Here is a 490,048-nt window from a genome sequence, read left to right as displayed (position 1 = left end):
GAGTTCCCTTTTCTTTTTATTTACTTTTGTCCATATCTTAGCCAGCCTGCAAGACCAGGGAAAATGCCACCACCCTCACAAAGTCTTCCCTGATTCCACCCTCAGCCTGGAGTAACTCTCTTTCTCTGCAGAAACTTCTCCAGACACGTGCTCTTCTGGCCTTGTCTGAGAGGGGTATGTGTGCTCAGAGCCTGTGCCCTGTGACTTTGGGGGTTCCAGTCCCCAAAGACAGGGGTAAGCAGATACTAAGTGAATAAATAATTTCAGCCCAGATCCTTCCACTGGGGTCAGAGCTGTCTTAAAATTTGTCTAAAAATATTTCAGACACACCCCAGTTCCCCAGCCACTGGGAACGGGAAGTGCTTCGTGGCACCTCCCCTCCCCCATCACCTACCAGGTGCGCTGCTCCAGGAACTGCCCTCCAGGAACAGATCCCAAGAGGAAGTGAGAGGCACCTCCGTGCCTCCTGAGGCTTCCCTCATAAAGGCTCCCCAGCCTCTGAGCAGAGGTCCTTCTCTAATAGCAAGTGTCACTGGAGCCAACCGCGGGCTTTCTCTGCCTCTGGCCGTCCTGTGCCCTCTGCCAGGCACATCCATCTCAAGCATCATTCGCATCCACCATTTCCCATCTCATACACCATCCTTGGCTCCCAACTGCCAGGAGTTAAATTCAAACTCAACTTGGAATTCAAAGATTCAAGAACTTTCATGAGGCAACCAGTATCTCCAACCCATCCCTCATGTATATACATGCACATGTATGCTCAGTCGTGTCAGACTCTTTGTGACTCCCTGGACTGTAGCTGCCAGGGTCCTCTGTCCATGTGATTTTCCTGACGGAATACTGGAGTGGGTTGCCATTTCCTCCTCTAGGGGATCTTCCCGACCCAGCTGCATCTTCTGTGTCTCCTGCATTGGCAGACAGATTCTTTACCACTGAGCTACCTGGGAAGCCCGTACACATGCACACTTATACACATATCTATACATGAGCATGTTTTTGTTATTCAGTTGCTATGTCATGCCAACTGTTTGTGACTCCATGAACTTCAGCATGTGATTTTGGAACCTAAGAAAATAAACTTTTCTTCCACTTTTCCCCCTTCTATTTGCCATGAAGTGATAGGACTAGATGCCATGATCTTAGTGCTTTGAATGCTGAGTTTTAAGCCAGCTTTTTTACTCTCCTCTTTCATCCTCATCAAGAGGCTCTTTAGTTCCTCTTCACTTTCTGCCATTAGAATGGCATCATTTACATAACTGAGGTTGTTGATATTTCTCCTGGCAATCTTGATTCCAGCTTGTGATACATGAGCATTTGTTGTTGTTCAGTTGCTAAGTCAAGTCCAACTCTTTGTGACCCCATGGACTGCAGCATGCCAGGCTTCCCTGTCCTTTACTATCTACCGGAATTTGCTCAAATTCATGTCCTCTGAGTCGGTGATGCCAACCAATCATCTCATCCTCTGTCATCCCCTTCTCCTCTTGCCCTCAATCTTTTCTCAGCATCAGGATCTTTTCCAAGTACTCACTTTATACACATACATAAATACACACATATATACACTTACACCATGACACAAACTAATTTGTTGTTTCACCTGTATTTGTCCTGAGCATTACATTCATTCACTCACTTATTCATTCATTCATCCATCCAACATTCCCTCAGTGCCAGGTCCATATTAGAGCTGGGATGCAAATGAGAAGAACACAATTTCCCTGCTTCTCCTAGGAGTAATTACTCTTCAGCCAGCTTTCTGATAACTTTTATTTAATTTTGACTATTTTAAATTTAAATAGTAGCACCCCTATTGGACACCCATATTATAAGTTCTCTTATAAAACCCATCTGGCCCTTGCGTCCCACAAACTTGATGGCAAGTAGACTCAGGTTTGAATCCTTAGCTCTGTGACCTTGATTGGGTCGCTAAACCTCTCTGAGTCTCAGCTTTATCAGTTACATCAGAAATGGGTTGAAACGCACAATGTAAAGATGAAATGAGCAAATGGATGCCTGTGCCTAGAAAATGCTTAGAAAAAATGTTGATCTTAAGCTTTGTCTCTAGAAATTAAATAATTATTTGGATAATGATCTCTAGCCTACTATTAACCTTGTCAATATTTTTAAGGCTTTTGAATATATTTGGGTGGCCTGAAATACTGTAGAATTTCAACCTTTGCAGCTTCAAGGACAGCAGGGAAGACGGGTTCTGAAAGTCCCTTCATTTTCTGAGCTCCTTTAAAGCTGGGAGTGCATCTGTGTTTTTTTCTTGAGTCCCCTGTAACACAAGTCTCCACATATGTTTGCTGATAGAATCATTGCATTCACTGATAACAATACTCAGAATTCAGTCTAATAAATATTTAGTGCATGCACTCTGGCAAGATACTATGGGAAACACAAAGGCAAGCACAATAGTTCCTAACCTTGAAAACTTAATCTAACAGCGGAGGCAACATGTTTGCTAGTGATCGCGCCGCCCTCTGACTCTGGGCATAAAGCCCTTGGGATCAGACGATTCTGGTCAGGCTAGGTGCCTCTGCCTGAGCAGGGAGAGATGCTGGCAGGGGTGGGGTGGGGGAGTGGGAGTGGGGGTGGGGAGGGTGTGAAAGCCTGGTTTGGGAACCTAAGGTTGTCTTGGTCCACCTACTTCATAGTCAGGAATCTTCTTCCGATCTTAAACCAGCAGAAACCGCCTGAGCACGAGGCATTGACGACCTTTGTGCTTCCCACAGTATCTTACCAGAGTGCATGCACTAAGTATTTATTGGAATGAATTCTGAGTCAGAACTTAAGCTAATCTACCACAGTCATCTCTCCGGTGACCAGTTCTTGCTCTAGATCACTGCATCCATCCCAGGACCCACAGTGGGCTGACTCAGACAAAGGACAGGAACACCTGGGTGAGGGAAGGAGTCTCCAGGTGGGGAAAAGCATGAACTCCTGGGCCTCTTCCTAGGCTGGACTTCAGCTGAACTCTGCCCTCTGTCCCCTTCCTGATCTGGCCCCCACCCCACTCACCCTTCAGTCTGCACCTCCCAGGAGGATGTGGATGCAAAAATTCTATCACATCTTTAAAGTATACCTTCAGTTCAGTTCAGTTGTTCAGTGTGTCCGACTCTTTGCGACCCCATGGACTGCAGCACACCAGGCCTCCCTGTCCATCGCCAACTCCTGGGGTTTACTCAAACTCATGTCCATTGAAACAGTGATGCCATCCAACCATCCCATCCTCTGTTGTCCCCATCTCCTCCTGCCCTCAATCTTTCCCAACATCAGGGTCTTTTCAGATGAGTCAGTTCTTCACATCAGGTGGCCAAAATACTGGAGTTTCAGCTTCAGCATCAGTCCTTCCAACGAATATTCAGGACTGATTTCCTTTAGGGTGGACTGTCTCTCTCTCACATACACTCCCCTGCCCTGCTCCCCCCCACCCCCAACACACACAGGATCACACTGTGTAACTGAATGGCTGAAACAACTCACATCCAACTGAGTTGACTTTTTCATTCCAGGTTCTTAATCTCATATCCTTACTTCAACTATACCAAGGGAGAAAAATCTTACCCATTTTTAAGAAGGAATTCCTGGGCTTCCCTGTTGGCTCAGAGGTAAAGAATCCACCTGCCAATGCAGGAGACACAGGTTTGATCCCTGATCATGGAAGATCCCACATGATACAGAGAAGCTAAGCCCATGAGCCATGACTATTGAGCCTGTGCTCCAGAACCTGGGAGCTGCAACTATTGAGCCCACAGGCCACAGCTACAGTCCGTGCTCCGTAACAAGAGAAGCCACTGTAGTGAGAAGCCCTCACACTGCAACTAGAGGGTATCCCCTTCCACTCTCAACTAGAGAAAAGCAAAAAAGACCCAGCATAAACATTGTTGTTCAGTCACTAAGTCTAGTCTGACTCTGCAACCCCATGGACTGCAGCATGCCAGGCTTCTCTGTCCTTCACTTCATCTGCGGAGTTTGTGCAAATTCATGTCCATTGAGTCGATGATGCTATCCAACTATCTCTTACTCTGCCAGTTGCCTCTTTCTCCTCCTGTCCTCAATATTTCCCAGCATCAAGGTCTTTTCCAGTGAGTCGGCTCTTCGAATAAGGTGGCCAGAGTATTGGAGCTTCAGCCTCAGCATTAGTCCTTCCAATGAATATTCAGGGTTGATTTCCTTTAGGAGTTACTGGTTTGGTCTCTTTGCTGTCCAAGAGACTCTTAAGAGTCTTCTCTAGCATAAATAAATTAAAAAAAATTATTTTTAAAAAGAAGGAATTCCTTGTCAGTTTGAAGTAAAACAGTGGCGGAAAAGGAAAAAATGGGGGTGAAAGACCAGTGTTCAAGGTGTAATGCCTGGGAGTACTATGCTGAATAAAACAGTCCTGCCCTCCAGGAACCTACCACCTGCTGGGGGAGACCAGCCATCAGCATAAAGAGCCTGAGGGCTAAAAGGGGGCTGAGAGTGAATTGAGCGCCCTTAACCCAGACCCCCAGAGCCAGAAGAGATGCCATGGGAAGTGACCAGGCTGAAGACAAAGGATTCAGATGAACAGCTCATGGACTGGACAGAAAAGCATTTCAGTTACAGGAAGTCCCAAAACAAAGCCATGACATATTGAGGAAGCAGAAGAAACCTAACAGGAAGCTTGGCCTATGGTGGAGGGATAATAGGGCACTTTGGAAGAGTTTTGTGCAGGGAAATGACATAATATGCTTGCATTTTAGAAAGAATGTGGCAGGGGGAGATTGAGTCGGGAAGATCAGTTATGAAACTTGCAACAGTGTGGGGAGGGGGGAGTGACAAGAAGGATGGAGCAAAAAGGGCTGATGCGGGACATCCCAGAAGAGCCTCACCTGGCCTGCTAGCCCTGAGATGGAGGAAGAGTCCAAATGCATCCATGTGTCCCACTCAGGCCACCAGAAAGATGGCAGTGTCCCTCTGGAGGAAAGGGACCCAGGAGGAAAAGTAGAGGGAACAGGGAGAGGAGAAGAGGATGCAAGGTTCCTTTGAGACACTGAAGGTTCCTGAGGGATGTATGAGCAGAGATGAACAGCAGGCAGCCTGACTGACTGGTCTGGAGCAGAGGAGAAAGTCCTGGAGTTGAGAGAAGAGTGGGAGAGTCATCCGAGCCCTAGGGAGGTGGGAGCACCCTTGGAGCATGTGAGGTCTAAACCAAGAAGGCCAAGGCTGAGCATTGAGGGCTGCCAACATTGAAGGGATGGACAAAGGAGGCCGAGAAGAAGTGGTGGGGAGGTGCAGAGAGGCCAGGGAGTTGGGAAGAAGGGGCAGGTGTGAATCAGTTGGGAAGAGAAGCCTGTATGTTTCCAAGGTTGCAGATACAACCAAGTCTGGAGGTTGGGGAGGGCAGGTACTTGCCTAGTCCAGAATCAGTACGCCACAAATCCGTCCTGAACCAATAGTTGAAAGCCTGAGATGGGTCCTGAATGGCAGGGGAAAGGCCTGGGTGCATTCGCTTCTCCAGTCTGCAGAGGAGGCCAGAGGTGAAACCGCTCAGCTGGTTCAGCCCCAGGATCTAAACCCTCCTCCTCGCAGCCCCAGCTGTAACCGCCTCCTCTTCCTCTCTCATCCACTCCAGGAACAGGCAGTAAGCACGAATCTCACAGAGGCGTGAGAAAGCCCCCAAAGTTTTATAACAGGTGCTCATGACACAAATTGCCGCAGAGCGGGGTAGGGGAAAATCAGCCCTGGGAAGCTTATCTAAGAATATATCATGAAGTGGGCTATTCTGGGACTCGGATTACACAGGCGGGCCTGGGAACATAGACGTGAGCAGGGATGAACGCAGCTACAATAAATGTGAACGCCAAGGTGTCAGATCTTGACGGCACACCCGGCCGGCAGTGTGTGCGGGGAGAGGGAAGGCGAGTGAGAGCCAGGAGCCCAGGCGGAGAGGGAGGCGGCTGCCAGAGGAGAAGGAGGCCTGCAGGGAATGGGCGGAGGAGGCATAATTTCTCAGGAAGGCGCAGTCACCTTGGGCAAGGTGGCTCCCGAAATTGGAAGAATGTAAGCATGGTGGGCCCCACCTAGTTCAGGGAAACACCAGACACTCTACAGATCAGGAGGGACCGGTAGAGGACCAGGGGCTTTCCTAGGGTTTCACTGTCATGTGGGGTGTCCACAGACACCAGGTAGATCAGGACTGTGCTTAAAAGAATCAGTTTCCTGGCTGGTAAGGGCTCTCATCCAAGTACCAACTAGGCCCGACCCTGCTTAGCTTCTGAGATCAGATGCAATCGGGTGCGTTCAGGGTGGTATGGCCATAGACCAGCTGGTAAGGTATTTAATCCTCTAGTACTCTGGCCCCCTGATGCGAAGAGCCAACTCACTGGAAAAGACCCTGATGCTGGGAAAGATTAAGGGCAGGAGGAGAAGGGGATGACAGAGGATGAGATGGCTAGATGGCATCATTAACACAATGGACATGAGCTTGAGTAAACTCCAGGAGATGGTGAAGGACAGGGAAGCCTGGCGTGCTGCAATCCATGGGGCCACAAAGTTGGACATGACTTAGCGACTAAACAAAAACAAGGTGTCTAAAAACTCTTGCAGGGGATCAGGCCTCAGGGATGCGTGCACCATCATTTCCACTCACTGGCTGATAACCTTGAACAAGGGCTTCCCTGGTGGTTCAGTGGTAAAGAATCTGCCTGGTAATGCAGGAGACATGGGTTCAGTCCCTTGGTGAGGAAGATCCCTTGGAAAGAGAAATGGCAACCCACTCCAGTATTCTTGCCTGGGAAATTCCATGGACAGAGGAGTCTGGCGGGCTACAGTCCATGGGGGTGGCAAAGAGTCAGACGTAACTTAGCAATTAAACAACAACAATAACCTTGAAGAGGACATCTCACCTCCAAGAGCCTCAGTTTATTAGAATGCAGCACTTCACAGCAATCTCCTTCACAAGATAGCTTATACTCAACAGCGCCTCCATTGTAACCTCTCTTGTGAATGCCATTGGCTCACATCACCCTGCCTTGTAAAGATGGCTGTAGGTATTTGACTCCCAGCTAAACCAAGGGAACCACCAGGGCAACAAGCCGTCACACCCGATTCCTCTTGCTTATTCTCAGTGGCATGCTATCTAGTATACACTGACTGCTCAAAAAAGTTGGCTGAATAAATGTCATTAGTGTGCAAAGGGAAATATCTTGAGAAGACCACTGTGTGTTTCATAGCAGTTAGATCTAGGCAAGCTTTTTCCCAATGTGAACTGTTACTAAAATGTTCTACTCTGATTCTAACCTTCTGTCCAATTCCAAGTTTTGTCACATGATATTTGCACTCCTTGAGAACACAACTCATATCTAAATCACTTAGTTCAATAATGTAAGCTCCACGTGGGCCAGGACTTGGTTTTGTTCAAAGCTGGACCCTCAGTCCCTAAAACAGCCTGGTGTTTGTGAAGTGAAGTGAAAGTCGCTCAGTCATGTCTGACTCTTTGTGACCCCATGAACTATACATTCCATGGAATTCTCTAGGCCAGAATACTGGAGTGGGTAGCTTTTCCCTTCTCCAGGGGATCTTCACAGCCCAGGCATCGAACTCAGGTCTCCCGCATTGCAGGTGGATTCTTTACCAGCTGAGCCACAAGGGAAGCCCAAGAATACTGGAGTGGGTAGCCTATCCCTTCTCCAGCAGATCTTCCCCATCCAGGAATCGAACCGGGGTCTCCTGCATTGCAGGTGGATTCTTTACCAACTGAATTATCAGGGAAGCCTGGTGTCTGTTAAGCCTCAGTAAAGATTTGGCAAATGAATGAGTGGTTTCTGACCCTCAACACAATGCTATGCTTTCTGCAAATTTTTGTTGAATGGATAAACTATTAAACAAGGGAAATTCTATTTCTTTAAAATGTCCCTTTCTAACATTCTCAACAGAGGCAGTACAGCAAGGTGGGTAGGTAGGCAAGCCTGGGAGTCATGTGGTCTGGGTTTGAATCCTGGCTCTTCTACTTAGCAGCTGGGTGACCTAGAGTGAGCTACGGAACCTCTCTGTTTCAGTTTTCTCACCTGTAAAATGAGGATAATAATAATTTTTCTAATAGGATTACGTGAGAGTATTTGAATGATATATGTCTTGCACAGTGCCTGGCATACAGTAATTGCTGCAATTTTTTATGACCATATTAGTCTCATAATAACCTCCAATGGCTCCCCTAGCTATAAAATAAGATCTAAAGTCAAGGTCCCCACAATTTGGTACCAAGGTCTGTCTCTTTCCAGTCTCATCTTCCCACGCTAATTACCCTTTACTGGCTGCTACACTGTGCCAGACACTCCACTAAGTGGTGAGTATCATTAGCTAGATTTCCTTCTCTTACAGCCCTGTTAGGTAGGACTTATTGCCCATATGCCACTGATGGGACCAAGGCTCAGAAAGGAGAAGTAACTTCCTCAGGGACACACAGCTTATACCAGGAAAGTGGGATTCCATTCTAGGACTCTTTGACATGAAAGTTTGCACTCTTCTTCACTGACTTCTGAAATCTTTGCTATGCCAAATGAGGTCTATGGGTCACCGTTGTGAACATTACCTGGGAGCTTCCTAGAAATGTAGACTCTCAGGTCTCATCTCAGACCAACTGAATCAGAACCTGCATTTTAGCAAGACACTCCCCACCCCCACCCGGGTGACTACGGTGCACAATCAAGTTTTAGAAGTGTTGTTGTAAACTACTTTCTACTCGTCAGTCACAAGGGCTAATTAAAGCAAATATGTGATCTTATTTAGTCCCTAAAACAATCTGGGAGGTCACAGGAGTCAGCACTGTTATCCCACTTTGCAGATGGGGACACTTCAGGTTCAGAGGGTTAAGTATCTTAGCCTGAACCCAAATGCACCTTATGCCAGCATGACGCTCTGACCTCATCCAATCCCAACTCCCTCTCCCTGAAGTGTCTTCACTCCCCTTCTTACCCTTGACTTCTTCTCTTCCTTTCAGGCTCCACTCAAAACCCCTTGCTGCTGGGTAAAAGCCTTCTTACCTACATTCCATTGGGCAGATTAATTTCTTGATCCCTAAAAGTCCCCACAGCTTCCCACACCCTTTCTTTTGACCCTAATCTCATTCTTTTAAAAGAAATACGTACTGAGCACCTACTGTGTGCACATAGTAAGCAGTGAGTAAATGTTTGCTCCCAGTTCACTGCTGACTCAGTTTACTAAAAGCACTTTCATCACACCTGTGTCATCCTCCTGTGTGTTTTTCTGTTCCTCCCACTGCTCTGAGCTCCTCTGTGTCCCCAGGGCAGAGAGTTTGGCATCTTGTAAGGCTTCAAGTTATTAGAAAACAAACTAAATGCTCTCCCATCTAAAGGGGAAATTTGTCTGTACTTCAGTGTTCCTAGGAGTGGGACCTTCAAATTCCCAAGAGTAGGAGAGGACACAGGTAAGATGAAAGACACATCTCTACTCACCATTCTTGACCTTATACAGCATGCTAGAATTGACTAGCCACAAAATTTGCATATATTGAAAATATAACCCTCATTTTTCCAGGCTATCAAAAGGGAGACCCAGAAATACTAGGCAAGCTTTCCAAAATCCCCAGGGTTAAAACCATGGCCGCAGTAACCTTCTGTCATTTCATGAGAAGAAGAAAGGGCAAAGGTGGCTGTGATGTAGGGCAAAGTGGACACAGAGAACATAATATTCCCCACATGCTGCTTCTACTTTTCAGGGAGGTCTGGGCAAACCACAGGTTTCCAGGCCTCAATTTCCTCATCTGTCAAATGAGGGGGTTGAATTAGTTTCTAAAGCTGCTTCCAGCGCTAAAATGCTTTGCTATAAAATGAGAGAACCATGAACCTTTGGTTGCTATGATCTGAAAATATTTTGAATGCGGAGAATCAAATTGTACAGCAGTGCATGAACAAAATAATATGTTAATGACTAAGAAGATTATACTTCATCCAGTGGGAAATAGCAGAACTGCTGCTGGTGGTGGTGATGTGTGTGTGTGAGTGTGCACGTATGTGTGTGTCTCTTCCTTCCTTGAGCTCAGACATATATTTTAAATCACTAATATAGTAATCAAACCTCTGGCTGCCCATCTTGCCCAACACACACACACAGAGACACACACATGCTCAGACACCACTTCAAAATAAAATGAGAAAGCTCCATCGCCGTTCAGTTCAGTTCAGTCTCTCAGTCCTGTCCGACTCTTTTCCACCCCATGGACTGCTGCACGGCCAGGCTTCCCTGTCCATCACCAATTCCCGGAGCATGCTCAAACTCATGTCCATCCCGATGGAGATGCCATCCAACCGTCTCATCCTCTGTGGTCCCCTTCTCCCACCTTCAATCTTTCCCAGCATCAGTGTCTTTTCCAATGAGTTGGTTCTTCGCATCAGGTGGCCAAAGTATTGGATGGAGTTTCAGCTTCAGCATCAGTCCTTCCAATGAATATTCAGCCCCTGGAGGCCTCTGCTTTCAGAACTGGGACAAATGGGTTGGGGGAGCTGGGGGTTTTATTAGCATTTCGCTTTTGCACATCAACCGCCCTCCTCGGCCTTCACAGTATGGCCTCGCATAGGCCTCCCGACCCCCGCAATGGGTCAGTGATCAGGTCGGCCACCCCAGAAACGCCCTGGCCAGACCACGTGCTCCAGGCCCTACCAGCCGGTAAAATGAAAGCGCACCTGAGATGAGTCTGGCCGGCTCGGCGGCAGGAAGAGTTAGGTCCCTCACCGCAGGGTCAGGGCCAGAAGGCGGAAGCGAGCCAGAGGCCGCACGTGGGTCTAAGTACCGCCCGGCTCCAAGTTCCTGCCGGCTCTAGAGCTCCCGCCCCCGGCTGGGCCCCCGCAGGCCTAGGCCTCGCCGCGTCCCCAGCGGAGCACCCCCGCCCCGAGGTCGCCGGCCGCGGCTCGTGCCTGCAGAGGCGGAGGGCGCGGCTGCCCCTCCCCGCCCGACGGCCGCTCCCGCGCTGGGGCCCGCGCCGGATTGGCCGCCCTCGCGGCCAGGTGAGGCGCCCCGCCCCTCGGCGGCTTCAGGTGCGGCGGTGGGACCGGGCCGCGGCCGGGCCGGGGCCGGGGCGACATGGCCGAGTCCCAGCTGAGCTGCCTGGACGAGACGCACGTGAACGAGAGGGTGACCGAGGCGCAGGCCGCCTTCTACTACTGCGAGCGGCGGCGGGCCGCGCTGGAGGCGCTGCTGGGCGGCGGCGAGCAGGCCTACCGCGAGCGGGTCAAGAAGGAGCGGCTGCGGGACTTCCTCTCCAGCCAGGAGCGTCAGGCCCTCCGCGCCGCCTGGAGCCCCTACGAGGATGTCGCCGCCGCCGCCCGGGGCAAGAGTAAGGCCAAGGCCAAGACCCCGGCGCAGGCCGCGGCCGAGTCCGGCGAGTCCCTGGCCTACTGGCCCGACCGCTCGGACACCGAGGTGCCCCCGCTGGACCTGGGCTGGACCGACGCGGGCTTCTACCGCGGCGTGAGCCGCGTCACCCTCTTCACCCACCCCCCCAAGGACGAGAAGGCGCCCCATCTGAAGCAGCTGGTCAGGCAGATGATCCAACAGGCCCAGAAGGTAGGCCCCCGCCCCTGCCCCGGCCACGCACATTGATGGGGACCCCCACGACCGACCCCTAGGACCAGGCCCCCCCAACACGACCCCCGAGGCAAGGCCTGGGGCTGGCGGCCCTGACCACCCTCAGGAAAAGGGGTGCAGAACCCTCCCATCCGCCGTGGGGCTGCAGAGGAGAGTATGGATGTGTCTGGCGAATGACAAGGTGCTGGACAGTTGCTTGTCATTTTTACAGGGGCCAGCGCCTCTGGCTTTCTTCTGCTCTGCGCGTCTATGTGTCTGTCTGGTTTCTCTCTCTAGGCAGGAGTGGGGGCTGTGGAGCCCTGTGGTAAAATGGGCCACTCAAAGGTCTTGATAATAACCTGTGTGCTTCCCAGGGATTTAACAAAACTTGTCCCTGATCATTTTCTCATTTGATCCTCAGGCAATCATAGGAAGTGTAGTGTGGCCTCCCCACCCCCACCCCAGCCACATTGCTCTTAGGAGGCACCCGCACCCAGAGTCAAAGCTGGCCTGGCCCCTGGCATTCACACTGGCTCTGCGCCCAGCAGTAGGGCTCAAGCAGCCTGGAATAAATGAAGGATGTTTCTTGACCACCTACTCTGTGCCTGACGCTGTGCTGGCCACTTTCACAGGGCAGCTCCCTAAACTCAGCAGGTCAGGGGAAAAGCTCCCACTTATCCCATCTACTTACTCTGCCAGGGCATTGAAAGGAGGGGACGTTTGCAGAGTCACTGGTTAGAATACTGGTGGGGCCAGTAGTTTGTTGGGCAGAGTTTCCAGATAAAATATGAGATGTCCTGTTAAATTTGAATTCCAGAATAACAAGAAGAAATTTTTTAGCATTATACAGTATGATTCAAATATTGCATGAAACATACTGATGTTAAAAAGTCATTCACTGTTTATCTGAAAATCAGATTTAATGAGGGCATTCTGTGTTTTTATTTGCTAAGTCTGGTTCCCCTACATTGAGATTTGTTAAGAGACATCAGCAGCCTCTGGTACCCAGTTCAGAATATACAACAGAAGTGGCTTGGGTTCACCGTTCTAATTCAACTCGAGGACTGTGGTTGGAGTCCTGTTACACCCTGGAGGCTGAACTTGAGACACCCGTGGTGGGGCTCCTCTTCTGGAAGGCATGATGCAGGTGGTTGGCTAGATTGGCTGCTAGAAGGAAGGGTTAAGTTTTCACTGTCTGTGTTTCCACCCTCCCTCTCTAAAGAATCCCAGCTTGTCTGCCTGAGAGTTCTTTTGTCTATTGCATTCTGCAGAAGAGAAAGGCAAGTTTGAACAGAGTAGGAGAAAGGATGTGGGCGACAATCCTGTGTAGCAGGCTGGAGCTGGGGTCAGGGGTCAAGTCCTACGATGTAATACTAATAAGCCTTGATTTTTGAGTACTTAATGTGTGCCAGCCACGGTGCTAGTGATTTTCACAACTACTGAGTGAGATGGGTATTTTCCTTATTTTGGGACTCAAAACAGTTAAGTTACTTGCCAAGCCAAAATTCAAACACTGAAGTGCTTCCTCTTAACCACAGTGCTGTCTGATGATGCAACAGATTAAACCAAGGATCTTGAATGGAGCTAGCCTGATCACACCTGGGCAACAGGTTACAAGAAGGGAGAGACAGAGCCCTGCCCACTGGGACCTCTAGTTCCATGTGGGATGTTGGGAGTCTCCTAGGTAGTGGAGTGTTCTGAACTCTTTAAATATTTAACAACAGAAACTTGAACAACTGTGAACTGGCCCAGTATTTACATATTAAACCAGTTATTATTTCCTGAGTTCCAGGCACTAGCCATAGAAAGATATAAGCTGTGGCCTTTGCCCTCCAAGAGTTAAATGCTGCCGAGGGGATATGCTGTAAGGAAAACAGATTTTGAGGCTGGATATGCCCAATCTTGGAGGGCTTCCCAAGGGAGGTAAATTGCAGGGTTGAAAAGGGAGAGAGAAAACCGGAATGGAGGAAGAGGAAACTTACGAAACTCTTGTTTCTCCTTAGGAGACTCAGGAGAGAAAGCTTTGTGCTTCAGATCAGCAAGCAGCTTTGAATGACAGGAGGGAAGAGCTATTGTGGTGACAGCTGAGTGTGTGGGGGGCCTGGCGCAAGGGTCCTAAAACTGGGTCCAAAGCAGATGACCGCCCCCCAGGAAGAAGCAGCTTCTGGCGCTGTCTATGCCCCAAACCCTCAGACTCTCTGAACCCTGACTCTTTAATCATGACCACTCACCTGCGTGCGGCACCTTCTTCCCAAAGATCTTGTGAAGTAGGCAGGGCAAAAGTTGACCCTCTTTCACAGGCGAGGAAACTGAGGCACAGAGAAGGAAAGAGGCTTGCCCAAAGGTCGTGTGGTTGGTCATGGAAACACCCAGATCCCCAGTTTCTACTCTGAAGGCTACACCTTCTGACCTTTGCCTGTCCCCACCCCCCAAACCCACTCATCCTCAGCCAACTGGCACGGGGCACCCTCTGTGACTATTACTCTAGAGCCTTCCCCATCCTTTTCACCTGAGGGAGGGAATTTCCTTGTCTCCAGGGAGTCTGGCTGCCTTGAGGGCGGGTGGGATGGACCAAGATGATGTATGTGCAGAGATGCAGGGGACCGTTGCAGATATGGTTGGGGAGCGGCAGAAGGACATAATCCACAGGTCCACCTGGGCACCAGAGGATTTTATTTCGTTTAATCCTCAGTAACTTCATTAGGGGCTGTCATTTTTATTCCTCAGTGACGAACAGGAAACGGAGGCTCAGGGGGAGTGGCTGTGCCTTGCCCACAGGCACAGACCAGCAAGAGTTTTAAGCCTACGCCTCAGAGATGTGGAGAAAGGAGCCTGATTAAAAGACACTTTGAAAACATGATTTGGTGGGAGGAGGCCTTTGAGTTGATCAGTCTCAAGTTATGTGCTCACTGGGCCTCTGCAAATGGCAGAACGCCATCCTGGCTGTACCGGATAGCCGGCATTCAGACATTCGGACTCGTTTCCTTGTCAAGCGGGGGTTTTTCCTGCTGTTTTAATGCCCCTTACGTGATTTGCTATTTTTAGGGTCACTGTATGATGTACTCTGCTTGAAGTACAGGCCGGGACTTCCGTGGTGGTCCAGTGGCTAAAACTCTGCTCTCCCAGTACAGGGGGCCGGAGTTCCATCCCTGGTCAGGGAACTAGATCCCACGTGTTACAACTAAAGATCCCACATGCAGCAACTAAGAGCTGGTGCAGTCAAATTAATTAATTAAAAAAAATTTTTTTTTAATAAAGTATAGGCAGAAAGGGTGCCTTCTGGAACCCAGAAGTGAGCCCATGGCCTGTCTCCCACTGGCAGAGGGGACCAAGGAGGTTGCTGCCACTTGGGTTGCTATGACCCCTGTAACCCAGGGAGTGGGGACGGGGGCCTGGACTTAAAGCAAGACCATGTGAAGACAGGGAAATGGTTGGTTCTTATTCACAAGGGCAGAGCTGAGAGGACCAAACAACTGCAGTTTGGAAGGATAGTGAGTTGGGTCGTTGGACAAATATTTCAAGGTGTGCTAAGCACTTTAGTAGAAAACAGACATATAAAATGCACCTCTGCTCTTAAATGGCCTAACAGTCTACTAAACTATCGTTTTAATACAGACTAATGAGTGCTTGACCGAAGGTGTTGCGGGGGCCCTCACCCAGCCCCCGAGCCGTGTGAGGCGAGGACTTCTGATGCTGCTGCCTGTCTGCGGGCGAGTCTGAGCGCAGCAGACAGGATGCGACCGCGCGGCGCATCCACCCTTCTTGGCACCCCGGCTCCCTTCCGACCAGCGGCACCCATTTTTGAGGCTACCGGGCAGGTTTAGAGAGTCCTGCCTGTGCCTCGGAAGCAGAGGAAAGCTTAACCACCTCGAAGACTGACCCTTGGCCCTTGCCTTCCTGGGCCCCACACTCCAGGGTACCAGCTACCCGGCTCCTGCTTGCTCACCACAAGCCCCTCCCCGAGCATTTCCTCTGAGCCTCAGTAACCATGTCAGTATCAGTAACCATGTCAGGCAGATAGTATCTTCCTTTCACAGGGGCAGCCCCTGAGGTCCAGAAAGGTGTGATGACTTGTCTTCAGAAGAGGGGATGACAGCTCCCCCAGGTCCAGTGATCAGAACTCCCAGTGACCCCGCATAAACATAAACCCAGCCCTGGAGAGGGCGGGATGCAGGGCCAGGCAGCTTTGATGAACCGAAGCCCTGCTCTCTGTTCCGGCGGCAACGGGGAGGGGCAGGCCCACCTAGTTGGTGGGAGGCAGAGGGGTGTGGGGGGCAGGCCTGGCCGGACCCCCATCTCTGCCTGTCAGTGGTTTGTCCCCTCCCTTCAGGGCCTGGCTCAGAGGCCGCTGCTTGATCCTTGTGGTCCTTGGCACTCGATCAAAATTTTCAATCCAAAAGTGACTTTTTGTTCCCAGATGTGGCTCCTTGTTTGTGCCACCTGTGTGTCTGGCACAGGGCTCGCTTGAGGAGAGCCCGTCTGATCCTCGGAGACCAGAGCTTTGGAAGAGCCGGGACTTCCTTCCTACACCCCCTCCATTATCTTTGTGGAGCCCCAGCAGCACAGGTGACCAGTGGTTCGTTTAACTGATTGGAGACTATCTCCCACTGGCCCCCAGCCCCTCTCCATCCCTCTAGGGAAGCCTGCAGAGGCTCCAGTTGAACTGCACATTGCTAAGGGTCTCCATTAATCCTCCTCATATCAAGCCACCTGGCAGCAGAGGGAAGAGGGCTCTAAACTGGGGGGAGGGATGCAGAGGCCTCTGGGGAAGGGCTCCAGAGCAGAAGGCATGGTTGGCCAGGTTAGCAGGCTTGCTTAGAGGTCTGGGTAGCCGATAGGCGAGAGCTGCTGGGCACACATGCCCAGGGGGTGCGGCTCACTTCACCAGGAGGCTCAGCTTGGCGGGTAGCCACCTTTGCCACTGTCTTCCCCCGTTAGCCTCTATCAGCTCTTCCTCTTTCAGGTACATCCAGCAAATAGTACACAGCATCTTCTTTGTACCAGGCACTGTGCTGGGCCCTGGGATATAGACAATGAACAGAGGAAAGAGAGAGGAAACAAAAGAGCAGTTTACATATATATGGACTTAAATATTGCTGGTTTGTGAAATTTGGGTCTGATGATACATTCGTTAGCCACCTTGATGCCTTGTTTGAGAGCTGGTCCCAATTCTCCCTAATACCTTTCCCTGTTCTCTTTCTCTTCCATGGCAGAGGTTTTAGCTAGAGCTTCTGAGCTGCCTTTTAAAAGCCTGATTCGGGAGGACTTCCCCAGTGGTCCAGTGGCTACGACTCTGAGCCCCCAACGCAGGGGACCTGGGTTCCATCCCTGGTCAGGGAACTAGTTCCCACATGTGGCAACTAAGAGTTCGCAAGTCTGTAATTAAGACCCAGCACAGCCAAAGAAATAAATGTTAATAAAGCCTGATTCGCTGTGCAGAACAAGAGAAGGTCTCTCAGGGCAGCCTGTGACCTGTGGTCCAACTTACACCATCTGCCCGCCTAACCCTTCTTCCCGCTGTGGATCATTCCATGTGGGCATTATTTCTGAGGCTCAGGGCAGTTCCAGAGTCCTTTCCCCCTCGAGGCTGGTAATGACACAGCTGCAGTTCCAGGGACCGCGCACCTCATAGCCCTTCCAGGATCTTGTCTGGGCCTGTCCGGCATCTCTGCCAAGCCCTGGGCGCTGTGGCTACTGAGTTTTAAGTCTCTCTCCTTTATGCTCCATCACTGATCCTGGGAGCAACAGAGACCCAGCTTCACGTCAAGGACAGAGAATGGACTCTGAAGCTGAAAGGTCTTGGTTTCTGCCCTAATCTGTCTACTTACTAATTTTGGGTTGAATCACTTGCCTCCCTGGGACTCCTGATCTGCACAGTTGGAGGATATTACCTAGATTTCGGATAGTTTTGAAAAACAAGGAAGAAACAGTGTGAAAGCTGAGGATACCGAGAAAGTATGGTACAAGTCCCCTCTCGGAGCTGGGAGGGAGGCGTGGCTGGTCTTCCGCCCAGGACTCAGGGCTGCGGCTGGGAGATCAGGCCAGGAGATCAGAGTTCGGGCAGCCAGGGGTTGCTTCTCGTCCTCAGGTTGGAGGCCCCGCGCAGGTGTGCTTCCTGTTTCCTCCTCTCATCAGGGGAGCAGCTCCAACGGCCCTCCCTTCCCCCCAGCCCCATACTTCTCTGCTGGCCTAGATTTGGTGGCTGTTTGTCAGGGCAGCTCTTCTGCAGGGCTGTGGCAGCCAAGTTCTCAGCCAGGGCTCTTCTGTAGGATCCGCCACGGGTGCCCTGAACCGGGGATCCCCGAGGGCGTTCCCCTCCCAGAATCACCTGGAAGAGCCAGTTCAAGGAGCCTGAGATCAGTCTGTAAAGACTTCTCAAGAACTAGAGCCTGCACAGGGGGCATGGGGACACGGCGGTGGGGTGGGTTGAGGCGTGGAACAGGCTGTGTTTCTGTCTTTGGAAAGGCTTGGTTCCTCTGAAATCTGACACTTTAGGTCTCTGAAACTCTGAAGATGGGTGTCTCCTAGGGGGATCACAAGTAGAAGATGGGGCCTTGATGGGGGGTGCCTTCTTCATGACTTCTTAGGCTTCTGGTGGCATAGCCAGTTTTGCTGGACACTGATCTCAGGAGGCCAGGGCAATGCCAGGGGAGGGGGTACACGGTTGGCAGCCTCATTCTTGCCCTGGTTGTCTCTTTCTCCGCCACCAGTTGACCTTGGGCAAATCATTTGACATTGGCTTGGCCTCTACCTCTGCATCTGTAAAATGGGAATAATTCTTCTCGCTTACTTTCATATGATTGCTCTAAGACTCTAATGCAAGACTATGAGACAGCATTTTGAAAAAGAGGAGTGAGAAATGCAGATAAAAGGGGTTTATGTTGTGCTCGCTTCGGCAGCACATATACTAAAATTGGAACGATACAGAGAAGATTAGCATGGCCCCTGCGCAAGGATGACACGCAAATTCGTGAAGCGTTCCATATTTTTAGGACATGGAAGCAACCTAGATGCCCATCAGCAGACAAATGGATAAGAAAGCTGTGGTACATATACACAATGGAATAGTACTCAGCCATTAAAAATAATACATTTGAATCAGTTCTAATGAGATGGATAAAACTGGAGCCCATTATACAGAGTGAAGTAAGCCAGAAAGATAAACACCAATACAGTATACTAACACATATATATGGAATTTAGAAAGATGGTAACGATAACCCTATATGCAAGATGGAAGAAGAGACACCGATGTATAGAACAGACTTTTGGACTCTATGGGAGAAGGTGAGGGTGGGATGATCTGAGAGAACAGCATCGAAACATGTATATTATCAAGGGTGAAACAGATCACCAGCCCAGGTGGGATGCATGAGACAAGTGCTCAGGGCTGGTGCACTGGGAAGACCCAGAGGGATGGGATGGGGAGGGAGGTGGGAGGGGGGTTCAGGATGGGGAACACATGTAAATCCATGACTGATTCATGTCAATGTATGGCAAAACCACTACAATATTGTAAAGTAACTAGCCTCCAACTAATAAAAATAAATGAGAAAAAAAAAAAACCTGAATGGAAACCTGTAAAAAAAACAGGGGGGGGCGGGTTATGTTAAGAGGGGCTAGCATTGTTGAAAGATCGGTGCTCCGCGTGTTATTTCCTTTAATTAATCGAGTCCTCAGCACCTGGCACGGGAAAGGGGCTTTTCCCAGAGGCTCAGGGGGAGCGAGAGGCTGCAGAGCTGCTAAGAGCCCAGCTGGGATTCACCCAGGTCTGAGCTCAAGGTTTGTGTCCTTCTGCTACACATGCAATTGCTTCTGGGGATTGTCCCCATGGCCACCTCTTCCCTCTGAAATCCCAGATACTAAGTATGTTTGTTGCCACCCAGGCTCTGGGAAACTCACCAACTGGTTCTGGAAACAAACAAGAACGAGACTACTTCAGTGGGAGTAGGAGAGAGGAGGATTCTTGCTGCTTGTGGCACTGGGACAGGTCACATCACCAAGAAGCTGGTCTGGGTAGCTCCCAGGGACCTGTGTATTTAGTTTGGCCGAACCGCGTCGATTGTGGGATCTTCGCTTCTCGACCAGGGATCAAACCCATGTCTTTAATAGTGAGAGCGCCGAGTTCTAACCACTAGACCACCAGAGAATTCCCTCCCAGGGATCTTTTTTTTTTTTAATGTATTTTTGGCTGCGTCAAGTCTTAGCTGTGGCATAGGGGCTCTTTGTTTCAGCAAGCAGGCTCAGTCACCTCGAGGCATGTGAGATCTTAGTTCCCCAACCAGAGATTAAACCTGGTCTCCAGGGACTTCTTACTGGCCACTTTCTGACCCTCCTCCCTGGACTTGGGTCCTCACTGTCAAACTGAGACCTTGATGGGAGTCCCAGCCAGCAACCCCACCCCCATGCCACCCCATCAGGATGCTATCTCACTGCTTCGCCTTGGCTGGTGGTCAGATCCACCACCCTCTCTGCCGAGTGTACAGGGCAGAGCCTGTTCTGGGGCAGGCTTCCAGTCTGGAGGGAGAGAGGAGCAGGGCAGAGGACCATGAGCGGGGGCCGGTCCTGGCTGACCGCCTGCCTCTGTTCCTGGCGCTGTCCTGACCACCCCCCACCCCAGGCTGAGTCACTCTAGTGATCCCGGCCCCTCCTCCACCCTCCCCCCACACCTCCCCCCCCAGGGGCCAAGACCAGTCAGCCGTCAGCCGTAGCTGGTCCGCTGCCTGCCCCTGTTTTCCTTTCCTCCTCTGAAATTCGTGGAGTCTGTGAACTTGCTAATGATCCCAGAATCTTAGCCCAAGAAAAGAGCCAGTGGCTCTTCTAGTTAGTGGTCTCTCTGGCCCGAGTCTCCAATAATCTGTTAACTCACCCTGACCCATCTTGTCCTGTGGTCACCGTGTTGGGCCTTTCATGGTACTGGTGGGGCCAGTGGGAGGCTCCAGATAAAAGCTCTTTTCTGTTCTGTGTCCTAGCAGCGAGTCAGCAGAAGGTGGGGGCGGGGTGGGGGCCAGGGCTCTTCACCTCTCTGTGGGTCTCGAGGACCAACTGCGAGTATGCTTACCTCCTTATCCCAAGAGGGTTCCCTTCCCCACATCTGCTCATTCACTCCCTTTGTTTCACTGAGGACCTAGTATGTGCCATGTTCCAGAAATATACAGAATCATAAAATGTGGACCCTGAAAAAGAACATAAACTGCAGTACAGGTGGGAGGAGGGTGTTGATAGCTATTAGCTGTTGTGTGTGCGTGCCCAGTCATCTCAGTCCTGTCTGACTGTTTGCAACCCCGTGGTCTGCAGCCCACCAGGTTCCTTGGTCCATGGGATTCTCCAGGCAAGAACACTTGCCATGCCCTTCTCCAGGGGATCTCCCCAACCCAGGGATCGAACCCTCGTCTTCTACTTCTCCTGCATTGCAGGCAGATTCTTTACCCACTGAGTCACCTGGGAAGCCATAAACTGTTGAGTTCTTGAATACCAGACCACACTAGCCCTTTTGAAATATATAATTTCTTTTAACCTTCATGACAGTGCAGAAATTTTCCATTTTACAGATGATAAGGTCACACATGAAGTAGTAAATGGCAACCCACTCCAGTATTCTTGCCTGGAAAATCCCACGGACAGAGGAGCCTGCGGGACTACAATCCATGGGGTTGCAAAGAGACAGACACGGCTGAGCCACCGAGCATAAAGTCACACATGCTTAGTCACTCAGTCATGTCCGACTCTGCGACCCCTTTAATTGTAGTTCCCCAGGCTCCTCTGTCCATGGGATTTTCCAGGCAAGAATACTGGAGTGGGTTGCCATTTCCTCCTCCAGGGCATCTTCCCAACCCAGGGGTTGAACCTGCCTCTCCCTTGTCTCACGGCAGTGGGTAAATAGTGAAGCCTAACGGGAACTGAGATGAGCCTGAGTCTCACCGAGCTCCGGGGCCACAGAGAACTCTTGGGAGTTGCGCCCTGAAGCAGCCAGTATGGAAGGGCGGGTGGGCAGAGGGCAGGGTATGCAAGACCAGAGGCCTGGGAGTGCACAGGTTCACACGGTTCCCATTGCCCAGCTCCTCCTGACTGCCTTCCCCTGCTCCCCGCACCCTCCACTTGCCTCTCTGGGGAAGCCCTCCCAGGTAGCTTCACTACTTGGCAGTGGCCACCAGGTTATCTTGACCACTTCGCAGAACCTCCCGGGCAAACTGCCAACTCCAGTTGTCTTGCCCTGATGGATCAATCAAGAAATAGCTCGAAGGTACTTCTTGGAGTCCTGCCTTTCCCGCGTATTGTGTGATGCTCAGAGCTCTAGGCCAGTAACCCAAACCAGCAGCTGATCCTAAAAATCATCTGTGTATCTTTCTTGGATTTTTTTTTTTTAGCAGCTGATTTATCTTCCTAATTATGTTTAGCTTTAAGCTAATGTTAAATGAGCTTGCATTAGATAATTTTCACTAATTAACACCAACTTAGTGCAGGGAAAGTTATCCCAGAAGCGTGCCACGGGGCAGTGAAAAGCTGGCCCAGGATCTTAAAAAGAATTGCTCTGCGTACTCCCTGGTGGATCACAGATGCCGTTTCGCAGCTGAATTCGCTGATCTTGCTCACACAGGCACAGTCTGTTTCTGTGTCTGCAGAGACCCGGCCCAAGTCTCCTTTCCATCACCCCTTCATCCACCTCGTCTGGGGAATGAGTGTCAAGAGCACCTCGTAAGGCTCAGATGGACGGGGAGTGAGCCCCAGTGGCGCACAGCAGAGTCGGGAACAGAACTGGCCCAGAGGCCAGGGAGTCTGTGAGAGGAAGGGGCCTGGCTGGCAGAGTTGGGCTCCAGCGGCTGGCAGTGCAGGAGTGAGCCTGGTGTTTAATGATGTCTAATTAGTGAGCCTGAAACAATGTAACATGGCCGCAGACAGCTGGGAATCCTCAGAGGACAAAGCCCAGACACCGGGCCTCCAGGCCGACAGTACCACCCCAGAGGTCTTGGCTCTGCCCTCTCGGTGGGCCAGGGCTCTGGTCCAGTCTGCTTCGTCAGGCCCCCCGAGGGACGCTCCCTACTGCGGAGGTGCTCTGTTTAGACCCGTGCTTCCCGTGTAGCACAGCCCGGCAGGCCTCTGTCCCCTGCCGTGCGCTCAGACAGACCCAGGCCTGAGCAGACAGGCCTCCTGGGAGAGGCACACACTGCCCTGGGAGCTGGGGACCCGGGAGCCAGGATGAACCGGGGACGGCCCGGGGAGAGGGAAACAAAGGGCCTCGACATGGAACGGGCATTCCTGTTCCCTCAGGGAGAAGGCAGGTGACAGTGTGCGTGAAGGCACCAGGGCTGGAGCCAGCGGGGTGTGCCTGGAGAAGGCAGAGGAGGTTATCATCGAGGAAGCGGGTGGGCCAGAAGCACACGGAGGGCCTTTGGCGAGGCCGACGTCAGGCCACGGGTTTGGGCCGGGAAGCAGCATAGTTTGGGTTGGGTTATTGGCTCCACCTGCCAAGAGTGGAAGGCCTGTGGGAGCTCGTTCTCCCATGGAGCTGACGCTGAGCCCCCAGCTCGCGCCCGGCCTCACAAGAACCGTGAGGCAGCCTCGCTTTACAGGCAGAGTTCCCAGGGGACAAGCAACGCCCACCGACTCACTACCTCTGTGGGACCCCGACTCTAGTCTGTGCTTCCTCCACTTGCTCCAGGTTGCTTCTGGACTGTGGGGATTTCGAGAAATGAATCTAGAGTCCAGGGGTGGAGGATACAAGGTGTCTGTGGGTGTCCCCTGGGTGGCCGTGCAAACCTCCTCTCCCGAGCTCTCCTCTTCTCTCTCACCCCAGGGAGCACATCCAGAATGCTTAAGGTAAAGCTTTCTCACCCAGCTGTTCGCATCCCACTGAGGCAGAAATTGGATGGGGCCTGTTGCAGCCACCATGACAAAAGAAAGTCTTTGCCATGCACTCAGCAGCGGCCAGTTGGGTCCCGAACCCCACCTGGAGGTGCTCTCCACTGGGACAGCAGGGACTTTTGGTTTTTTTGGTCATGCCACGTGGCTTGCAGGATCTTAGTTCCCCAAGCAGGAATTGAACCGTGGACCCTCAGCAGTGAATGCTCGGAGTCCTAACCACTGGACGCCCCCCAGGGAACTCCCCGGGCCATAGTTTTCCTAGCGGTGTGTTTCCTGCTTGGTGAGCGAACGCAGTCTCCCAGCATCACTTGAAGGATCATGCATTGTACAGACTCACTCATCCCTTGATTGAGCTGCCCTTCCCCTCCATCAGTTAAGGTTCTGACTCTCCTGGAAGTGTAGCATTGCCTGGACTTTCATCACCACCCCGGGCTGGGTCTGCTGGACATGGTATCAAGCAGAGGAAAACATCTCCGCTGTGATGTCCGGGGCCCGTGGGCAGCTCTGCACGCCTGGCTCCTTGGGAGCATGCACCCCCGTGCTGACCCGGCCACCTTCAAAGTGAGGCCCCTTTGTTCTGAGTTCCTTCAGAGGAGAGAAAGTTCTGCCGGCGTGGACCCTCAGCTCACGACAGGCCAGGTTCTGTGCTCCTCGCCCTGCTGCGTCCTCATTTAAAACTCGGAGCAATCCTGTGAAGTGACCACCTCCCCATTTTAAAATGAGGAAACTGAGGCTTAGATTAAGTGACTCACTCAAGATCACACAACCAGTGAGACCTTCTGCTTCCAAGGAATAGATTCTCTCCCACACACCGCCGTTACTCCCAAGTGTGATCCATCCTCCACCTGCGTTCAGATCGCCTGAGGTGGGCGGGGTGGCGGTGGCGGGGTGCTGTTAAAATGTACTTTTATGGGCCTGCCGAGTCCGATGCTCTGAGGATGGGGCCCTGGAATCTGCGCACCCAGCAGGCGTACCTCACCCAGCCCCACACAGGGTTGATGCTCTTTACATGCTCCAGTGTGACAGCCAGTGCTCTGGAGACGTTGATGGCTCCCTGGGCAGATCAGAGAAGGTGCTCCACACAGCTGGGCTGTCTGAGCCGAATGCTGGGTGGTCCACCCAGAACTGACTCCCTTGGACTGCCAGACAGATGGCCCTCCTAGGAGGCAGCAGCTGACCAGTCTGCCCACCTGCTGCCCTTCCTACCCCAGCGCTCCTTCGGACTGGAGGTGTGGGCAGCTGGCCCCATTCATAGGAAAAGGCCCTGATGCTGGGAAAGATTGAGGGCAGGAGGAGAAGATAGTGACAGAAGTTGAGATGGTTGGTTGGTATCACCAACTCAATGGATATGAGTCAGAGCAAACTCCAGGAGATGGTGAAGGATGGGGAAGCCTGGTGTGCTGCAGTCCATGGGGTCGCAGAGTTGGACATGACCGAATGACTGGACAACAGCAACCCTGCTTGGTGATTGCCCCTCATAACCATATAGCTTTTTCATGGAATTTTATAGGCATGATCTCATCGGAACCTCCCAACAGCCCTAGGAGGCAGGCAGGGCAGACATGGGAGGTAAAAGTTGGGCCCCAGGCTCATATGGGTCATCAGTGGGCCCATGAGGACTGGGACTGCCCCTGTGCCTTGGTGGGCTCCCTCTTTTCCTCCCCAGGGAAAAGTGACCATCACCAGTACATCCCTGCAAGGAGCTTGCTTGACCTGTGGCCTCTTGCTTTTCCCCCACCATGGAGCTCAGTGAGATGGGCGGATCTATGTCACAGCGGTGGCAGCCACACCCACCCCCGTGCCTGGGCTCCACGTCAGCAGACCTGGGGAAACCAGTGAAGGAGAGGGTGGTATTTTCCGGCTGTATGTGTGCACCCTGGTTTTGTATGATCGGGGTGACCTCAGGTCCTAGCCAGAGCAGATGTCCCCAGAGCCTGCCCTGACCACATCATCTGGGGGTGACAGCACTGGATTGGGGTCAGAAGCTGGGCTTTCGTCCCACATCTGCCAAAGACGCAGCTGGGAAACTTAACCTCGGGGCTGGGCTCTGTTCCGTTTCCTCCTAGCTCTGAGGTTCTGCACGTCTGGAATGTCCTTCAGTGCAGGGGCCACGGGCAGAGACACAGCCTGTGCGCTACTCTGGGCCTCGGCGGCTTTACGGGGCTGACTGGTAGCCCATGCTCAGTTTATCAGCTTGCTTCCACCACAGGGAGGACAGGTACCCTTTCGTAATCTGCACAGAGGTGCTGGCTGTACGTGCTGGGGGCAGCTCTGCCCCCAGATGTCCTTGGTGTGGACTTTTACCCCTTGGTTGAGTATTGTCCCCACTCACCAGCTGGCTGCTCCGTCAAGACCTTGGGTAGGTGGAGTGGAGGCAGGCCAGACCTGGGACCGGCGTTCAGGCAGCAGTCCCAGAAGGCACCCATTTCTTTTCCCTTCTCTGTGCCCTTGAGGAAGAACTCCAACTCTGCCTTCCAGCAAGATGATCTAACCAAGAATCCTGCTCAGCATTCTTTTTTTTTTTTTCCCCCTCCACCACAATATCTATAGTCATTAATGAAATTAAAGAGATAACCACAAAGCTAGGTCCACACCCCACAAATAAAACAGTAGACATGAAACACCCTCCATTTAGACATTCATTCCACAATCATGGAGAACTGACTATTGAGATGTCCCCTGAGGGTGGAGATTTCGAGATAAATCAGATGGCCCCTACCATCCGGGAGCCCACAGCCCAGTAAAGAACAGAGCCATTGAGCAGATGTTACAATAAAATGTCAAGGACCTCTGTTATTTGCCTAGGACACAATGTGGGCAGGAATCAGGGAGTGGGGACCGTTCATGAAATTCTTGCCTGGGTCTTGAAAGATGCATAAATGTTTCACAGGAGTACGGGAGGGGAAGGAACAGAAGAACTGGAAACTACCTGTTATGTGTAGTGGTTCTCAAAGCAGGGTAGAGAGGGTGATGCAATTTTGTCCTTAGGAGACATTTATCTGTATCTATAGACATTTTTGGTTGTCCCCATTTTGGGTGATGCTACTGGCTTGCTACTAAACATTCTGCAATGCACAGGATAGCATGCCCCGCCTCCCTACTGTGCGCGGAAGTGCCACTGTAGAGAAACCCTGTGTTAGGGTAACTGCAGGTCATCCTGCGTGGGTGAAAGCAGGGGGCAGACGCGAGACGGTCCAGGATGAAGCTGGAGAGGAGGAAGGGGCCATCATGAGGTCCTTCAATACCAAGTTAAGGAGTTTGACTGTGGGACCCACCACTTCATCAGTCTGTTGCTTGGGGGGAGAGGGAGTGTCACTGGTATGGAGAAAGAGTTGGAGCACAGAGATGGAAAAGGCGAGACTAATTAGGAAACTATTCCAGAAGTTCACTAAGAAATGAGAGGGGAGACTACTTCCCTGTTGTCCAGTGGCTAAGACTCTGTGCTCCCAGAGCAGAGGGCCCAGGTTCGCTCCCTGGGTGGGCAGCTAAGATCCCACAGGCCGCAACTAAGACCCGGCACAGCCAAATAAATAAAAATAAATGTTAAAACGAGGGGGTGCCAAGTGAGGGCAGCCGTGCAGTGAGAGCAGAAAGGAGCTGACCCAGAGAAAGTACACGGAGGAGGCAGGCTCTGTTGGACTTGGTGGCGATCAGATTTGGTCACAGGGAGGGGGAGGGAGGAGGCCAGTAGACTCGGGCTTCTGGCCAGGGTGACCGAGAGGATGTTGACTTTGGAAGTGCCTCCGGGGCAGGCCAGAGAGCATTGCTGTGTGGCCTGGGGACCAGCAGTGTGGTGGGCGTTCAGACCAGGTCATCCCAACACACCCAGGGGCGCCAGGCCCCGCGGTCTTGAGCAGCCGTGTGGAGTGCACAGGGCAGGTGGAGTCCTTCCCATTCATTTTGTTAATCTAATGGTAATTAAGGAGCCCAGGAAGAGAATCTGAAAAGCTGGCAGTTTAATTAAAGGTAAACGACAGATGGAGGGGAATTCTGAGGCTCCCTAATGCACCCTGCTTCCCCGCCCCACCACTGAGGCCAGATATCAAAGGAGGAGACAGTTAGCTAACCAAGTACCCGATGAGAAGTATTACAGCATCAGAGCCTCTTTGCCGGGGCCTGCAACAGCTTCTAGAAACTCCTGCTGCCTCAAATTAACCTCTCCCCCCAGGTGCTGCGCATCAGTGGGTAACCAGGTAAAGAAGGCTGGGAGCCCGCCGGGAAGAAGGAATGACTTCCCTCTTGACGAAATCCACGTCCCTCTTTTAAAACCCGGTTTTCCATTTATACCGGGAGCCTTGAAGTCGGGTTTGGCCCAGAGCATCACGTGGCGCATTAAACACCGGGCGGGAATAGGGAGCTAGTTTTCATGGGCCGTATGCCGCCCGTGGATCGGAATGTCAAGCCAGGCCTCCGAGACCAAAGCGGAGGGTAATTATCACCTCTCCTCCACAACGAGATTGCAGGAGTCAGCGAGCAATTGATTTTTTTTCCCACTACAGATATCTCACTGCTTAATTGGTAGTGACACAGATGGCTGGCTCTCACCAGGGCGCCGCAGACCAAGCCTCCCCAAAGCAGGGCGCCCCCACCCCCACCCCGCCGGGACACATCTCTCCCTCTGGTTTGCCATGCTGTCCCCACACCTCCTCCTTCGGGTCGGGGCGAGGGTGAGCTGGCTCCCTGCGCTTTCAATTACAAAACAAGAATACGAGTGAATCTTGACGTGCTTTCCTGAGCCAGTCAGGCCCTCCCCGGCAACATATTGAGAGTCCGCCTTGAGCTGGACACCGCAGAGAGTCTGGAAATGAGCAAACGATGGACTCTGACCTCAGGCAGCACGTGGAAGATAAGATATCCCGAGCCTACTAGATGCTGGGAGCTGTGTTCTGCTGGAATGAAGCCTAAAGCGGCCTGTTAAAACCAAAACCCACCACCATCCAGCCCCACCCCATCGTCCTTGCTGTGGTTTGGTCACTAAGCCATGTCTGACTCTGCGGCCCCATGGCCTGCAGCACTCCAGGCTCCCCACTGTCCTTGCCCCACACCTACCCTGAACTGTTTCAGGCCAATTTCTTTTTGTTCGTTTGTTTGGGCTCTTAGGAGCAGACCCAGTTGTGAACCTCAGTTCATGGTCCACTGCCGTCATCAATCCAGGGAAAGCCCCTCTGAATTTCCTCTCTGCTTCCCTCCCATCCCTTTCTCCTGCCATAGGCAGCCCTTCCCCTCTATTCAGTGTATATCCTTGAAAAACATGAAGAGTTATCTTATGTAGTGTACTTCGATTTACATTAATGGTACTGGGCTATAGATCACATGCTCTAACATTTTAAATCCAACTATCCATTTTAAGGGTTTCCCAGGTGGCTTAGTGGTAAAGAATCTGTCTGCCAATGTGGGAGATACAGGAGATGCATCTGGGTGGGGAAGATCCCCTGGAGTAGGAAATGGCAACCCATCCCAGTCTTCTTGCCTGGGAAATCCCATGGACAGAGGAGCCTGGCGGGCTGTAGTCCGTGGAGTGCCGAAGAGTCAGACACAACTGAGCATGCACACACGCACATCCATTTCAGAAGAACTCTCCAAGTTCTCCACATGTAACTCGTCCATTGCTTCTGTCTGCCGTAGAGCACTCTGTCCTCAGCATCCCTCACATTCACCCATTCTTCTAGAGATGCACATCTAAGTTGTTGCCATCTCTCTGCTATCCCATAGAAAACTATAGTGAATGTCTTTGTTCCTGCCCCCGATAGACCTGGACAAAGATCCAAGAGGTTCCCCTGAGTGTGTAGCCAAGAGTGTACTGCTTTCTGGCTTCTAGGTGTGCTGTTGTTTGTCCAGTTGTGTCTGACTCTCTGTGACCCCATGGACTGCAGCTTGCCAGGCCTCCCTGTCCCTCACCATCTCCAGGAGTTTGCCCAAGTTCATGTTCATTGCATCGGTGATGCCATCCAGCCATCTCATCCTCTAATGCCCTCTTCTCCTTTTGCCCTCAATCTTTCCCAGCATCAGGGATTTTTCCAATGAGTTGGCTGTTCGCACCAGATGACCAAAATACTGGAGCTTCAGCATCAGTCCTTCCAGTGAATATTCAGGGTTGATCTCCCTTAAGATTGACTGGTTTGATCTCCTTGCTGTCCAAGCGACTTTCAGGAGTCTTCTCTAGCACCACAGTTCAAAGGCATCAATTTTTTGGTGTTCTGCCTTCTTTACAGTCTAGCTCTCACAACTGTATGTGACCACTGGGAAGACCATAGCCTTGACTATACAGACCCTTGTTGGCAGAGTAATGTCTCTGCTTTTCAACACACTGTCTAGGTTTGTCATCGCTTGCCTGCCAAGAAGCAATCATCTTCTAATTTCATGGCTACAGTCACCGTCTGCAGTGATTTTGGAGCCCAAGACGAGGAAATCTGTCACTACTTTCACCTTTTCCATTTCTATTTGCCATGCAGTAATGGGGCCAGATGCCATGATCTTAGTTTTTTTTTTTTTAATATTTAGTCTTCTAGGTGTGCACAATCTTAAATCCATGAAACTCTCTGCCCGTTGCCCTAAGAAACAGCTGTACTAGTGTTCCATCCCCCCCACAGTGAATGAGGGTCCCCTTTTCTCACACCAACATTTAGAACTGTCCAGCATTCTGGTTTTTAGTTCATGTTGTAAAGTGGTATCTCTCTTATCTCTTTGCTTTTTTAATTTATTTTATTCATCACCAACTCGATGGACATGAGTTTCAGCAAGCTCCAGGAGCTGGCGATGGACAGGGAAGCCTGGCATGCTGCAGTCCATGGGGTCGCAAAGAGTCTGAGCAACTGAGCGACTGAACTGATAAAATTTTTAAAAGTTGCATTTACTCTTATTACTATTTCTTGGCTTTAATTTGAATCTTTCTGATTACTTATGAGGTCTGCTTCTCTTTATATACTTATTAGCCATTCAGGTATCTTCTCCTCAAGGAACTGCCTATTCATAGCCTTTGCCCATTTTTCTGATTAATCTTCTGTCTTTTTCTTGCTGATGTGCAGGAATCTCTTGTATGTTATTAATTTCTTTTGGTTGTAGACATTGCAGGTATTTTCTGTCACCTCCAGTTCCCTTTGTCTATTGACATCTTTCTTTGAACAGAAAATCCCTAATTTGCTAAAGGCATTTTTAAAATTTTTGTCTTATGATTCATGCTTTTGGAATCCTAAGAAATCCTTTCTTTCCTATGTCAGGAAGATATTTTCCTACATTTCATGAATTCCTTTATTAGCTTTATCTTCCACATTTAGGTGGTACAGCCTACCTGAAATCCACCTTTGTACATTGTATGAGATAGGGATCCATTTTGTTTTTCTCTGTTTAGTATGACGATTGTCCCAATAGCACATAGCATCCTTTCTCCACTGAGCTGTGATTCTACCTCTACCAGACTTAAAGTTTATGCATGTGTGTAGGTCCGTATATATTTCTGGTCTCTCCATTCTGTTCCATGGTCTATTTGTCAGTTCTTTCCTACCTCAGTACCACAGTTCTTATTACCTTGACACTACAGTATGTCTTATTATCTACTAGGACAAGTGTGCCCTTTTAGCTTTTCTTTTTCAAAATTGACTTAGCTATTGTGGATCTTCATTCTTCCTCACATCTTTGAAATATCTGAGCGCCTCAAACAAAAATTTACTGACTGTTCATTGGAATTGTATTAGATCTTATTAATATGAGGACTGGATTTTTAAAAGATCGAATCTTATTATCCATGAACATGATTTATCTTATTTACTCAAATAATTTTAACTGTCCTTTAATAGAATTTTCTAAGTTTCCCCATAGAGGTATTAATTCCTAAATATTACCTGCTTAAATTATAATTTTGAATGGATCTTATTTTCCCTTTTTTTTTTTTTTAAGAAAAATTGATCATTGCTATATTAGAAGAATGCTATTGCTTTTTGTTTTACTTGTATCTGGAAATTTTGCCAAATTCTCCTATTACTTCTAAACGTTTTTCTCTGCATCCTACTGGATTTTTAATAAAAATATCATCTCTAAATACTGATAGTTTTGTCTCTTTTAATGCTTCCAGCTCATTTCTTTTTCTCGGCATATTGCATTGTTCAGGACTTACAGTACAACAGCAGTTCGACAGCTGAACTGTTCTGAACAGTAGTAGTGATAGGTGAATATTCTCAACTTGCTTAGGATTTAAAGGGAATGCAAGTTTAAGTATGTTTCAAGAGGGTTTTTTAGTAGCTAGCCTTTATCATGATAAGGAAGTTTCTTTCTATTCCTAGTTTTTTGAGAATTTTAATTATAAATAGTGTTATCAGATACTTTTTTAAAAACTTAGGGTAATATATGATTTTCCCTCTTTTACACTGTAAGTATTATAAACTAATATACTTCTGATGTTGAATAATCCTTACATTTTTAGAATAAACCTTACTTGATTATGCTTTTTAAAAACTTGAAATATAGTTGATAAGTTTAGTTCACTTTTATGACTTATCCACATCATTTTCAAATTCATCAATGTGTAAATGGTCCTATTCTTTTTACCATTTTTACCCTTTCTTGAATAGTAAGAATTTATTAAAAAGTGAAAGTGAAAGTGTTAGTCGCTCAGTCGCGTCCGACTCTTTGCGACCCCACGGACTGTAGCCCGCCAGGCTCCTGGGTCCATGGGGATTCTCCAGGCAAGAATACTGGAGTGGGTTGCCATGCCCTCCTCCAGGGGATCTTCCCCACCCAGGGACTGAAGCCAGGTCTTCCGCGCTGCAGGCAGACTCTTCACCACCAGAAGCACCAGGGAAGCCCTAACATGTCTATGGTGGTTTCTCTTTTCTCATGCAGATTTTGCTTGTATCTCCTGTTTTCGTCAGTCACGCCTGTCTTCAGTGCCATGGCTTGTGCTGTGTCCTTTGCCTGGAACGTTCGCCTCTGAGGCCCTGGGTAGCCCAGGTGGCACCCGTGTGCAGATTAGAAAAGGGCCTCTCTTCCTCAGCAGGCTCAGCTCCCACTCACCGCCTCAGCCCTGGGTGCAGTGCACTACCTACTTGCCCATGCATGGCAGCCCTTCCCGCTTCCCCACTTGGTTTCATTCTTGGCTCATTTCTCATGGTGCCCAAGGCTGCCCATTCTTCAGTTTTCTGCTTCCTTGGTGAAACCTTTCTGGTCTCCCCTGACTGAAAGTAACCTTTCAACTCCCCCCTCCCTAAATCCCTCCTTCTCTTCCTCCCACTCCTCCTCTGAATTCACACCGTGTCATTTGTGCATCTCGTAAGGCATTTATCTCGTTTTCCCTTATGTCATGTTATTCTGTGTGGATGTCTTATGATTCCAACTGGATTAACCCCTTGAAGTTAGGCACTACGGTTTATTTGTCTTTAGGTCCTCCCTCTGCCAGTGGGGCTCAGCAAATGTTACTTATGTGAATGATTGAGTATTAAATGTAGAGCGCTTGTGGACACAGTGGGGAAGGAGAGGGTGGGACGAATTGAGAGTGTTGACATATATACACTACTGTGTGTAAAATAGATAGCTAACAGGAAGCTACTGTCTAGCACAGGGAGCCCAGTTCAGTGCTCTGTGAGGACCTACAGGGATGGGAGGAAGGCTCAAGAGATATATGTAGCTGATTCACGTTGTTGTTCGGCAAAAACTACCACAACTCTGTAAAGCAATTGTGTGTGTGTGTGAGTGGCTCAGTCGTGTCTGACTCTGCAAATCCATGGACTGTAGCCCGCCAGGCTCCTCTGTCTGTAGAATTATCCAGGCAAGAATACTAGAGTGAGTTGCCATGCCCTGCTCCTGGGGATCTTCTTGACCCAGGGATTGAACCTGAGTCTCCTACATTAGCAGGCAGATTCTTTACTGTCTGAGCCACCAAGGAAACCCAGAGCAATTATACTGTTAAAAAACAGTAAATGTAGGCGCTAAGCAGAGCCTTCTGTAACACTGCATAAATGGTGTTGGGGGCGGTCTTTAGAGGGAAAGATAATGGCAGAGCACACATGAAGGTCATGGTGGTGGAGGATACACTTACTGAGTTTAACATGTGCCAGGCACTTTGCTAAACGCTTTCACAGTTTACTTCTCTAAGCCTTCTCAACAGCCCTTTGAGACAGGTGCTACTATTAGCTCCATTTTGCTGCCAAGGAAGCTGGGCACTGATGAGTCAGCAGTGGCGTTGGTGTACCAGGCCTGGTCTGCCCGACTTCAGAGTTCGGGCATTCAGTTACAACCATGAGCAGCCTCCTTCGATCACACGGTGGTTACCATTTATTGAGGCACTGTGTTTGATGCTTACAGATGTCATTGCTAATCCTGATGCCAAATGTACCAGGTACAGAGTATCCACACTTGGCAGATGAGGAAACAGAGGCTCATCATGGTTAAGGGACTTGCCTAAGGTTACAGGAGTGGAAAGTGGTTATAATCAGATCTCTCTGACCCCAAAGCATGCCCTTTCCTCTGCATCACGGACACAGTGCTTGGGGCCAGCAAGAAAACCCTGCCTCTGGAGTGGAAGAAGGGTTGTTTGTTTGTTTGTTTGTTTGTTTGACCACATGGCATGCAAGATCTTAATTCCCTGACCATGGATCAAACCAGTGCCCCCTGTAGTGGAAGCACAGAGTCTTATCCACTGGGCTGCGAGGGAAGTCCTGGAACAAGGTTTGTTTGTGTAGGAAAGTGAGGCGGCTGAGGTAAGAAAGGCAAAGCTGCCTCGGGCTGCAGAAGGCCTTCCTTCCCAGGATGACTAATCAAGACTGGCTTCTGGAAATCATGGCTCAGAGGGTAAAGAATCGGCCTGCAATGCAGGAGACCTGGGTTTGATCCCTGCATCGGGAAGATCCCCTGGCATAGGAAATGGCAACCCACTCCACTATTCTTGCCTGGAGAATCCCACAGACAGAGGAGCCTGTTAGGCTCCAGTCCATGGGATCACAAGAGTCAGACACGATTTAGTGACTAAACAGCCAGCAGAGGCAGGGACCTTGTTTTGAGGATGGAGCAGGATGGCTGGACCCCTGGAGGCCAAGGGAGCCTGAGCCAACTGGAGCTCTGCCCGAATCTGTGCTCAGGGAAGCGCAGGGCTTTGCACAGCTGCAGGGACATCAAAGCGCTCGGGTCTGCAGAGAAAGTCGTATCTGAGCAGATCTGCAGCTTGTGGAGCTGGTCCGTCCTACGCCTCTCCGTGACTGCAGCCTCTTGAGCCTGCTTATTTCCCAAGGACACCAGGACCAGCTCTCCTCAGCCTCCTAGATCTCCCCTGATACGGCTTCTGAAGAGTTGCTGGGAAATCCCCAGGGTAGGCACTGGGGGCGCGGGGGGTGCAGATGGCATTTCTGACTCTTGGGCACCAATTACCCCAGCCCCGCTGGTCCTCCGCAGGCCACGGCGTGACTCTCTAGAGGTGCAGTCACCACGTGCCTTACCAGTACCCCTTCCTATCCAGGTCATTGCTGTGGTTATGGACCTCTTCACCGATGGCGAGATCTTCCAAGACATTGTGGATGCCGCCTCCAAGCGCCGGGTCCCAGTGTACATCATCCTGGACGAGGCGGGCGTGAGCTACTTCCTGGAGATGTGTCAGGGCCTGGAGCTCCCTGACTTCCGTGTTCGGGTAAGCTGTACCCCTGGGGCAGGGTGGGGGTGGGAAGGAAGTGGGATGGAAACCCCCTCTGCCCCTTCCTCGGCCTGCTCCCCAGTTCAGGGGTCCAGGTGAGCAGCACTGCCAACCCCCTTCCTTCTATCTAAAACCTTGCCTCGTGAACTGATAACCCTAAACTGCACACCCAGCTTAACATTTTATCCCAAGACTGCTGAAGCTGAGGGGGCAGGCTCTGGCCCAGTCTTGGGTGCTCAGCCCGCAGAGTCATGGTCAGGGTTGAAGGTAGGGCTGTGTTTCTCTGCCGAGGAGCTTTGAGAGCAGACCAGGGTTGCCCTGGGCCCGTCCGTGCCCAAAGCAAGATTTGCTGACCTCCTCGGGCCCTAGGAAGCAGAGTCAAGTGCAGACAAGAGCCAGCAGGCAGGACCCCGTAGACAAGAGGGTTCATCCTTTGCCCAAGAAGATACTCGGCACAGAGCTTCTAGGCCCCCAGCCTGAGTGACAGTGCCCTTCTCCTCTTCCCAACAGAATATCCGTGTCCGCTCTGTGACAGGTGTGGGCTTCTACATGCCCATGGGGAAGATCAAGGGGACCCTGTCATCAAAGTTCCTCATGGTAGATGGGGACAAAGTAGCCACTGGATCCTTCAGGTGAGTTGGGCCCGGGGGTGGGGGGGCGGTCTTTGTTCTTGGTCAGAAATGTTCACGTTCAGAAGGATGCTAGACTGGAGCCTCCACGGTCCTAAGTGTCGTAAGTCTAAGAGCCACTGTCTATTCTGATGGCAAAGAATAGCCCCCCGGCCAACCCCTTCCCTCAAACTCTCTGGTTGATGGACTATTCGAGAAAGATGGTCAACTTCTGTTGAGCATTCAGGACTGCCTGCCTTCCACGGTCCACAACAACAGGCTGCATTTTGAGGCTGGAAGAGACCCCAGCAGATGGAACAATTAATAAATGGCATCAGCCCTCTTACGTGGTTAAAGTATGGTGCTTTGCAGATGCCATGTGCTCTAAAAATTCAGAGAAGAGCTAATAAGAAATGAAATGCTAGTAACAGTAGTGGCAGCTGCAGATTCTACTTTTAAATGTATGTTTGTGCCAGGAACTGAGAAACCTTCTGTACACGACGTTGTTGGACTTTAGCCGCACAACGGCTCTGACCACACGCCTCACGTTTTACAAGGCAGGCAGGGCAGAAAGCAGGTTTGGATCCAGGCCTGACTTCTCTCCCCCTTGCCCTGCACCCACTGCCTGCTTTACTGCACGTGAGGCCAAGACCTGGGCCCAAGGGAGGATTTGGGTCTGTGGAAGGAAAACAGCTGGCACAAAAGCAGCAAGGCGTCCCGCCTCCCTGGTGGATCGGGCTGGGCCTGGCGGCGGGGGTGCTGAGATGGGCTAGCCAGGCGGCGGCTGCCGCCCTGGGCACACGTGTCTTGCTTTTCTGCCCCCGTGTTCCTAGCTTCACCTGGAGTTCCTCGCACGTGGACAGGAACCTCCTCCTCCTCCTGACGGGGCAGCACGTGGAGCCCTTCGATGTGGAGTTCCGGGAGCTGTACGCCATCTCCGAGGAGGTGAACTTGTACCAGCAGCTGGGCCTGGCAGGAGGCGCTGGCAGGCCTGCCCTCCACTACTCCTCCACCGTGGCGCGCAAGCTGATCAACCCCAAGTACGCCCTGGTGGCGGGCAGCCGCCCCCCGCCCGGGGAGATGATGCGCTGGGCCGCCCGGCAGCAGCAAGAGGCCAGCGGCCGCGCCGAGGGGCAGGAGGAGGGCAGCAAGGGCGAGTCGGCCCGGCGCCTGGAGAGCTTCCTGCACGACCTGGCCACCCTGGAGCAGGTGCTGCCCCCCGTGGAGCCGGTGCCCCTGGGAGAACTGAGTCGGAGGGACGGCCGGGGGGCCTCCCACCCGCACACGGACCTGAAGTCCAGACCCCGAGAGGCCCTTGCCCGACACAGCAAGGGAGAAGCCGCCAACGGGGAGGCCACCCTGGCCAAGGAGGGCAGGCGCTTCAGCAGCAGGATCTTCAGCCGACGGTCCAAGAGGCCCGCGGCGCCCAACGGCACGGCCAGCGCCCTCTCCCCCAAGGCCTTGGCTGAAGCGGAGTTTATGACGGGGAAGAGGCCCAACGAGGGCTCCAGTGCCGACATCTCAGGTGAGTCGTCCGCCACCATCCCCAGGCCCAGGGCTCCCCAGGCCTCTGACCCTGCTCTAGTAGCTGCGGATTCTGCAGACAGGCAGCCTCCGGGCAGGAGAGCACAGAGCTCTAGGCCCCACCATTCCCGTGTCCCCATCCCGCTCTGGCCTCTGCTCGTGTGTGGCCTGGGGCCAGCACTGCAGCTCAGAGCTCCAGGTTCCCCTTCTCCAAAGGCGGGGGAGACTGATCCTGCCCGGCCCAGCTGCTCGAGGACATGAAGTGCTCAGGACAGAGCTGGGCACAGCAGTCGTCGGGGAGCTCCTGTTACTAGTACCACAGGCCGGGGAAGCATCTCCCCTGTAAACCGCCTCTGAACCTAGAGCTCCTCCTCAGCTTCTCGTTCCTTGCCTGATCAGGTGTTGTCCTGGTCAGACACACCCCACCAGTGCCCTGACCCACTTTTCCTCACTTCTTTTGTAAAAGTTGGACGTGGGTCCTTCCTTTGTTCATTTGATACATGGTATTTGCCATGCTGCTTACTTCTGGGAGAGATCCTTCCTGCTGGTAGTATCTTTCTGGGATGCGGGGGTGGGTGGGGATCTCTCTGGGATGCCCTAGAGGTCCTGGCCTTTATCTTTCTATGGAACGGCCTCCAGAGTGGCCTTTTCTGGCTGGGGGGGGTCAGCCAGGGCTGCTGCCAGCACCTTTTCTCATGTCAGCATCTCTGGGATTGAAGGGGTTTCCATGTGGGGATGTCTCCCTCCTTGGCTGTGGGGCTTTGCAGCCGTGAGACCAGGCTCCCTGGCTGGTCAGGCAGGTAATGGCAGGGCCTTGCGTTCCAGGATTCCTGGGTACCCTCCAGGCCCCGGCTTTGACCTGATCCTGGCTGGAGTGCAGGTCTTCCCCTCCACTGACGCCCCAGCTCTGCTCCAGAGCCTGACGCACTCAGTCCGTGCCTCTTAGAATTAGGACAGGCCTGGAGTGTCCGAGAATTTGGGTACAACAGCAGTGCCAGAGCTAGAGCTACATTCAGCCAGGAAGCATTTATTGAGCACCTCCGTGTGCCGCGGCCTCACTCACTTGGCTTTCACGACAACCACGGAGGTGGCAGATGGAAGCTCAGAGAGGTGAATGACGTGGTCCCGGGGCACAGGAAGTGGTAGAGGGGCCAGGACAAAGCCAGGCCAGGGCCCATGTCCTGCCAGGGAGGGGGAGCTGGGCCTGTCCCATCCCCCCGGGACTCCCCGGCTCCCCCGGCACCAGATGCTGCTGCTGCGGCTCTGCACCTCTTGTTTGGAAGAAGGGTTGCCATGGTGAACACCTGGCAGGGAAGGGAAGGGGAGGGGTGGGCCCAACCACAAAAGGGACCGTTTGCCACGTCCTGACTGGAGGTGCGATAGAAGCTTTCTCTTCCTTCAGCCCCTCACCCCAAGGTGCTGTCTCCATAGAAACAAAAGGCCTTCATCTTCTCCCTTCCTGTTTGCTTCAGTGAGTCTCAGCATCGGTGCCCCTGCTTGGATGACTTGGACGGTCACTGATGCTGCTGCTCTCTTGAGCGTTTTCACGGGGTGCCAGTAGCCAGCCGAGCAGCCGGGTACCATGCCCTGTACCTGCTCCATCCCTGAGTGCCTGAAACCCAGAGAGCGCGAACCAGAGACAGACAGAGAAGGGCGAGAGTGCAGCGGCCCATACCGGGGATGTCTGGCGAGATCACAGTAGTCCTGCTTTGTCCCTTAGGAGACACGCAGAGCGGCCTCATCCAGCACAGTGTCCGCACACCTGGACAGGCAGCCCGCCCCAAGGACCTGGAATTCAAGCCCCTCTTGAGGCCTTTCCTCTGGAAGGCAGGGCAGAAAGCACAGACTCCTCTCCCCAAAGGCCCTTTGGGTGGCTTCCAGCCTCCCAAATGTTTGACTGGCTTACTGCCTCCTGTCAGGCAACAAAAGCTTATTAGCAGGACTTCACATGCCAGAGGGTCAGGTTACCGACAGACGGGGGTCCCTGAGGTTGGAACTAGCAATCCTAGCATGCATGGAACCACCATCAAGGAGGAAATCATGTTAGCTGCTCCCTTAGGGCCCCTCCAAGGAAAGGACCCCTCTCCTCCAGTGAACTCTGAGAGCAGCATCAAAACAGCCATCAGATGGATCTCAGTTCCTAGTACCTGGCTCCCCAAAGCCGGCGCACATCCTTTCACCTCCCTGGGGCTGTTTCCTGGTTGAGAAGAGGAGAGATGGGCTGAACTTGTGGGGTTGGGGAGAGGGGTGGTCCAGAGGCCCCTTTCTGAGCTCCAATTCTGACTCCATCCTTTCTGTCTCTGTTGCCCTCTTGTTAAGGGAGAGAGCCCGGGACGATGACAGAGTGGGTGAAAGAGAGAAAAATAGGAAGGCTGAGAGGTGACAACCTGTAAAACTGCTTGATAAGAAGTATACAGTTGTCAAACAGCATGCAGAGTTTTGCACACCCAAGTGCGGGCCCCGGGAGAGCCTTCTGAAATCCCTTCCTTCGGGTCTGGCGGGCCGGCTGAGGGCAGCCAGGTGGTTTGAAGGCCCACAGCTCCCTCTGCTGGTCGAAGCCGGGCGCCTTTCCTTGCAGCTTTTCTCCTTGCCCCTGTGCTAGCTGCCGGTCAGCATCTTCCCTGAGCCGGCCACCTGCGCCCATCCAGGAGCTCCAGATTCGGGGGCAGAGACCCCACCTCAGGGGACCGCAGTCACTAGAGAGCCTGGTGAAAAGAGAGAGGAGTCGGTCCCACCGGGCTGGGCTCAGAAATCTGCATTTTAAACAAGTGCCCGAGTGTTGTCCCACACAGGGGCCCTTGGAGCAGCAGATCCGGTGACAAGGCTCTGCCTTGGGGGCTGCCGGGTCGGGGGAGGAGGTTCCAGGGGGTGTCCTGAAGCGCCCCCACCCTTCGTCCCCCTGGAGAAGTCCCTGGGACACAGCCAGCACTTTTGTGCAGCAGGGTAAGAGGAGGAAGGAAGGCACAGGCTTTGGCTGAGCACCTGGAGTGTGCTGGGTGGACACGGTGCTAAACGCCCTCACACGGCCGCCCTGCCTGATGGCGCCGTTTTACAGACGAGACCCCAGAGGTGCAGAGAGGCGAGGCCCTGTGTCCTCAGTCACGGAGGAGAAAAGGGCGGCAGGTCTCCTGCCTCCCAGGGCCTTACACAGAGTGTCACGTGGTCTCCAGAAGGTTAGGGTGGGCATCTTCCCTCTGTCTTTAAGGGCTATTTGGAAGGGCCAGAGGCCTGGACACATGGCTGACTCTCCCCCAAGTGCCCACGGGTGCAGAGGAAGAGGAGAGTGCCTCTGGGTCACCCTCTTCCAAGAGCCCCTGAACCCAGGCTTTTAAATTTATTATTATTTTTGGTTGTTGCACTGCACAGCATGTGGGATCCCAGCTTCCCCGACCAGGGATCAAATCCACAACCCCTGCACTGGAAGCATGGAGTTTTAACTAACCTGTGGGTCACCAGGGAAGTCCAGGGCCCAGGATTTTGTTCCCAGAGTTCTCTGCCGTGACTGCAGCCACAGGTGCCTTTCCAGAGCTCTCCCAGGTCCCCTGTTCACGCGTGGATGGGCCACCCTGGCTGGCAGTGTGGTCTGGCTCCTAGGGCTGTGCTCGCTGGGCTCCCAGATTTCAGATTTACCCGTGTCACTTCCCGGGTGGCGGTCTGGTCCCCTGTGTGGGATGGAAGGCCCAGTAAATGCTGCCAGGGTTCAGAGCTCCTTCAGGGGTCAGGCCTCCAGTTCCAGGGTGAGCATCCTCAACTGCTGTCTGGCCAAGATGGAGTTTTAACACTCAGTGTCAGACCTGAGCTCAGGAGGGCTGCCCTTGTGGCTCAGAGGTAAAGAATCTGCCTGCCAAGGCAGGAGACGCAAGTTCAATCCCTGAGTCAGAAAGATCCCCTGGAGAAGGAAATGGCAACCCACTCCAGTATTCTTGCCTGAAGAATGCCATGGACAGAGGAGCGTGGCGGGCTGCAGTCTGTGGCGTCACAAAGAGTCAGATACGACTTAGCGACTAAACCACAACAAACCTGAGGTCAGGCCGCAGGTGATGTTCTCAGGCTGCGCTTTGATTCCATAAACCTGAGCACCATTGCCCGCCAGGGCCTCCTCGGTCACGTGGCACGGATGAGGGGAGCTGATTGAGGATCCGCCCACTGGGAAGCAAAGCAGCAGGTGTCCTTGGTCTTGTTGGCAGCTGTCAGAATCTCCTGCCCTGCTGGTTTCTCCTGGGCCCGGCCAGGGCTTCTGTCACCATCTACATGGGTGAGGGCATGTACGTGACTCGGTCCCCATCCGTTGATGCCACTGTGGTTGCTCTTGCTGTTAGTATTGGCATGAACCCGTACGTAGCTTGCCTCTGCCTGATTGTTCATTGTTTTCAGCAAATGTATATCTGTGCACTGTCTGCTCTGTGCCAGACATTGTCCTCAGTTCCTGGTGCAGCAGTGGACAAAGTGAGGGGACTCTGTGACACAGAGGGCCCTAGAGGCAGCCTCAGCACCCTGGGAGGATGGATACTGGAGGACCACCCAGCTCTGGGCCCCTTGGAGCCATGGCCAGTGGGCACGGTCGTCCGGCTCCCCTCCCTCCTCCTCAATGCTCCACCTGCTCTCGGATGGCCTCCAGGGAGGTTCAGCTGGACACTCAGAGAGTCCCAAGGCCTGAGTCCTACCCGGCCAGACAGGGGAAGGGCTCTACTTGGACCTTTTCAGCGTCATTCTTGCTAGTGGCCCAGGAGAAGAGGCCGACGCCACCTCTGTGAAATTCACAGCTGAGGTGATACAGGAAGGTGGTGTGAGCGCCGCGAGATAACTCTGGCCCTGGCAGTGTGGAGAGGAACGAGAGGAAAGAGGACAGAGGCAGTCAGTACCCCAGGAGGGCTCCTCGCAGCAACGGGATGCTGGTCTGAGAGCAGGAACCCAGCCGGCCTCCGCCTGGGATGTAAAGGCAGTGGAAGCACATGGAAGGGGCCTGGGAAGAGAAGAGCTGTGTCTCGCTCCCCCTTCTTTCCTCCTGATGAAAGGCTCCCTGTGCCCCCTAAGCCTGGGGTCTGCACCACCATGCAGGCCAGGCACTGGCATAGGCGCTGCCAGCTCTGGGGGCTGCTGGCCCCACTCTCCCCACTGTCAGGTCGGGCAGAGGACACCCCGTCCCAGCAGTACTGCCCCAAGGATTCGCGAAAGTGACTGTGGTTGCGCTTGTGAGCTGTGATGCTGCATAGAGCCTCTGCTGGGGCTTCCAGAGTGGCTCGGCAGTGAAGAACCTGCCTGCCAACCTAGGAGACGCAGGTTCAATCCCTGGGTCAGGAAGATCCCCTGGAGTAGGAAATGGTAACCCACTCCAGTATTCTTGCCTGGATAATGCTATGGACAGAGGAGCCTGGCAGGCTGCAGTCCATGGGGTCTCAAAGAGTCGGACACGACTAAGCACGCATGCACAAACCACCCTACTGAGGCCAGGAGATGGCAGATCCCTTGATGTCCCAACCAGAGGTGGTCTTGATAAGGCCATCAGGACAGGACCTTTCATTTTACTTTCATAAGGATCCTATGAGCTGGTTTCAGCAGCTTGGGAGGGAGACAGTGAGCACCCAAATTTGAAGTGTGGTCGGTGCATAGGAGAGGTGCTGGAGGCCAGCCCAGTGAGTGCTTCACCTACACTTCCCTCACTTGTGTTCCTTGTCTCTGCAGGTAAAGGCAGTCCCAGTCCTGCCAAGAATAGCAACTGCGTGATCTCCTGAGCCGCGGGCCAGCTATCGGAGGACCTGTGGACGCCCCCGTCCTGTCTTTTGGAGACACAGCTCAAACCCTGTGCCAGTTTGCACATCGGACCCTATTGGCCTTCCACCCCAGCAGCCTCCATCCTGGCCTCAGGGACCCTGTATCCTGGATGTGAGGATCTGCAGCATCTCAAGTCAACTGCATGCCTCCACAAGGCTGTTGTGGCCAGGCCGGGCTCACCCCTTGTTTACATGAAGTGGAAGCTTCACTAGTGTCTGCTCTCCTTTATGCCCAGCCCGCTGCCTCCCCTGAGCCAGCCTTGCCCTGCAGGCCCCCAGGCGGGGTGAGCCTACATCTTTATACCTGAATGTGATGGGGTCTCCGGGGCAGCTCCAGTCCCCTGGTCTCTCCTTCCCTGGGCTTCCTGGTGCTGCTGGTTCCCCAAGAGGTCTGGTGGAATAGAAGGGACGAGGACAGGGCTCTGAGCCAGGAACCCGAGCTTCTTCTCACTTGAGCTTCTGAACTCTAGTTGGGAGATTCAGTGAGGATGGCTGGGGGCTGGGGACTGTGCCCTTCCTGGCCTGTCTCTGCAGGCTCCTACTCTAGACTCTGCGTGGATTGAGGGCAAAATTTGACCCTGACATTTTGAGAGCCCTGGTGCTGGGGTCTCCTTTCCCTCCCCAGCACCATCCTGAATGGTCCAGGTCTCCTTGGCTGCTGCAAGCCGATTTGGTGGTTCCCCAAGTGCCTTTACCTGAGCCCCCCCCCCTCCCCCCAGCCTTCTGTGCCTTGATCTGCAGCTCCAAAGCAGGGAGACCCTGGCTGATGCTCTGGTGGTGTGGGAGGCTGGGCCCCATCTTCAGGAGTGTTTGCCTTCCCTCCACCCTAGGACCCAGGGCTGGCCCTCGGTCCCCCTCACCAGCCAGGATGTGCATGCCTTCTCTAGTTACACGTTGGCCAAAGACCAGCCTTGACCTCCTGCCAAAGCCGGACTGTACCGAGGCGCCTCAGCCTCCCTGGCTTCTAAGGGCCCGGGCCTAAATGCCATGAGGCCAGGCCAGGAAGACCAGCTAAAAATTGCACACTGCCCCCTCTTCATATGTGTGACAGAGCAGATCTGCGGAGAGAGCTGGTGAGTGGACAGAAGAGAAACTGCCGGACCACAGGGGCTGAGGCCGGCCCCCTCTTCTGGCTGGGTTGCTGGGGGGCCTGGAGAGCCCAGGGCTACGGCAACTGCAAAAGCACCACGCTCAGCCTCTCCCGGCCTCCTACCTTCTGAGCCAAACTCTCGTCCTTGCCTCTTTCCTTCTGCAAAGCCCTGGGCACCAGCAGCACCTTGGAGGGGCCACATGCTCAGGTGGTGCACACACCTGCACTTGCTGGCAGTGGGAGCAGGGGAGCCCCGAGCATCCTCCGAGAGGAGCCTGGCCTCCCAGGTGGGCGGGAGGAGGGCAGGGGAAGGAAGGGAGGACCTGGTTCCCGGAGGGGGTAGGGGGCTGAGGGACCTGACCCACCCCCCACCCCAACTCCCTGAGCTTGTGTGAGGATTAAACACTTCCTGGGAACTATTTCCTTATGTGCCAAGGCCTGGCGACATGGCCCTGCTTGTTCTAGAGGGGAAAGGAGCGGGGAGGTGGCAAACAAGGTTGGCGGGGGGGGCTACACCTCGGCTCAAGGTGTCTGTGTGGAGAGAGCGCCCTTGGTGGGCAGAGTGGACACCTCTGGAGGCCAGAGGAAGGGACCAGCTCCTAAGTGATTGCGCCAAGGGCTGCCCATGCCTCCCCTAGAAGAAGAAGTAAGCCCACCAAATCTTTTTCCTGTCTCCCACCCTAAGGAGGCCTAGTTCCCTTCCCTCCGCTGACATGCAGGAGGCTCCAGACTGGAGGTCCCAAGTCTCTGCAGCCTTGAGCCAGGCCGTCCATCCTGCCCCGGCTTCTCGCTGAGCCAGCCCAGGGTGGTTCTCACTCTCTTCAGAGAAGCCAAGCAGGGTGGGAGACCACACGTCGAGGAGGACACAGCGCAGTGTCCCGGGAAGAACGCTGGCCTGTGACAGGACACCGCTCCCCGTCCTTACAGAGGTTTGGGCGAGCCAGCCTCATGGCTGAGGACCCTGCAGTCCTAAAAGCAGCTTGTCTGCCTGAGCTCCAGCCCCTCTGTTCTGCCTCTCAGCTTCTCGGTTCCAGCATTTGCACACACTTGGTGAAATATTCCCTCTGTCATCAAATCTCAGGGGGACATCTGGCCTTCCCAGTTGGACGGCAAGTTCAAGGATGGATCATGCCCTTGTTCCCTCCGCAGCAGCTTCCAGAAGGCTGGTGACGTCCGTAGGGCTCTGGGAGGAATGGGGAAGAAACAGTGCTCTGGGTGCGGGGCCTGGCTTCTCGGCCCCCACCTCACCCCGGTCGCCAAGCTGCCCACTCTCAGAGTTCGCCCTCTGTAGACAGTGCCACCAACCAGCACAGCCCCCTGAGAGACCGACCTCGGGGGAGCAGGAGCCCTTGAGGTCTGCGACCTCGCCCCCTTGGAGCGAGAAGGCGGGACTCCTGCACGGGGGTTGGGGGTCGGGGGCTTTCCCTTGACATTTTGCAAAACTTCCCAGTCTCCCTTGTCAGCCATCCTCGGGGTCTGGTTAGCCCTGATCCTTCAGGGGTGCTTTTGAGATGGCCTCAGCCAACAGAACTACTCTGTGCCTGTATGGACCCTAAGAGAAAGAAAGGCTAGACCAGGAAGGCAGCCTTGAGAGGGAGGAAATCAGCCCAGAAGTGGGGTGGGGGCTATTTTTTCTCTTTACTGTGACTTTTTTTTCTCTTTTTAACTTATGAACACCTCCTATATGCCAGTCACTCTGCTAGGTGCTTCAGTTACCGGAAGGTCTCGTTCTTTCTTTTTTATATTTATTTACTTATTTGGCTGTGCCAGGTCTTGGTTGCGGCACGCAGGAATTCCAACCCCCCCACCCGCCCCCCGCAGGATCTTCAGTTGCAGCGTAGTATCTAGTTCCCTGACCAGGGATCAAACCCCAGCCCCCTGTATTGGGATGGCAGAGTCTTGGCCATTGAACCACCAGGGAAGTCCCATACCTGCAGGTTTCAAACTAAGAAAAAGTTCGGGGAAAGGCCCTTTCCAAAGTGAACAGGAAGTTTTCCTGTTCTGAGCCTGGAGCCTCACAAAGCCTGGAGCCTCCCGTTCTGGAGACTGAGCCTCACAAAGTTGTGTGATAAGCAACTCAGCTCTTAACCGCTTCTGTTTTTCAGACCAGGAGGACACTGTTCACCGTCCTACAGCCCCGCAGACCCAAGTCTGTCCTCCAGCTGAGGGCTTCCTGCCTTCAACATCAGTGACACCCGGGACCCCAAATTCTCTCTTGGGAGAGGGTCTGTCCTGCATGCGGTAGAATGCCTAGCAGCAACCCCACCCTCCCCCTACTGACTACCAGAAGCACCTTCATAACAGAAGTGTGTTTTAGTCACTCAGTCGTGTCCAGCTCTTTGCGACCCCGTGGACTGTAGCCCGCTGGGCTCCTCTGTCCATGGAATTCTCTAGGCAAGAATACTGGAGTGGGTTACCATGACCTCCTCCAGGGGATCTTCCCAACCCAGGGATTGAACCCAGGTCTCCCGCATTGCAGGCGGACTCTTTACTGTCTGAGTCACCGGGGAAAGCTACAGCCCCCTTCAGGTGAGACCACCAAAAATAGCTCCCGATGTTGCCAAGTGTCCCAGGGGGTTTAAATGGTCCCAGTTGAAAAAGAGCTCTTTGAGCTCAGTTGGAAAGGCCACGTGCTCCTCCCTGGGCTGCTTTCCTGGGCGTATCTCCTGCAAAACCATTCCTTTTGTTTGACAGGACACTTTGGCCCAGAGAGACTGGTTGACTTGCCAAAGATTTTGCTTTCTGTGACTGACACAATAGCATCTTCCATCTTCATTCTAGTTACCTAGCTTAGCTGGTCCCCACCTTGGACTCCCCGGAACAGGTGCGTTTATGTGCACACATCTGTCTTCCTCCACTCAGAGCCCGGCCGCGTTTCCTCCCAGTCTGTTCCCCTTCCTTCAGTCTCAGTTAAAGTCCTACACAGACAGCACCGATGGGCATTACCTGTGTGTTGCCCAGCCACATCCCCACCTCCAAAGGCAGCCAGGGCTGACAGCAGAGAGACATCCACTCTCCTCCACGCAGGCCAGTGGGGACTGCTCCTTGGGGTGCCATGACACGTCCCGAGTAAACACTGACGAAGCCCCCTTAGCAGCTAATTAGCCCTGCCATGCGCTATGTGTATAGTTTATCGCCTGGCTGTGCGCCACCGTCCTTCCCGCCTGGAGGACCCAGCGGCTGTCACCGTCATCGTCTGCACTGCTGTTGCAGCAGCAGAAGGAGGTGTGGTGCAGAATAGGCCCCCTGGGTTCAGGAAGCTGAGCCAGGCCGCGGTGGAGAGGACGCACACCTTAGGAGGTGGTGGGGTGGATGTTAGCGTGTTTTCTGGGGCGCGGGGGTGGGGGGGCAGGGAGGAGGGCATCACTGGATCAGCCAGAAGGCTTTGAAAAGTTGGACAGGTCTGACTGACTCAACCCTCCTCTGTGAAGCTTCTGCCCTCCCGGCTCTGAAATGAGGAAGGCCCTGCCTCCCACTGCCTGCTCTATGCTTCTGCCTGAAACGATACACACCCACTCTGTGCCTGGAGACGGGACACCATCTTTCTGCCTCACCGTCGTGTCCGCAGTATCTGCTTAGTAATGACTCATTAGATGATTGAACACTTGACAGCCATGTGATACAGAGAATAAGTCAGGCTCATACTTGTGGGTAGTGTCAGAAGCTCCGGAATCGATCATGACCTTTCAGTCTTTTTTTTTTTTGGTTCTGACACACGGCACGTGGGCTCTTAGTTCCCCCACCAGGGATTGAACCTGTGTCCCCTGTGTTGGAAGAGCGCAGTCTTAACTACTGGACCACCAGCGAAGTCCCTTTGACCTTTCAGTTTTATTCCTGACTCCTGACACTGGACAGGGAAACCAAACAGGATTTAATTTCTTAAGGACTTTGGAGTCCTTCCTGATCAAATCCTCTGGGAAGGCTTCTCCTTTCAGCATGTGTCCTCAGTGGACAGCCTTCATCTCCCAATTGCCCAGGTCTCCAGGCCTCTCTGGCTGCTCAGGAATGACCCTGTCTATGTGCTTCTTGCAAAGGCTAACACAAAAGCAGAAGAGGAGGAGATGGGTCTTGAGGTGAGGAAATGTGTCCACAGCCATCCAACAAGTCATGGGAAGGGCTCGAACCTGGTTATTCAGACCCTCCTAGAGCACTGTCACTGCATCCCATGGTCTCTCCAAGTGACAGCCACTTGTCTGCAGCCACTAGAAAGCAGCTCTAGAGACAGATGTTCATGTCATAGGAGACCTGCTAGGACCTGTTACGGAAGCCAGCAAATGCCTGGGTAACCTGGAGGAGGAAGGGAGGAAAGGCAAGAACAGGCAGCATGCCCGCAGAGGCCATGGTCCTCTGGGCACAAGCACGGGAAAAGCACCTCCCATCCCGTGCAAAGAGCCAAGAACCGTGCCTGGGGGCCCTCACTTTCTGAGGAGCGGCTGGACTCCCTGGCTCATCTCCTCCTGGAAGTCTTGGAAGCTGGGCAATTGGACAAGGAAAGGCATTTCACTGCGGTACCTGGAAGGCTTTATTCATCTGTTCATTCAATGGATATTTACTGCGTGCCAGGCCTGAGGATGAATGGTGAGCAAGGGAGTCCCTCGCAGATTTAGCTTGGGGGGCCCATCCTGCTGGCTGTCATCTTCACTGAGGCTCATGGCAGTGAGAGTACAGAGCAGGGAGGCAGGCTTCCCCACTCCCGCACACATCAGCTAAATGACCCAGCAAGCTGCTCCCCATCCATCCGAGTATGATGGGGATAATCTTGGTACCACTCTCCTGAGGCCCCGGGGAGTGAAGCACTCAGCTCAGTGGCTAAGATAGAAGGGCTGATGCCTCTGGTGGTGTGTGGCTTGGGGTGGGGGTGGGGGTGGGGGCGCCGGGGGAGCATTCACCTCTTGGGACATTCTCTTCTAGATGCTCTCCCCTGCTCCCTCCCGGGAAAATGGCCACTTTCAATGGTGAGTAGTTGGCCCAACACAGGCTTCCCAGGTGGCTCAGCGGCAAAGAATCCTCCTGACAAGGCAGGAGACACAGGAGAGGAGGGTTGGATCCCTGGGTCTGGAAAATCCCCTGGAGGAGGAAAAGGCAACTCACTCCAGTATTCCTGCGCCTGGGAGATCCCATGGACAGAGGAGCCTGGTGGGTTACAATCCATGGGGATGCAAAAGAGTCAGACACGACTGAGCACAGTATACAGTTGGCACGTGGGGTTAAAGGCTGGTCCACCTGGAAGAAGTTTCCAGGTCTAGGTTCTCAAAGAAAGAGGAAGAAAAGTTCCAGAGATGCCACTCGGCTCCCTTTGTTCAGGGCCCGAGCTCCTCGGTGCCCGCTTACCCCACCCCCACCCCAGCTCTCGGCGTTTGTTACTTGCAAGCCTGCAAGAGGGCCACCGTCTTAACTGGTTGTGCAAAAGTCCCAAACCTTTCTTGACCGATTAGTTTGGGGTAAAAATTTTTTAAAAATATTTGTTTGGCGACTCCTTCCTATACAAAATACAAATGAAACCCAAACCAAGGAAATAGACATCGGACAGGCCCGCCGAACCTCCGGGCCAGTCCCGAACCCTCCATGACGCTCCTGACCCTCCCCAGCTTCCTTCTAACCCTTTCCGCGCATTCGCCGGCCACAACAGCTGGCATCTCCCGGGGATGGACCGGGAGGAGGCCCAGGGCCGGCGTGGGTGCGCAGGACCGGAGGCTGCAGGTCCGGAAGGAGCGCCTGGCCGAGGCTCCGCGGGGCGATGCTGACCCCTGGTGGCTGCTCGCAGCGCCTCGCGTTCCTCCTGGGGCTGACCGAAGAAGGTTGAGGCCAGGGCTCAGCAAATTTCCTATAAATGGCCACAGAGTAGACGTTCTAGACTTTAGGGACGTGGAGGATAGGGGGTCGGTGACAACCACATCCGCTGCAGTAGTAAAGCCTGAAAGCACTGTGATTGCCAGTGGGGTGGCTTTCCAATGAAACTTTGTCGACCGTGAAATTTGAATTTTGTATCATTTTTGCCTGCCAAAATATTATCCATTTTTTCGTTTTCCCACCCACTTTTTAAAAATTGTAAAAATCATTCTCAGCTCAAGAGTTGTGCAAAAATAGACAGTGGCTGGATTTGGCCTGCAAGCCAGGTGGACCCCTGGCCAGGGCCACTTTCCTCCCGCTTCCCAGCTCTAATTGCCAACTGTCACCACTGTGATCCTTCACTGCTTTGCCACTGTTCCGCCAGGAGGACTCCCCCAGCCCACACCCCCAACAAGATTGCTGCCACTGAGCCCCATTCCTAACAAAAATTCTGGGGTTGTTGGTTTTCACCTATTTCATAAGTTCTCATAAGTGTCCTTACGTTTACATAAGGTGCCCAGCCCTGTGCTGAGGGCCATAATAACCAACATGTGTTTAACATTTGCTTTTATTCATCTGTTAGTCCAAACAAACTTACTGAGAAATTCCTGTGCCCCAGGCACTGTAATAAGAGAGACTTGGTCTCTGCCCTCAAGGTGTTGATAACCATGTCTAGAAGATGGACACAGAAGGCAAGCGTGATGATGGAGAAGCAAAGAGGGTGTAGCAGCCCAAAGGAGGAACTTAACTCAACCTGGGGGTAGAGGTCAGGGAAGAATTCCTGGAGGAGGAGGTGATCTCTGAACCAACACCTGAAGAGTGAATGGGAGAGGGGAGAAGGAGGCAAGACATTCCAGGAAAATGTCCAGAGCCTAGAAAATACTCTTTCAAGAGAGTTTTAAACACCATACAATCTTCTCTAGGTCCTTCAGTTATAATATCTGCCCTCCAGGCCTCCCCAGTCTGGTGGGGGAGACAGGCTCTATCACAAGCTGTTGTTTGGTTGCGGGGAGAGATTTAAAGAAGTTTTCTCTCCAGCCTCGTATGATCAGTGAGCCTCAAGAGTGTAAGTGAGGGTTAAGTCAGGGCTCTGAAGCTACGAACAGTCCCTATGGCCAGGCCTGGGCTGGGTCTGACTCTACACACGGAACTGAGAAAATCTAGGGAACGGAGGTGTGGGCCTGGCTTCTCTGCTCCAGAAGCCCCTGAGAGGAACAGGGGCTGGACCTGAGCCTTGAAAGAAGTGTACACCTCGGAACTGGGGAAGGAGGAAAGGGAACCAAGGCAGCAGCACCCGCGCAGACAAACTCACTGAGGAAGGAACGGGTGTGTTCCGGCTAAGAGGCCACCAGGAAGTCCTCCTGCAGGAGGGAACCGTCCTTCCCGTGTGGATCTCCCAACCACCTCAGCCAACAGGTGTAAGTTTCCTCAGCCCTATCAATTAAAAACCGTGACCTTGGACAGTTACTTAACCTCTCTCTGCCTTGGTTTCCTCATCCATACTGACCTCATAAGATTGCTATGAGGATTGAATAAGTTAATACCTATATAATTACACAGCAGTACTTGGCACTGGGGCCAGCTTCGTGAGCATGCAACTTGAGGGCTCCCATGGGTCCTGCACCCGGAAGGCAGAGGGTCCCACATTTGATGTAATGCTCTGCTGTTGCTGTCTTGAAATTCTTCATAATTCTGGAACAAGGAGCCCCATGCTTTCATTTTGCATGACCAGTCCCGCCTGGCATAGCATGTGCTTACAAACTTGGGGTCTTATTATTATCTTCGAGTCCAGAATAACAAATCTGATCCAGTACCCTTATTTTAGAAATGAGGAAGCTGAAGCTCAGACAGTTTATATGACTGGCACAGGATCACACCGCAAGCGGCCTGCAGAATGAAGGCTGGGGATGGAGAGATGAAATTGCAATCTCTGAGGTGGAAGGAGGACAATGACCCTGCTCTCCACTCCCACCGCCCCCCCAACCCCCCCCACCACACCCCTGGAAGGCAACATAAGGAGAGAAGAGAGACAGACTCCTTAGAAGGAGCTGAGAGAAAGAGGGGGTATGAAAAAGAGCATGAACAGTTGTAGAGGTAGGAGGGGAGCTGGCTATTTTGAGGAACCAAGAGAAGATTCTCAGAGTAAAACATAGTGGTGAAGCCATGGAAACAAGGATTGAGAACGTCTCTTGGATCTTGGCCACAAAGAGGTCATAGATGAGCTTTGAGAAGTGAGTTTCAATACAGAGTGAGGGCTAGAAGCTGGGATACAGAGTAGTGGTGGAGATGGTCACAAGGCATTATTTAAGAAGCTGAGGAAAGGAAAAAGAGAGAGAAAGGGCAGGCAGGCAGGAAGGAAGGCTATTCTGAAGGCAGTGGAAGAGGAGACAGGTCCCAACTGGATGCAGAAGAAGGACCATCAGAGGCAGTAATTTTTTTTTTTTATGTATATATTTTTTTTATGGTCTTTGCTTTTCTTTCTTCAATTTTATTTATTTATTTCTATTTGGCTGTGCTGGGTCTTTACTGCTATGCGTGGACTTTCTCTGGTTGCAGTGAGCGGGGGCTACTCTTCGTTGCCATGTATGGGCTTCTCAGGCCGTGGCTACTCTTGCTGCAGGGCAGAGGCTCTAGGCACCAGACTCAGCAGTTGCGGCTCGTGGGCTCAGCAGTTGTGATGCATGAGCTTAGCTGCTCCACAGCATGTGGAATCTTCCTGGACCAGGGATCAAACCCATGTCCACTGGCAGGCAGATTCTTTACCGCTGGACCACCAGAGAAGTCCTTTAAAAAAAAAAAAAAAAGATATATATATATACATATATATATTTGTTTTTGGCTGCATCAGGTCTCAGGTGAGGTGCGCAGGCTTAGTTTCCCTGCATTGGAAGGCAGATTCTTAATCTCTGGACCATCAGGGACGTCCCAGAGGCAGTAACTGAGCCAGGAAGGGGTGTGCCTCTTTCCCTGAGTCTGTAGGGAAAAGAGCATGCGGTTGAGCTAATAAAGGCTGTGAGGCTGACTGTTCATGGGCACTGTGGCAGTTCCAAGGTAGACACCTCAGGACAACATAGCAGCAGGGAAAAGAGCTGACTCATTGGAGTCAGAGGGCCTGGGTTCAGCTGTGAGGTTATTAACTGTGGTGACCTGGCACAAGTTAATCACCCTTCAGAACCTCAGCTTCCCTACCTGGAAAATGGGGACAACCATGGTTGTTGTGAAGATTAACTGCCACCATGATCCACATAAAGCCCTCAGTACAGTGTCTGACACATAGCAAGTGTTCACCAAAGGGTAGCTGTTATTTACAGCACATCTGGTGCCCCTATGAACCTCCCTGGGGGTCACGCTTTGGCCAGAGGGGGTTGAGGGGGGGTTGGGAGTGTCCAGGGCTTCCCTACAAGCTTTTCAGGAAGTGTGGTTGTAAGAAATGAGATGTGATTTAGAAGCGGCATAGCTTCTGTCACAAGGGCTTTGTTACACAATAAATGCTACCAAATGTGTAATAAATGCTTACGAGCATGTCCTCTATAATCAGCACTCTCTAGAAACTTCCCTTCCCCCCAAGTGCTCTTGGCCTTGGCTGTGGCCACACCCACTGCCCAAGTGAGCCCTATCAGCTGTCAGCTGTCCTCTTGTCTTTTTGAATTCAGTTCTTTTTACAGGGACTCTTCCCATGATTATAAGTTTGGGAACAGGAGACCGCTTTCCAAACACTTCCCAATGTCTCGCAGCAGTGAGAGGCCAGTGCAAAGGGTAAAGGGACTTCTCCCCAGCCACGGAAATCAGAGTTGGAGCCGAGCCAGCTGGCTGTGTCACCCAGAGCTTGTGGGTCATCGCGGAATTGTTTGCAGAAATTCCCTTTGGGTTGGATTTTGTCCAGGCCAATGCAATGTGTTTCAGGGATCACAGAACAACCTCTCAAGGGAAGGAAGGCAGGCCTGTTGCTTGGAATGACTTAGAGAACTGTTGGTAGCCATCCAAGGCAGCCATCACTCATTAAATTTGCCTTCCCTTCCAGCAAAAAGCCAAATGTACAGAACACCACATATAGAGCTCTAAGAACAGTATAGCGCTCCAAGAACATACTGAACTTGGCCTGCATACAACTGTGCAGGGCTTGGCGGGTCTTTTTACTTTCGAAGTTGGGTGGGTTGGAACAAACACCCCAAATATTTTCTCCAAGTAGCATGCAGAGAAGAAATAAGAAAGAGAGCCAAAGAGAGCACCCTAGCATGTCATTCTTTGACCTGGGCTGCCTTTTCAGGGCATGGCTTGACCCTACAGCCACTAAAGCAGCTTGTAAGCCCTCGGGCAGTGAGCATAGCAGAGCCCCTTCCTACCCACCATTCATTGATTCCACACTAGACTGAGCGAGCCCCAGAGTCCTGTAACAGGTGGAAATTTGTCATCTGCTGCGACAGGAATTTGAAACCATCATCCTCCACGTAGGATTTATTGGCATCCTTCCCATAAGTATAGAAAGTGAGAACAGGGTCCATCCATAGCTGAGTTCTGAGCAATGAGAGCTCTCAAAGTACTGACAAGACCCTGAGCCACACCCCACTGTTTGTTGGAAGAAATCCATGCGTGGGTCTATTCATAAAAGAGTCTGGGAAGATTGACTCCTTAATGGCGGTTGGCTCTAGTAGTGGGATTTGGGAGAGCTTTTCTTTTCTACTTTAAAACTTTCTGTACAGTCTGAAATCTTTACTCAGTGATCCAGAAAACCGCCATCATATTTGGAAATTGTGTTCCTATTCTCAGGCAGGCAAACACAACAGGGTTTCTGGCTTCCTGCTTTCTTCTGGGAAGGGAAAGTAGAACAAGGTGGAGTGGATAGACCCCCCGAAAGCCCTCAGAGACAAAAATTATAGGAAGAACAGGCTTTAGCCATTCCTGGATATTCCTTTCATTCTCCTTGCCCCCCAAAGACAAGTGTTACAGGTCACCACACATCCTCAGCCTCTTGAATAGCTCATCACAATTCATTCTTTAGTTCTCCTTGTAGATGTCACTTCTTCAAGGTAGCCATCTCTGTCTCCTCAAGACTGAATCCCAGGACTCCCCTGGAGGTCCAGTGGTTAAGACTCCAGGCTCTGAATGCAGGGGGGCCCAGATTTGACCCCTGGTCAGGGAAATAGATCCTGTGTGCTGCACCTAAAGACCTGGCCCAGCAAAACAGAAAACAAAAAGATTGCGTCCCATATCCCTCCCTTGTTCTTCCAAGCCATCTGTGCTGTGATTACATGTTTACCTGTTGGCCATCCCCGCCAATCGAGGTCCCTGAATGCAGACATGTTTTATTCATCTGTGCAGCCTCTGTACCCTAGGAAAGTGCCCAGAAGTTCTATAAATATTCACTGAATAATTATTTATAGGGGAACCTTTTATAATCAGGGCAATTTACAACATACAAAGATGAATAAGAAACCATTTTTGTTTTCAAGGAACTTAAAGCTGAGCTGTTATTTAATCACTAAGTTGTGTCTGACTATTTTTCAACCCCACAGACTATAGCACAGACTATAACTCCTCTGTTCATGGGATTTCCCAGGCAAGAATATTGGAATGGGTTGCAATTTCCTTTTCTAGGGGATCCTCCTGACCTAGGAATCAAACCCACATTCCCAACAACAGCAGGAGGATTCTTTATCACTGAGCCACTAGGAAGCCATGATATTAAAAGATGCTTGCTCCTTGGAAGGAAAGTTATAGTGAAACTAGACAGCATGTTACAAAGCAGAGACACTTTGCCAACAAAGGTCTGCATAGTCAAAACTATGGTCAGTAGTCATGTATGGATGTGACAGCTGGACCATAAAGAAGGTTGAGTGCCAAAGAACTGATGCCTTCGAATTGTGGTGCTGGAGAAGATTCTTGAGAGTCCCTTGGACAGCAAGGAGATCAAACCAGTCAGTCCTAAAGAAAATCAACCCCAAATATTCACTGGAAGAACTGATGCTAAAGCTCCAGTACTTTGGCCACCTGGTGCAGCGAGCCAACTTGGAAAAGATCCTGATGCTGGGAAAGATTGAGGGCAAAAGGAGAAGAGGGTGGCAGAGGATGAGATGGTTAGATAGCATATCAACTCAATAGACATGAATTTGACCAAACTCTGGGAGATAGTGGAGGACAGAGGAGCCTGGCATGCTGCAATATGCGGGGTCTCAGAGTCAGACCTGACTTAGCGACTGAACAACAACAAAAAAGCTGAGCTGGGGAGATAGATGTGTCTAACAATTAACTATAAAATCACGCGCTAGTTTAAGGGTTAAAATAAGAGTTTCAAACAACCAACTATGAAGATAAGGAAGGTTTTGGACCCTGACCATTTCTCACTCATTTTGTTTTATGGTTCAGAATTATTCTCATATTGGAATGCTAGTGTGGGGTATGTGCATATAGTTTTAAGGATTCAGGCTCCTAGGACCTTTCTTAGACCTTGACTCATGATTTTTCTTCTGTCCTGCTGGCAGTTGCCCTGGGAATACCTGCCATTTAATGTTAATTGATGTTTGTGAAACACTTATCTTCCTCTGCTGAAAGGCTATAAGTGTTGAGCACTATTTCTGTGTTACAGTAGTTGTTTTATTATTAAAGCAGTGCCAGTGTGGTTACACAACAGCTTGGATCAGGAGGCGAAACAAGGGCAGTGATCCTACTGAAGCTACAGGGGATGGGGATTTGGTATGGTAAAATGTTAATTACCGGAGACAAATGTGGGCCTGAGTCCAGCACTGTGCTCTTGGAGATCATTTCAGTACCAGAGCCTGGGGCTGGTTCTCTGGCAGTGGGTCCTAAGCATTCTGCCCTCCCCTGGCTGGAATGTTGGATTCACTTTGCTGAAAGCTGCCACAGGAAAGAATTCAATGGCCAGGAGCCAGGAACACACGTCTTGCACAGCATCAGGGGCTACTCTGGAAGCTTTCCAGAAAAGGCATACAGTAAAATATTCCTAAACCGATTTATTTATTCTCTTTCCCTCTTTGGACTCTCTCCTCGTTTCTGGCTCTTCAGGACTCTCTCAGAAAAGAGTGAGCTGAAGATGGATGAGTGGGAGTTGGGAAGGTAGGCTTGAAACAGAAGGCTGGTAGAAGTATTTATTTATTTATAAAGTGGAGAAAATGAACATAAAGGTAAACGAGCTTCCGATCAGGAAACACCAAGACTGTTTCATTTAGGGTGGGAGGAATGGGTGCCGGAGGAGAAGATACAGTGGAGGCAATGACAACCTATCCATAGCTTTAGTCCCCAACAGTGTCACCTCCAGAAACTGAGGACCTCTGAATGAAACCTTTTGAAGTTGTAGGGTTGGCTGACAGGTACGATTCTAGGCTAAGGGAGACACTAAAGTACAGTGAAAAGAGCTTAGGCTTTGGAGTCAGACAGATCTGGGACCAAATTTTGGTCTACCAACTATTTTCTATCCAGGTGACCTTGGGCAAGTGTCCTAACCTCTCTGGCGCCTTAGTGTCTTTATCTGTAAAATTTAGAGAACCTATCTGTAAAATTTAGAGAACTCACAGCTTTAATCGATAGTCCTTGTAAAGAACTCTGCACAATGGCACAAAGCGGGCACGCATGCGGTACGCAAGCGGGTAGTCGTTATTACCAACTACAGGCCAAATGAACAGTCATCCAAACTGCCTAGCAAACAATTAACAGTGCGAATCACCGACGCGCCTATCTGCCCAATAACGTACCAGGAAAGAACTCGGTGGAGACAAACCAATGGCATTAGCCCTTGTTGTTGGACGGGCTTTCTAGCCGTTCCACCAATAGTTTGAAGATTTGACTAACGAGTGACATGCTGACAGTCCAATGACTCACAACCAGCCCACACTCAGCACTTCTGAGGGGATAAATCAAGGAGTCAGGACGTATAGATTCCGTTATTAGGCAGTACTGGATGGAGAGAGGAGCTCAGGGGGAACAGCGCGAGGGCGAGGCTCTAATGAGCTAATAAAAGGAAAAAGACGATGGTTGCGCCAACTGAGCTCGGCCGCCATCATGCTCTAGTTTCCCCTTCGCCTCTCCGCGTCCGCGACCGAGGAAGCGGCCTCTGGGATGCTGAGGGGGTGTGTCCCCGAATGATTGGCGCAGGCAGCTCAGCCAATCCTAGCTCGTCAAACGGAACGCATTTGACCAATGAGGGGCGACGGCTACGGCGAGGCATTGGAGGGGCGGAACGGCAGCTTGACGGGCACAAAAGCCAGCCAGTGAGGGTCGGCAGCATCCTCCCTGTGGCCAATGGAGTGGGGCTCTGGGCGGGGCCCCGAGTGTTTGTGTTGTGGTTTTGGGGGAGGGAGGCGGAGGGGAAAGTTTGTTTATTTTGTTTTTAGTTTCTGGGGTCCCCGTGTTTCTCGGAGGTGAAGCGGGAGGGAGTGACCCCCTCCCCCGAACCCCTCAGTCCCCCTACTACGTCGCCTCCATAGCCTGCGAAGGAGCGGGGACTGCGCGCATCGCAGCGCATCGCCTCACAGCGGAACGCCGCGCACTCGGAGCCGGCACGGCTCGGCGGTGAGTGAGGACCGACGGCCACCGCCGCCCTTCCCCTCCCCCCGCTCACCGCCCAGTCAGAGCCGGGCGGCCGGGTGGGCGAGGACGTCCGCGGGAGCGCGCGGCGCGGGGCCGGCCTGTCAAGCTGAGGCGCAGCGTGTGCGTGTCCTCGCGAGTGAGCGCGCGCGGCGGGGAGAGGGCCGGGAGGGGCGTGAGCGCGCGCGGGGCCGGCGGGGGCGGTGGCGTTGGGCGCGCGCTCCGTGGGGCGGGCGTCTGGTGGGTTTGACCCCGGGGCGGGGAGGGACGCGGGCGATGTCCGCGCGCGGGGCAGGGGCGCCCGGAATGGCCGGGTCGGGGCCGGCGGGCGGGCGGGCGCGCGCGGCGGCGGCGGCAGGCGTCACGCGCCGGCAGGTGTGAGCTTGGGGAGGGCTTCCGGGTGGGCCGGTCGAGTAGAGTTCGCTTCCCGTCGCCGGGGCACTTCGGGGCCGGGAGGGGTCCCCGTCGCAGCGGAGAGCCGAAGCCCACGAGGCGCGTCGGGGCCCCTTGCCTGGCGGTGGCAGAGGGAGGCGTCAGGCCTCGGAGCCCCCTGGTCCCCACCTGTGTGCAAGACCTGCGTGACAGAGTGAATGCGCTCCCCTGCCCAACGCGGACCGGGCGTCCCAGCTCCACCCCTCACCCCGGAGCCCTGCCTGTGTGGCCACAGGTCGATTAACTCTTCCCCGGGGAAAGGAGGGCGAGGGGACTATCAGCGGACGACCAGCCAGAAGTATTTTCTGCCATCCCCTGGTCCTGCGCCCTTGGTTTCAAACTAGTGGGTTTCCACAGTGGGCTTAAATGCACTGTGTAGTGGCTGAAGACACCCAATAAGGGTAGCCTCTTGTCGGTGACCTTAAGGCCCAGCCCATCCTCGGTTATTTGAACACCAGGAATTAGTCTGGGTCTTTTCAGGCTCTCTGCTTTTTCACGTATCTGCCGGTTGCACTATTACTTTTTAGCCTCTGTGCTAAAGGTTGAAAGCGAGGCATAAGGTGAATTCAAGTTGGCCATTTGCTTACAATATAGGCAAAATATAGAACAAAATTAGCCAGAGATGTTTCTCCATAGTCGGTGAATAAAACGTTGTTAATTACTGTTCCCCTCCCCCAGCAGTTAAGCAAACAGAAATAAGATGTAGAGAAATCTTACATTTTAGTATTTTGTGAAAGTTGAACAATAGCCGCTGTTTTCTTCCTAGTTGTGGGGAATTTCAGTAGGATGATAGTCTTCCTATTGATTCGGGTGGCTTTGGAACTGTTTAGCTTTTGGTAGTGTTATGTAAATACCTCTTAAAAAGCAGAACTTTTAGCACATTGACACCTCTACCGTGTGCGGTGTCTCACTAGGTAAGTAGTAGGAGAGATGTGAATGTGGTAGGTCCATACACTAAGGCAAGCATCCGAAACACGAATCAGACTGGCTTGTTCCACTTAGAATGCAGTGATGATATGATGCCTTTAAAATAATTTTTTAGTTCTTGACTGTTTTTAAGTGCTGTCCCAAACATTTGAGCAGAAAAGTTTCTGATGGGACTTAAGAAGAAATTCCCAAGCAGCTTTTCTAAGGTAGCACATAAATGTCATGCCCTTTGGGAGGTGGGTCGGGAAATATTTTTGTCCTCATTCAAATGGAAGCACTTAAAAATGTTTTAAATCAGAACAATGCCATTTGTTCAAATGGTAATGATAACGTTAGATAACATTTTTTTTTTTTGGCGCTCTTTGCCTATGCCAACCTGTTTATATTTTTTACCTAATCCTTACCTCAAACCTGTGAGGTCCGTATCATTACTGTTGTATGGATGGGAAAAACAGCCTCCAAAAGCCACAGAGCTAGGAAGTTAAAGGGCATGGATCAGTTTAGTCTTCAGTCTGATTTCAAACCCTATGCATATTCCATTTTGCACACACCCCCCCCAAATTACCCAGAGGAAGAAATGCAGAAAGGACACTGAGAAGCAGAAAGGGATGGAAAAGGGAAATGTGACTGATGATTAGGTTCTTCATACCTAGCTTAAGAATTAACGAAACTTATTCTTAATTTTTAAAGATTAGCATTTTTACTGGTGTTACATCTAAGCTTTGTTTAATTTCTTCCCTATTTAATTTTTATAGAGATAAAGTGCCTTTAATTAAGGGGTCAAGGCTTTCAGAGCTTTTTGTGTAGGTCTACACTCTGGTACCTTGCTGTTAATTAACCCTTCCAGGGACCAGGCATCATTCAGTTTTGTATCCAGCAGGGTGCTTGATACATATAATAGGACCACAGTAAATGTCAGTTGACTAAGAAACAGTTTAGAATGTTATGACTTAGGGTTCATTTTAGCGGTTTTAATTTAATGGGACAGTAAAGAGAATAGCTCATGTGCTAAAGGCATGTTCTGGAAGAATACTTAAATGGAGCAGTTCATAGAGCTAGGAAGTAAATTTTTTTATTTTGAAAATTTCTGTTATTAATATAGTAACATTCTGAATGTTAACACATGTACAGATTCATGTAACCAGTGCCACAATCAGGGTACAGAATGGTCCCATCATTCTTCAAAGACTCCCTCATGCTCTGTCCCTTTCGAGAGCCCTGAATTCTGTCCCAGAGAGAAACACTGAGGATCTGATTCAGGCTCGTGTCGCTTTTTTTCTCCTCTCTTTTCAACTACTTGAAGATGTTATTTACTTTTGGGATTTAAACTGTCACTTCTCTGTGTGTTAACCTCAGTATCCCATGTCTGATCTCTCTTCCATTCTCTAAAACAACATTCATATTTACCTGCTGGAATTCTTCCCTAGTGCTTCATACTCAGTATGTTTAGAGTTGTGCTTCCCAGCTAGTGTCTCCCAGATCAACTCTTCCATCAGATTTTTCTATATTTTTTGGTGGTGCCATACTTCTCCCAACCTTGCAACCCTGGAAAACTTGAAAATGAAAGTCGCTCAGTCTTGTTCAACTCTTGGCGACCCCATGAACTATATAGTCTGTGGAATTCTCCAAGCCAGAAATCAGTGTGGGTAGCTGTTCCCTTCTCCAGGGGATCTTCCAAACCCAGGGTTTGAGCATTGTAGGCGGATTCTACAGGTCTCCTGCATTGTAGGCGGATTCTTTACTGTCTGAGCCACCAGGGAAGCCCCAGGGAAAACTTTGAAGGGCCTTATTATCATTACCTTTTGGCCATGCCACGTGGCATGTAGGTTTTAGTTTCCTGACCAGGAAACCCCATTGGCAGCATGGGGTCCTAAGCACTGGACCACCAGGGGAGTCCCTTGAAGGGCCTTGTATTACACTCTGTTACCCCAGACCAGGTATGTTGCTACTCAGCTACAAATGCTGGCTCCTGCCCCTTTGCTCCCAAGCCCGCTTCTGTTCAGGGGGCTGAGCCGACAGAGCATAGGTGGCTTAACACTTGGAACCCATCAAGATTGGACCACTTCCCTGATCAGAACCCCTCACAGCTTCCCATTGCACTTGGACCCATTCGGGATTTTATTTTCCATCCCGTGAGGCTGTGCAAGATCTGGCTTTCGCCTGCCTCTCCAGCCTTCTCACACCTTTTTTTATGACCTGCCTGCCTTCTTGACATTCTAACTACATAGCTTTCTTTCAGTTGTCTGAATTACCGAAGCCTTTTCTGGCCTTGAGGTTTTTGTGCACAGCACTGTCCTGGCCTGGCCTGGGCCGTTACTCCCCCTGGTCTTCACCCACCTGACTTCAGGGTTCACATGAAATTGTCACTTCTTCAGAGAGTCTTTCCTTTATGACCTCATCCCACTACTCCCATCCTCCCTCAGTTAGATCTCTCAGAGCTTCCTGTTCTTTTTTCATAGTTCTCACCACAATTTTTGATTCAGGACCATGTCTGTTTCCCATACCTCCAGAGCTGAGCCGAGGACCAGGCATACAGCAGACTCCCAGTAAATATTTGTTGGCTGTGTTGTGAGTCTGGGTGTTTGCTTTTATAATTTATTGCTATCTTGTAGTTTTTGGTAGCCTTTCTACCTACTACCTTCACCGAACTTGATCCCACTGGCAGAGGTCTTGCCACAGAGAAAGAGAGATCTGGAATCGCTAAAGAGGACACTGATTTTGTTCTCCTGAATGTCACCTCTGCCTGGGAGCCCTTCCACTGAGCCAGATGAGACCTAACCTGACTCTCAACCGGGGCTGGGCTCGCGAGTCCGCTGAGCAGTGCACCTTGGTCATCCAGGCTCACGTCAGTGCTTGCAGCTGTTCCTCTTCCCTCACCTCACCCTGCGCTTGGTTTTTTCCTCCTCTCTCCACCTAGCGTGGGACTTCTAAAGACCTTGTACACTTTCCAACTGAGCCCGCTTATCCTTTGACATTTGCCGGCCTTTTGACATTGACAACCGCCTCTAGTGTCTTGGCCCTACGGATGGCCCCCGCACTCCTGAAACAGCGCTTCGTTTATGTTTCCTGCACGCTCCCCAAATCTACCACAAGCACTTAGGTTTAAAAACATTCAATAGTGTTTCATAGCCCCAAAGGATTAAACTCTGTAGCTTGTTATTTAAAGCTCTCTGGACCAGCACTGTGCAGTAGAAATAGAATGCAAGCCGCAGATGTGAACCACACATGTAATTTTAAATTTTCTAGTAGCCACATTAAAAAGGTAGAAAGAAAGGGTGAAATTGATTTTTCATAACACTTTATTTACATCGAGATATCCAAGATATTATGTAAACATATAATCAGTTAAAAAAAATGTTGAGGTGCTTTACATGCTTTTTGTCATGTGAAACTGAAATCCGGAGTGTACTTTTCACTTAATATATCTCAGCTGAGACTCACCACATTTCCGGTGCTCAATAGCTACATGTGGCAAGTGGCTACCATGCTGTACAGCACAGCTCTGAACCATATCCTTAGTATAGTTGGAGGGCTATACTGGGCTAATTGCCACCACTGGCCTTTTGGTTGCTCACTTCTCCTTGAAACCAGGTCTTTATCCAAATATGCTAACCGTCCTTGCTGAGAAACCCAGAAAATTCAGGTCTCACCATCTCCTCTGACCCATTTTAACATTAATTTTTTCATGTAGCAATTACTTACAATATTTATCAGTTTGTATTATAATCAGGAGTAGTGTTAAAATAATCAGTAACTGATAAGGCATGGGAATAGGTGCTGATGAATTAGAACCTGTGGCAGTTGTGTTCTCATCTGTGTGTACCTGCTGAATTATAGCTCCGATCGTCCTGGGTTATGTATTATTGGCTGAGTTTCTTGAAGGCAGACTATAAGACTGAGTTCCCTGAAGGCAGGCTTTTGGCCTACTCAACTTTGCCTGCCTAAGAGGACTCCTTATCTGGCTCATAGTAGATTAGTTCAGTCGCTTAGTTGTCTCCAACTCTTTGCGAACCCATGGAAAGCAGCATGCCAGGCTTCCCTATCCATCACCAACTCCCAGACTTGCTCAGACTCATGTCCATTGAGTCGGTGATGCCATTCAACCATCTCATCCTCTGTTGTCCCCTTCTCCTCCTGCCTTCAATCTTCCCCAGTATCAGGATCTTTTCCAGTGAGTCAGTTCTTTGCATCAGGTGGCCAAAGTATTGGAGTTTCAGCATCAGTTCTTCCAATGAATATTCAGGAATGATTTCCTTTAGGATGGACTGGTTTGATCTTGCAGTCCAAGGGACTCTCAAGAGTCTTCTCCAAGACCACAGTTCAAAAGCATCAGTTCTTCAGCGCTCAGCTTTCTTTATGATTCAACTCTCACATCCATACATGACTACTGGAAAAAACCATAGTTTTGACTATATGAATCTTTTCAGTAAAGTAATGGCTCTGCTTTTTAATATGCTATTTAGGTTTGTCAGAGCTTGCTCATAGTAGATAGTCTATAAATATTTTAAATCACTGAACAAATGCTACCTTGTATTTTGTTTTATTTTTTCTATGTGCTACATTTTATCTTTTCAATTAGAAACCAAAATACAAGTGCTTTGATGACAGAGATCATGAATTATGAAGAACTAGATGGCAGTTTCTTGATTGTCTTCATAGGAGAACTTCTTCTGAATGAAAATTCACTTTAAAAAAATAACTGTTTAGAAGTTGTTATGGGTTTTCAGGCTGGGCAAATAATGAAGTGTGACTTTAATTTAATGAAACTTACTTTCTTCTGTGGTTTTGTAAGCTGGCTGTGAAAGCAGCTTCAAAAGAAGAACTCCTTGGAATTAATGCAAATTCTTCCAGTTAGGGGCATATTTGGTTCCTGGAAAGGACCTGAACTAGAAGTGAAAAATCCTGGGTTGGTTTGTGTTGTAGACATATACTTGAGTACCAACTATGTTTCAAGCACAGGAATGATTGAAAATTCAAAAACATAGTATGAAAGAGTACAGCTTTAACACAAAGATGATATGATTAATTCTTTCTAGGAATATTGAATTTCACTTTGCTGCTTTATACTTTCCTCATTTCTAGCATGGACTACACTGTATAGTGTTTCTAGATCTGTCTCTTGTATCAGATTGTGAGTTTCTTAAGAGCAAGACTTGCATTCATTTCTGTATGAATGCACACACTGTTCTGCACCTACCATATTGTAGGTACTCAAATGTTTGTTGAGTAAGAATCTTCAAATAAATTACTCAGTTTGCAGAACTTAATTTTTTCCCTTGTAAGTAGTGAATTCTCTGCCTCAGAGAATTGTAGAAACTGCAAAAGGAATAATCGCTTAAGACTATGTGTCTGTTCTTTATATGTTATTCCTCAAATATAAAATATTTAACTAAGAAACAAGTGTAACTCTAATCACATGTCTTCCCTACTTAAATTTGTTAACCTGTCCCCTAAATGCTGCCATCCACTCTCTGGAGTATAAACTTCACAAGAATAAGCATCTGATCTGTCTTGTTTACTAAATGCCCAGGAAGACCCTGCCTCGTTTGCTGTCCTCCCCTTTGCTGCCTATACTCTTGTCACACTGACCTTTTGGTTTCTGAAATGCATATCCCCTCCTGCTCAAGGTCTCTTCCTTGCACTTGCCATTCCCATGGTCTGGAAGCTTCACACCCCAAGCCTAGTTGTTGCCTCTTCAATCCTTGGAGCTCTGTTTATGTGTTATTTCTTAAGCACACACCTCTCCCCCCCCCCCCCAGTAGAAATGCTCCTTTTAAACACTCAAAGCACTTAATTTAATTGTAGTTAAGTAATCATTTAATTTGTATGTTGTTTCCCTGCTAGAAAATAGCTTCGTGAATAAAAATGCCTTGTCTGTTTTGCTCACATTTTTATCACCAGTATCTGGCACCCACTGCAGTATTCTTGCCTAGAGCATCCCCATGGACAGAGGAGCTTGGCAGGCTGCAGTCCATGGGGTCGCAAAGAGTCGGACACGACTGAGCAGCTCAACACAGCACAGCATCTCCCACTGTATATTACACGTAGTAGGTCCTGAATGAAAGTTTTTCAAATAAATTAGGAAAGAAAACTAAAACAGAAAAGTATCTCATTCTGATGGTTTAAATAAATATATGGGGGCGGGGGGAGGGCTTTCCATTTTAGGTTGTCTCTAGGGTCTATTTTTTTCTTAATTTCTACCTGTAATAGGTAAACATTTCATTATTATAGAAAGAATATTATAATAAAAAATTTTAATTTGTATGAAAATTTTATCTAGTCATTGTAGAGTTGGGGTTTTCTTATTTTTTTTTTTTTTTGGCCGTGTATGGGATCCCAGTTCCTCGACCAGGGATTGAACCCAGGTCATGGCAGTGAAAACCTGGAATCTTAACCACTAGACCACCAGGGAACTCCCCATTGCAGAGTTTAATGAGTATCTTTTTAATCCTTTATTAGTAAAAATGATCACAATGGTTATTCCTTTAAACACTTTTTTATGTGGTCGGTACTTACTTGACTACAGTTTACACTGAATGTTTGTGTGCTCACTGTGTGCTGAATGCTGGGTTAGGAGCTAGGACTACAGGGATGGGATAAGAAGAGATCTTTGTTTCCAAGGCACGCTCAGCCAAGTGGGCAAGGCGGACACATACACAGATGAGTGCTATTTGGTGTTGTAAGTGTTACAGTAGGCATTCAGGGGAGGGGGCAGGGGTGAAAAGGAAAATCGTCCACACAACTAGAGGTCAGGAAAGCCTTTCCAGGGAAGGTAACATTTCCACCCAGTCATGGAGGAAGAGGGCATTTCAGGCAGGGCAGATGGCCTACACAGAGGCCCAAAGGAGCATTTTTAGTATGAGAGGATGGCACAGTGGTGTGCTTTTATAAAGCTGGTGTCAGGGTACAGGGCCAACAGCTGACTTACAGACCTGTAAGTGACATATCAGACTCAGATTACACTACATTTCAGAACTGGAAATAGTCTTAGAAATAATTGTTGTGATTCTATACATTTGAATTCATAAAGGCATCCTAAAGTACCATTCAAAGAAGATAATCGTAAACCAGAATGATGCTTGTCACTTCTAATTAATATACTTGCTTGAATATAGCACCTATAACTAGGCAAATGATTTCAGGTGGAGTTAGAAAGTGGTGACTCATTTAAGCTTATCTAGGAGCAGAGAAGCACAAGTTGGAATCAAGATGGCTGGGAGAAATAGCAATAACCTCAGATATGCAGATGACACCACCCTTATGGCAGAAAGCAAAGATGAACTGAAGAGCCTCTTGATAAAAGTGAAAGAGGAGAGTGAAAAAGCTGGCTTAAAATTCAACATTCAAAAAAGTAAGATCATGGCATCTGGTCCCATCACTTCATGGCAAATAGATGGGGAAACAATGGAAACAGTGACAGACTTTATGTTCTTGAGCTCCAAAATCACTGCACATGGTGAGTGCAGCCATGAAATTAAAAGACACTTGCTCCTTGGAAGAAAAACTATGGCCAACCTAGACGGCATGTTCAGAACAGAGACATTACTTTACCAGCAAAGGTCCATCTTGTCAAAGCTATAGTTTTTCCAGTAGTCATGTGTGGATGTGAAAGTTGAATCATAAAGAAAGCTGAGCACTAAAGAATTGATGCTTTTGAACTGTGGTGTTGGAGAAGACTCTTGAGAGTCCCTTGGACTGCAAGGAGATCAAACCAGTCCATCCTAAAGGAAATCACTCCTGAATATTCATTGGAGGAACTGATGCTGAAACTCCAATACTTTGGCCACCTGATGCAAAGAACCTACTCACTGGAAAAGACCCTGATGCTGGGAAAGATTGGGGGCAGGAGGAGAAGGGGACAACAGAGAATGAGACGGTTGGATGGTATCACCGACTCGATGGACATGAGTTTGAGCAAAGCTGGGAGTTGGTGATGGACAGGGAAGCCTGGCATTCTGCAGTCTAAGGGGTCACAAAGAGTTGGACACGACTGAAGAACTGAACTGAACCGAGGAGCAGAGAGTAAAGGAAGTTACCTCCAGATTGCTTGAGACAGTGCTGATCCACCTCACAGGACCAGATACTGAACCAGTCAAAGGGATGATGTCAGAAGGGATTACCTAGAACAGCCTCCAGGTGCATGTACTGGGAAAGATGATTTTTACAGCTTGAAATTCTAGTTATACTTAACCTGTAAGTCTAGTCAGGGCTATGGTTCTTCCAGTAGTCATGTACAGATGTGAGACTTGGACCATAAAAATGGCTGAGCACTGAAGAAGCACCAAAAAATTGATGCTTTCAAACTGTGGTGCTGGAGAGGACTCTTGAGAGTCCCTTGGACTGTAAGGAGATCAAACCAGTCAACCCTAAAGGAAATCAACCCTGAATATTCATTGGAAGGACTGTTGCTGAAACTGAAGCTTCAATACTTTGGCCACTGATGCAGAGCGCCAGCTCATTGGAAAAGACGTTGATGCTGGGAAAGATTGAAGGCAGGAGGAGACGAGGGCAGGAGAGGATGAGATGGTCAGATAGCTTCACCAACTCAGTGAATTGGTGCAAGCTCCAGGAGTTAGTGGAGGACAGAGGAGCCTGGCATGCTATAGTCCATGGGGGTTGCAAAGAATAGGACACAACTTAGCTAATGAACAACAAAAAGAACAACACAAATCTTTAAGTGGTTCACTGAGCCAGCATTAGTTTAATTTGATTCTCAACTAAAAGTGAAGAAAGGAAGATTTATTGAATGGAAATTCAGCCCATTTTCTTTCAGTTTACACCTTTTTAGTTGAATAACTCCTCTTTTTCAGCCCTGTTATTCTTAAGTAGTGCCTCCTTTTCCCCAGTTCACCCCAACTCTTACTGTCTTTCATCCTGTTGTCATTGTTAAGTACAGTTAGGAGATGCCTGGACTTTGTTGGCTAACGAGTGTTTCTCAGATTTTCATATTCAGAACTTGATAGTTTACAGAAGGAGAGGTGATTAAGCTCTAGTAGTGCTGATCCCATTCAGAAGATGATAATTAACCTGTTAAAAGTCGATTGCTGCAAATTTCTATGTGTTTATTGACCTCCATTACAAGGAGCTATGGAGATGGTAGGAAAATGGATGGTAGGGAAAATGTCACCAGTGAATATAGTTTATTTTAAGATGTTTGGAGTGAAAAGGAAGGAGAAAATGGAAGCAGGTGAGGCTGAGAAGGCCACAACATCTTGAGGTAAGATAGAAAATCTAAAGGTGTAGAAATGAGACAGGTGGAAAAGAAGCAGGGCAGAACCTTTAAAAGAATGACTTAGCTGTTAAGGATATGGCATAAACTGATTAGAACTGATTATGCCCAGGATGGCATCAAGATTCAACTTCCAGGAGACCCTGAACCTCATTGTACACTCATGGTGATACACTAGCACATGATAAATGACACACCCGCAGGCACCATGACACTTCTGATGCTGACCATAAAAGGGCAAAAAGTGGGCGGTGGCCCAATTCCTGGAAGTCCCTGCCCCTTCCCCCTGAAATAGTTGGAATAATCCTCCCACCCGTTAGCTTACCCAGCCCGTAAACACTGAGCACCCCATATTTCGTGGCTGCTCTTGACTTTTGAGACAGCCCACACTCTGTGTGTGGAGTGTGTTTCTACCATGGTTGCTCACATTCTGAGATGGACTACATTCTATAATTGGAATGTGAATCACCTTCAGTAAACCTGCTTTTTATTTCCTGTGGCTCACTCTTGAATTCTTTTCTGCGCTAAGCCAAGGACCATCACTTGGTGGCCCAGCCCAGGAACTTGCCCACGACCTGGATCACGGCCATCTTCTCATGCCCCATTTTCCTGCAACCTCTTTACAAAGGATATTGATAAATCTTTTTAGTTATCACTTTGCCTCTCGCTGAATTCCTTCTGCACTGAGACATAAAGAACCTGAGCTTCATTAAGTCCGGAGATGAGTTATGCAGTTTCAGTTGGCAGATTGTGGGTTTGAGTCCCAAGTGAGGTGCAATTTCAGGAAGCACCCAGGAGAGTGAAGTGATAACTAGGACACGTTCCTTGTAGTTCCTCCACTAGAGAAGAGGGAGAAGTCAGGAGTTCACTCTTGGATACCTAGAGCCTAAAACAAGTTTATACCACTTTGTTGTTTTCTGTGCCACTCACAGAATGGTTTGCATACAGTAAGCAGTACTAAGAGATAAATCCACAGGATTGGAAGAAGTTATTGATTGTAGCTTTAAACTTGTTCCAGTTACTGTATCATACTCTCTGTGATTAATGACAGATGAACATGTTTATTATTCCTATATTTTATGAGTAGTACAGTTAATATTGTTTTCTTCCCCTAGAAGTGCTAATTACATGTATACATTTAAAATGTACCACAGATTTTTTTTTTTAATTTATATTTTTTTTGCTTACGGGCTGTGCCAGGTCTCAGTTTCGTTCTTCGTCGTGGCACGAAGGGTCTTTGAGTTGTGGCATGTGTGATCTAGTTCTCTGACTAAGGACCCAGGCCCCCTGCATTAGAAATGTGGAGTCTTAGCCACTGAGCCACCAGGAAAGTCCCTGGATGTCTTCATTTTTCATACCTAGGAAGAGCCTCCAAAAGTAGGAGAGGTCCAAGCTCCCTGACTTAGGCCCAGGTCAGTACATTGCAGGAAAATGGGGCACAAGAGGCTTGTTATGTTCCAGGTCTCGGATGAGTTCCTGGGATTGGCTGCCAAGGTGAGAGTCCTTGGCTTTGCACAGGAAAGAATTCAAGAGTGAGCTATGCTGAAGTGAAAGCAGGTTTATTTAAGATTCGCACTCCATAGACACAGGGTGTTCGGTCTCAGAGGGCAAAAGCTGCCCTCAGGTACGGGGTGGTTAGTTTTTATGGGCGGGGTAATTTCACAGGGTTCCAGTGTGAAGGAAGGAGTGAGAGATGAAGCCCAGGTCCCCCTAGGAGCTAGGTGTTTTTCCATCAGTGAAAATCTTGCTACTGGTATATCGTGCTCAGTAATATCCTTTCTGTGAGATATTTTACCCAAAAGTGTCTCTCTTTGAGACTTCTGTTAGTAAGTAAACAACTCTCTTAGATGTACTGTGGACAACAGATTTTAAAATAAAGTTTCACCAACTACTCTTGTCAACCTTATTTTCTCTATAAAAGTTTTATAGTTTTATACAAGGTGTTTAACATTTATGATGTTTTTATTTTGCAGTGTGGCTCTATACCCATAAACAAAAGGGCATACTGATTATAGATTCCCGCTTAAACCATGCTGGAGGAGATTTCTTTCTGCCCCCACATTCCTAATGTATGGCCAAAACATGGGCCCACAGGGAAAGCATTACTTTTAAAACACCAAGAGAATCGGTGAAAGGGCTCTTTGTGGAATTAACAAAAACAAAACAAGAGAATGAAAATGCAAAAGGCATCACAATTCAAGCCAGTAAGGGCTGGTTTGAAAACTTTAAAAAGGGGACCCTGTGCCCCACACAGAGCTTGTGAGGCGACCTCAGCACATCGTGACATCGCCCTACGCTTCCCGAAGCTGCCAGAGCCAGGGCTGCGCACCCGGGCAGCGTGTTTGCTTCTGAAGCAGAGGCCTGCCGAGCTTGTGTTCACTGCACTTAAACGCGCGTATTGAGTGTAATTTTCTCTTGTATGCCTGTCATTTGGGGTGCCATTCAAAAAGGTAACTCTGGAGGCTGGAGATGGGTCTCTGCTTCACCTCCCTAAATGATTTGCTCACTTGGGTCCCCTCATTGGTAACCATCCTCCCAACACCTGCATCTTGAAACCCGGAAACCCTGCATCTTGAAACATTGCCATATCTTGTAGCTCTTTTCTCTATAGCTTTGGACTTGGAGCCTCTCATTTTTTGTTTTCATGCCACCATCTTGCTTCTGAGTCATCCTCAGGCTATGTCTGGATTATTAAAACAGCTTCCTATGCCTGGTCCCATTCCTAGTTTCCCTCCAGAAAACATTTCCTACTTACTATTTACTTTTCCCGTCTCGATCAACCTTTCTTATTCTGTGAAGTCCAAACCTCTGTGTCTGACCCAGACCCTTTAATGCTTCCATCTATCAGCTCTTGTTCCCTAGAGCTCTTTGCCCTTTCCCCCTCACAATCTTTTCTCTGTATTTCATATGATTTTCTCCCTTTTTGTGTCTGTACTTTATAAGGGCTATGCATTATGTAAAATATTCTCCCTTGTTTCTGGATTCCAAACCATTTTCCTTCTTACTCTTAAAAAACATTCTCTAAAATGTCTCCCTGGAAGTACGTCATTATTAAACACCTCTTCATTTAGATACAGTTTGTTTTTATTGATATGGTTGTGACATTAAGGAACCAGATAAAGTTTGCTAATTTCATTTATTACTTCTAGTGACTTTTTTGTAATCATTTTGTTTTTCTTCTATACACAATTATATCATTTACCAAGAATGACAATTTTACTTTCTAGCCTTTGAGTTCTAATTCTTTTTTTTTTTTAATTATTTTTTTATTTGGCTGCATTGGATCTTAGTTGTGGCATGATGGATCTTTTGTTGCAGCATGTGGATTCTCTAGTTGTGGCACACAGGCTCGGTAGTTGTGGTAGAGGGCTCCGGAGTGCGTGGGCTTCAGTAGCTGTAGCACACAGGCTCTTTAATTGTGGCATGGGGGCTTTTAGTTGCTGTGCAACATGTGGGATCTTAGTTCACCAACCAGGGATTGAACCCACGTCCCTTGATTTGCAAGGTGGATTCTTAACCACTGGTGGTTATTGTTCAGTTTGTAAGTCATGTCCAGCTCTTTGCAACCCCATAGACTGCATTACGCCAGGCTTCCCTGTTCTCTCCGAGTTTGCTCCAACTCAAGTTCGTTGAGTCGGTGATGCCATCCAACCATCCCATCCTCTGTCACCCTCTTCTCTTCCTTCTCTTAATCTTTCCCAGCATCAGGGTCTAATCCCTTGAATCTATTTGTCAATTTCATTCTATAATCATAAGGGTTTTGATTTAGGTCATACCTGAAGCCAGGTATGACCTAAATCAAATCCCTTGACTATACAGTGGAAGTGAGAAATACATTTAAGGGACTAGACGTGATAGAGTGCCTGATGAACTATGGATGGAGGTTCATGACATTGTATAGGAGACAGGAATCAAGACCATCCCCAAAAAAAAGAAATGCAAAAAAGCAAAATGGCTGTTTGAGGAGGCCTTACAAATAACTGTGAAAAGAAGGGAAGCAAAAAGCAAAGGAGAAAAGGAAAGATATACCCATTTGAATGCAGAGTTTCAAAGAATAGCAACGAGAGATTAGAAAGCCTTCCTCAGTGATCAGTGCAAAGAAATAGAGGAAAGCAAGAGAATGGGAAAGACCAGAGATCTCTTCAAGAAAATTAGAGATACCAAGGGAACATTTCATGCACAGATGGGCACAATAAAGGACAGAAATGGTAGGGACCTAACAGAAGCAAAAGATATTAAGAAGAAGTGGCAAGAATACACAGAAAACTGTACAAAAAAGATCTTCATGACCCAGATAATCACGATGGTGTGGTCACTCACTTAGAGCCAGACATCCTGGAATGTGAAGTCAAGTGGGCCTTGGGAAGCATCACTACAAACAAAGCTAGTGGAGGTAATGGAATGCCAGTTGAGCTATTTCAAATCCTGAAAGATGATGCTGTGAAAGTGCTGCACTCAATATGCCAGCAAATTTGGAAAACTAAAAAAAAAAAAAGAAAAAAATTTGGAAAACTCAGCAGTGGCCACAGGACTTTGGAAAAGGTTAGTTTTCATTCCAGTCCCAAAGAAAGGCAATGCCAAAGAATGCTCAAGCTACCACACAGTTGCACTCATCTCACATGCTAGTAAAGTAATGCTTAAAATTCTCCAAGCCAGGCTTCAGCAATATGTGAACTGTGAACTTCCAGATGTTCATGCTGGTTTTAGAAAAGGCAGAGGAACCAGAGATCAAATTGCCAACATTCTCTGGATCATCGAAAAAGCAAGAGAGTTCGAGAATAACATCTATTTCTGCTTTATTGACTATGCCAAAGCCTTTGACTGTGTGGATCACAATAAACTGTGGGAAATTCAGAAAGAGATGGGAATACCAGACCACCTGACCTGCCTCTTGAGAAAACTGTATGCAGGTCAGGAAGCAACAGTTAGAACTGGACATGGAATAACAGACTGGTTCCAAATCTGAAAAGGAGTACGTCAAGGCTGTATGTTGTCACCCTGCTTATTTAACTTCTATGCAGAGTATATCATGAGAAACATTGATCTGGAGGAAGCACAGACTGGAATCAATATTGCTGGAGGAAATATCAATAACCTCAGATATGCAAATAACACCATCTTTATGGCAGAAAGTGAAGAAGAACTAAAGAGCCTCTTGATGAAAGTGAAAGAGGAGAGTGGAAAAGTTGGCTTAAAGCTTAACATTCAAAAAACTAAGATCATGGCATCTGGTCCCATCACTTCATGGGAAATAGATGGGGAAACAGTGGAGACAATGGCTGACTTTTTTCTTCTGGGCTCCAAAATCACTGTGGATGGTGATTGGAGCTGTGAAATTAAAAGACGCTTACTCTTTGGAAGGAAAGTTATGACCAACCTAGACAGCATATTAGAAAACAGAGACATTACTTTGCCAACAAAGGTCCGTCTAGTCAAGGCTATGGTTTTTCCAGTGGTCATGTATGGATGTGAGAGTTGGACTATATAAAGAAAGCTGAGCACCGAAGAATTGATGCTTTTGAACTTTTGTGGGAGAAGACTCTTGAGAGTCCCTTGGACTGCAAGGAGATCCAACCGGTCCATCCTAAAGGAGATCAGTCCTGGGTGTTCATTGGAAGGACTGATGTTGAAACTGAAGCTCCAGTACTTTGGCCACCTGATGCAAAGAGCTGACTTATTTGAAAAGACCCTGATGCTGGGAAAGATTGGGGGCAGGAGGAGAAGGGGACGACAGAGGATGAGATGGTTGGATGGCATCACCGACTTGATGGACATGGGTTTGAGTGAACTCTGGGAGTTGGTGATGGACAGGGAGGCCTGGCGTGCTGCAGTTCATGGGATCGCAAAGAGTCGGACAGGACTGAGTGACTGAACTGAACTGAACTGAACTGAATGGTCTAGGGGTTTTCCCTACTTTCTTCAATTTAAGTCTGAATTTTGTGATAAGAAGCTTGTGATCTGAGCCACATTCAGCTCTGTGTCTTGTTTTTGCTTACTGTATAGAAATTCTCCACCTTTGGCTGCAAAGAATATAATCAATCTGGTGATGTCCATGTGTAGAGTCATCTCTTGTTTGTTGGAAGAGAGTGTTTGCTATAACCAGTGCATTCGCTTGGCAGAACTCTTTTAGCCTTTGCCCTACCTCATTTTGTACACCAAGGCCAAACTTGACTTTTACTCTAGGTAACAGTCACTTGACTTCCTACTTTGTCATTCCAATCCCTATAATGAAAAAGGCATCTTTTTTTCGTGTTAGTTCTAGAAGGTCTTGGAGATTGTCATAGAACTGTTCTACTTCATCTTCTTCAGCATTAGTTTTTGGGACCGCCAGGGAAGGTCCCTGAGTTCGTTCTTGTCTTGTACTGGCTAGGACCTCAAGTACTATGTGCTAAGCCGCTTTCAGTTGTGTCCAACTCTTCGCAACCCCATAGACTGTAGCCCACCAGGCTCCTCTGTCCATGGGATTCTCCAGGCAAGAATACTGGAGTGGGTTGCCATTTCCTTCTCCAGGGGATCTTCCCAACCCAGGACTCGAATGTGCGTCTCTTATGTCTCCTGCATTGGCAGGTGGGTGCTTTACCGCTGGGCTTCCCTTGTGGCTCAGCTGGTAAACAATCCACCTGTAATGCAAGAGACCTGGGTTCAATAGCTGGGTTGGAAAGATTCCCTGGAGAAGGGAAAGGCTACCCACTCCAGTATTTGGGCCTGGAGAATTCCATGGACTGTATAGTCCATGGGATAGCAAAGAGTCGGACACAGCTGAGCAACTTTGACTTTCACTTTCACTTTTCTGCTAGTGCCGTCTGGGAAGCTCTCAAGTACTATAATGGAAGTAATGTAAGCAAGTGACAAATGTTGGAGAGGATGTTGAGAAAAGGGAACTCTTATACACTGTTGGTGGGAATGTAGATTGGTGCACCTACTGCAGAAAACAGTATGGAAGTTTCTCAAAAAACTAAAATAGAACTATTATATGACCCAGCAGTTCCACACCTGGGATATATGAAACAAACAAACAAAAAAAGAAAATGCTAATTTGAAAAGATATATATATCCCAATGTCCATAATAGCATTTTTTTTTTACAGTAGCCAAGATATGGAAGCACCCTTAGTGTTCATCCACAGATGAATAAATAAACAAGATGTGGTATATCCAATGAAATACTACTCAGGGATTAAACAAATAATGAAATGTGGCCTTTTGCAACAACATGGATGGACTTAAAGGATATTATGCTTAGTGAAGTAAGTTAGAGAAAGACAAACACTGAATAATATCAGTTATATGTGCATTCGATAAAAATAAACTAGTGAATATAACAAAAAGAAACAGATTCACAGACACGGAACTAGTGCTTACCAGTGGAAAGAAGGAAGAGGGCAAGGGCAAAATAGGGGTAGGAGATTAAGAGTTATAAACCACTATATATAGAATAGAATAAGTAAGCTACAAGAATATTGTGCAGCAAAGGAATATAGCCAGTGTTTTATAATAACTATAAATGGAGGATAACCTTAAAATTGTACTATGTTGTATCCCTGAAACTTACATATATTTACCTCAACTACACCTCAATTTTTTTAAAAAAAGTGATATAAACGGGCATCTTTGTTTTTTCCCCAGACTCAGAGGGAAAGCATTGTGCCATTAAATGTGATGTTGGCTGTGTTTTTCCTAGTGACTCAGCCGAATGCTCAAGGGGTGCCCTGCAGACCTCTGGAGTTCGGTGTCTGTGCAGCTCTCTGCTCTCCAGTACCCCTGTGAACTGCAGACTCTAGCTGCCTTGGACTTCCCAGTATCTCAGCTCCGTCTCCTCAACTAAGGGCGGTCCCTGAGTTATACCTGGGTTCCCCCTCCCTGTGCTTTGGGCTGGAGACCTTCCCTTGCTAGCAGACTCGGACAATTATAGGGCTTAATTACCTTGTTTGTTTACCATCTCTCAGGGATCACTATCTGTCCTTCCTTGCCTGATGTCCGATGTTTTGAAAACCATTGGTTCTTTATATTTTGTCCAGAATTGTAGTTGTTTCAGGTGCAAGGGTGCATCTGATCCCTGCTACTCCATCTTCCCTGGAAGTGGAAGTACTGTCTTTTCTAAAAACATTTGAGGAATTATTTCGGAGTTGCTTCCAGAGTATGAGATATTCTTTGGAATTTCCGTAGGGGAAAATCTTCATTCTTTCAGGATGGATTTGATTTTAGGGAGCAACTAAGAGTCATTTTTAAGGTCTGATTAAATGATTTGTCTGGGTAATACTGTTTGGGGTCCAAAATGATTGCAAGGTAATGAGGCAGATTTCCTTGTGCAGTTTTATAAACTGTTTTGGAAGCAAAATAGGAGTTGCAAAATATTTTCAGTGATGGCAACCTGATTGAGATAAATATAAACCTTTTCCAGGTATATATCTTGAAAAGTAACTTTCAGTTGAATGTTTCTATAGATTGATTGGTATATATTTAATATCAGTCTATGTTTACAACTGACGTTTAACTGCTTACTAAAGCTTTCTCACATTGTTTTTATGTGATACTCTCTCTCCAACTTGATTATAAACTCAAGGATACCTGGACACTTTTGTACATTCCTTCAGTACACTGCACTTGTAACTGTGGAAGCTTCTTAAATCATGAGAGTAAACTAATTTCTGTGTAGGGAAATCAAGATCACCCTGTCAAAATACATTGCATGATATAAAAGGATGTAAAATTTGGTTTTGATACTGGTACAGCATTATTACATTATTAATACATCATGATTTAAATTTAAAGTAACTTGTATCAGATGTTGGATTCCAGTAGGATGAGCACGTATCTGTATCTTTCTTACACTGTAGGAATTATGTGAATGACCTAGTTCAAAAAGATGCCTTGAATCTGGATCTGTTATGTAATTAACCAAGGGATATTCTTAGACCCTAGTAGATTGGTATACGCACTACATTATATGCAACCTTAATCACTAGGCATAATTCTTTGGGGGTGAAGGTAAAATTCTTTTCTCACAGTCTTTGTTTTCTAGCACCAAAAAGCCCCATTATTCCCAACTTCACCCCTCCATTAGGAAATAAGGATTTTATTTAAACATATTCTTAATGGATTAAAATCTTAGATTTTTAGCTTTCAACTTTGATATTCTTTAACTTTGTGTTTTTAGTTTACTGAATTTAGAGCTTTATGTTTCGTTTATAGTGAATCTGTTAATAGTTAGTTTGGAAACTCTTTTACTTACGGGATGTCCTCTTGGCTTGCTTTTTATCCTTGATGCTCCTGTACCTGAATATCTTTTTGTTGTCTTGTTTTTTCCCTCCTTTTCCTTCCATTTGTTTTGTTTAAATAAAAGGGAGATTACTATAGGAAATATTTCTTTTTAATTCTTACATACAAGATGAACTTCTAAAAATCCAAATTTACCCTGACATTTAAAATTTTAATTAATCTAAAATTCCATATATCAGTGATGTTCTCATATGTACTCTTTCTGATGGCCACATATTTTTCTTGGATAGTACGAACCACAATTTAGTAAATAATACTTGTGAGAATAGCATAATCCTTTGTTTCTGGGATATAGCAATGACCATGTTTGCTACTAATACTGCTTTAAGGAGTGTTTTCAGTTATTTTTCAGTCTTTAATTTCTTTGAGTAGTATAACTTTGTGAGTGCTTCCTTTGGATAGAAGCCCCAGATTATTTATTTGGGTCTTCCCAGGTGGAGCCAGTGGTAAAGAACCCACCTGCCAATGCAAGAGATGTAAGAGGTGCAGGTTTGATCCCTGGGCCTGGAAGATCCCCTGCAGGAAAGCATGGGAACCCAGTCCAATTTTCTTGCCCAGAGAATCCCATGGACAGAGGAGCCCTGTGGCTACAGTCCGTGGGGTCTCACAGAGTTAGACACGGCTGAAGCGACTTAGCATGCCCACCACCTCATACATTTACTGAAAGGGATTTTCACTGCTTTTGCCTCTACCAGTTGTGAAATGAGGTTCCTGTTTGGCTTCATTGTTTCTAGCATTTGCTAGTTCTGTATGTGAGATAGCGTTGGGGAGGAAGGATGGATTGGTGTATGCTTAAAAATTAACCAGTTTTATTTCATGTAGATACCAGGGTTTAAAATATAATATTGTACTTATGTTTATTAAAATGTTCATTCTATTTCTGTTTTCACATGAAATCTTCTAAGTTACTCTGCATTGTAATTAATTATAGGTTCTTAATAGTCTCATGTCTTAGTTCTTGTTTTAATCTGGCCATATTGTTTTCTTTCTATAGTAGAGACTTTTGAGTTTTGCAAACTTTGTTATCATTTGCCATTTAGTCATATATTATAATAGAACTGATATATAACTGGGCTAAAATATACAATTTTCCTTACTTGTATTTGTTCTATTTCTTGACTTTTGTGTTCTGTTCATCAATAACTACTTGGATTCTATGACTTTTTGATTTTGATTCTTTTAATGATTTAAATTGGTTCTTGTTAACTTTTAATATCTGTGTTCCTCTGATACATTTTTAAAAATCCTATGCTGTTTGTTTTGTTTTTTTTTTTAACATAAAAAGAAAAAAGCATATTGAGAGATCCCCTTTTTTAGCTTTACTCTCTTTACCTCATTCTGATTCTTCTAAGGGATACTTGCCCACAGTAGTAGATATAATAGTCATCGGAATTAAATTCACCCATTCCAGTCCATTTTAGCTCACTGATTCCTAAAGATGTCGATGCCTCTTGCCATTGCCTGCTGCCACTCTCCTCTCAAAGACTGATTTTAGTGTTGCCTTCAGAGAGAAGTTGACTTAATATTGAAGTGGTATAAAATATTCTAACTAATAATGCAGTTATAGAATTATAGATATTCAAAGTAGTATATTTTAATAGTGATAAGTTTTAATTAAAATTAATTCATTCAAATTTATAGGAATATTTTCAGAAAGGTACATATTTTGATAGAGATTGACAGGACTGGTTTAATAAAAACCCATTTTTAGGTTCATAGTCACTTACTGGAAATTCTAAGGGCCAGCTAGCTGTATTTTAGAATTCAGAGTTAAAAAAAAATGTTGGAAAGTTTATAAGGTGCATTTACGGTATACATGTAATGCCCCTGCAGAGTCAAGGGTAACACTTTATAGTCAAATACATTAATATTTCGCCAGCCAAAGCCATGACTATTCTTATTTTAGTGGATAGACTCTGAATAGTCTCTTGTCAATTCGGGTCAGATTTTGCTGCTGGTTAAATTCAGATCAAGTTTTACTACCACGGAATGATAGACATTTTTGTGGATTTTGGAATTGTGGCTAAGGCATTATGGACCTGTATTTTCTTTCTTAGCTCTAATATTTGGTTACTTTTGCTACCTTCAGAAAAAGAAACCTGCTTTCTTTTTTTTTTGTTCTACAGGATGTGAGATTAAATCTGTTCTTTCCAAGCCAGTTAATAGGAATTAGGACACCTCTTCACAAAGCTTGACACCTTAGGCAGCTGTCACTCTCACGTGACACTTCCTGCACGGTATTGGCTTTATGTTGAATCCCATAGTTCTCAACTCCAGTCTCCTTTCTGAGTGCTTCGTGGTAGTAGACAGTAAGGAAAAGACCGTTAAAATGTGCAGTGCTTCATGTGATGCCTATCCTGTCTCATGCACAGTAGGGTTTCAGAAAGAGCAGCTTATTCTCTGAGGACCAACCTTTCTTATTATCAGCTAATGGTAGCCTAAGAAATAAATCTTTCCAAAAAGATACATGCTTATCATAAAACAAAAATTCAAATGGTACAGAAGTATAAGTAAAAAGCAGACGTTTTCTCCTGCCCTGCAGTGCCCTTCACCCAGCCAGCTTTTAAATACTTGTTTTGTAGCTGCTGTAGAGGTTTGGATCCTTTTTAACTTTTTTTTTTAAGTTCTGACTTTCCAGGGGACAGTTTGGGAAATTCTAATTAATTATTAGAAATTTAATAGTAGACACTATATCCCAACTTGGACTAATTTTGTGTTCTTTTTTTATGTTAAACTATGGGGATGACCTTTTCTGTTCTGGCTGACGTGTGTAAATTTTGTTTCTAGAGCTGTTGGTTCAGACTGCATAGTTCTGAAATGTTAGACATGTGTTTTGAATGTTAATTGTTACAAATTGAAGATGTCTATTAGCCACACATAGGAGTAAAAATTCAGTTACTTACTGATTTACTTAGCAAATGTAATTTTTTTAAAGTCAAAAAGCATACATAGTATTTGACAGTGCACATGTACTTTTAAGGAGCCTTTACTTTTAAGAAGGAGGATGTTGGCTCATCGGCCAAGTCAGTGGTTCTCAAGGTAAGCATCTAAGCACTGGGATGCAGATGGTCCCAACAGTTATTACTGAGCACATTATTGAAATTGCTTATGTTCTTAATCCATGATAAATATAAGAACACAGTACATCTGAACATGAATGTCCTTCTGGGGAAAGTGTTGATTTTTGTTTTCTATGGAGTCCAGATTGTTGTATTGTTTAGTTCAACACACATTTATGAAGTACTAACCATGTCAAGAACTGGTTTCATAGTACCAAGATAGAAATTGCTGGGACACTCCAGGGGACTGTCCAGAGACTACTAGGGAAAAAAAAATTGAGAACTACTTTTCCTAAGTCATAATGAGGCTGTTAGGTGTATAGTCTTGTAAATGAGGGCATACCTGATAAGTATTGGCTGAAATTCAACTTAAGGTCACTCAGTTTGATATTGCTTGGTCCAGATCCCTAACTGGCACTTCCTTCATCCTAGCCATCCCACCCCTGCTGCCCCATACTCATGTACACACAGGGTCTGTTTTTTGTTGTTGTTTTTTCCCCCAATTTTTGTACCTGGCACCATGTGTATGGGACAGGAGAAAAAAACAGTCATTGGTGTTCTAGCTTACTTGTTTGCCAGTTTGGAGCCTCAGACTCCTTATTTTTGTTGAGTACATATAGACTGCTTTTTGTGTTAAGGTCAAGGACTCTCTCAACCCTTGTCCTCTTTTGGTGGAGCTTTGCTAGGATTTAACACTCTGCATTGAACAGGAACTTCTGTGATGTGACTGTAAACTGTGGGAGCAGGACTAGAGATTTCTGAGTACTTCATGGCAATGCATTGGCTGGTAGAGTGTAAGAGACCTCTTCCCTTCTAGTGTGATTTGGCAGGGAATGGGAACGTGGGGCCTGAATTTACAGTAGTCTCTAGTCATTAATCAAAGGAAAAAATACTGATTGATAAAGGGAGATAACTATAAAATGAAGTAGAAATAACACTATTAGATGGCACTAATGTAAAATTCCCTTGTGGCTCAACTGGTAAAGAATCCGCAGGCAATGCGGGAGACCTGGGTTTGATCCCCGAGTTGGGAAAATCCCCTAGAGAAGGAAATGACAACCCACTCCAGTACTCTTGCCTGGAGAATTCCATGGAGAGAGGAGTGGGACAGGCTGCAGTCCGTGGAACCACAGAGTCAGACATGACTGTGAGACTTACTTTCTTTCACAATGTAAAATAGTAAGTCAAAATTTGCTATTAAGTCAGGCAAAGAAAATAGTCTCAAGTTGTAAAAAGCCAATTAGCAGATTAAAGAATAAACAGATATCAAATTTTAAAATAGAACTGATTATTTTAGGCAGGCAGGTAGAGCTTAGAAGAGTAGTATGGGCTTCCCTGGTGGCTCAGTTGGTGAAGAATCCGCCTGCAGTGCAGGAAACCTGGTTTTGATCCCTCATTTGGGAAGACCGTCTGGAGAAGAAGATATCTACCCAATATTCTTGCCTGGGAAATCCCATCGACAGAGGATCTTGGTGGGCTACAGTCCATGGGGTTGCAAAACAGTCAGACACGACTTAATGACTAAACAGCAACAGAAGAGTAGTAGAATTAGATCAAGCCAATAATTTAAGAACAAATAAAGGATATAAATATGGAGAAACTTTAGAGTGTATGAAACCAGTACATTGAAACATGGTGACATATTTGTTATTATGAATTTCAAAAAAGGTATGAACATACATTGAGTGTGCTTTGTAGCTAATGCAGATTCTAAATTTTACGTGCACAGTTAAACTATTTGAATTTTCTGTTTTCGTCTTGCGTTATTAGTAGTTTTGGTAATTTATTTAAGATGTTATGGAAAACCCTGAATGAACTTTTTGGTCAACCCAATATTTCAAGGGATTGCATATTTCATCAGAATTATTTAGGTGTTGCCATAAAGCTGTTCGTAGCATTCTTTTTTATGACTTTACTGTTATTTATTTATTTTGGTGGTGCCGGTTCTTGGTTGCTGCGCAGGCCTTTTCTCTAGTTGCAGAGAAGGGCCTCCTCTGTAGTTGTGTGGGCTCCTCATTGTGGTGACTTCTCTTGTTGCGGAGCATGTCTCCAGGGCACTCCGGCTTTAGTAGCTGTGGTGTGTGGGCTCAGTAGTTGCAGCTCCCAGGCTCTAGAGCATGGGCTCAGTAGCTGTGTGCACGGACTCAGTTGCTCAGCAGCATGTGGAATCTTCTGGGTCAAGGATTGAACCTGTGTTTTCTGCATTCTGCAGGTGGTTTCTTTACCTCTGAGATACCAGGGAAACCCCATAATATATATTTTTTATTACTATTTTAGTGCCCGAAGCATTTATAGTGCCGTCCCTTCTTTCATCTTTAAAAAAATATTTGGCTGCATTGGGCCTCAGTTGCTTCATGCAGGATCTTTCACTGCAGCGCACGAGACTCTGTAGTTGTGGCGCGCAGGCTCCCCAGTCGTTGCAGCACGCAGGCTCTAGTGGCGGTGCGCAGGCTTAGTTGCTCCGTGGCACGAGGGATTTTAGTTCCCAGACCAGGGATCGAACCCACATCCCCTGCATTGCAAGCCAGATTCTTAAGCACTGGCCCACCACGGAAGTCCCCCTTCCTTCATTTCTGACACTGGTGATTTGAGTGTTCTTTCTTTTAGTCTTTACTTTAGCTACAAGTTAAACAATTTTATTGACTTTTTCAAACAAACAGCTTTGAATCTCATTGATTTTCTCTATTGTTTTACTGGGGCTTTGTTGCTGTTGTTACCTTTATTAGTTCATATTACTACTTTTGGATTTAATTGGCTCTTCTAGCTTCTTAGGGATAGAAACAGGTCATTAATTTTTAAAAACCTTCTGTGTTTCCTAGTGGAAGCATTTGCCACTATAAATTTCCCTCCTAGCACTACTTAGCTTCATTCCATAACTATATCTCACACATTTTTATATGTCATTTTCAAAATATTTTCCCATTTGCTTTGTGATATTTATTTGACCCATGTGTTACATATAAATTTGTTTCTTAATTTGTCCGTATTTCTGAATTTTTTTTGTGTTACTAATTCCTGATTAAAAATTTATAGTGGTCGTAGAACACATATGATTTCAGTCCTTTGAGATCTATTGAGACTTGTTAAAGTCTATTTTAGTGAATGTTCTGTGTGTACCTGAAAAACATGTTCTGCTGTCCTTCAGGTATAGTGTGCTATTAATGTCAGTTAAGCCAAGTTGTGATAGTGTTGTTCAGTCTTATATATCCTTACTGATTTTCTTTCTATTTATTACATTGATTTCTGTGAGGAGTGCAGAAATATTCACCTATAATTATGGATTTGTCTGTTTCCCCTTTCAGTTCTGTTCATTTTTGCCTCATGTATTTTGAACTTCTGTAATTGGGTGTATACACGTGTAGGATTCTTACGTCTTCTTGATGAGTTGAGCCCTTTATGATTTAAAATGTCTCCTTTTATCTCTGGTAATATTCCTTGTCTTGGGCTCTACAGTGTCTGATATTATTATCTTCACTCCAGCTTTCTTATGACTAGTGTTTGCATGGTATATCTTTTCCGTTCTTTAATTTTTAACCTATCTTTGTCCTTTTTAAAAAATGAGTTTCTTTTAGATAGCAGGCAGGTCTTGTGTTTTGTTTTTAAATCCAGTCTTACCATCTTTGCTTTTTTAAAAAATAAGGATTTGTTTGTTTGTGTTTTTGGCTGCACTGGGTCTTCTGTGCTGTGCATGGGCTTTCTCTAGCTGTCAGCGGGGGCTGCTGTCATGGGCAGTGCCCGGGCTTCTCACCGTGGTGGCTTCTCTAGTGATGCACAGGCTCTGGGCGTGCGGGCTCAGTAGCCGTGGCACACGGGCTTAGTTACTCCACAGCACGTGGGATCTACCCAGACCAGGGATTGAACCTCTGTCCTCTGCATTGGCAGGAAGATTCTTAACTGCTGGACCACCAGGGAGGCGCCCATCTTTGCTTTTTAATTGAAATGTTTAGACCATTTAGGTTTATGTCATTTTCAAAATGGTTAGGTTAATCATTGATGTGTAAGAACTTTATGAAGTACCCTTTTATTTTCCTCTTGTATCTTTAGGCTATGATCATCCATGCCTTTTACTTCTCCATAGATTGTTAGCCCCACAGTTCATTGTTACAATTTTTGCTTTTTTTTTTTTTTAATTTTTAAAAAAAATTTTTTTTTTGTCATACATTGATATGAATCAGCCATAGATTTACACGTATTCCCCATCCCGATCCCCCCTCCCACCTCCCTCTCCACCCCAATTTTTGCTTTTAGTGAAATTTTTATAAAGTGAAAAAAGAAAAGTCTTTTACATTTACCCACATATTTGCCACTTCCAATGCCTGTCATTCTTTCCTTTGTTTAGATCTGACTGTCCATTTGTTACCAGTTTTCTTTAGCCTGAAAGACTCCAGAATTTCTTGTAGAAAAGATCTGATGGCAGTGAATTCTGTCCTCTTTTGTTTGTTGAAAAATCTCTATTTCTCCTTCATTTTTGAAGACTCTACACTGACTGTTGAATTTTAGATGGGCAGTTTCTATCTTTCTGTACTTAAAGGTGTCATCCTGTTGTCATCTATCTTGTATTATTTCTAACAGGAAGTCAGGTATGAGTCTCAGCTTTGTTCACCTGTGTGTAATTTGCCGTTTTTCTCTGACTGCTTTATGAGATTTTCCCTCTATGGTTGTCAGCAGTTTGATGACGACACGGCATCCTGGGATACTTTTCTTACCTACAGGTCACTGAAGCTGTGCTCGGTTTTTTTTTTTTTAGTTAATAAATCTTTCCAGTTGTGTCTGTTGTGCAGCTTGGCTTAGCCAGTAAATTTTTCTTTTCAGCTCTAAAAGTTGTGTTTGATTATTTTTCATTTTTTATTTCTTATTTTGTTCATACTTTTAAGTTCTTGAACACATTTATAGTTATTGTTGTTCAGTTGTTAAGTAGTGTCTGACTGTTCGCGACCCCGTGAATTGCAGCACTCCCGGCTTCCCTGTCTTTCATTATCTCCCAGAGTTTGCTCAAACTCATGTCCATTGAATTAGTGACGCCATCCAGCCATCTCATCCTCTGTCATCCCCTTCTCTTCCTGTCTTCAATCTTTCGCAGCATCAAGGTCTTTTCTAATGAATTGGCTCTTCATATCAGGTGACCAAAGTATTGGAGCTTCAGCTTTAGCATCAGTCCTTCCAATGAATATTCACAGTTGATTTCCTTTAGGATTGACTGGTTTGATCTCCTTGCTGTCAAAGGGACTCTCAAGAATCATCTTGAGGACCGTAGTTCGAAAGCATCAGTTCTTCGGTGCTTAGCCTTCATTATGGTCCATCTCTCATACCTTACATGACTATTGGAAAAATCATAGCTTCAACTATATGGACCTTAGTAGGCAAAGTCATGTCTCTGTTTTTTAATACACTGTCTAGGTTTGTCATGGTTTTTCTTCCAAGGAGCAAGTGACTTAATTTCTTGGCTGCAGTCACCATCCACAGTGTTTTTGGGGCCCAAGAAAATAAAGTCTGTCACTGTTTTTACTTTTTCCCCATCTATTTGTGTGAAGTAATGGCACTGGATGCCATGATCTTAGTTTTCTGAATGTTGAGTTTTAAGCCAGCTTTTTCACTCTCCTCTTTCACCCTCTAAATTAAGAGGCTCTTTGGTTCCTGATCACTTTCTGCCATTAAAGTGGTATCATCTACATTTCTGAGGTTACTGGTATTTCTCCCAGCAATCTTGATTGCAACTTATGGTTCTTCCAATCTAGCATTTAGTGTCATGTGCTCTGTATGTAAGTTAAATAAGCCTTGTAAGTTAAATAAATATACAGTCTCGGGCAGCCGGGTTGCGGCCTGAGCCGACATTGACAGGTCTTCGCGATTCGGCCCGACACGCCCCCTCTCGCGACATCATGGTGGCGTATTGGCGACAGGCTGGACTCAGCTACATCCGATACTCCCAGATCTGTGCAAAAGCAGTCAGAGGTGCACTGAAGACCGAATTCAAAGCAAACGCCATGAAGACTTCTGGCAGCAGCGTAAAAATTGTGAAAGTGAAAAAGGAATAATCTACCCTGAGTTCAGCCTGAATGCTGCATGTTCAAGGTGAAGCTGTGAGCACGTATTATAGCAGATTGGAAACCATCTCCCTTCATGGAAAAAAAACAAAATAATACCTGTGTTGTTCATAGATTGACAATGCCAGTAAATTAAAGTACAGTTCACTCTAAAAAAATAAATAAATAAATAAATAAATATACAGTCTTGACGTACTCCTTTCCCGATTTTGAACCAGTCTGCTGTTCCATGTCCAGTTTTAACTATTGCTTCTTGACCTGCATACAGGCTTCTCAGGAGGCAGGTAAGGTGGTCTGGTATTCCCATCTCCTGAAGAATTTTCCAGTTTCCACACAGTCAAAGGCTTTCACATAGTCAGTGAAGCAGAAGTCGATGTTTTTCTGGAATTCCCTTGGTTTTTCTATGACCCGATGGATGTTGGCAATTTGGTCTTTGGTTTCTCTGCCTTTCTTAAATCCAGCTTGAACACCTGGAGATTCTGAGTTCACATACTGCTGAAGCCTAGCTTGGATTTTGAGCATTATTTGCTAGCTTGTGAAATGAGCACAGTTGTATGGTGGTCTGAATATTCTTGGCCATTGCATTTCTTTGGGATTGGAATGAAAACTGACCTTTTCCAGTCCCACGGCCACTGCTGAGTTTTCCAAATTTGCTGACGTAGTGAATGCAGCACTTTAACAGCATCATCTTTTAGGATTTTAAATAGCTCAGCTGGAATTCTATCACCTCTACTAACTTTGTTCATTGTAATGCTTCCTAAAGCCCACTTGACTTCACACTCCAGGTTGTCTGGCTCTAGGTGAATGACCACACCATTGTGGTTATCCAGGTCATTAAGACCTTTTTCTTGTGGTTCTTCTGTGTATTCTTGCCACCTCTTCTTAATCTCTTCTGCCTCTGTTAGATCCTTTTTGTCCTTTATTATGCCCATCTTTGCATGAAATGTTCCCTTGGCATCTCTGATTTTCTTGAAGAGATCTCTAGTCTTTCCCATTCTATTGTTTTCCTCTATTTCTTTGCGTTGTTCACTTAAGCCTTTTTTTTTTTTTTTAATCTCTCTTGCTGTTCTCTGGAACTCTGCATTCAGTTGGATATATCTTTCCCTTTCTCCTTTGCCTTTCGCTTCTCTTCTTTTCTAGGCTATTTGTAAGTCTTCCTCAGACAACCACTCTGCCTTCTTGCATTTCTTTTTATTTGGGATGGTTTTGGTCAATGCCTCCTGTATAGTGTTACAACTGTTTTAAAATCCTTATCTGCTAATTCTTTCATATTGGTCCTTTCTGAATCTGTTTCTGTTGACTGATATTTTTTCTCTTAGCTATGGGTCACATTTTCCTGTCTCTTTTGCATTTATAGTAATTTCTTCTGATGTTGTATATTATGAATGTTACATCACTTGGTATCTTGATTTTGTTGTCTTTCTTTAAAGAGGGCTAAGTTTTATTTTGGCAAGCAGTTAAATCACTTGTGGATCAGATTGATTTTTTTCTGGATTAGATTTTAAACTCTTAGGGTAGATCTAGAGTTGCTTTTATTCTAGGTTTCCAAATTTAGCCGTCTCCTAAAGGTCTCTACTGCATGTTTCGAGCAGTCATTGAAGTCTCTCCACTCTGGCTGATTGAAACTCAAATATCTCCCACTCGGGTATCAATTCTAGGAATCGTTCAGTTTTAAGCTGTGTAGTGCTGGGTTTTCTCCAATAGTTTGTCTTTGCCCAAACCTTACAGGTTGGCATTCAGCCGAAGACTCAAGGAGACCCAGTCATTTAGCCCACTGTGTTCTGCTTCCATTCTTTCTCTTGTTGCCACAGTCTGGAAGGGGCCTCCATGTGGAAAGCCAGAGCCTTCACAGGACTCACTTCCTTGGTTCCCTTCCATCACAAGTCACTGGGCTGACTGTTGTTCAAGACAGAAACAGTGGTTTCATACCTGGTTGTTGTTCAGTTGTTAACTTGTGTCCAATTCTTTGTGGCCCCATGGACTGCAGCACACCAGACTTCCCTCATTCACTGTCTCCCGGAGTTTGCCCAGATTCATGTCCATTGAGCCATAATGTTATCTAACCATCTCATCCTCTTGTTTCATATATTTTTTCCCGTTTTCAAGTTGTTTTTAATGGGAGGGTAAGTCTGGTACTAATTGCTTAATCATGGCCTGAAGCAGAAGTTAAGAGATACCATTTTTATCTTCACTTTACAGATAAGGAACTCAAGGCCCAGACATATTTAAGGAAATTCTTCCTACTGCACTCATTTAACCAGATGGACAGTCTTTATGTTTGTCTCTTTAAAGCCATATAATTTACCAGAAGCCACATTGAGCCCTGTCTGCTCTAGACCTGGGGCTTGGCCAAGTATTTCTGTAAATTTCAGATAGTCAGTAATATAGGCTTTCCGGGTCACACAAGGTCTGTGTAGCATATTCTTCTTTGTTGTCTTCTATAACTTTTTAAAAATGGAAAAGGTTGGGGGAAAAAAAAAGTTAGTGAGCCATGCAAAACCAGGCCATGGCAGGATTTGACCTATGGGTCATAATTTATTTTCCCCACTCTAGACACTCCCTTCATACCTTGGACTTTGCTAGTTCCCCTTATCTATCAGATCTCATGTATTCCCTATCCTATTCCCTAGGGAATAAAAACAAGATTTATCTAATTTTTGGTTTGGAGTAAGCACATTCATCATTATTTCACTTTTCAAATGAAGAAACTATGGCATAGAGAAGCTAAGTTCTGGGTGCATAGTAAGTAGCAGAATAGAGACTTAACTTAGACTTAAATCTATCTGGTTTTAAACACTCCCTACCCGCCTCTTAGTGCTTCCCCGGTGGCTCAGACAGTAAAGAATTCTCCTCACTGAAGGAGACCTCGATTCTATCCCTGGGTCGGAAAGATACCCTGGAAAAGGGAATGACCACCACTCCAGTATTCATGCCTTCCATGGACGGTGGAGTCTGGTGAGCTACAGTCCATGGGGTTGCAGAGAGTGACAAGACCGAGTGACTGAACGACGACAGCCCGTCCTATGACATTTGAAGCTGTGTGCTCTGCTACCTCTAGAGCTGACAGAACAGCACATGTGTCTAAAAAATGTAGAGTGAGATACTAGTCATTAATAATGGCATATTTTTCTCATTTATGAGAATTACAGAATCATGGCCCTTCAGGGTTGGAAGAAACACTGACAGTGTTGAGCCTGGCTCTTGCTAAAGTTAAAATCCCTTCAGCGGCATCCTTGTCAGTCATGCTGCTTCCATTCCAGTACCTTACGGCCTCTGTGAACCCCTGTGAGTGTGGGTCCTGCTTTTCTGGAATAACCCAGAACAAGCCTGTTCACCACATGAAAGTCCTTCGTATGCCCTTCCTTTCAGTAATAATCACATTTTTTTCAGTCTATCCATGGGCTTATAAATATGACATTCACACAGTAGAAAGGAATGGACTACTGATGTGCACAACAACATGGCAGAATCTCAGAAACATGCAGAGATGAAGCAAGTGCATAAAATATGATTTCATTTGTATGAATCTCTAAAAAAGACAGATCTGTAACGCCAAGAAGGAAATTAGTGGCTCCTTTAGGGTAGATGTGGGGGGAGGGGGCTTGACTGGGATGAAGCACAAGGAAATTTGGGGGATGATAGAACTTTTCTATCTCTTAGTGGTGGTAGTAACGTGGGTATATAAGCTCGTCAGATTTCATCAAACTATATATGAGGGTACGTTTCATTGTGGACATATCTCGATAAAGTTAGTTAAAGAAAACAGAGTTCTCAGAAATAGCTGTAGTTTCGCTAGTATAGAATATGATAGAACAAGTACTTTCCAACAAGTGCTTCTCTCCATTTGAATACCTTGCATCCCTATTAATAATTTACCTGTTCTAAGGAACTCCTTCATATAGTTGATATACATTAAGATCATATTTCACTAAAACATTTCATGTATGTTATTACTAACCCTGAAGAGCTCTTCATGTCTACTTTTACAGTTGTTTCTTAAAATACATTCTCTCAGCTCTCAGAGCATTTTGTTCATATACAGCACTGTGATAATAACTTTTACCTCATTCCACTGTGCTTTTTCTATTTAAGTGTCTGCCTCTCTGACTAGACAGTGAGCTTCCCCAGCAAAGCCTTAGGCCCTTTTGTGTCTCTGGATCCCAGAATAGGAACTGGGTGTAACAGGCACTCAGTAAATGTTGTTTGTTTGGATTCTAATAAATGAAGGAAAACAGTCTTCAGAACCCATCTCTCAGAAAAATCTCCTCCAACAAGTAGTTTCTGTTCCTCAAAGCTAGGTTAGATGTTTCTCTAGGCTACATCACTAATACCCTGTGCTTATCCATCACAGTATATATTACTGTGTTTTTCACATTTCAAGGATATTCACTGTACTTTATTTATAGTAGTAAAAAATGGGAAATAACTTACCTGCCCAATGACAAGGAAATGATTAATTATGATTCATTATCAATGGACTCTATAGTGTCACTAAAAATTATATTTTTAAACACATGAGAAAATGTTTCTGATAAAATGGTAAGAGAAAAGAAGATGCAAAAGGTTATATAGATTCCTGGGTGGAAGAAATATAAAATTATGTGTATATACACATGGAAAAAAGACCAGTAAGTTATAGATGTTAAGAGTGTTTATCATTTCATAAGGGAATTTTTAGGTATTTTATTCTTTGTTTTTATTTCTTGTTCTTTTACTTTTCAGAAAATGTGTTACTGTTAATATAACCAGGAAAAAGACTGTTAAAAATATAATTTAGAGAAGGTGACAAGACAACTAAGTGTAATGAGGGACAGAAAAAGGACATTGTTACAAAAACTGGGGAAATCAGATTGAAATCTGTAGTTAATGTAGCAGTGTGAATTTCCTAGTTTCACTGATTGTAGCATGATTACATAAAGTGTTAATGATAGGGAAAGCTGCCTGAAGGTGATAGGAGAACTCTGTACTATCTTTGCAACTCTTCTGCAAGTCTAAAATTGTATCAAAATAGACAGTAAAAAAAAAAGTACAATTGAATGTCAATAAGATAACTCCTTGAGACTAGAGACTGGGTCTTGTTCATCATGGCATACTCTGGGCTATATCAAGCACAAGTAGATGCTTATTAAATGTTTACTGGATGAACAGATTGAGTTGTAATTGTTTATTTTCTTAGTTTTTGCTATTCCAATTATTTTGACTCTAGTTTCAACCTCTTAGGGTGACATTGCATTACCTTGTCATCACCCATTCATGCACTAAATTTTTGTTGAATATTTATTATATATTAGTATGTAATGTACTAAGCCCCTCAAGCACTTAAAGATAGTCCCCTGGCATTTGTGAGGTAATGAGGAGGACAGAGGTATACGGATGCTTATAACAAGGGGTGGCTGTGATAAGTACAACATGAAGGGTGCCAAACAGAATATTATGGAGGTGGAGAGAACCTTGGGATTATATCCACTTGGGATGTTAAAGGATACTTATTAAAGAAAAGCCTATTTGAGGGAGTGAAATTTTGAATTGATGGTGGTGAAATTCTACCACCACATGTCAAGAAGAGAGGTGAATACCTTTATCTTCAAATGTGGCTTTTGCTTGAGGTGCTTGGAAAGACGGGACCCTTTCATTGACTTGAGTCATACTGATAGAACCAGCCCTTCCCTGTTTACTAGGTCCTGAATGCCAAGGGTGAGTGGAAAGGAGAGGTAGAAGAAACCAAAGGGACGGAGCAGCCTTCTCCCCGGGACTCCATTACATCCTTGATGTGTATTTAGGAGCATGGAGGGTTGTGGACTCTGGGTTTTTATTCATGGTCCTGTATTGTGTAGTTCTCGGGGCTACTGTAACAAACATTGGTGGTATATTTTGTTGCATTCATATAGATTTTTAGATGTGTGGCACACTTACTGTATACGGTGACTTCATTCATCATTCCATAAGTGTTCATTGGGTGGTTTACACAGAAAGATGATTTCATTCAGTTCCCACTTCAGGCTCCCTGTGGGAGAGGATTCTAGGAGTATGTATAATCATGGTCAGTCTCCAGGTAATCAGGTTGCGTTTCAGAGAAGTTAAATAACTAAGTGAATAGCTTGGCATCACACAGCTTGTTGTTGTTGTTCAGTCGCTAAGTTGTGTCTAACTGTTTTGTGACCCCATGGACTTTAGCAGACCACGCTCCCCTGCCCATGGGATTTCTCAGGCAGGCATGCTGAAGCAGGTTGCCATTTCCTTCTCCAGGGATCTTCCCAACCCAGGGATGGCAGCCGTGTCTTCTTCATTGACAGCTGGTTCTTTATCACCTTTACCACTGAGCCATCACACAGCTACTGTGTGATTTCTGGGACCTGTGTCCTCCTCTTAGATTAAGTGCTCTTCCTCCTTTCCCTACTACTCAGACGTTTTTCTGAACATATTTATTTTTTGAGAGTTAAGTGAAATACTAAACAGTTTCAACTGCTGACCTTGTTGAACCTAGTCAAGAGGTTAGATCAAGGGAAATAAATGCCTTTCTAACAGGAAGTGAGGCTACTCTTTTTTTTAATCCTGCTGCTGCTAAGTCACTTCAGTCGTGTCCGACTCTGTGCGACCCCATAGGCTGCAGCCCACCAGGCTCCCCGGTCCCTGGGATTCTCCAGGCATTTTTAATCCTATAGACTTTCTATTCCAGTCTAAGTAACTAACAGTCTGCTGCCCTTTACCCTGCATGTCTTTTCTTAGAATAGCCATTAGAAATTTTCATTTTTTAAAATACTGTAATTCAGTATTTGGCGTTTGCCAGGCTGCAGGAGGTCTTAATTGCTTTTACTTTGTATGATGGGAATTGAACAGAGACAACTAAAAGGAGGAAAAGGAATGTTTTTATTAAATAAATAGTTACTGTGGACAAAGCTAGAAAATACACATTGCCTATAATCACTATAATCCCACTACACTGAGGTAACCAATATTTACATTTTGGTGATGAATTTCTTTTTTTTTTTTTTTTTCACAGAAATGAGCAGTACAGTATGTACTGCATTGAGACCTTCTCTGTCCACTCAGTATACATTTTGAACATCTTTCCATGTCAATAAGGAGACTTCATTTTTAACGGCTATGTTGTATTCCAGTGTATAGTTATGTGAAAATTTCCCAGACTGAGCCTAGCTTATTTTCAATTTATTATTATTGTTGACACCATTGTAAATATGGTTGTACATCTATCTTAGCACACATCCGTAGATAGCTAAATTTCTAAGAAGAATTGCTGAGTCACGGGGTTTATGTGGGTTTTCTTTTAATGCTTTACGAAAACAGTTTGTGGGGCTTCCCTGGTGCTCAGTGGTAAAAGAGTCTGCCTGCCAGTGCAGGAGACACAGGTTTGAACCCTGGTTGGGGAAGATCCCATATGCCGAGGAGCAACTAAGCCTGTGAGCCGCACTGTTGAGCTTGTGCTCTAGAGGCCAGGAGCCGCAACTGCTGAGCCCATGTGCTGCAGTTCCTGAAGCCCGCGTGCGTTAGAGCCCATGCTCCACAAGAGAAGCCACTGCAATGAGATGCCTTCTCACGTCAACAAAGAGTAGCCCCCGCTTGTTGCAACTAGAGAAAAGCCCTTGCAGCCACAAAGGCTTAGCCCAGCCTAAAATTTTAAAAAAATCAAGCACCCCATGCTTAAAAAAGAAAGACACGTTGTCAGGCTAAAGGTAAGTTTAGATATACAGTTGACCTTTGAACTGCGTGATCCACTTATATGTGGATATTTTTCAATAATAAATATTGCAGTACCACATGATCCACAGTTGGATGAAGCTATGGATGTGGAGGGTCTGCTATAAATTATATGCAGATTAGCTCCCACGTTGTTCAAGGGTCAGTTGTAGCAAGTGGAAATTTCTCTGATGAAGTGTCTGTACTCCTTTACACTTCATCAGTCTCTTAATGAAATTATTTATGATTAATCACTGATTAATTGCTATTTAAAAATAGTATATTTCTTTTAAATGGAAACTGTTGTCAAAGGAAGATCTCTCTTTTAAGGCTGTCCCTTAGTCTAGAAGCTCTAGTATATTCCTAGAGAGTTTTTTTTTATATGAAACTTTTAGTATTTTATTCATTTTCATAGTTTTACAGTATTAGTAAAAATAATGGCCGTTATAAATAAGTATAAAATGGAAGTTGATGAAAAAATAACCCGAAGTCTTCCTTGATTCCCACCCTCCCACCAAAAAACTAGCTAGTATATGGAAAATATCCTTTTCACACATTATCTTTAGACATATATTCACTTTATAGTGGTGGATGGTTTAGTCGCTAAGTCGTGTCTGACTCTTGTGATCCCACAGACAGTAGCCTGCCAGGCTCCTCTGTCCATGGGGTTTTCCAGGCAAGATTACTGGAGTGGGTTGCCATTTCCTTCTCCATCCTAGAGAGTTTTTACAGAGTTCCTCAGGTGTCTCTGACTGCTTTGGACCAGTGCTTCTGGTCTTTTCCAATAGAGTGAACTTGGTGACCTTCACTGGGGTAAGCAAACCACATTAGTCTGCCACCAGAACAAAATTCCTTTGAGATTTCTTGTTTTAACTGAGAAATGTCTCTAGAATTTGTTTTTATTCCATAAAACATTATATTGTTTTAAAAATTTTATGGTTTTTATTATTTACATTTAATCACAAATCTAAATGATTTTTTATTTTCTTACATATGGAGGGGATTTACCTGATTTTTCTTCCAAATGGATAACCAGTTGTCCCCATGGCATTTATTAAATATTCTATAATTTCTCCACTGATCTGCAGTACCATCTTTATTACACACCAGATTCCAGGATGTCAATATATATACATGGGTCTGTGTTTTGGTTCTATTTGGGAATATATTCCTATGTGTGGACAGTGCTGTTTTAGTAACTATGGCTTTGAAGCATTTTTGTTAGGCAGTTATTTAATCTTATAATAATAAACAATGACATTAAAGATCACACCTGTATTCCAGCTGCCAGCCTCACCTCTCGTCTCTTAACTGTAGCATACTCCCTCTGTCTCTGGCCGTGTACTTCCCCAAGTGTTCCCTGCATTATAAAATGTCATGCCTCTGTGCAAGTCATTCCATCTGCCCTCTTCTTCTAAAGTGGTTAATTTGTCCTTCAAGGTCCTTTATAGATTCATCTCTTATAATTCATTACACTCAGTTTAAAAAGTAGAACAGAAGAATCCTTTGAAGTGTCCTGGGTATTCAGTGGTCCTTTCAGTGCCTGCATGTTTTTTCTTATCTACTGTTTCCTCAGACTGCATTACCTAGCAATTTCCTGCTTAAGCTTTCAGGCTCTGCTCAGGGGTCCCCTCTGGAGGAGCCTTTTTGCCCTTCCTCCTCATCAGAGGTCCTTGCTTGGTTCCATCTTGCCTTGTGCATGCCTCCCTTGTAAGATTTTTCACAGTTCTGTGTAAGATAATGTATGTCTGGAACTAGCGCTATTTAGTAGCTTGGCTTTATAATTAAATAGCCTACGTTCTAAGCCTGACTTTGCTACTTTCCAGCTTTGAAACCTGCGATCAATTATTTGACCTTTGTAAGCCTCAGTTTCCTTAGGTGTAATTTTGGGATAGTAGTTTTTACCTTATAGGGTGGTTATAGGACTAAATGAGAGAATACTGTCCTCTGAAATGCTTACCCCATATTCAGAACATAGGCAGCCCTGAATAAATACTACTTATTATATCTGTCACCACTAGACTTTGTATAAGACTTTCTCTTATTTATCTCTGAAACCCAATGCTTAGCCCAGAACCTGGCAAGGAGTCGACTGATAAATAATTACCAGCTCAAAACTCTCCCCTCCTTGTTTCACCCTTCTCAGTGGTGCTATCATTGTCTTTAGAGTTGTCTTTAACTTTCCCTCTCACTCAAAACAAGAAACTTGTTGGGTATTTATCATGATCTAGGCACTGTGCAATGTCTTGGGTGAAAGAGAGAACAAGATTGACTCTATCCATTGGAGCTTACAGTTTAATAAAGGAGGTAGTTTAAAAATAAAACTTTTAGAATCTGTAAGCTCATTATACTATTTGCTCCACCTTTGTTTATATTTGTGAATTTTCAAAATAAGTTTTAAGTCAATATGTGAATATGTAACTAATAAATGTTATGTGCTATGAAGAGTAAAGAGGTCTGGGGAGTTTATATTTAAACTGAGACTGGAGATTGAGAAGAAGCCAGCCAAAGGAGATGGTGTTTGACAGGGGAGTAGCACGTACCATGCCATAGGAGAGTAAGTCTTAGCACAGCCAAGAAATGGAAAGGTCAGTGCAGCTGTTATTAGAGCAGGAAAGAATGGGGCCAGATGATGATAGCGAGCAGATAAGCAAAGTCCATTATTCTTGCCTGGAAAATCCCATGGACAGAGAAGCCTGGCGGGCTGCAGTCCATGGGGTTGGGAAGAGTTGGACATGGCTGAGCAAGAAAAAAATCAACAAGCAAAGTCCATATCACTTAGGATTTAAATGCTGAGAGGAGTTCAGATTTTATTCCTGTTACAGTGTGATGCTGTTGAAGACTTCTAAGTGTGGAATAAGCTGACCTAATTTACTGTTTTGTTAAAATGCATGTATCAAAAAGATTGTAGGAAAACACTGTTTTGTTAAAATGTATGTGTCAAAAAGATTGTAGGAAAACACAAGCATACAAAATCTATGAGATGCAGCAAAAGCAGTTATTTGAGGGAAGTTCATAGTGATACAGGCCTTTTTTCAAAAGGCGTGCTGCTGCTGCTGCTAAGTCACTTCAGTTGTGTCCGACCCTGTGCGACCCCATTGATGGCAGCCCACCAGGCTCCTCCATCCCTGGGATTCTCAAGGCAAGAACACTGGAGTGGGCTGCCATTTCCTTCTCCAGTGTGTGAAAGTGAAAAGTGAAAGTGAAGTCGCTCAGTCGTGTCCCAACTCCTAGCGACCCGATGGACTGCAGCCTACCAGGCTCCTCTGTCCATGGGATTTTCCAGGCAAGAGTACTGGAGTGGGGTGCCATTGCCTTCTCCGTCAAAAGGCCCAAACAACCTCAAACAATCTCAAACAACCTAACCTACCACCTAAAAGAATCAGAAAAACAGAAATATCAGAGGAAGGCAAAGATGGGAGCAGAGATACCAGTTGAAGCTGTTGCAGTAGGCAAGAGATGATAATAGCAAGAGAGGAGAAAAAGGAACACATTTGAGAGCTATTTTGGAAATAGACTTGGTGGGACTTGCTGGTGGATTAGAAATGGGAGGGGAGGGAAAGATAGGAATAAAGATTTATGGCTTGAGAGCTATATAGTGTGTTATTTACTGAAACTTGCTAAAACTGGAATGTTTGGGTAGGAAAGTTACGAGCTAAAATTGATCACATTAAATTTGAGATGCCTTGCGGAGTTCAAGTGGAAATGTCAAGTCAGTTATTGAATATGGGAGAACATGAATTCCAAAGAAAGTTCTAGGATGCAGATATAAATTTGAAAGTTTTTACTATAAGGATAATAAAACTGTGGGAATGGATGACACTATTTAAGGAGAGAATAAATAAAAGGGGGCTTGGTGTTAAATTCTGAATTACTTAACATTTAGAGAATAGGTCAGAGAAGGATGAAGATGAGAAGAAAAAGGAGTGAAATACGTGGAAGGAAAACCAGGGAAGAGAGACACCGCAGAAGCTCTGTATCCCCAGCCAGTGCCTAGAAGAGTGTCTGGCCAGAACTGGTGTTCAGTCATTGGTTGAATGAAATCAAGAGATTGTTTCAAGAAGAAGGGAAAAGATTAACAAAATTTAGTGCTGCCGAGAGCCCTTGTAGGACGAGGGCATAAACTGTTCATGGATTGGCAGGATGGAGACTGCTTGTGATGGAGACGTCATATTGGAACGGATTTAACAGACCAAGAATGGGAGGTGAGAAAGTGCAGGTAGTATTTATTTATTTAACCACCTTACCGAAATTTGGCTGTGAAGAGAGTAGACAAATGGAGTGGTACCTGAAGGGGAATATGGGATCAAAGAAGAATCTTTGTTTGTTTCTTAAGAGGGAACATACTAGAGCTTAAATGTATTCTATGATGGGAGTGATCCAGGAAATAGTGGGTGACAGTTGATGGAAGAAAATGAGATAATTATAAGATTGGAGTTTTTGAGAAGAGAGGAAGGGAAGAAGGGAAGCTATCCGAACTGTAAGCAGAGGGATTGTTCTTCAGAAGGAGGAGGAGGGTCATGTCTGTTGAAACAGAGGGAAGAAGGGAAAACAGGTGCCAGCTCACGTCAGTTTATACAACTGGTCATGATAAGATGACAGATTTCTAGTTTTAGGCTTGTTTAGGTTCTCAATGGAAAATCAAGGATATTAGCTAAAAGGGATGTAAGTGCTGTAAAGGAGGGGAAAGTGGGTAAGAAAGAGCTTTCTTGGAGAGGGGAGGAATTAGAAATCTAGTTTGCTAGAGAAATCTAGTAGGATTGCCAGCTGAGTGCCCATTTAGTGACTTTGAATTTATGGTAAAAATAATCTAGCTGGTTGAATGCTTTTTCATCAGTATTCTTGATATGGAGAAGACAGTTTCTTGGTTCTGAAATTATGGAGTTTGGGGGGAAAAAGAAATCTTGGGAGCGAATTGAGGGTTCTTGCAAGGGAATGATTCTAATCAGTAACTGAAATCTCAGCTAGATAAAGAGAAAAAATTGGAGGAGGAAAGGAGTCAAGGGATTGAAGGTCTCATTGCAATTAAAAAGTCATTTTCATGGGGCTCTTGAGCAAGTGAACTAGAAGGATCAGATAGTGGATTGAGTTTGGTGTGATAGTGGGAGGATGTGGCTGAAGCAGAGGGAAGGAGAAGGTCCTTAGAGCTGATCAGTTTACAGAACTGGGGGCAAGGCATTTGCCAGGGTTACTCATTTAGGTGCTGAGGTTATGTTGAATGTGATGACCAAGTGTGCTGGAGAGTTTAACATTGAGCCAGAAGTGCTAAAATATCAGAGGGATAAGTGTTTCTGCAAATAATTAAAACTGAACTGTCGGGTAGAAAAGGGATAGATGGCTTCTTCAGACCAGGTGGCCAGGGAAGGCCTCTCTGAGCAGGTGACATTATGGTCAAATCTGAATGATCAGATGATGAATGGAGAGAATACTTGTGGCAGAGGGAACAAGTAGTACAAAGGCTCTAAACTGGGTATAAATGCCCCACCTTCTGAGGAAGAAGGGAAGCCAGTAAAGCTGAAGCTTTTTCCCCCAAGAAAGAGTGAAATGAAATGAGGCAAGGGGCTCCTCTAGTTGGCTCAGTGGGAAAGAATCCACCTGCTGGTGCAGGAGACATGGGTTCGATCCCTGGGCCAGGAAGATCCCATGTGCCGAGGGCCAACTAAGCCTGTGCGCCACCACTGTTGAGCCCGTGCTCTAGAGCCCGTGCTCTGCAACAAGAGAAGCCACCACAGTGCACCTGGAGAGTAGCTCCCGCTTGCTGCAACGAGAGAAAGGCCTGCACAGCCAAAATAAAAAAATTAATAAATAAAATTATTTTTAAAAGAAAGAAATGAAGCGAGGTTGGTGTGCATTAGGAGGGTGAAGGGTTTTGAAAGTCACAGTCCGGAGCTTACATGGCATAATGCGGTAGCCTGCCTGCAAGATGACCCTGATGATCCTCTCATGTTCCTGCCTTTGTGTAATCCTCTCTTAGGGTGAGTAAGGCTAACCTGTGTAACCAATGAGATATTGAAGCAGTGCTGGTGTGATTTCCGCTGCTAGGTCATAAGAGGCATGGCAGTTTCTGCTTTTCTTCCTTAGACTGCTCATCTGAGGGAAGGCAGGTTGCCATATTGTTCAATTCAGTTCAGTTGCACAGTCGTATCCGACTCTTTGCGACCCCATGGACTGCAGCACACCAGTCTTCCCTGTCCGTCACCAACTCCTGGAGCTTGCTCAAACTCAGGTCCATCGAGTTGGTGATGCCATCCAACCATCTCAGAGGGACAACCTCTGTTGTCCCCTTCTCCTGCCTTCAATCTTTCGCAGCATCAAAATCTTTTCCAGGGAGTCAGTTCTTTGCATCAGGTGGCCAGAGTATTGGAGTTTCAACTTCAGCATCAGTCCTTCCAGTGAATATCTATTCAACCCCTGGTTGGGGAACTAAGATCCTACAAGCTGTGCAGCATGGTCAGAAGCAAAAGGGACTTCAGAAATGTATTATCCAAATGGTACATACGTCCTTGTTTGGATCCTGATGCAAATAAATCAAATTTATAAAATCAGGGGAAATCTGAATCCTTATTTTGGTGTGATATTACTTTTTCAGATGTGATAACTGCATTATGTTTATGTTAGGCTTTTTTAATATTGTGGGGACATGCAAATAGCTTGTGAAGAGGTTCCCATGGAGAGGACCTAGCCACCAGCTGGCAGCCACCATGTGAGGGAGTCATTGTGGAAGGGGATCCTCCAGCCCTAGACCTTCAGTTGGCTGCAGCCTCTCACATGTATTTCATTTATAAATATCCTGGTGTATATCACTAAAAGTTAAGGACTCGTTAAAAAAAAAAAAAAAAACCTAACATAAACATAATGCAGTTGTCACATCTGAAAAATTATCACACCAAAATAAGGATTCAGGTTTCTGCTGCTTTTGTAAATTTGATTTATTTACATCAGGGTCCAAACAAGGATGGATGTACCATCTGGATAATACATTTCTGAAGTTCTTTGTGTTTGGCCATGCTGCACAACTTGTAGGATCTTATTTCCCCAACCAGGGATTGAATCTGGGGCTACAGATTCCTAGTCCTAACCATTGGACCACCAGGAAATTCCCTCCTGAGTGTGTTTATGGTTCCCTTTTCCCCTCAGTTTACCTAAAAAATAAACTTGGTCATCTGTCCAATAGTTTCTCACCTTCTGGATTTTGCTAATTGCATTTCTGTGATGTGTTTAACTTGTCCCTCTATCTTGTATTTCCTGTAAACTGGTAGTTATATCTAGAGGCTTGATCTAATTCAGGTTCTTTTCCTTGGCAAGAATACTTTATGGGAGATGGTTACTTCTGTTAGGAGGCGTAATAAAGCAGTTGTCTCATCTTACTATGATGTTAACAGATACTGAGGATCAGTACCTCATTATTTATGTTACTCTGTGTTGCAAAATGGTGATATTCTAACTCTGTCATTTGTCTTGGTTAATTAGAGAAACTTTCTCATATCTATTCTGTGGTTAATCTAAGATATTCTTCCTTCAGGAAAGGTGGTAAATGCTTGATTATTTCCCTTCATTTGTTGTTGTTCAGTTGCTAAGCCATGTCTGACTCTTTATGACCCCATGGATTGCAGTACACCAGGCATCTCTGTCCTTCACTATCTCCTGGACTTTGCTCAAACTCATGTCCATTGAGTTGATGATGCTATCCAACCATCTCATCCTCTGTCGCCCCCTTCTCCTGCTGCCCTCAATCTTTCCCAGCATCAAGGTCTTTTCCAGTGAGTCGGCTCTTCGCATCAGGTGGTCACAGTATTGGAGCTTCAGCTTCAGCATCAGTCCTTCCAGTGAGTATTCAGAGTCGATTTCCTTTAGGATTGACTGGTTTGATCTTGCTGTCGGAGGGACTCTCAAGAATCTTCTCCAGAACCACAATTCAAAAGAATCAATTCTTTAGAGCTCAGCTTTCTTTATGGTCCAACTCTCACATCTGTACAAGACTGCTGGAAAGAGCACAGTTTTGACTATTTGGACCTTTGTTGGCAAAGTGATGTCTCTGCTTTTCAATATGCTGTCTAGGTTTGTAATGGCTTTCCTTCCAAGGAGCAAATGTCTTTTAATTTCATGGCTGCAGTCACTGTCCGCAGTGATTTTGGAGCTCAAGAAAATAAACCCTGTCACTGTTTCCACTTTTTCCCCTTCTATGTGCCATGAAGTGATGAGACTTCTTACCAGTTTTCAGAATATTAAGTTGGTTCCCTAGCATCATCCAAAGGAGACCAATGAGTTTTTTTTTAAAAATCAAACTATGAATTCATGGATTTTTAACATATTTGGTGTATGTGAAACCATTGCAATGATTACTCTTATGGATGCTTCAGATTGTCCCATTGTTAACTACTGGGAGGAGCCTCTTCAAGTTGACTTCTGAAGACGTCTTATAGCCAGCACCCTTGCTTTTTGATAGCAGGATGTCTGGTGCTTATCTTAATACATCTGCTCTCCCAGTTCTGAATCAGCTGTCTCTCTGAGGAGCTTTGGTTCTTACCAGTGGTAAAGGCTGTATGTGAAGTTTGGATACTTGATCATGTATAGCACACTTTTTAATAGATGCTAATCAGAATGTATGAGGAGTTCAAAAAAGATCTTCTTTCACTTTGGGTTCAAATGGATAGATATGCTGTTTTTCTTAATCTAAAAATACGTATATTTTGTTTGTTTGTTTGCAGGGAAATGGGAAAATGAAGGCCTTAGAAAAAAATAAATGAAGTTTTACTTCTCTTTTAAATTGTGTGTCCTCCTTCTGCTGTACTTTATTCATTATGTCCAGTGGAGAGAACTTTTCATATTTCTGGCTACAAAAAATTAGATAGTTTTTAAAGATTATCATTATGGCTTTTGGTTTATATATTTCCTGTCTCTTTTTATGTCTAGATTCCCCCTCCCACAGACACGTTTCTCCCACAGACACATGTCTTCTTGGCATTTTTAGAAGGATATAGTATTTTTATTTTGAATTTTTTTCTTTATTATAATACTCTTGGCTTATGCTAGCTAGCTACATCACTAGTGAAAAAACCCTAGTTTTTGTGACAAGCATAAGGAAGCCTTATTTCTTGATATTTTGATCTCTAAAACTCATTATATAAAGGAAATATATTCTACAAGTTGAATGATTATGTATTTAAATTATAAATCAAGTTAGAAGAGAATGAAATATTGCCCCCGTTGAGAAGACTCTGGAATACGTATTTTTCCCCCATATTTAACAATTTGATGCTTCTCACTTTCTCAGTATTCAGGATCTAGTTCATCAGCTTTATATATGAATCATTAAATATTTTATTCATTCATTCATTCAACCAATACTCATTAAGCACCTCCTCTACACCAGACATGGTACTGAGAACTGGAGATAAAGGAGTAAGGAAAGCATTTGCTGATCATCACATAACTTTTTATCCAGTGGGAGAAAGACAATCAAGCAGCAACATTACTATTAATACATATGTAACGCCAAAACTGGTAAGTGCCTTTTAGGAAAATATAGGGAGCTTTTAGGATTGATTAACAAGGGAATCTGACCTGGTCTGAGAGATTAGGGAACACCCCCTGAGAAAGTCACATTGAAGCAAAGATTGGAATGAATGGTAGGAGCTGGCTGGGTGATCATTTGGAGTAAGAGCCTTCAGGTAAAGGCACTAACGGTAGGTTCTAAGGGAAGAAAGAGCTTGAACTCTTGGAGGAACTGAGGTTTGCTGGAGATAGAGAAGGCAGGGTGGTAGGAGAGAAGCTGGAGATGTAGGCAGGCCTGGCTCTCGCAGGGCACTGTCAGCCTCAGTCTCCCCCAGAGATCCGGAGATCCAGAAGTCCAGCCACTTAACTGTTGGTGAGCCAGTCTCTTAAGGACCAGGCTTCCATATAACACTTCTCAGGACATGTTGGTCCTTCTCCTGGGAGAATGTGGGGAACTCTCTGAGTTCAACTTCTCTCCCCCTACTTCTTTTTTTTAATTAATTAATTTATTTATGGCTGCACTGGGGTCTTCATTGCTGCGTGTAGGCTTTCCTTAGTTGCAGCGAGCAGGGCTTCTCTTCATTGCAGTGCACAGGCGTTAGCATGGCGTTAAACACTGAGGTGGCTTCCTTGATGCGGAGCAGACTCTAGGCACACGGGCTCCAGCAGTTGCAGTCGAGTCAGACATAACTGAGTGACTAACATTTTCAAGGCAAAATTAATTTTCTTCCAAAAAGCAATTCGTAAAAATTGGAAATAACAAGAAGCAAAGAACCTAAAATTTAAAACTCAGTAATTTAAACTTTATATCCTTAGTGGTATATACCCTAAGGACAAAAAGAAGAACTACAGAAAACAGGCATCAGCAAAACAACAAAACCTTTCAAGTGTACCATGTGTTATTGTTGATGGTATCAGTATTGTCATTTGGAGACTGTTGTATATGTATTGTCAGATAAAGCAAATGAGTAGAAAAGAAATGGCAGTCCACTCCGGAATTCTTGCCTGGAGAATCCCATGGGCAGAGGAACCTGGCAGGCTACAGTCCATGGGGTTGCAAGAGTTGGACATGACTTGGCGACTAAACCAACCAACCAACTTATATAGCATTTTGTCATCTCCAGTGTTGTTGACACTCAGATTCTCAACATAGTTGAAAGGAGATATGGATATAAAAGAAGTTAATTAAAACTCTGTTAATTTGATTTTTTTTTAAATAGGCTTATTTTTCTAGAGCAGTTTTAGGTTCACAGTAAAACTGAGTACAAAGTACAGAGTTCCCATTTAACTCCTTCTCCACCCCCAGCCCCCAGTTTCCCCTGCTGTCAACATCCTGCCCCAGAGTGGTACACTTGTTACAGTTGAAGAACCTGCATTGACACTTCATTGTCTTTCAGAGTCTACAGTTTACATTAGGATTCATTCTTGGTGTTGTACATTCTGTAAGTTTTGACAGATGCTTCGTGACATATACCTACCAGTATAGTATCATAAAAAGAGGTTTCACTGCTCAAAAAATCCTCTGTTCTCCCTCTATTCATCCCTTCCTCCAACCAAGAGCCACTGGCAACCTCTGATCTTATTACTGCCTCCATAATTTTGCCTTTTCCAGAATGTCATATTGTTGGAATCGTACATATGTAACCTTTTCAGATTGGCTTCTTTCACTGAATAGTATCCATTTAAGTTTCCCCCATGTCTTTTCATGGCTTGATAGCTCATTTCTTTTTAGTGATGCATAATCTGTTTTCAGTTTGTTTATCCATTCACCTACTGAAGGACATCTTGCTTGCTTCCAGGTGTTGGCAATTAAAGCTGCTCTTAAACATCAGTGTTCAGGTTTTTGTGTAGATATAAGTTTTTAGTTCCTTTGAAGTATCAAGGAGTGTGATTGCTGGATTGTAAGCCTGTGTTTAGTTTTGTAAGAAACTGCGAAGCCATCATCCGGAGTGGTGGTGCTATCCTGCATTCCCACCAGCCATGGATAAGCATTCCTGTTGCTCCACATCCTTGTCAGCATTTGCTGTTGTCAGTGTTTCAGTTTTTGGCCATTCTAATAGATGTGTAGTGGTATCTCATTGTTTAATCCATGACTCCTTAGTGACATATAATGTTGAGCATCTTTTCATATGCTTATTTGCCATCTGTGTGCCTTCTTTGGTGATGTGTCTTATTCAGGTCTTTTGTCATTTTTCAATTGGGTGGTTCATTTTCTTATTGTTTGTTAAGGGTTCTTTGTATATTTGGGGTAACAGCCCTTTATCAGATATATCTTTTGCAAATATGTCCTCCCATTCTGTGGCTTGACTTCTCTTTCTCTGATTAACTTGATTTTGAATTGGAAGTTTTTAGAAGAACTCTTGCTGTATTTTATCTTAAAAAAAAAACCAACTACCTACTACTGTATTACATTGAAAAGCCCTAGAAACAGTGATCAGCCCAGTAGCAATATGCAACCCTAGTGTCCAAATTATGGTCTCGAAATACCAGTTATCATAAAAGAAACAGGATTTCTTGGATAGCTTACCCAGTTCTGCAGCAGGAATCATACAAGATAAAGCTAAGCCTAGAAATTCTTGTTACATTATAAGGAAGTCATCAAAAATTAAGACAGATCATATCAAAAGGGCCCAAGAGAATATAAATTGTTGCAGCCACTATGAAGAACAGTATAGAGATTTCTTTTAAAAACTAGGAATAAAACTACCATATAACCCAGCAACCCCACTACTGGGCATATGCCCTGAGAAAACCACAATTCTGAAAGACACATGTACCCCAGTGTTCGTTGCAGCACTATTTATAATAGCTAGGACATGGAAGCAACCTAGATGTCCATTGACAGATGAATGGATAAAGAAATTGTGGTACATACATACAGTAGAATATTACTCAGCCGTAAAAAGGAATGAATTTGAATCAGTTCTAGTGAGGTGGATGAACCCAGAGCCTGTTATACAGAGTGAAGTAAGGTAGAGAAAAACAAATATCATATGTTAATGCATGTATATGGAATCTAGAAAAATGGTGCTGATAAACCTATTTGCAGGTCAGGAACAGAGACCCAGACATAGAGAACAGACTTGTGGACACAGTGGGAGAAGAAGAGGGTGGGATGAATTGGTGAGAGTAGCGTTGAAACATACACATTACCATATGGAAAAGAGATAACCAGTGGGAATTTGCAGGGAGCTCAGCCCAGTGCTCTGTGACACCTAGAGGGATGGGATGGGGTGGGAGGTGGGACAGAGGTTCAGGAGGGAGGGGACATATATGTACCTGTGGCTGATTCATCTTGATATCTGGCAGAAAATAACACAACGTTGTAAAGAGATTATCCACCAATTAAAACTAAATTTTTCTAATAAAGGACTCAAGAGTATACGTGAACAGACTCTCTTTGACCAATGATGAGACAGTTTGAAAACCAGTAAAAACATTAACTGAAACATGTATGAGTTCATAGTAATACTTTATAAAAGCTTACTGGTTACCATTTGTTAGTGCTGTATTAAGCTTGTATCTTTCTGTTCCTATACAGGTTGATCCGGCTTCTAGATCTGAGTACCAATTTATAAGAATTACAGAGGACAGAGCAACATGTTAAATACCAACATGGGGGTCTAATAAGAAAAGTCTAGGCTATGGGAAACCCCACGGGACAAATAGCCTGGTTTCTTTGACAGATGGGTTGCAAAGGAAAAACACATCAAAGCAAACAAAGTAATAAAATCTTGTATATTTATGAGACATTTGGAAATTTGAATACCAACTGGTCACCTGTTGGTATTAGAACTATTATTAATATTTTTAAGTGTAATAGTGACATTGTGAATTTTTAAATAGTTTTTAAATATATATTAGGGATAAATACTGATGTTTGTCCATGAAATAGGTTTGTTTTAAAACTAATGCAGAGGGAGGGAGGGAGACAGATGTGGGCTGGATACAGATGAAACAGTGTTGGCCAGGAATTAACTATTTAAGCTGATGATGAGAACATGAAGATTCATCATATTATTCTGCCTACTTTTTAAATGTAATTTTATTGATTTATTTATTTTTGCTGTGTGGGATCTTTGTTGCTGTGCAGGCTTTTCTCTAGTCACAGAGTGCCAGGGCTACCCTCTAGTTGCAACGTGCAGGCTTCTCATTGCAGTGACTTCTCTTGTTGCGGAGCACAGGCTCTAGTGCACACAGGCTTCAGTAGTTGTGGCTCCTGGGCCCTAGAGCACAGGCTCAGTAGTTGTGGCTCACGGGCTTAGCTGCTCCATGGCATGTGGAAATCTTCCCAGATCAGGGATCTAACCCATGTCTCCTGCATTGGCAGGTGGATTCTTTACCACTGAGCCACCAGGGAAGCCCCTATTCTGCCAACGTTTTGTGCTTAAATTTTTCCATAGTAAATTTTGAAAATCTCCCCTAGGAATTCATAACCATGAACTTGCCTGTGTGTGAATGTGAGATTTGAATTCTTACTATCTGTGTAGCATGAGAAACTCAGGCTCATTTACTTTAAACTGTTCTTGGGTTAGTAGTGTCTCCAGGAACCTGACAGAACAACACAAATATTCTCAAGAAAAAAAAAAATCCTACTTAGGACTCAAAGAAGTCCCACAAATAAAATTCCAGAGAACAGAAGCCCATAACAAAAAATCACAAATCACTTAGGAAACAAGCTATAATGAGTGAGTCAGCAGAGATAAAATCATATGATTTGAAAAGATTATATATATATATATATAGAGAGAGAGAGTAATGATTAGAAACTGAATAAAGTAAAAATATTTTTAATATATTTAAAGAAATAAAAGCAGCGATTAAAAGCTTAACTAGGTAACTGAGACCATCTGAAAACTGAGTTGAAAGTCCCATATGTTGAGGCTGGGTTTTACAGTTGCTGTGCATCATTGTAGAGCTATCTGACTAGCTTTTTTTAAGATATTAATAACCAGATATATTTGAAAAAGAACCACTGCAGAAATGAAGAACATGGTTATTGAACTTAGTAGTTAATTGACAAGTTAAATAGCAGATCAGACACATGAAGAGAGAATTAATGAACTAGAAGATAGAGCTAAAGAAATTGCCCACAGGAAATCCAGAGAAACAAAGAGAAAATGTAAAAGAAAGATTAAGGCGTGTGAAAGATACAATGAGGTTTAACATAACATCTAATCAGAATTCTGGAAGGAGATAATAGAAAAATTGAGAGAGAGTCATTATTTGAAGAGATAATGACTGAGATTTTCCAAAATTGATGAAATACTTGAATCCTCTGCATTAGTAAGTTCAAACAGAATAAAGAAAGAGAAATATCCTCTCAATTCTTTGGCAAATATAGGATCTTAATAGTGGCCAGAGAGAGAAAGCAGACTATTCTCAGAATGATAGCTGAGTTCTCATTAGCCAGAGTGGCAGCCACGAGACAGAATGCTGTTGTCAAAGTGCCGAGAGAAAAATAATTATTTTCAAAAATGATGATGAAATCAAAAAACATTTTGAAATAAAGACCATTTTATGATGAATGGAGGAAATAGAAGAGTGTTTTGAGCTTTCAGCTTTAACACAGTAATTAAGAAAGTTTAATACTCTGGAGTAAGCTTGAGTTCTGTTGCCCTTGACTATGTTATTTAATCTCTCTGCTTCAATTTCCTTCTCTATGAAATGGATTGACAGTAATACACTTCGTGTGGGGGTTTTAAACAAGTAAATGAGTTACTAAATCTGAAGCATTGTGTTGGAGAAGACTCTTGAAAGTATTGTGTTGGAGAAGTGTTGGAGAAGACTCTTGAGAGTCCCTTGGACTTCAGGGAGATCCAACCAGTCCATCCTAAAGGAGATCAGTCCTGAATATAATTGGAAGAACTGATGGTGAAGCTGAAGCTCCAATACTTTGACCACCTGATGTGAAGAACTGACTCACTGGAAAAGACCCAGATGCTGGAAAAATAGAAGGCAGGAGGAGAAGGGGATGACAGAGGATGAGATGGTTGGATGGCATCACCGACTCAATGGACATGAGTTTGAGTAAGCTCCGGGAGTTGGTGATGGACAGGGAAGCCTGGTGTGCTACAGTCCATGGGGTCGCAAAGAGTTGGACAGGACTGAGCGACTGAACTGAACTGAACTGAACGTAACTGGCCCATAATATGCATTCAGTAAATGTTAGAGGTTATAGTACTATACTGAATTTTAGATACCATCACTTGTAAGATATGCCGTTATTTTATGCTCCACTAAGGAAGGAAGAATGCTCTCAGTTAATCATAAGATATAAGATGGCATTCATTAATTATAAAATCTGTCTGGATTTCAAAGATGTTACCATGTAAAGAAAAAATTATGCACCTCAGAATTGGTGAAAGGAATATAGTTTTCCACTCTCCACTCTTGCAATGACTAGCTGGTTATTTGAAAATCACTTATTAAATAGCTTAGCTTTTCTCCACTGATTTGAGGAATCCTTTTAATCATAATTTCCTTCGTGTGCTATGTGTTGTGCTCAGTCACTTTAGTTGTGTCCAGCTATTTGTGACCCTATCACCTGCTGTGACCCCATGGACTGTTGCCCAGCAGGCTCCTCTATCCATGGGATTCTCCAGGAGAGAATACTGGAGTGGGTTGCCATGCCCTCCAGGGGATCTTCCCCACCCAGGGATTGAACCCACGTCTCTTATTTCTCCTGCGTTGGCAGTCGGATTGTTTACCACTGAGCTACCAGGGAAGCCCAAATTTCCCTTTCATTGCACATTCTTTTCTCCTTGATTGACAAGTGCTTCGACGGTGGAGTCAAGGAGACTAGTATATTGGATGAGAATTAATCCAATATACTAGGGAGGAAGGGAGATTGAACATAAGCAATGTGTACCGGATTGTAGCATCACAAAGGAATGACACTTGAAGAGCAGGTTTGGAGAAGACCATTTCTTTTTGGATAGGTTAGGTTGGAGGTTGGAGGGACCTTGTGATAGAAATTCTTATTAGGTTCCCAAATACTCTCCTCATCTTGGCCCATTCCTTCCTCTCTGCTTCTTTCCAAACCACTAATTCTCAAAAATTTAGCCTCCATCAGAATCACATGGAGGGCTCTTTAAAAAGCAAAGATTGCTGGCCCTGCCTACAGAGTTTCTGAGTCAGTAGGTCTGAGTAAAGCCTTAGAAATTACATTTCTGTCAATTCCCTGGTGATGCTGCTGCTGCTGAACTGGGGGACTTGACTTTGAGAACTACTGCTTAAGACCGAGTCCTCTTCCTTTCCATCTAGATTTTTCTAAATGGCCTCTAGTTTTGGCTTCTTTTCCCAGTTTTCCTGTCCTTTAACACCTCCTGATACAAGTTAGGATTGTAATGGAGGGAGTAGACATGGAGAGAAAGGGATTAACCTGAACCACATTGCAGAAGAAAGATGAATGGCCTTTGGGGACTGAATAGATATGAGAGACGAAGTAGCAGGAAGCACAAGAGACATCTTCTAAACACTGCCACCAGGTTTACTCTTAAAAACCCTTCTTTCATCTTGTTTCCCTATTCAAGAATTTCCCTATTCAAGAGTCTGCAGTGCAATACATCTAAAATGAGATTTAAATAAAATACAACTTACACTTGACACCCAACCAGTGTGATTTCTCCTGTTCTAAGTCAGATCTCTTTATGAAAAGTGACTTTGCAAGTAAATTTCTGTATTACCAAATACTTTAATGCCCATGCAAGGGACCTACTTTAAGCAATATCCAATTTAATGATTCCAGTTCAGCAAACTAATTTGGATAATATCTTAGGACTTGCTCTAGAATTCAGTCTGAAGTACACTTGTATAAAGACTCGATTTCTAAGAGTTAGCTTATACCCTATTTAGAAATCCTATTTATTGTATGTATATTATTATTTTTATCTCATTATATACTGTGCTTTCCATATTTAGCTTTTCCTTATGCTTGCTGTTTGGCCATTAAAAAGGGGGAGGCATTATGCCAAATATTTATATTTGCAATTATAAATGCAATTGAGGCCAGAGTATATGTCTGTATGTATAGGTGGGATGAAATAAATGACAGTGAAAGCCTGTATGTCAAGATCCTTTTTTGTATGTCAAGATCCTTTGTTGATCCTGGACTTGAAAATAAGTATAGAGATGATGCTTTGGGTTTTAAAGAGATTTAGTACATGACATATTTTTGCTTTTTAATTTTTAAAAGCTGATTTTTCTTGTTATTTCTATGCTATTTCTCCCGTCTGTGGGTGAGATTTTAAAGATGTGGGAATTCTGTTGTTTGTCGTTCAGTTGCTATGTCGTATCTGACTCTCTATGAGCCAATGGACTGCAGCCCTCGAGGCTCCTCTGTCCTCCACTATCTCCTGGAGTTTGTTCACATTCGTGTCCATTGAGTTGGTGATGCTATCTAGCCATCTCCTTCTCTGCCACCCCCTTCTTTTGCCTTCGGTCTTTCCCAACATCGGGTTCTTTTCCAGTGAGTTGGCTCTTTGCATCAGGTGGCCAAAGTACTGGAGCTTCAGCTTCCACATCAGTCCTTCCAGTGAATATTCAGGATTGATTTCCTTTAGGATTGACTGGTTTGAGGACTTCTGGAATGAGGATTGGAATTCTAGCTAGCTGTAAAAGAATGTCAAATATTTGTGTGTTTTTTTTTAATCTGTATTGTGGCATAATTTACATAACTGTAAATTCTCCCATTTTAGGTATAAAATTAAGACAGTGCTTCCAGTTTGTATTGTTCATACAGAATAGAGCAGCACTGAAGGACCTCTTATATGTTGTAGAGATCCATGTTTGGAGCCTTTGTAGCTTATTCATTTCACAGATACTACATTGAACATCTACTACATATTAGGCACTGTGCTAGATGTTGGGGATTGAGGTGTGAAACACTTAGTTACTGCTCTCAAGGAAGTAACTAACCATAAGGGCTATATGAAGGAAAATAAGCTATAATACTGAGCCGTGGGAACCCAGAGGAAGAGTAGTTAATCTGGAGGGACTTTGGGGGATGGGGCATTATCAGAGTATAGTGATTTAATAGTAATTGTTGTTGTTGTTTTTGTTCAGTTGCCAAATCAGGTCTGATTTTGTGACCCCATGGACTGTAGCATGCCAGGCTCCCCTGTCCTCCACTATCTCCTGGAGTTTGCTTAGATTCATGTTCATTGAGTTGGTGTTGCTATCTAACCATCTGATCCTTTGCCACCCCCTTCTCCTTTTGCCTTCAGTCTTTCCCAGCATCAGGGTCTTTTCCAGTGAGTCGACTCACTCATCAGGTGGCCAAAATATTGGAACTTCAGCTTCAGCATCAGAGCTTCTAATGAATATTCAGGGTTGATTTCCTTTAGAATTGACTGGTTTGATCTCCTTGCAATCCAAGGGTCTGTTGTCAAGAGTCTTCTCCAGTACCACAATTCAAAAGCGTTAATTCTTCAGCACTCAGCCTGCTAATACCTAGTTAATAATAATACTTCATAATAATAGCTACTGATAGTGGCTAGATAATATTAATAGCTAATATCCAGTGTTTATTCTCTCCCAGGCATGTTCCAGACACTTTGCATATATTTACTCATTGAATCATTACAAAAACCTAGTGAGGCAGGTTGTATTTTTATACTCATTTTTATAGGTGAAGAATCTACAAGATTATGGTTGATAAATTGACCAAGGTCGCACTGCCCAGTAAATGGCCAATCTGGAATTTGAAGCAGTCAGTGTGGCCCTAGAATCTGTGTCTCCTGAAAAGCTTTCTCACTGGAGATGACATCCAGGCTGTGTCTTGAATGTTTGTACTTAGTCTGACAGAATCATGACTGGGTTTTGTCTCCATGGTTTTCTAGACAAAGAACATCAGGGGTGAAGGTAAAGAGAGCTCAGGGTGGAGTACGAGTGTGGCAGACTCCGTGTACTACTTGTGAAGGAGGTGGGTGGCAAGAGATGAGACTAGAAATGCAGGACTGGATAATGAACGGCCGGATGCCAGCTAAGGAATTTGGGTTCTGTCATCTAATTTTTAAAGTTATAGCAAAGATACCACTTTTTCCTTTGTTATTTGTTTGATCTTTGTTTTGCTTTCATTCTTTTTTATTGTGAAATGTATTGCACAACCAGAGAGGTGTGTAAAATACAAATGTAAAACTTAGTTTTTTTAAAATAACCAGTTCTGAGATCAAAGAATAGAACATTACAGGAACCAGCAGTCTTTAGTGAGCTTTCTAGTGACACCCCGACTTCCACCTGCAGGTAACCAATCTTCTGATTTCTTTTCTTTCCTTTCTCCTTTTATCACCTACATACCTCTAAACATTATAAGTTTGGCTTATTTTGAACAGAGTCACACACTATATATTCTTTTATTATGTGGTCATTATGTTTTTGAAATCCATCCATTTTGCTCTGTGTGGTTGTTATTTCTTGATGTTCATTGCTGTATGGTATTTCATTTTATGAATATGCTATTCTACTGTTGAGAATATCTGTGTTGTCCCCAGCTGGGGGCTCATACAGTAGTGCTGCTTTGAAAATTTTTGTGTGTCTTTTGGTTCCCCTGTGCATGAGTTCTTTGGGGTATATACCTGGGAGTGGAATTGCTGGACCATGAAGTATGTCTGTTTTCAACTTTAGAAGAGTAATGCCAGACTACATTCCAAAGTAGATATCAGTTCAGTTCAGTTCAGTCACTCAGTCGTGTCCGACTCTTTACAACCCCATGAATCGCAGCATGCCAGGCCTCCCTGTCCATCACCAACTCTCAGAGTCTACCCAAACCCGTGTACACCGAGTCGGTGATGCCATTCAGCCATCTCATCCTCTGTCGTCCCCTTCTCCTCCTGCCCCCAATCCTTCCCAGCATTAGGGTCTTTTCTAATGAGTCAACTCTTGGCATGAGGTGGCCAAAGTATTGGAGTTTCAGCTTCAACATCAGTCCTTCCAGTGAACACCCAGGACTGGTCTCCTTTAGGATGGACTGGTTGGATCTCCTTGCAGTCCAAGGGACTCTCAAGAGTCTTCTCCAACACCACAGTTCAAAAGCATCGATTCTTCGGCTCTCTGCTTTCTTCACCGTCCAACTCTCACATCCATACATGACCACTGGAAAAACCATAGCTTTGACTAGACGGACCTTTGTAGGCAAAGTAATGTCTCTGCTTTTAAATATGCTATCTAGGTTGGTCATAACTTTCCTTCCAAGGAGTAAGTGTCTTTTAATTTCATGGCTGCAATCACCATCTGCAGTGATTTTGGAGCCCAAAAAAATAAAGTCTGACACTGTTTCCACTGTTTCCCCATTCTATTTCCCATGAAGTGATGGGACCAGATGCCATGATCTTAGTTTTCTGAATGTTGAGCTTTAAGCCAACTTTTTCACTCTCCTCCTTCACTTTCATCAAGAGGCTTTTTAGTTCCTCTTCACTTTCTGCCATTAGGGTGGTGTCATCTGCATATCTGAGGTTATTGATATTTCTCCCGGCAGTCTTGATTCCAGCTTGTGCTTCTTCCAGCCCAGCGTTTCTCATGATATACTCTGCATAGAAGTTAAATAAGCAGGGTGACAGTATACAGCCTTGACGTACTCCTTTTCCTATTTGGAACCAGTCTGTTGTTCCAAATCCAGTTCTAACTGTTGCTTCCTGACCTGCATACAGGTTTCTCAAGAGACAGGTCAGATGGTCTGGTATTCCCATCTCTTTCAGAATTTTCCACACTTTATTGTGATCCACACAGTCAAAGGCTTTGGCATAGTCAATAAAGCAGAAATAGATGTTTCTCTGGAACTCTCTTGCTTTTTCGATGATCCAGCGGATGTTGGCAATTTGATCTCTGGTTCCTCTGCCTTTTCTAAACCATCTTGAACATCTGGAAGTTCTCGGTTCATGTATTGCTGAAGCTTGGCTTGGAAAATTTTGATAAAGTGGATATAGCTGTTTATCAAGTAGTACATGGTTTTTCCCATTGTTCCATACCCTTGGTCATACTTGTTATTATCAGACTTTAGAATTTTTAATTGTTCTGGTATACAATGTTATATCGCTGTGATTTTCTTTTTTTTTTTCCATTATGGTTTTCTTTTGTATTTTTCTTATTTATTATTGAGGTTTGATAATTTTTTATTTGTTTTTTTTTTGGTTTGTTTGTTTATTTGGTGATATGCCTCACCTAACCTCTTGCCCATTTTCCTATTGTTATCTTTCGCTTCCTTGTCAGAACTCCTTTTTATTTTGAATATGAGTCCTTTATTGGTTTTATATGACCCGCTTTTTTCTTTTCCTGAGGATGTCTTATGGTGAACAAAAATTGAATTTCGATACGATTATATTTTATCTGTTTTTTGACCATGGGTACTCTTGTTTCCTGTTTAAAAAGAGCTCCTTCTCAGTGCCTCGGTGATGGTAACATCCCACATTGTTTTCCAAAAGCTTTACTACTTACCTTTCACATTTGGATACATAGCTCACCTGAAATTGATTTTTATGCATGGCAATTCTTAATTAACTTATTAGTGCTCCTCTGCCTTGAAGATTATTTTTAATATTTTTTCCAGATTTTCTAGGCTGTTAGCAGGATAGGCTTGTTGGTCTGAATTACCTAGTTTAAAAGCATTCCCAGAAGTGGAACTCTCTTTTAAAGTTTCAGTTTCATTTTGGCTTCAAAATGACCTATCCTCTTCTGTAAAGGGAACTTAATAAATATGTTTACTAAAAAATGGCATAAAAAAGACTGAAAAACTATGTAGACTCATGATTGCTTTTATTGTATAGTTTTTTATTTAAAAGACTAAAAAGAAGTTTCTGTTTCATCTGTGCTTCTCTCAGCTATAAAATAACTGTTAACTTAAAGCTTGCTGCATGAAGAGAACAACTGTACTTATTGCAGAATAATTTTAGAATGTTTCATTTTCATTTAGAACTTTGCCATAGTTATATACTATTGAACGTTGATTGATCAAACAGTTTAATGATGGTGATGGCCACCCCCTTTCTCCATCTATCCATATATTTAAGCCTCTTTTTTGGCCAGAGATGGACTGTATGCAAACCACATCCAGCATGCTTTTAGTTTGTGCCACAAAATATGAAGAAAATGTTTTCAGTTTGTGGCAACTAGATCCGTGACATATGATGCTCCGGGAACTGTTTTTACAGTCGCAAGATGCACGAGAACGGAATAGCAAACTCCCATGATTATTGGCAAGGAAAAACTGGCTACGTGGCTGATGTTAAATGTGTTTTTTAAGACAGCCAGATCAAGAAATGTCTGAAGAATCTGAGACTGTAGCAAAGAGATGATTTTGCAGTTAGTAAACACAGCCTTGGGAAGCCCCGGCAAGGCAGTTTCTTGTGAGCCATTTACAGCTTCTGGGAGGAGAGCTCAGTGGAGGTGCCAGCAAGCAAGGGCTGACGTGGCCTCCAGGGAATGTTACAGGGGCTTCAGAGACTCCTCTGTGGGCACAGACCACCATGGGGATAGAGGAGGCTTCTGGTACCCACCTTGCCTGGCCATTTCTGTCTCTGAGGCTCACGATGAAGGTGAGCCTGGTTGTAGCCAAGAGTTTACAGGGAAGCATTGCGTACTTAGAAATTATGGCTCTCCAGCCACATATTTCCCTCCTGCCCAGCCCTTGCATATAGCATTTTCCTTCTCTTTTAAAATTAACGATCCCCCGAAGTGTGGTCCATGGATCCCTCGCACTCCCCCAGGTCTAGATCCTTCCAGGGGGTCCATGAAATCACAACTCTTTAATAATGTTAAGATGTTATATGCCTTTTAAACTCATTCCTGACTGTACAGTGGAGTTTTCCAGGGGCTACATGGCAATGCAATACTGCAAAAGATTGAATGCAAAAGCAGATATTAGGATATAGCTTTTGTCTGATACTTGCAAAATATCAAAGGTAACGAAAGTGTAAAAACATGGCACTGTTCTCTAAATTTTTAGCCTTTAAAATATTTTTAATTTAAAAATGTTAAAAGGTAATCATTTATTACTTATACATTTAAATATTTATGAATGAATATTTTAAGTTTTTCATAGTTATCATTTTTAATGTGTTTGTTGTTGTTCAATTGTGAAGTCGTATCCAACTGTTTTGTGACCCCACGGATCATGGCCTGCCAGGCTCCTCTTTCCATGGGATTTCCCAGAGAAGAATACTGCAGTGAGTTGCCATATCCTTCTCTAGGGGATCCTTCCTGACTCGGGGATTGAACCCATGTCTCCTGCATTGGCAGGCGGATTCTTTACCTCTGAGCCACCTGTAAATATTGTTAACTACAAGCCACATAAACGAAAGCTTTTGGGGATCCTTAATAATTTTTAGGAATGTAAAGAGACCCTGAGATGAAAAAGTTTGAGAATCACTGCTTTAGATCCCATCAGTTCCATCTGGGATCTTAGTTTCTCTCTGAAGGCTACACAGGTTGTCCAGCCCACCATTTTCTCTGCCTCCTCAAAACTTCTGTGCCGCACGGCTTAGTGCTTAGGTTTTGTGAACTGCTTGGTGTGCTGATTTTCTTCTCCTTCCAATAATGTAAGACCTCTAAGGATAGGGAAAGTGTTTGTTGCTTAGTCATGTCCGACTCTTTGCAACCCCATGGACTGTAGCCCACCAGGCTCCTCTGTCCTTGGGATTCTCCAGGCAAGAATACTGGAGTGGGTTGCCATTCCCTTCTCCAGGGGATCTTCCCAACCTAGAGATTGAACCTGGGTCTCCTGCACTGCCGGCAGATTCTTTACCATCTCAGCCACCAGGGAAGCTCTAAGGATAGGGATCATATCTTAAATGAGATGTCCATGATGTATATTGCTGAACACAGCATAAATAGTTTCATATTATTATTATCTTCACTATCAGTATTAAATTTTCCCTTACTGTTTTAGTGAAGAACCAATATGCATTTGAAATTTTGTAGACAATCTTCATAGAAATAACTATTTGATTTTTTTAAAACTACATAAATTTAATATACAACATGGAAAAAGAATAAAGACTTTCTGATCACAGATCATCAATATATTGGGTGCAAAAGCTGAGCATCTTAGCCTGTTTAATTATTTCCCTTTTCTTAAATATTTATTTGGCTGCACGAGTCTTATTTGAAGCACGACAAATCTTCCATCTTTGTTGTGACATGTGGGCTCTTTATTTGTGGCAGGTGAGCTCTTATTTATGGCATGTGGGATCTAGTTCTCTGATCAGGGATTGAACCCTGGTCCCCTGTGTTGGGAGCACGGAGTCTTAGCCACTGGACCGCCAGGGAAGCCCCCTAATCTCTTTAATTCTTTGTGCCCAATGATTGCAATAAAACCTAGTCAGAGGCCCTTGTTCTGAAACCAGCGAGCATAGTGCTGGGCGTTTCGTAAGCCTCAGGAAAGCTGGTTGAGTTGAATCTGCTGTTCAGTAGCTGCTCTGCTCTTCTTAGAGCTGGCAGTCATTATTCCCCACCATCCCGCCCCCACCTTCATGTGACTAGCAGTTTGTGTAGGTCTCAGAGGGTAGCTTTACTTTCTGAAGCCCTTTGTGTTAAAGAATTGACAAGTTGTCCTGGACTAAGCCACAGGGCATTAGTTCCATTTGACCAAACTGGATTAGTAGTTGAAGGTGAGGCACATGCCTTTTTCTTCATCTCTGCTTCAGTTTATTTATTAGGCAACTCTTCCCTGACTTAAAAGTTACAATAAAAAATTTAACATCTTTATGCCAGGGTCCTGTTCTCAGTCCCAGAGTTTCTTCACAGCTTCTCCGTGGAAATCTGTGGGTTCCTGTGGGTAGCACAGTGCCCTGAGAGCCTAGCATGACTTCAACATGGTATTTCTAGAACAGACATGAAACCTGGCAGGTGGCTCATTCACTGAGTGAATGATTGGAATCAGTACTGTGGCCCTGGATGTACTGTTATAAGCGATGAATAGCATCCTTATTTGATTAAACAAAAAATATTATATTGAGTTGATTTTATATCTTCCTTCTCCAAATGCATGTTTTTGTTTCAGGAGAGTTTATTGGAATATCCTTTGCACTGGCACTGTTTTACATGATGGTGATACAGTTATAAAAAGACTTAGCCCTTCCTGTCTTTAGAAAACTTATAACCTTGTAGTCTATACAACATAAACAAGCCTAGTGGAAATATATACCGAGTATAGTTGCTAACCCAGAGGAAGGACCCATCCAGAGCGCCTGTAGCAAAAGAGAAGAATCAAGACAAACTTCATAGGAAAGGTTTCCCTTTTCTTGCGTCATCAAAATTGAAATTTGCCCTGTGAGAGAGGGAGTCCAGTTGACACGTGTACAAAGTCACAGACACGTGAAACCCTGTGGTGCTTAAGAGAAACTGAAAGCAGAGTGGTTTTGTGAGATGAAGCTGAGAGCTGAATGGATCCCAGGCCTTGTATACCATGCAGTGGAATTAGATTTCATCTTGAAGATGGATGAGAGGCATTGCAAAGGCCCTGTGGTTTTACCCTTTATAACGGTAATTCTAATGGCAGTGGGGGTGGGGTGGGTCTTAAGGATGAGAAAACCAGTTTTAAGAACAAGTGGAATAATTCAGTGGAAACTGTGCCAGAACTAAGGCAGAAATGACAGGAATAGGGAAGAAAGTACCTGTTGAAATATTGGAGGATTAGAGCTGACAGAGAAGGCAGTGGTACCCCACTCCAGTACTCTTGCCTGGAAAATCCCACGGATGGAGGAGCCTGGTGGGCTGCAGTCCATGGGGTTGCTAAGAGTTGGACACGACTGAGAGACTTCACTTTCACTTTTCACTTTCATGCATTGGAGAAGGAAATGGCAGTCCACTCCAGTGTTCTTGCCTGGAGATTCCCAGGGACGGGGGAGCCTGGTGGGCTGCCGTCAATGGGGTCGCACAGAGTCAGACATGACTGAGGTGACTTAGCAGCAGCAGCAGAGCTGACAGAGTTTGGTGAGAGGAAGATGGAGGTCATGGTTCCAGATTTTTGAGTGGAATGCTAGTATTCCCAAGAGAGGCAGATTATTTTAAGGGGAGGATTATTTTGTTTCATTTTATTGTGTTTTAGGGACCTGTGGAACATGAGGTAGAGAAGTCTATTGACATTAGGAAGTTATATAGATGGCTTTGAAGGTTGTAAGAAAGGTCAGCCCTAGAGAGAGATTTGGGAGTCATTGAGATATGTTGTTGTTCAGTAGCTCAGTTGTGTCCGACTCTTTGCCATCCCATGGACTGTAACCTGCCAGACTCCTTTGTCCATGGGATTCTCCAAGCAAGAATACTGGAGTGGGTTGCCATGCCCTTCACCAGGGGATCTTCCCGACCCAGGGATTGAACCTGGGTCTGCTGCATTGCAGGCAGATTCTTTACTGTCTGAGCCACCAGGGAAACCCCTTCTGTGGGATAAAGGGACTAAATATGTTCCATGTCAGTTTGAGCATCAGAACGATGCTCAAATCCTTAAAGCCAGGAGTTGAGTTGAATTTCTTCACCATGATGTTTGTTCTCCAATCCTCCATGCACAAGCAGCTGCTCCTCACCCAGCAACCCCCTGCCCATGATGGGAATCTGAAAATCAACAATATTGACAAGGGCCTTGGACTAGCTGCAAGCCTAGGGAGACAGGGAGACCCAGACGCAGCCAAGGACCAAGAACTAAAGCAAAGTGCCCCTGGCCTAGTGATGGGATCTCATGTTCTTAACATCTAGATGGAAAGGGGCTTCCAAATGACAGGTGTTTCAGATCCTTCTAATTTTTAGAAGCCAGAGAAAGGTTACAGCAAATAATTCAATGATAGCCATTGTATTTGACAACAGGGAGTGATAGGGAAAGAAACCAAATGTTGATGATTAAGTCCATGAGAGATTAGGACACTGAGACCACAAATAAAACTTCTTTTTAAAGAGCTTGGGACTTCCCTGGTGGTCCAGTGGCTAAGACTCTGAGCTCCCAAAGCAGGGGTCCTGGGTTTGGTCCCTGGTCAGAAAACTAGATCCCACATGTCATGACTAAAGATCTTACATGTCATGACTAAAGATCTTACAAGCCACAACTAAGACCTCTTGAAGCCAAATATATATATTTTAAGGGATATTCCCTAATGGCTCAGACAGGACATAATCCGCCTGCAATGTAGGAGACCCAGGTTTGATCCCTCGGTGGGGAAGATGCCCTGGAAATGGAGCTTGACTAGAGGAGAGGAAGGGCACACAGTCTGGAGGAGATTTTAGGGTTAAAGGGGGGTGATTTTAGGAATGGGCAGACTTGAACATTTTTACAGAATTTCTAAAGTGTTGAACTGAAATAGAAGTGACCTAAAACTGCAAGTAGCACTTGTAGCTCTGGGTGTTGGTAGCTAAATAAACCCATCTTCCTGTGGTAGTACTACCTTTATCTGCGCCCCTTAGGCTCTGACTTTATTATTGGTGTCACTTAATTCAATAGGTTTCTTTTTGCCCTCTTGGGCTGTGTGCCCCGCATATAGAGCTGGATTCATAGTACCCTCCTGTCTGCCCTTAGTCTCCTGGTCTGTGCTCGCCTCCCAGGAAAATCTCCCTGGCCTCATTGCTGGTGTTTTGCTCCACCCCCACATCTGCTGCTCTTCTAGACATCTTGTTTGAAATTAGGCCAGTTGCCAACAATGTAGACAGTCTGGGTTTTCAGTGTTATTTGTGACTCAAAAGTTTACAGTGTATTCTTAATAATCTGCAATCTTGAGAATTATGCTGATTATCAAACATAACAGTAGTGGTGAGTCCTGGGAGGACCAGGGCAGGGTGAGAGGGCAATGGTCAAGGACTTTACGTATATTGCTTGAAGTTTTTGAAATGAGAATTTAAATTATATTTAGAAGAATCATGCCGAACAATCAAGTTTGAAAATTAAAACTCCATCATATCAGAGGCATTATTAGTAAATATAGTTTATTGGATATGTACTTCTTTTCATAGTCCTTGTAAAGGATTCAGTTCTAATTCCATCTGGTGAGTTTAGTTCTGTACTTGGCTGTGGAGAAACTCTTTAAGCCTACTTGAAGTTTTGCAGGGCCTGGAAATTTATGTAGTCCAAGATCCACTGAACCTTCCCACCCCACTGTGTGTGAATTTCAAGACCAATTTGGTGACTCTGCGAGAGAATAGAGAAAACTAGAGCAGTTCAGGTAGTTTCCTGCCATGGCTACATGTGATCAGACGGAAGGATTATAGGGTGGTTCTGAACATTTCAGATGGTGTTTGGGAGGAATTTGCCATTACTCATACCTTAGAAGGAAAACAGTGCTGTAGATAACTTCAGTTAGATAATTTTCAGTGTTGATTTTAGAGTTAAATTTTCTGTTTACCTTGAATAGGAATGCATCTGATACAGAGGTTCACGGCCCTGCAGAGAAAGTAATGAAGCTGTTCTGTAAAAATTCGTTTCCAGAGTACTTGGAAAACTGCCCAGTTTCCCCCGCTGGCAACTCCTCTGCTTTAACTCCTTTTCCGTCACTGACCGCCAGCAAGTGTCTGGGACCAACTGCCAAACAGGCAAAGGACCGATCTGGCCACTGTGTCTTAAGCTTGTCTGTTAGCAAGATATGTAATAATGGGCCCCTATATGATGTTGGTACAGAATTTAGTGTTTACCCTGAGAAGGATGTTTAAGCCTGGGCAGAAACTAATCACAATAGAGAACTGAAAATTAAGTCTTTTATCTTGCTAGTCTGTGGTTGAGAAAATGTTCAAGAATCCCGTCTTTCTCTGAGGTGCTGAGCGTCACACATAACCACAGAGTTTACATCCTCTGTGAGGGCCAGGCTCATCTTGGAAGCTGTGGCTGGCTTCTTCAGCCTTCCCCGGTGCCGTTTAATGGGGATGCGTCCACACTGCGGTACTGAGTTATTAGGATCACATCAACATTCAGTTCAGTCTGTGTTTATTGAGCTCCATCTGAAACCAAGTTCAAAGGTAATGTAAGATGTAGGTAGTCCTTGTTGTCAAGGAGTTCTGTTGCATGAAGAAAAGAGATCCATGGATATTACCAATATTATATGGTATTTCTCAGAGGAGGAACACTTCATCCAAGAAGGGTACAGAAAACTATGAGGAGCTAACCCTGAGGCAGATCTTAAAAGAGGAGTAGAAGGGAATGAGGCAACGGGCTCCCAGAGACGTAAGTGCACATTATCATGAGCAAGGCAGCCCTGTGCCAACCATGTGACCAGGATGTGAAGTGATGACAGGACTGGAGGGATTTTGAATTTTACCCTGACGATAATGGGTAGTTACTGACTAGATTTTGCCAGTGATGTACCCAAAGGTCAAATTGACTTTTTAGAAAGGAAGATTGTTGGGATAACAGTGTGTATAATAGGAGGGTAAAGCTGATAATTAAAATGTTACTGATACTCATAGGACTTCCCAGATGGCTTAGAGATAAGGAATCTGTTGCAATGCAGGAGATACAGGTTCGATCCCTGAGTCAAGAAGATCCTCTAGAGGAGGAAATGGCAACCCATTCCAGTATCCTTGCCTGGGAAATCCCATGGACAGAGGAGCCTGGTGGGCTACAGTCCATGAGGTCGCAAGAGTCAGACACGACTGAGCGACTTCGTTTTCACTTTTCACTTTCATGCATTGGAAAAGGAAATGGCAACCCACTCCAGTATTCTTGCTTAGAGAATCGCAGGGATGGGGGAGCCTGGTGGGCTGCCCTCTATGGGATTGCACAGTCGGACACGACTGAAGTGACGTAGCAGTAGTAGCAGCAGCAGCAACAACAAATACTCATCATAGTACCATTCCATCTGAGATGTATTTATTCAGGCACTGAAAATAAGCTAAGGTAGAGATGATGGTAGATAAGAGGGCAGTAAGATACCTTTGAGACTGAGTAGACCACCACCTCAAATGCTGTGACCTAAGGTAGGACTGAAGCTGTAATTTATAATCCGTAGCCATGGGAAGTGGAATGTGCTTTCTTGGACAGAAATGTTAACTTGATTGTGAAACTAGATGGCCAACTTCCAAACAGCGATGGGCTTTCTGACAGCAGTGTTGATGCTAATCACAGATAAATTTCTGCTGCATTTGTCCCCACATTGAGCAGAGTATCTTTCTGGCATTTGTTTCTGCCATTGTAAAATGAAAGAACTGGCCTGGGATCTTTAAATGTCTAATAATACATGGCTGTCATTTCATGTGTGTGTGTATATATATATATATACTTCACATATATATAAAGAGAGAAAACATTCCTTCATGAAATAACATTTTCACTGCACTTATTAGCAGCTTGCTGTCATTTGCTTTGATTCTGAAGAGGCCATTCCAGCAATTAATTAGAACCGGCTCGGGAAGGAGTGGGAGTAGGCCCAAGAAAACCAGCTAAGAGGCCTCCACAAGTAGGAAATGATGATAGCAATGAAAATGAAGAATTATGGGTAGATCCAAGATACATATTTTGAAAGCAGGAATGATAGGGTTTGCTGACTGACTGTAAGAGGATTGAGGTGGGGTGAGAAATCCAGGATGAATCAGATGTTCTGACCCCAGCACCTGGGTGGAGGATGACACCCTTGACTGAGACAGTGGAGATTGGAGAATGGAGTCTGGGGTGGGACAGGGTGGGGGTGGGAGATGAAGAGTGCAGTTTGGGATACATTAGTTCTAAAGTGATGATGAGACATCCTCATGTCAAATGGAGAAAAAAAAGCAGTTTGGTAATTTTCTGGTAGAACAAATAAGGTTAAATAAATAATAAAGGTTTGATATCAGTTGTAATTTTTTTTTCCAGAAAGTATTTCAGTTCACATTCTTAATACCCACTCACCTTTATCCAGCATGTGGCTGGTGCCCTGCCCTGTGCTAAAAGTGTTTTACAAGTATTTCATCTAAACTTTGAGAGAACCCTATGAGGAAGACACTGTTGTTATTCCCGGTGTTGAATGAGGAAGCTGAGGCTTGAGCCGTTAGGCCACTGGCCTAAGAGTCAGTAGCTGGTAGGCAGAGAAGCCCGGGTTTATACATGACTGCTGCTCACCAAGGTGTCTTGCTGTGAGCATGAGGCTCATTGGGATTTTCTTCTCTTTTCAGGGTTTTGGTTTTTGCACTGAATGTAGTCTAGACTCATCCTCACGGGCTTGTGTTGCCCCAGGATACTGTCAAAGGTAAGTTTTAAAAATGGATATCCACCAGATACGGGCAATGAAATGAGAGCATCTTCACGTTAAAAAAAAGAAAAGAAAAGTACATTCAGATATTAATGCTTCTTTCCAGAGTTCTTACAGAAAGGGAACTTAAAGTGGCCATCACCCCTAGTCCTTTGCATTTCTACTTCACTAGGTCCCTTTAAAAATACCTGTATTTAGTTTGATACTGACATTTGGTGTCCCATCCTTTTATGGAACTAGACTTGTTATTAGATGTAGCAGTTTCACAGTGTTACATGCACGTGTCCTAGCTCCTCTGCCTCCGGTGCCTCCCCGCTCCAGTGTGTAGTCCACACGCGGCCTGACTCAGCGTCTAGCCATAGATTTGCTCACATTGCCCCTTTGCCTAAACAGCTCTTATGGCTCCCAGTCACTGCAGATGTCATCCTACAAACCCCTCCAAGACCTAATTCCAAACAACATTTCTGGCTTCTTTTTTAGTAAACCCTTATCTGTAAGAGGCTTCTCTGGTTCAGAGGCTTCTATGGCTCAGATGGTAAAGAATCTGCCTGCAGTGTTAGAGACACAGGTTTGACCCTGGGTTGGGAAGATCCCCTGGAGAAGGGAATGGCAACGCACTCCAGTATTCTTGCCTGGAAAATTCCATGTGCAGTCTATGGGTCACAAATAGTTGGACAAGAAGAGCTACTAACACTACAGTACACTATCTGTAAGGGCTTCCCAGGTGGCAATAGCGGTAAGGAATCCACCTGCCACTGCAGGAGACACAATAGATGCCTGGGTTCAATCCCTGGGCCGGGAAGATCCCCTGGCGTAGGAAAATGGCACCCACTCCAGTATTCTTGCCTGGAAAATTCCATGGGCAGAGGAGCCTGGCATGCTACAGCCCATGGAGCCACAGAGAGTCAGCCGCGACTGCGTGGCTGAGCACTGCTATCTGTAAACCGGACTGTGTTCTGTTCCCCAGATGTGAAGTTATTTTTCACAACTTGGTGCCTTGATGGGTGCTTTTTTCTTTGCTTAGATTTTGGAAGAGCAGAGAAGAATGCCACTATTTACTTTTCCTGCTTATATCTTTCCTCTTGTCCCCTCATCCCAGGCTCTTCTGGCAAAATTTCTTTTTTATCTGTGTTCCAGGGGCACCTGTTGTTGATACAGCAATAAAACAACATTATTTTATCTTAAGAGTTATTTTTTTTTCTGTCTCCTTTGCTGGTGTGTAAACCCTCTGAGACTTCTTGGCAAGGAACTATTTTTGTAGGGCCTGTTTGCTGCTCCTGGACACCTTGCAGGAGTAATACCTCCTCCTGATCAGTTTTATAGATGAAAATAATGAAGATTATAATGTTAAGTAACTTGCTCCAGATTACACAGCTAAGAAATGACAAAGAGTAATTGTTCCGCTCCTTCAAAACCAAAGCTCATTCTCCTGTACTAGTCCAGCACCATCTGGCATGTGATGGGGACCCGGTGAACTGCAATTTAAGTAAAAAAGACTTTAGTTGGTTAATTCAGTCATCCTTACATTGGATACTTATTAAATGCCAGGTGCACAGTTTTAAGTAATCTGGGAATGCAGAGATTGAAAAATAGTGTCTGGTATCAAAGCATTGATAATCTAATAGGTGAGGCATCAATGTAAGAAAATAAATCCAATGCAGTGTTACAGATCCACTAATAAGTTTCTCACAAGATCCCTTGCAGATACTGGGAAAGGAGTCATCAGTTCTGCCTAGAGATGGGACAGAAATTACTTTATAAATGCTGAATCTTGAATGAGGAGCAGGGAAGGGAAAGGCAGAGGGAATGATAGAACAAAAGCCTGGAAACCAGAAATAATCTGGCATATTTGGGAAGCTGTAAGTAGTTCACTGTTGGAGAAGGAAATGGCAACCCACTCAAGTATTCTTGCCTGCGAAATTCCACGGACAGAGGAGTCTGGTAGGCTACAGCCCTGGGGTAGCAAAGAGTCAGACATGACTGAGCCCTGAGCACAAGTAGTTCACTGTGGCTAGGCCGATGATGCTGGAAAGACCGGTGAGGTCTGGATCTTGGAGGGCTTTGAGATATTAACATGTTGGTCAACTTTTAGAGAAGACCCAGCACAGAGCCTGCAGGACATTCCTCATGTTTGCTCACTAACATCTGCTGAGGCCCGCAATGCACCAGGTAAAGACTATCAGTCACCTACTTTATTCACCTGTCTTTTCATCAAAAGGGCAGGAAAACTGACTTAGACCCTGAGGCACAGGTATGAGCCATCCCTTCAAATAAGAATGGCATCGAAACTTTCTCAAAAATTCATTAAAAAACATTAAAGATAGTAAAAAATCAACCCCCCCGCCAAAGAGGGCAAATTAAATAAAGGACATCAACTGAGATTTAGTGAGAAACCTCTCAATTTCCCTTCCCCCTTTGAATTGCCTATATAGACTTAGCGAAAATAATTTAAACATAGAACTTTACTGGTTTGATAGTGCTTGTGCTGTTTGAAATTCAGCTGCCTTGTAGCTTATACACAGCAAATAACTGTTGCACTCACTAGATATCTACAAGGCCTGCAGGAAGAACGTCTCTTTTCCCTAAAGCCTCATCCTTGCCTTAGCTATGTCTGCTTAGGAAAAGCTGTGCCTGCATAATTCAAGGTCAGGCAGCACCCTTCTCTACTCTGGGGCCACCCAAGCCTGCTAATGCCCTCTTGCCTTTGCTGAGGCCAGCACGGCTGGCATTTGCTTGCTAGGCCAGAGTGGCCGTTGTGTGCTGGGGCCACTTGCACAGCTGACATTAGGGGAGCTTTCAGCACTCCACCATCACTGCCGCTGCCAACCGTGGCTTGTTGCTTCAGTGAGGCCAGCAAAGCCCCCAAGCCTTGGCTCAATCTTCTATGCCCAGTGCCTGCAACCTTGTCTTTATAGAAACAGCCACACACCTGAAGACAGAGTTGCACTAAGGTCAAAATGCAGGGTGGCCTATGCTTTATAAACTTCAAATTTGGCCTCAATAGTTAAAGCTAGTATATAACTGTAAAAACTCATGTGGCCTAATGTAAACATAAGGTCAGAGAACTTTGCCACCTCACAAAAGAACCAAGGCCCAAAGTCCTGGCCCCAACAGAAGCCTCAGAAGTTTGACATATATCTTTTGCCCCAAATTTTGCATGTCTGTTAATCAAGACACTAGTCTTATGCCCCAGATTTAAGTCTTTGAGAGACCTAATAAGTAGTATTTTTTCTCTTGACTGAGTTCTCTACCAATTGAGAAATAAAAGAAGAGGGGATTTGGGAGACCAAAAGATCATCTTTACACTGATAAAGCTGTGTTGGAGTGCTTCCCTGGTGGTCCAGTGGTTAAGAATCTGCCTTTTAATGCAAGGGACACTGAATCAGTCCCTGGTCCGGCAAGATGCCATGTGCTGCGGAGCAGCTAAGCCTGAGAATCACAACCGCTGAGCCCACAGGCCCCAGATACTGAAGCCCGAGTGCCCTTGAGCCTGTGTTTTGCAGCAAAAGAAGCCACTGCGATGAGAAGCCTTTGCACTGCAATTAGAGTTGCCACCACTCTCTACAACTAGAGAAAGCCCACGCAGCAGTGAAGACCCCGCACAGCCATAAATAAATAATTTTTTAAAAAACAGCTGTATTGGAGAATGCAGCTTACATCTATGGGAGGAAACAGAGTCTTAACAGTAAAGCTCAGAATTCAACAGTCTTACCTGTCACAGGTAGCCGTGAGGGACCTGTACTGATGGGTCTGAGAGCGGAGCACGGTGTGTGCTCCTGAGGGACAGGCGGCTTCAAAAGGGAAGAGACAGGAGGGCCGAGCTCACATAGCTCCTTCTGATCTCTCCATTCATATAAGATCCTGTCCCTCCACTGGAGTGGAGTATGTGGATGGAGAGGGGCCAAGCATGAAACCTCTGGAGAGGGAAGCTCGTTCAAATGGAAATGGCACAGAGATAATGGGGATGCCTTTCCTGGTCTGCTGTGGCTGTAATGTATCATCTATGAAATACAATCTCTGTTCCAGTAAAGTAGAATGGGAACTTAAAAGACATTTGTGAAGCAGTTTGTATACCACATCTTTCTAGTTATGTTATCGAGTTTTTCCGGGGCTGTCAATTTAGTCTTCATAGAAAGAGTAATTCTGCTTTGGCACAACTGTCACAAATAGTTGTGAGGTACAAAACCACCTAGAGAAAGCCTGGATTAACTTTCTGTGTGTTTTACAGAGGGAATGGACAGTGTTGGTTCATGTGGAGTGAGTGAATGGGGTGGGGGTGGTCAAGGGACTTCCACTGTACCAATTTCACATTTTACGTTATATATATATATACACACTGGTTCCCAACAGACCTTATTAGATGAGCACAGTGGGTGTTTTGATATCCTTTCCCACCCACCAGGTGAAGAAACAGATTCTCAGAAATATCTTTTGGTCTCAAACCTTGTGAATGGTTATTGAGAAGCCTGTGCCAGAACCAGATTGGCATGTCTCCTATCTGCTGTATTTGTAAAGATTTCTCTGATGCCAAAAAGGTACACTGTCAAGCATCATTTTAGCTTTCATATTTTGTAGCTTTGAGCCCTTTGAAGAATTTGAAAAAAATATTCATACCTGTGTTATAATGGAGATTTGTGTCTGTTTGAGTACTTCAATTCAGTCACTCAGTCATGTCCAAATCTTTGCAAACACCATGGACTGCAGCATGCCAGGCTTCCCTGTCCATCACCAACTCCCAGACTTGCTCAAACTCATGTCCATCGAGTTGGTGATGCCATCCAACCATCTCATCCTCTTGTCCCCTTCTCCTGCCTTCAGTCTTTCCCAGCATCAGGGTCTTTTTCAGTAAGTCAGTTCTTTGCATCAGGTGGCCAAAGTATTGGAGCTTCAGCTTCAGCATCAGTCCTTTCCAGTGAATATTCAGGGTTGATTTCCTTTAGAATTGACTGGTTTGATTTCCGGCAGTCCAAGGGACTGTCAAGAGTCTTCTCCAATAGCATAGTTCAAAAGCATCAGTTCTCCAGCATTCAGCTTTCTTTGTGGTTCCTATTCCTTAATAATTACATATTTAATGAATTAATCTGAAGGTTGTATAAACTTTTAGTAGTTTCTTTTGGGTTCATTTTTAATTCATAAAATTTTAATATACTTTTATTTGACTCATTTTATTCTTAGAAGAAAACTTGCTACTTTTTATTGTCTTTCCCTGTAGGCCTGTTATCATATAAAAATAAATAAACTGAAATTTAGTTTATTAAGCAGATTTTCTTAAAATAGAAAGGTAGGATCAACCATTAGAGCATACCGGTTATAAAATACCATCAATACTGAGCATAAATTATAAACCTAAGAAACCCAGCCACTTGCAATAGCCTAGCCTGATAGTTAGACAGATGCCCTCCTACAGCATAACAACTTGTCCCCTATTTCTTAGGTGGGCCACTTTTCCAACAGGTTAGTGTTTGTACTGTATGAAGTGCTAAAGATTTTTACTCTTAACCTCTGCCAAAAGTCAAATAAAAAGAGGAAAGAAATCTAGAACTGTTTACTACTCCAGTGTCTTCAGCCTTTTCTAATTATGCTCCCATAAGGTGGGGAAAACTCTCTCCCTGCCTCTCTCCCTGGGATATGTGTGTATGTATGCTACACACACACACACACACACACACACACACACACACACACGTGCATGTGCACACAAACATTACTCAAGGTCATCGCTTCACACTATTTTTAGTCGTGGTGACAGAATTTCAATGTAATCCGAGAAAGCAAATATGCACACTGAATTCCTTATGTGTTTTTTTTCCCCCCTCTCTTCTTACCTCTTCTAGGCAGTATTTGTGTGTTTCTGCAGAGTTTTGCACAGAGTCTGTTCCCATGCAGACCAATGAGGGAGAAGTATCGGAAGAAAGCAGTTCCAAGGTCAGTGAATTACTAAAGGTGCAAACGGTCTAAGCAGAAATTAAACAACAGGGACCGTGAGTGAGGAGAGTGGGTGTTGTGTTTTAGGTGAATTTAGACATCTGATTGATTTAAATTAGAACCTCACCTAAGATTGGGAGGATTTTTTCCTTCTCAATATCCACTTTTGTTACACTCCGTGACAAATTTAAAACAAATTTTACTGAGCTCAGAGAAAAATCTATGATTCACTTGTAGACTACCAGCACTTACCTTTTAAGGTGTTATTATGCAAGTTGTATGTACTTATTTTAAAAATTAAAGCAAATCAGAAGTGTATAAGGTGAAAAGTAAAAAGCCTATCCCTTATTCCTGCTACACAGAGGTATCACTGATCATTTTGGGGCATCTTTAATTATAAATTTTAAAATTATGTTTGGTTTGGTTTTTCAGGCTAAAGCTTAAACGAATACTTCATTGTCCCCTGTGTAGAAGTAGTCATGTTCGTGTTGATACCTGTCTATATCTGGCTTCATGTCCTGAGTCTCCTTGGCTTTTCCTCTTCTTGGTCATATAGAACCCTCAGGATCACCTTCGTGGCCCTTTTTCTCCTGTCAAAGTCATTTCTTTTTTTTTTTATTATTATTTTTATTTTTTTACTGTCAAAGTCATTTCTAATCCTTGCTGGGAGCACCGAGGGTATCCCACACTGTGTCCTGGACAGTTCCCCACACCTGTCGGGCTGTCCGCCCTGAGCCCTCCAGAGAGATGTCCTTTGCTGTGGCCGCTGCTGCTTATAGTCTCTTGGGAAGGTTTATTCTTTCTCTACATCCATGGGATGGCAAAGGGTCAGACGCCACTGAGCAACTGAACAACAACAACAAATTCTTTCACCAGAGCAAAAGTGAAGAGGGGTCAGATGTCACCAGGAAACTCCAAAACATCATGCTAATTGGAAGAAGCCTGGCACAAAAGGTCACATATGATTCCACTTATATGTAATATGTAGAATAGATAATTACATAGAACACAGGCTGGTGGTTGCCAGAGATTGGTTGGGGGAAGCGGAATGAGGAATGACTACTTAATGGCTACATCAGTTTGTGCCCTGAACCCCAGAGCTCCTCGTGAAAGATTCGCTTTAGCTTCTTTCTGAATCTCCCCTCATTACAGTCCATGTGTTAGGTAGAAGGACAGGTGTCATCCTCTCCCCTTGTTTGTTTTTCCCCCCATATCACCAGATACCTTCCTTCTTTCTGCCAAAGCAGAATCCAATAGACTTTTATCAGACTCATCTAGATCACAGCATCCCTGGTAGTTCAGATGGAAAAGAATCTGCCTGTAATGCAGGAGACATTGGGAAGATCCCCTGAAGAAGGGAATGGCAACCCACTCCAGTATTCTTGCCTGGAGAACCCCAGAGGAGCCTGGTCCATGGGGTTGCAAAGAGTCGGACACAACTGAGGACTTTCATCTAGTTCCCAACATGTTCACTTTCATCTAGATCCTAAACCTGGTTTAAGGAGAGTCAGAATAAGTGAGATATGCACACACTCTAGGAATGTCCCCCAAACACTCACACACCAAGCAAGACATGTACACCCAGGTCACCAAAAATACACAGACCCCAGGATTTCTACAGTACATACTGACCCATCCCCAAGATCCTAATTAATTAGTTTATAATAAACCACAGTGTTAACGAAGACTGGGTTCTTGGATCCTCTGACTAAGTACATTCTCTTCCTGGAAAGCTAGGTTGAAATTGGAAGATTGCTTGGCAAGCATATAACTAGATCGACATAGAATGCTTAGTTGTACCAGAGACTCAGTTTCCACCTTCTTTCTGGGGGAGGAAGGAGGACTGCATTTCTTGATTTTTCAATTATTGAATATTTTATCAGTTCAGAATCAATTAGGCTAAAGAGTAAAAGAATCTCTTTTGGGGGGGACTTCCTTAGTGGCCCAGTGGCTAAGACTGCACACTCCCAATGCAGGGGGCTGAGGTTCAATCCCTGGTCAGGGAACTAGATCCCACATGCTGCAACTAAGAGTTCTCATGCCGCAGCTAAAGATCCTGTGTGTCACAGCTAAGACCTGGCACAGACACATAAATAACATTTTTTTTAAAAAAAAGAATATTCTTTCTCTACCTGCAATAAGTAGATGCTTCTGTTATTAAAATTAAATTATAACTTTGTTTTCATCAGTCTTCATTTACATTACATTTTATGACTTTTTTCTTATGCTTCTCTTTGTTTAAAAATCTTATAGTATTTGTAATGATTTGATGTTAATGCAGGAATTTATTATAGTGCTATGGTAACATAATTTGTGGTTTTCTGTTAATAGAAATAAGTTAGGAAAGGTAAATGGTGTTGAGAAAAAGTGGGGACTTTTCTACAAAACAATGACTTTGAATTAAATCATTTTCTTAAATAATTCTTGAGCATATGTTATTAGCAGATACACAACAATAGAAAAAGACATGGTTCTTACTCTCAAGGTGGTTACATTTTAGTGGGAGAAACAAACATAAATAAAGATAATGATTGTGAATTATGATCAATACTGTGAAGAACATAAAATAATGCAGTATAGGGTGACTGGAAGGACAAGCTTAGGTTAGTTAAGCAAGTCTTCTCTGAACGTGTGGCATTTCAGCTGAACAGTAAAGACGGAGGGAGCCAACTGTGTGAAGAGCTAGAAGAACAGCATACCAGACAAAAGAAACCATCTCAGAAGCCCTTGGCCTCTTCCAAGAACTGTCAGAAGTCCCGTGCCACTGAGCGGTGATAGGAAGTCATGAGGGAGGCCAAAACCTTGCAAGAACTTGACAGCCCTGGCATAGGATGTGGATTCTGTCATGTGGGAAGAATTTCTATCAACTGGGAAGCCACTGAAGGCTGTTAAGTTCGGGAGTAATGTGATATGATTCCATTAAAAAATATATATTTATTATTTATTTGGCTGTACCAGGTCTTAGTTGGAATGTGTGGGCTCTGTAATTTCAGCATGTAAACTCCTGGTTGCAGCAGGAGGGCTCTCGTTCCCTGACCAGGGATCGAACCCAGGCCCTCTGCATTGAGTGTGCAGGCTTGGCCACTGGACCACCAGGAAAGTCCCTATGATTTCATTTTTTAAAAATCACTCTGGCTTCTATATGAAGAATGGATTGGACTGAAGCAGGGGTGGGAGCAAGAAGACCAGTGAGAAAGAAGACAGTCCTAGTCAGTCACTTGGGTGAGAAACAAAGTGGATTAGCATACTGCACTGAAGTGGAGGAAGGCAGCCTGGAGGTATACTGGAGATAAAGCTGACGTGATGTGAGGATGACCTGAAATACTTCTGCTTCCTAGAAACCAAGAGATGCATTTCAGGAAAAAAGGTAGAATCAGTATTGTCAGATGCTGCTGAGAAGCCAAGGAGGTTGGTAATTGAGAAAATGTATCTGGATTTATTTTTTGAAGAATTAATTAAAGAAAAGGTACACAAAATTTTCTGGAGAGGTGGAGGTGTTCTGTGTCCGAAAGGAGTGTGGATTACACAGGTGTATATCCATTTGTCAAAATTATACTTCTAGAATTTGCAATTCAAATAAAAAGTACAACTTTTCAGGCACACTTTACCTGTGAAAACTGTAAAATAATAATAATTGAATAGGGATGGAGAATGGATGGAAGTATGGATGAAATAAGAATGACAGAATGTTCACAGCTATTGAAGCTTGGTGATGGATACAAAGGATTCATTTGTATTTACTTTGTGCTTGACATTTTCCATAATAATGCTTTTAAAAGAAATTTATTAGTGGTCTTCAAGAGGAAGAGGATGAAAAACCAGTTTTATGGGTTAAAAGGAAATGAAATGATAAAAACATAAAGAGTGGTGGTTATAGTCTACTATCCAGTTGTGAAATTTAGAAGTAAATGAAGAGAGAAGAGCACCGAGTAGTGTGTGTGCTGTGTGCTCAGTCATGTCCAACTCTTTATGACCCCATGGACTGTAATCCACCAGTCTCCTTGGTCCATGGGATTCTCCAAGCAAGAATACTGGAGTGGATTGCCATCTCCTGCTCCAGGGGATCTTTCTGACTCAGGATCAAACTTGAGTATCCTACATCTCCTGCATTTGCAGGCAGATTATTTACCATTGAACCACCTAGTTCCCTGACCAGAAGGAGGTATTAGTTCAAGTGAAAGATGTTTTTTAAGTTTAAAAAAAATTGTATTTATTTATTTGGCTGTGTCGGTCTTAGTTGCAGCATGCAGGATCCTTGTTGCATCATGCAGGATCTTTCATTGTGGTGCACGGATTCTCTAGTTGTGGAACTTGGACTCCAGAGCCCCTGGGTATAGTTGCCCCACAGCCTGTGGGATCTTAGTTGCCTGACCAGGGATAGAACCATATCTCCTTCACTGTAAGACAAATTCTTAACCACTGTACCACCAGGAAAGTCCTGTGAAAGATTTTTTTAAATGGAGGAGGCCCAGTCATGTTTGTGTAAAGAGCAAAGAAATGAGTGGAGGAAAGCCAAGTGTGTTTATGGAAGAGGTTCACCAGGCTTGTGAGTTTGAAGGAGCCTGGGGATCAGTGAGGCTGGCCCCTGCTGCTGTGCTGGTGCCTGGGCTCAGGCCAGAACCCTGCTCTTCTGACTCTTGTCTGGTGGTGTCTGATATTTGGAGGAGGAAAGAAAGAAAGTGGGGTCCAGCTTTTCTTAATGTTCCCTCTGAAATAGAAGTCATTGTTAAATTGAAGAGTTTAGCATGCATGATTGAAATGACGAGTTTAGATTTCCTTTTAAGGAGGACAGTTTTGGAATGGCATTGGTAGAGAAAGTGCTAAGAACAGCTAATAAGTGAATGAAAGGGTCAGTGCAGTTTTTAAAAATACCCATGTACGTATTGTACCGACAGAAATTAGGTATGCCTTATGGTTGGACAAGATTGACAGAGGACGTCTTCTTGGAGAATTTTGATGTTCCTTTCGAAGAAATGTTCCCTGAAATCGTGCAGTATCTTCCATGGGCCCCCCCTTTTTTTTTTTTTTGAGAGACGTTTAAATTCAGAGATGGGATTATATATTCTTGAGAGTTGGGAGGTGTACACTTCAGTCTGTTGCATTTAGAAGACTCTGTGTCTCTGCTAGAAAGATAAAAAGCAGAGGATGGCTTCTAGAAGTTGGCTCTTGGGACTTTGCTGGTGGTCCAGTGGCTAGGACGCTGTGCCCTCAATGCATGGGGCTCAGCTTCGATCCCTGGTCAGGGAACTAGATCCTACATTCCACAACTGAGTTTCCATGCTGCAATTTAAAGATCTTGCATGCCATAACTAAAGATGTCACATGCCACAGTGAAGATCAAAGACCCCATGTGCCACAACTAAGACCCGGCACAGCCAAATAAATAAGTAAATACTAAAATTCATTGATCTCTACACTGTCTGCACTTAAGGTTTGTATATTTTTCTGTTAGTAAATTATGTTCAATAAGGACAAAAAACAATTTAGGAATTTCTGTCCTTCTCTTTAGTTGGCTAAGCTCATTTTGAATATTGATTCTGTTATGCAGAATATTGGGGGCTTCCCTGGTGGCTCCGAGGATAAAGCGTCTGCCTGCAATGCGGGAGACCCGGGTTCGATCCCTGGGTTGGGAAGATCCCCTGGAGAAGGAAATGGCAACCCACTCCAGTATTCTTGCCTGGAGAATCCATGGACAGAGGAGACTGGCAATCTACAGTCCATGGGGTCACAAAGAGTCAGACACGACTGAGCAACTTCACTTTCACTTCTTTCTTATGCAGAATATTAGCTGTCCTTCTCAGCTTTCTATTTCAAGAAATATATATATTTCCTTTTTAAACCACTTACGGTACCTGGAATGGAGTGGGTGGTTGGAAAGGTGTAACATTTATAAAGTGGATGGAATTTAGCAATTGATGTGAGAGAAAAGGAAAAGGAGAAACCTAGAGTAATATCAGGGTTTCAAGCAAAGTGACTGGGAGGATGGGGATGCCCTTGCCAAATAGGAAACATAAGAAAGAAAACAATTTTGGGAGGGAATGAGAGTAATTCTGTATTGAACATACAGAGTTTGAGAGGCCGGCAAACTGTAAGCCAGGTGAAAATACAGGACTGGAGGCAGGATATGTGGGGACTGGAAATACAGGATTGGGAATCACTCAAATTTAATAGTTGAGGGACTTTACTGGTGGTACAGTGGATAGGAATCCACCTGCCAACGCAAGGGACACAGGTTTGATCCGTAGTTGAGGAAGATTCCACATATTGTGGTGCAACTAAGTCCATGTGCTACAGCTGCTGAGCCCGAGTGCTGCAACTGCTGAAGCCTTTGTGCTCGAGGGCCCAAGAGCCATAACTGCGGAGCCTGTGTACTGCAGCTGCTGAAACCCGCGTGCCTAGAGCCCATGCTCCACGACAAGAGAAGCCATCGCAGTAAGCCCACGCACTGCAACTCGAGAGTAGCCCCCGCTCTGCACAACCAGAGAAAGCCCAGCAACAAAGACCCAGTGCAACCAAAAATAAAATTGATTAATTTTTAAAAATATACTAGTTGCAACTGTGAGATTAGATGAGATTGCTGTGAAGAATGTGAAGAGAGAGGTCCAAGGACAGAAGCTGGAGAAATAAACATTTAGAGAGTAGAAGAAGGAAAAGCAGAGATTAGCAGATTAGAGAGTCAGCAAGTTTATGATGAATAAGACATTGGTTTATGATGGTTTATGATGAATAAGATTCAAAGTCTGCCTCAAGGAGTTTGTATTCTTGGAGACAACAAAACACATAAATAGGTAATCCCTTCAGATACTGACATGTATTATGCTAGAGAGTGGCTGAGTGTGGGAGCTTCCAGCTGGGTGGTCAGGATTCATCCATCACTTCAAAGACGTGGCACTTGAGCTGATGCCTAAATGATGTGGAGGAAGCTTTCATGTAACAGTATGAGAGAAGAACTTTGTAAGTCAAGAAGAAATTCAGAGGCAAGATAGGCAAGATGGAGTATCAGAAACAGGATTTACCCTCCCACTAGAAATAACAACTTTACAAATACGCAAATGTGTTTGAAACAACAGTTTTTCAAGACACTGGACATCAGATAGTGAAGGACAGTGATCAGTGAGAAATGGAAAACAAGATGAGTCCTCTGACTACCTCTGCGTCCTGGCTTGAGAGAGCCTCCAGGCCACAGTTCAGGGAATGGGGAGGCAGGCGAAGCCCAGTGGACCCTCTCAGTTGAGGAAACGCTGCTGAGAGTCTGGGGAGACTGAGGCAGCCGAAGTTTGTAGGACAGAGTATTGGAGAGGAGAGAGCTGCTAAGAGAGAGAAGTCTGGAGATTTGTGGAGGGTTCCCCTAAGTATTCAGCAGAGTGCTTTTTGGCATATGTACGTGACTGGTCAAGGCTGAGGCAGGAAGGGGTACCTACCCCGGAGGATTGGAAGTAACAGTGTCTAGCACTCAAACACTGTCTGTAATGGTGCCTGGTTCTGTGGACTAGAAACCTTCATAATTCATGGATCATTATCAGCATACTCAGCAGTAGTACTAGCAGAGTTCTCACCTCAGGAGTAGGGAATAATTAGCCCTACCTAATTATGAAGTCTGACTTCACAATCCTAAACGCAGAACATGAAAGGAACAAAACTATTTCAAAGTAATTTAGCTGCATCTCAGAATGACGCTCAAAAATATTTATAGGAATTCAAAAGTATTCAGGATCCAGCAAAAATTCTGTGTCTGTTATTCAAAGCAGAAATTTTTCAGGCATGTAAAAACCAGAAAATACAAACATAGTAAAGAGGAAAATCAATTGAAACCAAATCATAGTTGACCAAGATGTTAGAATTAGCAGACAAGGATATTAAAACACTTATTATAACTGTGTTTCAGATGTTCAAAAGGTCAAGCAGAGACATGGAAAATATATATTTTTAAAAGTCCCAAATCAAATTTCTAGAATTGAAAACTATAATGTTTGAGATGAAAAATATACTGGATGGAATTGTGGCAGATTAGAAACTATAGAATAAAAGATTAGTTAATTTTGGGAATGTAAATTGGCACAACCACCATGGAGAACAGTATGAAGGTTCCTCAAGAAAACTAAAAGCAGAGCTGCCATATAATCCAGCAGTCCCACTCCTGAGCATTTACCTGAAGAAAACCATAATTTGAAAAGACACATGCCCTCCAATGTTCACTGCAGCATTATTTACAATAGCTAGAACATGAAAGCAACCTAAATATCCATTGACAGAGGAATGGATAAAGAAGATGTGGTACACATATGCAATGGAATATCACTCAAGTCATAAAAAAGAACAAAATAATGCCATTTGTAGCAACATGGATGGACCTAGAAATTATCATACTGAGTGAAGTAAGTCAGGAGGAGAAAGGACAATATATTGTATGATATTGCTTGTAAGTGGAATCTAAAAAATGGTACAAATGAAGCTATTTACAAAATAGAAATAGAGTCACAGATGTATAAAATAATCTTACGATCAGCAAGGGGAAAGGGAGGGAGGGGTAAACTGGGAGATTGGGACTGACATATACACCCTACTGTGAAACAGGTAACTGATAAGGGCCTGCCGTAGAGCACAGGGACCTCTTCTACTCAGCACTCTGTAATGACCTATATGGAGAAGGAATCCAAAAAATAGTGGATATATGTATAACTGATTCATTTTGCTGTAGAGCAGACACTAACACACCATTGTAAATCAATTATATTCTAATAAAACAAAACGTGGCATTAAAAATAAAAAGAATTAACAGTAGAAATGATCCACCATGAAACACCAAGAGAAAAAGAGCAAAAATCCAAAAAGTGAAAAGAGTGTCAGTGTGTTATGGACAACTTCAGTCACCCTAATGTCCCTGTAATTGGAGTCTCTAAAGAAGGCACATGCTGTTCTGTGCTTAGCTGCTCAGTCATGTCCAACTCTTTGTGACCCCATGGACTGTAGCCCACCAGGCTCCTCTCTCTGTCCATGGGATTCTCCAGGCAAGAATACTGGAGTTGGTTGCCATGACCTCCTCCAGGGGATCTTAGCAACCCAGGGATCGAACCCAGGTCTCCCACATTGCAGGTGGATTCTTTACAGTCTGAGCCACCAGGGAAGCCCAAAGAAGTCAAGGTGGGGCAGAAAAAAAAATAGCTAAGAAATAATGGCCTCAAATTTTCCAAATTTGATAAAAATTGTAGACCCATAAATCCGAAAAGCTCAGTGTGCTTAAAGCACAAGAAATGAAGAAAACCGCATCAAAGCCCATCCTTAAACAAATTACTCAAAGCCAGTGGTCAAGAAAACCTTAAAACCAGAGGAAAGAAGACACACTACTAACAGAGGAACAAAGGGTTTCTTTTTCTTTTTTTTCCAAAGGGTTTCTCATTGGAAGTAATGCAAGCAAGAAGACAGTGGAGCACCATCTTGAAAGCACCGAGAGAGAAATGTTAGCCTTGAATTCTATAACCAGTGAAAATTTCTGTCAAAATTGAAGGCTAAATAAACACTGTTTCAGACATACTAATAGAAAAACTGAAATAATTTATCTGTATCTTATCTTACTATAAGTAATGTTAAGGGAAGAAAGAAAATGATGCCAGGTGGAAGTATTAATCTACACAAAGGAATGAAGAGCTCAGAAAATGAAAACTACACAGGTTAAATATGTCAGACTTTTTTTTCCTGTTACTCAGATCTCTTTAAAAGAGGATTGATTGAACAACAGTAATACAGATGCACTGTGGGTTTATAACATTTGTATCTGTGAATTGTACAATAAGAGTGGCATAAAGACCTAAAGAGGGAAAATGGTAGAATGCTGTTATAAGGTTCCTATATGTGAATTAGTATAACTTCACTTGAAGCAAAGAGAATACAGTTGACCCTTGAATAATGCAGGGATTAGGGTCACTGACCCTCTGGGCAGTCGAAAACTCAAATATAACTTACAGTCAGCTGTCCCTATACTTGGTTCTCATATCTGGGGTTCTTCCACACCCTCTGATTCAACCGCCTGGAGGTTGTATGAGAGTGCAGTATTTACTATTAAAAAAAAGATTCACATGTGAGTAGACTCGCACCGTTGCAGCCCGTGTTGTTCAACGGTCAGCTGTACTTCTCAACTCATTCTGTGAGGCCAGCATTGCTCTGATAACAAAACTAGGCAAAAACATTGCAAGAAAAGAAAACTACAGATCAATATCTCTCATGAACATAAATGCAAAAATTCTAAGCCTAATTTTAGCATATTGAATCTAATGATCTGTAAAAGGATCATATGTGAACAAGTAGGGTTTACCCAGGATGGTAGGGTTGGTTTAACATTCAAAAATCAATGTAATCCACCATATTAACAAAGTGAAAAAGAAAAATCATATGATCAAGAGATGCAGACAAAGCATTTGACAGACATCACATCTATTCCTGATGAAAACTCTCAGCAAAATAATAGAAAGAAACTATTCAACTTGATAGAGGACTTTTATGAAAATTCAACAGTTGACATTGAGCTCAATGTTGAAAGACTGAATGCTTTACTCCTATAGTGAACAACAAAAACAACAAAAAAGAAAAGGATGTCTGCTACTATGTTTCTCTTCAACGCTGTACTGGAATTTCTAGCCAGGGCAAAAAGGCAAAGAAAAGAGAGGAGAGAGAAGTGAGAGGAGAGGAGGGGAGGGAGCCAAAATAGTACATACTGTGTGATTCAATGCATATGAACTCTGGAAAATGCAAACTAACTTATGCTGACAGAAAGCACATTAGTGGCGGCCTGGGGAGGGAGAGCAGGAGGGAAGGATTAAAATTGGGACAAGATGGGGGACTTCCCATCATGCAAGAATTCTCTGTGCAATGCAGGGGACTCAGGTTTGATCCCTGGTTGGATCAGTACCAGCTCAATAAATGAAAGAAGGACCATACTTAGTGGTTTGCATGTTTAGAAAGCTGTGACAAACCTAGACAGTGTATTAAAAAGCAGAGATATCACTTTGCCAACAAAGGTCCCAAAGCTATGGTTTTTCCACTAGTCGTGTATGGATGTGAGAGTTGGACCATAAAGAAGGCTGAGTGGAGAAGAACCGCAGCTTTCAAATTGTGGTGCTGGAGAAGACTCTTGAGAGTCCCTTGGACAGCAAGGAGATCAAACCAGTCAATCCTAAAGGAAATCAACCCGGAATATTCATTGAAAGGACTGATGTGAAGTTCCAGTACTTTGGCCACTTTATGCAAAGAGCCAACTCATTGGAAAAGACCCTGATGCTGGGAAAGATTGAAGGCAGGAGAAGGGGTCAGCAGAGGATGATATGGTTAGATAGCATCACTGACTGAATGGCCACGAATTTGAGCAAACTCCAGGAGACAGTGAAGGATGGAGGAGCCTTAATACAGTCCATGAGCTCACAAAGAGTCAGACACAGCTTAGTGACTGAACAACAACAATAAATTTTTATAAAGCATTTAGAAAAAGCATCCTGAATGTTTCCAAAGGAGAAACAGGTCATATCCAAAACATTAGGATTTATAATACTATTGAATTTCTATATAGCAGCTCTGGGGTGCTAGAAGACAATGGAGCATGGCCTTCAAATTTTTGGAAGAAAGGTTTACTGACTTGAACTTCTGTTTCTGATTGTGTGGATAAAAATATTCTATATGTTAAATATATGGATAAAATTAGGACATTTCAGTCATTCAAAATGTCAAAAAATTCACTTCCTGTATACCTCTTACTAGGAAATGACTGGAGTCTGTGCTTAAAGGAATGACCATAAAAGAGGAGGACAAAGGGTCTAGGAAACATGCTCCAGTGAAGGGGAGAGAGTGAGGAGACCCGGAGATGAAGGGAGAGAGTCATCCTTGGCAGAGCATCAGCTATTTAGTGGTCTAGGGAGCAAACAGTCAGCTGGCACAGGAGAAAACCCCCAAGGGATGTATTCAAGATTGCAGTGAAATTGACAGGTTACCTAAAGTGTTTGAACTTACTAAGAGGAGACTCACTACTCTGTTGGAGGGTTTGCGAGTGAATTAGTGAAAACACATAATAAATACCAAGTTAAAAAAAATTGATAGAAAGTATGAGAGGAAGTAGTAATTTTTAGTTCCAGGGAAAAGAAAAAAATATCCAAGAAAGGAAATTTAACTATTCGTTATGATTCAGCTGTATATGTTATTTACTGGGTAATAGCACTGTTAGACCTGAATATTGATTTGAACAAAAATTGTGACTTATATTGGGAGGATGGGAGAAGGGAGGTACATTTGTGTTGTGGGGTGGCAGCAGAAGAGCATGTTCAGTGGTGAGAACATGGAAGTAATAGGGTGTGGTTTATTCCTTTAAGAATTTGGATACTAAAGGGAAGGGAAAAAATAGGATATCTGGAGAAGTTATAAGGCCAAAAACAATTTTTTCAGAATGAAGAGATTGGGCTTCCCTGGTGGCTCAGTGGTAAAGAATCCACCTGCCAATGCAGGAGACACGGGTTCGATCCCTAATCTGGGGAGACCCCACATGCCAAGGAGCAGCTAAGCCAGTGTGCCACAATTACTGAGCCTGTGCTCTCGAGTCCAGGAATCACAACTACGGAGCCAGCGTGCCACATCTGCTGAAGCCTGTGTGCCCTGGAGCCTGTGCTCCATAGCAAGAGAAGTCCCCGCAATGAAGCCCACGTGCCTCAACTGGAGAGGAGCCCCTGCTTGCTGCAACTGGAGAAAAAGCCCACACAGCAATGAAGACAACAGAGCCACAAATAAATACATAAATAAAATTATAGATGGAAGAGATTATGAAATATTTGTAGGTTGAGGAGATGGATTTACTAGAAAGGGAGAAAGAGGGGTTCCTTAGATAATGAGATCCCAGAGGAGGCAGTATGGTGTAGGTCACAAGTTTAGCAACAAGTGATGAGGTTAACCTTGCAGAGCAGTCAAGGGAGGAAATGGGTGAAGATCCAGAGGTTTATGGTATAATCACCAGAGAAAAAATGAGGGGCTTTTGGAACTTTGTGTTGAATAGGCTCGCAAGATAATCTTAGGCATTGTCATCTTCAGAAAGGATGGTCTTAGGGAGAATGCCTAGTGGATGGATTTGACGTCTTTAAGGAGAGTAGAAAAGGTACAGGATAGATGAGTGAACGATGTGGTATAGTAGGTCAGTCATTCAGCCCAGTCCTGGCACCTAAAAGGCATTGGGAAGTTTTGTTGAAAGAACGAATGATGGACCAGAAGGCCTGTGTGAGAGTCTGGGATGAATGATGGACCAGAAGGCCTGTGTTAGAGTCTGGGATGAATCCACTGACAGAAGTTACATTGTTTCCCTCCTGGGCTCAACAGCAGGGGGGAGCAGGTGAGCCAAGGATCACAAAGGCTTGCTATGCCTTTCAGAGCTACTGGGAAGGATCACAGGGAAAGGGAGGAAGAGGAAGTGCTGGGAGATAGCAGAAAATGCTTCCTAAAACAGTAACTTTGCAACCAGGCTTTGAAGGTTAAGTGGAAGTTCACCAGAAAGACAGGATGAGGACAGGCTATCCAGGCAGAGGTGCTGAATGTCAGCACTGAGTTAAGTTAATTGGTATAGTTTGTAAAGGAACCAGTTTTGTAGCTTTCTCCAGCTCTGCACTCCAGAAGCTGAAGGGGAGAAGGGGAAGGGTTTGGCAAGACAGGGATGTCCTAAGGACAAGTTGGTGGTGAGCGGATTTAGGACATTGCGGAGAAAAGTCACCAAGATGCCTGTCGGCTAAAGCTCTGAACAGACCGTGAGGGAAGAGGAAAACCGCAGAGCTAGATGGGACAGTGAAGACTCCTTACAGATTCAAGTGGAGGGAAGGCGTGGAAGAGGCGCTTGTGGTCAGAGGCAGATCTCAGAGTTCATGGACCTCAGTGTAGAGAGGTCCAGATGGATGGCAAGACCCAGCCTCGGGTCCTGCCCACCTCCTAGTTGAAGCAGGGAGATGAAGCTGCCTAGGATGGGTCTAGAGTATCTGATGCCTGTAGACTGAGTTTAGTGCCCTTCCTTCCTTAAGTTGTTTCATTGCATTCTCTGGCTATTTCCTAATTAACTAGTTTGTCTTTCCCACCAATCTGCAAGTTTCAAGGGGGTGGGGCAAAGACTGTCTTCTTCACCACAGCACCTAGCATGTAGTATGTACCCAACAAATACTGGTTAAATGAATGGAAGTGAGAGAAAGGTGAGGATATGGTGTAAGTTTTCTTTTTTTGTTTTGTTTTTTATTTATTTTGAACTGGGGCACAATTGCTTTATGATGTTGTGTTGGTTTCTGCCATATATCAGCATGAATCAGCCGTAAGTATATGTATGTCCTCTCTCTCTTGAATCTCCTTTCTACCTCCCACCCCATCCAACTCCTCTAGGTTGTCACAGAGCACAGAGTTTGAGCTCCCTGCATCATACAGCAAATATCCACTGCCTATCTAATTTCACATATGGTGATGTATATGTTTCAATGCTACTCTCTCAGTTTGTCCCACCCTCTCCTTCTCCATGGTGTAAATTTTATGAATGAAAATATTTAAGCTTCTGAAGATGAGATCAAGGGGGAGGAGTGGTGGAGATCATCAAACTAAGTCCAAAAGTGTTCAAGACGTTTGTAGAAAAGAAATAAAGATGGGAAGAGACAATAAAGAAATAAAGAGATGGAAGAGAATAAAGGAGGAAATGGTCTTGAGAAAAACAGATGAATTGGCAGTAAGGAGCAGTGATCTTTCTGGACCATTTTTGTTGCCTTCTGAGATGCTGGACAGTGAGAAAAGGTAAGAACCCTGGTGAAGGAGATAGTATCTTCTGGGGACAAGCATTTTAATTGGTACTTGAAGGAATGAGCAGGAATGTGCAGTGAATGTGAGGCAGAAGACCGGGATTTCTAGGCAAGAAGAGACATTCTATGGAAAGGCACAAAGGACTGAGAAGTTGGTGTGTGCTCCACCAGGGGGGAGGAATGGGTGAGGGAGGCAGGGGCGATAAAAAAGATCACTTAGTCAAATGAACTGAACTTTTAGCCCTCAAGAGAGGTGATGAGAGTGAAAAATTTCAAGGAGAGTGATGTGATCTTGTTTGCACTTTACAATTTGCATCTGATGGAAGTGATTTGGAGGATGGATTGAAATGAGATGGGACCCAAAGCACAAAGACTAGTGAGAAGGCTTTTGTAGTCGTGAGCTTTAGAGAAGCTGTCTTTACCTATGGCAGTTAAAGGGGATAAAGAAAGGGTAATGAGTATGACAGCTGTGTAAGAGATAGAAGCCACTACTTAGTGATTAATAAGGAAGTTAAGGGGTTAAGGAGGGAAGGTGGAGAGCCTGTAACTCGATTATAAGTTTCCTGTTTGAGGATCTTGGTGAATGATAGTACCATTTACAGACATAGGGGATATAAAAAAGAGGAAATCTAAGGACAAAGATGGTGTTTCATTTCGGACCTATTGGACCATCCAAGTGGAGACTAATATGCAAAATATGGGGACTTCCCTGGTGGCTCAGATGGTAAAGAATCTGCCTGCAGTGCAGAAGACATGGGTTCAGTCTCGGGGTCAGGAAGATCCTTTGGAGAAGGGAATCACAACCCACTCCAGTATTCTTGCCTGGAGAGTTCCACGGACTGAGGAGCCCAGTAAGCTACAATCCCTGGGGTCGCAAAGAGTCAGACACGACGAGCAGCTTTCACTCACTTTATGGGGGCTGCAGTTAAAGATTTGAAAGTCATTATAGGGGAGCTTGTTGAAACTGTGGGCTTTTTGATTATTACTTCTTGTCATTATTGTGGTTATTAAAAATTGGTTATAGATAAGCAGAGGCCAAGTCCACAATGTAGAGGTCTTTAATTGGAGAGGATTTTTAGAGATGAAAGATCGAGAAAATTTCATAGTATATAGAAAATAATCATTCTTTGAGAAAATTATTCCAAGGAACTTTAAAGAATTTGTCATCTGTTTTTCCTAATTGAGGCATAACATTTATTTGTAAAGTTCAGAAAATGCACAGTTCATTGATTTTTTTTTATGTATGTGTACTTTCTTGTAACCAAGACCTAGACAAAGATCATCTCTACTTCCTCATAAAGTTCCCTTTGCAACATTGTAACCATGTTTTTTTCTTCTAGAGGTTTAGATCACTGTGTAAATTTAGAATGGGAGAATCCTGTCTCTCCTTGGCAAAACCTGGTAGGCTGCAGGATCAGGAAGTCCACAGAGAAGAATAAAAGTTGAAACCTGGTTTGAATTTTGCGGTATTCGGGTCTTTTTATTATTCTTGCTTACAATTCCTCCAGTTTCTCCTTTTAATGGAAAGGAGATTTTTCCGTTAAAAATTTCAATTTTTCTGTTCTTTTTGAAACTTAGCCTCTTAATACTATTCCATCTTCTCCAGTATTTCTTGAAATGAAGACTGCAGAGGGAGGGTTGCAGAGCTGGAAAGCCTTTCGTTTTATTTGGGTTTCATTATGGTGTGTGTCTGTATTACTGTTGTCTGTCTTCCAGATTACTAGTTTCTGTTAAAAGAAATAGCACAGGGAACTCTACTTAATATGATGCCCTGGATGGGAAGGGGGCCCAATAAGGAGGGGGTGTAAGTATACATACGGCTGGTTCACTTTGCTGCTCAGTAGAAACTAACACGTTGTAAAGCAACTGTGCTTCAATAAAAATTAATTAACCTTGATTGCTGGGAAAGATTGAGGGCAGGAGGAGAAGTGGGGGGACAGAGAATGAGATGGTTGGATGGCATCACCGACTCAGTGGACATGAGTTTGAGCAAGCTCCAGGAGATGGTGAAGGACAGGGAAGCCCTGCGTGCTGCCGTCCATGGGGTCGCAAAGAGTTGGACACGACTGAGCAACAACAACAGCAAAAAAGAAATGGGCAGTAGTTTTCTAAGTAGGGAATAATCCTTGAATACATCCGTTGAGATCTCTCTCCTTGAATACTTTTGTTTGACTTTTTAAAAATTATGCCTTTTGGGAACGTTTTCATAGGACTAATCATCTCAGTTTGTGGAGGTAGCTCTGTCTTTGCCACTGATTTTCCTTTATTGAGCAATAAACCATCTGGAATAATAGAATGCTTTGTTTCTTCTTTTGAAAATTGTATTCAGAAATAAACCGTACTTATGAAAGAGAAAAGAAAGACACACAGTTAAAAGAATAATTCTAAAACAAGCACCCGTATACCTCCTACATAGGCCAAGAAACAGAATCTGTACTCCAGAAACCATGTGCCCCTTCCTGACTGAATCCCCCCGACTCCCTAAGAGACTAATTAGCCTAAAGTTTGTAATAGTTATTCCCTTTTCTTTATAGTTTTATGAACTATAAATATACATATGTGTCTTTGTATATACATATGTGTGATTTTAAAGTTTATATGTTTGAGTTTATGTTAATAGATTTACACTGGATTTGTATTCTTCTGTGGCTTGCTTCTCTCACCTGGTGCTGTGTTTTTGTAACCCACCCAGGTGGAGCTGTGTTGCTGTAGCTCATCCATTCTCATGCAGTATTATATCCTGTTGTCTCAGAACACCGCTGCCTATTTGTCTACTTTAGTGTTGATGAATGGTTATTTTTTTCCTGTTAAAAATAGTGCTACTATAAATATTTTTGTATATGCACAAAAGTTTCTCTAGGGTATATATCTAGAAGTGCAGTCACTGGTTTGTACGGTAAGTACATAATCAAGTGTAGTAGATAATGGCAGACTACTTAAAAAGAGTGGTACCAAGTTACCCTCCCACTGGAATGAATTGGTTGCCATTGCTCTGCACCCTTGTCAACACTTGGTATTGCCCGACTTTTAAACTTTAGCCAGCCTGATGGTGGTGAAATGGTATCTCTTTATGGTTTTAATTTGCATTTTCCTGATTGACAGGAGACTGAACATCTTTTCATTTATTTAGCGATATGTATACATCCTCTTAAGTGAAATTCATACTCAGTTATTTTGTAGAGTTTTCTGGGAGGTTGTCTTTTTCTTACTATTTCATAGCATTTTTTTTATTATATTCTGGATGCTGACCTTTTGTCACAGTTATGAATTGCAAATCAACATGCTTCCTTTTTTTATTCTGTAAATCTGGTCACCCAAGGAGAGATGCCCTATACAAACATGGAGTGGGAAAACCATTGACTGGGGCTTCTGTCCTAGTTAGGCGTGTAGTGGAATGCCACGTGGTTCTGTAAGCACAGGCCCTGCACTTGGAAGTGACTGCGTGTTGGTTCCTGACTGCTGCTGACCTGTGGTGCTTGACTTTGCAGGTGGAACAGGAGGATTTTGTAATGGAAGGGCATGGCAAGACTCCACCTCCTGGTGAAGAAAGCAAACAGTGAGTCACAGTTTATTTAAAAAGGGTCTTATTACAGATCTTCAGAAGCACTTTGGTTAAACATGCTGAGAGCATGTTTGCAGGGGATGTGTATGTTGGGTACATTGTGAAACTCCTCCCCAGTTGCTTTGGTGGCCGTCAGTGCATTGCTTCTATTTATAGACAGACTAACTGGAGGGGCAAGAAAGTTGGCTTTGTAGTTTTTCACACTTGACTAATTAAAATTTTTGTTGCACTTTAGCATAGGCTTTAAGGCTTAGGATGTTTCAAATTGAACTGACTCAGTCTGGTTGATTTCCAAAGATAGTGTAAAATGGTATATCCTTTTCTTAGCAATGTCTTTATGAAGTGAACTGAATTAGTAGACTGTTTCCCTGCATTCCAAGTGTGAATTTATTTGAATAGTACTTCCTGAAATTCTATTCCATTTAGTTATTTATACTTCTGATCTTTGTTGAAATAACAAATTGTTTCCCCAGAGGAACAGGAATTATAAATAATATGACTTGGCCAACATTCTAAATAATTCAGGATCTCTCCTCTAACTTCTTAAGGAGTGATAAGTTCTAAATCTGAAATTGAGAGTCCTCTGGGTAGCTTTCTGGTGGCAGTGAGTAGATTTTTTCTTCCTTCTGTCACAGAACTTGAAAAATTATGTTGCAGAGCAGACTGGTGTTTCATATGCCCTTTTAAAGGAAAAACAGTTAAGACTGGCTTCAAGTACTGACATAACTACCATTTTTTTATTCAGACAGTAGTCTTCTAAGTTAATGGGACAGTGACTTGTGGAATTTACTGAAAATCTGTAGAGAGAAACTCTTTTCTCTCATCTTTTTTTTTTCCCCTCAAAAATAGTTTTGGTCCGTCCTATGAAAATTTTGTCTCCGAAACCCTTAGGAGTGAATTATGCAGAATATGCTATGCTACCATGAGGCTAGGTTCATTAAAGGAGAGTGTTTGTCTTGTATTTGTTGTGAATGGAAACCAGGATATTTTCACAGCTGGTTTAATTTGCTAACCAGGCAGTTTTAAAAATAGCTTACAATATAAACCCTAACTTTGCTGTATTCTGTCAAATGCACTTATATTCTGCATGGGTGGATGGAATCAATTCATCTTTAGCAAATTAGAAAGCCTAACATCTAGTCCCAGTAGAATTACAGGAACACTTCAGATGCCCTGCCCGCTATTCACTCTCCACTCCTACACTCAGGTCAAAGGTGTTATAATAGAAAAATCCTCGCTCCATTTGACAAGGGTTTTCTGTGCATGAGAACTTTGCTTAGATGCTGCCTGTGTTTTTTCCACCCTTTACAGTGTCTCTACTTCAGATGGTGGAGTGTGTAACTTGCCTGTGATAATGCACCTTGAAACAGAAGTTAGGATTTGAATTGAATCTTTCTGACTTTAAAGTGTTTATAATATCTCTTGAACTCAAATTCTTTGCCAACATCAGGAACTATGTTCCTGAAAAGTATTGTGACCAGCAAAACTGCAGTTGTTAAGATCAAAGTCTCATGGATAAGAGTGAGCTGGGGGAAACAATGAAAATGGCATAAAGCCTATTTTTAAAACACAGGTGAAGTTTCTATTCTCTGAAGGGCATCCATTTCCCAAACAAACCAGTCTTTATCTTTACAAACCTGCTCCAGTAACCCCTATCCTGAATCAGCTCCTTTAGGTATTCAGGAAACATTGCTGGGGCAGATTCTCGCACAAGTTTTACATTCTACAAACTCTTACTTCTTTTAGAGAGCTTCATATGGCTCCAGCAGGCCTGAAACGGCATGGGTTGTATGCTTACCATTCTCCATTGATAGTTTTGTTTTCACAAGTCTCTGCCTTTTCACAGATCAATCTTGGTTAATTTTGTTTTGTGAGTTTTTGTTTTTGGTTTTTTTTTTCTGGGCTTGGTCAGCTATCATATATTGAAATGATAAAGCAGAAATGAATATTCTTTCTGGGTCTTCCTCCCATACACCTGCCCACTTCTTTTGTGGGAGTTGGGAGCAAAGCTGCTGTGTTCTTTTGTTTGAGGCAACAGAAATAAACGGATTGAAAAATTTTATTTTTTGTGTCTCAGAACTGCAGTTAGCAAAGGATCATTGCAGTTCATTGTAGGAACTGAATACTACATTCTGAATGCTGTGAGTGACACATTGCTGAATGACTTACGAAATTCCCATCTTCTTTTATTTAATTATAAAAGTTAATATTTGGTCATCATAAAACATTCAAACAATAAGTGTGAATTTAGAATTATTCGCTTCTTCTACCCTCCTACTCTTCCTCATCTTCTGAAACTTTTTCTGTGTATTTAGAAAAACAACTAAACAGATTTTTTTTCTAACATTCTTTGAGACTTAGCTTTTTTCCTTAGACATCTTTTGCAATCTATTTCATTCCTTTAATGTACTTCTGCAGAAGTACATTCTGTTATACTATAATCATTCTCTAATAAATATTTTGGTGACTTTCACTTCTTTGATTATTGCAAATATTAATACTTTTTTTAAACATCCTTATTCTTATATCTTTATACACAAATGTATTTATGTAGAATAAATTTCTAGATATGAAGCTGTTTGGCTCATGGGCTGTGTTTTTTTACAAGGAGGTAGCTGCTATCAATTTACTGTTCAAAAGAACTCTACCAATGTTCATTTCCATCTGCAGTGAAAGAGAGTATCCATTCCTCCACACCGTTAATGACAGTAAAATTATTTATCTCAGAGTTTTTGCCACTGTAATATTTTATGGCTTTAATTTGTACTTTTATTCTTACTAATAAGATGGAATATCTTGTTAGTCTCTTGGCCATTGATTTTTATATCTTGTACCACCTGTTTACATATGATTCCCACTTTTCTTTTGGAATGTTTGTTTTGATAGCTTTGTAGGAACCTTTCCTTTACAAAGTGTAGATATTAACCTTTGTCTTTTAAGATGTTTAAATATTTTCTCCCAGGCCTTATTGTCTAGCATTGGAGTATCTTTCATACGAATAAACCATTTAAATTTTTATGTAGTAAAATCAGCCTTTATGGTTTCTGTGTTTCATGCTTGTCTAGAGAAGCCCTCCTACTCTAACATGATAAAATGTCTTGAGTTTTTCTACTGTATTTTTCACATTTAGACCTTTAACTGAACTGGTACTCATTTTTCTATATGGTGAGAGGCAGAGAGCTAACTTAATTTTTTTCTAAATGGGTTTTCCAAATGGCTGCCATTCATTGGTATTAGCGTGTATAGATTGCCTGTTTCACGTATGGAGGCAGGTGGAGCACAAGGATTATATAACTCGCAGGTCACAGAGTAAATTCTAGTAAGGATTAGGTCTCAAATTATTTGTTAGCTGATCTGTGCCACTTTCCTTCTTCATCTAACATTTTTACTATAGGTTCTGGAAGTCTTCAAAAAATTTTATTTCTGTGATGTTTATTTCAATGGTATGAGTTCTGTCAACATACAGTGTAAGGTAGCTAAGCATGTAGAAAGCGTTCTTGAAAAAATAATTGACTTCTGATATTGAAAATGTTTGTGCTAAATTGTTAACATTTGGATTAGTTGTGCTGATTGCTGGTGTACATGTGAATAAGATTTAGTGGCGTATACAACTTTAAACATTTGTTTATATAGTCTGAATATATTTACTTTTTAATGAGGTTTATTTACTATTAATGTATCTATGATCATTTTTCTGAGTATATTCACATATGAGCCATTGGAGAAAATCAGACAAACCAAGTTTATTGCCACATAATATTGATCATGTGACATGTTTAACACTGGGTTAAATATAAAACTAGATAGCATATTAAAAAGCAGAGACATTACTTTGCCTACAAAGGTCCGTCTAGTCAAGGCTATGGTTTTTCCGGTAGTCATGTATGGATGTGAGAGTTGGATTATAAAGAAAGCTGAGTACAGAAGAATTGATGCTTTTGAATTGTGGTGTTGGAGAAGACTCTTGAGAGTCCCTTGGGCTGCAAGGAGATCCAACCAGTCCATCCTGGTGTTCATTGGAAGGACTGATGTTGAAGCTGAAACTCCAATACTTTGGCCACCTGATGCGAAGAACTGACTCATTTGAAAATATCCTGATGCTGGGAAAGATTGAGGGCAGGAGGAGAGGAGGACGACAGAGGATGAGATGGTTGGATGGCATCACCAACACAATGGACTTGGGTTTGAGTGGATTCTGGGAGTTGGTGATGGACAGGGAGGCCTGGCGTGCTGCGGTTCATGGGGTCGCAAAGAGTCGGACACGACTGAGCAACTGAATTGAACTGATATTGTTTTATTTATTCATTGCACTCAAAAGCAATTAGGCCATTTGTTGGTATTAGGAAAGCATTCCTTTAAATAAGAGAAAGGACTCTGAACAGAAAAATCTCACCCTTTTATGAAAATGTGAGACCAAATTCTCAGTCATCTGTATACTGCTTAATCACGAACACGAGCAAGAATCCGAGTTAAGTAAATTAAACCAAACTGCCTTGCTACAGAAGAAGTGAAAGCTCAGGCTGCCCTTGGCTCCAAAGTCCTTGTTTTCACACTACAGTGTTTTGAGTGAAAGTGAAAAGGTGTTAAAGTTGCTCTGCTGCTGCTGCTAAGGCGCTTCAGTCGTGTCCGACTCTGTGACCCCATAGACGGCAGCCCACCAGGCTCCGCCGTCCCTGGGATTCTCCAGACAAGAACACTGGAGTGGGTTGCCATTTCCTTCTCCAGTGCATAAAAGTGAAAGTGAAGTCGCTCAGTCGTGTCCGACTCGTTGCGACCCGATGGACTGCAGCCCACCAGTCTCCTCTGTCCATGGGATTTTCCAGGCAAGAGTACTGGAGTGGGGTGCCATTGCCTTCTCTGGTTAAAGTTGCTCAGTCATGTCCAATTCTTTGCTACTCCATGGACTGCAGCACACCAGGCCTCTCTGTCCCTCACCATCTCATGAAGTTTGCTCAAGTTCATGTCCATTGCATCTGTGATGCCATCCAGGCTTCTCATCCTCTGATACTCTCTTCTTCTGCCCTCAATCTTTCCCAGCATCAGGTACATTTCCAGTGAGTAAGCTGTTCGCATCAGGTGTCCAAGATATTGGAGCTTCAGCTTCAGCATCAGTCCTTCCAACGAGTATTCAGGGTTGATTTCCCTTAAGATTGACTGGTTTGATCTTGCTGTCCAAGGGACTCTCAGGAGTCATCTCCAGCACCATAGTTCAAAGGCATCAATTCTTTGGTGCTCTGCCTTTTTTATGGTCTGGCTCTCACAATTATATATGACCACTGGGAAGACCATAGCCTTGACTATGTCGGCAGAGTAATCTCTCTGTTTTCAACATACTGTCTAGGTTGTTATAGCTTTCCTGCCAAGAGGCAATCGTCTTCTGATTTAATGGCTGCAGTCACCATTTGCAGTGATTTTAGAGCCCAAGAAGAGGAAATCTGTCACTACTTCCACCTTTTCCCCTTCTATTTGCCATGAAATAATGGGGCCAGATGCCATGGTCTTAGATTTTTTAATACTTAGTTTTAAGCTGGTTCTTCACTCTCCTCCTTCACCCTCAAGAGGCTCTTTAGTTCATCTTCACTTTCAGCCTTTAGAGTGGTATCATCCATATATCTGAGGTTATTGATGTTTCTCCCACCTATCTTGATTCCAGCTTGAAACTTATTCTGCCTGGCGTTTCTCACAATGTGCTCAGCGTATAGGTTAAACGACAGCAGACAGTCCTGTTGTACTCCTTTCTCAATCTTGAACCAATAAGTTGTTCTATACCATGTTCTAACTGTTGCTTCTTGATCCACATACATGTTTCTCAGGAGTCAGGTTAGATGGTCTGGTATTCCCATCTCTTTAAGAACTTTCCACAGTTTATTTTGATCCACACAGTCAAAGGCTTAATGTAGTCAATGAAACGGAGGTAGATGTTTTCTGAAATTCCCTAGCTTTCTCTGTGATCCAGCAAATATTGGCAATTTGATCTCTGGTTCGTCTTCCTTTTTTAAACCCAGCTTGGACATACGGAAGTTCTTTGTTCACATGATGCTAAAGCCTAGCATGCAAATTTTATGCATGACCTTGCTAGCGTGGGAGATGGGTGCAATTGTGCAACAGTTAGCACATTCTTTAGTACTACCCTGCTTGGGAATTAGGATGAGGATTGACCTTTTCCAGTCCTGTGGTCACTGCTGAGTCTTCCATATTTGTGGACATGTTGAGTGCAACACTTTGATGGCATCATCCTTTAAGGTTTTGAATAGTTCTACTGGAATTCCATCACATCCACTAGCTTTATTAACAGCAGTGCTTCCTAAGGCCCATTTGACTTTGCTGTTCAGAATGTCTGGTTCTGGTGACTGACCACACCATCATAGTAATCTGGTTCATGAAAATCTTTTTTGTATAGTTCTTCTGTGTATTCTTTCCATCTCTTACTGATCTCTTCAGTGTCTACTAGGTCTCTACTATTTCTGTCCCATATTGTGCCCACCTTTGGGCGAAGTGTTCCCTTGATATCTCCAATTTTCCTGAAAAGATCTCTAGTCTTTCCCCTTCTGTTGTTTTCTTCTCGTTTTAGGCCCTGTTCATTGAAGAAGGCCTCCTTACCTGTCTCTGTGCTGTTCTTCGGAACTCTGCATTTAATTGGATATAACTTTCCCTTTCTCTCTTGCTTTTTGCTTTCTCTTCTTTCTTTAGCTATTTGTAAAGCCTCCTCAGATGACCACTTTACCATCTTGCTTTTCTTTTTCTTTGGGATAGTTTTGTTTGCTGCCTCTTGTACAATATTACAGACCTCTGTCCATAGTTCTTCAGGCACGCTGTTTTCTAGATCTAATCCCTTGAATCTGTTCATTACCTCCACTGCATATTCACAGGGGATTTAAGTCATACCTGGCTGGCCTACTGGTTTTCCCCGATTTCTTTAGTTTTAAGCCTGAATTTTGCTATGAGAAGCTGATGATCTGAGCCACAGTCAGCTCCAAGTCTTGTTTTTGCTGACTTTACAGCTTCTCTATCTTTTGACTACAAAAGTGAAAGTAAAAATCACTCAGTCAGATAATTTTATTTTTGGTATTGGCCATTTGGTGATGTCCATGTGTAAAGTCATCTCTTGTGTTGTTGAAAAAGGGTATTGCTATGATCAGTGCATTCTTTTGGCAGAATTCAGTTAGCCTTTGCCCATCTTCATTTTGTTATTCAAAGCCAAACTTGCCTGCTACTCCAGGTATTGCTTGACTTCCTACTTTTGCATTAAAATCCCCAGTGATGAATAGAACATCTTTTTTTGGTGTTAGTTCTAGTTGGTCTTTTAGGTCTTCATAGAACTGATCAGCTTCTTCAGCATCGGTGGTAGGGACATAGACTTGGATTACTGTGATGTTGAATAGCTTGCCTTGGAAATGAACTGAGATCATTCTGTCGTTTGCATTTTGGACTCTTTTTGTTTATTGTGAGGGCTACTCCATTTTTTCTATAGGATTCTTGCCCACAGTAGTTGGTACAATGATCACCTGAATTAAATTTGCCCATTCTGGTCCATTTAATCAGTCCATTTCTGGTTCACTGGTTCCTAAGATGTCAATGTTTATTCTTATCATCTCCTGCTTGACATGTCCAATTTACCTTGATTCATGGACCTAACATTCCAGGTTCCTATGCAATACTGCTCTTTGCAGCATTGGATTTTACTTTCATCACCAGACATATCCACAACTGAGCGTCGTTTACACTTTGGCCTAGACGCTTCATTCTTTCTGGGGCTATTAATAGTTATCCTCCACTCTTCCCCAGTAGCATATTGGATACCTTCAGACCTGGGGGACTCCTCTTTCAGTGTCATATCTTTTTGTCCTTTTATACAGTTCATGAGGTTCTCATGACAAGTACACTGGGGTGGTTTACCATCCCCTCCTCCAGTGGATCACATTTTGTCAGAACTCTCTGATAACCCATCTGTCTTGGATGGCTCTACACGGCATGGCTTACAGCTTCATTGAGTTATACAAGCCCCTTCACCACGACAAGGCAGTGATCTGTGAAGGGACAATGCAGGAGACCCAGGTTCCATCCCTGGGTTGGGAAGATCCCCTCTAAGGAAGTGTCAACCCACTCCAGTATTCTTGCCTGGAGAATCCCATGGACAGAGGAGCCTGGCGGGCCATAGTCCATGGAGTCACAAACAGTTGGACATGACTGAGCAACTAACACTTTCACTTTTTTTATCCCCCTGTTATGTGTTGGCGATATGATTAATTATAGCAGTTTGTGTATTTCAACTCTTCTTAGGGTACTATCTTTTTTGTCTCTCCCTAAGAGAGAATCTGTTCTTACAAGGAAGACCTGTAAGGAAATTAAATGTTGAAGACAGTTTTATGTTGATTCAGAGAGAGGAATATAATTTGGGGAGTCAACACTACCCTTTATGCCCCAGTGTGGTACAGTATCCTTTCTGCTTGAGGTTCTGTTTTTTAAATGTCTTAACTCCAATGTCTTGATTAAATTCTCTTCTAAATAATTACATTCTTTGCAACTTAAATGTCTAGTTAAAAAAAGTCCTTTTAATTTTCTGAATTATTAATTATACAGACCTTTTATAAATTCTGATAGTTAGTCCTTACCTTTATTTCTGCTCATACTCTTAACTCCTTCTTCTACCGTTATCTCTTCACATTCATCTTATGCTGCAGTGCAGCTTTTAAAAGTTTAGTCTTTGCAGATCTCTACAGTTGATAGTCCTTGTTTTATATTGACTACCAAATTTAACACTAAACTCTTTGAGAACCATTTGTTTGGTGCTTATTTAAAGGCTTTAGAAGTACTTGTCTGTTGGTCCAGTGGTTAAGAATTCGCCTTCCAATGCAGGCAGTGCAGGTTTGATCCCTGTTTAGGGAACTGAGAAAGCCCACATACCATGCAAAGACCCAGCATAGCCAAAAATAAATAATAAAGGCTTTGGGAAGCTTTGTAACATTTCCTAAATACAGAGGAAATGAAAGTATTTCCACATTACTCAGTTTATAGATAATTATCTTCAAAACACAGACCTTGGTATTTGGCCATAGGAAAGGGTTTTTTGGTTGTTTAATGTTTTATTTTCTGTTTTCTACCATCAGTTTTCATTAGCTTTCCCCCTGCCTTTGGACCATTAAAATATGTACATGGTGAAATAAACTTACTAAGAACAAATTGAAACCCTCTGTAATTTCAGTCATTGTTACACAGCAATAAATTGGGCATCAGAGAAATAGTTGGGTTTCTATATGATCTTTTCATATTATTTTTGGGAGAAAGGAAGTAAGTGTTATTTTCAAGTTTATTGGTATTTTGAAAATACCACAAAGAGGTTCAGTAGATAGTTATTTATGCTCATGGAATTTTTGCTGCTAGAAGTTTTAGCATAACCATAAACATTTTGTACTAGGTCTTTGGGAAACTTTCACTTGCTAATAAATTTTCTAATCTGCATTGAAGTCACTTAAATTAATTATTTGAAAATGTCTTTAAGTTCTAAGCTTTATTTTATGAGGTTTTCCCTGTGTTTCCTAATTGCAAATAATTGTAGACTGTGTGGATTGCTGGTCTTTATAGGCAAAGGTGCTAACTTTAAACACAATGAATGGGGTAGCACATGTGGCTCTCAGAAAACTACAGTTCATTTACTTAAAGTTTTATTTATTTAGCTTATATTTTACTTATGGACAGATAATATGCCTTTATGGAAAAGCATTTCTTGAAAGGCAAGATGTATTTGCCCAGTTCCTTGAAATTGGTGTTTTAAGGCTGCCTTTTTCGAGATGTTACTCTTATCATGTAGTTGTAAAATGTTTTGAACATAGGATTATGTAAGTATAGATAAAGAAGTGCATGTTCAGTTGCAGGAATTTTCAGTGGTATCATGAGGAGAAGGTAATGTTTATTCCCCCAAATTTTATGTTCTCTAGAGGGTATGGACACACGTTCTTCCCTGAGCACCACACCTTTCCCCTTTCCACCGGAGTCTCTGTGAACTGAGGTTTGGGCAGAAGTACTGGGGCAGCAGTGGGTGGAGGTTGGGGGGTGTTGGGGGAGAGATTGTAGTAAAGAGGAGGCACAATGTGAAGGCAGGTAGTGGAAGGTGAAAGGTCAGGCTGAGGGTTTATGCTCTGTCTTCAGCTCTACAAGAACAGACTTTTGCCAGCATGGTCACTGCTGTTGGCACCAGAAAGCATCAATAAGTGTATATCAAATAAATGAGGACATCAGTAAGTTTCCACAGACTGTTAAGAATCCCTGTTCTATACACTCACTTTGAAAATCTGAGGTGGGGTGACTAAAAATCCTAACTCGAGAATACTTTATTCATTATCAGCAGAAGAAAAGTAAAGGGATAACTTGCCATGTTTGACTTTATGTTCAGTACTTTCTTAAGTATATCCCAACAGACCCAATTTTATCACAGTTCTCTTTTAAGTGTCCCTGCCTGTAAACCAGGGGCTTTCCTGGTGGCCCAGAGGCTAAAGCATCTGCCTGCAATGCAGGAGACCTGGGTTTGATCCCTAGGTTGGGAAGATCCCCTGGAGAAGGAAATGGCAACCCACTTCAGTATTCTTGCCTGGAGAATCCCATGGACAGAGGAGCCTGGTAGGCTACAGTCCATGGGGTCCCAAAGAGTCGGACACGACTGAGCGACTTCGCTTTCACTTTCACGTGTAAACCAGTTGATTGTTGCTTATTTTGGAAAGGAAAAAAAAAAAAAGATTTTCTATCCAAGCCTGAAGTCTTTCTTTGCGTCTGAGGGCCTCCATAGGATGCCTTTAGCCTACTTATACATATTTCTTCTACTGTTTAAAAGATCTTCCTGCTCCTGCCCAGTGTCTCTCCATAAGGTCTTCCATGTGTATCTAGTTTCCTTCCCCCTTACATGCCTTTGTTCAAGCAAAGAGACTCTTCTTTCTGACCAGGAACAAATCTAGGTTTTGTGGGAATGCTCTTTAAGAAAAAGAAAATTAGATAACCAACAGGGACCTACTGTTCGACAGAGGGGACCCTACTCAGTATTCTGTGGTCATGTGTATGAGAGAAGAATCTAAAAAGGAGTGAAAACATGTGTGTGTAACTGAATCACTTTGCTGCACACCTGAAGCTAACACTACACTGTAAATTAACTATACTCCAGATAAAATTTAAAAAAAAGAAAAACATTGATTTCATTTACATAATTAGAGGTGCATCTGTACTAAGTTGCTTTAGTTGTGTCTGACTCTTTGTGAGCCTGTGGACTGTAGCCCGCCAGGCTCCTCTGTCCATGGGATTCTCTGGGCAAGAATACAGGAGTGAGTTGCTGTGCTCTCCTCCGGGGATCTTCCTGACCTGGCGATTGAACCTGTGACCCAGGGATCGAACCTGCATCTCTTATGTCTCCTGCATTGGCAGGCAGATTCTTTACCACTGATGCCACCTGGGAAGTCCTAATTAGAGGTACAAAAGTGAATATTTATTTACAATGAGGAAAGAAATCACAAAAATGGCAACTCAAGAATTGACAAATACAAAATTCAGAAAATAACATAATTTTATATTCATTTGTATTAATATTTCCCTAACATGTTGCTGTGAAATTTCTTTCCAACATTTTTTGGCTGCTTCCACTTTGATTACCTCTTCATATTACAACAATTCTGTGACATTTTCTAAAAAGAGATAAAAAGATAATTTGATGTCTTCTATAACATGGTTGACCAAAGTATGCTTTTTGTTACTGATAGATTTTAAAAGTTTCTTTCAGCTTCACAACTGCTGTTGTTGTTGTTCAGTTGCCCAGTCGTGTCCGACTCTTTGTGAGCCCGTGGACTGCAGCACTCCAGTCTTCACTGTCCTTCACTGTCTCCCGGAGTTTGCTCAAACTCATGTTCCTTGACTTGGTGATGCCATCTAACCATCTCATCCTCTGTCACCCCCTTCTCCTCTTGCCTTCAGTCTTTCCCAGCATCAGGGTCTCTTACGAGTGAGCTCTTTGCATCAGGGGGCCAGAGTATTGGAGTTTCAGCATCAGTCCTTTGAATGAATATTCATGATTAATTTCCTGAGGTATTGACTGGTTTGATCTCCTTGCAGTCCAAGGGACACTCAAGAGTCTTCTCTTAACATCACAGTTCAAAAGCATCAATTCTTTGACACTCAGCCTTCTTTGTGGTCCAACTCTCACATCCATACATGACTACTGGAGAAACCGTAACTTTGACTATGCAGACCTTGGTCGACAAAATAAGGTTGACAGCTGCTATTGGTGACATGATATAAACTTGTTATATAAACAAGTTGATATAAACTTGTTATATAAACATGATATAAGATTGTTATATCATGATAAACATGATATAAGATTGTTATCAACTTTGGGAGAACTCTAGCAAGTATCCTTCATATATGGGCTGTAGGATTGCAAGGCTACATTTTTTCTTGTGTACTGACTACCCTGAAATACTCTTTGAATTGACACATTTGTATCATGGTATGATCTACCCTGCACATTTCTGTCAGCATGTTCAGTGGCCCAGCAACATCTTTGTACACAGGACAGTTAATTGTAACTCAGCCACACACGGAATTGACTGAGGACCACATAAATATTTACCATTAAACCTAAAATCAATATATCATCAGTTTAGCTTTCCATTTAGGAACCCCCCAAGTACCTACAGCTACTAATTCAACTGACAGGGGGATCGTGGTGAAAAGAGGTAAAATGAAAAGAAGCTGTGGTTAACGATCTATGTTAAGTTTGTGAGGAAAAACATACTGTCTTTGCACATTTTATAAAAATAATTGGTCATTTGTAACAGAGTTGGAGAATTCACATTCCTAATTTCAAAATATATCATAAAGGTACAGTAATCAAAAAGAGTGTGATACTGGCATTAAGACAGGCAAATAGACCAATGGAATAGAATAGAAAGCCCAGAAATAAACCCTTGTATATAAGGTTGAATAATCTTTGACATGAGTGCCATGACCATTCCATGGGGGAAACAGACAGTCTTTTCAACATGTGGTGTTGGGGATTTTGGGTATCTATTTGCAAAAGGATCAAGTTAGACCCTTATCTTACACCATATACAAAAAATTGTCAAAAAAAAAATTGTCAAAGTGGATTAAAGACGTAAGCTTAAGACCTAAGACTTTGAAACTCCTGAAAGAAAACACAATAAAAGCTTCATGACATTGGACTTGCAATGGTTTTTTGGATAGGACACCAAAAACAGCTAAAAAAGCAAAAATAGACAAATGGAACTACATCAGACTTAAAAAATTTTGAAAATTTTGTGCATCAAAGAACATAGAGTGAAAAGGTGTCCTACAGAATGGGAGAAAATATTTGCAAATTGTGTATCTAATCAGAGATTAATATCCAGAATATATAAAGAGCTACAACTCAACAACAACAAAAATCAAATAACATGATTTAAAAATATCCAAAGGGCTTGAATAGACATTTCTCCAAAGACGATAACATAAATGGCCCATAAGCATATGTAAGGACACTCTGCATCACTAATCAGCAAGGAAATGTAAATCAAAACCACAATGAGGTGTCATTTCACACTCATCAGGATGACAACTATCAAAAAAAATAAAAAACAAATAACATGTTGGCAAGGATGTGGATAAATTGGAACCTTTGTGAACTATTGGTGGGATTATAAGATGCCATAACTTCTATGGAAAACAGTATTAAGTTTCTTCGAAACTATGTTTTCTACATGACAAATTCCAACTCATTCTTTGAGACTCAGTTTAAAATCTTACCTCCTCTATGAAACCTTTTCTGACTTACAGCAGTTCTTCGTATTCCTAGAGCGTAACCATCTTATATCTTTATTTGTATTTTAATTATGGCACTCACTATGCCATATTTGAATTATGAATTTTCACATCTCTGTCCTTCAGGGTGTTAAAATCCTCTTTGTACCCTCCTGGGCTTGGTTCTAGTATAGTACCTAATACATAGTAGATCCTAAAAAATGGTTCTTGACTGTATGAATGAATGGTGACTTCAGAGTTTGGAGTCTTTTTTTTTCCTTTTTTGTCTCTGCTATCTGGCTTACAGGATCTTAGTTCCCCAGCCAGGGATTGACTCTGGGGCCACAGCAGTGAAAGCGCTGGGTCCTAACCCTGGACTTCGAGGGGAGAACCTGGAGTCTTATTTGGGTTGATTGGCCTTACTATACTTTGTGGTCACAGATTGCATTCTTATTAACAGTAGTAGCCAGTTACTTTATGATAGAAGCTCTTCTACTTTTTAATATGTTGCGTGTTCTCTGTACCTATATTTATGCCTCCATCTGATCCAGGCTATCTTCCCTCACCTAGAAGGCTATATTCACCTTCCAACTTGTCTCTACTTTTCCTCATGGTCCTTGGTAGCGTATTTTCCATAGGCAAGCCAGGATCAGCTTTTGAACATGTAACTCTAATCCTGTCTAGAGTGGTTGTAAGACCAGCATGGGTCCTTGGAATGCTTACTTTGAGAAGTTTTAGAGACTTTTGTCCCACTTTATAGGAAACATGTTAAAAGGTATCCACATCCTGTATTAAATACATGGTTTTATTTATTTTTTATCATAGATAAAAGAATTTTAATTGTTTTGCTTTTGGCATTCTCTGGCTACAAATAACTGACTTAATTTGTAATTACCCTTAAGATTTTTTAATGATTAACATAGCATTTTTTGCAGAGTGAGAATTGTTCTCAAATGTAGTGAAAACTTAAGAAATGTTTACCTTAATGAATGGAGTTGCTTGGTGTTATAGTCTGAGGACACTTAAGCATTTATTAATTTTTATCATTATAATTTTCTTTCTGTATGTTGGACTTGTAAATATATTTTTTCAGATCCCAAACATTTGCCTAGACCCTCGAAAAGCTTGTAGATCCCAGGTATTAAGTGGAGAGTGAATAATGGATAAAATGGCACTGTTCACTCTCCTTTAATATTCTTCTGTGACTTTACATTCTTCTTACAATAAAATCCTTACCTTTCTGTGACCTGCAAGACCCAGTTTGATCTACTTTCTTCTACCTTCATCTCCCACCTCTCTCCCCAGGCATCTGGCCTAACCTCCTGATCATCCTTCTTGTTCTTTGAACACTCAAGTGGTTGCTTTTCTTTTTCTAAAATTTATTTTTATTTTTTATTTCCTTTTGGTTCTGCTGGGTCTTTGCTGTTGCACAGGCTTTTCTCTAGCTGCGGTACATGAGCTTCTCATTGTAGTGGCTTCTCTTGTTTTGGAGCACAGGCTCTAAAGTTGTGGCTTGTGGACTCAATAGTTGTGGCTCGCAGGCTCTGGAGCACAAGCTCAATAGTGTGGCGCACAAGCTTAGTTGCCCCATAGCACGTGGGATCTTCCTGGATCAGGGATCGAACACTTGTCTTCGGCACTGGCAGGCAGATTCTTTACCACTGAGTCACTGTGGAAGCCCAAGCAGTTGCTTTTCAACTCAGCTTAAATGCCCCTTCTGAGAAAAGCCTTCCTTAGCTCCTGATATAAAGTGAGTCTCCCTCAGTTTTACCATAGTCTCCCAGGTAGCTCAGATGGTAAAGAATCCACCTGTAATGCCGGAGACCTGGGTTCAATCCTGGGTTGGGAAGATCCCTTGGAGAATGGAATGGCAACCCACTCCATTATTCTTTCCTGGAGAATTCCATGGACAGAGGAGCCTGGTGGGCTACAGTTCATGGGGTTGCAAAGAGTTGGACATCACTAATCGACTTTCACTTTCACCAACTCTTTAATTCCTTCTGAGTGAGTTTCTTTCTCCCACGAGGATATTGCTCCATGGGGGAATGAACCTACCTTATTTGGTACTGCTGTATCCCCAGCACCTAGCACAGAGTCTGACACATACAAGGCAGTTAGAATATACTTGTTGAACAAATAAAGAGTTCTATTAATAAATTTTGTAGTTTAACAATTCTTGCATTGTTGTTGTAAACTTTTCATGGTCATAATAAATTATGCTCTAATCCGCTAAGTTCTATTTGCTGATATTTTACTTGGGATTTTTGTGTCCATCTTCACAAGTGAAGATTGATCTATAGTTTTATTTTTTTGTATCATGTCTTAGTTCAGATGGGTATTAGGAAATACGCTAGCCTCATAGAATGAATTAAGAAAGATTTCTTTCTATTCTGTAAGTTTGAGAACAGTATGGATAATGTAGAGATTATCTGTTTGGTAGAAGAAAACCACTTGTGCCTGATATTTCAGTGGCTAGTTCTTTGAATATCTTACATATTTCTGCTATGGGTTTTTGTTATTTTTGTAACTTTTCTTGAATTGACCTTCAGTTCAGTTCAGTCACTCAGTTGTGTCCGACTCTTTGCGACCCCATGAACTGCAGCACGCCAGGCTTCCCTGTCCATCACAACTCCCAGAACTTACTCAAATTCATGTCCATCAAGTCAGTGATGCCATCCAGCCATCTCATCCTCTGTCGTCCCCTTCTCCTCCTGCCTTCAATCTTTCCCAGAATCAGGGTCTTTTCCAGTGAGTCAGTTCTTTGTGTCAGGTGGCCAAAGTATTGGAGCTTCAGCTTCAGCATCAGTCCTTCCAGTGAATATTCAGGGTTGATTTCCTTTAGGATTGACTGGTTTGATCTCCTTGCAGTCCAAGGGACTCTCAAGAGTCTTCTCCAACACCACAGTTCAAAAGCATCAATTTTTTGGTGCTCAGTTTTCTTTATGATTCAACTCTCCATACATGACATACAATATCCATACATGACCACTGGAAAAACCATAGCTTTGACTATACAAACCTTTGTCGGTAAAGTAATGTTTCTGCTTTTTAATATGCTGATTAGGTTGGTCATAGCTTTTCTTCCAAGGATCAAGCATCTTTTAATTTCATGGCTTCAGTCACCATCTGCAGTGATTTTGGAGTCCAAGAAAATAAAGTCTCTTACTGTTTCCATTGTTTCCCCATCTATTTGCCATGGAGTGATGGGACTGAATGCCATGATCTTAGTTTTCTGAATGTTGAGTTTTAAGCCAGCTTTTTTACTCTCCTCTTTCACTTTCATCAAGAGGCTCTTTAGTTCCTCTTCACTTTCTGCCATAAGGGTGGTGTCATCTGCACATATCTGAGGTTATTGATATTTCTCCCTACAGTCTTGATTCCAGCTTGTGCTTCATCCAGTCCAGCAGTTCGCATGATGTACTCTGCATATAAGTTAAATAAACAAGGTGACAATATACAGCCTTGACATACTCCTTTCCCAACTTGGAACCAGTCCATTGTTCCAGTTCTAACTGTTGCTTCTTGACCTGCACATAGATTTATCAGGAGGCAGGTAAGGTAGTCTGGTATTACCATCTCTTCAAGAGTTTTCCACAGTTTGTTGTGATCCACACAGTCAAAGGCTTTAGCATAGTCAATGAAGCAAAAGTTAGTGTTCTTATGAAATTCTCTTGCTTTTTTGTGAGCCAGTGGATGTTGGCAATTCGATCTCTGGTTCCTCTGCCTTTTCTAAATCTCACTTGAACATCTGGAAGTTCTCGGTTCACGTACTATTGAAGCCTCGCTTGGAGAATTTTGAGCATTACTTTGCTAGCGTGTGAGATGAATGCAATTGTGCAGTAGTTTGAACATCCTTTGGCATTGCCTTTCTTTGGGATTGGAATGAAAGCTGACCTTTTCCAGTCCTGTGCCAGGGGACCTTCCCAACCCAGGGATCAAGCCCAGGTCTCCTGCATTGCAGGTGAATTCTTTACCATCTGAGCCACCTGGAAAGCCTAAGAATACTGGAGTGGGTAGCCTATCTCTTCCCCAGGGGATCTTCCCAACCCAGGAATCAAATCAGGGTCTCCTGCATTGCAGACGGATTCCTTACCAGCTGAGCTAGCAGGGAAGCCCCTTGAGTTGACCTTGGTAATTCCTGTTTTCTTTGACTATCATCCATTTTATTTAATCTTCAGGTTTATTGACATTAAATTATGTGTAATTCTCTCATAATTAAAAAAAATTCTCTCCAGATCTGTAGTTATAATGTCCCTGTTCTTAGCCCTAATGTTAATTATAACTTTTCTCTTATTTTTAGTTAATGAGAACTTCCAAAGGATTATCCCCTTTTGTTAGTTTTTATTTTTCATTAATCTTTAAAACTTAATTTAAAAATTTATTTTTATTGAAGTATAGCTAATTTATAGTATTGTGTTAGTTCAGGTGTGATTCAGCTTTACATATATTTTATATATTCAGTTATATATGTGTATATATATATATTTATAGGCTTTATATATATATATATATATATATATATATAGGCTTTCCAAGTGGCTCAGTGGTAAAGAATCCACCTGCCAATGCAGGAGACATGGGCTCAATCCCTGGGTCAGGAAGATACCCTGGGGGAAGAAATGGCAGCCCTCTTCAGTATTCTTGCGGGAATAATCCCACAAACAGAACAGCCTGGTGTTGACTGAGCATACACATTATATATATATCCAGTTATATATACGTGTGTGTGTATGTGTGTGTATATATATAGATACAGATATAGATATTCCTTTTCAGATTCTTTTCCCACATAGGTTATTACAAAATATTGAGTATAGGTCCCTGTGCTATACAGTAGGTCCTTATTGGTTATCTATTTTATATATAGTAGTATTTTATATATGTGTGTATCTGCTAATCGCAACCTTCTAATTTATCCCCCCCCCCCAACTCCCCTTTCACCTTTGGTAACCATAAATTTGTTGTCTGTGTCTGTGTCTTTCTGTTTCATTAATAAGTTCATTTATATCATTTTTTTAGATCCCAAATATAAACAATATCACATGATAGTTGACTTTTATAACTTTTCTCTTATTTTTAGTTAATGAGACCTTCCAAAGGATTATCCACTTTTGTTAGTTTTTGTGGCTTACTTCAGTTAGTATGATAATCTCTAGGTCCATCCATGTTGCTACAAATGGCATTATTTCACTTTTGTGGCTGAGTAATATTCTTACATATATATATGCCACATGTTCTTTATCCCGTTCATCTGTTGATGGACATTGGGTTGCTTCCATGTCTTGACTATTGTAAATAGTGCTGAAGTGAACATTGGGGTGCATGTCTCTTGGTTTTCTCTAGGTATACGGCCAGTTATTTATTTTTTTAAGACAAAGTTTTTAACTTAGGTATAGTTGATCTACAGTAGGTTAATTTCTGCTGTATAGCAAAGTGATTCAGTTATACATACATATTTTTTTACATGCTTTTTCATTATGGATTATCTTAGTTCCCTGTGTTATATAGTTCCCTGTGTTATATAGTAGGACTTGTTTTTTATCCATTTTGTATGTAATAGTTTGCATCTGGTAACCCTGAATTCCCAGTCCATCACCCCCATATCCCCTTCCCCCTTGGCAACCACAGGTCTGTTCTCATTGAGTCTTTTTGTTTCATAGATAGATTCATTTTAAAACAAACAAAAATTTTTTGAGTCGATAAAGATTCAGTCTACTCTTCTTTTGACTTTTACTTTATGTTTATAATTTGGTCTTTATTTTCTTTTTTGAGTTTGTTACTCATTTTCTAGATTTTTGGGTTAAATGTTCAGTTTGTCATTTTCAATCCTGTTTCCTCATAGAAATATTTTAGTAGTTGTTATATAATCACCAAAGATGGCAACATTGAAAGATAACACTCATTTGAGTATCTAAGTTCTGGCTTGTTTTAAAAGTAAGCTCATTTTTTGTTACATTGTATCCTCACCTTGTAATATAATTTAAAAACACTAGTTGCTAACATAAAAAAGTACAATAAATATAAATATATCAGGAAGTCCAAAATGTCTGGGAATACAGGAAAAATATGCCTTTATTATATTTCTTTCTTTTAGATGAACAATTGGATTAATTGCTTTAAGTTTAGAGATAACTCACCAACAGAAAAATTCCCTGGAGGTTGAAGAAAATTAACAATCATATTATATGAAAATAGAACTAATATTTTGCTTTAAAATTTGTCCCTGTTTCTGGACTTCTTGTGCAGCTTCTTATTTAACAGAAAGGAATACATATACATTTGTATACAATAATATCTGCATTGAGGAGTGGAGACTTAGCAATATTTAGTTTTCTAAAGAAATTCTGTCCATCACAAATTAAAACAAGGCAGTCATACAGTCTCCATGCATTCTAACGTGTTGAGTATGTTCCACATAAGTAAGCTTTCCGTAACTCATCTGGAAGGTATTGGAAGGATAAAAATAGACTAAATGTTCAAAATTTCCATCCTAGGAGTTTCCTGCTTTTGCCTACATCTCAATTGTCAGTCCAGGTCCTGGCTCCTACTCCACTCTGGTCTGTGCAAAGACAGTGGAAGCGTTTACGCCATAAATATTCAGCCTGCCAGATCGTCTGGGCATTGGCCTCTGCCTGCCCTGAAACAGCTCCTTTCCTGCTCTTCTGTCAGAGTGGAAAAAGGGAAGGAGGGAGACTGGACAAAGACCCAGCAGCCAGGATGACAAACATGTGGGATTTAAAAGGGTTCATAGGTTTGTTTTCAAGGAATACAGGGCTTACAGAATCCATCCGTGCTCTGCTGGTTGGCATGTCAGATTATGCTCTGTCAGCCCAGCTCGTTTGGGGGAGTCACACTGTGGAATCGGACCCTTTCTGGTTCACAGAGATAGATGGAGTCTGATGGTCACAGGGCACATTTGCCCGCTTTCTGTCATTTTAGTTACCTTGCTTCCTTAAGCAGTCCTTAAATAGATAGAAATGAGTGTCTGGAAACTATGTGACTTTTATTCCTTGTCTTTGGATGGCGCATTTCCTCAGATCAGCCCAGCACTTCTGAATGGAAGTCTAAGTCATTCATTCATTCATTTCCCTACTATGCAGGCTGGGTAGGTGTCGGGCCCCACACAGCAGTGAAGGAAGATGTAGTGTGTCCTTAGGCATACTAGGAATAATCAACTGCAAGCAAGTTCTTTGACAATTAATAAATTGCAGTTATGACCAGTGCTATGAAGAAGCAGTAAAGGAATTATGGGAGTGTTAAACAGGAAGGCCTAGTCTAGACGGGGAGGGTCAAGGAAAACTTTCCTGGGGTAATGACTTGAGATGGCAAGGATAAGATGAAACAGAACTGCTAAAAAGAAAGAAACAGAGAGTACGGTTTTTAGGGCTGAAAGGAACCAAAGATACCATCTACTGATGGCCGATCCTTACATTCCACAAATGAGAAAACTGAGGCCCAGAAGGTGAAGGGAGTTGCCTGATGAAGGTTACACAGCTTGTTAGCCCCAGGGCTAGAGATGCGAACCCAGCACGGCTTTCTTAGGTGGGTGAACCCAGCACGGCTTTCTTAGGTGGGTAGGAAGCAAGGTGCGCTGAGTCAGAAGGGACTTAGGCATGGGGGAAACCAGGCAGGTTTAAATTTAGCGCTGCCTCCAGGTCAGCTGAAGAGCTACTTCTTCAGGTTGGGGAGGGCATTAAAAGTGACTCATCTGACAGTTTGCTGTAGCATAGTTTGGGGTGAGGGGAGGAGGTACCAAACATGCATGCACCTGAAACAATAAATGTGGCGATCCAGTAGTTAAGACTCCATGCTTCCAGTGCTGGGGGCACAGGTTCGATCCCTGGTCGGGGAACTTGAGATCCCGAATGCTGTGCAGCATGGCCAAAAAATAAATAAATAAATGAAATAACAATTAAAATAATAAAGTAATTTTTAAAATATAAATATGGAGTTCAGTTGGGAGACCACTCACTGTTCTGTAGCTGTCTAGCTGTGTGACGGAGAGAAGTCACATAACCTCTCTGAATTGGAATTCACAGCTTATACTTTGGTATATTTCCTTTCAGTCTTTTCCTGTGCATTTTAGGAGCTTGTTAGAGATCAGTTGTGTCCTATATTTCACCTCAGTCTTTGAAGACGAAAGTCTCCTGTTTGGGTAAAATATTGTTTAAGTCCCCCTTTAAAGAGCAGTTTGCCAGCCTGTGCTTGCCCAAACATCCAGAGAATGACTGTAGCAAGTGAGCCAAGCTCCAGGATCTGTAAGAATCGTTAGCAACTGAGCATATTTCTATAAAGCAATAAAGGTTTTTCTATTTTGTTCATCTGTTACCCTTATGCTGTTGCCACTTTCACATTCAGTGTGCGTAGGTGGAGAGTATGAGATAACAGCGTTTCACAGATGAAAGTGAGTGGAAAAGGGCCGCTTTCCCTTTAAGGCAGTTTCAGCCCAAGCTCCCGCCCCTTTCCTGATTGACAGACCTACCCGAAGTCACATGATCCGCCTCTATTTGAAGGTCACAAAAAGCTGCTTCCTTTAGAGACAGAGGGGGAGAGAGAGAGCAAGAGGGAGAGTGAGTGTGAGAGTTAGTTCAAGCCAAAATGGCCGACAGAGTCTCTGCTGGTTTCTGAATATTTAAAATACAAAAAAACAGATAGACAAAAAGAAATCATTTTTTGGACCTTTTTTCATTTCCATTTCTACCTTGTATGCCTCAATTTGCTGGATTTAAGCACTGCTGCACTTTATGAGGTTGGTAAATATTTTCGATTTTTTAAAACCAATTGATTTATATGGATCTTGTCTAACCGTTTTCACTAGTGGTGTTGCAAATCGACATTTGTCTAGCATGGAGACTGGCTTCAGACATTTCGTGAATCTGTGTAAATCAGACCCGTGATGTACTTTTGGTTCGGCATTTTAGAAATGGAAAAGCCTTGGTAAAATATTTAATTTTGAAGTCACTTAATTGCACTTTTAATTTATATGCAGATTTTCATCCTCGTTTGTGTCTTGCAAATAAATGAAGCTGCGAGTAATTGAAAATTTGATATTTAGAGGTTTTTTTTAAAAAAAAAAAAACACAGACCTCTCCCTACCCCCTTAAATCTGCTGCAAAAATTTGCATAAATATAAATGGGTTTGCATTCTTTCGGCTGCTAAGGCCGACAAAGGATCTGGGAGGGCAAGCACTACCACGGGAAAGCCTTTTTCTTTTTTTCTTAAAGCTTGGCCATCCTTCCTAGAGAGATGTAAAACCTAAAATAAGACCTGATACATTTTAAACATCAGGCTGGGGGCGAGTGAACACCAGGAGGTTTGGGGTTTGTAGATTCCCCGGCTTGTAAACCTCCCAAGCAGTGTGTGGATCACCCCTCTCCTCTCGGCGCGCGCTCATTTGCGCTGGGTCTCTGTGTGTGTGCTTCAAATGTGCAGCCAGATGCGCTTTTATTTTGATCGTGGTTTGAACCAAATGGTGGGAGTATCTTGTAAACATGGTGTTTGAAAGATAGAACCGCTCATCACCCCGATTAGGAATTATTTCTCTCTCAGTTTCTCCCTGTGGGTTGGCCTTCTCCGTTTCTCACGGCTTACAATTTCTGTTTAATTTTATACGGATGAACTGGGCTTTTCAGCACAAATTCAGCTTCTGTATGTCTAGTTGTCTGTTTTGGCCACGTATTCATTGTGAAATGGTCGTATCTGGTCACCTCAGTAAGTAGCTGTACGTGTATGTCTGTTGGTTACCCTCGAAACTGTGTGCAGTGAGTGCCCTGAAGTTAAATTCCATTACTCCTAATGCAGGATTCTAGAAAGCCTGGGGATGGGGAGGGAAGAGGACTGAAAACTTGCCTTCTCAGAGCCACCTCCCCCGATCGTTGTGAGAGTGTGATGTAATGCTCTCGGTCTGGTGGGCTGAAAGGATTGTAGTTTGTGATGTGGCGGGGAAATAGCCCTCACCCCTGGGGAAACTACCCCATCCCCCTCAGCATATCCCTGGCTCGAAGAGGCCTTGTTTTCTTTTCTTTTCTTTTCTCCTAATTTGTATCCTCCTGATTTATGCCTTAGCATATTGGCAGGAGAAAGAGACTGTTCTTCTAAAGCTGTTACAAAGTATAGTTTAGAAAGGCCATTTAAAATATGCAAATTGAATTGTCATATCCCCATCATTAAATATGTAGACTTGGATTAAAGGTAATTAAGCATAAATGGAATAATTTTGATCAGAAGGGAGCAGTGGGGCTTTTTTTTGTTTCCTTTTTAATTAATCTAATTATAAGATGCTTGCTGGGCCTGAAAGTGTTAAAAAAAATGGAAAAAATGCTGGACCATTTTGAAAATTTGACAGTCTGCAAGAGGGTGTGTAGTGCTTTCAAAAGCTTTATTCACTGTTAAAATGGATTGGCCTCTTGTGCTGAAAATGGCCTGTTTCTTTGGGTCAATTGTTTGTAGATGAAGGGACTTTCACGCTAATTTAACAAAAAGACGTTCCATTGGAATTCATAAAGATAATTAAAGTCCTCTGTCTCTAAAGAGCAAGTATTTTATTATTTTTTTTTAAATTAATGTTGTTAGTAGCAATGGAAATGAGTGGGGAAGTGACAGTTTAAATTCAGTGTAAATTTTTTTGGGGGTAGAAGTTCAGCTTTTGTGTAAGATTGGAAACATTACATTCAAAAGGTAATCTGGAACAAATTTGTCTCTTAGAAAATTTTTTTACAGCTTGAATTTAAAGGAAAAGACGTAGAAATTACCATAGTAATAGAGAGCGTTGCTTTGTGGTAGACCTGAGGAAAATTAGAGTTCTGATTTTTGTTGTTGTTTTTTTTTTCTGAAAATGAAAGCGCTTATTTGGGGCTTTACTTGTTAGATGATTCACTTTATGCCCATTTCCTAAGTTGGCCTTACAGAAGAAGAATGAGATGAACCTCCGCTTTCCACATTTTGTCATTAGCTTGTTTTTTTTGGACTATGTAAACATGTGAATAGCAGGTTAATTCAGTTTGCAGAGCGGAGGGACCAGAAGCAGGGTGCCTGCTTTCTAAGGCAAGGAGGAGAATAATATAATGAACATTTAACAGAACGCCATCTGATTCTTTGAAATGTTTTGGTAAATATTCTCCTCTCTAGACAGGTTGAGAAGTGTGATAAATAAGACCTGGTTTCACGTATGTTAAGCGTTATGGCTCTGGTGAGTTTCAGAAGCTCAGCTGCCATTTTGGATCTAAGTTCCTGCAGAGCCAATCCTTATGGCACACCAAACTCTGGTAATTCAGGAGCAAATAAAAATGAGTTATACATCAAGCATGCAGGTGGATAGTACTTAATTTGTGCCTTTTGTTGAAGTTTTCTTTCTGTTGGCACTGTGAAATGAAGCTTTAAAAACTTTAGAGATGTGGCTGATGTTATGAAGAGCAAAACGCAGAGATACTAGAACTTGCACGTTGTGGTTTTTAAAAATGAGGCAGTGTACGCAGAGGAAGTTTCTGTCTGGAGAAAAAATAATATAATCTTCACTAAAGTCTCCACACCCCCAATGCCTATTTCCTTTTGCTGGGTCTACTTGTGATATTATAGTGATGTTACTATTCACAATGCTACTGTGTTGCAGAAAGAAATGTCACAGATTCATTATTAAGATTTTACTGAAACATCACAAAAATTGATAGAGCCGTTTAATCAGAAGTGGTATCTTATTTTTAAACTGTTTTTCAGTCCTTCTATCTGCATACCAGAAAGGAAGCGTCGGCATCTTTGGTATATGGCGCAAACTCAGCTCCGTTGTTCAGTTTTGAATGGCCATTTGTTATTCTCTTTCGCCACTGGGACAAGTCATTTAGAAATCAGCTTCTAAAAATTGAAGCAGAGACTTACAAGGCTTTTCCAGTTCTTAATCCTACAAGAGACATGGAAGGAGTGATCTGTGATGATGAGACCTTCAGGTTCTGCAGAGTAGGCCCTAGCAGATAACAGTAGTAAGGGGTTAGGCCTCACCCTACCCAGCTGCCCCAGGACTGAAAAGTCTGCAAGAAATTTAATTTTTACAACTCAGTATAATCATTGACCTTCTGTCATTTAAACTGGACAAGACCCTGAGGCAACACAGATGAATGTACTTTGTCCCAATCCTAAGGAGTACCACTCTAGCGGGGGAGACGCTCGGTGAGAGAACCAGTCGTCTTGGTGCTCTGTGAGAGGTGGAGCAAGTCCCTGGTGCGTGAGTAGCCTGAGTATCTGTGAGGAGAACCCTTGTTTAAAGAAGCCAGATAATTACTTCTCATTAATTTTTAGTTGTCATTTGGCTGTTAGATTTTCTTTAAGTGGACCTTGTGATTTAAAGGTGGGGTTTCTGACCATTGACTGGGGAGTACGGCAGCCTAGGCAAATTGTTTCCTAGTACAGTATTGTTCAAGGATTTACACTAATCCGACTTCCCTCACCTGCTTCTTATGATTAGAACTGGTGGTGGAGTGGGGTGGGGTGGGGTGAATTGAAGCCACTTGGCCTGAAAAGGGATTTAACCCATAATGGTGACATTTTAACATGTTTTCCTTTCTTCCTTCAAATATTCAGCCATCATTTATGCTAGGTGCTGGTGTAGGTGCTTTGAGAGCTAAGAATTAATTTGGTCGGCCCAGGGCCCCCAGTAACCACTGGTTCATGTGGAAATGTTTGCCATCTGATGACTATCTAACCTACTGCTTTGGGTTACAACTAGGGTAATGCTATAATTCCTTTCACCTGATGGTTTCCTCACTGATAATCAGGGAATGAATGGTAATTTTTGCTTCTGGTTGTTCTAGAGACTTCCACTTAAGGTTTGATGAGGTAGTCATTTTATCCATTATTATTTTTTTTAGCTGTGCAAAATTATCTTTTAAATGATCTGAGAACCCTGCATGATCAGTTGTCTCCCTAGTTCCTCTAGCACATCCCTCAGTTTTCTTTTAATGCCCTTCAGGTGTGTCACTCGGGCTTCCCTGGTGGCTCAGTGCAGGAGACCTGGGTTTGATCCCTGGGTCAGGAAGATCCCCTGGAGAAGGAAATGGCAACCCACTCCAGTATGCTTGCCTGGGAAATCCTATGGACAGTGGAGCCTTGTGGGCTACAGTCCATGGGGTCGCAGAGAGTCGGACATGACTGACGATTAAACCATCACCAGTTGTATCAGTGTCTGAAATCACATTATTTGTGTGTGGCACCTCACTCCCCACAACCCAAAGCAGACTTGAGTGTTGTGCGTGTTGCTCAGCCTTCAGTGTCTAGAATAGGGCTTAGCACAAGTGAGTACTCAGTAGAAATGTTTTTGAAGTAGACCTGAGTATAAGGTCACCAGGACCAGCTATGTGACCACCAACCCCTGTTTCTTCATCGGTAAAATGGACACAATGCTTTGTTGTGAAGCATAAAGGAAATGCTGGAACGAAAAGACCAGCACCTTAGTCGCGTTGCTTAGTAAGTGTTTCCTTCCCCTTTGCTCTCTCTCTTTCTCTCTTTGTTCAATAAACCAGAAAGGCTGTAACGGCCCCACAGAAGCCTCGGTCCTCTGATGGCTCCCAGGATTGGGACGCTCAGGCAGTGATTGCGCGAAACCTCCGCCTGGACGAGGACAGGAGCGGCGCTGAGCCCTTTCTTTTGTTCAAGTCTCTACATTCCTATGGTCTGATGTCGTCTCTTCATGCGCTCCAGTTTCCTTCAGGCTCTGCCCCTGTGGTGTATCCACATTTGCTTGGCTGCTTTTCATACATTCTGTGTTTTGCATCAAAAGGTTCTCAACAGTTTCAAATGAATTGGTCTTAGAGTTTACAAGGCAAAGGAGAACAGAAAATGCAGTGTTTTTTCCCTTCATTTTTATTATTCTGAGCCTGCACATAGAAACTGTATTTATTTAACCAAACTGCTAATAGTTTTGACTCAGAAGACAGATAAAATTAAAATTTAGGTCAATTACCCACTTGATACAATGCTTTTGAATTAATAAAGATGACACATAGCATTCATTCATTGACCTTGGACTGGAATTGATTGCAAAGAAAACCATTTTTATCTGTTAATTCATTTCAGCAAATAATTATTGAATACCTGTTACCTGCCAGGCATTGGAATAAGTGCTAGCATAGGAGTTTTATAGTAGGGAGATTTTCTTTCCAGGTACCATTATGAAGTTAGAAAGAATATAAATGCAGGGAGCCTGGTCAGTCCTCAGGGTGTTGGACAATTACGAAAGAGGGACACGCAACCCACATAGAAGGACCAGCTTATGCAAGGGCCCTGAGGCAAGAGAGGAATTCAGCATATTTGGAGACCTGTATGCAGAGTACTTGGACATGGTTGGAGCGTGATGTGTGTAAGAGAAAAGATAATCTGGGAAATGAAAGGTGAATCTGAAAAGGTAAACACTGGTGAGATGTAGAGGAGTCTATCAGTCATGTTTGGAAGTCTTTATCTTGAGAACAGTTAAAGAGTTCTCAGCAGGAGTTTCACCTGTTTATGATGAGTTGTTGAAAGATACGGTCTAGTCACCCTATAGAAAGTGGCTGGAAGATTGAGTGTAAGACCGGATGGTATTGCAGTAATCCTAGGTAGTGGTGACCTGGACTAACAGCGAGTTGAGAAGAAATGGATAAATCCAGAGACATTTAGGAAGAAGATGTCATAGAACCTGATCCTTGAGGATCAGGATTGGGGAGATAAAAGACCACACCTCTGTCTCTGGCCTGGGTGACTGATGAGATGGTTGTACCATTCACGGAATTAGGGTCCCTTTAGATAAGAGACAGATGTGGGATTGAGAAAGTGAGTTCAGTTTTGGAGTGAACTCACTTTCTCAATCCCACATCTGGGACATCTGAGTGAAGGTCAGGGCTTCCCATGTGGTGCTGGTGGTAAAGAACGTGCCTGCCAATGCAAGAGATGTAAGAGACGCAGGTTCAATCCCTGGGTTGGGAAGATCCCTGGAGGAGTAATTAGATACTTGGCTGGAGATAAAAATTTGAGAATCATCAGTGGTCCCAACTTTACCAAGATTTTCCTTTTTAAGTTGATTTCTTTGGTAAGCTGTCCACAAGGGACAGTGTGCTGTGCAAGTGCTGTTGGGTACTGTCGAAAGGACACTCTTAGAAAAAACAGGGTAAGACCACAGATGCACTCCCATTACTACTATGGTTGCTGTTGGGAATACGGAAGGAGTTTCAGGGAGGAGAAAGGCTAACTTCAGCTCGGTTGATGAGAGAAGGCTTTATGAGGACCTTTTATTTGAGCTGAGCTTTAAAGATTGGGCTTCCCTTGTGGCTCAGCTGGTAAAGAATCTGCCTGCAATGCGGGAGACCTGGGTTTGATCCCTGGGTTGGAAAGATACCCTGGCGAAGGGAAAGGCTACCCACTCCAGTATTCTGGCTTAGAGAATTCCATGGACTGTAAAGTCCATGGAGTCACAAAGAGTTGGACACGACTGAGCGACTTTCACTTTCTTTAAAGATTGGGCAGAAGAGCAGACTTGAGGGCAGGGCATTGCAGCTGGAGGAGGGCTGATTGTGTTCAGAGGGGACTGAAGGGTGGTTGGTTGTCTGTAGGAGAGCTGGGATGCCTGCCCAGTAGTTTGGATTGCTGCGGCAGATAATGGGGATCTGTTGAAAGTCTGATAGCAATGTGATCTAGGTGGTATTTTGAGAATACTAGTATGGCAGTGGGGCAAGAGGAGGACGGGCGTGGTGGGGTTGGAAGAGGGGAGGACTGAGGGGATAATTGAGACAGGCAGGCCAGGTAAGAGGCTGTGGCGAAGAGGACTATTCCAAAAGGGCCTACTGTAAGACTGTGAGGCTAGAGGAGGTACCAGGGACCCCGGGTGTTGAAGGTGAATGATGAGAATCTTCAGCAAGAGATTCAGAATTTCAGGTCAGGCATACCGAGTTTAAGAAGTTGATAGGCCTTCCAGATGGACCTGGTTGGCAGGCGGCTGACAGTGTGGAACTGACGCTTGAGAAAGAGTTCAGAAGCAGAGATAAAGAATTGGAAGTCCTCCATGTAGAAGTGATAATTGAAGCTGAGAGGGGATGAGGTCACCATGGAAGTGCAGAGAATGGAAAAGAGAACTGATAATGGGGCCTTGGGGATAGGAAGAGAAAGTGGACCTGGGAGAGGATTAAAGAAAGGTGCTTGTGCAGGACAGTCAGTCAGAGTCAGTGAGGAGAAGGGAAGGACTTCTCAGTGTCAGATGCGGTCAGCAGGTTTTGGGGTCACACAGGAAGAACAGTGTTTGGTTATGGCAGCCTCCCAGAACCTGCTCGTGGAAGGCGTTCTGGTGGGAAAGGGTTGGGAATCATTAGGTTATGCCAGCACCATTCAGTGGAAATAGAATGTGAGTCATGTGTTATTTTACATTTTCCAAGAGTCACATTAAAAAAAATAATAATAAGCAGGAATTCCTGGCGGTCTAGTGGTTAGGACTATGCTTTCACTGCCAAGGGCTCAGGTTCTATCCCTGGTTGGGGAACTAAGATCCTGCATGCCACGCGGCCAAAACAGACACAGGTGAGATTAATTTTAATAATATCTACTTTATTTAGATATTTAGATGTGCAAAATAATATCAGTTCAACATGTAATATATTTTAAAATATTAATGGGATATTTGATATATTTTTTTTAATATTCAGTTTTTCAAAATCTGGTGTTTGTTTTATCCTTACAATGCATTTCAGTTTGAACATGAAATTTTATTAGAAATGCTTGATCTGTATTTAGATTTGATAAAACTTGTAGTTGAAAAAGTAGGGGCTTCCCAGGTGGTGCAGCGATAAAGAATCTGCCTACTGTTACAGAAGACGCAGGTGTGATCCCTGGGTCGAGAAGATCCCCTGGAGTAGGGAATGGCAGCCCACTCCAGTGTTCTTGCCTGGAAAATCCTGTGGACAGAAGAGCCTGACAGGCTATAGTCCATGGGGTCGCAGATTTGGATACAACTGAGCCAGACACATACACAGTTGAAAAAGTATATTCACATACCCAAGTTTTTCCAAACATACAAGTTTTCTAGTAATGGAAGTAAATTACCAATTTAAGAAAAAAAAATTTTTTTTGGCTGTTGCCTTGCAGTTTACGAGATCTCAGTTTCCTAAAAAGGGATTGACCATGGACGTAAAATCCCAGAATTCTAACCACCAGACCACCAGGGAACACCCTTAAAATTTAAGTTAAACAAAATTCATTTGAAAATTCAGTTTCTCTGTCACAGTACCCTCATTAAAAGTGCACACTAGCTGTGTGTGGCTACAAAATTGGACAGGGAGCATTTATGCAAAGTAAGACAGGTACTTGCAGGTACTGTGCATTTTGGAAATAGCCAGATCATCACTAAACATTCTTCCCATGGCAAAGCATTTCATAGGATTGGTGTTACTTAGAACACATGTGGGCTTATGCTTATGAAATTTTTAGAATTGGAGGGGTCAAATCCTAAGTTTACTTGTGAGAAGATGAACTTTTTTTTTTTTTAATGTGCAGGTTCTAAAATTTAAAACAAGGAATTGAAAAAAATTGTTCAGGTCAGCAAGATGGTACATTGGTAAAAGTTTTTAAATATAACCAATTTGTGTCCTATTAGAAACGCTTAGGTACAGAGGTTTACATCTAAGGAAGGGATAGTCAGGGAGATTAGGATGGACATGTACACACTGCTGTATTTCAGATGGGTAATCACCAAAGACCTGCTGCGCAGCACAGGGAACGCCGCTCAGCGTTGGGTGGCACCCTGGGTGGGGGAGTTCGGGGACAGTGGATACGTCTGTACGTACGGCTGAGTCCCTTCGCTGCACCCCTGAGACTTTCACAGCGTTGTTCATCGGTTGTACCCTAACACGAAGCAAAAAGCTTTTAAAAAGTAAATAAAAGCAGCTTTAGCTGGAAGGGTAGAAGCACTGCTGCCCCCTTTTTCAACTCTGTGGAGCCAGTGAGATGAGTGGTTTAGGTGGGAGGTGACATCAGGATTCCAGGGTTCTCAGAAGCTTTCAGTCCACGGTCCCAGTCTTCCAGTGTGGGTAGAGGTGCATGATGGAGGGGTAAGGGTGCCAAAGGCTAATTATCTTGTGCTTGAATCTCACTTCTCTTTGGCAGGCTGTTTGGCCGTGGACTACTCATTTTGTATTTCTTGACATCTGGTCCAGTATAATATTTACTAAATATGAGTGGTTTATAAAAAAGCAGGTTCAGAGATTTGTATTATATTTAGTGATCTCACTGATTTATACTGCTAGGTAGTTGCTAACTACAGCTTCTAAATAATAACCTGTAAAGATAGAAATGATCCTGAATTGTGCTTGGAACCAAACGTTGTTCACACTGGAAAGTCAGGCATTGGTTTTGGGTTGGTGCACAGTTCCATCTTGGTGGGCATAGAGGACCTTATTTTTCCATGAAATTTTCTTAAATTTCATATTTCTATGAAATGTAAGAATTTGAAGTGTCAGCTATTCTCTGAAGTCCTGTTTTTTAAATCAATACGAAAATTAATTCCTTACCTTTTTGTTTTCCTTTAGAAGTGCATTTTAGTTATCCATGCCTTTGTTAAAAACAGCCATACTGTGTAGTGGTGGGCTTACGTGATGCCCTTCATTTATTTTTTTATATTTATTATTTGTTTTTATTTGGGTGCGCTGGGTCCTAGTTCTGGCACTGGAGATCCTCAGTGTACCTTGCAGCATTCAAGGTCTTTAGTTGGGGCATGTGGGATCTACTTTCCTGACCAGAGATCAAACCCAGGAGCCCTGCGTTAAGAGCTTGAAGTCTTAGCCACTGGCCTGCATGATGTCATTTAATGGCTTAATGAGACCAGAGACCTAGCACAGGATCCCTTGTCCCCTCTCAGAGCCCAAAGCAGTGAGTCTTGTACCTCTAGATGCCATTGTTTGTGTGTTTTTTTTTTTTGACCCTTTGCTTGCAGAAAATAATTGCTGCTCTTTTATGCCAAGAAGTTACTGTTTTTAAGCTGAAGTTAGATGGCTAATTGGGTAGCTTAGAACAGTGGCTTCCAAACTTTTTGATTGGATCAACACTGAGAAATATAATTTGCATTGAGATAAAGTATTGTTGTTTAGTTGCTAAGTCGTGTCCAACTCTTTTGTGACCCCATGAATTATAGCCCGCCAGGCTCCTCTGTCCATGGGATTTCCCAGGCAAGAATACTGGGGTGGATGACCATTTCCTTCTCCAGGGGATCTTCCTGACCCAGGGATGGAACCCCAGTCTCCTGAGTCTCCTGCATTGGCAGCTTGAAATTCTTTACCATTGTGCAACCTGGGAAGCCCCATACATAAAGTATGCACTAAAGCAAAAGTATTTTCCTTGTGATACTGTGTGATATCTTCTATCCTGATACGTTCTACTCAAGTCCATTTTGTAAAACAAAACCCCAAATAAGCTGATCTCAACTACTGACATGGCTTAATGACCCACTCTGTGTTGTCTCACTCAAGTTTAAAGAAACTAAGGAACCACTCAGGAGTTGGCCATATTCCCAGACATGGTCCCCACTTTGGTTGATTTTGAGAATCAGATTTGTCAGTCTGCTCAGTTGTCACACCAGCCAGATTCATAAGTGATTTTTAGAAGTGTTCATTTGCTACTTGAGCATGTAGAAGATGGGTATTTTTGATGACCAGAATGTTGTCCTTCCTATCCAGAGCATTCTGTTTGGATCACGAGGAGTTGGACATCCATATTGAGGAATGGAGAGACTTACATATGTCCCCCCTCCCCAAATTTTAGAGAAACTTAAGTAGAAAAACCAGACTACCAGATGATCTATTTTCTCTTGAGGAAGCCCCACAGAAAACTCTGTCATACTCTCTTTTGGGAGGGGTGATTCCCTGCCCTCTTTCCAGGTTTCAGGAAGACACATTTCCCCTAATTAACACATTCTGTTTTCAGATACACTTCAGTAGGTTTGATTAGTTCAGCGTTTCCCACTGTCAGGGTACTAATAGGTTTGCCTGGGTAAAAAAGGAAAAAAAAAAAAAAAAGGTTCCTTTCCTGAATTAAACTGATCTTGCTTACTACAAGGACTTAGAATCTTTAAGATGCTAATATGTATTCAGAATCTTACAAGTGTTATGTATATATAAAATCTTAAAAGTACCAGATTTTTATTTTTGTTTTTTAGGCACAGTTTGGAGTAATGCATGGTGTGCTTTCCATTTTAATTATTCCTTTCTAAAACTACATTCTAGACAAGCAAGCTGGATTTGGCTGTTTCCCAGGTCTCTTCAGACACTTTAACATGGTAGTTCCCAGATGTAGTTTCAGGGAACTGTAACATTGCAAAAGCAATATTAGGGTCCAACATGAGTTAACCAGTTTTTTTTTTTTTTTTTTTTTTTTTTTTTTTAAATAAAAAGTTTTATTGGAGAAAAATAGAACCACCACGTACACAGGGAAAAGAGCACAAAAATTCAACTGATACAGAACTGAAAGTCACAACTACCCAATGTTGTTTGCGATTACTTTTCAATTTCTTAAATGGCTTCCACCAATTTTTTAAATAGCCTTGCCAATTTTCAGCTGAAATAGAATCAAGTTTTCAAAAAATTAAGAGCCTCAGCGAAGGGACCAGCTTTTAAGATAACAAAGGTGACACCAAGAGTCTCCTAATAGGACCAATTCTACCGAAAAATTCCTGAAGCACATAACTACTGAGTCTGGTAGAACAGTAGCTCAGAGACCATCAGGGATTAGTTAGAACACTGACTCAGACGGTCCAGTATGCAGAGAGGGCAAACAAAAAAGCTGCATTTCCCTGTCAGATGAGTTCACATAAGACAACCAAGGCGGTGCTAAGAAAATACAGGCAATGGCTGCTCAAAGTAATTAAGAAGGCATTCTAAATACCACATATTGAGTTAACCAGTTTTAAATTTGCCAAGTAACAGCATTTGGGGGAAAAAAAAAAAGGCAACCTTATTTTTTACCACTATTTCAAAGAAAAGGCATGTTGACAAAAGAGTAAAACGGACAGTCTCAGAATAAGAAACATTTTACTAAGTTGAATATAGCTTTATGAAGACTATTACATAGGGAATGCAGATCAGCACAGGTACAGGATTTCAGCGTTAGGGAATCACCCTAATTATAGACCATCTCTTAGCATGTATTACAATTAACTATGTGCTTGCTGGTTTTATTAGCCTCACATATAGGAATACAAGTTCTGAGACTGCCTTCCTTCATTCTTATTTATTAACTGTGATGATGGTTACTGTGTCACAGGAACTCACACTTTAAAAAAAAAATTACTCCCTCTGAATATACTGTAACCAGATGACCATTCTACTTTAACATAAGGGAAAAAAAAGCCAACTCCATTAGGTGCTAAGCAGTTGTAGAATCTAGAAGATTCTATTCTAATTGTAGAATTTAGAGCATTCTATTCTATTCAGAGCCTGTTCCGAAGTTGATCTGATTTAATGAGGTATACAGTTGACCCTTGAACAATGCTGGGGTTAGGGACGACAGTCCTCTCTGTGGTTGAAAATCCGAGTATAAATTTACAGTCAGCCCTTCGTATCCACAGTTCTGCATCTGCGGATTCAACTGTTAAGTATTTACTCTTGAAAAAAAATCCACATGTTAGTGGACACGCACAGTACAAACACTAGTTGTTCAAGGGTCAACTGTATAGTCATGGTGATTTTGTAAAAGAGGCCATTAGATCACGAAACTAAATAATATTACTTATGTACATTTCTGCCAGCTTGTTGGCTCTTGGTGACTTGTAAATAATGGCCATAGCTGATTTTCTGTCATATTACATGTTATTTTTATGTCCACCCTCCCACTTTCACATCTTAAACGACAAAGACCTTAAATCTGGCAGCCACACATCAAATGTCCCCTCTGTCTGTCTTCAGTGAGAGAAAGTGCTTTTTCGATGCACTTTACTCCTGTAATCAAGGGGCGCATGGCCAGCAGCTCACTGGTCTGCCCTGCTGTGATAATGCTATCAGCTGGCTGTGGGAGTGGCTGTCCCCGTGAGGGCTTTGACTTCTCCTCATCAGAGTCCTCTGGCCAACAGAGGAAGAGGGGAGAGTTTGGGGTTAGCAGTGTAGGTAGGGTGTTCAGAAGCAGTATCGTGCTGGTAGACTTGGTATATCAAGCAGGGTATAGGCTGCGTCCTGTGTACTTGGAAAAAATTACTACCTAAGTATTTGTGCATCAGGCACTATAGGTTGATGGGAATAGCACAATGATATAAAGACGTGGTTTTTCTTTTTGGAACACAACCAGTAATATGAACCTGCCTGTAATAAAGACAGGCATGATGCCAAGAGATCCTGGAGGTTGGAGGCAGAGCCTAGGGCACTAGGGAAGATTCCACCAAAGAAGCAGCATCTGACCTGAGTTGTCATCGGTGTTTGTTTTTTTTTTTTTTAATATTTATTTAGCTGTGCTGGGTCTTAGTTGCAGCATGCAGAATCTTCGATCTTCATTGTGGAACTTGCAGTCTTAGTTACAGCACGTGAGACTTAGTTCCCTGACCAGGAATCAGATCCGGGTCCCCTGCATTGGGAGCGCGGAGTCTTAGCCTCTGGACTACCAGGAAAGTCCTTGAACTGAGTCTTTAAGGGAAGTTAGGAGTTGCTTGGGGAAGGGTTGGTGAGTAGGGGAGGAGTGATATAACATAGGGGCTAAGAACTGAGGTTCTGAAGCCAGGACAGATGTATGGTTAGGTCAACCCACTGTTGGGCAGGTAATATCTGTGTGCCTCAGCTTTTTCACTTGTAAAATAGGGGATAATAACAGTACCTGGAGTCAGTGTTAGCTACTGTTCTCATACTTTCTGTTGCTAGCATTTCAGGCAGAGGAAGTGGCTTGAACAGAGGCGAGGAGTTGGGGGTGGGGGAGTATGAGAAATGGTGAGATGTTCGTGTAGGCTGCCTGGAGGAGAGGGGAAGGGTTGGTTGGAATTGTGGCCTAAGGAATCTGAGTTTTATCCTATAGAAAGCAGTTTTAAAACCTCAAATTGCCAGGGCTTCCCTGGTGGCCCAGTGGTTAAGAATCCACCTGTTAGTGCAGGAGACACAGGTTTGATCCCTGGTTCAGGAAGTTTTCACACACCTAGGAGCAGCTAAGCCCGTGGGCCACAACTACCTAGCCCGTGCCCTAGAGCCCATGCTCTGCAAGAAAAGAAGCCACCGCAATGAGAAGCACTGCAACTAGAGAAATCTCTCACACAGCAACAAAGACCCCAGCACAGCCAAAAATAAACAAACAGTTGTTCTCAATATTTAAAAAAAAATCTCAACTTGCTTCTGTTGATCTCCGTGATGGGATCTGATACAGGAGACACTGGGGGCAGTCAAAGCAAGAGGAGAGATTGGAGAATGTAAATTAAATGAGTGATGGTACAGATGGAAAGAACTAGATTTTAGAAACAATTTGGTATTTCTAAATGGTGAAGTCCATTGGATGTGAGAAAGAGGGAGGAATTGTGCACAGGCCCCAGGCTGGGTGGAATGGGTGATGCCAGGAGTGGGAATGGGCATTCATTGGGTGGGGCAGAGGTGTTGAATGTGTAAAAGGGTGAGGATGGGGCAGACAGGCTTGTGTGTGCTTTGGACATGCTTGAGATGTTTGCTGGACATTTAGTATAACTTGCCTGGCATGCTGTGGTCCATGGCGTTGCAAAGAGTTGGACACGACTGAGCAACTGAACTGAACTGACAAGTGACAAGAACCATCTGGAGCTCGAGAGAAGTTGGGAGCCATCCATTTACACCTGGAGATGGTCTTCTAGGCCATGGTTACGACAGCACTCTCTTAGCAGATGATCAGAAGAGTGGGATGAAAACAGGAAAAAGGTGGTGCAAGAGGAACCCAGGCAGGAAGGAGTTTAGGGAAGTAAAGGAGAGTTATCAGGGCTGGTACCTCAGGTCAGCCAAGATAAACCCTAGCTGTGGGCAGTTAGGTTTGGCCTTTAGAAGCTCGGTGCAACAGGTTCAGGGCTCCATTGAAGTCCAGCATGTTGTCATTCATTCCGCTTGCCACTGTCTGTCACATTGGGAGGTCTGCCTGTGGGTTTTCGGTTTCTGTCACCACGGTGAGCAGCTCTAGGACAGGAACCAGTTGTGCTCACTTCTGTAACCCCAGCACCACACACACACACACACACACACACACACCCCTTGGTGGTGTTTTTACTGTTGTGTCAGTTGCTTAGTCGTGTTTGACCCTGCAACCGCATGGACTGTAGTCCTCCAGGCTCCTCTGTCCATGGGGTTTTCCAGGCAAGAACACTGGAGTGGGTTGCCATTTCCTACTCCAGAGGATCTTCCCGACCCAAGGATTGAAGCCACGTCCCTTGTGTTTCCTTCATTGTCAGGCGGATTCTTGACCGCTAGCACCACCTGGGAAGCCCTCTCCAGAGATAAAGCTGGGAGAAAAGAGATGAGCTCCTTGTCTTTGTGGGGCTTATGTTCTAAAGCATGAATCTGAAGGCTCAGGGGAAAGAACAAGTCCAGAGGTAACCAGTGAAGATACTAGGATGACCTCTTAACTTCACCATCCATGAACTGAGCCTGGTACCTAGGATGCATTTGCTACAGCCAGTTGGCTTGAACAGAGGAGAGGGTTTAAAAACAACGGAGCTGTGGGAAGAGATTTGCTACATAGATGACAGGCTAGCCTTGGAGAGGGAAGAGTAAATTTGGAAATGGAGAAAAGGATATTTGAGGGAGTTCCCCCTGAGAGACATTCACCTCTGAATAGGAGGCATTCCTCCCTGTAAAACAGGAGATGAAGTCTGAGTGGAGAAGGGCTACAGGAAGAGCCATCTACCTGCCCTGTGGGCTTTTAGCTGAGAGAAGACATCCTTTATTTCTAATTGCAGCGCTCCGCAGCCATGCAGGCTCCTTCCAGCAAGGCAAGGTGAAGAACACAGAGAGGTGGGGTTCGTATGAGGCTCAGTGAGAACTGACCTGGGTAGGTAGTGTGGAGTAGCCAGGGCATGAAGTCTTCAGGGAATCCTGGTGAATGTTCATGAGATTCTGGGCTGGGCTGGGAATAAGATAGGACCAAGGTCAGGCAAATGACCTGAAAAGGAAAGAAAGGTCTGGGTTGGAGGAGGTGAGAACTTATGCTTTAGAAGGGAAAAATAATACTTACTTTGTGCTTTGAAGTGCTTTATATACATTAGCATTTAATCTTCATGGCCATGCTAGAGCTGACTACAGAGATGTTAGGTATTGTGCCCAAAGCTGCACAGGTGGGAAGGGGTCCTGACAGCCTTGGCTGCTGAGTTTGTGCGCTTGAGCTCTAAGCCTGACTGCACTGGGGGGAAACCAGACGTGACCGCTTCTCCCAGGCCAAATAGCTTCACGAAAGTTTCCTGAAGTTGCTGAACCATCCTGCCCTTCTAGCAGAAATCTTTTTCAAGTGGCATGAAAGGGATCTGTGAACTGTCCCCTGCCTTTTAAGTACATTTTACACAACATTATATTTTATATAGAACTCTGTTTTTCCCACCTGCCTTGCTCATGCCTAAACATCTTTGAATAGAAAAAAAAAAAAGCCTGTTTCACCGAGAAGACTTTGAATGCAGATCAGTCTCAAGTTCTTTGGGCTGCAGCACCTTCTCGATTTACCTGTCCTCCCCCCACTAAACTGAGAAGAGCCCAAGCAGCTGGCGCTTGCACCCTTTGGAAGGGCGGAGAGACTGAAGAGCAGCTCGGCTGAGAGGAGGGGGATCTGGCTGTGTTGCCTGTTGCAGCGTCTACAGTGGGGGGGGCGGGTATTTCCAAGTTTGACAGACAAGAATGTGTTCTGTTCCTGGGGCGAGTCCCCGTGTGTTTTCAGTGACATGGGCTCTTCTGGAGAGCGAGTTGGACTTCTGCTGGGTAAGGAATTAGGCCCCTGGCCCTGTGCCCTCCGCCTGTGTCTGAGGCTGTGACAGGTGACTCAGAGTCTAGGCTCTCTGCAAACCTGGGGTTGGGAGAGACATTTTGACCTTTGCTTGGAAGCCATTTGGAGGCACAGAGGCTTTGCAAATGAAACATGTAGACAACTTTATCCTCTTGTATGAAGAATCATTTGTAAAGACAGCAGTGTATATTCATGGTACCTCAGCATTTTGTTTGCATTCTTTTAACATCTGACTTTGTTCTCAAAGCAGTTTGGAAGGAAGGTCACTATATCCCCCATCCCTTCATGGTAAACAAATTTTCATGATTTAAAAAAACACACACACACACCAAAACCACAGCTTTTACATGCCAGAAAAGCTTAGATATTTCCAATATCGAATGCACAGGACAGATAGATCATTTGGCACTGTTTGCTGACAGTATTTAGTTCAATTCAATTCAGTCGCTCAGTCGTGTCTTGATTCTTTGCGACCCCAGACAATATTTAGGTTCACTCCTTATCTTGGTATTTTCTGTGGAGGCCATGTCTTAACCTGCAGAGACTTCTGTACTTCTGCTTGGTTCACTGTTTGAGGCAAGCATTTTTTGGTCCTTTTTTTTTTTTTCCCCAACACTACTAGAATGCCCATACTGCATCACATTATTAACACCTTTGGTTTTTAAAACTGCTTACTTCTGGATTACCCTGAAGTGGTCCAGTGGTTAAGAATCTAGCTGTCAGCACAGGGGACACAGGTTCAATCCCTGGTCTGGGAAGATCCCACATTCTGTGGAGCAGCTGAGCCCAAGTGCTGGAGCTTCTGAGCTAGTGTTCTAAAAAGCCCATGCTCCACGACGAGAGAAGCCAACACAGTGAGAAGCCCAAGCACCGCAACTAGAGAGGAGCCCCACTCGTGGCAACTAGGAAAAGCGCGCACACAATGGTGAAGACCCAGTGTAGGCAAGCATAAAAATAGACATATAAAATTAAAGAAGAAAAAACCAGCCTGCTTACCTCTCCTTCCTTTTTAGTGGTGTGATCGTCTCTCATCAGATATTAAATCCGAATATTTAGTCACTGGTACTTGACTGGTTAGGCAGAACAAACAAATGAATAACCCATCCCTGAGATAGTGGCCCCAGTGCCCTCAGGCTGGGGTTAATTGGGGTTTCTAAGACTAATTGGCAGCTTTATTTGGAAGTCAAAAGTAGAAAACATAACCTATTTATTTCTCATTTCTTCTCCCTCTGAACATTGATACTATTCTCTTGGGTAAAGAATAAAGTCATTGCTTGTTTTTAGATCATTGAACTCTTGCTGGTATTTTTTCATGTTTTTTTGTTTTGGTCAGGGGCAGTGATAGGCAGACACACGTTAAACTAGCGCTTATGACCCATGCTCTTTTGTAGATTCTCTCTTTGGTTTGTGTGACCAAACTGAAAAACACTGGTCTGAATCATACTGAGTTTTTCCAGGAGTCTCTTGTGGGGTACTCACATTCAGTAAGTACCTATTATATAGCAAGTACTTCTCATGATCCCATTGAGTCCTCACCACAACCTGAAGTGGAGTTTGATCTTCATAAGAAAGATGGTGGGCACAAAGCTTAGTGTCTGATCTGAGACTACTAAACAAGGAAGTGGAGGAACTAGGGCTCTGATTCCAGAATGTATTCTCTCTCCAAGCCTTCTCAGTGGCAGCGCAGAATAATTTGTTAATTGATGGTAACCCCCTGTTTTATAAAGCAAGGTGTCTTAAAATATGTGCTCAAATGATGGAAACTGATGGCTTTATGGGACTCCTCAGCACTGCATTGATAATAAATAATAACGAGGACAAAGAAGCCAATGCTGCTGGCATGCGAGGCAGGAGGTCTTTGGGGGGACAGTCCTGATGGCCATTGAAAGGCATTTTTCTTTTTGAGCAGCATGATACATTAACTGGAAAGAGAAATTACTGAGCAGTTAAAAAGTTTATCTCAAATGATTAATTGAAAAGCCAAATTGATTAATAAAGAGACTTTTTAAAAAGGATCTTAACTGTATTGAGCTTAAGTAGTAATTCTTAAAGTGTAATCAAATAGAGGACTTATCAAAGCTATAATGAAGAAAATAGAAATCATTTGTAATTAGACAGTAATTAAAGGCAAGTACATGCCCAGTGATTTTAGAGTGCTTGAAAACAATTACTTTTCTTAAGTAGGTTAAACATCTGGGTTACAAGCTTGTTTACACTATTAATCTACTTAACAAACCTGTTCTTCAGAGATGATGTAAAAGTGAACTTTAACTTGGCTGTTTGAATTATTACAAGTACCAAATTAATGGGTACTTTTTTTAAGAAATACTTTTTTTACACTGCATTTTTACAGATATTTTTCTTCCTTCTTCTCCTTCAGAACAATTCAGTCCTAAAGCCTCTTAGGTAAACAGAGAAGATAGGTGGACCTGGTCAGGGTGTCAGAGCCCAAGTAGGATGCGGAGGCCTTCACAAGCAGGGAGGGTCTGGTGTGGTGTGTTGGACCTGAAGAGAGGTGAGAAGGGCATGCAGTGAGGTTGGGGTGGCAGCACTGGGAAACTAGTTAAATATACAGGGAGAGGATTGATCAGCTACAGATGTATGTTAAGTATAATGGGAGCTAGCAACTCTGTCTGAGAAGGGAGTTACAGATATTGAAAGGGAAAAAACTGGAATGAATCTTGTAAAGTTAAGATTGGATGTATTAATGTGAACTCATGAATTTTAAAAAGTATTGATACGTATATATAGAGAGATATTACAGATTTAAAATTCATGCATGTGTATTTATATGCATACATATGTGCCTACATTTCTTTGTCCATAAAGAGGGTGGGGGTGCCTGGGAGCAGCAGTACCCCAGTAGCAATGAATTCATCACAGGCCCAGATCTTGGCTTCTTAATACCATTTTCCACTACAAGAAACCCCAGCTTCTTGGACTAATGGCTGATTACAGGATTAGAGCAGAGAAGTTTGGAATGAACCTGGAATATCTTGTGCAAAGAAGTTTTCAAGGATGCTGCAGGTATCTCAGAAGGACACAAATGCCAGTTTGAAGGAGCTCCCACTGGCCAAATGTGGGGTAAATTGATCATCAGAATTTCAGAAGTGATAGTCATTAGTTAAAACCTATTGAATAAAAGGGAAAACTGAAGATTCTCACAGTTTCGCATACTTTGCAATAAAACCTGTGTATGGACTAATGAATAAATTCAAAATGGCTTATTTAAATTTTAAAGTGTCTCCCCTCAAAGTACTTACTGAAAACGAAGGGGAAAAAAGAGTAATTTTACAGTGAAGAAGCATGGCAGATACTGACTTAACCAAGTGACCTGAGTGAACGTGACCAGCAGTGGGACAAAAAGAGATTGTGTCGCCTGATAGGATGTGATATTGCGTTGATGATAACTGTGATGATGCTTGTGCCAAGATGGATAGCCTGAATCTAATCATGAGGAAACATTGGATAGGCCCAGTTTGAGAGACAGTCTGTAAATTAAGTGGGCTGTGATCATCTTTAAAAGTTCAAGGTCATGAAAGTCAAAGCAAGGTGACGGGGAACTATTTTAAACTGAAGGAGACTAAAAAGAGCTGACCTGGATCGTTTTATTTTAAAAGATCGTTGCTGGGATAAGAGCGAAACCTGAATGGGGCCTGTAGCGTTAATTTCCTGATTTTGATAGCTGTATTTTAGTTACCTAAGAGATTTTATTTTATTAAGAAAAACATACATTGAAGTATTAGAAGTGATGAAGCACAAGATCGACAACTTACTCTCAATGGTTCTGGGAGAATGAGCTCTTTGTATGATACATGCAACTTTTCTATCCATTTGAGATTGTTTTAAAATTTTAAAAGAACTTTAAAAAAATAATATTCTTAGAAATATGTAATTTTATGTACTTCTCTCTTAAATTGTGAGAAGTACATAGAATTAGAAGTCCCTCATTTCTCATTTGAAACCCTGCTCCTCCCCAATCGGGCTTCCCAGGTGGTGCTAGTGGTAAAGAACCTTCCTGCCAGTGCATAAGACAGAGACGCGGGTTCAATCCCTGGGTCCAGGAGATCCCCTGGAGGAGGGCATGGCAACCCACTCCAGTATTCTTGCCTGGAGAATCCCATGGACAGTATTCTTGCCTGGAGAATCCCATGGACAGAGGAGCCTGGCAGGCTACAGTCCATGGGGTCACAAGGAGTTGGACATGACTGAAGTGACTTAGCACCCATGTACCCATCTCTCCGATCCAACTCCCTAGAGATACCACTGTTAACAGCTAATGCATATTCTTCTAGGCATTTTATTTATGTAGGAATGAATGTATTTATAATACATAGTAGATTATATTGAATGTATATATGGTATGCTGACCACATTGCATTCCTAGCAATCAAAAGGCGTAGTCCTTTTCCCCCCTGTAGTAGCTGTGTGGTGTTATATATAGGGTTTTGAAATTTTTGCCTGATGAATTTTGAAAGTCAGAGAATTGCTATTTGCTCTAGTTAAAGTAATTTAATTTGGTGTTTATATTTCTCTATACTATGCTTCAAGCGATGCTTTAAAAACTAGAATAGGCTTTTAAAACTTACTAAATGACTCCCTCCACCCTTTTTTTTTTTGTTTTTCTTTTTGCCTCTGGCAGATGTATTTTTCAAATGACCAACTTTCTGTTATAAGTTTTAACAAGAATGTTTTTGCTTGTCACTTTTCGCGTTTGAAAAAATGAAATAACTTATTTTTAGGGTATTATAACTCTGGATAGATTGTGATTTTCCTCTACTCCATGAAGGAATGTAAGTAAACCATTGCTCCTGATGAGTATTCATAAACTCTCATAGGATGGGAGATGCGCTTGAAAACTGAAACAGAAGAGAGTGTGTCTTTCAAAAGGAGAAAAACCCATTTCTTAAACATGAATCTGATTTATGTAATGCTTCGATAGCAAATGACTTATTTTTCAGTTGGGAGATGCAGAGCCCACAGGGCCAGATAATCACCCTGTTAGCTTTGCAAAGACCAAAATCTTTCCTCTGTGTCACTGGCCCATGCAGGTCTCAAGCTCTCGCAGATGTGTTAAAGGGACCCGTATGCAGAATGTCTGCTGGAATCGGAACAGGAGTGGACTGACTGAGTAGGGGGGATAACTGCAGGGCCGGGGGACTGGGGGGAGGAGGACATCCTGTGTTGCCTCACACTCTTACTGTCTTTTCTTGCTAACCTCTCCTTGCCCAGGTTTTCACTGATATTTTGATCTAAAATACCTCTGAATTTAGTGAGGAGGACATCGGGGCCTATTACCTTGGAGTTTGATGAGGCCAAGGTCTGTGTTGAATGGGTTTCAGCTTTGAAGGTTCATGTTAGCTTAGCAACAGGTTCCCCAGAATGCTGACCACTGATTATCAACCTGTCTTGTTGAATGTTTTCAGTTCAGTTCAGTCACTCAGTTGTGTCCGACTCTTTGTGATCCCATGGACTGCAGCACACCAGGCTTCCCTGTCCATCACCAACTCCCAGAGCATGCTCAAATTCATGTCCATCGAGTCAGTGATGCCATCCAGCCATGTCATCCTCTGTCGTCCCCTTCTCGTCCTGTCTTCAATCTTTCCCATTATCAGGGTCTTTTCTAATGAGTCAGTTTAGAGAGAACTGATTTGTGGTGTTCACAGTGTTACTGAGCACACTTCATAGATAGTTCAAACAAAACACATTTATGGACCTAAGCGTTGGTATTTCCCAGCCCCGTGTCAGGACACTTTAGTGCATCACAAAGACCTCACATGTCACAACATGCTAAGTTTTCCCCACTGCCCGGGGTCTGACTTGCCCCCTTACTGGATTCCCATCAACCTTGTTTCTGACTGTATGCCCCACCTTCCTCTTTCCATTGATCCATGTCCCACCACTTGCCCTTCCATAGCAGAAGTCAGCTACATGAGAGTACTCTTTGCTTCTACTTTAACCTGTTCCAGGTATGTCATAAAGATGCAAAAATGTAATAGAACACACTTGGGGAAATCGCCCAGTAAACTCTTTTTCCCTCAGTATTTTTTATTGAGTACAGTCGATCTACAGTGTTGTGTTCATCTTTGCTGCACAGCAGTGTGATTTGGTTATGCACATATATGACGTTCTTGTTTTCTGTTCTTTTCCATTATGGTTTATCATAGGATATTGAATACAGCTATCTGTGCCATACAGTAGGATCTTGTTGTTACCCATTCTATGTATAAAAGCTTATATCGGCCAGCCCCAACCTCCCACTCCAGGCCCTCCCTTTGGGCAAGCCCCTCCCATTTGGCAGCCACCAGTCTGTTCTCTATGTCTGTGATTCTGTTTCATAGATAGGTTCATTTGTTGCTGCAAATGGCATTATTTCATTCCTTTTTATGGTTGAGTAGTATTCTGCTGTTGTACCACATCTTTATCCTTCCTTATCCATCTGTTGATGGACATGTAGGTTGTTTCCTTGTCCTGACTTGTGAATAGTGCTGCTGTGAACATAGGGGTGCTTGTATCTTTTTGAATTATAGTCTTTTCTGGCTATGTGTCCAGGAGTGGGATTGCTGGATTGTACTGTTTGAGTAACGTTCATACTGTTTCCCACAGTCCAAGAAACTCCTTAATAATTGATAAATGCCACTTATGGAAGAGCTTTAAATTACAATAAATTCTACATTTAAGATGAAAATCTGAGAGCTTACATCCTCTTCCTTTCTTGATACAAGCCTTGAGTTCAGTCATCAGGACAGTCTCATGCAGTTGAGACCTTCAACTTTTGTAGCTTTATCTTTTGTTTCCATTTCTTCAGAGCCCATTGCCATGGGCTTTGTTGAAGACATGACAGGTGCAGCTGAGAAGTACCTTCAGAAATCACTGAAAATTCTGCCCCCATCATTCTGCAGGATGCCGTGACCTAGAATCCAGAAGAGCTATTAGTTGGAGGATTCGAAGTCTAGTGGCCAGCCTCGACCTGGACCTCTATCTTGTCTTTTTTTAAAGTGTCTGTCTCATGTTTCCTTCCCTTCCCCACTTTTCCTTCTTGTCCTCCTTCCATCCAACTGGCATTGCCTTCTTTAGCCTTTTATTTCTCATGCCTGCCAGCCCCTCAATAAGTGAAAGAGAATCGAGAAAGAAAAGAAAGAAGAGAGGAAGAGTCATCATAATGCAAAGTTTTGAGCAAAATACGTAACCCTGTATCTTTATGTTTGTCACATCTCTTTCAAGTTTTAGAGGATATGAATATTTTGTCTTTCTTATTTCCGTATAGAGCATCTGTACTGTGTTTTGACTCTGTGAGTTCTTTACTGTTTCATTATAAGAGAAGGAGTTATGGGGCAGGACCTTTTTCATGAGCTTGCAAATTTCAGTCAATCCTGTATTTATTCATGAATCGGAAGGTAAACTTGGCATGCAGGTTCAATTCTTTTCCTCTTTGTGGGTTTGCTGTGCCCAGTGTCCGGGGCCAGTCATTCCAGGTTTGCCTACTGCCACTTTGGATTCCCCAGGACAAGCAGAGCGGGAGCAGTGCATCTTTTTCCTGGCTGTTGACCTGCACTTCTGCTTCCTCTGCCCCACCACATTCAGAAAACTACCAAGTTACTAAGTATAGTACTTCTAGGTGTTGCAGAGCAGTTAGTGGAGCTTGGGTTTTAATGCCTGCACCATTGTTTGTAAGCAGGTTAAATCTCTGAATGGTAACATGTGTAACTGACCAGGGGGCTGCTGGCCTCATGGATGCTCTTCTGTGAGAGTAATTGACTCTGGTAACTGCCCAGCTGCCTGCGGCTATTAGGGAGCTCTGCTATATTTGTACCACCTGCTATTGTTCTCGGCAGCCACTGCTGCTGCTTTTTTTCTGTTTTTAATAAGTTGCCAATTGTTTTTGTCGGGATACCAGTAATTCACTGAAATGGGCATAGTAAAAATGTAATTGCTTTCTAATTTTTATTTTCATTTATCCATTGAAATTATTGATATTAGGAAGACACTTGGCAGTTGTTATTTTGAAAATATGGATGCATTTCTGTCTTAAAAAACAGCATTGTTCAGTTTTTTCATTCTGAAAATGGTAGATAAGCAGGTAGCAGTGGGCATTTTTCCCAGCATAGGTTAATTTTGACGATGATATTAATTTCAGGTATAGCCCACAGATACGATTTAGTAGTCTGATTAGCTGTTCCTGGCCACTCCTGAGCCACAGGGGGAGTGTGCTAAGCCCAGTTCGGTTGGTTGGCTTGTTTGCATAGGGGAAATTGTCAGTGTCTCTTGTCTGTTTTGTTCAGTGATGGTCCCAGGTGCTTGATAGAATAATGAATAATATTTGTAGCATTGTAGTGGGCAAACAAGTATAAATAAATAGACACCATTCACAGATTATTTGTTAATATTAGGTGAGATCATGTTTTTATGCACCAATACTGCCTAAGATTCTTTGGTGTCAACTAGAGACCAGAAGTTTACTGGTACTCTAAATATGCTGATTCTGTGACTTATACATTAAGAAAGAATTTACACATAATGTATTAACGGCATTGCTAAAATCGCAAGATTAGTTGAGTTGGTTTGCCTACAGTAATGATCACCAGCCTAGAAGTCTGAGGATCCGAATGAGGTTCATTATTGAATCTTTATAGTGACTCATTAGTGTGACAGTTGACATTAAAGCGTTGAGAATTTTTTTTTAAAGTAATTGAATAATTATTTGAAAGTTACCATTGTTAACAGAAATACTAGCTTTTGTTATATTTTCATTTTACCAATCATCTACTTGTTTTTTAAATATAATTATCTTAGATGGTTAGAAATGTATCCTCTACAGGATACATTAGAGCATTTTCTTCTAAATCAGAAAAGTGGTTTTGAACCTATAATAGTGTCAACACCATTCTGATTTAGAGAACTCTTCAGGTGAATTTGGGCAGCCTCACGGGACTTTGATTATTAGGAAGTAATCATTCCTTTTGGATTCTGACATTAAGTTGGATTTTATTCTTCTCATCTATTACAATACATAGGGGCAGTACAATAGTATTTAAGAGATTTTGCAGTGGAACCAAATACTGGTTTCTGGTTCCAAAGTACCTCCTTGGGTCCTTGCCGCTTTAAACCAGTTTCCTCAAGTGTAGGATGAGGTTAACAGAATTTACCTCAGAGGTGTGATGGTTACCTATTTAGGGCAGTGTCAACACATAATGAGCACTGAAATATTAGATATTAATGTGGTTATCAAGGGGCTCCCCAGGTGGCACAGTGTTAAAGAATCCACTTGCCAATGCAGGAGATACAGGTTCCATCCCTGGGTCGTGAAGATTCCTTGGAGTAGGAAGTAGCAACCTGCTTCAGTGTTCTTGCCTGGAAATTTCCATGGACAGAGGAGCCTGGCGGGTTACAGTTCATGGGGTCACAGAGAGTTAGACACGACTGAGTGACTGAGCACAAACACATGTGGTCATTAAAATGTCTGACTTCTGTATGAGATGCTCATTACTGGGCATTAGAACCATTTTGAAAGATCAGCAGAGTGTAATCTCTTTTTAAGTGACTCCTTGTGTGAGAATATAATCCTTAGAAGTATTACTACAATAGCAACAGAAAATATAAGAAATTTGGAGCTAAGCCTCACGAGATCTCCGTGCAAGAAAATGTAAATTTGTATTAGATATGAAGATGTAAATAATCACAGAGCTGTGTCATGATCATGGGTTGAGAATCTCAGTAATTTACAGATGTCATTTCTCTGCAAATTGGCATTGAAATCCAAAGCATTTCCAATAAAAATCCCAGTAATTTTTCTAGAAATTGATAAACCAATTTTGAAATTTATATGGGAGAAAGAACAAGAATAACATGTAGAAAGTGAAAGGCGCTTAGTTGTGTCCAGTTCTTTGTGACAATGAAGTCCATGGAATTCTCCAGGCCAGAATACTGGAGTGGGTAGCCTTTCTCTTCTCCAGGGGATCTTCCCAACCTAAGGATCAAACCCAGGACTCCTGCATTGCAGGCAGATTCTTTACCAGCTGAGCCACAAGGGAAGCCCAAGAATACTGGAGTGGGTAGCCTCTCTCTTCTCCAGGGGATCTTCCCAACCCAGGGATCGAACCCAGGTCTCCTGCACTGCAGGCACATTTTTTTGCCAACTGATCTATCGGGGAAGCCCCAACATGTAGAAAGACTCCCCCAATTAGATGTCAGGACTTCCGGTGAGCCTGTAGTAATGAACGCAGCCTTGAAGAGATGCAGGGTTAGAGATGGATCAGTGGATCAGAGTGGAAAGCCTAGACTCAGACCGCCATGATTGTGTGGAATCTATGATAGAACTGCCCTCACCAGCCTATCAGTGGGGAGAGGCAACAGTTGACCCTGCACATTAGCAGGGAAAGGATGGACTTTTCAGCAAATGGTGCTGGGACGATCTATATGATTATATTAGTCTCCGAGGCTGCCATAACAACATATCACAATCTGTGTGATTTGTAACATCAGAAATTTATACTCTTACAGTCCTAGAAGCTAGAAATCCAAAGTCAGGGTATTGGCAGGGCCAGGCTTACTCTAGGCTCTGTGTGTATGTGTTCAGTTGTATCCAACTGTTTACACAGGCTCCTTTGCCCGTGGAAATTTCCATTCAAGAATATTGGGGTGGGATGCCATTTCCTACCCCAGGGAATCTTCCCAACCTAGGGATCGAACCCTTGTCTCCTGCATTGGCAGATGGATTCTTTACCACCACCACAACCACCTGGGAAGCCTGGGCAAGGCTCTGAAAAGTGAAAGTGTTAGTTGCTCAGTCGTGTCTGACTCTTTGTGACCCCATGGACTGTAGCCTGCCAGGCTCCTCTGTCCATGGAATTTTTCAGGCAAGAATACTAGAGTGGGTTGCCATGCCCTTCTCCAGAGGATCTTTCCAACCCAGAGATTGAATATGGGGTCTCCTGCATTACAGGCGGATTCTTTACCGTCTGAGCCACCAAGGAAGCTCGCTCTAGGCTCCTTCTAAAAGGCACTAGGGATGAGTCTTTTCTTACCTCTTCTGAGCTTCTGGTATTGCTTGGCAATCCTTGGCATTTCTTGGGTTATAGGTGCGTCATTCCCATTGCTCTGTCCACCTTCACATCACCATCTTCCCCCTGTATGTAAGAATCAAGTCAGACACTATATACAAAAATAAATACCAAATGGATTCAGTTAAATATAAAAAGATTTGATACATCTAGAAACAAATATTTCTGACCTTAGGACCAGGTCATGTTTTAGTCACAATGCTAAAAGCAGATATTATGAATGAAAAAAATTGATACATTCATGTTGATTGTAATTAAGACCTTACATTTGTCAAATGACATTATAGTGAAAGTAAGAGAGAAACCAGGAGAAAATATCTTCAGCACATATGATCAACAAAGGATTTGAGTCCAGAGTACATAAAGAACTTCTACAAACCAGTAAGACCTAGTAGGAAAAAAATAAATGAAATAAGAATTTCACAGTAGAGAAAAATCCGAATGTATCATAAATATAGGGGAAAATTCAACTTAGTAATCAAGGAAACGCAAGTTAAACCACAAGGTGATAAGATTTTGTACTTACCCAGTTAGCAAAAATTAAGATTTGAAAACCCCAAAACTGGTGAGGATGTGGGACAATGAGAATTTTTATATTGTCCTGGTGTGAGAGTAAGTTTCAGTAACTACTTTGGAAGCAGTGTAGCAGTATCCAGTGAAGTTGGAAAACCTGGACACTCTGTGACCCCTCAGTTCAATATGTGGACAGGAACCTCTGCCCACTGAAGAACTCTCACATATACTTGTATAGAAGGCAGATGTTTACGGCAACATTATGTGCAGTAGTGAAATTTGGAAAACTGAAATGTCAGTTAGAAGGGGAACAGATAATATACCACAATGTAATTTTTTTTTTTACACATTAACAGTGGAATTCTGTACAACACTTACACGAATGAACTATAACACAGTGTAACAAGTGTATTTCAGGAATATAGTGTTGAATGGGAAAAGCAAGTCCCAAAAAGAATAAAGTAGTATGATTCCACTTACAAAATTCACACTGTATAAAGTCAAATATATTTATTAGGTTATTATTTAAGCATTACGTGGTATAGGAAGGGAATGGTTGGCATCCACTGAGGGATAGTTACCTCTTAGGATGGGAAAAGGTGAGGTCACAGAGTGTACCAGGGGTTCTGAGTACTGGCGGTGTTCTGGTCTTCAGCTGAGTACTGGGTACTCAGATGTTCTTCTGTGTGTGTTAAATGTTTAATAATAAAAAAATTTAAAACTTTAAAAAAGTTACTCTCAGAAGTTTTATTGTTTTTAAGAGTAGAAAAAGATGTCAAGTCTCTATCCAAAAAGTAACTTAAGCACCAAATACTTACTTTTGCACATGTTTTGAATTCTTTGTAGCTTAGAGATGCTGGAAACAGGGAGAAGGGAAAGGCAGGCCCAGTGATCCTTGTCTGTCTCATGTCTCTGGCAGTGAGGAGGCTCCCGCCACTGCAGACGTGACATTGTGTCTCAAGACTCTGCTGAAGGGGTTTTTATGGGCATGTGAAAGCATATTCACATTTTTAACAAAGTAACAATATGCCCATCTCCTGTTCATTTCATTTTTTCCTGGCATGTGAGTAACTGAGCCAGATGGAAAATGTTTCCCACATTAGGTTCTCTTTCAACATGTCAGCCATTTAATTTTATTGTCCCTAATCTTCTGTTGATAAGACTTCAGAATGTGAGTGGTTGACCAGGAGAGTCCGATTTATTCTAGTCAAGGTTGATAGCAGCCTGTTCTTGGGGCAGCCTTCCTTCGGAACATTTACTTTCCCACTAAGTTCTCCGGTACAGAAGCTTTTAAAGATAGCTTACACCTGCCCCTTTCCATTCAAATCATATACTGAACAGAGAGTAAGAGCACAATAACTAAAACCAGCTTTCGTTTCCTCCAGCCCATGTAGTCATCTGTCCGGCGAGACAAAGCCCAGACCTTTGTTTCACCAAAGTAATAGGGAAAATTCAGTATTTAGCAAAAGAAGAAGTTTAAGAATGTGGGCTTGGCATCAGGCTTCAGATCTGCCTCTCCTGTGTAAAAACTTTGTCATTTACTTAAAGTCTCGGAGTTTCAGTTTTCTCACATGGTTCCAGTCCCATAGTTTTAAGGACTAAAGGACTAATAGATGTAAAACACGTGATTGTTACTGTTGTTATTGTTCTTGGACCAGCCCTGACTTTAATGCAAAAAGCAGGCACAGGTTGGGTCCTTTGGTCAGACATCTCTCCTGCCTCCTGCCCCTCAGGTTTCACAGGACACGTCATCTCTGCTTGCCATTTAACTAGTTGTTTGAGCCTGGGCTGGTCACATAAAATCTTTGAAAAGGCTTCTTCAACTATAAAACAGAGATTGCAATATCTGTGTCACGTTTTTGTGGCTCAGATCAAATCAAGTGAGATGAGACGGCAGGCATGGAAATACTATGTCCTCTGTGAGTATGGACAGTGTGGGAACTTGTCCATCTCACACCCACCCCCTTCCAGGCGAGCAGGTTAATGTTTGTTGAATGTACAGCGTTTTATCTTTATAAAATAGTGTTGAAGGTACATGGCTTGGACAGGCTTTACTTAAAATTGATAAGGGAGTTTGTGAATCGATTTCTGCTTGCCAGATTCATTAAGAACTATTTGATACTTTGGTCAAAATTATTTTCTCTCATTTTTTATGCTGTGCTTTCGGTGGTTAAAATGAGTAGGTGAGTCTAGAGTCTGACCACTTCTTAAATATTCCTCTTCATTGCAGGGGAGGCAGTGTTAGAGTCTTAAATAAAGGCGAGGATAGAAACTATAATTTAACACACTCTTGGTAGCATTCTTCGATTACTCGTCTTTCCTAGACCTTAAATCAGTTAAATAGTAAGGAAGAGAAAGTATTGGGTTGGCCAAAAAGGTCATTTGGGTTTTCCTGTAAGATGTCATGAGAAACCTGAACAACCTTCTTGGCCAAGCCAATAGTTTAATAAACTCTGGTTTGCTGAGACTGCCATCATCATTAGATTTGTTTCTTACCATCCTCTCTTCCTGCTCGCTGGAAAGACTCAGGGAGTGGTCAAGTTCACTGGGAAACATACAGACCTGTGCTGGAATTATGATACCGCCCCAATACCTGTGACTCCCGGGACTCAGGCTCCTGTGCCCTGTAAAACTCCTGCTCCTTGTTACCAGCTCCGCTGTTGCTCTGATAAGTTTCTAAGCCCTAACTTAACATCTTTATCTGGACATGCCTGGGCACACAAGGGCTGCCATATCCAAAACTGAACTCGTTATCTCTTGCCTCCCCCACCCACCCCAGCCCAACATCCACAGTCTTCCCCTGTGTGCGCTCTCTTGGTTGATAGCGCATTCTCTGCCAGTTACCGTAGTCTAGGAATCTGAAAATTTCCCTCGACCGGAGCTCCTAAACCTCAAAACTCTTTGGGTGGGGGGGCTGTCCTGTGCATTGTAGAGTGTTTAGCAGTGTTTGTGGCCTCAGCTCACTCGGTGCCACTAGGACCCTGGCCCCCTTAGTGGTGACAATCAAATGTGTCTCCACACACTGCCATATGTTGCCAGGGGAGCAAAATCACCCTTGTTGGAAATGACTGTCTTGCACTTTTTTTCTTACCTCCCACATTGAGTCAGCTACCAAACCTTGTTGATACTGTGTCCTGAATATCTTTCTGAGATGTTTAGTTCAGGTTCTTTTCTTCTGCCTGAACTATTTTAGTCGTCCTAAGAACACCACCTGTGTTGGGCACCTCACATGCTTTACGTGGATTTACATGTAATCCTCACCGCAAAACTTGCTGTCGGTCTCTGAGTTTGCAAACAACCTAAATCTAGCTCAGACCTTTAAACCAAAAGAGGAACTTCAGGGCCTGTGTCACTAGGAAGCCCAGGACTGCACCCTCCTCTGGACTGCTGCGCTGTGCCTCAGTGTGACAGGCTGTCCCCGCGGGGCAGCCAGAGACCCTGGCAGCTCCTCGCCTGCGCGGTCCTGACTGCCCCCCACCCAGAGAGGACAGCGGGACGGGGTCACCAGAACTCTGGCAGCAGTGCGCAGAGGCCAGTTCCTCGCCTGCCATAAAAAGCTATAGGGAGATGTCTCCTCTCCCCAGCCCACCTCCCCACCCCACCAGCTGAGATGTAAGGAAGCTGAGGCTTTGGGAGGGGCACCCTGTGCCCGGGTTGCGTTGTGGGTGGCGCTGCGTGGGCTCTGACCCCACAGCCTTACTCTTTATCAGACCATGTGCTCCATCCTAACTCATCTGTCCTTTGGTCTGTCTCTTCCCCTTCCTTCTCTTCAAAGGTTAGCTTTCTAAAACAACAATTTGGTCATTTAAAACTTCGTTTACTTTGCTTAGTAAGTAGACTTCTTCCGTGGTCCCTTACTAAGTTCAAATTTAGCCTGAAAGATGAAGGCCTTTGTCCTGGCCCCTGCTGACCCTAGAACTAGCTCCTGTCCTTTCCCTGGGGTGCTTAAGGCCCCAGCCACCCGCAGCGTTGAAGTTGCCTGCCTCTGCAGTTTCTGCAGTCTCGTGGAGTGGTCAAGCTCACTGGGAAATATACAGACCTGTGTTGGAATTGTGATACTACCCCAATACCTGTGACCTTGAGCCCTGGCTGGACTGCCCTGCCCACCGTGTCCCCCGAGCTGAGGTCTGTCTTTAGGACCGTGAACGTGGCCCTTGCTCGAGAGGCCTGGTCGGCCCCTGAGTGCCTCTCCTCTCTTCACCTTCCATTCTCGGCCTCTGCACCTTCTGCTGTTAGCACTTTCATTAGTATCCTTATTGCCAGCATTGGTTATTTTTTAAAAGCGCACCTTTGGGAACAGATTAGCTTGGAGTTTTTATGGCCTTTGAGTGTGGACACAGGCCAAGGTTGTGGTCTCTGTGTACTGGGTTTCTACATGCTTCCAGCATGTGTCAGCTTTCCTTGTAGCTGCGGCTTTGCTCCTTCCCGTGCGCCTTGCCTTTCCAGCTGGGTGTTTCTGATTTCTTTTTCAAGTTGTATGAAGCAGTACTGTCCAGTAGAACGTCCCATGATGATAGAAATGTACTTACACCTATGCTATCCATCAGGTAGCCAGGAGCCACACGTAGCTCTTGAACATTTGAGATGTGACTGAGGAACGAATTTTTAAATGGTATTTTAATTTTCGTTTATTTATTGTGGCTCATAGCCACCATATGGGACAGCTCTGGTCTTGACTTTTAGTTATTACTTAACCCTTCCTATTAAATGAGACTTTACATCTTCTCATAATTTGTAACTTCTGATCTGCTCTTTTTTGGAAAATTGTTACTTCAGTGCCTGATGCACCTAGAGTAGTAAATTTGCATTAAAATTGAATAAAGTACTTAATGTCACTGAATTGTATACCTCAAAATGGTGAATTTTATGTTGTGTGTATTTTACTACCAAAAAAAATGCCTACATGGTGAAGGGTTGTAAAATCTACAGTGAAGAGCCATCAGCGAGGTTTTTGCCGAGGAGAGCACCCCGAGTGGCCCAGAGAAGAGCAGCGACAAGTGGCTTCCTGCCCTGGGCCTGGAGAGGCTGGTGAGCAAGTGTGTACCAGGCCTTGAAGAGCCCTGAATGGCAGGCTAAGGAGATGAGGTCTGGTCCCGAAAGCCATGGAGGGATTGTAAGCAAGCAGATGACATGTCTGGATTGTATTTTTATAGGGATCACTCTGGCTGCTCTGTGGGAAATGTTTCAGAGGGTGGCAAAACTGGACCATGGGAGACGTAATCAGGCCACTGACAATCACAGTGATAATAACAGCAGCTAGCATTCGACTTTGCGGTGATTCAGGAGGAGATGATGAGAGCCTGAGAGTGTGTGACCGGACTAGGACAGATCCTGTCTCTTATTTGAGAAGTAAGAGGTCTGTAATTGAAGATTTCTTTATCTACTTTGCGGTGTACTGCCACATAGGAATAGCTCATCTAAACCTGACTGATATCTTGTTCTTTAATCACTCTTGAAATATGGAAAAAAGAACTCTCAATTAATATAACAAATGATAGAATAATATGTAAGGTCTTTTTCTTTAAAAATAATGTAAATAGGTGTTGGTTGGGGTGGGAGATCGCTGTGCCTGTAAAAGGGAAACCCAAGGGATTCCTGTAATGGAACTGTTCTGTTATCTTGACTGTGATGTGTTGGTGGTGGTTTGAATTCACACATGACAGATTGCACAGAAATACACGCGCGCACACAAATGAGTACATTGTAAACCTGGTGAAATCTTAATAAGGTAGGTGGATTGTATCAATGTCAGTTTCCTGGTTGTGATACTGTGCCACAGTTAGGTAAGATTTACCTTTGGAGGAGACTGAGAGAAGCGTATACAGGATCTGTGTTATTTCTTGCTGCATATGAATTTCCTATTACCTCAAAATAAAAAGTTAGAAACAAAAGAACTGCAAAAGCAGATTCCTTTGAAAGCTTCTGGTTTTCCTTTTATTTGGATGTTTCTTCAGTAATAATTTTCTAGAGAAGTGACTTGTTTTGATTGCATTTGACACATTGCTAAAGAATATTTAGCTGTTTTGTCAATTCTGATAGGCATATTTTCTTTACCTTTTAACATCTTTGAAATATGGATGCATCTTACAATTCATGGAGACTTGGCATTGTCAGTTTCACCGGAGTGGTACCTGCAACGTTGGTGTGTCTTACAATCACTGGTGTCCTAGATTTGATATTTGATTCCTGAGTCATTTGGCCATGTTGGGAAAGAACAGAAGCTGGTGAAAGTTTGGCTGGACCCTTTGCGTGTGTGTGTGTGTGTGTGTGTATGTGTAATTTTTTTTTTTTAATATTAAGATTCTGTTTCTCAGCTCTAGGCCCACTCTTCTGTATTCCATTTTGTGATGTAAATGCTGGAATTCTACCAACCTCATGTCTGCTTGCCACCTTGGTCTTTGGGAGGCTGTGCCAACAGGAGTGTGAGAGGCTGCCTACAGGGCCAGAGACGGAAGGAGGAACTTGCTTCGTCCTGTCTGCTTCCTCTTCCCAGGAGGCTCACTTGAGCTCTGCCCCAGGGATGGCAGCAGGGCCTTCCTGTAGCAGCAGCTGAATCCACTTTCCAGTTTTTCCAACAATTGCAAGACCAGCTTCCTTGGACCGCCCGCCTCCCGCCTGTCCTTGGCATGCATTCAGAGCCCCCGGCCCAGAGCCTCTTCCCTTCTTCCCCAGCCCCAGGGCCATTGCTACGTCTGTGATATCTCTGTGATAGCTCTCGCTCTCTCTGTGTCTCTCTGTGTGACTTTTCAGTGGCTAGTTAATATCTCTGTACCTAGTTAATGATTCTTTTCATTAAAGCCTGTCTGTCTCCTGCGGGGACCGTGACCCATCCTGGGGAGGCCGGCAGAACCAGCAGGACGTGCGTGGCCTGTGTCCTAGCTCCTGTCGCGCACACGTGCTTCCTCCCCTGCAGCCAGGGCCCGCTGTGAAACAGAAATCTGATCTCAGCAGTGGATTCCCATGCTCCCAGGGAAAAAGAAACTCATTCATGGGGCCTGCAGGGCCTGTGGACCAGCTCAGTCTCACCTCACACTTCACGCCCTCTCCCTTCGTGACCCAGCCACACTCGTCTTATTTCAGTTCCTTCTTCCTGCACAGCCGTGGCCAGGGCTGCTCCCTCTGCTTAGACACCTCTTTTCTCCCCAGTTTGCTCTTTCTTCCATTACTTTCAGGTTATTTTTTTAAAATAGATGCTTCATGATTTTTTGAGTTTTAAAAAACATTTATTTGACTGCACCAGACCTGAGTTCCAGCACCTGGGATCTTTAGTTGCAGCATGTGGGATCCAGTTCCCCGACTGGGAATCAAATCCAGGCCCCCTGTGTTGGGAGTGCAGAGTCCCAGCCACTGGACCACCAGAGAGGTCCCTAGTCTCAGTTTAAGTGTAACCTCCAGGGAACATTCTTCTCCCCTTGTCTTTCCGCCACCCCTCGTTTGTGCCCATTTTGGTGCACTCATGGTATCTGAGCCCCTTTCGGCACTTATCACAGCCTCAGTGGACATTTATATGTTTCTCTCTTAACAATTGTCTCTTTCCCCAGCTGCACCGTTAGCTTCTCACAAAGGGCAGGACTAAGTCAGTGGTTTTTGTTTGTTTCTTTTTTTATGCTGTGTCACCAGTGCCTGACACATTTATGTGCTCAAATATTTGTTGAATGAACAGGGATATTGTAAAATAAATGTTTATTAAAATTAGGAAGGGACCATTTGGTGATATCTTGATAGTAGATTAATTTTTATTATTAGCTAAAAAAAATTTAGGGAAGAAAGTCTCTTGTGTGTTAAAATACTTCAGTAAAAATACAGACAGGGAGCCAAACCACAAGGAAAAAATCACTTATGAAACTGGAATTCTTGGTGTGTTTTTAGATTGCTGCCTTCTGAGATATTCAGGTGAAAAGACAGTATGAAAACCTGTGTACCCCGCTGAAACCTAGCTCTGCATTTCCACCTCCTCCTTAAAAGACTGAAGTAGAAGTGATCCTCCTTTCTTTCCTTGAGTTGCTGTTAGTCTCAAGTTGGAGATTCTGGCATAACATGAACCCACAATGTATGAATTTCTGCACTTCTAAAACTACTACTCCTAATTCAGTTTGGTGCCCGGTGTATAACTTTGCCTCCTTTCCTCTGTCGTCTCAAGATCTTGGTCACATGGGCGAAGCCTTGCCCCCAAGCTGGGTATACCCTACACATACCCCTTCTGAGCCCATTACCATACTCTGAAAACTCCTTCTGACCTCAGAAGCACTTCCTTCATTGTTTTTTGTCTTCCATCACAGTGTTATTGGCATCAGCTTTTCAGTAGCTTACAATGAAAAGAGAGAGACTGTTTCTTCATACTTGTCCCCCATAGTCATTCCCAGATTATTTGGTTGAAATTGGATTTTACTGATTCTCTCTAAAAGCACCATAAAATGTTAGGGCTGAAGGGAACCTAACATCATCCTGCCCAGATTCCTTCTCTCACCCGTGTGACCCAGAGCTGATGAGTGTTGGAGGCAGGGCCGAGGCTCCAGGCCCTCTGCCGCATGTGTTCCGTGAGGGCTGCAGACCTGTGTGTGCGAGGCGGTGTCAGGAAGGAGCCCACAGTGTGACTTCGTCGTTTTTGCCTAAGCCAGTCCTCTAGAATTTACACATCCAGGTTAACATTGCTTTCAGAAAGCTGGCAGTGCAGATATTGAAAACAGTGCCCCAGTACTGGTACAATCTGAAAGAAAAGTTCCCAAACTATTTGAGCCAAGAAAGTGTTAGTGGAATAAGCCTGCATGCAGGCTTGGGCTTCCCCGGTGGCTCAGTGGTAAAGAATCCACCTGCCAATGCAAGAGACACAGGTTCGGCCCTTGGGTCTGGAAGCTGCCCTGGGGAATAGCAACCCACTCTAGTACTCCTGCCTGGGAAATCCCATGGACAGAGGAACCTGGTGGGCTACAGTCCATGGGGTCGCGAAAGAGTTGGATACCACTGAGCAACTGAGCGTACATGCAGACTGTTTGAGCCAAGAAAATTGTTACTGGAATAAGCACATAACCCTTCGAGATAACTGCTTTGAAGAGGGCAAAAGTTATTTGTCACAGTAAATCCTGGTTTATGATTATTACATTCTCTGACTTATTTCTTTATAATAGTTTATAAGAGTTAGGGCTACTATTTTCAGGGTGCTTATAATATTCTTGGGGCTCCTCTTGTGGCTCAAACGGTAAAGAATCTGCCTGTAGTGTGGGAAACTCGGGCTTGATCCCTGGGTCGGGAAGATACCCTAGAGAAGGGAGTGGCAACCCATTCCAGTATTCTTGCCTGGAGAATCCCATGGACAGAGGAGCCTGGTGGGCTACAGTCCATGGGGTCGCAGAGAGTCGGACATGACTGAGCGACTAACACTTTCACTTTACAACATTCTTAAAAGCAATGACTTAACTTCATAATACTAGAAATAACTGTGAAATCCTATAACATGGTAGCGTATTGATGACTAGGTTATAGTGAAGACTAGGACTTCTGAGCAGGGCAGGAAAGTCCAGTCTGAGTGGCTTTTGTAGGAGCCAAGACACCATCCAGCCCAGGGATAGTTGGACAGACGTCCTCTTTATTTCTTTGTATTCACAATCATTTATTGATGGCTTTCCATGTACCAGAGAAAAGACAGGAGGTGACAGTGGGTTCTGGTAACAGGAAGTGAAGGTTTGAGGAGGCATGGTAGAGGAGATGGAGAAGTAAATTGAAGCCATGGGCAGGACAGGGTTTAAGAGCCAGGCTCAGAAGTGGAGGTTTGATCCTGATGGGTAGGGTGAGTTCAGTGTCCAAATCAGGACACTTTTGAAGAGCAACAGACTTAAACCAAACTTCCTGGGTATTCTGGGAAGCAAGCTCACTGGGCTCTTGTGTTTTCAGGCTGATCTGGACAGATGACATCACCCACAAAAGACTCAAGTTGCTGTCCGAGACAGTTATCAAAGTCAGATGAACCTTTATTGTCCCGTTACCCGATTGTGTAGAAACTGGTTACCAGTTCCTCCCCCAGGAGACCAGGCAGACTGGTGTCTGGTTCAGCCTCTGTACCCCAGGACCAGAATAACACTTAGAAGGTGGACTGTCAGTATTTGCTTAGAAAAGTGACTAAGTGCTCCAGGCTGATAGGAATCCTTGCGTTGGATCTAACAGGAAGACATGGAGGTGGTGAGCCCCGAGTGGGGGGCTTCAGCTAGATGGAAAGCACACACTGTGGGCCCTCCATGTCCGCAGGTTCCCTATCCCAGGTTGGTTGAGTTCACGGATGCGGAACCCGCGGATACGGAGGGCCGACTGTACGCCATCGTTTTGTGTAAAGGACTTGAACTTCAAAAGGTTTGGTGTCCATGGGTGGGGGGCCGAGGGGTGTGTCATGGAACCAGTCATCTGCAGATAAAGAGGGCCAGCTGTTTGAAGGAGCAAGAGTCATTTCTGGAGACGGATATCATCTTAGCCAGGTCCAGGCTTGGGAGTGTGGGCTGGAAGAGGCCGGGCAGGAGTCTGGAGGCCCTTTGATGGCGGCGGGAGGACAGGTCGGTCCTGCACTTGACGGCTGGTGCTGTTGGTTGCTCACCGTGGACCCTGCCCCCACCCCCATGCCCGCCTCTGACTGCCGGTGACCCTTAGACTTCGGTTAAGTGCTTTGGTGTCGGCAGTGGCCCCACAGGTCTTACTGTGCCTTTCACGTAACAAGGTGGTTCCTGCCCTGCACCTTTTAGACTGGTTCTTCCCTCGCTCTAGAACATTCTACCCCCACACGGTTCTTTCCAAAATTCGGTGCTCAAATACCGCCTCCCTTCCTCGGAAGCCTTCCCTCGCCTTCCCTGAAGATCCCATTCTCCGATGTCTCTGGATTCTGTCCCATTACCCTGCCTGGTTTATTTTCTTCACTCGTCACTAAAATCATGTTACTCGATTCTTAGTTGGCTTACTACCTGTTTTACTGGAGTATAAGCACCATTTCTTTCTTTCTTTCCTCTATCCTGAATAAGTACCTGGCACAAGGCGTGGACTATAGGGGGCACTAAATGATTGTGTGGGAGAAGAAAACATTACAGAGGAAAGCCCTTCCTTCTGGAAGGAAAAACAGAAAAAATCATTAGAAAACACAGGAACTTTACTAGCAACAGGTTATGATAGCGCTTACAGCTGGTCTTGCCGAGTACTGCTCTTGTTGTAGGGTAGGGGCGGAGCTTGGAGCATTTTAGCCTGTCCTAGCCTGGATGCTCTGGCCTCCTGAACCCTGGGCTTTGGTAAGTGTAGTGGGGAAGTCTTGCTGAAGGATTCTTTTTTTTTTTTTTTAAAGCCTGTTTTTTGGGATGCCACGCAGCATGTGGATCTTAATTTCCCAGCCTGGGATTGAACCTGTGCCCCCTGCAGTGGAAGCACGGTATCTTAATCACTGCACCACCAGGAAGTCCCAAGGATCCCCAGGTTCTTTTTGTTTTTCCTTCTGGTTCTGTTGAGATGTAACTGACACATGGCACTAAAGTTTAAGGTGTACACTATGATGATTTAACTTACATTATGAAGTGATTACCACAGTAGGTTTAGTGACGATCCATCCCTCATATAGACACAACATTTTTAAAAAAAAAATATGTTTTTCTTGTATTTAGAACTCTTAGGATTTACTATCTCAAGAACTTTCGTATATAACATACAGTAGTGGTAATTACATTAATCCCCAGATTCTTGTTGACCATGGACAAGCCACCGTGTTCCGGGAGCCGGAATCCCCATTACGACCAGGAGCGGGATGGAGGGCAGGGCAGTGTGTGTGTGCCCAGGGGCAGTCTCCTTTCCCCTGGAGAGAGGGCTGGCGGTTGAGCCCCCTTCCCTCCCAACTTCCAGGGAACCTTTGTCGCTCTGTCCAAGTTAGAGTGACTTAAAAGAGGGAGGGACTGTTTAAATCTTCCCTTCTGGAGGCAGAAAGTAGTCTTGTTAGCATGTGTACTCACTGTTGTTCAAGTGTTTGCTTAAATCATTTTATCTTCTAGGAAATTTTTCTACCTTTTGGTTAGCACCTCTAAGGTTTAGTTTTGGTACATACATAGTGTTTCATTTCCCTTCTTGTTTCATCCTTTTTTTTTTTTTTTAAGCAAAAGCTGTACATACAAGAGTGGAAAGCCTAACTGGAAACCCCAACTTGGCCAGAAAAATTGGCAGGAATGCATTCTCTTTCTTCACTTTCCTTTCCCTTTTAAAGCCTTTGTTTTAGAAAGAAGGAAATTGGTGTGTTTGGAAAGCAGTTGTTAGCTTTTCAAGACTGGGCTCGTTGGTCTAATTTGGTAAGGGCCCAGAGCATGTCAAATAAAATGAGTGAAAAAGGTAAAGCTAAAGCAGGCGTGTAAGGGGAAAGCACACAAGTGTAATTTCAACCCCAGAGCCCCGCCTCACCCGCTTTTAGTGAGAAGGCTTGGCTGTTCTGGGGAAGCGTCGGCTTTCCTGATGATGGTGGAATCCCTGTGAGGCAGCCCATCTCTTGCCCATCCCAGCTCACCCTGTCCTCCCTACCCACCCCCAGCCAATTCTGTTGATACCTATAGTGGTCTGTCTTCTGTCTAGACTCTTAGGCCCCACCAGCATGTTGCAGGTTCCAGTTCTTCCACTGCAACACAGCATAGCATGCAGTTTCTTTTTGTCAGGACAGTGGTTTCCTTCTTTAGGTGAATGAATTGTTTGACAGTAGTGCTTACCTGTTACATTCCTAAGACAGATCTGGGTGTCCAGCTGATGGTCTTACACCAGTTGAGTGCTCAGGAAAGATGTAAAAGTGGATTTGTTTGGATGTTAGTTTTCTCTTACTGCTTACTTACTACTTAAGTAGTCACTCAGTCGTGTCTGACTCTGTGCGACCCCATGGACTGTAGCCTACCAGGCTCCTCTGTTCATGGGATTTTCCAGGCAGGAGTACTGGAGTGGGTTGCCATTTCCTTTTCCTTTTCTCTTAGGTGAAGATTATAGGCTCCCTTCTCGCCCCCTTTATTGACTCCTGTCTGCCTTCTTGCTGCCCTGGCTCCAGGGCACCCACTGGACATTCTGCCCCAGCCTGTCCTTGTGCCAGGTGACCTGTGTTTTTTAGAGTTCGACGGTCGCTTGGTGAGCCTGAAGTCTATATAAGCTTATAGGGTGATCTAACTGAAGGAGTATAATGACTGATGTCCTGAAGGTAAGGTGTCCTGGCCCATCCATCTCTTTTTCCATTTTAAGGTGTAGCCAGGAGGCAGGATGATGACTCATACCTAATAATGGGGGCACTTTCAACTCAAGGTGAAGTGGAGACAACAGCAAATTCTTGTTCTTTGGAGTCCCCGCTGACCTCCTCTCCCTTCACAGTGTCTCATGGAGGTAAAAGTTGGAAGACCCTGAAAGTTCTTAATTGTCTGTTTGCAACTTACTGCTTGAGGAAGTTTTTCCTCTGCCATGGCTGATCCGGACAGCCTGTAGCCTCATGTTTGTGGCCTGCACAGTTCCCTGTGTGCCTCTGTAGAAATGCTGAGGTAAGGGGTCTACAGGGAATGGGGAGAAGACCAGGGGGAAATGTCTTGGCTATTGGAAGGCCTAAGTGCGTGCGTGCGTGCTAAGTTGCTTCAGTCATGTCTGACTTTGTGACCCTATGGACTGTAGCCTGCCAGGATCCCCTGTCCGTGGGATTCTCCAGGCACGAATATACTGGAGTGGGTTGCCATTCCCTTCTCCAGAAGATCTTCCTGACCCAGGGATCGAACTGGAGTCTCGTTCAGCTCCTACATTTCAGGTGGATTCTTTACTGCTGAGCCACTTGGGGAGGATTGGAAGGCCTTAATTGGAACCAAAAGTTTGCATTCCAAGAGCATCGACCCGACAGGCAGAGAGGAATGGGATTTGTCTGAGGAATGGAGGGCACTCTCAGTGGAATCCAGGCTCCTGTGTGAAAGCTGAACAGTGATCTTTCTTCTGTACTCAGAATAGCATCACTGCTTTGGCTGCCCATTTGACTTCCAGACCCATGATATATTGCTTACTCAAAACAAATTTTTTAAAATTTAAACTTCTTTATTTTGAGATGATTGTAGATTCACCTGCAGTTCTAAGAACTAAGATAGTGGTTTTTTAAAAATACATTTTTTTTTAGGAAATAATCTTTACCTAGAATAGTCAAACTCATAGAATCAGAGAATATGTTGGTAGATACGCTGAAGTGTGGGTTGGTGGGATAGGGAGTGGGGATGGAGAATCAGTGTTTAATGGGGCTGAGTTTCAGATGGGGAAGCTGCAGCTTTCGGGAGATGGATGCTGGTTACAGTTGTACAACAATGGGAATGTACTTACTGCCACTGAACTGTACAGTTAAGGTTGCAATAGTATGTTTTGAGACTTACCACAAATTAAAAATTATTTTTAAAAAAGAATCTTGTGTACTCTACTGTTTCCCCCAGTGGTAACATCTTGCTATCTTTTTTTTTTTTTTTTTAATGACTGTATATCCCCCATGCTGTGCATTTGATCCCGTGACTCATTTATGTTGTAACTGGAAGTTTATGTTTCTTAATCCTTTACGTATTTGACTCATCCTCCCACCTGCCCCCTCCCTTCTCTGGCAACCACCTGTTTGTGAGTCTGTTCTGTTTTCTGTTTTTTTGTTTTTTTAAGATTTCACATGTAAGTGAAATTGTATGATATTTGTCTTTCTCTGATTTCTTTCACTTAGCATAATACGGAGGATTTCTTTCCTTTTTATGGTCAAGTAACACTCTTGTGTATATACACACACCACATCATCTTTATCCACTCATCTTGTCGGTGGACACTCAGGTGGCTTCAGTGTCTTGGCTATTGTAAACAGCGCTGCAGTGAACATAGAGGTACATGTATCTTTTCCAATTAGTGTTTTTGTTTTCTTCAGAAAAATACCCAGAAGTTGAATTGCTGGATTGTATGGTAACTATTTTTTAATTTTTTGAGAAACTTTGATACTGTTTTCCATAGTTACTACATCAGTTTACATTCCCACCAACAGTGTTCCAGGGTTTCATTTTCTCCACTTCCTTACCAGCACTTACTTGCTGTTGTTTTGATAATAGCCATTCTGATGGGTATGGGGTGATATGTGTCACTGTACTTCTGATTTTCATTTCCCTGGTGACTGCTGATGTTTAGCGTCTTTTCAGGTTCCTTTTGGCCACCTGCATTTCTTCTTTGGGAAAACGTCTAATCGGGCCCTCTGCCCATTTTTTAAAGTTTTTGTTTTATTTTTTGATGTTGAGTTATATGAGTTCTTTGTATACTTTGGATATTAACCCCTTATCAGATATATCATTTGCAAGTATCTTCTTTAAAATTGAATTTATTTGGTTGAAAAAAGTATACAGTTGTCTAACCACCACCCAGCTTTTCCTTTTTCGATGCAGTAGTATTTACTAGTTTTTTAAAATGTTTCCTTCCAAGGAGTCTCTATTCATATATAAAGAGCTACACATAAGCCCTCTTTTTCTTACGTACCTGATAATTAAAGTACACTTGTTTGCATCTTGCTTTTTAAATTTAACAATATATCTTGAAGATCTATTTTCCTTAATACATAAAGAGCTTCCTTTCATAATTACATAGTATTTCCTTGTGTGGATAAGCTATAATTTATATAACCAGCTTCCTAATTGATGGACTGTTTCCAATCTTTTGCCATTACAAACATGTTGCAGTGCATATTCTTTAGGTATGTCATCTCCCACATGTGTAATTATTTTCCTGTGATAATGTTCCTAAAAGTGAGATAGCTAAGTCGAAGATTATGTACACTAACTTTGATAGAAAACTTTTAAATTATCCTGTATAGAGATTTTACTAGTTTATATTCTCACCAGCAACATATATGAATACCTTTCCCCTGGCACCTTTGACAGCATTGTAGTTTTTACAAATTTTGTCCTTGACAGTTTCGGTAAGTGAGAAATGGTATTCCAGGACAGTTTTAATAATGCTGTTCTTTTACAAGGAATGCAGTAGATTATCTTCTCAGATGTTTTAAATGCGAACTGTGAACAATGAGTTCATTTCCTTCACCTACTTTTCTGTTGGATTGTTGAGCTTTTCCTTACTGATTTGTGGGAGCTCTTTATGTATCATGGAACTTAACTCTTTGTGATATAAATTGCTAATATATTTTTCCCAGTAAACACTGGTCGTGTTCCTGGTGGGTTTTTATCATAATAATGGTTTTAAAGTTTCTAAATATCTGTGTTTTATATAGATACAGCAACCACTTGTTAATGAGATCTGAGTTTGTATCATAGTTAGAAATTAGAAAGTCTTTGTTTACTCTGTAATTATGAAAAAAGAAATTAGCCAGCTTCTTCAGTGCTTTAATGAAGAAGATGCACTTCCTTCTTTCCTTTATATTGAACTCTTTCCTTCATCTAGAGTTTATTTTCACATGAGGTGTATGGCCTGGGTCTGAGTAGAGTCATGGTCCCTCTTTAGTATGTCTCCGAAGGTGTCTCGTACCTCCTTGTGTGTTACCCAAGCCCTCCTCTGGGGTTCATGCATCATCGGTGCTTGATAGAAAGGGGAAGGCTGAGAGAACTGCTGCCACAAGGGAAGCAGGAGCTGCAGCCCATGGGCCGGGTATTGTAAGGTGCTTCCATTCACTGTTTCCAGTCAGCACAGCCACTCTTCATGGCAACCAGCATGAGCCCTGTTGTATAGATGCAGAAACTGAAACCTAGAAGCCAGATAATTTGCCCAAGTTCCTGCCATGAGTGGAAACTGAGGCTCAAGATACATGTAATTTGGTCTTAAAACTGTCAGACTTCAAAGCTTGTGTGCTTTCTCTTTGCCTGACCTTGGTAGAGGGCTCTGCTTGTTGGAAAGGATTGTACTTGGATATGGAGTTGTGGGAGATGGAATCAAAAGAACTTTGAAGATGTTGGAAACGGAGTCCTGAAACACAAAAATATAGAGAAACACTGCAGGCATTTGTTGCTAATCTCTAGACTCAGAGATTATATAGATTTTATATAGAAAGCATGACTCTTAACTGCTGCTGCTAAGTCGCTTCAGTCATGTCCGACTATGTGACCCCATAGACGGCAACCCACCAGACCCCCCTGTCCCTGGGATTCTCCAGGCAAGAACACTGGGGTGGGTTGCCAGTTCCTTCTCCAATGCAAGAAAGTGAAGTCGCTCAGTCATGCCCACCAGGCCCCTCCGTCCATGGGATTTTCCAGGCAAGAGTACTGGAGTGGGGTGCCATTGCCTTCTCTGATTCTTAACTACAAGGGGAAAAAAGACCTTGATCTCTTGTTTAAGAGAAACTTAAGTGTTGTTTCAGAAAACCACAATATTTACACTTGGCTATTACTGAGATTGTTAAAAGCATATATTTGAAATTCCTTAGATTCGAGTAATGTTATTAAAGGTTAGAATGGTAGATTACTCTCTTAAAAATTTTCCTCAGGTGACCTAAGTAGAAATTAGGTACAAAATTGTGTATATAGAGCCTTAAATATCATCTACAATTAGGCATCCTGTATGTGGTCTTGAAGCATCAAACACAGTTACATGTTGGCTTAGTTGTTACCAAAAGGCTGTGTATAAATGGCATTTTAAATTTTGAGTCATCTTCCCACCTGTGTATAATTTTAGTTGAACAGCTGGGTCAGGTAAGTTCAGGAGTTATCTATACTCTGTAGCTGGTTACTTATTAACATTAAACATGCTTATCTTTCAGAAATGTATATTTCCCTCAAGGTAATTCAATTATTATCATTCAACTTGCTAAATTTAAATGACAACCGGCATACAAAAACACGACTTTCCATTTTTACTATTCTGAAAATAGAACACAAATTAAGAGCATTGACAAGTAGGGTACAACTGTCAACCTGTGGATCATGAATTCAGAGTTGATTTCCTTCTCTGCTAATTTTTCAATACCAAGATAAGTGTCACAAATAGCACCCTTGCTCAGAGGATTTCCAGAATTAGAATAACAGGCAGAGACTTAATATATTAAGTGGTAGTGGTGCCGTATAATCAGGAAGCTTGCACCCTGCCTGTCTCACTCATTGTTTGCTGTAAGGTACTGTGTGACATCTGAGGTAAGGCCCCAAATCTCCTCCTCTTAATTTTTTTTTTTTTTCCTCCTCTTAATTTTTGAAGAAAATGCTTGGCTTTCTCTTAAGGCACATATCTAGAAAGACGTGCAAAAGTCACTTTCCCTGGTGGCCTGTGATATGACAAGACCCTTCCACCTTGGTCAGATGAGAACCACATGGATCATTGTTTGAATTCCCTCCTTTTCTCCCGTTTAGATCTGAGTCACGCTTTTAAAGGTTTTCATGCGGACTATTTAGCCCTGTTTCTTATGTGTGCACGGGCCGCCCTGAGAAAGTGGCTTGGTTAGTGAGAGAGGAGGGTCCTGAGCCTGAGTGAGGATATTGGCCCCCACTCGAGGGCACACACTTCCCCACTCCCTTCTCCTGTGTAGGAAGGCAACAGACCTCCGAGAATCTCTCCAAACCTTCTGGACACTCCCCCCCGCCGGGAGTGCACTCGCAGGAGTCCGAACCTCAGCCCAAGCCTGCTGAGTCAGCATCTGCAGGGACCAGGCCCTGCTGGAGGTAGACATGTGCAAAGCACTTGAATCATTTTGATTTCCTAGCCACCGAGTCCTCCTGGATGAACATGGAGAGCACATAATCTTAAGAGTTGTTTGTCATGCTCTTATTGCTTTAAAATTGCCTTCTAAAGGGGTTTTTAACTTACTGTGATTTCGCTTGAATTGCAAACAATCTATTTGATTTCTAAGGTCAGTTATTATTATTACTTCTCTTGATGTATAATTGTGTTGGCCCATGCATGGAAGCAGGCAAAGAAGGGTGGAAAAACAATATAAAAACAAGAGCTCCTAAGTGTTCTGTGAAAGCAGCCCCACTGTCTACTGTTTGTAAGTTGTTGATTCCTCTCTAAATGACATGTGCCTCACACTTTGGGTTCTCATTGGTAAGCTGTTTTCTTTTCTGCTGAGTAACCATACTTTGCTATTCTGTTGTGGCTTCCAGAACCCTGGCTTGGACTCCTAAATCTTGTTTCTTTTCACTTTCTTTAGTGTTGAATGCTAAGGGTAGAGTGCTTCTCTGGCTTTGTGTGTTTGGCCCTTAAGATTTAAACATAGTCTTTAGTGGTTCCAGGATATAAATATTAAAAGCCCTCCTCAGGATGTTGCTCCTTAGTCTATTGAGTATTTGTAAACTACTCCTAGTTTGAGGCTGTCGTTTGAAGCCTAGCAAGTACTTTCAGGAGTAAAATGAAAGATGGTGTTAACAAAAATTTACTCATCAAATCTTAGGTCTTGAAAACCTCAAGGATCTTTTGAGCTTGAAGAACCTTAGTTTGAAGCAAACTAAGCAAGCAAAACCAAAAGAATAGTTGAAAAATTAGAAGATTTGATTCACAGTTACAGTATGAGCACATCATCAAGGTATGAGGCTTCCCTGGTGGCTCAGTTGTAGTGAATCTGCCTGCCAGTGCAGGAGATGTGGGTTCAGTCCCTGGGTTGGGAAGATTCCCCGGAGAAGGAAATAGCCACCCACTCCAGTATTTTTGCCTGGGAAATCCCATGGACAGAGGAGCCTGGTGTGCTACAGTCCGTGGGGTTGAAGAGAGTCAGACTCGACTTAGCAACTAAACAACAATATAGGTGTTACCAGATGAATTAAAACATCAGGAGAAAATTCCAATGAACATGCTGGTAATGTATAGCAATCTAGAGAGTTAAAGCAGTGAAATGTAACGGTTTAAAAGTTCAGACATTTACCTTATTAAGATTTCTTTTACAGGAGGCTTCATTGCATTTAAAAATGGTACTTTACACTCATAGGAGTGTTATCCCTGCAGAAGCTCCAATTTAAAGATTTGACATCTTAGAATGTCCAACCTGCATGAGATTTCAACTGTTAGAGCGAGCTCACAGGTACCAGTGCAGTCAGGGCTCTGCCAGGAAGACAGAGGCCATTCCAGGTATTCATGGAGGAAAGGGTTTCTTCTCCTTTTCATTTTTATTTTCAGCTCTGTTGAGGCGTAATTGAAATACTAAATTAGAATTGAAGTGCTTAGATTTGAAGTGTTTAGAATACATGAAGTTTTGAACTGCGTATGCTTACGATGAAGAGTATCCGTTATTTCCCAAAGTCTCCATCTCTGTATGTGTGTATGTCTGTGTTGGCTGAGCTGGGGCTTAGTTGTGGCATGTGAACTCTTAGTTGTGGCATGGGATCTGGTTCCCTGACTAGAGATCGAACCTGCCCCCGTGCATTGGGAGTGCAGCATCTTAGCCACTGGACCACCAGGGAAGTCCCCCACAGTCTCTTTGTGCCCACTTGTCTCTCTTCCTTTTGGCCCCGCCCTGCCCCTTCCCAGCCCCCAGATAACTGCTGATCTGCTTTCTGCCCTTATAGATTAGCTTGTGTTTTCTAAATATTATACAAATGGAACATACAGTTGTCTTCTGGCTTCTTTCATTCAACATAATTATTTTGAGTTTTATTCACTTGTTATCATTCCCCTTATTGCTGAGAACTGTTTCATTGTATGCCCTACCACGATTGGTTGATCCATTTACCTACTGATAGTTGAGTTGTTTACAGTTTTCAGTTTTTGGAAATCAGTCTGCTACAGAGTTTGTCCATTTGAAGAATAGGGTTTTTTAAGTGTATTGTTAGGTTTCCAGGGTTCTTTATCTATCTGGAGATGCATTCTTTATCATATAAGTGATTTGCAAATATTTTCTCCTGGTCTGCTGCTCTTTTTCTCTTAACAGCATCTTTTGGACAGTAGAAGTTCTTAATTCTGAAGAATCAAATTTATCGATTTTTTTTTTCTTTTCTTGTATAGGTCATCCTTTTGTCGTTAGGGCTAAGAAATAATTTTCCTAACCCAAGTTCACAAAGATTTTCTTTTCTGTATTTTCTTTTAGTTTTATGTTCAGGTTTGTGATCCATTTTGAGTTGATTTTTGTATGTAGTGTAAGGTCTGGGTTGAGGTTTTTTTTTTTTTTTTTTTAAATATATGGCTCTTCAGCTGCTGCCCCACCATTTGTGGAGAACAGACTTCTTTCTCTGCTGAATTACCTTTGTACCTTTCTGAAAATCAGTTGTCCATTTCTGTATCGATCTATCTCTGGAATCTGTTTCATCCTACTGAACTTTTTGTCTTTGTCTCGATGTCAATACTGCACTGTCTTGATTACTATATCTTTATAATAAGTCTGCCTGTCAGGTTCTGTGAGTCCTCCAGCTGTTCTTTTTGAAACTTGTTGGCTAATCTGAGTGCTTAGGAATTTTAAAAAGAGCTTGTCAATTTCTACTTTAAAAAAAGATTGTGCCGAGATTTTGATAGGGATTGTGTCAAATCTATAAATCAATTTTGGGAGAACTGACATATAAACAGTGCTGTCTTCCAGTCTGTGAACACAGTATATCTCTCCACTTACTTAGGTTTTAAAAATTTTCTCTCATCAACATTTTACAGTTTTCAGTGTACAAGGATAGGACTTTATCATCAGGTTTATCTCTAAGTATTTTATAGGTTTCAATGCTACTATAAATAGGATTTCTAAAAATTTCAGTTTTTGACTGTTGTTAGTATACAAAAATAGAATTGGTTTTATGTATTGATCTTATATCCTGTAACTTTGCTGAAGTCATTTATTATTTCTGGTAGCTTTTTTTGGTAGAATCGATTGTATTTTCCAAAAAGAAAAGGTTTTTCTATGGGGAATTGAAAGCTCACACAACCATTAGAAAGTCGGAGGTGGGCGGGGGTAGACTGCAAGGAGGCCATTGTTATTGTTGATGAAATTAGGATGCCAGGTTCCTAGGGAAGCGTGATCTCAGCGGTCGTCTGCAGCTCCAGCGTGGCTCCAGTTCAGCTGGAAGCTGCTGTGAAAGTGGAAAGTCCTGTCTGCCGCTGCCTATGTGTCTGCTCACAGCTATTTTCAGAGAGTACTGACTTCCGTCTTCCAGAGCAGAAGCCTCTCATTGGCCGTATCTAACCTAGAGCAGACAGAGAGTGGGATTCTGGGAAATGTTGTGCCAGGCTTCCCCTGCCAGCTGTAGGGGGCGGCAGTGCTAGGCACAGAAGGCACTGGGGGAGACTCATGAAAGACCCTGCATCAATCATGGAGCAGTGACTTAGCAGTACTGTGAAAAACAGGGGTGAGAAGCGGCTGTAACTCAGAAAGAGGTGATTGCTGGGAAGGCAGGTGGGCTCTGTGACCATTTTGACAGTGGGATATTATCTGGGATGAGGAAGTGACAGGCCTACTCTGTTTGGTCCTGCCTTACCCAGTAACTGGATGCTCTTTGACACACGGGATATGTCTAGGGGATAATGACCTCAGTGATGAGGGGCTGGAAAACCAGGCCACAGGTGAACTGTTTGAAGACTGTGTGAAAGCCTCTGGGATGCGTGATGGATGACTACAAATATGGATTTAGAAGACTTCTGTGCAGTCTGGAAAGGAAAGCTTAGGACCAGTGGGCGGAAGCTATAAGGAGATAATTCCCAAAGCAATATAAGGAACTTCCTACACAGCTGCACTAAGACTGAATAAAGATCTTTGTTAGATCTTTGTTAGAGACTGCTGGGCTGCGAGGCAAGAGTATATAAAGTATAAGAAGAGTCATTTCAAATGAGCTGTTTCTCAATCACCAATCTAACCCTGAAGGGTTTTGCAGGGGGAAAGCTCCCCTATCACTCCTTACAACTTTTGCCACATGGGATTTTTGAAAGTGAAAACAAGTTCTTTTAAATGTTTTTTCTTCCTTTTTCTGATTTGAGTAATTCCAAATAAACCTATTCCTTGCATGTACCTCAGTTGTGGGGTGTGGAGGGATTTGTGAGACACTTGGAGTCAGAGGTTATGTTCATAGACGTATTGTTGCTGTTTTTCACTGATTGTGAAACGCAGATTCTCTTTGTGCTTGACACACTTGAAATCTGCATTCCCCTACAGCTGATGGCCCCCTTCAACTATTGATATGTACATTTGCTGTCATCATGGTTTGTTTGCCTGCACAGATGTGGTCCTAGCTATTCCTGATGTCGTTTCAATTAAATTTCATGCATATTTGGTATTACACAAGTTGTCTAATTGACTTTTAATATATCTTTATGAAGATTACACTGTAATTTGGCACTGAAACACAGATAGGAATAACAGGGCATAAGCTTGATGTTAATGAGGTTAATATTTATCCTTGGAGAAATCACTACAATTTCATATTTTCCTGGAAAGAACAGCCAAGTGCATTGTTCCTGTACTATTCAAAGTAAGGTCCAGGGACCAGCAGCTTGTTAGAAAAGGAGAATTGAAGGTCCCCAACAAACCTACTAAATAAGATTCTGCATTTTAGCGAGATTCCCATTAAAGATTGAGAAGCATTGCTTTACACAACCACACATAGGAAGGTAACTCATATGTAGACGGAGCAGTGTTAATTTTGTTGTTACTGTACCGTCACAAAATCATGTCTGACTCTTTGCGACCCCATGGACTGTGGCACGACAGGCCCCCATATCCTTCACTATCTCCAGAAGTTTCCTCACATTCCATCCTCTGTCCCCCACTTCTCCTTTTGGCTTCAGTCTTCCCCAGCACCAGGGTCTTTTCCAATGAGTCAGCTCTTTGCATCAGGTGGCCCAAGTATTGGAGCTTCAGTATCAGTCCTTCCTATGACTATTCAAGGTTGATTTCCTTTAGGATTGACTGGTTTGATCTCCTTGCAGCCAAAGGAACTCTCAAGCCACCATACAAAAGAATTGCCTGTCATGTATTACATGATGCAACTCAGGGCAGGAGAAATTTCTGCATCCCTCTAAATTAGTAAAAAATGTATTTACCTTTATTTTGCTTAGTTTAATGTTACTATTTTCTTCCCATGAGCCATTCAGTGTTAAAATGATTTTGATGCTTCAGTGTTGTTTGGCCTTGACTACTAATTTAATATCATGTGCAAATTACATTAGCATCCCATTAAATTCCCTCAGTCAGATCCAACAAATGAAAAAACGTTAAGAACAAATCCAACACAGATCTTTGGAGTACCCTACTATGTAATTTCTTCTGCCGAAATGGATTTATTCCAACATGCTCTCTTTCTGTGTGCATTTTTAATTAAAAACACTCTAAATGGATACTTCGAGCACTTTGCTTAACTCTTTTCATTGCACTCCTTTTGTTAATTGTCCTCACTCCAAATATGTGTGTGGTATCATTAATCCTTAATCGGTTATGACTGTTAATGGTTTTGTGTCTAGTTATTTTCTTACGTTTTATAAATTGTCAGGATTACCATTTGTCTTTTAAGGAAGTAGCTGTCTATACAAGTCACGTATATTAGATGTGCTTTGGTAAGCTTATATAAATCTGTGTTGGACAGAGTTCCTAGTGTCAGACAATGGAACTTACTCTCACTGCTGCCAGCGGTTTATTAAATGGTGATGCTGTCTCACAGATCCTTGGGAATCACACCACAGACTGGGGGCCCCATGGGAACTTTTTCCTCTTCCTATACATTCAGGAAACCACTGTTAGAGGTTTCGGCTCCAGGACCACATCATGTCTGCTCCCTGAAAAGAGGGGTGCCCTGTGCCCCGTCAGTTCCCCAGTAAAGTCACGCACAAGCGCAACTTATTGGCAGAACATAAGTCACATTTCAATCTCTAGTTATAAAGGAGTCTGGGAAACAGGCCAGAAGGGGCTTGGAGTTGATGTTGGCTGAGTTGACGTACTCCTCCACCGCAAAGTGAAATAATAGCTTTTATTACTGGTACAGCACTAACATCCTCAGTAAAAGGGTGATGCTATGGATCACGTGGTAGAGGAACATTTTAAACACCCTGTGGTGTCATATTTATCACATGCCTAATGTACTGAAGACACAAGGAACCTCGATTGATAAAACTGTAACAGTTAATTTGAACGTATTAGAAGTGTAGATTTTAGCATATTTTGGGGAATATGTTTTTTGAACGTCAGGACCACAATGACTTCTAAAGTTCTTTTTGACTCTTCTGTGACTCATGAAAAACTGTTAAAATATTTGTTTGAAATAGAAGTCCTTAAAACTTTTAAACAGATAACTAAAAGATGAATCCATATTTGAGGCTCTTTTTTTTTTTTCATTAAAATTTTTATTGAGATAATTGTAGATTCACATGTGGTTGTTAGAAATAACACATTGAGATTCCAGGCACCTTTCACCCAGTTTGTGCCAATGGTTTCTTCTGGTGGAACTATAGTCTAGTATCACAGCCGAGATCCTGATTGATACAACTCACTGATCTTGTTTAATTTCCCCAGTTTTACCTGTGCTTATTTGTGTATGTGTGTTTAGTTTTATAGTTTTATTACATGTAGCTTTCCTTATCTATCACCACTATCAAGAGGCAGAAGTCTCATCACCTTAAGGACCACTGGTGTCACTCTTTTTCATAATCACCCTGCCTCAGCCCCCAGCAACCCCTGACAGCCACTTGTCATTTCGGAATGTTCTATAAATAGATTCATACAGTATGTAACCTTTGGGATTGGCTTTTGTCACTTACCATAATCCCTGGTGATTCATCAGAGTCATTGATAGCTTGTTCTTTTACAGTGTTGGTTTGCTTCTGGCACATTTCACCTGTTGGGTGGATCTGTTATATCCATTTGGGTCTGTCTGCCTTGATTATATGTGGTTATAATCTGGGACCAGAGGTGCCACCGCACTTACTGACCAGAAAGCCATCAGATGTTGACGGTGTTGTAGCCAGTTATTCATACCTGAAAGAAAAGGCAGATACTCTTTTCTCTCGGGTCAGTATATTGGTGAATGCTGCTTTCAAAGTATGAAGTTGCCAGCCGTGCGTCTGCTTGATGCTTGAGGCTCAGTGGGCTTGAGAGCATTAATTCAGGAACCGCTGGCTGTGATTCCAGTTTTTGGAAGAGGTTGATCTCTTACCTGGCTTATCATAAGCTGTGAATTCACCTGTCCAAGGTTCTGGTACTTTCAAAACGCCAAAGGCACCCCAAAGTCCTCGTAATCACCGACTCGATGGACATGAGTTTGAGCAAAGATAGTAAGGAACAGGGAAACCTGGCGTGCTGCAGTCCATGAGGTCGCAAAGAGTCAGATGTGACTTAATGACTGAACAACAGCAGAATACTGACTGGTAAAGATGGAGGGCAGAGTTGTCTGAGTTGTGAGACGAGACACAGCTGTTCAAAAATTTAAGCTGAGGGGGACTTCCTGGTGGTCCAGTGGCTAAGATTTCACATTCCCAATGCTGGAGGCCTGGGTTCCATCCCTGGTCAGGGAACTGGATCCCACATGCCACAAGTAAAATCAGGCGCAGCCACAATAAAATTTGAACTGAGAGCGCCAGGAAGGCAAGCAGCACTGCTTGTGGAATTGTTGGCCTCCAGCACAGAGCTTGGCAAGTAGGCACTGAAATAGGAAGGAGGGAAAGATGAAAGGAACAGAATAGAGGAAAGCTCTTAAGAAACAGAATGCCTGTTTTTTTTTTTTTTGGTGTGAGTGGGGACTGTTACAGAATAAGCACAGAAAACTCTGAAGTGTGTGTGTGAGTTTTTGCTGTGGGGGAGGGGTGCAGCGGGAGGAGGGAAGAAGAAGAGTATCCCTCCCCCAAAAAATAAAACCCCAAATTCACACCAAGCACCTTCCCATGCCAGGATCTTTGAACTTACTGTTCTCTCTGCCTGGTCAGTCACTCTTCTCCCAGATAATTTCCTTCATTCCAATCTCTCACTGCCTCAGAGAGGTCTTCCATGAATGCACATCTGTGTAAAGTAGCCTACCATCTTCCCTGCCCCTCCCGTCTTGGTCACTCTCTAGCTCCTTTCTCAGCTTTATTTTCTTTGTGACGTTGTTTGTGTACGTCTGTCTGTCTGTCTCTGTCTAGATCATCAGCCCCCAAGGCCACTGTTATATCCCTAGTGCCTAGATCAGTGCCTGGCACATAATAATAACTCAATGTCTGTTTGTTGAGTGGCTTCCCTGATGGCTCAGACGGTAAAGCATCTGACTACAATGCGGGAGACTCGGGTTCAATTCCCTGGGTCGGGAAGATGCTCTGGAGTAGGAAATGGCAGGCCACTCCAGTACCCGTGCCTGGAAAATCCCATGGAAGGAGGAGCATGGTAGGCTACAGTCCATGGGGTCACAAAGAGTCAGACACTACTGAGTGACTTCACTTAACTAATTAAATTTAATTGAGGCTTTTTCTTTTGAACCATGTCCCATTGAAAAGATAGAAAAGCGTCGCTTGCTCTATCATCATGCAGCTTTGGTAACATTCAGTGGAGGACCTCGTGCGTCCTAGGGTTTGTGCTCGGTGCCTGTGATAAGAGGAAGAGGAAGGGCAGCACGTCCAGGGACTTCACTGTAGCAAATGCAGGCCCACTTGGCTTCCTTTCCTGTCGTGACCAGTGCTCTGAGCGGGGCAGGCCAGTGCCTGTGAGGACAGGAGCAGCAGCTCTGAAAGTGGGAGGGGAAAAATGGGCTTTTCATTGGCAGAATTAGAGGTGGAGGAAGTGTCAGTGTGTGTGCACACCAGTCCCCAGATGTGTCCCTGTGAGTTTGAGAAGTGCGGTGATGCTCCACGGGGCCCTGCTACCCCTCTGATCTCATCCACCGGCTTCTCCCTTATCCCCTCTACTCCAGCCTCCCTGCCAAACACTCCGGCATCACTCCTTCCTGCTTGCTGGTTCCTCTGCCTGGAATCCTGGCGCAGACAGCCACGTCTCCCTCACCTCGGTGGGTCTCCATGCTTAGGCCCCCTTATCAGAGAGGCCTTTTCTAACCATCACGTGTGAGGTGGAACCCTCTTCCCTGCCTGTCATTCCCGGGGCCAGACGAGAGGCAGGGCAGAGGTGGTGAGACGTACAGAGGAGGGTGAGTTTCTCAGGAGCTGAAGTGGTCAGGGAAGGCTTCACTGAAGCAGGCAGATACTGCGCCAGGACTCGACACACAGGCGGACGCTCTTTGCGTCAGGTATGCACAGTAGGTGAGGGAAGTGTGGAAATAGCACCTGCACTGTGAATGGCCTTGGATGTCAGCTCTAGGGAATTGTCATCTAGATATTCCGGCTCTGAACTTCCCCGTGAGGTCTTGGAGACTTCGAATGTGTGAAACAGCAGGTTTTTAGGAATGCCAGCATTGTCGCTCTTTAGTGTCCTGAACTTGCAGACAGGAGTCATGCTCTGCTTCAGCTCAGATGAACACTGAGAATCTCCCATTTTATTCAAATACTGCCTTTCTCAAAAACAAGTCCCTTGTACATATTTCTTGAAACTAGTAGTTGTTTATTAAAAAAAAAAAAAGAAAATAGTTGTACTTTCTTCACCTTAGACATTTTAAGAGTAGTTTTGGCTTTTTACCATTCTAGATTTATTCTAGATTACGGTGTTTACACTTGCATCTGGCTAAGGGTAAGCTTAACACGAGAATTTAGAGTAGTGATTTTCAACTCCAGCTACATGTTAGAACCACTTGGGGTGGGGGCTTTGGAAAAAAACCCGTAGATTCCTATATGATTGTTCTGGAATGTTGCCTCTGGTAATGGTTTACTACCATTTAATCTTTGGCCCCTACCCAAGGTTTAACACTTGCCCTGGTATGGCCTTGGTAACAGAAGGATCACACTTTGCATTTGGTGGTTGTATCCCTTTAGTCCCCTTCCATTTGGAACAGTTCCCCCATCTTTCCTTGGTGTTTGTGACCCTGAAATGTTTGAAGATTTTAAACCAATGATTTTCTAAAATGTCTCCCAATTTGGGACTGTCTGATGTTCCTTTGTGATGATATTCAGGCTACGCATATCATAGGATTAATGCTGTGTTCTCAGAGTCTCCTGACAGGTTACTCACAATTTCATTGTGTCCACATGATATTCATGTGGATTACTTAACTAAGGTGCTAGCCACCAGGCTTCTCCTCTGTGTAATTATTATTTTCTCCTTTGTAATTAATAAGTGTTTTATGGTGTGGTGCTTTAAAATTACATGAATGTTACATTCCTTGGTATTTTCAAGGTATTCACTTATTTCTTTCTGTATGGACTCAGTTTTCCTATCTTATACAATGGCTTATAATCTGTTACTATCATTACTTATTTTTAGTGTCATATTGTCTCAGATTTAGCTTGTAAGACCCTCTTCAGGCTTTTGTGACCATTTGACATGTCTCATCATTTGTCAAAGATTTTCTTGCTTGTTGGTAAACAAGCATTGCAGCTCATTTTGTGCTTTTCATCATCAAGCTCCCAAATTAGTTCTTTCTCCAAAAAAAAACAAACAGTGATTCTCTTAGTGAAGGATGGTATTTAGAAGCCATAATCTGGGTTCGAGGTATGTTCATAGCTACTATGTTTGGATGTTGCTTGTTCCCAAGCCCTCTCAGTGATATAGCTAGGAAATAAGTATGCGTATTTGCATACATGAAGGAATATACACATAGAGACACATAAAGTTACATCTGCTTTTTTTTGTTATGTTTATCCCTATGTATTAAAAATCATGAGTTCATGCCAATAACTAATACTGATCCAACTCCACGGGGTTCATTTGAGTTTTCTTTTTCCATTTTGGTAACTCCTTTTTTCCATACTGAGAAACCTGACTGTTACCATCCTTAATGTGTTACTGGTCAGTCCCCCATGTAACTGATCTCTCATCACTACCACCATAGATGGGTGGGTGCCCTCTTTACCCCTGCTGGGCTCTGACACAGCATAGAGATATTTCAGAGTTCTTCAAATGATGCTAAGGTGCAGCCAAGACACAACACAATTGAGATAGAATAAAGGTGAACCCCACACTTTCTGATTCATTGTTATGTGAATGATAAGGTTAAGTCAGGTTTGGTTTGGGAAAATGAATTCTTCCTAAGAAAGTGAGATTTAAAGAGAAGACTCAATTCTACCAACACACACAGTAAAAGATCAGGGTGAAAGCACAGTCTGTCTCCTGGAAAGCTTCAAAAAATATTTGTTTTGGAAATAAATCTGCTTGTAGTGAACATAAGTTTCAATCCCTCCCCCTGAATTACCTGTTTATAGGAAAAAATATTTGAAAAGGTTAGTTTTTTTAAGAATGTGTCTCATTAATGACTAACTGCTTTTCTTTGTTTTACCTTGCCTTTTTAAAATAAACTTTTACAACATTATGCTTTTTAGAGCATTGAATATTTAAACAGGAGATACTCATTCAGGCTATGGTTGCTCTTTTTCTGTAGTCAGTTGTACTTTAAAATATGGAAATCAAGTTACAGTAACTGGGTCATGAGGAACCCCATCTTCTCCTTCCATTTGCAGCCAGAGGAAGCAAGAGGTTCTAAGAGCCAAATATAACAGGTTCTGCAGCCAGCCTACCTTAGATGGTCAACATCTATCTTGCCAATTTTCGTAAATCCATTTTCTTAAAGTAGTACACAACTGCAAGTAGATTTTCACCAAGAACTTCACACTTAGGCTGATGTACACATAATCCAACTCCAATGAAAGCAGCCTTAAGCCTAAGGAAATTATAATAAAATCTCTTCTTTGTATTTTTTAAGTTGTCATGGATGTTTGGCTTCCCAGTTGACTCAGAGGTAAAAAAATCTGCCTGCAGTTCAGGAGACGCAGGTTCAATCCCTGGGTCGGAAAGATCCCCAGGAGCAGGAAATGGCAACCCACTCCAGTGTTCTTGCCTGGGAAATCCCATGGACAGAGGTGCCTGGCGGGCTACAGCCCATGGGGTTGTAAAAGAGTTGGACACGACTTAGCAACTAAACAAGGACAGCAACAACATGGGCGTTGTGTTGGAATGTGAATTGTGCACTTTAGGCTTTTGTGTATTTATGCCCAGAAGTATAGGAGAAAGGACAGCATCTGTGAATGTAGAAAGAGCCAATGAAAACTTGATATATAGGTAAAACACTTCATTTGTTTGTTTAGTTCTTACTTTCTATAAATGAAGTGTCACTACCTGTTCATGGGCGTGTGCCTTAGTGCTGGCCCTTGGTTCCTTCTGGGTAGGTTGAGCGAGTTTCACTCCCCAAACTTGAGTCCTTCAGGAACCATCATTGTGGTTTTTGCCATGTCTGCAGACATTTAACACTTTTCTTTGTTTGACTTTCAACCTAGCCTTTATCTAAGTGATATCTATGAAACCATGGATCCGCTGTCGGGTCCCCTAAAACCACAAGCATTGCGGACGGCATCTCCTCAGTTGTTGGGAACTGGGAGCTCGATCTCTAACTCTTCTTCCAGCTCTGAAATTCAGTAAGCTTGGCATCTGGGGTTTCCAGCTGGGAGTTTTGACGTTAACGCCAGTGGTGGTTTATGCGTTTTTCCCAGTTGATACATAGAAGTAGAAGTCGTCAACTTTCTATATATATGTTAGAATATTAGATTGTATATAAGAATATTTTATGTAATACAGTAACTATTGCATTTTGCAGTTATTTTTCAAATGTGAAGGACAAATTACATGATTTTAGTTTCTTAAGATTTGGTACATATTTCTCCAACTAGAATATTTATTTTTATGTATTATTTTTATATTTTAATTGAGGAGAGCAAAACCTGATGATCCTAACTGTGAAGTCACCCAGTAGGGAATACATGGATTTACAGAACCTTCAATACAGCCTTAAAAATACAAGTAGAAAACATGTAAAACATACAATGTTAATAATGTAGAAGAAAAATACAGAATTTGGAACATAGGGTTTTATATTCACTGCTCTGAAGATGTCATGGGAAAACACCTAAATTATGATAAATACCTGTATACTGTAACTGAAGTCATATATTCTGCATTATTTGTGAGGAGTACTGTCAGAAGCAAACTAAATGTTGTCATATAATCAAATTACATTCTTTGCTTAGTGGAAATACAATAATCATGTATGTGTGTGTTTAGAAGGATATTATAAAAACTCCCTCTACTGAACTTCTTTAAAACTAAACTTGATGTCCTGTTGTAAAAGGGGTTACAGACCAAAATAAAGAGGATAAGTAAATACGATGGGTTTTATGTATCCTGCTAGCTTAAATGGAGTACTGTGTTCTGCTCGGTCAGAGATGAAGTGTCTGTCGCCTTGCACACCGTCTATAAGCATTTACTTTGCTGCACAAATAGACTGTGAATGTAGATGTTTGACCTTGTGGTATGACATTACTTTAACAGAGAGAAGGAGCAAGAAAGGGAAGAACAGTTAATGGAAGACAAGAAAAGGAAGAAAGAGGATAAAAAGAAAAAAGAAGCCACTCAGAAGGTGGGTTTAATCAATTAAGTCTGTCTTTACATCCGGTGCATATCTAGAATGAGTTGCCTTGGCTTGGGTGCCTGACATCTTAATAATGCTACTTGAGGCATTAGTTTACTTGATATTTGAAAGTGGGAGAAAGTTAAAGACCCTCATTGATGATCGTAAAGTAGATGTTAAATTAATGCTGCAACTGATTTTATTGAAAACAACAGTAAGTAATATCAAGAAAAGCAGGAGAGTTACCAACACTTAAATGCTTGTTGTGTTTCCTTGTTTGTATCATAATTAATCTCCATTTTCTTAAGCAAGTTTATGGAATGATTTTTCAAAACTTGTGAGTTTGCCTTGATATTGTCCTTCTGGTCCACCTATAATGTCATTTTATATGAGTCTGCTTTTTGATAATTCCATTAAAAAAAAATCTCCCTCAAAGAGGATCTGGTGGGGGAGGGGGGGCGCAACTTCCCTGGTGGTTCAGTGGCTAAGACTCTGTGCTTCCAATGCAAAATGGATCCCTGGTCAGGGAACTAGGTCCCACATGCCACAACTAAGAGTTTGTATGCCACAACTAAAAATCCCACATGTTGCAACTAAGACCTGGCACAGCCAAATAAATAAATATATATATATTTTAAATTAAAAGAGGATCTGGTGGGCCTGCTTAGTGCTCTGAAGGCGATAGTATTGCTTGGCTTTGAGGCATTTGTTTAGGGAGAAAGAGATGCTAAAAGGAAAAAAGACATAGGACTGACAGATGTCAACTGTCAGGGCTGTGGGGAACAGAGAGTGGCTAGACCTCCTGCCCTGTCCCCTCTGCCCTGGCCATAGTCTGAGCTGACTACCTGCCCTCACTGCTCTTTCAGCTTCAAGAGCTTCATCTGATGGGCTCTGGTTCGGCAGGGGTGCTCTGCTGCCTTTGCAAAGTGCCTGGCAGAATCACTTCACCTCCAATTCTTGTTACCACTATATGACCCTCACTGTGAGGCAGGTTTGAGGGTCCCTGCTATGGAGCCAGGTTATTGAAACTAGGTTTAGGGAGGGGGACAACTGTTAACAGGGTTCAGAGGCAACTCTAGATTTAGAACAGACTCAAGGCATTCAAACTCAAGGGACACTGCAAGTTTCCCCTGCATCATTAGATAGCATTTCCCTTAATTCTGTTCTCTGAATTATTGAAATCACGTAGGAGTGCCGGCATAAGACACAATACTGGAAATATTTTCTGACTTAGATTGCATGTGACCCTGCTGCATTAAACATGTGAAATGTAGTTTATCTTCAAGGCTTAATTAAAAGGAATATTCATTATTGTTTGGTGCCGTAATAGACTACTGCACTCTTTAAGGTTTTGTCTGCTTTTAATTATGTTTCTGGCTCTATTAATAGTGGCGGGCTCACCATCACATCTTCATGCTGTCAGGATACCTGCTCTGATCTGAGCTTGTTGAAACTGTCTAAAATGATGGTACAGAGTCGGAATTAAAATGTCAGATGACAACCCAGAGGCTTTTTTTATACTTGGTGGACACAGCCACCTTCCACGTCACTGAAGTTGTTATATGCGGCTCCACCAGCTCTGGGATGTCAGAGGCATTGCCCCTGTAGCCACACGTACTGACTTTCCCATGGGAGTGATGGGAGAGAGAAACTCAGTGAGGCTTTCTTTCCTTAGGGCATTCCCATTTCATCTACTGAATTGGTACAAGAAATGGATTTTGCAGTCTGTGGAAATGCATGGTTATAAGCTGTCCACTGGGGACCTTGAACAAAGGCTGATAACAGGAAAATGCCAAATAGAGTGATTGTTTTGGGCCTTGTGTACAGTTCATCTTTGTTTTTCACATAGATAACAATGTCTTTTAACCTGAAATACCAGTGCTAGAAGTGATTAATAATAATGTGCATCTGTAAACTTTTGTTGTGGATCCCCCTAATAGAAAAATGACTTAAAATAAAAGATGGTGTGAGTTCATTCAAGAGTGAATTGGGATTATTTGTGCAGAGAATTTTGTACGTACAGCTGGAGTGTCTACCCTGTGTGCTTGCATCTGCATTAAGAACTGGTTTAAAAGTTACGGCCAAGAGAAATATCACTGTAAATGAAATTTCACATGGTTAATTAGGAACAATAAAAATTTGGTCACGTTTGTTCAAAAATGTTCTAGATTGGCTGGTACAGGATCTAGGCTTGACACATGGCCTTTGATATTGTTTTACCATCCTGAACCATTGTATAATTTCAGAATTAGATTCTGATTTAGCAGTTTTAAGGAGCAAGCACAAAGCTCACCATGTGACTGTCTTAGTGGTTTTTAACCTCACTGTAGAGACAGCATCTCAACTAAGAGGCTTAAAATGTGCTATGTTGCAAAGAATTGTAGAGAATGTGCCAGTGGCCCTATAATAGGGTCATACACTCACTCAGTCAGCGAACGTGTGGTGCCTCTTCTTAGTGCTTCCACATCTTTCTCACAGCCTACCCCATTGCTTTATAATCATCTCTTCGTGTCTGTTTTCCCCATTAGACTGGTAAGTTTCTCGAGGTTTTATTCATATTTATATTTCCAGTAACTAAGACAGTGCCCAAGACAAAAGCATTACTCAAAAAGTGTTTGTTTAATAAGTAAATGGTCAAGAATGAATGCTAGCAACATAATGTTCATGGAGAACTGACTTTTATTTAGCTAAATTAAATTATTTATACATAGAAATTAAACATGAGCTGCTTTCCCATTGTTCTCAGTGGTTATGGCGGTTTGTTCTTTCTAGAACCATCCTTGAGTAAACGGTGTTAGATTTCCAGTTATGAAGGAGGTGTCTGAGAAGGATTTCGCCTCACATTCATTTGGCTGATGCTGCTCAAGGATCATTGTTTAGCGTTAGCAGAACCCATGCTTTGATCTTCCAGCTTTTCACTGTCTTGGAGGACAACACTTTTAAAAGAAACCACATTTTAAGACACATTTGACATTAGTTGGATTTGTTGCTTATAGCTAGGGAAGACATTGAGTATAAGTAATAACTTATCTTCCAAATGGCATTCTAAGAAGTATTTATTTACCGTGGTATAAACTGCTGTAAGGAGTTGATCTGTGGTTGCAAATCAGTTCATTCTTGGATAGGTGGGGTTACAGAAAAATTACACAGTAGAACTGACCTCTGTAACAATTAGTACTGGGAAACATTCATTTTAAGAGGCTGCCTAGCACAAATGCAGTACAGCTGATTTAGCTTGTCTTTTAATGCAAGAATGTAAGAAACACTCCAGGAGGTCGTCCAAATGGATTGTTTTAATTCAGTGGTGTGCTGGAATCCATTTTGAAGCGGGCTGGTTAGCCACAGGACAGACCTTCTGAAGATGAGCATGTTTTCATGAACATCCAGAGCAGTAACTTAGTATGATTACCAGCCACAAATAAATCAGACCTCTTCTTTTCTGTATGAATATTTTGGTTATAGAAGTTGGAGAACCAATACAAAAAATTTTTTTTGAAGATTAGCAATTGGGAACAGGGGGTCAAAATAACCCATGATCTCAATAATGTGATTTAACCCCTGTTGGAATTCTGGTACATTTCCTTTGGAATGTCTTATTCATGACCTTTTGTGGTTTTGTTTAAATATTAGAAGGCATGGATAATTAGATGCCCTCCTTTATTTTCCCCTCTTAATAGCAGAAGAGTTTTCCATGTGGCTCCTAGTCATCATTTCCAAACTCTCTCAAAACCCATTATTATATTTAGCATGTCCAACCTTTTAGGTTAATCAGTTCCAGAAATGTATTCATTACTATATAAAGAAATACTTTCAACAAAGCAGTCTATATTTGTTCAAATTTATCTGTGTCTGTATGCTCAGTCACTCAGTCATGTCTGACCCTTTGCAACCCCACAGACTGTAGCCCGCCAGGCTCCTCTATCCCTGGGATTTCCCAGTCAAGAATGGAGTGGGTTACCACTTCCTTCCCCAGGGGATCTTCCCATTCTAGGGATCAAATCCACGTCTTTTATGTCTCCTGCATTGGCAGGCAGATTCTTTTCCACTGCTCTACCTGGGAAGCCACATTATAATTTCAACCTTATTGCTCTATTTCACATTATTTTCTATAAACTTTGATAATTATAATAGCAAACAGTTATTGAGCATTGCTGTAGGTTGTCTGGCTTAATCTTTACAGCAGTCCTTTGCAGAGAGATACTTTTATTATCCTCATTCAACAGATAAATAGAAAACTGAGATCACACAGACAGGAAGTGGCAGAGCTTGGTTTTAAATCCAACTTTCCTACTGTGATCTCTGATGCCTCTGTGCATGGGACCTTAAACTTTGCTTTCTAGATTTGAAGTCAGGTGTCTGGGTCCATACTCACAGGGAAATCTTTTTGTATCTTTTGTATCTGTGGTTAATTTTGTTTCTGGGCCTCATCCATTTCATTTTCTGGATGTCGAATGGGAAACACTATCCCCAGTGCAGGGACCTCATTATTTATCAAGAGTGAATGCTTTTTGTCTTAATTTTTGGACTCTTTCATAATGATGGTCATGTAAGTTATAGCCAGACATATGGCCATTGTCTTTAGAAGGATATCTGAGCTGACTTTTTCCGAGCTTTAGCTCTGCCTATGTATCTGACAGCTTGAATTATTTGAGGTATCAGAATTACAGTAATCTTATAATACTGGTTTAGAAAGCAAGTCTCATTTACCTATGTCTGTTTATTTTGCAGGTCACGGAACAAAAAACCAAAGGTAAAATTTTCTTTTTCTTCCTTTTTAGATTTGTGCTCTTTTGTGTTGAGATTTTACACTTGCTGACTCAGCCTCCAATCCACTTGATGCATGAGGGTGGGTGTAGAATAATTAAGGTTGGTTGTCTGCAGTTACTGAAGAGCAGTAATGACAACCTAAAAGTACTTATACTAGTGTTTCTAGTTGGCCTTGTGTTTTTTTAGGAGGCAGGAGAGTAGATAGAGTAATTCCCCATTTTGAAAGTAAGGAGGTCATGATTTTAAACAGAATCTTTTCAGAATTTTTCTTGGAACAATAACAAAAGCAGCACACTGGCCCCTACTTTACAGATGGCAACTGCAGAGAGTTGTTAGCCATCTTGATCCGTGACAGGCATTGAGTCTGAAAACGAGTGTTATATTTAGGATGGTCACACTGTCTTCTGAGCTAGAGCCTAAAATATGCTTTTTGAAAAGATAATGTACTTTACCGCTTACAAAATAGTGATATGTGGTAAACAGAAGCAGATATCCCTGAGGTCATTCTCAACCTCTAATGGTCTGCATGTTTTCAATTCTTTCTCCTCTGTTACTTTTGACTATGCAGTCTTGTCTGTGATGGTCATACTTTGGTCAATCCCGTTAAGGACGAGAAGCATCATTCCTTGAGACCAGTGTTGTAGCTCCTATCCTCGCCCATCTGAATATGATGTTCTCTGCTAGCATACGCACTCAAATTATCTGCATAGAGTTGTCAAAACACCCAAACCGAGGTCTCTTCCCACACCCTCATGGTCCCAAGCCACAGCCATAGGAGGTATACTTAGGGAAGTTCTGTAGATGACCACAGTATATGTCCCAGATTGAGAACCACTGTCCTAGATGAAGGGAATTGTGATAACCTGGGGGAAGATAGGGTCATAGAGAAACCAGGCTTAATGAGAGCTTCACTGAGGACTGGTTTCTTCATTGTTCTGTTTTGTTGGACTAAGCATGTCACACAGTGATGGAAGACTAATAAAGGCAGTAATAGTTTCTTATGGAACTTAGTTCAGGAAAACAGATTCTCAGATGAGTAGACATTACTGCCATATGTTTCTAATTGAAAGGCATTTTAGGGAATTCCCTGGTGGTCCAGTGGTTAGGACTCCATGCTTCCCCTGCAGGGGACAGAGGTTCGATCCCTGGTTGGAGAAATAAGATTGTGCATACCTCATGGTGCTGCCAAAAAAAAAAAAAGATAAAAGGGAAAGAAAGGCATTTCTTTTCCTTTTTTTTTTTTACATTTATTTTTATTAGTTGGAGGCTAATTACTTTACAATATTGTAGTGGTTTTTGTCATACATTGACATGAATCAGCAATGGATTTACATGTATTCCCCATCCTGATCCCCCCTCCCTCCTCCCTCTCCACCTGATCCCTCTGGGTCTTCCCAGTACACCAGGCCCGAGCACTTGTCTCATGCATCCAACCTGGGCTCCTGATCTGTTTCACCCTAGATAATATACATGTTTCGATGCTGTTCTCAGAAAGGCATTTCAAAGGAGAAAATAGTCTAGAACTTTTTACTGATTTATAAAATAAACTGAGCAAAACTTACTAGTTGTAATTATTTTAATTAGTTAAAATAGTGTTCTCCCTTTATACTTTGTCAGTTCCTAACCCAGAAATAGGCATTATTTTGAAAGTATCTCTGTAAATTACTTGTTTGAAATATAAATTATACTTTACAATAGAAATAGAGTTATTATTGATCCATGAAACAGTGTCCATATTTTCTAAACCAACATACTATCTAGGAAAGGATTTTGGCATATAAGTGTTTTTATAGGACTTTTTGATGACTTATGGGGACAACAGATGAGAAAATTGGCCTTTTCCTGAAAAAATCCAGACTCTGTGGTTACTGGAACACAGTGATTGGGTTCCTGGGCCTGGCCACAATTTTTAATACTTGTGAAGCCAGGGACCAGTTCAGCTGTTGAAACAAGCTGCTCTGTATGTTAAGTGGTATTTCTGTTGGAAAACTGAAAATCCGTTAGATTTTTCTTTTTTTATTTGTACCAGGTCTGTTCTTAGAATCACATTCCTCTTTCCTCTGCCAAAGCCTTAAAAGTTAAATTTTGTTTTTTACTTCTACCAAAGTTTTCCTCTGTTTAGGGTTTTTCTCATACCTACCATAAAATGGAGTACAGTTGCACAGTTTCCATATTCCCCTTCAAAAATTAAAGTAAAATAATCTGAAGTGAGCGGAGCGCCCGTTTTGAGTCTCATAATGGATTTAATTGTTAGAACCAGAGAATAAAAATAAAAATTATCCCTGAGGTGTGTTAGACCATAAGAAGAGGGAGGCCCTGATCTTTTTACCTTTTTTTATCCCATTTTACAGCCATATCTTCATCTTTGTTCCCAGGGGTCTGCCTGAATCCCACTCCTCTTCCCTCAGCTGATGTTTCTGGGTCCTGTTCCTCTTCCCAAAGATGATGCCTTCCTTGGGCAGGCTCCCCTGAACTCTGACTCCACCTCTCTTTCCCCAGCAGACCCTATGAGAAAAAAAGAAAAGACTGTTGGTGTCAAGGCTCTGGTTGTACAGAAAGGACTAAAGTAAGATTTGTCCATATTTCGGAGGAAAAGTAGATTCCGAGTATATTTTCTTATCTTCCATCTTTTTTTTTTTTTTTTTTTTTAATGGTGAGGATTTCAGAGAGAACAGAATGGGCTTTCAAGTAGAGGTGATGGACATGGGCTAGAGCTGGGCCTGCTGCTCAGGTAACAAATACTGCAAGGTACTTAGGTAGCAACTGATCTCGTTCATTGGGTATTGGTCTTGAAATTGGAGACATTTGTAGGATTGATGTAATAGACCAGATTTAACAGGGATGAAGGATACAATTAGGATTAAAGACGTAGACTATGTAATGGAAGGGTTTGAACTTAACCACCTAGTGTTGAAGGTATTAGGTCTTAGGGTTACAGTTGGCTTAATAGAAGTTACCAGTATGAAATAACTGACTTATAGAAATACAGCTTTAAGCTACATTACTAGAAATACAGTATCTAGGCAGGGATTTGCAGTTCCTGTAATGGGCACCGCTCTATGGAAAGGAACAGAGATTGACCTCTGTTGGATGGACCTTGAGGAGTTCGGGCCAGATTGGTCGAGGAATTGGAACCTGTGTCCCCTCTGGGAGGGCTAGACGCTGGAAGAGGGGAGGGAATGTTTAACCCCCAAGGAAAGGCTTTCCACATGGGGAAGCTCTGATAACTTCAAAGATTTGAGGGACTTTGGTGCCTGACACTTAGCATTTCCTTGGTAAATGTCTGTTGGTGAGTCAAAGAAATAGGGGAAAACTTCCGGCTCAGTATAAATTAAAATTTTTAGATATTATTGTACAAAGCAAATTCATAATCTTCACCCAACTGGGACACAACAAAAAAACAATTTTTTCCCATCATCATACCTGGGGTGATGGACCATTTTATTCCACTGGCCAAAACTCTTATCTTTGAGTCTATTCCAGAAATCCTATTACAGTGACTACATGGTGCTCATTGTAATAACCTTCAGTTCAGTTCAGTTGCGTCCAACTCTTTGCAACCCCATGGACTGCAACACGCCAGGCTTCCCTGTCCATCACCAACTCCTAGAGCTTACTCAGACTCATATCTATCAAGTCAGTTATGCCATCCAACCATCTCATCCTCTATCGTCCCCTTCTCCTCCTGCCTTCAATCTTTCTCAGCATCAGGGTCTTTTCCAATGAGTCAGTTTTTCGCATCAGATGGCCACACTGTTGGAGTTTCAGCTTCAGCATCAGTCCTTCCAATGAATATACACGACTGATCTCCTTTAGGATGGACTGGTTGGATCTCCTTGCAGTCCAAGGGACTCTCAAGAGTCTTCTCCAACACTACAGTTCAAAAGCATCAATTCTTCAGCACTCAGCTTTCTTTATGGTCCAACTCTCACATCCATACACGACTACAGGAAAAACCATAGCTTTGACTAGACGGACCTTTGTTGGCAAGGTAATGTCTCTGCTTTTTAATATGCTGTCTAGGTTGGTCATGGCTTTTCTTCCAAGGAGCAAGAGCCTTAATTTCATGGCTGCATGTACTAACCTTGGGTCTACTCTAATTTCAGCTTCCCTGGTGGCTCAGTGGTAAAGAATCTGCTTGCCAGTGTAGGAGATGGGGGTTCATTCTTTGGGTCGGAAAGACCCCCTAGAGAAGGAATTGGCAACCCAGCCCGGTATTCTTGCCTGGGAAATTCCATGGACAGAGGAGTCGGACATGACTTAGTGACTAAAACAACAAACAACAGCTAGTCTAATTTATTAATATTTAAGACAGGCTCCACCCCCACCCCCCAGGTTCAACCAGTTCCCATTAAACTGGGAACGAAATCACTAATGATTTAATGAGGAGAGAAACTTCCAGTGAGATGATCTGGGCGAAAGCCATTGTGCATTGAGTTTGGGGAATGAGTGAGAGGTAAAGAAACAGAGACAGTGCTTTAGAGGTTGCTGAACAGTGTTGAGCTTGCATCGGCCACTCTGTGTGTCATCAGTCTTTGAGATATTTTTGTATTGCCTTGATTATTATTCACCAAGAAATTCTTCAGTCTAAAATAATGTCTTTTGTAGAACATGTTTGTATTTTAACTATTACTTTTAAAACGTTACTGGAAGATGTTTTTTTGGTTTTGTTTTTTAATGTTTGATACCATCAAGGTATTTAGAGAAAATAGTTTATTGGTCCTGCCCATCTCAGAATTTTCTTAAGAAAACTTTTATCTGAAAAAGCATCTTATTGAAGTTTTTCAGAAGTAGAGGCAATTAGAAGCTCAGACTGTAAGATGAGATTGGTATAAAATAATGGCAACAAGAGAAGGGGAAAAGAGTCAATCATTAGAGGAAGTAAATGCTTTTCAGTGGTAAATGAATGGAAATTAGAAAGTAGGATACCTAGTTTTTTCCACAGTGTCTTTATTCCCCTTTGAAGCAGAGATCAGGTTTAAGCCACAGACCTTTTCTCTGGAAAATGAGAAACTATGCCTTTATTTTGAGCAGCTCATCTTCAGAAATATTTGTACCACAAGCTGCAAGCCATTAAGATTCAGAAGAGAAAAGAGAGGACCTGAGAAGTAATTCAGACTTAATCCTAGTTTCCCTCTGCTCGGTTACCCCTGATGCTCTGGAATATGCCATGATCCCTGCAGGGATTCTGATGTTGGACTTCGGGATGCAGGTCGGGTTGGGCATCCTGCTTAACACCTGCATTGCTCTGCAGTTAGTGCTTAGAGTGTGGTAAAACAGGGTAAACACTCACTCAAGCCCTGCAACAGTTCACTCTTAACATGTACTGCAGGCAGGCTTTTTCTGACAGTGTCCTAGAGTTTTGAATGACTAATCTCCCAGGAGGGAGCACTGTGTTGGAAGGAGGATAGTCAAAAGGTGGTCCCATTTTATTATGACTTCATTACTTATGGTCCATTGTACCTCTGATGTGATGGTGGGAAAATGCCCTGAGAGCTTTGCAGGGAATCTTATACAGTATATAATATCTACCAGATTTCTTCCACTGTGCTATGAGTGATTCAGAGTTCATCCAACTGATGTTCAGATCTCAGCTCTATAGGCTCTTCTTACCATGTCTGATTCTATTTTAGGGAAATGAGTGACAAGCCTGGTTACTTTAAAGTGGAGGTTCTAGTCTTTTTATAGAAGGGTGGCCCTGTAGAAGCATAATTCCTTCTGGCCTAAAAGCTAGTTGGGAAGAATTTCCCCCAGCCTTCATCAGCTTCTTGTTTATTCTCATAATAAGAGGAGAGGAGACTGGAAATGCTGTGTGCTATGGAATCCTCCAGACACAGATAGAAAATGGATCATTAAATAATTCATCTGTATTCATCCATTTGTCAGTCATTTATACATTGGTCTTTATAAGTCATGCAAAATCCACTATATTAATAATACTGGGTTAGCCCAAAGTTAGTTCAGGTTTTTCTGTAAGATGTTATGGAAAAACCCAAATGAACTTTTGGGTCAACACAGTATTAAGCAATGACCTATTTATTTTCTTGAGAAATACATCTATTTATCTGTTCATCCTCTCACCTCTCTTCCTTCTTGGGAGGCACAGTACTGCCTCATGATTGGCTAAGGTTAGACCAGGGGTTTAAGCCTTGAAGTTACTTCAGGCTCCTGCTCTTTTTTCTTCCTGTTACTCATAGTACTCCCCAGTGTCCAGCGGGTGTAGATTGGGCCCCCTGATTTCTGATGATGTAGCTCTCTCATAAAGAAGCCAGTTTAGTGAACAGCCTGCTGACCCAGCATGGTTTCAGCAGTCAGAGCAATACTGCCCCCAGGGCTGGCGCTCGCATGGCTCTGGGGCTCAGGGACTCTGGCCTCAGAGTCCTCGGAATTCCCAGGCTCGGTGATTGATTGTGTATTGCTGCCACAGTGTGCTGCCAGGTAAATTTTCCTGGAAAGGGTGGAGTCTTTTGGTAGGATGAAGCGAGGGATTTGCCAGTCCAGAAGAACTTTCTCCACTGGGTGGAAGGGAAGCCAGAAGGGTCCAGCAGAGCTTCATAGTCATCTCACATGTTCCCATCCTTCCTGTTTGCCATTTTACAAGGGAGGGAAAACCTTAAATATTTAAATAGGAAAAATATCTACATTTTGAAATTTTTATTTTAAATGAATAGTTGAAAAAATACACATAAGGGCCACTTAATTTTTTTTTAAATAAAAGCAAAGAGATTTATAACATTTCTAATGTTTACACAGGATGCCAAGCAGTGTCTTTAAGTTCAGCTGGCTGTAGAAACCAAAACCACATTGATCTTGGGATTCTGTAAGCCTGGTTTCCCTTTAGGGGTATACTTTGTGCCAGGCCCTAAGAAAAAAAAGTGAAAGATGGGTTCCTGCCATTGAGGGTCTTCTGACCTAGTGGGGAGAATGATCAACAAATGGAGAATCTCAATATAAACAGTATTTTCAGTCGCACAGAGATGGACAACATGGTCCAGGAGCGCACATGAAGGGGGCTGAGCATACCTGCTCCAGGGACTTTGGGTAAAGTTTCTTTAAGAATGTGGATGGAGAGAAAGAGCTGCTGGGCTGAGAGCCTTGAACCTTGCCCCAGGGGTTTTGCCTGGGGTCTGTGTGCACCCTTAGGCCTGCTAGGCAGCCCTTCAGGGGGCTCCACTGTTGATTTCGGGGAGTGAATGGTGCTTACTTCCTTCTCTTCCTTAGTTAACGGAATGTCATTCCACGGTACCGCAGTGTTTGAATCCTTGTCACCATCACTCTCCACCCTTAGCTATCTCCAGTAAACTGAAGATGCTGGGGGATCTGGAAACACCATGTCCCTCAGAGTAGGATGAAAGGAGCATTGTCTTATTGGAACCTATCTCATGGACACTTTCTTGAAAAAATAAGCTTCAGAAAAATTCACTGGATTTCAAAGGCTATTTCCCCATCTCTCTCTTTCAGTGCCCGAAGTGACGAAACCAAGTTTAAGCCAACCAACGGCCGCCAGCCCAATTGGCAGCTCTCCATCGCCACCAGTCAATGGTGGCAACAATGCCAAAAGGGTGGCAGTGCCGAACGGACAGCCGCCCAGCGCCGCCCGCTACATGCCTCGGGAGGTGCCGCCCCGGTTCCGTTGCCAGCAGGACCACAAAGTGTTACTGAAACGTGGGCAGCCCCCTCCACCGTCCTGCATGCTCCTCGGGGGCGGGGCGGGGCCTCCTCCCTCCACGGCGCCTGGAGCAAACCCCAACAACGCACAAGTGACAGGAGCGCTGCTGCAGAGCGAGGGTGGGACCGCACCAGGTGAGCGCGCCTCGGGCGAGGGGGACCGGGGCGGGGTTGCAGGGAGCCAGCGCATCACTATGTGTTGCCTGTCTGAAGTCCACAAGAACCGTTGATTATATAGACTGAGTTAGTTAGTGTTAGTCACTCAGTTGTGTCCGACTCTTTGTGATCCCATGTGACCTGTCAGGCTCCTCTGTCCATGGGATTCTCCAGGCAAGAATACTGGAGTGGGTAACGATTCTTGTAGACTCTTGGGGTTATTCGGAAGATGGAGCAGGAACCCAGTGTGCGATGTGTACCAGCATTTCTCTCCTGAAACTGGGTTTCAGTGTCTGGCGAGTGTCTTCTTGGCCTGCTGCTCTTTTTTTTTTTTGAAGCTCAATTTTATTTTATTTTTTTTATTAGTTGGAGGCTAATTACTTCACAACATTTCAGTGGGTTTTGTCATACATTGATATGAACCAGCCATAGAGTTACACGCATTCCCCATCCCGATCCCCCCTCCCACCTCCCTCTCCACCCGAATCCTCTGGGTCTTCCTAGCGCACCAGGCCCGAGCACTTGTCTCATGCATCCCACCTGGGCTGGTGATCTGTTTCACCATAGATATTATACATGCTGTTCTTTCGAAACATCCCACCCTCACCTTCTCCCACAGAGTTCAAAAGTCTGTTCTGTACTTCTGTGTCTCTTTTTCTGTTTTGCATATAGGGTTATCGTTACCATCTTTCTAAATTCCATATATATGTGTTAGTATGCTGTAATGTTCTTTATCTTTCTGGCTTACTTCACTCTGTATAATGGGCTCCAGTTTCATCCATCTCATTAGAACTGATTCAAATGAATTCTTTTTAACGGCTGAGTAATATTCCATGGTGTATATGTACCACAGCTTCCTTATCCATTCATCTGCTGATGGGCATCTAGGTTGCTTCCATGTCCTGGCTATTATAAACAGTGCTGCGATGAACATTGGGGTGCACGTGTCTCTTTCAGATCTGGTTTCCTCAGTGTGTATGCCCAGAAGTGGGATTGTTGGGTCATATGGCAGTTCTATTTCCAATTTTTTGAGAAATCTCCACACTGTTTTCCATAGTGGCTGTACTAGTTTGCATTCCCACCAACAGTGTAAGAGGGTTCCCTTTTCTCCACACCCTCTCCAGCATTTATTGCTTGTAGACTTTTGGATAGCAGCCATCCTGACTGGCGCGTAATGGTACCTCATTGTGGTTTTGATTTGCATTTCTCTGATAATGAGTGATGTTGAGCATCTTTTCATGTGTTTGTTAGCCATCTGTATGTCTTCTTTGGAGAAATGTCTGTTTAGTTCTTTGGCCCATTTTTTGATTGGGTCATTTATTTTTCTGGAATTGAGCTGCAGGAGTTGCTTGTATATTTTTGAGATTAATCCTTTGTCTGTTTCTTCATTTGCTATTATTTTCTCCCAATCTGAGGGCTGTCTTTTGACCTTGCTTATAGTTTCCTTTGTTGTGCAAAAGCTTTTAAGTTTCATTAGGTCCCATTTGTTTATTTTTGCTTTTATTTCCAATATTCAGGGAGGTGGGTCATAGAGGATCTTGCTGTGATTTATGTCGGAGAGTGTTTTGCCTATGTTCTCCTCTAGGAGTTTTATAGTTTCTGGTCTTACATTTAGATCTTTAATCCATTTTGAGTTTATTTTTGTGTATGGTGTTAGAAAGTGTTCTAGTTTCATTTCTTTTACAAGTGGTTGACCAGTTTTCCCAGCACCACTTGTTAAAGAGGTTGTCTTTTTTCCATTGTATATCCTTGCCTCCTTTGTCGAAGATAAGGTGTCCATAGGTTCGTGGATTTATCTCTGGGCTTTCTATTCTGTTCCATTGATCTATATTTCTGTCTTTGTGCCAGTACCACACTGTCTTGATGACTGTGGCTTTGTAGTAGAGTCTGAAGTCAGGCAGGTTGATTCCTCCAGTTCCATTCTTCTTTCTCAAGATTACTTTGGCTATTCGAGGTTTTTTGTCCACATTCTTCGTTGCCTTTTTTCCCTCCTCAGACAAGAGCATTACAATTCAAGCCCCCATTGCCCCAGGTGCCTCTTCAGGTGTGTACTCGGGGCGACTGGAAGCGAGGCTAGTGCAGAGGCTGGTTCTGAATCTCAAGACGTGCATGTTTATGTTCCTGGAACTCTGGGAACAGAGAGAGAATGGTCTCTTAGATTATAATGCAGAATTTTGGGAGAATTCCACATAATACCATCCTATTAGTAGATTTGTAAGATCAATGTTTCTTTATAGAGAGCCCTGGATTTTGAGCTCTGTTAAAAATTGTATGTATGTATAAGAAATCTTTACCTGAAGGGCTCTGCTGGAAGTTTTGAGAGTTTTTAATAGATGAATGCTAAACAGCCAGCAGCCAAGAACTTCCAAATATCATCCCCCATTTTTTAAAAACTTATCAAAAGATTTCCACTTAATCTTCAAATGTTTTTTTGAGATCATACTCAAATTCAGAGCTTGAAGACCATCAAGTGTTGGCAAGGACAATGAATTGGTGGTTGTTAATGGTAGGATGCTTTATTCTAGTTCTGATTTGAACATAGAATTGACTAGAGATTTTTTTTTTTTTTTTACCATCTTATGTGCAAAGTAAAGATGGAGAGAAAGCTGGCAATGACATAGGCCTTCATACAGAGACAAGTCCTATTCATGAGGCTTCCTTTGGTAGCTGTCAGGATAGGCCCAACCCAGACAGAGAAAGGCTTCCTGGCCCCTTGTCACCAGCTGCAAAGGGAAAGTGTGAGGGGGTGTTTGTGTCGGGCACTTTAGCTGCTGAGTCTCGCCAGGCCTGGACGTAGACATGGGTCTAGCATGAGTCACTCTCCTGTTTACATTCTTGAAACCAAGGAGGCCCCTGATCTCAAGAGTTTGAGATTCTCTGCTTCCTTACTTTTATATGGCACTATGTAATATTTTTTTTGAACTTCATATTGATTTAAAGCTGTTTGGTTAAAAAGAACTGAAATAAGTTTAGAGGAAATTATTGGTCTTAAAAACAGGTCATTCCCCCTCCCTCCCGTGCCAATCAAATATGCTCTGAGCCAGACTCTTTTTATCAAGTTCCTTGGGCATACAAACTGATTCATGCTTGTCTGCCCTGGCATCTAGCTGGGTGGGCATTCATCATTCAGCAGCTGCTTACTGAGCAGCAGTGCCCTGGCTGCCACATGGAATTTAAACGTTAGCAAGATACGTCTCTGCCTGGAAGGCATTCATGTGAGTGAAGGAAGAGGTGAATGCAGTACACAGAGCAAACAGCTCCAGACAGAGAAAGGCTGTTTTCAGGTGGCGAGCTCAAAAAAACTTCATGGAAGAAGTGGCACTTGAACTAGGCCCAGAAAGATGGATAGATTTCAGTGTGTGAATTCCGAAGGAAAAAACAATAGGTGCCCATGAGGAATGCAGCCAGGGTGGGATGGCACAGTTTGTAGAGTGTGGGCATCGTCAGAGAAAGCAGGGGAAGGGGAAAATGGAAAAGTCAGTGGGTCCCAGGTTGTGGAGCATCTTAATCAGACCTCAGGCCCAAGAGTTTAGCTTTATTCTTATGCACTACGAAACTCTCCACTCCTTTCCATAGAGCAGTGATACAATCAGAGGTGTGCTTTATTAATACTGGGGGTGTTTAGAGTGGGTTGTAGCTGTAAAGCCAGGATGGGCTATTAACTGCATTGTCTCAAGATATGGGAAGTCCCTTCTCTGTCCCTGGAAGTAGCATGAGGATAGCCTTGAGAGGTGCTATGGGGGTAGGATTTAGCAAATACACCAACCAGGCAAAACAGAAGAGACTAAGACGGGTATGATGCAGTTAAGCAAGGCAGGCAGTGGGTAGAGAACTAGTTTGTGGGGAAGTGATGAGCTCGCTTTGGGGGTGGTTTGAGCTCGAGGGTTGAGAGATGATGCCTGTGCCGCTGTGATTAATGAGACCATCTCTTTCTCAGAGTCAACCCTTGGAGGTGCTGCTGCTTCAAATTATGCAAATTCCACTTGGGGCCCGGGAGCCTCCTCCAACAGCGGCGCCTCCCCCAACCCCATTCACAGCTGGGACAAGGTGATTGTAGACGGGTCTGACATGGAAGAGTGGCCTTGCATTGCCAGCAAAGACACTGAGTCTTCTTCCGAAAACACCACCGATAACAACAGTGCCTCGAACCCTGGCTCTGAGAAGAGCACTCTGCCAGGAAGCACCACTAGTAACAAAGGAAAAGGGAGCCAGTGCCAGTCTGCAAGTTCCGGGAACGAATGTAATCTTGGGGTCTGGAAATCTGACCCTAAGGCTAAATCTGTTCAATCTTCCAACTCTACTACAGAGAGCAACAATGGACTAGGAAACTGGAGGAATGTGAGTGGTCAGGAGAGAATTGGACCTGGCTCTGGCTTCAGCAACTTTAACCCAAATAGCAACCCATCTGCCTGGCCAGCGCTGGTCCAAGAAGGAAATTCTAGGAAAGGGGCATTGGAAACGGAGACTAGTAATTCCAGTGCGCAGGTTAGCACAGTAGGTCAGGCATCCAGGGAACAGCAGTCAAAGATGGAAAATGCGGGTGTTAATTTTGTTGTCTCTGGCAGAGAGCAGGCTCAAATTCATAACACTGATGGACCAAAAAATGGAAACACTAACTCCTTTAACTCAAGTTCACCAAACCCCATGGAGAATAAGGGAATGCCCTTTGGAATGGGCTTGGGGAACGCCTCCAGGAGCACTGATGCCCCTTCACAAAGCACTGGAGATCGAAAGACTGGGAGTGTTGGATCTTGGGGTGCAGCTAGGGGGCCTTCTGGAACTGACACAGCCTCTGGACAAAGCAATTCTGGAAACAATGGGAACAATGGAAAGGAGAGAGAGGACTCCTGGAAAGGAGCTCCTGTTCAGAAATCAACCGGGTCAAAAAGTGACTCTTGGGACAACAATAACAGGTCTACGGGTGGGTCCTGGAACTTTGGCCCTCAGGACTCTAATGACAGCAAGTGGGGTGAAGGGAACAAAATGACATCCGGGGTCTCTCAGGGAGAATGGAAACAGCCGACTGGGTCTGATGAGTTGAAAATTGGAGAATGGAGTGGTCCAAACCAACCAAATTCTAGCACTGGAGCATGGGACAATCAGAAGGGCCACCCCCTCCCTGAAAACCAAGGCAGTGCCCAGGCTCCCTGTTGGGGAAGATCTTCCAGCTCCACAGGAAGTGAAGTTGGAGGTCAGAGCACTGGAAGCAACCACAAAGCAGGAAGCAGCGACAGTCACAGTTCTGGCCGCCGGTCGTACCGGCCCACACATCCCGACTGTCAGGCTGTCTTGCAGACTCTTTTGAGCCGAACTGATTTGGACCCCAGGGTGCTCTCAAACACCGGCTGGGGCCAAACTCAAATTAAGCAGGACACAGTGTGGGACATTGAAGAGGTGCCAAGGCCCGAGGGGAAATCTGACAAAGGAACTGAGGGGTGGGAGAGCGCTGCCACACAGACCAAGAACTCAGGGGGCTGGGGAGACGCACCCAGCCAAAGCAATCAAATGAAGTCTGGATGGGGAGAGCTCTCAGCCTCTACAGAGTGGAAAGACCCCAAGAACGCAGGAGGCTGGAATGACTATAAGAACAACAACTCTTCCAACTGGGGAGGAGGACGCCCGGACGAGAAGACATCTTCCTCTTGGAATGAGAACTCCAACAAGGATCAGGGGTGGGGAGGTGGACGCCAGCCCAACCAAGGATGGACTTCTGGAAAGAATGGTTGGGGAGAGGAGGTCGATCAGGCGAAAACCAGCAATTGGGAAAATGCTGCGAATAAACCTGTGTCCGGGTGGGGCGAAGGTGGGCAGAGTGAAATCGGGACTTGGGGGAGCGGTGGGAACACAAGCCTGGCTTCCAAAGGCGGGTGGGAAGATTGCAAAAGGTCTCCGGCGTGGACGGAGACAAGTAGACCGCCCAGTTCCTGGAACAAACAGCACCAACAGCAGCAGCCGCCGCAGCAGCTACCGCCACCACAACCCGAGGCCTCTGGCTCCTGGGGAGGCCCAGCCCCACCACCTCCAGGCAATGGACGACCTTCCAATTCCAACTGGAGCAGCGGGCCGCAGCCAGTAACCCCCAAGGATGAGGAACCCAGCGGTTGGGAAGAGCCATCCCCGCAGTCGATCAGTCGGAAGATGGACATTGATGATGGCACTTCCGCGTGGGGAGACCCCAACAGTTATAACTACAAGAATGTGAATCTGTGGGATAAGAATTCCCAAGGGGGCCCAGCACCTCGAGAAGCAAACCTGCCTACCCCGATGACCGGCAAATCAGCATCAGGTAGGTGATGGCTTTTTCTTACAGGTTTTGGTGAAGAAAAACAATCCTAAACCAAGGCATTTTTATTAAGAGGTATTTATTGAACTTAGCTTCGTTCTGAGACTCTTTCCTGCTTTAACTGTAGGCTGTTGTCAACAAAAGCTCTCTTTATATCAAACGTTGGTGAGGATAGATGCTGGTGGTACATGGTAATGCTCTTTCTTGGTAAAAGGGGAAGGTGGCATCCCTGGGTTAGTCTCACCCCTATTTTATTTTTTATTTTTTTGCTAATTGTATCGGTCTGCAGAATCTGAAAGATTTAGATCTTGCCAAACAAACTCTGCTCTAGATTTAAAAATAAAGAATTAAAATAGGAGCAGAAATAGACCTAATTTCTACATTCCTGTTCTGCCTGTGGACACGTCCTCTGTGTTGCTGTTTCCCAGCAATGGGAAGCCGTCTGTGTTTGTTCTTGCAGAGGCCATCAGAAAACACTAGAGCCAAGCTGGGATCTGGAAGGTTTCCATCACTTTCCAGGTGATTTTTAACAGTTAACCTCTGGAAGTGGCATATTTCGTTATGGAGATTGTTGTTGTTCAGTCGCTAAGTTGTGTCTGACTCTTTGCGACCCCGTGGACTGCAGCACGCCAGGCTTCCCTGTCTTTCACTCTCTCCCGAAGTTTGCTCAGATTCATGTCCATGAGTCATTGATGCTCTATGAGTCATTGATGATCCAACCATTTCATCCTCTGTCGCCCCCTTCTCCTTTTGCCCTCAGTCTTTCCCGCATCAGGGTCTTTTCCACCGAGTCAGCTCTTCGAATCAGGTGGCCAAAGTATTCCATCACTTTCCAGATGATTTTTAACAGTTAACCTCTGGAAGTGGAGCAGTTCGTCATGTGGAGATTATCTCATGATAATCAGTTGTCCAGAATTAAACTTTCTTCCCTCCTTCTTTGGATAAGAAACATCATGCCTCATAAATTAAAAATAGTGCTGATAAAAACTTATAAAGGGAGGCAGTTTTAAAATGTAGTGCTGGTGATGGTTCTTAGTTTAGCATTGGCAACTTGAATGCCCTTGTGTAAATCAACGAATTGAAGGGATGCACCCTTAATTTGTTTGGATTATTTGAGTTAAAATTAATCATAATAATTTCCCACTCTCCAAAGGAAGTCTAAGTTCAGTGAATCCAGTTATGAAATGATTACTTTTAACTAGTTGTTATTTTTTTAATATTGAAAAGAAGACAAAAGAAGGAAATGAAGATTTGCTTATTAATTCCCTATCTAGAACATGTGAAAAATTTTCTTCATGTAGTAAAAACCTTCAAACTATATAGAAAAGCAAAAGGTAAAAAATAAAAGAATCTTAACCCTTAGAGTCTCTACTTGCAGGTTTTAGAACTTTGTGTGCCAGTCAGAGATTTTGTTCATACCTGTAGCAAAATATATCCTTTAAACATTTTACACAGGGAATTGTACTATATACACTGTTCTTCACCATGCTTTTCTCATTATTCTTCAAAACTTTTCATGTCAACAAATACATTTCTGTCTTTCAGTTGCTTCGCATATAGTATTCACTTGATGGGCAACTCACGATTGGTCTGACTGGTCCCTTTTTCACAGATATTTAGGTTGTTTCCAAAGGTTTTCTGACAGTGATGCCATGAGCATTGTTGTACATGTAATTTCATCTACTTTTACAAGTACATGTATGGTATAATTTCCTGGCAGTGGAATCACTCTACCAAAAGTAAAAGTGACAGTGCCAGGTGTCCTCCATGTAGGTGGTATCCACATTTCTATTTCCTCCCATAGAATTCAGGAGGTCCTGTTCCTCCTCCCTTCACCCCCACTGGATACTACAGTGTTCATAAATCATTCTTTGAGATGCGTGTCCTTTCTTTACAGTCTGGAGCAAAAGCACACCATCTGCTCCAGATAATGGTACTTCAGCTTGGGGTGAGCCAAACGAAAGCAGTCCTGGGTGGGGCGAGATGGATGACACTGGAGCGTCGACAACAGGCTGGGGGACTGCACCCTCCAATGCTCCAAATGCCATGAAACCTAGTAAGTATACGGCACTCTTTTTGAGGGAGTCTATTAATTTGGAGAGTCACACATTTTGGGGAGGGCTGCTATTACATTATCAGTTCAACGAGGTTCAGGACCTTGGATCTTTAGTGAATGGTTAGTAGCAAATGATGGGGACTTGGCTTGGCATATGTAAAAATGCTTACAGTGAACTGAAAGTCATAAGTTAGTATTATTGATTTCATTTTTAAAACATATTTACTTACTCAGCTATGCTGGGTCTTAGTTGTGGCACGAATGCTCTTCCTTGTGGCAAGTGGGATCTTAGTTCCCCAACCAGGGATCAAACCAGGGCTGCCTGTATTGGGAGCATGAGGTCTTAGCCACTGGACCACCAGGGAAATCCCTCATTTTAACTTAAGTTTAATGTCTGGCCAGAACTGAAATTTTGATGTGCCTTTTTTCCCATAGTAAGTTAAATATTGCTCACTGTATCTATTTTGCATTTCTACGCTCATGTTGGTATAAGTTAAAAAAAATAATTCCTGGCATTTAACATGGAACAAGGTCTCTGCTGCCCAGTGACTTCATCCTTCTGCTCCTTTCTTGCCCCTTTGTCTCTCTTTTCATACTCCCACCCACACAGGGACATTTAAGGTTTCTTGAACCCAACAAAGATTTCTTCATTTGAATTTTTTAAACAAAGCACGTCACACTTATTCATAATCACTGATAATCTAAGCTATCCTTGATCCAGCTGGCAGTGTGTACTCACAGTAATTTGCAAAACTTCGTAAACGGATGCTGCAGAATGTCCCATTGGATGATCCTCAATTTAAAACTTTAATTTCAAGTGCTTGTTTTCACTTTTTTGTAGTTTTCTTAAGAAGTATTCCAACGTCTCTTTTCTACCATATTGCAGAGTTAAGGGATTGTCTTTTGATTAAAAAATGTGGTCAGACTGAATTCTCCGAATTGGAACAAGAATAAATTCCATTGTCAAGTTTATTTTATGATATTTATGATTCTAACCATACCACAGGATGGAGTATCATCTTAGCTCTCTGTATTCTGGAAACACTCTTGTGCCTGTGTAACTTGACTGCATTTTGAAAACGGCAAATCTCCTTCACTTCATAGAAATAGCTTGATAAGGAATTTGATCTTGTCTTGACTTTCATTGTAAAATGGGTTCTATCATCATGGGAGAGACCATTCTGTAGACTTGGAATAGATCCAGAACACTGTTGAAGGGCATAAACCAGACCCTTGGCACAAGGAGGCATTTTAGCAGTACTTTGAAGATTTTTATGTGTCTTTCCCAACTTCGGGATCATCTTTCTTCCATCACAGAAATCACTTTTCTCCAGATTTTAAAAAAGGCTTCTACTCACTGGGATCATCTATGTCCATAGCTAAAGTTACCTTTAGCTATGTAGTTACCTTTCCCCCTTCTCTGGGTAATTTGAACATGTAATAGTCAGGGGAGGGGGCTAGATAGTCACAGCCTAGTAATTAGTGCTCATGGTGATGTAACCTGTGATCTTGTCTAGACTGTAGATGCCTTAAATCTGGTGTGGGCTCCAATACTGAAGTCATGGAGCTCTATTTTTTTAATCTCTCTACAGGAAATCATTTGTTAAAAGTGCAGCTCCTTTCTCTCGAAGAAGGGTTACATGGATGTCTTTTCTTTAAAAGGGTCAATATGTCACTTATGTTGGGTTTTTAATTCCTGTTGCTTGTCAGAGGATGTATAAAGCCTCTGCTTATGTAATAGTGGGTAACCTCCTATGCAGGAGAAATGGTCCTGGTTATCCAGAAGCGGGGAGAACAGCCCCCAGGCCCTGCTTCTTGCTGCTCAGTCACAGAGCCCCTGCAAAGGGGGGCGCTTAGTGAACCCCATAGAAGGTTCATCCCAAGGTTCACTTGGGCGTTGCTGGGAGATGATGCCACCGTCTGAGGAAACTGACTACCTAGCTCTCTGCGTACTTGATTGGTGCCTGGATGGCATCATAGGCCTGGTCCCAGAGCCTGGCAGCAGAAAGGCCTGGAAAAGCCACTTTTCTGGCTCTAGACTCTTCATGTGAAGCAATCTGAATCAAATAACTCCCTCCATAAATGTCTTGTCATTTTGTGAATTGGAGGTGTGGATGGAGCTTCTGGACTGCCCAGATTCTGGCAAAGAGTCTGCCTGCAGTGTGGAAGACCTAGGTTCAATCCCTGGGTCGGAAAGATCCCTTGGAGAAGGGAATGGCTACCCACTCCAGTAATCTTGCCTGGAGAATCTCATGGAGAGTGGAGCCCAGCCTGTTACAGTCTATAGGGTCGCGAAGAGTCAGACATGGACTGAGCGACTAATGCTTTCATACCTTTTCATGGAGCTGCTAGGTGGGATAGTGTATTTCCTTTCTTCTATCATCACCAGAAAGTGTACCCATACAGAATTTTCAGAAAGAGATTAAGGATTTATCCCAGTCTCCAAATTCAAGATCTTTGTTTAAGGGGAAATGTTGGTGGAATTGACCGGAGCCTGATGATGACCTACTTCCTTGAACAGTTGAGCACTGGTTTCCCTGTCTTTGTTCTCCCTTCCACGTTCTGTCTCCTACATTTCCTCCTCCTGTCTTTTATTTTAATTATTTATTAAATATTTATTTATTTATTTAGCTTGACCAGGTCTTAGTTACAGAATGTGAACTCTTATTTGTGGCATGTGGGATATAATTCCCCAATCAGGGATCAAACCTGAGCCCCCTCCATTGGAATCATGGAGTCTAGCCACTGGACCACCAAGGAAGTCACTCCTCTGCCCATCTTTAAAAGCCATTGCTTATACATTGTCTTTGTCTAGGATCTTTTTAGTATCCAGTACCTTTCAAGTGTGTAAATCTAGTAACTTTCAAATTTTCATGACTATTTGTGAATTTCTCTTCTTTCACTGTAATTTTGATATTCAAAATCTAGTACAGTTTTCTTTTTTTATCCATCTTTCATGTTCTTTTCTTCACCCCAAACAAGGTTGACAGTTGTTTTTTATCCTGCCTCATATTTGTAAAATCCGTTACAAAGTACACCACGTATTTCCTCTCAGGAGGGTAAAGCTAAGAACTGCAGTACAACATTCTCATTAAGAGTAACAGATTTCTCTTAATTTAGGTGTGAAATTTCTTGTTAAGTAAGTAGTGATAGGTTCTTTTCAGTTGGGGGATTTCTGTCAACACTGTGTGAGGGGAAAATCATTGAACTAGAAACCAGGAAATCTTGATTCATGGTTTATGAATTTACTGTGTATCGTTGACCCTTTTGGGGTTTGCATTCTGCCCTCTAAAGTTGGGAGAATATTTGCCTCACCATACAGACCGATTCTGGATACAATCACAAATACACTAAAATGCTGTATTTACAAGGAATGGCCATTGTGGGTTTTGTTCTATCGCCATTGCATACAGTTGGCTTGCTCTTTTCTTAAAGATTCCAAATCTATGCAAGATGGCTGGGGGGAGAATGACGGGCCAGTGGCAGGAACTCGCCATCCCAGCTGGGAAGAGGAGGATGATGGAGGAGTCTGGAACACTGCCGGCTCTCAGGGAAGCGCTTCCTCCCACAACTCAGCAAGCTGGGGACAAGGAGGAAAGAAACAAATGAAGGTAGGCCGCGTTAGAAATGTCTGAACTTGCTTATTCATTCTTAGAAGGCAGAACTGAGAATGTTTGGTGGAAGAAGCCACGTAGCTGAAGTCCTTGCAGTCCTCAGTGATGGAGAAAATACTTTCTTCAGAACACATAACTGCTTCCTCTTTACCCCTCATCTTCCTTCCCTTGAAGTCTCAAAACTACAAAATTCTCACTCTGGATAAAATGGAATTTTCAAAGAAACAAGATTTTTCTTTTCACTTCAATTTCCGTATTTTATAATAATTCTTTAGGAATTTTCAGGACACCCTTTATAAATGTTTTATGCTTTTGTGTTCTAAAGCCTGATCAGTCCTTAGAGTAGGTCCCCATGAATATGTAGACGGGAAACCACAATAATATGGTTTCTCCAGCAACAATCAACATGACTCATTTTTGTCTGATTTGGGAAATTCCAAGGCCCAGAATCCTTTCTCAACAAAATGAGGTGCCAGTGCATAACCCTGCATTAGCAGCTAGGTGGTTTATCTCTGTCCTGTATCAGTTGTGTCCTACACTTTTTATTTTCTGGATTGTAGAGCAACTTAGTTTCTCTTTTGATTTTCATAGTTTAATGAGGACTTTGGTTTTCAATCTAGAACCTGAATGACTCTCAGTAGGAGCCCTCTTTTTTCATCCCAGCCTCTCATTCTACAAATACATTAAGGGAAAAAAAGTTGGGCAGCCATGTTTGTTATTTCAGCCCGGGAGCCTTGCTGCTCTAAGAAACACTTCATAACTAAAACTCCTGGTTTTCGGGTACCGGACACCATTTTAGAAGGTCTTCAGTTGACCAAGGGGCTGTACCTTCATCCCCTTCTCCTATGGGATTTTGTTCTGAATACCATTGCTTTCTTTTATAGCCTGAGAATGCAGGTTGTTTATGTTAGAAACGTTTTGTTTAAGCAGTCATTTACAGTTTTCCCCCATAAAGGACTTTTATTTTCTTACTTCAGTCACAAATAAAATTATTCAGTGAACTTTCTAACATTTTTAATACATTTGCATTGTCTAGTCTTCTGTGGCTTTCTTTTTATTATTTACAAATTAATAATGAGACCAGATTTTAGGAAGACTGCTGAGGAAGCAACCAAGTGAAAGGTACTAGCCCACTCAGGGGACCACCAAGATTCAGTGAGTTTAACTGGGAATTACCTGTTTCTGTTCCATGACTGATGATTCTGACCTTTCTTACTGTGTGTGTGTGTGTGTGCGCACGCGTGCGTATATTCCGGTACAGCTGATGTAAAATTGACTATCTTAACCAATTATAAGTGTACAGTTCAGCAGCATTAAGTGTATTCACGTGGTGCTGTCATCACTGACATCTGTCCACAAAGCCCTTCTCATCTTGCCAACTGAAACTTTGTACCCATTAAACAGTAACTACCACTCCTCCCTCAGGGAGGGCTTTTTTGACCTTTAAACCTGTAGAGGTACCTTAACACTCTCAAAAATAAAATTGACATGAGCAGTAGCATCAGAACACACAGAACTTTTACCTGGAAAATGCACACATACACAAAGCCACATCATCTCCAGCCCCCACCAGGTTCCCATCATAGTTCCACTCACCTTCTCCGTAGAAATAAAAGTGGAGCTGATGATTGGTTCCTTGTTCAGCAGAGAAGTTAGTTTGTCCCCTGAAGAAACAAAAACCCACACCTGCTGCCTTTGCAGTAAACTTGGTGATGGTGTCTTCTGCTGACTTCTTTTCCACTTTCCACAGAGCCCAGTGTCCTTTACATTCTCAAACAAGCAGATGAAAGTGCTGTGTGGATGAGCTTCTCCTTGTATCCACACAGAGAGTAATGACCAGTTTAAACAGGCTCCTTTCCAAATAACATGCACTGGCATCAAACTTTTTCTTGACTCCTAATAGAAACCGGCTTGGGTTTCAAGGAGGAACTGAGAGGGAAAGTACTAGCATGCAAGCGTTATATTTTAGAAAATCTGATGTTGACCCTCTATAGGGTGAAAGCCCTAGCTGACCATTTATTTTTCTAGTTATTTCTAACTCAGTGCAACGAATAGAACAAGAATGAAAACATTGATGTAACTAAGGCCTGTTACTTTTTTAGACTAACAGATCTATCAAAATAACTATAGTTAAAGAGAAATAGTTATGGTTGAAAAAGGTAAACTCTTGGTTTTACGTTTTTCATCAGTACTTATGCAACTCAGGAAGTTGAAATCAATTATTTGATTCTGAGGTTACGTATTTCATTTCTGTAGTGCTCACTCAAAGGAGGAAACAATGATTCATGGATGAATCCTCTTGCCAAACAGTTTTCAAATATGGGATTGCTGGTAAGTTTTTTTTTTCATAGGTGTACTCTATCCCAACTTTTACATTTAGTACAAATTTTAAGACCACTGCCGTATATAGTACAAAATGACAGACTTAGAAACTGGTTACGCAATGTTCCTGATTTGGATTAGGCAATGTTTGTTCTCTATCCTTTTTTTCTTAATGAAATAGTCCAGTATTTAAAGGTTACAGCTTTTAAACGTGTAGCCTTTGTATCCTTTCTTTAGAAGGTTAGGGAAGAAAGAGCCAAGGACTTAAAAATGTATTTAACTTTTGCTGACTACTGTACCAGCTTTAATATTATAATTAAAAAAAAAAAAACCTAGCCATAGCAGAATGACTAGGGAAACTATTTGTGATTAATTATATAGACAATTTTTGTAGAACTTTAATTTTTTGGTCTTTGGGGAGCAATGTGGGGACACCCTGTCCCTGGTTGCCAAAAGACAGATGAATTGGCTGCACATTGCAAGACTTGATGACTTGACAAGTCACGAGAAGACGTTGTCATCATTTGGCTCCACTCAGGAAATTTAATCCTGAGCCGGCTGGAACTTGAGGACAGGGGTGTGTTTCTCCAAGCAGCTGTTTAGCTATCACTGTGTCCATAGATTTACTGAAGCCAATCTGATGTGAAAACTGAATTTAAGAATAGAGGCACCAGCAGCAGTCAGAATTACTCTCATGAAAACTGTTACTGTCTTCATTCCAGTTGAAGGTTCATTTCCAAGGACCTGGTATAGTCCTAGATGTAAAGTAAGAGTAAGGTGTGGTTCATGCATGAATAATGCTGTTTCTTCTCTAAGTGTGTTTAATTCCAGACTTTAATCTTCCTCACTGTTCTTTTATTTTTTTTCAGAGTCAAACTGAAGATAACCCAAGTAGCAAAATGGATTTGTCTGTAGGTGTGTATCCCCCCACCGAATGTAGTGGAATAGGTTGCTGTTGTTTGTGATCCTTTGTTGGGATCCCTGCTCTCTTTGAATTGGAATGGGTGCGGTTCCTAGACTCATATTCCACACTTGCTCTGTGGAAGGTACTAGGTAGGGATTGAAAACTAATGACGACAAGAACCAAGAAGTGTAAGTGAGCGGTGTGTGCCAGGTGTGAACAGTTGAGGCTTGAAAGCCACTGATTTCACTGTGGAGAGCCTGTGTACCACATAAAGGAGTCGGCCTCTGTTCGGTTCTTGGCACTTGTTGCCATGGACGAGTGTATGCTCAGCTTTGCCAGATCCTTCACTGTTCTCAAGAGAGGCCAGAAATTCTTATATGCTTTTAGTTTTAAATATTGAGAACTAATCCAGATTTAAAAAAAAAAAAGTTGTGGCCAAATATATGCTGTCTGTGACCCTGCCAGAGTCACTCTCAGGTGGCCAGGCTTGTCTGCACCAAGATGTCATCAGTTCAGTCAGTTCAGCTCAGTCGTGTCCGACTCTTTGCGACCCCCTGGACTGCAGCATGCCAGGCTTCCCTGTCCATCACCAACTCCCAGAGCTTACTCAAACTCAGGTCCATCAAGTCAGTGATGCCATCCAACCATCTCATCCTCTGTCATCCCCTTCACCTCCTACCTTCAATTTTTCCCAGCATCAGGGTCTTTTTCATTGAGTCAGTTCTTCACATCAGGTGGCCAAAGTATTGGAGTTTCCGCTTCGGCGTCAGTCCTTCCAATGAACATTCAGGACTGATCTCCTTTAGGATGGACTGCAGGATGGATCTCCTTAGGATCTCTCTGCAGTCCAGAGGACTCTCAAGAGTCTTCTCCAACACCATAGTTCAAAAGCATCAGTTCTTCGGCGCTCAGCCTTCTTTATAGTCCAACTCTCACATCCATACGTGACCACTGAAAAAACCATAGCCTTGACTAGACGGACCTTTCTTGGCAAAGTAATGTCTCTGCTTTTTAATATGCTGTCTAGGTTGGTCATAACTTTTCTTCCAAGGAGCAAGTGTCTTTTAATTTCATGGCTGCAGTCACCATCTGCAGTGATTCTGGAGCCCCCAAAAATAAAGTCTGCCACTGTTGCCATTGTTTCCCCATCTATTTGCCATGAAGTGCTGGGACTGGATGCCATGATCTTAGTTTTCTGAATGTTGAGTTTTAAGCCAACTTTTCCACTCTCCTCTTTCACTTTCATCAAGAGGCTCTTTAGTTCTTTTTTGCTTTCTGCCATAAAAGTGGTGTCATCTGCATATCTGAGGTTATTGATATTTCTTCTGGCAATCTTGATTCCAGCTTGTGCTTCATCCAGCCCAGTGTTTCTCATGATGTACTCTGCATATAAGTTGAATAAGCAGGGTAACAATATACAGCCATGACATACTCCTTTCCTGATTTGGAAGTAGTCTGTTCCATGTCCAGTTCTAACTGGTACTTCTTGACCTGCAGACGGATTTCTCAGGAGGCAGGTCAGGTGGTCTGGTATTCCCATCTCTTTAAGAATGTTCCACAGTCTGTTGTGATCCACACAGTCAGAGGCTTTGGTGTAGTCAATAAAGCAGAAGCAGATGTTTTTCTGGAACTTTCTTGCTTTTTCAATGATCCAGCGGATCATAGAAAGGCAATTCTGCCTTTTCTAAATCCAGCTTGAACACCTGGAAGTTCACGGTTCATGTATTGTTGAAGCCTGGCTTGAAGAAGTTTGAGCATTACTTTGCTAGCATGTGAAAGTGAAAGTTGATCAGTTGTGTCCGACTCTTTGCAACCCCATGGACTATAGAGTCCATGGAATTCTCCAGGCTAGAATGCTGGAGTAGGTAGCCTTTCCCTTCTCCAGGGGATTTTCTCAACCCAGGGATTGAACTCAGGTCTCCCACATTTCAGGAAGTTTCTTTACCAGCTGAGCCACAATGGAAGCCCTTGCTAGCATGTGAGATGAGTGCAGTCGTGCCATAGTTTGAACATTCTTTGGTGTTGCCTTTCTTTGGAATTAGAATGAAAGCTGACCTTTTCCAGTCCTGTGGTTACTGCTGTGTTTTCCAAATTTGCTGGCATATTGAGTCATATTAGGGACCAACTGCCTTTTGCAGGTAGAGCAGGTGCAACATCAGCCCTTCATCTGGGGGCTCTTCGCAGTGATGCTGTTGCTCACCTGGAGGTGCTTAAGAAAGAATCAAATCTAGAAGAAAAGAAAATTCCTGGGAGATTAAAAAAACAGCCTGTGATCTGTGATATTCTTAAATAGAATAACTTAAAAATGAGTTTCGTGTCACTGTACAACAGCAAATTCATAGACATGTGGAAGAAAGTGGAATAGTCATTGCATCTGGAAGATGACATTATACCAGTAACCATCTCCCATGTTCAACTCGAGTTCTAAATTTAAGGGTAACAACCATGCCTGTCTGCTGTTTGTAGTCCTAACATTTCACAACTGAAACTATTTATCTAACAGATGCTAAAAAAGCAACAAGATGCACATCCTCTCACTGAGGAGGTTTGAATATAAAAGCAAGATATATTCATCAAGCATGTCAGTAACTAGTTTAAATATCTTTTTAGTTAGATTTTGACTAGGTTAGCCCTAAGACTCTTTCAGTCTTCCATAGAAAACGAGTTTCAGCTGATATATGTTGGGGGTTTTAGAGAGATTGTTTTGTTTTGTTTTTAAAGCATGTATGTTTCAGGGAGGACCATCAATCAGCAGCCTGAAGAGTGAGAACTCTTGTCTATACCTGTACCCCACAGAGGGTAGTGGGACAGGTTACTCTTGGTCATGAGGGAGACATTGATGGTTAACATTTTCATTCTTTTCTGTGTTACTTTGCAGGGAGCCTTCCAGATAAAAAATTCGATGTGGATAAGCGAGCAATGAATCTCGGGGATTTTAATGATATCATGAGGAAGGATCGATCTGGGTTCCGTCCACCTAATTCCAAAGACATGGGAACCACAGATAGTGGGCCTTATTTTGAGAAGGTGAGTTGAATCCTTGGTTTAAGATAATAATTCATGAGAACCACTTTAGTTCCCATTTGTCTTTTGATAGTTAATTCCAGAAGGAAGCATAGAATTACTGAACTGAGTGAAAAAAAAAACAAGCATCACCTGCATTTGAACGGTGACATGAAAATAGTTGATACTGACAGGTGATTAGGCAGCAGCTAGAACCATCTGTCTTTAGAATGTGAGTATTGTGAACAAGGTCTAAGTTTTGGGGAATTTATGAAGTTTGGAGGGGGGTGTGGTCTGACTATAAGGGAAATGCACACTGAAAACATGTAGGAGAAATTCTAGAGACAGAGTTATCCTGAATTCTTTTTTCCGCTACTGTGCAATTGCAAATTAAATTTTTGAATCTTGTGCAAATACCCTATGTCTCCTAAGGCCTTGCCTTTTAGCTTTGTCAAGATGACCGAAAACTTTCTCCTTTGCTATTTCTAAAAAAACTCTGTTGTCTTCTTTTTCCATTTCCTTAATGATCTGTTTTTAGTTACAATGGTGTCTTGTTCAAATTCTCAACTACCTGCTTTAAACAAGTCATTTATACCTATCTGTTGGGATTTTTAACATTTCTAATGGAGGAGGTCGTTACTTGTTTCAGAATACCAACTTGCAATATTGCTGGTCTTCAGAAGGCAGTTAAAACCAAAATTTGTAGATTTGGCACGTTTTTGACACCACTGATGCTGGTCCAGACAGCAAACATATTCACAAGAAGATGACTTTGGCTTCTGTTTCAGCAGCCACATAGTTAGAGTCATCAATATTAGATCCCTGAAACTGAAATGTCTGGCAATTTTTATCATAGTGCAATGGACAGAATGTGTTACTAACTTAGAGGATACGAATCTATACCAGAGAGGATGACAGATGGTGTCTGTTGGGCAAAGTATGATGGTGATGATCAGATCCAAATTCTATCCTCGTTTACTGCTAATACACTCTAACTTTGTTTGTTCCTGGTGTCTCTCTTTTCCCTTCTTGCATTCTGTTGCTTCACTAACCAACACTCATTGCGATTGGCTAACTGCTACTACTTTTCAGCTGACTTTGCCTTTCTCCAATCAAGATGGGTGCCTTGGGGATGAGGCTCCCTGCTCTCCTTTCTCCCCTTCTCCCAGCTACAAGCTGTCTCCCTCTGGTTCCACACTACCCAACGTCAGCCTTGGAGCAATCGGCACAGGGCTCAACCCCCAAAACTTCGCTGCTAGACAAGTAAGGAGGCCTCTCAAATTTATAACTGCTTGGCTGTGGCCTCGCCTTGGCCCTGGTCTGCAGTTTATTGCATCATTTGTCTGTCTTGGGAAATTTGTTGATTACTGAATGCACAGAATGATATTAAGTCTAGGCTTTTTATTTACCTCTTTCAGCCCATAGAACTCATCTCTCTTCATGTTTCTCAACACGGATTTTATTTTAAATCTGTTTCTTTTGTCTTCCCATTTTTGGTCATAAGTTCACGCTTCATAAGTCAGTGAGTTGCTGGCTTAGGAACATGTTAGAGAGGCTGTACAGATACCTTCTATCTAATTTAGCAACATATTTGCCACTTTGAACATTAGATTGAATGGCAAATACTACCTTTGATGTCATTTCAATCTAATATAATTGCTAGTTAAAAAATAGCACCAAAACTAATAAGATTAAATATTTGCGGGTTATGGCAGCTTAGAAATCCAGTGTCTTCAGGTATAAAATTGCTTAGGCAGAGGTAATTTATGTCTCACATAATGAAGCTTTGAGAAGACCACATCCTGCCCAGTGTTGGATTCAGGCTGCAGCAGTACCTTTCCTCGGGTTGGATCTGCCAGTCCTCCAAGGAAGGGCTGTGCAGGAGAGCCACCTTGCTTTTGCAGGCTTGAGCGGATGCAGCCGGCCTCTGTCTGTCACCTTGCAGTAGCTCTGTTGTAGTTTTTGTGAAGAAAACCAGAAATCTAGACACAATTGTGTTGCGACAGTGGCTCCAGCAGTATTTTCCTAGCCTTATTTCCATGACTACTTACTTGCCCTTCTGGCCTTCACCTCTGGATATCATGGAAAGACATTTAATCATCAGTTGTAACCATTCTGTTTTCCCATGATGACTTTCACATATAGATGAAAAGCTGGTATAAAACACGTCTTACTCCATAGTCCTCAAACTGCATGTAGATCTTTCATACGCTGATTCTTGGCTTAGCACATTTTGAAAAATGGATCATATTATGTCCATGTGTTCAAATTGGTTAACTCTGGGTTGGGAGTTACAGGTAAATTTTTGTTTTCTTCCTTTACATTTCACTCTTTTTCTTAACATTTCCGCAGAGGACGTGGCTCTGTATTGCTTATCTAAATAGAAAGGAACAGTTACATCAGTTTTGGTGGAGAGGAGGGCTCTTTGGGTTGAGGTATAGAAAATATAACATAGTCTTCACACTCTTGGTGAATGGTGATTATAAATATGCTCCCAGGACCACCTGATTATCAGATACTTTTAGTACATAAACTTTAAGTGACCAAACTCGCTGTGCACTGGACTCTTAAAAAAGGTCGTTCATCTTCAGTTTTTTATCTGTGGATTGCCACAAAGTCCATTGTAAACCACGTTGATATATACATGTTCTATCCAAATAAGGTTATGGTTTTTTCACTCTGTTTTCATGAAGAGTTAATATACTGCATAATTTGAAATTTAAGAGTTTGGTTTAAATCACAGAAGATTTTGATCAGCCTAATAACCTTATTTTTAATTTATATACCTTTCTAAGTTAAACACTGTAGTTGGGGCAAATATCACCAATAATTATTAGGTTCAGGTCATCATAAAAGTCTCACACACAGCAGTGAACTTTTAGAAATATATATATATATTATATAAAGCTTTTGATGCCAGTTTTCCCAGTCTCGAAATATAGTTTTTAAAAAGAGTGAATTTGTATGATTACCATTCAATACATTACTGTGCAAAATAGCTACTTCTGAGCCAAGAAGATGACCAACTTATGATGCCAAGGTTCCATATTGAAAAATGGTCCAGTGCTTCACTTTGTGCGGAAACGTGGGCCTCATGTTGCTAGACATTGTTTCTTTTCGAGAGGTACTGTAAATAAATTGATTAAAAAAAGAGAGAGAGAAGGTGGGAGTTTCTTGGTGGCCTAGTGGTTAGAATTCCGGGCTTTCACGATCGCCCGGGTTCAACCCCTGGTTAGGGAACTGAGATCACACAAGCCGTGTGGCACCCCTGCCTCAAAAAAGGAAGATTTAACAGTTAATAATGAATAAAAATGATCTAAAAGGGTTTTATTTTTAAAAAGAGAGAGAAGGTATTTTTTTGTATAAACTTACGTTGACTTAACCTTCGTTATTATCCATCTGAGTGCTTGGTGTGTCTTATGAGACACTTGATCATGAAAACCTAAAACCTTTGGTGGTAGTAGAATGGGCTCTTTGTACTTAGAATAGGAAAGTAGGAATTGATTTTACAAAAACTAAAAAAGCTAATATCTCTCACCAGAAAGAGGTTGAGATTTAAAATGACCCCTCCAAAGCAGGTTGGGAGCCTTACAAAACATGGGTCTGGGGTTTAGCTGTCAGAAACCCCACCATCCAAGGACCCTCCCCTCCATGAATAATTGACATCTATTAACTAGGTCATTATTTGATAGTAAAGTGTAAGAATCATCTTAGCAGAATAGTCTTAGCAAAATAAGTGTTTTCTGTTTTCCTGGGAATGGTTAGTATTATAGGAGCTAAGCTCCTGAGTGCTGCTGCTGCTGCTGCTGCTAAGTTTCTTCAGTCGTGTCTGACTCTGTGCAACCCCATAGACGGCAGCCCACCAGGCTCCGCCGTCCCTGGGATTCTCCAGCAAGAACACTGGAGTGGGTTGCCATTTCCTTCTCCAATGCGTGAAAGTGAAGTCGCTCAGTCATGTCCGACTCTGTGCAACCCCATAGACGGCAGCCCACCAGGCTCCGCCGTCCATGGGATTTTCCAGGCAAGAGTACTGGAGTGGGTTGCCATTGCCTGACTACTAGGGTCTCAGAAAAGTTAGAGCTGAACTATTTCACCTCAGTGACAAATTTGATTAGTAAGACAGGAGAGGTGCAGATATTGAAGTTTCTAGAGCTAAAGGTCTTTTCATGTTTAAACAGTCCTTTGGGAGATTGAAAATTCATGATGAACCTTCGAGTTTCTTTTATGAGATATACATAGATTTTAATTGCCATTTCTACTTTTATGTTCACTGTCATTTTTATTTTCAATGCTTTTAAGTTCATTAATTTCCCTGAAGCAATCCCTTAACCTGTGTTGAATCATTAAGCCATCAAAATATCTTTAGTGCTCTAGAACTTAATGATGCCATTATAAAATTCTTCTGTAAAACTACCTAAATCCCCACAATTACAGGGATAAGAATGGTGGTGGTGACCTCAGCTCAGAGCCCACAGACTTGGTATAAGCAGTGGTGCAGCCGTCTTCACCGATGGTGTTTGGTGGGATGTTCGTTTTCAAGTGTGTGAAATTGGTGGGTCGTGGATGTTTGCAAATGATGCACTCATCCTACAGACCAGGGCTTGATTGAGTTTCTGGGAATACAAAGAGGGAAATTTGAAGCTGGTGGTGGAAAGACAGGGTGGACGATAAGTATAATATGATTTGATGGTGGAGCCTATCAAAGAGTTTTCAAGTGTTTTGAAAACAGAGGTGGGCTCAATGAACTTGAATGTAAAATGAGGAAAAAGGTCTGGGGGAAGATATTCTTGATGAGGATGACCTCTGAGCTGGCACTTGCAGAGGCCGAGTGAAGATGGTGTAGAAAACTACATCAGGCAGGGGCAACACAGCATCAAGTCTTAATGAATATGGTTTCAAGGGCTATCGTATGTAGCCCCACTTTCTATGGCTCTCTGATTGGAACAGCCTTAGAAGTACCTCAGCAAGTTGATCCTCCAGAAATCAGGGACCTAAGCTTGTTTTTTCGTTTTTGACAGAGTTAAAACATTTTATTATACAGCCCTTCTTGTTTTTCTTTAACTGTTAGCTTTCAGAGATCAGGAAACGAAATATACTTCTGTCCCATTATCTCAATAGCCACATAATAGTCCATCTAATGAATGGCTGTAATTTTTGACTAGACTGATAGTCATACATTTGAATGAGAAGTCACAGGTGAGTAATACTTTGTGTGTCCCTGGAATGATTTTTCACTTTTTCCCTTTCTTCCTCTTTTATCTCACTCTAGGATTGATTTACATTTCCTCCTTTAGCAAAGAAGGGACCAAGGAGACCTAAGACAGGGAAGGGTGTTCAGATCGGGAGTAGGGTCCTCAGGGAGCCAGGCTCACAGTTGAGTGACACTGATTTTGTAATCAAACCAGCCAATTTAGAGAAGTTACATCATGGTATTGTTTTACAGCTGATATGATTCACAGTCCTGCATTTTTTACTCAAGTGCCTTTCAAATTGGGTCTCAGATTCTATAGTTTGAGAATAAATTCTGTAAACCCAATCTTAAAAAAGTAGTTATATAAATGTTACACTGCCTTTACCTTTCAATAACAACAAATTAGTGCTTTTTCTAACATTTGACAAAGTTTTGACCCTTTTGGTTTGTATCAGACTACAGGGTGGTGATGATATACCCATGATTGAATTTGAATACTTATTCTGAGGTCAGGAACTTTTTTCAGTTACAACGTTCTGTGATTGCATGGAACACAGGATGCTGCTTCTGAGGGATAGGAAACCTGAACTGTTCTTATGTGCATTTCCTCTTCGTGTTAACAAAAAGCCTCACTGTCACTGTTCTGTTCACAGGGTGGCAATCACGGTTTGTTTGGAAATAGCACAGCACAATCGAGAGGCGTGCACACCCCCGTGCAGCCCCTGAATTCTTCTCCTAATCTCCGGGCGCAAGTGCCTCCCCAGTTCATTTCCCCCCAGGTGCGTACCTTCATGGATCCACAATTCAGAAGTCAAGTCCAGGTGGTTACCAGTTGTCAGCTGTCTGGTTTTGTGGGCATAAAGGAATAACAGGTACCCGTCTAAAGTGAAAAATCCAGATGCCAAGGATCAAGATTTTTTAGAACAGGATGGCAAATCTTGTTTTTTGTCGTTGTTTTATCTTGCATACAAAGTAGATGTTTTTGCATGAAAAACATTATGATTATAATTCCTTTTAGATTACCTGTATGTTTTTCCAATACTATATTGATTTTATTTAATTGTGTATGATTAAAGCTACTCTATAAATTCTGATGCATCAATACTCAAAAGTTGGTTGCCCTCGAGGATTCAGGGAAGCGCCAGGTTCTGGTTTATTCTTAAAATTTTTGAGGAGATACATACTAAAATACCGACTGGGTTTAGAACTGGTGAGGTGGCAGAAACTCATTCACAGAGCAACTTCGCATAGGACAGAGTCCTTTGGGTACCCTGGGAACCCTTTAGGGCCCTCCATTAGCAGGAGATGGTCAATGAGTTGTTCGGGGGTTTATAGGTGAGAGAATTGTGCCATCTACCGCATACTGCCCCTCATACCCCTTTGTGGGAAAAATAAAAGCTGAGAAGCTGGAGTAAGGATTCAGTGTGTGAATCAAGATTTAGAGCTTTGGGTCTGTCCCATCGTATAAAAGGGGGTTAAGGTACTTACTAGATCCAGCTAACACATTGTGAAGGATAAGGTTCTGTTTGGGGTTTTTTTTTTTTTTGATACATCTTTTGAGAAAGAAGTTAAAAATATTTATTTGAAAAAAAATATTTATTTGGAACCATAATTTATAGATTTCATATGTTACAAAACATTGAGTCTCTGTCCATCTTAGTAGAGAAGGAGTGTTGATTGTGCCCCCTGTTCCATCTTTAGTCCTGTCTGGCAGTCCACTTAGGTCTCTCTCCTTCCCCTTCCCTCTCTCTCTGAGTTCATCCATCCTTCAAGTCCCCGGTAGACAGAGCTGTTCCTGACTTTCCCAGCACTTTACAGCAGCAGCATCTTGACTCTTAGAGCACTTGCCAGCATGCCTGGGTGTCAGGCCAGCAGTCGTCCGTGGTGAGCCAATATCAGTTGCCTGTTGGCAGTGCCGAGATGAAGAGGAGGCCGTCTCTACCATGGCAGCCTCCTGGAGTTGGTGGTGATGGTGGCAGAATAGTTGGCAGATGGTGTGCTAATGTTGTATGGAAATGCTTAACAGGGTCGGGGAGCTGGGTGGGGCCTCACATTGGTAGTGGCATTGAAGCTGGGTCTTGAAGAATGAGTCAGTTCTCTGGGCATGGCCAGAGAAAAGGTGCCTCCCAGGAGACAGGAGTAGTTTATGTAGGGGCAGTAACATCTGGAAGAACATGCCGTTGTGGGGAAGCACGGTTATCAGTTTGAGCTTGTGTAAGCAGAGGTGTGCTGCCTAGAGGGGAACAGGAAGGAGCTCGTCAGGAAGTTTGGGACTACAATTGGAACAGTTTTGTTTGCCTTGCTAAGGAGTTTGGACTTTGTCCTTTGGTCACCATGGTTGGTAATCATTATCTTGGCTGCTGTTTAAAAATACAGTTTCTGGGTCTTCCTCCATCTCCTGAGACACTGTGCCTTGGGACCTCATTACCCCCAGGTGATTTTTACCTTCTCACTAGAGTTTGGCTGCTCCTGCCGAAGACGGTAAAGTATTAGGCAAGATGGCACAGTGATACAGAAGACATGTGTGAATGACAGAATCACTAGAGCAAAGGAGCTCAGTCACGAAGCTAGTGCAGGAATCCAGGTACGGCTGTGACTGTGGGGATCAAAACCTTCTTGTGAAGGTCACCGGTGATCTTTGTGTTGTGGATTCCAGTGGTCTGTTCCCCAGTTGCTTTTTACTCATGTATCAGCATTTCATCCAGTTGATCACTTCCTCCTTTTTGAGACTGTTCATTTGGCTTTCAGACACCCTCTGTATTGGTTCTCCATCTGCCTTTTCTTTTTTTTTTTTTTTCCATCTGCCTTTTCTTCTCTGTCTACTTTACAAGTTCTTCCTCACTTCCCCCATGTTTAAACATCAGAGTACCCCAATCTCAATATTTGAACCTCTTCTCACCACCTACAGCTACTGCTAGGTGATCTCACCCAGTGGAATGATTTTAGAATACTGACAGTTCCAAAATTGTGACTTCAGCCTAGTTCTCTCTTCGCAACTCCACAGACTTCTGGCATCTTCACTAGGATGCCTTACAGGCATCTGAGGTGAACATGCCTGAAACAGAACTTCAGCTTCATCCCTCTCTCCCCTCAAGACATCCTCTTCTTCCAAGGACATGGCACTCTCATCCTTCTGGTGCTCTGGCCAAAGACCTCAGAGCCTGCAACCAGTCCAGCAACAAATCCTCCCTTCACAACGTCATCCAGCATCCAACCATTCCCTCCCATGGCCGTGGTCTCCTGACTGGTCCCACCCTGCTTCATCCCCCGCTTGCTGCCTCAGGTCTGTTTTCCACCCAGAGTTCAGACTCATGCTCTAAACCTGCACTGTCCAGGGTAGCCATTAGCCATGTGAGTGCTTGAAATGCAACTGGTGGGATGGAGGAACTTAATTTTTAGTTTTAATAGATATAAATTTAAGTAGCCACACCAGGTTAACGACTACGGTACGGACGATGCAGATGTAGAACATTTCTGTCAGCACAGAAAGTTAAGGTAACTGCTCTCCTGGCACCCTCTCTCACAGAGATTACAAAGCCAACTCTTCACTGTGGTCTTTGAGGCGCCTGGTTACCCCTCTGCCCCCACACCTGCTCTCCTGTTGGCTCAGGCCTCTCCAGCCACCTGGCCCCCAGTGCAGTACATACTTCTAGAGTGCTGTTCCCCCAGATTGCCACATGGCTCCTTCTCTATTTTCTTCAGAGCTCTGCCTCAGCCCCACCTTATCAGAGAGGCTGTCCCAGGCTGTGTACATTACAGGACCACTGTTAACCCCCTACCTCCCACCCCCACCCCAGGAGTGAAGTAAGCTTCAGAGTTGCAGGACCTGTGTCTGCTCTGTTCGCTGCTGCATCCTGAAGATCCTGTAGAGTGTGTATTTTGAGTTCAGTAAGCATATGTCAAGTCACGGGAAGATGCATTTCAGAATGAGCTAGAAAGTGGAATTGTTAGACAAGCACAGTTAACTTAGTCTAAGAGACTTGGGGGCTGCAAATCTCTTGATGACCGAAGTTGTCTACTCTATTTGGAAAAGAAAAGTACTTGTGTTCTCCTACACTTTTGAAATGTGTTTATTTAGCAAAACATGGTTAGCTTTTATTTAATGCATAAGGAGGGCAAAATATTAAACAATGGAATCTTCAGGTTTTTTCCTGGCATTTACATATTTTAAAAGATGAAACAGTTGGGTAGGTTAAAAAAAAAATTCAAGTAAAGAGAATATAATAACCACACTGAAAGTTTGGATTGTGCAGAAAAAATTCTTCCCAAAACTACCTTCCCACCCCACTGGAAGCAATGACAAGAGTTATATTTACACAGTCTCCAGATCAGTCTTTGTTCATATTCAAGCACGCTTTTCACATAGTTGCATTCATGGTCACAATAGCCTGTTATTTTCGTTAACGTTGGGTCATAATAATTTCTCATCACTAAGACTGTCTTTGGGTCGATCATTCTTAGTGAAGAAGGCAAATGTTCTTTCAGGTAAGCTTGCTCCGGTTTGCCTTTACCCATTATTGAGTGTTATTTCTAATTTTTTCACTGTTGTAAGTTAATACTATGGAAAAATCCTTATACATTATCTTTGCCCACATTATTTCTAAATTTAGTTGCCCAGAATTAAATTTTGAGTCAAAGCACATGACCATTTAAAATTGATGAATATTATCAAATTTCACATCCATTCTAACCGATTTCTAGGGACAATCAATAATTAATGTAGATGTGGGAAGAAGACATCAAAACTCATCTTTGAGATTTTTTACAAGTGATCCAGACCATGGATTTTTCTCCCTTGTCTTATTCTTCCCCTTTCTCAAATGTTCCGAAAGTAACCTGTTCTAGGTTTTTGTCTTGGTTTTAAATGGCTGTCTTTTTGCACCTGTAATTCTTTGTTTAATGCCATATTGACTCCAACTTGAGCTTCACTTTCTCCAACCCAGCTGGAGATTGAAGGGCTTTTAAGCCAGAATAATTAATTCCCTGCTATGGAAATGTTCAGACCTGCACTTTAATTACTCTGCAACCCAGGTATGATCAGCCACTTGCCCAGGAGCCCAGTGAAGCATCTTTCTAGTCCTTTTATATTCACTGGAGGAGGATAGTACCGTGAATCTGAAGAAGGGAGAAGATGAACAAGGCTAGACAGGAAGTCCTCAAAGGGCAACCTTAATTGTCTTTTCTTAAAAATTACAAATGAAAAGAAAAAAATCAGGAATGATGTATCTTTTACTTTTTAAATTTTTATTGTTTTATTTCCATTTATATTTATTTATAAGTTTTTATTTTTAATTTATTAAAATGATGCATTAATAAATTTAAATGTATTTATAAATTTTTATTTATTTATTGCTGTGTTGCTTTGTTGCTGCACGTGGGCTTTCTCTAGTTGTGATGAGCAGGAGGCTTCTCATTGCAGTGGCTCCTCTTTTTGTGGAGCACGAACTCTATCTAGGGTGCAGGGTTTCAGTAGTTGGGACACAAGGGCTCAGTAGTTGCCCTGCAGCATGTAGTGCCTTCCTGGACCAGGGATAGAACCTGTGTCCCCCGCATTGGCAGGCAGATTCTTAACCACTGGGCCACCGGGGAAGTCCCTTGATAGTCTTTATGGCTGTCAACATATAGAACATATGAGATGCTGGCATTTAAAGCAAAGTGCAAAAATACTTTGTGTTAGCATTTCTTTACTTTTCTTTACAGTCTTTCTGTGTCTGTCTTTATATTGTTTCATGTTCCCTTTTTTGAACTTTATGTAATAAAGTTATACGGTATGTAACCTCTGATTTTTTAACTTCACATTGCTTCTAAGATTTTGATTTGGGCAATCGTGATTCATATTGCATTCTACTATATGAATATACCATCATTCATTTACCTATTGAGTGGTTTCCAGATTTTTGCTGTTTTGAGCAGTGCTGCTGCAAATATTCCTCTGTTTGTCTCCTCAGATGAGTTTCTCTGGGGTATTTCTGGGTCATGGGCATGTTTTACTTTGAGTGGTGGTTTCCTTAGCTAATTGTGAGTAGAAGACGGCTGGGGGGTCATAGGCTCCTGGTTAGGGATGTCAGCTATTCTCAAGACTGAAGAGAAATGGTGATCAAGAGACCAGCCAGTTTATCCAGTAGAGCTTTTAAAACTGAAAGAAGGGAGGAGAAATGACAGTTCAGACAATGGCTCTTTATTTTGGAAGCCAGTAGGTTGGGAAACAAAATAAGCAAAGGAGATTTCCCCATGAATCATAGACGAAAGCTTTGGAAAGGAAGTTAGAAACAATGGTCATCAGTGCAGACAGCCTGAAGCAGCACATCCAGTGGGAATGTAACAGGAGCCACATCATGGAATTTAAAGTTTTTAGTAGCTGCATTTAAAAGATAAGAAACTGGTAACATTAATTTAACAATATACGTTCTTTAGCCTGAGGGCTTCCCTCATAGCTCAGTTGATAAAGAACCTGCAATGCAGGAGACCCCGGGTTCGATTCATAGGTCAGAAAGATCCACTGGGGAAGGCATATTCTACCCACTCCAGTATCCTTGGGCTTCTCCTGTAGCTCAGCTGGTGAAGAATCTGCTTGCAATGTGGGAGACCTGGGTTCGATCCCTGGGTTGGGACGATCCCCTGGAGAAGGGAAAGGCTACCCCCTCCAGTATGCTGGCCTGGAGAATTCCATGGACCATAAGAAGAAACTGGTAACATTAATTTAACAATATATATTCTTTAGTCCAGTATACCTAAATTATTATCATTTCAACCTATAATCAACACTTTATATTAAAATTTTTACTTTCTTTTTTAAAAGCCTTTAGGCTTTCAAAGTCGCATCTTTGAAATCTGTTATGTATCTTACACTTAAAACACATCTTGGGGATTCCCTGGCAGCCCAGTGGTTAGGACTGTGCACTTTCACTGCCAGGGCCTGAGTTTGATCCCTGGTCAGGGAACTAGGATCCCACAAGTCATGCTGCATAGCCAAATTTTTTTAAAAATTTAAAACTATAAAGTCTAAAACACATCTCAACTTAGGTAAGCCATGTTTTTCAAGTGCTCAAATAGCTACATGAGACTAGTGGTTAACTTACCAGATGGCACAGGCCTACCAACAAAATTACTGTATTCGTTTCTTTCCTAGAAACTGCTGCAACAAATGACCACAAACTGGATAACTTAAAACAATACACATTTATTCTCTCCCAAGTTCAGGAGTCTAGGCATCTGAAGTCAACGTGTCATGAGGGTTGGTTGGTTCCTACCGGCGGCTGCAGAGGAAAGTCTATTCCATGCCCGTGGCTGCTGGCGGGGCTTGGTGTTTTTGACTTGTAAATACATCGCTCCCATCTCTGCCTCCATATTCACATGGCGTTCTTTTCTGTGTTCTCTAGACTTTCTCTTCTCCACCTCTGTGTATTTTCCTCTTATTCTAAGGACACCAATCATTGGGTTAGGGCCTCTTGCAATCCAGTATGTTGTCATCTGAAACTTGATTTTGTCTATGAAGATTCTACTTCTGAATAAGGTCACATTCTCAGATCACAATTGCATGGGAATTTTGGGGGAACATGATTCAACCTAGTATGTTTGCTAAACCAAATGAATTTAAGATTCACACTGAAGGTAGTAAATACGATTTCATGAGTCACAGAGGTATAGTGGTCTAAGACTCTGGTTTCAGTGCAGTTCAGTTCAGTCGCTCAGTCGTGTCCGACTCTTTGCGACCCCATGAATCGCAGCACGCCCAGCCTCCCTGTCCATCACCAACTCGTGGAGTTTACTCACACTCATGTCCATCGAGTCAAATATAGTATAATGGTGTAGGCCGTATCTCCACTCATAGTCTCCTTATCTGCCCCTGACCTCGCCCTCCCCCTGAGAGAAGGAAAAACCCTATTAATACAGTGAGCTTAGAACCACTGTATCAGAAGACAGTAAGTTAAGTCACACTAGTGCCCATTTGGGTGAACTCAAAGGAGAGATGAAGAATTATTATTTGAGGGGAGTTGTTGAGGATCCCTCATGCTGGCCATTAAGCTGGTGCCGAGGCAGAGTGCACAGTCATGGTATGCTTGCTTTGAGCTCCTGTCTGCCAGGGGTGTAACTGTTAAAATAGAAAATCAAATAATGGGTTGGTTTGTTTTTTTTTTTCAGTCTTTTTTTAATTGAAATATTGTTGATTTACAGTGTTGTGTTAGTTTCAGGTATATAGCAAAGTGGTTCCGTTTTCTATACCTACATGTCTGTCCTTTTCTCAGATTTTTTTCCATTATAGATTATTACAAAGTATTGAAGGTAGTTCCCCATGCTATATAGCAGGTCCTTGTTGTTTATCTTTTATTATATATAGCAGTGTCAAGGTTTTGGCAACACTCGGCATCTCATAGAGAATGGAGAGGAAGCATCTGAGAGAACCATTACTTTAAATCAAAATACTTTCCAAAATGAGAGAATTGACAGTTTAAGTGAAAGTGCTGAGGTCTTGGAAGGAAAACAAGTTGGTGAGCCAAGTATAGCAAATTTGAACTTGGATGTTTTTAGACTGGAAAGCGTCAAAGAAAAGATACACAGGTATTCTTGAGAATGTAGCAGAGACTAGTGACTCAAAAGTATTAGGAAGCAGAAGAATTTGGATCTGACTAATGTTAAAGAAAGATAAGATGGGAACACCCCATGTGTCTTCTGATGACTCAGTTTTTATAGGGGCATTTTTAAAAGACAGAAAGTAAGGGTTTGCAAGCAAGGGTGAATGTGTGCGAGTGTCACGCTGGGGGGTTAAAACACAAAATAAGCCTAGGCTTGCAAAAACGTAGGCAGGTCGAAAGTGTCTCAGAGCTTGGTTTGGTGCAATGTGGTGACTGGGAAAGGAATCATTGCTTTGGACTCTTTGTATAAGGCTGACTAAGTGGGAATAAAAATTTTACTGCTTTTGTCTTTTCTGTTAAGAATAAGGGTTAAGATGAATTAAATCCTTCAACAGAGAAAGAATTTGTGAAAAGAATCGCAGAACCCTGTCTGTGATCTTTGAAGAATGCTGGGGGTCTTCAAGGAGGAGGGTTTAAATAATGACACCTCCCTCTTTTCTGCCCAAATTCTGAATTTTTAAGGCAAAAGGGGGAAGGCCTCCAAGGGCCCGAATGTCTCCTACACGCTGCCGAGAAAGCTGATACTAGAGAATGCAAGCTTCCTAATACTGAATTCCAGACGTACCCCTTAGTAACTGAAATAGGGCAGTCCTCCCTGGGGGCTTGCTGCCAAGAAGTAAGGGAAAGAGGCCCCAGAGTGCTGTGATAAAAGTGTATGCCCCTCTGTTTGGAGCTTCGGATCAGAAACAGGAAAGAACTATCCCTCCCCTGCAAGGAAGGAAGAAGAATGGGGCCATTTCTTTTTTAATTTTTTTTTGAAAGAACAAGGAAAGTGGCTTGAAGACTGATGAACTTGGTGCCGATTCTAGGCAAGATTCTAGACAAGATGATCAAAAATGTGATTTCTGAGCACATGTACTAGAAATCAAGAATCATAGTTTGCTAACATGTTTGAACATAACCCGTTTTCTTCACTGATTTTTGCTCAAAAAATGTTGGATTATAGGAATGATAAAGTTGTTGTGTCTCTATTTTGACAAGTCACTTGACAAGCTGTCTCTTTGTTTTAGATAAGATGAAAAAAATATAGGCTAAATGCTAAAACAGTTGTGTTGATTAGGAATGATTGACTGTTCCTGGACTGATCAGATGGGAAGGACGTTTTTAGTAGCATGCTACTAGATTATCTTCAGCTCTGTCCAGTGTTCCCATCAGTGACCAGATGGGAAACACAAACTGACAATAAGTGAAATAATAGGTAGAAAATAACTTGGTGAAGTGACCATTAGTAAGTTAAAATATAAGAGAGGTTCATTCATCTTGTAGGTTTTATCAAGCATCTACTGTGTGCCAGGCATATAAAGATAAATGTAAGGTCCTAAGGCTCAGAACATAAATTAATAAAGTTTATAAACCCAGCTGCTTAAAAATTACATGGGAGAGTAAAACATATTTTAATAATTGTAGATTTTAACAGACTGTGTGAATTGGGATATGATCAGCTATGATCAGAGAAGCTGAGATCTTAGGAACTGTTAAGAGCATGGCTTTTAAAAGATGAGTTCGTGATGGCAATGTCTACCTAGTATTAGACAACTTCAGAAAATGGCTTCTCTGTAAATGTGAAACTGAATGGGTTGAGAAATTGAATGATATACAGGTGAGAGAACTGACCCCAGTTAGCCTGGAGATGAGATGAAGGGTAGGTGTAATCATTGTTTGTGGACATCTGAAGAACCACACTGTGGAATAATAGGAACATGTATGGAGTGCATTTCTAAGCATTTGACATGGACTAACTCATAAAAACCTCAGACAGCCACTGAAGTTAATTTTATTCTTACTCAGATTTTGTAGATAAGGAAAGTGAGGCTCAGAAAAGTTAAGTAAGTCCCTTGCTCTGAGTCATACTGCTTAAAAATGGCAGGGCCATGCAGTCTGCCTGTAGGACTAAATTTTTGACCAGAATGCTATTGATATTAAGGGACTAAGTTTGTTCTCCATGGCATTCACTGATTCATTGGGTTCAGTGAATGTTTTTGGGGGGTTTTTTGCTTATTTGTTTTTATTTTAATTGGAGGCTAATTACTTCACAATATTGTGATGGATTTTGCCATACATTCACATGAATCAGCCATGGATGTACATGTGTTCCCCATCCTGAACCCCCCTCCTACCTCCCTCCACAGTGAATGTTTTTATAGCACATTTCCAGTAATAACTTCTAAGACGAAAGTTATGTTGTCATTTGTTTTTTTCTTGCAGATATTTTACTGATTGTAAAATTCATAATTTTCATTGTAGAAAAGTTGGAATGTCTAAAAAGAGAATGAAAAAACTCCTATAACCTTCACCACTCAAAAGATAACCACTGTTAATGCTTTGGTGTATTTCTCCTAATTGTTTAATATTTTTCATAAACATTTTTCAAGGAAAATGTTGACAGTGCTTGCTTTAGCTTTATTGAGATTGTTTTCATACAACACACAAATTTTTTTTATTTTGATAAATTCTGAAAGTTTCTTTTCTTGGCTAGGTTTCTGCCTCAATGCTTAAGCAGTTTCCCAACAGTGGCCTGAATCCAGGTCTTTTCAACGTGGGGCCCCAGTTATCTCCTCAACAAATCGCCATGCTGAGCCAGCTTCCACAGATTCCCCAGTTTCAGTTGGTAAGTAGCAGATTTTCCTCCTATAGCCAAAGGGTTTTATTATTTTTATTATTATCATCACTTGCTTCATTTCATGCAAACTATTGAATGTGTTTAAGGGTTGATAAGTCAGCTCAACTCTTAAGCACACTCAGTTTGACCAGTAGGCCAGGATCTTGGTGGTACTTCCCTCATGGACACTGATTCGGCTCACAAACCCTTGCAGTTTTCCCAGTAAATTCACCTTAGGAAGCCTGGGTCCTCTCTTTCTCCCTTATTTTGTAGGCATGTCAGCTTCTCCTGCAGCAGCAGCAACAGCAGCAGTTGTTACAAAACCAGAGGAAGCTTTCTCAAGCTGTGCGCCAGCAGCAGGAGCAGCAGGTATGTGGCCTTGGAAGGGCCCCCTAGTGCTCGGTGTGGGAATACATCTCTGCTTAACCTCTGAGGGCGGAAGCGGATGTTGCCTTATCACGTGTCCGTTTTCCCTTGGGCCTCCTCACTTCCAGCTGGCTCGAATGGTGAGCGCCCTCCAGCAGCAGCAGCAGCAGCAGCAGCAGCAGAGGCAGCCCAGCATGAAGCATTCGCCATCTCATCCCGTTGGGCCCAAGCCACATCTGGACAACATGGTACCCAACGCTCTGAATGTGGGGCTCCCAGACCTTCAAACCAAAGGGCCAATACCTGGATATGGTTCTGGTAAGCTGTTAGCATGCAAACTGCCTGTTGAAAAATATCTGCCAGTCACGTTCTCAGCCTAAGGGTTGGACCTCCATTGCGCTATTTTCACAGCAGCCGTGCTGGGTCAGTAAATATTCTTATGCCTCTCTTGCAAGTGAGATACCTGATTTGTTGATATGTTTCCTGAAGCTCATCACACAATTAGCAGACAGCAGAGACAAGCTTCCACCTTCTCTGGCTCCAAAGAAGTCTTTTATTACTTGTGAGTGGCAGTCAGCTCTCCTACCACCAGGAATTTTTTAAAGCCCATTTGTACCTGCTGTGAGCGCTGCACTCGTCTGACGTTATAATCGAGTAAATTACGTACAAGTTGAGAGGCATTTAGCTCTATGCATAAAATTACCTTGAAAAAAATGAGGAATTAAAATTATCAGGCAAACCAATAAAATTCTTCTGATGTTAGTATTTCATCTGATTTAAATAGAATTAGCACAAGTAAGGTTATACCTTTGACATTCATCAGGAATTTGTTGGCAGGCGAGTTGTAGCTCTTTCAGAACTGGGGAACATGTTGTAAGCAGAATCCAACCAGCGAGGCAACGTGATTTAAAAATAAAATACAAAAGTTAAAAAAGTACCACCCGCTACAGCGGGTCTCTTCTCAGATTGGCAACATTTTGATTTTCTTTTGGTAAGGACTTTACTGTTCTCTGCCATCTCAAAAACAAGGGTTTAGGGAGACTTGAAAGCTGTACTCAGGTGACAGAGGTGACCTTGAACAAATGGTCTTGCTCTCTGTGCTCTGTGAGGTGCCTGCTGGGGTGAGATGTCCACTGCCCACTGGGGAGGCCAGGGACTCCTTGATCCTGGGTAGTTTTAAGCGAATTAATGTCTAGATCCTTAAGTTCTACCAACTGTACTTTTTCTTTTAGAAAAAAAAAATTGCATATTTATTTATTTGTTTTATTTTTTGACTATGGTGGGTCTTCACTGCTGCTGCGTGGGCTTTCTCTAGTTGGGTCGAGCGGGGCTGCTTTCTGTCGCAGTGCGTGGGCCTCTCATTGCAGTGGCTTCTCGTTGCGGAGCACGGCCTCTAGGGCATTAGTAGTTGTGGCTCGTGGGCTCTAGAGCAGACTCAATAGTTGTGACACACAGGCTTTGTTGCTCTGTCATGTGGGATCTTCCTGGAACAGGGATCAAACCAGTGTCCCTTGCGTTGTAAGGTGGATTCTTAACCCACTGGACCACCAGGGTAGCCCCTGTACTTTTTTCTTAAAAATGATTTGCATGAGAACTGACTTTTAAATTCCATTTGACATAAAAGAAAGTCAGATGCTCCATCATCCTGTATCCTATCAGAGCATGATTCTCTGGAGCTCCAGACAAAGAGGAAGCCTCCCGTGATGACTATCAATGGTGCCCTCACCGCTAGGTTTCCAGTCCTCACTTTCTGAACCATGTGTCCTGTTAGGGATGAGGCCTGACATAAGAGCCTGGGTGTGCTGGTGTGTGTTCAGTTGTTCTGAATTTAGACAGTGTACATGAGTGATGTGGGGGCAGCAGTGCTTCTCTTCATCCCCCTTTGTCAAAGGATGTGTAGTTCTTGAAGTGGAATCCAGTCGTATAAAGCGAAGAGAACATCTGGAAGCCACGAGTGGCTTTTCCATGTGTTTCAAGAACACAGTTCTTTTCAGACCATCTCAGTGCTCATCCTGAGGGCTTGTCTTAGTTGGGAAGAAAAGCACCTAGGAACAGCCCGAGCAGTAATAGGTTAGTGAGACTGACTCTGAAACAGATGTTTTCATGGCGAATAGGTAAAGCCTGTGGATTTCCTTTAGAATGGGGTATGCACCAGTCAGTTAGTTGTTAAAAACCTAGAATCATAATGCATTTATTTCACTGACAGTCTTTATAACATCTTTACTATTTTCTACCGCCCTATTAAAAAGTAAAATTATGTGTTGGCTGTAAATCTGTTCATTTTCAGCAGTGTATGTATACTTCTCTTGTTTATTGAATATATAGAAAAATTTTATCATGTCTTATTAATCATATTGTTTGTGATTATTATACTTAACTATTCCTAATGACTAAAGGATCAGAGTTCAGTATTTATACATATGTACATTTACTGGATACATTTCATGGTTTTTTTAATATCATTCCTGTTTCATAAGTAACTTAAAAATTTAGTTATGCATTATTACCCAAATTAAGGAAAAAGAACATACTGACTTACTAACATTTTCATCTGATAACTTAGTAAACAATGGATACATATTAATTGTGATATGACCACTTATAATCTGCCTTACACAATGCATTTTGCAGTTTATTTCAGTTACAGTTTTTCTTAATTCATACTACCAATTTATTGGAACTGAATAACTGAGATGGAAAACAAGTCTGATTTGGCTCCCTATTTTGAATAAACTAAACCAATAGCTGTAAAGTTTTGATGAAAATATAGGTAAAGCATTTACACAGATTAAAGTTTTTTCGAAAAAGATGTATTAAAATGAATGTATATATTATGCATATAAATAGTGCCAAGTATAGCAGAGTAAAAAAGAAAAAAGATAACCTGCTAGGCTAAAGACTAGTAAGAATAATTAAAAATTTCTTAATGTTTTTTCTTAATACATTTTGATAAAGACTCTATTGATATATTTTCTCAGAACTAAAGAGTCAAATGACTTTCATGACTGCTTAACTAACCCTTAGCTGATTGTTTTTGTAAAATAGTTTCTAATTTTCTGCTTTTAACAAAATGGAAGATACACCTAATTGAATTTTCAAGTGATAATGACCTATCTAAAAATTATGTTTTAGTATTTATCTTACTGAACTGGGAGAAGGAAATATATCCAAAAAGTAATGTAAAGAAATAATTGATGTAATTACAAGGCTCCTACTTTTCTCATCTACATATTTGTGTAAGCTTTCTTAGTGCTTTATAAAGTCTACAAAAATTTTAAAAACAGGAATAGAATAGTGTGAACTAGATCAAGTCATAGTCACTAATATCTGGATAATCTAGATACAGAGTCATTCATCTTATTAGAAAGTGCACTTCCAATAAAATTTTACTTTTTATGTTTAAACTTTATCAAAATATGTGATATTTCTGTGTGTGGTATATCCAGTGAAAAGCAGAGATATGAATAATAGAGATTATTAAAATAGCAGAAGAATAACTGTATCCTTCCGGGGATTATGAAGTGTCAGCAACACACGTGCATGTGGACATGGACTAGAACAGTTGTGTTAAAGAGGCGACTGTGGATGACTTCTTTTATAATTTATTGCTTATTATAATGATTATGAAACCACGGATTTGTTTTTTCATCTACAACAAAAATAGCAGTAGTGGAAAATATAGAGCTGTAGACAAAGAGAGTACAGGAGTGATAAATTAAGGACCAGTTAATTTGAGAGTTTCCTCAAGGAGGTTAAGCCAAGCCTTGAGCCGAGTGGTAGTGATGAATAGACAACGAATTAGAGTGTGTGGCCAAGAAAGTCATTCTGGCAAGGACAGATAAGGTGGTCAAGGGCTTATATATGTAGGAATGATGAAGTAGATAAAAGGCATGTCCTGGTGAAATGAGGCCCTGGGAAAGCCATGGGCATGTCTTACCTCTGATTGTACCTCAGCTCCTAACACAGAGCCTGGCACAAATTAGGCTCTCCATAAATACTTATTGGACTGAATGAAATGGCTTGTTTGATTAGAAGTTCTGTGTCGGGGAGCTGGAGAATTACGTGGAGGCCACTTGATGAACTGAGAAAGTATGTGCTTAGTTGCTCAGTCATGTCTGACTCTCTGTGACCCCATGGACTGTAGCCCACAGGCTCCTCTGTCCATGAGGCTCTCTAGGCAAGAATACTGGAGTGGGTTGCCATGCCCTCCTCCAGGGGATCTTCCCAACCCACAAATCGAACCCAGGTCTCCTGCATTGTAGGTGGATTCTTTACCATACGAGCCACCAGGGAAGTCTGTTGATGAAATGGCAGATCAGGTCTGTATTTTCCTGGATCTAGATGTGTGATAGCTCATGAGCCGTGCAAAGGTCATGAGTGGAGTGCCATCTACAATAGCCTCTAGAGCCCAGAATTTGCTTCATCCTGATTTGTTGAGCACATTCCATCCTCACATGAGGCCAGTCACTGTGTGACATCGAAGAAAGACACAGAGTTACATAAAACCTTGCACTGATTTTCCTCTCATAGTTTTAGGTTTGTAGATTGAATCTTTCAAGGCACTTTTCTCTCCTTTTTGCCTTCTTTATCTTTAATTCCTTTTCCCTTGCCAAACCTTGTTGTTTAATTGTGGTGTTGCCATGTCTGGGTAGCATCGGATCTCCAAGTTTCCAATGAGAAAGATGCCCGCTTTATCCAGGGTTCCAACGAGACAGCCTCAGACGGTAGGAGAGTTAAAGTGGGTGTGGCATGGTGTCTGGCCTGGCTGGAGCCACACGTCTGCTAGGTCAGAGGGGACTTCCACAGGACCCTGTCCTGAGGCATGCTGGGCGCCCTGCCGACCTTCTTGGGTGCCCGTGCTTGCATGTTGTTGCTCCACTAACTGTAGCTCTTTCTCCTTTTTCTGTTTATTTTTTAAATGTATTTATTTATTTATTTGGCTGTGCCAGGTTTTAGTTGTCGCATACGGAATCTTCTAGTTGCAGCGTGTGGGATCTGGTTCCCTGACTGGGGGCCAAACCTAGCCCCTGCATTGGGAACGTAGCATTCCCAACAGACCACCAGGAAAGTCCCCCACTTTTCTGTTTTTTATTAATTATTCTTCCCCTCTCAGTTTCAGCTATTTATTTTAGTCCTTTATTTTTCTTTTTTGAGCAACAGTTTAAAAAGTATTTAATATATTCTAATCTAAAACTGATGGTGTACCTTGTGAGGCTCCATCAACAAGCCTCTCCTGTGTGGCTTTAACCTGTCCAGCCCTCTGCAGTGGGAAAATCTTACTGCCAGAGCCCTCGCTAACAGCCTAACACTTGGGGGCACACTCTGAATCTCTCACCAGTTGCCTGTTCAAGCTTTGGGGTCTTCATCATTGTATAAAAACTTCTTTCAAATTGACCTCCCGTGGTCTACTCCATTCTTACACTGTCAGTTCTCTTTGTAGAATACAAACTTAGCTCTCTCTCTCACTTGGTAAAAAATTCTTTTATCTCCTATCTTTGCGGGGGGGCGGGGAGTTCTGGACTCCTTGGCCTGACATACGTAAGACCCTCCAAGCTACGGCTCTTCATCTCTCCCCAGCTCACTGCATCCATAGTCAGCCAAGCATTGGAGTTACACTGGGCTCCTCATCATTCCTTAAGCACCCCAGATTGTCACCAGTTAGAGCTTCGCACTTGTTTTTCTTGACTCACTCACCCTCCTGCCCTAGGCCCTAGATCAGCTGTCCTTCTGCAAAGCCTTTCCTCCCCTAGAGACCTTACCACAACTTTAGGGCTGCTGTTGCACCATGTTGGTTTGTTGTGTGGACATTATCTCAGTTGGAGAACGGCTGGTCCCACATTCCATTTGACGCAAACCTGAGCTGAATAGATAACGTGAGTGCACACGTGCCCTGAGACGTTCATGAGATGACATCGTACGTGTTTTCATACCTGAACAGAGTCGTCCCTTTTGTAGCAGGCAGGAGCCTACACCAACATTTTGAATCAAAATACCTGTTTCTGAGTGAAGAAAACTTCATGTGAATTGGTCTTTTAGTGACAAATGAAGCCATTTATGGGTTCTGCCTCAGACCTCTTGGTTACTGATACTAGAAACTGATTTTTTTTAAAAAAGACCTAAAATGTGCTTCTCCATTTCAGGCTTCAGCTCTGGCGGCATGGACTACGGCATGGTTGGTGGGAAGGAGGCTGGAACAGAGTCTCGCTTTAAACAGTGGACCTCCATGATGGAGGTGCCCTCTGTAGCCACACAGGAAGCCAATATGCACAAAAATGGTAAGACACACAGAGCCTCGTGACCTGGCGCTCTTCCAATCCTCAGAGGCCTTGACACAGGGTCCTGTAAACTTATTCTGAAGCACAGATCTTCAGCTTTTTCTTAAACAGTCCTGATTCCGTCCCCCCACCCCTACCCCTGCCATGATCACCTATGAGAGCAAGATTGGGGTTATGAGTATTTCAAACTGTAAGAAACTTAAAGTGCTAGTTGTACTTAAGGAAAGCAAAATTTCCCACCTGCGGCAGGATCAAGAGCAGTATCAGTGAACTTGAGCTCCCCTTAGGGTAAAACCCTAATAAATTGCTTGAGAGAACAGAATCTGTTTTCAGAGTTACAAGAGAGATCACAGTAAATATGTATCATGTTGACTGTTTCAACTCTTTGATCTCCAGAAGATGACTAATCGATCAGCACATGAGGTCTGGACTTTGCCCCAAGCTTTCTTGTTCTTTATGAATTACAGTGTCTGCAAGACAGCAGTTGAAGGTCTTGCAGGCTTTGGTCGTGAAAGTGGGTCAGCCCTTCATCTCTCTTAATTCTCTGTAAGAGCATCTCCATTTCCCTGTGAAACGGATAAAAGGTCTTAGGACCTTCCTTTAGCCTTTGCTTCAGTGTTTGTTTCACTTGTCAGTAATTTACTTGGACTCGTCTGTATCCATGAGAACCAAGTGTAAATAGGTGTCGGAGTGGCTCCTGCAGCAGCTTCCTGGAGCCTCAGGCCCATTAGTCTGGAGCCTTTCAGGGTTCTTTTCTAAACCTGCTCTTTCAGGTGCCCTTCTGGAGGCTGGTGAAGTGGTCCTGTGGAGCTGTCTGCCTGCTATCCCTAAGTATCATCATTTGATTTCGTATTACAGAGTCAGGAATGGTTTATTGAAATGTCCAATCTGTTTCTGAACTGAATAATCCAAGCTCTGCATCTCTAGCTTTGGGCCCTCTGGCTGCTTCTTTAGGCTTGTGATTCATCAGGACCCTTGTCCCTAAAGACATGATAGGTGTGTGATTATAAATGCACGTGAGAAGTGGTCTTGAAGGTAAAATACTCGCTTGCCATTTGAGAGCTTACAGGTCACGTTTTCCCCATCTCCTGAGCAATCCCCAAGGTAACTCAGCTTTTCGTTTTCTGCTTCTTCACTGTAATGTGCCTTTGAGTCAGGTTCCTACCAGTGGCTCCAGAAGAGCAGATGAGTTCTTAGTGGAGCATGAAGATTGTTTTGAGAATACTTGTGCTAGGCCACACTAAGCAGATTAATCAGTCGCAAACACAAAAAAAGTTGTTTTGGGTTTTTTTGGCCATGCCGTGTAGAATTCAGGATCTCAGTTCTCCAACCAGGGATTGAACTCATGCTCCCTACAGTGGAAGCATGGGGTCTTAACCACTGAACCTCCAGGGAAGTGCCTACACAGCTATTTTAATACCTTACCCTGGAAGTAATTTTATCTGTTTATAAGCTGCATCCTTAGAGTACATCAGGCAACACAATATGGCATGTAAAATTCATTCGAGAAATAAGTAGAATGGTATCTTACAGAGGCCACAGTTTTCATTTAAAGCTCATTTTTTGTTAGTTTAAGGAAATTACTAAGCTTTTAATTATTTTTTTCTTGCCTCCCAGCACATAAGATGCATAGAGGGGACACCAACAAAACCCCTGAAACACTCTGAGGAGAGCAGTTCTACAAAGGATTTGCTGTTCTTCGTGTGTGGGGCCCAGGAGCTCAGCACTGCAGAGTTCACGGCTGGTCTTGTGCTGGCAGAGACTGTTGGCAGGAACGCCGGCTCACTGCTCTGGAATTTAAAGCAATTGCAGATGCTTTTCTCTCCAGCAAGCTCCCTCTGTTTACTCTGCTTCTTCCCCTAAGCTAGGCCTGATCGACACTTAAGGACTTGAGTGGGTTGGTGTCAGTAGAAATGTAGTTAAAAACCCTTTTATGTGCCTCAGATTGTTTAGAATTTTTCCCATTCCTCATTCTTGAGTCATTAGTGTAAAGATGGTGAGGATGATTCATAGTTTATGAAAGTTTCCCAAGTTAATTTCATAAGACCATGGAGTTTTAAACTGAGAGGGGCATTCAGAAATGAGAACAGTGCTATGTGCAGAAGTGCAGACTGAGAAGCTAGAAAGGTGAGATGAATTGTCATGGTCATCCTTCTTCCTAATTATGCACTTCCTCTCAAGTGTGAACACCTCATTCCAGGACCAGATCCTGGAGACCATATGTGAGTTCCTGTGAATGAAAGCTCAGCAAGTTCTGTTCATAGGAGTCCTTTCTGCTGTGAACTCATGACTTCTCTTTTTTCTCAGGCGCTATCGTGGCCCCTGGTAAGACCCGAGGAGGGTCACCATACAACCAGTTTGACATCATCCCAGGTGACACACTGGGTGGCCATACGGGTCCTGCTGGTGATAGCTGGTTACCTGCCAAATCTCCACCAACAAATAAAATCGGAAGTAAATCTAGCAATGCCAGTTGGCCTCCAGGTATTACCGTCCAGAAAATGGTGGTTTTGTTTCTGGGATATCATTTGTTTTGTAATTGTTAATTTCAGGTTCTGAACAGATTGCTTTTTTGCCACCCACTTTGATTTTTTTCATCTAGTTAATTTTTTGTGCTTTTCTTTGGAAAGCGCAGATTTTCATGGGGGGCAGATGTGGTCTTTGCTCTGTAGAGTTCAGTCAGGAAGACAGGGTGGATGCTGATCACCTGCAAAACAAGTTACTGAGTAGTAAATACAGCGTGGGCACAGATGCATCAAAGGAAGTTAGCGGAGTGCAGTCTGGGGATGAAAGAAAGGTGACTTTGGAGCCCAGACTTGGCATTCATCTGTGCAAAGGATTCCTTGTAACCTGGCTTCTTCTGAAATGTCCAGTGAATTGATACGTTTTTCATTCACCAAGTATTTATTACCAGGTTCAAGGGATGTAGTAGACTAGTAGAGCAGTGAGAGTATTTGCTGTTTTTCCTCTTTTATTCTGATACATGTAATCTATTTTCATTGTAGAAAAGTTGAAAATTTTTAGTAAAGCAAAAATAAAAATGAGTTTTAGTCTGTGTCCTAAACCTTTTTCTATATAGTATATTTGTGCTATGAATACATATAGTCTCTATTACGTATATTATTCGTATATACTACATACCATTCTTCCTCCTCATGATTTGGAACATAAAAGTTTATTAATTCTGTCATATAGCTCTAAATATGATATAAAGAAATTGTAAACACATATATTCTAGGCCTTCTCATGATAAGCCAAATGATTCCTGTCAGTTTTCCCTGGTCATTCCAGGAGTAGCGATCATCTGTGTTTTCTTTTGTGCATCTGAGCCAATTTCCCAGTGAGATAAAGGAGAAGTATCTCCTCTCCAGCTCAGATATTCTCCCGGTTTTCACCTTGATGCCCCCACAGTTGTCCTGAGCACCACACTACTCAGCCCTGCCTCCCGGCCCTCAGGCCTGAATTGGCCTGGGAGCCGGAAGGGCAGGAGCAGGGTCTGCCCCCGACCCTCACTGTCTCTGGCATCAAGTTCACAGGCACAGAGAGGAAGCAGGTGGACGTGTGGTGACAGCACAGGAGTGCTGCTGGCAAAGCATGTGTTCAGGCTGACTCTTTTATATTTATTTTATGATGAAAATCTGACCTGAAATAGCTTCAGAATTTAGACTTTTCATAGACCAATTTCTTGGTCTATGAATTTCTTGGTCTTCTTCAAAAAATGACTTGACCACATTTTGAACAACTTCCTACCTCGATCTAATATTTGTTCTCCTTGTCTCAGAATTCCAACCAGGAGTGCCATGGAAAGGTATCCAAAACATTGACCCTGAATCTGACCCCTATGTCACCCCAGGAAGTGTGCTAGGGGGTACAGCCACATCTCCCATTGTAGATACTGACCACCAACTTCTGCGGGATAACACCACAGGTAAATAAGTGAAACCCCTCATGTTTATCCAGTACCCAGTATTTTCCTGTTTGGCAATCTCTGGCTTCATTTGTATTCTCTGGTGTCTAGTAATTACACCAGAAAATGCAGGACTAGGTAGCTTTGCTTTTCACATTTATTTTTTAGATTGTCTTTCCTTTTATCGAAGGTCAAATAAAATACTTCAAGATTTGACTAGTTCCACTGATATGTGTCTGCAGTTTTTTCATCTTGTTCTTCATTTGTCATCTAAAGGGTCTAATTCTTCCCTCAACACCTCGCTGCCTTCACCTGGTGCCTGGCCCTACAGTGCCTCTGACAACTCCTTCACCAACGTTCATAGCACTTCAGGTAGGCATGTGACCCAGTTTTTCCCCTCTGGCTAGCACTTTCCTGTCAGGTTGCCTTGTACAAAGGAAATTGGCATTTATTTCTTAAGGAAGAAATTACAGCAGCTGAACAACACAGGTCAGCGTGAATGGAGAGACACCTCTCATATTGGCCGCGTCCCTGGGGAACTTGCAGGCTCACAGAGGCAAGATGAGACAAATACCATTTAGGACCAAGGCAGATGGTGACATCATTCAAGGAGCTGTGGGTGTTGAGAGGACAGAGGTTATATCCTGATGACACAAGTGCTTTTCTTTTAACCAGTCTGCCAAGAAAATCAGGGGCCATGGGAAGAACCAGTTAAGTTCAGCTTGTTATTTCTAAGGCAGCCAATTAGAGCTTGCTTTTCTCTAAAAATTCTTCCACTTACAGACAAAGGCTAAGGGCAGATGGCCAAGGGGGGAAAAAAGAGGACCTTGGTTAATTCTACAACATTTGCTGAGTTCCTTGTGTGTGTGTATGTGTGTGTGTTTTGTTTTTAAAGACAGTTGGGAATAGAAAACTTAATGGATATAAAAAAGCCTTTGAAGTCACTTACTTAGCAGAACGCCTTACAGATTGGTAAACCAGTCATTAGTAATTGGCATGTTGGTCTTGCAAAAGTTGGACCTTAAGCCATTAAAGTCATTAAGGCTTCTGCTCTTTGTCCAAGTAAATGCAAGTAAAACAAATTCTTAGCTACCTACCAAGACACTGCAGGTTAATGACCTTACATATTGCCTTTTTTTTGTTTCCACTTGTCTCCTACTGACAGTACAATAACCTCATTTATCGAATGCTCCTGCAGGCCATGAAGCATGCTAAGCCTTCAGCATAAATTCTTATCTTAACTTCACCAAAATCTGTGGGGAACCTCCTGCTATTATCCCGTTTTGTAGATGAAGAAACTGAGACTCAAAGAGCTGATAGAATTTATTGTAGGTCTCAGTGAGCGTGTAAAGGAGCCAGCTCCACGTTCCATGTTTCTGCACACCACCCTCCATCATTCTTTCATAGGACTTCGACCAGAGTGGTACATTTGTCACAGTTAATGAACCTACAGTGACACCTCATTCACCCAGAGTTCACAGTTTTGTTTTTGCTTTTTTCTTTTTGACTGCACCATGTGGCATGTGGGATCTTAGTTCCCTGGCTAGGGATTTAACCCACACTCCCTGTGGCGAAAGCTCAGTGTCTTAACCACTGGACTGCCAGGGAAGCCCGCTGTGTCCGATTTTTAAGAGGTACCATTGTAGGACTGAAGACCTAGGACTTCTGCCTTTACATGTAAAAATTCATTTTTACCTCTTTTATTCCTGTAACTACCCACATCCCTTTTTTTATCTTTTGTTTACAAGCAGATGATCACCTGAGAGGTGACCCCAGGCATCACCTGGACTTGTTTAAAATTGAACGTATACCTCCTCCCCACCCCCAAAATAAAAATTGTCTTTCTTTCGTAACTAAACTCTCACTGCTTAGTGGTGCTGTCGTGCATCACTTAGTCACAGCATCTCTTCCCTTTAGCCTCTTCCTTACTCTTGCATCTCCCCCACTTGCAGGATTCAGGCACTGATAATGCCTCCCAGGTGCTTTCTTCTCTCTCACATCCATTTCTTCTCTTCCATTCTTTGTGCTGTCACCCAGGTTCTGACTCTCATTTGAACACTACCTACTAAATCTGCTGCAAAACTGATAGTATCTAAAACTTGGGTCAGCCCCCAGTTGTCCTGTATGGCCTCCTGTACCTCTCTGCCCCAGGAATTGTTCAGCCACAATTGCAGGGAAATGTATTTGGTCCAGAGAGAGTTCAAGTTGAACCTCGGTTTGTATTTTCCTGTCTTGCTGAGCCCATCAATTTATATCAATTCTTCAAGACTTGTCTTGGCACAGTCTTTGCTGACAGCCCAGCATTCTTTTTCTCCTCCCTGTATTGAGCAAATATGATGTTCCCTGGGGTTACAACTGTTCATCTGTTCCATCTTCCCATCTGAACTTGAAGTTCTTGAGAATAACTGTTTATATTACCCATAGCACTGATTTAGGACCTAAGTGAAGTAAGCGCTTAGTGAATATTTGTTGATTGCAATTTTAAAATCCACTTGAATGTTGCTGTCTACTATTCTGGATCAAGAAAAGTATAATTTTTAGTGTAGTTTCCATTCAATCAATAAGTATTTATAGGATAAATACTTTAGTTCTGCCAAGGTTCACATTCTTTGATATCTGTAAGACTAAGAACTTTAAGGGTGATTTCCTTGAATGTATCTTCCTTTTCAGGTAGAGAATTAGTTATCTTTTTAAGTCTTTGGGCTTGCCTGGTGGCTTAGACAGTAAGGAGTCCGCCTGCAGTGCAGGAGACCCAGGTTCAATCCCTGGGCCAGGAGGATCCCCCTGGAGGAGGAAATGGCAACCCACTCCAGTATGTTTGCCAGGAAAATCCCATGAACAGAGGAGTATGTCGGTCCATGGGGTCACAAAGAGTCAGACAAGACTGAGTGTCTGAGTGTTAACTCTTTAGCTCATATGTCAATTCAGAGTCATAGTCACTGAGAATTTGTGTTAGATAAGCTCAGAGAACAATATTATTTTGTTACTCTTGAAACATCTACTTATTTAGACTATAAAACTATTTGTGTGTATTTGTAAAATATATATGTATTTGTTGGCAAAACTGATGTATCAAACCTTATTTCCTTCTTCATTTTCTCTTCTTTTAGCAAAGTTTCCTGATTACAAATCAACATGGTCCCCAGATCCCATAGGACACAACCCCACTCATCTCTCCAACAAGATGTGGAAAAACCATATTTCCTCAAGGAACACTACACCGCTGCCCCGCCCGCCTCCCGGTCTGACCAACCCCAAACCATCATCTCCCTGGAGCAGCACAGCACCCCGCTCAGTCAGGGGGTGGGGGACACAGGACTCACGGCTCGCCTCCGGTGAGGAGCTGCCCAAGGGAGCATCATTGTTCCAACACAAGGGGCTCATGCTCACACACAATTGAAGACATGAAGTCTTCACAGGAGAGGAAATCATGGTTGTTGGGTAGAGGAAAAAGTACCTCTTGAGTAGAAAACTGAAGTCAGCCTATAAAGAAAGGCACAGGGACCTGAGAACTCCCGAGGTCCTGATGGAGTAAAGAGGAGAACCTTGGGAGCAAAATGTTGTCTTGCAAATAAGGCATAAGAGTGTGTAGGATCACAGTCTAGGAGAAGAGAACTGGCTGTTGAATGACAGGATAAAGGTCAGACAGAAAGGAGATTTTTTTTTTTTAATATATTTACTTATTTGGCTGCATCAGGTCTTAGTTGCGTCATTCAGGCTCCTTCCTTGTGGTGAGTGGGCTCAGTAGTTGCCACATGCGGGCCTTTTCTAGTTGTAGCACAAGGGCGTAGTTGCCCCAGGGCATGTGGTATCTTAGTTCCCATACCAGGGATCAGACCCACTGCCCTGCATGGCAGGGCGGGTTCTTAACCACTGGACTGCCAGGGAAGTTCCAGGAGAAGATGATTTATAAAAGGAGGGAAGAAACGTGTGTGGGCTCTGTGAAAATGTTTCTCACGTGTGGCCGTCTTAATTTTTTTGTTTGTTCTTCCTGATCCTTCTTTCTGGTTGCTTCCAGCCTCTACCTGGAGTGATGGTGGTTCAGTTCGTCCTAGTTACTGGCTGGTTCTTCACAATCTCACTCCACAGGTAATCATGCTTTCTTGGGATTTTTCTGGCTGAGACTTGATTGTATTAAGAGAGAGACACTTAAGAGATGTGGGGGTTTAGCAGATAGGAGAGTTCATTTACTTCCCGGTGAGTCTCCCAAACCAAGGCCCAAAGCCTACTTCTGAGCCGGGGCGGGGAGAGGAGGGTGTTGGCCACCCAGCTTCATGCCTGCCTCCATGGTGATGTTAACATGTGCAGTTTGTAAATAGTGTAGGGTGGTATTATCTGATGAGTTCTGTTTAGCAGAGATAACTTGCTTTGTGGATCTGCCTGTCAGAATCTGGAACCAAGCAAAAAAGTTACCTGTTTTTGTATTGCTCATTCAACAGGACTTGAGGTCCTGTGCTTCATTTCTGTGCTTCATTCATACACAACTAACCATAAAGTTCTGTGGAGGAGTGTGTGGATTTCGTGACTGAAATGCCACATGTCTGCTCTTGCTTTTCCGTCCATTGTTCTCTTTTGTGTAGATGGCTTTACTGATTCTCTCTCACAGGATGTGCTCTCTGGGTTGTTGTTACAGTGGTGGGGTTTCATTTGCACCAGATCACCCTCCCTTTCACTTGAGTTGCCTGATAACTGACACGTTTGTAGCAACAGATGTTGAGCACTCAGTGAAGTGAAATGAACCCATGGAAACTGAGCCCATGGTCTTCCATTGGACTTGACAGCACAACCTTTTAACAGCACCTTGTTAAAAAGAAGTCAATTAGACCTCCCTCCCCTTGACACATTGAGTGAATTGTCTGACATTTAATTCATAAATGGATTCACTCACACCTTACTAAGCCAGCATTTTCCAGACTGTTCCCATGGGGTATTAATAGGTCTCTTGCCTAATATGTTTGAAATATATACTTGATTAGACAAAATTAAGCAGATACCTTCACTGTAAGACTCCTTAGACCCTTTAATATGCTAACATGCATTATGATCCTCTGTGGGGAAATACAGATTCTCCTCTGTATTTGCCCAGTGAACCTATTTGTGGGGAGTAAGTCCAGAGCTCATATTTTAAGGTTCACATTGAAATAGACAGTTTTCTAAATACAGTTAGCATGAGAAACTGTCTGGATTAATTTCCATATCTCATCGGCTCAGCTGAAGTTCCTGGGTTGTTTGTTCAGCTAAGAGTTGACTGAAGTATGAACATCTTATGTAACCACCTTCAGAACTGTATAGGCTTCACTATTTCTTAGGTTGTCACAGTGTGGTGGGTGTAATATGGTTAGGATGAGAGAAGCAGTGTTGAAAGGAGCCTGTATTATCTTAAAAATAGTAAAGGTACAGACTACTATGTATAAAAGAAGTAAGCTGCAGGGATATATTGTACAACACAGGGAATATAGCCAATATTTTATAAGTGGAGGGTGATCTGTAAAAATTGTGAATCACTATTATACACTTAAAACTAATGTAATACTATAAATCAACTAGACCACAATTAAGTTTTTAATTTAAAAATAAAATTTAAAAAGAAGAATGGTACTTACATTTGTATATAAATGAATATAAGGCTTGACTGAGTTTATATTAGAATTGAGTCATTTTAAAAATCAAAAAGACCTAATAGCATATTAATTTCAACCATAGCTTAAAAGAAAGTTATAGGGTCAGATCTTTGGGGACCAGGATAAATTTACTTGTCAACACCTACAGTTTATTAAGAGGACCTCTGTCCTGAGAAATCACTTGTGACATATACTGACATGCTGATATAGTCAATTGTCGATTACAAATGCTGAGAGCTGTTCTTCAGTCATTTTCTGTTAAGAATTATAGTGAAACTGGCAGTTTCCATCCTGCAGGATTTCCATGGTAAAACCACAGAATGTTTCTACCACTGCTGCAAGGAACACAACTTTTTAAGGCTGTTTTAGTAGTAATTTGTTTCCCTTCCCCCAAAATGAACCAGAAGGTTGGACTGAGCATCTCCAGTAAACCTAGCGAAGTTCTGAATACAAATGCATCGACCAGAGTGAATCAACAGCTTTGTTCTCTTAAGTCATAGGTGAGGAAGGGCAGTTGTCCCAAATCGCTGAACATCTTCATGCTGAGAGTCTGATAGGGTGAGTGCCTGTAACCTTTGGTTATCTCGGCCGCCGGCAACAGAGGGCACAGAGAAGTAGGCAGAAGTGGAGTCTGTCCTTGGGATGGCCAGAGTAGGAGGAAGAAGGCATCAGAGTTGTCTGAGTGAGGGCGTCCATCAGCATTCTGTGTCATCAGATGGTTAGCAGTGCCTTCCTTGTTTGTGTCTTTCTCTTCAGCTTTTTGTGAGATTGGAGGAAGAATACTACATTAATAGTGTTGCTCAGAACCATGCATGTTTTCCTAAATTCTAATTTGGTTAACCATTTTGTTTCTGTGTTTTAAGGCTCTACCAAACAACACAGGTTCACTCATTTACCTCTTAAGGAAAATAGACTACAGGTTGAATCATATGCTTTTCGTTTTGAGCTGTATTTATACAAACATTTTTTATCTGCAAAATGGGCACAGGAGATCTGAACCCAGTGCTTTGACTGTCTTTAGATTTGCTTTGAAGACCCTGTATTCAGCGCAGTATATTCAGGGGAGTCCAGTGCAACTCCTCTGCCTCCAGTTCTTCAGTCATCTCTCCAAAACTCATTTAGTACTGAGGCTGTTAGTTACAAACCGGAAGCCCTCCTCACTGTCAAATACAAGAAAGGTCTCCTGACTTCCTTTCCCACCCCACTCCAGTTTTTATCTCATGGCTGTCATTACTCTTTAGATTGATGGGTCAACCTTGAGAACCATCTGCATGCAGCATGGCCCACTGCTGACATTCCATCTGAACCTAACCCAGGGCACCGCCCTGATCCGATACAGCACCAAACAGGAGGCGGCCAAGGCCCAAACTGCACTGCACATGTGAGTACCCATCCTGCCTTCTGAGACAGACATGCATGAGGAGGCACACGTGAGTACCCAGGCACGTGCTTGATGAAACAGGGGTGCACAGGACATGCACACAGGTGGTGTCATCACGTGACCAGTTGCCTGCATACTGAGGTGGCTGATCTCATCTGTCTACGTAAGCACGGATGTCATATACGTACCTGAGAATCAGAATTCCAAAAGTAACAGATTTGTACATTTTAATACTGTAAAACAAAGCCACTATTTAGAAATGAGACACTGTAAGTGCTGTCCCTTTTCATAATAGAATCTCGCTGCTTACTTTGGCCTGTTCGTGGGTGGTGATGAAATATTGTGGTCTTAGTTCTGCCTACAGTAGGTGGGGCTGGATCAGACTCTGACCATCCTCCTTCCCGCCACCGTCAAGGTGGTGAACAGGGAGGAGCTGCCTTCTCATGGCTGCAGGTGCCACGATAGAAAGGTTCACACAGAACAAGCAAGCGATGGGGAGGCTTAGACAGTGAGCCCAGCCTGAGATGAAGCAGCACTTCCGATTTCTGGAGCTGGGTCACCTTGATGCTTTGGACTGTTATCTTTTACCTCCAAGGGAAAAAAGAGGCCCAACATTATTTCACTTGACAAGCAGATTCTGTATCCCAAGGGATATTGCTACATAATGTCATCCAGTAGTCTTTGGGTATCTTGAGATTGAGTGATACTTTATTGCTCTAAATCAGTACTTCTCAGTCACCTGGTGGTCTGGTTAAAAGACACGCTCCGATCCTGGGGATGTGAAAACTGCCAGTGACAGACATCTTCCTCTGAGTATCGGGGACTCAGGATACTCCTTCTCCATGCATGCTTCAAGATCTTCCTCAGATGCATAGCTTTCTCCCTCCCCTTTTTTCCAGGTGTGTGTTGGGAAACACTACCATCCTGGCTGAGTTTGCCACCGATGACGAAGTCAGCCGCTTTCTGGCACAAGCTCAGCCCCCTACACCTGCGGCAACCCCGAGTGCACCCGCCGCGGGCTGGCAGTCCCTAGAGACCGGCCAGACCCAGTCAGACCCCGTTGGACCTGCTCTGAATCTTTTCGGCGGGTCCACGGGGCTCGGGCAGTGGAGCAGCAGTGCCGGCGGCAGCAGCGGGGCCGACCTTGCCGGCGCCTCGTTGTGGGGCCCCCCCAACTACTCTTCTAGCTTGTGGGGAGTCCCGACCGTGGAAGACCCTCATAGGATGGGCAGCCCTGCTCCTTTACTACCTGGTGACCTTCTGGGAGGAGGGTCGGATTCAATCTGAACTTAGAACTTTCAACTCTGACCTCGTGACCTTTTTTGGAACAGCAGCAGCACTAACTTGACCTTTTCGTTTTTTTTTTCAACTTGCAATAAATACATTTTTAAAAGGAAAAAAGAAAACGGAGAGAGAAAAAAAAAAAGGTGGGTCATTGACAGACTGTCTGAGCACATAGTTGCCTCCCTTCTAACTTCAGTTTTTTCGTTTGGAATATGAATCCAAAAAGAGAACATATCACTCTTGAAATACTTGAATCATGAACGCCAACCTAGAAAGACAATGTGAAGCAAGTACACATACCATTTAAATTTAAACACAAAAAAAATTAAAAAAATTAGTTTCTAGTTTTTCACTTTTTTCATGTTATATGGAAGTTGTTGCTAAGAAACATATATACTGAAAAAAAAAAATAGCTTTTTAACTTTGTTTGCACTGGGTGTGTTTCCGTCCTTAGGTCTACCATGTTTGGGAGGGAGGGGAATTCAAAAGCATTGTTAGGGTGGGGGAGGGAAGACTTGACGGAGCCTCACTTTAAAAACAAAAACATAAAAAACCTAAAAAAAAAAAAAAAAGGAAAAAATTTGTGATTGGCTGGTTGATAAATACCAGTGTGTTCTGGCACATGTAACTGCCCAGGCATGCTCGTTCTGGTATGTGTGTGCACGTGTGTTCATGTGCATTCGCGTGCATCCTTCTCTCTGTCTCTGTGTGTGTGTTGTGTGCCTGTGTCCTCCTCTTCCTCCCCACCCCCAATTTCTCAGAAAGCTGCATTGCTGACAGTCCGCAGGCTGGCTGGCCGGCCATCTGCTTTTTATTTTTATTTTATTTTGTTTTTTAACTATGAGAACACAGGAGCCACGAGCACCTCGGGGATCCGCTGCTGCTGAAGCCACCCCGTTGGGCCGTATTGAGATGAACAGAGTGCTTTTTTAATGACGAAAGCAGGGAGCTCCTTTACATCTTCGAAGTAGCCCGAGTGAGTTTTCCGTAGCTTTTCTTTCGACCTAGCAGTAGAGTGGAGCACTGCCAAGTCCCCAAAGCCAGGAGAACAGGAGGTACCTCTTGGAGCAACTGTGTGTTTATTTCTGTTTTGGGAAGTAAGTGGCCACTGGGCACATCTGAATATCCGTTCAATTTCATGCTGGCCTTTTTGTTAGTCTAAATGGGAACAGACGATAAGACAGTTTTTAGTGCTGTGATGTCTCGAATGCAAAAAAAAAAGCTTATTTCCCCTTTCTTGTGTAATCAGGAATGAGAAATTGGTCGGAAAGTCAGGTAATGCTGAATTTAAAATTTCTCTTGGTTCTCTATTATTTTATGAAAACAGAAAAAAAAAAAAAAGGTTGTGAGCAGCCTCCTGCAAGCATCTGCAGCTCCTCCTCTCTGCTCCCTTCTTGCTGAGCGTTACCTGTGCCAGGCCGCGGCGTGTTGGAGCACCGGGCCATCACTGACAGAAACGTTTACTTAACGAATGTTCTTAAACCAGTGTGTACTTCAAGCGTTTCCTTTTGTTTCTCTGTGTTGTGTATCTCCTGTGTATGTGGTTTTGCTTAGGCAGGTATAACTTAGCAAAGACTTTAAGTATTGCACCTTTTTTTGGTTTTGACCTCTTTTTTTTTTTTTCCCCTTGTAATGTTGCTTTTTTTATTTCGGTATTTAAAGACTTTTTTTTTTTTTTTTTAAGCATCAATGTAGTAGTACTCTGGGCCGAATAGGGGGCAACTTTTAATCCACAGTTATCACCAACATTTATGTACTTATGTTGGAATCAAAATGTATCAAACTGCTTTTTGTGAAGAGTTACAGCAGACCTGAAGGGGTACCCCTTTATACAAAGCAGATGGCTGGCGGGGCGGGGGGAGGGGGGGGACATGTGCCGGTGACGTGCTAGCACTTGTGTGGACACCCCAGTCTGCATTATACTGTTTAACATAAAGTGCCGACATTCTGTACCAGCAAATACCTGCCCATTCCAACCCTTGGTGGGAGCAGACCTCTACTGTCCTCCATAACTTGCTGCTAGTGAGGACAAGGGAGTTTTTCTTTCTTTAGCATCTTTAGTGAAGGATACAACAATGCCTAATAATGTATTTGACTTATAGCTTGTGTCTGTGGGTGGGTGGGTGGGAGGGTGTGTATAGGAAAAGGCAAAAGCTAATTATTTGCATTTAAGTGGTTTTGTGAGACAAAGAATGGGAATTCTGTAGTCCTCTCGGCTTACTCTGTTGATAAACCTAGCCTCAAAGAGATTGGCACACGTAACTCAAGTGAGCATTGGCTCGCTCAGGTCCTTCTGAACCCTTCGTGGGTGGGTGGTCAGACTTGAGTTCCCAGCATTGGTTTGGTCCCATTGGATGCCTTGTAGAAAACTAGCCGTGCCCTTTGGTTTTCATCACCACCACGCCCCTTCCACTCTGCCCACGCACAAAACATCTCCTTCCAGCCCCCACCGACCGCTCTCTTCGTGGGGGAGGGCAAAACCCTGCCATGTGTGGTGACCTCCAGCTGAAGAGCAGCTGTGTTCAGATAGCCACAGAAGGCTAACTCTGAGTGTCCCTGGGCCGGGCGTGTGTCCGGAGGCTCATACGAGCTTGCGGTGACTGTCCACGCCGCTCTTGGTCCCCTGCCGTGTCCTGCCCCACCCTCCTCTCTCCCTGCCTGTTGGTTCCTTGACCTGCACTATGGGTTAGTTGGGTTCCTTACGATACTACGGTGAAAGCCGGGTGCTAGAGCCCCTCTTGTTTACAAGACATAATGAGGGATTTGAAATATGTAAAAAAAATAAATAAACATGAGAAGCTAAAATGTTCTTCCATCATAAGCTTAAAGGGAAAAAAACTAAAAACTTAAAAAAAGACCAAAAAGTGCGTATATATATACATATAAATATATATTTTAGATGAAGACTAACTCTGGGAGCATTTAACAGTGTTTTTTGTTTTTGTTTTTAACATTTATTTTCCTGCTTTAAAATTTGCAAGCATTCTCAGGAATTCTAGGGTAGGAAGCCAGTTTTTGGAAGATGGTTTATTTAACCGTATCTTATCCTAGATAGACGGCCGTTTCTTTCCTGTTAATAAACTTTTACAAGTTCCTGAAACTTCAGAAAGTTTAAACAATTTTTACTTAAAAAAATGTAAAAAGTAAAGATTCCAAAAGTTATTGTCATACTGGGGATCACACATTTTAAAACACATAGAAATATTTTTTAAAAATTATCAATTTAGCAGCAACAAGTAAATTGACTATCTTAAAAAATATGGGAGAAGGATTAAGCTTTATAAGAGCTCTATCATGGATTCATTTCAAATTATGTATAATTTAATGGGAGAGTGTTTGGTGTATATAAATGGGACTGCCATCACTTTGTTTCTTTCCATTTAAGACTGAGCTAAAATCTCCCTGAGGAATTTTTATTTTTATTTAATGGAACCTTTCTCCCTGTCTCCCCAACCCCAGCAACAAAAGAAAGGAAGAAAGAAACAACAGCTTAAAAATAAAAATAGTAACTCTAATCTGTAAAATAATACGGTTGGATTGCTGAGAATCTATGTAAAGAGTTAGGAAATATAGGTTAATAATTTTTGGAACAAATTTTAAATGTAGGCATTACTAGAAGAAAAATATCTATGGACTGTTCTATTAATGAAGAATGTCTGTCTTACCTCCATTTGCTATGGGAGGAGGAGAAAATAGTAGAAGAATCTAATAAGGAACAAGTGATTTTACTTTTTTTAGCTCCCAGCTACTGTTATGCTCATTTTAATTGCTGTTTTGAAGATCTGCTGCTTAATTATCCCCATCCCTCAGCCGGAGATGTGGAGTATTTCCTGTCAGTTTTTGGTGATGTTGGATTCTCCTTTTGTATTCCCTCCTGGGGCCAGGGGTTAGAATTCCCAAGCATGACCACAGCTGCTTTTAAACATCTAAGCTTCCCGGTAGGGAAAGAAACTCCAGCTCGACAGGTAAAGGGAGTGGGTGGGGTTGCTGCCTGCAATTTCTCTAAAACCGCTTTAGTGCCTTCGTACATACACTCAGACATCCTGAGCAGGGGGAACACGTGTGTGTGTGCATGTGGTCTCATCCCTCCAGACGGTGAGATGCCCGCCCGTTACAGAAATTGGAGTGGTCTGGACAGGCCCCAGAGGCAGTGGGCTAAATGCAAAGTCATTAAACAGAGATCAAGGAAATGAAAAGTATGCTTTTATGTCTTGATTATGTGGGATGCCAGGGGCCTTCCTTGCACTGTGCATCAGCTTCTCGAGTGACAGCTGCAGTGACTTGGAACGTCTCTTTGTGTCAGGCCAGTAGGAAGGGGTTCCTATTTTTCTGCTCTGGTCCTTTGTCTCTTCCCTTTCCCATCAAGCCCCCTTTTCCTTACCATGTTGCTGGAAGCTTTGCTTTACTGGTTGGCAGTGACCTAAGAACAGGATATAGTGAGGATAGAATGGAAAAGAAAAACTTCTCTTTCCACTGTATTCCTTGGCAAGAGCCATCTCTGCTGGGAGGTCAGATGGCTTCAGGACACTTAGAAATGCAAGGGAAGCATCTTTTCTTCCACCACATTCTGGCATGGGTTCAGGGGCTTGCTGGTCACCTCGCATTACACAGATTTACTTTGTGAACATTTTGATCATGTACATTTGAGCTTTCCAGTTTTTACCAGGTTCCTGTCATTTTTTTCAGACACTTGATTACTAGTGGCCAGAGGTGTCCAGCTCTCAAATATCATCAACTTGGTTTCTGTTGACCACATGAGTGGCCAAAAGGAAGGAAGCACTAGAAGGGGAAGGGAAGTCTTCCATCAGACTGGGGACCTCCCCTGGCAATTGAGATCCAGTGCCATGACCTAATTTTAGGTGTTTAAGGAAAAAAAAAGTACAGATCTCTGAGACACTGTGACGAAATGGATGGTCCATGTGGCATCTCAGATTCCCCAGTCCTCAGCCCTTGATCTTTCTCATTTACAGCATTCACAGATGTTAACTTAGCAGTGCTGCAGGTTAAAGTTCCAAAGCACAGTCTTTCGTCAGTATCCCCCAGTCAGTCAACATTACGCCTCAGTTGCCACAGTCTGTTTTAGCAGCTTGATTTATGATTACTATGACTCCTTTTCTAAGAACTTTCCCACCTCTTCTGACGTGAATGTAGCATAAGTTAGCAATGGGTTCTTCCAAGTTCCTGTGGGTTGAATGTGGTGTGTAAGGATATGCAGAAAGAAAAAGAAATCTCTTTAAGAATTTGGAAGAGAGCTATTGTTAATATAGCTAGCAGAAGCTAAAATTCCACAGGCTCTTAACTAATTACAAGTATTCACTTTCACCACTTTTGTGGGGGGAGGGGCAGTTTTTGTAAGGTTAACAGCCAGATTCCATATTGACCTCTGATGCTGTGTACTTTTTCATTCTATTGTTTTCTCTCTTCTGCCATCTTGACTCTTAAATAGAATGAAGATGTCTATGTGCTGAGCAGAACATTTAGGCCTAACCTTTTCTCTGCCATGTAAACAGGATATTTTCAGCAGATTTGGCTATAATAGTCATCTCTCGGATTTGGGAACAGTTGAGTCTTTATGCAGAAAAGGTCCCCTTTGCCCCCATCCTCAGAGTTCAAATGCAACATGCAACACTCTAGGTTATTGTTCTGAGTTTGGGTTTTTTTCTTTGCTTTTACTTATCTATTACATCTTTAGGAGTAGAGATACATTTTTAGCTGGCTTAAAAAAAAAACCTTTCTTCCAGTGTTTTGCCATACTTCATGTATATGCATTAACTACGCTTCTTAGTGTTACTACAACGAGAAATCTTGGTTCCCTCCCCCCCTTGAGTGTACAAATAAGGTTATATGCGATAGTGCAGATGTAAATAGCCTCGCCCATGTGTATAAATGAACTGTCAATCTCTAGACCTCAGCAGTTAATCAGAAAACGGGCTGCCCTCCCCCTGGGCTGCAGACTGTGCCACAGCCTCTCTGCTTTCTTATCCACGAGTACAGGGTATCCACACAGTCTAGAAACAGGCAAGTATATAAGCTGTCATCAAGGTCATCATCAGTCTGTTACAAAACATAGAATATTACCTCCCCCTCCAGAGCTAGTGCGCACCCCGTGATGAGGCCGGTAGGTATACGGCCAGTGCCAAAGGTGTGTGTGTTTTCAGAGCTGGTCCCTGCTTGTGGGTGATGGCATTGTTTTCTTGACCTGAAATTTGACAAAGGAGGTACTGGCGAAACGTTCTTTATTTGGAGTAATCGTCGACTTCAGGAATCTCTGAACACAGTGATAACATGATTAAAATTGAACAGTGACCCTGCCCGCTTCAGCAGAGGAAGAGGCCTTGGACACCCACAGGATGGTAAAGGGAACACCGGTCAGGAAACAGCCCTACTCCCCACCAGCTGGGTCTCCATGGCATCCTCGTATATGCAGTCACTTGGTCTAGATCTGGATTAATTCCCAAGTATTTGATCCTTTGAGTGGTTTTTAAACTGGCAATCTCTTGTAATAACCTCCAGCCACCACCAAAATAAAACAGCAAAAGCAATAGAAACTGCCAGTGTTTGCCTCACAGAGTTTAAATAGTTTCCTCTTCAGCTAGCTGGGCATCTGAATTTGTTTTTAACAACTCTGCACGCCAGGAAAAATGGTACTGCCCTGAGCAAAAAGTCTCTGCAAAATTCAGCTGTTGTTTCTTCTTTGTGACAAATGCTTGACTTATTCACAGAAGGAGAAAGGTCAAGAAAGAGGCAAGTGTCCTGTTTTAAATGAAAAGAAATAGTGTTTCCCTAAAGCACTTTGTGCCTCTATTTCATTTTCAAACTATAAATCATTGCTTGGAAAGTAAATTCCCAATTGGAATTGATCCCTTTTGAGCCAATATTAACAAGCTGGGATTGTGTCTTTTTTTTTTTTTTCCCCTCAAAAAGTGGAATTCCTTCACCGCTGCTGGTGAGCAGCTAAAGAGTAACGGTGGAGCGGCTTCCAGTGTGATTGTGGAGCTGAGTGCCTGCCTTCCCTTTCAGCCCCCCACTTCCCTGGACCTCTTACTGCATCTGGAGGGCCTTCTCCTTGGGCTCCCGAAAGGCCTGCACAGTGCTGGGTGGGCAGCGGCACCTGGCTCGTGGGAGGTGATGGGACGCAAGCTGCCGCCTTGTTACAGGACCGCCCTGACGGCTGAGCTTTAAGGAGAGGAACAGTGTATCTTACGTGTGTCCACCAAAAATGAAAAAGGAGGGTAGGGTATTTATATAAAACAGAGCAAAAAAACCTTTGGAACCCTTAAAGAAATCACATACCTTTTAAAGGTAGCAGAGTTTTCACCAAGTGATGCATTCAGCATGGCACGTCTCGCCAGAAATCTCGGGCTGAGTTAAAAGATAATGTGTTTAAAACACCACCTCCTTTTAAAATTTTGTCCAAGGAGTTAATTTCCTAAGTGTAGTATTCCTGAATGTGCCTTTGTGAGTTCAGAGACCGTCTGTTTTAGGAAGAACCTACCCATTGGGATAAAACAGACGGTCCCCTTAGTCTGTAGAAAAGTCAGCATTTCTCTGGGCCGCCGCCGTGGCGGCCGTGGGTTTTCAGTAGCATCAGTGTTGCACACTGTGGAGTCACGGGGAAGAAGGTCGGGGACTTGGGACAGGGAACGAGGAGGGGATGGTGCACAGATGACGGACACCGGGGTAGTCCAGGAGTGCAAGTTGAACGTCTCAGCATTGCCTAGTCTTCTCCGTGTATATGTGTGTGCGTGGCTGTGGCTGTCTTAGTTTTTGTTTTCCTGTAAGCACTGGAGAATTGAAATCTGGTAACATGGATTTGTGACACATCTGTGCACGTTGAGCGGGCATTTTCTCGCTCCTGCCGCACACAGAGCAGGCAGCGCGTGGCCACCCTTTGAGTCCGTGTCCTGAGAAGGCAATTCTTTTCCCAAATGGTAGTCACATAACGTTGCTGTTTGTGCGAACAGGGTATATTACACGCAAGGAAAAGGCTTTTGAAAGGATGAGTTGGACACGTTTGAGAAAGAAAGGCGAAAAATCAGAAACCATGTTTTATTTCTTCAGAATCATTGTAGTTCAACATTAGAAATCCGCAGTGTCTCCTCCTTTGTTTCACGTTTGTTTTAAAAGATTCCGCCTCTTCTCCCCACTCCCTCCTAAAGAGATATCAAGTGAATGCTAAGGGCCATTTCCATAATTCCTCAGAACTCCCCAAAGGGGAAAGCAATCCCTCGCAAGATTCCTTCAGCTTCATTCAGGAAGACCCGGGGCGATGCTTCTGCGCTAGCTCCGTCCTCTCTCATGGCCTTGAAATGTATTATTATGCAAATGTGAATTTTGATACTGAATTTAAGAAGAGGTTGTTGGATTTTTCTTTTTTTTTTTTTCTTTTCAAAAAAAAAGAAAGGGGTCCCATATGTGGTCATCATTGCTTCTTTATTTTGTAACGTGAATTGTAACTATGCATTCTGCAGAGGGGGGTGGGGTGGGGGAGAGGGCAGGAAGGGGACGGAAGTAGCTCTGCATCCTTGTTCTACAGTTTCTGTGTCCATGTGTGCCCCCCGTGCTGGCAGGGAAGGGGAGTGAGTGAGAAGCCGTAAGGTCCGCACAGTGAGGTATACAGGGCCCTGTGAGCCTCGGCCCGGCACTTCCTGGGGTTGGGGGTGGGGGGGGCGCCATTCCTACTAACTAGTGTGGTCCAGGATCTCCATCCTAGCTGTGCAGTGTTAGTTAGCCTGTGCGGCATGAGGCCCCGAAGGCCCTCCACCCTGCCCCACTACTGTTCTCTCTGGAAAAAAGTTCTCACCCTTTGCTGAATTCAGAACCCTTGCAAGCTCAGGAAACCATGCCTCACTCGTGCAGACCTTAATCTTTATGTCAATTTCAGAAACCTCCTCCTTGCTCCATTTTAATTTTTTTTATTTGATGTTTTTAAGTGAATTTAATTGTAGGGAAACTCTCTCTGGAGAAGAGGACGGTTGCTTGACAGGCCAACGGGGCTTCTCTTTCCCAGCCCCTCCTGCTCTGCCATATTGACACCTCTGCTGCCCTTGCAGTTATGCTGTGTGTAGCTAGTGAGCAGGGAGGTGTTTGAAAGCCTGCAGCCTCCTATTTGGTCCTGACAGCATCCCTCTGTTGATCTTGCCCGCAGTGAGTAGTCACCTCTGCGTTGCTCTGGTCTAGGCATTTTTGGCAACATACAGTGTCCTAAAGCAAGAAACAGTGTTTCCATGCAGCGCTTTTGCTGTTGACATTCACAGTACTGTAACAAGTAACAGACTTGATCAGTCTCCTCGTGCCCCTGCGAGCCTGCACAGGCACGGTCTTATCAGGGTTCCAATCTGTTAGATTGCCTTTAGACAAAAAAGCAAACACACACAAAAAACGGAATTCTGAAGTTTCAGCTAACACAAAACCATACCTCCAGGTCCACTTCCCTTGCAGCGTAGACCTTTAAACTCCCCTCCTTTTCTGGCCATCAGTGGGTTATCCTTGGAAAAATACGAATGTGTAAATAGCAGGATAACTTTTGCAATGATTTCTTTGCTATGAAAGTAACCCTAAAATATTATATTTTCCACATTTTTTTTTAAAGCCATAGGAAGTTTCAGCTCTTTTTCTTTCACATATAAGAAGAGAAAGCAGAACAGGTCAGGGGAGTGGACTTGCGTTTGTGGGGTGGCGTTCTCTTTATCACCTTCCACACACAATGACGGCAGACCAATGTTTAAACCCTGTTTGAAATAGAGGCCATCTACTTCAGCTCTGGGTCCAGGGTGGGGAGTGTCTGGATTTCTCTCTTCTGGAAGATCCGTCACCTCCAGGGACTCCAGAACATTTTCTCCCTGAGACCTTGCACTCTCAACCTACCTTGTTCAAACACACACACACACACACACTTTGAGTAGCTGTAGATCATAAAGAGAATCAGTCCCTGGCATTTCAATTTTGTGCTGTAGAATTCATAGCCTTGTCACTGTGATGCTCTGGAAATGAGCTGATTTCTTATTTGGAAGGAAACTCCTCTGAGACATGCAGACAGCCTCCCTGAGAGGCACTCGCACCCTCAGATGTCTCTCTACAAGGCTTGAAGCTGAAGTTAGGTGGAGGGAAATAAGTTTAAACAAGTGCTGCTTTTAAGGATCTGTCAGCTATTGCGCTTCTAGATTTGGCCGCTCACGAGGCAGGATCAGAATAGATCATTAGAGATAGCTTCTTCACAGCCTCCTTAGCTCCCCCCATGTTAAACATAAATCCTGTATCTGTCAAGAAGCCCGTTGTAGGTTGGGCTCCCTGATCTTTGTCTAGTGACGACTTCCTTTGAGGGGAAGAAACTTGATAATAAATGCACACATATTCACCACCCACCTTCTGATTTGGGCGCTGTCGACTTGGGGATTTTATTTTCTCTGTGTGATGGCCCCTTTTCTATCCGTTCCTTCTTCTGGTCCCTCCTGAGGTTTTCCTGCCCTTATGTCCCTAGGGGGCGCTCCCAAAGGGCTCTGCTGATCTCTGCACTTCTATGCTGGGACACATCCCCCACCACCCTTTGCACACACACCAGTGACCAAAGTGTGTCCAGTGATCTCACAGAAGACATCAAAAATGGTGCATGCACCGTGAATGTGCTCACAGAGACACGTGCACAAGATTCTGCACCCTTGGCCTTAACCTCAGTATGACTTTAGGTGCAGGAACATTTTTAACAGGTTTTAAAACAAAAAAACAACAAAAAAAACCTTTCTGGGAGGAAAAAAAAAAAGATGCAACAGTTCAACTGTGCCCACTCCTAAGTCTCCATCATTTGCTTACGACTTACTCTGTGCCCACCCCACCCCCTCCCTGTTTCAAGTAACTAAAACCAGACAAAGAGAAGCAACCTGAGGAGAGGTTTCTGGACTATTTTATCTTTCTCCATGTGGATGGAGAGATATATGCTGCTTTTGGGTTCCATAATCCTAGGGGGCTATGTTTACATAGTAAAATACATCCTACCAAATCAGGAAACTGAAGAATGGGAATCTCTGCAGTGAGAGTTAGGTCACTGATGGTGAACAAGAGCAGTGAGGGCCTGGGGGTGGGGCAGAGGAGAGATGGAGAAGCTGCCCCTCAGTCCTTCCCCCGCCCCCGCTTCTCTCCTTGCCCCCTTTCACAGATGGTGCAGAGAAGGGCATCAGAAAGAGGCTGGATCTTTAAAAGGCAGCTTTCCAACTTTGCACACAAACAGGTAACAGGAAGGTACAGCAAAAACCCTCTCATCTGAAACACTGTCCACAGAAACAAAACCTGTAAACGTGACTAAATGGCTGCACAATTTTGATGCTCTCTGCAAGTTACCTAGAAGTGTTTTGTTTTTTTTTCTTATACTTGAAATAGCTTTTACAATATTATTTTGATGGCTTTCTTTTCTCTCTTCTGGTGGGCGATAGAGAAAGTGGATGATGGGGTTTGAGGGGAGAAAAGGAAGGATATGGCATTGTCTTTTTTTTTTTTTTCCTTAAACATAGAGGTTTAATCAGACTCCCATCTGTTGAAATTGCTCCTCATATGACTGGTTTTACATGGACACAGAAACTAGGCACTTTAGAGGTGCACTTGCATGGCAGGCTGGGCCCCCCTTTTCTATATTTTATTTTACTTTTTTAGTATAGTGGTACTTAAAATCACTGGTTCACTTAAAAAACAAACAATAAAATGTTAAACTCTACTAATGTACAAATAAGCTGAAAAGTTGCATTTTATGTGTATTTTTTGCCATAGCAGGTACTGTATTTCTCATGCTGGATTTCAAAAAAAAAAGTCAAAAACAAAAAAAACTAAAGGGTGGTCTTTTATTGGATTGTGACAGGTTGAGTAATAAGGAATTAAGTCGTCGTCATTTCATTAAAACTGAGAGATGATGTAATGCATATATAAGAGTTTTCTGAAGGGTTTTTTTTTTTTGGGCTTTTAAACAGCTTATTTTTGTTTTTGTTTAGTTTTTTATTTTATTTTATTTTGGAAAGATATGATTGTATTATGTGCAACTCAGTTGCTTACATTATAACTTACAAAATATTTTTGGGTTCCTGGAAAAAAAAAAAAAGAAAAAAGACTAATAAATGTGTTTGGCTGCTAAGCATTTATTGTGGTTTCCTGTTTCCTTCTGCCCATTTACTTTGCTCACTTGTATATTTTTTCCTGCTCTTCTCTGTCACCCTGGTCCACACATGAAAGCTGACTGACGTTCGGCATCTGAACAGGGCCTCCCCTTGGTCCATCTGGCCTCGCTGTGGTTTGTGCTGCTGGGGCCTCAGGTTGACCAGTCGGTGGTGGGCTCGTGCTCCTTGCCACCTGCGGCGCTGCTAGGTTTAGACGGTCTGAGAGATTCAGGTTCCCCTGCTGCCTTTTTGTCGCCTTGTTTTCGCCCCATGTGCATTTGGGAGGGGAGCTGAAGGAAGGACAGTGCGTGCTTGGGGCTCTGCCACAGCCTGGGCAAGTAACCTCGTGCCACCTCTGAACAGGATGCCACCTTGCCCCGTGCCTTTGCCCTGCTTGCCGTGCTCACCACTGAGGAATGGGAGAGCCTTATGCTAAAGGCCAGCTTGTTCCCATCTGAAGAGTCTCATTTATTGTTCACTGCAGGAGACTTGTTAGATGTGTGATCATGCAACACCGCTAGAATAGGGGAAGAATGGAAGGAAATGAATACACTGTCTCATTCCCAGGTGTGTCCCAGTTGTGTCTGACTGACTTCTCAGAATGCTGAGTGAAACAGATAATACTATAGCAAAGTCTGTTTCATGAGGAAACGGCAACTCAGCAGAATTCAATCAGCTCGAACTAGGTAGCACTGACTGACTGCTTCCTATTAGCTGGGCACTGCCCTGAGGAGACCATGTGACTTGATCATTTAATTGAAACCTGTCTCAGTCACCATACTAGGAACCAAGGTTGGATTCAAAAATTACCACGCCAAAGTGCCTCAGCTTCCAGACACCTGGAATTCTGAAAGAGTGGTCTTAAGCAAGTCTGCTGTACAAAGGGGGTAGGTCATATATATCACTTACTCATTACCATAAATATGTAAACACTCAGATATGTGAGGGGAGGAGAGGTGAACTAGATGTCAGAAACACCTTGTGGGCCTGCCTATGCCAAGTAAGTATTGTTTTTGTGGAACTGAGGTGGTCATTGCAAAACCCCTGAAGACCTTTATCACTAACGACTTTATTTTAAATGTTGGTTATTTTTAAAATGCATAAATTGCTGAGTGTGGGGGGCAGGTTGTAGAATTGAAGATGGCTGTCAAGACTAGCCTCTAACTCAGCCCTCCTCGCTGCTCTGGGCTCTGCTGTCACCTTAGGTGACCTTAGCTTGGGAAATCCATCCTAATGGCCAGGTTTCTGCACTTCCCCCAGTCACTCTGGCCACACGCTCTCCTTGTTGTTGTTTAGTCCATGAGTTGTGTCCAACTCTTGATGAACCCATGGACTGTAGCCCTCCAGGCTTCTCTGTCCATGGCACTTCCCAGGCAAGAACACTGGAGTGGGTTGCCATGCCTTTCAAAGGGTCTTCCTGACTCAGGGACTGAACCCAGGCCTCCTGCATTGGCAGGTAGATTTTTTACCGCTGAGCCACCTGGGAAGCCCCCTACTCACCCCCAAATTGCTCCCCTCCTAAATCACTAATTTCAGCATCTTTGACTTTGACCTCCTGTCTTCCCAACTGATCCCTGCTCCTCTTTGCCTTCGTTTGGCCTCATCAGTCATTCCAGGATGCTGGCCTATTTACTTCCTTCAAGTCCATCAGCCCTTTCCTTTTCCCACATCCTTCCTAAACCAGTTTAAATATAATAGCCTATAATTTTAATAATAATGGTTGCTAAAATTCCTACTTTGGAAAAACCTTATTTTGTTTTCTACCAGCAACCAAAAGCAGCATCTCTTGGGGGGTGGGCGGGAATCACTGCAGAGCAAATAAGGACTCCTGTCAACCGACTGTAGCCAGCCAGCAATGAGACCCTGATACTGCCAACAAGCATCCTGTGTCCACTTGATACATGGAGAAGATCAGAGGTATCAGAAGAATTTCTCACAAATTCCTGCTTCCAAACTCTAATCAGAGAGGTGCTCCCGTCAAGTGTTTCTTCCTCCAGTGCTTGAGATCCTTTCTCTTCCTCATCCCTACCTTGGCTTTTTGTTTTTTTTTAACCATTTTTTTTTTTAACTTTTTGTTTTATATTGGAGTATCTCTGATTAACAATGTTGTGACAGTTTCAGGTGAACGGCGAAGGGACTCAGCCATACATACACATGTCCCCATTCTCCCCTTCCCACCCAGGCTGCCTCCTTGGCTACTTTTAACTGTATTCTCCGTTCTCTATTCACATGATCAGCTGTCACCCCCATCCCTACCCTAAGCTCCTTGATGCTGTTTTCTTCACAAAATTTAAACACTTTCTAAATGATCTTGTTTGGACTTTATTACACATCTCCTTCACTGGAATGTAAGCACCCAAAAAAAAAAAAAAAAACGGGCAAAGTTCTTTGTTGTTCTTCAGCTTAAGCATCTAAAACCCCAATGGCTTTAGTTACCATCTGTGTGCTGAAGACTGCTAAATTTCTATTTCCAACCCTTACCACTGGGGTCCAGACTTGTGCATATATAATTGTTCATCATTTTGAGACACCTGGGTATCTTAATGGCTTTGCAAACTTGGTAAACCCAAAAGAGAAGTCCACCCTGCCTGCTTGGCCCTTCTCCCACCCCAGGGTAAATGGCACTGCTATCCTTTCAGCAATAAAACCTAGAAACCTAGGAGCATCACTGAGTCCACTCCCTTCCTTACTCCCCATAACTAACCCATCTCTTCCTTCATTTCCTCTGCTGATGACTTCCTGTGCCCAAGCTAGATCACCTACACCCCTAGGTCTTACCTAGTCCACTGCATTAGCCCAGCCTGTTTCTCACATGGCATTCACTCCAGGTCCCTGCCCCCAATCCATTCTACACATAACAGCTGAGATGATATTTTTCAACACATAAATCTAATGAAGTCATTCTCCAGCCTAAAACCTTTTAGTGGTTTTCCGTTGCTGAGAAGAAAATCCCAGATATCCTTCTTTCCTACAAGCTTCTGTGTTTGCCTTCCATCTACTCCTCTAAAGGTGTCTCCCTCCTTCTCTTTCCACTGTTGTCCTCTCCACTCAAGCCTCCTTAGCTGACCACTGCATCCCAGTGCCTAATACAATGCTTGGCGCATGCTAGGCACCACTGACATGAACGATCCTCATGAGTAACAGAATTTGTTTAAGAAACTAGGTTTATTTTTTTTTTAAAGAAACTAGGTATTTTAAAAGCCTGAAATAAAAGGATAGATGTAAAATTCCCGATTTTAGAGATGCTGCTTTAGATATAGTGACAACCAGCTGCAAGTGTCTAAGTGGCCTTTGAAGATTAAGAATCAAAACTCTGAAGAACAATCTGTGGACTCAGAAGGTAAGACTTGCAGATGTGTGAACAGTTTCCAAGGGAAGGAAACGTGGGTGGTGAAATCTTGAGGAAATGCCCACCACTTCCTTTTTCAGAAGTGAGAGAAGGTTGGATCATCAGAGAAAGAGCAGTAGGAAAGAGAGGAGAATCAGTACGTTTAGTTTTCAAAACAGGAGGGAGGGGTTGTCAAAAAGATTAAATATTTCAATCAGCCACAGGGGATGACTTAATACAGGAAAATGGGAAACGGACTCAGAAATCGAAATGATTTAAAGATGTACACTGGGAAGCTTGTTCCCAGTTCTTACGTGGCCTACCCTGTTCCATGCATGTCCACCCCCACCCCCACATCGACTTTATTAGTGATTTTCATGCAAAGAAGCAAACATTATGGCAAAAGGCTTTTTGATTTCTTTATTAGAGAATAGACTGATGATCAATGAAGGCAGTTGAGAGGATATAAGACAGCAGAAGCTGCATCAGTGCTAAGGAGTCAAGCAGGGAGGACAGTGTGTTGACTACAGGAGCCCTAGACACGAGCCAGGTAGGAAGTTGGCATCTGTGTTACCTGGCTTTGCTCCTCACTGTACACCTGGGGACCATGAGCATATTTTACAGGCAAGAAGACCCATGTGCTAAAAGATTATCACCCAAATCACAGAGCTAGTACCTGGGCAGTTCTGGAACGGTGGGTGAAGAGGCAGCCAGTAAGAGAGATTTTCATAAGAGAACACGTGAAGATGATTCTGTAGTGGAAGAGATCTGTGCATTTCACACACACACCAAAGGGAGGCAGAACTGGAGAGATTCAAGATAAAATAATTGAAAGAGCAAGATCCTTTCCTGAATGAAGAGAGAGCCTGGAAACAGAAACTCTTATAGGAGGAGGCAACAGCAGAGAGAAGCAGAGCCGGTGAGGTTGGACGACCAAGGAGACTGTGAGGTTGGCAGGAGGCACCGTGGAAGGCAAGGGTAGTAAACTCAGCACAGCCCAGCAGTGACAGCCCTGGAGCAGTCCGCAAAGAGTGCGGAGTTGCAGGGAGTGGCCTTCATCTTTCCAGAACTGCCCTCACCCCCAAAAACCAATCCTCTGCAGCTCCAGAGGGGAGGTAGGTGAGGAAAATGTGGGTGATAAGACCAGGTAACTGAAGGGCTTCTCTGATGGCCAAGGCCTTCCAGGATTGGTGCTGCAGTCCACTCTGACAATTCTGAAGCCCAGGTGGAGACATGAAGGATCTACGGCCTGAAGACACTGAAGGAATGTGAGAGACCACGGGAAAGGGAAGGGCGATGTCAGGGTCTAACTTGTATCTTGGTAACTGTGGGCCTTGTTTCCCTTTGTGGGCTAGGCACCTCTGGACAGCATTCATTCACCCAGCAAACACTCACTGAGCACCTATGCTGTGAAGTCCTGTGCTGGGTCCACCTGCCAGAGACACCGGGGACCAAGGAAGGCATGATCCCCACGTGCACCAAGTTTGCCATCGATGGAAAAGGCCAACAGCACTGAACTCTGGTGAGAGTTACGAGAGAGGCCTATATGAAATCTGAGGTGGGAATGGAGAACACTACAGGGGAGGTCCGTCTATTTTTTAGTAAATCATGAAAAAAAAAACAACAGCAGAAATGGAAAGGTGACAAAAAGTTATTGTCAAAGATGAGATCTTGCAAATCTTGAGATCTAATCAGAACTTTTAATATCCCTTAAGTCTTACGGTTACTGGGAAAGGGGCCAGGGCCATTCACCTCAACCAACAAGCTGAGAATTCAAAATGGACATCCCCTTATAGTGAGACACTCAAAAACAGGTAATTTCAAAGCAATATAGTAGCTGCTACTGTAGCACAAAGGAAAGAATACATTTGAGTCTGGTAAGAACCGGGAGCCTGGAGCCTGTCTGCCTACACTTAACTCCTAGCTCTTGCCCTAACTCCTAGCTCATGCCCTTCTAGCCACGTGTGAGCTATCTCAAGACAGTCAACTCCCCCATGCCTTCACTTTGTCACCTGAAAAATGGGGATCAGAATAATGGCCGGCATTTATTGAGCATTTACTCTGCACTGGAGAGTAATGTATTGTATTATTTAATAATACCTGAACAATTCAGGACCCTCACATGGATTTAATGTGTAAAGCACTCAGGACAGTGCCTGATACCTAGTGAAAGTTAAGTGTTAGTCCCCAGTACCCTCGTTAAGAGTTAAGTTTAGGGGGGATCGGGATGGGGAATAAGTGTAAATCTATGGCTGATTCATATCAATGTATGACAAGACCCACTGAAATGTTGTGAAGTAATTAGCCTCCAACTAATAAAAAAATTAAAAAAAAAAAAAAAGAGTTAAGTTTAAGAGTCCAGTACCCTCGGACTCTGCGACCCCATGGACTGTAGCCCACCAGGCTCCCTCTGTCCATAGAATTCTCCAGGCAAGAATACTGGAGTGGGGTAGCCATTTCCTTCTTCAGGGGATCTTCCCCACCAAGGGATCGTACTCAGGTCTCCTGCATCGCAAGCAGATTTTTTACCGTCTGAGCCACCAGTGAGACCACCATAAACGTTAGTGGTTTTATTATTAGTGGCCAACCAGAGGGAAGAGTGGGTTCATCAGGTGACATTTTCTTACTTGGACCTTGAGTAAGCTGTAGTGAGAAAGTGTTCCAGGGCGGGGAACTCAATGCCGATTTCCCTTGTCTGGTACTTGTCTCAGAACCGGGCGGTAGGAGTGGGGGAGGGGGAGAAGACAAAAATAATAGCAAAAAAAAAAAAGCTTTCCAAATGTCTTGGACATCGATTTCATGTCCTCAGAGCAATCCTAAAGGCGGGTCTTAATGTATCTTTTTTCGGATGAGAAAACTGAGACGCAGAGCTGCAGAGGTAACTTGTGAAGCACTGATCACGTTTCTCGTAAAACGAAGAGAAACTCTTAAACCCTCAGTAGCGAAGAGCCTAAACCCAGCAGCCTTGAGGTCTCGGGTCTCCCGGAAACCCCGGGGGTGGAACCAAGTGGAGGAAGTCCCGCCCTCGGACTTCCGCTTCCGCCCTCTCTGACCCTGTAGGCTCCGGCGAGGTCCAGAGTCCGGCATGGCCGCGGGGGGCGACCGTGGCGGGCGGGAGGCGGCCTGCGGGCACGACAGCTACCGCTCGCCGCTTGCCTCCCGTTATGCCAGCCCGGAGATGTGCTTCCTGTTTAGCGACAAGTACAAATTCCGGACCTGGCGGCAGCTCTGGCTGTGGCTGGCGGAGGCCGAGCAGGTAACGCACCTGGAGGCGGGCCCGGCCCCGCACTTGCCAGGCTGGGACTTCCAGCGCGGGCTGAGCCTCCCCCGGCAGCTGCCCCGCTATTTTCGGCCGGGTGTTCCCTTTCCGGAGGAACGGCCCCAGGAAGGCCAGGGCAGGAAGCCCAGCCGTCGCCACCTGTTACCTCACATGTTTTAATGGTGGAGGGTCGGAGATGGACGGTGGGCGGCAAGTGCAGTTACCGTCTCCGGGAGTAAGTCTTGGCGGTTCCTGTAGGAGTGCACCGCTGAGTGCTCCTTCCGTGCGGTTGTGCTCGCTTCTGTACACGTCTTTACCCAGTTAACCCAGAAAGACTTTGCAAACTAGGGGGCGGTTTCCCACGTTATAGGAGAGAAGACCAAGCCCCGATGATGTGCCAGTGAGATATTTGCTCCTACCCATTATGACAACCCACTCCAGTATTCTTGCCTAGAGAATCCGATGGAGAGAGGAGCCTGGCAGGCTATACAGTGCATGGAGTCGCCAAGAGTCGGAAATGACTGAAGCGAGTTAGCACTCACGTATTAATAAAGGAACCCGGGTGTGAACCCATGACCTTGCAAAGCCTGACTGAGCGCCCAACCACCTCGCCCTCCACATGCCTCTGTGTAGTCAGAGACCTGTCACTGCAAAATACTCATTTGCTGGGCCATTGTTTCCTCTTCAGTAGACTGCCTTTTTTTGTCTCTGGGGAGAGAGAATCAGGGTAGGGGGTTATTAGATGCGAGTTATGGGTTCTGAGAGCTGCATGTAGAGGTATTCTGCCCAGCGGTTTCAGAAATAGCCCCAGAAGGATCTTCACAGAAGCGCTGAAGGAAGCTGAGAGTGATCCAAAGAGCTATAAAGTTTCCGAGAAAAATGCCACAACAAGCAAGATGGCAGTCCTCTCCGAAATGACATACAGTAACCTCAGAAACAATCTGAGTACCTACCTAGGACCAAGGTATAGGGTCCCTGAACAGGAAACTTTCTTCCTAGATTTTACCCCCTTCCTATCACCTTGCTCAAGAAGTAAAGTAGTAGATGACACTAACAGACACAATACTCTGTAATGGCTTATGAAAGGAAAGAATCTAAAAAAGAGTGGATGGATATATGCTAACTGATTGACTTTGCTTTTCATCTGAAACTAACACATTCTTTTAAATCAACTATACTCCAATAAAATTTTTTTTTAAATGCTAGCAGATGTTTCTACAGTGCCTACTATGTGTGCTCAGCAGTTTGAAAACCTTAAAAATTAATTTACTAATTCTCAAAACAATTCTTTATAAGTATGTGATTCCTATTTTACAGAGGATAAAATGAAGGCACAGATTTCATAAACACAGAGCTCAGATAACAATAGATCAGGACATGCAGTGTGTTGTGGTTTGTTACCTACTAGCATGTATTCTGTTTTCTGTTTTACTTGGTACTCCGTGTAGATGAGGTTGGCGCCAGTCACCATAGCTTGTAAGAACTTCAAGCTGGAATTGAAATGTGGAGTCAGTATGCATCCTTTCCTCTGCCCAGTCTACACATTGCCTGAAATGCATCCCATTTTGATATCTCCTGAGTCTGTATTATCTATTAGCTAGGGTGTCAAAATGAACAGCATGAAGTACATAATAATTTAGTAGTTTTTTAAAAAAAAAAAAAACTTGAGGAATGAGAGTTTAGGGCAAGTGCAGAAAATTTGTCCACCTTGGATTTTGAGAGGATGAGTTGCTTGGGGAGGAAGCAGTTTGTCCACACTGCCCCCTGCTGTTCTGTTTTGGGAGGAGCCCTACGATGTCTCCGCTCAGAGATCCAAGGCAGCTTGGCCAGATGTAGTGTGACCGAGGAATTGAATTTTTACTAGTTTAAATGTAGATAGCCACATCTGACTAGATAGGTCTTAAGATGTGAGCTCCTTCTCAGGACCAGGCCTTGGGACTTTGAAGTGAGGTTTGGGTAAAATTCACCAATGTACGGATTCAGCACTTGGCTCGAGGGTTCTGAGCTGCCTGTGGGCTGCCAGCTGTTTTTTGTCAGCCTGGTTTTATTCAGTGATGGAGGAATGTAAGATGTTGATGTGTTTGTTTTCTCATTAATATCTCCTGGAATTGCTTTCAGTTGCACTGAATTCGCTGCACATAATTTGTTGGCAGAGCTACTAACAGCGTTGCTAATTTTGGTTTCTCTGACTAAATCCATCTAGATCAGATATAAAGCTGTGGCCGGGATCCCACACTCTGGGCACTTAAGAGCCGAGCAGTAAAGAGTCTAAGCAATAAATACCACAAAGCTCTCCTTTCAGGGAGTCTGTACACCCTAGAGAGGAGAGAGAGGCTAAAAGATGTGTAAAAATGTCATATGGCAGTAAGTGCTCTAAATAAAACCAGGCTAAAGGGATAGCGAGTGACACTGAAGAAGGGTGTTTCATGTTGATGTCAGGAAAGCCTCTCTGAGGAGATGGCGTTTGAGCCCAGAGACCGGAACCTGTGAGGGAGTGAGCAGAGATGTCAGGGCAGAAGGAACAGAAATCACGACTACGTTGTTGTGTATGTTGGAGTTTGCTTAGAATATAACTTGCCATGATTCATTTAGAAAGTTTCCTGGGGACTTCCCTGGTGGTCCAGTGGGTAAGAGTCCACCTTCCAATGCAGGGGATGCAGGTTCGATCCCTGGTCAGGGAGGTAAGATCCCACAGGCAGCAGAGCAACTAAGCTTGAGCACTGCAACTACTGAGCCCGTGCCCTCAAAAAGAGCCCACGTGCCACAGCAAAGGCCCAGCGCAGCCAGAATTTTAAAAAAGAAAGTTGTTTCTTCCTCCCCATGTCCTTTTAGTTTAGTTCCCCCAAATTTTAGTTTAAGAATTGGAAGGTAGGGCATAAACACTAACATGAATCAGTTTTCTTTTTTACTGTCATTTCTGTTCAAATAATGTGACATAAGAAGCTATTTCATTTTATTTTGCCTGTTCTGCAGGCACTGGGTTTGCCTATCACAGATGAACAAATCCAGGAGATGAAATCAAACCTGGACAACATCGACTTCAAGATGGCAGCTGAGGAGGAGAAGCAGTTACGACATGATGTGATGGCCCATGTGCACACGTTTGCCCACTGCTGCCCCAGAGCTGCTGGCATCATCCATCTTGGCGCCACCTCCTGCTATGTGGGAGACAATACAGTAGGAGCCCTTGCTGTTCTGTCCATTAGGACTCAGGCTTGATAATGCATTTATACATTTTAATTGATTTTGTCCATTTTAGGAAGTGACTCCGTAGGTCTTAGGATCTCAGTGCTCAGGAAGTCTCTGCTTTTGGTATCCTTCCAGTCTAAACTGTAAGCCCCTAATGACCTCCATAAAATGATGTACAGATACTGCCTATACATCAGTATGCTGGACATAGCTGAGAGCTTAGCATTTTAGTGGCCAAAGTAGTTTTCCAAAGGGATTTTCTTTCCAAAGTCCTTTATAACTCTTCGCTGTGACTTCTGAAAAGAAAAGGTAATTGCATTATAATTCTTAAATCCTTTAATTAGCAAAAGTGTCTCATAGTCAAACATGAAAAAGTAACAAGCAGGCATTTTCCTAAGAGTTTACTAGGTGAGCACTTCATATGTATTCATTTTTTCATCACAACAGGCATAATAGATGCTGTTGTCTCTATTTCTAAATAACTTTATTAAGGTATAATTTAATACCATAAATTCACCCATTTTAGATGGATAGTTCAGTGAGCTTTAGTAAATTTATGCAACATTCAACCTCACCACACTCTATAGAACACACGCCTCATCCCAAGACAGTCTCTCTTGTTTGCCATTAGTCCCCACTCCTGCTTCCAGTCCCAAACAACCGCTGAGACCTGCTTTTTGTGTCTATAGTTGTGTCTTTTCTCGAAATTTCATGTAAATGGATTCAGAATATATAGCCTTTGGCTCTGGCTTTATAATCCCCACCTCCACAAATGAGGAAACTTAAGGAGGTTGAAGAACTTGCCCAACCTGGAAAGGATACAGACCTGGATAGAATGACTCCAAACCTCTGCCCTCGTCACAGTGCATCTGTGGGACTAGAAGTTAGAATCCAGATACGCTTCCAGTTCAGAAAGAAGCCAGTAGTTTTTAAGTTGCCCCTAAATAACTTTTTTTTGTCTAAAATGTTACATAATTAAAGGCATCTGTATATAATTAATGAGTCAGATAATGGGAGAAGAGCAGTCCCCTAACTTGGAGTATCCTTTTAAAAAGTACCTAGTGTGTAGTTGGGCTCAAGTTACCGTCTCAAGCATGTGTTGGTTGCTCGTCTCACTCCCCTAAGAACAGCTTTAAATTTCCTAAACCTAGATCCTTTAGTTCATGCCTTTTTTTGTTGTTAGCAGTGACAGACATGAAAAAAAAAGGGGGAGCAGAGACTAATGGAATGTGCCCTGTGGATTCTTAGAAACTCAAATGCTATTGTCCGGGAAGATATAAACCCTGTTGACCTGGACATCTTTGTCATATTCATAACAGGGCTGCTCCTTATCATTTTCCAGTTAAGTTAGATACCCCCTAAATAGGGCTTTTGGAGGAGGAAATGGCAACCCACTCCAGTGTTCTTGCCTGGAGAATCCCAGGGACGGGGGAGCCTGGTAGGCTGCCGTCTATGGGGTCGCACAGAGTCGGACACGACTGAAGCGACTTAGCAGCAGCAAATAGGGCTTTATAAGCATAAAAGCTTTGTGCTTATAGATCCTAGCAGTACTGCTCTCTCAGTTGGTGGACTTTTAAGACAGTAATCAGAAGAGTTCTGTTAGCAGCTTCTGACTTGCACATTGTATTGCTGAAAGTGAGATAGGCAGCTAGCTAAGAAACCCAGATGTGACGGCCATAAAGTGTTAGGTCATAACATTTGGGCAAAGCTGATTAATGTAAGACCACTGCATTTTCCCTTGCAGGACCTGATTATTCTCAGAAATGCATTTGACCTGCTTTTGCCAAAGGTAAGAAGTTGACAAATTTCCTGCCAATCCTAAGATCCCTGTGACAGGAGATGGGCACCACCTTGAATAAATCAGCACAGTATAGATCTAAATAAGTTACTGTGTACTCACATGAATGATCCTAGATCTGATCTCTAGAACTAATTGTCTCTTCTTGAGTTAAAACACTGTATGAGTTAGCGCTTTTAAAGCATCGCCTTTTAAGTGAGGGAAGTGTAACCAGCAGCAAGGTGCTGGATTGTGTGGGTCAGATTATGATTTTGTCTGTTTTTCTTCATGAGCGTGCCAGTGGTATTAAAACTGTGCAGAAATAACTTGTGGCATTTTAGGTCATCAACTCAGTTTTTGAATGTTGTTTGGTACTTTAAGATACAAAGAAAAAATGTGGCCTCTGCCTTCTGTGAGCTGGAAGTGTAATTGTAGATGAATTTGTCTCCAAGTTTAGTTCCTGTTTATGCAGTGCTCAGCCTGAATTCACTCTCTTTCTCCCACACCATCTTCTTTGCAGCTTGCCAGGGTGATCTCTCGGCTTGCCGACTTTGCCAAGGAACGAGCCGATCTCCCCACCTTAGGTTTCACACATTTCCAGTAAGTGAGAGGGTTACCTCTTGGGAATTGGGCTTATTTATGGGCATCCAGCTTCCATTTATTCCTTCAGTTCTCCCTTCTCCATGGTAACCTTGAGGTTAAAAAAACTCAAAACATAAGCACTTGGGATGCCTATGAGGAATGAACCTTATACCTACCTTAAAAGCTGTATTGCTGAGAGAGTAAATCTAATGGTTCGTTTCATTGGAAACTATGTATACAGATACATACACACAAAGTATTCTCATTTTGTTGTTGCTGTTTATACGCTAACACTTCTGGTATCCCCTTTGCCTACAGGGAGATCTTTTAGTGGTAGGGAGGAGGTTGGAAAACAGATCCTATTTGGGTCACAGGCCTGATCCTTCCTTTCCCATTCCAGGAATCAGTGCTGGTTGGTAGAATCAGCCCAGATGGTTCTTCAGGTCAGGATAACAGACAGCTATTTGGGGTAACTGAAGGGCCAGAGTTTAGGTGGGTATCTTCCTGTGGTGTGAGTGGGAAGGAAAGGGGCTCTCCCAGCCTTGTGCCCCAGGAAGGGGGCACTCTGACTGCTCCCTTCTTAGATCTGTTTCCACTCTGCCTCTCAAGAAAGTGTTCTTGATTCAGTGATTCCATTCTTGAGTATTTAATGCAAGTAATCCAAATTATGGAAAAAGCTATATGTACAAAGATCATTGTTATAATACTATTTATGATGGTAGCGTTGGAAACAATCTATAAATGTCCAAGAATAAGAGAATAATTAAATAAGACTGTAGTATATACATAGGTTAGAATAATCACAGCCAGGAAAATGACACTTGTTAGATTAATAAGACATGGGAATGCTGGAGAAGGAAATGGCAACCCACTCCAGTATTCTCTCCTGGAGAATCCCATGGACGGAGGAGCCTGGTGGGCTACAGTCCACAGGGTCGCAAAGAGTCGGACACAACTGAGTGACTTAACTAACTAACTATGCACGTAGGTCAATGTGGGGAAAAGACAGCATATAAATTGTACAAAGATTGGAAGAAGGTGCACCAAGATGTAAATACTGATTACTCTGGTTTGTTTTTTTTAATGTGCAAGCATTTTTATGATTACCAAGTAAAACCCTTTTTTAAAGCCAATGATGTCATTTTTGGATTGCTAGTGGCAGGTTTCAAGTGGTGATACTTGAGTCGTGGTGTATTGGCATCTGCCTTATGTTTTGATGGGATAGGTATTGCTATGGCAAGAAGGATATCATCTCCTGTAACTTAAGAAGCCCTACTGAGTTGAATGTAACCTTCCTTAAAATTAGTGCTTCCATTATTGGTTGCAGAAACCAGGATTTGTTCATGTGAGGGGACTGTTGCTCCTTGTGTGTGGCGGAGCCGTGACAAAGGTTGCCCTCTGTGCTGGCTCCCGCCACACCTGGCATCACCTGTGTTGCAACCCCTCTTCGGCCTCTGCTGGAGAGTGTTCAGGGAATACAGCCATTCCATTATTCCTCTGGGGATGGTGGAATGAGAGGTGTCTGCGGCCACAGTTAGCAGGCGTTAGGAACTCAGAAAATGGTATTGATGCATAGATCGCACCTCAGAATGGATCAGTCCCTGCAATTAAAAAGAAATGGCTTTATTGAGATACAACTAACGTACCATAAAATTCATCCATTTTTTTGTATATTTACAGAGTTTATGCACTCATTACCAATGTGTAATTTCAGAATATTTCCATCACCACCCCCCGCCAAATGACCTGTACCCTTTAGTAGTCCCTCCCATCTCCCCATTCCCTATCTTCTGGCAACCAAATATCTGTTTTCTGTTTGTGGATTTGTCTCTTGAACACTTCAATCAAGTAGAATCATGTAGTAGTCATCTGCTTGTGACTGGCTTCTTTTCACTTCACAGAGCATTTTCAGTGTTCATCCATGTTGTAGCATGTGTCATGACTTAATGTCTTTTACAACCAAATAACATACCATTGTATGGATATGCTGCCTTTTATCTGTTCACCAGTTGCTGGACATTTGGGTTGCTTCCACTCTGTTGCTATTATGTGTAAGGCTGCTATGAATAGGTCTGTGCAAATTTATTTTCTTTATTAAAACAATAATCTATTTGAGGAAAATTACCTTAAGATTAATTTGGGATTGTGTGTCTACTCTGGACATTCTTAGCGGGGTGCCTTCATGTCGCCAGCTGTCAGTATCATTTGCCTAATAGGAGAGAAGGCTAGGTAATCTATTAGAACTCTGGCTTTATTATAGTTTACTCATAATCATGTTTTATATTATAAACAGACCTGCGGTTGGCTGGCATTGATTTAGACTAAAGACAAAGCCATTAGCTGTTCAGTTAGAGTCCTCTGATTGTGCGTGTTTCCAGGTTGTTCTCTGTGGCTCAGCTCGGTCTTATCAGATCTCGACTCTTTCCAAAGTCCTTTCTTTCCTGCCAGTCTAGAGACACAGTCTCCATCCAGTGTCCTCGTTTTACTTTTTGATAGCGTTTTAAAAATGAGCAGATATCTTGTTTGTTTACTTTTTTACACTACAGTTTGAGCTCCACTGGACAGGGACTTGGTCTGTTTTGTTCTTTGTTGTATTTCCAATACCAGGAACACATTAGATGCTTGGCAAGTGTTTGTTATGTGTGTATTTCTTGCCAAGATCTGGGGACAAACAAAGCAGACATTGTCTCTGCCCTTATAGTGCCTCTTGATGATGAAGCAAGAACTATGCTAGTGGCCCTTTAGTTTTATAACCTTTGAATATTTGTAAATGACATTGAATCTGCTTAACTAGTATTTGCTTAAGCTTTTTAGCTCTTGTTTTGTTTTCATTTTAATTCTTTCCCTTCCCAGGGGTAACAGTGATTATTAGAAGAAGCAACAAAGGTTTTATGAAACAAGTCATTAGCTTGAGACTTCTGTGTGTTCTTTTTGGGTTGTGTTCAGGCCTGCTCAGCTAACCACAGTTGGGAAACGTTGCTGTCTCTGGATTCAGGATCTGTGCATGGATCTCCAAAGCCTGAAGCGTGTCCGGGATGAACTGCGCTTCCGAGGCGTGAAGGGTACCACCGGCACCCAGGCCAGCTTCCTGCAGCTCTTCGAGGGAGATGACCAAAAGGTGTGCGTAGGGAGTGACCTGGCCGAGGCAGGCCCAACCGTGGGAGCGCCGGAAACAAAGCTGACCCCAGGGTGGTGGGAGCAATGGATCTTGGGGTGGGTGCCGTCTCGACTGGAAGGGTACTAAAGGCATAAACCTGGGCAGGATGATGTGTCAAGATGTTTTCAAACTAGACATGCCTGGATGTCTATGGGGATATCTCTTCTTCCCAAGGTAGAACAGCTTGACAAGATGGTGACAGAAAAGGCAGGATTCAAGAGGTAGGTGAGTGGGGAAAGTGTCAGCCTCCCTGTTAGGTAATAAAAGGCAGTATCCCTCCAGATTTGGTCTTAGCTGTTGTGTTGTTTTTTGGTTTTTTTTTTCCCCTTTTCTTTTCTGTGTCTTTCCACCCATTTCCTTCTATCTCTGGTGTGGTTTTGTTTCATGGATTCTATTATATTCCTTATAATTTTTAAGAAAAAAGGGAGCTGTTTAGTTCTGAGTTCAGGAGAATAGCCTTAGCTGTGTTGTTTTGGTTTTGTTTTTACTGAAGGCCTCTGACAGGTTGGTCTCAGTCTGTCTATTTGCTTCAAGGGCCCCCAGGCTCCCCTGTGGTTCCTTGTTTTTGTTGTTGTTTTTGTGTAAAATATTTATTTCTTTCTTTATTTGGCTGCAGTGGGTCTTACTTGAGTCATGTGAACTCTTAACTGTGGTACGTGGGATCTGCTTCCCTGACCAGGGATTGAACCTGGGCCCCCTGGATTGGGAGCACAGAGTCTTAGCCAGTGGACCACGAGGATAGTCGTCCCTGACCCCTCACCCCCCACCCGCCACGCTGGCTCCTTGTTTCAGGCACTTCCCTGGGCTGCAGCAGGACAGAGGCTTGCTGGACTGTTTCCTCCTCGGGTCAGGGCGGCCACCTGGGTTCAGTAAAAAGTGGGGTGGGGAAGTGCAGTTTCTTCCTGGAGCCACTAATCTGCAGTCCTGGACTCAGTGCAACTTAATACCTCAGTGAGACCAAGCCTTTGCTTAGGGTCTGCGTTGGCTCACTTGTCTGACACAGTTACATTTTGAAATATTTTCACTTAAAGCTCTTTTCTATTTATTTCTAGGGCTTTCATCATCACAGGGCAGACCTATACACGAAAAGTAGATATTGAGGTGCTCTCTGTGCTGGCTAGCTTGGGGGCATCGGTGCACAAGGTAAGTGGAGGCAGCGGTGGGTAGTTGGCACCACAGACTCAACCCCCAGCCTAAGGCTCCGACTTCATCGTGCTCTCAAGAGATGTCAGATAGCGCTGTTAGTAATTTGGGTCTGTCAGGGGAGCCTCTTAAGTGAAGGTGTGAAAAAGGATTGGTTCCGGCATTCTCCTTAAGTTCATCTTGCCATGGTCTGCCCGTGATATCATAAGCAGTGTTTCACCAGAACATTCCCGTGCTGACGGTCAGCTCAGTGGCAGCACCCAAAGAGCTCGCCTCCTCCATCAGTCTAGTCCCTGCCTGGGCCCCCTGAGTACTGAGAACGTGGGTGAAGCCTGTGCCCCTGCTTCCCTCAGATTTGTACCGACATACGACTCCTGGCAAACCTCAAGGAGATGGAGGAGCCCTTTGAAAAACAGCAGATTGGTGAGTGTCGTGTGGAGACCTGGGAACACCGTGACGGGTTGGGGTGGGGGTGTTGTGGGCACGTGTGAGCGGTTCAGCCAGCAGCCTGCTCAGCCTCCTGCTGTCCCCTGAGGTCTTCCTGCCTTTGCTTCTTGTCCTTTGCACGGGCAGGCTCAAGTGCAATGCCATACAAGCGGAACCCTATGCGCTCAGAGCGGTGCTGCAGCCTGGCCCGGCACCTGATGGCGCTTGTCACGGACCCCCTGCAGACGGCCTCTGTGCAGTGGTTTGAGCGCACGCTCGATGACAGTGCCAACCGGTCAGTGGACGGGGCATCACACAGCACCTGTGGGGGCACAGAGGGGCCTGGGAGCGACAGACTGCAGAGCATCCCTGTGTTCCCTCCTGTCCATAGGAGCCTGGAGTCTTAACAGGGAGGCGGGAACACGGTACAACGTGACACGTGCTAAAATATGTACAGGGTATCCTTGTGGGGGCAAAGGCTGGGGGTGTGGAGAAGTCAATGGAAGCTTCACAAGGAGGCGATGCTGTAGACTGAAGAAATCTAGCCATTGTAACATGTGAGACAAAGTTGGAAGCACATATAAAGCACAAAGGTGGAAGAAAGAACAGTTTGGAGAGTTAGTTACTGGTAGTCAGGTAGCCCTGGAGAATGAAGTCTGCGGCAAGAAATGAGGTGGGGATGCTCGTGGAGAGTAGCCAGTTTATGAAGGGCCTTGTGGGCCCTAAAAAGGAGGGTAGATGTTCTGAAGGCAGGTGGTGTCAGCTGTGGTATCTTGGCACAGTGACCTGATCAGGTCCGAGATAGGTCAGAATTAATTAGTAGTTACTAATAAGGTACCAGCATGCACGTGACTTTCTACTTTATGTATATACATATTTGAAAGCAGATTCACTCTCATTTGCTTGTATTCTGCTGGAATTTCTTGAGAGGAAATGATCAGTAGTTAAAGTCAACTCTCTGGATTGTGTTCATAATCCAGGATTTATGGAAATAAAACTCATAATATGTGAACTCATTTGGAAGTCAGCCATCAACTGTATTTTAGCAAACTGTGACCTAGTCAGCTGCACCCACTAAAACACCCTGCAACAGTTTGGAGAAGCAGTTATAAGACAGGATGCTAGTCAGAACAAGTTAGGAGGCTGCTTTAAAACCCCACGTCCACGCTGGCACGGTGGCGGTGTGACTGGCGAGGATGTGGATATAAATTGATGTCACGGGGACTGGCCTGGGCAGTTGGCTGGAGTGGGGGTTTAGATGGTGATGGGGTGCTGGTGCCATTTCCTGAGGCAGGAGCTACAGGAGAGGAAGAGTAGGGTGAGGAGCTGAGCAGGAGGCAGTGGAGAAGAGTCTACATTCAGCCCTGGGCTTGAGGAACCTACCAATGAGCCGGGTGGAACTCTCCAAATAGGTATATGGCCTGGCGCCTGGGCAGGTGGTCTAGGAAAGAGGTGATAGATTCAAGGGTCATCAGGATATTGAGGCTGTTGAAGGGAATTGTCCAAGTGGCACATCTGGCATGAGACGTCAGTAGGGCAGCTCCTTGGGACACACCCTGCATTTCACGGAAATTGTTATTTGTTTTAAGCGATAACTGAATTGGCTGTTTGTTTTTCTAGGCGAATCTGTTTGGCGGAGGCGTTTCTCACTGCAGATACTGTACTGAATACGTTGCAGAACATTTCTGAAGGATTGGTGGTATACCCCAAAGTAAGAGGCCTCGATGAAAAACACAGTATTCAGGAGGGGTGGGAGTGTGGCAGGGAGTGGGACCTTGTGCTCTGGAGTGAGCGTGTTGGGGGAACGCTTCCCAGCCAGAGCTCACTCTCCATGTTGTGACACGTGCTCTCGGGATCAAGTCTGTGGAATTCGTAGACCAGTTTATAGACCAGGGAAGAAGCAGTACTTTGAGTTGGCTGAAGATTGTCTGCCAGCCTGAGTCGTCAGCTCTACTGTGGCTGGAGGGGTAGACGGTTCCACTGGCCCGTTTGTAGGTACCTCAGGCGGATGGGTTTGCTTCCATCCTACACTCAGTTCCTGAAGTCAGGCCCTGAACTGGAGCAAACTTGAGGTTTGAGGAATTTTTCTGATGAAGCAACTTTTAAAAGTTTACTAAAGTCAGTATCCCTTTTTAAAATCAAAATAATACTCGGGAGTATCAGAAGACTTAAAAAATATAGTATAGAATAGAATTCTTCTACCCTCTTTCTTTGTGGACATGGGAGATCACGTCCCCACTGTGCACGTTTTTGGTTGTAGTTTACGTCTTACTGTGTGTATGACTTTGTAACCTGAGGCATCCTTCCTGGCGCTTCACTCTTACAGGTAATTGAGCGGCGCATTCGGCAGGAGCTGCCTTTCATGGCCACAGAGAACATCATTGTGGCCATGGTGAAAGCTGGGGGTAACCGCCAGGTGGGTAGCCCCTTGTACTCCTGCATAAATTGAAAGTACTACACCTTTGGTCCTGCTCTCCTCCCTGAAGAAGGGTGGACGAAGGTGTTTCTGTCCTTCCATTCAGTCATGGTATTGGTGCAGAACAGTGACAACAGACTGCCATAGAACAGGCTTATCTTTGGAGGGTGATGGTGGTGAAATTAGTTAATTAAAAAGTGACTTGCTTAATCACTTGTAGAAAAGGTCTGCTTTCAGTGAAGAAATTAGGTCTTAGTTTCCTTGGGAAATGCCGGGAAGTGGGCAGGACATAAGAGCAGATGGTTCATGAAGCTTTAGAGGAGGCCTTTGTAGCACCAGCCACAGACAGCATGGACGTTCAAATGCCTGTTATTAGTGAGCCACCAGTGCCTCCTGTCTTCCCAGGATTGCCATGAGAAAATCAGAGTGCTCTCGCAGCAGGCAGCTGCCGTGGTCAAGCAGGAAGGGGGTGACAACGACCTCATCGAGCGCATCCAGGCTGATGCCTACTTCAGTCCAATCCACTCCCAGTTGGACCATTTGCTGGATCCTTCTTCTTTCACCGGCCGTGCATCCCAGCAGGTAAGCATCAGAACGTTTCCATGGGGCTGCAGTCCTTCCCAAATGCACTCTGTTTACAGCACTGGGCTGCAGAGCCTGGAGTACAATCTATGTTTCTGCTTCAGAGGAGGTATGATGAGAATGGGGCTAGTTAGAATTCAGGGCAGGTTGCTGCCTAAAACTTAAAGTGAAAGTCGCTCATTTATGTCCGCTTCTTTGCAACTCCATGGACGAAACAGTCCATGTAGTTCTTCAGGCCAAAATACTGGAGGGGGTAGCCTTTCCCTTCTCCAGGGGATCTTCCCAACCCAGGGACTGAACCCAGGTCTCCTGCATTGCAGGTGGATTCTTTACCAGCTGAGCCACAGGGCAATCTAAAACTTAAAAAAGTGGTTATTTTGAGAATGCCTTAAGTTCATTTCTTCCTGAGGATTTCTCTGAGTTCTGCTTTGGTCTGGAGCCTGTGGTGTAATGGACAGATTGGGTTTTATTGTCAGGTAGCTCCGGGTTCGGGCTTCCTGGGTAACTCAATTGGTAAAGAATTTGCCTGCAATGCAGGAGACCTCGGTTGGATTCCTGGGTCAGGAAATTCCCCTGGAGAAGGGATAGGCTACCCACTGCAGTATTCTTGAGCTTCCGTGGTGGCTCAGACGGTAAAAAATCCACTTGCAATGCGGGAGACCTGGGTTCCATCCCTGGGTTGGGACGATCCCCTGGAAGAGAGCATAGCAACCCACTCCAGTATTCTTGCCTGGAGAATCCCCATGGACAGAGGAGCCTGGCGGGCGGGCTGCAGTCCATGCGGTCACAAGGAGTCGGACACGACTGAGGGACTCAGCACAGCAGAGTAGCAGCTCTGGGTTCAGTCCTGACCTCCTGCTTTTACCGGCCGTTGGGATAGAGATCCGTATCTCAGAGTGTGGGCTGAAAGGCCTAGCTTGGTGCATAGTAAGTATTCAGTAAACATTTGTCACTTTTCCTCATGGCCTTTTGAAGATTACAAGGGCTAATTCAGAAACATTTATTGAGTGCAGACTAGGTGCTCAGATTGTGTTTGGGTGCTGTGTTTAATCATGGTGCTTTAAAGATGAATATATAATCCTTATCTTCAGGGAACTCAAACTTAATGGTAAAGGCTTGTAAATAGGTCAGTGTGATACCAAATACATGCAAGAATTGAGGGAAGCACACCTTTTTTAGGATCACAAAAGAGACAACCCTAGGGTAGTGGAAGTTGGAAAAGACTTCTCAGAAGACATGGTATCTGAGCTTAATCTTAAGGACAAGTAGGAGTTACTTGTAGGGAACACCAGGATGAGAAGAGATGACAGATGGATAGATGTCCAGCATGGGAGAGAGTAGCCAGATTGTCAGGTGCCCCCAAAGTAGCTAGGATTAATGTAGCAGACAGATGGAAACCTATCATTTATATTTGAGACACTCTGATGTACTGGATTTGAAGGACTTAAACTGGAGGTGAGAAGACCAATAAGGAGGCTGCTGCAACGGGTGAGCAGTTTGTGACGAGGGCTTTGAGCCAAGGCTGGGGTAGGTAGATGCACACAGGGCACAGATCCGAGGGCTAAGGAAGTTAGTCACTTGGAAGCTGGTTGACGGGGGAGGAAGGAAGAAGCATGATGATTTTAGCTTTGGCAATGGGTGAAGAATGGTGAGACCAACTAAAAGGATACAGCAGGCTGGTTTGGGCGGGGGGCGGGGTGGGCAGCAGCCTGGTGGGACAAGCTGCCTATGTTTAGGGAGAGATTTCTGCAGGGAGTTGAGAAAAATAGAAGCTCAGTGGTGGCATAAAAGTTTGTCCAAGTAAGTCTCTGTGTTATGAAGTGACATTGAAAAAAGGATTCTCAAATTTTAATGTTTTCTTCTGTCTTGCATTTGCTTTCCTCTTTGACAGGTACAGAAATTCTTAGAAGAGGAGGTGTGTCCCCTGTTAAAACCCTATGAAAGTGTGATGAAGGTGAAGGCCGAATTATGTCTGTAGAGTTGGAAGAGAATTAAACAAGAACCATTGTTGGCTCTGTTAACTTTTATTGCCGAGTCATAAAAACTATTTCTCTAATGCCATATTTTATTTCAGGAACTGTTACCATAAATTAATACAGCACTTTTTTTCTTTCTGTGGTGCTTTCACATTTCTCACGTTTGCAATGCAAAAATAAATTGCATTGTAGTTGGACTGTTTTTCACAGCAACACAAGTTTGCATAATAAATGTAGCTCATAGTTTGCACTCTACCCTTTCAAGGCACATTTTCCAGCTAGTCTAATACTTTTTACATGTTCACTTGATTGCGAGATAGTGAACAAATTCTTGGCCCTCTCTTCTGAAAGTGAGTTTTATCTAGGCCTTGCAAAATAATCTGGATTCAGTGATTCATTATGGCCACATACCTACATTTCAGTTGTATTTTTTTTTTTTTGAAGGAAAAGTTTAAAATAGTTTTATAAGGATATAACATATGTACTGACTGTTCACTCTACAAAATCTTGATCATAGAGCTTATGATACACCTAGTTAGCAGTAGCACCCAGGTTTTCCAGATAGTCATTATTTTTCTCTTGTTTGCATAGACTTCTTCTCATTGGCTGCCTTCTGCTTTTGTTGCATGATCTCAGAGTCCCGCTGCTTCCTCTGAGAGGTAGTCAGGCTATCCTCTTTTCTTTTTCCCTTACTAATTTCCTGGGATTTCTTCATGTTTTTCTGGCGGGCAAGTTCTCGCTGATTTCCACGGGCCATGATGACAACCGGACCGAGCCTGGAAGAGAAATGACTCGGAAAAGCAACGGCCGCCTCGCACGCTCAGCCGCTGTGCCCACGCGTTGATCTCTCAGTTGTATTTAATGAGAATAAGGAATGAAATTTAGAGCTGCGATAAATTGTTAAAGAAACTGATGTGATCTTCATGCTGACTCAGCTGAAATTGTACCCAGCTTCATTTGCTCTTTGGATAGGGCTTGTCTGTCAAGGAGATGCTCACTGGATGTAAGGATCTCATCAAGGCATTTGACAGTCTCTGATCCTGACAGCTGACTGAACCAGCTACTGCCAGAGGTGAGAGAGAGTGGATGATCACCCCCCTGGAAGGAAAGCACTATTGTTACGCCACAGGCTTCTGTCCTGGGCCCTGCCTCCTTCTGCATATTTTTCCAGCAGAAATGAAAAGGAAGAAAGCTTATTTCTCAGGTTTGCAGATGACACAAAACTAGGACAATTAACCAAATGTTTATTTGGTAAGATAATTAAGATGTCATCCAAAGAAAATAGATTAATATGCTGTGGCCAAAATGAAGAAGAAATAAGGTAAAGGTAAGTAAGTTAACCTTCAACTCAGTATGAACCAGAAGTGGTTGCCAGTGAGATCAGAGTTTTAGGGTATGTTGACGGTAGTGTGGTGTTGGGCAGAGCCGTCAGTCTCCATGTTCCAGGCTCATGCTGTTGTGTTCAATTTCAGACACCCCGTCTGAGGCACAGAAATAAACACAAGAGCCAGCCTCCAAGGAACATAGGAGTGGTGAAGCAGTGTTAGGGCTCAGACCTTGTAAGAGAAAACTTGCTATTGCTTCAAATATTGTCATGAGGAGGAAGAGAGACACAGTTGAGACCTGTCCATACCTGTGGTTGAGAATCTAAAGCAGGTTTGGGCCCAGACGTCAGAACTGCTCTGAGTTAGTGCTTCTCCCTACACTTCCCCCTCAAATCACCTAGTAATCAGGAGTGGGAGTGTTGTGAGGGTGGAACAGCTGAATCCTCCCCAGGTGTATCAAATCAAAGGCAGCCTGAGGTGAAGAGCTCGACCTGTTGGGAAGAGCAAGACGTGATCCTTAAAGTCAAATCTAAAATACAGTTTAGGGTGACTGGCAGGCATGGACCACCTGGAGCCACATGGCATTTCAGTTCTTGTAGAAACAATTTGATTTCTCTTGTTAGTCCTCTCTTGTGAGAGTCTGGGAGGGATGTTTGAAACTACTAGGTCTGTGACCCAAGGGATTAATCACAACAGTGCTGTTCAGACACACCATCTACTTCCTTCTCTAGTACGGGCTGCCAGAGAGGAAGCAGGTACTATCAGAGCATCTGTAATCTGAGAGCTAGTACATACCACACATGGGGGGGATATTGGACACCATGGGTTTTAGTTAATAAATTTCCTCATAGCAAATAAGGAAATAGAATGCCAGTCTTGTTCTAACAATTCTGATTGTTAGTGATCTGTGGTTTGGCTGGTTTTCCTTTCTGGGCTATTGGAGTGGGCGGATTTCCTTTTTTTCATCCTCTTTTGGTTTTATTTTTATATACTTGTGATATACTCAAGTGCAATTTGCTATTTTAACATTTTTATTAAAGACATTTGGGTGGGTGGCAGGTTGTCTGAGGAGAGAACATGGCATCTCGAAGATTAGATTAAATTCAGTTAACCAGTGATGCAAGAAACCCCAGGATCTGAACCACCAGAAATTAGAATCTGAACCATCCAGAAATCAGGATCTGGGCAAGCTGTGGGGCCAGCTGCAGTCAGACCCCTGGGCAGTCACCGTCCTCTTTCCCTGGCTGATGGTAAATCTCATGATAGCCAGGAGAGCCTGGTGTCCTGCAGTGGAAGCACAGAGGTTAGGTGCCTCCAGAATAGTGACGTAAACCCAGGGTCTGACATGAAGAAAGTACTCAGAGAATGTCATTTTCCTTTCCAAGCCCAGAAGAGCTCGCCAACCTTCCTCTCTTGGTAGTTAGTTGGGGAACAGGCTGAGACTTGATGCTGCTGTTGGTTTGGTGTGCCTACCAGGGGTGAGTGCATCCTAAACTTGAACCAACCAGAGAATGGAGGGCGTGTCAACATAAAAAATGAATAGTAAAAAGTTTTTAAAAAGAAAAGACTAGAAAGCTACATAATGAAATAGTAAGTGTGGTTTCTTGGATAATGAGTTTAAGGGGATTTTTTTTTTTCTTCCAGTTTCATTGAGGTATAATTGACATACAGCACTGTATAATTTTAAGGTGTACAGCATAATGATCTCACAATAAGCTTAGTAAACTAATTTTTAATTAAAAATATTTTTCTTACGAGAACTCTTGGGATTTACTCTCCCAACAACTTTCATATGTAACATACAGCAGTGTTAATTATGGCCTGCCAGGTGGGGCAGTGGTAAAGAACTCACCTGCTAGTGCAGGAGCCGAAGTAAACTCATTTTTGATTCCTGGGTCAGAAAGATCCCTTGTAGAAGAAAATGGCAACCCACTCCAGTATTCTTGCCTGGGAAATCCCATGGACAGAGGAGCCTGGTGGGCCACAGTCTGTGGGGTTACAAAGAGTCAGACATGACTAAGTGCGCATGTACACAGTGCTAATTATATTTATCATGTGCAATATACCCCTAGTTCTTTGTAAGTGGAAGTTTGTACATTTTTTGGGGAGCGGGGGCAGGGCTGAACTGGTTGGCATGCAGAACTTCCCAGACCAGGGGTTGAACCTGTGCCCCATGTAATGGAAGCACAGTCTTAACCACTGGACCACCAGGGAAGTCCAAAGACATACCTTTTGACTGCTTTCAACCAGTTCTTGCTCCCACTCCTTACTTCTGGTAACCAAAAGTCATGTTTTTCCTATGAGTTTGTTTTTGAAATATAATTGTCCTACAACACTATGTTAGTTCCTGTTAATCAAAATTGATTTGATATTTTTATGCATTTCAAAGTGATGGCCACAATGTCTAATTATAATTTATCACCATAAAAGATATTACACGTTTCTTAACTATATTCCTCACACTGTACATTTCATACCCATGACTCACCTATTCTGCAACTGGAAGTTTGTACCTCTTCTGTCACTTCTCTCTCCTCACCCCTTCCCTCCTGGCAACCACCTGACTGTTCTCAGTGACTCTGTTTCTGTTATTATGTTTTTTTGTTTTTAGATTCCAAATATAAGTGAAACCATACAATATTTGTCTGCTGACTTAGTTCACTCAGTATCAGTTCAGTTCAGTCGCTCAGTCGTATCCGACTCTGCGACCCCATGAATCGCAGCACGCCAGGCCTCCCTGTCCATCACCAGCTCCTGGAGTTTACTCAAACTCATGCCCATCGAGTCGGTGATGCCATCCAGCCATCTCATCCTCTGTGGTCCCCTTCTCCTCCTGCCCCCAATCCCTCCCAGCAACAGTGTCTTTTCCAATGAGTCACCTTTTTGCATGAGGTGGCCAAAGTACTGGAGTTTCAGTTTCAGCCCTTCCAATGATGTCCTTTCAAGGACATCAGTCCTTCCAATGAACACCCAGGACTGGTCTCCTTTAGGATGGACTGGTTGGATCTACTTGCAGTCCAAGGGACTCTCAAGAGTCTTCTCCAACACCAAAGTTCAAAAGTTCAATTTTTTGTATAGTAACCTCCAAAACCATCAATGTTGTTGCAAATGGCAAGATTTCATTCTGAGTAATATCCCATTGTGCCTACCACATCATCATTACCCACCTACTGATGGGCACTTGGGTTGCTTCCATATGCCAAAATATGGCCAAAATAGCCAAATATTATAAATAAAAATGTAATCAGCATAGGGCTGCATATCTTTTCTAATTAGAGGTGGAATTGCTGGATCATATGGTAGTTCTATTTTTAATGTTTTAAGGAAACTCCATATTGTTTTCTATAGTGACTACCTCGATTTACATTCCCCATACACAGTGCACAAGGGTTCCCTTTTTTCCCACATCCTCACCAGTACTCATTATTAATGCTTTTGCATGTAGCTATCCAGTTTTCCCAACACTATTGAAGAGGCTGTCTTTTCCCCATTTATATTCTTGCCTCCTTTGTCGTAGATTAATTGTCCATATGAGTGGACAGTTTCTGGGCTCTGTTCTGTCCATTGACCTACGGCTCTGGTTTTGTGTCAGTACTATACTGTCTTGATGACTGTAGCTGTGCAGTATAGTTTGAAATTAGGGAGTATAATACCTCCAGTTTAGTTCTGTCCCAGGATTGTTTTGGCTATTTGGGATCTTTTGTGTTTCCATGCAAATTGTTCTAGTTCTGTGAAAAATGTCACTGATATTTTGATAAGGATTGCATTGGATCTGTAAATTCCCTTGGGTATGGTCATTTTAACAATATTCTTCCAAAAAAAAAAAAAAAAACCACAATATTCTTCCAATCCATGAACATGGTATATCTTTCCATCTGTTTGTGTCATCTTCAGTTTCTTTCGGCAGAGTCATAGTTTTGCAAGAACAGGTCTTTTACCTCCTTATTCGGACTTATTCCTAGGTGTTTTATATTTTCTTTTTGCTTCTGTGCATTCTTTTTTCAAGTTTTGAATGGAATTTTTATTTAAATTTTAGAAAAGTTTCAGATTTACAGGAAAACTGCTTATAGAGTTTCCATATATACTGATTGGTTTCCCTTAATATCGTATGTACCATTTCACAGTTATTAACCAATTTTGATATATTAAAAATCCTTAATTTTTAGCTAATAACCTTTTTCTGTTCCAGGACTCTGTCTGGAGCAGAAATTATATTTAGTCATGATACATTTTAAAAATACTGAAATTCATAATTCCCTCGTGGTCCACAGGTTAGGGCTCTGCAGTCTCACTGCTAAGGGTCCAGGTTCAATTCATGGTTGGGGAACTAAGATCCCACAAGTCACGTGGTGCCACCAAAAAAAAAGATTAAAAATACTGGAATTCATATACATTATTACAAGGTATGTTCTTTATTTAGAGATGTGGTCTAACGGACACAAAATTTAGCTATTTCTGAACGTGTGTATGTGCTAAGTCACTTCAGTTGTGTCCGATTCTGTGATGCTATGGACTGTAGCCCACCAGGCTCCTCTGTCCATACAATTCTCCAGGCATGAATACTGGAGTGGGTTGCTATTTCCTACTCCAGGGGATCTTCCCGACCCAGAGATCGATCCCTAATCTCTTACATCTCCTGCACTGGCAGGCAGGTTCTTTACCACGAGCACCACCATAACTAGAAGTAAAAGCAAAATTTGGATTTTCAATTCTGGATCTGGTGTGACCTTATGCTTACCTCATTAAGTGCTGTGTATTGTACAGAAAGATTCTTAAGAGGCCAAATTTTTGAAGAGGATTGCATGGGGGATGGTTTAAGTGATGAGTATGGGTGATCATTTGCCCTGGTGAAAAGTATAATCATGAAATGTACAAACTCAAGAAGGAACTGAATTGGATTTCTGGCCCAGATTTCAACATGAGCACTTCAAAGGATGAGCTGATCTGTTGGTGACTATTGGACAAAAGGTCAAATGAGACCTTTGGGTGGCACCAAACAAGAGGCCCTCTATATCTTCTTGTGTAACAAGGTCTTCTGGCCTTAGAAAAGCCAGTTAGAGCTGCCCTTTCAGATTCTAATGCCTTATTTTGTGCTGAAAGTTCTCTTATATTGTGGTGGTAGTGGGCCTTCCTCTATAGTGAGCCAGAAGTTGTGGCCAGCTGACTCCCAGCCCAAGCTGGTGTGGAAGGAGGGGCTCAAAGGAGTACTTGGAAGCTACTGCAGACCCCTCTTGTAAGTACAGGACTTTCCCCACCGGAGTTTCCTAGGAAATAATAAGTTCTTATCAAAGGAGACACAGATGAGGTTGAGAGGGAGCCTGGAGCCATGAATGCTTCAAAAGTCGTTTCCATCCACAAATGATGTAGCCTTTCATTGATATGGCTCTAGGGCACTGAGAGGTTTAAAACTATGGGAAAGTTACTCCTCAGACAGGACTTCATAAAGCTGTAATGAGAACAGTGCCAGGGCCAAGGACAGTTGACCCTTGAAGCACATGGGGCACTGACCTCTGTGTGGTTGAAAGTCCACATATAACTTTAAAGTTGACCCTCTGTTTCTGCAGTTCCTCAGCCACTTACCAGTTCTTATGATTTTGGCCAAGTTCTCTGTAAAATTTGAAGCATAAAATTTGCCCCGCTTTTACCACAGGAGTGTTGTGAATAACATGAAAGTGGTTTGTAAAGTGAGCAAAATACCATGAGGTCATGACTGAGAATGCCTTGTGTTTTGTATACTTCATCTGTGGTTCCCATTAATTCACTGCATCATTCCCACCTTGGAATACCCTTAGAAATTTGAGCTTAGTTTAATAAGCAGCTCTAAAGCTAAATTGTCTTCCTCTTCCGAGTAGGGTGAAGTTTCTAGAGAGATATTTCTGTAATTCTGTTGTAGTTTTTGGTGACCTTTCTAAAACATGGGAAGTGCTTTATTTTTTTAAAACTAGAGCCTGATGTCAACTGGGACCTGGGTATCAAATGGAGATGGGCCCAGCTACCGTCATGGACTGTTCAGTCATACTGTACTTTAACATTTTCTCAAATAACAACCAGTTCTCACAACAACCATAGGTTCACGTTCTCATTTTATGGGTGAGCCAAACATTAACGTGGTTGATAAGACTGAAATTCAGACCTCTGACTACACCCTCACTGTATTATGCCCGAAAGACCTCAACCAATTTGTTACAATTTGTGACTCCTTCCAAGGCTTGTGAATTGTGTAAGAGTGGGTCAGACTGGTCTAGGACTGGTTTGTACACCCATAAAGAAGGCGCTTAAATATTTAGCAAATGAATATCAAGTAAGCCGCTCCTTCCCACTGCCCTGCAGCGTCTATCCCTCAGCCTGACCACAGACCCACCCCAATATTCCCCTAACTCCTCAGGCTGCAGTGCAGAGGAGAGGCCAAGTGGGCCTCGCCAGGCCAAAACTGGGCTTCGAAGGTCACACCTCCCACCCCTACGCCCGCTGGAAGACGCACGGTCGGTTTCGAAAAGAGCTTGGTGTGCCGGGTCCAGAGGCTCGCAGACCCCGCCGCCCCTCCCGCCCAGCGGACCCAAAAGACTACAGCCCCCAGAGTGCCCCGCGACCGTCGGCTCGGCCCGGCGCGCGCGCATGGTGGCGCAGCCGAGCGCTGACAGGGGCCGAGCCGCGCGAGTCAGAGCAGGGTTGGCACCGTGGAGGCGACGGCGCGCGGCGGTGGGGCAGCTGGACATTCCCCGCGGGGCAGGTGAGTGCCGAGCGAGAGGCTGGTGGCGACCTGCTGGGTCTGCGGGGCCCGGCGCCCACACATGCATCCCTGGTGGAGACGCGGGGGCTATGGAGAGACCGACTGACGCACGGACTGGCAGATGGACGGGCAGAGAAGCCGGGAGGCGCTGCCGCGCGGGCCGGCCGGGCCCTCGCTCGTCTGGCGCACAGGGTGGGGGTCTAGGCCGGCGGTCTCCAGGGGCGGGCTTGCTGAGGTCGGGTGCGGGGCCTGCGAGGCGAGGACAGTGCTCGGGGCGGGGGTGGCCTCCCTGGGTCGGGAAACCCCCTGGCCGGCCCAGCGAGAAGTGGGGGTCCCCGGCGCCCGAGCTGAAGTGCTCTGGGGGCTGGAGCCCCAATACAGCCCCTCCCGCCGCTGGGAGCAATTTACAGAAACCGCACCTCACGCCGGGGCCCTTTTCTTTGAAGGAACGGCAGCCTCGGATACGTTTACCGCAGCAAAGTCTTCCTCAGGTGTGACTTGTAACTTGACGTTGAAGATTCAGGTCTGGGGTCAGAACAAGCTTAGATTCTGGTCAGACTCAGAACTCACCGTATTATGTGTTTTCTAACACTGGAGACACAGAGGCGCGTATTATCCGGGATCAGCCTGTGTGGTTAGGATTGGAATTTTGAAAATTATTCTCATGGAATAATGATTCAAGATGCTTTTTATACGGGGGAAAGGATGATTTGAAGTTTCTTTTCAGTGACGAATGACTGTTACCATGTTTCCAGTCTTGTGCTGCCTATGCGATTTGTGGTGGGTTTCTGGCTTTTTAAATTTATTTATTTATTTTGCTTTCTGGTGAGATGTTTAGAGCTGTCTGGAATATTCTTTACCCTTCTTTCTTATTCTTCTGTGGTAAACTCAAGTTCCTAATCAGACCCTGTTTCACAAAAACTGAATTTTCAGCCTCGACTTGGTTACTTGTAGCTTTTGCGATTGTTTGTGATTAAGTTTGTAGATAACACATGTACTTCCTGCTGCTTTTCCTCCTCATCTCTTTTCCATCTTCCAGTTGTCTTTGAACGCTAAATGATAGTTATGTTTTTTGTTTTACACATTTATTTCTGTGGTCCTTGATTAGCTGGTAATTGATTCTAATAAAAGACATCTTTCCTGTATTTTGATAATCCCAGGTGCCTATAGCCTTTTCATCATTACTTATTACATTAACCTGGGCTTTTGCCCACTTCCGTATACCTTGTTAAGCATGGGGATGTGAGATCTGGGAGAGAGGACTGAGGTAGGGTGTTTCTCTTGACCAGATATAGGTAACAGGTGAACACAACCCATGAGCATTAACTTTCTTTTTTTTTTTTTTTTTTGAGCAATAACTTTAAATGGCTGTAGGGATTTCTCTGGCAGTCCAGTGGTTAGGACTCTACTCTCACTGCTGAGGGCCGGGGTTCAATCCCTGGTGAAGGAACTAAAATCCCACAAACTGCATGGCACAACAAAATAAATAAATGACTGTGAACAAAAATTATTTAGATACTAATCTTATGATTTGGGGAACTTATAATGAATCTGACATCAGAGTAAAATACTGCAAAAGGACCTCAGGGATCATGTTTTATCATATTGCCTTCTTTCTGTGCCCAAAGTGGATGCTGGGGACACCTTGATGGCTTTGAAACTTAAACAATGTTCTGTGTGTTTGTGTTTTTGGTTTCTCTCTTCCCAGTTCTCAATGAATGTTTTGGCAGGAGCTCAAAATCTGGTACATTTGATAATTTAAAGCCAGTGTCATCTGCTTATTCTGCAGTTTGTCTCTCTTCCTTAGCTGGTGACATCACTGATTTTCCACAGGAGCCATTCAGGAACTCATGCAGTCTGTCACGAGGAAGAGGAATAGCATGGAGGGTGGCACACACAGGCGAAATAAGGACCCTGTTTCTTTGCCATTGCATATTACATGTAGAGTGAGACAGGAAATCTGGACTAAAGCACAAACTATATGGGAGGTTTAGAACACCAGAGTCCAGGCGTCCACATAGGTAATACTGATCAGTACCACTTATTGAATGTCCTCTGTTTGCTTATGCTGGAACTGTCACAGTGAGGTGCAGGTGTTCTCGCTGTCATTTTATATGTGTGTGAATTGAAGTACAGAGTTTAAGTGGTCTGTAGATGTAGTGACAGGGCCAGAATGCAAATTCAGGTCGCTAATACTGACACCTCTGGTCTTTGTACTGCGCTATACTACCCTACCAACACATTCATTCAAATCTTTCTCATTTTTCTTAAAAAAAAAAACAAAAAAACTGCCTTTACTGTGGCCACGTTACTTCTTCACAGTGCTGTCTTTCTCCATCTGTTTCCTTTCTAGATAATGTTCATAAAAAAAACAAACTCTATGTCCTTCTCTTCCCTTTAGTCCTTAGTTCCTTTCAGGCTGGCCTCCACCGTTTACTTCATTGAAATTGTTCTCATGAACTCCACTCGGCCCTTGATTGAATATCTACTGCATGTACCATCTTCTAGACTTAAAAAGAGGCTGAGATATGGTTCTTGTTCTGAGAGAGTTTAGGACCTAATGAGCGAGAAAAAGAATTTCATATGTGTCAATATATGTTAACTCTTGACCAAGCAGTCTGGGCTTTTGGGAGTGGGGGAGGAACAGTTCACTAAGAAGGGGACACTGGACTGCCAACAGAGAGAAAGCCTAAGTTGTTGCAGACAGTGGTATCAGGACTGCATGGTCAGGTGTGGATTTTTAGGAGAAGGTGTATCTCGCCAGTGTGAGATGATACAGTTGTAACATGCAGTATAGGCTTTAGAGTCTGACAGGCCTGGCCACTGAGCCTTAATTTCTTCCTTATACCTGTGTACAGTGTCAGCTCTGTGAAAGCAGGGCTTTATGTTTTTCACCACCTCACTCTTCTCTTCTGAAACAGTGGTCATTAGATGTTTGTGGTGTGAATATCTCATAGGATGTTGTTCAGCACGTGGGAGTTGTTCATACTCCCAGCAGCACAGTGAGACTGAAGTAGTGAGTGGCCATCGGTGTAGTTTAAGAACTGATTTTTGAAGACACCATTGTTTGAAATAGTACACGTATAGTCACCTCCCCTTTTTGAACATTTAGGCTTGTAATTTATGCTCACAATTTAGAACAGAGACATTTCACCTCTTTTCCATAGGTACAGTTAGCTGATAACTGTTTTCACCTCTAATATTATTCCTCTTTTCTAGTTATAAACACATCTCTGCTTTTTCTAATTGTTTGTGATGTAGGTTTTTTTTTTTTTTTCCTGCTAATGTTGTGAATTGTTTTGGGAAGTTAATTTCTTTGGAATCATTACATACCTTTACCAGTAAGAGTAACATGAGAAATGAGATTGAAAGCTCCAACCCAGTTATCAGCAGGCTTATTCTTGGGCAAGGCTTGATTTCCAATTAGGGCTAATAGATTTTTTTTTCTTTAACAAAATCATACAACTGTTCTGGCCTTTTTTGATATCTAGTTAGCCTCCCAGCTAATATTCTAAAGACATGAAGCAACAGATGATTTCCCTCTTCTTGTGTTTGAGTTTCATTTGTAAATATCCTTAATTTCTATGACTTGAGGTTATAGGGTTAAAGTCCAAATACCACCTTTTGTTCCACTTTTGAAGTCAGTAGGATGTAGTAATTAGCACCTACAAAAGTTCAAATTCTGGCTCTACCACTTTAAATTTTGAAAACTTAACACAAGTAATATAACTTCCCAATGCTTCATTTTGCTCATCTCTAAAATTGGGGTAATTACTCCTACTGCCACCACTCAATAATAGCTAGTGTTTATTGAGTGTTTACTATAGACTTGGCATAGTTGTAAGAATTTTATATATGTTAACTCAATTTTCACAACCATCCTGTATATTAGTATTATGCCCACTTAAGGTGAGGAAGCGGTGACAAGATGGCTACCTGAGAGTTGTAATAAAGGTGTTTAATAATCTAATGGGTAGTTGTACTGAATGATCTGTAAAGTTCTCCTCAACTCTGAGACAATGATTCTCCTTTTGAAATCTAAGTCTTCAGACTCTGGGCCCTAGAGATTGTTCTAGAACAGATTGTTCTTGCCTTCCCCACAGTGCCAGCCTGGTTTCCTATTGTCTCCGCCCCACACCCCTGCTTCACCCAGAGCCTTAGCTTCTTCACACCTTTTCTCATTGAGCCTTCCCTGAACACCTGCTTTAAAATAGCAACTTCTTGAAATTGCCTGGTCCTTTTCCTTATTCATTTTACTCTGCAGTGCTACTCATCACCAGACATTCAGTGTGGTTTCTTTTTTTTTTTAATTATTTATTTTTGGTTGCATTGGGTCTTGGTTGCTGTGCAGGCTTTCTCTAGTTTAAGTGAGTGGGAAGGAACTATCTTCGTTGTGGTACGCGGGCTTCTCATTGCTGTGGCTTCTCTTGTTGGGGAACACAGGCTCTAGGGTGCGGGGGCTTCAGTAGATGCACTGCATGGGCTTAGTTGCTCTGAGGCTTGTAGAGTCTTCTTGGGCCAGGGATTGAACCCATGTCCCTTGCAATGACAGGTGAATTCCCAACCACTGTACCACCAGGGAAGTCCAATGGTTTCTTATTTTTTTAATCACCTGTTTCCTCTCTAGAATGCCATACCCTGGAAAAAAGAGACTTATCTGTTTTGATCTTTGCTCATCACTTAGAACACTACCTGGCACATAGTCGGCACTCAGTAAATGTATGTTGAATGAATGAATAGTTCTTCAACACAAAACATAAATGTTGAGAGAAAGGACTAGGGGAAGTTTCACAGGAGTGTCATTTAAGCTGAGCACTGAAAGACTGGTAGACTCTGGACATTTGGAAATGGGGGGTGGCTTTCTAAGCAGACGGAGCAATATGGATACAGAAGCATGTTGAGACAGCAGGGAGAATATGTGAAGGGAAAACAAGAGCCGACCCAACAGGTAGATTGGGAAACACTGAAGAAGATGAGGGGAGAACCAGGTAATTGGGGCTGTGCTTCAGGAAATATTAGTCTAGTGTTTGTTTAACATGAATGGATGGATGGAGAGTCTGGAGGCACGGAAACCTGTTAGAAGACTTTTACGGTGGCCCTGAAAAGTGGCCAGGTCTGGGTCATGGCAGTGGAAAGAGATACCTAGAAATATTTTAAAGGTAAAATCAATAAACTTTGCAACTCAGTCAGTGTTGGGAACAAAAGAAACATAGGAGCCAGAAATTACCCTAAAGTTAGAATACGAGTGTCCTGAAGAAGAAATAGAGAAAATCAAAAGAATCATCTGGGATGGAATAAAAATAGATTTATGTGAGAAATACAGATTTGATGGTTTATGGGGTAAGTCAACTGAAGTCATCCAACAGCAGGAAGTTGGAGAGAGCAGGACTGTCGTCATGACTACAGATAGAGATTTATAGCTTATCTGTATGACAGTGAGAGCTGAATCCCCAGTAGGGACAGAAATGGATTCCCCAGTAGTAATCCATTAGGAGTGGATTAAAAAAGAGAACACCAATTTGGGGGATGTTTTGGGGGAGTCTGGAGGAAGAAGAGGAGCCTGCCTAGAAGCAAGTAGAGAAGAAGAACCCGTGTAGTCAGTGTCCTAGGAGAACAGCTTCAAGGAACCCATGTAAGTCAGCAGATTCAAATGCTGCAGGGAGTTTAAGAAAATGAGGCCAAAGGAAGAGGATTCCGTATGGTGACAAGGAAACCACTGGAAACCTTAGAAAGTCTAGGTGGTAAGAGAAGCAGCTTCAAGTATGAGCTGACTGGTGAGGCATGGGAGCAGAATTCTATTCTGCTTTTGAAACTATGGCAGTGAGGCAGGGAAAAAGAGACAGAGAAGTAGGAGACTTGAGCGGGTCCAGGGAGAGCCGCTTTGTTGTGGTTTGTCTTACTTAAGGATACGGGAGATCTGAGTACTGTGTGCATCAGACGTGAAGCCAGTGGAGAGGAGGAAGAGATTGAAGATGCTGTCAGGGAGGTGGACTGAAAGGTCTTGCAGGTGGAGGAGTCAGCCTGGGAAGAGAGGGAGGCTACTTCTCCCCGGAGAGGAGAGGACGAGTGAAAGAGGAAAAGGTGAAAAGACTGAGCAGTGTTGCTGGGCGAAGGAGGACATGGAGGAAGGTAAGCCTAGTGACCACGGCTTTGTGAAGGCTGGAAACCAGGCCATCAGCTGGCAATGCTGGCAGCAGGGGAGCGGCGGTGGGCCTGAAGAAACATGGGAAAGGCTTGAAAGCACTGCAGAAGCATCCGTCAGGTCGGCAAAACAGGAATGAAGTTGCTGAGCAACAGTGAAGAGAAGTAACTCCAGTAGCTTGTTTCGTGGGCAGAGCCTGAGGAGGACTGGTGTGGAGCCGGACATGGCCAGCTGGTCAGTGTTGGTTTCAGTTTTGGTGTCGGTTCTACGTGGTCGGGTCATTTCCTGTGATGCAGGAATTGGTGTATGGACCTGGTTGTTGAAATCGGCAGTTACTAAGTATGAGATATAAAGAGCTGCCAAAAATATTGCAGATTATTTAATGGAAGGCAGGCCATTAAAGGCAGGAAAGGTATGGTCTGCCTAACTGATGTTTTACAACAGCAGGATGACAGCTTCCTCTGACATCTTTCCCGGAATTTCCAGTGGTGATGCTGCTGATCTGAGTGCCTGTTTGCCTGTTCCCCGGTTATTCCCAAGTTTTTGATGCAGTTTGAGGTGGGGTAGTGGAAATAGAAGACTTAGCTTCTGGTCCAGCTGTCTCACTACTGTATGGCTTAAAATTAGTCTTTTGACCTCTTTGGCCTCAGTTTCTTTCTTTGGAAAAAAGTAAGAGGGAGATGAACACAAAGGATTCTTCTAACTCCATCATACATGACTCTGTTATAAGAGTGTTTGTCCCACACCCGGTACTAAAGAAGCTAATGATCTCTAAATGTAGGTGCAGATTGTAGTATGGGGATTCTCTCCTAATTTGTATTTAATTTGGAATTTTCATAAAAATTCCTGTTTCTCAGGGCTCCCCTGTGGTTCACTGATTAAGACTCCATGCTTCCACTGTAGGGGGTATGAATTCAATTCCTGGTCAGGGAACTAGATCCCACAGGCCACATGGTGCAAACCAAAAAAAAAAAAACTTTGAAAAAAGAAATTTATGTTCCTTAGTACAGTTGCTGTGTCACGTTTTGACCCTGCCTGGCTCCCCCTGGGCTCTGTGCCCAAGTATAGGTGCATGTTCTTACACACACACAAGGGGCTTCAAGGTCTTCCCAGAACACTGTGCTGCGGGACTCAAACTCAGCTGTGCTGGTCAGCGTGGTAGAGAGGGACCGCTTAGGAGTCTCTTCTGACTCACTGATGCTTGGTGCAAGATGCTTAACCTCTCTGAGCCCCGGGTTCAAGTTTAAAATGAAGAGTGCTTAGCAAGTATGGATAAATGCTTAATAAATGTTATTTTTCTTTCTTTCGTTCTCTCTCCATCTGCTGACTGCCACAAAGTACATAGGACTGGATTACCATACTTTAGAGTTAGTAGGGAGGTGTGTTCATCTCTGCAAATGAAAAATTCCCAGTAATGATATAGGTGGTGTGGCCAAATAAGTGACTTCGTTTTTTTTACTTCTGTGGTTTAATTACATGAGGAATAGAGACTTAGTTAACTGTATTTATGATCTGTTTCTTTTAAGTGCCCTAAGCTTCTATTGTTAATATAAAGCTTTAAATTTTTTAATGTCCCCCTGTTTTTTTTTTTTTTTCCAGTCAGCCCTCAAGGAGGTTTATTTTCCTCAAAAACTCTTGTCTACATTTTTCTAGAGCTGCCTGAATGTTGAGTTAAGGTTAGCTACCCATTAATTTGCTTCATTTTACTTTTAAGGCAGGTGTTGCTCCCCAGCCCTGGTGGTGGGACTGACAAGATCCATGCACTGCCTTGCTTCTGTTTTCCTTGCCACAGTCCAGGTGCTTCCAGGCCGTAAATCTTAGGGGAATGATCCTGGGACGTACCCAGGGAAGTGCCCAGATGACCCTGGATGGTTAGTTTACAGGAGGACCTGGAGAGAATGGGCCTGGTGTGGAATCAGCACAAGAGAGCCTCATTGACCTGGTACTGCCATGCAGGAAAGGGAAGGTGTACCTGGGCTTGTGGAGTTCTGGAGGGAGGATCCTGCTTCCCTCTTCTGTTTGCAGTCTGATCTCTGCCTTGCGCGGTCAGGCCTAAATCTTGCCTAAAGGAGCACTGTCTGTGATCACAAAGAAAATATTGACTCAGGGATGAGGAAGCAGCCCAGCTGTAAGCCTGTGGGAGTGGAGCACAGAATGGGGTTGGTTCCTAGGTCGTTTTGCTCTTTTGCTAATGCCAGTTTGGGAGGAGGCAGCTGAGACTTTTGAATGTCTTTATTCACTAGGGAGATGAAGAATCAGTTCAGTTCAGTCGCTCAGTCGTGTCCGACTCTTTGCGACCCCGTGAATTGCAGCACGCCAGGCCTCCCTGTCCATCACCAACTCCCAGAATTTACCCAAACTCGTGTCCATCGAGTCAGTGATGCCATCCAGCCATCTCATCCTCTGTCGTCCCCTTCTCCTCCTGCCCCCAATCCCTCCCAGCATCAGGGTCTTTTCCAATGAGTCAGCTCTTTGCAAGAGGTGGCCAAAGTATTGGAGTTTGCTTCAGCATCAGTCCTTCCAATGAACACCCAGGACTAATCTCCTTTAGGATGTGCTGGTTGGATCTCCTTGCAGTCCAAGAGACTCTCAAGAGTCTTCTCCAACACCACAGTTCAAAAGCATCAATTCTTCAGTGCTCAGCTTTCTTCACAGTCCAACTCTCACATCCATACATGACCACTGGAAAAACCATAGCCTTGACTAGACAGACCTTTGTTGGCAAAGTAGTGTCTCTGCTTTTTAATATGCTGATTTGGTTGGTCATAACTTTCCTTCCAAGGAATAAGCGTCTTTTAATTTCATGGCTGCAATCACCATCTGCAGTGATTTTGGAGCCCCCCAAAATAAAGTGTGACACTGTTTCCAATAGTGTGAATAATAAACGTGTTTTCAACAAGCATGATTGGGGTGACTAGAAGGGGGGAGCCAGTTCTACATTAGTGCCACTAGCCACTTTATCATGATGTTCAATGGGGCTCAAGTCTTGAGGCTTTCTTTCCATATTTTGGTACTTGCTTCACTTAGCAGACTGCCCTAGGAGAAAGTGGTGGGTTCCGAGGTCTGAAAGAAGGGTGCTACAGCCAGAGCATCACACGAGTGTTGAGGGCTGAGAGATGAGACTGGAATGGTCAGCAGGGACTACTCGGTCATGCAGTCTCATAAGCCAAGTTAACAAATGTGGGCTTTTTCCCAAAAATTCGAGGGGAGAAGGAAAATTGTTGCATTTAAAAGGATTTCTGTGCAAGGTAGAGAGTAGATGGGGTGTGGAGGGCAGGGGGCAAGACTAGAGAGAGAGATCCTGTGGGAGTCTTACAGCAACTGTGACGGGGAGGAATGACCTCAGCCCCAACTGAAAAGCAGCAGCAGGTTGAAGAGAAAAAGGAAGTTTCAGAAAACATTAGGAAAGGCCTAAAAGTTGGAGGGTGGAGGTGGGGAGACCGGGACTGCATTGACTTCAATGCCCAGGTCTAGCTGGAGAAAGGAGTGGTGGCTATGCAGTGATGCCAACTTACTGAGGCAGGGTTTCCAAGGGAGCTGACAACTTAGTTCTGGAGCGTAGTAAATTTGAAGGATGTGGAGGAGGGCCCCAGTGGGCAGCTGTACATGCCAGCCTAAGGTTCAGAGAGGTGTCCTGGAGACAGAAATTGGCGTCATAAAGTAAACAAGGGTGCAGAGAACCAGGGAGGGTCTAGGACCGACCATTAAGGCACCTTAAGAAGCAGCAGAGGAGGTGAAACTGGGAAAGGAGACTTAAGAAGGAGAGCCAGAAGGACCAGAGGAAGCCCTGAGGTTATGACACTGAACCTGAAAAGTGAGCGCTTCAGGAAGAAGGAAGAGGTTACTGCAGGGCATGCTAGTGCTACTAAGAGATCATGTGTGGTAAGAACTGAAATGTCTTTGTGGATCTAATGCCCGTCAGCAGTGTTGGGGTGACCCTTTAGTACACCAGGCCTGTGCTGAGCACTGATAAAGCAGAGACAAAACAGAGAAAATGGAAAGAACATGACACTGGGCATTTCATTTAATATAGTAAAAGTCATCTTGGGAAAAATTGTAAGTATTGTTGAACTTCCTCATACTCATTTTTTATGTTGAATTAAATAGGGAGCACCCTAATCTTTTTTATTCTATGGCTATCTGAAGGTCTTTTTTTTTTTTTATGTTTAGCCTTATTTGTTTAAATAGGTTCATTAAATAAGTTCACATTAAAATGGTTCAGAATTCAAAAGTACAAAAGGTTACTAAGTAAAAAAATCTGCTACTTCGTCCCTGTCATGTACAGCCTTGTATTTATGTGAAAATTTCCTCCCTTTTCCTGCACAAATATTTACCATTCCTCTCACTGTTTTTCTGCTTGATTTATTCATTTTGCAGTATATCTCAGAGATCATTCCCTATCATTGCACAGTTAGCCAATCTATCCTTTTTCATAGCTGCACACTATTTCATTATAGAGATGTATTAATTTATTTAACCGGTCCCCTGCTGATGGAAATTTAGGTTTTCTAATATTTTACTACCTAAAATTTTGTTGCCACAAACCGTGCTGTAGGGAGTTACCTTGTATGAGTCACGTACTTAAGTATAGGATAAATTCCCAGAAGTGGAAATTGCTAGACCGAAGAGCCTCTAAAGGTTTTAATCCAACCTTGCTTATTGGATTAGAAAACCTGCAGTGAATGGTGGCTATTATTAAGATAAATATAATATAGGTAGGTTATATTAGAGAAAAATAGGGGCATCTGACACAGACCAGAAGCAAGGTGAGTGGTGGAAGCTTCCTGGAGGAGGAAATGCCTGAGCAGAGCCTTGAGGAATGAAAAGTCAGGTGAAGTGGAGGCATTACAAGCAGCAGGAGCAGAAGGGGCCAAGCCCAAGAACTTAAAAAGGAGCTTGTTGTTTGTGGGGAATCTTCCAGGAGTTTAGTGTCGCCTCCATTCATCAAACAGTCCACTCCCTGCCACAGGTCAGGCGCTGGGCTCTGTCCTACATCAGGTAGGTAGTACATCCAGAAATCACAATATAACTGCAGTATGAATTAAGAAACAGTAGGCTGCGGGCTTCCCAGGTGGCTCAATGGTGAAGAATCCGCCTGCCAGTGCAGGAGACGCAGGTTCAATCCCTGCATGGGGAAGATCCCCTGGAGAAGGAAATGGGAACCCACTCCAGTATTCTTGCCTGGAAAATCCCATGGACAGAGGAGCCTGCTGGGCTATACAGTCCATGGGATCGCAAAGAGAGTCCAGCTGGACTTAGCGACTGAAACAACAACAGCAGGAGTATATACGGTGATTAATTCTGTCAGAGAAAGAAGGACGGGGGCATGGAAGGTGGAAGTGAAGGCATTAGAGGAGGCACATCTGAACTAAAATTCAAAAAAACTGTAACAGGTGGACTTCAGCGATTCTCAAAAGTGTATTTCCTGGACCAGCAGCATCAGTATCACCCAGCAACTTCTCAAGCCCTACCCAGATCTGCAGAATCAAAATTCTGGGAGTTGGCCTCAGCAACTTGGGTCGTAAGAAGCCCTCTGAAGTGATAGTCATGTCCAACTCTTTGTGACCCCATGGACTGTAGTCCACCAGGCTCTTCTGTCCATGGAATTCTCCAGGCAAGAATACTGGAATGGGTTGCCATGCCCTCCTCCAGGGGATCTTCCTAACCCAGGGATTGAACCTGGGTCTCCCACACTGCAAGAAGCCCTCTAGGTGATCCCAGTATACCCTGCAGTCTGAGAAACACTGATGGCGCTCATTTAAACAGTACTGTAGAGTCAGAGAACTAAACTCCGTAGTATTGCTGGTGTCGCTTGTGTTCTTACAGAAATAAAAGTTATATAATGAAGTCGCTCAGTCGTGTCCGACTCTTGGCGACCCCATGGACTGTAGCCTACCAGGCTCCTCAGTCCATGGAATTTTCCAGGCAAGAGTACTGGAGTGGGTTGCCATTTCCTTCTCCAGGGGATCTTCCCAACCCAGGGATCAAAGCCGGGTCTCCCACACTGCAGGCAGAAGCTTTACCATCTGAGCCACCAGGGAAGCCCCGTTATATATATATAAAAGTTATATAAAAGTAGTTATTTTATATGCCAAAGAAATAAGATAAGCTAATAAAACTTGCATTACACTATCAGTCTCAATCACTTATCTTGAAGTGTCAATAAAATGGACATAAGTCCTGTATCCCTTGTTATGTGAGAAGGCCAGCACCCTTCACCAGGTTTTCATTATTGTCCCTACTTCCGACCTTTCTTTGATTTTTCCTCACAGTTAAGGATCTTATGAGTAGAGCAGGCTTTACTGAAGGTATGGAAGACAAAGGGACAATACCTTACAATTAAGAACCGTAACTTAAATTGGATTTTGGATTGCCCCCCCTTTTTTTAAAATTATTTATTTGGCTGCATGCAGGATCTAGTGAAGTTGTTCAGTCGTGTCCGACTCTTTGCAACCCCGTGGACTGTAGCCTACCAGGCTCCTCTGTCCATGGGATTTTCCAGGCAAGAATACTGGAGTGGGTTGCCATTTCCTTCTGCAGGAGCTCTTTTCTTAAGAGGCATTTGGTCCACCCCCAAGGCCTCCCTGCTTCCAGACATGCAGCATGATACTGTCTTGTGGGTTGCTCTGTCCTGAATGATGCAGCTCCTACCCATTCCTGGACTCTGTCCCTTCCCCTCCGTAACCCCTATTTTCTCTTCTCCCCTGCCTCCAAATTTCCATTAATTTCCTTTGCTAGGCAATTGATAGATCTCTCCTTTTCTAATCTTCATCTTCAGGGTTTACCTTCCACCTTTAAGGAGCTTATCAGAATATTTTCCCAAACAGAGGTAAACCTAGTCTCTGGGAAGCATTCTGGAGCCAACTTTAAAACAGTAATTTTCCACTGTGCTATTATTATAATATTATAAAATTTTAGGTTCACTTTAGGGGTCATTAGGTTAATTACCTTGCTTCAAGTGGCATCATATTAAAGTCTAGCCAATAATTCTTTTTTTTTTTTCTTTTTTCTTTTATTTATTTATTTTTTTTATTTTTTTATTAGTTGGAGGCTAATTACTTCACAACATTTCAGTGGGTTTTGTCATACATTGACATGAATCAGCCATAGATCTACACGTATTCCCCATCCCGATCCCCCCTCCCACCTCCCTCTCCACCCGACTCCTCCGGGACTTTCCAGTGCACCAGGTCCAAGCACCTGTCCCATGCATCCCACCTGGGCTGGTGATCTGTTTCACCATAGATAGTATACATGCTGTTCTTTTGAACTATCCCACCCTCACATTCTCCCACAGAGTTCAAAAGTCTGTTCTGTATTTCTGTGTCTCTTTTTCTGTTTTGCATATAGGGTTATCGTTACCATCTTTCTAAATTCCATATATATGTGTTAGTATACTGCTGTAATGTTCTTTATCTTTCTGGCTTACTTCATCTGTATAAGGGCTCCGTTTCATCCACTCATTAGGACTGGTTTCAAATGAATTCTTTTTAACGGCTGAGTAATATTCCATGGTGTATATGTACCACAGCTTCCTTATCCATTCATCTGCTGATGGGCATCTAGGTTGCTTCCATGTCCTGGCTATTATAAACAGTGCTGCGATGAACATTGGGGTGCATGTGTCTCTTTCAGATCTGGTTTCATCAGTGTGTATGCCCAGAAGTGGGATTGCTGGGTCATATGAACTCTAGCCAATAATTCTTAATCTAGTCCTTATTTCTGTTTTACAAAACTGACACTATAAAGTAGAAAAGACACATTTTTTTAGGGCATGGCAGCCCACTCCAGTATTCTTGCCTTGAGAATCCCCATGGACAGAGAAACCTGGAGTGCTACAGTCCATGGGATCACAGAGAGTTGGACAGGACTGACCGACTAAGCACAACACATACATTTTATTTTTTTATTTTTATTTTTAATTGGAGAATAACATGCATTAACTCCATTTAAAAAAATCTTCAAAGGTCAAGTTCCTCACAATACTGTTCTTATTGCAAAAATTGCTGTTGGGTGCCTAAATATTGTATCAAAAGATGACTACATTTGTAAATTACAGAACAAAGACTGCATAATTACTGGGGAAATGCCAATAATTTAATGTTCAGTAGAGAAAAATATTTCAAAATCTAAAAGGTAAGAACTGTGTATGTGTGTAGAAAAAAAACAAAAGTGAGGAGAGCTAGGAAGAAAATGTGACTTATTGAATTGGCAGACTTGTGGCAGAATTTTTTTAAAATTTGATTTCTGTTAACGTCATTGTGTTAGTATAATTACAAAGCTCAGAGGAGAGTCCCAAACTTCCCTTCCCACAATATAAACCAGTGACTGTGTTTATGCTGCCGAGGTTGTCTTCTGACCTGTAGCTTACATTCATCCCACTACCACTTAAGTCTGTCCTTTGAGTTCTCAGTGGAAAAGAGCCACGCGCCCAGAAGTGTTGGGAAGAGGCACACCTGAGCTTCTGGCTCTGACAGCCCGGGTCCTCCCTGGCCCCAGCTCAAGTACAGCGGAGACCAAGTAAACGTCCGGGCTGTGGAGAAAACGCAGGGGACAGGGAGACATTTCTGTATAAGTAGGTTCAGAAATAGCATTTTTCCACCTTAGAGCCTGTCTTGCAAATTGATGTACTTTTCCGGTCTCCTGGTTTATAAGCATCTCTTTTCCTTTAAATTGCTTTTAGTAGCTTTTCCTTTAGGGAAAGTATTTCACATCACTGTACTGGAAAGCTACTACAGCCCCATGTGAAGACAGATACCTGGGGATTTTGTTTAGCCTTAAAAAAAAGAAGAAAAAAGGCTTGAAAAATCTGGTTTCTAAGTGTTGTCAGTTCTTTTTCCAATGATTACTTAGACCTTTGAGGGAAGTCTTGTGACCTTTTAGCAGCTCAGGGAGTTCCTGACTTCACAGCTGCTGCTAAGAATCAGATTCATGCTGAGCAGTTTTAGTAAAGTGTTAGTTATAAATGAGAAAGAAAGGGGTTCTTTTCACAGTTACAGATAAACTATCTCTAATAGTTTGCACCTTTTTTTCATGTTTGCTTTCTTTGGTTTTGTTTGAACACTGAAGATGGATGCTTGAGGTGATAAGTAATATTGAGAGGGAAGGAGGAAGAGGAAGGCAAGATAGAAACTGCATAGCTGCCGTAAGTTCAGGCTTCATTTGCGGACCTCATAAAACACAAAGAGAACACGTTCCCCCCCCCCCATTATTTTTATTAGTTGGAGGCTGAAAACACGTTCTTATTCCTCAGTGTTCTGTACTTAAACTGTAGTCTTTTAAAATTGAGATATAATTCATGTACCATAAAAGTTACCCTTTTAAAGTATACAATTCAGAGGTTTTCAGAGTATTCACTTTTGTGTAACCATCGCTGTCTGATTCCAGAATACTTTCATCACCCCAAAAGAAACTGCACATCCACTAGCAGTACTTCCCTATTTCCCCCTCTCTCCAGCCCCTGGCAGTCACTAATCTACCTTCTGTCTCTCTGGATTTACCTATTCTGAGCATTTTATATAAATAGAATTACATGTTGTGTGATCTTTTGTGACTGACTTCTTTCACTGAGCATGTTTTCAAGGTTCAACCGTGTTGGCACTTGATTCGTTTTTAGGAAGAATAATATATTCCAATGTATGGATATACCAGGGCTTCCCAGGTGGCTCATTGGTAAAGAATCCGCCTACCAATGCAGGAAGACACAGGAGACGCAGATTCAATCCCTGAATCAGAAAGAGCGCCTGAAGGAGGAAATGGCAACCCACTCCCATGCTCTTATCTTGAAAATCCCATGGACAGAGGAGCCTGGCGCGCTCCTCCATGTTGGCACGTGTCAGTACTTGATTCCTTTTTATGGATGGATAATATTCCAGTGTATTGGTATACCACATTTTGTTTATCCATTCATCACTTGATGGGCATTTGAATTGTTTCCACTTCGGGACTATTATAAATAATGCTGTTGTGAACATTTGTGTGCAAGTTTTGATGTGTAATTTTTTTTTGATGTGTAATTATTTTTAAACAGAGTACCTCTGTACTTTTTCAAAAAAGAGAACATTGAAAATCAAAATGAAAAAAAAAAAAATCAAAATGAGTAAGTCCCATACTCCTAACACTTAACCCAGGCCTATTCTTTTTATATTACCTTCAATGTGTGTGTGTTATATACATTTTAAATGGCTGAAATCACATCTTATCTTCATGATCTACTCCATTTTTCTTCTGTTCCTGGTTCGACTCACTATAGTTAGACTTCCACCCTCACCATTAAAAATTAAAGCTCTCTAATAAATTGTACCAATGTTTTATTAGCTCCCAAGGCAAGAGAAATAAAAGTAAAAATGAACAAATGGGACCTAATGAAACTTACAAGCTTTTGCACTGCAAAGGACACCCTAAATAAAATGAAAAGACAACCTACGGAATGGGAGAAAATGTTTGCAAATGATGTGACTTTTCAGGCTTAATTTTTTCCAAAATATGCAAACAGCTCATACAACTCCATAACAACAACAAAAAAACCCAATCAAAAATGTGCAAAATACCTAAATAGATATTTCTCCAAAGAAGACAGACAGATGGTCAATAGGCACCAGAAAAGATGCTCAACATCACTAATGATTAGAGAAATGCAAATCAAAACTACAGTGAGGTATCACTTCACACCAGTCAGAATTGTTCAGTTGCTAAGTTGTGTCTGACTCTTTGCATCCCCATGAACTGCAGCACACCAGGCTTGCCTGTCCGTCACTATCTCCTGGAGTTTGCTCAAGCTCATGTCCATTGAGTCAGTGATGCCGCTGAACTGGAGCGGGTCCTTTCCCAGCACCTGCCCCAGGCTTCTGCTTCCAGTGAAGCTGTTCAGTTCAGTTCAATTCAGTTCCTCAGTCGTGTCCTATTCTTTGTGACCCCATGGACTGCAGCATGCCAGGCTTACCTGTCCATCACCAGCTCCCGGAGTTTGCTCAGACTCCTGTCCATCGAGTCAGTGGTGCCATCCAACCATCTCATCCTCTGTCGTCCCCTTCTCCTCCTGCCATCAGTCTTTCCCAGCATCAGGGTCTTTTCCAAAGAGTCAATTCTTTGAATCAGGTGGCCAAAGTATTGAAGCTTCAGTTTCAGTGTCAGTCTTTCCAACGAATATTCAGGGTTGATTTCCTTTAGGATGGGCTGGTTTGATCTCCTTGCAGTCCAAAGGACTCTCAAGAGTCTTCTCCAGCACCACAGTTCAAAAGCATCAATTTTTCAGTGCTCAGCCTTCTTTATAGTACAACTCTCACATCTGTACATGACTACTGAAAAACCCAGGTGGCATGTTGACTGACACCTGGTGAAGGTTTACATCCTCAACGAGGACCAGCAGTGGGACAACCAGGGCACCAGGCATTTCGTCTGGCTCCATGGAGTGGCTGAAGGATATGTCCCTTCTAGTCAGAGCCTGACAAAACATGGTCCACTGCAGAAGGGAGTGGTACACCACTTCGGTATTCTTGCCTTGAGAATCCCATGAATAAAATGAAAAGGAAAAAAGATATGACCAGTCATAATGGCCATCTTTAAAAAGGCTACAAGTAATAAATGCTGGAGAGGGTGTTGTGAAAAGGGAAACCTCCTACGCTGTTGGTGGGAATGTAAATTGGTACAGCCCCTATGGAAAAACAATATTGAGGTTCCTTAAAAACTAGTTACTTCATGATCTAGTAATCCCACTCCTGAGGCATATACCTGGGGAAAACCTTAATTTGAAAAGATATGATCATCCCAGTGTTCACAGCAGCACAATTTACAGTAGCCAAGACATAGAAGTAACCTAAATGTCCATTGAAAGATGAATGGATAAAGCTATGGTTTATATATACAATGGAATACTCCTCAGCCATAAAAAAGAATGGAATAATGCCATTTGCAGCAACCTGGGTGGACCTGGAGATTACAATACTAAGTGAAGTAGGTCAGATGGAGAAAGAAAAATACATGATACTGCTTATGTGTAGAACCTTTAGAAAATGATACAAAAGAACTTATTTACAAAACAAACAGACTTGCAGATTTAGAGAATGAGGTAGACTGGAGGATAGGGATAGATTGGGAGTTTGGGATTAGTGGGTACACACTGCTAAATTTAAACAAGGTAACCAACAAGGGCCTACTATAAAAATTTTTTTAAAAAATTCATCTGTGTTGAGTGTTCAGTAGTTTTTTATTTACGTAGATGTGCCACAATTCTTTATCCGTCCACTCACCAGTTAAAGGATATTTGCGTTTTCAGATTCTGGCAGTTGCAGCTGCCACAAACCTTTTCACACAGGTTTTTGTGTAAACAAAAGGCTCATTTCCCTTAGATAAACATACCTAGAAATGGGTTGGTTGGGTTATATGGTAAGTATATGTCTAACTTTATAAGAAGCTGCCAAACGCTCTTCCAAAATTGTGGTACCATTTTGCATTCTCACCAGCAATAAGTGAGAATTCTAGTTGCTCTGAATCTTCATCAGCAGTTGATATTGTCAGGTGGTGGTGGTGGTTTGTTTTTTAATTTAGCTATTTAATGTGTGTGTGTGGTAATAATCTCATTGTGGTTTTAATTTGCCTTCCTTAATGACTCATGGTGTTGTGTATCTTTCTGGATGTTTGTCATCCATGTATCTTTGGTAATGCTTCTATTCAAATCTTTTGCCCATTTTCTTTTTTAATTGGATTGTTTGTTTCCAGCTTACTGAGTTTTGAGAATTCCTTATACTCTGGTTACATGGTCTTTATCAAATGTGTGATGCAGACATATTTTCTACCATCTGTGGCTTCTGATAATCTAATCAAATGTTTTTTATATATTATGCTTTTAGTGTGATAGGTAAGAACTCTTTGCATAACCAAGGTCACAAATATTTTCTCCTGTTTTCTTTTGGAAATTTTTTTTTTTTTTAAATTTTTGGCTGCACTGGGTCTTCGTAGCTGTGTGTGGACTTTCTGTAGTTGATGCACACAGGCGTCTCTTGTTGCAGACCGTGGGCTCTGGGTGCACAGGCTTCAATAGCTGTGGCACACAGGATTAATTGCTCCCTGATATGTGGGATCTTCTCTGACCAGGGGTTGAACCCGTGTCCCCTGCACTGGCAGACGAACTCTCAACCACTGGACTGCTTAGGGAAGTCCATTCTTTTAGAAGTTTTGTAGTGGTTTTTCTAGGCCCATTTGTTGACAAGACTGTCCTTTTTCCATTGAATTGCATTTGTATTTTTGTTGAAAATTAATTAATTTCCTAGGGCTGCCATAATAAAGTATCACAAACCGAGTGACTTAGAACAACAGTAATATTGCCTCTCAGTTTTGGAGGCCAGGAATCTGAAATCAGGTGTCAGCAAGGCCACGCTCACTCTGAAACCTGTAGGGGAGGATCCTTCCTTGCTTCTTCCAGCTTCTAGTAACCCCAGGCGTTCTTTGGTTTATTATACCATAATTCCAGTCTGTGCTCCACATGGTGTTCGTCCATCTCTTCATATCATCTCTCTCTTATATCTGTGTTCAAATTCCCCCTTTTTAAAAGGTATCAGATATAATGGATTAGGGCTCACCTTAATGAGGTGACCTTAAGTTGGTTAAATCCGCAAAGACCCAGTCTCCAAATAAGGTCACATTCTGAGGTACTGAGGGATGGAACTTCAGCATACCTTTTTATGGGGTATAAATCAATTCATAACTTTAATTGACCACATGTGTGGATCTGTTTCTGGATCACCTCTTCTGTTCCATTGATCTGTGTGTTCTTCCTTTTGCCAATGTCACCCAGTACTACATGTGTTGGGTTGGCCAAAAAGTTCATTCAGGTTTTTCCATAACGTATTGTGGACAAATTTAAATGAACTTTTTGGTCAGCCCAGTAGCTTTATAGTAAGTATTGAAATCAGGTAGTGTGACTTCTCCAACTTTCTGCTTTTCCAAATTATTGATAATTTGAGTATTTTTATTCTTTTGCCTATCTATTTAACTTTTAAAATCAGTTTGTCAGTTGTAGCAAAATATCCTACTGGGATTTTGATTGGAATTATGTTTAATTTTTTCCTTGTTTGCAATCTTAGGGAGACAGCATTCAGGCATTTATCATTAAGTATGATATTAACTGTAGGATTTTTGTAGATGCCCTTTATTAGAATAAGGAAGTTTCCTCTATTTCTAGATCGCTGATAGTTTTTATCGTGAATGGATGTTGACTTCTGTCAAATGTTTCTTCTACATCTATTGAGATAATCATATAGTTTTTCTTCTTCAGTCTGTTAGTATACCTCATTACATTGATTTTAAACAACTTATCTTGCATTCCCAAGATAAACTCTACTTGGTCATGATGGTATTAATTTTATGTATTGTAGAACTTATTGGCAGAAGTTCTTCAGAATATTCTCTTATTACCCTCTTAATGCCTACAGGGCCTGTAGTAGTGTATCTTCTTCCATTCCTGATGATACTGGTAATCTGCATTGTCTTGTTTTCCTGTTCAGTCTGATCAGTTTGATTTTATTGTTTTCAGAGGGACAGATTTTGGTTTCATTGATTTTTCTCTCTCTTTGGTTTTCTGTTGTATTGATTTTTGTCGTTATCTTTATTGTTTGTTTTTTTCTTCTGCATACTTTGGACTCAACTTACCAGTAAATTCAACAACTTGGATAATTGTCAGATTCCTTGAAAGTACACAAACTATCAAAACTCAATCTAGAAATAGATAATCAGAATAGCCTTATCTCTATTAAAAAATTGTAGTTGAAAATCTTTCCATGAAGGAAACTCCAGGCACTGGAGACTTGATTGGTGATTTTATTTCAACATTTGAGGAAGAAATAATGCCAGTTTCTACACAATCTTTTTCTTAAAATGGAGGAGGAGGGACTCCTTCCCACATCATTCTGTAAAGCAGATACATCCTGATAGCAAACCCAAGAAAGGTGTTACTAGGAAAGAAAACTACAATCAAGCCTTCTTTATGAACATGGATGAAAAGTTCTTAAAATTTAAGTGAATTTCCTTCCACAGTCTCTGAAAAGGAAAGTATAATCACGATGACTCAGTAGGGTGAGCTTCAGGTATTATTCCTCACATTCCTTGCCGGTGGCTCTCTTCCCAATCTTGGATAGCTTACACACACACACAGTATTCACATGAAGACTTGACGGTGCTGTCCGCAGATGTCTGGAGTCCTTTCTGCAGGTCTCTGCTCTACATATTCAGGCTGCTTCGGTGGCTTTTAGCTCTCAGCCCTCCTGGGTGCCCAGTCCTGACTGCCGACTCTGGCCACGTGGTAACAGGCAGTCACAGGGCTCAGCTCAATTGTTCTGTCTCTCCCCGGCTTCACTGTCCTGTGCGGCCTGTCATCCAGTGTTTGGAAGCCATAGTTTCATGTATCTTTCTGGCTTTTTAGTTGTTCGGATTGGGAAAGTAAATCCAATTCCTTATAACTCCATCTTGGCCAGAAGCAGAAGTCTGTAACTGGAATATGAAATGATTATATCACATTTTACAGTGTCAGTATACCCAGATCTTATTAATTCCCATAATGTTTGACGTATAAATTGTTCTCATGTTTTTGTTGTATAGATGATGCCGAAGTAGACCTTTTCATGCACATATTTTTTTGCTTCTATTGAATTATTTCCTTAAGTTTCCAGGAGAATATTACTGGATCAAAAGGTAATTTTAAGAATTGCATTTACGTCTTTTAATCTGCTTCCAATATATTCTTTGTTACTCAAAAGTTTCTGCCTCTTAGTATCCCTGTGACAACAGCAGGGCCGGCTACCAGTGACCTGGCTGCTTCAGCCAGCTCCCAGATGGCTGCTTTCAGGAAGGTTTCCATAGCAACCGGAAGCTGGAAAAACCTGCCTGCGCAGATTAGTGATATCACTTCCAGCTCCTGTTGGGAACTCAAGGACTCGGGGGCAGTTGGTGAGAGAAATGGCCTATATATATAATTTGCAGAGTCTTTAGAATATACCCGGAGTCTGACCTGTTCTCACTGTTCCCACAGTAGCAAAGCCAACATCATTCCTACCACGTCACCACCTGCTGCCCTGCAGTCTTCTCTGCACAGCAGCCAGAGAGAGCTTTTAAATCCTGAGTCAGATTGGGGTTCACTGCTGCTCAGAACCCTTAGGAGAATGAGACCCGGTTCTCTGTTGCACTGTAAGGCCCTCCTGAGCCGGCTGTCCCCTGCAGCTGCTTCCATCTGCCACATCCCTCCCTGCTGCTCCTGCTGCCTGGATCCTCCTTCCTTCAGGAGCCACAGGACTTGGCCTCCCACTTCCTTTTGTTTGGGTCTTTGCTTGGATGTCACCTAATGCTCAGAGAACTTTTCCTGATCACATTAGCTACATGGCCCGTTTCTCCTGACACTTCTGTACCTTTACCCTCAGAGGACTGTAGGTAGCACCGTCTGACAGCTGTTTCTGTGTTCGTTGTCTGATTCCCTGCTGTGACGTAATTGTGGGGACTTGTGTTTTTCAGTGTTGCACCTCAGCCCTGATAGCCGTGCTTGGCTCATGGCGGCGCTCAGTGACTGCTGAGTGACTGATCGAACAAGGGGCAAGCCAAGGTCGGGAAAGGGAGCTACCTGCTGAGAACTGTCTTCCCAGCCTGCTCCGTCCTCCACAGACAGCACCCTCTTCCTCCACACGTCCTCCACACGTCCTCCACATGTCCTCCACCCTTCTGGAGGAAACAGCCAGGTCACTACCTCTGAGGCGTTGGTGAGGAGAAGTGTTTCTGATGATCTCAACTGGCATGTGTTACATTGAACCATAGGAAGTTGTTTTTAGAGGCTGTAATGGACGGTTATCAGCAGTTGCTGTATGGCCTTTAGTAACCTCAGTGTAGAGGGTCCAGTTAGTAACCTTCCGGAAGTTAGGAGGACTCCTGCTTATCCCCTGATGCTTCCTGAGCATTCGCTGTGTGTCAGGGCAGTAGGGTTCTTTGTGTTCTCATGTCACCCTCATAACCACTTCGGGATGTTGGTACTGTTATTCTATCCAGTCTGTGGAGGAGAAAACTGAGATTCAAATAAGTGATGTAAATGTGCCCAAGGTTATGATAAGCGGGGAGCCACAGAACTGGGGTGTGAATCCACATCTGTCTGACCAGAGAGGTCTTCACTTGAACCGCAGCAGCGTGCTCGCCCAGGGCTCCGGGCCAGCAGCGGCATGGCCGAGCTCAGGGATTCTTCCCCAGCACTGCTGAGCTGGTGGCCAACCAACATCCTCTCACCGGGTGCCGGCCAGAGACACGGTTATCAGGGTCCATTTGGGAGACTGTTCGTGGGTCTCCTCTTAGCTTGTTTCTCATGTGTGAGGAATGCATGAAAATATGCTGTGAGGATTGAATGCTGACATGATTTTAGGAACTTCTAGCTTTAATGTAAAAATACTTGCTGCATCCATCACAGAATTCTGATTCAAAACAGGCCCCACATACCTGTTACTCTGAAGGAAGACATTACATCTTCCTCTCGCAAAGCAGACAGACAGGTCTAGGACGGCTGGCCCATGAAGGAAGTGGCTTCTGCCATCTGTTTGTCAGCAGGACTTGTCTGGAAGCAGGAGGGCTTTCTCCCAAGTGGGCCATCATGATGGGCATTTAGCTCATACATGGCCCAGTTAGGGGCCCAGTTAGGGGCCCAGTTAGGTTGTGTCTGGGCAGGAGGAGGGTCTGGTGACCTAGCTGAACTGCCCTTGGGACAAGCTGACTAGTTTTGGCCCTAAATTGGCAAGTGTGTCTTTAAAGAGAACTAAGATTTTTTCATGGGCCTAATTTTCAACATGTGCTAGAGTAAAGGGTCCACAGGCCGATGTTTTCTCACAGTGCCCTCGAAGTGGTTCTTTGACTTTCCTTTTTGTTTCTTTCTCACTCACCTGACCCTTCGAGTTTACCCAAAACTGTGCAGACAGCAGGGAGGAGATGAAGCTGTCACCTTCGAGCTCCTGTCACCTGAAAAATGGCAGAAGGATGTTTAGGGCTAGGTGGATATGGTTCCAAAACCTAGAGGGCAACTTGTCCTAAAAGATTTCAACCACATCTCCATGGTTATCTTCTGTTTATGTACCTTACTTTCCTTTCATGGTTAGAAGTAAAAGGCTTCATTCAGAAAAAGACTGAGAAACTGCATTTCTGTTGAGGCTCAAGTTGGTGATGATAGGTTCTTTCTAGTTCTAAAAGGAACAGGTTAGAAAGTGAGAGGAAGCCCTGAGGGCTGATGCCTCGGTTGATTATTTATTGTTTTAAAATTGAGATACAAATCACATGCTACAAAGTTCACTACTTTTAAAGTGGATGATTCAGTGGTTTGAATATTTCATACTGTTGTGTGACTAATCACCACTCTTCAATTCCAGACCAGTTTTCACCTCCACAAATAGATACCCCACTGATGCACCCATTAGCGGTCACTCTGCCTTCCCCTCTTCTCCAGCCCCTGACAGTCACTAATCTACTTTCTGTAACTGGGGATTTGCCTCTGCTGGGCATTTCTTTTAATTAGAATCATACCAATATTCATCCTCTTGTGACTGGCTTCTTTAACTGACTTGTTACTGGCTTCTTTAACTGTTTTTAAGATTCACCTATGGTATAGCATTATTAGCACTTCATTCCTTTTTACACCTGAATAATAATCCATTGTATGAATATTCTATGTATTTCATATATCGCTTCACCAGTTCTTAGACATATGGGTTGTTTCTGCATTTTGGCTAGAATGAGTGATTTTGCTGTAAACACTCCAGGTACAGTTTTCTGTGTGGATACCTGTTTTAATTTCTTGTGGGTAAATAACTAGGAGTGGAATTCTGGGGTCATGTGGCAACCCTACATTTCACCTTTTGAGGAGCATCAGAGTGCTTTCCACAGCAGCTGCTCCATCTTACATTCCCACCAGCAGCATATGAGGCTTCCAGTTTTGCCACATCCTCACCAACACTCATCATTGCCTTTTTTTTTTTTTTCTTCCAAGTGTGCGTGTTTATTGAGGGCACGGGGTTCTACAGGGGAGCCCCACGTGCCTGTGGAGAAAAACCCGCCATCGGCCTGGAGGGCAGCGGCCCGGTGGGCAGCTGGAGATGGGTCTCCAAAACCTGGATTTACTTGAAAGTGTGGCTTTCGGCTCCACCACGCCCAAAGCCTTTGGGTCCGAACATGGCTGCATAGCAGGGGTGGTTGCAGTAGGGCTTGCCTTCATGCTCGGCATGACCCCCGGAGGTCAGCGTCTTCCCACATTTCTCACACTTGAGGCAAGGCCGATGCCAGTCCTTCCCCAGGGAAGTCACCCGCTCAGCAAAGTACACCTCCTTGTTGCACTTGGGGCACTTGGGCATGGTGGCGCCGGATCAGGGCAGGTGGCCAGGCGGGAGCAGACCGGAACGCTGGACTTCATCATTGCCTTTTTGATTATAGCCGTCCTCGTGGGTGTGACATGGACTCTCACTGTGGTTTTGATGTGCATTTTCCTGGTGACTAATGATGTTGAACATCTTTGTACCTGCTCATTGGCTACTTAACATCTGTTATTTGGAGAAATGTCTGTTCAAATCTTAAGCCCGTTTTTAAAAATTAGGCTATTTGTCTCTTTATTGTTGAGTCATTTTTTAAAGAGGACAAAAAGAGAGAGGCAAGGGTTTAAACAATAACAGGAGATTTAGTTAGGTTGCAACTTCATAGTTTCCCAGCTGTGAGGTGCTGAAAAGTATGGTGGATGAAGTGGAAACGCCTGAGTCAGGTGAGTGGAGGTATTGAGTCAGACGTGTTCCAAGTGATTCCTCAAAAATTCTGGCTTGGAGGAACCTATTCACGGAAGTTTCCACGGTGTCTGGTTTTTGTTTTCTGTTTTAAGGAAAATTTGCATGAGCATAGAGCGTCAGGAAGTCTGTCTGTGTGATCCTCTCCATCCTTAGGAGTGCGGGGCCTGTCCTCTTGGCTCACAGAGCTGTTGAGATCCACAGTTTTATAGTTTCTTCACAGTATTTTCCTCTTGGATGAAATGTTGAGAACAGTAGGCTTTTTCTTTCAAGTGAGACTTTTCCTTCCCTGTCAAACATTTACCTTGCCACCGCCTTGGACCAGCATACTGAGTCTATGTGTAGAAAGGACCCCCTGCAGAGGGGCTGGGGTAGATAACTTTCCCCTTTGCACTCCTGTCCAAGCAGATGTTTCTGGACCAGATGACGCTTGAGGAGCTTCCCAGCTCTGAGACACTAGGCTAGGAAACCCCAGTCTGGATCTGCAGAAGATTTCTCCTGTCCTCTTCGCACAATGTCAGGTGGGAGGCAGGGGCCTGGCTTGGAAATGGGGTGACAGGCCTTCCAGGGGGAAGGGAGTCTTACCCAAGAGGACCTCCCTGGTGGGAGGGAAGCAGGCTTGTTTCCCACGGACCTTTGAGGGTCACATGGACCGTCCAGGTCAGAGGAAGTCTTCTGACAGGCCTCTGGGAAAGTTACTGCCACTGTCTCCTCAGTTTTCTCAAGTCCCTGCCCTCCGCCTCCCTGCAGTCCTTATACGCAGGTGGAAGGAGAGCCAGAGGAGGAGGTCTGGTTCCGTCTGGTAGCACGCCTCTGGTCTCCTGTAACTTCTCCCAAAAGTTGCAGGTTGCTAGCTTTCTGCCCTCCCCTGTCCATCCCACTGTGGATGGTCCAGTCCTTTAATGATGGGGGTGGGGGAGGAGGGGTGTGTCAACTTGAATTTACCCCCTGAATACTCTGCATTATGTTTATCTCCCATTCCTGGTCTTCCCTGCTTTTAGGGAGTCACGTACCTTCTGCCAATGGCCCCTTCTCAGCCCTGACTCCGAGCATGTGGCCCCAGGAGATCCTGGCCAAGTACGCGCAGGTACAGCAGGCTAGCGGCTCTGCTCCACCTGGGGCGCCCGGGGGGCCACCAACTGCTGCAGGTATCCTGGGAGGGGAGCCGCTCCCCTGTATTCACATGGGCTCCCAAGTCAGAGACAGCTTCTTGGCTCTACATCCTCTGTGAATCAAGCATTAGGTTGGAGAAAAAGTATGACCTCTGATCTTGGTATTATGGGGACACGAAAATGCATAAAATGTGTTTCTTGCCTTGACCTTATTATCTTTGACCTCTGAGGAAAACAAGGAAAATGTGGGGAGAATTCAAGAGGGTCGGGGGCCCTGTAGCTGAGAGATGACCACAGGAGGCTTCAGGGAAGGCTGGGAGAAGTGCTGACCTTCCCACCCCCGGCTCTAGAAGGAGGAGGCCGTGGAGCAGCCAGAGTTCTGCTATGATGAGTTCGGGTTCCGTGTGGACAAGGAAGGTGAGACTGAGCACCTCGGGGGTAACCTCGCCCCCGTCCTTGTTGGGGAGCACCAGCTCTGTGACTGATGACACTGTGGTGGCCTCGGGTTCTGGATGTTTCACCCCGATGTTCTAGATCATGGACAAAGCCATATCTGATGCTGACGCTATAGTGTACAGAGTCCTCTGGGGTATTTTTGGTTTTGGAGGGGGCAAGGTTCCCTTTTTCCTTTTCTTGTCACTCTGCACAGCTTGTGGAATCTTAGTTCCCCAACCAGGGATTGAACCTGGGCCCTCAGCAATGAAAGTGCTAAGTCCTAGCCACTGGACCTCCAGGAATTCCCTGTTTGTGTTTTTAAGATTAATTTTATTGATCGTAATGATAATAAAAGCAATAATGTTCATTATAAAGAATTTTTAAAATACATCAAAATATAAAGATTAAAACAAATTAACCCATAATCCTACAACCTGCAGATAACTGCTGACATTTCAGTGTGTTTTTCTCCTGGCTTTGTGAGTATCTTTCATAACCAAGTATCTTTCATAACTATCTACCTTTCATAACTAAGATGGTATCAAATACATGTTTTTATATTGTTCTTATATCTCTTCACTTTATTCCATGAGCATTTTGTCTGTCAGTTAAGATATCCTTTAAAGACTACTTTCTGTGACTGTGTACGGTCCCATTGTAATGGACTGGTCATCGTGTATTTGTGACCAGTCTTCTGTAAGCGAACCCCAGGCCATGCCCACTGCTTGCTGCTGTCGGTCGCCACATGGGCGCTTGGGAGGCTGTCTGCCAGAACCCAGGGTGGCCTGTCACCAAGCAGATAACTGACTGATACCAGCCATCTGCAGGTCACGCACATTTCCAGTTCTGACGCGTCTTCCTTGTCTGGTTCATAGGGAGGTGTTTGTGAGTTAAAAGCTGGAACTGAGAGGAACACAGGGAACTTTCTAGTATGACGGGAGTATTCTGTATCCTGACGGGGACAGTGTTTAGATGTTTGTTTATTGATCCTCGACAAAGACAAGGCCAACAGGATTTTCAGGGCAGGAGGGTGAACACCCGGGGAGCGGGGATGGCAGGCTCATGGGTCTGGTTTGGGGGAGACAGTGAAGAGCGCGGACTTGCTGTTCAGGGTTCCAGGGAAGTGGCTGGAAAGGGGGCCCTGGGTTTCGGTGGGGAGATCTGGGCAGTGGACCCTGAGCCCGGCCCTCTGCTCTCGGAGCACAGGCAGCGAGGTCGCTGTTCCCCCTCCCCACAGACGCAGACGGCACCCCCTATTCTGGCCAGCTGCTGGAGGATCCTCCCCAGAGGCTGCGCTGGCAGGCCCACCTGGAGTTCACCCACAACCACGACGTGGGGGACCTCACCTGGGACAAGATTGCCGTCTCCCTGCCCCGCTCGGAGAAGCTCCGCTCCCTGGTGCTGGCCGGGGTCCCCCACAGCATGAGGCCGCAGGTGAGGCGGGGGCCCGAGGAGGCCATGAGGATCAAGGCCCCACGGGGACTGAGTGCTGTGCCCCTTCCTCAGCTGTGGATGCGGCTATCCGGGGCCCTACAGAAGAAGAGGAACTCTGAGCTGTCCTACCGAGAGATCGTGAAGAACAGCTCCAACGATGAGACCATTGCCGCCAAGCAGGTGAGGCCCTGTGGGGGGAGGCCCCTCAGGGGTGGCCCAGGAGAGCTCGGCGGCCAGGAGGCAGCCCTGGGTAGTCCTTTCACCCCTACGCCTGTGCCTGGAGCCAGCTTCTCCCTTGGTTCCTCTAGGAGGTGGGGGGATAGTCAGAAAGGTCACCATACCCAGTGCATATTAGGGTCCCCTGGAGACTTTAAATGCAGGTTTCCAGGCTTCTTTCCAGAGATTCTCATTCCATAGCTCTGGCTCAAGCCCCAGGCTTCTGTAGTTTTGTTGAGAAAGTCCCAGTGAACCACGTGGCCTCAGCTGCACACCAGCTGGGCTCTGATCCCCAGGGGAGGAGGGTTAGCTTTGACCCAGAGCCTGAGGAACCCCCTTCCTGGAGAGAAGCCAACCTGAGGTTTGCCCCATGCAGGGGTCCCTGGCCGCCTCCCCGGGGGTCTCGGTGTCATGGGTGTGGAGGCTCTGCCGCTGCAGCTGCGCCTCACGGGCTCTTGTTGTGGGCGGGCTGCCGGCAGATCGAAAAGGACCTGCTCCGCACCATGCCCAGCAATGCCTGCTTCGCCCACGTGAGCGGCGTCGGGGTGCCCCGCCTGCGCAGGGTGCTCCGAGCGCTGGCCTGGCTCTACCCGGAGATCGGCTACTGCCAGGGCACGGGCATGGTGAGCACAGCCTGGGGCGACCCATCTCACCGTCGGGGCGGGTGGCGGGGGCGCCCAGGGGAGCGAGAGGGCCACCAGGTGCCGGAGGCGGGCCCGTGGTCTGTGGTGTGACCCCCACAGTGGCCGCCTCACTCTCACGGGCCCCGAGGGCATGGAGACCTGGGTAGATGCTCCTTGTGCCCCTGCCCTGCCAGGTGGCTGCCTGCCTCCTGCTCTTCCTGGAGGAGGACGACGCCTTCTGGATGATGTGCGCCATCGTGGAGGACCTGCTCCCCGCCTCCTACTTCAGCACCACCCTGCTGGGCGTGCAGACGGACCAGCGCGTCCTGCGGCACCTCATCGTCCAGTACCTGCCTCGCCTGGACAGGCTGCTCCAGGAGCACGACATTGGTGAGGGCCCGACCTGCCTCTGCTCTGGGTCCTGGGGTCCCAGCTCAGGCTTAGGTGCTGCGAGTCTGAGGCCTGGGGCGTGGCCGTGGACGGGCCTGGCAGCTCAGGAGGGAGGAGGGGGCGTGCCCACCCGCGGAGCTCTCTTGCTCTCTGACGCCCCCGCCTCCGCCATGGCTCACGGGCCTGGGGGATACCCTCCTCTCTGGCGGTCCCGCGCCCACTGCCCCGGCCCCGCCTCAGGGCCCCTGCGTGTGTCTGCAGAGCTGTCGCTCATCACGCTGCACTGGTTCCTCACGGCCTTCGCCAGTGTGGTGCACATCCGCCTGCTGCTGCGCCTCTGGGACCTGTTTTTCTACGAGGGCTCCCTGGTGCTGTTCCAGGCCACGCTGGGCATGCTGCGCCTCAAGGTGATGGCCCAGCCCCGGCGTCAGAGGCGGCTCCCCAGCAGCCCTGCGGGGCCCGCCCTCCGCCTCCTCCCCTCCAGGTCGCGGCCTCCTGAGGCCTGAACACCGGCCCATCCGTGGGCGGGAGGCGTGTGTCTCTCAGGGGCAGGGCCTCCTTGTGCTCAGCTTGACCGTCCAGGGGAGTCACTCCAGTGGCTGGGGTCTGCCAGGCGGTGACGCCCACCCTTCGCCCGGCCCAGGAGGACGAGCTGATCCAGTCGGAGAACTCGGCCTCCATCTTCAACACGCTGTCGGACATCCCGTCGCAGCTGGAGGACGCAGACCTGCTGCTGGCGGAGGCCATGCGGCTGGCGGGCTCGCTCACCGCCGTGGCTGTGGAGACCCAGCGCCGCAAGCACCTGGCCTACCTCCTGGCTGACCAGGGCCAGCTCCTGGGTGCCAACGCCACCGCCAGCCTCTCTCAGGTGGGCACAGGAGGAAGGAGGCCGCGCTCACCTCCGCCCCTCAGCTCAGCTCCCAGGGCCCAGCCTGGCCGGACCACCGCTGTGGAGGGACCACCGCTTTGGCCTTGGCACGTCCCTGCCAAGAGCCACCCTGTTTGGGCACAGGATAGACCCAGGCTTGAAACGACCCTCAGAACTGGCCTCAGAGGCCACGTCAGAGAAGGCGGCGCGAGTGAGATGCCAGCCGGGCCTCATGCGGGACGGCTCTGCTCGCTGCCCCCCGTGCTGGGGCGCCCCCTGCTTGGCTGGGTGCCCGGCCCCGCTGACCTGACTGCATGCCCACAGGTGGTCTGGGTGCCAGATGCCCGGGCCCCGCTGACCTGATTTCATGCCCACAGGTGGTCCGCCGCAGGACCCAGCGGAGGAAGTCCGGCATCACATCGCTGCTCTTTGGTGAGAGCTCTGTGCAGGCGGCCAGACGCTGGGCTGGGCTCTGAAAGTGGGGCAGTGGGGGCGATCAGACTCACACCCCGCGTGGACTCTGCACTTTGGAGTTGGGATGGGGCGTGGCCATAGCTGCCATTGGTCTCTGGACCTTGCAGGGGAGGATGACCTCGAGGCGATGAAGGCCAAGAACATCAAGCAGACGGAGCTGGTGGCTGACCTTCGGGAAGCCATCCTGCGCGTGGCCCGCCACTTCCAGTGCACAGACCCCAAGAACTGCAACGTGGTGAGTCTGGGGGCCAGCCCTGGGTGCGGGGCGTGGCCGGGGCCCCGCTCCCCTAGCCCTGCCCCAAGCAGTGGCCCTCCCACCGCCCCAGCAGGAGCTGACCCCGGACTACAGCATGGAGAGCCACCAGCGGGACCACGAGAACTACGTGGCCTGCTTGCGCGGCCACCCGCGCCGGGCCAAGGCCCTGCTGGACTTCGAGCGCCATGACGACGATGAGCTGGGCTTCCGCAAGAACGACATCATCACGGTGGGTGGGGAGCGGCGCCTTCCCTTGGCAGTGGTGGGGTGGCCACGCCCTCGCCGGGCCGCTGGAGCCAAGCTTCCCACGCTTTTCCTTGGCAGATCGTCTCCCAGAAGGACGAGCACTGCTGGGTGGGGGAGCTGAACGGCCTGAGAGGTGAGGCCTCCGTCTGGTGTGTCGTTCAGGGCTGGGGGAGGGCGGGCCAGGCCGTGAAGCTGCGGCGGCGCCGTGGCGGTGGCTGCGTGCCTCCCGGGCTCTGCTTCTCCCACAGGCTGGTTTCCAGCCAAGTTCGTGGAAGTCCTGGATGAGCGGAGCAAGGAGGTGAGTGCACGCGAGGTGGGCCGGTCCGCGGGGGCCGCGCCCCTGCTGTCCCGAGGCTGGCGCCCTCCTGGCCCCGGGCTGTGTCCCCCGGCATGTGGAGCGCTTGTGAGGACGGGGAGGGGCTGGCTGGAGCCTCAGACCCCGTCCTCCCCCCTCAGTACTCCATCGCGGGGGACGACGCTGTGACGGAGGGGGTCACAGACCTCGTGAGAGGGACCCTCTGCCCGGCCCTCAAGGCCCTGTTTGAGCACGGACTGAAGAAGCCTTCGCTGCTCGGGGGCGCCTGCCACCCCTGGCTGTTTATCGAGGAGGTGAGTGTCCAGACCCTGTGGAGCTGGTGGGGTGGTGACCCTCTCAGCCGGACTCCGTGGCTCTGACCTGACTCACCTCACCCCCCAGGCGGCGGGCCGGGAGGTCGAGAGAGACTTCGACTCCGTGTACTCCCGCCTGGTGCTGTGCAAGACGTACAGGTAACCGGCGCCCGCATCCTCCTGCGGGGTCCCTCCTGCAGGGTCGCCTGGCAGCCTGGGGCTGGGGGTGGAGGCGGGGCGTGGCCCGAACCCTCCAGGGCGGTGCAGGCAGCTCTGGTCCCCCCTCAGGTTGGACGAAGACGGCAAAGTCCTGACCCCAGAGGAGCTGCTCTACCGGGTAAGGGGGGGCCGTGGGCGGACCGGCCTCTAGGGTGGGCAGCTGGGGACACCTGAGTGAGCACTGTGCCCCCCAGGCTGTGCAGTCTGTTAACGTGACTCACGACGCCGCACATGCACAAATGGACGTGAAGCTCCGCTCCCTCATCTGCGTGGGGCTCAAGTGAGTGTGCGCGCCCCCGTGAGTGGGGTGTGTGTGCACGTGCCCTCTCGGGGAATGGGGCTGAGCTGGGCAGCTGCCAGGGTGGCTCCCGAAGGTCATCCTCCAGTGTGAGACTGGCCACCGCTTGGCAGGGAGGGGCGCTGGGGCTCGGGCAGCACCGGTTACAGTGAGGTGCGCGGTCAGGGCTCACCGGGGACCTGGCTGCAGGCTGAGGGACGCCGGCCTCGGGGAGCCAGGCTGAGCATGGGGTTTCTGGACTTGCCACCAGGCAGAGGAGCGGCGTCCAGGCTGCGCTGACCTGGGGGCGGGGGTCCCTGAGATGAGCTCAGAGTGCACTGTGGGCCTGCTGGCCAGCGAGCAGGGGGTCACTAGCTGAGTGCCCAGCGGGGCTGAGGGCCCCTGGCGGGAGGTGGTGATGGAGCCTCAGCCACAGGAGGTGGTGAGGGGACCGGGGCGCAGGCCTCTGAGCAGGTCCCCCCCTGCCCCCAGCGAGCAGGTGCTGCACCTGTGGCTGGAGGTGCTCTGCTCCAGCCTGCCGACCGTGGAGAAGTGGTACCAGCCCTGGTCCTTCCTGCGCAGCCCCGGCTGGGTCCAGATCAAGTGCGAGCTGCGGTGAGGAGGCCCTGGGCCCTGCAGCCCAGCCAGGGGTGGGCTGAGCCCCCTGCCAGCATCTGACAGCCCCCCACACTTTGCCCTCCAGGGTCCTCTGCTGCTTCGCGTTCAGCCTCTCCCAGGACTGGGAGCTTCCTGCAAAGAGAGAGGTGGGTGGTGGGGCCTGCCTTCCCGGGGACTGTGGCAGGTGGGGCAGGCTGGCATCAGTGCCAGGGGCTGCCTCCCCCAAGTGTTTCCAGGTGGCCGAGGCCTCGGGGGGCCCTGAGTGCTGGCGCCGCCTGTGAGGACCGCCCTGGCTTCCTCGCTGTGTGCCCAGCAGCCGTGACAGGAGGGCTGTCTCGTGCAGGAGGAGAAGAAGCCCCTGAAGGAGGGCGTCCAGGACATGCTGGTGAAGCACCACCTCTTCAGCTGGGACATTGACGGGTGACATGCTCCTCCAGGGGCCCTGCCTCACCCAGGTGCCCCCCTGCCCGCCCAGCAAGGAGAGAACTGCCCGGCCCAGGCCAGCCCGAAGCTGCAGGGTCAAGGGGAGGACACCCTCCAGAGCTCTGGGCACCGTGGTGGGGGGTGCAGAGGGTGGCAGGAGCAGGAGGAGGTGCCTAGCTTTGCCGAGCCCCCCAGGACTGGGGGAGGGCCTTGTCCTGCCAGCGTCTTCACAGAGGCCCTGGGCCCAGCTCCGTGCTGTCAGGTTTTGCTCAGGAAGAGGGTGGGGGTGGCTGAAGGCTCCTGGGCCTCCTTGACTTATCAATAAACTCTTGTCTTTGAGAAAGCACCTCCCCGCCTCCCATCCAGCCAGGGCTGGGAAAGGGTCACGGTGTGGACACCCAGGACTCAGCCCTACCACCCATGTCTCGTCTAAGGTGGATTGAACAAGATGGACCAGCAAGAGGTGTTTTTGTTTTTATTTTAAAAAGTTCACACAGCTGTCCCACCTCTGGTTTTGGTGACTCCACCCCTCGTCCCCTGTGATGACTGTGACTGGCAGGAGTTGGCAGCCAGAGCCTGAGGGCTCCCCCGCCGTCCCCGGGCCGTGGCGGCTGCAGTGAGGCAGCAGACGGAATGTGGGCAGGGGGCACCCCGCCCTCGTGGCACTGATAAGGAGCAGGAAGCAGGAGGGTGGGGCACAGGCTGTGGCGAGGTGGCTACACGTCAAACACAAGTGATGGGCGGGACCGCGGTAAGCCGTGTCCAGCCCTGGGAGCGGTGGTCTCCAGGCCCTTCCGTGTGCAGAAGGCGGGGGCGGCCACACCCCCCCCCCCCCCCCGCCCCAGATATGTGTGTGTATATGTATGGCGATATAGAATAGAGGTATGTACACCTGTACAGAAAATGTTTGCCACCAACCACTACATGGCTGCACTACACCAAGACACTAAGATGCAGGGAGCCCCCGGGAAGCCTGGGACCCTGGTGCTGGCGTCACGAGGATGGTGAGGTAGAGGCCCAGCCCGTCCCTCCCTCGGGGAAGGGGGGAGAGGAGGACGCACTGGCCCTGGCTCTGCCTCAGCCCCGGGCCTCGCCTCCTGAGCAGACTGCAGCCGGCAAGTGCACCCCGACCTCACAGAAGGAGGTCAAACAGAAGCCCGGCCCATGCAGGCCTCCCCACGCCCAAGGTGGGACCCGGCATCGCCTCCTGGGTGAGCCCGAGGCAGGCGTGGGGATGCCTGCTCTGGCCTCCACGGGGCAGGGCCTGTGATTGTCAGGACTTCCGGCCTCACAGAGGGGCGGGATGGGGCTGGAAAGTGCGGGCACCCCGGACTTCTCGGGGCCTCTAGCCCTCCACCCCCCGGAGCTACAAGCAGGAGTCCCAGTGCAGCTGCAAGTCGTGGCCGTCAAGGAAGTCCGTGGAGAAGAGGCTGGGGGCCGTGGTGCTGAGCGGGGCCAGGCCGAGCACCGGCCCGCCTGACGACAGCTCCAGCCAGTCCATGCTGTCCAGGTGCCCGTCAGCCAAGTCCAGGCCCACGCTGCTGGGCTCAGGCGCAAAGTGCAATTCCGAGGTGTCCATGGGGGATGGGGGGTGGTCCAGGATGGCGGAGCTGCTCAGCATCTGGCTGTGGAGGTCGTCAATGAGGGAGAGGGGCTCCGGCCCCTCGTGCCCGCCAGTCAGCAAGGGCAGCCCTGTGCTGCTCTCCAGGAAGTCCTCCAGGCGACCGGGCAGGGCCGGCGAGCCCGGCGGTGGTGGGGCAGCCTGCGGGAGCTCGGCCGCGGGCGAGGGCTGGGCGGCCAGGGGCGAGCCGCAGGCTGCTGTCGGGGGCGCCTTCTCTTTCCCTGGCTCCTTGAAATCCGCTGAGATCTCTGCCAATCAAGAAAGCAAAGGGGCGTCAGAAGCCAGCCTGAGTGTGACCTGCAACTGGAGCTTCCCCTTACAGCACATACAAATATTAACTCAAAATGGGTCAAAGATCTAGATTTAGGAGCCAAAACTATAAAAGAAAAGAAAAAGAAGGAAACGGAACGTCTTTGTGACACTGAAGTCAGTAGTGATTTCTTGGTCATAACACCAAAGTCATAGGCAAAGAAAAACTGGCCTACATAAAAATTTAAAACTTCATACGTCAAAGATCACTATCAAGAGTGAAAAGACCATATGGCAACTATACTTCAAAAAAGTTAAAAGACAAGCCATGGAATGGGAGAAAATATTTGCAAACCATGTATCTGGGTAAGTGACTGATATCAAGAATAACTCCTAGAACTCAACAAAACCCAACTGGAAAATGAATAAAGAACTCAAGATATTTCTCCACAAGAATATACACAGGCGACCTGTAAGCACATGAAAAGATGCTCAACACTACTAATCATCAGGGAAAGACAAAAATTTGAAAAGTGTTGGTAAGGATGTGGACCACCTGGAACCCTTGTGCATGGCTGGTATGAATGAAAACAGTGCAGTTGTGTGGAAAACAGTTCTGCAGTTCCTCAAAATGTGAAACACAATGATTATGATCTGGCAGTTCCACTTCTAGGTACGTACCCCAAAGAACGGAAACACAGACTCAGATACCAGTGCTCATGACAGCGTGTTCACAACAGCCAAAAGGTAGAAACAGCCAGAAGTGGATGAAGGGATAAGAAACGACCCACATGTCCCGTGGATGAAGAGATAAACACATTGGTACTGACACAATGGAACACTATTCAGCCCCAAAGAAATGCTGGTAAAACCTACAACGTGGAAGAACCTTGAGGATATTATGCTAAGTGAAGCCAGCCAGAAACAAAAGGAGAAAGAGTGTATGGCTGCACTCACACACGTTTACAAAAGTCAGTTCATCAAGACAGGAAGAAGAGGTGGGGTGGGGAACAGGGAGTTAGTGTGTGAAGAGGACGGTGTCGGCATGGGATGACCCAAGCGTTCTAGAAACAGGCAGCAGTGATGGGCACACAGCGATGTCAATGAACTTAATGCTGCTGAGTCTGCACTTTTCAAAGATGAGTATGATGGGAAACCATGTTACGTCTATTTTACCACAATAAAAAAAAAAATCATGCAGAAACCAGGCGTGCTCCCTGGCCCTCTAGGTCCTGTCCCAGCCGAGTGCCAGATGCCCAGCCCTGCTCTCCGTCTCCCTCACCCTCAGCTCACCTGCGCGCACTGCCGCCCCCCCCACCCGCTGATGCCCTCCACTGTGGCTCTGAACCCCTGGGGGCAAACAGCCCCAGCTTCCTCCGCTGCCTGCTCTTCCCCGGCTTCCCACAGCCCCTCTGCTGGCAGCCCTGCCCTCCCGGAGCCTGGGCGCTACCTGCCTTTGTTACAGACACACCCCAGGCCCCCAGCGCAGGTCCTGCAACCTGGGGGGCCTCCCCGAGATCAAAACCAGTGACCTCAATTTTTTCATAATTGAGGTAAAATCCACCACTTTAAAGTGTCCAAGCTCATGAGCTCTTGCTCTTCCTACTGACGTAATTAAATCCCTCAGGAGAGAAGCTGCCTGTTCTCTGCCCACGCAGACACGCCCTTGGGGTCTCCTTCACCGCTGGACCACCAGCTCGTCCCACCAGCAGGCAAACGTGCCGCCTTTCCACACCCACCCCTTTGCGGGGGACCCCCTGCAGAGAGCGGTCTAGACTCGCTGCCTCCCATAACCCCAGTCTCTCCAACCGGCTTCAATCAGGCTCTGGCCACCGTCCCGCTGTCTGGGCTGAGGTCACCACGACACGGCCGGGGCCAGGTCTCGGTCCTCACCTTTCCTAAGCGGCCCTCAGCAGCCCTGGGCCTTGACCCTCTCAAGGGTGCCGCTCCCCCTCCGCCCCCTGGTCAGCCTTAGCAGCCTGAGCCCGCCCGCCCCACCACCACTTCCTCCTCTGCACACCCAGCCTCACCGCTCCGAGTGCCGTCGGGACACCAGCAACCCGACTCCTGCCTTCAGCCCGGGCCTCCCCTGGCCTGGCCTTGTGGCCCCTCCGTTCAGTCTAGTGACTGAGGCGCCCATGCACCCCGGCGCTCACGCTGCTGCTAACACCTCGCCCCCGGCCGCTGTGTCCCCTGGCCACACACCTAACTAAGCCACAGGAAACAACTGGCGCTCTGCAGACACTCCTGGACTCAGCCCTCCTGTGGCCCCCCTCACACCCTGCTCTCCTGGATCACCCGGCCTCCCCGTCGGCCCTTCCAGAGAAGCGCCCTTCACGTGAAGCTGTGCTGTGGCTCCCAGCATCGCCCAGGGTCCGCGTGTCTCAGTCTGGCGCCCCCAGGCCTCCGACCACCCACACCCACACCCACTCCACTCCACCCTGCAGCAGCTGAAAAGCACCTGCCCAGCAACCCTGACCCTGACCCCGACCCCCCCTCGCACCTGGGACCCTTGCCTCCCCTGCTTTTCTTGACGCTCCAATGTAAGACAGTTTATTTTATTCCTCCATCACCTCCCCACGATAGGCTGCAAGGCCCGCAGCACAGCGGCTCAGGATGAAACAAACGTGGGCTGAAGACGCACCCCCACGGGGGCCCCGCCCAGCTTCTGGGACGCGTCTCACCCGCTGCCGCCTCCTAAGTACTTACCAGGCCCGCCAGGCATTGTAAGAACCAAACCAAACCCAATCAACCAAGCCCAGACTAGAGACACCGGGGCAGACAGGAGGGCGGGGGGAGGCAGCGTGGGGCCTGGACTTTACCTCCACTCTGAATCAGAATGTCAAACAGATCATCCATCTGCTGGCTCGAGGAACCATTTTCCTGTGGGCCAAGATCAGAAAAAGATGAAGACCTGCAACAGGAGGCCCCAGCCCGGCTCTGAGCCAGCAGTCAGGCCCCAGTGGGCTGCACCCAGGCTCCCACAGGCACCCTCTCTCCCGCCCTGACACCCCCTCTCCTGCCCCGACACCCCCTCTCCAAGGCCTCTCTGACCCAGAAGGCTGGCTCTGGCCAGCCCCTCCTCCCACGAGACCTGGGGACTGTGGCCACCCACCCCGTGAGCCCCTGGTCACCCTCTTTACCTGTGGCCTGGGCTGTTGGCTCATGGCTTCCTCATAGCCAGGCGGCTCCTTCTTCGGCTGAGAAGCGGGGGTCCCAAAAAGGGGCTGGGGTGGGGGCTCCAGGTCCATGTGGGCTGGGGGGCCGGGAGCTGGAGACTCAGGCTGGGACAGGGGCTGAAGGAGGACAGAGAACCATGGCCGGCTGAGGGTGGCAGCCCGGGGCCTGCACCAGGCAGGCAAGGCAGGAGCATCCACCTCCATCCAGGCCAGCGGTGCGGCTGCACGCGCTCTCGGGGAGCTTCGTGGACACCCCCGGGGAAGAAGCCATACAGCATGGGGGTGGCCCTGACCTCTGACCCTGCCAAGGACAAGTGGCTCCCTGGGGTCCCAGGGCACAGGCGGGGGGCTCTGAGCTGACCGCCCCTCCCCTCCCCAGAGCTCCTGCTCAGGGCCCAGGTCCCTTCCCGAGTCCCCGGGTCCTGTAACTGCCCCCACCCCCAAGCCCTACAGGGCTGAGGTCACACAAAGCCTAAAGCAGGCTCACCTTTGGACCAGGCTGAGTGGGGGGTCTGGGCTGTGAGGGCGGCAGCAGCAGGGAGCCAGCTGCCAGCGTCACCTTGGTGGGGGACGGCTGGCCTCTCTGAGGGGGGGAGGGGCGGGGCTCCCGTCAGGCCCCGCCCCCGGCCCCCCCATTCCCAGGTGCACCCCACCCTGGCAGCAGGGGCAGGAGTGGCCTGCCTGGTGGGGCTGCTCCAGAGCCCCCCGCCAAAGACAAGCTCTGACACTAAGGGCAGAGAGGGGGGCAGGCCCTCACAGCTCCACCTGCAAGGCTGGGGGTCTCACACAGGGACCCCAACCTCCCCAAGTCTCGGCCCTGCATGGGTGACCTCGGGTAGGGAGCCCACCTTTGGGAGGGCCGAAGGGGACGATCCAAGGATGAGAGCACAACCTGCCACCCCTGGGGCGCCTGTGAACGGGGCGCTGTCACTGAACGCCCTCTCGGCCCCCGTCCCAGGTACCTGCTGGGGGCTCCCGCCAGCCCGGCCAGGGCTGTCTGTGCTCTTCTTGGTCACGGTGAGGACAAGATGGGTCCCTGCGGAGTCAGTGAGGAGGGGGGGCGGTGTGACCCCCTTGACGAGGCTGGGGCCCTGTGGGCCCAGCAGCAGCTGGGGGGCCGGGGCCGGCTCGGGCTCCGGCGGCACGGCTTCCTGCTTCACCACCACGACCGGGGGCGCCAGGGCACACACGTCTGCGTGGGGGGCGGCCGGGGCCGCAAGGCTGGGGCTGAAGGGGAGCTCGGGGCCCGGGGGTGGCCGGCTCAGCTGACAGCTGGTAAAGCTGCTCTCCTGCTTCACTGCGGGGCCCAGAGTGACCAGGGCCGGGGCCGGCTCAGGCTCGGGCCCCACGGCCTCCTGCTTCACCACCACAGCTGGGGCCACCAGGGTGCGGGCATCTGCGTGGGAGGCGGCGGGGGCCGTAAGGGTGGGGCTGAAGGGGGGCTCGGGGCCCGGGGGCCGCCGGCTGAGCTGGCAGCGAGCCAGGCTGCTCTCCTGCTTCACCGCAGGGCCCAGGGCAAGCGGGGCGGAGGCCGGGGCCGGGGTGGGGGCCGGCTGCTGGGCCCGCTTCTCCTGCTCCAGCTGCAGCCTGAGCCACTCCACCAGCTGCTGCTTCTGCCGGAGCATGCGCGTCAGCTCCTCGATCTGCTTGTCCTTCTCCTGCAGCATCTGGTCCTTGTCCCGGCCCTCCAGCTCGGCCCGCGCCCCTGGGCTCCGGCAGCAGGCCCCGGGGCGGGGGCCCTCCTCCTTCACGAGCACCTGCAGCGGCGAGGCCTGCAGGGTGAGCTGGGTCACCGGGGACGTCACCATCTCGCCAAAGCTGTCCCCTGGCGTGGAGTTCTCATCGCCTGTGCTGAGCAGCGACCGCTCTGAGGGGGTGGGAGACACAGGGGGCGTGGAGCCCGTGCTGCCGAACTTCACCACACCGTTGCTGGTCACCGTGGCCACCACCACCTCGGCTGGGGCCAGGCCCGCTGCCACCAGGGCAGGCCCCGTGCTGAGCCGGGCAGTGGGGAAAGCGACCACCACCTCGCCCGCCTTGGGCAGGAGAGAGGCAGCGGGGGCCTTGGGCGCTCCGGGGCTGGCAGGGGTGACCTGCTCCTGGTAGGCACGCAGGCGTTCAATCAGGTCTGTCTTGGTGCCCGAGACGGGCAGTGACCGCAACTTCAGCTCCTGCTTCAGCTCTGCCACCTGCGAGGGCACAGGAGTCAGGGCCACTGGGGGGCGGAGAGCAAGACCACGGGGCTCGGGTGCCCAGAGCAAGACCACTGGGCCTCGTCTGTCTGGCCCACCGGCCACTGCAGACGCATCAAGCCCTGGCCCTCCCGCACCCTGGAGGGAGAGGCCTGCTTCGGCCGCCCCTCCTCCCGGTCCTCACCCCTTGGCTGGGCAGGACATGTCTGCAGTTGTCTCCAGCCCCAGCGTGTGCTCAACCAACACTTGAGTGAACTCACTGCATCTTACAGTTGAGAAAATTGAGCTCAGGACAGAGAAGTGACTCCTTGGGGGGTCACACTGGTGACGTGGTGGTGGGCAGAGCTAGGAGTGAGGGCCAGGTCTCGAGGACACCAAGGCCCGTGTTCAGCTCCCTGCCCAAGAGTTGAGTCTTGCTGGGACCCGGGTCATGACTAGGAGGGAGCAGGCTGGTCCAGGGCACAAACTCTCAAGGGAGAATGTGATCCAGCCCCCTTCTGACCAGGGCAGAAAGCAAAAGCCAGGCCCGGGCATCTCCCACCCCCAAGGCCCAGGACACAGCGGGGTCTGTACCCCAGGTGCGGCTACTCTCTCCTAGGCGGACGCAGCACTCACAAAGCAGGTTCAGCAAGACATCAGGGGCTGTGAGGAGAGGGCAGTGCTGCAAAGGGGCCTGAGCCCCGGCTCGACCACCACCTGGGCCTGTGACCTCAGCACCATGTCCACCCCCTCCCCCACGCCTTGGCCTGATTGCCCTGAAGCCAGGGTGACAGCCCCTGTTCCTCACACTGCACTGGAGGCCGGGAAATCAAGAGGCACACAAGCGCTCGGCGAGCCCACGGCCCAGGACGGACACCAGCTGGTGTCTTTAACGACGATGACCAGGGTGAGCAGAGCCAGGCGAGCTTCTAGGCAGGCTCCAGGTTCCTCCACTGCAGGAAACCAGAGGCCAGAGCCCCGCTCTGCCTTCCGTGGCCGTAGTCCCCAGCCGGCCACCTTTCCTGCCTGAAACCAAGCACCTGACGGCCAGAGAGGCCAGGCTGGCGGCAGCGTGAGGCCACTGGGGCGCAACCACCTACCTTCATGTCGTCCAGGTTGGTGGGCAGGGCCCCCGGCTTGCCAGTCAGCGAGGTGCTGTTCTGTCGGACCAGCCCACTGGGCCCAGGGGCACCCGAGCCAGAGCTGCTGTTGGTAGTGGAAAGGCTGCGCGTCGGGGGGCCCCCAGCGCTGCCCAGAGCCTCCCCTGCCGGCCTGAGAAGAGAAAAGCGCAGGAATGAGCCCGCGCCAGGCATCGCCCTTGGCCTCTGCTGGGCCGGCTGGAGAGGGGCACAGGGAAGGGCCCTGCCCCTGGAGTGCTCTGACAGGACTGGGACCCAAGGGTCCCTGCCAGTCCAGGGTCACCCACACATCACCTGTAACAGGGCCTGTGGGCACCTACTTGGGCGGGGCCGGTGGGTGGGCGGGGCCTGCCGGCAGCACCTACTTGGGCGGGGCCTGCCGGCAGCACCTACTTGGGCGGGGCCGGCGGGTGGGCGGGGCCTGCCGGCAGCACCTACTTGGGCGGCGCGGGCAGGATGGTCTGGTAGTTGTAGTGCTGCTGCTGCTGCTGCTGCTGCTGGTTGAGGATCTGCAGCTGCAGGAAGAGCTGCTGCTGCTGCAGGATCTTGGCGTAGGAGGAGTCCATAGGGGGCGCCCCCTTGTCCTGCTTTTGGTCCGGGGGGATGTACTGGTGGTACTTGAGCTTCTTCACCTTTGGCTTCAGCTCCTTGGCCTTCTTGCTGCGCTGCGACTTCTCACTGGCAGACTTGGGTTGGCTTTGCTGGGGGCGTGAGACAGAGGGCGCCGTTAGGGGCCTGGGCGGCTCCTGAGAGGGCTGTGCGTCCACCCCGCCCTGCCAGATAGCACCCCTCCCAAAGCAGAGGCCTCCTTGGCACCTAGGAGTGTGCCCAGGAGGGGGCGAGGGCTGACAGGGGGCTGTGACCCGCCCTGCTTTTCCCAGAGCTTCCACCCAAATGCACAGGCAACTTCCCTGTGACCCCGAGCACAGTGCCAACGGGACAAGGGGTGAAAGAGCGGCTCTGGGAGCTCCTGCGTCCACTCCACATGGGGTGCAGACCCGCGAGAACCCTGCCTCACCAGGAGCCGGCGTGTCTACTGGAAGGTGAAGCAGCGGCTCAGGGCAGTCAGCTGCTCAAGGGCACACAGTGGCTGTGATCTCGCCCATGAAGGAGCCGAGATCCAAGCCCAGGACTCTAAAGCTCCTGTTTGTGCACCCACGGCCGGCACACAGGGTGGCCTCCCGCTGGGCCTCGAGGTCCTCTGGGGTGAGCGCGGGTGGAGCTGAGTGGGGCACGTGAGCAGGGAACGGGCCGGGCAGGACCAAGGGGGCCTCGCGGCATCTGCGCAGAGACCAGCAGAAGGAAGGGTGGAGACTCCGTGCGGGGTCAGCGGGGGTCTGGTTAGGGGGCCGCGGGGACTAAGGATGAGGCAGGAGGTGACCAGCTAGGGGAAGAGAGGACAGCAGAGCTGCGCAGCGAGCGGTCACACGGTTCAGGGCTCTGAGCTCTGACGGCGGCCCCTCCATGGTGGCGGGGAAGAGGGTCGGGTGGCCCAGGTGTGGAGAGGGGGAGAAAGCGAGGGGCCGCTGGGCCAGAGCGCACCCGAGAGGACGGACAGGGGCCCATGGAGAGGCCTCAGGAAAGAGGCCGAGAATGGCCCAGGAGCACCCCACTGAAAGGGAGGAAGACAGGGAGCCCCACGACCCGAGGGGTCAGAGGCAGCGGGGGCTCCTCTGGAGGAGGGCTCACAGCGGGGCTGCGGAGCCGGAGGCCGAGGCGCTTCCAGAAAAGAGGAAGTTAGAGAAAGACACACGCACGGTTCTCACAGAGGGGAGGTGGGCAGAGGCAGGCACCAGACCTGCGACGAGGGGCAGGTTTGGGGGAGGAGATTTGGGGGAAAACCTCAGACGTCTGTGGCCAGTCAGGAACAGACCGCAGAGACAAGGAAGGTGCGGCTGGCTACCCAGGGAGCAGCCGGGAGCCACGGGACACGCAAGCTCCGCGAGCAGGCAGGAGCAGGCCGGGGGCGGGGCACCACCCCAAAGGGACTGGGAGTACCTGGAGGCAGACAGAGGGCTCAGCTAAGGCTGTGGGCAGCGGGAGGAACGTGGGCGGCCTGAGACGCCGGGCCAGGGCCTACGTGGAGGGACTGGAGAAGTCAGTCAAGCGCAGAAGCAAGCGGGGCCGGAAGGAAGGGCCCCTGCCCAGCAGGCGCGAAGCCCAGGCTGGATGGGGAAGGCAGGGTCAAGGTACCAGAGGCCAAGGCAGGAGGCTTGGCTGGGTGGGGAGATGCTGGCTCAGGGTGCTGCTGAACTCAACCTCAGGGCCCAGCACCGAGTCCCCACGCAAAGGCGCCCGTGGGTGTCTCGTGGGCTGACGCTGACTGGGGCCCCTTCAGGCGTTTCAGGTCAGGACTTGGAGGAAGAGGAGGAAGACGAACTCCCAGCACGGCTGGCCGGTGACCGTGGGCCACCGCCTCATGGCTCCACCCCCTTACGGTCTCACGAGGCCGTGGGTGGGGCGGGCGGGAGTGACAGCCTGCCCTGCGCTCAGTACACCCGGCCAGCGTCCGCAGAGCGAGCGGGGAGGCCGCCTGTAGCCCTGTGGTGACCTCTGCTGGTCCCTGACTGGGAGGAGAGGGTGAGCACCCCCACTGCCGACACTGTGCCCACACGGGAGTTGGCGAGGCATAGGGGCGGGGGCAGCAGTGGGCTGGGGGTCTGCACCTTGATGAGGGTGGGGAGGGGCTTGGCAGCGGGGACCGTGGTTCCGTTGGTGAGGCTGGGAGGCAGAGGAGGCTGCTCTGCCAGGAAGAGTGTTTCTCCGGACTCCGGGCCCACGGGGAGCTGAGACACGACCTGGGAGAGAGGAGGGGATGTGAGGACACCCCAGAAGCTGCGCCACCTCCAGGCTCCAGCTGCTGTTGCAGCCTTGCCCAGCCCGCCGGGAGCCAGGCGGCCGTCACCCCCTCTGGTGGTTGTCACCCCCTCTGACGGTCGTCACCCCCTCTGACGGTCGCTGTTGAGGGCCGACGAAGGAAGGCTGAGAAGAGCAGCCTCCAGGGTGGTGGTGGGGGAGGGGGGTACTAGAAAACGGGGAGCAGAGGGTAGAGCAAGCGTCACGGACCTGCACACACTCAGGAAAGGCAGCTGCGCTGCACGAGGGGACACAGGGCAGTGGGGAGGCCTCCGAATGTAACTCCGAGGGGCCCGCTGCCAACAGCCCCACCTGAGCTACCAGGACAGCACCTCCCGGCTTCCCTGCCCCACCGGCCCCAGGGAGGGGCCTCACCGGGGCTGCTCCAGCAGGTCTGGGCCCCTGGGGGGAAGAGGAGGAAGCGCACCTGAGCGGGGGGCACAGAGGTGGCGCCGGGCGGCGGCTCGCTGACTCGGGCTTCCAGGGGCGACGGCGCTGAGCCCTGGGACTCGTGGCTGGCAGGCTGCTCGGGGGACAAGGCGTCGCTGCTGTCCTCGTCGAAGGAAGAGCTGTCTGCTACCTTCGGGTAGTTCACCTGGCCCACTGAAAGCCAAGGCCTGGGTGAGACCCCTTCAGCTGAGGGCCCTGCTCCCCAGCCAGAGGCTGTCCCCTCAGCCCGCGGGCAGCGGAAGGAGGCAACTGGCAGCCACCCTGCCTCTTGCATCCAAACGAGCTGGAGGAAAGCTCGTCTTCACGGCCCCAAAGCCAAGGCCAGGAGAGTCAGTCCTCCCGGCCCTCACGGCGCTGCCTTGGCAGGAAAGGCCTGACTGCTGACCCACTGGGCCCCCCTCCCACGGCCCCTGGAGGCTGCTCTTCGTGGGAGGCTGCCCCTCATATCTTCGCCCATCCTCTGCCCTCTAAGACAAGACACCCGTGTTGTCTTCACGGTGAATGGCTGCCCTCCCTCCCAAGCCTGCCACCGCCTCCACCTCCTATTTCCTGGCTGTTGCAGGCACTGTATTTCCACCCCAGGGACCCTGCGATGAGGGCTGTCTAGGCAACAGCTATGGGGGTGCAGCTCCTCCCCTGGGCTGTCTGACTCCCCAAAGACTAGGAACAGACCACTCTTTAGCCTCCAGTGGTCGTGCACGCGGAGGGGTGGGCAGGGCTGAGGAGGGGAGGAGAGCCGCCTGCTCGCCCAGGTGAAGCAGGGCCAGTGGCTCTCAAAGCCCCAGGGCCTGGGGGGCGGCGAGGCCACCGCCCGCCCTCCCGTGTGAGGGCGCAGGGCCCGGCGGCCTGTGCTCCCGGGCTGGGGGGCCCAGCGTGGGAATCCCAGGTGCAGAGGGAAGGGAAGAAGGGGACGGGGCGAGCAGGGTGTTTCAGGATTCCTGTCATGACCCCACGGCCAGCACGGTCAGAAGAGAAGCGCGGCACTAGCCGCTGTCCACAGAGAGGAATGAGGCGCAGAGGTGAGCGGGGGCCACACCACAGACAAGGAGGAACAATCTGGAGTGCTCCGCCTCCAGGGCCGTGATCCGAGGCCACGGGAACCTGGGCAGGACGCCCCTGAGCTTACGCCCCCCGCCGGCAACCCGCCAGGCTGCCCCTCCTGCCCCCCTCACCCGCTCTCGAGTGGAGCTCGGAGTGGGCACAGCCTCCTGACCACCGTGTGCCTCCTGCCAGTCGCTCGAGGCCCAGATTCCTCCCCCGGCCTCTCACTCCCAGAAAGGGGACCAGCAGGATCAGGGAGCGGATGGAGGAGCCTTGGGTCCACCCCAATTCAGTCCAGGGGTCACTGCAGGGTCCTGCCAGGCTGTGGGGTGCAGCCAATGCTTTGCTAGACAGAAGCCTGGATGCCGAGGGGGCCAGGCTCGGGGAAGACTTCTGGGGCTTTGACACAACTCTTCCAGGTCAACTGGAGGTGGGTGTGTGTGCGTTAAATGGCTGAGTATGCAGGGGAGTCTGCGGTAAGGCTCCTCCCGGGCCCCCACCCTCAGCAGGCTTCCCCACCTCTGTCTCCTCCTCCCATCCTCTCACCTCCGCAGCCTCCGCATGACGCATCCTCTCAGCCCTAAACCTGCCCACTTCTCAGCCTAAACATCCTTCCTGACCACCCCCCAACTCCTCCTGAACAATGGATGACATCTGCCCCCTGCCCACCCCTCCACCTCAGGACCACTGCTGGAGAACACCCCTCTCTCTCCAGCCATCAGTGACAATCTCGCTGCCAAACGCAACCACTTCCCAGGCCCTCAGGCCACTGCCCACACTGCCCCTCTGCCTGGGATGGCCTTCAGTGCCTGCTCTACCTGGCACGGACTCAACCTCCAGGCTGACCCTAATCATGCCGCATCAGCCGTGCAGCCTCCCCGCCCTGCTGCCCTCCCCGTCCTGCTGCCCTCCCCGTCCAGCTCGGACAAGCCCCCGCTGTCCCGGCCACCTGCCCGCCGTCCTGCGTCGTCCACGACAGCAGGGTCAGCTGCTCTGTCATGAACGTCATTGCCAACGGCACAGCCCTTTCCCGAGCCTCCCCAGGCACCCAGGACTGCGCCGGGCGGAGCCTGCGAGCTCCGGGAAGGCAGGTGACTGGGTTCCCGCATCACAGGGCCTGGGCCTTTCTCACCAGGCGGCGCCACCTGTGCCTGGGAAATCGCGGAAGTCACTGGTGCACACCGCAGCCTTCTCCCGTCAGGCCGAGCCAGCGGAGGGCGGCAGCAGTGTGTTCTGTGTCTGTGATGGCCAGGCCCACGCAGGCCTGGCGCCCAGCCGACTCTTGGCAAGCATTTATCAGATCTGGGCTGGAGGGAGAGTCCAGACTGACCTTGGCCCAAACACTGGCCCGTAACTAGGGGCTGTTGTAGAACGTGGTGGAGATTTGGGTGGGAGCACTCTGACATGAGATGGTTGGATGGCATCACTGACTCAATGGGCATGAGTTCGAGTAAACTCCGGGAGCTGGTGATGGACAGGGGGGCCTGGCGTGCTGCGGTCCACGGGGGCGCAAAGAGCCAGACTGAGCAACTGAACTGAACGCTGACACAAGGCAAGACGAACGCCTGGGCGAAGTGGGTAGGGTATTCTTCTTCTAGGGAAGAGGGTATTTAGAGCCCCAGCTCAACCCACCTCTGCACTGGTGCAGATGAGGCCCAGACCTGCCTCCACTGACCCAGGCCCCGGGCCCCACCCGGCCTGCCTTAAGCCAACCCGTGCCCCCTCTGCCCAGAGACCCAGCTCACACTTACGGTGGGGGCACTCCAGCTGCCTCCCAGGGCAGGTCTCAGGCCCCCAGCAGCTACAGAAGCACGTCTGTCCCAACCTCACCGCAGTGAGGGGATCAGGGGTGTGTGCCTGGCCGTGGCCACAGGGCCCTGCAAAGCCCCCCACCCCTCCTGACACGCCCCTTCCAGGTCTCCGTGCAGGTGTCCCTCCTCCCTCACAGACGCTTCAATTCCTGCTCGGCCTGCACCCCGACCTTGGCCTCACCTCCTCTGACATCAACCCCCACTGTCAGGGCCGGGCAGTGGCCCTCGGTCCACTGGGGCCTACTTCCCTGCTTGGGTCTGCACTACAGCTTGAGCTCCGTGAGGACCAGGGGTGTGGTCCGCCTCGCAGGGCCGTGGCCCAAGCACCTAGCACACTGCTCGGGTCCGTCGGCCTTTGTAAGTGAACTATCTGGGCAAAGGGTCAGGCTCCAAGAGGGGACTTCACGAATGAAAAGGAGCAGCAGGTACGGTTTCTAGCTCGCGGCGTCTCCACGTGCTCGCTCACACCAACCCTGACACCTACCCACCTTCTCTGGGAAAGAGGGGCGACCCCTGGGTTCAGAGATGGGGAGCGGACGGAGGCCTCGGGTACTGGCTGAGCTGTTCTGGCACGGCGCTGATCTGTGGGGCCACGGGCACCGACCCAGGCTCGCACGACCCATTTCTCAGGCTCTGGTTCTCCACGCCTCGGCTCCTCCACCCAGGCTAAGCAGGAAGTCAGGGAGCAAGCAGCCCGGCGGCCCTCCCCCTGCGCCAGCTTGCGGGTCCACGCAGGGAGGCCTAGCTCCTCACCAATGATGGCCTCCTTCAGGCTGGACTCCACGGGCAGGATATTCTTCTCCACCAGCTCCATGGGGCCAGGCCTCTGCGCAATCTTCTCGTTGAGGTCATCTGCCAGCCTGGCTCTCTTCAGCTTCAGTTGCTTGGCCTGGAGGGAGGGCTCGGCCGAGGTCTCTGCGTGTGGGAGAGGGTAGAGAGGAGGAGGATTCAGGGGTGAGTGGGCTCTGCCCTGGAACCCCAGGGCACCTCCCCTTCCTGCCAGGGAAGGGGCAGAGACAAGCAGAACCAGGCAGAGTGGGGGGCCTGGTATAAGTTTCACAAGGACCGAGGGAGGGGGCCCCACTGAGGACAGTGTGTGGTCACACCCAACCGCGGTCGCTAGGCACAGCAGACCCAGACAACGGGGCCTGCCGTGGGGACATTCTGCCTCCCTGCTCTGGGCCTCGGTGTCTCCCCCTCGGTGGCCTCCTGCCACATGTGGGGTTCAGACTAGGAAAGTCTTCTTCCAACTCCAAAGTGGGTTCTAAACCAAACAAAAAATGGACAGACTCAAGCCCAAACCTTTCCTTCCCTAGAATGAAGAAAGCAGCGTGTGAGCGGGGGCAGGCAGAATTTGTCTGGGATGACCTCGCTTGTACTTCACAGGTGCTGGAGTAAATACTGAGTAAGTGAATGAATGAATGGAAGTAAATGCATGCTAGAGACAGATCTGGGGGAGAGGACTGCATACCCCATTTTTGTGAGGAATGGGGGCAACGAGAAAGCGTGAAGAAGAAACGTGGGTGGTGCAGGGTGAAAATAGTGACCAAGAGGGTCTGCATGAAGAAGCATTTCCGGTCTAACACACCTTCCAAAATGTGCATTCTGACCAGCTCCGATCTCTCCGGCCGGGAACGGATCTTCCGTTTCAGGTAGTCCTCTGTCTGCAGAAAAAACACATCACACAGCTCTCAGATCCAGGTCACAAGCTTAAGGCCTGGACAAAACCAAAAGGCAGCCGTGGCTTGAGTGGGTGACCTCGGCCGCCCCAGGAGCTCAGCCTGGACACTGCTGAGTCCCGAGGCCTGGGGAGGGCGCATCCACATTCAATGCACCTGTTGAGGGCTTCGTCCACCTGTGAGGACCATCTATCTCTCTGAGGCTGAACTACTAATATATGTTTTAATCTATCTCGGCTATTATCATAAAAGTAATATAAGTTCACTGAAAAAAATTTAGAAAATTAGAAAGTAAGACAACAATTAAAAAAAACGTCATGTAATTATCCACTGTTAGTACTTAGGAATATTTGTTTCTAGTCATCCTTCCATGCAGAAGATAGGTTTAATTTTGCAGACCTCTAATCATACTGAATATAACTTTGTATCTTATTTCAAAATCTTTGGCACTGCCTGACACCGCAAGCATTTTCTGTTCACTCTGAACTAATTTTGATATGTGGTGTCATAGTTCTAGTTCCTTAAAGTCTAATGTCCTCATTTCTGCATTTATGAGGCTCCAGGCAAATTAAACCATTTCCCCGACAGTCCCAGAGCCAGCCCACTGCCCAGCGCTCCTGGTATAATGTGTATGTGACCCTGGATCTGTCTCACTCCAGAGCCTGTGTTCTTAAGCTTTGCACCAGAATTTTTCACACCATCGGTCAAAACCATGGGCTCTCCTACCCAGCACAGGAGAGGACAGGGCAGGACGAGACACAGCAGAGTAGCACAGGATGGAGAATGAAGCGTCGGGGCAGACGTCACGCCTGCAGCAAGGTCAAGACTTGCTCCTTGGCCTGGCCATGGCCCTGGCCTTGGTGCTCTGACCGGGCAGCTCTGTGCCAGCCCCGGGGTGGTACTGAGCCCCCAGGAGACGGCTTATGGCGGCCGTGGGCTCAGGGCCTGTCGCCCGTCTGTGGTGGGCAAGCGTGCTGCCCTGGCTGCTGGAGCAGAAGGCAGAGCAGGTTCTGGCCAGAGCCGGTCTTCACGGACAGCAGGGGGAGGAGGCCCAGGTACTGAGGAAGAAACACCTGGAGTCCACAGACCGAGGTTTGACCCTGGCTCACCACTGATTAGCTGGACAAGTTAGCTAACCTCTCTTAGCTGCATCTATTAAGGTGACGATAAAGTGAAAGTGAAGTCGCTCAGTCGTGTCCAACTCTTTGCGACCCCGTGGACTGTAGCCTACCAGGCTCCTCTGTCCATAGGATTCTCCAGGCAAGAATACTGCAAGAATTTCCTTCTCCAGGGGATCTTCCCAACCCAGGGATTGAACCTGGGTCCCCTGCATTAGAGGCAGACGCTTTAACCTCTGAGCCACCAGGGAAGCCCAAGGTGAAGATAAAGACACCTAATTCATAAGAGCTGCAGTGACCCTAAACACGAAAAGGATAGAATTGCACTTGTAAACTAACACCTGTTCTAATCAGGTCACATTTACTCCTTGCCTTGGAGAAGCAGGCCAGGAAGTGGCGCCAAGTCTTCAGATTGGATGGAAGGCGTGGGCAAGGCCCTTGCTCATACTCCCTCATCCTCCAGCTGCTGCAACAGTGCAGCCAGCCACTCCTTTCCTTCCCATCACCTGGGACCTCACTCTTCTGCTCACTGTAAGAATTCATCATCATTTTCCTTAGAAATTGGTTAAAAATAAGATAAAAACAGAAGACCGTAAGCTGAGCCCTGGAGGTAAACCATTCAGAGTCTCTGACAGAGCTGTGGGTCCTGGGCAGCCTGCGAGCCTCCATTTGGGGAGGTTCTCCTCCCTTGTCTTTTACATAAAAGAAAAAGTGCCGGGCCGAGAGGGGAAGCACGCTCTGGCCACTTCCCCATCTCCACCCACGCCAGGCAGCAGACTACCCCCCAAGGCCCCTGGGGGAACTGAAACCGCGGGGGACGGAGCAGCAAGCCAGGTGCGGCAGCGTGCCCCGGCGCCCCGCTTCCACTTCCACGACCTCCAGTGGGCCCTGGCTGCTCAGGGAACAGGGAGGTCTTCAGGCCCACCGGGAGACAAGTGAGCAGTGCGGCCACAGACACGGAGGGACCGCCACTCAGCAAGCCTTCCCGGGCCGGTGTTCATGTCCTAACAGCTCTCAAAGGCCAAGTGGGATTCAAGATGGGAAAATACCAGCGGTCTCCAAACCCAGAGGAGGCTGGCACCCATGACACACCCTTGAATGTACTAGAGGAGGACACTCATTCCTATCACGGTCCAAACCTTCACGCCGGCAGACGCTGGGGTGGGATGAAGCGGAAAGGCAGAGCTGTTTGTTTAGAACTGTGAGGCCAGGGCTGACCCTGGGGACCACGCCAGACCGGAGGGAAGATGGCAGCAGCACAATGGGCTCTGACAGGGCTCGTGGGGGAGGTCCCTGGGAAGAAAGATGCCTTACCCTGGCCCGCTCCAAGCTCCTTCTCTGCTCATGAAATGCAGCTGGACTTTTCAAAGCTGTTGGGAGAAGAACCGTAAAATAATTACATCAGAGTGAAGCACCACGTCTATTGCTACAGTTTACAGTGGAGAAGACATCTTGAATTCAAGTTCACTTCAGCAGCACTATTAATATCGGCTGAGGGGAAGGAGAAAGTGGCACCTGAGTAAGCACATATCTTTACGGTTCAGCTACCCCAACACTACAATCCCAGTGATTTTATTCTCATGGGCAATGGTCACTGCTAAGGTGCACCCACGGAACATGACCCTAACATAACCCTTACGGAGTCGCCAACCCTGGAAGACACCTGCAAGTCAGGTGCCCCCACTGTCCTCCTTCAGCCTCATCAGGAATCACCACGCACCAGACGGTGTGACTGAGGCAGCTCAACCAAAGGGACACACGTCTACTGAGGTGCTGTTTCCTTCTTCAGTTCAGCTGGTGTTAACAGTGCTGCTAAAATTAGCTCGCATTTCATCTTGAAGGACTAAAACCTTCACCGGGCTTGTATGGCTGACCGCGGCACACACAGTCAGTGGCTGACCAGAAGGCCCCCCTGGAGTCCCGTCAGAGACCCGGCTCTATTCTGGGGCAACGGCCCCACGGGCCACAGCTCGCCACTCGGCAGAGCATGCCTGGGGCGGGAGACCAGAGCCAGACCCTCTACAAATGCAGCGATCTGAGGCCAGTTCAGCGAATGATGAGTGGGGATACCCTGAGCTTCAACGGGGAACAGCCTGGCCTGGCTCACTTCAAGAAATTCACCAGACGGGGGTCAGTTTCAGTTCTGCCGCCCCACGGTTTCAGAGCAGCTGTGAGACGGTGTGTAAGGGGCTGCCGGCTGTGGTGGGGGAGCAGCGCGAGGAGACGCTAAAAGTAGCCAGAGCACAGACTTGACCCCATCCTGCCGGGGCCCCTGCCCCCTCGCCCTACCCCACCCCCGGGCTGGGCCTCAACAGCAGCCGAACCAGAAGGAAGCTCCAAACGTCCCCGCAATAATTTTTTTTTTTTTTAAAGTTTTTAAATCTTAGGATAAAAAAGAAACCATCATTTTTGAAAGGTCAGCTGAGAGCACCCCACCTCCTAAACAGCAGGGGGAGCTCTAGATTTAACGAATGATCTCTAAGGAAAACCAGCACACAGGCTCCCTCGCCAAGCTCCCAGAGCCCGCTCAACTCCAGTCTGAAGGTCTGGGCATTTCTGTGGGCCAGCAGGCCAGCCTGCATCTGCTTCTGCTGAGTACAGCTGGCTCAAGTCCAGCATCAGCCTCCGAAAGCCCTGCTGGGCGCGGGGTGATGGACAGCAGGGCGCACACACACAGCCGTGCTCTCGCGGAAGACGGTAAGGACTCAGAAGCAGAGAGAGACTCAGTGTCCGCCGCCCTGCCCCGGCTGCCCTTCTGCCTTTTCCTCCACAGCTCATCGCCGTCTGACACTCCGGAGAGACGCAGCACGTATCTTTCAGCTACCTCCAGCCAGCTCCCTCGGGCACAGCAGGGGGCTGTGTCCTCCTTTCCCCTCTGACGATGACCCCAGCGCCGCCGAGGGCACCCAGCGCGTGACTCATGCAGTGATCTACTGGCTGTTCCACGGGGAATGGATACACGGCCCTGGTGACAGAAAACCGGAGGACTCTGTGAGCTCTGAACTCTCCCTTGAGCAGCCAGGATTAGGCTCTCATCTGGGCTCCGAACCTCACAGAGGTCCCCGACAGAAAACGAGGACGTCTGTGTTCCTGTCGCTGATGGCTGACGGGGGAAGGCTGCTCTCTGCGGCTCCTCTTCCTCTGCAGAGTAGACTCCGCCCACTTCTGAATTCCCATGTGGAGACGGACAGCGCTCTGGGGCAGGGGGCATCCTCACGGCCGCGTGTGGGGTGCTGCCGGCATCCTGCACGGTGATCTGGCTGAGCCCTGGGTGAGAGTCCCTCAGGGGCCTGCGAGTTTCCGCACCAGTCTTGGTGCCGGCCGCGCAAGAGCCCACACTGCTGTCCGCGGGGGCAGACACACGCCCAGCGTGTGGAGCACCAGCTCACACTGCAAAGACTTTCTCAATGGAAAAGGGCTGTGCCACCCTCAGGTACCCCGGCGTGTGACACCAGGCACGGGGACACGTGTCAGGAGCACCTGACTTCCTGCGAGGCTCCGTTTTCATGCCAGTGAGGATGCCTGCTGCTGCAGCGGGCACCACTCCGGACAGTTTGAAGTGCTGTCCAATCGGATGTCCCTAGTGACTCCGTGCAGAGTGTAGTGTTCAGTTTTACAGCCGCGGGCAGGCTCAGAAACAGAAGGAAAGGCAACGAGTGGCAGAGGAAGGTTCTCAACCTCACTGTCTCTCACCCTCAGGTCGGCGTTCTTGCTCTCCTCTGGGCTGGTTTCTTAATTTCTTCAGAAGGTGGAGAAGAATGACCCCCCTGGATGCGGAGGCAGGGAGGCCGAGAAGCAGGGCAGAGGGCAGGCGGTGTTGCGAGGCCGGCTCGACCACTGTGCTGAGCACAAACCGGTGGGAGGGAGGCTCAAGGAGGCGTGCAGTGTCTGCAGGTCACAGAGCCACGGCCAGAACAGGGAGCGCACGTGAGGCTGAAGGCGCAGCCTCCAGCACTGATACCAGGAGATGAGCCAGGAGGGGAACGAGAAGACCAGAGCAGCTCATTACTTGCTCAGAGCTTGAGCAAAAGAACCAGAAATGAAGACCAAAAAAAAAAAAAAAAATCAACACAGTGATCACTGATCCCCAAAGACGGCTTCATTTTATAACATAATCTCACTGGATCTTCTTAATAACCATGGGGCAGGTACCACTCTTCCAATTCTACACGTGAGGAAACTTACACTGCAGTAACCCGTGAGGCCGTTCACCGGGTAGTGGATCCCAGCCCAGGTGACGGGTGAGGCGGATTCTGTCGGCCCTTGAAGAGCCCACTCTACACTCCCCATGTCTAATTCTGCTCTGTGACAGCGAGTTCACCGAATCTGAGAGCCCCTTCCAAGAAGGGAGAGGAGGAGGGGGCGATGGCCCCTCTTGTCCTAGAAGGCGCTTCTGAGGCCCATTTGGGGACGCCTGGAGCTGGGCAGCCAGTCTCTCGGGAGACTGGGGTGCGTGGTGGAGAGGGCACCCCTGAATGTGTCTGGCCAGCTTTGCTAGAAGCTGTGGCTATGGAGGGTCGCCTAGCGAGGGGTAGGGGTGATAACACTAAGCCCTGGGCTTTCTTGATATGGAAGCAGGTGGCAGTGTCAAGATCACCACGTGCTTGTCCACAAAGGGAACGAGACACAAGGAAGCACAGCGACACAGAAAGTACATTATAAAGTTCAGGCCTCCACGAGTTGTGGAAAATCCCCAAAGACTCAAAGTTAATCCATAAACGCGTGTCTGAGTCCGAGGGCGGTGTTAACCTTAGACTCGCGTCTTCCCGCGCCACACTGCCTTAATGGCTTTGCCCGAGGAGCCCAGGCACTGCTTACTTGGAACTTTTATTTTCCCAGAAACTCCGAGAAGGCAGTCCCTGAAAGAGAAGTAGAGAAGTCCCTGCCCTCCACCCTGCCCCCCTGCCGCCAAACCAATGCAAACCCAAGAACTGTGCACGGCTGTCCACAGAATGTACATCTTTGGTGTCAGAGGACACTGAACCCTGATTATTTATTCCCGCCTTCTCGAAACTGGTTTCCTGGAACACTTGCATGGCTTTGCGTGAACACAGGAAGGAGTGCAAACACTCACTGAGAGGAAAAAGCAGCAAGGAAGTTAAATGGGCGCAAGTGGCTCAGAGGTGCGGTGCTCCTGATCCCAGTTTCGGTCCTAGCTGGGTACCCCGCCCCGGCTGGCTCTAACCACCAATCATATACTCTGTTCCTTCTCTTCAGCGCCCATCTTCTTTCTCCCTGAACAGATCTGCTGCCTTAACTGAGGTCATTTGTGACCTAAAAAGAGAAGAAACTGTTTCAATTTCCTTTCTCAAAGGAAAGGAAATTTCTGCTTCCCAGGGAGAACTGGGTCCTGTGCTGGGCGCAGTTCTCAGGAACATGGACCAAGTGCATGTAAGCGTGAGCTCGGGGAGCCTTCAGGAGCTCCCCAGGAGGGAACACAGTGCTCTCCCACCACCAGCCCCAGATGCAGACAACGTAACACCTCCTGGGGTCCACAGGGCACCTCCGGAAATGCTTTTCAGCAAGAACGACAGCAACGAACAACCAAGACTCATTTCCTCATCACTGTCATTAAGGAATATTTATTAGGTGCCTGGGTCTGAACGTCACTTTATTAGGTGCTGACATAATAAATACAAAAATGATCGCTCCCATTCTCAGTAAGATACCATGCTAGAACGAAAGCTCACCACCGATTCTGTGCTCAGAGGAACTCAAAGGCTGTGAACACAGGACAGACAGATCAGTGAGGCCAACAGAGTGCGATGGGCCAGGCGAGACTGCGGGTTCTCTGTCCACGGCAGAAGCCGAAGGCCTGAGCACAGTGTCAGTGGGGGCTGGTGTGTGTGGCGGCGGGGTGAGGGGATGGGGAACAAACGTGCTTAACAACTCGGGTGGGAAACGAGAACCATATCCATCCATCCATCCAACAAAGAATTCTTAAGCAGCTACTGCGCTAGTTACTGAGGACAAGGATGGACAGGGTGGCATCCCAGCCCTCTAAGGCAGCTCACGGTCTGGTCAGAAAAAGACAAATAATGACAACATAAGACAGAAGTATAGGTGCAGAGGTAACTGAAACGACTACATAAGACAGAAGAGGCAAAATTCTGCCTGAGGAAAGAAGTGTTTGAACTGTCCGGGTAGATTTACAGAGAAAACCCAAATGAAGGGAACAGAAATACCACAGGCAGACAAGGGAGGGAGCGGGAAGGCCAGCTGAGAGCACAGCAGCTTCCCGGGACGACACGTGGTCTGATGTGGCGGGTCGGGGGCGTTCATGTGGCGATCACAAGGCTTGGGGGGCAGGGGAGGGCCCAGCCCCTGCAGAGCTCTAACGAGCCATCGCAGGGCCTGCGTCAGGGGAGCCGAGAAGACACACTTTCCTGTATTCCTCCCACTGGGTACAAATGAACACTCTAGGCCTTATTTGATAGGCTCTGAAGGGTGGAGAGAGGGGACAGACTGGCCAGGGGCTTTGGAACCCGAAGAATGACACAGTGGTGGGTCCCTCACATTTCCTTTTTGCCTCACACATCCTAGACTTGGAGCTGATGAAGACGGCAACCTGGAAATGCTGATGGAAGTGGACAAAAAAGCCCCAACAAAACCTACCCCCGCTAGCCACAGGACCAGGAAAAGGGCATCTCAGCAAGAGAGAGCTTAGACAATAATCATTCTACTCTGGCCAGACACCACTGGGAAAGCCCCATCCTCGCCAGGAAAGGCCAAGTGGGAGTCCAGACCTCCACCCCTCCAAGGCTGTGATGAAGCACCCCAGTCCTCCTGCCAGGTGGTGTCGAAGGAGGCCAAGTAGGAAGCTGCCCACAACCCAAGGAATAAGTGCAGACCACGTGGGGAGCCTGGACTTATATCTCCTCTAGCAGTAAGGAGACCCCCCTCCCCACTGAAGGGATTGTCAGGGGAGGACTGGTGAGGAGTCAGGACTTCCACCATTACAAGCTCACCTCCAACCCACAAAAACGTCTAACATCGTGTCATCCAAGCTTTGGAAGGGGAGGAAAAAGATGGATAGGAAAGGTACTTAAAGAAAGAAATGGCTGAAAACTCCCCAAATCTGGCAAGAGACACAAGCCCACAGATTCAAGAAGCTGAGTAAACCCCAAAAAAGTTAAATCCAAAGAAATACATGCCAGGATACATCCTAACTAAACTTTCTAAAGCTAAAAACACAGGAGAAAACATGAAAGCAGCCCAAGGAGAGACAATCTGAATGAGCAGTTTTCTCCCTCATCAGAGACCACGGAGGCCAGAGGGCAGAGCATGTGGCTATCCCGTCAAACAGGTGAGTGGCATGACCACAAGTACACGGAGGGCTGTGGAGTTGTTTCTAACTTGACATTTCGTGTCAAAAATTAAGTGAGGAGAAACACACCTGGTAACTGGTTATGTATTCATTTCACTGAGCATGTCTGCACTCACAGGCTCCTCGCTCTTCCCTGCACTAGTCGATTTTAATTCTCAACTTTTTAAACCTACAGATCACTGAAAGGGCAACTGATAACCAACCCTACCACTCTGACCTAGACCCACCAGGTACCTTTCAGCCATATCTGTGTTCTCTCTCCTGTGCACACACGCACACACACACGGTTTTGTTGGTTTGTTGATGCAATCACTTGAAAGCGAGCTGCAGATCAGTCATCCCTTGACATCTGCAGGTGACTGGCTCCGGGATCCCCCATGGATGCTCAAGCTCCTTACACAAAATGCACATAACCTATGCACATTCCCCCATGTACTTTAAATCATCTCTACTTATGACCCCTAATACAAAGCAACTGCTATGTAAATAGTTTACAGTGTACGGCCAATTCAAGTTTTGGTTTTTGGAACTTTCTGGGATTTTTCCCCCCAAATATTTACAATCTGTGGTTGGCTGAATCCACCACCTATAGATACAGAGTGATGACTGCCAATCATAATATTTTATCCCTAAATTCTACATATGCATTTCTTAAGAATAAAGACATTCTCCTTTGTAACTAAAATATTTTTAGCACACCTCAGGAAATTAACATTATTTAATCATACAGTCTAAAGTACAGTCTGTGTTTGAATTTCAACTGCCCCTCAAATGTCTTTTACAGCTGTTTGGATTTTCCCCCTTAATCCAAGATGCAATCAAGAATCATGCACTACATTTAACTGTTTTCACCTCAGTCTCAATTTGAAATGGTACTCTTGCCTTTTTCACTTTTCCTGAGGCTGACTTAAGTGTGTCTAAACCAGCTGGCCCTGTGGAAAGAATGTCATATAATCTGAATTTGGCTGTTTCCCTGTGATTAGATTTAGGTTAAATATTTTTGGCAAGAAGAGCACAGAGCGGAGTGTACTTTTCAGCATCGGCGGCACCCGCAGCGCCGTGCTGCCCACCTGACGGCAGTGTGAGTGTGAACGGCGGTGCCAGCTCTCTTCACTCTGAAGGAGGCATCCCCCTCTGTATCATACACAATCTGTGGGGTAGTGCTTGGCGGCCTTGTGAAAATCCTGTTCCCTAAGCACTTCACGGTTTTAGCATCTACTGACAATACCTACCTAGAATCAGTTATTACACTGAGAACTGCAAAATAGTGAGAACTGCATTTTTACATGATCACTCTAGTAGAGATTAAGAAGCCATTTTTCAGAAGAAAACTACAGGGTGACCAAGTACATGGTCATGCCATCAATACTCCCAGAGAAAGGACACAGGAGGAATAAGCCTGGGGCATTACATAAGAGACTGTGCTTACTAGGGGGACATGCTGGATATGAGCTGATTGTGAGACATCCTCTCAAGAGATGTGCAAGTGGTGTGTGTGTGCACACATGTGTGTACGTATGTGTGTGCACGCACATACAGCATCATCTAGGGATGATATGATATATGTCATGGAGAGATGGAAGAAAATACTTCCCAGGATGAATCTTAAGAGAATCTTGGAATTTAAGCAGAGGTGATAAAAAGACCCCAGCAAAAGAACCTGAGAAGGCTCACAGGGGTAGGAGAAAGCAATGCAAAGTGGATACAGAAACTACGCTTCAAGAAAAAGATGTTGACAGCAGGCAGGTCAGACAAAACAAATTTCCAGAGGATCATGATACATAGGACATGGTCAGTGGTCTCAGAGCGATCCCAGTGAGGTGTGGGGGCAGAAACTCATTTCAACCGATAGAGGAGGAGGAGGTGAGGACGTGGAGTTCAGAAGTGTTGTCCCCCGAGATGTCACGATGAGCTAACACTCCCAACGCATATTAACTGAGAGCCCGTGTGTTCAGCTGGCGCTGGGATGTCCATGTTCTCGTGGAGCTTACACTCCAGTGAAGAATGATGTGTCAGACATATAAGCACCTACCACAGGAGGAAGCAATACAGGCTCTGAGGAATACAGAGCTGGGTATGGGTGACAGAGAGTGATGGGGCAGGATTTTATACACTGTGGTCAGGGAAAGACTTCCTGGTGTGATGCTGCTGTGATGTCAGGGCTGAGACCCAGAGGAGGGGAATGAGCCCTGCAGGCAGAAGAGCAGCAAGCAGAGTGGCCTGGGTCATAACCCGCCAGAGTGGCCAGGCTGGCAGAGCAGAGTGACCTGGGAAGAGTGGGAAGAGACACAGGAAGAGGGGAGCTACACAGGGCCTTGGAGGACTCAGGACTTTGCTCTCTCCTCCAGGGGTACTAGAGAAAATGAAACTGAGAGAAGAAATAAAGCAGGATTGTGCCCGTCAACCCTGCCATGGATAAAATGGCTCCCGGGAGTAAGGTAAATACAAAGATCTGCTGCGAACGGTTTCCGTGTGTTTTCCCTGAGGTTTTCAAGACAGAATGACCTGATGTGAGCTCCTGAGTAAGTGCTGTTTCCACACTTTACAAAGGAGAACTGACTTGCGTGGGGTCACATCCTAATCGGCTGCAGAACGAAGACCAGACTCTGGTTCTCCTGATGTCCAAATCCAGATCTTTTCATGTGTGTCTATTTCCACATAAGTGAGGTAGGAGGAGGGTGGGAGTGGGTCAGAGGAAAGATACTTCTCTGATTTTTTCTTTAAGTTACCAAAAAGTAACCACCAACAGAGATTTTAATCTGATCTTCTACATTTTGCTTTCCTGTCCTGGCTCTTCCTCTGGAGACAAAACACCACCTTGTCATTCGCTCGAATACTGGCAATGGGACAGAAAGGAGGACTTCAGACACAACCTCGGAAAATGTCAAGGGGCACACAGTTTCCCACCCCTTTTCCCATCAGCCCTGTCTCAGAGGGTCAACAGAGCAGAAGAAGGAGTCACTGTATAGTCAGATTCCCTCCAAAGTGAACTCTGCCATGTCCCATGGCCCCGGCACGGAAGTCTGTCACATGGATCTGGGCAGTGCAGGAACTCTGCCCATCTGACCACAGCTGCGGTGCAAGGCCACTCGGGTGGCAGCAAGGCGGGCTTTTCCCAACACTGGAGACGAGGGCTCCAGCTGCCTGCGTTCAGTCACACCGCAACAACCTCAACTGTCTTGGGATCCATCACTGACTCCTGACTCAGGTGGACAGGGCTACCCTCCACTCCAGGACTCCTGCAGAGAGGTGAACAACAGCATTCTATGCCCATCAAGGGGAGCGAGGCCAGCAACCCTTGTCCAGTGTTTCTCCAAGTGGGGTTCCAGAAATCTTGGAGGGTACTTGCTTATGAAGTCTCAGGGGGTAAGAATCTAATGCAGATTTCTGAGCATCAAAGAATTTTAATCTTTAGTAAAAGCTCTTCGAGGAGGCTGGTGCCAATAAAATGTGAAAACCCCTGTCTCCCTAGCCCAGAAGGCAGGGGAGAGGTGACATTGCAGACAAGAAAAAAAGAATTTTACTGCTCATTCTCCACCCCTAGGGCCACGTGACTAGACAGTATACCGGTAAGATCTGCACAACTCTTCTGAACAGCTAGCTCAGAACTGCGTCTGCTGGCTGTGCAGGCGCCCACAGGCGGGCGGAGGTGAATCTCCTGAGCCCCTTTCAGGGTCAGTGTTTCAAGCTGCAAAGTACGGATTTCTGAGAGTCAACAGATCGGGGGCTGTTTGCCGTTTTCCTCACACCCTGACAAGGGCCTGCTTCGGCCAGGGTGGACTCCACACGCTGCTGCTGGGTCTGGCCTGGCCTGGCCTGGCCATCCCACTCCGTGGAAGGCAGCTCCAGAAATGCAGCCCTTGCTCTAGGGTGAGGGGTGGGGAGCTCGGAGGCTGCTGTGTCACTGGGGTGTGAGGGTTCACAACACCATCAGGGCAACACTAGTGTTCCCTGCGACTTCACACCCAGGCAGAGCAGGGGCTCTTAACCTGGGGCACGCTGTACTACTTTAGACCATCTATGAATCCCTGGAAATTGTGTGCTGAGTTCTGGGTTACTTACCTGGGAAACCATCTAATGAGAAGACATGCAAGATTTCCCAAGGAGTATCAGTGGCACCATAAAAAAAAAAAAAAAATCCAGAACCTCTGATTTAACTAAGAGTTGTTGAGACAGAGAAGAGATGCCCACGGCCTCCAAGCCAGCATTCAGGAGCAGCAACTTGGAAGCAATTTTAATAGATGGCTTAAAAATGATGGAGTTACTTTCACATACACCCTCCCCACTAACTTTCACTTTTCCTCACCAACCCTGGTTCCTGATCTGACATTGTTTTCAATTTTTAATATTTACGAAGCTGACATTTTGGTAAGCATACATCAGGCCAGCATCATGAAATTCCACTATCAGTAAGAATCATTAGACTGTGATCTTCATGAATCAGCCTGGGGTTTGGAGCCAGAAGATCCGGACTGGATCCACCTCTGTCTTCCACTGGTGCTGTGACCTTGGGTGAGGCGTCTGATCCCTCTGCACTTCAGTATCCTCCTCCACAAAATGGCAACTATACAAATCCCTGCGGCCGTGATTCTCAGCATTACAGTGAGGGTGCTCCACCATCTGCTGGAAGCTCTGCTTAACAAGCTTCTGGCATTGTTACTGTTTTACACTTATTTTTTCTGTGTCATTCTTCTTCTGAAGAGAACGTGTGGGTGTGGAGTCAAATGCTGAGAGCTAACTGGGGCTGACTTCCATTTTTTGTCTTTCTGTTTTTATCTGTCATGCCAAAATGCCTACAAAAATAACCAGCAATAATGATATTAACCAAAGAGCTCTGTCGACAGTCCAGGGACTGGCCATGACAATGAAAACCAGAACTAAGTCCAGGAGAGTCAAAGAAAAAGCTTGGTGATGGGGTATGGGGAAAGGTAACACACTCCAGGGCAAGCAAGGGTCCAAACTAACAGGCAGAAACGTGCTCCGTGCACATCCTGTTGTGGGAGCAGGCTGGCCAACCACCCCTGTTTTGGCACTTGGGCTGTCACCCCCACCCAAACCAGCAGGCAGCCAACTACCAAGAACGAAGGTTGAAAATGGAGGCTCAAGGATGCTCAGTTTTTCCTTGTCAGAAGTGCAAGGTGCTCCCGGGTCTTCAACCTGGACCCCACTGACGGGGCAAAAGACTCGAGACTGGGAGGTAAAAGTCATCGCACAATTCTGCATGGCAGGAATACCAACAGGTACAATGAATTTCAAAAGCTTAAAATGTGAGGGGTCAAATATCTTGAACTTGGCCTTCCAAGTTTGTCTTTGGCCTACCTGCCAGCCCTGTTTATATCCAGCTTTCACACCGCATAACCAAAATGTCTAGGTCACCTGTTAGATACAAGCTCCAAATCACCTCCGCTCCTCTGCAAATAACCTCTCATTAGGCTGAAGGATTTTAAATCACCACCATCATCAGATATCCATCAGGGCTCCCCTGAATGCATAATTCTTTAGGATTTTATTGTTTAAGCAAAGTTAGTATGTAGCTTCAACAAGTGACTTAATAAACTCCTTCACTATCTTGAAAAGATGTGGCAAAGTATCTCAGATACTTCCAGAACTATTAAATGAAAGTGAATACCTATTATACATTTTAGGTATTAAACTGTATCAAGAACCTATATCAGGAAGACTACTTCTGATGGTCTGTCCAAGAGAGTTCCCTGTTGGATTCCTCCTCAGATTCAACAATGAAAATGCATAGAACATACAACTCATTCTAGAGTCTATTTTAGGATTTGATAACAACTGGACAAGAAGGCAGTTCCGTGCTAGTCACTGACCCCTGACGTAGGAACACACACTGATGGTGACCTACAGCAGCAGGAAGAGAGATGAGAAGGCTGCTACCTCTCAGAAAGGCAACATCAAATGCCAGGGAGCAACATGCCCAGCTGGTCTTCTCCTGAGATGACAGAGAAGATTCCTGAGGCCATGTGCTAACACAGTCTCAGCTTCAAATCCATGGATCAGATTAGCCCCGATCCTGGAACACACGCTTGACCATGGCGTTTCCCAAATGTCCTTTAAACCTGGGATCAAACTAGAGTTAAATGGTCTCACTCCTGAGTTGAGGATATAGCATCTCAGATAGGCAGAGTTCTCTGCTATAAAAAAAAAAAAGTTATGTTGTACATCTGAAACCAATATCATGTATACCAGCCATATCTCAGTTGAAAAGAAAAGGCAGAAATAAACCAGCTCTTTCACCCAAAGGTATCTATGCATCTGAAAGAGCCGAGGGGACCACACTAACAGCTGTGAGAGTGAGCCCCCGAGAGAAGCACAGGCCCAGGGTCCCTGCCTGGGCTGGAGCCAGGGGCAAACTGCAGGTTTTGGAGGAAGTCTTTTTCTGAGCTCTTGCTGTAAAGGGGTGCAGGCCAATCCTGTCCAGACTTTTCTGGCTCACAGGGACGGCTATTCAGAGATGACCGCACAGAGCTTCTGTGACTCCCAAGTGGGCAGACCACAGCGGGAAGGGCCGAGGCCCAGGGAGAGCCCGCCTCCGCCGAGCCCCGCCCAGCGCGTCAGCGTGCAAGGCCCTCCCAGACAGAGCGCCTCGCACACGCCAACACTTCACTCCAAATCAAAACAGACAACGTTTCCCTTCAGCCTGCAAGTCTGTCATCTTCCATCTTTATAATAAGCTTTTTAAAAAGGGAGCAATTTGTCCTCAAACTAGACCCTCATCTACACTGGAATCGTCACTGTGTCCCCTCTGGTGAACATTTCAGTCTCTTGGCAAGCTGCCCAGAAATTAAAAATATATACATTATTTCCAACCTATCCACTTACTTATTTTAAGAGAGATTTAAAAAAAATTACCATGAAGAGGGCAAGCTAATAAAAAGAGTAGTCCTGTTAATATACAACTAAAAGGGGAACAATCTTAACAGAGTACTATGTTTGGCTAGTGGTTCTTTGACTCTCAACAATTTCAGCAAATTGCTTTTATTTTATTGGCTGTGCCTCAAGGCATGTGGGATCTTAGTTCCCCAAACAGGGATCAAACCCGCGCCCCTACAGTGGAAGTGCAGAGTCTTCCTCCAGGGAAGTCACTCAGCAACTGTTTTTTAATCCAAGAGTAGAGAAGAAAGTGAAATTAAGGAGGATTTTATTTATTGAAAGACAGTTCCTGTGTCCAAACACTGGTTTTCACAGAAGTTAGTGAGCTATATATATTAAAAGCTACTTTCAGATGCCCAAGATGGCAGATCCAAGCAAATGCTCCACTCACTGCAAATAATACTGCCCATATCTCAAAAGTAAGAACAACACATCATCTCATTTACCTCCAAAATTAACTGTGGGGTAGAGAAGAATTTTATTTTTTCCGCTTATTTTATTGCAGTATAGCTGATTGACAATGTTGTGCTATTGTCTGGTGTGGAGCAAAGTCAGTCAGTTATACATACATATAAGAGCTTGCATCTGCCAATCCCAAACTCCCAATCCACCTGTCCCCCACCTCCCGCTCCGTGGCAACCACGAGGCCGTTCTCTGCATCTGAGAGTCCTTCTGTTTCATCTGTGTCACACTTCAGATTCCACAGGAAGTGATATCGTAAGGTAAGGCCTTTCTCTTTCTGACTTATTTTACTTAGTATGATAATCTCTAGGTTCATTAATGTTGCTACAAATGGCATCACTTCGTTCTTTTTTTATGGCTGAGGAGTATTCCAGTCTGTGTGTGCACAGACATACACACACGTATCTTCTTTATCCATGTATCTGCTGATGGACATTTAAGGTTTTTTCCATGTTAGATAAGAATTTTATAAAGTAGAATTTGAATTCAGAAAAGTGAAATGAGTTGTTCAAAGTCACCTTGCTTCTAAGTGGCTGAATAAAGCCTAAAATCCTATTTGTCTAATATAACAGCCACCAGCCACATGTGACTATTTAAATTGATTAAAATTGAATTAAAAAATTCAGTTATTCACTCAACCTAGCCACATTTAAGTGCTCAGGAGTACCTGTGGCTAGCGGCTAGAGTCACAGAATATTGCTATCAACACTGAAAGTGCTATTGGACAGGGCTGGTGTAGGGGCTAGTTCTTTAGAATTCATGGAAACTTGGGGAAAAGATGCCATGGATCTCAGTATTTAATAAAGATGGACTGAGAGTGACTAAGTTAAATCACAGCTCCTTTCTTATTACAAGAAATTTTGAGGCCTGAGGAGGTTGGTTTATCTTCTCAGGGGTTACGAACACCAAGAGTTATTTTTAAAAGAGCTTCAGCAGAACGGATTTTATCTGTATGTACTCAGGAAAGACAATCTTGAAACAAAGTTTATATACCTTTGATAAAGAATAATATAAAGAATAATTTCCAAGTTACAAATAACAAAAATACTATTATTAAGAAGAATTTCAGCTACAGAGGAAAAGAGATCGTAAAAATTAATCCTGACACTTTCAGCCATTAAATAATCTTTTGTCAGAATTTAGAAGATATTTCTTCCTGATACAGAGACTGCTATAGTCAGATGAACAGAGGACTTCCAGCTAACGTGGGACCCAGTAAAATGCCAGCTTAGATGAGCTACGAGGGCAGTAGCTCTGTGGGTCTCTCTGCAGCACTTGGCCAAGGCCGACAGCTGAAGTTTGACAAAGGGGTCGAACGGCAGAACTGAAGGCTCGGGAGTCAAGATGTGGTAAAGCTCATTAAAAACAGAGCTGCAGGAACTCCATCACACAAGACCACTTTTTTCCAGTTTCAATGTGAGAACACGGGGCCCACTAGCAGATCCTCAAACCAATCAAACTCGCTGACTACTGGTTCACGTTTTCACCCAGCAGCAAGTCTGAGTGCCTCTCAGGGCCCAGGCCCACTGAGAGGCCTCTGGATCGACCCTGGCTGCCCTGAGTTGTGATGCCTTCACACTCTGTGTATATTCTCCCAACAATTCTGAAGAAAGTGTCACCAGTGGCAGTGGCTAGGTGCACAGAAACACCATTTAAAGTGAAAAAAAATTTTTTAAAAAGCTCACTCAAGAAATACAGAGGTAAGTCCCTAACCTACTGGACAAACAGATGATTTCCTCATGGGTTTGCCACTGACGTTTTCCTACTATATGCATACGGGGCAATAATGAACTGATAAGGGGTAACTGAGGCATTAGAAAATGTGATCTCTGCTTTTCCTCAAGGGCTCACGGTAGAATAACAAGAGGCTGAGACGGAACAGACAAATGAGGCTCTTCTCTCATATCTAGGAAGATTACAGGAGACTTTCTGTCATTTGTTTGGGTCAGAACTTCCACGTTTTCCTTTAAAAGGTTATTCCTCTGCATCAGCTCTGACTGCCAGAATATTTTTCTTAATTTTCACCTTAACTTTCTGGCTTGTACAACTTTAAATGTCAGAGAGAAAGGCTGGGGGGAAAGCTCTGTTTGAGAACAAAGTGAACCACACAGGACCCACCTCTTCCATGACTCTGAAATACAAAAGCATTCCTTAATTTCTGGACTTAAACACCAGCTTCCTATCTGTGCCATCTCTCCTCTTCCCTCAAGATATGCAGAGCTTCAGATATCAGGAAAGAAAGCGTAGGGCCTGGAATATGTAATTCTTTGCTATCTGGCACTCTGTATTTGGTACGGTTTAAGTAGTGTTAAATTTGAGACATAGGTTTACATGATGAGAATGAGGGAGTCTGGGAACTGATCCTATTTAAAAACACATTAGAAACCACCAACTTCTATACCCCATAGTTCAGATGCCATGAGCAGAGCATATCAAGCAGCAGAAAGAGGTGTATGGGAATTGAGAGGCTCTTAAATCCCCGGAATTCTATGGGAAGGCCACTGTCCAACTTCGAACAATACGCAAAACTGTGAACAACCCCGAAGGCAGGGCAGCCCCTGAAAACATCCTGCCGTGCAGACATCATGTGGGGACTGGAAGCCAGAGGCCCCTGTGGAAGCTGTGGGAACGCCGCGTGAAACAAGGTGGGTGAGTTCTTCCCAGAGCTACAGAAAGATCGGGACGAGATGAACTGGATAAAAGACATAAACAGAAATTGATGAGGCAGAATACGGCCATGACTACACTGCTCCTTCCCCCTGGTTTGAGGGTCTTAACGACTTTCCTAAGTTGCACAGCTAACTTAAACATTAAAGGCACTTTTCAGAAACTCCTCAGGCCAGCGAGATGGAAGTGAAACGGGCACTTCAAACCAGATGCTATCTTTCCAGATCTCCCAGTCTTCAATAATCAACAAACTGCTGATCAGTTACGATTTGCCTCCAGCACTACTCACATCTTCTTTTGAAAGACGTGAGCGAAGGATGAGCATGGGATTGGTGGGGTGTCAGGGAGGCAGAGAATGTCCCAGATTATAACAGGAGTTACGCTGGTGGCGAGGGGCTGTGGTGAGAAAGTGGGGTTACTCAGAGGGTGAGGGGCTGGGAAAAAAGAGCCTCATCTTTGGGAACTCTGGGCCCCACCTGCACATCACCAGGTACGCTGAAGAGCAGGGCTCTTCACACGGGGAGCTCGTCCCAGGCCTCAATACTCCCTCTCTCACAATCTGAGAGTTTGCTACCTACTTTCTTCACTGGAAAAGCTGAAAAACAAACTGTGCCCATCGTTGAAGGTGGCGTGTGTCATAAGGGAAAACGCAATATTCTCACAGAAGCAGGGCGTTTCTATTCCTACAGGAAGGGCAGTTACTCTCACTTCACAGATGCAGAGAACCACCCAAGGTACACAATTAGATACTCAGAATATTTTAGAATCTGAGCTCCTGGGAGAACAGGAGTGGTGTTTCAAATTCCACGCCCAGAATTCCAACAAGTTTGCAATTAAGTAGTATCTGTTTCTGTCTGTCTTTCATTCTCTCTCTCTCTCTCTCACACACACACACACACACACACCATTTTACAATTGGCTGTCTTCACTCATTCATTCAGTGACAGGTACTGGGGGCAGAAATATAAATAAGATACCTCCTCAAGGAGCTCACAGTCTAACTGGAGAGACAAACATCTAAGCAGATAACTGCAATACTCAAGCATCGTTTGTCCTAACAGCACAGAATACTGCAAGAAATGCGACACGATAAATCCTACTAAACAGTTACCTTCAGGAGCCCCTGGCATCGAATGAAAGGCTGCAAAAAGAATGTAAGCCCTCATCCTCTGAGTGGTTTTCAGATCCTGAACATACTGCAGATTCTGAGAAGCAGCACTATGTTCTCAGAACTAGTGCTATAATCAGAGTCAGCACCCCAGAGGTCAGCACTGAACTGCTCTTTATGTTGTGTATGGGCAGATCCTACTACCTAGATAAATTGTTAACTGTCTTAAGGGCAGGTGCCGTGCTGAATACTTCTTTACTCTCTAGAGCACCTAGGATTATCACAGGCAAAAAGCAGATCCTAAACACAGGATGTCCTTGGTGAAAGTGACAATGAGATTGATACGGGGTGACTTGTTCCTCTACAAGGTTTGTAGACTGGCAGATTTGGAGTGTTTTATAAAAGCATGCCATCGCTCTACCTGAGCACATTAACGGACCCACACTTTAAGGAGAAGAGTACTTGACTGCAAGGTCAGAGAAGGAGACAGCATGTGGGCAAATGGTTTGGTAGTTAATTGCAATTTTTAAAAAAAAGATAAACTTAGGACTTGAATCTCCTGGCTGATGCTTAGGACAGAAACAGACCCCAGGATCTTTATACTTGCTATGAAGTTCCAGCTCTTAGAAATGGATCTGGTATGACCACGAGGTAAATCAGATCCTGTCTTCACTTGCTTGAAAGCCTTCGATGGCTTCCCACTGCAGTTAAAATAGAATCTACCTCCTCCATGTGGTTGACAGGGCTCTAGTTCTGGCCCCACCCATCCTGCCAATCTTAACTGGCCCCTACTCTGCCCTCACTTACCAGGCCCAGCAACCCTGGCTTCCTTGATGTGTTCAACATGCCAGGCTCTTAACTGCACTGTGCCCTCATACTTGCTTTCCCTTCTTCCTGGGCCCTCTTCCTGCTTCTGAATGACTGATCCCGTCTAATCCTTCAGATCTCAGCTCAGGTATTTCCTTCTCGAGGAGGCCTTTCTTGACCAACTTCTTCAAAGTGATCCCCTCTCATCCCTATTATCTGTTAATATGCCAACCAGTTACATTTACTTCAGAGCATTTACCATGTTCTGAAGCAATGGTGTTAGTTTATTTGTCTCCCTGTTTATTATGTTATCAGCCTACTTAGTAAGTACAAAACTCCTGAGAGCAGGAGCTGGGTTTTATCTTGCTGCATTAACAAGCACATACCAGTCACCTAAACACTGTGAATGAATGAGTGAGAATTAGCAAGATATAGCGCAGCAGGTTAGCAGGCACTGAGTTAAGGTTTAAAAAATTAAAACATCAGTCCTTCCACTATGAAGCTGGAAGTGGTGAACGATATATAAATTTTTATTTCACTCGGCTGTGCCCAAGTAGCAGGAACACACAAAGATAAAAGAATGAAGAGGGAGAGCCTAAGCTCTCTGCAGATGACTCAAAAAGAAATGTCAAAAAGAGCAAAACCCTGCTGGTGTCAGCTTCCGCTTGTTTTATAAGGCTGCTGGTATTAAAGGCAAATTTTCTTACTTTGAATAGATTCCAAGATGGGTTTTATTTCTCCTGAGTGATGCGGTTCTGCACCGAGCGCCCCCTGCGATACCCCATCAATGACTCCAGTTACACCAGGCTAGGGTATCTGAGGCTCTCACTCTATAAATAAAACTGGGGCTGAGTTGGAATACTAGGTGAGAAAGGGCCATCCCTTCCAAGCACCCCAACACTCAGGCAAAACACATGCGGGGAGAGCTCTTCCTCACAGAACCCCAGCTCAAGATCTGTTCCTCCTACAAAGGGAAGTGGCACAGGGCGGAGAAACCCATTTAAAGGTGCAGTTCACAAGCTAAGGGTGATTCAATGGTACCCTTAAACCTAACGTTGTTTCTCTGAACTTGATCAGTGAGCATAGTTCTCTTAACTATGGCCAAGTGAGAGGCCCTGAACTTGGGAAAGCATGACAAAGAAAGGAGCAAAAAACGAACCCGGTGGCCCTGTTTTCTGTTAGGTGCTTCCCGTGGCATACTGGGTACACACACCGCGTCCCCAAAGCACCTCCACCAAGGGCTGAGAGGCAGGGGGTACTTACGCGGCATGATCCCTTGGCTCACCAGCTCCTCCCTCGTCCGGCGCTGCTGGAGCTTCAACTGCAGCACTGCAGGACAGCAAAGAGAGAGGGGAGGTGAAGGCTCAGTCGGCTGTTCCGCCACAAGAGACACATTTTCAAATGCAAAGAAAGCCTCGCCACACAAGGGTGCAGTGTGAAAGAAGGATCCCCAGTAACTGTGGCTGTAATTGCAGAAGTGGCCTGATACAGCAGGGCTTCCGTATTCTGCTGTGGGCGGCGAGAGGAAGTTGCGAAGGGTCTTGCAGGGCGATAACAATCCACAAAGTACCAGAGTCTTGCCTATTGCTCAAAACCTCCTACAACACTGTGTCCTCCTCCAGGACTGAAAAAACACAAATTCTTAACTCAAAGAAAACATAATGAGGACCAATGCCCAGCAGAAAAGGCTTTCTCTAGCTGTTCTATGCCTTCCTCCTGGTGGCAAATGTTTACCACGGTTAAGTGCAGCGAGTTACAGATCAGGGAGTATTGGTTATTTGTAAAATCTTCTCTTTTGGATCTAGAAACTATACCTGTTTTCACCAAGCAATGCATTTCCCTCAGCCAGAAACTATTTTACCATTAAGACAACTCTTCTCTGCCTCTTCCTCTTCACTTTGAGCCGTCTTCTGTTGACTGAAACACAAAGCTAGGTGATTCAAAGCACATCCGGGCTAGGGGAGGGCGATGCGGGGGTTTTCTCCTATTTCTACTCTGGCAACACCACTTGATGTAACAAGTTAATAGGAATTTTTTAAAGTTAAAAGCCAATTATCTTTATTTCAAATGTGAGTGAAACCTAAAGGGTATTATTACCACTGCACACCATGCGGAATGACAAAGGCCTCCATTCAGAAGCGAAGCGAGAACATGTTCAGAAAAGGAAGGTTGAGAGGATCTCACAGGCCAAGGGAAGTTCCCTTCTGTGGTAAGTCTTCATTCTAAGGTCTTGCAAATCCCATCTGAGGGTGACCTGTATCTATGAGGAATCACATTACCCTAACGTCTGTCTTTCCCATCCACAAAGCAGTTTTTAAGATGGCCTCCCAAAATGGCAGACCTGGAACCAGTCTCCTGACTGTCCCTCAGACTCAGCAGGTCCAAAACCTATCACTTGTGCCTAGGCACTCAGTCGTGTCCGACTCTGTGACTCACTGGACTGTAGCCCACCAGGCTCCTCTGTCCACAGGATTTTTCAGGCAAGAATACTGGAATGGGTTGCCATTTCTTTCTCCAGGGGATCTTCCCAGACCCCAATACGAACCTGTGTCTCCTGTGTATTCTGCATTGCAGGTAGATTCTTCACCTGCTGAGCCACCTCTTCCCCACCCACCTCCTCAAATCTAATCAACTCTCCATCCTTCTTCTCTTTAATGGTATCACCATCCTCCTCCCCAGGACTAACACTAAAATTTTTAAGCCAACTTCAACTTTGCTACCTCCTTACACTCCTATTTTACCAAGTTTACTACACCTTCTCATGTTGCAGGGATGGCACTGGATCTTCCCAACCCAGGGATCAAACCCCGATCTCCCGCATTGCAGGCAGATTCTTTACCATCTGAGCCACCAGGGAAGCCCTCACCCATTCTAAGTCACCACAATCCAGATTGCCCAATTACTCACAATTCACTTCACCTGGAAATGCCTATCTCATCACTTTTTCACCTGACCTTCCCAATTAAGAATTACTCCAGGCCTCCGATGAACTACCTTATATCTGTTATAAAAAGTATAGAGCTATTTTGCCCTGTGTAATACTTACCCCCAAATAAATGTAAACTCCTGGAGGACAGGGAATGTATCTTATTAATGTATGATGCTCTCCCAACCAATAGCACTCAAACACAGTAGGTATTTAACAACTGTTTCTTAAATTGAACTACATCTCTAAATGATACATATAGTCAGAGAAATCTAAATAGGAGGGTATTATCATCATTTACAAATTAACACTGTTAAAATTAAGAAAGCCTTGCAGAATAAAAGATAAAAGTGGCAACAGCCACACTAATAGCTAACATTGATAGAACCTATGCTCTGTGCTAGATACTGACCTACATTTTTTCATGTTTTAACTCATTTAATCTTCATAACTCCCCAATGCACAGAATAGGTATTATTATCCTACTTTACAGGTAAGGAAAATGAGGCCCAGAGAGATTAAGTAATTTCTCTAAGGTTATCCACTAATAAGAGGTAAAACAGGTTCTGAACTCAAGCATTCTGATTCCAGAACCTGAGCTCCCCACTTCTCTGTTTCTCCAGAGTCTCCTGAAAGCCTGTGCTGCTAAGATAACAGGCCCGGAGTGTGACTGCCTGGGTTCATTCTGTGCCAAGAGAGACAAAGGGGCTGAGGGACATAGACGATTCAGGCCAGAGCCAAAGAAGTCTAGGAGATCAGCGTCAGTAAAATAAATTTAAATTAAGAACTTGATTTCAGAATAAATTATAGATCAGCAGCAACAGTAATAATAAAACTATAAGAGGAGTCACTGAGGGTTGCTATGTGTCAGCCCTGTATTAAATGACTGACAGACTTAAAAAAAAAAAAAGCCCTGTGGGGATATTACAATTATTATCTCCATTTTACAGATGAAAAAACTAAGGATCAAACTTTTAAACTTTTGCCTTAGGTTAGATGGCACGAAAGTGCAGGAACTAGGATTCACATCAGGTCTCTGTGACTCTGAAGTGAAGGGAAATACTTAATACTGTGCCATATGTTTCCTTGGAAGAAAGAGGAGGGCCATGCAGGATAAAGTAAGAGGGGAAAAGGGGATCTATGTGTTACCTTTTACAGTGTTTCTAAGGCCCCGTATAAGATGAGCTACTGGAAAATGATTAAATGTATCAAACTGATTTGATTTCAGAGAACAGGGAAACCTAATACAGTAAGTCTGAACACTTCAAAAAAGAAATAATTAATGAAAAATACATCTACTGTCCAAGAATAATTCTGAAATAGCAATTCGCACCTTTCCAAAAACCCATATACAGATAGGGCCATAAGGAATCCATTATGCAAACTTCTTGACTGAAAAACTTTCTTGCTTCATGAAACCAAAAGGTTAAGTCTATGATTCATGGAGTTTAGTTGCTTTTTTTTTTAATGGCTCTAGTTCAAAGACGAAGGTTCATCTAATAAACCTTTTACATCTCAAACTAAATGAAAGTTCAGTTATCTGAAAATTCCATTTGTGCCTCTCAGTAGTTAACACCAAACTCTAGTCTAATCTGAAATCTGACCAAGTTTCCCATTCACGTAAAGAATGAACCCTGTATCAGTATGCCCTGGGTACAACCTCAGAGTAGGTATGTATTATTTCATACATTGCATAATTCCTGCTAACTCTAACAATGTTTATAAGGAGGAAAATAAGCAGCAAATTCATAATTATGGTGTAAGGTATATGTCTGGCCATGTATATATACAACAATCCTTCTTCTAAGATGTCTGACCACAAAGAAACAGTATTTACATGAATTTCCCCTTTCCTTAGTCTATCTTAATTCCTCTTAATTCTAAGCAGTCTAAATAAAATGCCTTTATGTTTCTAGGCCTTGGGATTATTCATTTTAGAAGAAATCATTCAATAATTTAAATACCATAAGAGTCATATATTATGTATTCACTGCAAAAGGTACTCAAATCAGGAGCATATTTAAGAGGACATAATTTAATACACAACCACCCTCACCAAGATATATCTAACACTAGTTCAAGGGATTATTCTCAAACACAGTGCTAGATCAAGGAAATTTTAAAAAGTAGGAATGCGATAAATTCTGTTACTATATATCACCATTTAGATTTCCTCTCCAGTCCCCAAGTCAATAAAAAACTAAACAAAAATACCTATTTACGTACAAGCATGAGCCTTTATACCTTCACTGTTACTGAATTCCACAAATTTAATAATCATCTGTTTTTAAATGCATCTGTGCAAGCAGCTTTTTATATATAGATGAAGAGATGTCTTTGAAGCTGATGCATAGGCAATCAACTGAGCTGCCTGCCAGTAAAGGGTTGAAAGAAAAGAAACAACGCATAAAGTGGGAAACCTGAGGTTCTCCATTCCCCACGGAAATAATCAAGTTTTCAGTCTATTTCAAATAAAGGTGATCAACTGCTATTTGAACAACTGGCTACTTCAGGAAATTAGAGCAAGGGGAGGAACCTGACATTATTGTGCCCGGTAAGACCATAGAGGTAAGCCGATGGTATTCAAGGGTTGATGCCCAAGGACTGAACGTATCAAACAATCAAATCAATCAGGTCTGGAAAGAAAAATCAAAAACAAGTGGTGTGTTCCCAAGTCTGGCTCTGTGGCTCCCATTGGTCAGAAGTTCTGTATTTTACTGGGAAGGGAGATGTGCAGCTCAGCAGGTTGCTCCTACCTCATTCGTATTCACCCAGTACTGATTTCCCCAAGAATTCTAGAATAGGGAGGGGAAGTGTGAGTTCTGAGGGAAATAAAAGAGAAGAGCAAAGAGTTAGTACAGGAATAACTGGGAAAGAGCAAAACCCCTGTACCATCCTTGCTCAGGACGAAGACCTCTTCAGTGAAGATTCTGACTGCAGGAACATCCCATTAACTCAGCTCTGTCAGAAACACTGATAAATCTTTTTCTCCATTCTTTAAATCTGGATGTGAAATTTTAAACCTAATCAAAAGACCATGAATTTGATCGCAGCTTTTCAGAACATTTATGTTACAAAAAGGCTCCAAAATAAACTTGCTGATTTTGGGAATAAGGGAAATGCTCCTTGACTAGATATTACAAGCTAGTCCAAAAAGTGAGGTTTATATGCTTTAGGAGAGCAAAAGGTAAACAAGCCTCCTCAAAAATCTTTTCTCCCCACCCCAACCCCCCACTGAGATATTTGACTCTAAGCTATGGAGGTTCTCATAGTTCCAAGGAGGATACTGAAACCCAGAAATGATCAACTGAAAGACTGGCCTCGTTGGAGTTGACTCTGAAACGATGAGTCTTCATGAGAATTAAAAGTGATCGCCATAGTAAGATACTAAAATAAAAAGAACGAGTACACTAGAAAATAAATTAGATGTCATTTCTGGTATTCCTAAGATACAACTAACATTAGAAGATTTCTCCATTTTAATTCAACTTAATGATACTTAAATGATTTAGAATAAGGAATGTTTTCATTTATCTACTCATGAATTACAATCAACCTCACTCTTGATAATGAACAAATATGCAGAAAATCAACAAGAACGTCAAGACCTGAACAACACACTCCACCCAACAACCACAGAATACATATTCTTTTCAAGCATACATGGAACTGGCTCTAGGACAGATCATATACTAGGCCATAAAACAACTTTCAATAAGGTTAAATGGATTTAAATGATACAAAGTACATTCTTTGACTACAATGAAATTAGAAACTAACAACAGAAGAAAATCTGAGAAATTCAAAAATATGAAGAAATTAAATAACACACTCTTAAATCAGATTGATTATATTCTTCGCAGCCAAAGATACAGAAGCTCTATACAATCAGCAAAAACCAAGACTGGGAGCTGACTGTGGCTCAGATCATGAACTCCTTATTGCCAAATTCAGACTTAATATGAAAAAAGTAGGGAAAATCACTAGACCATTAAGGTATGACCTAAATCAAATCCTTTATGATTACACAGTGGAAGTGGGAAATAGATTTAAGGGACAAGATCTGATAGAGTGCTTGATGAACTATGGACGGAGGTTAGTGACACTATACAGGAGACAGGGAGCAAGACCATCCCCAAGAAAAAGAAATGCAAAAAAGCAAAAAACAAAAACAAAAGAAAGAAAGAAAACAAACAAAAAAGAAATGCAAAAAAGCAAAATGGCTGTCTGAGGAGGCCTTAGAAATAGCTGTGAAAAGAAGAGAAGCGAAAAGCAAAGGAGAATAGGAAAGATATAACCATTTGAATGCAGAATTCCAAAGAATAGCAAGGAGAGATAGGGAAGCATTCCTCAGTGATCAATGCAAAGAAACAGAGGAAAACAATAGAATGGGAAAGACAAGAGATCTCTTCACGAAAATCAGAGATACCAAGGGAACATTTCATGCAAAGATGGGCTCAATAAAGGACAGAAATGGTATGGACCTAACAGAAGCAGAAGATATTAAGAAGAGGTGACAAGAATACACAGAAGAACTGTACAAAAAAAAATCTTCACGACCCAGATAATCACGATGGTGTGATCACTCAGCTAGAGCCAGACATCCTGAAATATGAAGTCAAGTGGGCCTTAGGAAGCATCACTACGAACAAAGCTAGTGGATGTGATGGAATTCCAGTTGAGCTATTTCAAATCCTAAAAGATGATGCTGTGACAGTGCTGCACTCAGTATGCCAGCACATTTGGAAAACTCAGCAGTGGCCACAGGACTGGAAAAGGTCAGTTTTCCTTCCAATCCCAAAGAAAGGCAATGCCAAAGAATGTTCACACTACTGCACAACTGCACTCATCTCACACGCTACTAAAGTAATACTCAAAATTCTCCAAGCCAGGCTTCAACACTATGTGAACCGTGAGCTTCCAGATGTTCAAGCTAGTTTTAGAAAAGGCAGAAGAACCAGAGATCAAACTGCCAACATTCACTGGATCATCAAAAAAGCAAGAGAGTTCCAGAAAAACATCTACTTCTGCTTTATTGACTACGCCAAAGCCTTTGACTGTGTGGATCACAACAAACTGTGGAAAATTCTGAAAGAGATGGGAATACCAGACCATCTGACCTGCCTCCTGAGAAATCTGTGTGCAGGTCAGGAAGCAACAGTTAGAACTGGACATGGAACAACAGAGTGGTTCCAAATAGGAAAAGAAGTACATCAAGGCTGTATGTTGTCACCGTGCTTACTTAACTTATATGCTGAGTACATTATGAGAAACGCTGGGCTGGAGGAAGCACAAGCTGGAATCAAGACTGCCGGGAGAAATATCAATAACTTCAGAAATGCAGATGACACCACCCTTATGGCAGAAAGTGAAGAACTAAAGAGCCTCTTGATGAAAGTGAAAGAGGAGAGTGAAAAAGTTGGCTTAGAGTTCAACATTCAGAAAACCAAGATCATGGTATCTGGTCCCATCACTTCATGGCAATAGATGGGGAAACAGTGGAAACAGTGACAGACTTTATTTTGGGGGGGTTCCAAAATCACTGCAGATGGTGACTGCAGCCATGGAATTAAAAGACGCTTACTCCTTGGAAGGATAGTTATGACCAACCTAGACAGCATATTAAAAAGCAGAGACATTACTTTGCCAACAAAGGTCTGTCTAGTCAAGGCTATGGTTTTTCCAGTGGTCATGTATGGATGTGAGATTTGGACTATAAAGAAAGCTGAGTGCCAAAGAATTGATGCTTTTGAACTGTGGTGTTGGAGAAGACTTTTGTGAGTCCCTTGGACTGCAAGGAGATCCCACCAGTCCATCCTAAAGAAGACCAGTCCTGGGTGTTCACTGGAAGGACTGATGTTGAAGCTGAAACTCCAATACTTTGGCCACCTGATGCGAAGAGCTGACTCATTGGAAAAGACCCTGATGCTGGGAATGATGGAAGCGGGAGGAGAAGGGGACGACAGAGGATGAGATGGTTGGATGGCATCACCGACTAAGTGGAGATGAGTTTGGGTAAATTCTGGGAGTTGGTGATGGACAGGGAGGTCTGGAGTGCTGCAGTCCATGGGGTCACAAAGAGTCAGAAATGACTGAGCGACTGAACTGAACTGAAATAGCCAATGGGTCAAAGGAAAAATAATAGTGACATTAGAAAGTATTTTGAACTGAATATATAAAAATCTATGGGCTATATCTAAACTAATGCTTAGAGGGAAATTCATAGATTTAAATGCTTGTATGAGAATAGAAGGAAGACTTCAAACACACGCTGTAAAGACTTCACCTTAAGAAGCTAGAAAAAGAAGTGCAACTAAACCCAAGTAGAAGAATGAAAGTTAAATTATTATAATTATAAAGCAATTATGTAGAAAATAGAGAAAACCAACAGAACCAAAAATTTGCTGTTTACAAAGATTAACAAAATTGACAAATGTTTAGTTAGGATGACCAAGAAAAGAGAGATAAAACAGATGCAAAAATCAGGAATGTAAGAGGAGACATTATCATCAACTATAGAAATTAACAGAGTTAAAAGAGAATGCCATGAAGAACCGCATGTCAACAAATTAGATAACTTAGATAAAGTGGACCAGTTCCTAGAAAGGCACAAACTATTGAAACTGATGCAAAAAAAAAAAAAAAAAAACAGAATATCCAGACAGACCTATAAAAAGCGGAGACTGACTTGTTAATTTAAAATCTTCCTCAAAAGAAAACTCAGGTTCAGACGGCTTCACTGGTAAATTTTACCAAACAGTTAAGAGAAGAATTAGTAATAATCCTTCACAAACTCTTCCAGAAAACAGAGAAAGGAACACTTCCCAACTAACTCTATTAGTTACTCTGATACCAAAGCCAGAGAAAGAGACCACAACAAAACTACAGACCAACACACCTTATAAATACAGACACAAAAATTCTCAACAAAATACTAGAAAGCAGAAGCCAGGACTAGAACCAAATCTGCTGAATTCTTATCCTTGTATTATTTCCCCATTCCAGGGATTCTCAACACTTACTTCACAAATAAAATCATCTGAGAATTTTTAAAATTTACTTATTTTTTACAGTAGGTCCTTGTGTTATCTATTTTAAATACAGCAGTGTGTATCTGTCAATCCCAAACTCCCAACCTATCCCTCCTCCCCATCCTTCCCCACCCCCCAAACCATAAGTTCATGGAGAATGTTTTTAATTGGTCTGGAGTGAGGCTTGGGAATCAGGGTTTTTCAAAAACTTGCCAGGTGATTCTAATGCAGTGTCAGGTTAAGAGCTGCTGCCCCATTTAATCAGAGAAGGCAATGGCACCCCAGTCCAGTACTCTTGCCTGGAAAATCCCATGGACGGAGGAGCCTGGTGGGCTGCAGTCCATGGGGTCGCACAGAGTTGGACACCACTGAAGTGACTTAGCAGGAGCAGCCCCATTTAATGATAGTTTGGTCTAACTTAAATTCACTTTACTCTGGAAAATTAAACATGTTGCATCCATGTTCATGATGCCAATCATAAATCAGGTTGAGTAACTAGTACTTGAGCTGGGGGAGTTGACGTGTGTGTTCAGTCGTGTCTGACTCTTTCTTTGTGCCATGGACTGTAGCCCACCAGGATCCTCTGTCCATGGGATTTCACCAGCAAAAATACTGGAGTGGGTTACCATTTCCTCCCCCAGGGGATCTTCCTGACCCAGGGACCAAACCCGAGTCTTTTATGTCTCCTGCACTGGCAGGATTCTTTACCACTGCGACACCTGGGAAGCCCAAGTAACTAGTATTAAGCAGATTTAATTCACCTTTCTTTTGACACTCCCAATTAACCGCTTTTAAAGCACATCATGGGCTTCCTAGGTAGCTCAGTAGTAAAGAATATGCTTACCAATGCAGTTCATGGGGTTGCCAAAGTCGGATACAATGACTTAGTGACTAAACAACAACAAAGTACATCATCTTTTGTTGCGTACTGAACAATGTTCAGTGTTTTTAAGTTAAAAATTTTATTTCAAATTTGTTTTAAAGTTTGTAACAGGAGAGGACTTCTATTTTCTAACACATTTCTTCTGAAAAAATTGTCATTTTTAAAAATTATATTTATTGGTTATTGTTTATGATATTGGTTTGTTTTCTGACATATATCAACATGAATTAACCATAGGTATACATATGCCCCCTCCTTCTTGAATCTCCCTTCCACCTCCCCACCCTTTTCCACTCCTCTAGGTTATTACAGAGCCCCAGTTTAAGTTCCCCGAGTCATTCGGTAAATTTCCACTGGCTATCTATTTTACACATGTAGTGATAATGCTTTCATGCTTCTCCATTCATTTCACCTTCTCTTTCCCCTTTCCTGCCCTTCTCCACAAGTCTGTTCTCTATGTCTGCATCACCATGGCTGCCCTGTTGAGTAAGTTTTTCAGTACCATTTTTCTAGATTCCATATTTATGCTTTAATATACAATATTTTTCTCTTTCTGACTTATTTCACTCTGTATAACAGGCTCTAGGTTCATCTACCTCATCAGAACTGACGCAAATGCGTTCCTTTTATGGCTGAGTAGTATTCCATTGTATATATGTACTACAGCTTCTTTATCCATTCATCTGTTGATGGATATCTAGGTTGCTTCCATGTCCTAGCTATTGTAAATAGTGCTGCAACGAACACTGGGGTACTGTGTTGTCTACTATTGAAGGTTTGTCAAGGGGGAAAAGAACAGTGAAAGAACAACCTGATAAAGAGAAAATCTGGTATCTCTAGACTCATTTCTGTGAGTTTTCTATCTAAATCTAATGCACTTGATATGATGTAATATCTCCTAAGTTCTATTCTAAACACAGCCTAGTGCACTTATTTATAAATATTGTTAAAACTAATTTTAGATAGTATATATTCTTACTCCAAATTCTGTTTCTTCTATAAATCCCCAAAGTCTGATTTCATAATACTTGGTACATTTTTTTCTCCTCATTAACTTTCAGATATCAATCCCAGAAGAAATAAACAAACACAATTCAATTCAGCAATAGATAACACCACCTCTAGCTTCAAACTGGAGAATGTGTTTTACTGGGAAGATGAGAGAAGGAACAATGTGGGTTTTTTAACCTTGTATGAAGCTTAGCATGCTCATAATTTGAAATTTCATCTCTGCAGCAGTGAATTACACCGATGCTATTGGTATATTTTTTGTTTGTTTTTGTAAATTATTTATTTTAATTGGAGGCTAATTACTTTACAATATTGTAGTGGTTTTTACCATACATTCACACGAATCACGGAGAAGGCAATGGCACCCCACTCCAGTACTCTTGCCTGGAAAATTCCATGGATGGAGGAGCCTCGTAGGCTGCAGTCCATGGGGTCACTAAGAGTTGGACACAATTGAGCGACTTCACTTTCACTTTTCACTTTCATGCATTGGAGAAGCAAATGGCAACCCACTCCACTGTTCTTGCCTGGACAATCCCAAGGACAGTGGAGTCTGGTGGGCTGCCATCTATGGGGTCGCACAGAGTCGGACACGACTAAAGCGACTTAGCAGCAGCAGCACGTGAATCAGTCATGGGTGTACATGCATCCCCCATTGGTGTATTTTTATACTTCAGTTTCTTCTATAAATTGCAAAATCACCCAGATAGTAAAACCACATCACCCATCACTGAAAACCAAAGACTATTCTCTGTATGCTCACTCATTTCATTATTAGAATATATGAATAAAAGTAGGTTAAGGTGTTTATGTCAATTACATCTCAATTTTTAAATTAATTATTTTTTAAAAGTAAGTGAAGGTACCCCCAGAGGAGGGTATTCATTCCTCATTTCTGCTTCCTGGGTTACTTTACAGCATTATCTCCAAAATAGTGACTGGGTGTCAGGATGAGCAAAGAGTTCTCCTCCATGCATTCTCTCATCCACTTATCTAACAAATATTTATTAAATAAATATGTTTGGGTCTGTGCTAGTAGGCTGGAAACAACTATGGTCTCTGCTCACATAAAGCTTTCAGTCCAGTGGGAAACAAGACATCAAACTGCACATAAATAAGTACAAGTTGTGATCAACGTTTTATAAGAAAGAATGAAGAATGAAGGATTCAGACTCCGGAATCCATAGTTACTTCTTCAATATTCTGTGATAACTAACGTTTCACATCTCCTCTTCACTGTGACAGTCAATTATCTAAGATACTAACACTCTGTGAGAAACAGACACCTCAGGGTAAGCTGTCTTAAAATATAAAATAAGTTAAGACATAGTTTCATTTATTCACTTTACATATATTTGCTTAGCTGCTTAAGGGTTCACACACTAGTTGGTGAGCATGCCTATGTACTTCACATTCATGCCTTATTCAGTTATTCCTCAGCTCCTTGTCAAAACTTTCCTTGGCATTCACTCAAGAAATCTGAGGATCTCCTGCCTGTGCCAGACACTGAGCTTGCTGGGGGGATAAAGCAGTCACTAGACAGAGGCTTTGCCTTCAGTGGCTGTTTGAGGGCAATAACCATCAAATAGGTGTGTATAAGAGTTGAACAGTATTTTCAAAGAAAACATTACTCAGACACCACATCCCAACCAAGTGGTTTGATGGGTCCCACAATTCAATTCATGCGTTCAAACATGTTTTTGTACTCTCAAAGCTAGGGCTGGGTGCTAGAAATATAGACATGGTCCTCATGCTCGAGGAATATTAAGTCTAATGGGGAAAAAATGGACTCAAAAGTGAATAATTACAATGCAAAGAGAAAGATATTGATGTCTATAATATAGATTTTTACTTAAGTCACAGGAAAAGGCAACTTTAGCTAGCACACATGCCCTACTACTGGGGCCCCTGACAAATTCCAAGGCTTTTGGTCTCATGTGTGATACACATGTGTGCATAAATAATAAAAAAAAAAAGAAGTGCTGGTTTCTTAAAAATTCAAATAGTTATGTATTTGTAGGTGCTGCTGCTACTGCTAAGTCACTTCAGTTGTGTCCGACTCTGTGCAACCCCATCCCTTGGATTGTCCAGGCAAGAACAGTGGAGTGGGTTGCCATTTCCTTCTTCAATGCATGAAAGTGAAAAGTGAAAGTGAAGTTGCTCAGTTGTGTTCAATTCTTAGCAACCCCATGGACTGCAGCCTACCAGGCTCCTCCGTCCATGGGATTTTCTAGGTGAGAGTACTGGAGTGGAGTGCCATCGCCTTCTCCTTGTAGGTGCTACCGGAGTACAAAGGTGATACTACCCAACACTGGAAGTCACAGAGAAAGAGAAACAAGAGCCTTTCTACGTGAGGTAGGACAAGTGAGCCTATTTGGGCCTTAAGAATATTTCATCCTCACGATTAGCTTGGACTGATGTTTCAAGTAATTTTCTGATATCATTCCCCAAAAGTAGCGTTCCTGTAGGCCCCTATTTACTGTAGGCTCTTATAAGTCTTTCCTGATAGACGCTACAAAGATGTAAAAGCAAGGGGGAGGTCTCTGTGTCCCTCACTCTTCTCCCCTGCCTCTCCTGCTTCCTGGTTCTCAATTTCTGCCCTGTCCTACAGCATCCCTGGAATGTTTTCTTCTCCTGCTCCTTATACAGAATTTCTCAAGCTTTCTAGACTGTTTCATGATTTTCTTCCTTCAACTTGGAAAATCAGCCTGAACAGTTAGCATAGTGTGAGTGAAATCGCTCAGTCCTGTCCGACTCTTTGTGACCCCATGGACTGTAGCATACAAGGCTCCTCCATCCATGGGCTTTTCCAGGCAAGGGTACTGGGGTGGGTTGCCATTTCCTTCTCCAGAGGATCTTCCCGACCCAGGGATTGAACCCAGGTCTCCCACATTGCCGGCAGATGCTTTACCGTCTGAGCCACCAGGGAAGCCTAGCATAGTGTACATGGCACTAAAAATGTATTTCTGGCCTATGCTTTTAATGTAAACAATAGTATTTTAAAGAGTACTAACCTTTAAGGGTAGACCCAAAACACGGAAGAATGGGAAGGCAGGGGTTCCAGTCCTGGCTCCGCTGCTACCTAATCAAGTCACTTGATTTCTTGTAGCCTGAATTTTTCTCACTATAATACAATTTGGTAAAATAACTCCTGCCCTTTGAAGCTCCAAAAAACCTCATATATGTGAAAAGTGCTTTGTAAAACTGTGTCACAGACTATAAATGTCTCACTAGAGGTCTTTACATCAGACAGCTTTTCTCTTGGAGAGGAGCGAGACCTGCTAGTAGTGTAACCTGGTACCATACCCTCAAAGAGAAGCTCTGTTCTGCAGAGTAAAAGGCCTTATATAAAAACCTCCTTGTTTAAAATCACATCCCAAGTTGTGTGGGGAAGGGGGAGAGGGAAGAGGAGGGGAGAACTGCTTCCTTCTGGAAGGCTTCTAGAAGGCAGTTCTGGGACACACAGTGAGTGAAGAAGCACGCTCTGTTCCCAGACTCCAGACAACCTGGTATGCATAAAGAGTGAGAGACAGAGAAAGGCAGAAGAATCAGCACTCATTAATAAAATTAAATGTACAGTAAGTGTTCAAAGCACGCTCCTGAAATTCTGAGCTGTCAATACCAAAACAGTGGCTAACAGACCCAGAAGGGTCCCTTTATTTGTTGCCAAAGAAGGACCTGCTAAAACTCAGATCTGGAGTAAACTCAAAAAAAAGGAGAAAGCAGAGGTGAGAGAAGGAAAAGTTGATTCTGTCTGAGATCCTACTGATCCACCATCTAAAAATCATACGGCCAAATGCACTGCAGTATCCTAGACTGGATCTTGGAACAGAAAAAGATGATGAGTGGGAAAACAAATGAGATCTAAATAAAGCTTGGAGTTTACTTAGTAGTGTAACCAATGTTAATCTTAGTTTTGACAAATGTACCACAGGTATGCAAGATGCTAACATTTGGGGCAGCCAGTGAATGGTATACGAGAGCTTCCTGTTCTATCTGTGCAACCTTTTTAATAAGTGTAAAATTATTCCAAAACAAAAAGTTTATTTTAAAAACCCATGACTTTGACTCTCCTTTCAGAAAGATATATGAATCAATTATGAAAACATAACAAGAGTCAGGTTTTTCAAACTGAAGTGCTACCGTGTGCTGGACAGAAAGAAATTACTAATTCCTATAAATGATTAGTTATAACAAATAATAGTCTAATAAATTCAAATTATAAAATGACTTGTGGCATAAGCAAATACAATAAACAATAATGTAACATTGAAGACTTGAAGATAGGAATACCTAATCTTTAAAAATTACACATACCAAAATCACTATTTTATTGATATACTCATTCAACCCTTTCAAAATCCCACAAATGTCTCTCTCATCTCTCTAAACAGTGTGTAAATATGAGTTAAATTATCTCTCAAATAATCTGCTTTAGAAATCAGAAATAATATTATCAAAATAAGTATCTTCTGTTTAATCTGAATACCAGCAGAGAGACAGGCAGTGATGAGGTATTTTCCTGGGTTGGTAAATCTGGTAATTTACAAAAGATAAGCTTATGAAAATTTAACTTCAACTACTTTAGTATGAAAAATAAAAGGGCTCTGTATTGTGTAATAATACTTATAATAATGGTGAAAGCACGCATGCATCATCTTATTTAATTCTTGAAACAAAGCTACGTGGAAGATGTTATAATTACACTATTTGTAGATGAGGAAATTGAACCTTAGGGAAATTAAGCAATCACCCAAGGTCACAGGGTAGGTAAAGGGTAGACAGCAGAAACTGGAACCCAGCTCTATCTCAAGCGACAACCTGAGCTCATATCCACTATTATATATTGTGCTTCTCTTCTTCCACAAAACACACCAGTTCCAAGCTTTTAAAAATGACACTGTATTAATAGTGTTACCTGCATGGTGTGACTGGAAAAAAACGATCCATATTCTTATGAACCCGGGGAAAGTCCAGGTGATTTCAGCTAATAGCATATGGCATTTCAGAACTCCAGAATTGAAAAGGCTCCCTCTATTCAAATTCCAACAGAAACAGAGACTATAGATAACAGTGATCACTTGTAAAGATCATTCAAAGGGGCTCCTCCCAGAGATGGGAGGCACTCTGGTAGGATCCCAGAGATCTCCACAGGCCCACTTTCCACTTGGAGCTCAAATGTGGGAACATCCATGCTGAACAGGCAGAGAGCATCTGCTTCCTGGTACAATTACCTCTCTGCAACCTGCCAAGGGTTCTTTCCTGGTACTAGGGAGATTCTGGGTTGATTCATTCATTCATTAATCAAACTAATATTTATCATGCACCTACTATACGCTAGGCATTGTGTCAGGTGATATAGCAGTAATATGGACAGATGGCATCCCTGCCCTCACACAGTATATGTTCTACTGTGGAAAACATAGTAAATAAGTTATATAACTTATGGTGGTATGTTACATGAAGAAAAATACAGTCGAGTAAGAGGAAAGAGAGAGAGGCTGGGTGGTCATCTTATACTGAGTTCATAGGCAAGGCCCTTCTGAGGAGACAGATGCAGAAATCTAGATAATATGAGAAACCATGAAAAGATCTGGAGAAAAGAGTATTCCAGGCAACAAAAATAGCAAATGCAAAGGCACCAAAGTTAGAAAAGACTTGTCTTGGGAAAGAAACTGAGACTTAAATGAATTGAACACGCTGAACTTTACTATGCAGTCACTGAGCTGGATACCCTACTACAGGGACTCATTCAACCTCGGCAGCTACTTAAGGTATATACTGCCTCTATTTTATAGATGAAGAAGAAAAGGTTCAAAGAGGTTAATTACTGTTTGCACAGCTAGTAAGAGGTAGAGCCAGAGTTCAAACACAGGTTGGTCTGATCCCAAAGTCTGTGCTTTTTCTATTACATCATATTTAATGCCAGAGTCATAGCAAAAATACTAATAATTATACATAAGTAAGCAAATAAATTAAACTCCCACGTCCTCAAAAACCTGAGGCTCACCATTTCATTTTGGGTGGTTGCTCATCATACTCCTGAAGTGATCTTTTCTAACTGCAGCAGACAGATTGCAAACTGCCAGCCACTTCAATGTCATCAGTCTCTCCCCGGAGGATCTACAAGGCAGTGCTCAAACCACCCATCACAGAAGACCTGAGAATAACGTGTACTTGCGCTACATGTCTCAAAGGATGGACATAAATTGGGACTGTGCATCCTTTAGACTGGCAGGGCCATCTGAATACGCCCTTCCAGCATTAAAGGTGCCAGGAACAGCACTTGTCCTGGCACGTTAGTTCTGCACGTTCACCCAGAAAACATGGGCCTCTTCCAATCTCACTTGCTATTTCCCTGCCACATGACTGGTGGGGGCTTCCCAGGTGGCTCGGTGGTAGGGAACCTGCGTATAATGCAGGAGATGCAGGAGACGTGGATTTGATCCCTGGGTCGGGAAGATTCCCCTGGAGGAGACGGATATGGCAACCCACTCCAGTATTCTTGCCTGGAGAATCCCATGGACAGAGGAGCCTGGTGGGCTGCAGTCCACGGGGTCACAAAGAGTCAGACATGGATGAAGCAACTGAGCCTGCACGCACCGTGTAACTGGTGCTGCCATTCTGCACCCAACTTTGCTGTGGGCAGGTGACAGGTGGACAGATTCAAAATTTGGAACACGGTAGTCATTCCACAGCAAGCCAGAAGTGACCCAAAAGAGTTTTCTCTTAAAACTACATTAGAGCATTTATTCCTTCTGTATCTTTATAATATGGATTTGAAAACACGCAACATGGTAGGATAATCATGACTGAGATAAAGGAGGCCGTCAATCTTAAGGGAAATCAACCCTGGATACTCACTGGAAGGACTGATGCTGAAGCTGAAGCTCCAGTATTTTGGTCACCTGATGCGAATACCCAACTCACTGGAAAAGTCCCTGATGCAGGGAAGACTGAGAGCAGGAGAAGAGGGCATCAGAGGATGAGGTGGCTGGATGGCGTCACGGATGCAATGGACATGAAGCTGGGTGAACTTTGGGAGGTGGTGAGGGGCAGGCAGGCCCCTCGTGGCGCGCTGTGGTCCCTGGGGTCACAAAGAGTGGCACACAACTGGGCAACTGAACAACAGCAGCAAAACTCTCCTCTGCAGAAGAACGAGCCCCATAAAATTAAACTTCATGTAGTGTATGAGGTGTGAAAGCTACAACTCTATCAGCAAAAACTGCTGGAAGAGTCAAAATTCTCAAGATTAGAAAAGCCAGTCTATTCAATCCTACAGTAGCCCATCTAACTACTGTAGGATTTTCCCACGCCCCATCCCCCCAGGTTTACTTAGTAAAGACATCACAAAAGTAAATGTGTAAAGTAACTCTAAGGGCGGTCAGGTTGTTAGGAGAACTGCAACTCTGTATTTCCTGAAGTTTCTGTGGTCAGGTTTGCAAGTGGAACATTTCATTACTGCAGGTTTTACACAGAATTTTACGAAACAAACCTGCATTAAGTTAAAGCAGAACTGAAATCAATGCCTTCTGGCCACTTCAGGAATGATTTCTCTCTGTTTTCCCATCACAGAAACCTCCTTTTAATTTAGATGTTTGGCTCTTCAACATACACCATGGATCAGAGGGGACAGTGTAGCTCCAAAGCTAAAATGGAAGTAGAATGCAAAGAGACCAACCGATTACCCAGTGACCACACACCGCACCTTCTAGCATGATTCTGAGTGACGCAGAGGGTGCCACGCCTTTTAGCAAAATGCTTATTTTTAAATTATCCCGGATACCAGCTTATAGCTTCCTTCCTCCTGCACTTTCAAATCATCCCAGTATTAATAACACCCCTCCCTAAGAAGTCTCCTTGTAGTTGTTTCAGAAAAGTGCATCCGACGTGTTTCACACACCATGTGATACACAAGCAAGACCCCTTGTGTCTCTGGCTCTTCTGGTTCTCTGGGGCAGGAAAGCAACCAGAACTACACAACAGCTGGGGATCATTAAACTGACAGAAATAGCTTCGGAGACTCCACTGGTGACTGACTGGGGGGAGGAGAGGCTCAGTATCAGATTAAAGCAAATCAAAAGGGCAACAGGAAAAGGGCGGGGGGAAGGGGTAAGGTGAAGCCCAAGTTGTGTATCACACCCGAATTTCCTTTACACAGTCCAAGGGATGCACCAACGCAAAATAAAGGGACGAGTGACTGCAGCCTCACTTGAGCCCCACCTATTCTCAGATGAAAGGTTTAGTCAAACCTAAAAATGCAGGTCAATGACGACAGGCTGGGGGAGGGCTAGGGGGGAGCTGCAGCATCACAAAGGCTAACCTGGGTCACCCCCAGTCTGGAGGAATCACAAGAGGATGTGAGGCAGTTCTGGGGCTGTGCAGACAATGAAAATCAACTCCACGATGGAGCAGGGGCAAGGGAATGAGTGTATGTGCCAACCCCTAGGTGGACTCGGAGACCAAACCAAGTCCCAGGGCGTCCCCTCAACCGGGAAGGACCAGACACTGGATGAAATGCAGGCCCTCAGGCTGTCTACTTCCAGAGCAGAGCCACACCTCCAACACTAGCTTTGGAGCCTGGCAGGCCTCTGGAGGTCGGTGCAGGAATGTGCCATCTGCCTGGCCCCATGCCCGAGTGTGCTCAGCACATATCTGAATGCCCCAGAAGGGCTTTCATTAGGTGGCCCCACGGGAGTGGGCTTGCATATCCTGATCTATACCTCAAAGTCTGGTTAGTCCCAGGATCCTGGGGTAGCCTCTCCAGCCCCCCACTTGCTAGACTGTCACTTTACATCACCAAGGCCTCTCTCACCAAGACATGCTCTTTGTAACTAATCTTACAGGACTGCAGTTTCAGACAGTTTCCCCCACCTGCAAGCCTGAACAGGAAATGATTCGATTGCAGATATTAGGACTGCAACTCTCTTTGGCAAGAGTGTTTAGTAACTGTGAGATTGCGTGAACTTCAGCTGAACATTTTATTTGATGCAGCTAATGATTTACTAGAGAAGGCTCCAGGTTGATGGCTGTTCTCAGCAAAAAGCAACCACTACCCTACTTCAAGAATGGACTGCTCCTTTTCTAACCCATAAACCTTGTAAGAACATATCCTAATGCATATTTCCAAAACCTGGTTTTCTATAATGAGTTAAAAAAAAAAAAAAAACACCTCAGAATAGTTGACTCATTCTGAATATTTTAAGTATTAAGAAGGGTAGAAGATACACAAAGATAAATCCATTACAGAGGAGACTGAGAAAGAATCTGAACTATATGTATACATAGTTTACACACACACATCACATATAGTTAATTTTAAGGCTTGTGGTTGCTACTGTTTAGTTGCTAAGTCCTGTCTGACTCTTGTGACCCCATGGATTAGAGCCTGCCAGGCTCCTCTGTTCATGGGATTTCCCAGAGAAGAATACCGGAATGGGTTGCTATTTTTTTTTCTCCAGGGGATCTTCCCCAGCCAGGGATTGAACTCATGTCTCCTGCATTGGCAGGAGGATTCTTTACAGCTGAGCCACCCGGGAAGCCCAATTTTAAAGCTGCATAACATCAAAGGACAGGATATATTTTAACCAAACTATTGTGACAATAATCACTTCTCAGTGTATGCATTCTAGGTGGGAGTAATTGCATCAATATTTCTCTCAGCCACCTTTAACAGAGTAAATGCTTTACCTAAAATGTAAAAAATTAATGTCATAAATATAATCAATCACTTACTATGTACATATCATGGTAAAAGGTAGGAATTAAGAAGGAAAATAACCCAATACATTTATATAATACTTACAAAGCTACTTTCACACATACAATCTTATGAGTTAGGACAGCAGATATTATACTCACTACACAATGAAAGAAACTGGTCTGCCAATCTTAGAGTCATTTAGCCAAGCTCCTCACTGGCAAGAGCAAACCAAGAACTTCAGGGTCTTGACTACTGGCTCAGTGTCGAGCTCTAGCTGTCTACCATTAAAAGGCTTCTGCCCTCAAGGAAGTAATCTCTGACACCCAATGCCATGGCTAGTGCTTCTTAGATATACTAAGTTGCTTTCCAGTAAGAATCTCACCAGCCTCCTGTTCCAACATCATTGTTGTTGTTGTTTAGTCACTAAGTCATATTCCACTCTTTGGTGACCCCATGGACTGTAGCCCACCAGGCTCCTCAGTTCTCCCAGGCAAGAATACTGGAGTGGGTTGCCATTTCCTTCTCCAGGGGCTCTTCCTGACCTCATATTTTGAATCTAATTCAAGACAATTATGTGAAAAGGTTATTAATATCACCGACAATTAAAGATGTGAGTTCCTTCTGAAGGCTATAATCATTAATATGAGATTGAATAAAACTGAATTAGGACAGTGCTCAAAATCTATCACTTTGGGACAAACACTGTATTTTGTTTATGGGCATGATACTGCCCTCTACTGCACAATAACCTTAACAGACTCAGCTAATGCATATCAACCACCTTCTATGAATAAATACTGGGCTTCCCAGGTGGCTCAGTGGCACAGAATCTGCCTGCCAATGCAGGAGACACAGGTCCAATGAAGATCCCCTGGAGTAGGAAATGGCAACCCACTCCAGTATTCTTGCCTGGAAAATTCCACGGACAGAGAAGCCTGGTGTGCAACAGATCATGGGGTCACAAAGAATTAGACACGACTGAACACAAATACATATGCATATAAATACACTTTGCTAAGCATTTTGAAGGGGAAGAAAAGAGAAAAGGCTAAAGCTTATCACATATGTACAATCACAGCAACCATATAAGGCCCCCCAAGGAATATATAAATATAATAGAGAAGACAGGAAATGTAAAACAAAATCTCTGTAATCAAACACAGTGTTATAAGTGCTTTAAGTGATTGCAGATAATAAATCACTTGAGTACAAAAAGAATTAGGTAAGCTTCACCGGGGCAGTAGCATGCACACCATTGTTGAAGGACCACAAAAAAACTGAAGATAAACAGCATGAACCAAGACCTGGCCTAGGAAATACTGTAAGGGTAAACACATAATCAATACACTGCAGTTTAGCTTGAACATTAAATCTGTTAAAAGGAGTGGTAGAAGGTAGCTAGAAAGCAGGCTAAGGTCAGAATGGGAAGGGTCTAGAACCGTGCTATCCAATATGGTAGCTACTTGCCACATACGCTATCTAAAAGTAAATAAAATTAAAAATTCGTTTTCTGAGTCACTCCAACCACATTTCAAGTCTCCATAGCTATGTGTGTCTGGTGGTTACCGCAGAGGACAGAACAGCAATAGTACCGGGCAGCACTGCAACAGAAGGTTGTATTAAACTACAAAGCATCAATCTTTCAAGGCTGATCAACCCTTCAAGCTCACTCCTCCCCCAAAATGCAGATCTGATCCTTGCCCAAGTCTGTTAATAGAGAAAACCACAGGTCCTAACGACATAAAAGGTAAATAAAAAAGGTTGGTCTCTATCCTTCTAGGCATTTCCAACTGTCAGCAAAGCAATGAGAAAAGTGTTACACATGGCCTTCTATAAACAATTATCTCTAAAAACATGTGCCAGCTTTTAGAATCTACTTTTTTATTAGGAAAAAGAAAAGACAATTAAGAAACTATGAAAGAAGAAAAAATATTATTGAAGATTTATCTATAATAATAAAGCACAAGAGTAGGAAGCTATTTCCACTGAGTTTGAGTATTTAAGAGAAGATCTTTACTCTTCAGACACCTGCTTCACCTCAAAAGAAGTAACATCAAGCATCTTTTCTATCTAATGCACAGCCTATTTCTTTTCTGCAGTTTATAAAATGATAATATTAAAAAAAACAATGTTTATATATATTTGTAGAAAGTAAAATATGAGTCTACTCGAGATCAGGAAGACATACAGAATTCTAAATACAAGGTTCTAAACGTGGTTTCTAGCCAGAAAAACATACAGTCAATTGCTTAGGACAGTTGTCTAAAACTACCATTCTGACTCTACTTATGAAGAGAACTCTGTATTTCTATTTCCTACATACTCCTGCATTTAAAGATATTCTTAATGATCAGACTGGGAATCTAAAACACCACAGTCCCCTGGAATATAAAAAGTCAACAGAGCCGTACAAAGCCTTCAGTCCTGAGTCACACTGCCTCTGCCTCTGTCTTCCCACTAATGTTGCCATGGTGTTCCCTTGACATGAGTCCAGAACACATCTAGATATTCAAAGAAAAATCAACTGCCTCTCAACCAATTTTTTAAAGTATTCTCTTTGCAAACTGGGCACCAATAAACACTCATGTCCTCTTCAATGAACTCATTCATTGTGATGCCACATGCTCAAGTCTTCCTGTCAAATGTTAGTAAAGTCCCAAAGAGATCTCAAAAGTTCAAAAGATATATCCAAGTTTTTAGAGAAGCAGAATTTATGTGACCAATACTAGAGATAGTATTTAAGTTCTGATAATGGATAACAGAAGGTTTCCAAGCTAGGACAGGGTGTATGTTAATAATTATTTTCCATCCACATTTGACAGAAATCAGATCAAGTCTGTATCCTCCTTTTTTTCATAACCCAGAAACCCTCTGAAAGATTTTTTTTTCAGCAGTTTCAGTATTTTTTTTTCCCCAGAACTCTAAGAGATGGTCTCAAGGAAAACTCCTTATGGGTGTTCCCTTATAAATAGTTTCCTGCTATCTTCCATAGACTTGGATATGATTCTAATTCTGCAATTACTAAAAAGACTGTAAGCCTAGTTCAAACTGTTCACCCTAAACAAAACTAACATGCAATATAAATAAAAAGCCTTTCAAATGTTATTTTATTTTAAATTATGGTGTTTTAGTGTTACAAGCTCTTAGAGGTTATCTATCTGCTTTCAGCACTTAACAGAAGAAACTGAAGTCATCATCAACAGCTCCTATTGATTAGTATAGTACTCATGGCCAGTGTATGTTTTACTAATAAAAACACTGTGTTTGATCTACACACATGGGAAGAATCCCACCTTACTAAAGAAAAGACTTTTCTTCCTTCTTCCATAATCTCAATTTGATACATGAGCTCTGCACAGGTGGAAGGAAAGGAGTAATAAAGTGAAACATCCTAAACACTGTCCCATCAAGTCATGAAATACACCCTACAGGTCCCTGCTCAGTTATCTATCTGCTAAGTGCTCAATAAGCGTCAATAAAAACCATCCAAAGTCAAAGCGTGGATGGCTACAGAGAAACAGGGAGGGGATTAAAAAAAAAAAAAAAAGCAGTAAACAGAGGAGAAGACAAAAAAAAAAAACATGCAAATCCCCAAGGGACAAATATGCCAACCTTCCCGTAAACTGTGATAAGGGGCCAGGCACATGGCTGAGCGGCTGTCCTTCCCCGGCTTCAGGACAATCCATGGGAGCGGCAGGATCCTGCAGGTGGGCTGATAAATCCCGGCCCTCTCCTCCAGCACGCTAGGGGAGAGGTGAGACTCCAAAGGCCAGTGTTGCAACAAACTCATCCTCCTGCCCTCGCTCTTTAAAGAGGCCATTTATTATGTGCAGTAGATCTGATTAGCATGGCTCTTTTAGTTAAAGTGGGTACTTCATTTCTGCAGCCCTCGGGGCTGCAAGAACAGCCAGATCCCAAGTTTACTTAGGGAGTGTGGCATTAAAGGCAGTGACAGCAGAAGGTCAGAATCAGTAAGTCTCCTGGAAAACATTTCTTCCTGTCAGCACTGGGCCTCGACACAGACACCTCCCTCCTCTGCCCAAATGCCAAAAAGCAGCACTGGGATGATTTCGACGTGTAGAGCTGGAAGACAGGAGGGTTCCCTGAGAGAAAAAGCTCGTAGCAACCAACCAACCTCATTCACCCAAAATAGTAAACAGTTGGTTTCTCTGCTCAGAACCAAAAGGCTTCTGCCAGACAAGCAGCATCACATGACCGAGTTCTCTCTTCTCTCCTCCGCCTCCCTCCTTTCTTGTGCAAAGTCGGCACCAAAGTGGAACAAGGAGCTATAATACTATTTTATTTCACTTGACATTTGCTTTTAAAATGTTTATAGATGAAAGATATCAAGTTGGGAGGAGGGGAAGATACTAAGAGAAAAACTCAGAAAGAATTTACTTTGAAACAAGCCATATCACAACACTAAGAAGGGAACCACAAACAGTGGTAAAGGTGCCCAATGAATCAATGAATGAGTGAAGAGACACATTTCTTAGCAAAGTATTTTGCTGATAAGATCTCTAAAAAAAGATATAGCTCAAGACATACTTGACTGGTTCATTTAGAAAGAATATAAAGGCTCTTAAGAAGCTGACTGAGGTCAGAGACTGTGCTTTGCGACAACAGTGGCAGCCCCGAATCCGAGATCCACACTCTAACCTCGTCGGCCTCAACTTTTCTCACCACTTGATTTTACTCCTTAGATGTCACAGTCCCATCATGCAAGTCACTGAGGAGGCAACTGGGGCAACTACACTAACAGAGCGAGCTGAAAAACCTACCCAGCTCATTACAGCAGCAGCTGCCACCATGATACTCCCTGGCATTTCCACCTGAAGCAGGTGGTGGTGAAAGGCTGGCGGCACAGCTGGTGCCCGATGTGGCACCATATTCCTGTCCTCACAAGGTTCATAAGCACTTGAAAGCTGTGTAAGGCATAAAGGGTAGAGACACAGAAGCAAAAGCCTCCACACACAGCAACGTTTAATAATCAACTGCATCACCAACACATGCAGAGCCCCCACTCCAGGGACCAACCGGAGGGCTCTGAGTAGACTCACTCATCCGTGTCCACCCCCTTGCATGGCAAGGATGATCAATAAACATTTGTAAAATGGAAAGGAAAGAAAATGGGAAATGAAAAAGAAAAAATATCAGAAATCCTTAATTTAAGCAACACCTTTTTCCAACAGGACTACACAAAGAGAATTATTTGGCTAATGAAAAAGTCAAAGTGTTAAGTTGCTCAATCGTGTCTGACTCTTTGCGACCCCATGGACTGTAGCCCGCATCAGAATACAACTACTACTGATGAAATAATTTGCTGGCAAGGATGGGGAGCAACTGGGACTTTCAGACACTGGGTAGAATGCAAATGATAATGCCACTTTGGAAAGTTAAAACTTATACAACCCAGGAATCTCATTCCTGAGTATTTAAACAAAGGGAAATGAAAACACATGACCACATAAAGAGCTGTACGTGAATATTTAGAGCAGTTTTATTTTATTGCCAAAAACTAGAGGGAAAACAATCGAAATGTCCTTTAACTTGTGAACAAAATAAAAACTGTGGTATATCCATACAATGAAATATTATTCAGTGATTTTAAAAAAATCCCTGAACTACTAGCATAGACAACAGTATATATGAGCCTGAAAAGCACTATGCTAAGTGAAAGAAGACAAACACAAAGGGCAACATATTAAATGATCACACATTTATATGAAATTCAAGAAAAGGCAAAACTATAAGGGCAGAAATAAGATCAGGGGTTGCCAGAAGTTGGGAGTACAAAGAGGCACAACGGAACTTTTTGATGGAAATAGTCTATCTCTTGGTTGTGGTTGTTGCTTGCCTTTTACCAAGATGTACTAAACCGTACTCCTAGAAAGGATGACCGTTACTGTATGTATACTGATCTCAATTTTTTTTTAGAGCAGATTATGAAATAATATGCATATAGGCAGAACGGAATCGTAGTTAAGAATATAAGAGTTAAGAACATAAGCTCTAGAGCTAGACTGCCTGGGTTTAAATCTTGTCTCTCTCTACCACTTACCAGCTGTATGACCTTGAGATAACATCTCTATACCTTCATTTCCTCATCTGGAAAATGGGGTAACAGTATTCATCCCACAGGGGTGCTATCATAAATGATGTAATACCTACAAAGCACTTATGACAGTGCCTGTTTTAAACATGAGATTCAGTAAACGCAAGCTGCTGTCATCACACAGTCACAGAACACACAGATAAACATGCCTGGATGGTGGTGCGAGTAGGATGTTTCTATTTTCTTCTTTTCCCTTTTGTTTATCTGTATCTTCTAAATTTTCTACATTAAATAACCACTGCCTTTATAATAAGCAAAAAAAATCCTTTAAAAAAAAATGAAAGAAAGGACACTGGGCTAGAACTCGGGAGCTCTGTTTTTTAGCTGTGCAGCTAATTAGTAATTACTTAGTTGTAGGACTGCAGGGCGTCATCCTCATCTCTAAATGCGAGGGGCTAGAGCTGACAGGTTCCATCTCTAAAATGGAATGGTTCTATAAGATGTATGGTGGAACTGTGCAAGCTACACCATTTATTTATTTTTCATTCCATATTTACTGTCTGCCTACCATGAAGCAGGTACCATGACACAGACATAAAAACATTCTATTCACTCCCCTCATGGAGCTTACAATGCAGGCTGTTCAAAGAAACAGACAGACGTGTACCCAATTACACAATCATCAGCTTGACAAGTGCTCTGACAGGAACATAAAGAGGGGAACTAATTAGGTTGGAAGGAGTCAGAGAAGACACGCAAGCCAAGACCTGAATATTTTTCTTTTAAAGTCAAACCAAAAAGATGGGGAAAGGAATTGCAATCAAAGAGAGAGGAATGTACAAAAGCAAAGGTGTGACAATAATTTATTGGGCAATGGAGGAGAGAGAGAAGGAAAGGGCAATCTGACAGCAGTGTGAAATAAAGAGAATCAAGACTAGCAGTGGGGAGGCTGGTTAGGAGGAGGGAAATGAGAAGTCAGGCTGTTGATAATCTCCAGAAATCATATAGAACTGTAAATGTTTTATTCTTATTCAAATATCTATATGTGCCATGAATAAACCTGATAAATATTAGTCTAAGATATACTTTACTACATTTACAAATACAGCATATAGTTGCAAAAGCTTTACAAAAATGTCCGTTCACTTCCATTTTCCATGGTTAATTGTACACACTTGTTCTTTCAGTAAATATTTATTGAGAGTCCGTTATGCACATGCTAGGTGCTGCGGAAGCAGGGGAGACAGAGAGAGTAAGCAAATGAACCAGCAAAGCAGGCCAGAGAACCAGACTGCTTTTTCTTCTGTCCGAGATCTACTGAGAGTCTCTACCGTCTGAAGCATGATAGCGGCAGGGTGACAGGAGGCTGAGAGCTTTGCACTTGGAACCGGACAGATCTGTTCAAACTCCGGCTTTTACCGCCCGCCACCAGTCTGGCTTTGAGTAAGTCACTTAACGTCTCTGAGCTTTCATCCCTCCTGAAAATGGGGGTAACATCACCAAATTCATATGGTTTTAGGGTGAATTTAGTGAGACAATCAACAATCAGTATGCCACAGGTAAATCACTGTCGTTTAACTTCAGTCTTCCAGTTTTAGGGCAGCCCGTGATCTCCCATTAAACAGAAAAAATTACTCTGAGCAGAAAATAGGGAGAACAAGGTATAAAAAGGATCTGTTTAACTAAATTCACATTTTAGTGAATTCACAACTGCTTTCTTATAAAGATGTTGTGCTTGGAATTGACATTCCTTTAGGATTTCTCAAACTGTTAATATCTGCCTACATTACATGACCAAGTAAATTAAATAAAAGCTATCACCCAAAAAAGGGAGCCAGTCACAATCTCCCCTGGGATGCCTTCGTTCGGACTCTGACTAACACTGAGTCATGCAAAGACCGGAGACAGCCGAAGAACACGGATAAGCAGTCAGCACACCACTGGGGAGCAGGCTGACCGGGTCTGGCAAGCACCGCTTTCTGAAACACAAAGGCCAAGACCGAAGAGTTTTCTAACTCGATGTGCCTTTGAGCAATGACGCCTTGAGGAGAAAGAGACACACCGATTAATATGCTTCTCGGGGGAAAAAATACGAGGCTACAACCTTCCTACAATCACATACTCAAAAATGTTTTAACCATCTTTTTAAAATGTTTAGTTTTTACAAATGACTTTGTACAACACAAAAAGAAACTGTCTTCCCTCGGACCCCAGACTGTAAAGGCCAAAAGGATTTTATTTAAACCTTCCTCCTTAAATTGCCCTCTGCAGTGAAACCAGGCAGAGATACTTCAGCCCAAACAGAAGAATTTCAAGTACAGTTTACATTTTTTTTTTAAACTGAAGTAAAAGTCTACATTTATAAACAGAAAGAGTACCACACTTTTATGTCTCTCTCTCTCTTTAGTGGTTTAGAGTCTTCTTCATACAGACAGTCCTCTGGAGGTAACTGTCACCCTTCTGGGAACCCCGGGGTCTTTCTGCCCAGCTCATGCTACAGAGGACACCCCTTCTGCAGCTAGTTCCTCCAGTCTCCCTCCTGTCATCAGCAGGGAAGCCAGCAGCTAGAGAAGCTTCTGGACCGCTGACACCCCCGCCGTGCTCCGTTCTGCTTCGAGGTCTCCAGGCTGCGCTGTGTATCAGCAAGACGAGCTTAAAGAAACCACAAAGGGTTCTTCCCTTTAGGTAGTGAGGTGCTGAGCCAATGAATCCAAGAGTCTCTGCTTCCCCGTTACCGCCTGCGCTAGCCCATCGCGTACCACCATCTGCTCTTCCTCAGCAGCCCAGATGCCACCAGCCAGACAAGCTGCCCACATTACAAACTGGCAACCAAGGTATCAGTGCACAGTTCCAGGGAAAATCTATTAGCCGAAGTCAAACTACATTTCTGCTGGCTCTTTCTCATTACTTCATTGTCTCTGATTCTTATCATAGGTCTTTGATTCTTCATATTTTTCAAAGTCAAAAGCTGCTAGGACTCCTCCAGCGCAAAGTTATCTCCCTTCCCTTTCCTCCACTGAAGCAAGAGTATACTGCACGTTAATTCTCCCACAATCCAGACATCTTCCCTGGAGCTCAGGGTGCTCAGTGGCCATGCACTCACCAGGGTTACATGTTGTGTGTCACAGACATCAATTCTCTAGTCCATACAGACACACATGAGATCCAATCTGAGGACAGCACGCACAGGGCAGCCACTGAACTACATGGTGTCTGTAATTTGCTAGCTGGAAGAAGCTTTAGCCCTTTTTTTTTGGCCATCCCCTGTAGCATGCAGGGTCTTAGTCCCCTGACGAGGGGTCTAATTCATGACCTCTGCATTGTGAGCTTGGAGTCTAAGCCAGTGGATCACCAGGAAAAACCCTAAGATAGTGAGTTTATTGAACTCCTTATACTCAGACAGTCAATTCCAATTTGGAATGCTTCATAATTTTAAAAAGACTAGAGTCCATCAAACATCTTAACCTGAGACTGATATTATCCAATAACTCCCCCCAAAAATTTTTATCAAGACTGTACTGCAAAGAAAGTATCAACACTGCCTAGGATATTTAAAAAGAAAGAAACTAAGGTTGCAGAGACCCACTGAAAAGATTCAGTTAAATTTAGATGAGAACAATTAATAAAGTGATGGAATTCCAGTTGAGCTATTTCAAATCCTAAATGATGATGCTGTTAAAGTGCTGCACTCAATATACCAGCAAATTTGGAAAACTCAGCCATGGCCACAGGACTGGAAAAGGTCAGCTGTCATTTCAATCCCAAAGAAGGACAATGCCAAAGAATGCTCAAAGTACCACACAATCGCACTCATCTCACACGCTAGCAAAGTAATGTTCAAAATTCTCCAAGTCAGGCTTCAACAGTACCTAAACCAAGAATTTCCAGGTGTTCAAGCTGGATTTAGAAAAGGCAGAGGAACCAGAGATCAAATTGCCAATATCTTGTTGGATCACAGAAAAAGCAAGTAAATTCCAGAAAAACATCTACTTCTACTTTATTGATTACACCAAAGCCTTTGACTGTGTGGATCACAACAAACTGTGGAAAATTCTGAAAGAGATGGGAATACCAGACCACTTTATCTGCCTCCTGAGAAATCTGTATGCAGGTCAAGAAGCAACAGTTAGAACCAGATGTGGAACAACAGACTGTTTCCAAATCAGGAAAGGAGTACGTCAAGGTTGTATATTGCCACCCTGCTTATTTAACTTATATGCAGAGTACATCACGCGAGATGCCGGGCTGGATGAAGCACAAGCTGGAATCAAGATTGCCAGGAGAAATATCAATAACCTCAGATATGCAGATGATACCACACTTATGGCAGAAAGTGAAGAGGAACTAAAGAGCCTCTTGATGAAAGTGACAGGAGACTGAAAAGCTGGCTTATAACTCAACATTCAAAAAATGAAGATCAATGGCAAATAGATGGGGAAACAATGGAAACAGTGACAGACTATTTTCTTGAGCTCCAAAATCACTGCAGATGGTGGCTGCAGCCACGAAATTAAGACCCTCGCTCCTTGGAAGAAAAGCTATGACCATCCTAGACAGCATATTAAAAAGCAGAGACATTACTTTGCCAACAAAGGTCCATCTAGTCAAGGCTATGGTTTTTCCAGTGGTCATGTATGGATGTGAGAGTTGGACTATAAAGAAAGCTGAGCACCAAAGAACTGACGCTTTTGAACTGTGGTGTTGGGGAAGACTCTTGAGAGTCCCTTGGACTACAAGGAGATCCAACCAGTCCATCCTAAAGGAAATCAGTCCTGAATATTCATTGGAAGGACTGATGCTAAAGCTGAAACTCCAATACATTGGCCACATGATGGAAAGAACTGACTTCTTGGAAAAGACCCTGATGCTGGGAAAGATTGAAGGCAGGAGGAGAAGGGGACAACAGAGGATGAGATAACTGGATGTCATCACCAACTGAATGGACATGAGTTTGAGCAAGCTCTGGTAGTTGGTGATGGACAGGGAAGCCTGCCGTGCTGCAGTCCATGGGGTCACAAAGAGTTGGAACTAACTGAGCAACTGAACTAACTAATTAATAAAGAACCCGCCTGCCAATGCAGGAGACAAAAGAGATGCAGGTTAAGTCCCTGGGTCTGGAAGATCCCCTAGAGAAGGAAATGGCAACCGACTCCAGTATTCTTGCCTAGAGAATCCCATGGACAGAGGAGCCTGGCGGGATACAGCTCACAGGGTTGCAGACTCAGACACGACTGAAGAGACTTAGCACGTAGACACATGCAATTAATTTCATAGATTTAAATGTTAACGGTTAAGAAAGTTCAAAGCTGGATTGGGCCTTCCCTGTACAACTTTGTTATTTTAAGAAAACAAATATTATATTGTTCTATAATTGAAAATTAATTTTAAAAATTGACCACCACTTGCTTTGTAGTTTAAAAAAATTAACCTAGATTCCTCAAATTTCTTAGGTCTCAAATTCTCAGATAATTTCAGGATAAATGCTACATCTGGTCAGAAGTCAGGCCAATGTATCAATACATCAGCCTTTTAGAAAACAGTAACTTTCTCCTGTTGTTTTTGTTAAAAGAATGTATTTGTTAAAGAGTGTTCTTAAATACTTTTAGGAGGGCTTCACTTTTTTGGTTTGTGTATATAGGGACATGTGCTTCCCAGGTGGCTCAGTGGTAAAGAATCCACCTGCCAATGAAGGAGACTCAGGTTTGACCCCTGGGTTGGAAAGACTCCCTGGAGAAGGAAATGGCAACCCACTTCTGTATTCTTGCCTGGGAAATCTCACAGACAGAGGAGCCTGGTGGGCTACAGTCCACAGGGTCCCAAAGAGTCAGATGCAACTTAGCAACTAAACAACAACAACAAAGGAACATACGTTGTAACGTTACTCATAGGAGTGACTAATTTAGAAATAAGTCTTTTAAAATCAGACTTATAAAAGGAAACAGTAACTTTTCTGATTAGTAAAACTAGGTGAATGGTAAAGAACAATTAAAACTACCTCTAAACCTTATATTTTTATGAAAAGCAACAGAAAACTAAAAATTATTTTCTGAATTCAGGTCTTATAATAAACTTCATTCCCACAAATTCAAAGAAATCAAAATGACAAGGAGAGGCATAGCAAAACAGTCATTTAACTAAGTGAGAACCTAGCAAAGGGTTTGAACAGAATCCTCAATTTAGAATCTCAAGATATGTGATAAGGGACACTCTTTAAAATCATGAAATATTCCAAGTTGAAGTTGACTTGAGTATACGATCTTCTAGGAAACTCAGATGTGCCAACTGTTCACGTGCGTTGTCTTAAAACTCTGGCTCAAAACTACCTATTGCAAGAAACCTTCCCTAATTATCCTCTGAAAGCTCTGGTTACTCTACCTGCTGTACCTTCTTATAAGGATAAGCATAACATTTTCTCTTATTTTGTAGTATAACGACCAAGTCTATCTTGAGCTGAATGTTAAACTCTTTGTAGAAAAGGATTAGCATCTTATTTTATTGTGCCATAAAATAAAACAGGGCTCTATCCAACAGATACTCAGTAAACATTATCAAATACCCACAGCATCTAACCCACTATCTTTCAACCAGATGCTCACTAATTACTGAACCCTTAGCAATGTTGTCATCACCGCCAGATCCCAGACAAAGGCAAGTGGTAAAAGGTCAAACTCAAATCAGCCCCTGGTATTGCTAAGGTCTAGACTGTGGTGGTCTGTATTTATGTTAAAATAGAGGTTAAAAAATTATTCATGAGTCTTATCCAAGCTCTTTCACACTGTATCTAATCAAGAGACTGCATGGTTTAATAGTCAGGAGCTCTTAAGTTGAAGGTACAACCCTGAGCTCTAGCACTTACCAGCTAGGTTTCAGTTTAGTCGCCAGCTAGGTTCCAGTTTAACTCAAGGCAAAATTTTACTTAATGTGAAGGACTGCGGTTGGAGTTAGATGACTATTTAAAGCGCCTACTACAAGGGAGGCAGTCAATACATGGTAATTATCATTACTGTCAAAACGATTAATTATAAAGCTAGAAAATTATTCACAATATAAATTTTACTACACTATGACATTAATTCCCTGATAAAATATGGTACATAAAATACAGCCCCTTCTCAAAGGTGACCTGCTTACCACTATGCTAAACTTCCCTAGAAAAATGATCTCTGCTGCAAGGTAATTGGTCAGGGATCTGGGGAAGAAGGTTTTATACTCACATAAAGACATATGTCCCTGCACATTCCAGTGTTATGGAATGTTTTCACATTAACACGTCTTAGAATCCAAAAGCCCAACTTTCTACTGTTAACAAACTACTGTATCCATCCCCTGGTCCCTCACAGTCCACATGTCACTGGCATCTCAAGATGTGGCTGCAGTGTCCAAAGAAGGTGGGCTTTCACGTGGCTTACTCAGCAAACCTGTTAAGAATCCTAACCAAATTCCTGAATGGAGAGATTAAATTAACACCAATGGTTTCCCAGATGATGCAATGGTAAAGAATCCACCTGCCAATACAGGAGACGTAAGAGATGTGGGTTCGATTCCTGGGTCAGAAAGATCCCCTGGAGGAGGGCATGGCAACCCACTTCAGTATTCTTGCCTGGAGAATTCCAAAGACAGAGGAGCCTGGGGGGCTACAGTCCATGGGGTTGCGAGTCGGACACAACTGCAATGACTTAGCATGCAGGCACAAATTAACAACAAACTATCACATCATAACCATCAGATGAGTCTAAAATGTTTAAGAGTTTATAATACCTATGTCAAGCAGAGAGGTGGGGAAAATGGTACTCTCAAACAGGGCCAGTGGAATGGGAAGCATTATAGTCTTTTAAAAAACAATTTGGCTACTGCATTTATGGAATTAAAAATACATATTCTCTTTAACTCATCAGTCCCACTCCTAAAAATAGGCACCACAGAAACAAAAACAAAACATATGTAAAAAGGACATTTACTGCAACATGCTTGTAATAGCGAAAGAGAAAGAAACAAAATGAATACAATATCCTCTGATATGGGAGATGTCTGAATATGTTAAAGCACTGGATTGGCCAAAAGGTTCCTTCAGTTTTTAAGTAAAAACAAAAGATACATTTGTCATTTTCACCAAGAACTTTACTGAACAACATATTCACTACTTTGTTCCACTACCTTCTGCTATTTTTCAGGCAACTTCACAATTCCACATCCCCAAAACTTTTTATCTGTTTGAGCAAAGAACTGTTCCAGGTGCCTTTTACAGTCTTTCAGGGAACTGAAAGCTTTTCCACAGAAGAATTTTGTAAAGACGGAAACAAATGGAAATCTGAAGGTGCAATGTCTGGTGAATAAGACAGATGAATCATAACCCCTCAGCCAAGCTGCGACAGTTTCTTCCTGGTCATCAAAGAAACATAGTCTTGTATTATCCGATGAAGATTACGGGTTTTCTGTTGACTAATTCTGGATGCTTTTCATCAAATGCTGCCTTCAGTTGGTCTAACTGGGAGCAGTACTTGTTAGAATTAATTGTCCCCTTTTCCAAAAGGAGCTCATAATAGAGGACTCCCTTCCAGTCCCACCATGTACATGACAGCACTTTCTCTGGATGAAGACCAACTTTGGGTATGGTTCATTTCATTTGCTCCATGATCTCTTCCATTCCACAGTATTGTGCAGTATCCATTTTTCATTGCCCATCAAAATATGTTTCAAAAACAGGACATTTTCATTACACTTCAGTAGAAAATCGCATGCAAAAATATAGTCAAGGTTTTTCTTGCTTAACTTATGTGGAACCCAAACATCAAAATGATTACCATAACCAAGCGGGTACAAATGATTTTCAAAACTTGATTTGGGTATTTGGAGTAGGTCATGTTGAAACATTGATTGTTCTCAATTAATGTCTTGATTTGATCACTATCAACAACTTCAACTGGCCTACATGACTGATGGTGAAGCATCGTCCAGCGAGGTCTCTCTAGCATGAAACTTCACAAGCCACTTTGACATGTTCAATCAGTACCTTCATGTACCTTCTCCATACACTTTTTTTTTGGTTTCAGTTGCATTTTTACCTTTTCAGTTTTGTTTTTAACCTTACCTTTTACTCCAAACTCTTTTTTGTGTTTCAGTTGTGTTTTTACCTTTCTTGAAATAATAAAGCATAAGATGCCAAAAGTGTTGCTTTTTTTCTGCCATCTTCAATATTGAAATGGCTACACAAAAACTCACCAATTTTGGTAAGTTCCCAGAAACAGTGTCCAAGGATTCCCTTTTTTCCACATCCTCATCAACATGTCATTTGTGTTCTTTTTGATGACAGCCATTCTGACTGGTGTGAGGTGATATCTCACTGTAATTTTGATTTGCACTTCCCTGATGATTAGCAATGCTGAGCATCTTTTCATGTACCTGTTGGCCATCTGCATCTTTGGGAAAATGTCTATTCAGGTCTTCTGCCCATTTTAAAGTTGGGTTGTTTACTTTTTTTTTTTTTGATGTTGAGTTGTATTAATTTTTTATAGAATTTGGATACTAACCTCTTATCAGTCATATCATTTGCAAATATTCTCTCCCATTCAGTCAGCTGTCTTTTCGTTTTGCCAATGGTTCCCTTTGCTATGCAAAAGCTTTTAAGTTTAATTAGGTCCTACCTGTTTATTTTTGCTTTTATTTCCTTTGCTCTAGGAGACAGATCCAAAAAAAATATTGCTATGATTTATGTCAGAGTGGTCTACCTACGTTTTCTTCTAGGAGTTCTAAGGTTTTCAGTCTTACATTTAGGTCTTTAATCTATTCTGAGTTTACTTTTGTATATGATGTTAGAGAATGTTCTGATTTCACTCTTTTACATGAAGCTATCCAGTTCTCTCAGCACCACTGTACATGCTTGCCTCCTTTGTCGCAGACTAATCTACCAGAAGCCCAAGTGTTATTTCTGGGCTTTACATTCTGTCCCACTGACCCATGTGTCTGTCTGGTGTACTGCAGCTTTGCAGTATAGTCTGAAGCCGGGGAATATGACTGTGGCTTCTCCGGCTCTGTTCTTTTTTCCCAAGACGGTTTTGCTACTTGGGGTCTTTTGTGTTTCCATACAAATTGTTTAATTATGTATTCTAGTTCAGTGAAAAATGCCACTGATAATTTGATAGGGATTGCATTAAAACTATGCATTGGTAGTATGGTCATTTTAACAATATTAATTCTTCCAATCCAAGAATATGGCATATGTTTCTATGTGTCTGTGTCATCTTCAATTTCTTCCAACAGTGTCTTACAGTTTTCTGAGTACAGGTCTTTTACCACCTTAGGTAGGTTGATTCCTTGGTATTTCATTCTTTCTGATGTGATGGTAAAAGTAGTTGTTTCCTTCACTTCTCTTTCTGATAGCTCACTGTTAGTGTATATCTTGTATACAAATACAAAATTTCTGTATATTAATTTTATATCCAAAAGCTTTACCAAATTCATTGATGAGCTCCAATAGTTTTCAGATGGCATCTTTAGTATTTTCTATGTATAATATCATGTCATTTGCAAACAATGACAGTTTTAGTTCTTCCTTTCCAATTCAGATTCCTTTTATTTCTTTTTCTTGTCTGATTACTGTGGCTAAGATTGCCAATACTGTGTTGAGTAAAGTGCCAAGTGGGAGCATCCCTGTCTTGTTCCTGATTTTATGACTTTACAAGGTTTATTCAATTATCTCATTCTGACTGCCACATTCATCAATTGATGTCTTTCTATAACATGTTTCTAAAACAATGACACCCTCCCCAATTTATCACCACTTTCACAGCTTAAGCAGAGTTAAGATATACAGAAGGTAAACAGTATTTACAAAAAGCTAACCCAATGCACTAGCTACCAGCAAGCACAGATGATACACAAAAAAACTGACTATAAAATGCAACCACGGCTGCAACAGGATAACCAGAGTTAACACTGCTGTGTGACACACAGGAGAATTGTTAAAGACAGGAAATCCTAAGAGTTCTCGTCACAATGAGATTTTTTTTTCTTTTCATCTTACTTTTCACTGTATCTATATGAGAAGACGGATGTTTGCTGAACTACTTTGCTAATCATCTCAGACTATATGTAAACCAAACCATCATGCTATTTGTTTTAAATTTACACAATGACATATGTCAATTGTTTCTCAATGAAACTGGAAAAAAATTTAAAACCACAAAACATTCTTGAACACACTATTATTTCAACTCTTCAACAGCCAAATACAATAAATACTGATCATGCTTATTATGGTTGGTGAGTTGACTAGGATAGATGATGGTTTCCATTAACAGCTGTTGAAAACCACTGTGCACCCAAATAGAAGTGCATGTTAATCTTAGAAACCAAATTCTTACATTATAAAAAAGTGGCCCCAAATTACAGTTTCTGTGGCAAGAACCTATTGTTAACATTCCTCCACTTTGAAGAAACTTCCAATTGAGATACATTTTGTATCTAAAGGTAGGGCCAGAGGTTCCTGAATGAGAGGAGTTGTTCAACCCACAGAAAGTGATAGTGTGTATAAATAAATTTAATTGGAGACAGACAAATCCATTTTTAAATACTCCATCAGCATCTGTGCTTTAAAGTTTCTGTAATTTACTTAATCAAATGGGAAACTAAACTGTCTAGGAGAAACAGTCATTCTTCCCTAGAAACCACTATGCTAATTTTAGTAACAGCACACGTGCCAGGCACTGCTCTAGGTGCTTTACACACATCAACTCCTTTAATCCTCACAAAAACCCAGGGTTCTCAGGGTGACCTTGCCCAGAAGGAGACAGATGGAAATACCTGGAGGACGTTTGCTTGTTACAACCGGAGGGCGCCACTGGCATCTAGGAGGTGCGCAGCCAGGTAAACGGGGAGCCCTCCAGAAAGCACAGGACGCCCCCCACAATCCCCCCATAGAGTGATTCAGCCCCACACGCCGATGGTGCTGAGGCTGGGGAACTGCAATGACACTGTGAGGGAGGTACTACTGTTGTTCCCATTTTTTGGATGAAGAAACTGAGGCACTGAGAGGATAAGTAACTTGCCTAAGGTCATACATCTAGCAGATGGCAAAGCCAGGATCTGAGGTCTAGCTCCAGAGCCCTTTCTCTTAATCTGTCATAAGAAAAAAGCACTAGTTGGGAAGCTTACCTACAACTTTCTCCCCCTCTTCCTGGCTTCCAGGCTTTGGGAGAATGTATCATTTATTTGTTCATTCATTTGAAATCCCATCTATCCATCTGCCCATCCATTCATTCAACAAGTATTTGCTGAGGGTACATGCGAGGTCTGCTGAAGGCAATTCTAGATGAACAGGATCTCTGTCCTTGTGGCACATGCGTTCCTCACTAATATTCCCCTACAGTCCTTGCTAGCGAACATGCTAAGCATGATCACACTTGCGCCTGGCAAGTGTTTCACCAGAAAAACCCTCACTTCATTCACATCTCTGCTTAAATGTCACTTTCTCAGAAAGGCCCTCCTTGACCACCATTTTTTTTTTCTTTTCTTTTTTTCCCTTAGACCTCTCCCCACAGTCTGTAGGATCTTAGTTCCTCAATTAGGGACTGAACCCACACCCTGGGGAGTGAAAGTGTGGAGTCTTAACCACTGGACTGCCAGGGAATTCCCATGACCACCATTTCTAAATTAGTTACAAGCTCTTATCAACCATCCCTTTTCTCAACTTTTCAAAACAGCACTTATGATTCCTAGTATTGTGTTATTTATTTTCTCATTGTCACTACCTCCCTTTTAGGCCTCCCTCTTACCAATAGAACCTAAACTTCATGAGAGATCTACCTCCAGAACCGGGAGGTCTACCTGGCCTCTTCAACCAAACCATTTCCTCGAGACTACGGCCCCTCACCTGGACCCTGAGACGGCCCCTTACTTGGCCACCTTTCTTCTGTGCGTGCTCAGTAGCTTCCATCATGCCCAACTCCATGCAACCCTAAGGACTGTAACCTGCCAGGCTCCTCTGTCCATGGGATCTCTAGGCAAGAATACTGGAGTGGGTTGCCATTTCCTACTCCAGGGAATCTTCACCACCCAGTGATCAAACCTTTGTCTCCTGCATTGGCAGGCGGGTTCTTTCTTAGGCCCCTTCAATTCATCTTCTCCATTGAAACCAGAAGAATTTTTCTAAAATGCAAACCTGATGTCATGTCTCTACTGAAAGCCCTTCAGTGACTTCCCACTGCTCTTAGGATAACGTCCAAACTCCTAACATGACTTTTAAGACCCTCATTTATCTGTGAGCTACTCTTACCATTTATCATTTTATGTTTTATAGCTGTAGTCACAGCGACAGCAGTAATAGCTAACAGGCACTGAGCACTTGCTGGGTGTCAGGCACTAATCCAGGGGCATCACATGTCTGAGACCACTGAGCCCTAATCTATGGGGTAGGAATTACTGCTATGCTTGTTTTCAGATGGGGAAACTGAGGCACAGCTAAATAACTGTCCAAGGACAATAAGTAAGCAATAGGGCCAGGATGTAAGCCCACCCTCAAATCTGTGCTATTCCACCCATCTCTATACACAGCTGTAACAGAAGCCCATGAATTCCTTGAAAGTGCTGTTTTATTTCCCACCTTGAGATCTTCACATTGTTCTTTCTGCTGGAACATCCCTCAGATCACCGCTTAAACATCCCTCTGAGAGGCCTTCCCGCAACATACCCTAGAGTTGTTTGGATCCCTCTGTTCTGCTCTCCCATGGCACTCTGAATTTCCCATTGTAACTCCCATTCTCTGTTCCTGTAACTACTTGTCTGCCCTCACCAATAAACTTCAGGCTGCACGAGGACAAGAGCCACGTCTGCTCTGTTCACCGCTGTCCCCTGGCGCGGCCCTGGGGTACGCCACGGGCTGGGAGAAGCACCTCACATGGTGCTGGCCCCATGAAGCCTTCCCCAAAGCCCAGCGCAAAGCACTTCACTGCTTCTCTAAGAGCCCTGCGCCCAGGACACACGTTCCATGCTTCATGTTTTGTTATATAGCATCTACTAGAAACGATGCATGTGTGTGCCCTTTTCCTGTATGCTGGTGAAAAGCAGATACATCTTCACATGTTTATGCTAGATTTCAAGTGATGCTTACAAATCTAGCTCTTAAAAAAAAAGTAATTATTGTGTACAAGGGATCTCTCTGTATTATATCTTACAACTGCCTATGAATCTATAATAATTTCAACAAAAACTTCAAAAGAAAATTATTGAAAGAAGTGGACTGATAAATAATTACTCAAGAGTTTAAAATGACTCCTCACTATCTGTTGAAGGCCAAACTGCCCAATTTAACATTCAGGATCTTCAATTATCCAGCTACTTATTACCTATTCAACCCAATCTTCTCTTCCAGCTCTCCTGTACCTCCTATTCTGATCAAGGTGAAAGCCTTATTCTTCCTTATATACCAGCCTCATCTAGCTTCCAGAGCTTGCCTTAGGATACTCCCGCCTGAACACCATGGGATTCAAACCTTCCTGCCTCCGACTCCTGGTCTACTCTAGCAGCATTTTTCCGCTAAGGTCCAGCTCTAATCTTATCTCCACTGTGAAGTTTTCCTGACCTCATTTCCTTCTTTTTTCTTAGGATTTTATAATCCTCAATAACCACAGTATCTCCAACAAGAATGCAAATTTCTTGAGTCTCAGAATCATTCCTTTATACTTCTCAAGAATCCTAACAGAGTGTTACGTGCATATATATATATTTATGTACATATGTGTGTGTATGTGTGTGTATAATCAGTAATAAATAAACACTTGCTGATTAAGAGATCTCATTAGCCCATGCACACTATCAACCCTCAATCACCCAGGATAACAGAAAAGCCAGTGCACAGACAGACAGCCTGCTGGTCCGGGCATACCTATACTCACATTAAGTGCCGTGTAGTTGTTGCCAGTTTTACAAGGTAGTCACAAGGTTGCCAAAAATGGTCTAACTGCACAGTATTCCCTTGTCAGGGTCTAAGGCTTGCCCAGCTTATCATTCCATACTGACAAACAACTGTATAACTTTTCCTCATCAGTGACACAAAGATAAAAATAAGCAGACGTAGTCATATTCTAAACCTTTGCTGGTTCACACCTTCTCCTAATAGGAAGATCATTGTTTGGGCACAAAAGATCATCTATTTGAACTCTCTCACTGGGCAAATACCTTGTTTGTATCAACAAAGTGCTTTTGTAAATAGAACAGAGTGACAATATCAGTAAGAATTTCAAAGAGAGGCTTGCCAAAGAAAATCCCTGGGATGATCGACCTTAGGCTAATCCAGAATTAATAAAGAGCCAAATTCTTCCCACAGTCCATAGAGATCTGCCTCGGCCTACCACTACTTTCCCTAGGTCAAAGTTTCTAAACTCCTCAGACTCTCTGGTTAGCTTCTCTTTCTCATCCAACTAGTCAAAGTTTTCTTATAACAACACACCACATGCCTGAAAAGCTGTTTTTCAACCTGAATTTTTATTTTTACCTGGTAGAAACTACAGCTTGCTCCCAGAGGGATTTTAAAATGCCTAAGCATCTCTCCGAAAAACTCCTCAAATACTTTGCTATTAAAAAAAATTTCCCAACATCTTTCTGTCTTGGCAGGCCCTGCTGAAATCCCCCCCACCCCCCCATAAGAAGGAATCTGAGTAAAAACACTACCAGTTCAAGTTCCCTTAGGCAGATTTCCAGCCCCAGTGCAAGGCCACGAGGTTAAACATTTCTCAATGACGCAGGCTCCCTCAGAGGGAGGAACAAGAAAAAATAAATAAATAAAAACTTATTCTTCCCAGTGCAATAAATCAAGAGACAACAGCCAAGCTCTAAAAAATAAAGTGTGAGTGAAATTAAACTATAGACTGTTTGCTCTGCCAAGGCCACTAGTAGGAGCACAAAACTGGGACGAGAGCTGTGGGGTGGGAGAGAAGCAACTGCAGAAGCAGCAGTCCAGCCAAATGGACAGACATTCTTGCGGTCCCTGAGAGAAGCTCTAGAATACTAATACTGTGCACATTTCCAGCCACTGTATAACTTATGATAACTAGAGCAACTAAAGCTAAGTAGTCAAGCTGGTGGCGGTGGGGTAAAGAAATGGAGTCACACATAACACAAAGCATCATTTAGGATTAAAGTATGTATCAAGGTGGAAGGCTAGGAAAACCAAAGTGAAGGATGTTAATCAACTTCTCAGGGAAAGAGGATCAGGCTGATCACAGAGAAGGCAAAGTCATCTGAGGGACTGGGAGGGCTCCTGGACCTCTGGCCACCTGCAGACAGAGAGAATGAAACAAAACCAGAACTGTACCCTCAGACCTGATCTACAGATCACAGAAATTCAGAGTTAGGAAAGACCTAATGCTTACAAGAAAATGCTACTGATAAAAATACTGTTACATCTGTACAGCTCTTCACTTCTCAAGGTGCTTTCATTCATTTAGTCCTTAAATAAAAATGACTATGACAGGTATGCTGTGTGACAGGAACTGAGGACACAGAAATAAGACGCCACCCCTGCATTCAAGGAGCTTACTGCTGAGATCTGCTAGGAACAATGACATTAGAAAATTAACCTTCTGGTGTGTTAGTCACTCAGTCGTGTCCGACTCTTTGTGACCCCATGGACTGTAGCCCACCAGGCTCCTCTGCCCATGGGATTTTCCAAGCAAGAATACTGGGGTGGGTTGCCCTTCCCTTCTCCAAGGCATCTTCCCAACTCAGGGGTTGAAACCATGTCTCCTGCATTTCAGGTGGTCTGTCCCAAGCAGAGGGAGAGCACAAGAGGAGAAGCACTAACCCCACCTGGAATCAAAGACAGCATGAATCTCGGAAGAGGGAGCCCTGGAGTTGGGATGTAAAAGTAGAAGTTAGTAGGCTGACAAATGGAGAGAGTAATGATCGAGGCAGAGGGAAGACTGTATGCAAAGGAACAGAAAATTAGAAGAGCACAGAATGTTCTGGAAACTAAAAGCAGTTCATCATTGCTCGAGGCTGTGAAGTTAGAAGTGACAGGAGATGACCAAATCAGAGGCCAAATAAACAATATAATAGCTTGAGTATAAAACTCTGAATTTTACCCTATAAGAAACTGAAGCATTCTGAGGAGAATAAAATGATTAGAATTGACTGTCAGAAAAAGTTTATTGGCAGCTGTATGAAGGCCAAACTAGAGAAGAGCCAGATCACAGGCAGAGAGACCAAAAAGAAGGTTCCCTGAAACTACAGTGAGAAACCATGACAGTCGGATCCAGGGCAGTGAGACAAGATACGAGAAGTCAAAGTAAAGGTAGAGCCTACAGAACTCAAGATGCCAAAGAGATGTGAGGAATCTCGGCCAACAGGAACTGAGAATGACTCCCGATTTCCTGGTGAGACCAATGCTCCCAAGGTAGGGAATAAAGGGTCGTCACAGGGACTGGTAACAGCAGCTTTAAATCTGTACAAGCCTGAAGTGCATGTGGCCACCTAGATGTCCAGTGGGAAGAAGTAATAGATTAAATGAAGCTCAGGAAATACAGTGGGGCTAGAGATACAGGTTTGGACATCCTGAAGAAGCAGGAGCTAAAGCCATGAGTTGGGATGACGTTGCTAGAGAGAATGTGAAAACTGAGAAGAAAATGGGTCAAGGATTATCTCTGGGAAAATTTGACATTTAAGGGACAGGAAGAAGAAGAGAAGACTGAAAAAGAGACTGAATAGTGGACAGAGAAGTAGAAGGCAAGTTAAAGAGAGAATGGTGTCTACAGTTTAGTTGCCCAGATCTGAATACCTTTCCTATTTGGGGTAAATTCCTAGATAGGGGAAGGCAGGCCTCTCTTCCTACTACAGAAGCTGCAGAGGAACACAGAGTCCCTGTCTCAGCCCCCTGGCATCTGGCTCACAGATACAACCCACATCCAGCCAATCAGATCCTCCCATTTAGGGTACTGAAAAATTGGGGCAAATGACACAAGATGGAAAATACAGTCAGAAACTGCCCATGGCACTGTGGCAAGTATCTACTGGTGACACTGCCAATGGCTGCAGGCACTCACTGCAGACCAAGCCAGCAGCAGTGCCAACCCGAGTTCTCAGCAGGGAAGTTCTGGGACTTGGTCTTCACTATGTCTCACATCGCTCACTTTCTGACCTTTGATAACCAGCCTCCCTATTAAGTCCTTCCCTGGTGGCTCAGATGGTGAAGAATCTGCCTGCAATGTGGGAGACCCAGGTTTGATCACTGGGTCAGGAAGACCCTTTGGAGAAGGGAATGGCGACCCACTCCAGTATTCATGCCTGAGAAATCCCATGAACAGACAATTTGGTGGGCTACAGTCCAACCTTTGTGGTCACAAAGATTCGCACACGACTGAGCGACTGACACTTTCACGTCTTATTAAGGCCGTGCACTATCCAATAATAGTAACTAACCAGTCTGATTCAGTTCAGTCGCTCAGTCGTGTCTGACTCTTTGCGACCCACGGACAGCGGCACGCCAGGCTTCCGTATCCATCACTAACTCCCGGAGCTTGCTCAAACTCATGTGCATCCAGTCAGTGATGCCATCCAACCATCTCATCCTCGGTCGTCCCCTTCTCATCCTGCCTTCAATCTTTCCCAGCATCAGGGTCTTTTCCAATGAGTCAGCTCTGCACATCAGGTGGCCAAAGTATTGGAATTTCAGCTTCAGCATCAGGTCTTCCAATGAATATTCCTTTAGGATGGACTGGCTGGATCTCCTTGCTGTCCAAGGAACTCTCAAGAGTCTTTTCCAACACCACTGTTCAAAAGCATCAATTCTTCAGCACTCAGCTTTCTTTATAGTCCAACTCTCACATCCATATATGACTACTGGAAAAACCATAGCATTGACTAGACAGACCTTCTCTGCTTTTTAATATGCTGTCTAGGTTTGTCATAGCTTTTCTTCCAAGGAGCAAGCGTCTTTTAACTTCATGGCTGCAGTCACCATCTGCAGTGATTTTAGCGCCACCCAACCGAAATCAGATTGATTATATTCTTTGCAGCCAAAGATGGAGAAGCTCTATACAGTCAGCAAAAACAAGACCGGGAGCTGACTGTGGCTCAGATCATGAACTCCTTATTGCCAAATTCAGACTTAAACTGAAGAAAGTAGGGATAACCAATAGACCATTCAGGTATGACCTAAATCAAATCCCTTATGACTATACAGTGGAAGTGAGAAATAGATTTAAGGGACCAGATCTGATAGACAGAGAGCCTGATGAACTATGGACGGAGGTTCGTGACATTGTACAGGAGACAGGGATCAAGACCATCCCCATGGAAAAGAAATGCAAAAAGGCAAAATGGTTGTCTGAGGAGGCCTTACAAATAGCTGTGAAATGAAGAGAAGCAAAAAGCAAAGGAAATAAGGAAAGATATTCCCATTTGAATGCAGAGTTCCAAAGAATAGCCAGGAGAGATAAGAAAGCCTTCCTCAGTGATCAGTGCAAAGAAACAGAGGAAAACAACAGAATGGGAAAGACTAGAGATCTCTTCAAGAAAATTAGAGATACCAAGGGAACATTTCATGCAAAAATGGGCTCAATAAAGGACAGAAATGGTATGGACCTAACAGAAGCAGAAGATATTAAGAAGAGGTGGCAAGAATACATAGAAAACTGTACAAAAAAGATCTTCACGATCCAGATAATCACAATGGTGTGATCACTCACCTAGAGCCAGACATCCTGAAATATGAAGTCAAGTGGGCCTTAGAAAGCATCACTACGAACAAAGCTAGTGGATGTGATGGAATTCCAGTTGAGCTATTTCAAATCCTGAAAGATGATGCTGTGAAAGTGCTACACTCAATATGCCAGAAAATCTGGAAAACTCAGCAGTGGCCACAGGACTGGAAAAGGTCAGTTTTCATTCCAACCCCAAAGAAAGGCAATCCCAAAGAATGCTCAAACTACCGCACAATTGTACTCATCTCACATGCTAGTAAGGTAATGCTCAAAATTCTCCAAGCCAGGCTTCAGCAATACATGAACCGTGAACTTCCAGATGTTCAAGCTGGTTTTAGAAAGGCAGAGGAACAAGAGATCAAATTGCCAATATCTGCTGGATCATCAAAAAAGCAAAAGAATTCCAGAAAAACATCTATTTCTGCTTTATTGACTATGCCAAAGCCTTTGACTGTGTGGATCACAATAAACTGTGGAAAATTCTGAAAGAGATGGGAATACCAGACCACCTGACCTGCCTCTTGAGAAACCTGTATGCAGGTCACGAAGCAACAGTTAAAACTGGACATGGAACAACAGACTGGGTCCAAATAGGAAAAAGAGTACATCAAGGCTGTATATTGTCACCCTGCTTATTTAACTTCTATGCAGAGGACATCATGAGAAATGCTGGGCTGGAGGAAGCACAAGCTGGAATCAAGATTGCTGGAAGAAATATCAATAACCTCAGATATGCAGGTGACACCACCCTCATGGCAGAAAGTGAAGAGCAACTAAAAAGTCTCTTGATGAAAGTGAAAGAGGAGAGTGAAAAAGCTGGCTTAAAACTCAACATTCAGAAAACTAAGATTATGGCATCTGGTCCCATCACCTCATGGGAAATAGATGGGGAGACAGTGGAAACAGTGTCAGACTTTATTTTTGGGGGCTCCAAAATCACTGCAGATGGTGACTGCAGCCATGGAATTAAAAGACGCTTACTCCTTGGAAGGATAGTTATGACCAACCTAGACAGCATATTAAAAAGCAGAGACATTACTTTGCCAACAAAGGTCCGTCTGGTCAAGGCTATGGTTTTTCCAGTGGTCATGTATGGATGTGAGAATTGGACTGTGAAGAAAGCTGAGCACCGAAAAATTGATGCTTTTGAACTATGGTGTTTGAGAAGACTCTTGAGAGTCCCTTGGACTGCAAGGAGATCCAACCAGTCCATCCTAAAGGAGATCAGTCCTGGGTGTTCATTGGAAGGACTGATGCTGAAGCTGAAACTCCAATACTTTGGCCACCTCATGCGAAGAGTTGACTCGTTGGAAAAGACCCTGATGCTGGGAGGGATTAGGGGCAGGAGGAGAAGGGGATGACAGAGGATGAGGTGACTGGATGGCATCACTGACTCGATGGACATGAGTGTGAGTAAACTCCGGGAGTTTACTGGCGTGCTGCGGTTCATGGGGTCGCAAAGAGTCGGACACGACTGAGCGACTGAACTGAACTGAAAATAAAGTCTCCCATTGTTTCCATTGTTTCCCCATCTATTTGCCATGAAGTGATGGGACCAGATGCCATGATCTTAGTTTTCTGAATGTTGAGTTTTAAGCCAGCTTTTTCACTCTCCTCTTTCACTTTCATCAAGAGGCTCTTCAGTTCCTCTTCACTTTCTGCCCTAAAGGTGATGTCACCTGACGTCTGAGGTTATTGATATTTCTCCTGGCAATCTTGATTCCAGCTTGTGCTTCATCCAGACCAGCATTTCTCATGATGTACTCTGCACACAAGTTAAATAAGCAGGGTGACAATATACAGTCTTGATGTACTCCTTTCCCAACTTCGGACCAGTCTTTTGTTCTATGTCTGATTTTAACTGTTGATTCTTGACCTGCATACAGAATTCTCAAGAGGCAGGTAAGGTGGTCTGGTATTCCCATCTCTTTAAGAATTTTCCACAGTCTGTTTTGATCCACACAGTCAAAGGCTTTGGCGTAGTCAATAAAGCAGGAGTAGATGTTTTTCTGGAACTCTCTTGCTTTTTTGACGATCCAATGGATGTAACTATCCAAGACTCCTCCAAAAACCCAGTTTTATGCTTAGGTTAACCGAGACTACACAAAAGAACTCTGAGCAGTAGAGAGTAAGGAGAGAGAACTGAATAGGGTCAAACAGTGAAGAAAGGTCAGATAAGGGGAAACCAAAAATGGGCCCCCTGCCCAGGGTGCTGAGTAGGTCAGCGGCGATCTTGTGCGGTTCACGTGTGCGATCTCATTCCACACTTATGACACCTTCTGGAGAAAATGACGCAGGTACTGCATCTTTATGTTATGGTGAAAATATTAAGACTAAAGGAGATTAAGAGCACTGCTTAAGATCATACAGTTCTTTCAACTATCCACAGCTGCTCTCAAGAAAGTTAGTTTATAGATGCTCATTAAAGGAGGTGTTACACGTCTACACTAATTCTTACACAGAATGTCAACTGACACAGATTATAATCACATACGGTTCTCAGTCCAGGACTTCTAGCTTCTTTGATTTCGGTAATATAAAGATCCCAACCAAAGCACTAGGATCCTTGTAGACAGCCACCCAGAAACATTTCTCAAGGGATGCAAGGCTCCTTGTCATCACCCTTCCATCGCTCATTCAGGGTGCCCTGGCCACTACATGAAGTCTATATCATCAGCTACGAGGCCTCCTCAAGTGGAAGAAGGGACCTTCTATCCCTGACCATGAGAACTACTGTGGGAATGAGAGGCTGAGAGCTTTCAGAAGAAGATGGTTATTTCTCAACTTCATTCCTTTGGGATATGTCACAGCCAGGAAGGGAGAAATTGGAAATAGCAGCTTTCACAAGCTGCCAAATCCATGTTCTAGTCCCAGGGGATAATTAGCCAATGAGGCTTTGCAGAGCTGATGTAATGTTGGCAGAAGCTAATGCTTTATGACTGAACATGTAGCCTCTTGATATGTAGCTACAGGGCTAAAAGGGATGACACTCTGGAAAGCAAAGAATGCATCACACCACCACTTAACAATCTGCATCTTAAAAGTAATTTGTAAACTTTAACTAATCTATCTTTATTAAAAATAGTTTACAAGAGCATTTGTTAAACTATAAATTTTCTAAATCTTATTTTATGTAACCCCTTTACTAGGAAAAGAAATTTCCAAACACCTCCAAAGAAAACAGAAGATTTAGAAAGCCTAAAGTAACAAAAGAAAGAAATGAGAAGAAAGGAAAGTTTTTCAAGGATCAAGAAGTCTTTTGTGGTACTTTAGTCCCACTACAAGCACACCAAGTTTAAAGCTGTCTAATGTCCTTATGAATTTTTGAAACTGAGTCCACTGAGACCAGAGCTTTCAGTAGCACCTTGTATCTCACAAAACTTGTCAACCTTCACCTTCAAAAGTACTCTGAGAAGCAGGAGGTAAGAACTCAATGGGCAAGAAGCAGAAGTATTCAAACACTAAACTCTTGGTTTGAGCTTGAGCTTTTAAATTTCAAAATGAATCCTTGCCACTTACTAAAAATTGTTAAGTCCTTTGACTTGAATATACCATAATGATCTCCCAAGGCCTGAGATAAAACTAAGCATATTAAAAATAAAAAAATTAAATCCTCTAATCAATTAGCCAAAACATAATGCTCCCAAATATGTACTAGCTCCTCACTTGAAGCGAGAGATAACTTCTGGTCCAATCTGGGGCAGAAGTATATCTAGTGATAGAGATACAAATACTCTGTAGTTTATATATCTTGACAATTTCACAAAAGCTGAGAATGACTCTTCTCAAAGTGAATGATGGAGAGGGAAAGATGGTACAAAAATCCTTGACCCTCTACATCTTATAAAGGAACTGGAGAGTCATCCTTAGTGGGTTACTAAGGATGTGCTTGCTCTTCGAGAAATACTTGGGTTGGAGAACCTAACACCAAATGTTCCAGTGGCTTTCATCTTCCCAATGTCCCTGATATTTCATGTTTACTTCATTCACTCATTAATGTACATTTATGCAGCAGCTACTGCCCAGCAAACTAGGTAGATGCTAGATGTAAAACAAAACAAAATTAACAATAACAGGTAAAATAAAATTAAAAGTAACAGGTAAGGCCTTCATCGAGTTGATGAAATACTGAGGGAACCACACATTAATCAAACAGTCACATAAGTAAACATATAGTCTCCAAGTATAAATCAAGAAGAGAGAATGAGAGAGAATGAAAATAACCAGAGGGCAGGGGCACGGTAGAGGGGCATCTCTGAAACACTGAGGAGGGAGAGGCGTGGATGGAACGAGGGGCATTCTCTGAAACACTGAGGAGGGAGAGGCATGGATGGAATGAGGGGCATTCTCTGAAACACTAAGGAAGGAGAGGTGTGGATGGAACCTAGAAAGCAAAAAAGAAAAACAAGCAAGAAGTGCCACTGGAGAAGTAGACAGGGACAGATAAAATGAACCACACACATTGAGAAACTCGCCTACTATTTCATGAATACAAATATGGACTTCAGAACTAGGTATCTAAGCTCTTACTCTAAACTATCTAAGCTAGCATATGATCTCTATGCAGGGGACCACATGGCTTTCTAGATTCTCAGACACTTTTCACGTACCGCCTAGGAAATCCTAAGAGTACATCAAAAAATACACTTTTTCCTTCAAATTTATCAAGACTTTTCTAAAAACATTCGTACTAACCACCTTAGTTGAGATTTAATATAATAAATTTAGTAACACTGAGTCAGTTGACTAAAAGCCAAGCTGTAAGGGGATCGTTAGCATAAAACTAATGGAAGATTATTCCCAAACACCTCATGGACTGACTTAGCAGATACAAAACTCAGCTGTCAAGACATTCTGAAAGCTCTATACTACAGAGTTCAGAAGAAAAGGGGGAAAGAGGGAAGGGACCTTTTTTCTTACCAGAGTTAGCAAGGACCTTCACATGGAAAATGTTTCTACTCTAAAGATATACAGGTTTAAATTTATTTCCTACTCACAGAAACCATTTGCTACATCGGAAAAAATTTCTAATGCACGTTTATGGCAAGACATTCAAGAGGTTTTGCTTAGTTTCAAACATATGACGCTGGTTTTGGCCATGGGTGCAGAGTTTGAAATCTTGCTACACTGCAATTCAAAATAGCATCCTTTCTAATCCTCGTGAACAGGTACAAGAATCACTGTTAAAAAGAGGGAAGCTTCAAGGCAAAGGCTAGGGCTTGTATGAAGGGTTAAATGTAGGGGGGAAAGGTGATCCTGATGTAGAGAGGAGATTTAGGACAAGAGCATTTAATTCAGATATTCAGAAAGAGGAAAAGGTCAGAAACGTGTTTAACAATTATGTCACACTGTTCTTGGGGTGGGGGAGTGGAGGATAAAGAGGGAGGGAAAAGGGTAAAAAAGACAGGTAGGCTGTGTAATGGAAGAACAGGACAAGAAACCAAGATAAAACAGACAGCCTGTCAAGAGGTACACTGGGGCATAAAAGTTCACATGGAAATAGTATAATGTAGTGGTGAACAGCATGGATTCTTAAGCCAGGCCAGCTGGGCGCAGTAGCAGCTGTACCACTTACCAGGTGTATGGACAGATTCCTTATCTACTTTACCCCTCAATTTCATCATCTGTAAAGTGGGATAATAAGATATAGCTGTTGCAAGAGTTATGTAATACATGTAAGGAGGTTGGAACACCATCTGGCACATGGTAAATCCCATGTAAGTGTTAGGTACTATTATTTTATTTTAAATATAGTTCTATAGTTTTGATGGAATTTTTACAAATTCTACTTAGAATTCCATACTCTATAAATGTGTTTCTTACATTCTGTGGTTTGTTGTATTTTCCTGTGTGGTCTCTAGTAGTTTTGTTTTTTTTCCCTTTCTTCTATCAAGCCACATATTAAGGACGTTTGCAAAAACGTAAAACAATGACACTATCTTACTAATTTTTATTTTAGAAAATATAGCTATTTTTCTTAAAGTATGTTGTTTATGTTAACATATTAGTGGGTTTCTTACTGAAGTATAGTTGATTTATAACATAGTGTTAGTTCCAGGTCTACAGCAAAGAGATTCAGTTTTACATATACATTTTCCATTACAGGTTATTATAAGATACTGAATATAATTTCTGATCTCTACTTGTTTTTAATGATTTATTTTTAAAATATAAGGCTGTCTTGCCTATGCTTAAGGGAAAAAGTAATTTAAAAATCCCTTCACCTGTGGAGAATTTTAAGTGGGGAAATACTCTAGCACTGGGTTTAGGCATGGTCAGGCCCAAGAAAAGAGTGAGGGTGAGGGAAGAAAACCTCAGGAAGAAAGCTCGGGAACCACGTACAGAGATGGTTTTGCTAACTTAGAGATTGTCTTCCACAACCGTTCTCACACCTTGGAAGTTTCTGTGTAATAAGGCACACTTGCTGACAAGAGATCAGTGAGACGCAGGTGATGTGGGTGGGAAAAAAGTTCACACACTTGGGGTTTTGTTGTGTTTCATTTGTTTTAAGCACTACCTAGCAGTGCTACCTCCTTTTCTCCTTTTGGCTTCCTTCCTTCAAGAGTAATTTTAACTCCAACCTCCTGGTGCCCAAATTAGCCCAGGGTAGTCCAGAGTGTATGAAGGTGAAAGGCAATCAACCTGATTTGTTATATCCAATGGAACATTTTTCTGTTGTACATAAAAGGAAAAAGGCAACAATAGCCAATACAATGTTCCATAAACTTAGAAAAAAAAAATCTTAGAATAATCACACCCACTCATAGGTTTTGAAAAGCAAAGCAACAGAATCATGCAAGTTCAAAAGCACAAGAGCACAGTCTGAATGAAAATGATCTAATTTCACTGTGTAAACTGACTAGATGGAAAAGGGAGATAGACATCATCAACAGAAGTCAGAGTCCCCAAGTTAATTTTTTATTAACAGCTGTTAGCCTGTATTAAAAAAGAGTTTTAATGTAAATATGACTTTAACCTTAAAACAATGAGATAGTTTTACAAGTTTCTGAAATCAATTTTATTGAACTTTAATCTAGATATGATAGGCTCCCGAATTTTAAGCACACAAGTTCAATGCCTTTTGACAAATGTATACACCTGCATAACCACTATGACAATCAAGAAATCTGACATCTCCCCTCGCTGCCCCCCCAAGTGTTCCTATGTCCCTTCGTAGTTATTTTCTCTCTCTGGTCCCAGGCAACAACTGATAGGCTATCTGTCACTCTAGTTGCTGTTCAGTCACCAAGTTCTGTCCAACTCTTTTTTCCTTAGTTTCAAACACAGGACACTGGTTTCAGCCATTGGTGTAGAGTCTGAAATCTTGCTACACTGCAATTCAAAATAGCATCCTTTCTAAACCCCGTGACAAGTACAAGAATCACTATTACAAAGAGGGAAGCATCTACGCAAAAGTTAGGGTTTATATGAAGGATTAAATGTGGGGGAAAGGTCATCCTAGTATCAGTTCAGTTCAGTCACTCAGTCATGTCTGACTCTTTCTGACCCCATGGACTGCAGCACGCCAGGCCTCCCTGTCCATCACTAACTCCCAGAGCTTGCTCAAACTCATGTCCATCCAGTCAGTGATGCCACCCAACCATCTCACCCTCTGTTGTCCCATTCTCCTCCTGCCTCCTATCTTTCTCAGCATCGGGGTCTTTTCCAATGAGTCAGTTCTTCATATCAGCTGGCCAAAGTATTGAAGTTTCAGCTTCAGCAACAGTCCTTCCAATGAATATTCAGGACTGATTCCCTTTAGGATTGACTGGTTTGATCTTCTTGCAGTCCAAGGGATTCTCAAGAATCTTCTACAGCACCACAGTTCAAAAGCATCAATTTTTCAATGCTCAGCTTTCTTTCTAGTCCAACTCTCAGATCCACACATGACTACTGGAAAAACCATAGCTTTGACTATGACATCCCAAAATAGAAAGGAAATTTAGGACAAGAGCATTTAATTCAGATATTCTAAAATAGGAAAAGGTCAGAAATGTGTTTAACAATTACATCACTCTAGAGAAATCTACAATTTGTTCTCAGATTTATTTTTTAATTGTGATAGAATTCACATACTATTCAATTCACTCAAAGAGTAAAATTCAGTAGTTTTTCATATGTTCCTATAATTGTACAACCATCACCACTATCTAGTTCCAGAATATTTTCATTACCCCCAAGAAATCCACATCTATTACCAGTCATTCCTCATCACTGTCCCATCCCCCATCACCAAGCCCTGGCAACAACTAATCTATGTCTATGGATTTGCCTATTCTGGACATTTCACATAAATGGAATTATATAATATGTGGCCTTCTGTGCCTGTCTTCTTTCACTTGGAATGTTTTCAAGGTTCATTTATTACCATTTCATTCCTTTTCATTGTAAGGAGGGAGAAGGCAATGGCAACCCACTCCAGTACTCTTGCCTGGAAAATTCCATGGATGGAGAAGCCTGGTAGGCTGCAGTCCCTGGGGTCACTAGGAGTCGGACATGACTGAGCGACTTCACTTTCACTTTTCCCTTTCATGCATTGGAGAAGGAAATGGCAACGCACTCCAGTATTCTCGCCTGGAGAATCCCAGGGACGGGGGAGCCTGGTGGGCTGCCGTCTATGGGTCACACAGAGTCGGACACGACTGAAGCGACTTAGCAGCAGCAGCATTGTAAGGATATACTACATTTTGTTCATCCATTCATTAAGTGACAGATTTGAGTTGTTTCCACTTGGGGCTATTTTTTTTTAATTTAAATGTTTTATTTTGTATTGGTAACAGCTGATTAACAATGTTGTGATAGTTTCAGGTGAACAGTTAGGGACTCAATCATACACATATGCATCCACTCTCCTCCAAGCTCACTTTGGGTTAAGGTTGCTATGAATGCTTATGGATGAGTTTTTGTGTGGAGCAGTGTCTTCAATTTTCTCAGGTATATACCTAGGAGGACAATTTCTAGGTTATATGGTAACTCTGTTTAACATTTTGAAAAGATGCCAAACTGAGTTTTCTTAATCCTTTTTTTTTTTATTATACATTCCTACCCATTTGTAAGAAATAATTTAGAGATCAGTTTATCCTTCACCCAGTTCCCCCCAATGTTAACAGCTTGCAAAACTATACTGCAACATTACAACCAGGATACTGACACTGATACAGTCAAGATACAGAAAGTTCCATCACTGTAAGGATCCTCCATGGTGACTTTTGACAGCCACAGTTACCTTTCCTCCCAGCATCACCTGCTTCCCTGGTGGCTCAGTCTGTAAAGAATCTACCTGCAATGCAGGAGACACAGGTTCAGTCTCTGGGTGGGGAAGATTCCCTGGAGAAGGAAATGGCAACCTACTCCAGTATCCATGCCTGGAGAATTCCAGGGATGGAGGAGTTTGGCAGGCTATACAGTCCACGGGGTCACAAGAAATGGACAAAACTTAGCGACTAAACCACACCAGCATCACCCCATCTTAGCCCCTGACAGCCATCCATCTGTTCTCTATAATTCTGCCATTTCAAGAATGTTATACAAATGGAATCACATATGTAACCTTTTGGGATTAGGTTTTTCACTTTCCATGATTTTCTGGAGAGTTGTTCAGGGTGTTTTATGTATCAACAGCTTACTTCTTTAAAACACACACACACACACACATACACCAACAGATTGTTTTTCTCTTTCACCTGTTCACCTCCAAAACAAAGTCAATAAAAATAAAAGTATCTGTTGGAACAACACTCCTCAACTTTAATATGCACCTGAGGATCTTGTGAAAATAAAAACTCTGAATACCCATCTGAGGTGGAGCCTGAGATTGTATTCCTAACAAGTTCCCAGATGATACAGATGATGCTGGTCCTTGGAACACACTTTGAGTAGCAAGGTGTTAGAAGTGCTAGCAAGGTTACAGCATCTGTTTGGATAGCCTAATTAATGTTAACACCATAAATTTTCAATACTCTACACAGCCAAATATTTTATCAATTAGTCTTATGGCACTGATTTGAGGAATATAATCTAAATGTTTCTCCTAAGAAAATTAAGGTCAATTTAATTAACACTCAACTCTTCAGCATAAGTACTTCAGTTCCTATCTACAAAGCAAAGATGAGGCAATGTGAGTTTGGGCTTTCTGACAAGGAGTAGAAGAATTGTTAAGAGGATTCTCACACCCACCCTAAAGTCAAAGAAAATGTATTACAGAAATGTACTTTCAAATGGTTAAAACATTTTATATCAACACCATTATTTTATGGCTAAGAGAACTCAGTTTTCTTACCCATCAAAAACTAACAGAAAAAATTTAGTGTTTTTTGTAGGTCATCAAAACTTCAGAAAGGTTCAGCGAATTGTGAGTAAGTTCGTATACAGAGGATCTACAGCTCTGGCAAGAATATGACCTAATACAAACACTGAAGACAAATTTCAATAAATCTTACAAAGCAGAAACAAAGGCAAAAGATATAATAAAAGAAATTTATACAAACTAGACCGGCCAGACGGAATAACCTAGTGGGATGGAGTGCCTCTATAACATTCATTGTTTGGTAGGTGGAGTGCTTTGAAGGCAGAGGTCCGAAATCAACAGTCAAGCTCCTGATCTAAGACACCATACTTTCAGTCATTTTCTGCCTCCCTCAACTACCTACGTGCACATGCTATTTATTATGAGTTTTATTTTAATACACAACAGAAATATATGCTTAAGATACAGGAAAACGAAGAAGAAAAAAATCCCTTATGAAATCCCACTTAACCAGGAACAGCTATTAATATTCTGAGGTATATCATCCCCATAGCCATTTCTTTAGGGTTATATGGATAAATGGCAAACATTTTCTCACATCTTTAAAAAACCTATGACTGCATTAGTACCAATTATGTGAATATATCGTAAGTTATTTAACCAATACTCTACTGCTAAAGCATAGGTTGTTTCTGTTTTTGTTTTTTCTAATTCATGTCAATGTATGACAAAACCCACTGAAAAAAATAAATTAATTAATTAATAAAAAAAAAAGAATACTGCTATGAGCATCCTTATATATAAATCTTACATATCTTTTAAAATATGTTAAAACAAATTTCCTGAAGTACTTCAAGGTTAAAGAAGGTTTTTTTTTTTTTATTAACTTATGAGTTGTCAAATATCAAATGAGTTGTGACAAGTTGTCAGAATATCCAGGAAGAAATAAAAAACTACCTGCATCTAATAGTATTCAAAATCCCAACAACAAAAAAACAACCACAATAACATAAAAAAAATATAGCATTTATTATATACCAAGAATTGTTAGAAGTATTTTACACATGTTAAATCATTTAATACTTACAACAACTTCCTGGGGTTGGTACTAATACTATTAGCATTAAAAAAAAATACCAAACAGATGCAGCAACAGGCACAGAGAGGTTAAGCAATTTGCCCAAGGTCACACAGCTAGTAGCAGTGGCAGAGCTTAAAAAAAAAAAGACAACTTGGATTTCAAAGTCTATTTCTTAAAAACCCCTATACTAGTCTCAACCTTTTTGACATGAGGACTCTTTTACACTGTACAGTTACTGATAATTTTGAAGGGCTTTCGGGTATATGAGTTATATCTATTACTACTTATCATATAATAAGACTGAAAACATTTAAAATATTTATTCTTTAAAAATAGCAATAAACCCGCTATGTTAACATATTTCTATGAAAAAATATACTTTCCAAAATAAAAAATAATAGTAAAAAGTATCATTTTATACTTATTTTTGCAAATCTCTTTAACATACAACTGAGACAGCTGAATTTTCATCCCTGATACTGCATTCAAGCTGTTGAGGTATCATACTACCATGTACATCTGGAAAACTACACAGCACATTCACGAGACACCAAGAGTAAAAAAGGCAAATAACACATAAGTATAAATATATAAGGGCTTCCCCGGTGGCTCAGCAATAAAGAATCTACCTGAAGTGTAGGAAGCGCATGAGACTCAGGTTTGATCCCTGAGTCAGGAAGATTCCCTGGAGGAGGGCATGGCAACCCACTCCAGTATTCTTGCCTGGAGAATCCCCATGGACAGAGGAGCCTGGCAGGCTACAGTCCATGGGGTCACAAAGAGTTGGACGTGACTGAAGCGACTCAGCACTCACACATATGTAAAGAGCTTCCAGCTCACATCCACTGAAGAGGTCTCAGGTGTGCCCAGAGGTCCCGAGCCCACACTCTGAAAACCACCGCACTAGCTACTGCAGTGCGTGCTACACAGGACACCTGAAAGACAAGTTCTCAGGAGCACGCCTGCCTAAAACATACTCCAAATTTTTTGGTGAATCATTTATTCAAGAATTATTAAGTGCATACTATGCAATGGGTACCTTTACAGGTACTGGAAACACAGTAGAAAACAAGACAGAAAAATCCCTACTTTGAGGTGTTTATTTTTTAGGCCAGAAAGACAGCAGTATCCAGTACACAAGTAAACAAATCACATTAGTCAGTCCTCCATATTCGCAGACTCCACATGCACAGATTCAACCGTACACAGATCGAAAATATTCGGGAAAAAACAATTCAGAAAGTCCCCAAAACCAAAACTTTAATTTGCGGCGCAGGCAACTCTTTATATAACATTAACCTTGTATTAGGTATTGTAAGTAATCTAGACATGATTCAAAATGTGTATAGGTTACATGCAAATACCCTACTATTTTATATAAGGGACTTGCACATCCATGAATTTTAGTACTGGGGGTGGGGGTGGGCTGGAACCAATGCCCACCAAGGGATGACTGTATTCTATCAGATGGCAAGCAGTATGAAGACAAATAAAAGCAGAATTTTTAAAAATGGTGGGGGGGGGGGGGTCAGGGAAGGCCTAACTAAAAAAGTGACATGGAAAAAAGTTATGAGGCAGGTGAGGGAGCAGACCATGAGGCTACCCAGCACAGAGTGTTCCGAGCAGAAAGAATAGCCAGTAGGCAAGCCCTGAAACAGGAGCACTGCCCAAGGTCTGCAGGGCCAAGTGAGGCTGGCATGGCTGGGCCGGCAGCGGCCAGGGAAGAGGCGGCGGAGTGCAGTCTGAAAGGTACAGGGCTGGGCTGCGTCTGTGACTGAGAGCCCGTGGCAGGTTCTCAGTGAGCAGGGATACAATCTGACTTTCATTTTACATGGAACATATAAGCCAGCAGTGTTTCAAGTAAAACACCTAAATTTAAACATATTTTCCATCTCTTCCTGTGTGCCTTGAAGCCTCTCTGAGCCTCAGTGTTCCACCCTACAAACGAGAAGATACAGATACCTCAAAGTTGTTGAGAAGATCAAATATTATATATAAAAACACTTTAAAATTACGACACACTATAAAAATTTCACTGCTGAGTTTATTTTCACTATGTAACTGCCACAGACACCTCTTTTCGAGGCCCTCTGTCCTCACCAGACTGCTGCCGCCACCCCACTTACGTGCCTGCCCTGAGATTAAGCGTGCCCCAGCCCCCTAACAACATGAGCTCAGCCCGACACTGCCCTTTGGCTTGGTGAGAGCAAGGCAGAGAATGTTGTTTTTTGTTGTTGATGGCAGAGCGGGAGGTTTTTAATTTTTTCCCCCTTGTTAGTATAAAGAAAATCCTTTCAAAAATAATGCATGTGGTAATCATAAAAGTGAAGTTCCAAAAAAAACAAGACTGTATGAGACTCATCTTTATTTAATTTGGCACGGCTGTAATAAAGCTAAAACTGTGGTTCATGGTCTTGACAGCCTGCCTCATCCAAAAGGAAACAAAAGGGAAGAAGAAAAGACAGAGACAGACAGATGAATTCCAATTCCTTTGATCTAGGCCCTAACTCTAAGGGGACCTCAGATAAATTAACCAGCCAGAGAAAGGGCAGTAAGATGTAGTCCAGAATACTGATGTCAGCATCAGTCTGTCTGCCTACCTGTCTTCTGATATCACCATCAAGGTATGAGATCATCAGCCAGGCTAGAGAAGGCAAGGCAAGAGGGAGGTCCACCAGGGAACCACAGGACCTGCAGCATCTGCCTCTGCTTCCCAGGGGCAAGAGGTGGACACCCAGGCACTGAATTTTATCTCCACCTCCTAAGATGTGAGTTAATCTGAGTAGTTTTGGAAACCCACGATGGAAAAACCCAAAGAAAACCAAGATCTCTGGGGAAAATTATAAACAATCTCCTACATTAAAGGTCTCTGATGGTTTCTCTGTGAGTATGTTTTAGAAAGAACACTGACATGGGAGTAGGTAAATGAATTCTCCTTCTGTGTCGGCCACTAGTTAATCATGTGACTACAGGAAATAAATTAACCTCAACAGGCCAATTTCCTCATCTTAGTTCAGTTCAGTCACTCAGTTGCGTCTGACTCTTTGCGACCCCATGGACTACAGCATGCCAGGCCTCCCTGTCCCTCACAAACTCCCGGAGTTTACTCAAACTCATGTCCATTGAGTCAGTGATGCCATCCAACCATCTCATCCTCTGTCTTCCCCTTCTCCTCCCACCTTCAATCTTTCCCAGCATCAGGGTCTTTTCAAATGAGTCAGCTCTTCACATCAGGTGGCCAAAGTATTGGAGTATTCCTCATCTTAAGGAGAGGACAAAAAAATACCTAAGGTTTCCTTCAAGCTCTAAAATTTCTTAAATATAAACATATATATATATATATATATATATATATTTAAAAGCCTGAACTAATATTTAGAGTATTAGTAGAGCCAAAAGGTAATTATTGCTGAAGGTTCTGGAGTTTTTTACTCCAGAGTGATGTGAACCCAAACAGGTGGTTCCTTTAAGCACTAACGTATCACCAAAAAGGGCACAAGTTGTCTGCTCACCATTTTCCTTTATTTTTATGAATTACTACTCCTCTCACTCTAACCCATACTATTATAAAACATTACAGGTCAGAGACAAACTGTAATGATCAAGGAACCTGAAGTTAAACAAACATACAGGAATTAAGAGTACAGACGTCAGTCAAGGAAAGAGAGTGAATGGACTGAGGGAACATTTTTATACGGCAGCATGTATGCTTCCCTGGTGACTCAGACGGTCAAGAATCCGCCTGCACTGAGGGAAACCCGGGTTTGATCCCCGCATTAGGAAGATCCCCTGGAGGAGGGCATGGCAACCCACTCCAGGATTCTTGCCTGGAGAACTCCCATGGACAGAGGAGCCTGGCGGGCTTCAGTCCATGGGGCTGCGAAGAGTCAGACCCAAGTGAGCAACTAAAGCACATGTATATGGTACACACAAAAACTTTTAAAGGTACATAAAGTGAAAAGCAAACTAACAAAACTTTTCTAAGGGATAAATCGAAGAGGGTACTTAGAGGACTTCAGTGTATATAGTGCTGCATTTCTCAGGTTGGATACTGTGTCCATGGGCCTGTGTGTTCTATATACCCTTGTAATATTTACTGTGTATTCTTTCACAATTACGGGTCATCCCAAAAGGAGAAGGGGGCAGCAGAGGATGAGATGGTGAGATAGCATCACTGACTCAATGGATATGAATCTGAGCAAACTCCAGGAGATAGCGGAGGACAGAGGAACCTGACGTGCTACAGTCCATGGGGTTGCAAAGAGTCAGACACGACTTAGCAACTGAACAATATAATCATAATGAACTTAAATGAGGACTCCACTGTTTTGTGGAGCAAAAAGTCTCTGCCGTCCCAACCTCCCAGCTTCCATCCCTTTTCCCTGAGGCAGTCACTGTTAACAGCTCCTTACAGTCCTTCCAGAGACAGCTCATGTGCAGACAGACAGATCCTTCCAAAGATATCGTGTATGGAGACAAGAGAGGGGAGGTGGGTGTAGGGTGTGGATGGAGTGTGGTGTCTGTGTGTGCGTGAGTGGGTGGGGATGTGCAGATATACACACAAGAGAGATGGAAAAAAAAGACTGACTCCCTAACTGGGCCTCATCACAATCAGGTGTATGTCATGTGATCACACATACCTAAGCACCCGCTTCAGTCCTCTTCTCTACACGGAAACCCACCCCCTGTTGCAGAGTTACACATTAATAAGGAGACCGCATCGGCTGTACGCAGGGCCAGGGCCTGCCTGATCAAAGCCTCGCAGAGTAGCTGTCAAGAGCCAAGCCCCAGCACTCCTTGGTTCTAAAACACACCAGAGTCAGTGCTGTAGCCCAATATCCACTTAGTCTTAGCTCCAGAAACCCCAAATGTCCATCTCAGATCATTAGCTTTCTAATCACACTGATCTAGACAGGGTTCCACACTGGTGACAGGGGCTTTAATCCTCTAATTGTGTCTTGATGAGAACACCTGGGTTCAGCAGCACATCACAGGCTGACAGACTGCACATCCTGAGACGTGAAAAGCACTTCAGTATTGAGAGCTGTGCTTTCATGTGCTGTGGGCAAGGCCTGGCGAAGATACCAGATGGCGGTTAGAGGCTTCATGTCTTAATATGACAACAGATTTTAAACTACTTCGATAAAATCTTGATTTAAAAGGCTTACACCTATTTATTAGGGAAGGTATGTCAAACCAGATTTCTTCATTTAAAATAAAAAAAAAAAAAAATACATGCCAGGAGCCAACACACAAATGAATATGCTGTATTGCTTTTGAGAAGCTAATAATCTAATTAGGCAGACAGGAAAATGATAATTAGTCTACACTGTAAAGGCAGTGCTGCAGAAACAGAGAAGGGCTGATTCTATTGAGAGAGGCTTCACAGAAACATTGCAGCTAACCTGGATCTCAAAGGGTTAGGAGACCACCAGCAGTGAGGAGGATGAAAGTCTATGTAAGCATGCCTCACCAAAATCTCCAAGCTCCAAATACCAAATGAAAGTTGATATAAATATACAGTGTACCCTGGAACTTGGCTATAACATTTGGTATCTTAAAGTTTAATTTAGGGTAAAAATCTTATATCTTGAATCTTGTCTAAATGGCTTTCATTACCTTAAGCATTTCATTAAACAGTAGTTTCACCTATAAAGCCCTATATTCATGGCGATCCAAATACTTTATGCCTGGGAAACTCACTTATGGCTCACATAGTCTAAATTTTGTCTTGACTTTTTTCAGAAAAAAAAATGACAGGCCTTTTTTTTTTTAATTAAAACCTCATAAGAGATGCTTTTTCATTTCCTATCATAGATATGCCTTTCATTTACTATTACAATCCAATATAATGGCTAGAGCATAAGAAAATAGTAACAATTCCAGAAAACAACACAGTGCTAAGGCTTTTGAACATTTAGGAACCACAAGTACTAAAGATATCAGTTTGCTATTACTCCCTTCTATACCCAGTTTCTCTTTTATGAACATACACAAAAGAAAGAGGTTCACATACATGCTAGTCTCTGCAGATCTTTCATTCTACCTGCATCCAACACCCTTGTCAATTTCACCCACACTTGTCTAACATACTACTATCCTTTGAAAGTTTTATGAAGTAGCTGGTCCAACAGATGGGTGGCTAGCCCTACCCAACATATGTCATTGGAAAAATGGCTCTTGGGCAAGACAAGAAAATACTAAGTAAGCCCCTTTCCCTTATCCAGCAAGAACAGTGAGACCCCAGCTCAGAGGAAAGCAAACAATCTTTTATCCTTTATTAAGAAGTTACTGGACTGAGATGATCTGAAGGTAACAAGATGAATAAAGAAGGGAGAGAGAGTCCAAAGGCTAACTTGTACTCCCTAAAATAAAATATGCCCTTGCCCACATACAGCAGAGAACGAGGATACAAAGCATGGGTAAGAAAATCTGAGTCACTTTAACTGGGAACTATTTCATCAAAGACAGATGGGAAATGTTCAGATAAGCACACAATCTTGTTTAGAACACAAAGCTCAACAGATCTGTGGGAGGGAAAGGAAAGGGACATGGAATGCACAGCATATATGAACAGAAAGACTCAACTAATAAATGACTCAGTCAAGGTCATCCATAAAACCAGAAAGAACAGGACGGTAGTGGCGTCTTTCCTTCTTGTCCATACTCTTTCCATAAAGCGTAGCCTGACAGCATCTGATTCGGTCTTCAGATGGATATCTGTGTCTGGCAGCATACTACCTAAGTGCTCCCCGAGGAGAGCAACGAGACCAGTTCTGCCAGAGACAGTATCTGACAGCACCAAGGAGTCTCATTTTCCATCGAGTAAAGGCCAGTGGATGGGAAGAGGTCCCCAAATGCCACTTGTATGAATCTTTCAAGATAGTCTCTGAAACAGGAAAACACTACAGGCTACATTTTAGTAGAAGTCTAAAAATAACCAAAGAACATTCTCTATTTTTAGATATCTAACTTACAAGTTTAAGGACACTGAAAGTAAAAGAAATTATTAAAAACAAACTGGAATTTGTTTTAATGTTTTAAAAGACACTTTTGAATTGGGAAAACTGTTTTCAAGAGAAAGAACCTCAAAAATCCTGCATTCCTTCTGTTGACTGCCTCCTTGCTCCAACTTCCTTCATCTTCAAAACTTAAAAGATTTCCAATCCTACATGTTAACAAGAGCATCCCCCAAAGAACCAAAAGATGATACAGATAGAAGGTTTACCACAAGAGAGAAATTACAGCTAAGGAAAAATGTTAAGACAAGCTTTCACAGAGTCATTTTAACAAGAGTGTAGATTAGTGATTAAACACAGTACTGTACAAAACGGCAAAAGCAATTTCATTATCTTATATTAAAAGCAGCACCACTACAATAACAAAATACCTGATTAAAGAAGACAAGTAGCTTTCCCTTACATGTCTCCCTACTGAGCAGTCTTAAGATCGATAGCATCTAACCCAAAGCTATGTCTGAATATCTAGAATTTGCAATCAAGAGAAAATTATTAATATGTTTTACAATAAAAATCTAAAAATGCAGTACATTTACTGGACAATTTATATTTACCCTCCCTCTGCCTTCCCTCCTCATCTCCATCCAGTCCTAGTGCCAATGTGCCCAAGGTTTTTTAAGAAACCTAAGGCAAAAAGGATTTGCAGGAAATATGGGAATTACCGGACTGTACAGCCATCATTAACATCTCAGGTTCCAGTAGCGTCATGATAGATTCTTCTCAGAAACAACAGCCCACAGATATCATGAAAAAAAAAAAAAAAACAACTCAAAGTCACAGAAGAGGTTGTCTTCAGAGGCTACCGAAGCTTTCATAAATTCAGTCTCACGCCTTATGTTCAAATCAGACTGTGAGAACTCACTCCTCTACTGAGTGCAGTTACCAATTCATCCACCCTTCACGCAAGTCAAGATGGCACAGAGTTGATTTACTGCCGACAGGAAACCAAAAAGCACTCAAGTTAAGACATATGAAGTGTGGTTAGAACAGTAAGCAAGCTCCTCCCCTTGCTATTCGGCTCTGGGGGGAGGGAAGAGAGGTACAGAAAGAGACCTTCAGAAAACAGATCAACTGCTTTTTTGTTTCCCTCTCTTTTCAAGAAGAGAAGATGAGGTTTTGTTGAAAACCTTAGTGTAAGGGACTCTGCTGCTAATGCAGTTTAGAACAGATTAAACATAATCCGAACAACTCAGTCTTATGAAAGACACAGCCCAGTTACTGACCCACGAATGGGAGAATGGATGGGGATGAGGCACATATAAACACATACACACAAATAAATATGTACTGTGAGTTATTTTCTGAAAAAGCGTTCCAACGGCTTTCTCATCTGTGATATTTATAGATAACAGGCTAAGGAAGTTGAATATTTAACTACAGAAGCACAAATATTTCTCCACCCCCTCTCCAATTAAAATATCTGTTTCAAAAAGTCATCTGAATACATTCCAGAGCTATAATCTGTCTTTTCGATCTGCCAACCCCTTAAAAGAGCTCCTTACTTGCGCCTGTGTAAGACATGGGCTGTGTGAACAGACAGCTTACTGGTGTTATTTGACTCTTCTAAAATGCTTTATGATCTGACTGGATGTTTGAAACACATATGAAGACAGTTACAGAAATAAGAGTTTCCCTTTCTTCATAAAGAAATGTCAAGTCGTTTTCCACTAGCACAGAGCAAGATCTGAATAAAAACGAATGTGGACATTTTAACCTTTCACAGCAAAAATGAAAAGAAACTAAAATCCTGTCAAATTATGCAATTTTCATTTATCCAAAATTAAAAACATTCATTCCCTTCATGGCACATTTTACTGATAGTCTTAATAAGGATAGTAAGATGTCTTTTAGCTTATCTGATTGACTTTTAAATAGCTGAAAACTAGAAATCCATTTTTGGTATGGTTGACTAGAAGGCCTCCGTTTTTCTGGTTAAGTGACAGCCTGTATCTTGAAAGCCTACTGGGGGAACCAAGCCCAGCAAATGCCTTAATGCTCACATAGTCACACAAATGATAAATGAAAGTGCTGAGAGGCCTTAAAAGAGAAAACAGTCTCAGAATGACTGAGGGCAATACTGTGTTACTAGAAGAGAGTGAGCAACGCAGATTTGGGGTGGGGGAGTCTGTGGAGGAGAAAAAAAAACTTCCTTTCTTTCCCACTCCAAGAACATCATGTTTAAAAGAAAAGCCAGAAAAGCTCTATATAGAGCTGTGGGAATGACTCAACAGGCAGCGGAGCGGCAGCCACTGTGGGCTAAACGCTGCTCTGGGAAGAGAAGCATTCTCACTGGCCCCTTCTCTTCACCAAGCTCTCAAATTGTGTTATGAAAAATGGGTAAATTCTCTGGTCAGAGGTTACCAACGAAAGGAAAAGAATCCCGAACAGCTTGAGTCATCCCTGTGTCCCTATGTGGGCTGGACAATTTGCTATGTGAGGGTTTTTCAAATGAGACAAGTTCTCACAGTTCTGTACTTACAGGAAAATAAATACAAACTTTAAGATTCCAGCAGAGAAGATGGTAGGAGGGGCACAGGGCTATTTCCCTTCTGCCAAAACTTTTCTCAGAACGCAACAACCGTCCGTATTCCAGCCCCGCAGAGATACAGAGCTGATGGTCACGTGCTGGTAGTAACATGAACAATCACAGTTCAACTGATCCGTTAACTTTTCACAGCAACTCCACAGTCACTTATTTCATCTGCACTTTGGGATAAAAGGAGCTAAACAAAAAGTTTTTAAAACAGAAATCAAAAAAATTAATCTTAAAAAAAATAAAAGAAACCAGTAAGCAACATCATCTTTGCCTACCGCCAGGATTTTGCATTCACCCAGAAGAGTAACAACACAGCATGAGACTCACTGGGAAAACTGCATTTAAAACAGGTGTCACAATTTCTAAACTCTGAACCCAGCTTCTGATCCACTAAGTTTGGGGCAATTTAGCAAAATTTCAAAGAAAGGGAGCTAGAGTAAACTTGGAAAAGGTCTCTCTGCACAAGTGAACATGATTTTCAAGTTGATGACACCAAGGGAATGAAGGGTAATGATCTTAATTCCCAATAAAATAAAAGCTCTTCCGCTTTTAATCATAACTCTCTAGCTAATTAGCACAAATTTCATATGGTCTACAGTCTCTATTAATCCACTCTAAAGGGACTTAATAACTGCAGGATAGTAAATATAGTTTACTCATAAAGCTGTCCCACCAACCACCAGCTCCCCAAAGGCCTTTAATATTCATTATCAAGAGGAAGTAGACAAGCTCTTATCCTACTTGACTTTCCTCCTGGATCTGTCACGGTTTCCATACTCTTCCTAAAACTTCCTATTTCCCTGACTGTCTTTAAAAATCCTCTCTCTCGGACTTTTCCTCTCAGATTTCTAACTGGCTCCTCTCTCTCTACCCCTCTCAGGGGCACCCCTTCCTTTCCTCTTGTACACATTCTCCCGGGGCAATCTCAGCCTTGCTTAAGGTTTACCACCACCTACATACTGATCTGTATCTTGCTTTGTCTTTACTTGTAAGCTACCAACCATGCATTGCTACCTGGCTTGGCTGTCCTAAACTCAATATGTACAAAAGCAAACTTGCAATACCACTGCTCCACACCAACTCCTCAAGATACATTGCTTCCATGTGCCATAACTTAGGGAACAGTGCTCAGGTGCTAAACTATCAACTTAGACCCTCTCCCTCCAGCCCCAAACATTCAAGTTTAACTAATTATCTTATAATTTATTCCTCAAATCCATCTTTTTATCCTATAACTTATTCCATCTTTTTTGTTCCATCTCTACAACCAGTGCTTTATTTTAGGCCCCTAATAGTTCTTGCCTGGAGCACAGTAACAGCTTTTTAAAAACATTTCAGAATAGTGCGAACAAACACAAAGCAAGAAAGAAAGGCATAATAAGCAGCTCATGTACCTCATCACTTAGCTTCAAAATGTGTCAATACTTGCCTTCTCCCCCTAGCACCCAGCCAATTCCGGATCACTCTGGGACACTCGGGCTTCCCAGGTGGCACTAGCGGTAAGGAAACCGCCTGCCAATGCAGGAGACCCGGGTTTGATCCCTGGGTCAGGAAGATCCCCTGGAGAAGGAAGTGGCAACCCACTCCAGTGTTCCTGCCTGGAGACAAGAGGAACCCACGGACAGAGGAGCCTGACTGGCTGTACAGTCCATGGGATGCAAAGAGTCAGACACGACTGAAGCGACTTAGCGCAGCACACACACTCCGGAGCAAACTCTAGGCATCGTCCAATTTCAACTTTATTCTATACCTTGAGGAGAAGAACTATTTCCTTAAATAATCACACTACCATTACCACACCTAAATTTTAAAAAATTGTTCCATATTATCCAACTAGCCAGTAGATGTTCAAATGTTCCTTCCTATCTCATAAATTCTTTAGAGATGATTTATTCAAATCAGAGTCCAACAGGACAACATACTGCATTTCATTAATGTCTCTTAAATCTCTTTTTTTTTTGCCACACCACCCAGCCTGTGGGATTTTAGTTCCTTGACATGAGATCAAACTTGGGCCCCAGGCATTCTGAGTCCTAACCACTAGACTGCCAGGGAATTCCCTCTTAAAGCTCTTTTAAACTATAGATTCCTACTTCCTCTTTTTCTGTACTTTATTTGTTGAAAATAACCAGATAGCTTCCCCAAGTTTGGGCTTTGCTAACTGTACCCCAAAGATGTCATTTAACATGCTGCTCCATCCCTTTATAGCCAGTAAGTTAGGAATTAGATACAGAGTCATGATCCAATTCAGGTTCAAGTTTCTCACCAGACTATTTCACAGGTGGCAGTGTGTACTTCAGCAATAGCTTCTTAACTGTGCTCCTTCCCCCCAGCCTTGCCTCAATTAGAAAACATCCTTGCTACCAACTGACTCTTATTCATCCTTCAAAACTCAAGTTTAACTGCTGCCTTCTCCAGAAAGCCTCTGGGATCACACCCTCCACAGATGTGCTAAATACCTCTCACTGATGCTCCCTAAGAACCTGTGCCCAACTCTATTACTGCTCCTTACCACGTAGTTTAATGTCTCTGTGTGAACAGAGCTCACGCAGCGCCTAACGTGTGACAGCATTCATAAATGTATGCCAAATGCCATGACAAGCCCTATTTATCTCAGCAAATTCTAACAGCATGTGAGAAGTTCGTAACAAAAGAATCCCTACCCACCCAGAAAAGGCAGGTGGTCTGCTCCAATTTTTATTAGAACACATGCTGACGTGCCATTAATTAGAAAGCTTACATGAGGAAGACTAAAATTATCCACAGTACTGAGGTATAGGGTTAACATAAATAAAGTGAAAGAAAGAAAGTGAAGTGGCTCAGTCGTGTCTGACTCTTTGCGACCCCATGGACTGTAGCCTACCAGGCTCCTCCGTCCATGAAATCTTCAAGGCAAGAGTACTGGAGTGGGCTGCCATTTCCTTCTCCAGGGGATCTTCCCGACCCAGGGATCAAACGCGGGTCTCCTGCATTGCAGGCAGACGCTTTACCATCTGAGCCACCAGGGAAGCCCTAACATAAATAAGGACATCCACAATAAAAACCTTAGGAATGTTAACTGCTAATAACAATGAAAATGCTCAAACTGTAGGCCATGAGGAGAAACCAGAAAAACAGAGACCCTGGCTCACCTAACAAACTAAGCAATCCTTTAAGCACTGAAAGCAATCAGATTCACTAACAACTGACAGCGGTCTCTATGAGGGAGTGGAGTACACACAGGTATACACAAAATTAAGAACGCTTTCTGTGATCTCTGTGGGATTTCAGAACACAGAAATGTAATCTTGTTCCCATGTCCATTTCTCCCATCCAAGTACCAACCAGGCCCAACCCTGCTCAGCTCTGAAGATCAGACAAGATCCCATGTCCATTTCTGATTTGGGTTCTCACAAGTATTTGCAGGAGTTTACTGAGGTTCAGCTCTACAAAGATCGTCATCACACTGAATTTTTACAGGCTCCAACCAGTTAGGTCTCTCCCCCATACACCTGGTGTTGGGCAAAGTGAAAACACCCAAAAGATAACAAAACCCAACACCCAGACAAGTTGTTACAGGTCCAGGGCAGCTTCCATTTCCTGTGAACAAAAGGGACTACTGATAAAAAACCCAGCCGAGACCCGTCAACCTGGGAGGCTCACACACTGCCATAGGTATGCTATTCCTCAGCCTCAGAACAGACAAAGGCTATTTCTCCAGCTAATTTTTCAAAGGCCAGTCAACGTTAAGGAATATGACAGCCATAAATACAAACAGCCAGCTTATTCATAGGGCATGTCGGAAATATCGTCATTATGTATGGTGTCCACACCAGTGAAGGCACACAGACAAGGATGAACCGCGTGCCACTGTCTCTGCCTTTGAGGAACTCCCAACGAAGGCAGAAAATCTCTAACGAACAAACAGAAGAAGGAACCAAGAGCCAAATAATAAGAGTACAAACAAAAAGCTACACAAACATAAAAGCAGCAGCAATTGGTTCTGGTTACCGGAGATCTGGATTGCTCCTTAAGGGAAAGATGATGTGAGCTGGCTCTTAAAAGTCACCAGAGTTTATCAGCTTCTTTTCCAGTTCCCAACTCGACACACTTGCATACCCATGAATCATAAAATAATACAGTGATAAAAACCAGTTTTGACCAAATCCAGCCCCTTATCCAGAGAACTAAGAGTGAGAGACATTGTAAGAAACTCTTCTTTCAATTCCTGACAAGTGGTTCCCAGTCTGTCACTTGAGTACTTGTGGGAGAACCTTAAAAATGACATTTCAGTGAGAAAGGGTCCATTTAGTGACAAGATGGAATGGCCAAAAATGATGACAAACATTTGGGGAAAGATTACTCTCCGATAATTATCAAAGAAATAGAAACTGAAATGAAAACATTTCAACAATCACATCAACAAAGTCCTTTACAAATAAGACTATCAATGCTATTAAGTGAGCCAGACACTTAATACATGGGTGCGTCGTTTTGGAATGGAACAAGACAACGTATTTCTCAAGAACTTCAACTGTTAACACGACCTAGAAAGGCCCCTTACTACCTACTTATTTCACATCACTTTCTCTCTCTCCACCGACAGAATGATATTCTTTCACTTCTTCTGTTGCAAGTTTTCCCCAGAACTTTTGTCCCACGCCCCTTTCCCCACCCCTCATCTCCCCCAGTCTCAACACAGGCTATGCCCTTTTTCCTTAGATGGGCCAATCACACACTGCTCCTGCTTTGGTTATCCGTCTAAATGTCGCTTCCTCAAAGAGGCCTTTCCTGACCACTCCCTCCCACTCCCCAAATTAGAACCATCACAATTGATTTGCTATTCTATATGACATCTTGTGCTTTTTCCCCCCAAGCACTTCCCAAAATTTGTAACTATGAATTGGCTTGTATAATTGTTTAATCTTTCACTAAACTCCATGACAATGAAAACCTCATCTGTCTTGTTCCTTACTTGCTGTCCAATACTGAACATACAGGTGATGCTCACTAGTCACTAAATAAATTTTTTCAGTGTTAAAAATGGTCAAATTCTTTAAGCCAGGATTTTCACTTCTAAGGAAATAACTCAAAATGCAGAAATACTTTAAAAATGTTCATCCAAATATTAGTCTAAGTGCAAAAAAAGAATGATTCAAATGTCCAATCAGTGGGGCAATTAACTAAATGATAGGACAGAATATAAGTTTTACACATAATGAAAGGCTGTTTATAAAAAAATATTTCAGTGACTGAAAAATCTTGAGTTACAATGCTAAATTTAAAAAAAAAGACAGTTGAGTCTATAGTACTAGTATGTTTTATTTTTAAAACATACGTTTAGAAGAAGACTACAGGGAAATAAACCATGGCTAAGAGAAATTTTCTCTGGGAGACGGGAGTTAATCTTATGTGTGCTTGTTTGTTTTGAGGGAGATTCTACCTAGTATCTGTTTTCCAGGCGCCTAGCCTGGTGGGCTGCCGTCTATGGGGTCACACAGAGTCGGACACGACTGAAGTGACTTAGCAGTAGCAGCATAACATGTGATGAATACTCAAGAATGGGAAATTATCTCTTAGTACTGAGATGAAATAGGTTATGAAATTCTCTAAATCACATTACAAAGAGGACTGCTTAATGAACTAACATGCTTGAGATCTGGGCATTTTTCACATTGGCTAATCTAAAAAACCCTTAACAACCAGGCTTCCTGAGGACCGTAAGTAACAAAACTCCTTTCTCCAAGAAAATAGTATAATTTGGATCAGAAACTGCCCACTCGAAACTTTTTACTTTCCCCAGCAGTTAATTAGTACCTCCTGTGCAACACTAAAGCATGAAAGGGCACAGTGTACCCTTGAAGGAAAAAACATCATCTGCCCTTTCCTCCACAGGCTACACGTATGGAAAACAAAAGAGCGTTTCTTAAGTTTTACACAAAGGAGAAAAACCTATGAAAGGCGAACAAACGTGTCCTTTACGAACGTGTCTTTTTCACTCCCATTCTACTCTGTTCATTTCTCTTTACATAATTCTTCTCATTCCACCTAGCAGAGCCTATAACAGACACATACAAACTTATATCTGTTATTTCTTCCAGAAAAATACTTGGGATCAGCAACAGCACTTAGAAAGTAAAAAAAAAAAATTCAATGATACCGCAACAGCATTAAAACATACCAAAGTTTAAAAAATAAATCTAACAAAAGATGTGTAAAATCACCACACAGAAAATTGTAAAAACCTCATTAGGAGACTCAGAAAAATCTAAATAAATGGAGAGGGAATTCCCTGGTGGTACAGTGGTTAAGACTGTGTGGCCACAGGATTGGAAAAGGTAAGCTTTCATTCCAATCTCAAAGAAGGGCAATGCCAAAGAATGTTCAAACTATCGCACAATTGCATTCATTTCATATGCTAGCAAGGTAATGCTTTCAAAACCCTTCAAGCTAGGTTTCATCAGTTCGTGATTCAAGAACTTCCAGATGCACAAGCTGGATTTGGAAAAAGCAGAGGAATCAGAGAAAAAATTGCCAACATCCACTGGATCATAGAAAAAGCAAGGGAATTCCAGAAAAACATCTACTACTGCTTCACTGACTATGCTAAAACCTCTGACTGTATGGATCACAACAACCTGTGGAAAATTATTAAAGAGATGGGAATACCAGATCACTTTATCTGTCTCCTGAAAAACCTGTATGCAGGTCAAGAAGTAACAGTTATAACCGAACAACGGACTGGTTCCAAACTGGGAAAGGAGTACATTAAGGCTGCATATTGTCACCCTGCTTATTTATACGCAGAGTATATCATGCGAAATGCCAGACTGGATGAATCATAAGCTGGAATCAAGATTGCCAGGAGAAATATCAATAACCTCCGATATGCAGATGATACCACTCTGCTGGCAGAAAGTGAAGAGGAACTAAAGAGCCTCTTGATGAGGGTGAAAGATGAGAGTGAAAAAGCTGGCTTAAAATTCAACACTTAAGAAACTAAGATCATGGTATCCAGTCCCATCACTTAGTGGCAAATAGGAGGGGAAAAGTGGAAACAGTGACAGATTTTATTTTCTTGGGCTCCAAAATCACTGCAGTGACTGCAGCCACGAAATTAAAAGATGCCTGCTCCTTGGCAGAAAAGCTATGACAAACCTAGACAGCATATGAAGAAGCAGAGACATCACTTTACCAACAAAGGTTCATATAGTCACGGCTACGGTTTTTCCAATAGTTATGTATGGATGTGAGAGCTGGAGCATAAAGAAAGCTGAGCGCTGAAGAACTGATGCTTTCAAACTTTGGTGCTGGAGAAGACTCTGGAGAGTCCCTTTGACAGCAAAGAGATCAAATCAGTCCATCCTAAAGGAAATCAACCCTGAATATTCATTGGAAGGACTGATGCTGAAGCTCTAATACTTTGGCCACCTGATGTGAACAGCCAACTCACTGGAAAAGACCCTGAGGCTGGGAAAGACTGAGGGCAGGAGAAGAAGAGGGAGACAGAGGATGAGATGGCTGGATGGCATCACTGACTCAACAGACATGAGTTTGAGCAAACTCCGGGAGACAGTAAAGGACAGGGAAGCCTGGTGCACTGCAGTCCCTGGCGTTGCAAAGAGTTGGACCAACTTAGCAACTAAACAACAACACTGAACGAAAGAAGATATAATCATGCCATTCACATAAACTTCAACTAAACCATACTGTTTAGAAATATATTTATAGTGGGTAAAACAAATTATTTTCAAGGAGTCAGAATGGTGGTTCCTCCTAGGAAGAAGAGATGGTGTTGTAATCAGAGAAGAGCATGTGGGAGGCTTCTGTGGGACTCACAATGACCTACTACTGAACTGAGTAGTGGTTACACAGCTCTTTGTTTTATGGCTATTCTGTAAACTATCATGATTTATGTACTTTTCTGTGTATATGTTATCGCCTCCTCCAAAAAAAAAAAAAAAAAGGAAAAAGACCTGAATGGTAAAATACTTGCACAGTCACTTCGGTTGTGTCTGACTGTGTGTGACCCTATGAACTGCAGCCAGCCAGGCTCCTCTATTTATGGGATTCTCCAGGCAAGAATACTAGAGTGGACTGTCATGCCCTCCTCCAGGGGATCTTTCTGACCCAGGGATCGAACCTGTCTCTCTGCGTCTTCTGCATTGACAGGTGGGTTTTTACCACTAGCGCCACCTGGTAAAATACATATCACCAATCTAATTATAAGGGGAGTGATCAGTATAAGAGGCTTTTTCAGCTATGCAAATCTAACTTCAAATGTTCTGTCCTGTTGTTCTCTAAGTATATTTATAACTGTTGGATCATGAACAATCTGTGATTCAGAAATAAAGGTTCCTACAGGTATAGATAAAAATAATTTCTTGTGGGTGATATTTCAATTTTTTATTTACTCAATCCTTGGTGGGTTGGAGAAAGTATTTTCTCAATAATGAGAATGCAAAATATAAAAATTCAAGTCACATGACGTTCTCAACAGCTTTAATAACCAAACATGGATCTGTTACCTAGCGCATAAGTTCAGGAGAGCAACCGAGGGGATGCTAGGGGGACCAAGCAGGAACAGGGAAAAATTAATCTTACTATTGTCAAAATTGTGCCTGGTATTCAACCTCTGTCTGT

At 44.3% G+C, this 490,048-nt stretch overlaps 8 protein-coding genes and 1 non-coding gene across 27 annotated transcripts; 6 read left to right on the top strand and 3 right to left on the bottom strand.

Moving 5' to 3' along the window:
* Window positions 1-10,904: 10,904 nt before the first annotated feature.
* Window positions 10,905-44,445, top strand: FAM83F (family with sequence similarity 83 member F). Its single transcript, XM_043440489.1, has 5 exons — window positions 10,905-11,550; window positions 34,853-35,020; window positions 35,534-35,655; window positions 36,465-37,156; window positions 42,838-44,445. The coding sequence occupies exons 1-5, from the start codon at window positions 11,068-11,070 to the stop codon at window positions 42,885-42,887; spliced, it is 1,515 nt and encodes a 504-aa protein (XP_043296424.1). The 5' UTR covers window positions 10,905-11,067; the 3' UTR covers window positions 42,888-44,445.
* LOC122424146 lies at window positions 18,434-18,540 on the top strand. Its single transcript, XR_006264332.1, has one exon. It is a non-coding gene; the product is annotated as a U6 spliceosomal RNA (small nuclear RNA).
* Window positions 44,446-58,048: 13,603 nt separating the features above from the next.
* TNRC6B (trinucleotide repeat containing adaptor 6B) lies at window positions 58,049-312,643 on the top strand. 10 transcript variants are annotated; one of them, XM_043440500.1, is made up of 26 exons: window positions 58,103-58,368; window positions 126,590-126,663; window positions 132,501-132,591; window positions 150,863-150,930; window positions 234,413-234,500; window positions 239,220-239,241; window positions 246,720-247,061; window positions 251,020-252,387; window positions 252,433-253,368; window positions 255,263-255,421; window positions 258,857-259,032; window positions 261,292-261,366; window positions 262,227-262,272; window positions 265,140-265,288; window positions 271,109-271,234; window positions 281,565-281,696; window positions 281,961-282,056; window positions 282,182-282,371; window positions 288,194-288,328; window positions 290,636-290,812; window positions 292,110-292,256; window positions 292,512-292,607; window positions 295,346-295,570; window positions 296,254-296,324; window positions 299,098-299,237; window positions 300,137-312,643. In XM_043440500.1, exons 3-26 carry the CDS (start codon window positions 132,547-132,549, stop codon window positions 300,522-300,524), a joined length of 5,397 nt encoding a protein of 1,798 aa, XP_043296435.1. In that variant the 5' UTR covers window positions 58,103-58,368; window positions 126,590-126,663; window positions 132,501-132,546; the 3' UTR covers window positions 300,525-312,643. The 10 variants fall into 10 exon arrangements, with proteins under 10 accessions (XP_043296440.1, XP_043296435.1, XP_043296439.1 ...); XM_043440496.1 differs by having other exon boundaries at window positions 58,121-58,368; window positions 251,020-253,368; XM_043440497.1 differs by lacking the exon at window positions 58,103-58,368 and adding an exon at window positions 58,386-58,506 and having other exon boundaries at window positions 251,020-253,368.
* LOC122423437 (ATP synthase subunit epsilon, mitochondrial-like) lies at window positions 87,107-87,510 on the top strand. Its single transcript, XM_043440507.1, has one exon. The coding sequence runs from the start codon at window positions 87,188-87,190 to the stop codon at window positions 87,341-87,343; it is 156 nt and encodes a 51-aa protein (XP_043296442.1). The 5' UTR covers window positions 87,107-87,187; the 3' UTR covers window positions 87,344-87,510.
* Window positions 312,644-319,017: 6,374 nt separating the features above from the next.
* Window positions 319,018-334,544, top strand: ADSL (adenylosuccinate lyase). Its single transcript, XM_043440846.1, has 13 exons — window positions 319,018-319,242; window positions 322,219-322,422; window positions 324,179-324,223; window positions 324,732-324,811; window positions 327,740-327,911; window positions 328,125-328,171; window positions 329,003-329,093; window positions 329,447-329,516; window positions 329,667-329,814; window positions 331,140-331,230; window positions 331,846-331,935; window positions 332,341-332,517; window positions 334,409-334,544. Exons 1-13 carry the CDS (start codon window positions 319,072-319,074, stop codon window positions 334,493-334,495), a joined length of 1,473 nt encoding a protein of 490 aa, XP_043296781.1. The 5' UTR covers window positions 319,018-319,071; the 3' UTR covers window positions 334,496-334,544.
* Window positions 334,545-334,933: 389 nt separating this feature from the next.
* LOC122423617 (small EDRK-rich factor 1) lies at window positions 334,934-335,296 on the bottom strand. Its single transcript, XM_043440847.1, has one exon. The coding sequence runs from the start codon at window positions 335,248-335,250 to the stop codon at window positions 335,062-335,064; it is 189 nt and encodes a 62-aa protein (XP_043296782.1). The 5' UTR covers window positions 335,251-335,296; the 3' UTR covers window positions 334,934-335,061.
* A 7,138-nt stretch (window positions 335,297-342,434) lies between these two features.
* SGSM3 (small G protein signaling modulator 3) lies at window positions 342,435-377,011 on the top strand. Of its 8 annotated transcripts, XM_043440466.1 has the most exons (23): window positions 342,471-342,548; window positions 365,188-365,275; window positions 368,874-368,986; window positions 369,467-369,552; window positions 369,928-369,994; window positions 371,250-371,446; window positions 371,519-371,626; window positions 372,142-372,285; window positions 372,480-372,675; window positions 372,937-373,082; window positions 373,319-373,543; window positions 373,921-373,975; window positions 374,125-374,252; window positions 374,344-374,502; window positions 374,598-374,652; window positions 374,768-374,817; window positions 374,976-375,128; window positions 375,217-375,287; window positions 375,417-375,465; window positions 375,542-375,627; window positions 376,117-376,239; window positions 376,328-376,388; window positions 376,586-377,011. In XM_043440466.1, the coding sequence occupies exons 3-23, from the start codon at window positions 368,980-368,982 to the stop codon at window positions 376,664-376,666; spliced, it is 2,247 nt and encodes a 748-aa protein (XP_043296401.1). In that variant the 5' UTR covers window positions 342,471-342,548; window positions 365,188-365,275; window positions 368,874-368,979; the 3' UTR covers window positions 376,667-377,011. The 8 variants fall into 8 exon arrangements, with proteins under 8 accessions (XP_043296404.1, XP_043296405.1, XP_043296400.1 ...); XM_043440469.1 differs by lacking the exon at window positions 365,188-365,275 and having other exon boundaries at window positions 342,435-342,548; window positions 374,347-374,502; XM_043440470.1 differs by lacking the exon at window positions 365,188-365,275 and having other exon boundaries at window positions 342,435-342,548; window positions 376,124-376,239.
* LOC122423425 (cysteine-rich protein 1) lies at window positions 367,663-368,106 on the bottom strand. Its single transcript, XM_043440477.1, has one exon. It carries the CDS (start codon window positions 368,043-368,045, stop codon window positions 367,812-367,814), a length of 234 nt encoding a protein of 77 aa, XP_043296412.1. The 5' UTR covers window positions 368,046-368,106; the 3' UTR covers window positions 367,663-367,811.
* A 115-nt stretch (window positions 377,012-377,126) lies between the features above and the next one.
* On the bottom strand, window positions 377,127-480,356 carry MRTFA (myocardin related transcription factor A). Of its 3 annotated transcripts, none has more exons than XM_043440464.1 (14): window positions 479,553-480,356; window positions 414,508-414,573; window positions 395,294-395,349; window positions 392,771-392,846; window positions 391,936-392,097; window positions 388,308-388,483; window positions 387,691-387,822; window positions 385,463-385,725; window positions 384,986-385,157; window positions 382,677-383,903; window positions 382,202-382,297; window positions 381,679-381,831; window positions 381,358-381,418; window positions 377,127-378,534 (listed from the first exon to the last, which is right to left on the bottom strand). In XM_043440464.1, the coding sequence occupies exons 1-14, from the start codon at window positions 479,596-479,598 to the stop codon at window positions 378,032-378,034; spliced, it is 3,189 nt and encodes a 1,062-aa protein (XP_043296399.1). In that variant the 5' UTR covers window positions 479,599-480,356; the 3' UTR covers window positions 377,127-378,031. The 3 variants fall into 3 exon arrangements, with proteins under 3 accessions (XP_043296399.1, XP_043296396.1, XP_043296397.1); XM_043440461.1 differs by lacking the exon at window positions 479,553-480,356 and adding an exon at window positions 438,411-438,973; XM_043440462.1 differs by lacking the exons at window positions 382,202-382,297; window positions 479,553-480,356 and adding an exon at window positions 438,411-438,973.
* Window positions 480,357-490,048: the final 9,692 nt, after the last annotated feature.

This window comes from Cervus canadensis, chromosome 21 (assembly GCF_019320065.1).
Source record: "Cervus canadensis isolate Bull #8, Minnesota chromosome 21, ASM1932006v1, whole genome shotgun sequence".
Taxonomy (NCBI): domain Eukaryota; kingdom Metazoa; phylum Chordata; class Mammalia; order Artiodactyla; family Cervidae; genus Cervus; species Cervus canadensis.
Note: the sequence above shows the minus strand (reverse complement) of the source record. Positions and strands in the feature narration are given on the sequence as shown.

Coding starts and splice junctions, on each gene's coding strand:
- FAM83F (XM_043440489.1), top strand. CDS start 11,068: ATGGCCGAGTCCCAGCTGAGCTGCCTGGACGAGACGCACGTGAACGAG. Junction 35,021..35,533: donor TCCCTGACTTCCGTGTTCGG/GTAAGCTGTACC, acceptor TCTTCCCAACAG/AATATCCGTGTCCGCTCTGT. Junction 37,157..42,837: donor CTCCAGTGCCGACATCTCAG/GTGAGTCGTCCG, acceptor TTGTCTCTGCAG/GTAAAGGCAGTCCCAGTCCT.
- LOC122423437 (XM_043440507.1), top strand. CDS start 87,188: ATGGTGGCGTATTGGCGACAGGCTGGACTCAGCTACATCCGATACTCC.
- TNRC6B (XM_043440505.1), top strand. CDS start 132,547: ATGCAGACCAATGAGGGAGAAGTATCGGAAGAAAGCAGTTCCAAG. Junction 234,501..239,219: donor AAAAAGAAGCCACTCAGAAG/GTGGGTTTAATC, acceptor TTTATTTTGCAG/GTCACGGAACAAAAAACCAA. Junction 262,273..265,139: donor CAAAATGGATTTGTCTGTAG/GTGTGTATCCCC, acceptor GTTACTTTGCAG/GGAGCCTTCCAGATAAAAAA.
- ADSL (XM_043440846.1), top strand. CDS start 319,072: ATGGCCGCGGGGGGCGACCGTGGCGGGCGGGAGGCGGCCTGCGGGCAC. Junction 322,423..324,178: donor GCTATGTGGGAGACAATACA/GTAGGAGCCCTT, acceptor TTTCCCTTGCAG/GACCTGATTATTCTCAGAAA. Junction 329,094..329,446: donor TGGGGGCATCGGTGCACAAG/GTAAGTGGAGGC, acceptor TGCTTCCCTCAG/ATTTGTACCGACATACGACT.
- LOC122423617 (XM_043440847.1), bottom strand. CDS start 335,250: ATGGCCCGTGGAAATCAGCGAGAACTTGCCCGCCAGAAAAACATGAAG.
- LOC122423425 (XM_043440477.1), bottom strand. CDS start 368,045: ATGCCCAAGTGCCCCAAGTGCAACAAGGAGGTGTACTTTGCTGAGCGG.
- SGSM3 (XM_043440465.1), top strand. Junction 373,976..374,124: donor CATCACATCGCTGCTCTTTG/GTGAGAGCTCTG, acceptor TGGACCTTGCAG/GGGAGGATGACCTCGAGGCG. Junction 375,628..376,116: donor CTCATCTGCGTGGGGCTCAA/GTGAGTGTGCGC, acceptor CCCTGCCCCCAG/CGAGCAGGTGCTGCACCTGT.
- MRTFA (XM_043440461.1), bottom strand. CDS start 438,618: ATGGCCTCTTTAAAGAGCGAGGGCAGGAGGATGAGTTTGTTGCAACAC. Junction 392,847..395,293: donor GGAGCTTGGAGCGGGCCAGG/GTAAGGCATCTT, acceptor TTTTTTCTGCAG/ACAGAGGACTACCTGAAACG. Junction 385,158..385,462: donor ATCCTGCCCGCGCCGCCCAA/GTAGGTGCTGCC, acceptor TTCTCTTCTCAG/GCCGGCAGGGGAGGCTCTGG.